General features: G+C 41.2%; 2 protein-coding genes across 11 annotated transcripts; both read right to left on the bottom strand.

Moving 5' to 3' along the window:
- Window positions 1–89,602: 89,602 nt before the first annotated feature.
- LOC134357937 (leucine-rich repeat-containing protein 14B-like) lies at window positions 89,603–96,581 on the bottom strand. The gene is made up of 2 exons (XM_063069728.1): window positions 95,636–96,581; window positions 89,603–91,699 (listed from the first exon to the last, which is right to left on the bottom strand). The coding sequence occupies exons 1-2, from the start codon at window positions 96,538–96,540 to the stop codon at window positions 91,054–91,056; spliced, it is 1,551 nt and encodes a 516-aa protein (XP_062925798.1). The 5' UTR covers window positions 96,541–96,581; the 3' UTR covers window positions 89,603–91,053.
- Window positions 96,582–100,612: 4,031 nt separating this feature from the next.
- Window positions 100,613–458,348, bottom strand: zgc:158766 (uncharacterized protein LOC100009641 homolog). Of its 10 annotated transcripts, none has more exons than XM_063069726.1 (26): window positions 458,272–458,348; window positions 302,662–302,722; window positions 179,328–179,525; window positions 167,445–167,531; window positions 154,733–156,059; window positions 151,445–151,663; window positions 149,645–149,768; window positions 142,892–142,985; window positions 138,865–138,951; window positions 133,200–133,316; window positions 131,891–131,989; window positions 129,063–129,205; window positions 127,320–127,458; window positions 125,147–125,269; window positions 124,013–124,204; window positions 121,633–122,579; window positions 119,007–119,256; window positions 117,073–117,162; window positions 115,123–115,347; window positions 111,991–112,161; window positions 111,239–111,416; window positions 108,411–108,527; window positions 106,915–107,184; window positions 105,950–106,158; window positions 104,503–104,559; window positions 100,613–101,724 (listed from the first exon to the last, which is right to left on the bottom strand). In XM_063069726.1, exons 5-26 carry the CDS (start codon window positions 155,820–155,822, stop codon window positions 101,719–101,721), a joined length of 4,947 nt encoding a protein of 1,648 aa, XP_062925796.1. In that variant the 5' UTR covers window positions 155,823–156,059; window positions 167,445–167,531; window positions 179,328–179,525; window positions 302,662–302,722; window positions 458,272–458,348; the 3' UTR covers window positions 100,613–101,718. The 10 variants fall into 10 exon arrangements, with proteins under 10 accessions (XP_062925796.1, XP_062925795.1, XP_062925789.1 ...); XM_063069725.1 differs by lacking the exon at window positions 458,272–458,348 and adding an exon at window positions 395,693–395,831; XM_063069719.1 differs by lacking the exons at window positions 167,445–167,531; window positions 302,662–302,722; window positions 458,272–458,348 and adding an exon at window positions 262,167–262,471 and having other exon boundaries at window positions 151,445–151,660.
- Window positions 458,349–476,229: the final 17,881 nt, after the last annotated feature.

Genomic DNA, 476,229 nt, shown 5'->3' on the forward strand with positions numbered 1-476,229 from the left:
TAAACATACCAATATCAGAAGACTTCGATGAACCAGGAGATCCATAGTCCTGTTGAGGGCCAGGTTGGTGGCATTCAAGACTGGCAATCCAGAATGCTATAAGAAGTCTAGGTACAACCTAAAGAAGGCCATGGTGATTGTGAAAAAGCATTTCAGATTGAAGCTGGTGTCAGCTATGGTAGGCCTTGCATGCCATTACTTCCTATAAGGCAAAACCTATAGTGATTCGTCACTCTCCGGTGATCTCAAAGCCTTTTATGCATGCTTTGAAAAGGAGAATAAACTACACCTCTGTGAATCCCCTCAGTGTCTGGCGAACCTGTAATCATTGTCTTAGAGGCCAATGAACAAACATCCTTCAAGAAGATGTACTTTCACAAGGCATTAGACACCAGTGTACCAGACTAGGTACGGAAAACCTGTGTTGACTAACTATATGGAGTTTTCAAGGACATCTTCAACCTCTTAATTTTGCAATATGAGGTTCCCACCTACTTCAAAAGGGCAGCTATCAGTCCAGTGCACAAGAGCAAGGAAAGCTGTCAGCCGCACTCAAATCTATCATAATGAAGCTCTTTGAGAGGTTGGATATAGTGGGAATTTACTACTGCCTGGACAAAGACCTGGACTTGCTATAATTTGTCTACTGCCACAATAAGTCTACAGTGGACATAATCTCACTCGCTCTAGACTTTGCTTTCAAGCAGTTAGACAACCTCAAGATGGGTCAGTCTACTTTTCATCAACTACAGCTGGTCATTCAACACAATAATTTTCTCTGTACTAATTACTAAGCTTCTAAACTGGGGCCTCTGTAATTCCCTCTGCAATTGGATTCTCAACTTCTTTATTGGGAGACCACAGTGCGATAGTTAATAACATCTCCTCCTTACTGACAATTAACTCAGGCGTCCCTCAAGGATGCGTGCTTAGCCCACCTTTTCCAGTTTCTTTCTACTCATGACTGTGTAGCTGAGTGTAGCTCAAAGGCTATCTATAAATTTGCTGATGATACCACTATTGTTGGTTGAAACACAGATGGCAATGAGGGGGCATACAGGAGACAACTAGATCAGCTCACTGAGTGGTGTCCCAAAAACCCCAGCACTCAATGTCAGCAAGACCAAGGAAGTGATTGTGGACTTCAGGAAGGAAAATTGGGAGAACACATCAGTCCTCATTGAAGCGTCAAGTGGTGAAAAGGGTGATCAGCATCAGCTTTCTGGGCAATGACATTAAAGATCTGTCTTTGGCCCAACACAACAATGGAATCTTGAAGAAGGCACACCAATGTTTTTATATCATTTGGAGTATGAGGAGATTTGGTATGTCAAAGATTTTTCCAAATTTCTTCATAGATGTATGGTGAAGAGCATTCTGGCTGGTAGCAATTGAACTTTTAAGGAACCTCCAATGCACAGGATCAAAAGTGGCTACAGAGCGTTATAGACTTGGACAGCACCATCGTAAACACGATCATCTCTATTATCAAGAACATCTTTCTGAGGCCATCCCTCAAGAAGACAGTATCTAACATTAAGAAACACAACGATCCGGAATATGCCTGCTTCTCATTATTACCCATCAGGAAAGAGTTACAGAAACCTGAAGACCCATACCCAGCAAATTAGAAACAGTTTCTTTCCTTTGACTGTCAAGTTTATGAATGGTCCATGAAGCCATGAGCAGTGCTTGTTATTTTTTTTGTAATTTATTGATTTTTATGTCTTTGCACTGTACTGCTGCCAGAAAACAACAAATTTTACATCGTGTCCAGTGACAATAAATCTGATTCTGATGGACGTTGCCCTCTTGAGGCAGAACTTCCTATAGGTCCTACCGATTGTGGGGAGGAATATACCCGAGATGTATTGCGCAGGGTCCACTACATTCTGCAGCTTCTGCATTTGATTTGCCATACCAGACCATAATGCAGCCAGTCAGAACATTTTCAACAGTACATCTGCAAAAGTTTGCTGGTGACAAGACAAACCTCCTTAATCTCCTAGGAATGAAAAAATACCGCTGCACTTTGTTATGATTGCTTCTATATGCTGGGCACAGGACACATCACCCGATATATTAACACCCAGGAATTTAATGCTGCTGACTGTTTCCACTGCTGATGCCCCAGTGTAGACTGGTGCATTTTCATCCTCCTTCCTCTTCCTGAAGTCAACAATCATCTCTTGTGTTTTGTTGATGATAGTTTTTGGTGCAGATCAAATAGAGGAGCTCAGACTATAGGGGAAGTAGATCACAAGGATGATATTCATTGGTTTGCCCCTGCACAATACACAATGTGTGGTAGAACTAATCAAAAGAGATAATGATGGCAACACTTCAAAAGTCAGCTAATTCATTAGTGGCAGCTACTGCACTGCTATAGGATCTAAAAATTGTTTTTAACCAACAACTAATAATGTCATTCTTGATTTACATTCTAATGTCAGCAGTAACGATTTTAAGATTAAGCATACCTTGTTTTATGATTAAAGCTATTAAATTATCAGCTGCAGAAATTTTTGTTTACTATGGTGTGGGGTGACATTTAAGTTTGCTTCAAACATTAAGAAAAACCTGTATGTTGGAAAAGGTTAATGTATTAAAGCAGCTTGTATAGACTTAAGCACATTTCAAGAAACAATAGTGAATCATCTTTAATGATGCATCTTCTCCTAGGGTTCTCTTTCTTTCATTCCTCGTGTTATAAAAAAATATACACGTGTAGAAGGAATTAGGATCCAAATCTTACCTTTGGCTTGGCATTCAAAAATTTATTTCAAACAGACAATGTTGAAATAAAGTGAAAGGAATATAAAGGCTGAGCTGAGGTAGATGTGTTGCCAGAAGGCTGAAATAAAGCTATGCCTTGCCAATGTTATCAGCCAAGCTCATTTAAAATCCATCTACCTTCAGAACACAAGTACTGAGACTATCTTGTAAGCCGCCTTTTAATTTCTACAGGATGTGGAAGCTATTTAAATTTACCCAAATTTGCCAAATGTCGTAGATTCTTGGAACCTGGACATCATTTTATTTCTGTGCAGAAGTTAATACTGATTTGCTTTGCTTACTGTAGTTTCTGCTTAATTGCCTTAATATGCATTTATTATTCCGTACATGCAAACATCTTGAGGAACCAGAAGGATGGAAACAGCAAGTACTCAGCAGGTCATGTTGGTTTTGTGTGCAGAGAAGACAAGTTTTATGTTTCAGGTCAATAAGCGCTCATTAGAACTGAAAGATTTTAAGGTTGATCCAATGACCCTTCCTCATACGGTAGGCAGGAAACCAGTTTCATATCAAAGGCTTGTGGAAGTCAGTGTGCTGCCCAAGCTGATGAGGAACTTCATACAAATTGAAACAACATGAGAGAGAACTGGCTGTAAGAATTTCTAATGCTGCACTGTAGATCTTGGTGAGGAAGTGGATAAATGTGCTCTATCTAAGGAAGGCCAGGATGCTCTCCAATAAACACACCCTAAGCAGAAGAAGTTCTATGCTATTCCAGCCATTGCTAGGACCCAAGCCCAGGGGACCTAACTGCATCACCACAAAAACTTCCAAAGATCGGACCAATATGATAAAGGTCAAGGGATGCATTTTCAAATACCATATATTATCAAAAACACCTCTAGCCTCAAGTACTCATTAATACATCACATCGCCACCAATGTTATCTATCAATCAGGCCTTGTCTACAACATGTGTACGTCACTTCATTAATGTTAAATCATATACTTGGATACTTAGAGCTGCTGCAATTCTCACACTTACTTCCTACAGAATGTAAACACAGCCAGCAACATGACAGGCCCATTACCCGGACACATTACTTAAGCCTCACTCACTCACTCTCCTGAATGACCAAGTAATGCCTGATCAGAAGTAACAACACATAGTCATATATGAAGGGGATGCTGGCTTGACAAACTTACTAAAGATATCTTTGAAGATATAATGAGTGTAGTGAAAAGAGGAGAACAGGTGGATGGTGTACACTTGGATTTTCAGAAGGCAGTCCATGAAGGGCTGCATAAAAGATTTTTCCATAAGGTAATGATGCATGTAGTTGGGAGTAATTGATTAGTACGGACAGAGAATTGGTTAGCCAGTAGAAGGTAAAGAGTTGGGATGAATGTGTGTTTCTCTGGTTGGTATTCAGATGTGAGTGTTTGGTGCTGGGCCTGCAACTAATGATTTGGAAGAGGAGACTGAAGTTAGCTGATAACACTCAATTTTTTTTTAGATTATGAGAACACTCAGCCCTCTTTTATTGTCATTTAGAAATGCATGCATGCATGCATTAAGAAATTATACAATGTTTCTCTGGAATGATATCACAGAAAACAGGACAAACCAAAAACGAACACTGACAGAACCACATAATTACAACAAATAGTTACAGCAGTGCAAAGCAATACCATAATTTGATGAAGAACAAACCATGGGCACGGTAAAAAAAAGTCTCAAAAGACCCCGAGTCGATCAACTCCCGAGTCCCCGATAGCAGGCGGCAAAAGGGAGAAACTCCCTGCCATAAACCTCCAGGCACCGACAACTTGCCAATGCATTGGAAGCAGCCAACCACAGCCAACACTGAGCATCCGTCCGAAAACTTCGAGCCTCCGACCAGCCCCTCCAATACAGCCTCCCGAGCGCCATCCTCGCCGAGTGCGTTCGACCTAGCCTCAGATGCTGAAACAAGCAAAGCCGAGGATTTTAGGGCCTTCTGCTCGGGAGATTCCAGTTACCACACAGTAGCAGCAGCAGCGATGCGGGCATTTCAGAAGTTTTCCAGATGTTCCTCCATGCTCTCACATCTGTCTCCATCAAATCAGAATTGTGCACGGTCAATTGAGTGGGAAAGCAAATTGTGCAGAGGATGCAGGTCTGCAGAGACGTATAGATAGGTTAAGCGAATTGGCAAGGGTCTGGCAGATGGAGTGAAATGTTTATAAACGTGAGGTGATTCACTTTGGAAGGTAAAATAAAAGATCAGATTATTATTTAAAAGGTGAAAGATTGCAGCATGCTGTTATGCAGAGGGATTTGGGAGTGTTTGTGTGTGGTGCAGAAGGTTATCAAGAAAGTAATTGGAATATTGACTTTCATTGCTAGAGGAATTGAATTTAAGGCAGGGAGGCTATGCTGCAACTGTACAAGATACTGATGAGGTTATACCATGCATGCAGTTCTGGTTTCCTTAGTTGAGGAAAGATATACTGGCTATGGAAGGCGTGCAGAAGAGATTCACCAGGTTGATTCATATGAGGGGAGATTGACTTGCCTGGGACTATATTCACTGGAATTCAGAAGAATGAGAGGGGATCTTATAGAAACAAATAAAATTATGCAAGGAAGTCAGAGGAAGGAAGGTTGTAACCACTGGTAATTGAGACTGGTACTGGGGTGTGTAATCTTAAGATCTGGGGGAATAGATTCAAGATAGAAGTAAGGAGAAACTGCTTTACCCAGAGAGTAGTGAATAGGTGGGTCTCTCTGCAGTTACAAGATGCATTAGGATGAAGATGACATTAAGACTGACCGTTAGGTGGAGAAGTAGCATCGCTCTCATTGAATCAGCATGGCTGGATGATAAACGTTATAATCTGCTTCTGCACATACATACAGTGGTGTTAGTTATGTACAGGTTAGCGCCATCATTACTAACGTAGCCACTATGGCTCATTCCACAATACAACAGGTGCCACTTTGGACTGGAAACACTCTACTGCCTCAGCACCCAAAAACCAAGCAGATGAACCAGATTGTATCCTTGAATTTCCTTGTTGTTGGAGAAAAGCACAGTAAGCTTAATGAGGCGTGTGTATGTCAGAACCAGTAGGAAATGAAATTCGAATACATGAATTAACGTAAAATATACCACAATGAGCAGTATTACTTAATAAACCTAAACTGAGGGTTAAATTAAAGGCAACGCATGCAAAATGCCAGAGGAGCTCAACAGGGCAGGCAACATCCATGGAAAAGAGTATGGTCAATGTTTCGGGCCGAGACCTTTCGGCAGGACTGGAGAAAAAAAGATGAGGAGTCAGCATTCGAAGGTGGGGGGGGGGAGGGGAGGAAGAAACACAAGGTAGTGGGTGAAACTGGGAAGTGGGGTGAAGTAAACAGCTGGCAAGTTGATTGGTGGAAGAGATACAGGGCTGGAGGAGGGGGAATCTAGTAGGAGAGGACAGAAGGCCATGGAGGAAAGAAAAATGGGAGGGAGCACCAGAGGGAAGAAATGGGCAGGCAAGGAGATAAGGTGAGAGAGGGAAAAGGGCATGGGGAATAGAGAAGGGGGTTGGGGTGGTGGGGGGAGATTACTGGAAGTTCAAGAAATCAATGTTCATATCATCAGATTAAGGCTAAACAGACGGAATATAAGGTGTTGCTCCTCCAGCCTGAGTGTGGCCTCATCACGACAGCAGAGGATTTCTCTTAAATGACTCCACATCAAATCTTGTACTGGCAGTTCATTCTGCAATCTTCTGATTGAAGAAGCGGTCCATCAAGTTCCCTTTAAACATGTCACCTCTCACACTCAACCAGAGACATCCAGTTGTAGTCTCACCCAACCTCAGCGGAAAAAAGCCTGCTTGTATTTACATTGTTACGTACCCCGTAACTGGGTTGCCAAACCAGCAGAAATGGATCACTCAGTTGGAGTCTGGAGTATTAGAACTAAGAAAGTTTTATTAAAGAAACAAGCAACACATTAATCGAAAGGATAATAAATGCAACAGTTCAGCGATGATAAACGCACATGTGCACAGAATTAAGATAACCGCATCAATCAAGCTCTATCGTTGTCTAGGGGTAAATGACCAATTTCAAAATGACTCAAAGTTCAGTCCAGTTTGTAGTTCAGTTCGCCGTAATCGTTGTCATGGCGATGGACAAGGTGGGGAAGAGAGACATAGAATAGGAACAACTCATCATTCAGCACAGCTTCACTCACAGACCAGCGAGATGGCTCACAAACAGCATTTGGGCGGGTCCTTGGTGATGTCACCTGAGGTCACCGACTGTGACCCCTCCTCCAGATGCGGTCGATCCTCTGCAGTGAACCCGGCACCCAGGCAAGGGCGGACACACACCGGGTTCCCGCTGATCGTACCTTTCCACCCTGGTCGTTGTCTGGTACTTCTCACCCACTCGTGAGAAGCGTACCGCTTCCAGGGTCTCGTTACCTCGGGTGGCGTGTGTGTCTGTCTTAGCGAACCTGTCCCTTTTTATCCCCCTGCTGGGGTATCGCCTGTCCACCACTTCAAACAGTTCAGGGTTCAAAGGGGGAGCCGCTCCAGACAGCTCCCTCTCCCACGTCCCTCCATTACACATCTCCAGATGCTGCTCCATTGTTCCTTATCTCTCCTTCCCCTGAGGGCAGGTGGCAGACCAACTGCTGATGCCACTGATGCTAGCCCAGGCCAGCAAACATCTTAATTTTATGTGTATTCTCGTAACAACATGAACTCATTAACTCTACCCCACATAACTTGGTGTAACTCGATAAAATTTCCTGTCAATTTTCTACGTTCTAGGAAATAAAGTCCTAACCTATTCACCGTTTCCCTATAACTCAGGTCCTCAATCCCCAGCAACATCCAGGTGGATTTTCCCTGCACTCTTTTAATTTTATTTATATTCTTCCTGTAGGTAAGGACCAAAACTGGATATAATACTCCAAATCAGGCCTCACTATTGTCTTATATAATTTCAACATAACATCCCAACTCCTGTACTCAATACATTAATTTATGAAAGACAATGTGCCAAAAGCTTTCTTTACAAGCCTATCTGTGATGCTACCTTCAAGGATCTATGGATCTGTATTCCCAAATCCCACTGCTCTACCGCACTCCTCAGTGCCCTCCGCTCTCTGTAAGACCTACCCTAGTTAGTCCTCCCAAAGTGCAACACCTTACACTTGTCTGCATTAAATTCTATCTGCATTTTTTCAGCCAGTCCATATCCCGCTGCAAGCTCAGGTAGTCTTCCTCACTGCCCACTACACCTCCAATCTTAGTGTCACCTGAAAATTTGCTGATCCGGTTTACCACATTATCATCCAGATCACTGATATAGATGACAAAAACAAAAGACCCAGCACAAATCCCTGTAGCACTCCACTAGCTACAGGCCTCTAGTCAGAGAGGCAACCCTCTACTACAACTTTCTATGGCTTCTGCTACAAAACTAACATCTAATCCAACTTACCACCTCATCTTCAATATGAAATTATTGAAACTTCTTGACCAACCTCCCATGTGGGGCCTTGCCGAAGGCCTTGCTAAAGTCCACGTAGCCCTCATTAACTTTCCTGGTAACTTCCTTGAAAAGCTCTATAAGGTTGGTAAGATGTGGCTTACTCCACACAAAGCCAGGTCGACGATCCCTAATTAGTCCATATCTATCCATATATTTATATATCCAGTCCCTTAGAATAACTTCCATTAAATTTCCAACTATTGATGTCAGGCTCACCAGCCTATAATTTCCTGGGTTACTCTTAGAACCTTTCTTAAACAGCAGAACAACATTAGCTAGCCTACAATCCTCCGGCACCTCAGCTGGGGCGAAAGATGTTTTAAATATCTCTGCTAGGTTTCCTGTGATTTCAGCACTAGCATTCCATAGGGTCGAAGGAAGCACACTACCAGGCTCTGGGGATTTATCCACCCTAATTTACCTCAAAATAGCAAACACCTCCTTCTCTGTAATCTGTATAGGATCCATGTCCTCGCTGCTGTATTGCCTCATATCTATAGACTCTGTGTTCATCTCTCAAATAAATATAGATGCAAATAATCTACTTAACTTCTCTTTCAGCTCTTTCAGTTCCACACATAGATTACCACTCTGATCTTCCAGAGGACCAACCTTGTCCCTTGCTATCCTTGTAGAAACCCTTAGGATTCTCCTTCACTTTATCTGCTAGAGCAACCTCATGTTTCCTTTACCTCCTGAATTCCTTCTTAAGTGTTCTTCATTTCTTATACTCCTCAAGCACTGAGCGTCATAGGAAGTCATTCCTGCCTGTGGCCATCAAACTTTACAACTTCTCCCTTGGAGGGTCAGACACCCTGAGCCAATAGGCTGGTCCTGGACTTATTTCATAATATACTGGCATAATTTACATATTACTATTTAACTATTTATGGTCCTATTACAATTTATTATTTATGGTGCAACTGTAACGAAAACCAATTTCCCCCGGGATTAATAAAGTATGACTATGACTATGACTACTATAAGTATCTCATGTGTGCCTACTTGCCTGTACCTGCTATGCACCTCCTTCCTTTTCTTAACCAGGGCTTCAGTATCTCTTGAAAACCAAGATTCCCTAGACCTATTATCCTTGCCTTGTATTCTGACAGGGACATACAAACTCTGTAATCTCAACATTTCACTTTTGAAGGCCTCCCTCTCACTGAATAAGTACATTTTGGCCGGAAAACAACCTGTTCCAATCCATACTTGCCAGAGCCTTTCTGCTACCATCAAAATTGTTTTTTTTTTCCAATATATTATCTTAACCCAACAACCAGACCTATCCTTTTCCAAAAAATACCTTAAAACAAATAGCATTATGATTACTACAAACGTTTGTAGATGCAAAGTGTCCCCAGATACAAACTTCTGTCACCTGCCCTGTCTCATTCCCTAAAAGGAGATCTAATATCACACTCTCCCTATTTGGGACTTCTATGTACTGATCAAAGAAATTTTCCTGAACACATTTGACAAAGTCTATCCCAACTAGACCTTTTACAGTATGAGACTCCCTGTCTATGGGTGGAAAGTTAAAATCACCTACTATCACAACATTACTTTTCTTGCAATAGCCTGTAACCTCTCTATAAATCGGCTCCTCTAAATCCCACAGACTGTTGAGTGGTCTATAATACAATCCCATGAACGTGGTCATAGATTTCTTATTCCCCAGTTCCACCCATAAAGCCTTCCTTGACGAGCACTTCAGTCTGTCCTGACTGAGCACTGCGTGACATTTTCCCTGACAAGTAATGCCAGCCCTCCCCCTATCATCCCTTCCATTCTAACACATCTAAAACAATGGAACCCCAGAATACTGAGCTGCAACCAAGTCTCACTAATGGTTACAATGTCAAAATTCCACGTTTTGAACCATGCCCTGAGCTCATCCACCTGTCCTTCAATAGTCAATGCGTTAAGGTATACACAGCTCAGAACTTTTAATACCAGACTTTGTATGGAGGCTTAACAATATTTTTCTCCACAACAACTTCACAATCTGTTCTGATGCTTTAGTTCTTACCCCCTGCAACCCTAACCCTGTGCAGCACTAGAAAATCTTCTTGCTAGGATATTACTCACACTTCAGTTCAAGTGCAAACCATTCCTTCTGTACAGGTCCCACCTTCCCTGGAAGCCCAATGATTGTAAAATTTTAAGCCCTCCCACTTGCACCATCTCAATAGCCATGCATTAAACTCTATGATCTTCCTATTTCTGGCCTCACTAGCATGTGGCACGGGTAGCAATCCTGAGATCACAAACCTAGATGTCCTGTCTTTTACTTAACACCTACCTCCCTGAACTCTCTTTGCAGGACCTCATCACCCATCCCAGCCGTAGCATTGGTACAAACGTGGACCATGACCTCTGACTGTTCACCCTCCCACTGAAGAATACTGTGGACTCGATAGCAGGATCTCCCTGTCTCTGTCACCCAGGAGGCAAGTGTGAGATACCACCTTGGAATCACGAACTCATCCACAGAACGACCTTTCTGTTCCCCTAATCAACAAATCCCCTATCTTGCCTCTTCTCCTCACTTCCCTTCTGAGCCACAGAGATCTGACTGCTGTAGCTTACTTTTGCTACGTCATTTCCTCCCCACTCCCACCCCCCAATAGTATCCAAAGCAATATACATGTTGCTGAGGAGGATGGCCACAGGAGTATTCTGCACAGGCTGCCTAACCCCTTTCCTCTCAAATTTCCTGTGTCCTGCATCTCTGGTGTAACTACTTCCTTGTATATCCTGTCTATCAACCACTTAGCCTTGCAAATGATCCGAAGTTCCACCAGATCTGGCTCCACCTCCTTAACTTGGTATGTTAGGAGCTGGACGCAGTTTTTGCAGGTATAGATGTCAGGGACATTGGAGGTCTTCCTGCCTTACCACATCCCACAAGAGGAGCATCCTACAATCCTACCTGACATCCCCACTGCTCTAAATGTTCAATAAGAAATAAAGAAAGAATAAATAATGGGAAAAATATCTGCCTATGGCCTATGCCTCCCCTCAACAAGCCAAAGCCTCAACTCCCCACTCACACAGTGGCCCCTCCGTTTAAACCTTTGTTTTATATATCGGCCCTTGCCAGGTGTTTAGTTATGTACAATCCAATGTCTTCTTGGGAACGGTGGAGCACAAATGTGACGACTGCTCGCTTCTTTTAAATTCTCTCTCCCTCTACTCAATCCGATGTCTCCTCAGGAAATGTGGCACATAAACTGTGCTGGAGTTTATTTTTTATCTCTACCACAAATATATAACCATCTCTACCAAAAATATAACTGGTGATCTGGATTCCACCATCTTTGGGAGCAGAGAATTTCAGAGATTCACGATCATCTGAGAGAAGAAATTATTCTGCACCTCGGTTTTAAACTTCTGGCCCCTTATTTTTTTGCCTTGTTCATAACTCTCCCATTTGTGAATGCATTTCAACGTCTACTCTGTCAGTTTCTGTTAGGGTCTTATATGCTTAAACAAGGTCACCTCCCATTCTTCTCAACTGCAAGGAATACAGACCTGAACTCTCCTGCCCTCTTAAAAGGGCAATCCTAGGAATTAGTCTGGTGCATTTCCTTTGGGTTGTCTCCAAGGTTACTCTATCCACCAAAGCACCTGGAGATTTAATAAACCACCCTTTCACTTACTCATCCAAGACTTTTATAAAAATCATGAAGAGCAGATCCCTGAAAAACACCACGAGTCACAGACATCCAGGCAAAATACGCTCCATCTTCTACCCTCTATGTGCGAGCTGATCTGAGTCCACGCAGCCAAATTTTCCTGCATCCAATGCCTCCTGACTTTCTGAATGAGACTACATTTGGGAACCTTGTTGAATGTCTTTCCAAAATCCATATATAGCACATCCACTGCTCTACATGCACCGATTTATTTTGTCATTTAGCTGTATTTCTGATATTCTTTCTGCAGTTCTACAGCTCTGTGAACACGTCCTGGTCCTTCCTTAGGATTTACCTGTGAGTCTTTCCAGTCTTAGCAAACAAAAAGACAGTTTGTGGAGGTGTGACAATGGTAAGCTCATCACTTAATTAATATTTCAGAATTTCATCTTGCAAGAAACCAAAAATACAATCCAATTTCTTCATTTTCATTTCAGGTTGAGGTAAAAAGAGATTTGATACAAGTAGAAAAAAAGTCTCATTTGTCTCACACTTCCAGCAATATATTCAGTGCCATCAAACTAAATACCAACATGGTTGCTAGGTAATCAAAGGTACAATAACATAGCTACTTAGCTTCATTTCCAATCACCCCTCCCCTGTGGGTTTGTCATCTTAATGGATACTCTGTGCTACAAATTTATGAAAGGAAATTGCTATCAAAAAGGTGATAATTTACACCAAACATATTTTTGCAAAAATATCAAATATTATAGAGACTGTAACATATATATAAGAAAGACAGTATTGTATAATAAATAAAACAGAATAGTATATTTAGTAATTACAGTCCAAAAGAGGCATTATTAACCATAGACCAAGAGTTTTCAAATTATTGGGTGTGCTTCGAATTACAATGGCTAATTCAAACATTATGTAGCTCAGTTATAAATAGTTATACTGTAGCATGTGCTGAATTCGCATCTAATACAGTAAAATTTGTAGCTGTAGTTCTAATAAATACTAACGCCAGTCACTAAGGTCTACGAATGCCATTGACCTTCAATAAAAAATATCATCACCATTCACTTGACACACTGATCTAATGTGACGAATTTCAGTAAGTGCCAGCTGCACTGTAGCAGAGTATAGGTGGTTAAAATAGATTTAGCTCTATAGTATGAACGGGGCCATGGTGAAAAATAGCTTCATTTTACTGTTAATTTGGATTTCACTACCTTCACTAAAGGATGACTTTTTGTTCACTCTGCCTCTTTCATAAAACAACAACAGCAGAGAAGCACTTCGCTATGATGTGAAACTGAAAGGGAACAGCATTCTGTGAGTAGAGCAGGAATGATGGCTGGTAGAAGAAGGGAAGGGTGTGTTGATAAATTTGAGATCTACAACAAGTCTCAACCATTTGCTGTTTATATGGAGAAAGAATGTTTCTTGTCTGTAGTTGATATTATCACTATTGCAGGGAAAATGCAGAACAGACAAAAGAAGATATATAGGAAAAGAAGAAGGCAATATTGTTGTTGGTAGTTAAGCTAAAGCTGTCTGAAAGTTGATGAGTTTACTTGTACCAATAGTCCACCTGAAGAGGAATGTGAATATTGGGCTAAAGGTCAAGCACCTTTCAAGAGGGTGAATCCACAGAATACCTCCGGCCAAGTACTGAAGACCTGTGCAAACCAAATGCCTGGAGTGTTTAGGGACAACATCAATCTGTCACTTTGGCAATCTGAGGCACCCACCTATGTCAAGCAGGCTTCAATCACATTGAAGAACGTGGTAACCTGCCTGAAAGACTATCATCCAGTAGCACTTACAACAACTGTGAAGAAGTGTTTTGAGAGGCTGATTATTAAGCATATGAACTCCTGCCTAATGAAAGACCTGGATCTGCTCCAGTTTTCCTACCATCAAAACAGGTCAACAGCAGATGCAATTATGGTGACTCTTCACTTGGCTCTGGAACACCTGAGCAATGAAGATGCTTGCATCAGAATGTTCTTCATTGACAACAGCTCAGCATTCAACACTATCAGCTCAAAGCAAATTAATAAGCACCAAGACGTAGGCCTTAGTACCACCCTGTGCAACCGGATCCTCAATTCCCTCACTGGGCAACACCAGTTGGTGCAAATTGGCAACAACATATCCTTCACACTCACCACAAGGCTGCGTACTTAGTCCCCTGCTCTACTTATGATTCTGTGGCTAAATACAACTCTAATTATGTATCTAAGTTTGCTGATGAAACCACTGTTATTAACCAAATCAAAGATAGTGACAAATCGGTATATAGGAGGGAGAATGAAAATTTGGTTGAGTGGTTGCACAGCAACAACCTCTCACTCAACATCAGTGAAACCAAGGAGCTGATAATCGACTTCAGTAGGAAGAAGTCAGTCCTCATTAGGAGGTCAGAGTTAGAAAGGATCAGTAGCTTTAAATTCTTTGGCGTCAACATCTCAGAGGATCTGTCCTGTGACCAGCTCATAACTGCAATCACAAGGAAGGCACGACACTGTCTTAGAATTTTGTGAAGATTTGGTATGTCACCGAAAGTTTTGAAAACACACCTATAGGTGCACAGTGGAGAGTAGCCTAACCGGTTGTACAACAGCCTGGTATGAAAACTCCAATGACCAGAACAGAAAAGGCTGCAGAAAATGGTGGACCCTCCCTTCCATTGAGTATAATTACATGGAGCACTGCTAAAAGAAAGCAGCATCCACCATTAAAACCACACCATCCAGGCCATGCCCTCTTCATGCCATTGGGTAGGAGGTACAGAAACCTTTGGTCCCATGCCACCAAGTTCAGGAACAGTTATTGCCCTACAGCCATCGCAGTCCCGAACCAGCATCAATAACATCATTCAAAACTACTCTGAACTGATTCTATGATCTACAGACTCACAAGGACTCTTTACAACTCATATTCTCAGTATTGTTTTTATTTGCACAGTTGTTCTTTTTGAATATTGCACATGTGTATTTGTAGTCTTTATCTGTTTCTCTATAGTTTTTCAGAAAATTCTGTTGTATTCCGTTTGTTTTCAAAATGCCTGCAAGAAAATGAATCTTAAGGTAGTGTAATTGATTCTTTGTAATGTTTCACTGCTAAGGCTAAGGTAATGGTTTCTCTGTAATGTTCACTGCTGAGGTAACGGTTTCTCTGTAGCAACAATGTTTGGGTTATGGCTGGAGATAACAGAACTCTGGTATGCATGTTAGCCTTGTGAATCTGGAAGGATGTTTTCTCGCAGTCTTTATCGAGGAGAGAGGAAGAGGGAAGACGCGTGTGGAGAGAGCTGGTAGACCACTGGACGGAGTGGACTGGGATCTGAGGGGCCGAAGGTCAGCGACACTCAGATGAGACCAATGGTGAAAGAATGACGACTGAGTGAGCTCCAACATGAACTTTCGACTTTTCCTTGAATTGGGCCCTTTTTTATTTTCATTACTAACCCTATATTCAGATTAAGATTCATAAAGTTGAATCATTTAATTGCATATGGTATACCGTCTGATTTTTTGCGTTGTGGGTTTGTAACTGGGTGATACATTACACGGCATCCACACAGACGTGATTTCCCAGTTTGGCAGGGCCAAAGGCTGTTTCCCCTAGATGAACACGAGCTGGGCGAGCCTGAGGGTTACAGTAGTATATAGTAAAATGCATGTACCGTAAAAATACATTTACAGGTGTCCCCCGCTTTTCGAACGTTCGCTTTACAAAACCTCACTGTTACGAAAGACCTACATTAGTACCCTGTTTTCGCTTTCAGAAGGTGTTTTCACTGTTACGAAAAAAAAATTCAGCGTGCGATAAAAAATCAGCGCACGAAAAAATCAGCGAGCGATAAAAGGCAGCGCACCCCGAGCAGCCGCTCTCCCCCGGATTCGGAACGGCATTGCTTTAACACATGTCTGTGAGCAGCCATTTGCAAGATGAGTTCTATGGTATCGGAAAAGCCTGAAAGAGCTCATAAGGGTGTTACACTTATGGTAAAACTAGACATAGTTTTGATCATGGTGAACGAAGTAAGGACAACGTGAGTTTGGCTTGTGGAAGCTGAAGAACATGATGTTGAAGAGGTTTTGGCATCCCATCACCAAGAACTGACAGATGAAGGGCTGATGCAATTGGAAGAAAAAAGGATAACCATCGAAACCGAATGAGTAATGATAAAGTACGACTTTAAGTTTGAAAGGGTACGTCGGTTTAGGGGGTATTTGCAGGATGGTTTGAGTCCTTATTAAAGAACTGTGTGATAGAAAAATGCGCGAGGCTCAGCAGTCAAGCAAGCCTTCCACCTCAGCCACGGCAGACGACGAACCTCAACCTTCGACATCGAGGCGGGCAGAGATAGAAGAAGATGAGCTGCCTGCTCTAATGGAAACAGGCGATGAGATGACAACCCAGTGTCCCACTACCCCAACCCCCAGGCCACGGACAGATACTGCACCGATTCGTGGAGAATGCAGCAGTAGCCGGGAGGCACACAGCACATCTTTAAGAGAAAAGCCGAAATAAACATGCTAATTAATTAGGTACCGCCGACACGTAATTGTCGGCCCAGATCAGAGACGACGCAATCGGAAATCGGCACTGATTTGGGCCGACAATTACGGGCGGCATCTAATTAATTAGCATGTTTGTTTCGGCTTTTTTCTTAAAGATGTGTTGTGTACCTCCCGGCTACCGCTGGACCCCTGCGTTCTTCGCGGCAATGTATCGCTCAGCGGCCTGGAGGGTAGGGGCCACTGCACCACCCAACCTGCAATGACTCAGTCTAATACACCATCATCAGTGGGCTCGCTGTCTTCCCGATTCCCGTAAATGATACTACACTGTACATACATTATTTCTACTTCACATAGGCTGTGTATTTTTACGTGTTATTTGGTATGATTTGGCAGCTTCATAGCTTAAAGGGGACTGGAGAGAGTGTTCTTGCCAACAGCGTTTGCGTGAGATTTTTTGCCGAAAGCGCTTGCGTGAGATTTTCGCTACGGAGGACAGTTCAGTAATGATTGTGGAAAAGTATTTCTACTTTATATAGGCTGTGTATTTATCATATCATTCCTGCTTTTACTATATGTTACTGTTATTTTAGGTTTTATGTGTTATTTGGCATGATTTGGTAGGTTATTTTTGGGTCTGCGAACGCACACAAAATTTTCCCATATAAATAAACGGTAATTGCTTCTTCACTTTACGACATTTCGGCTTACGAACTGTTTCGTAGGAGCGCTCTACCTTTGGATGGTGGGGGAAACCTGGGATTTTGAACTTTGAAGTGAAGCAGTTGAGTGTGATACTTTTCTGAGAGAGGATAATCATAAATTAGGTTGATGCATATTAATGTATCTGCCTATGAGAACAGAGTAAGATTAAGTGTAATAGGGTCAAGTCTATGGCAAAATATAACCATTCTGATGGAGAATAGTTACGTGATTATTTCAGATATGTAATGGTAATGCTTATTGGCAATCACAACAAAAAATGATCCTTTCATGACATAAGATGCATATTAAGAGCATTTATCAAATGCTTGGCATTGACCATTCAGTTGCCTGCTATTGAAAGCTGAGAATATTTCTATTTTGCTATCAGAAAACAAATGCAACAAGCTGTTATGATGGTGGCAGTGAGATCCTAGGACAGAAGGTGCACATTAGGGAAGTATCTGCAGAGGCCAGCATGAGGTTGTGACATAAAACAGCAGTAAAATGAGGCAAGCCAGAAATGAAGAGCAGAGTGGGATAGAATTATACAGGAGAGCTATGGAGTCCAGAACTATACAAGAAATCCAGGTATGACTTACAGAAGGCAAATTTAAATGTGAAAAACAATTCCAATTGAAGTTAGAGATGGAATTGTAGGCATATCAGCTCTAGCAGGGATTACAGTCTATTACATCCTAGAATCAAAACCTACCATCATGAACTTAATGCCTTTTATGCAAGCTTTCATGGGGAGAATAAACTACACCTTTGAGAATCCCTGTATCATCTGGCGACCCTGTAATCTCTGTCTTGGAGGCCGACATTAGAACATCTTTCAAGAGCCTGAATCCTTGCAAGGTGTCAGGCCCTGATGGTGTACCTAGATGGCCATTGTGAACCTGTGCCAACCAATTGGCAGGGGAGTTCAAAGACACCTTCAATCTCTCTCTGCTGCAGTTGGAGGTTCTCACCTGCTTCAAAAGGGCGACAATCAGTGCACAAGAAGAGCAGGGTGAACTGCCTCAATGATTATCACCCAGTTGCACTCAGATCTGCTGTGATAAAGTGCTTTGAAAGGATGGCCATGGCCAGAATCAACTCCAGCCTAAGCAAGGACATCAACCCACTGCAATTTACCTATCATTACAATAGGCCTACAGTGGATGCAACCTCACTGGCTCTCCACTCAGCTTTGGACTACCTGGACAATAGCAATACCAATGTCAGGCTGCTATTTATTGATTCCAGTTCATCACTCAACACAAGCATACCCTCAGTTCTAATCAGCAATCTCCAAAACCTGGGCCCCTGTACCTCCCTCTACATCTAGATCCTTGACTTCCTCACTAGGAGATCTCAGTCAGTGCAGATTGGAAATAACATCTCCTCCTCACTGACAATCAATACAGGTGCATCTCAAGAGTGTGTGCTTAGACCACTCTCTCTACATCACACTCTCTTTTTGCACAGCTCAAATGCCGCCTATAAATTTGCTAATGACACAGCTGGTGAAATTTTAGATGGTGACGAGAAAGCATACAGGAGCAAGATAAATCAGCTGGTTGAATGGTGTTGCAAGAATAATGTTGCACTCAACGTCAGTAAGACCAAGGAATTGATAGTGGATTTCAGGAAGGGGGCAGTTGAGGGAACACAGACCAGTCCTCATCAACGAATCAGCAATGAAAAGGATGAGCAGTTTCAAGTTCCTGGGGTGTCAACACCTCTGAAGGTCTACCCTGGGCCCAACCTATTGATGTAGTTACAAAGAAGGCATGACAAGCTATAATTCATTAGGAGATTGAAGAGACTTGGTACGTCACCAAAGACTCTCGTAAATTTCTACAGATGTACTATGAGGAGCATTCTAACTGGTTACATCATCATCTAGTATGGAGGGGCCACTGCAAAGGATTGGAAAAATTGTAAACTCAGCCACCTCCATCATGGGCACTAGCTTCCCCAACATCAAGGACACCTTCAAATGATGATGCCTCAAAAATGCGGCATCCATTATTAAGGACCCCCATCAGAGAGGACATGCCCAGTTCTCATTGCTATCATCAAGGAGGAGGTACACGAGCCTGAAGACACACACTCAACATTTCAGGAACAGCTCCTTAACCTGCACCATCAAATTTCTAAATGGACAATTAATCCATGAACACTACCTCACTTTTTTTGCTCTCTTTTTACACTGCTTGTTTAATATTTTTAATATATTCTTCATATTGTAATTCCTAGTTTTATATTATTATTATTATGTATTGCAATGTACTTCTGCTGCTAAACAACAGATTTCACAACATATGCCAGTAATATTAAACCTGATTCTGATTCCCATTTGATATCTCAGAGTGGAGAATGAGCCAGAGCATTGTTTGGTAATTACAATGAGTCAAAGTAGAAGTCAAGATGCAACACATAGAGGAAGAAGCGGCAAGATGGAGAGTCTTAATCAACTGAAGTAGAGGTCATTCTAATTGCATTCACTTTACCTAACTATGTATTTATATAAAATACATTGTTGTAGCTGTTCTGTTGATAAGTATCGGTAATCTATTAAATCTAAAGTGAAAAGTTAATAATTAAATATATTGTTAGGGATAATTATGTTAATGTAATAATTGGAGTATAGGATGTGAGATCAAACATATGTGAAACCAATCTGCAGGAGAGATCCACTGGAATTAACAATGCTGGAGTAGATACTTCAGAGATATTAAGCATCTTTCAAGTGAAAAAAAATGTGGTTGTCATGATTGGCAGAATGAGTTTGTTCGTTCGTTACGTGCCGTGTCAAATGATTTGTCCAATCATGGTCTTTCCATAACAATGATAGTTCTTGACAATTTTATTGTTTGCAGAAGTGGTTTGTCATAGCCTTCTTCTGGACAGTGTCTTTACAGGATGAGGGACCCCGGCCATTATCAATACTCTTCAGAGATTGTCTGCCTGGCGTCGGTACTTGCATAACCAGGACTTGCGATATGCACCGGCTGGTCATACCAACATCCACCACCTGCTCCGATAGCTTCATGTGACCCTGATCGGAGGGGAAAGTAGGTGCTACACCTTGCCCAAGAGTGAACTGCAGACTATTGAAGGGAAGTAGCGCCCTGCGCCTCCTTTGGTAGAGACATATCTCTACCCCGCCACCCAGACTGAGTAAAAGTACCAAGTGTTGGGATAGATTTATAGTTATTAATAAAGTGTATAAACAGCTAACTGTATAAATTTATACACGTAAATAATTAAATCATGTTAGAATTTTATACATTCCACTTTGCTTGGGTTTATTACATTTTATGGGAAAACAGAGTAGTATGTATGGTTAGTATACCTTTAGCAACTGAACGTACCAAACCATATTGATATATTGTTATTCTGCTACTACTGTTAGTTGGAAGTTGACTGCCATCAATAAAAGAAATTTTATGGTAGCTCTCCCTTTGTTATTTCCCTTAACTCCTTATTAAACAGTAAACAATCTGCAGACAACCTAGCTGGGATATATAAGCTTAGGTTCTCCTGCAGCAAAGGGGCATAATCATCTCTCTTGTGCTTAGCAGGCCCAAAATGTTGCTACAGAATGTTATGATGTACACTACTGGTGCCTGCAAACAACTGTCCTACTGTCTGGTCTACTCCAAGAGCCCTGCAATGGAGCTGTCAGGATTTATGATCGGGCACTGGTTAGAACACACTCTGGTCATAGCAGGGTGGTCTTGCAGAAGGTGAAGGCTAAAAGCAGAAGAAAGAGGGGAGGGAAAAAAAATCTAACAAGAAACAAAGAAACCAAAATGTAAATGAGGATATGGGTCAGGCAAACTGTACTGCTCAACATGGGAAAAGAAGTGATGAAATCAGAACCAGAATCAGATTTATTCTCACCGGCATCTGACGTGGAATTTGTTAATTTAGTAGCAACAGTTCAATGCAATACATAATATAGAAGAAAATAATAAATAAATCAATCAATCAATCAATCAATCAATCAAACAATCAACCAATCTTATTCAGTATACTTTATAAAGTACATATATATTGAATAGATTAAAAGTCATGCAAAGAACAGAAATACTATATACTAAAAAAAAGTGAGGTAGGGTCCAAGGGTTCAATATCCATTTAGGAATCGGATGACAGAGGGGAAGAAACTGTTCCTTGTTCGCTGAGTGTGAGCCTTCAGGCTTCTGTACCTCCTGCCTGATGGTAACAGTGAGAAAAGGGCATGCCCTGGGTGCTGGTGGTCCTTAATAATGGACGCTGCCTTTCTGAGACAGCGCTCCCTGAAGATGTCCTGGGTACTTTGTAGGCTAGTACCCAAGATGAAGCCGATAAAATTTACAACAGTCTGCAGCTTCTTTCGGTCCTGTGCAGTAGCACCCCCCCCCCCCCGCCACCCCATACCAGGTGGTGATGCAGCCTGTCAGAATGCTCTCCACGGTACAACAATGGAAGTTTTTGAGTGCATTTGTTGACATTCCAAATCTCTTCAAACTCCTAATAAAGTACAGCTGCTGTCTTGCCTTCTTTATAACTACATCGATATGTTGGAACCAGGTTAGAGCCTCAGAGATCTTGACACCCAGGAACGTGAAACTGCTCACTCTCGCCACTGTTGATTCCCCTATGAAATTTGGTATGTGTTCCTTCGTCTTACCCTTCCGGAAGTCCACAATCAGTCTTTCATCTTGAGTGCCAGATTGTTGCTGTGGCACCACTCCACTAGTTGGCATATCTCACTCCTGTACACCCTCTCATCTCTGCCTGAGATTCTACCAACAGTGGTGGGGTATCATCAGCAAATTTATAGATGGTATTTGAGCTATGCCTAGCCACACAGTCATGGGAATAGAGAGAATAGAGCAGTGGGCTAAGCACACACCCTTGAGCTGCACCAGTGCTGATCGTCAGCGAAGAGGAGATCTTATCACCAATCCGCACAGATTGTGGTCTTCCGATTAGGAAGTCAAGGATCCAATTGCAGAGGGAGGTACAGAGACCCAGGCTCTGCAACTTCTAAATCAGGATTGTGAGAATGATGGTATTAAATGCTGAGCTATAGTCAATGAACAGCATCCTGACATTGGTGCTTATGTTGTCCAGTTGGTCCAAAGCCGTGTGGAGAGCCATTGAGATTGTGTCTGTCGTTGACCTATTGTGGCGATAAGCAAATTGCAATGGGTCCAGAATCCTGCTGAGGCAGGAGTTCAATCTAGTCATGACCAACCTTTCAACACATTTCATCACTGTCGATGTGAGTGCTACCTGGCGATAAGTCATTAAAGCAGCTCACGTTATTCTTCTTAGGCACTGGTATAATTGTTGCCTTTTCACAATTCACAGTGCAACAGCACTCCCTCACTGGACACCTTTTCCTCTATTGCTGTCATATTAAACTTTCAGTGCAATGGTTCTAGGACATGTTTCCAGAAAAATGCATGTTATCGTTCAAATTTAAAATTAACTCATGAAATAATACATGAAAAAAGAACAAATGCGGTCATCTCACATCCATTTCATGATGCTGGGCCTAAGAAGAAAGCTGGTTATAACTGTATACAGAATTTTTACTGTCTTATTTCCTCCTTGCAGCTTGGCTCACCAGGTTCAGTATACTGGAGACAGACAGCTAAATTCCAGTTGTTACATGGCCTTTTGAACAACTTCAAGCAGCTTTATGTTGCACAATCAAAGTGTACACCATAGTCCATAGATTGTGGGAACAGTTCAGTGATGGGGAAAGTGAAGTTATCCCCTCTGGCTCAAGGACGTGATCGTTGAGGGATAATAACTGTTCCTGAACCTGGTGGTATGGATCCTGAGGCTCCTTTATCTTCTTTCTGTTGGCAGCAGCAAGAAGAGAACATGACCTGAATGATGGGGGTCCCTGATGATAGATGCTGCTTCCCTTCACAATGTTCCACGTAAGTGTGCTCAATGGTGGGGAGGGTTTTACCCACCATGGACTGCGCTGTATGCACTACTTTTTGTAGGATTTTCTGTTCAAGTGCTTTGGTGTTCCTATACCAGGCTGTGATGCAGCTGGTCAATACACTCTCCACCACACATCTATAAAAATACACACATTCTTTCTCTCATTCTCCTTTTTCTCCCTCTGTCCCTCTGAATATACCCCTTGCCCATCCTCTGGGTCCCCCCCCCTCCCCTTGTCTTTCTTCCCGGACCTCCTGTCCCATGATCCTCTCGTATCCCTTTTGCCTATCACCTGTCCAGCTCTTGGCTCCATCCCTCCCCCTCCTGTCTTCTCCTATCATTTTGGATCTCCCCCTCCCCCTCCAACTTTCAAATCCCTTACTCACTCTTCCTTCAGTTAGTCCTGACGAAGGGTCTCGGCCTGAAACGTCGACTGCACCTCTTCCTATAGATGCTGCCTGGCCTGCTGCGTTCACCAGCAACTTTTATGTGTGTTGCTTGAATTTCCAGCATCTGCAGAATTCCTGTTGTTTGCATAAAAATTTGTCAAAGTTTTAGGTATTAAGCCAAATCTTCACAAACTTCTAAGGAAGTAGAGGCACTGCCATACTTTCTTTGTAATTGCAGTTATGTGCTGGGTCCTGGACAAATCCTCTGAAATGATAACAGCAAGTACATTAAAATTGCTGACCCACTTCACCTCTGATCCCCTGATGAGACTGGCTCATAGACCTCTGGTTTCCTCCTCCTGAAGTCAAGAATTAGCTCCTTGGTCTTGCTGACATTGAGTGAGAGGTTGTTGCTGGAGCACCACTCAGTCAGATTTTCAATCTCCCCTCCTATATGCTGATTTGTCATCACTTTTGAGCTGGCCTTCGACATTGGTGTCATCAGCAAAGTTAAATATGTCATTGGAGCTATGCTTAGCCTCACAGTCATTAGTGTAAGGCGGATAGAGCAAGGGGCTAAGTTCACAGCCTTGAGGTGCACTAGTGCTGATGGAGATGATGGAGGAGTTGTTGTTGCCAACCTGAACTGACTGCGGTCTGCAAGTTGAGGAAATTGAGGGTCCATGTGCACCAGGAGGTATTGAGGCCAATTGATTAATGTTGAGGGGGTAATGGCATTGAATGCTGAGCTGAACTGGCTGAAGAGCATCTTGACGTATAAATTTTTGCTGTCCAGATCTTTCAGGGTTGGGTGACGAGCCAATGAAATCGCATCTGCTTTGGACCTGTTACGCCAGTAGGCAAATTGGAGTGGATCCAAGTCACTTCTCAGGCAGGAGTCGATATGTTTCTTCACTAACCTCTCAAAACACTTCATCACAGTGGATGAAAGTGCTACTGAATGATAGTCACTGAGGCAGTTTACAATGTTCTTCTTAGGCACTGGTGCTTGAGCAGGTGGGTATCTCACGCTGCTGAAGCAAGAAGTTGAACATCTCAGTGAACAATCTTGCCAGTTGATCAGTACAGGTCCTCAGTGCTCAACCAGATACTTCATCTGGGCCAGCTGCTTTGCATGGGTTTATCTTCCTGAAGGATACTCTCAAGTTGGCCTTAGAGACTGAAATCACAGGGTCATCGGGGCTGTGGGAGTTTGTAATATGCTTTGGTTGTCAAGGTAAGCATAGAAGGTATTGAGCTCATCTGAAAGCCTGTTGTCACCTATCTCACTTGATTAGTCATAGAAATAAAGGGTCTTGTACCGAATGGAACAAACTGGCAGCTTAATACCTCCAGCAATATATCAGAAAGAAACTCTGTCACTGAGTCACTGATACTCTTTCATACAAGCTGCTACCTCCAGTAATAAAATTGACAAAATGATAAAAGCTCAGGGTTATAAATATAAAATAATAACAAATAAATGCATAAAAGAAATCAGAAGAAACCTCTCCTGCCAGCTGAACCTGGTACCAGAAATCCTCTCGTATCCCCTTTTGCCTATCACCTGTCCAGCTCTTGGCTCTATCCCTCCCCCTCCTGTCTTCTCCTATCATTTTGCATCTCCCCCTCCCCCTCCAGCTTTCAAATCTCTTACTCACTCTTCCTTCAGTTAGTCCTGACGAAGGGTCTCGGCCTGAAACGTCGACTGTACCTCTTCCTACAGATGCTGCTTGGCCTGCTGCGTTCACCAGCAACTTTGATGTACGTTGCTTGAATTTCCAGCATCTGCAGAATTCCTGTTGTCTGGTACCAGAAATGTTTTCTTTGCTCATGGTATAGTTATGATGAACAACATTAAGGGAAAGATTAACACATTACAGGCAAAGGAATGAATGCTAATGTTGAGTATTAACATCAGCCCAGGATAGCCAGGCCCAGTATTGTCTAAATTCCATGAATAAAAGTATTCACTCACATAAGTTATAGGCATTATGTAATCTATAAAATGCATATGGATTAAGGCCAAAAGATGTAAGAAGTAATTAATACCAGGTCGCTGAATGGTGTAAAAGTAAATGAAAAATCAACCAGACCACACATAATTAACTAATTGCTGCATAATTTCTATGCAAAAAAATGCTACTTATTTCAAACAAATTAACTTCTTGAAATAGGTAACAGATGGTTCTTTAACATTCTTTCAGTAGTCCAAAATGTAATAGATTTCTGGGGGAGAATCCCAAATGTCATTTCTAGTGAGTTTATGGAATCAGAGAAGCCAGCTGGCCATTCTCTTCCCAGAGGGGAATGCAAGAACCCTGAGCAGCTGTCAGCAGACAGGAATAGCATTGCCACAGATCCATTGTGGGTTCTCAGCAAAAACTAAAGAGTAAGCGGGGACAACTCTGTTCCCACAAGAGTGCTATTCCTAAACATAACACATTTGTTACTATTCCTCTGACTTTTAGTAAAATTTATCAATCATAACAACAAATGCATGGTTAATTATTCTGCAACAATATTAACTGTAAAGGGACCATAATTTAAAAACCTAATTATTTCTATATTAACTAACTTTACAGATGTTTTACCTGCCCAAGGAGGTGAACTGTTACAAAAGTAACAGTTTCACTAAAGATTTAATGTTCACATTAAAGAACTTGCCAGTGGAAAATATTGTGTTAGGTAAGCTCATAGTTCAATTTCTGTTCTTTTTTCATTCAGCTGATATGGTTATTTTAACTTTTGTTCATGGTGACCAAATGATGATATTGGCTTTTCCATTAAATCTATGGCTGCATTAACACATCTGCCACACATCTCCGACTTCAGCTTTTTTTAACCCAACATATGCTACACTAATCCAACGCAGGCATCACAAACTCCACCCATTACATCATAACTTTCTCACCTTATGGTTAAGTTCACACTTCTTTTACACACATTTCCTTTTTGAATTTTTCTACCAAATCAACCGTTGGTTATGTTTAATAATTCAAAAATTGTTAAGATTATTGTCCTATGCAGCCAAATTTAATTAAATTTAAGCATATTGCACATTACTATTAGATTTTGGCGGCCGGCACACGTGGGACTAGAACTGTCATCGGGAGCCGCGGGCAGACACGCGGTAGCGCATTTGGAACTACCCACTTGGGGCGGACCTTCCGGGAACAGTCTGACATCACGTCCGCCCCGTGGGTCGCAGGGGCCCATGGGAGGGGAAATTTAAGCGTGCGATTTTGAATCAGTAAAGGCATTCTGAGTTCAGCTCTCTCTGCCTCCGTGTGTTTCTTTAGTAGCGCGTTTGTGCATGATTACATTGGTGACCTTGATGTTCCAGATGGCATCTGGAGCCGGCGAGTCAGCGACCAGCCATGAGTTCGAGCAACTCACACAGCGTGGTCCCTCCGAAGCTCCTGACTTTCTGGGCCACTCAGCCCCACGTTTGGCTCGAGCAGGCTGAGGCCCAGTTCAGTATCAGAGACATTACAGCCGACGCCACGCGGTACTACTACGTGGTCAGCATGCTCGACCAGGAGACAGCAGGCCGGATCATCGACTTCCTACGCCAGCCACCAACGGAGGATGGGTACACTAAGCTTAACGCGCTCGATCCGTACCTTCGGACTCTCCCGCCACGAACAGACCGCGCGGCTCCTACACATGGACGGCCTATGCGACCGCACGCCATCCGAGCTCATGAATGATATGCTGGCGCTCATGGACGGCCATAAGCTGGGTCTTTTATTTGAACAGTTGTTCCTCGAGCAAATGCCAGAGGACATTGGCCTCCTCCTCGCGAGTGAGGATTTCAGCGACCCACGTAGTGTCGCGGGTAAGGCAGACGTCCTTTGGCAGAGCAGCCTCCATTGGCCTAACCAGGATCCCGCGCCCCAAAGCCCAGGCCCTGCAGCCGAAGGAATCGAGACCCACGGGGGAAAAAGACGAAAGTTCGAAACAATGGTGCTTCTATCACCAAAGATGGGGCTCAGGTGCACGCCGCTGCCGTCCACCATGTGCTTTTCTGGGAAACACCTGGCCCAGCTGTTGCTAATGGCTACAACAGCTGGCCACCGAGACAGCCTCCTGTACCTCTGGGACCGACACTCCAGGCGGCGCTTCCTGGTAGACACCAGGGCTGAAATCAGCGTACTCCCCCCCTCGAACATGGACACTCGTAACGCGGTCCCAGGCCCCGAACTCACCGCTGCAAATGGCACCAGTATTCGGACGTACGGCCCGCGAACTATCTCACTGCATTTCAGGTCCAGCCGTTTCACTTGGACTTTCATGTTGGCAGCGGTGTCACAGCCACTACTAGGGGCAGATTTCCTATGAGCCAACTGCCTCCTGGGCGATCTAAAAGGTCAGCATTCGGTCCATGCTGAGACGTTCCAGACTTCCCAGCTGGGAGAAGGCAGGCTACCAGCCCTCCACCTGGATTCCATGACCCTCTCGGGTAACAAATATGCCAGGGTGTTGGCGGAATTCCTCTTCATAGTCACCCCGCAGTTCTCCATGGCGGACCCAAGCATGGTGCGCAGCATCACAATCCCACGCAAGGACCGCCGCTGCACGCCCGAGCTCGCAGGCTCCCACCCGACAAGCTCCAGCTCGCCAAGAAGGAGTTCCGTAAGATGGAAGAGATGGGAATCGTACGCCGCTCAGACAGCCCGTGGGCATCCCCGCTGCACGTGGTGCCCAAGTCCGCAGGAGGGTGGAGGCAGTGCGGAGACTACAGAAGGCTCAACGACGCCACAACTGCCGACAGGTACCCGGTACCCCACATCCAGGACTTCACGGCGAACCTGCACGGAGCGACCATCTTCTCGAAAATCGACCTGGTCAGGGGATACCATCAGATCCCAGTGCACCCCAACGACATGCCCAAGACAGCCCTCATCACTCCATTCGGCTTGTTCGAATTCCTGAGGATGCCTTTCGACCTCAAGAATGCAGCCCAAAGTTTCCAAAGGCTCATGGACTCGGTGGGACGCGGCCTGGATTTTGTTTTCATTTACTTGGACGATATCCTGGTGGCCAGCAGTTCACACCAAGAGCACGTGGCACGCTTACGCCAGCTCTGCCAATGCCTGAGCGACCACAGACTGGCAATCAATCCAGCGAAGTGCCAGTTCGGGCTGACGGAGATCGACTTCTTGGGCCACAGGGTCAACCGACATGTCGCAGTTCCCCTACCGGACAAGGTCCAGGCCATCCGCCAGTTCCCCAAGCCCAGCACAGTTAAGGGCCTGCAGGAGTTTGTAGGGATGGTCAACTTTTATCATCGGTTCGTACCAGTGGCGGCACGCATCATGAGACCCTTGTTCAGCCCGATGGCCGGCAAGGCCAAAGAAGTGGCACGGGACGCGGAGTCCACGGAGGCGTTCGAGCAGGCCAAGGAGGCGCTGGCAAAGGCGGCCCTCCTAGCGCACCCGAGAGTCGATGTACCCATGGCACTCACAGTCGATGCTTCCGACACGGCAGTCGGTGGAGTCCTGGAGCAGCTCATCGAGGACCAGTGGTGACCATTCGCTTTCTTCAGCCGGCACCTACGGCCACCAGAGGTGAAGCACAGCGCTTTCGACAGAGAGTTGCTAGCGCTCTACCTGGCTGTCCGGCATTTCCGGTACTTCCTCGAGGGAAGGGAGTTCACAGTGTATACGGACCACAAGCCCCTCACCTTCACACTGGCCAAGGTATCGGACCCATGGTCGGCTCGGCAGCAGAGGCACATGTCGTTTACTTCAGAATTCACTATGGACGTCCGCCACATCACAAGGAAGAACAAAGTCATCACCGACACATTGCCTCGCCCCTGCCTCCACTCAGTAGGCATATCCTCCTCAGGAATAGACTATGCAGCACTGGTGGAAGCACAACAGTCGGACACCGAGATCCCCGCTTACCGCACCGCTTACGGGGCTCCAGTTGGAGGACATCTCCATTGGCCTGGCAGCGGATCGACTCCTGTGCGACGTGTCTACCGGCAAACCCCGACCTGTGGTACCAACAGCATGGAGGTGCCGGGTGTTCGACACGCTGCACGACCTGGCCCACCCGTCCATCCGGGCATCAATCAAGCTGGTAGTGGACAGATTCGTCTAGCACGGTTTGCGCAAATGAGTCGGACACTGGGCCAGGATCTGCGTACACTGCCAGACCGCCAAAGCCCAGAGGCACGTGAGGGCTCCCCTCCAGCAGTTCCAGCCGACGCACAGGAGGTTCCAAAACATCCACGTGGACATCGTCGGCCCCCTGCCAGTCTCCCGGGGTGCAGGGTATATCTTTACCATGGTAGACAGGTTTACCAGATGGCCGGAAACCGTACTGCTCACAGACACGTCCACTGAATCCTGTGCCAGGACGCTCATTGCAAACTGGATCGCCAGGTTTGGCCTCCCAACAGACATCACCTCCGACAGAGGGGCGCAGTTCACGTCGGGTTTGTGGACAGCACTGGCACAGCTCCTGGGCACCCAGCTGCATCACACCACAGCGTACCATCCCCAGTCCAACGGTTTAGTAGAGCGATTCTACCGGCATCTCAAGTCGGCCCTGATGGCGCGCCTCAGGAGCCCCAACTGGACAGATGAGCTTCCCTGGGTCCTACTGGGCATCCGCACAGCCCCCAAGGAGGACTTGGACACCTCCTCGGCGAAATTGGTCTACAGCGCCCCCTGACGGTCCCAGGTGAGTTCGTACCAGAGGCCCGAGGTTTGGAAGAAACTCCAGCAGCAGTGCTAAGGAGACTGCGGGACAAGGTGGGGACCCTGGCACCGGTCCCGACTGCCATCCTTCACCCCTAAAGACCTCCGAGACTGTGAGTATGTTTTTATTCACAGGGGCATGCACAGGTCACCTCTACAGCAACTGTATGAGGGACCCTTCAAGATGATCCGGCACAACGGAACCACGTGTGTCGCGGAGGTGGGTGGCCGGGAAGAGACTCTTACAGTGGATGCTTCAAACCGGCGCACTTGGACATAGAGCAAGCAGTGAGGGTACCCGCACCACGCCGGCAAGGCCAGCCACCCAAGCAAGTCACACAGATTGGGGGCTCCACTCCCCCAAAGGACGTTTCTGGGGAGGGGGGAGTGGTATGGCAGCCCGCACAAGCGGAACTCGAATCGCCATCGGGAGCCGCGGGCAGACACATGGTAGTGCGTTTGGAACTACCTACTCGGGGGGGACCTTCTGGGGACAGTCTGACATCATGTCCGCCCTGCGGGTTGCAGGGGCCCATGGGAGGGGAGATTTAAGCACGCGATTTTGAATCAGTAAAGGCATTCTGAGTTCAGCTCTCTCTGCCTCCATGTGTTTCTTTAGTAGCGCGTTTGTGCGCGACTACAAGATGAAATTATCCCTTTAACCACTAGAAAATTATTTTTAATGGCAGAGAGAGGAAATCCTGTTTCCTTTATTGGAGAGTGTACACGGAAAAGTCATTGTCAAAGGGTGGTGGAAGATACCTTTGAAAAATGTTAGGGCTTACAAGAAATCATTCAAAAATGGCTCTTAAATGAAGAATAACTCACATTTAAAAAAGCAGTTGAAATCACTGTATCAATGGAAATTGCAGCCAGAGCCACGGATGAATTGCAGTCAGGAATGAAAGTGAGCATGAACAAATTTGCAATGTCTAAACAAAATAAATTGTGTTACTGATGTAGCAGGGGCTCACATACGCCAGACCAATACCGGTTTAAAAGTGAAAATGCAACATAGTAGGCTACATAGAAAGAGTACTTCAGGTAGACAAAAGTAAATGGACAGCACAAGGAAGAGAAAAAAATAAAAAGTAAAGTTGTAGTTTTAAAAAGAGCACTAATCAGCATGCTGTTGATGAAAAATCTAATTACAATGAGCGTGACATTGGACTAGGTAGAACTGATATTTAAATTGGAAAAACTAACAAGAGACAAGCAATATGGTTTACACCAGAAGTTAAAGCAAATTAATTAAATTGGAACTGGACACTGACTCGACTGTTTAAGTCATTCCACAAAGTGAGTTTGAATGGCATTTCAAAAATACTAAACTGAAGCCTGCTGCTATCCAACTAAGAACATGCTGAAGAAAAGATAATTCCTATGGGAATGATATTTTTAACAGTGAAATAACAACTAACAAGCCACATTGGGCCTGTAATGGTAAAAACAGGAGGGACAGCAATGGGGGGGGGGGGTGATTGTCTGAGACATACACTACTTGATTAGAGATCCATCCTCTGTTTGCATGCCTCATCCCCTTCAATAGTGTCAACTGAACACGCATTAAGAAAGACACTAGATGATGGTATTGGAAAACTCACGGGTAAAATAGTGTTAAATGAAAATACCACACCCAAGTATTACAAAGCCCTTCTGATTCCTTATACCACTGGTGATAGAGTAGCCAGTGAGCTTGATCTCATACAGGCAGAAAGGATTTTTGCCAAGTTTGTGTGAAGACCATGGGCAACGTCAGTGGTCCCAGTAGCCAAGAAAAATGAGTCTGTCTGGATCTGTGGAGTTTTGAAGGTCACTATCAACCTAGTACTGAGAGTAGATCAATATTCTCTGCCCAGGATAGAGGATATCTTTGCAAATATTTCTGGAGGGAAACACTTTAGCAAAGTGGACTTAGCGGAGGCCAATCTACAGATGGAAATAGAAGAAGAGTCTGAAGTTTTTCTCACCATAAACACTCACAAAGGGCTTTATCACTTTAATAGGATTATTTTTGGAGTAACAACTGTGCCTGCTTTGTGTCAGAAAGCTACACACCAGATGCTGGAAGGCTGCCAAGACACTCAGTGTTACCTGGACAAGATTATTTTACCAGTGAGGATGATAAGGAACATCTCTGAAATCTCAAGACAGTGTTAATAAGATTAGAAGATTATAGGCTCAGAGTATGACGTAACAAGTATGAATTCTTTAAACCAAGCATCACTTACTCTGGTCACACCATTGACACACAAGGTTTGTCCTGTGAAGTTTACCTGCGACACCTCGCCTTATGGTCTCAGTGCAGTCACGTCACGTTATGATTAATGGAAGTGACATATAGCTGAGACAAATTGTGGGCTCTTGAGACAAGGAAGTTTGACGTTTCGCTCCTGGACAACCAGTCCTGGCAAGAGACTACAGAGATGATCAAAAGCAGGTACTCGGAAAGATTAAGGACAGAGATGGACCACTGCCTTATACAGTGCAGATTGTGTCTGATGTCATCTGCAGATGACGCATTGATCAGTTAAGGAGAGCAGAGTCAATTGTTAGAGAAGAAAGTTGTCCAGAGCTGTCAGAACCACTTCCTGCAGTCCCAGAGTCAACCCCTACAACCACCATGGAGGACGCCCCAGAACATGAGGTTGCTTCACCACCACAAGTCTCATGTGCAAAGCAGAGTGACCCCTGGTCCTTTCCTTCACCTTGTAGCTATTCTGTAGGAACGTTGTGTTTAATCATCTAATTTCTACTGGGGGAGACTCTCCGGATCCGAAATAGTTTTTGCATGGTTAATCAAAATAGAAAGAACCACCCTACATTAGGAGGTATGAGGTGCCTGTTATTGATGAGGTATAAGCCCGTGTGATAGACGCCACGTCCGGAGATACCATCCTGTTCCAATCATATTGGAATGTCCAGGAATGAGAGGCAACCATTCTTCTCCATATCCATCATTAATTGATCGTTTGCATGTATATTCTTCAGATGGTTGTGGAACGGTTCGAGTGCCTGGAGTCCATGAAGCCACACTACAAAGGTGTCATCTAGGTATCTGAAGAAGCTTTTAGGGCATAAGAGCAATGAACTACAGAATGACTACAAGGTGAAGGAAATCAATCAGGCCCTTAAAAGGCCAACGGCAAAACCAGGAAGCCTAACAACAGGGAGGAACCCATCGCCACTGCCTGTCTTCCCTATATTCCTACAGTTTCTGGAAGGATCGCCAGGATCCTGAGGAGATACCAGATTAATACCATCCACAAGCCCATAAGGAAGCACAGATCACAGCTCATGTGAGTCAAAGATGACCTGGGACTCGGGTCGGTTGGCATTTACAGGATTGTCTGTGAATGCGGAGCAGCAGATATCGGTTAGATGAGATGGGTGGTGCAAAACCGCATCAAGGAGCACAGGAGGTGTAACCATTTGGGTTACCCGGAAAAATCAGTGGTAGCAAAACATTGCATTTGCAATGGCCATAGGATTTTCTTCAACAGCACAAAACTACTGTGCCATGCCAAAGTCTTGTGGGACTGCCTGGTAAAGGAAGCCATTGAAATAAAACTAGAGGAAAAGAATATTAACAAAGACAAAGGTCTCACTCTAAGTAAGAACCGGAATTTGATTGTGAACAAGGTGGTAGAGCAGAGACTTGATTGGATGAGGACTAACCAATCAGTAGGGACGGACTGCGGAGGTATAAATACCACCCGACTGGACATGCCCAGGCATCATCCCTGAAGAAGGTGGCAGAGTTTGTCACTGAAACGTCAGTTATATTCGATACCTGTACCCAGCTGGAAGCCTGAGAAGAGTTTATTCGTCATAGATGCCAAGAAAGCACTAGATCCTTGTTCCAGTAATATTTGACTAATGGTATAAATATACTGCTTGATGAAGCATTCTTTGTGTGGGCATGTGGCCAAGTGGTTAAGGCATTCGACTAGCGATCTGAAGGTCGTGAGTTCGAGCCCCAGCCGAGGCAACGTGTTGTGTCCTTGAGCAAGGCACTTAATCACACATTGCTCTGCGGCGACACTGGTGTCAAGCTGTATGGGTCCTAATGCCCTTCCCTTGGACAACATTGGTGTCGTGGAGAGGGGAGACTTGCAGCATGGACAACTGCCGGTCTTCCATACAACCTTGCCCAGGCCTGCGCCCTGGAGAGTGAAGACTTTCCAGGCGCAGATCCATGGTCTCGCAAGACTAACAGATGCCTTTTCTTAGCATTCTTTGTTTGTGTACATAATGCAATATTGATTACATCTAAGAAGTATATGAATGCCATAAGTTGTTATGCCACTGTATCATATGTGCGCGCCTCAGAAAGTAAAATGAAGTAGACACAATTTCCAAAGCTCACATGTTTTTTTTTAGTTTTTGGTGTTACAAAATGTAAGTCACATACAAGACACCAGTTTCAGATAGATGGATGACCACCAAGAAACACAAGGGGGAGTAGGCAGTCAGTGTAGTATTCCCCCTCTGGTTATTCCCGTCACTAACAGGTATACCTCTCTGCATACTGTTAAGAGAAATGTTGGTTCAGGAGCAAGCAGCAATACTCTGGACTCTGGCACTATGACCGGCTCTGGGGCTCAGAGGGAAGGAGTGCGGTCAGACATGGTGATAAGAGACTTGTCAGTCAGAGGTCAGAGAGGAGATTCTGAGGACACAGCAGGCACGCCAGGACAATGTGTTGCCTCCCAGCTGCCAGGGTCAAAGGTGACTCTGAGCAACTGCAGAAAACTCTTGAGGGGGAGGGTGATTAGCCGGAGCTTGTGGTACACGTTGGTATAAGCAAACAGTGGAACAAGTGATGAGGTCCTGCAGAATGGCTATAGTGAGTTAGGTAAAACAGTAAGAAAGCAGGACTTTATGTTTAGTGATCTCTGGATTACACCCAGTGCTGTGCATTGACAAGGTCAGAAATAAAAACAGGGTGAATTTCTGGCTCAGCAGGGATTCAGGTTCTTGGGCCATTGGGGTCCCACCTCAGGTAGTGACAACCTGTACGAAAGGGACGGGTTGCACTTGAACCAGAGAGGGTCCAATATCCTTGCAGGCAAATGTGCTAATGCTATATTTGGAGGATTTAAACTAGATTGGTAGGAGGTATAGGATTCTGAGCCTGAACAAGTTGTGAGATAAAACAGTAGACAGCAAGAGCGAGGCTTGTAACTAGGACAGCCGGAGACAAAGTAAAGACAGCGAAAGGAATACTCAGTTAAACTGCATTTATTTTAATGCTCAAGGTTTAACAGGTAAGGTGAACAAACTCAGATAATAGATTGGTTCTGAGGACTGGGATTTTGTAGCCATAACAGAAACATAGCTGAGAGAAGGCCGGGACTGATAGTTATATATTCCAGGATACAGATGAGATCCCAACAGCCCAAAAAGAAGCTGAATCCCTGCTCAACTAAAAATTTTTCTGGCTCATCTTTCCATTTCTGACCTTGTTAATGCATAGCACTGAGTATTTCATATGCAATAGATGCACTGGAAAATGAGCAATAGATATGATCTTTCTGATAAGGAAGGACATGACAGTACCTAGAGATTATATTCTTGGGGGCAAATGGCCAGTGAGGACATGGATAAAACATAGAAACAAGAAGGAGAGAGTCAATCTAGTGGGGCTATATTATAGGCCACTCCTACCACACCCAGAGTCAGCTGGTGGCATAGTGGCATCAGCACTGGACTTTGGGGCAAGAGGTCCCGAGTTTGAATTCGGCCGGTTCCCGGTAAGAGCCGGTGACCTCTTAAAAAAAACTCACCCAGCAGAAGGCAATGGCAAATCACTGTTGAAACTTGCCTCGTACGCGATTTCTCAGTACGTCAGAGCGGCGTGGAAGGAAATCGTCTGCTAACTGGAAATAGTTCCGGATGCGACATTCCTACTGCACCCACATAGTCAGTGGGAACTTGACAGGCAGTAGTGGAGAGAATCTGCTCACAGTTGTAAGAATAACGGAATTCATTAGAGGAGATTTTAATCACAGCTGATTTAATTTGGCTTTTTTTGATACTGATCAACAGAAAAAGAATCTTTCATGTCAAAGTGAAAACAGATCTCTACAAAGTGATCTAAATTAATTACAAATACAAAATGCAAAATAATTGATCGCATAAGTATTCACCCCCATTAATATGATACACCAAATCATTGCTGGTCCAGCCAATTGGTTTTCGAAGTCACATAATTAGCTAGAAGGAGATCATCGTATGCAGTCAAGGTGTTTCAATTGATCTTAGTAAAAATACACCTGTATTTGGAAGATCCAACTGCTGGTGAGTCAGTATCCTGGCAAAATCTACACCATGAAGATGAAAGAACACTCCAAGCAACTCTGCAAAAACTTTCTTGAGAAGCACAAGTCAGGAGATAGATACAAGAAAATTTTCAAGTCACAATATCCCTTGGAGTACAGTTAAAGTCAATCATCAAGAAATGGAAAGAATATGGCACGGATGTAAATCTGCCTTGAGCAGGCCATCCTTAAAAACTGAGTGACTGTGCAAAGAGACTATTGAGGGAGGCCACCAAGAGACCTATGACACCTCTGGAGGAGTTACAAGTTTCAGTGGCTGTGATGGGAGAGACTGTTCATACAACAACTGTTGGCTGGGTGCTTCACCAGTCACAGCTTTATGGCGAGTGGCAAAGAGAAAACCATTGTTGGAAAAAAACTCTCAAGGAATCTCGGCTAGACTTTGCCAGAAGTCACGTGGAGGACTCTGAATTCAGCTGGAATTCTATGGTCTGATGAAACCAAAATTGAGCTTCTTGGCCATCAAACTAAACACTATTTTTTCCACAAGCCTGACACTGCACACCATCAAAGACCCACCATCCCTACCATGAAGCATGGTGGTGGCTGCATCATGCTGCGAGAATGCTTCACTGCAGCAGACCCTGGAAGGCTTGTAGAGGATAAAATGAATGCAGCAAAATACAGGGAAATCCTGGAGGAAAATCTGATGCAGTCTGCAACTTGAGAGAAGATTTGTTTTCCAGCAAGACAATGACCCCAAGCATAAAGCCAAAGCTACACAGGAATAGCTTAAAAATGATAAAGTTAATGTCTTGGAGTGGCCAAGTTGGAGTCCAGACCTCAATCCAACTGAAAACTTGTGGCTGGACTTGAAAAGGGCTGTTTACTTAAGATCCCATACAATCTGACAGAGTTTGAGCAGTTTTGTAAAGAAGAATGGGGAAGAATTGCAGTGTCCAGATATGCAAAGCTGATTGAAACCTATCCACTCAAACTCAAGGCTGTAATTGCTGCCAAAAGTGCATCTACTAAATACTGACAACAGGGATGAATACTTATACAATCAATTATTTAGTGTTTTATATTTGTAATTAATTTAGCTCACTTTGTAGAGATTTGTTTTCACTTTGACATGTAAGAGTCTTTTTCTGTTGATCAGTGTCAAAAAAGCCAAAGTAAACCCATTGTGATTCACTGTTGTAAAACAATAAAACATGAAAACTTCCAAGGGGCGAAAACTTTTTATAGGCACCCTATAAGCGTACTTTGTTTAATGAACGTAATGCTATCAGTACTTTGTTAGCTAGGAGGGTTGAAAAGAATGACAGCATTTAGAAACAAATGTAGCACTGATTATAAATGCTGTTTTTTTTCCAATCATCTGTCTCTCTTCAATCAAAAGCAGCTGAAGCTACGGAAAGAGTACAACCAAAAAGAAAAGTAATATCTTTTGGCACAGGTGAGAAAAACAAGATGGAATTTTAACTGTAGAATGCGAAGAACACAGAACAGCATAAGACCACAAGACATAGGGACAGAATTAGGCCATTCAGCCCATCGAATCTGCACCACCATTTCGTCATGGCTGATTTAGACCATAAGACAAAGGAGCAGAATTAAGCCATTTGGCCCATCGTGTTTGCTCCATCATTCAATCATAGCTTATTCTTTGTTATCCTCCTGGCCCCACTCGTCAGCTTTACCCCCATAGCCTTTGATACCATGACCAATCAAGAATCTCTGCCTTAAATATCCTGAACACCCTGGCCTCCACAGTTGCCTGTGGTAATAAATTCCACAAATTCACCGTCGTCTGGCTAAAGAAATTTTTCTGCATCTCTGTTTTAAATGGATGCCTTTCTATCCTGAGTCTGTGCCCTTTTGTCCTAAGCTCCCCCACCACAGGAAACATCTTTTCCGCATCTACTCTGTCTAGGCCTTTCAACATTCGAAAGATTTCAATGAGATTCGCCCTCATCCTTCTGAATTCCAACCAATACAGACCCAGAGCGGTTAAATGTTCCTCATATGCTAACCCTTTCATTCTCAGAATCATCCTTGTGAACCTCTTCTGAAACTTCTCCAATGCCAGCACATCTTTTCTTAGAAGAGGAGCACAAAACTGTTCATAATATTGAAGGTAAGGCACTTACCAGTGCCTTATAAAGCCTCAAAATCACATCCCTGCTCTTATATTCTAGAGCTCTTGAAATGAATGCTAACATTGCATTTGCTTTCCTCACCACTGACTCTACCTGCAAATTAACCTTTAGGGTGTTCTGCACAAGGATTCCCAAGTTCCTTTGCATCTCAGATTTTTGGATTTTTTCCGGTTGGAAAATAATTTGCACATTTATTTCTACTACCAAAGTGCATGACCATGCATTTTCCAGCATTGTATTTCATTTCCACTCTTGCCCATTCTCCTAATCTGCCTAAGTCCTTCTGCAGCCTACCTGTTTCCTCAACACTACCTGCCCCTCCACCAATCTTCATATCATCTGTAAACTTGGCAACAAAGACACCTATACCATCATCTAAATCATTGAAATACAGCATAAAAAGAAGCAGTCCCAACACCAGATCCTGCAGAACTCCACTAGTCACTGGCTGCCAACCAGAAAAGGATCCTTTTATTCCCACTCACAGCTTCTTACCAATCAGCAATTGCCCTAACCAAGCCACTAACTTTCCTGTAATACGATTGGCGCTTAACTTGGTAAACAGAATCATTGGGACTTTCCAAGGCTTTCTGAAAGTCTAAATATACAACATCCACCACATCCCCTTTATCCATCCTTCATGTAATCTCCTCAAAGAATTCCAACAGGTTCATCAGGAAAGAGTTTTCCTTAAGGAAACCATGCTGACCTTGTCCTATCTTGTTCTGTGTCACCAAGTGCTCCATAACCTCATCCTTAAAAATTGACTCCAACATCATTCCAACTACTGAGGTCAGGTGAACTGGTCTATAATTTCTTTTCTGTTGCCTTCCTCCTTTCTTAAAGAGTGGAGTGATATTTGCAATTTTCCAGTTCTCTGGCATCATGCCAGATCTGATGATTTTTGAAAGATCATTACTAATGACTTCTAAATCTCTACTGCTACATCTTTCGGAACCCCTAGCGTGCAGTTCATCTGGTCTGGGTGACTTATGTACCCTTGGGTCTTTCAGCTTTTTGAGCACCTTCTCCCTTGTAATAGTAACTGCACTCACTTCTCTTCCTTCACCCACATTACAACATCTGGCACACTGCTAGTGTCTTCCACAGTGAAGACTGATGCAAAATACTCATTTAGTTCATCTGCCATCTGCTTGACCCCATTATAATTTCTCCAGTTTTATTTTCTAGTGGTCAAATATCCACTCTCACCTCTCTTTTACTCAGAATCAGAATTAGAATCAGGTTTATTTTCACCGGCATGTGACATGAAATTTGTTTTATTTTTTACATACTTGAAAAATCGTTTACTATCCATTTTTCTATTGTTTGTTAGCTTGCTTTCATATTTCATCTTTTCCCTCCTAATTATTATTTTAGTTGATCTCTCTGGGGTTTTAAATGCTTCCCTTTCCTCTCTTCCGATCAATTTTTGCTTTGCTGTACTGTATGCCTTTTCCTTTGCTTTTACAATAGCTTTGACATCCCTTGTCAGCCACTGTTCTACTATTCTGCCATGTGAGTATTTCTTTGTTTTTGGCATACATTTATCCTGTACCTACCTCATTTTTCCCAGAAACTCACACCATTGCTGCTCTGCTGTCATCCCTGCCAGCATCTCCTTCCAATTTACTTTAGCCACTCCTCTCTCATACCACTGTGATTTCCTTTACTCCACTGAAATACTGCTACATTGGACTTTACTTTCTCCCTATCAAATTTCAATTTGAAATTATTTATATTGTGATCACTGGTTTCTAAGGGTTCTTTTACCTTAAACTCCCTAATCGCCTCCCGTTCATTACATAACACTCAATCCAGTATAGCTGATCCCCTAGAAGGCTCAATGACAAATTGCTCTAAAAAGCTCTCTTATCAGCATTCAACAAACTCTCTCTTTTGGGATCCATTTCCAACCTGATTTTCCCAATCAACCTGCATGTTGAAATCTCCCATGACTATCATAACATCACCCTTTTGACACGTTCTTTTCTATTTCCTTTTGCTGTCTGTGGTCCGCATCCCAGTTACTGAGGGATTTATTATCTGTCTCAACCCACTCTCCTGCCATCTCCCTGTAACCTTTGATGCACCTACTAATCAAGAACCTAACAACAATTGCTTTAATGACTTGTCCTCCACAGCAATCTATGACAATGAATTCCATAGATTCACCACGTCTGGTTCAAGAAATTCCTCTCACCATTGCTCTAAAGTGATATCCTTCTCTTCTAGAACTATGCTCTCCGGTCCTAGACTCCTGCACTATAGGCAACATCTTCTCTACATTCACTCTATCTAGGCCTTTCAATATTCAATAGGATTCAATGAGATCCACCCTCATTCTTTTAAATTCCAGCAACTACAGGCCCACAGCCAACAAATGGGTTTCATACGTTAAACCATTCATTTCACTGATCATTCTTGTGATCTTCACTTCGACCCTCTCCAATGCCAGTACATCCTTTCTTAAAAAAAGGGCCCAAAACTGATCACAATACTCCAAGTGTGGTCTGAACAATGCCTTATAAGCCCTCAGCTTTTATATTGTACAAATGTACTCCTCTCAAAATGAACGCTAACAATTGCATTTGCCTTCCTTACTGCCAACTCAACCTGAAAGTTTATCTTAAGTGAATCCTACACAAGACTCCCAAGAAGCTTTTCTGAATTTAAAAAAATAGCCTAAGTCTTTATTCCTTCCATAAAGTGTACAACCATACATCTCCCTACACTATATTCCATCTGCCAATTCTTTGCCCATTTTTCCAATCTATCTAAGTCCTTCTGCATACTCTCTGCTTCCTGAATGCTATCTGTCCCTCCATCTATCTTTGTATCTGCAAATTTGGACACAAAATCATCAATTCTTTCATCCAAATCATTGACATACAACTTGAAAAGAAGCGGTCCCAACACCAAGCACTGCAGAACACCACTAATCACCAGTAGTCAACCAGAAAAGGCCTCCTTTATTCCCAATGTTTGCCTCCTGCCAGTTAGCCAATCTTCAGAGTTCTGACCTTAACATGATCAATTATCTCTGGCAAGACCTCAAGATTGCTGTCCATCACTGCTCCCGAATTAATCTGGCACAGGTTGAGCAATTTTGCAAGGAAGAATGGGCAAATCTTGCTCCACCACATTGAGCAAAGCTAATAGAGACATATCCAAAAGACTGCTCACTCTAATAGCTGTGAGAGGTGATTCAATGAAGTACTGAGCAAAGGGGAATGAATACTTTTCAACGGCTGAATAACTTTTTAATTGAATTTTTAGCTTTTCATGCTTTACAATTTTCCTTGTTTTTTGGGCTGTACTGTGAAAAAGAGCATATGACTCACAAAGAAGAACTCCCCCTCCTGGAATCCAACACCAACCTAATTTTCCTAATCTACCTGCATATTGAAGTCCCTCATGACTATTGTAACATTGCCCTTTTGGCATACATTTTTTATCTCCCACTGTAATTTGTAGGCCACATCCTTACTACTGTTTGGGGGTCTGTATACACTTCCCACTGGGGTCCTTTTACCTTTGCAGTTCCTTAGCTCTATCCATAATGATTCAACACCTTCCCAACTCATGTCATCTCTTTCTAATGATTTGATTTCATTTTTTACCAACAGAGCAACAGTGCCCCATCTGTCTTCCTGCTTATCAGTTTGATACAATGTTTATCCTTGGTCATTAAGCTCCCTGCTATAATCTTTCAGCCTTGATTCAGCAATGCTATATCATCATACCTGCCAATCTGCAACTGTGCTGTAAGTTCATCTACTTTATTTTGTACACTGTGTGCATTCAAATACCAGTCCTTCAGTCCTGTGTTCATCCTTCTCAATTTTGTCCATCTTTTACATTGCAACTCATCCTGTTGACAGCAATTTGGCCTTATCCCCAGCCTCTCCTCACTACACATTGCCTCTGTTTGTAACCTGACTACCTCATTTTCAGCATTATTATCTGCCTGTCCTATGATTCTACTTGCATTGAAATATATGCAGCTCAGGACTCTAGTCACACGATGCTCAATCTTTTGATTCCTAACTTGTCTGAGTTCTTACCACAATTTGCCTCCACAACCTCTCCACTAACTGTTCTGGCACTCTGGTTCCCATCCCCCTGCAACTCTAGTTTAAACCCCACCGTGCAGCATTAGCAAACTTTCCTGCCTGGATATTAGCCTCCTTCCAGTTCAGGAGAAAAACATCCCTTCTGAACAGGTTCCACTTTTCCTGGAAGAGAGCCCAATGTTCCAAAAATCTTATGCCCTCACTCTAACATCAATTCCTTAGCCACATATTAAACTTATAATCTTCCTAGATCTGCCCTCACTAGCATGTGGAATGGGTAACAATCCTAAGATCACAACCCTGGACGTCCTGCCCTTTAACTTAGCACCTAACTCCCTGAGCTCCCTATGCAGAATCTCATCACTCATCCTACCCACATCATTGGTACCTATATGGACCTCAAGTTCTGGCTTTTCACCCTCCACTTCAGAATGCTGAGGACTCGATCCAAGATATCCCAGACCCTGTCACCCAGAAGGTGACGTACCATCCAGGAATCTCGTTCTTGCCCACAGAACCTCCAGTCTGTTCCCTAACAAATGAATCCCCTATCACCACAGTGTGCCTCTTCTCCCCCCTTCCCTTCAGAGTTACAGAAACAGACTCAGTGAAAGACCCAACCACTGTGACTTTCCTCCCAACAGTATCCAAAATGTTGTTCAGGGGAATGGCTACACGGTTTACTTAAGCTCTTTCCCCTTCCTGACTGTCACCCAGTTTCCTGTGTCCTACACCTTGGGTGTAACTACCTCTCTATGTCCCATCTATCACCCCCTCAGCCTCCCAAGATGATCCGGAGATCATCCAGCTCCAGCTCCAACTCCTTATCGCAGATTGTTAGAAGTTGCAGCTGGGTGCACTTCTCGCAGCTGTAATCATCGGAGACACTGGAGGTCTCCCTGCCTGCCCACATCCCACAAGAACAGCATTGCACTGTCCTGCCTGGCATCCCTATTGTCCTAGCTGAGCAGATATAAAGAAGAGAAGGAAAAACATGAGCTTGCTTTTCTTTTGGTTTCTCGGACTGAACCTTCCCTTCGCGGAAGCCTGGAAGAGCTAAAACCTCAAGATCACCACTCTGTTTTATTGAAACCTAGTGAAGATTGAATGACCTGGATAGAGTGGATGAGTGGAGAACGTTTCCTATAGTGGGTGAGTCTAGGGCCAGAGGGCAGAACCTCAGAACAGAGGTGAGGAGGAATTTCTGCAGCTAGAGTAGTGAATCTGTAGAATTCATTGCCAAAATGGCTATAGAGGCCAAGTCACTGAGTGCATTTAAAGTGGAGGCTAATAGGTTCTTGATTAGTCAGGGTGTCAAAGGGTATGAGGAGAAGGCAGGAAAATGGGATTGAGAGTGATAATAACTCATCCATGATGGAATGGCACAGCAGACTCAATGAGCTGACTGGACTAATTCTGCTTCTATGTCATATGGTTTTATGGCTCCATTGACAGTGATTTTTCCCCAGCAGCCTGATATCATACACTATGCTGGAGAGGAGTGGTAACATTCCTATCGATTGCCTTCTAGAAGTGCTACCATCTGTGAGATAAACATGTTCTCACAATGCCATTCAGTAGAGGTTTCCAGGATTTAATCCCAGCAGTGCTGGTGGAGAGTTGACATATTTCTGTTTGGAATATGTCTGACTAAGATGATTACATTCTAAGTCTCTACTTATTAGAGACAGACTGCAGTGCATAAAATGAAAGTATCTAGATAAAGTTTTGAAAACTCTGTATGATGACTCAGAGCCTAGTGTTAATCATAGTCCACAGCTTTAGTGAGTTATTGCCACATACTAGTAGAACAAAGGAACATAATTTCACAATAAATCAGAGTACATGCAGAAGGAACGTTATCATGAAAGATGCATTTATATTGAATCTGGATGACTGGAGCATAAAATTGATTATGAAGTTAAAGAAAATAGTAAAGGAAGAAACCAATGTTTCATAAAGAATTCTGAAGGAAAATCAATTATGCTTATGATATTAATTTTCTGCATGCAACTGACATTGAGTCATATCAATACACATTGAGTCGCATTGGAGACTGTAGTGGTACCTGCAAAATAACCTAAAGCATACAGAAGAGTGCCTTCGTTATCAGGCTGTGGTCTATAAGAGGTGGTTATTTGGTTTAAATGCATTCATATTTAACTAACAAAGTGAGCAACAGTCATTCATACTCGGCAGAAGTAAATGAATTCAGAATAACGCACAAAACCGCTTCAGAAGGCAGTTAAGAGTTGCCACATTGAAATGCAGGTGAACCTAACAGATTTCCTTCCAACATTACATGTGTGAACCAACAACCCAGTAATTACAATCATCCTCCATGACTCTCACCAAAACCAGGTGCATTCAGTCAAATGACTGCACTTGGCATTAATGCAGTGTTTTTGGTGAATTTGCTGCATTAGAAGCTTCATTGAAATTGGAGTCAATTGGATTCTATTCCCCTGCCTTGAGCCATATAAAGGAAGATAGCTTTAATTTTTACCTGATTGCCTCAGCCCTAGAATACCACTATAGTAGTTCCAGAAAACTGTAATGTAGCCACACGTCTTCAGCTGTTTCAACAACCATTCTCAGTCCTATGAGAAAAATAGCCATTCCATTTACAATTCCATAGATATTGAGCAATCTACGCTACAAAGATCTGAACAGCATATGATTCTGTATCACTTATTGTTAAGTAACCTTTATTTACAAAAGCATCAGTAAATGAACTTCTCCAAGAGCGAACAGGTTAATTTGCAGGTTGAGTCGGTGGTGAGGAAGACAAAATCTCAGAATCTCGGATGGTGACGGGAGGGTGCACAGGAGTGAGATATAGCAGCTAGTTGAGTGGTGTTGTAGCAGCAACCTTTCACTCAACATCCCATGCTTAATGATTTAGTTTCTTCAACTCTGCCATCAGGTTTCTCAATTGTCCACAAATCCATGAACATTACTTCATTATTCATGTTATTTTACACTATTTATTTGTTTTATAATTTATAGTAATTTAAAGTCTTTGCCCAGTACTGCTGTTGCAAAACAACGAATTTCACATCATATAAATCACTGATAAAAATTCTGATTCTGATTCCGACCATCCAGGACAGAACAGCTCACTTGCTGAGCACATCATCCATCACATTACATTACTACATCAATGCTACATTACTGCTGAACCATGGTTGCAGCATAAAATGTACTACAGCAATTTAAAAGCTCATGCCACAATCTCAATTGTCTGAAAGGAGTGTTGCAGAGAATTTATTTCCAGGATAATTTACAGGCGATGCATAATCCTATTCCGGGACTGTATCATTCATCCTTTCATTGTTGCTGAGTCAAAACTCTCAAAATCCCCACCTAATTACAATGGATCAATGTTTTCACTCGCAGACACCAGCACTTGGGGACGTCAATTTGCCTCCTCTTTCTCATATTGTTAAGAATTAGCAATACAGATGGACTGTTCCAACATTACCACATATTGAAAGAGAAAACCAGGGAAAAAGGAAGCCAATGGTGTACATATATAACTTTTCCAAGTCTTATTAATTAAGTGTCATTATGTCCTATTAAAACAAAGTTGGGTTCCCCACACAAGTGACCAAATAATCTAATCTGAGATTTTAGTGCAGTCTTTGAGCCATACAACATCACAACTGCTCAGACAAATGTAAACAATCTTTATCAAACTGAATTTGAGCAGGCTGTTGTCCCTTGAGTTAATCCACCCCGAAACAATATCACAAACCATTAATACTTCTGCTGTCTGTGTAACTTAGCTATACAAAAACTGATCCGTAAACTTCCCTTTGACACAAGAGTAAATATACTTCAAAGGTAAATTATTTATCGCAACAACTTAGCCTAGGGATGTGAAGAACTACTGTAAAAATGCAAATTCCTTATAGCAATCTATGAAAAGAAGCTACATACTGACATCAGTAAATATAGTAACTTACCTGGTGGAGTAAAGTATGATTGGATTTTTTAAATAAATTTGCACACTTTTTAAATAATTTTAAACTATTCTGTTGGCAAAATGAGTTCACTCTCCCTTCGACTTTGTGAACTGTAGCCAAAAAATGGAAAATTGTCCCAACTATTGAACATAATGTACTTTGGCAGTTCTTTGGATCCAACACTAAAATCTAGCACTACAACATTTAAGGATAAATATTGCACAGAATGTGTTAATTTGGTTCATTCCTCATAGTCACCTCACATGATATTTCTGCAAGGTGCAGAACAAAGTCAGGGATGAACTGACCTGCATACTGTTACTGGCCAGCTGTTCACTATAGCAGTGTCAGTAACATGATCCAGCTCATCGTCTCCTGAGCCTACCCTTAGCCACAGTTTCTAACCATTAATGCTTTCATATTCTGAGTGACTTTAGTGTACAGAAACTGATTGGTAACTTAGGTTGGTCAAGGTTTTAAGGACTTTACCTCTTCAAGAGGAGGAAACATAAGAGAAGAATACTTTTTGTAATGGTGTGGAAATAGATGTTGACACATCCCAGTTCACACTCAACACCAAGTTGCTTAAATGAGCAGATACTTTAATAAGCAAGAGATCTATAAACTAGCCAATGAAATTACAAAAGATATTGGAGGATTTTTGGGATACCCGTTTTAGTGTAGGGGGAGATTCTTATCTCTGCAGATTGCATGGAGATTTAGTACAGTGACTAAAATGAAAGTGTAGTTTGACCAAGTGTGACTGCCTCCTGGTTAACAAAACAACCTTTCAATCATTCAAATAAATGGACAAACTGTTATATCAATCCTGCTCAGTGCCTAAGCTAATACAATATAAACCAGGCAGATATTATCACAGTGGAGAATATGTTATTGCTTTATTTCAGTGATACTGAAAGATTATGGAAAGTAAAATGTGAACCAGCCAAGATTACTTTGGAAATAATCACATCTAAAGAAAACAAAACCACAGACGTGGATGTCAGCATGTGTACAAAGGCAGCAATGGAAGAGGAAATAGACACTCTTAACAAAGATAACATTTCAAACTCTTCTTTTGTTCAAATGCAACCCTAAGGTTGTTAAAAGTCAGTTTCACCATTTGGACAAATGAAAGAGGAGGAAATGGAGTTGAAGTCAAAGAAAATTGTGACTTCGAACGTGATCTGATCCTGTCAGCCATTCAAGTGCCTCTGCACACAAAAAGATTATGAAAATATGGAACAAAGGCTGTGGATATCATAAACAAGAGTAAATCTGTGAATGCTGGAAATCCAAGCAACACACACAAAATGCTGGAGGCACTCAGCAGGCCAGGCAGCACACCTCGTGTTTATTCCGCCCCTCCCCCCACCTTCTAACTCTGACCCCTCATCTTTTTTTCTCCAGTCCTGATGAAGGGTCTCGGCCCGAAATGTTGACTGTACTCTTTTCCATAGATACCGCCTGGCCTGCTGTGTTCCGCCAGCATTTTGCGTGTGTTGCTGTGGACATCGTGTCAATTTTGGGTTTCAGGTGTGATATTGATAAATTATCTTCTTTTTGAACAGCAAGGAATATTGAGTAAAGGCAAGCAAATCTGTCGGGAGCGAAATGAATGTCAAGATGGTTTCAAAAGTCTGAAGGGCTACTTCTGTTCCTGAGATTCCTGTGATCCATGTATTTTCCAAGGAGGACATAGTTGTGGTTGAAGGTTGACGAGTAATCCCAATGCTTTTATATATTCATTTTTGAGATGCATTCTTCATTGAAGAGGTCAATGTTTCTTGTACATCTCTATGATTCAATTGAGGATCTTGTTAGAAAATAGCAAAAAGGTCAGGCATCAACCAGACTTGTTCAAGCAGTAGGATTCTCTCCCTTAAATAGCATTGGTCAAATAAATAACAATCTATACCAATCTTTCAACTTCACTGTTATTAGAAGCAACTAAAGCTAGAAAGAATTGGGCCTTAGTGCCCCATTCCCAAAGGCATTTTCTACTGATGCGCTCATACATCAGAAATATCTACCACATAGTGTGTCAGAATTAGCAGTCCTTACTCTCCTGAAAGTGCAACTTCACAAAATGTATTAGATGCTTATCCAGAGCTTCCATATATGTACATACTCCAGGTTCATTTGACTGAAAACTCAGCAACTGGGTACAAAATGCAATGATTCTCCTCAAAGCTTTCAGCTATCTGTAAATTTAAATAAATTTTTAATTATGTGAATTTAGTTAAGAAATCACTGTGCCTCTGAAATTTTAAATTTCAAAAAAAAACAAGTGGGAGTGCTGTTTTGGTTATTAAAAAATCAACCACAATTTTAGATGTCATAAATATCTGTTGGTTACATAACATAAGTTCTGGAGGATCTTTCCTGAATGATCAGAACATGAAGCATGTCACTTGAAGCAGTTGAGGTTAAAAAACTGCATTTATAAAGTAAGTTTAAAAAGTGTGAGTGAGAGAGAAAAGAATATAAAGATATTCAGAGGTTTTGAAGTCGCAGGATGGAAGGAGACACATTTGAAAAATAAACCCTATTTCTATACTGTAAGTTCTGTGCTATCCAGGAAATATTGGCTGATAAAGCATATACAAAATGCTGGAGGAACTCAGCAGGACATGCATTGTTTTTGATTTGGATTTCCAGCTTCTAAAGCTTTTGCTCCAATTATAGTTTTCAATGTTGCGCAATCACTTTTGATTAAGTGCTCCCAAAACACTCCCATTTTTTCTTGCACACCTGAAGTAAGGGAGAAAGCTGAACGTCATGTTTTCCAGCAGTTCAGCATTACATTTAATCAAACAAACGTCACCCTATCAGACCCTTTGTTGAATTTGTTAGAAGAATAATAATGCTTATTGTGACATAATGTGAATTTGTATGAATCCTTTAACATACTGAAGAATCTTAAGGCATTTCATGGGAGCCTACCAAACTAAAAGAAGAAACGTTAAGAAATAAAAACAGATAATGCCTGGAAACATTCAGTTGGCCCAACAGCAACTACAGGAAGAAAAAGAGAGTTAACAGTTTAATTTGAATTTCCAGCATCCATTGTAGTAGTAGAGCTACTAGGACTTGATGTTTCAATCCCTATGGTAAGTTGGCACTCTCGATGTTGGCAGTGGGTTTGGAGTGGTGACAAGGAGGGAGGGTAGGTACGTCATCAGGGTCATCAGGTGGGCACCCTCCTTCTTTGACGTTTCGTTGATAAGCCCACGACGTCTCCAGAGGGTTCAGCGGTGCTACCTGGTGTCCCAGATACACCCCCCTCAATGAAGCATTTACAGGGGGAATTCAACAGAGTTTGTTGTCTAGGTGGCTGAAGGGCACCCACTATGATGGGGAGGCACAGAAGATAAAATTGTTGGATGATAGTGGTGATGAAGGAGACGGCAAAAAAAAATCTGAAGGAAAGACTGTAAAATATGTTGTGAACACTCAACAAGTCAGACAGCAATTGTGGAAGGGGAGACAGAACGTACCTCTTCTGTTCAATGACTATACATCAGCTTTCTGACGAAGGTTCTGATGGAGTTCTACAGACCTAAGTATTAACTCTCCTTCTCTCTCCATGTGTATGGCAGGACCGGGGTGAGTATTTCCAGCATTTTCAATTTTTATTTCAGGCTACTTTGGAGTTCATTTCTGCTTGAAGTGCTAGCGAGGGGAAATTGGTGCAGGCATTTCTCAGCACTATTCATCCTAATTAGACTGATGTTTTCCAGTGGTGGTAATGCACAAAGTCACTATCTCAATATCTATTTCCACTATTGCTCACAAGAAGTGAAGTTTCTGGATGTCACCTTCAACGTTTTGCTGAATCGTCTCAGTATAACCAGAAGCACATTGCATTACTTTGCAGCTTTTTCAAGATTGTTTATTGTCATTCCTCAGTACAAAACTGTGAAGGAGAATGAAATAGTCTGGATCCAATGTAGCATGAAAAAATACAACGAGCGTAAAGGGCACAATAAATAATCACAAAAAACAGTCAATACAAATATTGAATTGAATTTATTACTTACAACCTTCATATGCATGAGGAGTAAAAATCTTTACATTACGTCTCCATCTAAATGTGCAATGTGCAATTTATAGTAATTTATAATAAGTAGTATGTACAACAGGACAGTCAATATAACATAGAAATACAACTGTATCAAATATAAAATAAATGCCATTAAACACAATGTACAAGTAACTGTTATATACATATACCGATTGTGTGTAGATAAAGTGACACTAGGTGATGTGTCCGTAATGGTGATGGTGTGGTTTAATGGGCAAAGATATTGATCAGCCTGACGGTTTACGGGAAGTGATTGTTTTAAAGTCTAGTGGTCCTGTATTTGCATTCTAGTTGGCCTGCAGTCAGCTCAAATGCCATCCAAAGTCTATAGACTGTTCTACAATGATCAACAACGGCTTTCTCATGCATTTCGCTGCTGAGAGACTTATTTAGTACTGCAGTCCCTAACTGGTCACGTTGCTGTGGAATAAGTCCCACAGCACAGAAGAAGACTATTCACCCCAACGCAAACACCCCAAGGCACAGAACAGTAAATTTTGGCGCAAAATGAAACAGAAATGAGTAATCCCACAGGATTTTAACTGAGTTTTTCCAAGGTGGCACCACCAACGTTTTGCAGCTAGCTCACAGAACTAAATATACAGCTTTTGAACTGTTATCACCACAACCTACATCCTTGTAATTCCTCTTTAAGAAACATAGTTTTGAACCACAAAAATGCGCTAGAGATTTTATGATCTCCTAAAGGACTCAGTGAATTTGACTCTCTAGAATACAGGTACAGCACCTTGAAGCATTCGGTCCACCATAGCCAACACAGGGACCGGGCCTCAAGAAGGTTGAAGCAACAGGGAAACCAGCCTACACTAATGTACAATCACTGGAAAGCAGCATAGAGGGCCGAAGGGTAAGATTGCTGTATCGGAGGGACTGAGTGAGACATGGCTCACACCCAACACTCCAGGTCCAGCACTGCAGCCCAAGAGTCTCTCAATCCACCAGACTGACCAAACAGCAGCATCAGGAAAGCTAGAGACAGGATCAGAATCAGAATCAGAATCGGGTTTATTATCACCAGCATGTAACGTGAAGTTTGTTAATTTAGCAGCAGCAGTTCAATGCAATAGATAATCTAGCAGAGAGAGAAAAAAAATAAATAAAATAAAACATAATAATAAATAAACAAGTAAATCAATTACATATATTGAATAGATTATTTAAAAATATGCAAAAACAGAAATACTGTATACAGTATTTTAAAAAGTGAGGTAGTGTCCAAAGCTTCAAAGTCCATTTAGGAATCAGATGGCAGAGGGGAAGAAGCTGTTCCTGAATCACTGTGTGTGAGCCTTCAGGCTTCTGTATCTCCTACCTGATGGTAACAATGAGAAAAGAGCATGCCCTGGGTGCTGGAGGTCTTTAATAATGGACACTGCCTTTCTGAGACACCGCTCCCTGCAAATGTCCTGGGTACTTTGTAGGCTAGTGCCCAAGATGGAGCTGACTAGATTTACAACCTTCGGCAGCTTCTTTTGGTCCTGTGCAGTAACCCCTCCGTACCAGAAAGTGATGCAGCCTGTCAGAATGCTCTCCATGGTACAACTATAGAAGTTTTTGAACGTATTTGATGATGTGCCAAATCACTTCAAACTCCTAATAAAGTATAGCAAGGTCCGCTTCATGATAAACTCATTGTGGTGCTTTGATGTAATGGTCTTGTCATACTCTTTTAATCCCAACCTGGAAATCTAATGATTAAGTGCCAAAGGACCAATTTTGTCCCTTGCAGTCCTTTTGCTCTTAACATATCTGTAGAATCCATTAGGATTCTCCTTCACTTTGTCTGCCTGGGCAATATCATGCCTTCTTTTAGCCCTCCTGATTTCTTTCTGAAGTGTTCGCTTGCATTTCTTGTACTCCGTATTTACCTCTTTTCCTCTTTCCTGCCTATACCTGCTATGCACCTCCTTCTTTTTCTTAATCCAGGCCTCAATACCTCTTGAAAGGTTGCCTAAACCTGTTAACCTTGCCTTTTGTTCTGTCAGGAGCATACAACTCTGTACACTCAAAATTTCACTTTTGCAGGCCTTCCACTTACCAAGTGCACCTTTGCCAGAAAACAACTTGTCCAAATCCACACTAGCTGGATACTTTCTGATACCATCAAAATTGGCCTTTCTCCAATTTCAAATCTCAAGTCAAGGACCAGACCCATCCTTCTCCATAACTATTTTGAAATTAATGGCATTATGATCACCAGGTGCAAAGTGTTCCCCTTCACAAACTTCTTTCACCTGCCCTGTCTCATTCCCTAATAGGAGATCCAGTATCACACTCCTTCTAATTGGGACCTCTATGTACTGATGAAGGAAGATTTCCTGAACACATTTGACAAACCTGATCGCACCTAGCCCTTTTACAGTATGGGAGCATCAGTCAATATGTGAAACTCAGCTCCTATCACAACATTATGTTTCTTGCAACAGTGTACAATCTCTACAAATTTGCTCCTCTAAATCCTACGGACTGTTGGGTGGTCTACAATATAATACGATTAACATGATCATACCTTCAGTATTGCTCAGTTCTACCCATAAAGCCTCACTAGATGAACTCTCCAATCTGTCTTTTCTGATAACTGCCATGACATTTTTCCCTGATTAGCAAAGCCACCCCTCCCCCTTTAATCCCTCCCACTCTATCACATCTAAAACAACAGAACCCTGGAACACTGAGTTGCCAATCCTGCCCCTCCTGCAACCAAGTCTCACTAATGGCTACAATTCTATGTGTTGATTCATGCCCTAAGCTCATCTGCCTTTCCTACAATACTCCTTACACTGAAATAAATGTGGCTCAGAGCATTAGCCCCACCAGGCTCAACATTTTGATTCTTGAATTTGTATGTAGACAACATCTTCCTCCACTACCTGCTCTGGCAATCTGGTTCACATTCACCTGAAGCACCTCTCCCCTCCTAACACTGTGCAGCACTAGTAAAGCTTCCTGCAAGGACATTGGTTCCCCTCCAGTTCAGGTGCAAACTGCCCCACCTGTACATGCCCCACCATCCCTGAAAGAGAACCCAATGATCCAGAAATCTAAAGATATCCCTCCTGGAGCCTGCTAGCATTGGTAGGTTTGTCCTAAGAGTTTGCATGGACTGGATGGGCCAAATCTTGGTGTGGTCTCCTGTATATTGGTGAGACCGACGAAGATTGGGAGACCACTTTGCCTAACCCCTATGCTCCATCCACCAGAAGAAACGGGGTCTCCCAGTGACCACACGTTTTGATTCCACTTCCCATTCCCATTCCAACTTGTCAATCTGTGGCCTCCTCTATTGTCGCAATGAGGCCACATTCAGGTTGGAGGAATAACACCTTATATTCCATTTGGGTCGCTTCCAACCTGATGGCATCAACATCGATTTCTTGAACTTCCACTAATGGCTCCCCCCTTCCTTCACCATTCCCCATTCCCCCTCTCAGCTTATTTCCTTGCCTGCCCATCGCCTCCCTCTGGTGCTCCTCCCCCTCACCCTTTTTTTCTTTCTTCCATGACCTTCTGTCCTCTCCCATTAGATTCTCCCTTCTCCAGCTCTGTATCTCTTTCACCAATCAACTTCCCAGCTCTCTACTTCAACCTTCACCCCTCCCGGTTTCACCTATCAACTTGTGTTTCTCCCTTCCCTTCCTCCCCCCCCGACTTTTAAAGCTACTCTTCATCTTCTTTTCTCCAGTCCTGCTGAAGGGTCTCAGCCTGAAACATTGACTGTATTCTTTCCATAGAATACCTGGCCTGCTGAGTTCCTTTAGCATCTTGTGTGTGTTGCTTGGATTTCCAGCATCTGCAGATTTTCTCGTGTTTGCCCTCTTTCTATGTTGTGCAGAAATATGAATAAACTGGAACCCACCATCATTGGAGGCCAGATACATTTCACATGAAGATTCACTTCATGCAAGAAAAATTTAACAGTTACTGTATGAGCTTTAATATTTCATTAATATGTAATCAGCAACAATGCTGCAATGTTTAAAGGCAACGTATCACTCTGGTGGACATAATGGAAGGGTGGCTTGAGCACATTTTCTTGTGAAGCATGGAGGTCAGACTGGTGATAGCATTCCTATCTGTGGGTAAAGGCCAGTTGCTCAAAAACCAGCCTACCCTCCAGTCACCCTCTCCTCACTTCCCACTGCTTGGGATCTCTCCCATCCTGGCCATTCTCTCTTCTCCCCTCTCCCACTGAGCAGAGAATGTAAAAGCCTGAGAGCACAAAACACCAGTCTCAAAATAACTTCTTCCGCACTGTTAGACGCCTGAATAGACCTCTCGTAGACTAAACTCTTGAACTCCCAGTCTACCTCAATGTGGCCCTTGCACTTTATTTGTCTACCTGCACTGCACTTCCCCTGTAATTAATACACTACATTCTGCATTCTGTTTCCTTCTCATTGCCTTGATGTAATTATGCATCAAATGATCTGACTTTATGGCATGCAAATGAAAGCTTTTCACTGCATCTTGATGGGTATGACAATAATAAGCCTATTCCTATTCCAATGCCACTTCCACATTCTGTTCACACAGAAGTTATGATGATCCATGAAAGCTTTTTGCTCTAGGTAGGCTGGCTTCAGATTACTATCCAGGGACAATTGAATGAGCTGACTGCAGGGCACCAGTGAGAATGGTGCTTGACAGGTTCTCATGGGGGCTGAATGCATGACAGCAGAAGGATGATGTCCATACACCAGGTGATCTCTCAGAGGACTGGCTAGCAAGGAAACAATAATCTCCTAGAACTCGGGCTGCTCCTCCATTGTTTCAATCTCCAGACCACAAACTACAAATCAGAGGTAACTTAGTCCCCGCTGTCTTCATTTCTTTCCCTGAAGTCAGCTCCCTGTTGCATCTTGCATCAGGGCCTCTGTAACAAATCGTCTAATTCTGCCATCTCTCTTCTTGCTGTGCTGCCTTCGTCTCCTCCAAGATAGCCATTGTGCACTGATGACTGCCATGAGTGATGTGTATTAAGGCCTGATGTCAGCAATACAGTGTATCTGCCGAAGTCCCCTAGGAAATCATCCAGACACTGTTTCAGCACTTTCTTTTATTGTAAGCCATCTTCTCACAATTTAAAAATTGGGGGTGGGGGCTCAATTTCACATCTTTTGTGGGAGAAGGAAGGATGGGAACAAAAAAGAAAATCGGCTGATTAAGCATGGCTGATTTAGTCTATCAAAACAGACAAAGTCCAATTTCTAAAAGAAATATGTGAACTTTAAATTTGAGTTATTGTTGGGTCTGGAGCCAAAAACAGTCAGCTATTAACCTAGGAATGTAAGAATATTCTTCAAAGCGTTATCATAAGCCCGTGAACACTAGCTTCTTATTTCTTCTGTATTTCCACTATTTATTTATCTTTGTAACTTATGGTAATTTTATGTCTTTGCACCGTACTGCTACTGCAAAAACAGCAAATTTCAGCTCATTAAAGTCAGTGATAATAATTTTGATTCCGTAAGCAGGTAAGATTATGCCTGATCATTATTCCGAGTGCTTCCAGTATTTTCTGTAGTTATTTCTTGATTTGCTTGTATGTGAACTGTAGCCATGTTTAATGTTAAGATTTATTAATAATATATTTCAAGTAAAATAGAACGTCATGTCATATCCATTCAAGTTCAAATTCCATGCGAGTTATCAATGTATCAGAATATTTAACTAAATATTATGCACAGGAAGAAATCAGTCCCTAGCAATGCATTGGGATGTCAGTCTTGATCTATTGAAGTTGAGAGAAAGTGCCCTTGGTAGAAACAGACACAAGGACAAGGATCTTCAGGAAGATCCCAGGAATTCCAATAACTGTTTGTTCTTCCATACAGGCGCTGGTGAATGTGGTTATTAAAAAGCTGGCCTTATGTAACTGTGACAGGTAGCAGAGATTTGTAAGATGTGACATCCATCATTAAGGACCCCCACTACCCAGGACATGCCCCCTCCTCATTGTTACCATCAGGAAGGAGGTACAGAAGCCTGAAGGCACACACTCAGAGATTAGGAACAGCTTCTTCCCCTCTGCCATCTGATCTCTAAATGGACATTGAACTTGTGAACACTACCTCACTACTTTTTATTTCTATATTATTTTCACTACGTACTTAATTTAACTATTTCATATGTACTATTTTATACATACTTATAAGTGTGTATATATATTTTACATACACACTCATAATTCATTTTTTCAGTTTTTCCCAATATTATCAGCTGTTACATTGTACTGCTGCCACAAATATAACACATTTCACAACATATGCCGGTGATATTAAAACTGATTCTGTTTCTGAAGAATCCATGATTGAGGTGATCTTGTGTAACTTGAATGGTGTCGGGATTTGCCAACATGACTGAAGTTATGACGGCAACATTTGAATATATCCAAATCAATCCACGAAAAACCATGTAAAAAGCAATAGTGTCTAAAGACACTATTCTTCATAGTGTATAATATTTTTTCTCTCTCAGTTTGAGGAATTAATATATTGAGGCCATGTGTTGTATTTTCTCCATTTATCTACAAAAGTGTGATTTCCAATGCAAAGAAACACTTCACATTTTAATTATTTTAAATTTTAATAAAATAAGTTTGTATGTTTGTAGAAGCATATTTGTGGTGGTTTTTAATTATTGGCAATTGTAATAGAAAGCAACACTTCACAACACAGGTTTTTCGGTAACCAGTCAGGTACATTGTCAGGACCTAATGCTTTGTGAGAGTTCACATTCTTGAAGGATATTCTAACATTGGCCCCTGAAACAGAGATCACCGGGTTACCTGATGATGAGGAGATTCACATAGCTGTGGTGTTGTAGCATGAACTACCTGTGCAAATTATGCATCCCATTTAAAGCATACATAAAAGGCATAGAGCACATCGGAGAGCGAAGCATCACTGCCATTTATGCACTGTAGGAAATAATGCTATGTAAATCCTGCCACAGCAGTCATGCATCCAAATGTGTCTCTAATTCCACACTGAATTGCCTTTTTGCTCTCACAATTTTATTGACCCTCAATGGGAAAATATACTGATTGCTATTCAGGTGTCAATAGCTATTCCCTGTTTGTAAAGCTTATCCTTTTCACGAGTGAGAATCTGGTCAGGGATGTAGTGTATTTAATATTTCAGTAACTTTTGAGTAATATTGTAAATATATTGTTTGATTTAAGCATTCTTTGTTGTTTACATTATGGATTATATGTAAAAAAAAATGTGAATGGCATGTCATTACGCCAACACGACGTATGTGCGCGCCTCACTAAAGGAAAGGAAATTAAAATGGAATTGGTCACTGGGTTGGCTGTTTCAGCCATCCAACTAAATGAGTCTGAATGGCATTTCAAAGATGCTGAATTGAAGCCTGCAGATATCCAACAAAAAACTTATTCAGGAGAAAACTTATTCAGTAATGTCACTCCTTTGGGAATGACATTCATAACAGTGAGATACAACCAACAAGCCAGATTGAGCTTGTATGCGGTAAAGGAAAGCAGAGGGCCAGTATTGTGGGGCATGACTGGCTGAGGCAACTACAAATTGATTGGTGATCCATCCACCATTTGCAACCCACATTCCCAGTAATAGAATCAACTGAAAGCAAATTAAGAAAGGTACTGGATGATACTACACAAGTGTTTAAGGATGGGATTAGAAAACTCAAACATATCAGGGGTAAAATTATGTTAAATGAATATGCCACACCCAAGTGTTACAAAGCCCATCAGGTTCCTTATATCATCTGTGATAAAGCAGTCAGTGACTTTGATCACTGGAGGCTGACAAAATTCTTTCCAAGTTTGAGTGGAGCACATGGACAACTACAGAGGTCCCAGTAACCAAGAAGAATGGGTATGTGAGGAACTATGATGCGTTTAAGGTCAGCATCAACCCAGTCCTGAAAGTAGATCAATGCCCTCTGCTCAGGATCGAGGATATATTTGCCAGCCTTTCTGATGGACTTAGCTGAGGCCTATTTACAGATGGAGATGGAGGAAGAGTCCAAAGTGTTTCTCCCCATCAACACTCACAAAGGGCTTTATCACTATAGTAGGTTTGTTTTTGGAGTAGCATCTGTACCTGCACTCGGGCAGAAAGCTATGGACCAGGTGCTGCAAGACTGCCCAGGTGCTCAGTGCTATCTGGATGACATCATTGTTACCAGTGAGGATGACAAAGAACATCTCCAAATCTCAAGACAGTATTAAAAGGATTAGAAGATCTGGGGCTCAGAGCACAATGTGACATATGTAAATTCTTTAAATCAAGCAACAATTACTGTGATTACACCATTGATGCACATGCACAAGACTTACACAAGCATAATGAGAAAATTCAAACAATGGTGGATGTTCCAAGGCCAAAGGGCATGTCACAGTTGTGGTCCTTTTTAGGATTATCAATTACTATAACAGGTTCCTGCCAAATCTGGCCACTGTGCTCTACCCCTTGAACTCAGTATTGTAGATGGGGAAGAAATGGCAACACACAAAGCATTGTGAGGAGGCTTTCCAAAAGGCAAAGGAAATAGTGACACCAGGCACTGTACTCACATGTTATGATCTGCATTGTCCAGTGAAGCTTGTGCATTATGGTATAGTGCAGTCATGTCACATGCTCTGTGTGTTGGAAATGAATGCCGCATAACCTTTGCTTCACATTCTCTTAGCACTGCAGAGAAAAATTATGCACAAGTTGACAGAAAGGCTTTAAATCTGGTTTAGTGTATAATATGTTTCAACTAGTACTTGTATGGGAGAGAGTTTACCCTCATTACTGATTATCAACTTCTAGTGTCCATTTTAAAGCACAGAATGGTGTTCTACTAACAGCAGCAGCAATAAATACCGTGATGGGCTCTGTGTCTTGGAGGACATAATTACAAGGTTGAATTCATGAGGATGAATAACCATGGAAATGCTAATGGATTGTCCCATTTATCCTTGGAAAAGAAAATACGTGTGTAACCCTTAAGTTTGGCCAGCATGTGTTTGTCTAGGGGAAGACAGCCTCTGGCCCAGCCAAACTGAGAAATCTCATTTGCGTGAATGCTGCATGATGTGTTGCCCGAATACAAATCCGAACCACAAAATATCAGATAGTACACCATGTGCAATTAAACAATTGATATTTATACACCTTAATCTGACTATAGGGTTAGTAAAGAAAATAAAAAGGGCCCATTTTAATGCAACAGTCTAATGTTCACGTTGGAGCTCACAATTTCATCCAGTCGTTTCCCATCGACCTCCTCCAAGCATCGCCAACCTTTGGACCCTCGGTCCTAGTCCACTCCGTCCACCGGTCTACCAAATCACTCCACTCGTGTCTTCTCTCTTCATCTGTCACCGACAAAAGACAATGAAACCCCTGCTCCCAGACCCACAAGAAAGAACATGCCTCTCATTGGCTATCATGCATTCCAAAACCCCCGTTATCTCTAGTCATAACCCAAACATTGCTGCTACAGAGAAACCATTACCTTAGCAGTGAAACCTTACTGCACGCTACACATGTAAAAAATTCTTAAAGTACACTCTTGACGCATTCGCCCTATTACAAATCAAAAGTTTCCCTATCGCAGTAGAGACGATCCAAACAGAAACCAGAAAAGACCCTGTAGTGTCTCAGGTCTATATGGCCACACAAAATGGCTAGAATGTGAAGCAGAAATCCCAGATTCCCCATTTTTACCAGCATGAGGATGAACTTGCCCTTGACGGGGGATGCCTTATCTAGGGATTGAGAGTTTTTGTACCATCTAAGCTGCGAGCTAAAGTCTGGAAGAAGCGTCAAGCCTGCCATCCAAGTGTGATCAAAATGAAAGTGTTGGCTCAAAGCTTTGTCTGTTGGCCTGGGAACGATCAGCAGATCGAGCAGCTTGTCATACACTGTTCAGGAAGACAACACGTCCAGAAGATGCCAACAGCAATACCTCTCCATCCCTGGGCAAGTCCTACATTACCCTGGCAGAGGATTCATGTGGATTTTCCAGGACTATTCCTGGGCACATATTTCTTGACAGCAATTACAAAATGGTCAGAAGTGTTCCCAATAGCCTCCACTACAGCCTGACACACTAGTGATGTGTAGAGAAGCTTCTTCTCGAGGACTGGTGTCCCTGAACACAGATTATCGTGGAACAGTTCAGTCATTTCTGGAAATGAATAGAATAAAACATATTACATCTACACTGTACCACCCAGCTACAAATGTCTTGGCGGAAAGGTTGGTCCAAGGTTTCAGGGGGACACTGCAAGTAATGTCAGCATAACACACGACACTGACTCTAAATCAAAAGCTCTCCAATTTCCTCCCTGCATATTGCAATGCAGCACACTCCACAACAAACAGCTCACTAGCCATGCTGTTCCTGGGTCGTTCATTGTACTCACGCTTGGATTTCATCAAACCCAATCTCAGAAGGAGTATGCAGGACAAACAACTGAGACAAACAGAAAGCTCCTCAACAAGGACATTCAAGTTTCACTCCTGGACAAGCAGTCCTGGCAAGGGGCTACAGAGGTGACAAAAGTGGGTACTTGGAAAGATTAACGTCAGAACTGGACCTCTCTCCTACACAGTGGAGATTGCGTCTGGTGTTGTCTGAGGACAACACATTGATAATTGAGGAGAGCAGAGTCAATTGTGAGAGGAGGAAAGTATCCAGATCTGTCGGAACCACCTCCTGCTGTCCCAGAGACCACTCCTACAACCAGCATGGAGGAAACTCCAGAACCTGAGATGGTTTCACAGCCAAGCAGAGTGGCTCGCTTTTCAGAAAAGACATTATCCCACATGAGTATCCCTGGGCTCCCTTTTTTTTCTCTCTTGACTGGTTTCTAGAGTTACAAAACATAGCAATGTCAATCAAAAGAGAATGCCAGAATTGCCCAGCTAATCAGATGGCATAGGCAGAAAGGGAAAGCTGAGTTAATGTTCTATGCCAACAATTCACATCAGACAGACAAGTTTTGATGCAAACAGAAAAGGCAGGTTATCTGAAATTGTTGAATTCAATATTGAGCCCTGAAGGCTGCATTTCTATACAGAGGGCAGAACGCTGCTTCTTGAACCTCCTTTGGGATTTGTTGGAACAGAGTAAGTGACCAAAGGCAGAGGCCAAACTGGAATTCAGATTAAACTGAATCCAGGATAGAACCTCAGGATCACCCATGCAGACTGACTTGGGTCCTAAAGGGGAAGATAGTGTATAACCAGCATCAGCAGCTACCGACCCTGAGGAAGGATTGCTGACCATTCAGAAATAGCACAGAGGATGAATGTGGGCCTGAAACTTGTCCTTTATCCCAATTGCACATTACCCATCTTTTCCCTTGTCTTTTCCCCCCACAATTACCTCAGATGTGAAAACTGTGGATATTGTAATTGTGAAGCTCTCATACCCACTCTGCTTCAAACTATATCCTAGCCTTATGGCGGTCTTCTTCCAGGCACTAGGGATCCCCCACCTTGCTAAGCAGCAGCAGCTCATCGAGAGCAGAGTGAGGAAGTTTCCAGCCCATCATTCACTCCGATACTGAGTCATTAGTTCAGCTTGCATACCATAGAAAGGCGACTATGGAATAAGTCTCTTACAGTGACTATAATCAGAGACTATGCCTCGTAGATGGTGGAAAGTCTTTGGGGCAGTCAAGAGTTGATTCCCTTAAACACAGAATACACAGAATCTGATTTCTTCCTAGAACCACAGTAATTAGGTGACTAGGGCCAGATTAATTACTGGCCAATGCTGATTGTCAGGATGCTGATAGCAGTGGATTTGGGAAATGAATGTCATACCAATGGTAAACATTGTCACTACCTCACCCTGTGTTATGTGCCGCCCATCAATCCAAGATTGAATATTGTTCAAATTTTACTGCACACAAGCATGGCTTCTTAATTCTTCAACCAGTGGAACCATATTGTGCCTATCCCTAACTTTGAAACTATACAGGGTATTTGCCTTCTCTTCTGCCTTGTCTGAATCCTTCCTTTTTCCTTCTGCTGGACTGGGTTGTAACTGTATGAAAGCTGTTGGTCCAGTACACAGCATGGTAAGATGAATAGAAGGAACCTCTCTGAATTTTATTGGAATGAGCATCCAGAGAGAACCAGGCAGCAGAGAAGTTGCTTCTGCTTTCTGATCATGTGCTCAATCAGGTTATAGGTGTTGTAAGAATCTCCTAGTAAGAGTGTCCTTTTCTCGTGCCTGAAGCCCACATTCGATTCAAGATCCAGAAGTGCTGAAAATTGCTCTTGTCACAGAATGCCATTCAATGGCCTGACATGGTCACTTGAAGAGACATCAAACTGGTATAAAATTAAAGCATCTTGCAAACTCCAAAGGAGACCGCAATTAGCCGGGAGTTTCTATGAGCAATGAGGATTCGATAGAGGGAATGAAACTTACAGTTCTGGTACAGTTTCACAAATGTGAGCTTTCATATTTCATTTTCTTTATAATTCACACAATGTAGAACGCTTACTGGCCCGTTGACTTCGGGCTACTTGACCGAGCAATTTAATTTCTTCAACCTATTCCTCTTCACATTCTCTTCAACCACACCCTGATTTTCATGTCATCCACTTACACCGGAAGTAAACTATCGTAAACAGCTCAGTAAACAGTCCTGAAGAAAGGTCACAGCTCAAAATGCTAACCATCTATTCATTAGTTGCAGCTACATAGGACCCTGGTCAGACTCCACTTGAAGTACTGTGCTTAGTTCTGGTCACCTCACTATAGGAAGGATGTGGAAACTATAGAAAGGGTGCAGAGGAGGTTTACAAGGATGTTGCCTGGGTTGGGGAGCATGCCTTATGAGATTAGGTTGAGTGAACTCGGTCTTTTCACGTTGGAGAGACGGAGGATGAGAGGTGACCTGATAGAGGTGTATAAGATGATGAGAGGCATTGATTGTGTGGATAGTCAGGGGCTTTTTCCCAGGGCTGAAATGGCTAGCACGAGAGGGCACAGTTTTAAGGTGCTTGGAAGTAGGCACAGAGGAGATGTCAGGGATAAGTTTTTTTACACAGAGAGTGGTGAGTGCGTGGAATGGGCTGCCGGTGATGGTGGTGGAGGCAGATACGATAGGGTCTTTTAAGAGACTCCTGGACAGGTACATGGAGCTCAGCAAAATAGAGGGCTATAGGTAACCCTAAGTAATTTCTAAGGTAAGGACATGTTTGGCACAGCTTTGTGGGCTGAAGGGCCTGTATTGTGCTGTAGGTTTTCTATGTTTCTATTTCTAAAGATGTTGCCTGACCTGCTGAGTTCCTCCATTATTTGGGTGTGTGGCTTTGGATTTCCAGCATCTACAGACTTACTCATGTTTACTCTAAACAGCTAACCTACCGGTCAGCACATCTTTGAGATGTGGGAGGAAACTGGAGCAATCAGATAAAATCCACATTGTCAGAGGGAGAACATGCACCTCCCCATTGGTCATAATTGAACCTGGGTTGCTGGAACTGAGTGGCACCTGACACTGTTGATATGCCTCAGTGCTATCTTTCATGTTCACGTGGTACAATTAGCTGTACGTCATCAGAAACCAACAACATTGACTCCAGGGAAAAGAGGTAAATCAACATGACCAGAACTGTAGATCTGGCAGCATTTAGAAAGGTGTTGCTCACATTGGCAAGAATGGATCAGAAGTGCTAGAATTGAGTTGGTCTGCCGATCTCCAGATCTCCAGCTGTGTTTGAGACACTGACACATGGCAGGAGTCATTCATTCCACTCTTTGAAGGAACGTAACTCCAAAGGCATTGTTTCTCAGTCAGGTATAAACACACGCACACGTACACACACCATACAACTAACCAAATCAATCTTTGAATATTCTTTGTTGTATTTGCTCTTCTGGCCAGAGCTCTACCTTGTTCAGCCAGCCCTCCCTTTCCTCTGTTTTCTAGGTTGCCTGAAGAAATAGGGAGCAGTCGACACACTTATGCCAAGAATCCAAGATAGCTTGTGGTATAAAAGGAAGTGATAGGTGTGAATAATACAGTACATGGTGTTAGCTGGAACTTACTGCCCAGTTTTGTTGGGTTGATGCCAAATGAGTGAAAGATGAAAACTGATGTCACCTTTTTTCTACTTTGCATACTTCTGCCAAACTACCCAACCTGGAGGGAAACTTCCATGATGCTAAAAAAGTGTATTCAGAATTTATAAATAAAATTTGAATCAAACTGGCACACAACTGACAAGAAATTACCATGACATGTTGCATCTTTAGAATCTTATAGCACAGGGGGCCATCTGATTAATTCTATCTACCATTTGAAAGAGTAATCCTGGTGTAATAGCTTTATAAGTGTTCCTTTTCAAAGTTATGTCCAATTAACTTTGAAAGTAACCAAGGAAACTGGTTAATTGGGGTCCAAGTTCATAGCTCCATGAAAGTGATTACACATATTGATAGGATGCTTAAGAAGGCTTATGGAAGCTTGCTTTTATTAATCAAGGCATTGAGTTCAAAAGTCAAGAGGTTATGTTGCATCTTTATAAAACTCTACTTATCCCAGATCTGGAGTTTTGCATTCAGTTCTGGTTGCCCCACTATAGGAAGGATGTTGAGGCTTTGGAGATTGTGTAGAGGAGGTTTACCAGGATGCTGCCTCGGTTAGAGGGGATGTGTTGTCATTGGAGGTTGGACAAATTTGGGTTGTTTCCTTTGGAGTGGCGGAGGTTGAGGGAAGAACTGATGGAAGTTTGTATGATTTTGAGAGGCATGGATAGAGTAGACAGGGAGTATCATTTTCCTAGGGTAAAAATGTCTAATACCAGAGAGCATGCATTGAAGGTGAGAAGGGGTAGGTTCTAAAGGGATGTGAGGGGTAAGATTTTTTATGCAGTGAGTTGTGGATGATTGGAATGCACTACCTGGTATAGTGGTAAAAGCAAGTACATTAGAGGCTTTTAAGAGACGTTTGGATAGACACATGAATGTGAGGAAGATGGAGGAATATAGACATTATGTAGGTAGGAGGGATGAGTTTTGGGGGGTTTTGGATTTACTTTTTATCTGGTTTGTCACAACATTATGGTCTGAAGGACCTGTTCCTGTGCTGTACTGTTCAATATTTATGTCAATGCTTCCACCGTGCTTTTGTTGCCAGCATTCCAGATTAGATCAATTTACTGTTTTTTAAATCTCCCAAATTTCACTCCATTTAATTTAGCTTAAATTAGTGTTCTCAGACCACTAACCCTTCTCATTCAATCAAACAGTCTTATTCAAAATTTTGATGATCTTAATTAAAATCTTCCCTTTCCAATCTCTCTTTTAATGGAAACAATATCCATCCTCTCCTAATTTGCCACTTAATTGAAGCTGGTATCTATCTAATATATCATCTCTGCAGGTCCTCAAGGTCTTGACATCTTGCTGCAAGTGTGCTACCAAGAATTAAACTTGGAGACACAGGAAGTAGATGCTAGAATCTGGAGCAACACACTAAATGCTGTAAGGTCTCGACAAGTCAGGTGACATCTACGGAGGGAAATGGACAATCGAAATTTCAGGTCAAGGCCCTGGGCACTTAACTGCTCCATAAGTTTATTATATTATTGTAAAAATGTTTAAAACATTGCACAGATGAGGTCTCAGATCTCTTGAGTCAAGAAAAATGAGGAGTGACATACCTGATGTGGATGAAGTGGTTCATGGATTTACCAAGGTAGATGACAAGAAACTGTTTCCTCTATTATGGGAGTCCAAACTAAGAGCACATGATATTGTAGCTAGATTTAAACTTACTGGGTATTTTCTAAAAATGTAGAATATTTCTCTCTCTCTCTTTGTATCTGGATACTGAATGGTTACATGTGGGTTTTATTTTATTCTATTCAGGTGGGGAACAGGTTTTTCTGGTCCAGTAAGTAGTCATTTCTCAATTACACCACAATGCAATGATGGGGTGAAGGGGTAGGTAGACAGGGGTACATACTAAGAACAATAGTCAATCACCTTGGGTGCACCTTAGCTTACTGTTTTGGACAGTCAGAAAGAAGCTTTATCCAGCAGCCAGTGACGTACTAGTCGTTGTTCTCTAAAGACAGGCAAAGGCTCAAATAAGGAACTACCTGATCTTGCAGAAGCAGCTCAAGGTATAGCTAAATATGGGAAGTATAGTGTAGGGGCTAGAATGTTCTGGAGAAAAGGGGAAGGGTCCAAATGAGGAATTGATGGGCTAGCTTTGGCTTAAAATAATTATAACTAACTGACCAATGATTATTTGACATCTAATTGTATCTTAGCATGTGATTGAAATGATTCTAATATTACCTAAACTTGTAATCGTAAGATTTCCTGCTACCTGATCAATGTTATAAATTGTGGAGAACTGTGTACTTCAGGGGCAGTGTCTGGACTGGCTCTTTTGGGAGATCAGTCTGTAACTTCCCCCATAGCATGCTCTGAGTAAAGAATAGAAAAAGAATTACGTGTGTTAGTGTTTTTGTGGTACTTTTGTCTTTGCATCGGTCGGTCCAGTACGACAGTAATACTTAATCTTCTGGCCCTTACATCTTTAGAATGTGGGACAACAGCGGAGCACATGGAGGATACAGAAGCAGTTACAGAGAGAACGTACAAACCCCTCACAGACAGCTGCAAAATTAAACCAGGGTCATTGGCACTGTTACAGCATTACACTACCCATTACGCTATTTGCTGACACAGTTTCAACATTTTCATAAACAAGTAACCTCAGACACTGGTTTATTCTCTCTCCTCCTGTGTAAGTTTCACTCATCCCACTACCCCTGGGTCTGATTTCACAGTGCCCGTGTGCCATCTAATTTCCACACACTGTTTGTAATTACCAGCTTGATAAAGCCTGTGGCTCTATTTGTCCGTCATTAAATAACTGACTAGATTCCCTTGTGAAACAAAAGATTAAAAAAATCAAAACTAGAAGCCTGCAGGATCACAGATCTGGCAAAAATCTACTAGTCAGTTGATTGAAAACCAGGATGACTGAAGCAGACATTTGTTCTATTAACAATATAAAGAGATCTTATCTTCCTGGTTATGATTTGTCATTTTATGACACAACCACCATTACTTTAATAGATTACCATTGTGGAGTAATTGTTGCTGCGGAACACTCTCCTGCTGCTTTTCTGTTGCAGGAACAGACGGGGCGTTTAATGATTAGGTGAATGTTATTTCTCTCCCTGCCCCCCCCCACCCTGCTGTTTTCTGTCAAGTTCATTCAAGTGAATAGTTCAGATGCCTTTCAGTGGCACCAGTTTGTTAAGATGTCAAAATTGAGGGCTGGAAATGCAGAACAACAGAGATACACTTCCCTAAACAAAGCTTACAAAAAGAATCTACTTGTTTCAATTGGATGCAGAACAAGTGCAGTCTATGCTTGGGTTCCAAGGATCTCAGGAAATGGGGTGAATTATGAAGAAGGCTTTAGATCCAGAAAGCTCACTTGAATCTATCTAATCCTTCATCTACTTTAGATTCAAATACTTTATCCTGATCACAATTATTATATTATTGTTAACATGTATAACATATTCCACAGAATAAGCTTCAATTCCCTTAAGCACAGGTGATGTCGAAGTTTGGAAGACGTAACTTACCAAGCATGAAATGGTTAATGGATCTGCCAAAGTTGATAACAGGAAACAATTTCTACCCACATTTTAATTCCACATCCCATTCCCATTCTGATATGTCTATCCACGGCCTCCTCTACTATAAAGATGAAGCCACACTCAAGTTGGAGGAACAACACCTTATATTCTGTCTGGGTAGCCTCCAACCTGATGGCATGAACATTGACTTCTCAAACTTCCGCTAATGCCCCACCTCCCCCTCGTACCCCATCCGTTATTTATTTATTTATATGCACACATTCTTTCTCTCTCTCTCCTTTTTCTCCCTCTGTCCCTCTGACTATACCCCTTGCCCATCCTCTGGGTTCCCCCCCCTTCCCCCTTTTCCTTCTCCCTGGGCCTCCTGTCCCATGATCCTCGCATATCCCTTTTGCCAATCACCTGTCCAGCTCTTGGCTCCATCCCTCCCGCTCTTGTCTTCGCCTATCATTTTGGATCTCCCCCTCCCCGTCCCACTTTCAAATCTCTTACAGCTCTTCCTTCAGTTAGTCCTGACGAAGGGTCTCGGCCCGAAACATCGACTGTACCTCTTCCTAGAGATGCTGCCTGGCCTGCTGCGTTCACCAGCAACTTTGATGTGTGTTGCAACAATTTCTTCTGGTGTGTGTATCACATGATATCATACATTGACCTTGATCATTTAGAATGATTATTGAGAAGCATTTTCCCATAAAAAGGTTAGTAGAAGTTTCTCAGGCAAAACATGTCTGGGTTGAAAATTTCAAACTAAATTTAATGGGAATTTTTGGTACCTGAATTGGATAGATGTATTTAAGCAGACACAAGCAACAGCAGATGCTGGAATCTGGAGCAACTTCTGCTGAATGATCTTAACAGGTTGAGCAATATTTGTGGGGAGACAATTCTGACTATGTAAGGTTCTGAATTAAGAATGGGAATACAGGCTCAAGAAGTTGAAAATGTAAATTCATTCTTGATGGTTTTGCTGCCGGCGATAATTGGCTTTCTTGTATTTGTCCACCTTGTTCCCAAAATGCTTAAGAATCATTCTTTATTATGAATATACTTTAGTTTAGTTCTGTAGGTTTGAATATCTTAGCCTTCAAAAGGTTTTTTTTCTTTGTCTGTTCCTTAGCCTAAATGACATGTGCAATTGCACATGCACTCAGCCAGGACATCCTGTTCTGTGACATGCCCATAGCCAGTTGAATATAGTTCATCCCATAATGCCATATGAGCTTGTTGGTTTGTAGGAATTTGCCTTCTTGAATCCATGGGTGAGCCCAGGTCTCATTCCAAACATCTAGACTGAGAGAGATTAGTCATTCTACCCGAGAAGGGTACATGGGCATCTCCAGAATGATAGAAAGGTATGTTAATCTACCAAAACAAAAAGGAATCAGGCAGAAAAATTGTTTTAAATATAAAATCATCCCAACTCAGTTATCAGGTTAAGATGACACATTACCCTTCTTCTCTCCTCCCTCCACACCAATGCCATCTCGCCATCCTCATCTAAACCTCACTTTCAATCCAGCTCATTGATTGAATTTGGGCAGTCTAATCAATTCATCTTAAAGCTCACAATTAATTGTGTGACAGAGTAATTGAGCAATATTTGTTTTTAACTTGAGGTCAATTCCCAGTCTCATCTTAGGTTCAGTTTTGCCAATGGAGGGCAAAATTCTTGAGAGGCAAGCAATCAGCCATTATTTTCTGATCTTCACTACCTTACTAGCTAAATGAAAAACTTCAGGGTGAAAAGGGCAACATTTTAAATGAGTAATTTATTTCCTGTGCTGCCAGAACCAGCATCCTTCACTTTTTTTTAACCTTTGACTAATATTATCAGCTATCCTCTGACCAAATCCATGATGGATATGGGTAATAAGATTAAAATCCCTGCGTTAGAAACAAAGACCAGCCATGAACTCTGTTCTAGAGTGTGAGCTTTAAAGATGAGTTAATTAATCTGCTCATCTCCCGTAAAATTATTTCCCACTCAGGATCAATAAGTTACTTAATATTATTATTATTAATGAGACCTTCCATTCTCTCTGCAAAAATATTGAAGAGTCAAAAGTATTGCCACAGATCCTGAAAACTGGAAGTGCTGGAACAGTGTATCACACCCTTAGATGTACTTGGGTTGAAATTTGTTTTCTGCTGTCTGTTCCAAGCACAAGATGCATCCAGCTGTTGAAATCTGCTTCTGAAACTCAGCCCTTCTAACACCAATGAGACAGCCATTGAAAGAGATGGGGAACCAAATAAGGAGATCCACTAATAGCTCCCAGTGCACTCACCTCATAGGATTCCTCCGCACATGAAAATGTTAATGGGTCAAATTCAGTTCTCATTCCACAATCCTAACAGCCCACTTCACCTAGTGGAGCAAAAATAATCAAAGTTCATTCTGGCATCCCCGGGCTACAGAAATTTGAGGCCTTAAACTCTTGAACTTGATTTTATTTTTAAGTAGTACCCTTTATAATTATTCAGTATAAAATATTAATTTCCCATGGGGTTTTTTTGTGCTGGGGATTTTGCGTTTTCAATCTGAATATAGCTTTGTGATCCATAAGGTGAGATAATAGCACTGAAGAATGCGCACAGCATTTCATGGGCCAATAAATAGGTTAAGGGGGCCCCCTAGAGGGAAGTCAATGTAAGACCCTTTTTGATCTCTGCTTTTCTTTCCTTAATTAAAGCAAATACTTATCCTCATTGTGTAAATCTTTACCACACCCCACCCCCAGTTTGCAACATGATTCACCAGTCAGTATAAGTCTGTATACCCTGAAAAATTACAAGCAGACTTGATGCTCTTCGGGTCTAATTCGGGGAAACAGGTTTGTAGCAGACATTAGTTGGAGAAGGTTCTTCACTTTAATATCAAAGATGGCTCTACTTCAGGTAGCAACATTCAATGATCCAGGAAGGAAATACAAAAGCCAGAATCACAGTTTTGTTCTGCACCAAACTGGACATCATGGGCTAGAGGGAAGCATTAGTTGAGCTGGATTCTTCAAGGCGTTTTGAACTTATTGTTTTTAAAATTGCCCCTGTGAAGGCAGGAGGAGCAAATCTAGCCCCACCCAACCCAGCATTCCTCCCCACTGACTTGGCAATACTAGTAAACAGCTTTGTCACTGAAGCAGACAGTCTTAAAATCAACAGTTTTATTGTCTTGGAGGTACCTCAGAGCAAGAAAGTCACCTGAAGAGTATATGGTCGAAATTCAAGTCAGCAATATTGGGGTGATGGGGGGAAAATGGCCAATGAAGTCTTATCTCAAGTCTGCTGATGGGTTTAAATGAACGTCATGTTCCGCTTTGATTGATCTTGATTATGAACATGTTCAAATTGAATTTTGCACCTATTCTTCACAGAGTAATTGTCCCTTACATGGGTTCTGTCTGTACAGTGATTCCAGCGTTACACACCTGTGAACTTCACCGCCTAGCTGACCCTAAGGCACTTGAGATTGCAGGTGCCATGCTCCAACTTGGTGGGCTGGCAGCCTCAAAATTCAGCTCTAGAAAAACAGCTCTTCATTTGGCATGGTCCTCAATCCCCATTCCATCCTCTTCTCTGGACACAGGACCCTTTAGTTGTTTCAACACTAGTCCCCAATTCCCCTTCCAGTTTGGAATTTACTGCCTAACTTATTCCACCTCTCCATCTCTCCTTCCTCCTTCAGGTCAACCTCTGCTGTGACATCTCCAACCCTGAGCTCTCATTTGGCTCAGCACCCGCTACTCCTTGCAAGCCGATAATCCGCTTCAGAACCGCTTCTTGGAAAAATGTCCTCTCTTATTTTGAGAGGTGGGCTGCCGCCATAACTGCAGTTGGAAAGTAGCTTTTATACTTCATTTAGCAGTGTCTTAAGTGCCCCAATATTGCACATCTTTTCTCTGGTGATCTGCAAATTTACCCTTAAACCTTGTTTACAGCAAAATGCGCCTTGAATGACAGCTTGCCTAAACACTCAGCATGCCTATGAATGTTGGTGCTGAGGTGTTAATTTGATTGACACTCCATTAAGCTGTCCCAAAATCCCAATAGCTGTGTTGTAACCATAGCAATACCTACCACGATGAAATGGTTACAGATATCCAGCAGAATCAAGTGTCACTGCATCAGGTAAACAACAGCACAGCACTTAAAGGGTGCAAATGACTGCAGATTCTAGATATGAGGAATAAAAATAGAAAATGCTGTAAATACCTGGGTAATATATGCAGATGGAAATGGAGTTAACATTTCAGACCAATAATATTTTACAAAATTAGAAAAGAAACTTGTTCAAGTTACAGAGAGGTGAAAGGAGTGAAGAAGACAAAGGGAGTATCCTTGATAGGCTGGAGACCAGGAGAAACTGAATGACACAATTGGTGTTGATGTCATTGAGAGAGGGTGGTTAATCACATTTGATCTACCTGGAGGAAAGGTAAGCAGAAGGAGATGAATAAGACACAGAATGAGAGGGGAAGATAACAGTACCAGAACAATAAGATGCAAAATACTGCAGCTGCCTAGTAGGTCCAACGGTATCTATGGAGACAGAAAAAAAGTTAACATTGCAGTTTCGATGGTCTTTTATCAGAACTGGCAAGGTATTGTACCAGAGTAGAATTGTTAAATTTAATGTTGAGTCATAAGTACTTTGCTGTGCTTGCTGGAAGATGAGCTACAGACGTGACTACAGAGGGAAATGAACAGCCAACATGTTGGGTCGACAATATCGCATGAAGTACAGTATGAGAGACTTTCTGTTTCACTTGGAAGGAATATTTGTGCCCACGGAAAGTGAAGTGTGAAGAAGGAAGTTGATGCATTTCCTGTAGAGGTATTGGCAGGTAAAACAGCAGTTTAAAGGATGAATTCGAGAATAAACCCACTTCAAAATGAAAGTTTAAACGCAAACAACAGGAATTCTGCAGATGCTGGAAATTCAAGCAACATACATCAAAGTTGCTGGTGAACGCAGCAGGCCAAGCAGCATCTGTAGGAAGAGGTGCAGTCGACGTTTCAGGCCGAGACCCTTCGTCAGGACTAACTGAAGGAAGAGTGAGTAAGGGATTTGAAAGTTGGAGGGGGAGGGTCCTTATGGGTCCTAGCTATGCCTGCCTTTTTGTTGGGTTTGTGGAACAATCTATGTTCCGTGCCTATTCTGGTATCTGTCCCCCACTTTTCCTTCGCTACATCGACGACTGCATTGGCGCTGCTTCCTGCACGCATGCAGAACTCGTTGACTTTATTAACTTTGCCTCCAACTTTCACCCTGCCCTCAAGTTTACCTGGTCCATTTCCGACACCTCCCTCCCCTTTCTAGATCTTTCTGTCTCTGTCTCTGGAGACAGCTTATCCACTGATGTCTACTATAAGCCTACTGACTCTCACAGCTATCTGGACTATTCCTCTTCTCACCCTGTCTCTTGCAAAAACGCCATCCCCTTCTCGCAATTCCTCCGTCTCCGCCGCATCTGCTCTCAGGATGAGGCTTTTCATTCTAGGACGAGGGAGATGTCTTCCTTTTTTAAAGAAAAGGGTTTTCCCTTCCTCCATTATCAACTCTGCTCTTAAACGCATCTCCCCCATTTCACGTACATCTGCTCTCACTCCATCCTCCCACCACCCCACTAGGAATAGGGTTCCCCTGGTCCTCACCTACCACCCCACCAGCCTCCGGGTCCAACATATTATTCTCCGTAACTTCCGCCACCTCCAACGAGATCCCACCACTAAGCACATCTTTCCCTCCCCCCCCCTCTGCATTCTGCAGGGATCGCTCCCTACACAACTCCCTTGTCCATTCGTCCCCCCCATCCCTCCCCACTGATCTCCCTCCTGGCACTTATCCGTGTAAGCGGAGCAAGTGCTACACATGCCCTTACACTTCCTCCCTTACCACCATTCAGGGCCCCAAACAGTCCTTCCAGGTGAGGCATCACTTCACCTGTGAGTCGACTGGGGTGATATACTGCATCCGGTGCTTCCGATGTGGCCTTTTATATATTGGCGAGACCCGACACAGACTGGGAGACCGCTTTGCTGAACATCTACGCTCTGTCCGCCAGAGAAAGCAGGATCTCCCAGTGGCCACACATTTTAATTCCACATCCCATTCCCATTCTGACATGTCTATCCACGGCCTCCTCTACTGTAAAGATGAAGCCACACTCAGGTTGGAGGAACAACACCTTATATTCCGTCTGGGTAGCCTCCAACCTGATGGCATGAACATTGACTTCTCTAACTTCTGCTAAGGCACCCCCTCCCCCTCGTACCCCATCTGTTACTCATTTTTATGCACACATTCTTTCTCTCACTCTCCTTTTTCTCCCTCTGTCCCTCTGAATATACCTCTTGCCCATCCTCTGGGTCACCCCCCCCCCGTCTTTCTTCCCGGACCTCCTGTCCCATGATCCTCTCGTATCCCCTTTTGCCAATCACCTGTCCAGCTCTCGGCTCTATCCCTCCCCCTCCTGTCTTCTCCTATCATTTTGGATCTCCCCCTCCCCCTCCAACTTTCAAATCCCTTACTCACTCTTCCTTCAGTTAGTCCTGACGAAGGGTCTCGGCCTGAAACGTCGACTGCACCTCTTCCTACAGATGCTGCTTGGCCTGCTGCATTCACCAGCAACTTTGATGTATGTTGCTCAAAATGAAAGTGCCCATCATGTCTATTACTCACTCAAAGCGCTCCAAGGTAGCCTTCAGCAAAATAATGTCCTTACTGAAGTGTAACTACAATTGTAAGAAATACAGTAAAAAGGCAATATTTTGAAAATGGTTTATTTAAATTATTGAAGTGGGGTGGTGATGGGGTGAGAGTGATTACACTAGTATCGGAGTTGTTTTTAGACAAGCATCTAGAGTTCTGGACTATTGATCCAAAACGACAAGATCATATCTCTGCAGAGTGACTAGGGAGTTTAATTTCAAGTGATCATATAAACCTGGAATTAAAATGGTGACCTGAAATGTTCTGATTTTGAGACACCCTTTCTGACCTACAAATGTGCTTTAAGAGAAGGGGATGTGGCAATCTTACCTGCTCCAGACCAAATCCAGTCGACCCTTACTGTCTCTCTATTCAGTGGCAATGACCAATGGATGATAAATGCAATGTTGTTGCTGATACCCCCAACAAGGGTAAAGTAAATATTTCTGAAAAGCCAACACTTCCCAGCAGTATAACATACCTTCAGCATTTCCCCAAATTGGGACGGGAACTCATGACCTTCTGATTCCAGAGTAGGAATATTCTTACACTATCCTTCAGAGTCACATCAACACCTAGTGTTCAAGTGAATGTAAGAGAGCCTTGGTCCCTTTGGATGAAGAGCAGGGATTCACCCCTCTCTTAAATAAATTACTTCATCGGCATCAGCAAATAGAATTCAATTCTTCATATGACAGTGTACCATTTCAGTTTATTGATCCTGAAATTGACCATACAGTCATGTATAAATTGCAACAAATAATATGACACTAAAACAAATTGGAAACAACTGCAAATACCTGGCAGACAATCCTATTCCTTCTTAGCACATGTACAGTAATCATGCCAGTTTTATTATTTATACCCATCTATTCATATCACAGTACAGAATTGATGCTGAGCAATCACTTTCAGTTTACACTGCTAAAATGACCACCTTCTCCTCTGGACTGTGTCATTTAGTGGATCGATGATTCTGCTGTGATAACTTTGCTGTTCAGTCACTGTGAATGCAAAAACCTGGCACACAGGTAACATTGCACTACATAAACTTAAATAAAGCATTTAAATGCCAGAGCACTGCATTTTACAAATGTGATCCTACTTCACCGAGTCAAAAATAAGAACCTTCTTTCCAGATGTTGAAATCGTGTATGGAACTAATACAGCAATGCTTGGTTTGTTGTATGCCATATCCATCTGAGCTGGTTACTGAACAATCACAGCTACCATTGAGTTACAGTGTTCTCAGTTTGGTTAATCTTAAAACTTGAAAAATAAAGCATCAAACGAAGAGAAAATAATATGAAGTATGCAATTTACTCCTTCAATGAAAGTAAGAGAATGGCGGACACAATGGGGCAGCATGGTAGCACAGTGCTTTACAGGACCAATCAGCCAGGTTCAATTCCCGCCACCGCCTGTAAGGAGTTTGATCGTTTTTCCCCGTGACTGTTTCCTCCAAATGCTCTGGTTTCCACCTACATCCCAAAGACATACCGTTTGGTAGGTTAATTGGTCATTGTAAATTGTCCCATGATTAGTCTAAGATCAAACTGGGGGATTGCTGGGCTGCATGCCTTGAATGCTGGAAGAACCTACTCCTTGCTGTATCTCAATAAATAAATATTTTGAATATACTCCTGAATTTTGACCATAAAAATGGGGACAAAAATACAATGATTGAGTACTGGTAATACATCTCAAAATCACCTTGAATATACTATATTTCATTCAAATGTTTGGGGATTTCATTTCTTTTTGTGACATGACATAACACAAATATCCCCTCAGATATAGCCGCTGAGTATGATCGGCGATGATAACTTCAGTTGAGCTTCCCTTCTCAAACGGCAAGAAATCTAAGACCAAATTATGACTCAGCCAGCTCAGAATGTGTCTTACTCAGTGGCTATAGCTGAAGGAATAATTATGTTTTGTCATATGCCAAAATGAAATGAGCTCCCCCAACAATTGGATGAAATATAATGAAATTCAATCCTAAAGCTACTTATCTGCTTGGCTCCAGATCTCAGTCGGGTTAGCTGGAGGGAGGGGGTTGCTTATCTGACCTTGTTAATGTGTATGATTTAGCTACTGGAGTAAGAAACTCAGTAGGCTTTGACCAAATCTAAAATCCAGATGTCCGTCCTGGCCGTCAGGGTCTGATATTTTTTCTATATTTCATCACAAATATCAGATTTGGCATCAAGGAAGAAGGCTAATAATGTAGCCCTGTGCTTACTGCTGGACTGAAGGTAGGTGCAGTAGGGTGGGGTGGGGTTATAGTGAGGTACATTTTCCCCAAATGAGTATTAAATGCACGTTTAGAATGAGTGTTTATTTCTATGCCAATATTTCATTAATCTTTCACACTTAACATCTGCAAGTGTTTCAGGAGAGAGCAAGCAAACACAAGATGCAGTCACATCTAAATTTAGTACCAGTTCATGTCAGAACTGTAAACACATAGACTAATTTCGATTTCATTTTGTATATGATCAGGAACAAGCTGGAGATTCTAGAGATGAAAGTCAACTCTTATGGTCCTTTATATCACACAATGTACTCTCTCTAAATCATTAGTCCCTTTCTGACAAATAGTGATTTTGAAATCTATATTTTTGTGACAAATTATTAAGACCTTACTGAGGACTCATGCACAGAAGAATGCTTAACCCTGAATGTCAGTATTTAAAAGAGGATCCAGAAATACAGGAGGAGTGAGAAAGGCTCTTGTCTGACCTGAGATGTGTTGTTTGCTAGGAAACAATAAAATTCAGGGCTCCTTGCTGATGGAGTCATAAAGTCAAACAGAATGAAAAGAGAACAGTCTCTCTACAGACACGGTCTAACCTGCTGAGTATTTGCAGTATTTTCCAATGTCTTATTAATTTCCGCATTCCCAGTATTTTTATGCAGAAATGTTTCTATTTGCAGAGAAGATCAAAAAAAAGAGGTTGTCAATACTAAAAGATTGTTAATAGATCCCATGGGAACTCAAGTACTCTAGACTATCTGGGCCGGTGTTTAAATTGTCTAAACACTGAGTAGAGCCTCGCTCTAGGACCGGGGTTCTGGCGCAGAGAAGCACTGGACCTCACAGCCTGAAACCTATCTCGATCTCACCAAATCAGCTTGGAGCGATCCCAGGTTAGGCAGATGGGCAATGAAACTCTTCTGCATTGACTCCTCTCTAAATTGTTCACTCCAACGGCCACCAAAACTTGAACACATTGAGCTCCAGCTTTGCGACCCTCCAGTATGGCTCTACCTTTGAATCAGCTCCGCCCGTGCTTGCTTCCTCATTTTGCGGTGATAGTCAATGCAATTTACTTCAGAAAGGCTGTTATTAGTAATGTTTTTAGTGGTATTTCTTGACTTCTGAACACCAGTAAGCTGCCGCACACGATCGGTAGTGCCCTCTTATACCAGAAGATAAGGTTTCCTGCATCATTTTAGTCGTAGGCCATTTTAACTGTTGGAACAACTTAGATACTGCAAATAAAGGAAATACTTCCACACAGCTCTCTGCTGACCCAGATGAGACAGCCGTTCCTTTGACAACAACCTGCACTGCCTCCACCAAATTGGCAGTGGGGAAGGAATCTGCCCTTGCAAATTTTTCTCCCAAAATAAATTCAACATTTATTATTAGTTAACTTAACCCTGATGGTAGATAGCTTGTAACTAATTTTCAAGATCATTAGCAGTTACATTCAGATTTTCCAATTGTAATCTCAAGGCTAGCCAAAAGCTGTGAAGGAAGTGAATGTTTATGCAATCATTGAGATTTCCTTGTGTAGTGTACTCACTGCCATCAGCTCAATCAGATTAAACTCATTATAAAAACACTAGATCTAAATGCGGTTCCTAAGGTTGTCATAGCTGGGGGTGGTAGTGGGGATAAGCTCCCACTACTTATAAAGTGCTCCGAATGGCGTGTGATTCTATCAGCCTCTGACAACCAAGTCCAACTCTTGACCTTCACGTGTGACTTAGTGACGAAGCCCAGCAGAACTGTTTCTACTGACAAGAGAAGGGGCAAAGGCGGACCACGGGGGCCTCAAAACCAGTTGCTTCGGGCAGGTGGGGCTCGCCAGCCTTGGACAGCAGCCCGCCTAGGAAAAGGAAAACTCTGATTTTAAACCACCGTCGCATTGAGGCCATACCCACCCATGGGAACGTCTTTGGGAGTAAACCCCAAGGAAGAAATCCAGAGCTGGGGTCCCCAAGGCAGTTTATATCCTGTATATATCCTGTGTCTTCCAAATTGCTTTTAGAAATTCCAGTGAATGCTGCTTTGCCATTATCTGTGTCGATGTCCTTTTCCAATCAATCCTGGCCAATTCACTTCTCATGCCTCAGTAATTCCCTTTACTCCACTATAAAGCTGATACATCTGACTTCAGCTTCTCCTTCTCAAATCTCGGGGTGAATTTGATCATATTATGATCACTTTTCCCCGAAGGTTTCTTCTCCCTTAAGCTCTCTAATCAATTCTGGTTCATTGCACAACACCCAATCTAGAATAGCTGATGCCTTGGTGGGCTCAAGCACAAGCAGCTCCAAAAAGACATTTCGTAGGCACTCTAGAAACTCCCCCTCCTAGAATCCAGCACTAACCTGAACTTCCCAATCTACCCGCATATTGAAATCCCCCATGAATATTGTACCATTGTACTTTTGGCATGAATTTTCAACCTCCTGTCCATTCCCCTAACTAACAAATCTCCTATCACCACAGTGTGCCTCTTCTCAACCCATCCCTTCTGAGTCAGAGAGGCAGACTTAATACCACTGTGACTTTCCTCTGTTAGGTCATTCCCCCCTGACAGTATCCAAAGTGATATACCTGTCTTTGAACGGGAAGGCCACAGGGCTACTCTGCACTGGCTCCTTCACCCCTTTCCCTTTCCTGCCTGTCACCCAGTTTTCTGTGTCCTGCACCTTGGGAGTAACTAGCTCTCTGTATGTCTTATCTATCACCCCCTCAGCTTCCCGATTGATCCAGAGTTCATCCAGTTCCAGCTCCAATTCCTTAACGTAGTTTGTTAGAAGCTGTAGCTGGATGCACTTCTCGCAGTAGTAGTGGTCAGGGATACCAGAGATCTCCGTGCCTTCCCACATCCCGCAAGAGGAGCATTGCGCAATCCTGCCTGACATCTCTACTGTCCGAGCTGAGCAGATATAAAGAAAAGAAGGAAAAAACTTCTTTCCTTTGCCTTCTCTGAGTGTGGCCTCTCTTCGCAGAAGCCTCAAAGAGCTAAAGCCTTAAGATCTCCACGCTGACTATATACACTCAGACGACGGCCACTGTGCTTGGCCCTGCCTTCCATTAATTTGCTCTTACGTTAGTAACAATCCCGAACACCGATCGGCTGCTGGTCAATGCTCTATGTTGCTGCTGTGACCCACTCCTGTCTTTCATCCTTGGGCAGTGAACCTGATTGAAGCCCCCTCCTCTCCAAACTTCCAAAGTCCAGATTGACAACATGGATGTGTTTACGTTGCAGAATCATTTCGGTGACTGATTGTCATGGAAGGTTATATTAGAGAAAATCAAGAGCAAACCATATTGATGTGAAGTGGAAGAGATAAGTGAACCTGTAGATTTTTTACAGCAAGCTTTGCAGCCACTTTCATTTTTAATAATGCCTATTACTCAACTTTTTTAAATTAAATAATCATGACAGCATATAAACCAAAAGTATTTGGCTTTCACCAAATGGTTTGAGTCTCAATACAATATGTGCTGAAGAACATAAGGTCTAGGTTTATGAGTTGGTCTTGCTCAGACCTGCTCTGCCATTTGGTAAAGCCATGACTGAATCTGTGCTTCATAGACTTTCCTGACTGGTTTCTATATCTTCCAATTGATAAATTGCTTTAAAAATAATATTTGATCTGATAGGTTTGAGGGCATCCCCAGCTTTCTAAAGTAAAAATTCACAACTGTTTGCAACCTGCTACATTGAGAATTGTTTCGTTATCACATCGCTGCCTCTCTCCCAGATGAGCTAAATCTTTTTAATGCTTGATTTGATGTTGCCAACACTGAGCCCCTGAGGTGACCTACTGCTGATGTGATCTGCACCTTGGTCATCTCCGAGGCTGAAGTACATAGATGTTTCCAATGAGTGGACAGTCACAAGGACGCGGGACCGAATGGCGTCCCAGGGTGGGTACTCAGGATGTGTGTGGCACAACAGGCAGGTGTGTTAACAGACATTTTTCATCTCTCCCTCTGCCAGTGTCAAGTGCCCTCCTGCTTCAAGACATCCACCATTGTCCCCTGCACCTAAAAAGACCAAGGTAACATGTCTGAACGACTGGCGTCCTGTCACACTCACATCAATAATAAGCAAATACTTTGAGAGGCTGGTCAAAGACATATCTGCAGCATGATGTCACCCACACTGGGTCCCCTACCATTTGCCTACTGACAGAACCGATTGACAGATGATGTAATAGCCACAGCTCTACGTGTCGTCCTTATACACCTGGAGAAGAAGGATGCTCATGTGAGAATGCTGTTCTTGGACTACAGTTCAGCATTCAACACCATAACTCTCTCCAGGCTTGACAAGAAACTCAGTGACCTCGGCCTTCACCCTGTTTGTGTAGCTGGATCCTGGACTTCCTGTCAGATCGCGGCAGGTGAAAAGAGTGGGCTCCCTCACCTCTACCCCTCTGACTCTCAACACAGATTCTCCTCAGGGCTGTATCCTAAGCCCCCTCCTTTATTCTCCGTATACCCATGTTTGTGTCGCCACCCACAGCTCCAATCCTCTAATTAAATTTGCTGATGATAGTATATTGATTGGGCCTAAATCAAATAATAATAAGGCGGTTTACAGAGAAAAAGTCATCACCCTGACACAGTGGTGTCCAGAAAACAACCTCTCCCGCAATGTGGCAATAACAAAGGAGCTGGCTGTGGACTACAGGAGGAATTGAGTTGGGCTAACCCCTATTGACATCAATGGATCTTGGGTTGAGAGGGTGAACAGTTTTAAGCTCCTTGGCATACACATCACCAAGGATCTCACATGGTCTATACATACCAGCTGTGTGGTGAAAAAGGCCCAACAGCACCTCTTTCATCTCAGACAGTTGAAGAGGTTTTGTATGGGCTCCCAAATCCTAAGAACTTTATACAGGGACAGAACTGAGAGCATCTTGACTGGCTGCATCGCTGCCTGGTACGAGAACTGTACTTCCCTCAATCACAGGACTCTGCAGAGAGTGGTGTGGACAGCCCAACGCATCTGTAGATGTGAACTTCCCAATATTCAGGACATTTACAAAGACAGGTGTGTAAAAAGGGCCCGAAAGATCATTGGGGACCCGTCACCCCAACCACAAACTGTTCCAGCTGCTACCATCCGGGAAACAGTATCGCAGCATAAAAGCCAGGACCAACAGGCTCTGGGACAGCTTCTTCCATCAGACCATCAGACTGATTAATTCATGCCGATACAATTCTGTTTCTATGTTATATTGACTGTCCTGTTGTACGTACTATTTATTATAAATTACTACGATTGCACATTCCACATTTAGACGGAGATGTAACGTAAAGATTTTTGCTCATGTATATGAAGGATGCAAGTAATAAAGTCAATTCAATTTTAAATAGTTGACATCTTAATACTAGCCTTCCTGCTCCAGTAAAAAGAAACAGCTTCATCCCCTCAATCCCGCCAAAGTCTCAAGATTTCACACTTCTTAATATGTGTATTATTTCTCTAAAGTCCAGAGGTTACAGGCCAGTTTTGCTCACAGGATGAACCACTCATTCATGGATTTGATCTAATTATAACAGGACATTGTCTCATTCTTTTATCATATCCTTAAAGTACCATTTGTTGATTTTAATTGCTCAGTGTAAAATTGCAAGGTTTCTACTTAAGATCTGGTTAAACAATGCAGATAAAGAAATAAACGTTTAGACAGTGCCATCCACAACTTCAGGAGGTTCCAAAGCTCTTTATTTCTAATCGTATTTCTCCACTTCTGAAGTAACCATTGCAAGCATGGTTATGCTCATTTTTGGATGTCAGAGGGAAAGAAGAATGGACCCATTCCCAAATCAACAAATAAGATAACTTACATTGAATTATCTACATGCAGTGCAGTGTAACAGACAACTCAGTCCAACAGCTTTGAGTTCCTCCATTTTTTTCCTCATTTATCACTGCTAGGTTCATCTAGCATTGCTTTCCCTTGCTGCTGTTCATTGACCACAACTCAACCATTGCTTAGCTGCCATTAGGTTGAAGGAGTTTATCCCGGGTTCCCTTCAGGCTTTATTGGTGCACTTTATATTTAGGGCCACAGTGTCATAGAAAAATACTACATAGAAACAGGCCCTGCAGCCCATCTAGTTAGTTACTCCCATCGCTTTGCACCCAGACCATCGCTCTCCATACCCGTATCATTCATGTACATATCCAAAGCTCTCTTAAACTTTGAAATCTAGCCCACACGCACCACTTGCATGGGCAGCTCATTACACAATCTCACAGCCCCCTAAGTGAAGAAGTTTCCCCTCATGTTCCCCTTAAACTTTTCGCCTTTCACCCTTAACCCATGACAACTAGTTGTAGTCCCACCAAACATGAGTGAAAAATTCTGCTTGCTTTTACCCTATCTATACCCTTTATAATTTTGTATACCTCTATCAAATCTCCCTTCAATCTTCCATGATCCAAGGAATAAAGTCCTAACCTATTCAATCTTTCCTTATAACTCAGATCTTCCAGTCCAGGCAACATCCTTATAATTTTTCTCTGTCCTCTTTCAAACTTGTATATATCTTTCCTGTAGGAAGGTGACCAAAACTGTACACAATACTCCAACATCTTATGCAACTTCAACATAGCAACCCATCTCCTGTACTCAGTACTTTGATTTATGAAGGCCAATATGCCAAAAGCTATCTTTACGAACCTCTCTACCTGTGGCATCACTATCAAAGAATTATGGACCTGTATTCACAGATCCCTTTATTCTACAGCACACCTCAGTGCCCTGCCATTCACTGTCTAAGACTGAAGTCCTACTGAAGTGCAACACCTTACACTCACCCACATTAAAATTCATCTGCCATTTTTCAACCCATTTTTCCAGCTTGTCCAGATCCCGCTGCAAGTTCTGATAGTCTTTCTCCTTGTCCACTATATGCCAGTCTTGGTGTCATCTACAAATCTGCTAATCCGGTTAGCCACATTATCATCCAGATCATTGATATTGATGCAAACAACAATGGGCCCAGCACCGATCCCTGCAGCACTCCAGACATTACTGCCACTCTCTGCCTTCTCCTACAATGTCAATGACTAACCCAATTTACCGCCTCACCTTGAATACCAAGCAACTGAACCTTCTGAACTAATCTCCCAAGCGGGACCTTGATAAATGCCTTGCTAAGGTCCATGTAGACAATATCCACTGCCTTGCCATCATCAACCTTCCCGGTAACTCCCTCGAAAAACTGTATAAGATTGGTTAGACGTGACTTACCGTTCACAGAGCCATGCTGACAATCCCTAACCAGTCCATGTCTATCCAAATACTTATATATCCAGTCCCTCAGAATGCCTCCCCACAACTTTCACACTACTGATGTCAGGCTCACCGGCCTATAATTTCCTGGTTTATTTTTAGAGCCTTTCTTAAACAGCAGAACATTAGCTATCCTCACCTGTTGCTAAGGGTGATTTAAGTATCTCTGCTAGGGTCCCTGCAATTTCTGCACTTGCCTTCCACAGAATCCAAGGGAACACCTTGTCAGGCCCTGGAGATTTATCCACCCTAATTTGCCTCAAGTTAGCAAACACCTCCTCTGTAATCTGTATGGGATCCATGAAATTGATGCTGCTTTGCCTCACTTCTATAGACTCTGCACCCATACCCTGACAAGTGCAATAAATTCACTTAAGGTCTCCCACATCTCTTTCAGCTCCAGGCATGCACTACCAATCTGATCTTCCAGAGACCAATTTTGTCCCTTGCAATCCTTTGCTCTTAACATATCTGTAGAACCCCTTAGGATTCTCCTTCAAGTGTCTGCTTGAGCAATGTCATGTCCTCTTTTAGCCCTCCTGACTTCTTTCTTTAGTGTTCTGTCACCTGTCCTATCTCATTCCTAGTAGGAGAGCAAGTATTGCACTCTCTCTTTTTAGTCATAGTCATCGTCATAGTCATACTTTATTGATCCCCGGGGGAAATTGGTTTTCGTTACAGTTGCATCATAAATAATTAAATAGCAATAAAACCAAAAATAATTAAACAGTAATATGTAAATTATGCCAGTAATTAAGTCCAGGACCAGCCTATTGGCTCAGGATGTCTGACCTTCCAAGGGAGGAGTTGTAAAGTTTGATGGCCACAGGCAGGAATGACTTCCTATGACGCTCTGTGCTGCATCTCGGTGGAATGAGTCTCTGGCTGAATGTACTCCTGTGCCCAACCAGTACATTATGTAGTGGATGGGAGACATTGTCCAAGATGGCATGCAACTTGGACAGCATCCTCTTTTCAGACACCGCCATCAGAGAGTCCAGTTCCATCCCCACAATATCATTGGCCTTATGAATGAGTTTGTTGATTCTGTTGGTGTCTGCTACCCTCAGCCTGCTGCCCCAGCACACAACAGCAAACATGATAGCACTGGCCACCACAGACTCATAGAACATCCTCAGCATCATCCGGCAGAATTTAAGGACCTCAATCTCATCAGGAAATAGAGTTGGCTCTGACCCTTCTTGTAGACAGCCTCAGTGTTCTTTGACCAGTCCAGTTTATTGTCAATTTGTATCCCCAGGTATTTGTAATCCTCCATCATGTCCACACTGACCCCCTGGATGGAAACAGGGGTCACCAGTGCCTTAGCTCTCCTCAGGTCTACCACCAGCTCCTTAGTCTTTTTCACATTAAGCTGCAGATAATTCTGCTGACACCATGTGACAAAGTTTCCTACCGTAGCCCTGTACTCAACCTCATCTCCCTTGCTGATGCATCCAACTATGGCAGAGTCATCCGAGAACTTCTGAAGATGACAAGGCTCTGTGCAGTAGTTGAAGTTTTTGGGACTTCTACCACAAGTGGAAATAGCTTGTCCATCAGCACTCTATTAACCTGCCATAATTTTACACTGCTTTCTCCTTTCCAATGACACAAGCTATTATTCAACGTGTTCTAGCTTTCCTTAAAGTCGCTGTTCCACTTCTTTCATCCAGATAAATCTTTTATGCACCTACTGCAATATGCATATATTCTTTCTGTTATGTAGAAACCAAAACTTTGCACAGTATTCAGTTCCTTTCTCCTTTTTGGAATATTGTTGTACCAAGGCAACTGCTATGTTTCCAATAAACACTCCACTCCACAAGTAATTTATTTTGGTTGCAACTATTTTAATGGAATATTATGAGATTTTCCATAATACAGTAGAACTTCTTCCTGATTTGGCACTGTGAAAGCAACAACATGCAGATCAATAGAATGCTCCTCTTACTTGCAAATTTTGGGCAATTGTACAGAATACAAACATGTTATCAACTTCGGGAGAAGAGAGGAAATGAGAAGAGTGAAAGAATAGGACAACTATCAGCTGCTAGACATATTAAAAGTACCAAGCAAAGTAAAAGTGAAGAGTGTCTTAATTAGTTCAAGAAATTCTGCTGAACAATGCACTTCCCACTCAGTGATTACCAAATGATTTGTCAGTGATTGCAATCCATTCTCAATCAGCAATGCCTTGAATCCCTTTAATAATGGACATAATTCAGTAATGAATGTTGCTATATTAAGGCAGAATTAGTTCGCAATCAGGGGTTATTGTCAAAATCATGTGAGGGAACTTGATGTCGAAAAGGAATATGTTAGCAGTTAATGAAAGGCAACATGAAATAAAATACCAGATCAGAGGCATTGAGAACCAGGGTACTGAAGGCCCAAACCTTTCAGCTGGGATTTGACATGCTTAATTATCTCTTTGCACAAGATGATAAAAACTTATTAATTTCAAGCTACACAAATATTGATTGGCATTTCATGTGTGAAAGAGATTCCGTCCAACAGTTAATTAAAGGAAAATTTGCTGTGAGAATTGTATCACACGTGCTTTCACTAGTTTGAAAATGGAAGTAAGAGGTTCTTACCAGCACTTCTGATGTGAATCTGTACAGTTAGATTTTTGTCCCTTCCACAACATTGAAAGAGCTCTGATGAAGATAACTAAAGACGTGCTTTACGATATTGGGATTGGTTGTCTGTCTCTACTTGTCTTTTCCATGTTTCAGCTTCTTTAGCAGGGTTGACCACACCATGTTGACTCAGATCCTTTTCACAGCCACCCAGCTGGATGGGATGAAGTGAGGGGACAGCTGGAGAATCATTGTTAATGATTTCTCTTCATACCCTTGGTTCCAAAGATTCTGGTCATGTTCCCACCAATTTTACCATCTCATTGACACCATCGACAAATGCAACATTATTTTCCACTAATTCACAGATGACATGCAGCACCCGAACTTTTCCAAAGCCTATAAACTGTCAGCCTGCTTGCCTGACATCCAGTACAGGATCAACAGGTGTTGGCTCTGTTACGTACCCCGTAACTGGGTTGCCAAACCAGCAGAAATGGATCACTCAGTTGGAGTCTGGATTACTAGAACTAAGAAATTTTTATTAAAGAAACAAGCAACACAGTACTCTAAGCAAAAGGATAATGAATGCAACAGTTCAGCAATGATAAACATACATGTACACAGAATTAAGATAACAGGATCAATCAAGCTCTACCGCTGTCTAGGGGTAAATGACCAGTTTCAAAGTGACGCAAAGTTCAGTTCAATTTAGTTCAGTTCAGTTCGCAGTAATCGCTGCCGTGGCGATGGACAGTGGGGGGAAGGAGAGAGAGACCAAAACGAATGAATATTCAAAACGACTTCCACACAGACCTTCGCAGTCAGCTATCGGGCGAGTCCTTTGTGATGTCATCTGAGGTCACCGACCGTGACCCCTCCGTTTCCAGATACGAATCGTTTCCCTGCGGTGAACCTGGCACCCAGGCAAGGGTGGACACACACCAGGTTCCCGCCGATCGTGCCTTTCCACCCTGTGCGTTTATGGCCCAGTACTTCCCACCGACTTGTGAGAGACGCACCGCTTCCAGGGTCTTGTTACCTCGGGTGTCGTGTGTGTGTCTGCCTTAGCGAACCTGTCCCTTTTTATCCCCCTGCTGGGGTATCGCCTGTCCATCACTTCAAACAGTTCAGGGTTCAAAGGGGGAGCCGATCTTGACAGCTCTCCTTCCTTCATTAACATCTCCAAATGCTGCTCCATTGTTTTCCTTATCTCTCTCTCTCCTGAAGACAGGTGGCAGACCAACTGCTGATTCCACTGGTGCCAGCCCAGGCCAGCTACATCTTAATCTATGTGTATTCTTGTCACAGCTCCAACTAAACTTTGAGAAGTTTGAAGCCATTAACTCCTTCCTCTTCACTAATCGCATTCAAACCCACTCTAAGATCATTAGTTATCTCGGTTTCATATTGGACGTTGGAGGCAGCCTTGAGTCTAAAGTCTATGCTCTTACTCCCACCACAAAAGCATCATAGGATTCATCACTAACTCTGTTCTTTGCTACTGAAAGACATGTCCTTGCAATTGATGTCTCTAGAACTGATCATTCAAACAGACTAATTTCTGGCCTCTTTTATTTCACTTTCTATAAGCTTCAGATCATTAACATCTGCTGCTCAAGACTCATTCACTGACAAACCCTGTTCCTGCTGATCTATTCTAGCCTTTGGCTAACCAATGTCTCAGCCTAATTCCTAAACTCATTATTCCCTTGGGTTCCTGTCCTTTAAATGCCCCTTCCTCTATCGGGTTCCTATCCAAATTGTTACCATCCCAATCCAGTCTTAAGCCCTCTATTTTTAATTAACTACCTCCTCTCTCTCCCCTCTGATTCCCTTTACAATTTTGTCCTCTTTCAACCAATCAATTCTCCATCAATTGTCTGCCTCCCCCTCAGCATTTTCTCCTCAATGCCCTCACAAATTCAGCTCCTCTATCCTTCTCATCTTCGTCCTCTAAATTACTGTAATTACCATGATAATTCACTGCATCATTCACAGATCCTGTATGATCCACTGAGTTCCTTCAGCAGTTAGGGGTTTTTTTTTGCTCTCAGAATTACCTGTAGCCCACTGTAGACATTTAGTTTCAATCAGTGTGTAATTTGCCTGGTTGTGCTAGAATTAATTCCAAATAGTATAGCTAAACTATCTGCAGAGTTCAGATAAAGAAAACTGGCAGCTGGATACTTAAAAAGCCGCTTTCCAGCTGTTAGGTTTTGAACCACATTGAAAACAAAGTTTCCATTACCAGTTCTAATCCATTCTTTGCTCCATATAGTCACTAATATAAGTTAACCACATCCTTACCGCTGATGTGAAACTGGGAATTTGGATTTGCATCTGGGTTAGCTCTGACTAGGGGAACAAATGGTGAATGTTAATACTGGGGGACTGACGTTCTACTTGTTGCTCCTGCCATCAGGTGGTTTATATATCAGTGACCCAATCATAAAATAAATAAAAATACTAGCTTTTAAAAGTAGTAGTAGTAGTTCCACCCTTGGACTCACTTTACACCGCACGCTGTCGGAGCAGTGCTGCCAGGATAATCAAGGACACGACCCACCCAGCCAACACACTTTCCGTCCCTCTTCCCTCCAGGAGAAGGCTCAGGAACTTGAAGACTCGTACGGCCAGATTTGGGAACAGCTTCTTTCCACTGCTGAATAAGACTGCTGAACGGATCCTGACCCGGATCTGGGCCGTACCCTCCAAATACCCGGACCTGCCTCTCGGTTTTTTTGCACTACCTTACTTTCCATTTTTCTATTTTCTATTTATGATTTATAATTTAAATTTTTAATATTTACTATTGATTTGTAATCCGGGAGCGGGAAGTGCAGAATCAAATATCGCTGCGATGATTGTACGTTCTAGTATCAATTGTTTGGCGACAATACAGTATAAAGTATAAAGTAAGAGCATGTGAAGACCGTATGAAGCAGCTGTATAAGGCTTTTAATATTTCATATATTTAGTACAAAGTCTAATGATTTACAGATGTTCCATTGTGCTTTGTTCACACAGTTTTTCAATTCCTTGCTATCTTTGACTTCATGTGATATTCAAATGGACGTGATTATCATAATCAATGCAGTATTAGGATTAGTATTAGAAAACTATAAGCAGTGCAGGATGACCAGAGAATAACATTTACTTTATAATTTCTTGTGTAGTCTTTCTACAGTGTAACATTTTACATTAGCAATGGCTGGTACAGTTTGGAAGACCTAATCCAAGTTGGTTGTCCTTATCTGAACCTTAATTTCCAGTCACTTCAGTTGTCTAATCAGCCTTTCTTCTGACTTTCGGTGTTTTGCCAGAAGAGATAGAAAGGGAACAAATGTAATTTAGTTACACATTGACAGATAGCATTGTCCCTTCAAACGACAATAAAAATAACAAGTAGGAATAATGTCTGGATGATTGTTGGTTACCTTCTGTCCTTGGTTCTATGGTTGGCTGGCTAATTTCAATTTTTCTGATTCTAGTGATGGACAAGGCTGGAGAGAAGATTATTAATCTTGTTAGCCTTTTGTTTCTGTATTCCAGTCATATTTTTCCTATTCAAATATGTCCATGTCCTTCTGGGAGAAATTATTGCAAGAAAGCCCAACAACTTTTCAGGTATTGCATTTCAGTTCTGATCTCATTATACTTATGAAAAATAAAACTCCTCTTCTCCCCTTGATTAAAATATAATCAAGCTTTACACTTTCACTTTTGTGCTAATCCTTTTCATTAAAAGATGTTAAGATGTTGGAGAGAGCATCTTTGAATGATTGAACCATTACAACAGCGATCTCATTGCTGGTTTCTCGAATGTTGGGATCAAAACTGCCAAAGGTTGGAGTTGACACAGCAATATCATTTCGATTGGCCTGCAGCAATATCATCATCAATTCGTGGTGTATCTCCTCAAACTTCTCCCTGTCGTATTTCACCAGGTTTTCATCCGAGAGTGGATAAGTATAGGATGCAGGATAGCAGTCCCTAGGGACAGGAACCTCAACTTTACAAAGCACAGGGAGCTCTGTAAGCACTTCAAAGATACGATAAAGGGATCTTGATGTGAGCGGGTTCCCCAGGAACCTAAACTCTGTTAACCTTTTGCAGGGGTCTAAGGCCAGCATCAATAGATGGATGTGTTCATCACCGATGTTGCACTCCTCCAGTGTTAGGCTCCTCAGAGTGCCAGATGCCCGGGTAAGCAGCTTGAAGAAGGTTGAAGGGAAGAAGTCAACAATACTGTGGCCACTCATGTCCAGCACCTCCAGATATTCAGCATGAAGACTGTTGGCCAGATATGCCATGTCTACATGATTCAGACAACAACTGGACACATCCAGAGACCGCAGAGGAGTTTTTAAAGGACTGTGGAGATACAAAGTTTAAAAAAATGCATCATGTTTCAAAATAATGAGGACTCTTGGTGTACATTCCATTATTGCAAGATGTTCCTCAATATCAATGAATTACTTTTGAAGTACAGTTACCATTTCAATAAGTTTGTGCTAGCAAGAGCTTACTCTATAATATGATAAATGGTCAAACAATCAATTTCTTTTAGTGAAGTTCTAACAAGACTAAAATTAATCAGAATGGGGAAAACTTCTCATTCTTCCTTGAAATAGCATTAACAGATTTTTACTATCTATTGAGAATCAGGTGGTGCTTCAATTTAACATACACTTCTTGACAATGATACCACAGGGATGAAATATTCAGGTTTTATTATGATCTCAAAATATGTGGCCTGTCTTAGTAGTTCCTTTTTTGGCTCCAAATCAGGCTTTGTCTGATTACTCCCTTATGAAGGATCTTCCATGTTTTCATTGTGTTAAAGCATTAAGGAAGAAATAGTGAAACATTTAGAAAGGAGTGGTTCCATTAGACAGACACAGCATAGATTCAGAAAGGGCGGGTCCTGTTTGACGAACTTAATGGAGTTCTTTGAGGACATGATGAGTGCAGTGGATAGAGGGGAACAGGTGGATGTCGTATACTTGGATTTCAAGAAAGCATTCGATAAGGTGCCGCACAAGAGATTTATAAATAAGATACGGATGTATGGAGTCGGAGGAAGTGTATTGGCATAGAGGGTGGATTGGTTAACCAATAAAAGGCAGAGAGTTGGTATAAATGGGTGTTTCTCCGGTTGGCAGTCGGTGGTGAGTGGGGTGTCGCAGGGGTCGGTGCTGGACCCACAACTGTTTACCATTTACATTGATGGTTTGGAAGAGGGGACTGAGTGTGGCATAGCAAAATTTGCTGATGACACTAAACTGAGTGGAAAAGCAAATTGTACAGAGGATGTGGAGAGTCTGCAGAGGGATATAGATATGTTAAGTGAGTGGGCCAAGGTCTGGCAGATGGAATACAATATTGGTAAATGCAAAATTATCCATTTTGGAAGGAATAGTAGAAGAGTAGACTATTATTTAAATGGTGAAAAATTGCAGCATGCTGTTGTGCAGAAGGTCTTGGGAGTGCTTGTTCATGAATCACAAAATGTTGGCTTGCAGGTACAACAGGTTATTAAGAAGGCAAACAGAATGTTGACCTTCATTGCTAGAGGGATTGAATTCAAGAGCAGGGAGGCCATGCTGCAACTATACAGGGTACTGGTGAGGCCGCACCTGGAGTACTGTGTGCAGTTCTGTTCTCCATACTTGAGGAAGGATATACTGGCTTTGGAGGCAGTGCAGAGCAGGTTTGCCAGGTTGATTCCAGGGATGAAGCGATTAACCTATGAGGAGAGATTGAGTCACCTGGGACTATACTCTCTGGAGTTCAAAAGAATGAGAGGGGATCTTATAGAAACATACAAAATTTTGAAAGGGATAGACAAGATAGAAGTAGGAAAGTTGTTTCTATTGGTAGTTGAGACTAGAACTAGGGGACATTGCCTCAAGATTCAGGGGAGAAGATCTAGGATGGAGATGAGGAGAAACTGTTTTTCCCAGAGAATGGTGAATCTGTGGAATTCTCTGCCCAGGGAAGCAGTTAAAGCTTCTTCACGAAATATATTTAAGGAACAGTTAGATAGGTTTTTACATAGTAGGTGAATTAAGGTTTATGGGGAAGAGGCAGGTAGATGGAGCTGAGTTTACGGACAGATCAGCCATGATATTATTCAATGGCGAGGCAGGCTCGATGGGCCGGATGGCCTACTCCTGCTCCTATTTCTGTTCTTATGTAAAGCTTTTGTGGCAGATCTTCCCCACAATGTTCTATCAATGCTGGATACTGGAGATACCATTCAGATACCATGTAGTGCAAGGCTGTTCAAAACAAGAAAGGGAGGATTCATGATCATGTGGTGCATACAGAAGCCCTATATATGTGGTGGAAAGAGCACACCACCTCACAAAATGCCGTCCACCTGCCCTGTTAGCCGCAAATGTAAAAGAATGTACAGTTCCCATTTTTTCCTCATTAGCAATCTCAGAACCCACGAAACATAGAAACATAGAAAACCTACAGCACAATACAGGCCCTTCGGCCCACAAAGCTGTGCCGAACATGTCCTTACCTTAGAAATTCCTAGGCTTACCCATAGCCCTCTATTTTTCTAAGCTCCATGTACCTATCCAGGAGTCTCTTAAAAGACCCTATCGTTTCCACCTCCACCACTGCCACCGGCAGCCCATTCCACGCACTCTCCACTCTCTGCGTAAAAAACTTACCCCTGACATCTCCTCTGTACCTGCTTCCAAGCACCTTAAAACTATGCCCTCTCGTGCTAGCCATGAAACCAGAATTGAAGCAAGTGAAGCCCAATCCCAAAGGGCTGTGTGATACCTCGGTGGCAGACAACTTAGATTCATCATCATAAAGCAATTAATAAAAAAATGATTGTGTCAATGTTTTACTGAAAATTATGAAATAACATTTGGACTATGATGCAAGGCATCAGAAGGAAGACAATGACCCGATTTATTAAGTGATAGTGAGGTTATGAGCAGAAGGAAAAGACTTTTAATTGAATATCAAATATACATAATTGTTTTTTGACCAAGGGAATCAAGGAACCCATGAGAGGCAGTAATTAATTGGCCAGGAGTTTGCTAAAGCTAGACGAATGAACGTGACAGTCAAAAGGACCTAACATAATCGGGGAGGGGGAATATTAACCTAAATCAGTAAATACAGATTTATTTTTGAAGTGGATTAATGGATTGGAATGAATGATTAAGTAATGCTTCAGTGAAAAACAACTGCAGACATTTTTTGTAATGTCTATAATTATTATCACTGATTAATGTCCCAGAGGACTAGAATCAAGATCAAATATAAAGAGAACTTACACTTATATGGTGAGATGTCTGTCTGTTCCAACCAATCATGTTAACATTTTTTTTTCAATTACTTTCAAAGCTGTAATATAGCCAACGATAATAATCAGATGAACATATCCGAGTTTAGTTGAGGGCTAAGTATTGGACAGGGTCCTGAAGAGAATATCCTTGCTTCATTACCTCCCAGCTCTTCTTGGCATTAGAACCGGGATGTTTTATATCTATCCATTTCATTCAAAAATGCTGCCTTTCATGGTGCAGTGCTCCCTCAACACATCACGGGAGCTTTCATGCTCAAGCCGCAGGACAGGTGCTGGAAAATCCAACCCTCAAAGCTGTCACCTATGACATCTACGACAATTCAACCACGTGATCCACTTCCTATTTTATAGTCAGAAATTATTTTTGTTCTTATATTTCCAAAATAACCTTTACTCTCCGTGGCGTTGTAGTTAACAAAGGGGTATAATTACGAAATAATATGAACAGATGGCTTTCTTGCTCCCATTGCGAATGTGTTTACACATGGAATAGGCGACAGGATTGTTGTAACTTTAGGACATTCTTGGGAAAAGGCATAAGCAATTCAAGGCCGAAAACAGTAAGGGAAATAATGGTTTAGGAAATTTCTCTTCAGAGCTCTCTAATGATCAAAGAAGTAATCACTGAAAAGACACAGGAACCCACTCAGCATGGAGCCTATGCTGCCTTCATGTTGAGCAATCAAATGTGTCGCATTCCCTAGTTCTTTATATTCCCCCTCCTCTATGTACCCAACTGTAATTAGAAGAATCTAATTGATTCTGTTTACACCAGTTTACAGGTAATGAGTACTAATCCATAAATAGACACCATGAAAAAAACATTTCCTTGTATTTGCATTTTCTTTTATTCAACACTTTAAATGCGAGTCCAATGGATCTTATATGGGAATTGCTTCCTCTTATATACCCCAACTAAACCTGTCATTAACTTGTGCACTTCAAATTTAATGGCCACCCAAACATACCTGAGTATCTTGCGTATTCGTCCAGTCAGAACTGAAAAGGCCAAGCTCAGCTCTGTAAGAAATTTCATTCCACTGAGCATCTCACCAATTCTCACCAACAGAGATTCATTCTCAGGAGTCATTCTACGTACATCAAAGGTTCTTGCTGGGAGTGTCAGTGATCGGAGCTGTGGGAATGGAACTTGGCTCAAGAGGAATTCAAAATGCTCCATTTCCATGTGAATATTGTGAACTAATTCCAACTTCTGCAGAGTCTCAGGCTTAACTAGTTTGATTATGTAGAAGAATTTCTTCAAAGTCAAACTGTCCACCCTGAGCTCAATGCATGAGATCTTCAGTGGACACTGCTTCCTCAATAAAAAGGCCTCCACCACTGTTTCATAGTTCCGCTCTGTCACAAACATGCTTATTAATACCTCAATTGAAATATCGGACACCAAAGGACCAAGACAAGCAGCCTCTATCTCCACTAGCAAGTCAAAACAGGTCCTTGCCATCAGCTCAGTTCTTCCCCATCTCCCCAAAGTTTTGCCACATCTGCAGGCCTGAAATTCCACATCAGCAAGGCCTGTTAGATCAAACTTCTTCAGCCGCTTTGAATATGTCACTGAACTATGTAAAACATAACTCTTCAGCCCTGTGAAACATGCTTGCAAGCAGAGTTGGCAGGTACTGTCGCAGAGATCTTCCTCACAGTCCGCTGTTCTTCCCAGGAGCTTCTTGATGCTGAATTCTGACAACGGCCACTTTTCTACTAAGCTATGAATCACTGTGTACTGCTCCAGCATGTAGCTTGCTTTGAAGAGCAAAGGGTACAGATTTTGTGCCACAAAACCAATACTTCTCCGGGCTACCTGGGCATTTGATACCAGTGCTTGGGCACAGATGAACCGCAAAGTCTTCATTATTCCTTGCTTCTGTTGGTCTTGCAGCTTCCTATGTAATGCGCGACTTTCTGGCTGACCTACTGACTCACTCAGATTCAGTGTCATATTTTTAGCAACAGCTCTATAGTTTCAACTGCGGTCTCCTGAATAGGAGGCATCCCAATCATGTGTTCAAGCTAATGGCTATTTTAATTTCAGGCAAGCTTCGACTGTGACTGCTTTCTTCTGGGAACTGCTTCTCTGAGATCTAAACGATTTTGTCAATACTACTGACGATGGAACATGGAGTTAAAAATTGGGCAAAAGAAGAAATGGGAATGCAAGGAAATACTTTCTTTCAAGCAGAGACCATTTATGATTTAAACAGAATCAATGAGTACACAGCAGATTTATTTTCATCAAATATCCCTTCTTGATCATCAATATGTTGTATTACAGCTGGAATGAAATATGCGAAACTATAACAAACTTCCATTTTTATAGCATTCTTAACATACATTTTTATGGTGTAATTAAAACTTTGACAGTGAGCCATGTGGGATGTGAGGACGATGAACCAATAGCCCGAACAAAAGAAAAATTTTAAGAATGATGTTACAATAGATGAGGCTTTATCTTATTATCATCTCTCTAAGCCCAATCATATTCACTCACTTGACACACTGCTACGTCCATTATTGGAAGAACTGAGATTTTTCACCAGCTGAGTGTTGGGAAGTTTAAAGCTAATTTTGCTTTCCAACACAAATTTTATTTCAAGGCCATTGTTTGCATTTCTGCCATCTGCCTAAAACTGAACCAAACAGATTGCAAACAAGCGACAATCTGCAGATGCTGGAAATCCAAGCACACACACACAAAATGCTGGAGGCACCCAGGAGGCAGGTAACATCTATGCAAAAGAGTGCAGTCAACATTTCAGGCTGAGACCCTTCAGCAGGACTGGAGGGAAAAAGCTGACGACCTTTTAAATCTGCTGCTCTGCTTTTTTTTTCTCCAGTCTCGCTGAAGGGTTTCGGCCTGAAACATCAACCGTATTCTTTTCCATAGATGCTGCCTGGCCTGCTGAGTTCCTCCAGCATTTTGTGTGTTTTGGTTGAACAGATTGCAAACTTAGTTCTGTGCTTGACACTGAGGTGAGCTTCAGAATACTAATTCTTCACACCACTAGTGCTGCCTGCATCATAATGTATCAATCCTGCCTCAGGTTGCTGGCTGCTGATACCTTCATCCATTTTACATTCTAGATTTAACTAGCTCAATGTTTGCCTGTATTTACTCCCCATCTTCCAACTCTCATAAACTCATGCTTTCCTTCATCCTTGCTCACGGATCTGGATTTGTTCTCAATACTAAGCATCTCAACCTTAAACTTTTCATCTTTGTTTTCAAATCCTTTCATGGTCTGTTATCACTGCCAGCCCCAGAAGTCTTCAACGTGCCTCTGAATCCACCCTTTCACTTATTCCTGACCAGCTACCTGGCTGGTAAGTGTAAAGTCTCCCCCCAAACTTTACCAAAACTTTTAAAGTCCTTCTTGGAAACTAACTCTTTGACCCCTTGTATGGCTTGATATAATTAAAACTGAAGTATAATTGGTGACAGGTATGAAGAGTTTTCGGGCAATCTCTTGAATATGAAGCTTAGATTGCCAAAGCTCTTGGAATATTTTTGGGCACAATCATGACAGCAGGTGCTAAATAAGTGTATTAATAATAAGATACTTCCCACCCATCCTCAACCCAACACCCAGTCCCTTTCTTCCTTGACACAAATAGCTTCTGCAGTTTCTTGTCAATGTTGAGAGCCTTTGACTCGATTTTCTCTCCAATGCTGAATCATCATTATCTGGACTGGTGACCTCCAGCTTCCTCTTAATTTCTTATTTAATGGTATGCTGTCTATAGAACGGCCTTCCCACATGCTCAATGCTTCAAATTTGCTGCAACATTTAATTGTCGGTAGTTTTTTTCATGGTGTGATGTGGAGGTTCATGTCTGTCAATTATATCAAAATGTTTTATTAAGTTCTTATTGGTGTTAGTTTTCTGGTTGATGCAAATTTACTTGCAGAAAATACGTGACCCCAAATTTACACCCAGTTGTGAAGTATCAGAACCATGCATAGTAAACACTGTTTTGTTAAGAGTACGTGGCTCATAAGCAGAAATAGGAACAGCCTGTTCTAAAGGATAACAAAGTGAGAAACAGTTCATGATTATAGAGTTTGGGAAAGAGATGGAAACCATTTGCAGAGATTGATATGAAGTAGTTTGGGAGAGTGATGAGAAATATTTTGAGAGTAATGTGATTGAGCCTTCGACATCTCTGGAGAAGGCATTAAGTCATTAGGAAACCAGCCATCCACTGAGGTAAAGTGAAAACTGAGTATTTATTCGTTCAAAACAGTTGCAAGAAAAAGATCTGCAAAGTATTTGTTCCTCTGAATCTAATTTATGGCTGATATTCCATCTAATGTGATACCAAAATCTTCTTTACAACAAAAATGGCTTGATTAGCAAATCTGGCACTGCAACTCTGGAATTCAGCAGATGCAGTTAAAATCAAAAATAATCGCAAGTGCTGGAAATACAAAACTAAAACCAAAATTGCTGGAAACACTCAGTTGTTCAGGCAGCATCTGTGAAAGAGAAATAAAGTAATGATTCAGATTAATGACTCTTCATGAGAACTGTCTTCGGGCCAGGTTCAGTGCCAGATCTCAATGGTAATTGATCTCAACTTGGGTGAAGATATCAGCTTCAATATGCTTCCACTGATTGAATTAGAACTTATTTAAATCTTACATCCATCTCACAACATGAGGGAGTAAATATCTTTGCATTATGACTCCTTCACAATGTATAGACATGTAGAAAGGCTTGTAGAAAGAAGCTGTCCCTTAGCCTGTTGGTCTTGGCTTTAATGCTGTGGTACCATCAGCCAGGCAAAAGCAGCTGAAGCAGTTTATGGTTGGGGTGACTGGAGTCGCTGATGATCTTCCAGGCCTTCGTTACACACCCGCTGCTGTAAATGTCCTCAACGGAGGGAAGTTCACATCTACAGATGCGCTGGGCTGTCCGCACCACTCTCTGCAGTGCTCAGCAATCAAGGTTGGTGTAGTTCCCGTACCAGGCGGTGATACAGCTAGTCAGGATGCTCTCAATGGTGCCCCTGTAAAAAGTCTTGAGGATTTTGGGGCTCATGCCGAACTTCTGCAGTCGCCCGAGGTGGAAGAGACACTGTTATGCTTCTTTTTGTCACACAGCCGGTGTGTACAGTGTGTTGGAAAAGGTAAATATAATGGACTACAAAACTGCTTCCTGACAGCACAAATTTTGAGTATGTTAAGATGGATTCCTGATCTCAGGATCTACCTTGTTAAGGTCCTGCACTTTATTGATTGCTCGCACTACCCTTTCCCTGTAAATGTAATTCTTTGTTCTGCATTGTGCTATCGCTTTCCCTTATACTACCTTAAGGCACTGATGTAATGAAATAATCTGAATGGATGGCATGCAAAACAAAGTTTTTCACTCTACCTCAGAACATGTGGCAATAGAAACAAATTTATCATGTAGTCTGCTCTCATTTGAACATAATACTCCCATGAATGGCCAATGGGAGGTCCTGGATTTTGCTGGATAATTACTGTTTTTCTTTTCATCAGACTCCCTTTTCACACCGCCAAGCACATTGACTCACTGAATGTATTTCCTTCACTCTTGTCCTCTGTAACATTCCAGTCTTACAATGCACCTGTATCTCTGTATTAGTCTTTCTGTCCATTATTGGAGCCCAAGTTTGGGGGCATTTAGATTCCAAGTTCTTGAATTCTCCCTTTTTCCCTTCCTGCCTCAACAACTCTCTTTTTCCATAAACGCACATCTGTCACCAAATGCCTAGTCATTCACTATATCTTCTTCTTTGGCCCAGTGTTTCTGCTCACATATGTGGAACACCTTTGGAATGTGAAAATAGGTTAAGAGGCCTATATAATTGTAAACCGCAATTGTTATTGTTCAGGGGAGACAAAATATCTTAGAAACCATACACAAAAATCACAACATGAAAAAGTTTAAAAGGTCATTTTATTTGCTACCAATTTTAGTTAATAAAATAAGATTGATATATTCAAGCAAGGAATCATAATCAGTAGATGAATCAATGGCCATATGTCTGAGTTTATGCACTTGTTTTAAACATATTGTACGTGATCAAATTTATAAGGGTAGGATTTTTGTTCAGAATATTAATGGAAAAAATGTAATGTTTTTTAAGACAATGGAAAACTTACACAAAAAGAATTTGTATTTTGTGCAATAAAACACTTACTGCAAGACATTAACAAGTGGGACAGAAGCAAACAGGACCAAGACATGTCTTAGTTTCTGATCTGCTGGCTTATTAAAAATATACTAAAAACGGATCTTTTGGTCAATCATATCACTTGTTTATAATTGTCTACCACTACATGGAAGCAACGGCTTTTCAAAGATTGTTCACTGCAACAGTGTCCAGTCAAAATGGTAGACACTATAAGCTGCTCAGCTCAAATGCCACCACACTGCCTACTTGCTGGAAAATGAAAGAAATAAAAGATAACCTGCAGCAAAGTTTCAAACCACGTATAAAGTCTGTATAGCTGAGAAGGATAGAGACATAGTGGTCATGAATTTTGGTGAAAAAGATAACGTCATCCATTAAAAATAAATATTTACACAAATATAACACTCCTAGACAATTTGATTTATACACTAGCTGTGGTAAAGAATTAATCTATATCTACAGTGTTGCAGTTCCAAAGTTACAGCCACTATAAATTGCACAAAATATAGGTCACACAGCAAAGACTCATTATTTACAGTATGAAATATAAAAATTTAAAAATATGCTATATAAAAAACTAACAATACTCTACGTATGTACAGTACATATACTCTAGTTACTTCCCATTTATCACTTGGGTATGTTTTAATGTCCTTTTTAATGCAAAAAGGCATATCCCACTGTCCTTTTCATTTATCCAAATGCTCATGAACGTTAGCTGATTTATTCATTCTATTTTGGATTTTGAGATTGATATATCTGGTGCTGTGTGAGTTGTTAGCAAATCGATTCCAGCAATAATATTGTAGCAGTCCAATACCTCAGAGGTGACAATGACTTTCTTCACTGACTATGTTGAATTTTCCATTCAGAGCTGTTAAAACAAAATGTTATAACAAGAATAAGCACATGTAAATTAAGTCACCCATGCAGCTATAGACCTCATAGAGTTAGAAGGCAACTGAAGAATAGAATCCAGCCAGCTCTTCCAAAAACTCAAGTGTATTCATGGAGTGCATTTGCAGTTTTATTGATCCTGTTTACAGTTACTATTCTATAGATTTGCTGACTATGCCCACAGGAAAAAGAATCTCAGGGTTGTATGAGGTGACATATATGTACTGTGATAATAATTTACTTTGGACTTTGAACTTTGGAGAGCAAATGTAATCTAAAGCAAAAATGTTTATTGAAATTAGGTAATTTCTGATGGACATCCAGGCTCCACTCTTGTCTCTATAATTTAATACCTGGATAAAATCCATCAATATAAATTTAAACATTTTCCTACTAATACCCAGAACCAACAGCTCTTCAATGGAGATAGTTTCAAACTTCCGTAATCTTTTGTGTAGAAAGTGCTGACTGGTATCAACCCAGAAGGCACAATCTGCAGTAAAGAGGAAAGTTTAAAATAAAACAAAGCAGAGCAATAAACCTTGGAACCCCAGAACAAAAGGCAGAAAAAATTGGCAATAGCTCAGTGCAGGTCCCAGAGTTTGGATGCAAAGGCTTCATTAGATCTTCTTGTAATAAAAACAAGTTCTCCATTGAGGGACTATAAAAATAGATGATTTCAAAAGTACTTGTTCACCTCAAGTTAAATCTTGATGCAGCAAAGGGAAGTCATAATGGCAAAACATCTCAAACATGGGATAGAGAACAATCAAGGGACAACTGACAACAAAGAAGAAAAGGGGGAGCAGCCAACAAAAAGGAAAGTCAGATGATTCTACTGGCGAAAATAGATTTAAATCCTGGTTTATGAAAGATCTCCAGAAAAGTTGTAGTATGCAGTAGCTAGGAAGAAAGTAAAATCATCAGATAAACAAACTTAAAATGTTGAACTTTTTTAATCCATCTCGGATATGACCATCACTGAATGTGGCATCAATGGCCCAACACTAGTTGCCCTGAGGTGGTGGTAGGTCTTGCTGGATATAATTGTGTATCTTACTACCACACATCAGAAGCCGTTGGAGTCACATGTACACTGGATTGTATAATGGAAATACATTTTCCCAATGCACATTTATGAAGTAAATGGTATTATATGACGTTGTGGCAAATTCATTTGTACCTCTTTACCACTGTTGATGGCCAAATCAAAGGTGGCGATGAATCAGCATATAGGAAAGAGACTGAAAATCTGGCAGAGTGGTTCCACAACAATACTCTTTCACTCAATGTCAGCAAAAACAAGAAGTTGATTATTGACTTCAGGAGAAGGAAACCGGAGGTCCATGTGCCAGTCCTCAACAGTGGAGATGGCATGCGACTTTAAATTCCTCAGTGTCACCATTTCAGGAGACCTGACCTAGGCCCAGCAGGAAAATGCAACTACAAAGAAAGCATGACAGTGCCTCTACTTCCTAAGTTGTTTGCAAAGATTTGGCATGACCTCGAATACTTTGACAAACTTCTACAGATCTGTGGTGAAGAAAATATTATCTGATTGCATCACAGCCTGGTATGGAAACACCAATGCCCTCAAAAGAAAAATCCTACAAAAAGTAGTGGATATGGCCCAGTCCATCACAAGTAAAGCCATTACTGTTAGATCTTTGAAGGAATCATACAATTGCTCCAAATCTTCTGGATTTTCAATATAATTTTGGAAATATATTCTTCTCAGGTACCGTATATCCACAATTTCTTTTTGGAAGTTATTATTTCCACCAACAGTCAAAGGGTACTTTTGACATTCTACAAATCTGATGACACAAAACATTTCATCATATGCAACACACACCAAAATGATGGATGAACTCAGCAGGCCAGGCAGCATTTGTGGAACAGTAAACAGCCAAAATTTTGGGCCGAGACTCTTCATCAGGACTGCTTGTTTACTCTTTGCCATAGATGCTGCCTGGCCTGCTGAGTTCCTCTGACATTTTGTACATGTTGCTTTGGATTTCCAGCACCTGCAGATTTTCTGGTGTTTGTGGTACATTTCTTCCAATCACCATTTGGATTCTTTAGTCAATTACTTTTAAGTGAGATCTGTCCAATTTGTTGAACTTCCTGGATACAGAAAGAGTTTCCTCCTAATAACTTCATCAAAGATCCTTGTAATGTCAAACTTTCTCTGTTCTTAAGGAGAACAGTCTCATCTTCTCTGCCCATCTAGTTAACTGAAACCCCTCTGCTCCGGCAAGTTGTGAAGAAGATTTCACCACATCTTCACTGAAGTCTATACATCTGTTCTAACGTGCACTGCCAGTTTTGTACACAGTGCCCTACTGATTTATAAAGACTTTGAATTGCTGTCCTCATTTTTTTATCTGGCTCAGGATCTTAAAAAAGTCAAATCTTATCTGCTCTTATTCTTAACTTTAGTGGTTTAAGTGCTTTGAAACCCATCCACAAAATTAAAATTATGTTCCTGCCAGATACTTATGATTGTTGTGAAAAGAAAGGTCATTTCAGGTTAAGACAGGGATCCCGCTCACTTCTACAAAGAGAACATAGTTAATAGCTAACAGCCCGAATAAAGCACCATGATTAATAGCACCATTTAAAACATGCTAATCACCTCTGTTATCTTCCCAGTTAGGGTTATTGTTTAGTAAATCACCACTTACACCTGCTTAAATTCATTAGTCTGATTAAATCTCAAAGATACTTTGACTTATAAAATCTAGTTACTTACTGAACTATCTTTGCAAACCAGTGTTGAGAAGCCTAATGTTACATGTGAGACTTTACACTGCCAAGAGAGTGAAGGAAAGGAACCAAATTAAAATTATTAGCTGGCCAATGCTCAGAACAATAACTTACTGCTTTGTTGGGTTAAAGATGAAAACTGTAGAGCAACATCCATTAATGTTTGAATACTATATTTTAAGCACATGTTATCTTCTTTATTGTGTCTTAGAAATCAAGTGAAAGTATAGGCTATGATCCAGGAAGAAAGGTTCCAATTGGGTAGAATTCCTTCTATTTCTTTTTTGACAAAGCTCTTCTTCTTCTGAAACAGGCAATGTGCCCAAAATCATTAAGAAAGGATTTAAAAGAATGAGGAAAATAAAGAAGATGTGAGAAAACAGTAGAGAGGTAAAAGAGACAAGGATAAAGAAAGAAAAAGAAGAAAGAATTGGAGGGCTATTAAGGATGAGAGAAAAAATGGAGAATGGCATAAGAGAAAGTAGATTTTAATGTTTTTAAAACTGGACAAGCATCAACAAAAATCATTTCACAAAATTGACATAACTTCTCATCCAAGTTTGCCACATCTTGACAAATCCAATAATTGCTTTAGAGTTGGAATCATTGATCACACTCAAAGATTTGCTTTGCTGATAACAATCAATTTAAAACATAATTATGCAATCCATAGAGAAAGATATGCAGAAAGAAAATATGTGTGTTTTGCTTATGTCTTAAAATCTTACAGAGCTAGAATATCATGTTCAGTACTGGGCACCACAATATAAGCAGGGTGTGAATTCATTAGAGAGGGTGCAGAGAGTGCCTGGGATAAAGTGTTTCACTTAAGAGAAGAGAATGGTAGGTTACTTTTGTTTTCCTTGAAGCTGAGAAAGCTAAATGCAGACTTCATTGAGCAATGTTAAAACTAAGAGGAGTATAGACAGGAAAGATAGGAGAGAACATTTTCCCAAGACAGAGGTGACAAAACCTCTTTAAGATATGAGGTAAAAGGTTTAGAGGAATTCCAGGAAGAATTTCTTCACCTGGAGGATGATTGGAATCTGGAACACTCTCCTTGAGTGGATGATGGAGGCAGATACTCTCACAACACGTTAAAACTACTTAGACAAACACAGAAGGTTATGAATCAAGTGCTGATGAAGAAGATTAATTTAGATGGGTAGTTGATGGTCATGATAGACCTGTTGAGGAAGAAGTCCTATCTTTGTGTGGCATGATTCACCCAAGAACTTTCCTTCTTGTGCAAGCATCCTCAAAATCTAGCAGATTCTTTTCTCAAAATTGAAGTATGTAAAAGCCTTTGCTTGAATGTTAAGAATAAATGTTAGCAAATCACAGGACTGGTAAGTAAGCTGTAATTATTAGAAACATTGATCTGTTGTCAATATTAGTCAATAATCAACACTACACAAACCTCAGATACTTACTGCAGTTATGTATTGGTTTCGTGCCTGCTTAGCTATCTGCATCTTTGGAGAAAGATTTGGGGATGAATAATTGCAAGGCTTATTAGAGTCAGGATTAGATGCTTCATCAGAAAACGTCTCTGTGGAAAACTGAGACACATAGTTGAGAGTTGAGCCACTGATGCTTTCTGCAGAAGTGCATTGTGAAGAGGTCTCCGAGCTTTCTGTGACTTAGACAAAAGAATGGAAATTCAGTATGGCTCAGTTTCCTTTAGGTGACAGTCATCACTTTTAGAAATGTATAAGCTTTGCTATTTACAAATCTGAACTGATCCAAAATGGCTGTGCTACAACATTAAGCAGGATTTGTCTTTGAAATTCATAGTTGATTGTCTAAGTACAATAGTAACTTCATTTCTAAAGTTTTTTTTGGGTAAAAGGTGCTTTAAGACACAAGTCACAATGATTATACATAAATGTAAATGCTGCTGAGTTTCTCAAGCAGATTGCTTTCTGCACATAAATGTGAACCTTGCTCTTCTTTTTTTAAAAATAACATCTGCTACATGTGGTATAGAAGCCATATTATTTCAAATTTCTAACCACATCGTAGGAGTCAGATGAAAGAGACTTTATTTTGAAAGTTTTAGTTTCTTTTTAGTTTTATAACAAAATTCTACCTAGTTTTACAACAGGGAGAATCAATATGATTTCAATCATTCTGATGAAAGGTTATCTAATATTAATGCATATACGATTCAATGTTTGCACTCAGGCTATTTTTTTTTGTACTAAGCTAAATGATTAAATGTTAAGCAAAATAATATACTCATTTGAAGAAACATCATTTGCATGGAACAATGGTAAATCTGGCAGAATAATTTACACCAATTTCTCCTAGCTTTACATTTCAGAATAAACAAAATAGGTTTGATGAGTTTGCAGAAGTTTAATTAAGAATAATGCCCACTCTGTTATAGACTCACCTATAGAGGGTTGGCTTCCAGTATCTTGTTCCAACTCATCTTCTTCGATACACGTACCAATGTCATAGGTCCACTGGTTGAAGGGTGTCAAATGCAGACCAGCATGTACTGGATTTGAATACACATGAAGATTGAGAGTCCCCAGAATGGATGAAGATGACTGACTGCTTGAAGAAGAGGTACTGCTGTTGGATATGGTGGAATGAGGCCTCTTGAAGGACATTGAGTGGTCAAATGAAGACACAGCAATAGATGCTCTTGTACGAGTTTCTAATGAGTCATAATCAAATTATTAAACGTTAGAAGGAAAATGTTTATGCCACATTAAGGAAGAGCAAGATCACCAAAGTGGACAACCATACTTGAAGGATTTTTTGTTTAGGTATCACAGAAACTTAGCAACAAATGTAAGCAATTTGCAACACAGATTCCATATGGTAGTAGGCACATTGATAAGCCTACTGAATGATCTCAGAGTGATCGTTCAAAATAACATCCAGAACATTTTCAATTTTACAGGGGACCTGTATCATTGAAAAAAAGTCACCAGCTAATTCTGAACTATTCAAAGGAGTCCAGCATGAGATTTAACACATGACAATTCAATCCTTGTTGTTAGCCCTAATGCAGTATACATATTATGTAGGGTTTGATGAAGAAAATAAGGAAAAACCGTGTTCTCTCATTTGGAAATCTGTGTATAATTCAGTTAATAACGAGACAAGGTGAGTGATATTTCATCAATCACAGGACTGGTTGAGTGTGAAAACTTACGTCAGTGAGAATCCTTGAAGCAGGAACTAGAAGTATCTTATAAGGGAAAAATATACGTAGATAGGGGCAAGAGTTTGCTGGCAAAGAGTCAGGCAATGAATGAAATGTATTTTTTCTCATTAATGGGGACCTTTTTTTGCTTTTGTACTTCAAATTCTTCATCATTTGAAGAATCTTTTATTCTGTGTCAGCCCTTGAAGAAAAGTGTCAGTGTACAGTACATGAAGTCACTTTCCACTCTTCTTGAGAAGCACTCAGCATTTCCTCATGAGAACACACAGATACAAATTTTATTTGTGTCAGAGTACAGTCACAATGCAACCCCATCTGCATTTGTGCAGAGTATACTGAGCACTGCTCTGCAGAAAGGAAATGGAAGTGAACAAATACTTATATCCTAAGTGACCTTCACCTGGTCCATATCAATACTCAGAACCCAAAGACCTATGAACTCTGAGCTCAGGGAAAAGGTCATAGGTCTTCTGGTAAAAACCACCATAACGAAGAGTATTGTATACAGTTACCATAGCACTTTAAAACATTCAGAAGATGATAAAGTTTGGAAATAAAAAGATCAAAAAGATGGCACTCATGAAATGCAAAATTGTTCTTAATCTGCAAACATCTCTTCCCTGGTTATTATGCATTTTAAAATAAGTAGTTTCAAACTTAGTTAGCATTTAAATGATTAAATGACATGCTGATTATTTTATTTGACCTACCTCCACCCTTCATGATATAATCAATTGCACGATCACTGATTGCAGCGTCACTGGGCTTGATGTCCATAAATGGTTTGTTGCCTATCCCCATGGATACCATCTCCTGCATCCTCATCTCTGTAACAAAGAGTGTGATGGTTAATCTCTAAAGGATTACTCAATCATTCATCACTCAGATGGCAAGTATGGAAGTATGTAATTTCATGTTATTTTTGTTAAGTTTCGCTTTGAAATCCTGGTTCCATTTATCTCTGATGCAATGCTTATCCTGCTATTTGAAGACCTGTACATGGAGAAAAAACTTTAGGGAGGAGGAAATTTAAGTGGCATTTTTTGTTTGACCCCATTTTTAATTCAGAATCAGAATCAGGTTAACATCACCGGCATATTTTGTGAAATTTGTTGCCTTTACAATGCAGTACATAATAATAGAGAGAAAAAAAAATGAATTCAGCTCTCTTAAGACCCCATAAATGTAATGCAAATGTCTGCCAACTCATCTGTATAGGAAATTAAGTTATGCATTACAGATATGAACAATGAGCAACTCCAAGATATTCAGATCTGATAACTTCACTGGAATGGAATCTATACCAGTAATACCACATGAAATCAATTGCAGAGTAACTCGACGGACATCTTTCGATGAATCCATACAGGTTTAAACTTGCATTTGTGCAAAATGTCTAAATACCAGATCTTGGGGCAAATTTGTTCATTTAGCAATCAACAAGAACCAGGAACTTCTTTTTTTCCAAATGGTATATCATCTCTGCTGGTAATAGAACAGTTCACTTGGCTTTGTTATCATTAATATGCAAATTGGGTGTGATGATGAAAGGCAGAGGGAAAGGCCAACAAAACATATGCAGCTGGTATCTTGGAAACTGAAGATGAAATAAAGTTCTTTGAAAAGTTTAGAACTGACTAAAGAGGTTGCATTTATATAGACTCGATTACATCATTCAGATAGGAAAGTTCCTAGATTTTTTTTGTGTGTGCCATACTCTGCCAGAGCCACAGCGACCACTTTTCAAGTGGTTGTCTTGGAGGAAAGATTCTGTGAGTGGTCCCCCACGTCCTTCTCACAGCGTGGTCTTTTTTTTTGCAAGGCCGAGTTGCGAGCTCGACGCTCAACCCGGCACAGATGGAAAGCGTGCCCAGGAGCGGCCCGACTGGGTTCGAACTCAGGAACCTACGCTGCAGGGTCCGGCGCTGATGTCACTGCGCCACCAGCCAGCCAGATTACCAAATTCCTAGATTACCAAGGGAATAAAGGAATGGTTCCTCAGGTGCTCATAACCATGGTGGTGGGGATGGGGGGGGGGGGGGCGGTGGTGGTATAAGCTCCCTCTACCTATAAAGTGCTCCAAATGGCGTACATCTCTCAACAGCCTCTGACAACCAAGTCCAAGTCCTTCCTGGGTGGCTTAGCTACTTACTAGGCCCAGTGGAACTGTTTTTACTGACAAGAGAAGGGGCAAAGGTGAGCCACTGGCACCTCAAAACCCGTTGTTTCGGGCAGGTGGGGCTCGTCAGCTTTGGACGGCAGCCCGGCTAGGAGCAAGATTCTGCTCTAACTCAATCTACAACTTTGCAGATGACATCTCTGTCGTGGGCTGCATCTAAAATAACGATGAGTTGGAGTACAAGAAGGCGAGAGAGCCTAGTGACATGATGTCACAACAACAACCCTTCAGTCAATATCAGCAAGACTATATACTTGGTCATTGACTTCAGGAAACAAGGCAGTACACATGCTCCTGTTTACATCAACTGTGCTGAGGTTGGGAGGTTTGACAGCTTCAGCTTCCTAGGAGTGAGCATCACCAGTCGTCCGTCCTGGTCCAACCACATTGACGCCACGGCCATGAAAGCTTACCAGCACCTCTCCTTCCTCAAAAAGCTAAAGAAGATTGGCATGATCTCTTTGAGCCTTTTTATTGATGCACCGTAGAAAGCATCATATCCAGATGCATCACAGCCTGGTTTGACAACTGTTCTGCCCGTGACTGCAGGAAGCTAAAGTGTTGTGAACACAACTCAAGAGATCACAGAAACCAGCTTTCCCTACATGGATCCTGTCTTTATTCTCACTCTCTTGGAAAAGTAGCCAGCATAATCAAAGAGCCCACACACCCCAAACATTCTTTCCTCACCCCTCTCCCACTGGGCAGAAGATACAAAAGCCCTGGAAGTTTGTTCCAGTAGACTCAAGTATAGTGTCATTCCCACTGTTAGCAGGTTCTTGAATGGGCCTCTTGTCTGATAAAATTGACTCTTGACTTCACAATCTACCTCATCATAATCTTGCACCTTTTTGTTTACCTGCATTGCACGTTATTTTGTTTATCCGCTGATTTTCCACTTTATTCTGCATTGTTATTGTCTTACCTTGTTCTACCTCAATGCGCTGCGTAATAATTTGAACTATATGAATAGTACACATTGTAAGCTTGGGACATGTGACAATGATAAAATAATTTACTAGATTATTTACAGACATCAATAAGTTTGTTTACAACAATTCTGTAGGAAAATTCCAGTGGTGGGGTGTTTTGGAGCTCGAAGGTTCTTCCTCCTTATTATGTCACATTCTTCATGTGCCACACCTTAAATTAGCAATTCTAAAATCTTCTATAAAAACGAAAATCAAATTTGCATTTGACTAAGTAATATGATGAACTCAAACCAGCTCCTTAAGGAGGAGAGTGCCTACTTGGAGACTGGGGCTGTAAATCATTGCTCTTTGAAGGAAATTAGCAAATAACATTGGTGCAAAGCACACGCCTCCTTCTCTGTTCACACAATAAAAAGGCCTGACCTACCTCGGTTTCTGAGGGCTTGCCGCCACAGGATTTTGCCTATAATATTTGTCCAAGTTAATTTGACTTCAGAAGAGCTGGCCTGAAAGATATAAGTGTCCTGAGATTTCCTTCTCCTGAACCAGATCTCGAAACGCAGCCCACTTTCTCCAACATTTTCAGTCATTCCAATCTCAGCAGTCTGAAATCAGCAAACAATTCTCAGCACCAAAAAAAAACTTACACCAAACTTTATCATGCATTTCTTAAAACATAGTTCTGAAAATCTTTTATTTTAAACCAAGGATTAAAAACTTGAGAGTACACTGAAGTAAAATCTTATTTACACATCCTCATGCTTGAGGTTCAGCAATGTTTCAGTATTTAATTTTCTTCAGCTATTTTTCAAATTCCTCTATAGTTTTGCTCTGTTATGCTATATCCCTATGATACCCTCCAGTTCAGTAATAATCCAACATTTCTAAAATTTGTCAATTTTAATCTATCTTGCATCACCAATATTCAAAACACCAGCACTAACAACCATGATTTTGTCCACCAATCTAAAGTTCTGTAAGTTATTCCAACATTTTTCTCTCCATCTACTTCTCACTACATTTCCAAAATGCTCATTTCTCCAGACATGTATTTTCTCATTACGTTGTGCTAAGATCCCCAACTTTGGCTCAAAAGAAAAAAAAGTGATTGAAAGTTGTCAATGCAGGACTATATTCTATAATTTCACAACTGTTTCAAATTAATCATTTATCCTTTACCTTAAATGACAGCTTGTAAACATAGATGTCATATCCTCCTTCAATTTTTTTTGTTTTGCTAAAGAGGATGAGGTCCTCAAAGAGGAAGATATGTCTCAGATATTTTTTGCGTCCACACCAAATGACAAATTCCTCCTGACACATAAGCTGTCCTTGTTCTTTGAGATTCACCTATAGGAAAAAAAAACAAACCAGAATTAAATAATAAAATCCATCTTTCAGATTAGACATTAGTCTGAAGTGACACCCACCCTCTTGACTGAAAATAATAATCTATGGCGTTCATCATCATCATAACTTATCACACCAGACAGCCAGCCACTCTAGTGTTATTTGGTTGATGTTGAGCAGGTCACTGTTAGCTAAATCAGGTGAGAGTGGGCACTTGCGCAGAACGTGTTCAATATAATACTAAGTAACGGCATTACTTAGTATTATAGAATGGTTGCAGTATGAAGGGAGGTATTCAGTTCAAGTTTGTATGTACTCTGCGTAGGATCAATCTAGTGACTATTTTAGCCATCATGTGTGTCTTTCTGTTCTGATGTGTAACAAGTCATTGCATTTAGACCATTAGATATAGGAGCAGAATTAGGCCATCTGGCCCATCGAGTCTGCTGCACCATTTCATCATGGCTGATCCAATTTTACTTTCAGCCCCAATCTCCTGTACCCCTTCATGCCCTGACCAGTTAAGAATCTATCAACCCCTGCTTTAAATATACATGTATTTTTAAAAAAAAAAAAAATATATATATATATATATTTAAATACACCTCCGCTTGGCCTCCACAGCTGCCTACGGCAATGAACTCTACAGATTCACCACTCTCTGGATAAAGAAATTCCTCTTCATCTCCATTCTAATAGGACAAGGTATTTCATGGGTTAGCACGCTTTGAAAAGTCTCAACCCTAAAGACCAAGTTCATGCAAATTACAGAGTAAATGTACAAGATTTGCATTAATTAAAATGGATGTGGTAGGTGGAGCATAGAAACAGGTCTATTTGTTTCTACTTATTCCTGATTACTTAAGTGGGCCACACAACCATTTTTCCAGTTCTCTTCTTTTAGCCACATCAGTACTAACCTTTTCCTTTTGCCTTTTACACTGCCCATATGAACAGGTGCCTCTGCTATTTCTTTCCTCTCCCCTAACCCACTAGATCATACAATCTGTCCTTGAATTGAAACTCTACAACTCATGTGCTCAGTATTATTTATTTATTTGTGTTCAATTTGCCTTCTTTTGCACATTGCTTGTTTGTCAATCATCACTTATATATAGTTTTCATAAATTTTATTGTATTTCTTTGTTTTCCTGTGATTGCCTGCAAGAAAATAAATTTCAAGGCAGTACATCTATGGTGATATGTACATACTTGAAAAATAACTTTACTTCAAAATTACACCTTTAGTTTTTCTCCTGCCTCATATCATCTCTTCTCTGGCTCACCTTGTCCATGAAGTTCACCTCTTCCAACTAAATCGTTGACAATCTTCTTGAATCCCATATTAGTTGACAATGTCAACAGTTCACTTACAGGAAATACTGACACCCTTTATCAAATCATTATCGTTTGCCTCAGAACTAAAACAATTGTGGACCTCTCCCAGGAGCACACTACAGTCCTACTGAACTGTCCCTCTCTTCCCCCAAATCTAGATTATGCTGACATACTGTGTGTTAATGGTCTTTCCTGAAGCTCTGTGCTTGAAACACTCAATTAAGTTTCCTTTCCAGCCACAATCCTACATGATTGTGGCAAAGGGAGTCCATTGCCCTCTCATCCATCTGGACTAACACAGAATTTTTCCATGGCTCACCACTCTTCCTCCACCAGCTCCCATGTCTACCTATATGACTCTGTTATTTTATCCAGCCATAGTCAAAGCATCTTCATTAGTAAGGCAGTCAAAGATTACGGGCAGAAGGCAGGAGAATAGGGTTGTGAGGAATAATAAATCAGCCATGATGGAATGGCAGAGCAGACTTGATGAACCATATGGCCTGATTCTACTCCTACATCTTGTGATCTAATCTGCTGCAATAGGTTCTCTTCCCATTCAAAAGCCTATGATGTTCCCAAAGATGTGCTTTTAGAACCCTTTAATATATCATGAGCAAAACAGCACAAACATTATCATCATTTTTCACATTAACACTGACGCAATCCAGCTCCACATCATCACCACCTCTCTGTCCCTCCATATCATTTATTGAGGATGAGCTGAAATCTTTCCCCAATTTAACACGGGGACGACCAAAGCCATCACAAAATTCATACTCCGACCGTTGGCTCCAGTCGGCTCTTCGCGGCTTAATGAAATCTTATATTAATGTATCAACAAAACCTTTGAGTGCATTGTGTGGATTGTAGAAACGGGGAGAATAATATTGTGCTACTTTCAGGCAGTTCAGTCCGCAAAAGCTTTGAAAGCTTTTCTTCCATCTGGAGAGCAAAATAATCAGGGTATTGAAATTGCCTTGATCTGCAATGTTTTGCTGACCTGGATAAGGCAACTAATCCAAATCCCTAGTCTTTATTTGTTGCAATATTCAGGCCATGTGCATCAGACTGGTAATTGGATTCTATCCAGTCGATGAATGGAGTTCAGTCCAGCAATCTGAGTAAATCAAAGGACTCTACCACTTAGTATCCTACTTGGATTTGAAAGCTGCATTCAGGTCACTTTGATCTTAGCAACACCATTAAAAGTAGAGAGGGCGAATCTGCAATTTTCAAACACCTTTCACAGCTTTGTGCTCCGTGGTGCTGTTTGAACTTCAGTCTCTGTGCACGAAAACACAGCAGTCAGTTTGTGCACAGGTGGATGATACACAGTGAGTTAGAGATGCGTCAGCTTATTAGCATTTCTGGTGAGATTGGCTTCAAACAGAAGAGAGAGAATAGCAGCATGAAAATATTTACAGGGGTAAATGACTATCCTCAATCACCTGTTAATGACTCCAGGAACAGCTACGGCAAAATTCTCATTAACAGCTACTCTAACCATCACAATAAAGCTAAGCAGAAGTACCACTCAGATCCTGAAAGTAGTTTTGAATTGCCAGAGGCATTATTTCCAAATACAGTATTTAGTTTATGACAGCAGTATATTTCCCTTACATCGCATCCACGAATGGCATCCATTGCCAGCAAGTCATTCCCATGTCGAAGCTGGAACTTAACCATTTCCTCAGCTGCTTGCAGATCATTGAGCTCCTGTTCCTGTGCTTTGCAGCACTCCTTGATCATATCTTTCAGCAGCAATGCATATTTGCTCATCCGCTGGATGGGTTTCAAAAGGTAGGAAGCCAAGTCCATCTTATCACCAAGTGCCAGCTGCTTATTCTGCAGAAATATTGTATAGGATGGGTCAGTACACATCAGAGGAAAGGCTGCAGGCTTTTCATTTCTATGATATCTTCCAGCATTCAATTAGATCATGTCTGATCACCTCAAACCATTTATCGACTTTTAAACCATATCAGAACAAACCAAGTAGGAGCAGGATGTGGCCATTCAGGCCTTCAAACCCATCCTTCATTATCAGGGCTGAGTTCTTTTCTCTATCAGACCATGTGATCACAATGTCCCTTGACTCCTCTCATTTCCAAAATCCCCTCAATCTATGATTGGACTATGATCAACAAATGAATTTCCACAGCCTTCTGAAATTGAAATCCAAGGGCACTCAGTCCTAGGGTCTAGAGCAGCCTTTGATTTTGCGAGAGCTGCCTGCCTTGACCCTTATCTTTGACTCAAACTCCTAGGCTGAGGGGACTGTTATACTAGGAGAGATTGACTGAACTCCAAGAAATACCAAACATGTATGCATAGTTAATCTCTCCTTATACAACAGTAGTCTCATCTGAGGCAATCATATCTTAAGTAACATGGCTAAAATGCACGCCCAGGAATACTCACAGAAAAATATTCTTTAAAAGTTAGACGAAAGAAAGTTCTAACTGCTTTCAGAGTTATTTGCTATAAGTTCAAGGCAGTTTAATGTTATTTGTGTACAAGATAAACAAGATTTCTTGGAATAACAAAATTGCTTTGCTGTAAGAAAGCTTCCCTGGGAAGGAACTAGACACATCGTCTCTAGAAGGATTTCCTCTTTCTTGGCCTCTGAAATGATCTCTTCAGAGGGTTAAGTATATTCAAGGCTGAGACTAATCTGTTTTTGACAGTTCAATCATTATGTTAGTGTTCAGTGGAATAGGCTAATGGATGATCTGTATGTGTTCTTATTTTATCTTCTTGCATCTTCACTTGCCACTTCAAAAATAATGTATTTTTTTCTGTTTGCAGTGATTGGGATCTTACTTTTTTCAACTGAGAGTAGACTAGTTACTAATTTGAAAAATTGTGTATTTTAAAATGCACAAGCAGATGTAAAAGGTCGGCAAATGGGATTAGGTCACAGAAATCCCATGATCCTATTGTTTAAGAGGTCCTAGGCAGGGGTTCCCAACCTTTTTTATGCCATGGCCCAATACTATTAAACAAGGGATACATAGACCCAGGTTTGGAACCCCTGCTAAAGGCTAAATAACCTACTCCAACCCTCTAGTCCAACTAACTTTTGCTAACTTCTTACTATTTTGCATATAAAGGTTTAGTTAACAAATTTTCCAAACCATCCCCAAAGAAACTTTGTACCATAATCGCTGCCTGAGGGAATGCAAAGTCAATTTGTCTAATATTACTCATGCCTCCTGCACATTTCCTCAAAATACTGCCAGGGTTCTTTACCAACCAGCCAAGATGGCAGTTGAGATTTACACTGAATCTAAAGTGCATCATCTCCAAAGTTTCAGCATTCATTCAGTTCTGCACTGGAGTGCCACTCTGGAATATGTACCCAAAACATTGGAGTATATTTTGAATCCACAGGCTTTAATCTCAGATCAAGAGTGTTACCAACACTTCATAAATCAGCAGTATTTTCTTGCTGACAACACCAATTCCACATTTTATTCCAAAACAATACTTCAGGACATGCAAAATCATTTTATTAATTTATTTCTACAAAGAATTTTTTAAATTTATCTTAAAATATGTGCTACGTACTTTAAAGAAAGTGTTTCCATGACTCGAGAGAAGATTGTCAGACCGTGGTTTGTTCATACTGTATAGTGCATACATCCCAAATTGCTCTTCCTGGATGAAAAAAGTAAACAAGTAAAACATTGTAAATGCTAACTAACATAAACAGTTATTGCAACATGGCTCCAAATAGATTAGACAAATCCACGTTTAAATCGCTGTCTCAGACTTGGAATCTACTCATCAAACTCTGCCATTGAATCTGCTCTTATTAATAAAGACCCCAAACCATTAAAGGCTGTTTTTAATTACTAATATTTTCTATAGCTATTGTGTTAAATAAGAAAGAGAGTACTTTGCTTTTTAACAGCTGCTCTCTAATGTTCACCATTTTATCTGGAGATAGTTAATGATCATGTAGTCATTTCTATTTTTATACCCACAAAATTACGGCTTTTGATTCTACTGAAGTCAGTGGGCTGAATTCAAATGCTCAAAGTCCATTACTGTGATTGTTAGCAATAAATAAAGCACCTTTTGTTCATAACCCCCAAAATAGTAGTGTAAGAGGAAACTAGAACCTTCCTAGAAGCTTAAGGATTGCAAAGGCAGAAATAAAATCTAAGCATAAAGTTTGCACCAGAATTGTCAATCAGAGCAAGATAAATACTTCAGCAAGAGAAGGCAGAGTAAAATTCATAAGATTCCCGTACTTTCTCCCTTATGGATGAGGGTGGAGGTGTGCAAGGATAAAAAGAAAGGCAGACAAGTTAGACTTGACCCACCTTGCTCCTGTCCCAGAGTACCTAAAATACTCCCTCCCTGGATGCAGAATTTGGACACATTCTTGGCCCACAGTGAGCTCAGAATGCTTGATCAAACCAAGCACAGAGTGTGACAGAACTATCGATTCACAAAGGACACAGCATCTCTGGCAAGAACTATGTTTCTATCTGCTGCCCTTCTGCAAGGGTTCTGTTGGATTATGGCTTATGTGATCTCTCAAAGGACATGCACACAGTCTGCTGCTGACTCTAAGGTTGGGAACGCAGGAAACAAAAATGTAAGCAAGTATCATGGTACAGTTTCCTGGTCAGTGGAACCATCTGCTTGTGCTCAAATAGTTTAAGCCAGATAAGTTGATAGATTTCCTAATTCCTGTTATCCAGGTGTAAAGCAGGGACTAAATGGGCCAATGGCACAGGATACAAAGGTACCTAATATTTCAACACAAGTTGCTTCGACAAGAATCAGTCATCCAGTGACTACCTTTAGATATGTAAACGTTATCTGGGTCCTGGCCTTACCCGTCAGTGCTGCCCTCTCAAGTTCAAGCAGTGGAATGACAGGTTGGATTGTGTGCACCTGTACACTGCCAGGAAACAATACCATGTTTGCTGGACATCGTCACTCAGGGTCTTGGATGATATATGATTTTTTTTTTGAGTGAATATGCTTCTTTGCTGGATATTTTGAATTATGTTGCTCACTATTTTTGAGTGTTTGATTGCTTTTTTGAACGTTTTTCACCTTGGCCCCAGAGCAATGCTGTCTCATTCATCTGTATCTATGTAAGGTTTGAATGATAATTAAACTTAATTGGATTTGATCTGACTGTGCAACATTTAAATTATTACTTTATATCTTTTACAAGTTGTAAGGAAATAGCAAGTATAATCAGAGATTATGGTGTAATAATCATTAATACAAATGAAAAGCAAACTTCAATTTATTTAAGTTGGCTTTGTGATGCCTGGAGTGATAAAACAGATTGAAGACTAAGGAATGTGTAACTCCCTGAATATTGTTGTCAGAAAGGTTAATATTCCTTTTTTGCAAAATACCTGACATTGTACTCAATAGCGCTTGCCACCTGGCTTTTTACGTGTGTTTTATTTCTTCAGTTAATCACAAATTAACGCGTTTAGGATAAGATGGAAATAAGAAATAAGACTTACATGTCTGAGGAAGCAATGGCTGACTTGAAGTGGACTGTTTGCACAGTGCTCAAGTTCCTTCAGAAAGTGCTGACTGTGAAAATCATACAGCTTTTCTAGATTCCCAAATATGATGTTACGCTTTCTACGCAGGTCTTGAGGCAGATCGATTCTTTCCATCTCTGGGAAGTAGTGCTCTACGATATATCCAAGGGACTTAACATACTCCCTCTCTGTGCTGATCATTTCTTCCATTATGTGCTGCAACTTGCTATAGGGAAGTAAAGGGCAGCCAGATGGAAATTTTCTTAGCTGCTTGCATTACATGAGCAAATGATCTCAGACATTTCTAGACATCTGTTCTGGTGAAATGTTAGATTTATGCTACTTGACCTCAAAATAGAATGAAGGTACAGATGGTATGAGTCTATTCTCTGGCAGATTGATCTGCCTTTACTGTGCAAAGTGCTATCAATTATCAATATACAATATACAATATATACAAACTACTATGACCTAACAAATTCATACCAAGGTACCTACCACATCCCTCAATATTCAACATAAGAGAACATAAGTTACCCCAACTAATTTAATCAGTAACAAATACGACATTCTAATCTTCCATTAGCTGAAAAAAATACATCTTAGAATCTGGTATTGTTAGGTGGAAACACATTCACTGTATTTACACTCTCTAACTTTAAAAAACACAACTTGCTTCTCATTGGCTATTCTTTTCTGGCAATAATGCATCCCAGTCAAATTTTTTTAGTCGGTTTAACTACTCTTTTCTAAACAACTTTCCAATAAATTTAACCCATTCAATGAAATATATCAAGGCAATAAACTATTTTCTAGCTAATAAAATGAATAATGCTTTAATTTACAATATAGTGAACAATTTGTTATTTTGATAAAATGTCAAGTTTGACTCCTTGTCCTTCTAACCGAATAATTAGTAGATATGATGATTCTTGGGTATGAATCCTGTTACTATTTAATCATGTATAATTTGTATCTCAATATTCATTTTTTCACTTTTAGGAAGAGCATTCTGCTGAAATTTGGGAACCTTGAGCACAAGGCTGGAACCTCAGATTTTGACTGAGTGAGAAATTATGTATTTCAACATAAAATCCCTCAATCCAAAAATTGTGAAGCGAAATATCCAACAAATTCCTGAGGTGATAAGTTTCACCAATCAAAAGCAATAATATTTAGGCATCCATCAATTCATGAAATCAATGCTTACAATCCACCATTCAATTTGTAACGTTTATTAAATAGTGTCAATGGGACGAGTGGTACTAACGTACAAGCTGTTTGTAGTAGCAGTAGTCAGGATACCGTTTCATTATGTTTTAGGCAGAGACATTTCAACATAGGTTTGATATTGAAGTACATCATTAATCACACGATCAAGGCCCAAACTCAAGTTGCTTTCAAAATTCAGTAACATTGGTGTCAATGGAACTGTCTTTCAGAAGCTCATTTTAATGCATCATGATGATGACAATGAATCTTAATACATATATACTGCTGTACCAGTCTTTCTAAAGGGGAGATCTTGTTCTCACTGCTCAAAAAGACCACAAATACTGAGGTGGTTTAACTGAAGCTTTTTGACAATGAAAGGTGAAATTTTATGGGTTAAGAACATAAGCATTAACAGCCAAAGGTTGAGACCTTTCATCAAGTTCTGATAAAGGGTTTCAGCCTGCAGCGTCAGCTATTTATTCCTCTCCATAGTTACTGTGTGGCCTGCTAAGTTCCTCCAGCATTCTGAGTGTGTAACTCTGGATTTCCAGCAGCTGCAGAATCTCTTGTGTTTAGTGCAAGGAGAGAGGCTTAGCCTGTTATACCTGTTCCACATTCATGAGATCATGTCTGGTCCTTTACCTCCGCTCTATTTTTCTGCATTAATCTTGTTTTCCTTGATTCCCCTAATATTCAAAAAAATCTGGCTGTGTATTTCTTTATATAAAGCAATTTTATTTTTATTTTTAATGCTTCTTGCTAGTTACTGCAGTTCTATTTTCCCATTTCCTTTCAATTACTTGGCTGCCTTTATCTGAACTGCAAGATTTTCCTGTTCCTTGGCTTTTTTTTGTGGCATCTGGAGCTTTTTCCTTTGATCTAAAATTATCTATTTCTCTTATCAGCTGTGGTTAGACCATTTTTACTGTTGTGTTTTTGTGCCTTACAATATATTTTTATAAACAAGCTATTAATTCTTTAAGTGTTTCCTTTGCTCAATTCCTCCCCATAACATTAAATGTAGTTTCCCTATGAACTATAGCCAATTCACAACACAACGTTAGGATTTGATTCATCTAGATTCATTTTGAATTAACTCACTGTGGATCTTTATATAAAGCTATAGTATATTCCTACCAAATTTCATTAAACACCTTAAAGCGACCAGGCTATTAATTAACCCATTCTCATTGCACATTGTCAAACAAAGATAATTCAACTGAACTGAGAGGTAGATCAGGAAAGGTCTAGTTACGTTGTAGAACATCATTCAGATGTCAATCAAACTGCTCCAGTATGACATACTCTTCCTGTATCAATGCTTCATTCACAGTTGGCTTCATTATAAGATAAATTTAAGGTAATTAGAGAGCACTGCAGTCATTACCTGCCTGTGTTCTTTGCCTCCTGTGCCTGTGGATGGTTTATCTTGGAAGATGCTGATAAGCTGTGCCTCCTAATCAACACAGGGCTTTTCAGCTCCGACCTGGGCCTTCGGTTTTTGTCAGCCACCACACTACTGACTACTTCCAGCCCTTTGATGTACACTCCAGTGTTACCATGCCTGCTGACCTCGGCTGAACCATTTTCCCTCTGCCGCAACTCAATGCCTTGAGTCTTCATGATTTTTTTCAAAGGGTGCTTCTTGTACCTGGATCCCGGTGAGTGGGGGGGCTCCGAGTGGCAGGATGTGACGGAAGAGCTGTCCATGCAGCTGTCAATGTCTTTGAAGAAGAACTCGCCCTCTTGGAGCCTGCTACAAGCAGGTGCCGAGAACGGAGGGGTCGTGCTGAACTTATGCAAGGGTTCAACATCTTGGCAGAGCTCTTTGTAACCTGATGCAATGGAGCCATCCGTTGCCATGAAACCCTGGCTGTCTTCTTGCTGGTGTACCGTGTCGACAGGCCAGTCACCGTTCTGCAAAGCCTCGGCGGCTTTTGGAGTTGGAGACTCGCCGAGCTCATCTGATCCTTCTGTGTCAAATTCACCACTTGTCCTTGGCCCTTCGTCCTCTGAGTGAATAGATGCAGTGGTCGCCAGGTTGTTGCTCTGCTTCTCCTGGATTCTGACTGCTGCGGACAACACCTCCTCCAAAAGTTGCTTGGTTTGTTGGCACTTCATCCACTGGATGTTCCACTGCTTCAGCTCCCGGGCACTGCCAAGCCTATGAACCATTTCATTCATTGCCTGAAAGTTTTCCGCATTGAACTTGGTGGCCTCCTGATGGTAGCTTTCTAAACTTTGGACTATGGCTGTGGTGTCCATCAAAGAGCTTTGCTCATTTAGTTTCACTTGTCTTAAATGATCATTGCAGTGCAAGACCCACTGATCCGCCTAAATAGAAAATTGAAAATGCCAGAGTTGGACTGATTTTAGTGACAGCAAACACTTATTTGTTTTGGATCATAAATCCATCAGAGCCAATTTATTTTTATAAGATAATCAGTTTCATTTACCTTTTATAAAAGCTTAAAAAGACATGTGTCAATAAAACAATAAATCAGATGTTCTAGAAGAGTACAAAACAATCTTCCAAAAACAACAACATCAGTGGTAGAGAAATCATTTGAAACATGTTCTGAGGGACAGGATTAATTTGCACATTTAACATGGCAGGGTTGATTGGGGATGGTCAATGTGACTTTCTGAAAGGAAGAACCTGTCTGACTAATTTGATTTTTTTTTCCAGGGAGGTCATTTGAGTCGATTAGTGTAGTGCGATTGATGCAGTTGACATGGACATGGCCATTAACACAGAAAGCAGCTCCAAAAGATGAATGCTTGAGATCCAGAGCATTTTTACAAATTGGATCAAAAGTTGGCTGGGCGAAGGGAGGCAGAATGTAATCATCATGTTCTGTTTTCATGACGACGAGCTCATGACCAGGGATTGGTGTGAGATTCTTGTTGCTATTTTTTTAAACTGCATTAACAATTTGGATTGGACTGTAGAAGTTATGATTAGTAAGTTTGCAAATGACATGAATATTGGTGCATTGTTGATCCAAGACAAGACAGGAAAGGAAATGGCACAAGTAAGTTAATCTGGGAAGATAAGAGTCAATGCATTTTGGAGGAACTAATAAAGCTAGGATATACACAAGGAATGGTAGGATCCAAGTAGTCCTGACAAAGTACTGATAAAGGGAGCACTGTTGATGTGCATATGCCAGCAACTTTGAAACCAGTAACACAGAAATATAACAATAATGAAGGTATGCAGGGTAACTTTTCTTCAATAGCAAGCACATAGAATAAAGTACAAAGGTGATTATGGCACAACTGTATGAATAATTGGTTAGGCCACAGATGGAGCTGTATGTGTGGTTCTGTTTACCACACTATAAGGACAGTTAGGATTTCAGGAGAGGGTACAAGAAAGATTCACCGAGATCTTGCCCTGGGTGGAGTGCTTCAGCTAAGAAGAGACTGGACAAGCTGGGTTGATGTTCTTTAGTGTGCAGAAGGCTGAAGGAGGATCTGACAGAGGTATGTAGAAGTACGGAAGGCGAAAGTTGGGTAGGTAATAATCTTTTCCCCTTTCCAAGGGGAATAAGGGGAGGAGATTTAAAGTGGATTTGGGGAGAAAAGTTATGAAACACATTTGATCAAAACAGCAATTTTAAAAATATATGGATTAAAGCAAATAGCCACAAGCAAATAGGGAAATCACCAAACTAGACCAAATTGCCAATAAAATAGAGTAAATCAATATTCAAAATGAAGGAAACCAACATCAAATATGAGGAATAATATGAACCACTTACTGTCTCATAAAATTCATATAAATTAACTATGTTTTCCAAATCTGTTCTCTGCTTTTCTAGTTTACTGATGAAGTTACTCAGAAATTGCTTGAATTCCTTGACTGTTTCTTCCAAATGCAGCAATTCATTGTGTGATTCATTGTTCAGATGGCCAGCATCTTTAATCAGTTGCACCCCTCTTCTGTAATGTTGCTACAAACGACAAAGTTAAATTCACCCTTTGGGAAACTCCACCACTGATTAGACCCAGATTCATTTTGTCTAACAAAACTACAAAGTCCACTAAGATCAAAATAACATCTGCTCATTATTTAAACCCCCAAAGGACATTCTTCATTCATGTAAATCTGAAAAGGTTAGCCACAAGCCTAAGGCCACAGGTTCCTCAACTTAGTTAAGGATCACAAATTGGACAGTTACAGTTCTGCACCTTACTAGCACAGAACATTAGCTTCACAGCTGTAATTCATTCAGGTCAACTCTAGGGGACACAGCACTAAATTACACATTTATGTGGAAAACACTGGTACAAATATCAAAAATCTTGATATTGAGCTATTGCATCAGCAAGTATTCTAGGTCATTCTAGAGATGTTAGACCCCTTGAACCATGCTGTGCAGCATAACACTGAGAAATGCAATAGTATCCCTGATTTTTACTATGAAACTCTGTTAAATTTACTCAACTATTTCAAAGTTAGAGTAAATAAAGTGCAAGAGGAAAATTGTTGAATAAGGAAACTTTTAATATTTCAATCTCATACACATATGTAAAGACTTCGTTGATAAAAGACAATGTGGCATCATTGTATCAATTTATTCCTAATACAAAGCTTTTTTTATTCTTTCAGTATTGGGAACATGTTTGCTTCCCTTTTGTTTTCTCATCTGAGATGAGATTCATCTACTATGTCTTGGAAGTCCCTCTACAAATGGTTTCCTGAAGTAAATCAAGTCACAAGTAAACTTTCCACCCAGAATCAGATAATCCGAAGACTGAATAATAAACATAAAGGCACAATTGTCTGCATGAGCTGTACTTTCAATCAGGGACGAGTGATCTGAATTTTAAACTAATGTACGCCGCCTGCTTGATGTAATGTCTATCACACAGTAAATAAGTACAATGCTTACCATAGCCAGACCATAGAAGGCATTATACTCTTCCTGCTTTTGTTTCAATGATTCCAGAGAATGTGGCAAATAGTCCATTTGTACAAAGTGCTTTTCCCCCTCACTATCAGCCCAATGTTTTATCTGCAGGTAATAAGAGTATAGCAATTTACATTAGGATACACATTAATTATCCTCTCTATGCAACTCAATGCAATGACCACCAAGCAATATAATTAACATAGTGGATGGTGAATAAAGTTATTTATGATATGGCATTCATTAAATTGAATTGGCCCTTTTAGGACACAGTCAGGTTAGATTGCAAGCTAAGATACTAAAAGATATTTCGCAATTCAAACCGTTTCCTCTCGTAATTCAGCATGAGATCCAGGCAAGTTCTATTGTAACACAGAACAATGGATCTATTGTCATACAGGCTACCACCAATCTAACAAAAGTAGAATAGCTGTGTTTAGCTAAATTATCAACTGGGAAAAATAAATCACAAAATCAATCAAGAATCAGCATTAGGGTGGTTTCCACAAGAAGCCAGAAGGAACTTTCAGTACACCAGACAGAGATTTGGGGAGGGAACGCAAGCAGAACAGATATCAAATTAATAAATGAACAAGGGATGGCAAATAACCTCAAGGGCTGAAAATCTACCCACAATGGAGTTAATCAGTAGCAAGTTCTATGCACCCACAAAGAATGGCTTGTTGAGCTATATGCCAATATACATTCTAATAGGAAAGGTATTTTAGGCCGCAGCCTGAATTCTTTAAGTACGGCCCCATTCATCAGAAAATGCAAGTCATTTATGTAATTGCGGTAGTGATGTATACTTTCTCATTTTATGATCAGTGGAGGTGGATCTGCACACCTCTGGGCTCCTCCATCTGAACAGTCATGTATTACAGTGTGTTAATGATTGTCTTTGGAGAGGATCACTTAGATGGCCCAGAGGACTGTGATTTTGCAGGTTCCTCAGAAATGTATCTCTCTGTCAGTAATTCCCTTAATGCCTGTGCTAGCTGGGATACTGTAAATTAAAACTCCTGGTAGCCTCATTTTTCCTTTTGCTTCTACTGCTCTTCAAGCTCTCTCTCAAGATCCTCAGGCTCTATGTCTTTTCGATGCTCTTCTGACGCCAGCTGTTGTGATCAGTATGTCAGGCTGTCCAGCACAAATAGACAATGAAGTCTCCACATTTAACTGGACGTTACTACAGGGTACACTGGACTGATGCAAACAACAAAATCTCATCCCAAAAAGCCACTTCAACTGCTTTCCTGTCACGAATGGCCCTTGTATTTACATTCAGCTGGAGTATACTGATGTAAATAGCCAGGAGAATAAAGCAAAGGCCTTGGCTTCCAAGGATCCATGCCTCTGGCAATGCTTTCATCTACAGAGGGTCAGCAAGATGTTATTGCTTAACCACAACAAGCTGCACACTGAGGAAGTGTGGGAATTTTCCTCCATTGAGTTCAGTCAGCTCTGTCGATGCCAGTGGATAGTCATTGTATATCGTCATAAAAAAGGGTGAGGGATTTGGGAAATATTGTAGTTAATGCTAGAAGATATATAAGGCTTTGATGAGATCTGGAATTCGATTTCAAGTTTTAGAATCAGTACCTTAGGCGGGTTAAGCTTGCTTTGGGTGTGCTATAGTGAAGATTCAATTACTGAAATTTGGAAGACTGAGAGGTAACCTCATTGAAAGATATTAGATTCTGAGTAGGATTAACAATATAGATGTCCAGATGATTTTTTTTTTAGACTGGAAAATCATATTCTGGGGACATCAAATCAACATAAATGATTGACTATTCCTCTGATCCACTTATCTTTAACTAGCTCTTGCTCTACCCCTTCGCACAACCTTTTTGTACTGACCTTGTCTATCCATTTCCCTCCACAGATGCCGCCTGATTCACCAAGTTCCTCCAGCTCCTTTGTGTGTTGCTTAATACACGGAGAATCATATTTATTCAAAGCATGAAAACCTCTTAGAAGCCTCCCCCCAAAGAGCTGTTGTTGAGGTTATTCAAGAGTGAGCGAGGTAAGGATTTTGATCACAAAGAAAATCGTGATATGGGGTTTGAATAAGAATTTCAATAGCCTCACACTTCTTACTGAATGGTGGCTTGGGTTCTTATATTCTTATGTTAAAGCCTCTCATTTTTACCTTGGTACTTTCTTCCTCAAATGTTCTCAATCCTAGAATGACTTGTAGATGTTGCAAGCACTCATTAGATAATTTGACCAACTTATGGACTTCTTCATCCACCTGATTGTAGAGCACTGTGACTGCATCCATTGCATTCCTGAAAACATTAGAAGAATGGACTTCAGTACTTATAAATGAGAAATACAAGCTCATTTGAAATCATTTTTAAATTCTGCAAACACTATGACTTCAAATATGATGATTGCAATGAGGTGAATCACTGAGATCCACAGAATTTAACAACTCTTTCGATAATGCAAAAATCAGATTAAGTAGGTTAAACTTCACTCAAAAAGATTTCAAAATACTCATTTACGTCACTGGTTTCCTGATCACAAGCCAAAGAGGTTGTGTAACTCTGTGAAAACAAAGAAGCCTTCAACTCAGTCGCTCATCTGCATTGGATTAATTAATGGCATATGGATTGATAATACTCCTGGGTCTGGGAACAAGAAAAGAGTTAGCTTGGGACATAAAAACATACCTGGGAACCTAATTATTAATCAGCACATGAACAATACAAAAGAAGTAAGAATCTATAAATCTGCTAATGTCCGAACATTGGAATCTTGTCCAAGAATACATTAAGGACAAAATTCAGATTTGTCAAAGTTATGAAAATATGACAGAAAATTGGCGGGAAGTAAGTTTAATGTAAAATTGGGCAGAATGCGTAACTCAGTCCATTGACTTCTGCTCTATATCTCTAATGGCAAATTGAACCCCAGTAAATCCCAAGCATTTCCTTTATTTGGAGATGCTGCATTGTCTCATTGTTGCACCAACCAATTCATTGATAATGTCAATAGCAAGATAAGGAATAAAACATTATCAGAGACAAATACCGTATAATAAAGGTTCTGATGAAGGATCAGTAACCTGAAATACTAACTCTGTTTCTTTCTTCACAGCTGCTGTCTGACCTGTTAGTAATTCCTTCATTTTCTGTTTTTCTTTCATATATGTAAATGTTTTAAGAGGTGATTAAAATGAAATGGAAAATAAAATGCATTTTCACAACTCAAAGCACTTCAGAATATTAAGGAATAGTAGATATTATCACCATACACATGCAAGGAACATAGCAGCACATTTTCAGAGAGCAAATGTTATAATAACCAAATAATTTTCTTGGTTAAGTGAATGGGGTTGCAGGTTAAATACTAGCCAAGACACAGGGAGCAATTTCCTTTCTTCTCTAAAATAGTGCCACCTGAGAAAACAGATGGTTTGATGTCTCATTCAAAAGGCTGCTCTTCTCCTGATATAGACTGCCTTTGCACTGCACTAATTGTCAGGCTCAATCTTCTGAACACAAGTAAGGCTGGAATCTACAAGCACCCAGCTCAGAAACAAGGGCACAACTTACTGAGCCACAATTGGCAACAACATCATAACATTTTCACAATACTGACTTTCAACAGCAGAATGCATTTGACAGAATTCATGACAGAAGAATGGCCTGAGTAGATCTGCATAACAAAAGTGTAATAAATATTACGAGCAACATACATCAAAGTTGCTGGTGAACGCAGCAGGCCAAGCAGCATCTATAGGAAAAGGTGCAGTCGACGTTTCAGGCCGAGACCCTTATATATTACGAATTCTTTTTTTTTACACAGCCAAAAAATATCCTTGTCCAAGACTTCACAATTTTTGGGAAGTTCCTTTGAAATGCATTGAAATTACTTATCATGGTACCTGTAATCGTCAGTGTCACAGAATTCATCTTTCCTAATCCTGGCAAGGACAGTCCCACCTTCCAGACGCAATCCTACCAGCCGGGTATCTTCCAGCACAGATTTCATTATCTTTGTGTGTTGGTTGAGGAGCTCAATGGCTTCCTGTTGAAGGAAGATGCCAGATTAAACTGGAGTTTTTCTTATAGAATTCCCACATTCTGCATAACCCTTCGCAGGTACGCACAATAAAATACCACTTTTCCAAAAGATTGTATGGTAAAAAATTTGGTACAAACCTTCATCAATAGCATATTTTGCAAGTGTGCTGAAAGAGTATTCAATTGCACACTTCGAGATATTACTTGAGATAAGCATGTAACAGAATGGTATTTTCAGATCTATTGAATAGTAGCTGCAGAATTGATTTCATTGTATAGCCCCCTGAGAGGTCCTGTACAGGCATGATGGACTAAATAATCTTTCTGGGTATGTGGTTGGGCAACAAATTTCCATTTGCACTTCTTTGCAAGAGACAAAGACTTTTTCAAGCAGAGTGATAGGCTTACCCAATGGTCGTGAAAGAACGTTATGAGATTGAGGAACTTATTGGCTGCTTGGATTGTGTTGGGCAGTCAATTATGCTACCATTAGAAGAATGAGCTATTACAGGAACACAAGTAAATAGGAGCAGGAGTAAGCCCCTCAAACATGTCCGGTCAATCAATTACATCATGACTGAAATGCCTCAAGCCTCATCTCATTTTCTGTTCCACACAGCCCTCAATTCTCTGATCTTTCAAAAATCGCTATGCTTTCTCTTTAAATACACTCAATGTTTTCACATCATATTTTCTCCGGCAGAGATTTCCAGAGATTTGCCAGCCTCTGTGAAGAGAAATTCCTACACACTCCAGTTTTAAATGACCACTCCCTTAAGTTGTAATGACATCCGCTCATTTGAGGCTCTCCCACTACTGGAAACATCACACTAACTTTCCAGTAATAGCTTCTTGGAAACAAATATGCATTGATGAGATCTGCTCTTATTCATTTAAACAACAAAAGAAAATCAGTCAAATTTTTTAACAGTTTGTGACAGGACACCTCTCTCATTCAAAAAACTAGCCAAGGAAATTTCTTCTGGGTGGCCTCCAATACTAATATGTTCTTTTGAATTAAACAGTACACATTACTGCAGGTTCAAACCCACCAACTCCCAATACACTTGTAACTTGTCTCTATTTTTAAGCTCTAATCCTCAGCAATAATAACTAATATTCTGTTTGCTGTCTTAATTGCTGGCTGCACTTGGTGCTTCATACAGAACACACCTAGATTCTTTGATGCTCTTCTGCAGTTTCTTTTTAATCGGCTTTTTGATTCATTTTACCGAAGTGCATGACCTCAAACTATCTTGCAATAAACTTCATTTGACAAGTTTTCATCCGGTCATTCAAACAGTGAATGTCCTGTTGCAGAGTCCTCATCACTGCGCACTGTCCCACCTACTTTCACATCATCAGTAAATATGGATATCTTACACTCTACCCCACTCCTGCAAGTTATTAATAAAGATTGAAGTAAATTAATGGACAAGGACGGATCCCTAATTGTAGGTTTCCAGACTACAAAAGACCCATTTCTTCAATATGATAAATGAATCCATTTAGTAACATATATTCCCCAATACTACTGAGCTCTTAACTTGTGCCTTTTATGTGGCACCTTATCAAATCACTTTTGGAAATCAAGATACACTAGATCTCCTAGCTTCCTCCTATTGGCTAGTTGGTATATCCTCAAAGAACTCTACCAAATCAGTTAAAAATATTTTTGTTGGCCAGAAAGAACAATAGTCCACAAATCAGAGAATTCGAATGTATCGAGGACAGTGAAAGTGGACAGACTAATTGTCTTTGTTCTTGCCACGTGCTTGGGGATGGAGGCTGCCATTTTGTGAAGAAACTCAGTTCTCCATTTTGTGTGCTTGAAGTGCTTGGCTTCATCAATGTTTTATAGAAGACACAATAATGCTCCAGGTAATCTGGACTGGAGATAATTTCCAAATAAGAAATAATCTGTGAGATGTTCTTTGGTTGGATATAACATGCAGGTTTGTGAATGTTGGGGTTGGTGCCTGCCTAGATTAATTTTAGCTGGTTGCTGATTAAGAACAAAGAGTTATAAATTATCACTGTCACTTGACCGGAAGAGGGCAATAAACGGATGCTGGCTTGGAGCAGAGCCAATAACAAGGCGTTAAAGGTCAGCTACGTGACCTGTGATCAATGGCACTGGAATGCAATATATTAATTGATAAGGAATGGATATAAAAGTGGATGCCTCATGTTTGCTGGCACTGAATAACCATCACAGACACAAGTGTGAGCAACACTAAGTGGAACACGTGTCGAATGAATCGGGAGTACGGGGAATACCTGCCTGCATAGACTCTTTTGCGCAGGTAATACCTTGGCTATTTTTTGATTATTCAGAAGAAGAGTCGGGGGTACTTAGCGAGTGTGCACACAAGTTATTCAGTGTATGAATTCATGTAACTGTTAGTTTAAACAATAAAGGTACTTGTCGGGAAATACAGATCCCTTTGTGCCTCAATGATCATTGTTACAAGGGGCGAGTCTTATAATAATTTCCTTTTAACTGATGATGAATAACGTGCCCATCAACACAATCACTTCCAGAGAGACCATTAACTCTGGATACTTGCCCATATCCATGATTCAGAAAATCCACTTTCCAAAGGATCGTTAGGAGCGAGAAAAATTGGTGAGGAGGGTAATGGCTAGGTTCGATCTGCTGTGAGGAAGACAGAGTTATTGAATGCACCTGTGTACTGGACGGCATTCTGCTAACGTTCAGAGAGTTGATTGAATTCTTCAAGTAGATCAATGCCCTGCAGCAGTTTTTCATGAAAGGCTCCAACTTCTGAAAAAACAAACCCACGGAGTTTCAACTCAGATTTATCTCTCCACTGATGTGTGTCCCTTCACAGTTATAAATGGAGAGGGAGCTTTTCTCAATGCCTTTCTGGCAGGCTTTTCAGCTTGCACTCTCCATTACCATGAACACACACAAACCTCTGCTGACAGCAGAACTAACAACATTTGTATATGTTGACTTTAATGGGGAAAAATGCCTCGGCATTTGACCGAGAGAATTTCAAACAAAATTTGACACTAACCTTAAGGAGATATCAAGGCCAATGACCAAAAGCTTGCTTAAGAAGGTTTTATAGAGAATCTTACACAAGGTACGTAATTGAGAGGCAGTAGGTTTAAGGGAGGGAATTCAAGCGTTTAGAGCTCTGATGGCCAATAGGGAACTGAATAAATGCAGTGATGATCAAGAAGCCAGAATTGGAGGGTGATGCATATTTTCGAGGCTCAAAGGGCAAGATAAGGTTAATTAAATCAACAAGGCAAAGGGAATGGTGCCATTTGTAAACAAAAAAAAACTTTTTAAAATGTTGTTGCTTTACCGGACAAAACCTAGAGATATTACTTAAATAGAATTTCGAATATGTTGGGAGATCCGTAGCACAGCTTTAGAGGGATGTACTGAAACAGTTTGAGCCGTAGGATGAGACACTGGAAAAGTCAAACTTTATTAAAAATGTGCAAATAGCCATTCTCAGTAATGAAAACGAGCTGTGAAAATGCATGCATTTATTTAACACAATAACAAGGACGTCAATAAATCAAATTTGTATTCTAATGTATGAAAAATTAAATGTTCTTATTTTTTTCTCTTTGAATGATATGATGGTTTATGAGACTGTTACTGGAACTAAATTGATGCACTTTGGGGCATTTCCGTCCAGAGAAGACAAGAGGGAAATCTCAACAAGGTCCTTGTGAAACTTCATAGCATTCATGTAAACAAAATGGATTATAATTGTTCTTTTTAGTTATAGCGACATAGAGCCATAGAAAGGTGCAGCACAAAAACAGGCCTTCAGCCCATCTAGTCCATGCAGAACCATTTAAACTGCCTACTCCCATCGACCTGCACTGTAGCCCTCCATACCCCTACCATCCATGTACCAATCCAATCCTTGTTTAAACATTGAAATCAAGCTTTGAAACATTGATATTTACATGAGACTATTTCTCTAATTCAGACAGAATATACAAACCATATGGAAACGGATCCAGTCATTATGATCATAAGGAAAGGTTCCCGAAAATTCCTGTGTCAGTTGACAGCCATCGATGTGCCTGTGCAAACCCTTCAGTGAAGTCACTATTTCATGCTGGGTTGAGGAATTAAACAAAAAAATAGTCAGTTCATGTGTGCTACTATCAAACCTGAATGCCTCCAATACATGGTTATACAGGATAATTGAGTTGAAGCAAGGTTTATTAATATTTCCTTGCCTAAATAACTCTGTCCATAAACATCTCAAATAAGAGAACCAAATGATTTAGACTCATGTGATTAAAACAAGTTTGAACTCAAACGCACACTGAACTTTACAGCATTTGTTTCAATATAAAACAATCGCCTTCACCATCATTTTGGGAGATTTTAACCAGGTCAGTCTGAAAAAATCACTGAGCGACTACCATCAGCAGATCACTTGCAATACCAGAGGAAACAACACACTGGACCATTGCTACACCACCATCAAGAATGCCTACTGTGCTATTCCACACCCTCACTTCAGGAAGTCTGATCACCTAGCTGTACTTCTACTCCCTGAGTATAGGCAGAGATTGAAGACTGCAGCACCAGCAGTGAGGACCAAGGAGGTATGGACAAGGGAAGCACAGGAGCACCTACAGGACTGCTTCGAATCGGTGGATTGGACTGTATTCAGCGATTCATCTTCGAACCTGGATGAGTATACTGCAGTTGTTACCGACTTCATTAAAACCTGTGTGGATGAGTGTGTGCCTACAAAGACTTACTGTACATTCCCAAATCAAGAGCCGTGGATGAACCAGGAGGTACGTCATCTGCTGAAGGCTACATCTGTAGCATTCAAGTCTGGCGACCCAGGCCTGTACCAGAAAACCAGGTATGATTTGTGGAGGGCTATTTCAAGGGCGAAGAGACAATTTCGAACAAGGTTGGAGGCAACATTGGATGCACGGCGACTTTGGCAGGGTCTGCAAGACATTACTTCCTACAAAGGGAAACCCAATAGCATGAATGGTAGTGATGCTTCACTACCAGATGAACTCAACACCTTCTATGCACGCTTTGAAAGGGAAACGACAACTACAGCTGGAAGATCCCTGCTGCACCTGATGACCCTGTGACCTCTGTCTCAGAGGCCGATGTTAGGCTGTCTTTAAAGAGCGTGAACCCTCGCAAGGCAGAAGGTCCCGATGGAGTACCTAGTAAAGCTCTGAAAACCTGTGCCAACCAACGAACGGGAGTATTCAAGGACATTTTCAACCTCTCACTGCTAAGGGCAGAAATTCCCACTTGCTCCAAAAAGGCAACAATTATACCAGTGCCTACGTAGAATAATGTGAGCTGCCTTAACAACTATTGCCCGGTACCACTCACATCGACAGTGATGAACTGCTTTGAGAGGTTGGTCATGACTAGACTGAATTCCTGCCTCAGCAAGGACCTGGACACTTTGCAATTTGCCTATCGTCACAACAGATCAATGACAGATGCAATTTCAATGGCTCTCCACACAGCTTTAGATCACCTGGACAACACAAACACCTATGTCAGGATGCTGTTCATCGACTGTAGCTCAGCATTTAATACCATCATTCCCACAATCCTGATTGAGAAGTTGCAGAACCTGGGCCTCTGTACCTCCCTCTGCAATTGGATCCTCAACTTCCTAACTGAAAGATCACAATCTGTGTGGATTGGTGATAACATATCCTCCTCGCTGACGATCAACACTGGTACACCTCAGGGGTGTGTGCTCAGCCCACTGCTCTACTGTCTATATACACATGACTGTGTGGCTAGGCATAGCTCAAATACCACCTATAAATTTGCTGCTGATACAGCCATTGTTGGTAGAATCTCAGGTGGTGACGAGAGGGTGTACAGGAGTGAGATATGCCAACTAGTGGAGTGGTGCTGCAGCAACAACCTGGCACTCAATGTCAGTAAGACGAAAGAGCTGATTGTGGACTTCAGGAAGGGTAAGATGAAGGAACACATACCAATCCTCATAGAGGGATCAGAAGTGAAGAGAGTGAGCAGTTTCAAGTTCCTGGGTGTCAAGATCTCTGAGGATCTAATCTGGTCCCAACATATCAATGTAGTTATAAAGAAGGCAAGACAGTGGCTATACTTTATAATGAGTCTGAAGAGATTTGGCATGTCAACAAATACACTCAAAAATTTCTATCGTTATACCGTGGAGAGCATTCTGACAGGCTGCATCACTGTCTGGTATGGAGGGGCTTCTGCACAGGACCGAAAAAGCTGCAGAAGGTTGTAAATCTAGTCAGCTCCATCTTGGGTACTAGCCTACAAAGTACCCAGGACATCTTCAGGGAGCAGCGTCTCAGAAAGGCAGTGTCCATTATTAAGGACCTCCAGCACCCAGGGCATGCCCTTTTCTCACTGTTACCATCAGGCAGGAGGTACAGAAGCCTGAAGGCACACACTCAGTGATTCAGGAACAGCTTCTTCCGCTCTGCTATCCGATCCCTAAATGGACATTGAATCTTTGAACGCTTCCTCACTTTTTTTTAATATGCAGTATTTCTGTTTATGCACATTTTTAATCTATTCAATATAGATTCAATTGGCTTACTTGTTTATTTTTTATTATTATTATTTTTATTTTATTTATCATTATTATTATTTTTCTCTGCTAGATTATGTATTGCATTGAACTGCTGCTGCAAATTAACAAATTTCACGTCACATGCCGGTGATAATAAAGCAGATTCTGATTCTGATAAACTGTACTTTTTAAACACAAGAGGTACTGCAGATTCTGGACGTCTAGAGCAATACACACAATGTGCTGGAGGAGCATAGAAAGTCAGGCAGCATCAATGGATGAACAGTGCTTTTATGTTACTTTAACATTTAAATCTCAATATATTTTTGGCGCATGGTTATATTTTCCGTAAAATGGACCTTCTTTTCTGACCATTATCGCTAGTGAATTTTATCAAATACACTGCATCTGCTCAAAATTGCTATGGTAAAGATTAACCAAAAATCCTACTTTCACTGAAAGAATGGGAGCAGGACAAGAAGGCATCATTCAAAAACTAGCCCAGAGGATAAAAAATTAGCCTCTCAGCAACATGTATATGCAGAATAGGAGTATCTTAATCTCGCAAAATTCCCAAGGCATCATTTAACAGCAAACATTCCAGCAAGGATGGATCAAAGTAAACTGGAGCCAGCTTGCACATGGAGTTCACAAACCTCTGTAAGTTATTTCACTTCTTTCATAGGACAGAGTCATAGAAAAATACAGCCCTTCAGCCCATCTAGCCTGTGCCAGACCACATGGGTGTTGCCTGCAAGATCAGCACCAACTCTCCATTGCTAATTGCCCTTAACCTAAGTGGCATTCTGGATCATTTCAGAAGTTGTGAAGACCCTGGATCAATGAATATTCTTTCCCTCAGACAGCAAGAAGTCTAAGGCTATGCTGGTAAACTGAAGGACGTGGTGAGTTTCATGGCCAATATTTGATTTAGTTGAGTGGAAGCTTTATACATATGAAAAATAGTCCATATTCCTCAGGGCATCTGCACAGAACTTTGTTGTTGGGGATAATGTTGGACAGAAAGGGTAGCAATTGTTAAATTTAAAGGTATAAGAATTAAAGCACACTGTCCTACAAACTAAGTAAATGAATTGACAATGGATTTTATCTCCCCCTCGAAACATGTGCATGAACAACCATCCTCTGTGCTGCAGGTTGGAGTTGCCTTAACTCACTACATTCAATATGCAGAAGGGTGAGGGGTACAGATGTTGGACAGATCATTATTCATCCTACAGGTTAACTCCACAAGTAGGAATCCTGTTGGAGGTGAGGTGCAGGATGTACCATAAAAGATAGAGGTGGGTATTGAAGTGCTGACAGTCTTGCTCAATTCCAGTACAGAGTGAGATCGGCTCTGTGGTGGACCTACTGGTCAGAATCGTTTGTCTGCCAGCAAGCAGAAGATGTCAAAGTCAAGGTTGAGTATATTGTCATATGCACAAGTACACGTATGCACAGATGCAATGAAAATCTTACTTCTAGCAGCATCGCAGATACACAGGCACATATAAGCAGCATTCACGAGAAAAAAAAACATAAATTTAAAACATATCATGCACAATTTTTACAATAAAGAACACCATTACATCAAAATTATCTATTTTCTGCAATATGGTCAAAGTGGTCAGAGTGTTAATAAACTGTAGTGATTAGAGTGTTTCTGGGTAGCTCCTGATTGGAATGGTTGAAGTGAAGTAGCTATAAAATGGAAATTATTTTCTGGGTACAGGAAAAAATAAGAAGGGTTCTCCAAAATTCATCTCAATTCAGACTGAAAGTTTTTTTGTAAAATCAGGAAAGGCCATGTATGATGATTGATAGTGCCCCTGCATTTTTCTTGGGAGTTGTAACACGTTGAAGCTCATACCATTTGTGCCTCTGTTTAGACAGTCACAGTGCCATTTAGAGAGCAGCTCTTCAGCAACAGGGAGCAGGGGTAGTAAAGCAGCCTGGTGATATATTTCCCTGCGCTAGACAGCAGTGAGATCACCCTCTACTTACTGCTCCTTTCTTCAAGATGGTGAAGATCTCAGTGTCCCTCAGGCCCCGTGGAACGTGGGAGAACTTCTTGTCAGAATTTCCTTTTGGCTATGTTTCACAACTTGCTTTCAAAGTAAGTTGCATTTCAGTTTATATACATCTTTAAAACCTCTTGTTGATCTGGGGTGCTGATAAAACTAAACACTGTGGGATATGTGTCAATGACTTTTGCATTAAGGACCGGGTCTCACTAGTTCTTCAAAGTGCTCTTCCCAGCAAGTGCCAAGCTTCATCTGTTCTTGATAATACTTTAGTTTTCTTGGCTCTCAGTAGCACATTCCCTTGGATAGGCTATTGACAGCTTCAACATTGCTGAAGAAACTACAACAGTCATGGCTCTCAGAAGATTGTGCTCTTTCCACCTGTGATCTGCTCTTTAGATCCTGACCTCAGTTTCTAGTATACACAGGGCTGTGGTTCCACAGAAATTTGATTAAAGAGAGTATCTTCACATACTGACTTCACATCGTGGACTTTATGGCTACTCAGATACTATGAATATTCTGTGGCTTCTGTTAATTGGGACTTGTCCAGCTGACTGAGGAGAAATTTCGTTGCTGGATCCAAGAGACCTATAATTCTGATCTTCATGCAACAACACTTTGGCTGCTAATTTGATTTGGGGCCAGGCTGATGGAGACAACAGTGTGGATTAACTAGTACTCATTTCAGCAGGTCACTGGTAACTATTACAATCTAAGTAATTTAGACACCCTTGTAGTTTTGTGCTCAGATAATATTATATAACATGAGTCAGTGCCTGAATGGGATATTTTCAAGTATCTCGGGTTCTGTAGAATCAATATTAGGTATGAAAATGTTGTGCTCCAAGTGTTTTGTTAGGAATACCCCACTGAAACTTTTTAGAAAGTAGATTCTGCTGCATAGAAGTTAACATATGAACTATTGGATCCATGCATTAATTGCTGTCAACACACAAACCCATGCACATAAACATGCTCCCCTCTGGCATTCGTTCCCTCAACCCATCCTCTGCATGATCCCAATTAGCCCACACTTTAGTGAAGTTCTGATTTACCTGAACAAGGGGATCTCTTTCAGGTCTGAATGTTGACTCTCTATCAACCAAAACCAAGACTGAATTTATGGCATTTGGAATAGCAACCTGTTAACAAAGATCGATATATTATTAAAAGTGAGAAACATCTACATTCAAAGGTGTATGTAATCAAACTTGATATCACATTGTGTCATTTGTTCAACTTAAACATTACGGTTAATTATTTTGCTGCTTTACATGCAGATTAAAATTAACAATCTAATGCAGAGTGCTTCAGTGCCAACTTTTGCTTAAACATAAAGTTGATGCACCAATCCCTCATCTCTAATTTATATGATGCCATAGTACCAGGCACATCCAAATCCTCCTTTTGGCTCCCTGGCTAATCAACTATAGCATTCGTCACATGAGAAGCGCCATTGGTTGTAAATCTTGAATGACTTTCAGTTGTGATAAGTTACATGCTTATTTTTATTAGAACATACAATAATTCCACCGTATTGGAAAAAGGAGACATGAAGGGAATATCTGCAATGCCCAGATAGTTGAAGGTTTTTGCAGGGGCAAAATAATTAGAGATGTGGAAGGACCTGAGAATCCAGAATTCCCAAAGAACGTGCTCCCTCACCCACTTTCACATACAGACTTAATGAAGCTTTCCTGGTGGTCAATGCAAAGTAAAGGGGTATTTGTGACATCAATGGGGAACCCAGAAGCTTCCCCTGAGACTGGACCCAGATGTTTACAAGGCAAGTGGGCAAGTGCTCTATTATTCCACCACCTTCAGCATGAAACATCCTGTCTGGTTTCTGACCCATTCCGGAGAAGGGAAAGCAGGAATCCCAGATAACCCAGGTAACAGTGCCGTGCAGAAACACTGCTCCCATTTGATAAACACCAGAGATTATGCAGATTCACAAAATCTTAAGCAAGAGACACAAATGGCTGGAGGATCTCTGCAAGTCAAGCGGAATCTATAGAGGGGAACAAACTGTCAATGTTTCAGATCGAGGCCCTTCATAAAGACTGGAAAGAAAGGGGGAAGGAGCCAGAATAATAGGGTGGGGAGGGTTGAAGCTGGCAAATGATAGACGAGACCAGTTCAGGGGTAGGTGTGTGGGTGATTAAGATTCTGTTTAAATAGTTGACGGCAGATGGAAGAGGTGAAGAAGAAAGAATTTTTTTAGCGGAGCAGTGGACCATGGAAGAAAGGGAAGGAGGATGGACAGGTGAGGAGAAGGGGTGTGAGGTAAACAAGAGTAGGAAATGGAAAAAGAGAGCGGGGTGAATCGCTGGAAGTACTGCTTCCATTTGAAGGACTGCGAGAGGGGAAATGAAGTGAAATCAGGATTTTTCTAAATTATTTTACCGCGATCCCTCTATCTTCATTCAATCTAGCATTATTGTGAACCTCCTGCAATTATTCAAAAATGGATTTAGGAAGTCAATAAGAGCCATAATCAGTACAATGCATTCCCTTTTGTACAGTGCAAATTGACATCTGAGTGCAATTCAAAATCTGAATAAATTGCTTCAATGTTTTAAAGAGAAAACCTTATCATAACCATCACAGCACAATGTAGAATAGCAAAATGTTCCAACAGTTGGTAGCTAAAAACAGAAAAGACTGCCAAAAATAATAACCTCTTGGTTTCCTATTATGGAAACAAAACATTTCAATGAACAATAAACATATGTTGGTGTAATGTTTACTGAAGTTGGAAACCCATCTCAACACAAATTTAATTAATGCACTCCTTTATAATTTTGTAGACTGTACATTTTATTACACAATTATTTATAAACTCAACAATATATCCGGATCAGTGTAGGCTTTTAAACAAACTGGGATGCTCTGCTGGAGAATGATTGCATTCATGTTGGTGAGGGATATCAGTTATTCTCCCTCCAATAACACAGACATGCATCATTCAGCTGTGACTGCAGAATCCAATCCAATCGTATTCACGGAGCAAGGGATGGCCTTTGAATGCAGAGATCAATAGAAGGAAAAACTGGCTTGATCCATAATCCCATCCCACAGTTTTCCCATACGTGCACAATGCGGACATTACTGCTTCACATTCCAGTGAGGTTGGGCATCTTGTAAAGATCAGCATCTCTATTGTTGATCCACAAACATCACCATCAGCTCTGCTCCTGCTGTTATCAGAGATCTCCCATACCGGCAGCACAGTCCAGGAGAGAAGCCTGGGCCTTCTAAGTACTACACAACTCCGCCACTAGAGGGGGCCCCAGTCCCCAAAGCACCAAAAATAGTAACAGAGAAATCAACTAGAGGAGCCAGAAATCTGGCATCAAAATAGAAAATTCTAGAAACGTTCAGCTTGTAAAACAGAATCCGTAATGTAAAACGCCAGTCACTGGATCAAACCAACTTGAAACAATTACCATGAAGGGGAAAAGGATAAACAAATGGAAAAGCTGGAGTAGAATGCATGAAATGTTAGACTTAAATGAAATTGGAAAAAATGAAAACAATAAATGCACAGAAGAAAACACAAAAAGGATAATAATATAATACAGAAATTGAAACAGTTAAGAACATGATATGAAGCATACATACAGTAAGCACTACTAATAGAGTTAGTTCCAGATATTAATTTTTGTAACAATCTTAGGCAATGTCATCCAAACCACAACTCTTTCCTACTCAACTTCGCATTGGTTATTGCATTCAAATAACAGGAACTAAAAGTAAGTGCGACTGGATTTAATCATTTTTCTTGGCATAGGAGAGTCAATGGAAAATCCTTCTTTGTAAAACAAAGCCCAATCAATGCTCTTAAATAATTTGCAGGAAGCCTATTTTCTTTCTCTGGATTATTACAGCAGGTAACTTAACCGTATTCTATTAACCTGCTTTGTCTCCGTGGACTAAGGATCTATGTACATAAGCTATGAAAACACATGTAAGCTTTAGTGAAGGATTGCAGAGGATATCATAACAACCTGCTTCATCTTGTCCCGGGCAAGACTCCAGATCACAACAGGAAGTTAAGGAGAGTTCAACTGGAAATAATGTATGGAAATTTATTTTGCAGAGCAAGAGTTTAATGTGCGGAGCAAAGTCGCTGGGAAGATAATAGTATAAGAAAGATGGCTTAAGTGATTCTGCCCTGCATTTCATCAGTTTGGAACTCACTGGCACTGGTGAAGGCTATAGCTCCTTCTCCACAGTATTTCCAGACATCATCAATTCCTCTTACCATTTATTCCTATTTTCCTGGCTACTAATAAGAGGTAAAATACCACATCAGTTGTGGGATATTAATCTCATCCACTCCTCTTTATCAAGGTATATTTCCATACAACTCTCTCCTTCCCTGATGCATCACATTGTCTGTATTCAAACTCCAGCACCAATGATTGAATTTCAAATCCCTTGAGTTACAGACACACACTGTGATCAACAAGCACCAGTTCATTAATTGTGTCCACAAGCTCTCACCCACATCATATCTCTGTCTAACAATGCTTTAGACATCGAATCAGAATTTTACATCATTAATTTTAAAATATTAATTGATCATCCATCACACTCTGCACTGACTTTTTTACTCTGACTGAACACTCAACTTCTCCAACAAAATCAATAATTGCTTTAAACACCCAGCAGGCCAAGTGGCATCTGAGAAGGAGAGACACACCGTTCAGGTCAATGATCCGTAATTACCCACATATTAAGATGTTAGGAAGGAGTACAGATAGATATAGATTGAAGACCAAGAGACAGCACATGATATCAGTGGTGGTGGTCCAGACTGAGAAAGGATGATGGTCGCTTGGTAATTACAGTTGATGTGTCTGGAGGAAGGGTAAGACCATAAGACATAGGAGCAGAATTAGGCCATTCAGCGCATTGAATCCACTGTATAAATAGAAAGTGCTGCATTAGATTACAGGAGGGAAGAAAAAATTACAGTATTATGTTTGTGAAACATTCTGCACTACAGTTACTGGATATCTAAATGAAAAGTGATATTCTTAACATTGTCCTGCCAATTGTTGACTAGCATCTCACCTGCAGAGCAGTTAAGGCTTTGAAGAGGGTGGGAGGGGGTGAACACCTGCGAGCGTCCACTAACACAGTCAGTCCAAGTTCTCGTACTTCCTTCCTGCAACAAGCAAACTACACAATTAAGTGGTTAGACTTTAATGTGTTTCAGAATTCCATCTGTACTTTAGTTTATTATCCCCCGCCCTTCCCCACCATCACCATCTACATACACGTTTTAGGATGATAACTTGATAGCCACAAAGTTGCACCGCTGTGTAACTAAATAAACTTTAGATCATTCCGACAGAAACTTCAGTGACTGTGCATTGCATGTATTCAGAACAGCAAACAAGATGCTGGAGGAATTCAGTGTGGAGGGTAAAAGACAGTTACTGTTTTGTTTGAGACCCTTTATCTGGACCAGATGATATTGACTGTCCCATTTCCCTCCACAGATGTTGCTTGTTTTGCGAGTACCTCCAACATCTTGTATGTTACTCCAGATCCAACATCTGTGGTCTCTTGTGTCTGCATGTATTCAGACAGTAATTATGTTTGAATTTCCAGGGAGAAAGTTATGGTCCAAGCTAAGACACCAATGTAGATTGCTTGATATTTGGATAATTTAACTACATTCACAGGCAATTCAGGAGACTGTTTTATATCAGCTTCACTTTTTGCTCATTGGCTTCCTCTAGGTGAGGTACAAAACTGATACTCAACTCACACTACCAATCCCACAACTGTTAGCTGCTGCATTTACAAACTAATTAGCTTTCACCCTGATGACCAAAACAGTTGAAGTTCCTGACAAAATTGCGTAGAAGTTGGAAGCTTCATAGGGACTAGGGTAAAAAGAAACCCAAGTTCATGCGAAGATTTTCCACAGAGCTGACCCTCTACAATACTGTAACACTAAATGAAAATCAAAATCTGCTGGAAATTTGAAACAAACACAAAAACACTGGAATTACTCAAGGAGTCAAACAACCTGTGTGGGAAAGAGAAACAGTTAATGTTTCAGGTCAAAGAACTGACAAGGGGGTCAACCCAAAATGTCATCTCTGTTCCTCATTCGAAGGAAATAGAAACATAGAAACATAGAAAACCTACAGCGCAATACAGGCCCTTCAGCCCACAAAGCTGTGCTGAACATGTCCTTACCTTAGAAATTACCTAGGGTTACCCATAACCCTCCATTTTTCTAAGCTCCTTGTACCTACCCATGAGTCTCTTAAAAGACCCGATCATATCTGCCTCCACCACTGTCGCCGGCAGCCCATTCCACGCACTCACCACTCTCTGCAATAAAAACTAACCCCTGACATCTCCTTTGTACCTGCTTCCAAGCACCTTAAAACTGTGCCCTCTCGTGATAGCCATTTCAGCCCTGGGAAAAAGCCTCTGACTATCCACACGATCAATGCCTCTCATCAAATAAAGTAGCATATACACTGGATTTAGAAAAATGTGAGTAATTTTAAAATTGTTTACAATAGTAAATTTCCAGCACAAGTACACATGGAATTTGAAAAAATAAAACATAGACATTTGACCCAACACGTATGTCAGTTCTTTGAAAGAACTGTGGAAGTAATGCCACTCTGTTGATCTTTCCCAATAGTTCCAATTTTAAAAGATTAGTTTTATTTGTCACCCATATATTGAAATATTGAAACATATAGGGAAACATCATGTGTGTCAATGAGCAACACAGCTTGAGGTAGTGCAGGGCGCAGGCCACAAGAGTCGCCATATTACTCGTGCCGACATAACATGCTCACAATCTACTAATCCTAACCTGTACACCTTTAGAATATGGAGGAAACCAGAGCACACAAAGGAAACCATGGACATAGGAGCAGAATTAAGCCATTTGGCCCATTGAGTCTGCTCTGTCATTCCATCATGGCTGATTCATTATACCTCTCAACTCCATTTTCCTACCTTTTCCTCGTAAACTTTGACCCCCTGATTAATCAAGAACCTATCAACCTCTGCTTTAAATATATCCAATGACTTGGCCTCCACAGCAGTCTGTGGCAAAGAATTCCACAGATTCACTACCCTCTTGCGAAAGAAATTCCTCCTCATCTCTGTTTTAAGTGGATATCCCTCTTTTCTGATGCTGTGCGATGAGTTCATTCTTCTAAACTCCACTGAGTACAGGCACAGAGCCATCAAACACTCCTCATATATCCATCCTCTTATTCCCAGAATCATTCTCATGAACCTCCTCCAGACCCTCTCCAATTCCAGCACATCCATTCTTCGGTAAGGGGTCAACAATACTCCAAGTACTGTCTGACCAATGTCTTATAAAGCCTCAGCATTACACCCTTGCTCTTATATTCTAGTCCTCTCGACTGAATGCAAACATCACATTTGCCTTCCTTACCACTGACTCAACCAGCAAACTAACCTTTAGGGAATCCGGAACAAGGACTCTCCAAGTCCCTTTGCACTTCTGATTTTTTAAGTTTCTCTCCATTTAGAAAATAGTCTACGCCTTTATTCCTTCTACCAAAGTGCATGACCATACATTTTCCTACTCTATATTCCCAAATGCTACCTCTTTGCCCAATCTATCCAAGTCCATCCCCTGTTCCCTCAGTACTACCTGCCCCTCCACCTATCTTCCTAATGACCACAAAGCCATTAATTCCATCATCCAAATCATTGACAAATAACGGGTAAAGAAGTGGTCCTAATATGAGATTGAGTTGTGGCATTCAATACACCGAGTGCTTTTTTAATACCTGCTTTTTGCGGTATGTAAACTGCAGTCAGGATCATTGAGGAGAATCCTCTTTCTAAGTAGAACAGCCGGCGCTATTTCATTGGCTGTTCACTCAATCATTGGAAACCATGCTGAATTTGGTTCATTTTTTAAACTACGTGCTTTCAAGTACCCCAAAACCTCATCCTTAATAATTGACTCCAAGATCTTCGCAACCACTGAATGCAGGCTAACTGGTCTATAATTTCCATTCTTCTTCCTCCCTTCTTAAAGAGTGGAGCGGCATTTGCAATTTCCAGTCCTCTGGAACCACACCAGAATCGAGTGATTCTTGAAAGAATATTACAAACTTAATGTTTTGTTTAATGTTTTGAAGTTACAAATTCAAAGGAAGACACAGGAGTCTGAAATTTGAGTCTAACTCCGTGCTTACTTTAAGCAAGGTGTACAGGTATCACGTATACTTGAAAACACATAGTTTAAAAAATAGACCGAAGTCAGCATGGTCTATGCACAAAACCTGCAGAGTGCATTGCAGGGATCAGATAAATTTCCACTACTTAAGCAGGAAAGGTTTTGCCCTCCAACATATTCTGCCATAATGGACTTCACGCCAGAGCAACTCTTGAGAGCTGAAGACACTGATGACAAAATGCAAAGTTCCCAACAAAATGCTGGCATTTCACAGATCTGCCACGTCACAGTTTAGGGAAAAATGACTCATAAAAATAGAGACAGATGTAAAATATTCATAAAGGAAAATATTTATTGTTTATTCCCTTGTTTGTGTAACGGCCAGAAACATGATGACATGATTGGAAACTAAACTAAAGTTATACCTGCACTTTCCATAGGTATTCAGTCAAGTTATACTACGTCTTGACGTGCCAGGTATCTTTTCTGTTCTCAGATTTAGGATCATAATTTACTGATGCTGCAAAGGCTGTTTGACTGATTGATATCACCATGTTACCATCTTATACTCAGTCCAGCAACCTTGCCATCAATCTATCAAAAGCCATATGATTAAATTCAGTTCTCATTACATTATAGAATCATATATTATGCATTTATTGGTTTCCAAAGAGGCTTCATTTTATGGAGCCTTAAGGCGCAAAACAAGGAAAAGAGGAATGATGCATAAGGGAGGAGACTTAATGACAATACTATTCATGTATCAAGTGAGCATCATGTAGTTGTTCAAGTGATGCTCAAGTAAGTGAGATTAGGAGAATCTCACAAAGAGAAGGAGCTGTAATTTTACAATAAAATATCTTGAACTGTTCAATGTGAATGCAGAGGAGATGTCCCTGTGCCTCTTGGCTCAATGAGCTACAGACAAAGGGCAGCAAGTTCAAAGAATGAACAAATCATTTCTTCAAATAGCATCAAAATGGAAGTTCTGGATTTCCTCAGCTTTGGACACTTCTTGGCCCCTTTATTGATTAACAGTGCTCCAGTCAGCTCCTATGTATATCATTGGACTCTGAATTGGTCATCTGAAGTTGTGTTCAGATAGCCATCCTTCTCTCTTGTCTCAAATAGCAGGTTGGAAGAGAAAGGAGAATAATACAACGTGCCATAGTCAAGTCACCTGGCCAGTTTTAGCTCTCACCCAGGCATGTTCTATTCCACTGGAATCAAACAAATAATGTGCATAATGATTTTTCGTAAGAATTATTCCTTTCGAAGGGTATTTGAAGCATCTGATGCTGTGCAGCATTCTGTTAGGATTCAAGAGTTGAGGAATAATTGAAAAGTAAATTATTAGATTAAGAGAATATAGTCAATAAAATGCTTCAAACAACTCCCTCATGAGTGTATTTTCTTTATCAAACTAACATTTCCATCCACTTCTCTCCCAAAGTCCAACTTGCAGAGAACCCATGTCAAAACTCTTCCCTAATCCTTTCTCACACAAAACCATGCAAGTCCCAAACCACAACACAAGCAATGAATCATTTTCTGAGCTTTATTTGCTTTTGTAATGTATAACCAATTAGAAAACAGCAAAGGTGCACAAACAGCAATAATTGGTCTGTTGCATTGGTCTGTTTTAAATAATGATGTTAGCTGAGCAATAAATCTTCAACAATATATCATGTGATCTTTTAGGCTTGTTTAGGAATGCATACAGAATTTCAATTTCATGGCTCAAGACAATGATGGTATCTTTGAAGATGTAGGTGTCCCTCATGCCTGTTGGGAGGTGTCTGCTACATTACACATACATGCTGGTGAGGAAGGAAAAAGGAATATGAAAGAAAACATATACCTTTTCCTCACAGTCTGTAATAAAGTATCTACACACATTCTGAGCTGAATGTGCCAAGTTTTATTGGAAAGTTTCAGTCCATGCCAGAAAACATTTGCAAGGGCTGTAGACAAACAGAAATACTTGTTTCGAGACTGTTGAGGGAACTGAATCAACACAATCTATTTTGATGTAGTTAATGGAAGTAATTTGTTTATTCTTTGAACTTGCTGTTCTCAGGCATACTTTGCTTTGTGTGTCTTCACTTCTTTTATCTCCAATTTGAAGAGATTAGTTCTCCAGCAAAGATATCTCAAAATTCGGAAATACATTCTTGTCAAAGTAAAGCTGAAATATATTCTTCTTTTCAGATTTACAAAGATCACGTCAACAAGGCACTCTTCATTATTTAATTCGTTTGAAAATGTTGTAGTGAGATGTTCTGATCCCGTGTAACTCAAGGTAATAATGAATTGCTGGTGCTATTGAGTTAAACTTTTTTTTTAAATTTTGACTTCATAACAACGAACTGTCACTGATCTATGCCCAAGTCCAAGTGACATGGAGGAAACTTCAAGGTAATTTTATTCCTCTCTCCATGTTATACTTCTTCTTCAAGTCGATGTTCAGAAACAGAGATGATAAGCTTTCAATTTGATGACTTTATTTAGTGAGAAAGCTAAAATTTGGCATGAAACAGGATTGGTATTCTTTGTTATCATACGAATTCCCAGGATTGCAATCAGGACAAAATTTTATTTAGACTTTCACAGGATTTACTTATATTTTAAATACTGTAAAATCATGTTAGTACTATCTATGAATGTCAGATATTTAAAGCCTATTGCGAAGCAATGGTGCGTTGACAGGAGATGAATTTCTACCCAGCTTGCCTCTTGTCAGAGCCCATTAGGGCTGTCCAGTGCTGATGCCTCAGCAGTGTATCACCTGAGTGTTAAAACCCGTGCATACAGTCAGTTCAATTGCCTCTCTGCCTCTGAACCAGGTAATTGCATGAGGGCAGAAGACGGGCTTGATTCAGCACGATTCAAATTCATTTACCTGGAGAGTTCCCACTTACCGAGGTTTGCCCAGCTACCTATTTGCTGTTCAATATGCCATTTCCAGTTTTCTCCCTCAATTTCAACATGAGTGGGTTTTTTTTCTTCTGTTTCATTTGCTACCTTTGTTTTCCAAGCAGCAAAATATATCAAAATAACAGATGTTCCCAATGTGGCCACTTTGGACAAGGCCAATTAACGTCATTGCTTGAGTAAGCCAAGACATCTGAACTTCTTATTATCTAAACAATACCATCATTGTTACTGTGCCTGGTTTTTAATGACACAGGAGATGTAAATCCCTATCACTTTTTATGTTTCTGCAAATATAACAATTTAATGCCGATGCATGGAAGTCCACCCCAGCTCCTGTTGGTCCAGGCAGCGTTAATTTTGATGCAAAGAAGAGAAGAAATCAAAGAATTTTCCTACATCCTCAGTACAGGAATAGACGCCAGTGGAAACAAAATCAAGGAAATATTGCATTGGCTCACTGTAATCTTTGCTTCAGGGAAGGAAGTCTGCTGACCCTTACTGATGTGAGCTGTATTTGACTCCATGTGGTTGTTTTCAGCTGCTCTCTGAAATGGCCCACGAGCAACTCAGTTCAATAAGAATTGAGGTAAGGCAATAAATAGAAGTCTCATCAGTGATACTCATAATAAAAGCATTCTCAGTAAAGATAAAATATGCACCCGCATGCACACACACGCTTTCCATACCTAGGAATGGTGTAGTAATACCCCAGTAAATTGGTCAGCTCTGTGCTGGGGTAACTTTGATTCAACCAGATCATGTTGTGTGTCCAAATCTGGATTACAGCTCGACCAGCTTTGTCTCTGTTCCCTACAGGATAAATCAGACAAAATGAGGTCATGAGTTCATGCTTCATTACCTTCTTATTCCCTGGCAAAAAAAAATGCATTTCATTTCTATTGAAGATGCCCTCCACATGGACAAGTGGAACGATAATATGAAAAAGTTTTCACTGTGCTCCATGGCTTTTTGGGAGATGGAATAAACGATAAGTCTTTTGGGGAAAAGAAGATCGCAAATGCTTGGTTAAATTACGGAACCTGAGAACAAGAAAGACAGAGGAAGTTGTGAGTAACTTCTGATGTGGCTACTATGGGCAGGAGGTAGTGGATGACATAGCTCCGGAGGAGGGCCACAAATAGGATTGAGAATTCAGAAATAACATCTCTGGGGACATGCAGCCAATGTTTGTCAGCAACTTCACACTGTGGATGACGGATTTGCTGAGGAAGTTAGTCTGCTATCTTTTGAACCAGTGGGAAAACGTTAATGCTAGTGATTTCCTATACATTGGCAACACTGGCCTGCTTGCTGCAGATATATTTAGGATTGAAAAAATATACCCTAAGGCCTGATTTTACTTAGTTCCTTAAATCTACAGATAGTGTAAAATCAGAAACCCATATATCCACATGTTTGTGTGGGCAAATGGCTTACTTCCTTTTGCTTATCTGTCAGGTGGCACTCTGTGGAAAAAAAATAATAATTCTTCACTAAGATTTGCAACTGCTATTCTTTTCCTTAAATCATTTCTGTGTTTGTCCATTGAAACACCCTTAAAAGAAGTTTCCAGTTTTTCCATAGGCCTCAAAAGGCTTCCTTCCTTTTGTCCCCCATTGGATTTGTAAGACCATTTTTTCTTTATTCTATTTCATTTGATTTGTTTATTGTTAAATCCACAAAGGTTACATTTATTTAGCTGGAGCTTGTTGGCTTTCAGAATATATTTATCCTGCTTGGATAGAATCACAATGCTGAAAAAACTCAATTTGTTTTTGATTACATTACTTAATGTCCACCATAGCAATTTATTTAAGATATTTGAACTGATACATCCTTCCATAGTTTTGTTTATTTCTGACTTCATGTTACATGTTACAACACAAAATATTGTAGATTTTGGAAATCTGAAACAAGCTGGGTAGCATCTATCATTCCAAATTGGTTAACATTTTTGTGATAACTACATTTCAACTGCCAAAAATTAGGGTGGATGCAACTCTTAAGATCAGAGATGAGATGCGGAAAAAGAGAAAGAAAAAGTCTGTAGTAAATTGGAATATTCTGCTTCCTCCTTTTACATTTTACATTTCAGTTGCTGTGTTGAGGTGGCTCAAGGTGTTGTTCTTTAATTTATTCGAAGGAAGAAAAGCAAATGGTAGAATCTGTAAATGAAATAGGTGGGAACGTTGGTTATTTAAAGTTGTTAAATTCAGTCTTGAATCTAAAAGGCAGTAATATGGAAGTAGGAAGATTAATTGCTATTTGTTCAGCTTCTAGGTGCCTAAGCAATCAGCTAGGATGGAAAAAAATGTGGTTATTTTCAAAACATTTCTGAGTAATGAGCCATCTTTATGTATTTATCCCATGCTTTGAATTTTATCAAGTTAAAAAATTCCTGCCGACACGTAAAAAAGTTAACAAGTAATTTGGTTGAAACTACTTTCTTCATTGCAACTCATTTTTTGGAGATTGACCATACCAACCTGGTAACTGAGCGATTCCTGACTGCAGCAGATCCAGGTTTACCTCGGCAGCTGTAGCAGGGAAGCTGTTGCAGGCTTGGCCACTGCGTTGAGCCTGCGCTGTGGCCTGAGGACAATCTGGTGAGGAAGGAGCCTCCGAAGGTTCCAGCATCTGGTTTAAAACGGCATGGCAGCTGCCCCTCCTTCCTGTCTCAGTCACACAGCTCGGCGAGAGACCTGCTAAAAGGAAATCAATCTCTTTAAGTGATCTTACCATGCTCTACAGCACTCCAACAATAAATGACTCAGGCCTGCACCAATTTACAAAATGATTATTCTCAACATTTTATGAAAAAAAAAACAAAATTATAAAATGGGCACACTGATAAGTCACTGGGCAAAGTGCCCAAAATGTGAAAGCTCTCATTTTTCTATGTGAGATCTCAAGCTTCCTCTACCCACGCACATGATCTTTAGCAACAAAATATATTTTAAAAGTATTTTTGAAGACATTGAGAGATTAAAAAATACTTGGCAAAATCTGTCAAATACAAATTTCTAGCCATAACACATAAAACAATTATTTGGCCTTTGATGGTAATCCCCATAATGGATGACTTTTGAAATTAAAAGCCAGTGTCACCGTGTCCACAAGATAATTCTGTTAATCATTTTAAATCAATCTATTCTGGGCTTCGCTCATTCTAATTGCTTCCTAACTCACATTAAGTCTGCGAAATATACAAACGTATCTCTCTCTCTCTTTCTCTCCCTCTCTCGCTCTCTAGTTGATTGTGTCCAAGACAGACAGATTATAGTCAATGGACTTAACTCTCAGTGATGATCATGTCACTGACAACAATGTGACATCAGAAACCAAGACTGAATCTTTTGAACAGTAAAGTTATTTATGGACTGTTACTGTGAAAGCATGTTTATATGGAATATGGGTTTATGAAAGGGAGGTTGACTGTTTTGTACGTATCCAGTTTTATGTTGCATTAATCTAAAGGGGGAGGAAGTGTAATATATGGATCTATTTGTTCTAGAGCAATGACGCCTTTAACACTAAAAGCTGTCATCTACGCATGCACTGTTGTTTATGTATGTACACTGTTATAGTTTGTGTTCTCTCTCTCTTTCTCTCTCCCTCCCTCCCTCCCTCTTATACATGCATGCTTAAATGCCAAACAGGCATGTAAGATTTTGTTCATATCATTGCAACAAATTGAGCATGGATCTAGAATTAGTGGAAATCTGACCTTTATTGGGCAGTTTCAGTCTCCTGGTAATGTGCCAAACTAGGGTGGTTTTAAAGTGGATATACAGTACATCTCAATTTGCTATCCTACCGGAAATAATTTTTATAATCACAAACATAGATATGAGTCAAATTCAATGTTCTCCACCACTCAAGCTGATTATGAAAATCTAACCTTTTAGGTTGTAAATATCTATTCAGTTTATAACCTCCTGGTCATGTCTTCACTGTTGATCCATTACTATTTTTATAAGATACAACTCAAAAATAAACATAACCGTCCATTACTGGTTATGTCAAAAATGTGATGATAAAAATCCTTCTTAACACTTAGCTACCAGTTAGGATTTGTGGTAACTGCTGACCACAAATATTGTTTGGAAATCACGTTAACGCATTATTTTAGGATATGAAGGTGACCTAGATATCATACCACCGCATCTGCCGGTAAGGCAACAATCTAGGCCGAAGGCAGGAAAAGCCTCAGGAAACTGAGGGAAGGCACTAGGTTAGTGCAGGACGTTGTGTGCCCTCAGGACACTCTAATGCACTTCATAGTCAAATAATTTCTTCTGAATTATGGTCACTAGCTCTATGGGAAAACATAGCTGACCTACAACAATGGAGAAAGAGGGCAATCCTACTTTTCAAGTGGTGCTATTTGGAGAATACATATTATCCTATAGTGCCAAGAGAGTTTGCGTTGACCAGACATAGGGGAGTCCTCATTTTGACATCTCATCAGAGATGCAGGACTTCTAACATGGCACACTTTCAACATTATACAATAAACTCTAATAACCTAACACACACGAGACTTTGGAGGTGCTTTATTAGTCATTTTCAAGAATATTTGATGATATTCCTAAAAATACCTTGACAAGCCAAGTGACTTTTTCTCTTAGGATGTTACGCAACATTAGAATAAGTTATTCAGTGAACTGTGTACGTTAAAGAGAGAACAGGGACCGTGATCCCCTAGGGGAATACAGAAAGCAGGGCTCAGTGAGTGGAAATACAAAGCAAACATTACCCGGCAAACCAAATGCTGAATTGTCACAGTTGCTGAATAGTCATTTAGGAGACTATTGGAATTTTACCATACCCATACACCACGCCAATACTTTCCACTGGAACAGTGACATTGCATTTAAGCAGGATCCCAGTCTGGCTTGACAGCTTGCCTTGCTTCTGGTCTATGTAATTCAGCAGTGCAGCTGGGGATACATTAGGAAAATAATACAATACCCACCCACCCCACACCCTTGCAACCCATTAATTTTCCCATAGTGTTTGCTCCAAGCTCCTTGAGAGTTTGGTGCCCACCAATATTTGTACCATTATGCACCTAAACCTAGCTAGTAAGGTACAGAAACATGAATTGCACTTTTCTTCCTAATTGTGACCAGCTGCCTTTGCCCTCCTCTGCTAGTGGTATAATTAAATGCAATGCAGGGTTCATAATCACTCACAGCAAGTTGGAATCCACTGACAAATCTTGGATTGTGCATTGATATATATAGGGGAAGATTTAGCATTTTGTCACTGAACTGCAAAGATTCATGAGCAAATTTTGAAGTGTTTTGTTTGTAAAAATATACCTTTTATTACAAAGGTTTTAAAAAAGAAAATATTCCCCCATGTTATTTGGGTGGAGTTGACTAGGCAATGGTAATTGCTCAATATGCATCAACATTTCTTCTTCGCATCAAGAGATTTCTTTTGGTTTTAACAGATGACGATGCTAGGACCTACTTTTGTACATCATATATTTAGCCATAAACCCTCAGACCTTTGAAGCCTTCAAACTTATCACGAATGGAAGATAATGTGTTCTGATTCAGATTGTCTTTGAGGCAGCAAAATTTCACTATGGACAAGTACAGTACTTCCTAAGTTTGTCAGCCCATAAAGAATTTCATATTGTAGCGCTGTATCAAACATTTTTTTTACATTACTGCTCCTCCCTTACTTTAAAGCTTTAAAACTTGTTGTTGACTGGCAAAAAACTACAAACTCACTCAGCTGACTTGAATTTCTGTATTTACCTGGGTTAGTGGAGCTGCTTCCTGTATTGGTGAAACACGTGTCAGAATTCAACTTATCCATTTCTACCATGTGACCATTTGATATTTTTTTTCTTGAGGAGTCACCGGAAGAGAATCTTGTCTTTAATGCTTTCTCCTGTAAGCTCTTGTAGGCCATATCCAAAGACTTGGATCTTCTACGACATATTTGACTGCTGGGAATGGAAGAACGTTCCTGCAGCATCACAGGCCCAGCTGGGTCTCGACAGTGCTGGGTGCTTTTAGCCTCTTCACTCCCTCCTTTATTTTCAGAACTACTAGCATGTAGACCATGCTTTTGGCTCAGTTTATCACCAGGTCTTTTTGTAAATATCCTTAAGTTTCCATTATTGATCACCTCAGTTTTATGCTCCATGATTTCCTCTGCTATGGATACCTCAGAATTGAAGCCCAGTTGCATAGGATTCTGCAAAGCTTCCATGTATGATTTTCTGAACAGACGTCTTGTTTCAAAGTACATTGAATCTCGGTGCTGCTTCCTGCGTTGACAGGGACTACTTAAGTCTGTGGCAAAGGTTAAAACCTTTGTAGTATTCCTGGTCTCAGGGCTAGGAACCACCAGAACTTCATTGTTAACTGTTGGGACCTCATCAGTAAGAGGACTGGGCCGAACTAGATTTGGTAAAGGAACTACATCAGTGCTATTTGAACTTGGGGGAAACAATGAACTGTCTCTTTCCCCAGAGCCTTTGGAAGTCTCCTGTTTGACATTAGTCTCAAAAGCCACATCTTCTGAGAGACAAATCCCACAGTTCACTCTACCTTCTAACATTGCTGTTTTTTCCACTGGAACTAGTGCCTCAGTAGAATTGCAGTGGTCTGGCAAGTTGCTGCTTTCTGTCATTTGTGGCATCTTTTCTGTGGTAGGTGCTAGCTGGTCATAGTGATCTGAACCGGAATGTACATAAGTCAGAGCGGTTTTTGGCCTATCGACAAACACGGGGTTAATGACGTTCTTCCAGTGCACTCGGAGAACAACAGTGCCACTCGTTAAGAGACAACTGTGCAGGGAACACTTGTGCTCACGGTTCACATTCTCCAGAAATTCCATAGTGAAGAGGTTTGCATAGACATCCTCAGGAACAAGAACTTCTTCCACTGACTGCCCATTTTTGGAAAGACACTTCAGCACCAATTTTGCAGATTGATTCCCTTGTGGTGCGACCTGAATATAAAAGTCTCCGGCCTTGAGAGGGACCTTATGGAGTGATGCTAACTGCACCACCACCTTCTCGTGGACACACAATGGCCAGCCTTCATGACGGAAGATGAGTCCTGCATACTTATCCTGCAAAGAAAAGTAAAGCAACATTAATGGATGCTAGGAGCCTTCTGGCTTTGTTTCACCTTTTTTATCCCAAAAATGTTGAACCCATATATATTCTTCACTCCACATTTGCCCATTTCAGATTACCATTTCTGATTACCATTTCTGCAAAAATGCAGGAAGTAGATGATGGTTCACCAATACAAAATAAGTGACAGGATGATTGATCATTTCCAATCATTTCCAGAAGTCCTGGAATGATCAATGAGTTAATTATCCAACCATCTCCATTCTGGTCTCAATGTTTCTGGGTACATGGAAGCACGTGATAAAATAGAGCAGTCAGCATGGTTTCCTAAAGGGGGAAGCTTGCCTGACAAATCTGTTGGAAATTTTTGAGGAAATAACATGCAGGATAGACAAAACATAGTCAGTAGGTGTTGTTTACTTGGATTTTCAGAAGGCCATTGACAAGGTGCTGCACATGAGGCTGCTAAACAAAAGTCTATGTATTTACAGGAAAAGCTCTAGCATGGATAGAAGATCAGGTGAGTGACAGAAGACAAAAAGTGGGAATAAAGAAGGCCTTTCCTGGTTGGCTGTGGGTGACTAGTGAAGTCCATAGCAGTCAGTGCTGGGGCTACAGATTTTCACTTCATGGACTAGTGATCTGTATGAGGTATAGTGGACAAGTTTGATGATAATACACAGAAGGATGGAGGGACCAGTAGTGTTGAGGAAGCAAGAGAACTTGGATAGGAAAATGGGCAAAGCAGTGGCAGATGGAATAGAGTGTAGGGAAGTGTTTGGTCATGTACTTTTGTAGAAGGAAAAAAGACATGGATTATTTTCCAAATGGGAAGAGAATTCACAGATCGGAGGTCTAAAGAGACTTGGCGGTCCGCGTATAGACATTCCTTAAAGGTTAACCTACAGGGTTAGGTCAGTAGTAAAGAAAATAACTCCAATGTTACCATTCACTTGGAGGAGACTAGATTATCAATCAGTGTGTAATGGCTAGACTTTAAAAGATACTGTCAGACATATTTAGAGTATTATAAGCAGCAATGGGCCCCATATACAAGGATGGATGTGTTGGAGTTGGAGAGGATCCAGAGCACATTTACAACAATAATGCTGGGAATGAAAGGATTAACTTATGAGGAGTGTTTGATGACTGTGGACTTGAACTCACCTGAATTTAGAAGGACAAGAGGAGATCTCATTGAAATCTATTGAGTATTGAAAGGCCTGCATGGAGTGGACATGGAAAGGATGTGTTCAGTAGTGAGACGGTCTAGGATTAGAGGGCACAGCCTCATCATCCCTGTTCTGAAGGACATCCCTTTAGAACAGAGATGAGGAGGATCTTCTTTAGCTAGAGAGTGGTGAATCTGCGCAATTCATTGCCACAGGGGGCCATGGAGTCCAACTCTCTGGGTGCATTTAAAGCAGAATGTAATAGGTTCTTGATTTGAAAAGGTGTCAAAGGTTATGGGGAGAAGGTAGGATAATGGAGTTGAAAAGGAATAATGAATCGTCCATGATCAACTGGCAGAGCAGACTTGATGGGCTAAATAACATAATTTTGCTCTTTTGCCTAATGATAAAGATTTGAGGTATTCAGCTCTGGTAGTAAATAGCTATGAAATGAATAATCTAAACGAGCATTGGGACCCTAAGGATAATTAGCACAGTAATTCATACAATTCTGACAACACAAGTAGTGAAGTGATTTGTGATGTCCTAATGTCATAGAAAAACATATTTCCTTAATTAATAATAGCAACTGAACATATTGAAATCATGATACATCTGAACTCCAGAATGTTAAACTACACTTTTGTTATATGAAAGGTATTTCAGTTGCACCTGGGATTGGTTTGTGATAAGAGCAATAAGTTGAATGCAGTTGAATACTTATAACTAATACTAACTGGGTTGGGCTCCAGAGATCAAGAAACATTAGAAGAGGGTTTTACCAAAGGCTGTTAAATCATTTAAATGAATAGAGATGAGTACAGTCTCAGATTATTCCCAAGCTGTCGGTATTAATTGTTGGAAACGTTTGTAAAAGTGTGGTAGAAACAGACCAAGGCTATTTCGGAAATTACAAGGAACATTACACTTCCGTACTGTCACTGGGAGGGTCAGCCTGAATTACGTCATCAAAGTGAGACCTGAGTGCGTAAATGACATAGAAACCAAAGGACAATCCACTGCCTATAATTTGTCTGCTCATCAGTCAAACTGACTGAATCATCAGGCAGATAAATTTGAAGTAATTTTCCACGATGACAATGCCTTTTTTTTTAAAGTGAAGCCGTGGTTATTCTCACAGAACCAATTATAATTTATATTCAGTCCTGACTTTCAGTGCTGTTTGTGTAAAGCTTCCCTGTTTGTCCTGTGACCATGTGAGTTTCCTAACATATCGCAAAGTCCCGCAGATCTATAGGTTAACTGGCCTATGGAAATTGTGCAGAGGACAATCAAGTGTGCATATATACTTTAGAATCTGAGGGAAAGGGAGAATTTTGGGAGAGTAAAATGGGATTGATGCTGAATTAGTATAATTGGGTATATGATAGTCAGTGTAGAAACAATGGTGTAAAGAGTCTACTTCCATTGTTTGCAACTCTCTGACCAGGTAGAACTACGATCTTATACATGTCCATCAAATAGCTTTGTTAACAAACCTCTGACAAATGTACTTAAGATCATATTTATTTCTGCCCTGTCTATATCTTAAAATATGTCTATCTTAATGCTTTTGTTGTAAAGCTGCTTACAGTTCTTGGAAAGTGCTATTTTTAATGTCTAAATAAAATGATAAATATAATAGGCTCTCCAATCCAAGCTGCAAACATTTATAGGGCAACAAAATCGAGTGCAGAAGGAAGAAAAGATTTATTTCTTGCATGACTTCAGGATTTTTCTAATATGTTGATAATCATGAAATTCTTTTTAAGGTGGTAGTTATGAATATGACATGGGAAAGAGAACAGCCAAATTGCCTGCAGCAAAATATGACAAAGAGAAATGTGTTCTTTTCTTTTTAATGATGTTGTTTAAAAATGAATTTTCCGGTTCTTAAGAACATTGTCAAGTAATCTTATATCTGGGTTTAGGGGGGTGGGAGGAGAAGGAAATTTGGTTTAACATGTCAATGGAAAGATGGAACACAATCATCATTGCGTGCAAACTCGCTGCACTCAAGCTACTTGTGATTTTTTTAGGCCAAAGCTAGATCACTGCACGAACAAAGTATGTCTCCTTTATCTCCACAGAGAAAGAGTAAAAAGCATTGGGTTCATTAAATCTGACACTGTGTTTTCTCGAGGACATCTCCAAGGTAGCAAAGGAAAATTCCACTTCGTGAAGTGACCAGAAAAGGGGAAGGGTACAAAGTAGCTTAAAACGTCACAGAGCCAAGCTTAGAAAGCGAAACAGTATTTTTAAGTGGCCTTTGTGCTTGTGAAAAGTACAAACAAATTAATAAAAGGGCACAATGTTCACCAGAAATGATACAATGTGTCAAACAGATCAATATTCAATCAATAAAAATAACACAATAATTTCCTCCTCAAGAAAAAGTGATTTCCAATGAAAATCATTTTTTTTTTCTTTTTACATGCTTATTGCAGTCACGTCCTTTCTAAATTGCATGATTGAGGACATTGCTGGTTTTACATGACCACAATGGGCTAGATTTTCTGACTAACTCTCACTTCCAGGTCTCCAGCCTCCACTTTGACCACACACAGGGTCGCTGACCACCCTCTCAGTCAGTCCCAGAGATAGCTGCCTGGCCACCTATTCCCATTCCCCGGACGTGTGTGTTTCTGCAGCGGATACTGTGAGCCAAATCAATCACACCTCCAGATGGGGCAATTTATTCATATGTACAAAGGGATATATATTGGAAAAGAAAGAATAGCGACTGAATTATAACAATTCATAGACATGATTCAATTACTTTATTTAAGGGTTTTAAAAAAAGTCTTTATGGAGTTTATGGAGCACTATCAACATCTAAAAAATTCCGGTCAATATTTTACAAATCACAGAAACTAATAAAAAAATGTATTCTCCTCTACAATTTTATCCATCTCATTTACATTGCATTTCATTGAAGTTCCTATTATAATTTAAGAGATCTACTTGCTCTTTCTTTTATCAATGAAATAATATCCATCCCCATCCCTCTTGACTCCATCATCCTGATGTCCTGGTCTACTTTCATCCACATTAGCTTTCTCTGAACCTGCATACTATCTTCTCCCATTTACACCTCATCCTGTTGCCCTCATCCATATGAGATCTCCAAAAGCATCACAGAAGTTAACCTGAAGAAATCAAAATTGAACCAAATCCCAGTTTATCTCCATCTGATTCAACACTGCAGGCAGTGGTTATTGGAGAGAGTTTAGGAGCAGGAAAATATGGATTACTAAAACACCTTTCATGACCTTAGGTTTTATTAGAAATGCAGAACATTGGGATAGCTCTAGGAATGTTTCAGAACTGACAATTAAATTTAGAGATGGAAAGGAGGGAAACATGTTAGATTGGGGTTGCTCTTTCAGCATTGGTCCATTGGAGACAAGACACCGCAGATGCTGGAATCTGGAGCAGAAATAAATTGTTGGAGGAACTCAATGAGTCAGGCAGCGCTTGTGCGGGGAAGGAGACAGTCAACATTTTAGATTGAGGCCCTTCGTCTGGACTGAAAGATGGAGATAGGCAATACAAAGAGGTGGAGCAAGAGCTGGCAAGCCATTAGTGAATCCAAGTGAGGAGCATTGAGGGTTTTTTTCTTCAAACTGAGAAGGTAGACAGTGTAACATCATCCTGAAATTGACCTCCTTAACAATGTAGTGCTTCATTGATGTCTGACCAGGCTTAATATCTTTTGAACAAGGATTTCACTCCTCTAATGTTCTGTTATTGAGGTGAGAACCAGACAATTAGTCAGGGCCAACAAGTTAGGAATTTACTTGACCTTCTTTCTCAAGGTGCTAAATTCCGAAACCTGCAAATAATCCTGTGGAATTTTGGCAATTTTTTTTTTTTGCATTCCCTCAAGCAACACAGGGGCTTGCCCCAATTGGAACCATCTGCTGTCACATTCAAGTTGGGAAATTGGAGAAGTTAGTGTGTTTACAAGTGACTACACTTCGCTCAACATATACAGGGTCATTAACAATCCACCCTTCTTTGATATACTTGTCCTGCCGAAGGGTTTTGGCCCAAAACATCGACTGTATTATTTTCCTAGATGCTGCCTGGCCTGCTGAGTTCCTCCAGCATTGTGTGTGTGTTGCTTTGATATACTTCTTATGTTTTCTGAAACAACAAACCTACAACGGAAAAAATCATGATCGTGATTGCTTTCACTCAAAAATCGTCATTCTGGGAACAAATGACCCAGCAGAGGTCTTTTGTCAGTTGTGCCCCCACCACTGGAAAATGTTTAGCAATTGGACAAACTCCAGTGGGAACACCTGAGATTATGAACAGTTCACATGAAACCAAATTAATCACAACTGGGTCGAAACAACCTGTCAGGCTCCAGCAGTTTCAAGCAATTTTCAAGCTTATCAGAGCCAAGTGTGAAACAATGAAGTGTTCCAGTCCAGTGACTCCTGCAAGTAGAGGGGAGGGAATGGAAAGGCAAGATTGCAATGCTGAATCACTCACTGACAGCTTTCACTGGGGGCTTGGCTGCAGAGAAGGTAGAGGCAGATCTGCTCAGCACTGACAGAACCTATGCTTCCACTCAGATGTTAAACGTTGTGAAGTTTACAATTTTCATCAAGGCAGATGCTCTACTCATGTGTTACTCTTTACCATTTATTTCCACCTCATTAACTTGGTATGTTCACTGCTTCCTGAGAAGAGACCATAATGTGAAAAGGTCATCATGTGGAATGTTATCAATGTTTAATCTTGTCTATTTTCACCAGTTAGTACCAACCCCTATTAGAATAGTGACTACCTCAGGTGGCCTGAAGTACTTATTGCAACTGAATTTGAAAGTTTGGGAATGTTGTTCAAACATATCGACAGATAAGATGGCAAGATACCACTTGCCGTGTGTCTAGCATCAGTTGATATGGACTTCCACTCATATACAGTAGTCATTTCAGAATGTACAGTCTGCCAATGTTCTTTAGTTTATAGGAATGTCATCAGACACAAACTGATTCTGAACTACACCGGGAGAAATTAGGACAGATGACTAAAACTTGTTAAAGTAGTAAGAACATAAGAAATAAAAGCAGAATTAGGCCATGATCCGACCCATGCTCCAACAGTCAACGTGATCAGGGCTGATCTTTTATCCGTGCCACCTCAGAATTTGAAGCAGATTTATTGTCACTGACATGTCATGAAATTTGTTGTTTTGTGACAGTAGCGCAATGCAATACATAAAGTACACTCTCAATTATAAGAAGAAATATGCATTAAAAATAAATTAAGCAGTGCAAGAAGAGAGCAAAAACAGTGAGGTAATGTTCATGGGTCCATTGTCAGTTCAGAAATCTGACGCCGGAGGGGAAGAAGCTGTTCCTAAAACTTTGAGCATGTGTTCAGGTCCCTGTACCTCCTTGTTGATGATAGAAATGAGAACAGGGCATGTCCTGGGCAGTGAGGGTCCTTAATGATAGATGCCACCTTTTTGAGGCATCGTCTTGAAAAGGTGAGGGTAGGCTAGTGCCTGTGATGGGCCATTTTTGTACACTAACTGAATATCCATTGATTCCTTCAATATTCACAATCAATCTTTTCCTCTGAGTATACTTAATGATCGAGTCTCCACAACCCTCCTGTGTAGAGAATTCAATTTTCTGTTCTCTTGGCTGAAGATTTTTTTCTCACAACTCTGCCTTGTCCAGGCAACCCCTTATTTAGAAACAGAAACCCCTGGTTCTACACACCCCTGCCAGGAAAAACATCAATTCCACATCTAGCTAGGAGAGGAAGGATGCTTTTGTTACAGTATTATTTCAATTCCTGTACCCCCAAGATCACAAGTAATTTAGTCTTAGCAAAACCTTAGTCTTGATAAGGCTGTAAGCACTTGCATATTCTTCCCTCTCTCTGATGATATTGTTGTTAAAAGGCAGTGGCTGTTTGGTTGCCTTCCTTTGGGTACTTGGAATGAACCTCACGTTCTGGCCTTTGTATCCCTTCTCAAGCACTGGAAAATATGCAGCACATTCATAGTTTCAAGATAACAGTGCATGTGAAAACCTGAGCACATAGTTACTATGGCTGACCCCCAGTTCATATGGAATTCATGAGGCAGTTTAGACAACATGCTTCCATAAATATGGCCATCACTGTTTATTAATAAAGCTGCGCCAATAATCCCATTTGCTAACCACCACTGAGGGGAGCTCTTCAGACTAAATGGTAATCTTCCAAAATTTCCTAGATTCCCAAATGAAACACTTATTCAAAACAAGGAAAGGAACAATAGGGAACTATGGATGATAGTTGCTTCAGTAGTGGGGCGAGTGGAAGAATTCATTACTAAAGTGATAGCAGAGTACTTAAATATTCATAATATGATTAGACAGTTCCAAAGTCATTTCACAAGAGGCCTTTAACTTGAAAGGCTAACCTGCTGTGTTCCTCCAGCATTTTGTGTGCATAACATAGGCTACACAGTTTTACAGTTGTTAAAACATTGACATATAGCTCCTTTATAAAGTTTTTAAAAAGCTTTTGAAGAATAACAAAATTAGTACAGATGATAATAATGCCAGACTGACGAGCTACACTAACAACTTACAACAACACTCTGTATTGGGACACACAGTAGTTAAATCTCAGCAGGTAGCTCTTAAAGAATCAAGAACACAACATGTCAGGCAAATTTGCAGCTACTGAAGACAGCTTCCATTTCACCATTGTTGCACTAGTTTAATCCCATAGGTAGTTACCTTGCTCCAAGGCTTATTGACATTGACCTTGAGAGGATGGTGGATCATACTGCATTTAGCACGGATATTCTCTGTTCAAGGAGACCAGAGAGATTAAGGTTCCGAACGTTCCATTTCAAATATAAGAATGTTATTTTAATTTTACCTTGAAGAATCAGATGGCCCTTCTAATATAGGGAAGATAATCTCAAGATCTGCCCATTATTCTATGCTAACTCATATCCCCAAAAAGCCTCAGTTCTTAATTTATGCATCAGCTGTAAATGTAGCACTACATTCAGTGGCCACTGAGTGTATGCTCAAGCTCTTCTGCTGTAGCCTGTCCACTTGAAGGTTCAACATGTTATGCACTAAGAGATGTTCTTCTGCACACAGCTGTTGTAACACAGTTATTTGAGTTACTGTCACCATCCTGTCAGCTTGAACTATTTAGCCATTCTCCTCTGACCTCTTTCATTAACAAAGTGTTTTCACCCACAGAACTGCCACTCACTGGATTCCATTTTTTTTTTGTTTTTCGCACCATTCTCTGTAAAAACTCCAGAGACGGTTGTACATGAAAGTACCAGAAGATCAGCAGTTTCTGGATACTCAAAACCACCCTGAATGGCACCAACAATCATTCCAAGGCCAAAGATTGTCAGTGAGCATACTTGCATTTACTTCAGGCCAGCTGGGAGGAGAGTGTGGCAGAATAGGCATTGAAAAGAAAGTAAGACCATGATTCACATGCAAGCTCCTCAGGAAGAGGCATAAAAATTCAGTCAGGGCAACACAAGAAAGTGAGAATTACAGCATCAATGTACAAATGAAAAACAACAACTTGAATCAGTAAAGTATCACACATCAAAGTTGCTGGTGAATGCAGCAGGCCAGGCAGCATCTCTAGGAAGAAGTACAGTCGACGTTTCAGGCCGAGACCCTTCGCCAGGACTAACGAAGGGTCCTGACGAAGAGTCTTGGCCCAAAACATCGACTGTACCTCTTCCTAGAGATGCTGCCTGTCTGCTGCGTTCACCAGCAACTTTGATGTGTGTTGCTTGAAATTCCAGCATCTGCAGAATTCCTCATGTTTACAGCAGTGAAGTATGTCTGGTTTGAATTATCCAAATGGACTAAATGATTGTAGTGAGGAGCACAGTGGCCAACGAGGAGAGATGCTGCTTCCCAATCCAGAGACCACGTTCAATCCTGACTTTCAATGCTGTCTGAGTCGAGTCAAGTTTACATGTTCTCCCTGAGGCTCTGTGTGGTTTTCCCAGGTGCTCCCATTTCCACCCACTTTCCAAAGGTGTGGGGGTTGGTAGATTCAATGGCTGTTGTAAATCGTCCCTGGTGTGTAGGCGGTGGGGGAACCTGGGGTGCAGTTCAGAGGAATGTGAAGCGATTGGTGTAGGATGAGTGTGAGTGGATATTGATGGTCAGTATAGACTCAGCAAGCCAAAGGTTCTTTTTCTGACCTACATTAAACTGTGGTTCTGTGACTTAAACAGAATTTAGAGCAGGAATGTGTGATGCCAAATATAGTCTTAAGGTGAACAAGGAATCATCGACTGAACAGGATTTCAAACATTCTTCAAATACACCAGACACTGAAACACAGTTAAGAATTTCTATATATTAAGAGAAAGACAAATTAGTAAGTGAACCTGTAGTAACAAGAGAATCAGAAGAGACAAAACAAGAGTATTAGAAGGAAGCTTGCTGCTATTTTGCTGGGCTCTGCTGCAATAAGATGTTGAAAATGCTGAAAATGCTCAGCAGTTGAAGCAGCAATATTAAAAAAAAGTAAGATATTGCAGAGTTTTGAGTTGTGGGGTGATCTGGGAGTCCAAGTGCATGATTCACAGGAAGAGCATGTGATTAGGAAAAAAATAACAGAATGTTGTGAAACACAAGAGACTCAGATGCTGGAATCTGGAAGAACAAAATGTTACAGTTTTGTGCAGAGGGAGTGGAGTAGGGAGGTTATATCTGGTGATATGGGGCTTTGGTGTGGAGTACTCAGTACAATATGGCTATACTTATTTAAAGAAGAATATTAATACATTCAGGTGGCAGGGTTGAGATACATCTCAACCAAAGGAGGTGTAAGGCACTTCTTCCCTTCACGAGGCTGCAGGTCAACTTTGGGCAAGGAGGAGCCCCCCGATCAGGGTCACGTGAAGCCATGGGAGCAGGTGGTGGATGGTGTATGAGCAGCTGAGGCATATCACACGACCTGGTTACGAGACTACTGACAACCTCTGAAGAGTATTGACAAAGGCCGGGGTCACTGCCCGGAAGAAGACAATGGCAAGCCACTTCTGCAGAAAAAATTGCCAAGAACAATCATGGTCATGGAAAGATCATGATCGCCCACTTCATACAACATGGCACATGAACAAATGAACTATTAATACATTAGAAACAATTCTTTTTTTTTAAATTTTATTTTTATTTGGATAAGGAGTTCACAATTATCATGTACTTTTTTCACACATATAACCTTTTCCATTTTTTTATATGTATAGAACTACAATTATTTATACATTCTTAAGTACACATTGAGATGATATAAAAGCAAAATAAACATTTAAATAGATAATTATGTACTGTGGTAAATCTACCCTATTAGGCTAAGTAATGAAATTAGTTGTTAAGAAAAATGGTAATAATAGTTTCCATACAACCCTTCTGGACCATTACATTAGAAACAATTCAAGGGAGTTTACTAAACTAGTACCTAGAATAAGGAGGTAGTCTTATGTGGAAAACTTGCGCTGTCTAGTCTTGCAGCTGCTAAAGTTGAGAAGAGTGAGAGAGAATGATGAACACATCTGAGATCCACAGGTGTCCTAACATTATATGGAAAAGAAGTTTCCTCCTGTAGGATAAACTAGGACTTAGAGGTCACCCATTTAAGACTGAGATATGGTAACATCTTTTCTCTCTCTGAATTGAGAGTCTGTGAAATTTTCTTTCTCAAAAGGGTGGTGCAATGAGATTTATTCGTTACTTTAAAGTTGAGATAGATACTTAGGAAGCAAGGAAGTTAAAAGTAGAGGAAAATGCATATCTGAGATAACAATCAGATATTCCACTATCTTATTAAAAGGTGGAGCAGCCTTAAGAGACCAAGAAGCTTACTCCTGCTCCTAATCGTTCAGTTTGTATGCATGTAAGCATGTTGGCAGAATAATAGTGGAACTTCACCAGGCAAACTATTTGCCTGAAATGCTGGAAGTACTCAGGAGAATAAGAGCAGGGGGATTTTCAGCAGTTTGTTTTTTTATTTTCAATTTCTATCACAGGCAGTTTTTCTTTTGCCTTTAGATTACTGCTCAGCAGTTTTATCTCCACAGCTATAAAGGGACGTACAGTACTGTACTTCCCCTGGGGGGATGTGCAGCAATTTTGCTTGTTTGAGTACAGGGCAAGGAGAAATTGTGCAGAATGGACCTATACTCACCAGAACTGAAAGTGAGAGGTGTTTTCATTGTAGTACATACAGAGATGAGTAGGTAGTTGCTGACAGATTCTCTTATGACTGGATATTCTAGAGATAGGGGACAAAACACAGAAGGAGACTTGTCACACTGCACGCAAAGTTCTATATTTCTGCTGTGTTATTTCACTATTCCAACAGCCACTTTACTTTACACTTCAAATTTTGGATAATTATTACGCCGTTACACCCCTTCCATTATACCTCCTGTTCCCTGATATCATGTTCAGCTTGTACTGTCACCCTCCTTTTGTCAGTGAATCAGCTGCCCTCCATTCCAGCACAGTCCTTTTTCTCCACCATAAGCTCTTTCGTAACCTCCCACCCCACTTCCAACCTATTACTACATCTTAAAATTGGCTTTGCATAGCTGTTCCCCATCCTGATAAGTCAATGAACCTAAAATATTCATTATGTGTCTCTATTCATAGATGCTGATTCATCCACAATTCTAGAATTAATAGTACAATCCATAACTCCCTTTCAAATGTAATTATTCAAATTCTACAATCTGTGTTACATTTTACTTGTTAACATTTCCTTCGGTTCTCAACAATTAAACATTCCACATGCGCTAACTTTTGCTAAAAATCCTGCCACCTTACTCAGTGTTTATCAATTCCAGATTAGTCAAACTATCCAATATCTATTCCCTGAATTTGGCAGTACTATTGTCCCAGGTTATAATCCAAAAGCAACTCTTTCATTAAAAGTTTACATTGAATAATACAAATATCAAATGGCGCACAGATTTGCAAAGGTGAAAACATTGACAATTGGGCCATCAATTCTCGAAGTAAACACTGCCACGGAATTTAGACTCCTTTTATAATATTTCAATATATAATCAAGAAATGACAGTCATTCAAAGTAACTGAAGCAAGATCAGCACTGGCCAGTGTAGTCTGAACTGACAACAAAGCATAATTGCACTATAGGCACCAACCTGCACTCCACATGCGCCCCCCCCACCCCCGCGAATTAGATCAATACTGAGAATATGGCCTTGATCCTTTTAAAGCACTTAGAATGACAATTCTGCAGCGTCTAAACACTTGAGGATCAAAGTGTTTTGAACCTATCTAACAGTGCTTTGAATCCCAAAGTAATATGGAAAAGCATGTACATGTTTATAGAGATTCATCTCATGTAAACAGTTGTTTGAAAACCAGCATTCTAGGTCATTTGCGTTTGGCTGAACCAGCCCTGAATCCCTGTTCTGCCGTTCATTTGGATCATTGTAAAATTGTTTTTAAACTCTATCTCCCTGCCTTACTTCCATAATTGTTAAAATATCCACCCCTAAAAGTCCATTTCCAAATCTCTTTGTTTTCCCAGTTCCTTGATTCCTGCTCGTTAGAAATAAATTCTGATCTACTTTCCTCGAGTCCAAAGTCAAAAGCTCGACACTTCCTTATTCTGATTTCCAGTTGCCACAGCTTTGGATACTCACAAGTATTTCTCTGCATTTATTTACATACATTTGCTTTCTATTCTTGTCTACACTAATCCATACAGGGATGTACAAATAATAGACATATCTTTAACTGAATCTTTACTTCACTCCTCAAACAATTCAATTTGCTGTTAGTTAGACATGACTTCACCTTTACAACTCTTTTATTAGTCATGCAAAGGAAACCATGGAAACATTTTGGCAGCTCTCAGTCTCCATGGGATAAAGTTTAGTTGGCAGCTGGGATGAATTGTCTTCTGCAAAATGCAGAATTCGGATTATTCCTGCTTTATGACAACAGTTTGTTCAGTTCATGTGCGTTTTCAAGACATTCATATACAAGTCTGTTTTTATATATTTATATTTACAGACTCATTAATATATACCTATGAGTCGGGGAGTCATAAGTTCATTATCTCACAGCATGCAACAGCACAGAAGCGGCAAGCAGCCTGCGCTTTCCAGCAGCAATCTTGTCAGTCCTACACTTTCACATATCACTGAACTGTATACTATTTCATGGCTCTCCCAATTTGAAGGTCACTACTGATTTGTTTCTCTCTCAAGACCAACAGCACTTGAGGCTGGTCTATGTCCAGACCAACAGTCGGGCAACACTATCGGGGTCCTCTTTTAGATGAAATGCTCCTGAACATGGGTACAGCGGTGTAGTGTTAAAGTTATCAGACTAGCTGTTAGAGTCTTGGCCCACTAACTTCAATCCCAAAATGGCAATTGGCATTTACATTAAGTAAAAATATGGGATTTAAAAGGCAGTTGTGAACACAATGAAACCATCTGTTTGGTTCAATAATGTCATTGGAAAAGGATATCTGCCTAATCGGACACCTGGTCTGGCCTGGGTGATACCATCACAGCTCCGGGAACCAGATTAGCTCCTGACCCTGGGTGGTGTCTGAGTGGAGCTGCACGTTCTCCCTGTGACCCTGTCCCTGCAGGAGCTCTGGTTTGTTCCACGTCCCAAAGCAGGCTAGCAGTTGAATTGACCAATGTAATTTCCCCATCATGTGTATGTGAGCGGTAGAGTCTAATTGGAGGGGGTGGGGCAAGTTGATGAGAATGTGGGGGGGGAATAATAAATGCAATTAACGTAGGAATTAGTGTGATTGGGTAGGAGAGGGTTGTCATAGACTTGATGGGCTGAAGGGCCTACAGTCATGTTATTTCTCCCTACCTCTCAGCTTCAGGTAAAGGAACTTCACCTCAGAAATCACGTCTTCTGTTATCATATAACCATATAACAATCACAGCATGGAAACAGGCCACCTCGGTCTTTCTAGTCCATGCCAAACTCTTACTCTCACCTAGTCCACCCAACCTGCACTCGGCCCATAACCCTCCATTCCTTTCCTGCCCATATATCTATCCAATTTAACTTTAAACGACAACATCAAACCTGCCTCAACCACTTCTGCTGGAAGTTCATTCCACACAGCTACCACTCTCTGAGTAAAGAAGTTCCCCCTCATGTTACCCCTAAACTTTTGCCCTTTAACTCTCAACTCATGTCCTCTTGTTTGAATCTCCCCCATTCTCAATGGAAAAAACCTATCTATGTCTACTCTATCAATCCCCCTCATAATTTTAAACACCTCTGTCAAGTCCCCCCTCAACCTTCTACACTCCAAAAAATAAAGACCTAACTTGTTCAACCTTTCTCTGTACCTTAGGAGATGAAACCCAGGCAACATTTTAGTAAATCTCCTCTGTACTCTCTCAATTTTATTGGCATCTTTCCTATAATTCTGTGACCAGAACTGTACACAATAACTGTATAATAATAATAATACAACAACTGTATCATTCATTAACATTTTCTGCACAGTGGTTATCACATTACTGGTCATAAACGGAGGTAAGACAGGGTAGACAGCTGTTTTACAAGATCTCAGACTGATGAGGCAACCAATCATACCTGAAAGGCATTGCCAAGCCCTCGGACATTGGGTGAAGCCACTTGCACCTTAACTCTGAATCAGAAATTCGGGATTCAAACACGCTCCCGAGACTGGAGTGCAAATGCCCGATTGGATAGCAAGAAATGCTACACCATGGGAGATACTTATGGTCACAGAGTCGTACAGCATGGAAACATGTCCTTCCTCCCAAATAGTCCATGCCAACAAGGTTCCCATCCAAGACAGTCCCAATTTTCAGCGTTTAGCCCACATCTCACCAAACCCTTCCTATTCATGTACTGTACCTGTTCAAGAACATTGTAAATGTTGTTAATAGATCTACCTCAACAACTTCCTCTGGCAGCTCATTCAACATACTGGGTAAAAAAGTTCTTCTTAAATTTCTCCCCCTCACCCCTCACCCCTTAAATCTATGCCTTCTTGTTCTTGATTCATCAGCCTTGAGGGAAATACTGTGTGAAATAACCCAGTCCATGCCGCTCATAATCTTATACACTCCTATGATATCACCTCTCATCCTCCTGTGCTCCAATGAATAAAAGCCCCAATCAGCTCAACCTCAACCTCACTCAGTCCTTTGAGTTCTAGAATCATCTTTATCAATCTCCTGTGTTTGGTTTTGAATGAGATATCAGACTGCTCTCTGTCGGGATGTAAAAGATTACAAGGCACAAACATGGAAAGGGTGCTATCCCTTTGCTGTTCTGGTAAAATAATTATGCTTAACCAACATTACTGGAAAGTCAATAAATTATTTGGTCTTTATTCCAAAGTTGTTTATGGAAAATAATGCTTACCTTGCAAAAGTAACAACAATTTAAAGCCATTTTTCTTGATCTGCTTCCACCATCACTCACCTGCCCCTGTCTCTCAACTCTACATCTCCCCCATTTGGTTCCATATGCCCATTATCCTTCACACCTCCTTGGTCCATCTATCACCTCCTGTCCTCTGCCTCACCACTCCCCCCCACTTCTACATATTGGCTATCTTCCCTCGGCACTCTCAGTACTGATGTCAGGTTTTGACGCAAATCATCAACAATTCCTTTCAACCCACTGATTTCCCCCAACTGTTAGTATTTGAAATGTTTTTGAAGTTTCTCACTGGCTGTTCCAGTGAAAAGCTTTAAAAAAATGCTGACTGGAATTTCTAGGGAAATGCCATAAAAGTTTGTACGCACTGAAGATCAAGTGGAAAACTTGCAGGAGATGGTGTGGTGTTGCACTGGCTGAGAAACTCGGTCAGGATGTCCTGGAATTTTAAGCATTGACTGGAAGTAAATCAAGTCAGACTGTGATGCCTTCAAAAATCAAAAATTAGCCTGTAAAACTAATTATATTTTGTAATTACAGAAACTAATTGAAAGAAAAACACAGTAGTCAGGATTCTTGTCTACTTACAAATACAAGAAAATCTACAGATGCTGGAAATCGAAAGACATGCACACACACACACACACACACACACACACACACAAACACACACGCACACACACACACACACACACACACACACACACACACACACACACACACACACACACAAACACACACGCACGCACACACACACGCACACGGAACTCAGCATGGCAGGCAGCATCTATGGGAAAGTATTCACAGTTGACGTTTCAAGCTGAGACCATTTATCAGGATCATCGGCCCAAATTGTCAACTGTTTAGTCTTTTCCATAGATGCTGCCTGGCTTGCTGATTTCCTCCAGTATTTTGTGTGTGTTACTTGTCAACTTTGTTTTTTTTCCTTTTTTTTAAGTGAGGCATTGTGGTATATGACATAATGGCATAATGCCGTGTATCATTCGCGTACTGCTTACATATAACCTGTAATGATTTATGTAAACAAAGAATGCTTAATCAAACTATATATTTACAATATCACTTGAATATTATTGAAATATTGAATACACCACACTAGTTCAATTTCAATAGTGATCCTTTTGTTTGAAGTTTTGGGATCGGATTGGTTTCTGTGGAGACTTTGACCATTGAGGAATTACTGCTGAAGTTGGTGGGGAGATAAGTGTCTGGCAAGGAGACAAGAGACAAGAGACTTTCTGATAAGTAATCCACCATTCAGTTACAAAGTTCTTTAGATAATGGTCTTCACCTAGTAACTCCTGAGAAGAAAGTCAATGCATTTCCAATGGTCACCCTCCTGGGTGTCAATCACAATTACTCAATCAACCCGTTCTACTTACTTACATTATTCGATCATGTTAAATCAATCCTAGGAGCTGGATTATTTGTTTAATCCCATGGAAAAGCAATCCTCCTCCAAAAAGTTAGTATTTTTTCCAGCCGAAAATCAGGTTTGGGATTGTACATGCTGTACTGAGTGAAAAGGACCAGTGAATCTCCTTTCGTTTACTCTTAAATATGTTTCTCAGCCACATCACCTTGAGTACTAAACAGTCTAAACATGATTTTAATGCAGACAAGCGCAAGGTCTTGCGCTTCTGTAGGACCACACTATAGGGGTGTTTGCACTCCCTAGATTTTATTCTTAAGCTTTGAGAGCTGGTTTTAATTATTGTTCCTTTACTTTAAGTATGTAATGGATTTTACTCAATTTTTTAAACAAATATACATCTATGATTTACACAGTGAACAGCAGGGCACTGAGGAGTGCGGTAGAACAAAGGGATCTGGGAATGCAGGTACATAATTCATTGAAAGTGGGTTGTAAAGAAAGCTTTTAGCACATTGGCCTTCATAAATCGGTGTATTGGGTACAGAAGCTGGGGTGTTATGTTGAAGGTGTGTAAGACATTAGTGAGATATAATTTGACGTATTGTGTGCTGTTTTGTTCATCTACCTACAGGAAAGATGTAATCAAGGTTGAAAGAATACAGAGAAAATTTACAAAGATGTTGCCAGTTCTGGAGGACCTGAGTTATAAGGAAAGATTGAATATATTAGGATTGTGTTCTTTAGAACATGGAAGATTGAGAGGAAATTTGATGGAGGTATACAATATTACGAGGGATAGAGGTGAGAAGTCCAAGGGGAACATGAGGGGAAACTTCTTCACACAGAGGGTTGTGAGAGTGTGGAATGAGCTAACAACACAAGGGGTACGTGCGAGCTCGATTTCAACGTTTAAGAGAAGTTTGGATAGGGACATGGATAATAGGGATATTGAGGGCTATGATCCCAGTGCAGGTCGATGGGAGTAGGCAGTTTACATGGCTTTGGCATGGTCAAGACCCTGTTACTGTGTTGTACTTCTACGTTAGTATGATTCGTATGTAATAACAGGCAGTAAGTGACACCAGTATGGGCAGTACACAAACTAATACTCATCTCAAACACACAAGCAGGAAACAAGTTCTAACGATCAGAAATCTCACAGAAATAAAGAGTAATTTTATATGCAGACATCCCACCCTGCAAAAACTCATTTCAGGGAGGTAGCATCATCAATTTGCGGGAGACTTCCAGGAGAGGTGGGATGTCTGCAATAGGGTAGCTCCTTAGCAGCCGGCCAGCTAGTTTAAATAACGTTAGCTATGCTAATGAACGAATGACACCTGTTAAACTCACCTCAACACGTCTTTTACAGTCTTAACCCACCATGGGCAATAGAAAAGTCACTGTTGCAAACAGTGCAGCGAGCAACACTGTCATTATTTTGACCCCTATTAGGCAGAGGTACACTTTAGTGTAGTCTGGGGTGACGTACGTTTTATATTTTTTTTTGGAACACTCTGCCATGGCGCGCTCTCGCTTGCTTTCTCTCTTGCTCTCTCGTGCTCCCTCTCGCTCACTTGCTTGCTCTCTCGTGCTCTCTCTCACTCTCTCGCTCGCTCACTCTCACTTGCTTGCTCTGTCGCGCTCTCTCTTGCTTTCTTTCGCTCGCTCTCAAAAAAATTGATTTCCGTGTTATTGTATATAATTTGCGGGCATCAGGGAGGCACTATTCATATGCAGGAGACTCCGGGAATTTCCGGGAGAGGTGGGATGTCTGTATATGCCACGTTCATCAAAACATTGAAGCATACATTAAAATGCGCCATTTGCTTCAATGACCAACACAGTCTGAGTATGTGCTGGGGGCAGCACACCAGTGTCGCCATGCTTCCAGTGCCAATACAGCATGCCCACAACTCACTAACCCTAACCTGTACTTCTTTAGAATGAGGGAGGAAACTGGAGCAGCCAGAGGAAACACATGTGGTCATGGGAATAGCATCCAAGCTCCTTACAAAGAGTAGCAGTAATTGAACCCTGAACCAATGAAGGATTGGATCACTGATCACCAGGTTTTGGCATGGGGCATGGATGTGGACACATTGCCCATTATTCCAGCACAGAGACAGAATGTAGGAACAGGCAAACATAAAGGCTCGCATTTGCCCAATACAAATCAACCTTGTATTCCTTGTGGACGCAGAGATCTTTCCTCCAGTGGCACCACAACCACTAGGCCCGGATTGTCAGCAGTGATGAGAGGGGCAGAGAAACGGTGAGTCAGCACCACAGGGGAGGAAGATTTAGACTTCAGTCAGGATCCCTATCGGCTGCAGTCACTATTGGCTGCAATGGAACAGAGAGGATAGGGAATTAACTGGCTGGGAGCATATCACAGGAGCCCAAAGGAGATGGTTAGAAAAGGGTGAACGAAACTCCCAGAGGCAAACTACCTACAAAAAAATTCAGCCATCTAGCTCCCTGACACAGACCAAATAAGGCAGTTTCTCTTTCCTCAGCACGCCTTGCTAGTCCTGCTTGGGATGACGGACTATGCACTTCAGGGCCACAGCCCTGAGCAAATAGTTTTCAAATGATTAATGATCATCCATACATTGAGTGGAACTTGATCGATGGCACAGTCCCAGATGCTCTTGTATGCAACTGCATCGTACACGCAAACCAGAATGATAAATACAATCATTTTTAAAATTTTAAATGTGTCCTTTATTTTTAGTCATCAAGTTACACAACCACAAAAACAGTCCGTTCGGTGCCAGCCTTGCCCTTGCCATTCCTGTACTAATCCCATTTACCCAGATTATTTCTGACTCACCTTCCATGTCTGTATCACATTTCACCACCTGCATCCAATCACCCTGTGACCGACCAATGTCGTGCATTCCTCGGTTAGAGCCCCCTTTGCTCTGTCCATCCCAGCCCCTGGTTCACCCTGCACAATCTGCTAGGCTTTCACCCTCTTTCTTTTTACAAAATACCCTTATTACAAATACAATACATCCTGTGTTCGTCCATCGTCGACTTCGATGAGGACCTCGACACCATTATGATGGTGTTGAGACTAGCGCGTGATTTGGATTTAAGTGAGGGAGAGTTGCGCAGTGCCAACCTCACTCTCTCTTCCCAATTCCCATCTGGATCCAGTGGCAAGACAGACTCGAGGCGGCTGGAGATGGGACTAGGCGCAGATGACCAGAACGTCTTCTGTGTCTTGTCCTGCTCTACACGTTCCACGACGCTTGCAGAGACCGCCTTCTTAACTGTTGACCTTCCATTGGTCTCGTCCGCTCAATCCGCCGGAGTCTGTCTTCACATGCTGGGATAGACAACTCCCTGTCTCACCAAGGGTTTGAGACCCGTCGGCTACCCTCACCTGGTTTAGCCGGCTTGTTGAAGCCGTCGCCCGGGGTGTGGCCGCTGTCGCATGCAAACAACTACGAGGAGCCACAGGTGAGAGCTGAGTACCAGGTGGGGACCAAAGGTGGACAAGCCGCCTTGAAAAGGACGCGACATGCTCCCCCACCAGAGGTGCTACCCCTCCCTGCATGACTACATTCTACATGACTACAAATAGACATATGCAAGTCAGTGACTAACAGATTTACTAGATGAACTAAATTAAACTAAAATGTTCCCATCTCTCTCAAGGATGGCGCTAATCCCCAGTGTCCGATGGTCCCAAAATGCCTCAATGGTACTCATGTTCACTCTCAACAGTTATCTGGGCACAGATATACCCCCTAAACATTGCCAGGTCATCCACCCAGCAGAACCCTCTGCCAGCCACTTCCAGGACCCACAGGTAGCTATTTCAGTCACCCCCAGGAGCCCCTTCACCCTCACGGATCCATTCTACCATATGTTTTCCAGGTCCATTTCATTTCCAGCCTGCCCTCTCGCTCTCAGATCTGCCTAAGCTCCACTCTGCTTCATAATGCCTAATCTATTTGTGGTCATACTGCTGTCTCTGCGATCCTCCCTGCTGCCCACTAACCCTGTGCCATACATGTGGTTCATTCTGTCTTTTCAACCCACTCAAGATTCACCTAACTTGGTGTGCCGGCTCATCGCCCTGCACTTCTTTACAGTTCGCGTCCATTTCCAGTCAACCTGTGGCTGATTAATGCTGTGTGTTCCTTGGTTAGTAGCCCCTTCTCTCTGTGCACCCTACATGGTCTGCCAGGTCATCACCCTTTCAGGTCTGCTGGACTCATATCCTGTCCTCTCCCATTCAGGTCTTTAATATCCCCTACAGCCCATTTGTCCTCTCCCTTTCATTTATGTTTCATCACCAAAATCCTGGGCCTTTGAAACATCTTTTTTCCTCTCTCCACAGGTGGTGACTGAAATCTGAGCTTACTTTTGTTTTACTTCAGACTCTCCACTCGGTATCTCGCTGTCATTCGCTGAGCAACATACAGGAGTGGTGAATCTATGACACATGTCCAAGATATCACACCAAGAAAAATCTTGCCAGCCCATGACATGTAATGCCACCCCTCAATACTTTAAACTGCACCCATAATAAAAAGATACAGGATAATTATCTTTACTGCTGAATGAAGCAGTAAATGAATTTAACAACCCAGGAGCAGTAAGATGTTTTCACAGGAAACGTCTCATCCTGGCTTAGTGCCAGCCAGACGGTTTCGAGAACACGTAATGTTGGATGAAACTTTTTGAAATCCTCACACACCTGGTGTACACATCAGTATTCGGCTATTAAATGGGTTTAATAACAATACTATTTAGAAATGTTACTTATCAATTCCCCTTTCAAAAGATTAATATTAATAACTTTTGAACAGATTTTCTAAAATGCTTCATATTTTTCAGACTGTCCCTGTTACACATTTATTAACAGTAATACAATGAATACACGTGAACAAACAGCAGGGCTCATCCTTTCTTCTTAAAAAAGTCCAAAACATCTTCACTGTCGAAGATGCATGCTAAGGTGTTTCATTATGACATTCTCACACTGATGTTCATTTCTTCATCACCTAGAAAACAACTTGTAAAGAAATTTTGTTGTTTCACAATTTTCAGTCCTCAGAAACAATCTCGCCTTTACTTATTGAGGCATCTTCGAAACCTTAGACAGCAGCAGAGTTCAGTCAGAAATCCACATTATGTCACCCATCCAAATTGTTTCTTTGTAGCTAGTAAGTGTAGCAAGCAGGCAATAAGGAAGAAAAGGAAGGTGCTGTGATACAATTACTGAACACTTGCTACAACCCTGGTCGTTCCAAAACACAAAGCAAATGAAAATGTTTTTTTGGGTACACATGTAGTAATATAGGAAATATATAGTTATTTTGAACATAGCAGGATTTCACTGACTAGTGCCATAAGAATGCCTAATGGAATTTAAGTGAGGGATGAGGAATTAGTACAGGTCAAAACACCCAGAGAACTCAAATGCTTTTTTTAGAATAAGAATCAGAATCAGAATCAGGTTTATTATCAGCAGCACGTGATGTGAAATTTGTTAACTTAGCAGCAGCAGTTCAATGCAATACATAATCTAGCAGAGAGAGAACAAAAAATAAATAAAATGATAATTAAAAAAAACAAGTAAATCAATATATTGAATAGAATACAAAAAAAATGTGCGAAAAAGTGAGGCAGTGTCCAAAGATTCAATGTCCATTTAGGAATTAAATGGCAGAGGGGAAGAACCTGAATTGCTGAGTGTGTTTCTGTGCAACTGAAAGGTCTGATGTTGCTTTAATATAAAGCCTCATTTGAAAGATTCTCTCTTTCTGGTTGAGTGCATGAAAGTATTAGTTGAGATATTCTGAACTCAAACCAGGATTCAAACCTATAATTTTCTGACTAGGAGGTGAGAAAGGTACTGACTGAATAAAACCTGAAATCATGCTAACTTCCATCTTTTTTTGTTGCATTCTTGTGAAAACTTCACAAGACATCATCTCTGTTCAACAAATCCCATCATCATATTCTTTCAGCATATATAATCCTCAGGATTTCTTCTTCGAGCAACATAACTATTTGCCTGTATTCTGAAGATTGTGCAAAATCAAAGACCTGTTTAAATATTATTTTTCACCATCACACATGGCTGGCTATATTTAACAAGCCTCAGCTTGCTAAATCCACTTTATTCTGGCCAGACCAAGACTTTTTGCTGTATAATCTCGGTTCCTTAAACCAGTGGCAATGAATGCTCATTTCCTATGGTGACTGTCTACTTACACACGTGTCCCGCTGAATGCACTGAAGGATTCGCTTTGCCGGCACCAGGAAATCAATCAGACAGCGGAGTCCGTCCCCTCGGTATGACTTCTCCACCACGTGGAACAGTTGCCACAGGACAGTGGCTGCAGTGACTTCAAATGGTGGGTAAAGAGCTGAAAGTGTGTTCTGTATGTAGGCGTCAAGGGATTCCGAGTCCTACAGAAGGTATAAACAGAAGCAAGTGTTCACTCCACCTGCATTTTCAAAAAGGCTTTGAAAGTAATAAAACCATTTACAAAATATTTTAATTTTTGGGAAGATATATAATGAAGGAGCTGCAAGCTGTAAACTAACCAAAGCAACTTGCAGTCAATAAGATATTTTGAAAGCCTTGTTACAGTTCTGATGTTTAAAAAAAACAGAGCAGTTAATTTGCATGGAGATAGCATCCAAAGACAATAAAATTCTCATAAGGTTGGTTAAAGGATAAATATTTAACTTACACAACAGGGAGAAATCCTAAACTGTTAAAAGAAGTCTAACAGAAGTGAGAATCAAATAAACTGCTTATGCTGGAAATCTAAAACAAAAACAGAAAAAGATGGAAATTCTCAACAGGACAGGCAGCATCTAATGGAAAGAGAAGCAGAGTCAATATTTCAGGTCAGACAGGCTTTGTCAGTACTTTGTTGGTTAGCTTTCTGATGAAGGGTTTCCAGCATGAAACTTTGATACCGTTTCTCTTCCCACCAGCGCAGCCTGACCGGAGGAGTATTTCCAACAGTTTCTGGTTTTGTTTTATGTCTCTTCTATTACAAGCTGTGAAGCAAAGTTGTACAGTAAAGGAAACTGAGCATTCAGCAGCCGTCATGTTTTCTTGCCTCTGGGAGCAACAGAGATCTTTAAAACTATGCAGACCTTTCAAAGGTAAAAAAAATAAAGCAATATCTACTAGTGGGGCCAGAACAAAACTGTGTTTAAAGGCATTAGCTAATAAAGTCTAACAGGAACTGGAGAATGGTGTCCAGAACAGGAATGGAGAATATTGTTTAACTCACTGGAAGTACAGATCCCAAAGATTTGTTGAAGTCAGTAGTATTGATGCATGCAAGAGGAAGGCAAATAAATCATTAAGGAAAAGAAGATGAGTTCTACTGATGGATTAGGTTGTGCTACATTAGGAAGTGAGATTTTTGAAATGCATAAACAAATTGGATCAAAAAGGCCTCTGTGCCATAATTCTATAACCTTTCATATAAGTCAATAAATGATGAGAATGTACAGCCCTAAGCATTGCTTTTAGTCGCAAATTTCATTCTATTGCAGCAATTAGAAATTTTCCCTACAATTCCTTATGGGCATGCATAATGAATGACTCTTAGACCCTTGGCAAGGCATGAGTGAGCCTGTGCCAAGACAATGCTATCCAGTGGCATGAAAAATATTCCTGAGGCCTGGCATTGTCCTTCCTGATAAAATCTGGTGGGAAAGGCATGGCACTTGTAGCAGGAAAGCAAGCAATTGAATTCATAATCACACAACAATGGAATTCATATTGTGAAGAAAAGAGGTGTTTTTATTTAATATATTTGTTCCATGAACTACTAAAGATTCCTTTCTCTATCAATAAATAATCAAGGGATCATTTGTCTGAGTGTACTTGCTGCAAGATTATTTCATATTTTTCCCATTTCTATATTGCACATCCCATAACACACAAATCCATTCATAAACTGGATGTTTATACTTCGCTACAGGAATGACTTAAGGTTGTCATAGCCAGGGTGGTAGTGGGGATAAGCTCCCACTACCTATAAAGTGCTCCAAATGGCATGCATCTCTAACAGCCTCTGACAACAAGTCCAACTCGTGGCCTTCATGCGTGGCTTAGCTATTAGGCCCAGTGGAACTGATGCTACTGAGAAGAGAAAGGTCAAAGGTGGACTAATGGCTCCTCAAAACCAGTTGCTTCGGGCAGGTGGGGCTCGTCAGCCTTGGACAGCAGCCCGCCTAGGAGAAGGAAAACTCTGATTTTAAGCCTCCGCTGCATGCAGCCATACCCAACCATGGGAAAGGCTTCAGGAGTAAACCCCGAGGAAGAGATCCGGAGCCGGGTTCACTAAGGCAGTTTGATGTTGTTTACAACTTCACTCTGGCAACCTCTGCAACGACACTGATGCCAAGCTGTATCGGTGCTTGCCCTTCTCCTGGACTAGATCAGTGACGTGGAGAATGGGAACCCGCTGCATGGGCAACAGCCGGTTCTTCAAATCTTCCCGCCTAGGCTTGTGCCCTGGAGAGGACACAGTCCACCAGAGGTGCAAACCCATGATTCCCTGGAATCAACAGCTGCCTACCATTGGGATGATTAAAATACTAATTTGTGCAGTGCCCTGTTCTGACATGGTGGCACTGTGATCTCAGATTTTAAGGCTCACTGCTTCTTTTCTGTTACACTTTACACCCAAACTAGAAAACAATAGATTCAAGTCCCATACGGGGAACATCAGCAGAAGATCAGAGACAGGTTTAATATCACCACTACTGCATGCGTCGTGAAATGTGTTAATTTTTCGGCAGCAGTACAATGAAATACATGATAAATAAACATAGAGGAAGAAAACTGAATTACAGTAAGTATATTTGTCTATCAAATAGTCAAGTTAAAAATTAGTGCAAAAAAACAGGAATAAGAAGATTGTGAGGTCGTGTTCGTGGATTCAAGGTCCATTTAGAAATCGGATGGCAGAGGAGAAGAAATTGTTTCTGAATCACTGAGCATGTGCCTTCAGGCTTCTGTACCTCCTTCCTGACAATAACGATGAGAACAAGGTATGTCCTGGGTGGTGGGCATCCTCAATGACAGACACCACCTTCCTAAGTCACCGCTCCTTGGAGATGTCTTGGATACTACAGAGGCTAGTGCCCATGATGGAGCTGACTGATCTTACGAGTTTCTGCAACTTAATTCGATCTTGTTCAGTAGACCCCGCCCCCCAAATCAAATGGAGATGCAGCCAGTCAGAATGCTCTCCATAGTATATTTGTAGAAGTTTTGAGTATTTTAGTTGACAAAGCAAATCTCTTCAAACTCAGAATAAACTATTGCTGCTGCCTTGCCTTTTTTATAGCTGCATTAATATTTTTTGCATCCAAGTTTGGTCCTCAGAGATACTGACACCTAGGAACTTGAAATTTCTCACACTCTGCAGTTCTGATCCCTCTATGAGGATTGGTTTGTGTCCCTCATCTTATACTTTCTGAAGTCCACAATCGCCTCTTTGGTCTTGCTGCCATTGAACACAGGGTTGTTGATGCACTAAGTGGTACATCTCATTCCTGTACACCCTTTCATCACCATCTGAAATTCTGTCAGCTATGGTTATATCATCTGAGCTATGCCTAGCCGCATAGTCATGGGTATAGAGAGAGTAGAGCAATGGGCTAAGGACATATCCCTGTGGTGAGCCATTGTTGATTGTCAGTGAAGTAGATAAGTTATTTCCAATCCACACAGATTATGGTCTGCTGTTTAGGATCCAGTTACTCAGGGATGTATAGAGACCTAGGTTCTGTAGCTTTTTGATCAGGACTGTGGGAATGACGGTCTTAAGTGCTAACCTACAGTCGATAAGCAGCATCCTGACATACATATTTGTATTGTCCAGGTGATCCAAGGACCATTGAGATCATATCTGCTGTAGATATGGTGATAGGCAAAATGCAGTGGATCCAGGTCCTTCCTGAGACAGGTGTTGACTCTAGCCATGACCCACCTCTCAAGCATTTCATCACCACAGAAATGAGTACTATTGGACAACAGACGTTAAGACAGCTCATGCTGCTCTTCTTGGGCACTTGTATAACTGCTGACCTTTTGAAGGAGGTGGGAACCTCCGACTGTAGCAGTGAGAGATTGAAGATATCTTTGAATACTCCCAGCAGTTGGCTGGCATGGGTTTTCAGAGCCTTACCAGGTACCCCATTGGGCCCTGCCACCTTTGCAAGGGTTCACCCTCTTGAAAGCAAGACACAGAACCGTGAGATAAAAACAACTGTATGTAGGCACTGACCTGCAACAAACTCTGGACACACTAGAAATCTGAAATAAAAGAGAATGCTGGAAATACTCAACATGTGGGATCCCATTGGAGAAATTACAGAGAAGTTACAGAGAAACTTGTTGTAATGCATGGTTATTTGAGTTACTGTCACCTCCCTGTCAGCTTGACCCAGTCTGGCCATCCTCCTCTGACCTCTCTCATTAACAAGGCATTTTTACCCACAGAACCGCCACTCACTGGATTTTTTTTTTTTGTTTTTCACACCATTCTCTGTAAAGACTTTAGATCATTGTGCATGAGAATCCCAGGAGATCAGCAGTGTCTGAGGTACTCAGATCACCCCTTCTAGCACTAATAATCATTCCACGATCAAAGTCACTTAGATCATATTACTTCTCCATTCTAGTGCTTGGTCTGAATAACAGCTGAACCTCTTGACCATGCCTTCATGCTTTTATGCACTGAGTTGCAGCCATATGATTGACTGATTAGAAATTTGCATTAGCAAGCAGATGTACAGATGTACCGAATATAGTGGCCACTGAATGTATGTTCGCTTCTAGTCTCATCTGTACTCCTCCTATACAAAGCAAAGGTCACTTTTATTTCCATTTTCCACCCCATGAGCTTCCACATACAGGATCATCCTTGGTATTTTCCTCAATGTGAATCCACCAGCAGACACATCTCGCTTCAAGCATTCACTCTCTAACTGACTGACACTGACACACACCCTCCTTACCCCTACAGCGTCCCAGTGGGAAAAACCACCTGTTTTTCCACCTCTTCCCTCCCCATCATCTGAAGGCTCACACATTTACACCAGGGAAACAGCCTTTTGGCTTCAGTGACCCAGGTTCAAACCCAACCCGTAGCGCTGGTTCTGCGGAGATAGCACATTCTCCACGTGATCACGTAGGCCACCCCGAGGTACTCTGGTTTCATCCTGCAAGCAAAAGATGCACACCCTGGCAGATTAGGAAGCCTCTATAAATTATCCTTGATGTGGAGGTTATTTGTAAAGTCTGGTGAGGGGAGGGAATAAATGAAATCAGTGCAGGACTACTGTAACTCGATAGTCAGTGTGGATTCAGTGGGCAAAGCCATATGACTATGGCTTTGTAGATCATGTCCGTTCAGTCCATATGGGTAACTCTTGAGCTTCCAGTGCATTTACTCCTATTCTCCATCCCACTCCCTCTCTAACCTCCTTGACCTCTGACACTGTTCCTAAGGTCAGAGTTCCCACCACTTTCTGCAAGGAGTTTATACATCCTCCTCCTGAAGGCGTAGATTTTCCCCGGGTGCTCCGGTTTCCTCCCAATGTCCAACGACCTGTCAGGTAGGTTAATTTGTCATTTTAAGTTGTCCCGTGATTAGGCTTAGGGTTAAATCGGGGATTGCTGGACTGCGCGGCTCAAAGGGCTGGAGGGCCCTGTTTAGAGCTGTATCTCAATAAATAAAAATAAAAAGATCAATGTAAGCTTAAGGAATAACATCTCAACTTTTGCAAAGGCACACTACAGGCCAGTTCTAATAAAATATCACCAACTTGTAATATTAACTCTGTATTCTCTCTGCAGACATGGGCTGACCTGTTGGGTATTTCCAGCATTCTCATTTATTTCAGATTACAGCAGCTGCATTCTTGTACCTTCCAATCCTGACTGACTTATTTTCTTCGTGATCTTCACTAAGTTTCAAGTATTGACCAGCAGGGAATTCAGGAATGAACTTGCAGGGAATGCCCATAACTTGAATTGCAGACACCTGACCTCTCAAGTCCATTTTGTTATATGTACTACATTGCTCTTCATGCTCTTCGTGGAATTGCAGATAAAGAAAACTTTCAACCTCCGACATGCAACATTGTGGGTTAATCTGAACTCAGATTACACTTCCACTGGTAATCGTGACCCCATACACAATGAAAACGAGGCCTACTGCTCTGCCCAGCAACCCACCTATTTAACATTAGCCTAATCACAGGACAATTTACAATGACCAGTGAAGCTACTAACTGGTGCGTCATTGGACTGTGAAAGGAAACCCACACGTTCACATGGAGGAGTGTACAAACTCCTTAGAGGCAGCATCGGAATTGAATTCCGAGCTCCAACGCGCCGAGCTGTAACAGTGCCATGCGAACCGCTATGCTACCTTTGCCCGCAACCATGAGCATTTGTTGTATAGATACAGCGCAAGACAGGATTTTCTGGTTCAACAAGCTGCACCAGCCACCAACCCATCTATTTAACACTTGCCTATAGCAGGACAATTTACAATGCACCGTTGTGTGGTACGGAATCTGCAAGGCATTGAACCACAAGACCTTACAAATGACAGCAAAACACAGTGGTTCTCCCTCTCCCTTATTTGTGACATTTACCAGGAGCATTGCAAACGAAGGGCCTGAGGCATTGCTCAGGATCTCTATCACCCAACCCACAATCTCCTTGACCTACTACCATCTGGAAGGAGGTACAGAAACATCAGGACGATGACTGCCACACTGGGTAACAGCTTTTTCCCTCAGGCTAAGAAATTAATGAATACCCTGTCACTAGTGCTGTGCACTACATGCATTTCAAATTACATTATGGCAATATTTTGTTTTATGTATTGTGTGTGGTATATGTTTTGTGGTTGCACTGTTGTCCAGAGGGATGTCTACACACACGCATACAGAGTCAGGTGACAATAAATTCAAACTTTCAAGATTCAAGATTCAAAAAACTTTATTGTCATTCTAACCGTACATCAGCTCTGCAGGGCAGAATGAGACAGCGTTTCTCAGGGGCAGTGCAATCATAACATAACAAACGCAAAACTAAATAATAAACATAACAATAAATAGTAAAACACAACAGCCACATGTCAGTTAAAATCAGTTATAAGCGTCCAGTGCAAGTTAAAAGTGTCCAAAGCAGAGTCAGGTGGAGCAGCTATTTAGCAGTCTGACTGCCTGTGGGAGCGAGATGTTTAGTAGCCTTGTGGTTTTAGTTTTGATGCTCCTGTAACGTTTGCCTGATGGCAGAAGAACAGTTCATGGAGAGTTCATGGAGAGGGGGTGAGGGTTCTTTGATGATGTACCATGTCTTCTGGAGGCATCGACTCTGACAGAGGTCTTGGACGGAAGGTAGGGAGACCCCAATAACCTTCTCTGCTCCCCTAACCACCCTCTGCAAGGCTTTTTTGTCGACAGCACTGCAGCTGGAGTACCAGTTTGTGATGCAAAAGGTCAGCACACTCTCAACCACGCCTCTGTAGAATGTAGTTAAGATGTTAGTGGGGAGTGATGCTTGTTTAAGCTTCCTCAGAAAGTGCAATCTCTGCTGGGCTTATGTACTAATACTCTGTAAGGTTTCACTGCTAATGTAATGGCCCTCTGTATTGTTTCACTGCCAAGGTAGTGGTTTCCCTGTAGCAGCAATGTTTGGGTTATGACGAGAGGTAATGGGGCCTTTGGAATGTATGTTAGCCAATGAGAGGCATGTTGTTCCTTCTTGTGGGTCTGGGAGCAGGGATTTCACAGTCTTTTGTCGGCGAGAGATGAAGAGAGAAAACATGAATGAAGAGAGTTGGTAGACCGTTTGAACGGATTGGACTAGGAGTGAGGGTCCGAAGGTCGGCAACGGTCAGAGGTCGATGGGAGACGACTGGACGAGATCGTGAACTCCAACGTGCGCATTAGACAGTTTCATTAAAATGGGCCCTTCTTTTCTTTTTGTTTTCTTTACTAACCCTATAGTCAGATTAAGATTTATAAAGTTCACTCGTTTAATTGTAAATGGTGTACTACCTGATATTTTGCAGTTTGGATTTGTAACCGGGCAACACACCACACAGCATCCACACGAACAAGATTTCCCAGTTTGGCTGGGCGAGAGGCTGTCTTCCCTGAGACAAGCATGTGCTAGCTGAACCTAAGGTTTACACTTGAATGACCAAATAACCTACAAACCGATATGTCTTTGGAATGTGGGAGGAAACTGGAGCACCCGGAGGAAACCCCCACACAATCATAGGGAGGATGTACAAACTCCTTACAGACAGCGGCAGGAATGAAACTCTGAACTCCAGAATGCCTCAGGCTGTAACAGTGACACTCTTAACTGCTACACCACCATTTCATGTACTCATTTGGCTCTTGGGCTATATAGAAAAGGAATAGACCAATCAGAGAGCTCTTTGCATCCGGTTCAATGTTCTAACTTTAAAAAAATTTAAACAATTATGACAACACATTGAAATATTTCCAAAGAAACTCATAGGCACCCAAACTCATTCCATCACTTTCCATTCCCATCTGATTACACCCATGTTTCCTTTCAAGGACTCAAATCTAAGGAACAGGGCACACAACATAGAAACTCATTGAGTGCACCTCAATAATACTGCAGTACAAAAGTCAGCTACTGCCACTACTTATCACTTCCTTTCATGCTAACCTTCTATTCCTTTCTCCCTCACGTATTTGTCAACCTCCCCTTCATCCAAGTGACCCAATCAACAATACCTCATTACATGTTCAATAAACCTCCCTAACTTGCAAATCTATCTCAATTTCAGGAAATATGTTTATGTAACACTGCAAAGGACGTTATTGAACCCTGACTAATTGCATACTGCAGAATTTCTATATTTCACCAGCACCTTATTTTTCTAATAAATTTTTATATATACAAATAACATCTACCTACTATGATGAATTATAGTGACATGTCAGTCCTGATATTACTACCACTAATGCTCTGAAGAGAAACACATTCTCTTGCCAACACCACTAACATTAAATACTTCTCTTCTTAACTTCTATTTGGTTAGACAGGAAAAGTATCAACGCCAGTCTGTGAGAAAGGAAAGGCTTGTTATGAGATGGTACTTCTGCTAACCTCAGAATATCAGATTCAAAAGAGTGTTCCACTTGCATCTTCCGATGAACCATGAAGGCACAAACAGCCTCATGGTGTTTCTCAAAGTAGGGGATTCATAGGGAGTCCTAAACAGCAGCTGCAAAAACTTGTATCCGATGACCATCTACCTCATCATCTAAAGGCATAGAGGCGATGGCCATCACCACCACTTTATGAAAGCGTTTGCTACATCTCTAGACAAGTGATAGGATGCAAGTTTTGTTAGTAATGAAAGCAACACAGGGATTGGAGGGGGCCATCCAGACACATCGACCTGCTCCACCCTGAATAAAATCATGGCTGATAATGCACCTCATGGAAATTCATACAGTTCTTCTCCACACATTTCAATAGCCCCATCTGAATACAATCTCGTTCTCGTGGTCTCAATGTCCAAATGAAACCTGCTGCCCTCGGTCTTCAGGTTAGGAATTTACAAATTTCCTTCTCCTTTTGTATTACACCCTTTTGCTTATTTTATTTATATGCCTTTCTTGATTTTCATAGTGTCTACCCTGATGTTTTAGATAACACACACTTTTTGGTACCCATTTTCAATTAGCCTCATTAACCTAATCGGCCGTTCCTTTCTACCTCGCGTGTCACCTAACTTCCTTTAAATCAGGGGCTCTCAACCTTTGTTCTGCCATGGACCACAACTATTAACTGAGGAGTCCTTAGACCCCTTATTCAGAACTCCTGCTTTATCCATACGCCCTCTTTAACCACTTTTTCTGGTAACAAGTTGAACATTCTTTTATTTTGCCAAAAATAAATCCCTTACACAATTCCACCCTTGACCTTTTGTACATCGAACATTAAAGCCTAGTATAGGCCCATGCCAATATTTTAACCTGGTCTAAGATGAATCCAACCCTTCCTTCCTACATAGCCCACCATTTTTCTAACATCCATGTGCCTACCATTGAGTTCCTTCAATGTCTCTAATGTATCTGCCTCTACTACCACCGCTTGCAGCAACTTCCAAGCACTCACCGCTGTCTACGTAAAAACTTGACCTCTGACATCACACCACCCACCCCCCGAAGTAATGCCTCATTGTATTAGCCATTTCTACCCTGGGGGAAGAAGTCTCTGGCTATCCACTCGATCCATGCCTCTTATCATCTTGTACACCTCTATCAAGTCACCTTTCATCCTCCTTTGCTCCAAAGAGAAAAGCCCATATTCACTGGAGTTATCCTCCTAAGTCATGGTTTCTAATTCAGGACACATCCTAGTATATCTCTTCCATCCAAGTTTACACAGCACATACTCAAATCTTTCAGGTCTTGCCTCATTGTAGTGAATCTTTCTTGTACCTCCCCCAAGCACAATATGGGTAGCAGTGTGCTGAAACATCAGTGCTGCTGCCTCATAGCCCCAAGGGCCCAGATTCAATCCTCACATCCATTGCAGACTGTAAGCAGTTTGCATATTCTCCCTGTGACCCCCTTAGTTTTCTTTGGCTCTTCTGCTTCTATCTCACATGAAAAGATATGCTGGAATATTAATAGGTTATTATAAATTACCCATTAATGCAGGTATATTACAAATAAAAATCAAAGCAGAATTGATCAGCACCTGAGAAAGTGCAATTTGCAGGACTACAGGTAAATCTGGCTCTAAATAGTAAGACACTATAACAGAGAGGCACTTTCTCTCTTTTGCAGTCTAACCCATCATGTTAAATGCAAACATTTTAATTAATCTTTTCTATTTGCCACCCATGTACATATGTTGCTGTTAACAGCACAATTAAAGTCTTGTGACTATAAAATATATTTTAAAACCAGTCTTTAAAACTTCCATTTAAAAGTTATTTTCCTGTACAGGGAATAAATATTGCCCAGATTTCAGGCTTTGCTCTGCATTAGTGACCAGATAGAGAAAACAACTGCTGTTTGATTTATTCAAAACCAAATGGGATGAATAGCTTTCATACAGAATATGTCGAAGTGCAGGTCCTGAAAGATCCATAGCATTGTAAATTGTAAACATGCTATGCAGGTATAGATAATTTTGGATCCATGAAGAAAAAAAATTCATCAGTTAGATGCTATATCATAAAGGTTATAGAACCAAGGGTAAAAAAATTGTCGGAATAAGTGAAAGGAATATTTGAAACACCTGTAGATTTTTAGGTTCAGTTTGTAAAAACAAAAGCTCTTTAGAACAGCTTCACCCACATGGTTCCAAGAATTCCTCACAATTAGTGGTGTTTTCTCTCATGTGCAAGTACTTTGAAGATTAATTGCCAATGACTGGTATGTAAGATTAATCATTAACTTTATTATCATGCAGCCACCAGGATAATAGAAGATAATCAAGATGGCCTTAATATTTCACCATCTGACAGAGTCTATGTTCCTCTTTAAATGGTTTTGTCAGATTAGTTAAGTTTCTTCGTGGTTTGTCAGTTCACATTTATCTGCTTTGTTCAATATGAAATATGGACAAGGATAAAATGGCCAACTTTTATTATGGTTCATAATAATCTCCACACTTAACGGATTATTTATGCTCCACCAAACAGTTAAACAAAGCAGTTGAGTTTAAATTAAAATACCTGTCTGTATTTAACAAGAGTCCACCTGGTGCGGTCAGAAACAGACACCTTCAGCCTTTGTAAAGGCACCAGGGGAAATAGATTTCCAACTGATCGCGGGCTTTTAACATCAGCTGTTACCTGAATCTGTCCAGACGTGACACTGACACACTCGGCTAAACCTTCCTTTGATCTGAATTCTGCAAGCTAGACGAATTGTTCAGCTTGAATGCTCCAGGCTAGTCAATGTGCCGAGGTGGAGGTGCTTTTATTCACTCCTCCTGTAGCTTGATACTCAATTTCCACCGACAGCAGAAACAAAATACATTTAAGCATACAAAAGGAAAGAACCAACCCATTACCAAATTTTAACAAAGATGTTTTAATCATGTACATTAGCAGGTATGAGTACTTTCTTTGCTACAGCAACCTGTATAATCTACAGCAGAAACCTTGAAGCAAAACAGAATTTACTCAATGGAAGATGAGTTGAAGGATTCTGCTTAGATACTTGTGTAATTTCAACCTCTTTTTAGTGCACCACAGAATAACAGCCATGTTAATACATCTTCCAGAGCATCAGTGAATAAAATAATGCAGGTGATTGTCTTGTTTGCTTTCCTTGGATCCCAGGACCCTGTTGGACATTGTTCATGTGGAATGCAGTGAGACCAATTCACTGATATGCAGGCGAACAATGGAAGAGCTTTGTGGCCTCAAGCTGCGGCGTCGCCTGCTGTGGCTGCTCGGAGGGAAGGAGTTGGAGTTGGTGCACTCCATTGGAGCGCCAGAGGCAGTGTGGGCACAGTGCAGATGTTGGAGTCGGTGCTGCCCAACACCTATCCACCCCCACCCCCGAGGCTGCACTGGAGAAAACATGATGTATTGTGCTCGATTGCAGACCGCTGCATCAACATGGACTCAGAGAACTCGACTATGTTTTTTTTTGTGTTACTGTATTTTACTTATGTGCCCTATGCCTGCCATGTGCTGTGTATGACTGTTGGTACTGTGCTTTGCACCTTGACCATGTTTCGTTTTGCTGTATTCATAGACAGTTGAATGACAATTAAACTTGAACTTGAATAACTAAAACACTGTCCCCCAGCTGGTTATTGTCATCAAGCCTCTAGTAAGATGATATCTGAATTAAAATTTTTCATATGTAAAGTTACTGTTGGTTATTTTATCTTTTCCTGAGAGTCAGGTCAGTAAGGACATACATTTTCAGCCTCCAGACAATCAGAAAAAAATCACTGCATCCGTATTGTTCTTTGATCAGTAATCCTTGCTGTACACTTATGTGGTGACTTAATAATTGTTTATCCTTTCTCACAGCTATCCCAAATGTCAATAAGGTCATAAGACATAGGAGCAGAATTAGGCTATTCAGCCCATTGAGTCTCCTCCACAATTCCATCATGGCTGATTTATTATCCTTCCCAACCCCATTCTCCTGCCTTTTCTCCATAACCTACAAGACGACATAACATGGGAAGTGTTGATTGATCCAGCTTTGTTGTTACCAATGCCATAAGAATCAAGAAAATCTTGTATTTAAGAACAATAATTCTCTCAGAATATACACTGTACAAAATTGCCAAGAGATTTGAGTCCAACTGTAAAAGTATGCCAGCAATTCAACCAATTGGCTGCTATACACTTTAGTGATCAAAAATAATTGCTCCACTTGATGCTCCATTCTGAGGGTAGTTTAGGATAGTTGGGAGCTGTGGGCTAACTTGTGCAAATGGTCTTGCCAGGATGTGTGATGAAACACTGGAGTTTACACCGATTAAAGACCAGAAGGAGGCAAGTACAGGCTACCAACACAACTATCCAAGTCTGTAGGTGGGGACAACATAACTGCCTTTAACAGCAACATAATTGTGACTGTACTACCCAGGCTTGGTACCTGCAGCTTGGGTCTATCACACACTACATTGTCACAGAGGAAATTTGAACAGCAGAAAACATGAAAAGCAAAGTTAAAATATGAACCCTCTCTAGTGGAGTAAATCCCAGTCTGCTGCAAGTCCAGTTTCTGGGTGGGCTGAACTCAACACAGATGCAGGTAGTGCTTTTGTGATCGTGTTTAATAAACTGATCAGCATATCTGTTACTTTGGGTAATCTGAGGGGTAACCAAAGCCAGCAGATCTAGGTTGTGGTAGAAGTTTTGCATTCTTCCTTCAAAGACAAGTCAAGAGGAACTACTGTTCACAGAAACTGTCTTTATCATTAAGAGATTAATATTCTTTTTAAAACACAGGTGTATTTTCAACAGTTTAGTGAAGTCAGGTGTTTGCTGACTGACTTTGTTTAAGCTATGCGTCAAACAAAAGATACATGACAGCATTCCAGTTGATAGGAGCAGTGTCTGACAACCTGCGTGTCCAATCAATCACGGCTGACAAAGTCATGATTCTGAATGCACCTTACATTGGTAAATATTAGAAAAATGTCCCAATTTTAAAATTTGAATTGATCTGTTTAAAGTCTCCATTCTTGTGTTTGCTGCAAATTAATTTAATTAAGATCACCAGGTTAACATTAACATTGATTTAATTTATTCAGGGACTCCAGGCTGGTGCTAACTTGATTTAAGCTAATTGTTTCAGGCTCACCAAATTTGTATAAGCCTTTGTTTCATTTATTCCAGGTTAATGCAAGCTGATTACATTGACTTAAATCAATATATTTAGAGATATCAGGTTGATATAAACCCTACGTTTAAACTATTAAGTCTCCTTGGACTTTTTTTTTGTCGAAGCAATGAGAAAACTATTAAGTGTCTCAATGTGGGAACCTCCAAGACTTCCTCCCTCTTAGCCTGGTCCATGGGATCTCCACTCAGTGAGTATGTGTTCCTGCGCTGAGATACTATCAAGCATGATCAGTTTTCTTCTCCTATTTAATAGTGCAGAGTTGTTATTCCACAACAATAAATATCTACAGAAACCAGGTCCTCATCCAAAGCACCATGAGAATACAGACACTGAATAGGTTTCAATGGATTACAAAATAATATCACCTCCATCTCAAGGTAAAGATTCTCAATCTCAATGGCCTGGTTGGAGATGTCCACATCTTGTAATTGAATAGATAAGACACAGCCTCCTCCACAATGCAAGACAATCAGAGATTTGCTCATGGTAAGGTGTTCTCATGAGATTCAGGGAGACTTAAACAAGCAAACCAGGAGGACAAGTGCCATTGTACTCACTCAGATGTAAAAAAATGAAGAATTAGTCCAGTTGCGGAGTTTGACACCACTAAATGAATTGGGTAGATAGCTTGTGAGAAACACTTTTTTATTAAATATCTGGACTGAACTTAAAACAACATAGCTACTAGAACAGATGATCAATACTTTGGTTTGATATGTAAGCTTTAAGAATTTTTTTAAATAAGAAGGATGAAACTTCATTAATTTAAGAACTAAATTTTAAAGAGCTGTAGTCACTGCTATCAATAGAGCAACAAATGAAACACCATAAGTGGCCAGATTTGGAGGAATGGAGAGAATTTTAGGGATCAAGAAAGTTATAGAATAATGAGAGGCAAGACATTGGAAGGATTTGAACAAGATATCATAATGGTTATATAGTGAGGGACCAGAGAACATGGCTGAACAAGGCTCAGTGCACGTAGCAGAAGGTAGTTTCGGAAAAATTACAAATTAAGAAATTGGAGCGAGAGGACATTTGGCCTATTGAACCTGCGTCTGCCTTTCAACCAGATCATGTCGATTTTTTAATTTCAATCCTGTTCCCTTCTATTCCTATTGTAACCCAGGTTAATTAAACCCAAAGTTGTAATGTTTGAAAGTTCTACCTGTGGAGGGATGAAAATGAGGATACTAATTTTTTAAAATTTGAAAAAAAAATGCTATAGAAAAGCAGAGAATTGAAGGAGAGAATCGCAGCAATGATTAGAATCTGAAGATGTAAGCCATTAAGAGTGGAATTAGTAGTAAGTATCTTTACCCTACTAACTTGAAAACCTCAGGGTGAAAACCCTGGAGGAGACACAATAGCAATAAAAGATTTAGTGAAGCTACAACTATAACATGCAACAGCTTTAACAAGACAATATTGGCAGAGATGAGTGTCCAAAATCCCTACCGAGTAGTTGGGAATTAGTTCTGTAAAATCATACCAAGGGATTTGGTCAAGTTTTTGTACAAGTTTGTGAATTGACTTTCTGTGGATGATCAACTATTTCATTCCAATGAACCAAGAAACAAGATGGCGAGCCACCCAACATGAAGAACCAGCGTGGGAACGGAATGTGTAATGACACAGAGGATTTAATATGGTTGGATGTATACGTTTATTTTCATTCGAAGAATCTGAATTTGATTCTCAGCAAGAACTGTAAAGACTTTGATAAGTTACTGAATGAGATTTACTTAGTTTAAGAGTTGTGATATTGGAGAATTGTCATAAAAAGAGTTAAACTGTATATATAATTTTGGAATTTAAACTTGTAGATGCACTGTCTGGAACTGAAACTGAAGTTAACTATAATACTTGAGAATGGGAATTATATTTGGTTTTCTAACTAACTAGGGATAAGTAAAAAGGAAAGTTTAGTCTGTAAACTGTTAAATACAGAATAACACTAGATCTAATTAGTTAGAGAAATTGGAGTAACAAAAGTTATTCTGATGAATATTACTAATTCCAACTAAACAGGAATTTGACTTTTGTTGATATCTACGATTTGGAACCTAAACAGAATGTTTGAATTTTGAATTATTCTTGCTCATGTAAATATTTTGTACATATTGTTCTTTTCTTATAAACAAAACCTTATTCCCAGAAGTGTGCGGTTTCTATTCACTGCCTCCTTCCACTACTAGAATCTTCTGATGGCCTACTAGTACCTAGCGTAACTTGATTTTCTCAATGAGTGAGCTGACTAGTCACACACAATAAGACCGATGCTACACAGGTGTTACACTATATTACTTGATCTCTTTGCTATCCAGAAGTCTATTTTTATTTGAAATGTTTTGAATCCAGGATATAGAATTCCTATGATTCACTAGCCACACGAGAGTGAAGAAATATTTCAGTCTTAAATGGACTACACGGTGAGACCGTGAGTCCTGATTTTAGATACAGTAGCTAAGAGAATTGTCTATCCTTTGGACAATTTTGTATATTTTAATGAGATTACCTCTCACTGTTCCATGGGAGTGTGGGCTCGGCCAAGTCAATTGCTCATTGTATGATAGAAACACCATCATAGGAGTTAATCTGGTAAGTCTTTGCTGCACTCCCTCTTTGACAGGTACATCTTTTTTATATAAGAAGATTCAAATTAAGCAGAATACTCCAGGCAGATGTTCCACAAAAGGCTCTAGCTTGATTTGGCCTTTCCAGTTTTAAGGCAGAAATTCCAGCTGCAGATAAAGTACTCAATAAATTCTTAGTTGTCAATACAGACATGAAAATATAAACTAAGGACACATTTTCTTAGAAGCTGTAGAAATACACAGCCCAGAAACAGTCCCATTAGCTCATCAAGTCCTCATTGACCACGAAACCTCAATTATACTAAATCCTCTTCTTCCAGTCACAAAGTGTTAGTGGGAACAAAAAGAAAACTGGTAGATCCTCCATGACTCCATTACTAAACTAAATCTAACACCAAATACTTTGCATCCCAGTAAAATTCCATGAGTTGTTCCTGTGTTTGATGAGAAATGTAGTTTCCTACTGCCTGCTTCTGTTAGACATGTTCCTGACAAGCAGCATTACCAAGTAAGCCTGCTGGGAAGAGAACACTCTTTTAATGCTTGCCAAACATTCTGACCTTTATTCTCCAAACAGCCCAAATTCTCTCCATGTGTTTTTCAAATGGCTAATCCTGCGATGAAAGCAGAAGGTGGGGGTAGCTGTTGGTGGCAAAGATTCAATCTCCTTTCTTTTAAATTCTTCATACCTTTCTCGATGATTTGTGTGAACCTTCTGTTCCATGCAGTTCTCCATATGCTGGGATGTGCATCTAGAATTCGCAATAAGTTACTCAAGGCTTGTTTTGGCTGATGATCACATTTATCAAAAACTCTCTTTGCTTCAACGATCATTGCAGAAATAAAATTAAACCTACATTAATGAGGTGATGTCTTCAGGGAAATGTGTTTAAAAACTAGGTTGAAGAATGTAAATGAGGCAGGCCAACCTACTCACTCTTTTCAGAGGATGCAACAAACTTGTGAATTTTGAACCTTAGAAACCTCCAACAGGGGTATGTTCCACATTATCATTATGGCATCTATAGTTCATCAAGATTATATTGTTCCACACTCCCACTTTACACAATCCTGTTACTTACAAGTTGGGTGAAATTTGGATTCCATGTGGTATCTGAGCAACATCTGGTCATAACTACAACCATTACTTCCAAGAGTGACCTGATTTACTACCTATTCTGGGGATAATCTGATCCATAATTTCACTTATATGGAGGAGTTAGAAATGTTTCCTTAAACCAGAGAAGTTTGGTCTGTGATATACTAGGGCTGTTCAAAATGATGGAAGTAATTAAGTAGAAACATATTCTTCTGCTGGGAGAAAGGGAGCAATCACAGTTAAAAGATTTGAAAGAATCAGATATTTCAAGAGTTTTTTTTTAAACACAGCAGGTCCTGGTGACTTGGAATGTGTTGTTTGAATGGATCCTAGCAGCAAATGAGAAGTAGTGTTTTAAAAAAGGGAGTGGAACTAACTGTATCGGGTTTTTTTTTCCACAGAGCTAACAAAGGTACAACAAGCTAAAGATCCTGCCCTCTGTGCCCATGATTCTATAACACATCCACAGCTCCTACAATATGGTCTCCACTTTGATTTGAAAGGATCAAAATCTGTGTGTTGTTTTCTTCAGATTGCAGATTGTTAGCTCACAGTGACGCTTAACCAACCTGCTTTCTGCACCGCCTCATTACACCATCTGCTACAAAGTGCCCCAGATTCCCTCAGCTGATTCATATGGGATTAATGTGAGAATTATACTCTTCCCTGTGGGCACGTGGCCAGGTGGTTAAGGCATTCGACTAGCGACCCGAAGGTCGTGAGTTCGAGCCCCAGCCGAGGCACTGTGTTGTGCCCTTGAGCAAGGCACTTAATCACACATTACTCTGCAACAACACCGGTGCCAAGTTGTGTCAGCCCTTGCCCTTCCCTTGGGCAACATCAGTGTCGTGGAGAGGGGAGACTTGCAGCATGGGCAACTGCCGGTCTTCCATACAACCTTGCCCAGGCCTGCACCCTGGAGAGTGAAGACTTTCCAGGTGCAAATCCATGGTCTCGCAAGACTAACGGATGCCTTTCTTTCAAACTCCTCCACTTTCCAATATTAGTTATGGTTTTACTTCCATCCCTGTTCCCTTATGGTAAACGTATCAGGCTATCAATATCTCTTCCAGTTTAAAGATCTATGTCATAACATCAAAATTGATAGAAGAAGAACAAAAAGGAGAATGCACTCATTATATTAAAACAAAATCAGCCAAGAATACGTGATAAAACAATACTCCATTTTAATTTGCAATACAAGGCCCAATTTGTTGTAACTTTCTGAACTGATTTGAAAATAGATAGCTCTAGCTCCCACTAACAAAAAAGAAACTTTGATTGCAAGACTACAAGTTGTAACTTTTAATTCTAAAGTTATCTTCTGAAGTCTCATAAATGTCATTGATTAAATCAGTAAGTTTTTCAATTCCATAATCTTCAAGGGCGATAATTTGTTCTATTGTTAATTCATCAGGACCTGCTGCCTTTCCTTTCTTCATCTTAATTATTGCATTACGAACTTCAGATTTTAAAATACTTGGACCTTCAATGTTCCTCTTCTTTAATGTTCCTCAGAGTACTGAAATGTTACATTTATGCAGTTATGTTATATGGCTCAGAATGCTGGACAATATCTAGTAACATGAGGAAATAAACTGAAGCAGCAGAGATGTGGTTTTTGAGGAGGATGCAAAGAACATCATGGACGAAACGAATATCAAACGAGGATGTCACGAACAGAGCAACCACAAAAGGAGAAATAATGTATGAGATCATGAAAAGGCAATGTAACTTCATTGGATATGTGATTAGGAAAGAGGAGTTAGAATGCATGGTAATTATGGGAAAGATTGAAGGGAAGAAAGCAAGAGGAAGGCAAAGACAAATGATGATGGAGACAACAACTGGAGAACTGGAAATGAATACCAATGAATTGATCCACTTGACGCAAAACAGGAGTGCATGGGCCATGGCAGTCAAAGCTCAAACTGGGCATGGCACCTGATGATGATGATGATCTTCTGAAGAGATATTTTCTCAGCGTGAACTATAAATATTTATTAAATTTAATAAAATAGGTGTGCCTTTCACATATGTTACATGCATTTTCTGTCCAATATGTTTAAAGTTTGTATACATTATACAATCTTGAGGTTCATCTCCTTACAGGCAGACACAAAACAAGAAACCCAAATGACCCATAAAGAAAGACTAAAGAACACCCAATGTGCAGAGGGGGAAAAATGAATCGTGCAAACAATACTGATTGCTAGTGTGGACTAAGTTACCAACTTTTTCACAAATTAAATATCACTTTCAAAGCTTGGCAAAGCATCACAAGAACATTAAATACAGTTTCATGTAGAGCCATACGTGAACAACATATCAATTTGCATGGGTAGGTTATTAAGCCCTTTGATCCTGCACTGGTCATGTCTGATCATCCAAGTCCACTATCTTGAGATTAAGGTAGACAACTTGGTTAAGGAGGCGGAATTTATGCTGCATCTAAAGTAATGAAGATAGAGTGAATTCCGTATCCTGGTTCATGGTAGTAAAATTGTGGCCACCAGTGGTGGAGTGATCAAATTCCAGGATGATCAAGAATCCAGAGCTATATAGACATAGCTAAAATGAGGTAAAGGGACAACCGAAGTTTATAATGAGGCTGAGCAGTCTTAGGATTGATGTAGCTGTGGAGTCCAAAGCTTACTTTGAGATTATTAAGACACAAATATTACAAACTTTCTGATAACTCCAGGTATCTTTTCTTCTGGTTGTCCAATACTCAGATTTCATCACTGATTGCCCAACATACCCAGATCCAAATGCATAATTTTCCCATGCCAAAAGGAGAGTAAATAGATTCTACATTACCCAACCAAATGATCCTTCACTAAAATAAAGATGTTGCTCCCCTCTCAACGTTCAGCCAACTATTTTTGTACAGGTAAACAGAATTACTTGTGTAATGTTCTTGAAACATTTTTGTTATTACCATTCTCCACACTATGATTTTTCTCTTGGTAGCTTGCTACAGAATCCTTCAGATTACTTTTTCTTTCCTGAAGCCTCCAGAGCAGCCTTAGAGGATTAATAACTATGGTGGGCTCTGGCCAGATAATTAATACATCAGCAGTGCTAACGAAGTGAAAATGTCAAATTCACTTTCTACTCAATCTCAGGGCAATGCACAGTGATAAATCTGCTACTTAAGAAAATATCTAAATCATGCCATGTTTCTCTAGTTCCCTCATAAAATCTGGATTTCTGAAGGTTTACTGAAGCCAGAGCTCCCTTTTATTAGCTCCCTGTAGTAATAATGGAAACAGCCATGCGTGGCGAATTACAGCATCTATCATTAAGGATTACCTGGATTGCAAAACCTAAATCAAGTTGGGGCCTGCTCATCTTGCAAATTCTTTGACTTCCCTCAACTTCCCTCTGTTGCCCTTGCAACCAACAACATTTTAAGCTAATCAAGCTTTTCCATTACATACAATATACTTTACTATAAACTCTACTCAACATGTTTGGGAGGGACGAAGATTTTACAAGGATTCCAAAACATAAAATAAATAAAATTCTAAAAAGGCACACTATTTTATTATCCCATTTTCTTCATTTGTAATTGTGTTGGCCTGAATCATGTGCTCAATACGATTCTCAATCTTCAGAAGAAAGATTCATTATTTTATAGTACTACCTCATTTCTGAATAAGGACAATGAAGAAAATAATGTTGTTGCCTACAGACCACAAAATAACATCTTCTAAAATAATATCTTCAACCTACCAAGGTTTTGATGTGACAATTCAATATTTAAAAATTACTGTGATGTTGTCAGTTTATTATAAAAGCACTGCTGAATCAATTGAGTTCATCAGGGAAGGTAAACCCTAAAGTAACCTGAATTAAACATAGAAACATAGAAAATAGGTGCAGGAGTAGGCCATTCGGCCCTTCGAGCCTGCACCGCCATTTATTATGATCATGGCTGATCATCCAACTCAGAACCCCGCCCCAGCCTTCCCTCCATACCCCCTGATCCCCGTAGCCACAAGGGCCATATCTAACTCCCTCTTAAATATAGCCAATGAACTGGCCTCAACTGTTTCCTGTGGCAGAAAATTCCACAGATTCACCACTCTCTGTGTGAAGAAGTTTTTCCTCATCTCATTCTAAAAGGCTTCCCCTTTATCCTCAAACTGTGACCCCTTGTTCTGGACTTCCCCAATATCGGGAACAATCTTCCTGCATCTAGCCTGTCCAATCCCTTTAGGATTTTATACGTTTCAATCAGATCCCCCCTCAATCTTCTAAATTCCAATGAGTACAAGCCCAGTTCATCCAGTCTTTCTTCATATGAAAGTCCTGCCATCCCAGGAATCAATCTGGTGAACCTTCTTTGTACTCCCTCTATGGCAAGGATGTCTTTCCTCAGATTAGGGGACCAAAACTGCACACAATACTCCAGGTGTGGTCTCACCAAGGCCTTGTACAACTGCAGTAGTACCTCCCTGCTCCTGTACTCGAATCCTCTCGCTATAAATGCCAGCATACCATTCGCCTTTTTCACCGCCTGCTGTACCTGCATGCCCACTTTCAATGACTGGTGTATAATGACACCCAGGTCTCGTTGCACCTCCCCTTTTCCTAATCGGCCACCATTCAGATAATAATCTGTTTTCCTATTTTTGCCACCAAAGTGGATAACTTCACATTTATCCACATTAAATTGCATCTGCCATGAATTTGCCCACTCACCCAACCTATCCAAGTCACTCTGCATCCTCTTAGCATCCTCCTCACAGCTAACACTGCCATCCAGCTTCGTGTCATCCGCAAACTTGGAGATGCTGCATTTAATTCCCTCATCCAAGTCATTAATATATTGTAAACAACTGGGGTCCCAGCACTGAGCCTTGCGGTACCCCACTAGTCACCGCCTGCCATTCTGAAAAGGTCCTGTTTATTCCCACTCTTTGCTTCCTGTCTGCTAACCAATTCTCCATCCACATCAATACCTTACCCCCAATACCGTGTGCTTTAAGTTTGCACACTAATCTCCTGTGTGGGACCTTGTCAAATGCCCTTTGAAAATCCAAATATACCACATCCACTGGTTCTCCCCTATCCACTCTACTAGTTACATCCTCAAAAAATTCTATGAGATTCGTCAGACATGATTTTCCTTTCACAAATCCATGCTGACTTTGTCCGATCATTTCACCGCTTTCCAAATGTGCTGTTATCACATCTTTGATAACTGACTCCAGCAGTTTCCCCACCACCAACGTTAGGCTAACCAGTCTATAATTCCCCGGTTTCTCTCTCCCTCCTTTTTTAAAAAGTGGGGTTACATTAGCCACCCTCCAATCCTCAGGAACTAGTTCAGAATCTAACGAGTTTTGAAAAATTATCACTAATGCATCCACTATTTCTTGGGCCACTTCCTTAAGCACTCTTGGATGCAGATCATCTGGCCCTGGGGATTTATCTGCCTTCAATCCCTTCAATTTACCTAACACCACTTCCCTACTAACATGTATTTCGCTCAGTTCCTCCATCTCACTGGACCCTCTGTCCCCTACTATTTCTGGAAGATTATCTATGTCATCCTTAGTAAACACAGAAACAAAGTAATTATTCAATTGGTCTGCCATGTCCTTGCTCCCCATAATCAATTCACCTGTTTCTGTCTGTAGGGGACCTACATTTGTCTTTACCAGTCTTTTCCTTTTTACATATCTATAAAAGCTTTTACAGTCAGAATTGGTTTATGCAGATGTGGACCCACAGCAAAATGGCTTAACAGGCTCCAAAGTGACCTTGCAAGTTCCCAGTTAGACCAAACCAATTCCGACAATTCAGAACACCATAATCATCTCAGGTGATCCTGTCACAGATATTAATATCATAACCGTGATTCCTTTTATTGTAATGTGTTGGCGCGTGGCCAAGTGGTTAAGGCGTCAGTCTAGTGATCTGAAGGTCGCTAGTTTGAGCCTCAGCTGATGCAGGGTGTTGTGTCCTTGAGCAAGGAACTTAACCACACATTGCTCTGTGACGACACTGGTGCCAAGCTGTATCAGCCCTAGTGCCCTTCCCTTGGACAACATCGGTGGCATGGAGAGGGGAGACTTGCAGCATGGGCAACTGCAGGTCTTCCATACAACCTTGCCCAAGGCGCAAATCCATGGTCTCACTAAACTAGCCGATGCCTATTTTTTTAATATAATGCTCAAGGTGAAGTGGAAATAATAGCCTAGATTCTGCTGGCATTGCTCAGAATGAGCACCAGAGATTTCAAAACTGTGATCTACACCTGGATATTGCACAAAGCCCAAAAGTGGAGCATGAACTTACTGAGCTTTCAGGAATTTTTACACTACAAAGCACATTTATGAGTCTGTTCGACCAACACACACAAAATGCTGGAGGAACTCAGCAGGCCAGGCAGCACCTATGGAAAATAGTACAGTCAGACTGTACTTTTTTCCATAGATGCTGCCTGGCCTGCTGAGTTCCTCCAGCATTTTGTGTGCTGTTGTTTGGATTTCCAGCATCTGCAGATTTTCTCTTGTTTATGATTCTGTTTGTGTTTAAGCTGATTTTATTTAACTTTGAATATGTTTGAATGCTTCTGAATATCAGCAACACTCAAAACCAACAGAAGTCTTAATATGTTTAATATGTTAAAGTTGAGAGTATCAGCAATTAATACATTGGGGCTCCCCATCTGATCTGATCAGGATCTCATTGCACAGAACTAGGACAGTATTGGTCCTGAAAGAGTAGATGGATACAGTACAACCTCCCTATAGTGAGGGTACCCACAGGCGGAGATACGTCTCTACCAAAGTAGGTGTAAGGCATTCCTTCCTTCTGCTAACCTGCAGGTCACCCTTGGGCAAGGTGTAGCACCTGCTTAGACCTCCACCCCCCACCCTGATCACGTGAAGCCATACGAGCAGCTGGTGCATATCACGTCTTGGGTGTGAGAGTGATTTTTGGGGTTGGGGCGCATACATTTAGCAACTCAGTTTGGCTACCAGTCTTCACACCTGAAAATGTATTGTGCATTGAACTTGGAGTGCTGCTTTGAACAATAGATTCCGAAAAGCTGTGAATCCCAGTCCAGACAATGCTGATTAAAATTCCATTTGGATGTATGTGTTGGGGAGGTGAATCAGGGGGTGTGAAGGCTGTATACAGTTTCAAAGAAAGCATTATCCATGCTTTGTAAATATGGAGCTGTCCTTTGATATTTGGCACATATAATATCAAGTCCCATGTTGGGCCAACGAAACCTTTTGACCGAAAGCATCTCCATACGATGCCTGCTGTACCTTGTTTTGTCAAATAAAGAAGTTTCACTGTAGCTACCAGTAATTTTCTCCAGTGTCCTCGTTCATGCAACAACACTGATTATGTGACCACAGACACCAGGTAGACAATGTCTGAAGAGTATTCATAATGGCTGGGGTCACCCATCTTGTCAAGACACTGCCGAGGAGAAAGGAAAGGCAAACTACTTCTGTAAAAAAATTTGCTAAGATCATCGCCCATGCCATATGACATCACGCATAATGAACCCATAGATATTTACATCAGGTAGGGCTTAAAATCCTCTGTTGAGCTTAAGGCCTCTCAGGACAGGGAACCCAATACAAAAGCAACCCCATATACTATTTATTATAAATTACTATAAATTGTACATTGCACATTTAGGTGGAGACGTAACATAAAGATTTCTACTCCTTATGTATACGAAAGATGTAAGTAATAAAGTCAACTCAATTCAATTCATCCGTCTCATCAACACTTACCATAGAGGGACAGCGTCACAAAGGAAGAACTATAGGTTTGACTTTTTTTTAGAGCAAAGGAAGCTGAGAGGTAACTAGTTAGGAGTTCATAAGACTCGAAGAGGAATAGATAGGGTAGGAATTCAAGATTTTTTCCCATGTTAGGGGTATCAGAAACCCATGGATTTTAAAGGGAGGTATAGGAGTGTTAAAGTGGAACTGGTTGATGCATGAAACTACTGACAGAATAGGTGGTGGAATGAGATACAATTATTACACTGGGGGGCATTTAGATATGGACTGAAATCAGCAAAGCATTTAAAGATATGGTCCTAATGAGGATAAATAGGATTAGTTCAGATGGGCAGAATGGTAGACATGGGTGTGTGGGCTGAAGGGCCTGTTTCTGTGTGCTATACTCTGAATCTACAAGCAGTTGCTTGCTGCTGTTAAGAAAGGAATTCCAAAGCTCAGGACCTGGACTATAGAAGGCTCTTCCAAAAGAGTGGAGAAAAAAAAAGATGATTCAAAGGTGAAAGTATGTTCCTCATGTTGAATAAAGAATCAGGATTCCAAGAATCCCAAAACTCGTCAGATGGTATAATTGAAAGCCAAAAAAGTGCAAACATTGCAATTTTAAAAATGGGGTGGAAATACTCTGCAGGCACGGCAGCGTTAGTGGGAAAGGAGGTAGAATTAAGAAACTGGAACTTCATCCTAGATTGACTTGCTTTACAAGGCGCAAAACGAAAGACTGTGTGGCGCGCCACTCCTCACACAGACAGTAGGTGGCTGTTGACTCACAAAGAGTTCATCTGCCCTTGGACAGGTTTTGTTTTTAGTCCTGCTGGGTGCCTACACACCCTCCTCCCTGGTTAACCGAAGAGCGCCAGGGAGTGTGCCGGTCGAGTCGCCGACAACCCGACCAGAGACAGGTAGTACTGGGCTACGTGCTACCAGTAGCAAGGCAAGGCCCTGACCCTAGGCCTGAGTCGACGCCGGATCCTAGATTGAGATAGAAGGTGGAGAAGGGCAAGAGCTCACTTCCCATTGGATTTTACATATCAACCAGATTACTTCAGGAGCAATAAATCTCTCAGTCATATACCACTCAGTGCTGTTGCTTTTACATTTCTGTGCATTAGGTTGGTGTTTTAAAGCTCTATATTGTAAATGCAGAGTCAGGACCTAAAGCTGAGAGCACTGACACATTCTGCTCCAGGGAATCTCACTCTGATTCATCTCTCTATCCATCTGGGCTCGACCGCTGCATTTAAATGTACTGAAGAAACCGTCACATTCACAGGTAACATCATACTCCAAACCAGCTGACTTCTTTGTGTATTTGCTCTGCTCAGCATGACTCAGAAGTAACACATGCACCGCTCTTCGGTATAAATTATGAGGATGGATGAATGACATTGCCCTGGCTACATGGAACCCAGTGGATTACCACAGGGCTTATTATCACTGATTTTGCAATTCTCAACATGCACTGCTGGAGCCTGGTGTGAAGCTGGATACGTGACTGCGTGCAAGCCTGCAGAGAGAGCAATGATATGGTGACAGAAACCAGGCATAAGACAACTGCAAGATGTTAATATTGGCTGATAACATGATTGTGACATGAAGAAAATGGAAGGAAGAGAAAGAAGATGCACATGCAGTATCCAGACAACCTGAGTGTGCTCAAGCATTTTACAGCCAAAGTAATGCAATATGACATATAATCACTGTTGTAAGGTAGGAGATACAGTATATCAGACAAATATGCACACAGCAGGTCCCACAACCACACTGTGAATATAAGTAGACAATCTCGTTTCAGTGCTTTTGGTTGAATATAAACCAGAATATTGAAGTGAATGGGTCAGTATTGTCGTGTAGCTATTTGTGAAATGCTATTACATTGCCAGCTGCAAGATCAGGGTTCAATTCCCACCCCTGTCCGTAGAAAAATATGTAAGTTCTCCCTGCAGCCACGTGTGTTTCCTCCAAGTGCTCCAGTTTCCTCCCACATTCCAAAAGGTCTATGGTTAGGGCTAGTGAGCTCTGGGCATGATATGTAAGTGCTGGAAATGTGGCAACGCTTGTGGACTGCCCCCAGCACAATCCTTGCTGATTAGATTTGATGCAAACAGCACCTTTCACTGCATGTTTTGACGTACATGTCTCTTTTGTGCATTGATCATTTGTGTGTAGTTTTTCACCGATTCTGTTATACTTCTTTGTATCTACTGTGAATGCCTGCAAGAAAATGAATCTCAGGGTAATATATGATGACATAAATGTACTTTCATAATAAATTTGAACTTTGAAATAAAGATAATATTTAAAATCTTTATTTAATCTTTAACTCCACTGCCTTTCTCTGAAGCACTACTTTGGGAGCTGTTGCTTTTAACTTACAAAGCAAATGGGGCCTTTGTTGAATGTCTAGTCTGGAGTATGTCACATTCAACAATGCAGCACATCCTCAATATAGAACTGAGTTGGGAATCTCAGATTTCTTGACTTAATTCTGCCAAAAAGTCAATTTACTGGCATAATTATGGTTCATTGAGAGTTGCTGATGTCCTGAATGGTTTAGGGAGCAGTGATAGAGAAAATTTGAGAAGGGTGTATGTGACAAAATCAGCAACTGAACAACTACAGTTCTGTTGTACGTGTTGGCATTTGCAATCATCATTTATCTCCGTTTCTCCTGAAAACCCTTGCCAGATACCATCATAAGGTATACTGCCCTGAGCCCTCACAACCTCCCATCCCTTCCCTTCCAGCGCCTCTCCCAAATCCGCAGCACTCACAAAGTAACGTTGACAATGGAAGTCACTTAGCTATTCATCTAGAGAGACCTCTAGGCGAGTCTGATGTCCAACGTGGGAGCAAGCTGTCGCCATGCAGCAGTCAGGAACTGGACCATATTGAGGGTTCCCACAATTTGATCTAAGAGGTGAAAAGCCAGTTGAATACTTCCTTGTCTCTGTACTCAGGTTAGATTTAGGGTTGTTGAAAATTCACCCGAATCTATCTGGCAGCATACTATGGTATGGGACTATTTTACACTCCACTCGTCTTTATGTTCTATTAAAGACAATGTGAACTTTACCTAGTAGTTAATTTCTGACAAAAGCAACCTAATACAGGAGCCTGGGTTTAAAATTAGCACAATTTTTATTCATCCTAATATGTTTTATTAAACACCTAGCCGTGGCTGTGTGTCTCTGTAGATAATCAGAAGCCTTAAAATTCTGCTGAACTGGTTATCAAGTTCACAATGATATCACCTGCATTCAACTCTCTTCTCTTTCCATATCTTACAGTTCAGGCTCATATTAGGATAAAGTTCCCACAGGGCTTTTCAGTTGCTCATCCCAATGTTGCTTCCCACTCGGAATAACACAGCTGGATAATGACCGTGACACAATCCCACACACCAGCTGTTGACAGCTTTTCACAAAGGCACAGGTTTCCTTCAATGATGTAAAAAGGCTGGAGGAACTTAGCGAAAACAACTGATTCAGCAAAGTGCTGGAGCAAAACACAATGGACGGGAAATTATTCCACCTAACGCAAAGCTTTTAGAACAAAGTAAAGATATTTCATCTGAAACCTGCTATCAGATCCATACAGTAGATGTCCCACTGTTGTTAAAATAGAGTCCCGGTCCTTTGCATAATGATGTGGAAGCTGTAGACCACACACAGGGAGATCAAAGGGCATGCAACACACTCTGATGTTAATTCTAAAAAAATGAACACCCAAGGCACAGAAGTGGCAAGAGAATTAACACTGAAGCACTGAAGCAAGTCCTATCTGAAAAGTTCATTCAGAAGACATTATCTGAAGGAGCTGAGTATCAGTTGGCTTGTTGACACCTTGGATCTATTTATTTATTGAGATACATCGCAGAGAAGGCCCTTCTGGCCCTTCAAGCCACGTCACAACAACCAAACATCTAACCCCAACCTAATTTTGGGACAACTTACAATGAGCAACCAATACACCTTTGGAATGTTGGAGAAAACCAGAGACCCTGAGGAAACCCATGTGGTCAATCTTCAAAGTTCAAAGTAACTTTATTATCAAATTACATTTATGACACCATATACTACCCTGAAATTCATTTCTTCCAGGCATTCACAGTTGAAGAAATACAACAGAATCAATAAAAAATTACACACGAAGATTGGCAATCAATAGGCAAAACTATGTGATTACTAAATAATTAATAAATAAATAAATAAATAGATAGATAGATATAAAAATAATACTCTTGGTACATGGGTTCTCTTTAAGTTTTAATCATTTCAAAGGTCTCCATCCTGGCACCAGTTTGTGTACCCATGATTCCCCACCACCCACCTTCCCCACAACACCCCCTGTCCCTTCTATAATTCCCCAATGGTTTCCCAGACCAGAGATCTCACAGGTGCCTTGCCTCTCATGACCGACAAGCAACCTGATTTCCTCCACTAACATTGCAGGAGCAGGCAGAGAAAAGGCCTTTGTGTCTGGTATCACTTGCAGGGTCTCGTCCATCACACACAACTCCTTGAGATTCTTGCCACCAAGAGGTCTTGGATAAAACTGGCAGGTGCCCAGCCCATTCCAGGTTTAAAGCAACTCTGGCTGCTGAACAATTCCTAAACCATTGAAATAAATTCAGACATAATATTTTGATATGGAGTGACTTCATGGTGATATATAAGAGGCAAACCATCTTATATTCTGCAACTCCTTTCATTATCCTCCGCTGTTGCAAAGTTCATGGTTAATTTTCATGGTCAACCGGAGAGCCAGACTGCAGAAATAAGAATCAAGCATCAAGTTAGTGTTAGGAAGAGTGAAAGGTCAGAGTTGCAATAGAATGACACTAATGAAGGATTTGACTATAGCAAAGGCAGAAGAGAAGAGCATGTGGTGCTTCACCATGAAGTGTTGGATTAACTGAACTTTTTTAGAAGTAACAATAAAAGGCACACGAGGATGTAGCTGAAGATCATCAGCTGGTCGGGCAGCATCTGTGGAGGGAAATGAAGAGTCAGCATTTCAGCTCAAGACCCTTCATTTGGACAGCAAGATAGAGGGGAGATAGTGAAGGGAATGGTGGAGCGAGAGCTGACAAGAAATAGGTAGATCCAGTGAGGGGGTTTACAGACAGTTGAAAAAGGAGGTAAAGGGGGCATGACATCAGAAGCTGTGAGGCCAGTGAAGATGTTGCTTATTGCTGTGGATGTTGTGTCTTTAGACGTTAGCAAGGCCCTCAACAAGGTCTTGCCTGGTAGGCTTGTTTGGAAGGATAAGTCCCATGGAATCCAAGGAGAGTTGGTTAGGTGGATTCATACTTTGCTCAGAGTTTGTATTACTTGGAATGGTGATTGCTAAGAAATTAATCCTGCAAATGTGGAAAATGGACTCTGTGCCTACGTACGATCTGTGGCTGAGAGAACTGGCAAATTCTTTACATTTGGAGAGACTGAGACTATGTAATGAGGACAGAGGGGACACCTTTGAAAGGATATGGGGCCCTGTATTGGACTTTCTTACGGGGTGAGGACTGAGGTTTCTTGGTGTGGTGCACCTCTGCTGTGTATGATTACTTTTGCCTTTATATTTTTCTCCCTTTTGCTGCTCAATATTTAATTAGATTTTGTTAAGGTCGTGGTTTTTGTAGATGTGCTTTTTTTTTGTAATAAAAAAAATAAAAAGAATATGAAAATAAGATTACAGGATACTTTGCTCAGAGGTAGGAAGCAGAGAGTGTCAGTTGAAATTTGTTCCTCAGAACGGAGATCAGTGACCGGAGGTGTGCCCCCGGGGTCAGAGTTGGGACCCTTGATATTCATTATTTATGTAACTGATTTGGATATGAAAGCACTGGGCTTGTTCAGTCAATCTGCAAATTACAAAAAATTAGGAGGTGTTATTTATAGTTTTTTAAGAAATTTTGTATATTACAAGGGGATCTTGATCAGTTAGGGAAGTGAGTTGAGAAGTGGCAAATAAATTTCAATACAGATAAGTGCGAAGTGATGCATTTTGGAAAGTCAAAACTGACATAACATTTACTGTACATTATGAATGGGAGTGTAATGAAAAAGAGGGACAATTGCAAAGTTCGCTGTAAGCAATGTCACAAGAAGACAGGGTGGTAAAACAGCATGCTGGCCTTCATCAGACAAGGCATTGAGAATCAGACTAAAGATATAATGTTGCCGTTGTACAAGTTATTAGTGAGGCCACACATGGAATAGCGTGTACATTTTTGGTCACCCTTTTAGAGGAAAGATGTAGTTAAACTGAAAGAGTACGGAAAAGATTTACAGGGAGGTTACCAGGAATAGAGAGCTGAGTTATTGGGAGAAGTTGGCTAGACTAGGTCTCTATTCCTTGCAATACTGGAGAATAAAGTACTCCAACAATGAAGGATGTTGGAGTACTCCAAGTCTGGCTTCTCAAGCAATTTGTACAACTATAATGTAGTGTTCAAACTCCGATAGTGAATGCCCTGACTGATGCAACTCAGTGTGCTAAATGTCCTATTCACCACCCTCTCTAGCCGTCATACCACTTTCAACAAACTATGATCCATTACACTTCCTAGTACCCTGCCATTCTTAGTACAAGTCCTACAGTGGTTTGATTTCCAAAATGCACCTCCTCACAATTACAAGGAAATCCGCAGATGCTGGAAATTCAAGCAACACACACAAAAAGAAATTGCTGCGTCTATAGGAAAAAGTACAGTCGACGTTTCAGGCTGAGACCCTTCGTCAGGACTAACTGAAAGAAGAGATAGTAAGAGATTTGAAAGTGGGAGGGGGAGGGGGAGATCTGAAATGAAAGGAGAAGACAGGAGGGGGAGGGATGGAGCTAAGAGCTGGAAAGTTGATTGGCAAAAGGGATACGAGGCTGGAGAAGGGAGAGTATCATGGGACGGGAGGCCTAGGGAGAAAGAAAGAGGGAGGGGGGGAAACAATTATCTGTATTTTTTACAGAAATATTTAAAATTATGAGAGGTGTAGATAACGTGGATGGTAACAGTCTTTTCTCCAAGTGCGGGGGACATCAAAACAAAGGGGTATCAATTTTGGATGTGGTGCAAGATTTAAAAATGGCATGAAGAGTAATTCTTCCATGTAGAGGATCATGATTATATAGAATGAGCTACAGATACAATATAATCATTTAAGAAGCACATGGCTAAATACACGGAGGGGTAGGTTTGGAGGGATATCTGTCGAGTGCAGAAAATTAGGACTAGCTGGTTGGGTACGATGGTAAGCATGGATTCATTGGGCCAAAGAGCCTGAATTCCTGCTGTATTGCCCTATGCTAACTGGCTTTATACTGCAATATTCGACTATCTAAAAATACAATTATAAGATTGGACTATGGGTCTTACTTTGAAAATAAGCATTCACACACTTAACGTAGAGAAAGAGAGGTTGATGTTCTTTTAGAAGATAGAAAACCTTTGAAATTTGGCTTCCCATAGAGCCATGGCAGCTGATTTCACTGCATACATTAAAGGTCAAGATTGACAGATTTTCATGAAACAGATGAGGCATGTTCAGCTGTGACCGTTCTGTCTGATAGAGAAGGCTCAAGAAACCACATGACCTACTCCTGTTTCTCTTTCCCATGTTACTCTGTGAAGCACCAACTCCATTAACCATCCTGTGTTAATGGAAATCATGATTTATCTTCAGTTGGGTAAGGCTCGTGTTAGCTGAGTGTCCATTGTCAAGTGTTAGGTTAGGCAGCAAGTGTTTGTGTGCTGACTCATCGCCACTTAACTGATCTTCATCAGCTGAACATGTATCACTGGATTGTGAACAAAAGCAGAATCTGGAGCTGATTTTCTTGTCCAGAATCACAAGAAGTGAAGCAGCAAAATAAACAAAGGAATTATTGATGCAATAGTGAAACCACTTCAAATAAACAAAAGCCTGGTGTGGGATGCTCGTTGTGTGCTTGGTCAAATTATCCGCTAATAAAAGCTATCTTGTTTTCTCTCTTTTCCACTATTAATGAAGGATTACAGACCCGAAACATTGACCATTCTCTTTACACAGTTACCGCCCAACCTGCACAGTGTTTCCAACAGTCTCTGTTTCTATTTTTAAGTGCAAGCTCTATTCTTCTTTATTAGTGACTTCAAAACATAAATGCAAGCAATCATCTTTCTACTGTGGGTGGAGATCAGAAACCTCACATTTCTTCTTCTTCTTCATGTGCCTTGCATGTTACACGCTTGGGCGATCATGGCACTCCACATCGAACGATCCCTCGCAGCATCAATGATACCTCGCACACTTAGATCTGTTAGTTCTTTCACAGTGTCCATATATTTTCTTCTTTGCCTTCCTCTTCCGCGTTTCCCAGGCATGCTACGGCCTTGTAATGTAAGGCATTCTATTTCTCCCTTTCTGATGACATAGCCCAGGAATTTAAGTTTCCTCTCATTTAACGTTCTCATTAAAGATCTTTTTGTTGGGCACGTTGGAGTATTGTCTTATTAGTTACCCTATCTCTATATGATATTTTCAGCATTCTTCTAAGAAACCACATTTCTGTTGCTTCTAAGTTTCTTTGGAGTTCTGGTGTTGTAGTCCATGTTTCAGAAGCATACAGCAAGATTGACCAGATGTAACATTTTAGTAGCCTGAGTCTTGTTGTCATAGAAATGTGTCTGCTGGTAAAAATGGGTTTCATTTTTTGGAAGTTGGTTCTGGCAATGGCAATTCTTCTTTTTATTTCTACTTTACTTCTAGCATCTTGTGATATAAAGCTACCAAAGGTAATTAAAGCTGGTCTGTTGTTCAATCTCTTGGTTACCAATGTACAATTGGCAGATGAGAGTATCCTGCTGTTTTGATATCACCATACATTTTGTTTATTTACAGTTGATGGTTAGACCAAAATCTGCACTTGTTTGTACTACTTTGTCTAGGAGGATTTGTAGGTCTTCTGCAGCACTTGCTATTAGGGTGGTATCGGCTGCATACCTTATATTGTTGATGTTAACACCTCCAAATTTTTATCCCATCTAGGTCTTCTATTTCTCTGAGAATCATTTCACTATAGGTATTAAATAATTATGGTGAGGCAACGCATCCCTGTCTAACCCCTCTCTGAATTTTAGTCCAACTGCTTATATTATCCTCAATTTTTACTGCCTTCATTTGGTTCCAATATAAATTTTGAAGCAGTTGTTGGTCCCTTCCATCCATATTTAGTTTAGCGAGAATTTGAAATAATTTTTCATTTTGCACTTTGTCAAATGCTTTAGTGAAATCAATAAAACATTAAAAGACATCATTATGATTTTCAATTGCCCTTTCTGAAAGCATTCGTAGCATGAAAATTGCGTTCCTAGTTTCTCTATCCTCAATAAACCCATATTTCAGTTTAGAAGTTTCTGGCCTCAACTTTTTTTTAATTTGATTCAGAACAATTCTCAACAACATCTTTATTATGTGACTCATAAGACTGATTGTTCGATAATTTTCACAATCAATAGTTCCAGGAATTTTTGGAAGAGTTATAAATACTGATTTCAAGAGATCGTCAGGCAATACACCAGACTCATATATGCCATTAAACAGTTCAAAAAGAATATCTATGTCCAGATCTTCTAGGGCTTGTATCATTTCCACTGAAATTTCATCAGGTCCAGTGGTTTTACCATGTTTCATGCTTTTCATTGCTTTAGTTATTTCTTCTTTGGTAATAGGTGGGCCAGAATTAGGGTGTTTAATATCTGGGGGTTCCCCTCTATAATCTTCAAAAAGCTGCTCTATATACTGAATCCACCTCTCACATACTTTATTTGGATCTGTTAGTATGGATCCGTCTGCTGATCTTATGCATCCTGTAGAGGTGGTTTTCTTAATTCCAGTAATTTCCTTAATTTTCTTGTGCATTTCTTTGCTGTTGTTAATATGATGTTCTACTTCATTGCATTTTTGATTCAGCCATTCTTCCAATATTGCACAATTGTCTGATCTGTCTGTCTCGCTCTCTGTATTGTACTTCATTATTCTTCACTAACCTTCTTTGTTCCATCAGATCCAGAATTTCTTGAGTTATCCGCCCTTTGTTGGTGTGTTAGATTTCTTGTACTGGGATTATCTCCTCTGCTGATTGCTGTATAGCATATTTAAATCTGTCCCAAATAGATGTTGTTTCGTTTTCATTGAGGTGTTCTTCTACAGCTGTTTTGAATTGTTGCTTAAGTATGCTATCATTTTTAAGTTCTCCCAACATATACTTCTTTCTCTATTAACATTTAGCACGGCAAAAAGACAGAAGCTGCGGTCAGTAGCCCTACCTCAATTCCACAATGTCAGTCTTTAAAACATTCTCAGAGAGTAGACAGGGCTCACAGTAAAGTGGTGGCGCTGTGCTGAATAGTTCTCGTACTGTTGCTGTTAGTATAGACATGAAGCTCCCACGGTGCAATCAGGTAAGGGCTACTTGGACAGTCATGAGGAATAAGGATGAAAATCACAAGTTAGATTTTGAAAACAAGAGAAAATCTGCAGATGCTGGAAATCCAAGCAACACACACACACACACACACACACACACACACACACCTGTGTGACACTGCACCTGCGAGTCTGTTGGGGTTATTTACGATGTCTGGTGCTCCTGGTGTGGCCTCCTGTTTATCAGTGAGACCTGACGTAGATCAGGGAGACCACTTCGCCGACCACCTACACTCCAGCTGCCAGAAAAAGCGGGATCTCCCATTTTAATTCCACTTCCCATCCCATTCCGATATGTCTATCCGTGGCCTCCTCCACTGTTGTGATGAGGCCACACTTAGGATGGAGGAATAACACCTTATATTCCATCTGGGTAGCCTCCTACCTGATGGCATGAGCATCCCTCCCCCTCCAGGTTTCACCTATCACCTTGTGTTTCTCTCTCCCCTCCCCCCAACTTTTAAATCTACTCCTCAGCCTTTTTACTCCAGTCCTGCCGAAGGGTCTCGGCCCAAAGCATCGACTGTATTTTTTTTTCCAGAGATGCTGCCTGGCCTGCTGAGTTCCACCAGCATTTTGTGATAGTTTAAAATTTGGCAACATGCAAGCATCAGGCATATTGCCCTGAAGAATAATTCATAAACCAACATTCTAACTTTGGGTTTTATTGAAATAAAATTCTATGGGATAAAACAGTCTCAGAAATGTGAAGTTTTGATTCAAAGAGAAACCAGTCAAAATGACCACCCATGGTTGCAGAAAACACTGAAGGAACTCACTGGGTCATGTAGCATCTGGGTGCAGACATACATCTTGTACATTTACAGAATACTTTTTAATCTGTCAATATCATTTTATGTGCTGTATGTGATATATGTACTGTGTTTTGCACCTTGGTCCCCAAGGAATATTATCTCCTTTAGCTGTATACACATGAACGGTTGAATGACAATAAACTTGAAATTCATTAGTCCAGTCGAAGATCATTAGTCCAGATGTAGAGTCTCAACTCGAAGCTTTGACTCAAACAACAGGAATTCTGCAGATGCTGGAAATTCAAGCAACACACATCAAAGTTGCTGGTGAACGCAGCAGGCCAGGCAGCATCTATAGGAAGAGGCGCAGTCGACGTTTCAGGCCGAGACCCTTCGTCAGGACTAACTGAAGGAAGAGTGAGTAAGGGATTTGAAAGCTGGAGGGGGAGGGGGAGATGCAAAATGATAGGAGAAGACAGGAGGGGGAGGGATAGAGCCGAGAGCTGGACAGGTGATAGGCAAAAGGGGATACGAGAGGATCATGGGACAGGAGGTCCGGGAAGAAAGACGGGGGGGGGGTGACCCAGAGGATGGGCAAGACGTATATTCAGAGGGACAGAGGGAGAAAAAGGAGAGTGAGAGAAAGAATGTGTGCATAAAAATGAGTAACACCTGGGGTACGAGGGGGAGGTGGGGCCTAGCGGAAGTTAGAGAAGTCAATGTTCATGCCATCAGGTTGGAGGCTACCCAGACGGAATATAAGGTGTTGTTCCTCCAACCTGAGTGTGGCTTCATCTTTACAGTAGAGGAGGCCGTGGATAGACATGTCAGAATGGGAATGGGATGTGGAATTAAATGTGTGGTCACTGGGAGATCCTGCCTTCTCTGGCGGACAGAGGTTGGAGGAACAACACCTTATATTCCATCTGGGTAACCTCCAACCTGATGGCATAAACGTTGACTTCTCTAACTTCCGCTAGGCCCCACCTCCCCCTCGTACCCCAGGTGTTACTCATTTTTATGCACACATTCTTTCTCTCACTCTCCTTTTTCTCCCTCTGTCCCTCTGAATATACGTCTTGCCCATCCTCTGGGTCACCCCCCCCCCCGTCTTTCTTCCCGGACCTCCTGTCCCATGATCCTCTCGTATCCCCTTTTGCCTATCACCTGTCCAGCTCTCGGCTCTATCCCTCCCCCTCCTGTCTTCTCCTATCATTTTGCATCTCCCCCTCCCCCTCCAGCTTTCAAATCCTTTACTCACTCTTCCTTCAGTTAGTCCTGACGAAGGGTCTCGGCCTGAAACGTCGACTGCGCCTCTTCCTATAGATGCTGCCTGGCCTGCTGCGTTCACCAGCAACTTTGATGTGTGTTGCTCGAAGCTTTGACTATCCATTTCCCTCCACAGATGCTGCCTAACTTGTTGAGTTCCTCCAGTTCTTGTGTGTTGGTCCAGATTCTAGCATCTGAAATTTCTCACATCTCCAAATGTCCACCCAAGTTTGATCCTGAAACAGCATCCCTTCTAACCACCTCTCTTGAAAGGATAAGTTTAAAGTACATGAAAAAACTTCAATGATTAATGATGGGCAGAAGATTCCAGAGCAGAAATGAAGTCGTTCAATCATGATCGCAACTACTAAAATATCAGGGTGCTAATCTGTAGGTAGTTCCACAACTGCAGCTCAGGCATTTCACTCCGGCAACAGACAAAAATGGAAAAATAACTGCAAGACAGATGTTAAAGCATTCGACAATGCTTTCATACACGCCCACTAATGGACCTTTCAATAAATCCTGTGAGGGAGAACTGAAAGGAAGCAGTCTGTATGTGAAAAATGGAAGACCCTAGGTGAAGAACACCATTTCAATATTGCACAAGATTTTCCTGACGATCTCGTCAAAAACAATTCCTCAGCTAACATCAAGAAAACTGATGATTGGCTCACTTACTGCATCGTTGTTCGTGACATCTTGCTGGGCCTAAATTGAATGCTACTACTTTTTTCCAACTTTACAATAGTGATTTCAAACAATGCTCAGGTGGATGTCCAGAAAATGTGAAATGAACTTCAGAGGTGCAAGTATTTTATTCCCTGACACCACCCCCACTAAAGTGTTGGTGCTCCTATTAAAATGATGATAGGAATGAATCGCAAACATGAGAAAATCTGCAGACGCTGGAGGTCCAAAGGAACACACACAAAATGCTGGGGGAACCCGGCAAGCCAGGCAGCATCTATGGAAAAGAGTAAACAGTCAATATTTTGGGCTGAGACCCTCCTCAGGACTGGATAGGAAGGGGAGAAGTCAGAGTGATAGGTGAAACCGGGAGAGTAGGAGGGTGTGAAGTAAAGAGCTGGGAAGACTGGAACTGAAATGGGTGGCTACAAGGGTGGCCACCTTCCATTCCCATGTGTCAGTCCATGGCCTCCTCTACTGCCACGATGAGGCCACACTCAAGCTGGAGGAGCAACACCTTATATTCTGTCTGGATAGCCTCCAATCTAATGGCCTGAACACCAATTTCTCCAATTTCCAGTAATTGTCACCTCTTTCCCCTCCTTCACCACTCCTCATTCTCGTTTTCCTCTCTTACTTTATCTCCTTACCTGTCCATCACCTCCCTCTGGTGCTCCTCCCCCTTCCCTTTCTTCCATGTTCTTCTGTCCTTTCTTATCAGAGTCCCCCTCCTCCAGCCTTTTCTCTCTTTTACCATTTAACTTCCCAGCACTTTACTTCACCCCCTTCCCCTCTCTCAATTTCACCTATCACCTGCCATGCTGCACTTCTTCCTCTGCCCAGCTTCTTAATCTGACTTCTCCCCTTCCTTTCCAATCCTGAGGAAGGATATGAGCCCAAAACATCAACTGATTATTCTTTTCCATAGATGCTACCCAGCCTCCTGAGTTCCTCCAGCATTTGAGTATGTTGTAAGAATGAATGATGGCTTGAGACAAGATCAGGACTGACTGATATGCCCTAGAGTCTAATCTCACACATTAGCTATGCTCTTGAGGTAGATACTGGGTCTATCAGTAAGGTCGGGGGAAATAGGTATAAAAGATGTCAAAAATTTCCTATCATCCACCTTTTAATGTAATGTCCTATTTGAGCGCATATTTAGAATCATATAGTTGGCAATAAATGTGAAACACATCCACTTTCAGCACATAATCCCAGCGTGGGGAAACATATTCTTTTTGATTTTATGTGTATTTAATGCTATAATTTAAATCAATCGGGGATGAAAGTAGAAACTGTAGGCCATGAGAAATGTCGGGGATTTGAGTAACTGATGATAGGATCCACTTGCAGTATTCTGATTAAAACTTGCTTCAAATCAATACCAATATCAGTTATGAAATGAGAGTGTTTGAAGTATAAAAGGCTAAAATGGATTCAACCAAATGAGCAAAGATAGTAAATTCTATTCTCCACACAATTAAGCTCCAAGATCTGCAGTCATGGAGGAAGTCCCAGCAAACGTCAGGAGAGCCTTGCACAAGGAGGTAGGGAAGGAAGGAATAACTTTGGCATTCTGGCACCTCATGGCTGAGGCATATTGTGGACAGCGATGAGGATATGAGCGAGGCATACTTACCTCAGAGTTCCAGGCCAGTACTGCATTTTAGAGGGATTAGAGGGATTAGAAGTGCCGGTTGGAGCCTGCACTCCATGGCTCAATGAAAGTCAGGTCCAGTGCACTGGAAAGGCCCCCAGATGCAAGGACTTACTGTTTGAAGCGCAAAACCCCATACTGAGGTGTCATAGAAATGAGCAGCAACTACAGAGGGTGATTAAAAATTATTTGTATTTGTGTGAGACTGAAACCACACATTGATCCAACCAAATAAAGACAGGAGGTGTCCTTCTCCAAAGAACACAAGAGAAGTAATTAGGTCCTGACGAAGGATCTCGGCCTGAAATGTCGACTGTACCTCTTCCTAGAGATGCTGCCTGGCCTGCTGCGTTCACCAGCAACTTTGATGTGTGTTGCTAGAAGTAACTAGATTTTTGTTACAATCTGACAGCTTCATTGACACCTCCACTGATGCCAGTTTATTTCCGAATTCCATTTTGCCTTTTTCCGAACTACCAATGCATACCATTGGATTAATGGAAGACTAAGCAGAGGAATCAGGGGCAGAGGAGAAAGCTGGGAGCTTGGAAGAACATGCAAGAAACGAGGACGCAGAAGTGATAAAAGTGGGATCTGGAAAGGGTTAAGAGAGGAGAGGAAGTTGGAAGTGAGCAGAGTAAGAGGGAGGCAAGGAAGTAAATAGGGACCATGGGAGGAAGCAGAAATGAGGGAAGGAAGTAGGGGGAATGGGAATAAAGCAGGGGCAGAGAAGTAATTAGTGGACCTGTAAGTGTGTGGGTATAAAACAAAGAAGAAATGGGGAATGAAGGATCATACAATACCATTCCAATTACCAAGACACACATCGAGACCTCACAAAGAACTAATAAATCAAGAGATTATCCATCATGCGTAACTCTACAAAAGTTCTCATCTTTTTAGTAACTTTATTAGCAGGCCTCATTAGCTCTAGGCACGGACTAGATGGGCCGAAGTGCCTGTTTCTTTGCTGAGTTGCTCCAAGTACAAAAGCATAATTACTACAAGTACAGTAGTACACACAACATCCCAGTGTCCTGAGATCCCTGCAGTAAGGCAGTAAGATTCAAGTTTATTTTTCATGTGCACATTGAAATATAGAGTGAAATGCGGTGTTCACATTAACAACCAAAACACCCGCGTGCTGGGGTGTTCTCACTCATTCTGGCACCAACATAGCATGCCCACAATGCTCAGAACAGCACAGAACACAACAAGGAGCATACAACAGCACAAAACAAGCCCCATACCTCCATCCCACCCACATATATTAGCAGGCCTTTAACCCCAGGGTGGCCTTCCAGCTCCTGCTTCAGCGGACACAGACTCGAGCTATCACCTCCCCAGTGGATTGCAAGGGAGGAGGAAGGAATCCTCTGAGCAGAGATGCTACCATCCAGCTGCTCCACGCCCAAGGGAATGCCACCTGCCTATGATATTTGCTATTCAAAAACCCAACCCCTCAGTCCCACATGGAGAGTCATGTAACGCTCTAACACAAAACTCCCAAGGGTGGTAGCAACAAGATCAAAGAGACAGGGATTCACTTAGAGGGAGGTGGCACACATCAATAGATCTTACTGATGCGCCATCTCAGCATGCACCTGAAACGTGCAGAACAGATGGGAAACTCTGACTGAGATCCAGACTATTGAAACTAAAGATAGCAAGGCTCATCAACTGTTTCCATCAGCTTCACTTTCAAACGCAGCCAAAATATTGCTGACGTTCTGCAGGGGTGGCTCACTCCCATTTCAAAGATAAATCAGATCGACCTAGCAGTTAACTATTCCCCTCACCGCCACTCCACCCGACCTGTTGCTGAGCGTCTGCACGGGTTCCTGTCTGTTAGCACACTTGTTCGGACAGGAGCTGGCAACTGCAGTTGCCACCTGGTTTCTATCTATGTAGATCCTCTAATTTGCCAGCCATAACAACTGTAGTTCCTAAATCCAGATGCAATTGCTGGAGTGGAGTTGGCTGCTTCGAGTGACTGGCCGCAAAAAATCAAAGAGTGGGAGCTTCAAAAGTAACAGCATTTCAAAGGGAACTAAACGATCCATCATACGTTTCCCATTTGTTCTCTGGTTCACAGAATGAACCTGAGTACACCTGCACCTCCATCCCCTCCCAATCAATTCCAAGTCATAATGATCCTAAGGATCTCACTCCTAAGGATCCCAATTTTGAAAAAGCAATTTTAAGTAAAAGTAAACTGCAAATTTTAAACATGAGAGATTCTGCAGATGCTGGAGATCCCAGGTTACACACACAAAATGCTGGAGGAACTCAGAGGGTCAGGCAGCATCTATGGATTGGAATAAAGGGTCCATTCATTTGCACTGAGACTCTGGATCAATCATATGATGAAGGGTCTCAGTCCAAAACTTTGACTCTTTATTTCTTTGCATTGACAGTGACTGACCTGCTGAGTTTCTCCAGCATTTTGTGTGCGTTACTGGAAACTTTAAATGCAGTTTGTAGCCCGGCAAACAAATGTTTTAGTAAAAGAAACAGTTTGATTTATACAGCACCTAACTTTGACACAAAGCCACATCAGGAAATATCAGCAGTGAAGACCAAAAATTGTTCAAATTGATTAATTTTAAGAAGGGAAAATGCAGAGAGACAGGAAAGTTTAGGCAGGGAGTTCCTGAACTAAAAACACAGGAGAAGAATCAAATTTGCAAATGACAGACAACACAGCAACATAAGGAGATAGGGTGGTAAAGAAGACATGAGGCATGCTTACCTTTATTGATCATTGAGTATGAGGTGAGATGGGGGGAAGTTTAAAGGAGATGTGTGGAGTGAGTCTTTTTTTAAAAGACACAGAGTGGCAATGCACAGACGTGCTGCCAGGGATGGTGGTGGAAACACAATCATGATATATTTAGACAGACACCTGAACATGTAGGGAATAGGGGGATATAGATCACAAACAGGCTAATATGTTTAGTTTAATTTGATTCCATGTTTGGCACAGCCATCCTGAGCTGATGGTCTTGTTCCCATGCTATCTTGTTCTGTGCTCTGTGATTAACATTAGGGACGTGCAAAGCGCCAGAAGCCAATATCTTAAAAAGACTGGAAGAAGTTTAAAAGGCAGAAAGTGGTGAGGTGAGTGAAGAGTACAAAACAATAAATAGACTTTTTTTAAACTCAATGACTTACTCAACCAAAATCTCATATAGGTCGCAAGCAACGAGGAAATGGACTACTGGATTCGGTGCCAGTTAGGATAAGGGTTAGAATTAGGTGGATTTTAAGATTATTAAGAACAGTAGAAAGGAAGAACAGTGGATTAGTCTAGCGATTATAAAGACATGGATGAGGGATGCAGCTGATCACATGAGACAGGGACAGTCAGTGCTTTGAAGGCTAAAATCAACTGTCTTGGTAATGGAAACTTCCTTGGAATTTATTCCAATTTACAAATAATTGATTTCTTAGGGCTCAGATCAGTTATACTATTGATGGTAGATCATGAGTCCTTGGTTTATTTTCATTTTGTGTCAGGATAGCAAGCTCACAGTGTCATTTTCTGGACAAGAGTGAGCTTGTTGGCTTACATTTGAGTTTGGCACTCTTAGGCCCACAGCTTGAGACAACTGAGAGCTACTGAGTCACAAAGCAAACATAAACAACACCATAATAGTCACCACCCTCATGAACTGGTTGAAAAAATCTTCCTCCAAAACAAAGGTCGTTCAGTATATCAAATGCAAACATTGATGATGGATACATTCAGAGAAAAAACACAAAACAAGTCATCGATGATAGGTTTAGAAATTAAACCTGTTTCAGGGTTGCTAAGAATTAGCTGACATCAACAAAATATTTTAGTTTCTAATGGATCAAGGTTACATCATTTCTACAAAACATGGTACATTTGTGTCTGATTACAAGCACTGTAACATTGTGTATTCTGGCTAAAGGCATAACTCTCCACAGTTTTGCAGAATTCCCAGCTATATTTGATACATTGAAATCACTCTTAGAGCATTAGTAAAATCATTGTGAGACAATAAACAAAGATGGTTCTGCTCCAATATTAAAAACTGTAAGCAAACAAAGCACTACTGTTTCTTTAACCACTTGATCTAAGTCAAGGCGGATGCACAAATGTCTTAAAGATTGTCTAACACAGGTTTATGATAAGGCTTAATGTTGTTGACCAAGCATTGGTTGAAACAAGAGTTTCATTCATGTAGGCAAGGCTCTGCTCAACCAACCGAAACTAGGACAGTTTTAATTTCAGACATATCAACCAGCTAATTACTGTGCAGTGGCCTTCTGTAATCTCTTCCCAACAATACCCAACTGTAAAGTAATCCTGTACCATTCAATACTATGAACGTGATGTTTGACGCAATTATTTAGGTGTCTCAAAACTATTTTAATAACGTGCTTCATCATAAAACTCCCTAAACAATATAGCAGAGATAAAATTCAGTTTCAGGGCTGCAATCACAACATGTATTTAGTCTTGCACTCTTTCAAACAGAACAAAAAATTAATCCACTTCAGAGGAAAGAAAACAGCCTATAGCAACTCACATCTACTTGCTTAAAGAACCCCTTAAGTCAAAGTCATGCAGAGAGACGTACCTGGACAAAACTCGATGTCTATACACGTCTTTTGTATAAAGAAGTATTAGAGACACCATGTAATTTTTCACAGACTGGCGAAATTAACCCCTGATTGATTATGGAATGCAATCACCAAGGTTAAACTTCTCCAACAATCCTGAAAAGAGCATTGAGGTCAGCATATTACATCCCACCTCTGGAGGCACGTAGCTCCCAGGTGTCCAGATTGTGGAAGAAGGGCTTCTGTAATTCCAGAGTTTCCTGCACAGTTCAAGGACTAAATCACAGATTACAGAATGAGAGACCAAAGCCAGTCAAGCACAACTTAATCACTGTGGGCCTGCAGGTAACATTTCTATTAAAGAGTTAACTGAGACAATGGTGTTTACAGCATATCTGTTAGAACTAATATTAGTATATCTTAACAAGTAAGACACCCTTCTTTACTTTGGGTCACCATAAAATGCTCTTTGGTACTATAGAATCACAGCTGCAAAGCAACTAATGCAGAAGTCTATTCTCATTTAACTATATACATGTATATAATGTATATAACCATATAATGTATATTGAAACAAGAGGATGTTTCTTTGAGCCAGGGTGTAAAGCGCAGTAGTGCCCATAACACACGATAACGTTTGAAGGTAAGGATAAAATCTATAGATGAATCACACAAAGATAACAAAGTGTGTTAATATTAAAAATTGTAAGATAAGGACTAGATTAACCAGTGACACTTCGAATACGATGCAGCAGTGAGTTCAGAAGCCTAATGGCCTGGGGGAAGAAACTATTTTTTTTAACAAAACTATAACTCTCACAGCTATCTGGACTATTCCCCTTCTCACCCTGTCTCTTGCAAAAATGCTATCCCCTTCTCACAATTCCTCCGTCTCTGCCACATCTGCTCTCAGGATGAGGCTTTTCATTCCAGGACGAAGGAGATGTCCTCCTTTTTTAAAGAAAGGGGCTTCCCTTCCTTCACCATCAACTCTGCTCTCAAACGCGTCTCTCCCATTTCACGCACATCTGCTCTCACCCCATCCTCCTGCCACCCCACTAGGAATAGGGTTCCCCTGGTCCTCACCTACCACCCCAGCAGCCTCCGGGTTCAACATATAATTCTCCGTAACTTCTGCCACCTACAAAGGTTTCCCACCACTAAACACGTCTTTCCCTACCCTCCACCGTCTGCTTTCCGCAGGGATCGCTCCCTAGGCGACTTCCTTGTCCATTCGTCCCCCCCATCCCTCCCCACCGATCTCCTTTCCGGCACTTATCCTTGTAAGCGGAACAAGTGCTACACATGCCCTTACACTTCCTCCCTTACCACCATTCAGGGCCCCAGACAGTCCTTCCAGGTGAGGCGACATTTCACCTGTGAGTCGGCTGGGGTGACATACTGCGTCCGGTGCTCCCAATGTGGCCTTCTATATATTGGCGAGACCCGACGCAGACTGGGAGATCATTTCGCTGAACACCTACGCTCTGTCCGCCAGAGAAAGCAGGATTTCCCAGTGGCCACATATTTTAATTCCATGTCCCATTCCCATTCTGATATGTCTATCCACAGCCTCCTCTACTATAAAGATGAAGCCACACTCAGGTTGGAGGAACAACACCTTATATTCTGTCTGGGTAGCCTCCAACCTGATGGCTAACTTCCGTTAATGCCCCACCTCCCCCTCGTACCCCATCCGTTATTTATTTTTATTCACACATTCTTTCTCTCACTCTCCTTTTTCTCCCTCTGTCCCTCTGACTATACCCCTTGCCCATCCTCTGGGCTTCCCCCTCCCCCTTTTCTTTCTCCCTAGGCCTCCTGTCCCATGATCCTCTCCCTTCTCCAGCCTCGTATCTCTTTTGCCAATCAACCTTCCTGCTCTTAGCTCCATTCCTCCCCCGCCTGTCTTCTCCCATCATTTTGGATCTCCCCCTCCCCCTCCCCCTTTCAAATCTCTTACTAGCTCTTCTTTCAGTTAGACCTGATGAAGGGTCTCGGCCCAAAACATCGACTGTACCTCTTCCTATAGATGCTGCCTGGCCTGCTGCGTTCACCAGCAACTTTTATGTGCGTTGTATAAAAATTTATATACAGCACAAATACACAAGGTACAAACACTCAGTATTTCCAAGACAGTGAGTACACTCAAATTAAAATATGGTTACCACCGTCTATTAGGCAACTGTTTCTCATTCTGACTGTTTTTTTATGCACTGTAGTCCCCTGCCTGATGGGAGAAAGTCAAAGAGGATGCTGGATGGATGGGTGGGATTGCTCTTTGCAGTTCTCACAGTCCTTTGGAGGGTCCTCCGGTCCAATGCGTGGCTGCTCCCACACCAGATGGAGATGCAACTAGTCAGAATGCTCTCAATGGTGCTTCTAACGCAGTTAAGATGAGGGGGGTGCGGTTTGTGGGAGTTTTGCTTGCCCCCAATCTTCTTAGGAAGTGGAGGTGCTGCTGTGCCTTCTTGTTCATGGACGTGATGTTAAGGGACCAGGTGAGGTAACCCATGATGTGAACTCCTAGGAACTTGGTGCACTTAACTCTCTCTACGACGGAACCATGGATTCATAGAATATACCAGAGGGTATGGTTTGTCTGTATCTTCCTGAAGTCCATGATAATTTCCTTTGTCTCCTCTACATTCAGGCCAAATTAAGCATGGCCATCTCCCATAAACAGCAATGTAAATATGGCCTGATAATTTGGTGATGTTAGTTAATGAATAAATATTGAAAATATATTTGAGATAACTTCCCTGCTCCTCTTCAAAAATTATCATTTGACATTTCAGTTTTCACTACCTTGGAAGAAAGCCAAGGTAGCCTCGATTCAAAACAACATCCAAAAAAGCAGCACCTCTGACAATGTGCCTTCGCACTACACTGGAGCGGGAGCATGGATTATAATATACAAATCTCTGAAGGCTACAAGTTGTAAGGTAATGAGTGTGCAATCATTCTGGTGAGCAATATGGTCCTAACATTTACTTGACTCCTAATGCTATGAATTATGGAGGATAAATACCATCTTGTCATCCGCCTCCCTGGGGAAAAAATAAAAGGCCTCAAATCAGCAAAATATAAACATTCCCAACTACTAGAATGACTTTTGCTGAAAACCCCTTGCATCAAAGATTTTTGCCAAAGTTCCTGTGACTTTACCTTTCAGGACAGAATGTGTACCACATTGTAACAAAACAGTCATATCCTCCTGGTGATACAAAGTGAGGTAAACAATCCTTGTTTAGCTCCTATCCTAAGAAATAAAGCAGCACACTTTGACTACAACCAATGGAAGACCAAATATTCAAAAAGATTTTATAATAGTCTTAAAACCTCCTAACATTTGAGAAAAGGGCAATGAAATTGAATTAAGTGTATAGTTCTTTAACAAAATTATTACAATGATTGCAATTTATCCTGTTACAGTGCACAATCCCTTTACAAGTGGAAAAAAATCAAATTCAATGTCAACCGAGACTGCTAGTAAATTACAGAGATCTGACCACATGATCATGGCAGAAAATGCACGGCAATATTTTCAGTGTGCCCCTGGATGTACTACTATCTTTCAGTCTGCTCTCCCAACTGTGATTAAAGATCCAGTAGCAGTCATCTGGCTGAGGCATGATCACTGGTTTCAGAGCTGACAATCACTGCCCTGGATAGTGGGGCTGCTCTCTGCAGGCACTTCATGGTAACAAGGGAGTGTAAGAAAGGTACAGTATCTGAAACATCAACAGTCTGAACTGCTGGAATTTCAGACTGACCTTTGATCCCAGCTGAGAAGGCAAACTGAGCCAGAGTTTAAGTTTGCAACTGAGAGAAGTCTGTTTTATTAAGAATGACAACCTGGTAACTAACACACACAAGATGCTGGAGGAAGTCTGCAGGTTAGGCAGCATCTATGGAAATCAATACACTCTTGACATTTCGGGCCGAGACCCTTCTTCAGGACTGAGAAGGAGAAGATGCCGGAATAAAAAAAGACGGGCGGAGCGGAAAGAGATAGGCAGGAAGGTGAAAGGTGAAGCCAGGTGGGTGGGAAAGGTCAAGGGCTAGAGAAGAAGGAATCTGATAAGAGAGGAGAGTGGACCATATGAGAAAAGGAAGGAGGAGGAGAACAGGGAGAAGATATAGGCAGGTGAGAAGAGGTTAAAAAGTCAGAGTGGGGAATAGAGGAAATGGGGGGGGGGGAGGGAGGAAATTTGTTTACCGGAGGAAATCAATATTCATATTTTCATGCCATCAGGTTGGAGACTACCCAGACAGAATATAAGGTGTTGCTCCTCCAACCTGAGGGTGGTGTCATCTTGGCACTAGAGGCAGACAGGGACCAACATGTCAGAATGGGAATGGGAATTAAAATATCTGGCCATTGGGAAGTCCGGCTTGTGGTGGATGGAGCGGAGGTGCTCGACGAAGTGGTTCCCCAATTTATGAAGGGCCTCATCAATGTAGAGGAGAGCGCATCAGGACCACGGACATAATAGACAACCCCACGAGATTTGCAGTTGAAGTGTCGCCTCCTCTGGAAAGAACGCCTGGGGCTCTGAATGGAGGTGAGGTAGAAGGTGTATGGGCAGGTGTAGCATTTAGCCCACGCAGGGATAAGTGTCGGGAAGGATGAATGGACAAGGGAATCGTAGCGGTGGAGCAATCACTGTGGAAAGCAGAGGGGGAGGGGAAGTAAAGATATATTTAGTGGGAAGACCCCTTTGGAGATGGCGGAAGTTACCAAGGATATTGCGTTGGATGTGGTAATTAAGCTGTACACAAACTGCCATCTGCTTCCTTTTAGAATTGTAGCTACACTAAAAATTACATCACTGACATTAGCCAGAGGAGAAGATGGCGGCGTGACGCAGCGCGCATAGCCTCTCCAGTGAAATGATATCGTATTTGTTAAATAGGGGCCATGCACAATTCTGATTTGATGGAGACAGCCGTGAGAAGCACGGAGGAACATCTGGAGAAACTTCTGAAATGCCAGGTTCACTGCTGCTGCTACTGTGCGATCGAGAATCTCCGGAGGGAAGGCCCCAAATCCTCGACTTTGCCTGCTGCTGGCGACCGGGGCTAGAGTCGAAGCGCTCGGCAGAGATGGTGCTCAGTGCTCGGTGTCGGAGGGCTGGTTGGAGGCTTGAAGTTTTCGGACGATTCAGAGTCGGACTGTGGTCGGGCATGGCAGGGAGAGTTTTCCTCCTTCTCCTGTCTGTGTGAGATGTGGGACTTTTGAGAGACTTTGAACTTTTTTTACCGTGCCCATGGCCTGTTCTTCATCAAGTTATGGTATTGCTTGCACTGTTGTAACTATATGTTAGAATTATGTGGTTTTTGTCAGTTTTTCTGTCTTGGTCTGTCTTGTGTTTCTGTGATATCACACCGGAGGAATATTGCATCATTTCTTCATGCATGCATTACTAAATGACAATAAAAGAGGACTGTGTGTCCTCATAATCTAATCTAATCTAATCTAATCTAAATCTAATCTAAAACTGATACCTCTCAAGGTTCTGCAAGGTGTTATGTAAAACCACAATTTTCACCCTTCGTCTATCACATACATTAAAGGTAGAAAATGTTGAAAATACTGAGCAGGTCCAGTAGCAGCTGTGGAGGAAGGCACAGACTTAACATTTCAGATCACTCACCCCACATCAGAATGAGGAAAGTGAAGAAGTAAGAAAGTAAATTAGTTTCAGGTTGCAGAGGAGATAGATAGAACAAAGGGAATACTCTGACCAGAGTGAAGCCAGATCTGGCATGTGTTCAAGTCCTACCGTATTGTCATCGGCATGATGAGAATCCAACAACCCATTTCCAGACTCTGCAGGTTTTCTGGTTTTCTTTAACTGTGGTGATTTGGACACAATGGGGCAAAGGCAGGCAGTAAAGTTTGCCAGGTCATGGAAGACTCACACACAATCTAATGCCATGGAGTACACATCTGCAAAGATCCATATATTCACTTTATATATTTTTTTATTGGATAATTATTTTGTGTGAGTGTTGGAGGTCTCTGCTCCCCTGCCTGCCCCTCCGTTCCTTGTGTGAAGGAAGCTATCGCTGGGTTGCTCAAGTGGCTTCCCATTTCAGGCCTTTGCTACTATTTGGAGTTCATGCTGGAAGTTGATGGATGATTGCAATTTTGTGAGACAAGTAGGTGGTAACATACGTCAGTAATTTAATTACTGTTATACATCAATTAGATATAAATCTATAGAAGATCAGAAGTATGCTTTTTGTGGGAATATTTCATTCTGCCTGTACTTGCATTGCCATTTTTATCTGAAAGTTCCTATCTCTTTTTTTCTACACCTACCCACTCCTGCTTGCATTTTTTTGCCATTTCCTGTGCTTAGCTGTCAACGCTGCTCTCCATCTGTCTGCTCCTCCATGACCCTGTAAAATAATCTCATCTGCCGCCTCCCCACAATCATTTTTCTCTCCTTGCCTCTTTGGTGCTCATCATGTTATCGCTGGGCACACGGACAATGCATCGGTTCAAAGCTAATACTGCATCATGACACGTTGGCAAACGAGGAACTCTGCTGATGCTGGAAATCCGAGCAACACACACAAAGTGCTGGAGTAACTCAGCAGGCCAGGCAGCATCTGGGAGGGAAAAAAAGAGAGTACAATCGATGTTTCGGGCTGAAACCCTTCAGCAGGACTGGAGAAAAAAGGCTGAGGAGTAGATTTAAAAAGTGGGGGGAGGGGAAAGAGAACCACCATGTAATAGGTGAAACTTGGAGGAGGAGGGATGAAGTAAAGAGCTGGGAAGTTGATTGATGAAAGAGACAGAAGGCCATGGAAGAAAGGAAAGGGGGAGGAGCACCAAAGGGAAGTGATGGGCAGGGAAGGAGATAAGGTGAGAGAGGGAAGAGGGGTTGGCAAATGGTGAAGGAGCGGGGTGGGGGGCATTACCGGTAGTTTGAGAAATTGATGTTCGTGCATCAGGTTGGAGACTACCCAAACGGAATATAAGGTGTTGTTCTTCCAACCTAAGTGTGGCCTTATCACGACAGTGGAGGAGGTCATAGATGGACATGTTGGGATAGGAATGGGAAGTGGAATTAAAATGGGTGGCCACTGGGAGATCCCGCTTGTTCTGGCAGACTGAGCATAGGTGCTCAGCGAAGCGGTCTTCCGATCTATGTCGGGTCTCATAACATACAGCAGGCCACAGAGGGAGCACCGAACACAATATGTGACCCCAACAGACGCACAAGAGAAGTGTCACCTCACCTAGGAGGACTGTTTAGGGCCTTGAATAGTGGTGATGAAAGAGGTGAAGGGGCAGGTGTGGCACTTGTTCCACGGACTCTCACAACTACCTGGACTATAACTCGTCCCACCCTATTGCATGTAAAAACGCCATTCCCTCTGTCTCCACCATATCTGCTCTCAGGATGAAGCTTTTCATTCCAGAATGAAGGAAACGTCCTCCTTTTTCAAAGAAAGAGGCTTCCCTTCCTCCACCATCAATGCTGCCTTCAACCGCATCTCTTCCAGTTAATGCACATTTGCTCTTACCTCATCCTCCCACCACCCTACCAGGGATAGGGTTCCCCTTGTCCTCATCTACTACCCCACTAGCCTCCGCGTCCAGCACATTATTCTCCAAAACTTCCACCACCTCCAACGGGATCCCACCACCAAGCACACCTTTCCTTTACCCTCACTTTCTGCTTTCCGCAGGGATCACTCCCTGCATAACTCCTTTGTCCATTCGTCCCTCCCCACTGATCTCCCTCCTGGCACTTATCCTTGCAAGCGGAGCAAGTGCTACACCTGCCTCTACACCTCCTCCCTCACTACCATTCAAGGCCCCAAACAGTCCTTCCAGGTGAGGTGACACTTCAGCTGTGAGTCTGTTGGGGTCATAACCTGTGTTCAGTGCTCCCGGTGTGGACTCCTGTATATTGTTGAGACCAGACATAGACTGGCAGACCACTTCACTAAGCACCAACGCTCCATCTGCCAGAGAAAGCAGTATTTCCCATTGGCCACCCATATTAATTCCACTTCCCATTACCATTCCGATATGTCCCCCCTGGCCTCCTCCACGAAAAGGCCACACTTAGGTTGGAGGAACAACTTATAATATTCCGTTTGGGTATCCTCCAACCTGATGGCATGAATGGCGATTTCTCAAACTTTCAGTATTGCCCCTCCCCTTCACCATTCTCCATCCCCTTTTCCCTCTCCCACCTTATCTCCTTGCCCACCCATCGCCTCCCTCTGTTGCTACTCTCCCCTTTCCTTCTTTCATGACCTTTTGTCTCTTTCAGCTATCACCTTTCCTGGTATTTACTTCATCCCTTCCCCCCGCAATTTCACCTATCACCTGGTGTTTCTCTCTCTCCCCGCCCCCACCTTTTAAATCTACTCCTCAGCTTTTTTTTCTCTTGTCCTGCTGAAGGGTTTTGGCCCGAAATATCAACTGTGCTCTTCCAACATGCTGCCTGGCCTGCTGAGTTCCTCCAGCATTTTGTGTGTGTTGCTCGTGACACATTGGGCTGTGTTTCTCTGGCTAATGCCACCTCTGCTGAATGAGAAGACCGCTGAATTACTAATAACCTTGGTACTTTTGTCCACACACTACCAAATTTAACGGTTCTGGATTGCTGACTGATCCATAAACCTACACCCATTAGTTCATACCAACATAGGATTCCACATAATCCAGCAGTGAAACCCAGTTCTGGTGAGGTTTGTACCACAGCAGATCCAGCATAGGATCCCATATAGATTTTATAGGAATGGCAGACCAGTGGTTTACGAGAAATATAGAAACAAAAAAAAAATCATCTCAGTTCAGTATAATGTTATAAAATAACTTACAAGCAATGTTTTATTTTGTGTTTTAATTATTTAAAGTTTTTTGTAAGTGTATCTGCATTCAGGTGACATTAAAATCTATTAGTCATCACTCACAGTGGATCGGGAGATGGAATTCTGCCTCATGGATCAAATCACAGCACCACTGGGAGGGCCTACTGCCAATACAGTCCATGATATCTTGGAATTTTAAGTTACACCCTTTGCATCCAGACTAGTAACTATAAACTTCAAGATATCTCTGGCATTGATTTTAGGGAGGAGTGTCCAGTGAGGGAGACTTGACCCAATGTTGGAGGCAATTTACTAATTCCACTTCAAACAAGATCCAGGGCTGAAACTGATTTTGACTTCTTAGCTTACACAAGATATTTAAAATGTGCGCCAGTAATATTAAAGACAACAGCTCCATCCTGTTGTTGTTGTTGTTATTAAATGACATCAAGTTGTCGTCGACTCATGGCAACCCTATGGACAACACCATCCTAAGAGCAGTTTGATACTTCCACAGAAAACTGGACCTAATTATGAATGTTTGCACTGGTGGATCACAGAATTGTAACTTCAAGAGGCCGTAGAGCATACTGGAAGCAGAAACATCATAATGCCATCAAGCGCCATCATTGCAATGTAATACTATTATAGAAAAAGTGTTTAAAATTACAAAGGAATTTGTTACAATAAACTCTGAAGGAGTTATTAGACCATAAACCCTAAGATATAAGAGCAGAATTAGGCCATTTGGCCCATCGAGTTTGCTCCGCCATTTCATCATGGCTGATCAATTTCCCTCTCAGCCCCAATCTCCTGTCTTCTGCTATTCATGCCCCGACTAATTGAGACTCTGTCAACCTCTGCTTTAAATATACCCCATAACTTGACCTCCACAGCCTCCTCTGGCAATAAATACCACAGGCTCACCACTCTCTGGCTAAAGAAGTTCCTCCTCTTCTCCATTCTAAATGGACATCACTCTATTCTGAGGCTGTATCATATAACCACATAACCATATAACAATTACAGCATGGAAACAGGCCATCTCGGCCCTTCTAGTCCGTGCCAAGCTCTTACTCTCACCTAGTCCTACCGTCCTGCACTTGGCCCATAACACTCTATTCCTTTCCTGTCCATATATCTATCCCATTTAACTTTAAATGACAACATCGAACCTGCCTCAACCACTTCTGCTGGAAGCTCGTTCCACACAGCTACCACTCTCTGAGTAAAGAAGTTCCCCCTCATGTTACCCCTAAACTTTTGCCCTTTAACTCTCAACTCATGTCCTCTTGTTTGAATCTCCCCCATTCTCAACGGAAAAAGCCTATCCATGTCAACTCTATCAATCCCCCTCATAATTTTATATCCTCTGGTCTTAGACTCTCCCACCATTGGAAACATCCTCTCCACATCCACTCTATCAAGGTCTTTCAATATTTGATAGGTTTCAATAAGATCACTCCCTCATTCTTCTGAATTCCAGTGAGTACAGGCCCAGAGTCAAATGCTCCTCATATGATAAGCCTTTCAATCCCGGAATCATGTTCAAGATCCTCATTTGAACCCTCTCCAGTGTCAGCACATCCTTTCTTAAACAATGGCTCCGAAACAGATCACCATACTCACCAGTGCCTTATGAAGCCTCAACATTACATCCTTGTTTTTATTTTCTAGTCTTGTTGAATGAAGGGAAGTGGTAAAACAATCAGTACCAAGATGAGTAAATTTTTAAGCAGAAGTCTGACATAATTTCGAAGGTATTGCCTTGAAGCTGAGCAGAAACAGATTCAGCAGCACTATGTAATGAAAATTAAAATGATCAATGGGCCAAGTGCCTTTCTTCAGCAGATTTGTTGACAAAATGCTTCCATTCCGTATGAATTAATGAGTGAATATTGTACTGATGGGACTAAGTAGTTTTTTAAAAGCTACTCAAGTTCTTCTTTTTGATCTTATGTTCAATATTTTAATCACCTTTGCAGTTATTGTAGCTAGACAGTTGTCAAATACATTCTCAAAATTTCTCATTTGAGTCCCCAAAATATCAAACCAGCAACTTTTCAGACAGCTCAAGGGGAGAATCTGGTGACAAACTACAACCTCAGAAGGAAGAATTTTATATCACAATCTTAACAAATTGTAAAGATTAAAACTGTAACCTTTACAGTTAAAGTACTCTTCGTGCTGTAGTCTTTGATATGAAATGGAAAGTGTAGCAGCTAATTCATCCAACATGTGTTCCCAACATGACAATAAACAAATAATCTGTTTATATGTTACTGAGTAGTAAATATTGTCCAGCACATCTAGGTTTCAAAGGTTTCAAAGGAACATATAATGTCAGAGAAATGTATCCAATATACATCCTGAAATGGTTTTTCTTTGCATCCATCCACAAAAACAGAGGAGTGCCCCAAACAACGAATGATAGTTAAATGTTAGAACCCCAAAGATCACCCCCCCCCCGGTCCCTTTCTTCCCACGCGTAGGCATCCCCCTTCCCCCACGGGAAAAAAAGCATCTGACGTCCTTCTACGAAACATTGTTGAACGAACACCACGCGTCAGTGAAGTCATCTCAACAGGAATTTATAAAAAGCCCCTTATAATGTGGTTAAATCTCCCAAGATACTTGAGACATCAAACAGAACCTGATATTGAGGCAGATTATGCAAATGAGCAAAGTTGGTCAAAAGTATTTTTTATGGAATGACTTAAAGGACAGAAACATAAGTGGTTGAGAAATTTAGGAGTGGAATTCAAGAGCTCAGTGTTTAACCAGTTCAAAAAATTGCTACAATGGGTAAAACAATAAAAATTAGGACTCTGCACTGGAGCACTGCAGATTGGAGGATTACAATCTTACAAAGTTGGAAGGCTGGAGAACTCAACCAAGATTTGGAAGGGAGAGAAGTGGATCCAGCTCATGGAGAATATGTAAAATGGAAGATGCAATTTTTGAAAACATCTTTGTTTGACCAGATCCCAAATGGGTCAGTAAGCAGAGTGATGCTCAGTACTTGGTTCAAGTTAGTACCCAAGCAGTGAAGTTCTGCTGAGCGCAAAGAAAATGGTTGGAGAACATTGAAGTAGTAAAATTAAGAATTAGGTGGTGGAGCTGAGAAGGATAGCACAGTGAGAAGGGCAGCAGAGTGATGCAGCTAGTACTGCCACTACCTCATATTGCCAGAGACCCCAGTACAATCACGACTCCAGCTGCTGTCTGTACCGAGTTCACATATTCATTCTGTGTCTGCACAGATATTCTGATTTCCTCCCATAACCTTCAGATTTGAGTAGAAACCAGTTAATTGGCACCATGCGTCGCCCTTAGTGTGGCTCTAAGTACTAGGATCAACTGGGAAGATGGTGGTGGGGGTGGAAAGGTGTTTAGTTGATGAAAACGTAGGAAGAATAAATAACAGGATCAGTGTAACTGGGTGAGTGACAGCACTGAAATGATGGACAGAAGGGCTGGTTTCTGTGTTGCATCTGTGTTAATGAAAGTAAACATCTCCCATGGTGCATAGTTAGGAAATATTAAGTTAATGGACAGAAGTGACAATGAAGTAAAATGCAGGCATGAGGGACTGAAATCTTTTCCTTCCTCAAAGTATTATTTTCTTCCAGTCTGGTTAAAGGGCCAGCAGGTCATTATAGCAACACATAGATTAAGCACTTACAATTAGGCTTGAGAATAGCTTCTATTCTGCTGTTATAAGACTATTGAACAGTTCCCGAGTGCATTCAGATGAACTCCTGGCCTCTACCTCTCTATGATCTTGCATGTTACTGTCTATCAGCACGGCACTTCCTCTGAAACACTTTATTCTGCACTGTCTCATTGTTTTACTAAGTACCACCTTCACGCGTTGCTGTACATAATTGTGTGAACTATATGCAAGACTCCCCAGCCAGTTGGTTGGCACAGGTTTTCAGTGCCCTACCGGGTACACCATCAGGGCTTGACACCTTATGCTGGTTCGCCATCTTGAAGGCAAAATCGTGTCTATAGACAAACATTTTGTTCTGAAATTGAAGAACAAAAAAAAAATACAGATCCTGTACATCTGAATAATTGTTGAAATCAGTTCCAGTGGAATTTGATACATTAATTTTGTTGTCATTCTGCAGATGCTGCCTAACCCACTGTGCATTTTACGATTTTATGTAGTGATTGCTGTCAGTCACACACAGGGCAACCTTGGCTACGTATCATCCTTTGCCAATTATATTTTACAGTATAGCAATCCTTGTTCATCTGTATGTACAATAATGATATTTCCTGTTTCATCTTTCTTCCAAGTTGTGGAATTTGTATTTTTTTTTAAATAGGCAGCAACTGTAGCCTAAAACAGGTGATCCATCTTTGATATTGACCTTTTGGGCAAATGTTTGCTACAATTCACTCAGAATAATGAGCAATAAGCTTTATGCAGTATGAATACATGAGACAATCTCAGCACTTGTTATTCTTCCAGCCTAGATTAGTATCAACTAATCTTTCAGTGAAGGTTATTAGTTTGTTGATTCTATTGCAATATTTCACAGTGTCATTCACAAAATCAATTGGATAGTTTCAAAACAAAAGGGAGTTTGTCATTCATCCTTAGTCACAACTTCAAAGACAATTCTCATACAAAAACAAAACTAATCGTAATTATCTATCTCTAACACTGAACATTGGGGAATGTCCCTTGTGTTTGAAGCCTCCATTTTAATTAATTCTAATTGCACCAATAATATGCCATCACACAAGACAGAAAATTATCTATTATGTAATGTATCAAGTTGTTTTAAGCACTAATATACAGTGTGAATTTTATCCCGACAGCATCTCTGTAAAAAGTGTAAACATTCAGCAGTGCACTAAGTAAATGAACTTCACAGTCAAGTCTCTCACGTCATCAACTTGTCTAATGTTGTTTCTTGAAATCCAAGCTTTTGGACCATGTCCTCTTTTACAAGAGAGGCTATGAATCAAAACACAGCTGGGGAGAGACTAAACCCCTTGGGCTGCTCCACAAACCCTGATTCAAGTGGTGCCAGCCACATCTTTGTTAATTCTGAATATCCTTAATTAAACTCATGATTGCATGTTTTACACTGAAACACTAGTCAGAATGACCCTGGTGGCGGGGAGCAGGGGTAAAGTTTTGTACGCATTACACAGTGGTAACACTAGGATATTAATCAGCAATAATTAACAGAAAAAAGCAATGGGAATTATCTGAGTATGAATACAGTTCCTTTGAATTGACATATATCATTAATAAAGTCAGACATTCAAAATCAGAATCAGGTTTAATCTTCCCACTTCCTCCAAACTAAAGGTGTAGCTATGGGCACTCGTATGGGTCCTAGCTGTGCCTACCTTTTTGTTGGCTTGTGGAAAAATCTATGTTCCAAACCTATTCTAGTATCTGTTCCCCACTTTTCATTTGCTACATCGACGACTGCATTGGCGCTGCTTCCTGCACGCATGCTGAGCTCGTTGACTTCATTAGCTTTGCCTCCAACTTTCACCCTACTCTCAAGTTTACCTGATCCATTTCCGACACCTCCCTCCCCTTTCTAGATCTTTCTGTCTCTATCTCTGGAGACAGCTGATGTCTTCTATAAGCCTACTGACTCTCACAGCAATCTGGACTATTCTTCTTCTCACCCTGTCTCTTGCAAAAATGCCATCCCCTTCTTGCAATTCCTCCGTCTCTGCCACATCTGCTCTCAGGATGAGGCTTTTCATTCCAGGATGAGGGAGATGTCCTCCTTTTTTAAAGAAAGGGGCTTCCCTTCCTCCACCATCAACTCTGCTCTCAAACGCATCTCCCCCATTTAACGCACATCTGCTCTCACTCCATCCTCCCGCCACCCCAGTAGGAAAGGGTTCCTCTGGTCCCCACCTATCACCCCACCAGCCTCCGGGTCCAACATATTATTCTCTGTAACTTCCACCACCTCCAATGGGATCCCACCACTAAGCACATCTTTCCCTCCCCCCCCCCACTCTCTGCTTTCTGCAGGGATCGCTCCCTACGCAACTCCTTTGTCCATCCTTCCCCACCTATCTCCCTCCTGGAACTTATCCTTGTAAACGGAACAAGTGCTACACATGCCCTTACACTTCCTCCCTCACCACCATTCAGGGCCCCAGACAGTCCTTCCAGGTGAGGCGACACTTCACCTGTGAGTCGGCTGGGGTGATATACTGCATCCGGTGCTCCCAGTGTGGCCTTCTATATATTGGCGAGACCCGACGCAGACTGGGAGATCGTTTTACTGAACACCTAAACTCTGTCCGCCAGAGAAAGCAGGATCTCTCAGTGGCCACACATTTTAATTCCACATCCCATTCCCATTCTGATATGTCTATCCACGGCCTCCTCTACTGTAAAGATGAAGCCACACTCAAGTTGGAGGAACAACACCTTATATTCCGTCTGGGTAGCCTCCAACCTGATGGCATGAACATTGACTTCTCTAACTTCCACTAATGCCCCACCTCCCCCTCATACCCCATCCGTTATTTATTTTTATAAACACATTCTTTCTCCCTCTCTCTCCTTTTTCTCCCTCTGTCCCTCTGACTATACCCCTTGCCCATCCTCTGGGTTTTTCCCCCCCTCCCCCTTTTCCTTCTCCCTGGGCCTCCTGTCCCATGATCCTCTCATATCCCTTTTGCCAATCACCTGTCCAGCTCTTGGCTCCATCCCTCGCCCTCCTGTCTTCTCCTATCATTTTGGATCTCCCCCTCCCCCTCCCACTTTAAAATCTCGTACTGGCTCTTCCTTCAGTTAGTCCTGACGAAGGGTCTCGGCCCAAAACGTCGACTGTACCTCTTCCTAGGGATGCTGCCTGGCCTGCTGCGTTCACCAGCAACTTTGATGTGTGTTGCTTGAATTTCCAGCATCTGCAGAATTCCTCGTGATCAGATTTAATATTATTGGCATATGCTGTGAAATTTATTAACTTTGTGGCAGCAGTACAATACAATACATGATAATATGGGGAAACTGAATTACAGTAAGTATATGTGTATTAAATAGTTCAATTAAATATGTAGTGCAAGAACAGAAATTAAAAGTAGTGAAATAGTGTTCATGGGTTCAATGTCCATTTAAAAATTGGATGGCAGAGGGGAAGAAGCTGTTCTTGAATCGTTGTGTGCCTTCAGGCTTCTGTACCTCCTTCCTGATGGTAACAGTGGGAAGAGGCCATGTCCTGGGTGGTGGGGGTCCTAAATGATGGATGTCACCTTCCTGAGGCTTGTACCCAGAAAGGAGCTGACTAATTTTACAACTTTCTGCAACTTACTTTGATCTTCTGCAGTTGTTACACCCACAACCCCCATCCCCACCCCCATACCAGTTGGTGGTGCAGCTACTATAGTCTAATGATTCAACTGAGTTTAAAGGGAATGCACATCCAGGATACCAGTGAGTTTAAAAGGAGCACAGATTATTCGAGGTTTTCTGTGTAATTATGGTGCTTAGTTACTGAATGAGTATCCAAAGTATATTGAAGAAAGTTCCTTCAAGAAAGGAAATTTGCTATCCCTATCTGGCATGGTCTGTAGTTGACTTCCAAAGCAATTAACTCATAAAAAGTATTGTAAAGTGATTGAGCAGACTATTCAATTCAAAGGCAGCCATGGAAGTGAGTTAACTGCCTCCTTTGGCAGCAATATGTGCATTTTTCCCAAAAATTGTAAAAATTTACGTTAAAATTGCTTTAGCTAAAAAAATCAGATACTTATTCCAAAAGTAATTTCAGTGTTTGAGCACATAATCTGATCTCATCTCTAAACTGAGTGATCAGTGCAGTACTGAGAAGGTTGTCTCCTTTGGAATAATATCTTAATCAAAGCTCCAAGTGAACATTCAAGTAAAACAAAAGAGTTCCATCCTTCCATCCACCTCTTCATCCTCGAATCCTAAACCTCATTTACGTATCTCTCAAGCATTTTTACTAAAATCAGATCATCTGCTGTGTGAAGTTGCTCCAGCAAAATAAGAAAATACAAGCTTCACCTGATTTTCTTGTTGAACAAAACTGGAGTATGATCCACTGTGGTCAAAATCTCTGGTCTTTTTCAGCTGACTGTCAGTGACCCAGTTAAGTTCTCAAGTTCCGTTCGGTTTTCAAATATGTAACGAGACATCTTTCTTGAGGTCATCTATTCCATGAAATCTTCTTAAATGATTATAACTGATCACAAATGCATAAGGAGCATTCATCATTAAAGACCCTCAGCATCCAGACCATGCTCTCTTCTTGCTGCTGCTATTAGGAAGGAGAGACAGAATCTTCAGAACCCACACCACTAGGTTCAAGAATAGTTATTGCCCCTCAACCATCAGGCTCTTAAACCAGAGGGAGTAACTTCACTTACCCCATCACTGAACTGTTCCCACAACCTATGGACTCACTTTCAAGGTCTCTTCATCTCATGTTCTCATTGGTTTCTTGTCCATCTTGTGTTTGTTTTTTCATTGATTCTATGGTGTTTCTTCGTACTTACTGTGAATGCCCACAAGAAAATGAATCTCATGGTAGTATACGGTGACATGTACGTACTTTGATAATAAATTTGCTTTGAAATTTGAAGAGCCTTGGAGGCTTCTAATGAACTCACAACACATTTGCCAGCATGAAAGAACAAATCTGAAAGGAAGGAGATCAAGTCATTGTGGTAAAGCTCACTACTTGAATAGCTATCCAATATCCAGTGGTGGGTGTGCTGCAATTTGTGCTCGATCTGGGGCTGGCCCCTGCAGGCCAGATGTAGAGCATATAGCACTGTAGAACACTGCTCTGTAGTATTCATCCTTGGAAGACCAGCTGGATTACTTTCAACTGTGGCTGAGCCAGCGGGCGATGAGGAATTGCTGTGTGCTTGCTCTTGCAGAAACATGGCTCCAAGACAACATACCATGCACCAATCTGCAGGCCATGCTACTCAGCAATTTGTGCTAATATTATCTTGTGTGTACATGTGCTATCATAAATATAGGTGCTGTGGGATGTGTGTGACTGTATGTCCTGTGTTTCATATCTTGGCCCTGGAGGAACCCTGTTCAATATGGTTAAATAACAATTAAACTTCAACTTGTCCCACTCCTCCTACCCTTTCACTTTGACCGTGAAAGTGTTTTCCTTTGCATGTACATACTCAATATCTACCTGAATGTTGCCATTGAATTTATTTCTATTGCCTTTCCAATGGTACATCACAAATTATCACAACTCACTGACAATATGGTGAGATTTTCCCATCCACTCCTCTCCAGCTTTAAATTATAGATTAGACGACACTCTTTATTGAATTAGATTGAGAAGTAGTATGCTGCAACCTTTTTCTTTCCAAACCACATTGCCAGCTAAAAATTTGGAAGAATCAGGATGTTTGCAGTCACGGAACATTCCCCGATGATGAAATTGAACAACCAGGTGTTAGGATCTACCTGATTTCATCTCCAAACTGTCTCAGTTCTTGAAGCAGGAATTCTGACCTGCAAAGCATAAATAATCAGGTGGCAGCACACCTGAGAGATCAAACGGTTTCAAAACAACATATACCAGTCTGTGCATGTTTACTGAGTGTGCATTAACGGTGCATGCCCACTGGCATTTTCACCTCTGACCAGTGGAGCGTGCACACTCCACAGTCCATTCCAAAATGATGGATCACTAACAAACATAAGCTTCCTTTGTGATTAAAGCTACTTAACCCCACTATTATTAACATTTTTGGAAAGCCAGCTTACACAAAAATGATGCTGTGCATAGTTCCTCTCTGTTGTCCATATCTGTTCCCGAGAGAATATTGGTCCACTTCTGACTTCTGATCTGTATAAACCATCTAGTACCTGGTCTCGGCCCGAAAAATCAACTGTGTACTCTTTTCCATAGTTGCTGCCTGACATGCTGAGTTCCTCCAGCATTTTATGTCTGCTGTTTTGGATTTCCAGCATCTGCTGATTTTCTTGTGTTTGTAACCTTAAAACAAGCGTCAGTCTGCCTCTAGTCTGAAGGATGAGATTTCAACTCCCTTTCAGGAGCCTTGATCATAACACTAGTTCTGAACTGAAGGAATCCTACACAATAATCCTTCCAGAGAAATGTTAATCTAAGGTTCATCTAACCTCTCAGAAACATTTATTAAATTTAAGCACAGGGCACAAGGCTCATCAGATCTGCAAGCAATTTTTGTCATGTAAACCTTGCATTTCCAATTGTATTGCAGTTTCACAGAGGACATATAACATAAATGCCACAGAATTTTGCACTGAGCCATAAAGAGATCTCAGGATATATAGTCAGACCGCTAAGGAATTATTTGTGCTTCTTTCATAATGTCCCAAAAATGTGGTCAGGGAACTACTATTATCCTTTTACTATAGGAAACACAGCAAATAATTTCCGTAAAGCAATTCACAAAAACTGCTGATAAATAAACTCAACTCTGCCTACTTCTACAAATGCTGCCAGACCCGTTGAGCATTTCCACTGTTTACATCATGCAAACGGCTACGGGATTATGGTCAGAGATAACTACCATATTCTTTAAATTAGGACTATAGAATCTACTGAAGAAATGGAGCACTAGTTTAATGTCTTAACTGAGAGACAACACCTCCAGCAGTATAGCAATCAGGTCAAGGAGTTTCCTTGTGCTGTTGCTTAAAGACGAGAGTAAACTCATGAGGCAGTGAGGCTGTGTGGGAATATAATATAATAGTCCATGGCAAAGTAAAAGTACCAGGAATGGGAAAGACTCCACACTTAAGGAAACATTGTGATCTTGAAAGTTTGTGAAAGGTTACAGTGATAGAAAGGGCAAGGACTTGGAAGGATATGATCACGAAAACTAATAATAATGTTAATGATTTGTTCAATAAATTACTTTTGATATGACAAGTCCAAAATATGACTCAAACTGTGGAGATGCATTATTAAAACATGCGGCCTGGTACAACTAAAGCTGCCACTATCTCATTACTGTGTGAGTGCGTTCAATCAGCAGCTGTCTAATTGAAGGTTCAGCTTCCATTACAACATAATTGCTGCTATAAAAGCAGTCGGTCCCAAAAATAGTTGTGGATAACTAGAAACAAGGAACTAAAAAAAAGAAGGCTTGGAGCAAGGTAGAAATGGAATGGGAAGGTGGTAATACTAGAAATTATTTTTTATGTTACCTTGTATTCCTCTTCTCTGAGAGAAATAGCTGAAGTAGAATATCACAGCTCTTACTGCTTTGGTTCATGCCGGAGAACACTCTAGGATTTGACCTGAAGCCTCCAACCATTTGTAAAAATTCTTCATACTGGAGGATGTCTAACCTCAGACACACGACAGCCAGGGAGAGCACGTTTACCTTCGGGTCTGAGAATGCACATGCCCATCTAATGTCAGGGGGCGGCTTTACATGTGCCAGTTGAATCCAGTAATGTTAACATCAGAAACAGCATCCAACTCGATGACATGCAGTTTTGCTGTCAGAAGCATTCCAAGTGAGCTGTTAAATCCTTCTATTTCATGAAATTTTAGCTCTTGTCATGGAATTACAGGAAGGAGACTATTCAGCCCATCACATCTATGTTGGCTTTGACAGAGCTCAGTCCTTCTCGTTCCCTTTCCCTATGGCCTTATGTGAAAATCAAGAAACTTATTTTTTTCACCCACACTTAGTAGCACAGTAGGCACATGTAAATTAAGATGTCAATGTCAATGTAAATCAAGTCTTAGGCACATATAAAAAAATTCTGTAAAGTGAAGATGCTTTCAAAATCATTGAAATAAAATGTTTCTAAATATCAGAAAATATAATATAAAGAGCGGTAAACAGTAAAAAACTAAATCATACCAATATTTGGTGTGACCACCCTTTCCATTTAAAACTGCATCAATTCTCTTAGGTACGTTGTTGTACAGTTTTATAAGAAAAATCAGCTGGTGGGTTGTTCCAAGCATCTTGGAGAACTTGCCTCAGTTCTTCTGCAGACTTTGGCTGTCTCACTTGTTTCTATCTCTCCAGGTAATCCGAGACACCCTTGATGATATTGAACCCATATGAATAAAATCTAGAGTACCTAAGATGTTTGTACAGCACTGCATATTGAGCCCAGTTACTTCTTGATGCTGACTCTATCTGTTGTACCCTGAAGAAAACGTCATTCAAAACTGAGGAACTAAACAATATACTCATCAAGTTCTGGAGTGGAAGTATTCAAAAACATAACAGTCCAACAAAATAACAGCAAATAAAGACCAGAAAGCATAAATGCATTAGCTTCAAAGAGTGATGTAATGAAAGCTACCTTTGTTATCATGCACAAATGTTTGTAAATATTTGATTAAAACATAATCTACTATATTGCTGGACAGAGGATAAGCTTTTGTATTTTTTGGCTAATTGTTGCCACATCAACTCATAAGCTTGATATCCATTTCACTCTATCGTGATGAGTGGACTCAGCATCTTGAACCTTCCTAGCCCTTTTGGGTAGAGAATTCCACAGAATCATTTCACTCCATAGGGAGAGTTTTTCATTTGCTCCCAGGTAAAGAACTTACTTCAAGTCTGCCCACTTTTAATGGGACTATAAATGCATGTCCTGAACATCCTAGCCAAAGAAAACCAACAGACATCTACAATGTCAAATCCTATAAGAATTTTAGATCTTCACCTCTCAAAAGAGTGCAAGTACATGCTGATTAATCTCTCCTGGAGACCATAAAGACCATAAGATATAGGAGCAGAAGTAAGCCATTTGGCCCATCGAGTCTGCTCCACCATTTAATAATGGGCTGATCCAATTCTTCCAGTTATCCCAGCACCCCTGCCTTCACCCCATACCTTTTGATGCCCTGGCTAATCAAGAACCTATTTATCTCTACCTTAAATGACTTGGCCTCCACAGCTGCTCGTGGCAACAAATTCCACATATTTACCACCCTCTGACTAAAGTAATTTCTCTGCATCTCTGTTCTAAATGGATGTCCTTCAATCCTGAAGTCGTGCCCTCTTGTCCTAGACTCCCCTATCATGGGAAATAACTTTGCCATATCTAATCTGTTCAGGTCTTTTCACATTCGGAATGTTTCTATGAGGGGTCACTCCCTCCAACAAACAATCAAGACAAAAAGATTCTCTTTACTTGTTACGTGTACATCAAAACATGGAGTAAAATGGGTTGCTTTCTTCAAATCAAACCAGTGAGGATTGTGCTGGAGGCAGCCGGGATGTGTTGCCACACTTCTAGAACCAATATAGCACGTCCACAATTTACTAACCTTTAACCTTGTGGCACAATTTACTAATCTTTGGAAGATGGAAGGATAGGAGGTCACGGGGCAGAAGTACGAGCTTCTTACAGACAGTTGTGGGAATTGAGCTCCAGTGTGGCTTGTTTGCTGGCATGGTAAAGTGACTGCGCAAACTGCTATGCTACTGTGCTGCTACATTCCAAGTCCCATTCTGGGAATCCAGCCAGTTAATCTCCACTGCATTCTCTCGATCACATGCATACTGTTTCTTAGGTATCAACACCAGATTTGTTAACAATATTCTGAGTGTAATTTCACCATAGCTCTTTGTAATTAAATCAGAACATTTCATATATGCATGGCACTAGGAAATACTGCCAGAGAATATAAATTGGAAGCACTTGCCCACTGCTTGACAGCGTACCTCTTCCAGGACTCTCATTTGTGTCAGTAGAATCATAACCATGTGTAACTTACAATCTTTAATAAAACTTACCCCAGAATGAAAACTGCTTGCCAAGCCAATCATTTGTTATCAATGTGATATTTTCACATGGTAAATTTATGAAACTGCCAGCAGTCAGAAGAGGCAATGCATTCGCAACATTACGCATATGTACATATAATAGTGGAAGGAGCAGAGCTCAGGTTTAAGCAATACACAGCATCACATTATAGCTACTGCTTCTCCAAACTACATCTAATTTAAGCTTAAGCACAAAGCAGGATAAATGAGAAGGAAATACTTACCTATACAAGGTTTCCCTAATGATCTTTGGGTATACTAAAGGAATTTGTAATTATTTAATTATTCTGCAAGGTGTGCACATCACTCTAAATAGAAAGAGGACCATGCATGTGCATATCGAACAACAAAGTACCGGATTTAGATGTTCCACTTGTGTCAACTTAGAAGCTTCACTTGATAATCCCATAATTGTGACATCTGATGATGTAGATGGTGCCATTTTGTTCTCTTGCTATTTTGGATAATGACTTCAGTCACTCCTTCTCAGAAAACTTTGAATTTGCTGTACAAGCTTAACATTATTAGCAGATCATCCTTCATTACAAGCTAGTTTCATGCTAGGTAAACCAAGTACAACATATTCCTACTTCTGTGCCTTGATTTATTTCTATTTTTCCCTCAAACTAGCCTGGTTAAAACCTTGCTTTGCAAAGTTCCGTGTGGATGTTTAATATAGTCCATGGACTAGATCAAATGCTTCTTCTGCCAGAGGTTTCTAAATCATTATTCTTCTGTTAATGAACTATGTACCTTAGCTAGCAGCCCATGTACAATTACAACCATCCCAGGTTACTGCCCCTGAAGGAATTTTCTGTAAAAGGAAGTGATTTCTGGTCTATAAACAAAATGCAGCAAATGTTCTCTAAGATTGCTAGGATACTATTTGCTGTGGGAATTAATTATCCCTTTACGACACATCTTATTTACTTGTACATTCTTTGGTATTTCAAGATAACAGATGCAGTTCAGGGACTGCAACATTTTTACGTTTGGGGTACCCAAACCCAATCTCAGTCTTCAAATACTCCCTAATCTCATTGGATCATCGATCATTATCTGACTGGAGCCAAAAACTTCCTCGGTAACCGATGGTATGTTTCAAACTCTAACCTCAGGGGATCAGCTTCTCAGTATCCTCTTCAGCTGATAATTGACAAGGCTCCTGCCAATGCCATTGATGAACGTGTCTCAGACTGTCCATTGTCTTGCTTTTTACTGAGTGGTTCTGCACCATGGCTGTGCTAAGACTTGGTGGTTATGGCTACCTCCCCTAATTTAAGGATCTCCACTTCCTCACTTCTATCACTTAGGGACACTTGGATCCTGTTCTTATTAGCATTTAGAGTTGGTCAGTCAAACTGTTTGCTTTCGTTATTGCAAGATATAACGCCAGGCCTACAGTTACCCAGTCAGCATGGCACTTCCTTTTCTTACACCAACCAAACTTGTAACCTGAAATCAATAAGAGTTGGAGTCAAATGCACCAAACCCCTTTTTGATTTTACACTGCAAATGTAGTGAGGCTTCCCTGCCTCATTTAAGGAACATACAGCTTGCTGAGAAAAGAGTATCTACCCTGGACTGATTTTGAATTGGAGCCCAACGATGAAAGAACAGTGAATTATTCACAATGCAACTAATGACTACAGTTAGTTTGTAACCTCTACAGGAGACTTTTGCAAGTTATAAAATGCTTAAAGATATTGTATTATTGCGAAAGCTTTTCAGGATTCTATGAGACAAAAGAACTGTTGACCAATACTTTCTTGATATCAAATACCTCACAATTCTAAAGTTCCTATTGATGTGATATAAAATACAATGCACGAGATATGCAACAGCTCACAATGTATCTGCAGATCATTGACCTGAGATGTTAACTTGATTCCTCCCTCCACAAATGCTTCATGAGTCCCATGGTAATTACAAGCAGTACAAAGTCCAAAGTTCAAAATCAAATTATTATCAAAGTACATATATGTTACTGTATACAACCTTGGGATTCATTTTCTTGCGGGCATGCTCAATTAATCCAATAACCACAATAGAATAAATGAAAGACAGTAGCAACAGGACAGACAGCCCTGATAACAAACTGCACAAACACAAAAAAAAGAAAAGAAAAATAAATAAACAATAAACGTTGAGAATATGAGATGAAGAGACCTCGAAAGTGAGTCCACAGATTGTAGGAATTGTGTTGCAGTGAGTGAAGTTATCAGCTCTAGTGCAAGAACCTGACAGTAATAATTGTCCCTGGACCTGATGGTATGAGTCCTGAGGCTCCTGTACCTCCTTCCTGATGGCAGCAGTGAAAAGAGAGCATGGCCTGGATGGTGGGGTTCCCTGATGATGGATGCTGCTTTCCTGTGACAACACTCCGTACAGATGTTCTCAATGGTGATGGACTGGCCATATCCACCACTTTTGTAGGATTTTCTTTCTTTTCTTTTTAAATCTTTTTATTAATTTTCATATTCATAAACATAGCAACAGTACTAATACAAAGAGATTGGGATTACATTATTGGTAATTGACATATGCAAGCAAAAACTACAGATAATACAAGTATATTAGACCTCCCAAACTCTTAATATAATTAAACATGATAAAAAGAAAAATGAAAAAATATCAAGAAAAAAAAATTCAAAATTAAAAAAACTAAACTAAACTGAACTAAACAAAGCTGGGCTATTATATTACATCAAATACAATCATTAATGTCGTTAACTCCGCTCCTCTGTCCATATATTTTAGGTTAATTAAAAGAATTCGGAGAAGGTCAAGCTACATCATATGAAAGTGTTGAATAAATGGCCTCCAAGTCTCTTCAAATATAACCGAAGGATCAGAAGTGACACTTCTGATTTTTTCTAAATTTAAACATGATATAGTTTGGGAAAACCATCGAAATGCAGTAGGGGGATTGATCTCTTTTCTGTTCAAGGGCATTGGAGTTTCCACACCAGGCTGTGATGCAGCCAGTCAATATACTCTTCACCACACATCTATAGAAGTTTGTCAAAGTTTTAGATCTCATGTTGAATCTTTGCAAACTTCTAAGGAAGTAGAGCCACTGCCATGCTTTCTTCATAATTGTACTCAAATGCTGGGCCCAGGATATATCCTCTGAAAAAATAACACCAAGGAAGTTAGAGTTACTGACCGGCTCCACCTCTGATTCCCCCTCCCCCAGTGAGGACTGTCTCATGGACCTCCAGTTTCCTCCTCCTGAAGTCAATAATCAGCACTTTGGTTTTGCTAACATTGTGTTAGAGGTTGTTGTTGTGGCACCACTCAGCCAGATTCTCAATCCCTCTCTCCTATATGCTGATTCGTCACCACCTTTGATTCGGACAACGATAGTGGTGTCATCAGTAATTTCATATATGGCACTGGAGCTGTGCTTAGCCACACAGTCATAAGCGGAAAGCGAGTAGAGCAGGGGGCTAAGCACACAGTCTTGTGGTGCATCTGTGCTGATGTAGGTCGTGGAAGAGATGTTGCTGCCAATCCGAACTGACAGGGGTCTACAAGTGAGGAAATTGAGGATCCAAATGCACAAGGATGCATTGAGGTCAAGATCTTGAAACTTATTGATCAGTTTTGAGGGGATGATAGTATTGAATGTTGAGCTGTAATCGATAAAGAGTATCCCGATATATGCATCTTGTTGTCCAGACGTTCAAGGGTTTAATGAAGAGCCAATGAAAAGGCATCTGCCATGGACCAGTGGTGCTGATAGGCAAATTGGAGCTGATCCAAGTCACTTCTCAGGCAGGCATTGATAGGTTTTATCACCAATCTCTCAAAACACTTCATCACTGTGGATGTAAGTGCAGATGGACGATCATCATTGAGGCAAGTTACCAGGTTCTTCTTTCGCACCGGTACAATTGAAGCTTACTTGATGCAGGTTGGTACCTCAGACTGCCGAAGCAAGAGGTTAAAGATCTCAGTGGAGACTCCAGCCAGCTGATCAGCACAGGTATTTAGCACTCGGCCAGGTAACCCATCTGGGCTGGATGCATTCTGAAGCATGCTCTCACGTTGGCCTTGGAGACTGAAATCACGGGATCATCATGGGCTGTAGGGTTTTGTGATAACTTCTGTTATTATTTCAAATTTCTATCAGCTATTCATGTGAAATTTGGTCTTTTGTGCAGAAGCAATAACAAATACAAGTCTTGATGCTTACGCGTTAACTTATAGAATGCATTTGCCAGGTAACAGACTGCATGACAACACAAACTAATTCATCTCAGATTGCTGTTCATTTAATTCAGCATTTGGAATCATTTTAAGTCTTTATTTCTGCAATGACGATAAAATTTAATAGATGTTCTCCTACCTGGTCAGTTAATTGACTTTGTAGTCTATTAATTCTACTTACAAAACACATGGTTTATTGTTCTTCTGTTTTGCCACAGATGGCTACAGGTATAGAAAGAGAATGTGAATAAAGGATTAGTCTGCAGTAATTATTTTGCAGGAACAGGTTTAAATAAGAACTTCGTGAGCTAATAGTAACCAGAAAAAAGGGAGAACAAAACAATTTCATTTCACAAGTAACGCACACAGAATGCTGAAGGAACTCAGCAGGCCAGGCAGCTTCTGTAGGGAAGAGTGAACAGTCAACGTTTCAGACCGAGATCCTTCGTCAGAATACATTTTGCAGGTCAGTTCATTTGAAGGGAGGAAGCCCGTATCAATGTCATTGGAAGCTCATTCCTGTGTGACATAGTGTATGCAAGTACACGTTTCATGCATTATGCACGTGTATACTCTACACTGAAAGATGAATAAACATTTTCCAATAGCTCTCCCATATTCTGCCCACAGTTAAAGTGTTGCACACACACACAAAAACATTACAAGTGAAGTCTCTATTGTTACCTGATCATGAAACCACATTTTACATGAGCAATTCCCAGTTCCCTGCTTCGCTGTCAAATGACATAACTCCAATATTCTCCAATACTATTCAAATTATAACATGTAAGTGCTTCAGAAATATTTATTCCTCTATCAACACCACCAGGACAGCTTATCTAGTTATTGCTATTTTAAAATTCTGGTGGCTTTGCTGTACATAATTTGGCTGACATATTCCCTGCATTACACCAATAACTATGTACTTGGCCGTAGAACATTGGGGCATTCTGTGGTCATAAGAGATTCGACGAAGTACGAGTTCTCATAGCACAGCTCAGGACAGATGAATGTTGAGTTTCTATTTATTTATTTATTATTAGTAGTAGTATTTTATTTTTGTTTTTTTCTTCTTCCATATTATGTATTGCATTGAACTGCTACTGCTAAGTTAACAAATCTCATGTCACATGTTGGTGATAATAAACCTGATTCTGATGTTGCTTTTATAACTACGTTGTAGAAGAACGTACCAGATCTGATATAATAGAAGGACCTTTGCCCTGTTGTTCTCTAACTTTATTTTTGCAGGAATAACGTGAAACTTACAGGAATTGATGGCTGTCAATTAAATTATAATTCGGTAAAGTTCCAACTATTTTGAAACGTTTCCAGAAACTTTTCCAAAAAAAAGAGGAAAAAACCCTGTGAAGTTGGAAAACTGAAACAGAACCATCTGCCGAAACTCAGCAGGACAGGCAGCATCTGTGGAGAGAAAAAAATGAGTTTGCATTTTAACATTTTAGATTGATAACCTTTGATCTGAAGAAAGGCTCATTGGTTTCAGACAATATGTTACTCTCTCCACAGATGTTGTCTCATCTTCTGAGTACTTCCAGCAATTTCTGCTTTTATCCCATCTTCCAGACCTTGGTAGCTCATATGATTTCCACCCTCTCCTGGGAAAATCTATGATTCAACCCCAGAGGTGACTTTGGAAGGCACCACAATTTGTCAGTCCTGTCAGTCTGCCTGTGCAGACCACTGTACCACAGCTGTTTCCAACAGCTGGCCTTCTCCAGTCACTGCAGAAAAGAACAACAGCTGAAAGAGGCTTGCTGAATAACAGGAGCACAAAGAGCTGTTTTTCAGGAATGCAGAGTGGGTTTCTCAAATGTGAGACAAAAGAGTCACTATCAAGAGGCTGTGTAAAAAGTAATAGCTACCTGATCATGGTATTGTGATTGAAAATTATAGTTTAAAATTGTTTGTGTTCTCTAATCCTGATCTTAGGTTCTTCCCACAGTTTTGTTTAAATTGTGCCACTCTCGTAGGGGCCCTCAATGCTTTGTAACAAGGATACTCCTGTATAAAGACAAGTTCCTGATGTGGTTATTAAGGTCAAGTAATCTGCTTCTCATTACACATGATTAGCCTTCACTGCAACCAGTTTTATGATCTTCTCATTCAGCAGAAAAGTCAATCTATTAACACCCTCAGGTAATGCAAAATCCACTACTAGGCATTTCTATTCCTTATTTTGGGCATGGCAACCCAAATATCCTAAAGGCAAGACTTGAATAATTTGTTGCTAGCTTGGTTTCTGACAGGTAATGATTAGTTGCTTTCAGAGCACTCACTCTAGAATTGAGCACTGAATTGTTAAGGCCCTCCTTAAATACAATGGCTTCTGACCAACAGGGTCATGTTCTATTGTTTATACTCATCTTAATACTTTGTAAGATTAAACTTGTCAGGATATAGTGACAGGCGATTTGCAGATATTTTTAACAACCCACGCTAATGGTCAGTGTAAACATGCACACCCTAAACATCTGACGCTCTCCAGACAGAAGAAGCTTCCACCCTTGACTGCAAATTGATAAGTAAATGACAAAAATATTATTTTCCTCCTTTCTTCAAAGACAGCATTCACAACCTCAGGGATAGAGCAATGATACAGCAGTTTTCAGAAATTCATTGCACTTTTTTCTGATTGCTGATAAATTGATATTTCATAGTTATTTTATAACTTCCACTTTCTTTTTCTATTGGTGCTGCCTAACCTGCCGAGTATTGCTAGATTTTTCTGTTTCTACTTCACATTTCCAGCATCTGCAGCATTTTTTATTTTTGATAGGATGTGACCATAGATATTTCCCTGTCAAATCACCCTGATTTGGAAATACAACTAGTTTATTTTGGTTGTACATCATTCCTATGCTGAAGGCATAGTTTCTACATTAGATGAGCACCTGATGAAGCTGTTTCACATAGAGTGCTCAGCATTGGGGAGAATTAAGTCACATCGTTCTGTGGTGTGTCTGGTGGTCCAAGTGTGCCTAACAATTTCATTTCTACAGTATCACTCTTTATACATCTGTGTGATTTAATGACAGCCTCCCTGAGCAAGTTGTGGTGAAACAATCCTCAACTCCCACCTCCTCACTGGACGCAGTTTTCCCCAAGCTCAAGATCCTTGGCCAAACCATCTCCCAGTCCTTGATTCCTCCCAACTCTCAGGCTCTGATTACAGGGTGTGACTCCACTCATTTCCAAGGACCCAATCTTCTGACCCCTATGGCATAAACTGGTGCAATGTGAAATTCTCAAAGGATCTAAGTTATTAGCCATCAAGACACTGGCTCATTTTGTCCTATCGCTGTATTTGAGGGATTTTGCTGCATACAAATTTGCTATTTGACAGCTACACCCCCAAGGTATCTATGAAGGATGATGTTCCCCTGTCAACCAGATACTATTTAAATACATATATTTTTCCTTATTTGTAGAAAACACCCCCGTTGCAGTGTATACATATAGAAATGGAGCAGTCCATGAAAGGTAACCAATACTTCCGAAAACAAATATTTTTGATTTAACCCTAGCCTAATCATGGGCAATTTATAATGACCAATTAATCTACGAACTGGAACATCTTTGGACTGTGGAAGGAAACCAGGAAACCAGGAGAAACCCCACACATTCCATGGGGAGAATGTATAGACTCATTACAGATGACGTCAAAATTGAACGCTGAACTCCAGTGCTCCAAGCTGTAAGAGTGTCACGATAACCATAATATCAATACAAGAATGGAAATTGCATGTCAACCATTGAGAATTGTAGCCAGTCTGCTTTTCAACTATTTCTATTCACTTTAGTTGCAATTACAAATAACCTTGGCCAACAAAAATCCATTTGTTTGGGATTTCAATTGATCCCCAACCTGAACAGCTGTTGGATACAATGGTTCCATATTTTTACTAGCTGTGCTTCTTCATCTTGTTCTGCATCCATTCAGATTTTAATCATAAACTTATTCCATTAGGTCTCAATGTGAACGATAATGAAATAAAGACCTTCTGCTCTGTGCAATCACAACTGTGATGGTGGAATTTCGTTCTCACTTTGAAGTAAGCCACAGCTCAGTCAAAACTTTCAGGGAAGGATTGACACTCTTCACCTTTCAGGGAAATTTAACTAGTTCACATTGTGCGCATTTCACACGCAGATTGAAGGGTACATTTATTACCCTCCAACCTTCAGTCTCCTAAACCAGTGTGATTAACTTCAGTCACCTCAACACTGCACTGATTCTACAGCCTATGGGCTCACTTTCAAGGACTCTACAACTTATGTTCTCAGCTTTATTTCTTTATTTTCCCCGTTTTTTATTTGCACAGTGGTTGCTCGTCACTATTTTGAGTGTGTTTTTTTTTATTAATTCCATTGTATTTCTTTGGTCTGCTGTGAATACCCACAAGAAAATGAATCTCAGAGTAATATATGGCAACATTGATAGTAAATTTATTTTGAACATGTTCTTCTTTAACTGCTGATATCAATTTCCTTCAACAGGTCCCCGGCCTTTACTGTCTTACTTAAATAGAATCCCATTGGTTAGAACCCTTCTAGTTAAGATGGCACTACCAAACATGTGCAATAGCTTTCTGGTAGTCAAAAAGCTAAGAAATACGACTACAACATCACAAAAAAATACCTTTTCTAAGGTCACTTGTGTTAAATTATTGCCACAAACAATGAAGGGGCGAGCGATGACAAGACGAGTTCAGGGGATGGGCAGAAATGGTGTGTTGCAGAATTGCCGCAGATGGCGTTCCAATGCCTGTACAACTGTCTCGTGAGCAAGGTTGGGTTGCTCTGGGCGCCAAGCTCATTTGAAGAGCTTGAGGGTGGCTTTGGGCTGGGCAACAAAAGCTGGACTCTGACCAAGTCGCTGGGTGGTGTGTTCCTGACCTGGACTTCCCTGCTGCAGCCGTGTCCTAGTGCGAGTTATGATTCGCTGTTTAGACAATTTAAAAACCAGCCCAGATCGGAGGAGAGAGCGGATTCCACTCACTCTCAACAGTCCTCACTCCTCTCTCCGATGCACTGGAGCCTTTTGCTATTCCATTAGTTGTTCATTTTAAACAACAGCACAGATAGACGGAAAAGACAGGGTATTGGGATCCAAGGTGAGGGACAATTTTGTTCATTCTCCATGATGATCACTCATCTCTCCATGGCATCGAGGCTATGAAGACTGCCCTAGCTGCTGTGTTCTGTGTCCATGAATATGATAAACTGATTTTGTTCATTCTCCATGATGATCACTCGTCTCTCCATGGCATCGAGGCTATGAAGACTGCCCTAGCTGCTGTGTTCTGTGTCCATGAATATGATAAACTGATAAGCTGGGCTTTGGGCCTAGTCCAGACTGCTCTGGGGCCCAGATCTGAGGACTCAGTTTTGGTTTGGAATACTGTTCTGCACTTCAATTATTTGCATCATTTGTATTTTTTTCTTCCTCTTGCGCATCAAGTGTTGATCTTCTATTTTCATTTTTATTCTTTTTTTAAAATTGGGTTCTTTTGGGTTTCTTACTTTGTGGCCACCTGCGTGCAAGCAAATCTCAAGGTTGTATAATTTATATATTCTTTGATAATAAATGTTCTAGAATCTTGAATCGATTTTGAGGTTGGACTTCCAGGTGGTCAAGGAGAAGCCATCTATTCAGCCATCAAGTATCAATAACAAGTACTTATCAAACGTGCCAGTATCACTGGAGTTGTTTATCAGGAAATAATGGGAAGATTTGCAGCCAAGTATCCCTCTCAGTGACTGAGGCACTATTTGTCACGCTGTACAGCTGCTTTAACATATTGAGAGAAGTAATTGCAGGAAAGATTATTCAAGCTTTCTAAATGTGAGACAGCAGACGGCATGAACAAATTCACCTCTATGGGGTGTCAAGCAATTACGCCACCCTGCCCTTCTGTGTGTGGCCCTTCACGCATCCTCTGAAAGTAATTATTTTTCTTTCTTTCTTTGCCTTAAGTAGAGGCAATTAGGCCACCCTCTCACGCTCACTAAGCTCTCCATTTTGCAGGAAGTGGACTGTCATTCTCCTGATTTACCGCCAATAAGAGACTTAAAAAAAAAATTTTAATTAAAAAATTCCTTTTGACCTCACACACCAATAAATTGACTCGATTACTTATTAGCCTTCTCCTTGCTGCTTGTGTAGCTTGCTGTCCTCCTACCTGCGTACAGGAAGTGAGGAGGTAGACAGGTGATGCATAGGAGTGGCTATGGGACTGCTTCGAATCAAGGGGCTGGGCCATGTTTAAGGACTCAAGAGGATCTGAAGAATACGCCACAGTTGCTATGGCTTTTGGAAAGCCATCTCACATGCGAAGTGGTGATTCTGGATCAAAGTTGGATGCTCGGCAGCTGTGGCAGGACTTGCATGCTATCACCCCCAACAGAGTGAAACCAAGCAACACAGGTGACAACAAGGCTTTGCTCCCAGATGAGTTCAATACCTTTTATGCTTGGTTCCACCTTCAAAACATGGAGACACCTTCACAAACCTCCACAGCCCCCAACAACCCTGTGATTTCAGTTTTTGAGGCTGATGTGAGAGCATCTTTCAGGAGGGTGAACCCACTGAAATCACCTGGCCTAGGCAGGGTATATGGCTGAGTACCAAAGATTTATTCTGATCAACGTTCTGAACTCCTGAATCTGGAGTGTTCACTGGTAACTTTAACCTCTCACTTTGGCAGACTGAGATGCACACCTTCTTCTAGGCAGACTTCAATCATACTGATTCCTAAGAAGATCATGGTAATCTGCCTCAATGACTATCATCCCATAGCACTTACATCCACTGTGAAGAAGTGCTTTGGGAGGTTGGTGAGGAAACATATCAACTCTTGCCTGAGGAGTGACTTGGCTCCACTCCAATTTGCCTACCATCATAACAGGTCAACAGCAGGTGCCATTTCATTGGCTCTTCACTCTACCCTGGAATATCTGGACAGTAAAGATGCATACATCTGGATGCTCTTCATTGACTACAGCTCAACATTCAATACTATCATCCCCTCAGAACTAACCAATAAGCTTTAAGAACTAGGCCTCAATACTTTCTTGTGCAACTGAATGTTCAATTTCCTCCCCTTAGTCCCCTTTTGAGTTGAAAGTCAAAGGACAAAAGTTTAGGGGTAACATGAGGGGGACCTTCTTTACTCAGAGAGTGGTAGCTGTGTGGAACGAGCTTCCAGCAGAAGTGGTTGAGGCAGGTTCTACGTTGTCATTTAAAGTTAAATTGGATAGATATAGGGACAGGAAAGGAATGGAGGGTTATGGGCTGAGTGCAGGTCAGTGGGACTAGGTGAGAGTAAGAGTTCGGCATGGACTAGAAGGGCTGAGATGGCCTGTTTCCGTGCTGTAATTATTATATGGTTATGTGGTATAGTCAGCTCATATTGACAACATCTCCTACATATTCTCCTTCAACCCAGGTGTACAACAAGACTATGTACTAGGTTTCTGCACTACACTTATGACTGTGAAGGTAAGCACAGCTCCAACGCCATATTTAACTTTGTTGACGATACCACTGTTGTGGCCAAATCAAAGATGGTGATGAATCAGCATGTACGAGGGAGATTGAAAATCTGTCTGAGTAGTGCCATGGCAACAACTTCTTTCATAATGTCATCAAGACCAAGAAGCTGATTACTGACTACAGGAGGAGGAAACCAGAGGTCCATGAGCTAATCCTCAATGGCAGATCAGGATGGAGAAGGTCAACAACTTTAAATTCCTTGGTGTTATCATTTCAGAGGGCCTCTCCTGGGTCTAGCACGCAAGTGCCATTACAAAGAGAAGCACCACAGTGACTTTACTTTCTTAGAAGTGTGCAAAGGTTCTGTATGTCATCTAAACTTTTGACAAACTTTTATAGACGTGCATTAGAGAGCATATTGACTGGTTGCATCACAGCCTGGTATAGAAACAATAATGCCCAACCTATCACAAATAAAACCCTCCGCACCATCGAGCACATCTACATTGTCACAGGAAAGCAACATCCATCATCAAGGACCCCCACCATCCACCCTATGCTCTCTTTTCACTGCTGTCATCAGGAAGGAGGCACAGGAGCCTTAGGATCCACCCCACCAGGTTCAGAAACAGTTATTACCCCTCAACCTTCAGGATCTTGAACAGAGGAGATAACGTCACTCAACTCAACTGTTCCCACAACCCATGGAACACACATCAAAGTTGCTGGTGAACGCAGCAGGCCAAGCAGCATCTATAGGAAGAGGCGCAGTCGACCTTTCAGGCCGAGACCCTTCGTCAGGACCACAACCCATGGACCCACTTTCAAGGACTCTTCATCTCATATTCTCGATATTTATTACTTACTTTTTTTTTTGTTTCTTTGTATTTACTATGCATGCCCACAAGAAAATGAACCTCAGGTGACATATGTACTTTGATAATTAATCTAGTATAAATTTACTTTGAACTTCGAAGCACAATACATGGAAGATAACCCCCTGGTTAAATTCCCTCTCATAATCTGGATGTTTAACCATTCCTAGATTACGATTAACACACACAAAAGGCTGGAGGAACTCAGCAGGCCAGGCAGCATCTATGGAAAAGAGTACAGACAACGTTTCGGGCTGAGACCCTTCAGCAGAACATGCTCTCCCAGATTACTTTTATTTTTTTTTGAGGTATTTTAAATTGCCTCAAGGGGCTGCTTCCCACATATCTGCTGTTGTTTTCAGCTCACAAATCCCATTGCTGGAATTGGAAGTAGAAAGTTTTTGAATAGAAGCTGTTGTTTCTATGTGTAGAGTACCTTTAAGAACTTAATCTGTATCTCATAGTATGACTAATGCAGTGTTGTGCTCAGACATTAGATTTTAAGATTTGCTTTTGTCTATTTGTTTATATGAGCAGCAAGATAAAGGAACCCACAAACACCACCGATTTTAATAGAAATTAAAACAAGTGTCAAATTTAAAACACCTTACTAAACAGCAGTTTTGAAAGAAAACCAATCTGTTGAGCCAAGGAATGTGGAACAATGCTGTAGCATTCCTGTGTTGAAAATCTGGTCAGGAGGGAAGATAGGCTTTAAAAAGATCATTTCCATCAAATCAAGTTTGCTACAGCTTGTGGCATCAATTGAACCTTATCCAAACATACTGGATTCTACACAGTAAACACTGTGTAAAATACATCTCAAGATCACTTTATTGCCAGTCTATGGAAAATACTAGAATTAATTGTGGTTCAGTGCCAAGCATAATACACAGGACAACACAACAGCAACCAACAATTTACAAGACAATAGTGTTAACGAACGTGAGCAATTAACAATTAACAGAATGGTTATGTGCGCAAATGTCAATAATCAAACTTAAGTAAATATATACATACAAACAGAGTAAATAATTAACAGAACAAAGGACTGAGAAAAAGGACATCAAAATCAGTTTGTAATCTACAGATATTCAACCTTGATTACAATCAACCAATAAAGGCCATCGTATCTGTGAAAAGAGATCATTCTTGCCAGAGAAAAGTTAGTATTTTGTCCTGTATTTATCATTCAGCCACACCTGGCAACAACCTGAACTAAGTGAGATAACACCCAAGTTTAGAGTAATACACAACATTTTACTCCCCCTGAACACATGGTAGTCTGATGCTGATTTCAGCCTCACAGTTTCTAATAGCCAGAAGCACACATTTAACAGCAACCAAAAATGAGTAAATTCGCACACGTCAGATTTCAGTTACCATTGACAAAAGGTGTGAAATGAATGGGCAGGCATTGGTAGCAGAATTAGTTGGGTTCAAAAATGAAACCCCTAAATAAAACTACAAAACAGTGCTCTGGATTAAGGACTGAATCATCTCTCCTTTATGTTGTACTAAACTTGACAAAGTAAACTGTCTCCTTTCCCTGGAGGACAAAATGACTCCTCTCATTCCTATATAATGCCAATGCAACACTATCTCTGTGCTGAAAGGGGTTAGTGGTCTTCTCTGGAGGATTGTGTACCTGCATTTAAATTATCAACAGTGCAGTTCATTTATTTTGTATCCACCATTTACTGTAAGAGCTTTAAAGGAGTCAATCAACATTTTTGTACCCCTATATAATGTATATATTTATCCTGTATGTATTTATCTTTGAATTAACTCCCACCTTATGGCCATTCCTGCCCAAATAGATTTTAATTGCTACCCTGGCTGACATGTGAACTTTAGTTTGTTTTACTTTAAGTTAATTCATATGTAGGAGTTAGCCCTGAGTGCTCTGGGAATTCTTTCAGTGCAATACTCCGATCACAGTTCACTCGGGAAACCATCTCACTGCCAAATACAAACACAGCCCTTTCTCGTTTAACACTGCCCAATTACTCAGAAATTCGCAACTGATCTTAACTCTTGGTGCACTTCATCTGATGTAAAGAAAGCATCAAAACAATATACTGCAAAGTCTTTAAAACATATTTTTAAAAAGTCTTCCCGACAATAAACATCATCATTCATTAAATCAACAAGTGATGCATTTTACTCACATGACTGTAATAGATGTGCAGTTTATATACAGTGAGATAATACAAGTGAGAACTAAACAATACTTAAAAAAGCATGACCTGCTGAGTTCCTCTTCCCATTTTGCACGTGTAATTTTTAATTTTGTCCCTTCCACTAAAGGCTAATATAACATTATAAATATCAATACTGTGCATTGTCAAAAAAACAACAAATACCCGGCAAAATGAACAACTTTTCTCACTGTATCTCTTTCATCTGAGATTGTTAATAATGGCAAACTCATTTAGTTTTAATTTCAAATTTACTTTCACTTGTCTTTATTATATTATTATTCCACATACCTTTATGCTCAAATGGTTATCAGTCCTAATCTTTGACGCTGATGATCTGTGAGTCATGTTAAACAGGTTCAGCACCTAAAGCCAAACAACATAAAATCCACAGCATGCTCGTTTGCAGTATCCTTCTCATTTCCATTTGTAAAAATCTCCTGTCATTTTCCAAGTTTCTCTTTTTTTAAAGCAGTGTTTTTCACCCATCAGAACATAAATAGCCTTTACTAAAGAAAACAACAACTGATCCTCAAGGACTGCTGTTGAACTGTGCTGAGACGAAACTTTTAAGACTGAGAGTTTGGTGAACCAACCCCAGCACTCCTGGGCTCTCTCATTATGCATACTGATGTAACTTCCTCCCCTTATTCTCAAAATTTTTGAACACTCAATGCAACCTTGCCCAGCAGGAAGCTGAATCCCATCCCTGACACACAAGAACTATAGCCTACTGCAGCCAGACAAGAGGAGATGTTTGCAGGAAAACCTGGCTGCATTCCATCTTAAACTTAAAACAAACATTCAATAACTGCAGTCACAACAGCCTTTAATATTGTAAAACCTCACAAGCCTCTTCAGAGGATTTTATTTGACAGAATTAGACATCAAATGGCATAAAAAGATAACAGGACAAATTATCAAAACTGATCACAGACAGAGGTTTCAAGAAGCTTTTCAAGAGCTGGAAAAGTTCAGAGGAAATTCCAAAACTTGGGGCCAAAAAGCTGAAAGTACAGCCATTAAAGTGGAGCAATGGAAGTGAAGGGTATGCCAGTGACCAGAAATGCAAGAGCAGACTGCAGATGACTGTAGGGAGAGAACTGCCATGTAGAGATCTGAACCCAGCAATGTTTTATCATCGAGATGATCTCTGGCTGGGAATCTACATAGGTCAGAAAGAACCCTGGCAAGGGGTAGACATGGCTTGGTGTGAATTTGGCTGCAGGCAGCAGAGTTCTGAATAAACTTAAATTCATGAATTTGTGAAAGAAACAGAAAACACCAGAATTATCAAGATGGTGAGTGCTGGTTTCAACAGCCATTTAAGCTGAGGATGATGTTCCATTGCCAAATATAGGCAGAGTTACTGACATAGCAGATGTCAGTAATCCATTTCAATTAGCATGCCAAGAATTAACTCCACTTCATACAGACACTAGGAAAAGAGGTGGAGTCACAGTCCAGAGAAACACTTGCGTGGTGACTGGATATTTAGTCATCTGGCCATGAATTGCCATGGTTTGGAAACTGTGGAGGTGTCAATCTACCCAATCTGTAGATCGGGTAAGAAAGCATAGAGTTTAACAGGCCAGCACTGAAGGCTGAAGAATGGAGACACAAGATTCGGCATGAGATAGAAGAGGTCCCTAAGCTACAATAGTTGAGCAGAAAATTGGGTTATGTCTATCAGTTTGCCATTGGTTGATGTCTTATTTGACACCTGTCATGGCAAACCACAGTTTACATCCAACAGATCTTTAAGGGCAGTTAGTTGCAAATGTTCTACTAACTGATGAGGAGAGGAAGTAAATTGAACAACAAACTGCAGTAGGAAGACACAGACGCAAAGAATGCAAAGATGATATTTGCTGCAGCTTCATACATCACCAAGGCATAAAATTTCAGTATAAGGACAGTAGTGCACAGGTTGATTCCACAGATGAAGTACATTTGCATGATGGACCAAAATTAACAATAACTATCTTTGTGCAATAATAGAGCCACATCCTCAGAGCATATCAGGGTATTCCACAAAAGTAAAAATAAATTAATTGTAGTTACACTTGTCTTTGGCAAGTACAACACACAACAAATTCCCAAAAACAAATGTTGTAAATGACAAGGTTCTAAGTTTTTCAAGTTATTGATTAACATATAAATATTGGCCAGTTCAATAAAACTATTGTATTCCACAACTTCTCCATTTTTACTGTTAAGCATCTGGACATCACTGGCAAGGACAGTATGAATTGTATATCTCTAATTGCCTTTGAGAAGGTGGTGGTGATCTTTCTTTCTGGACCACTGCAGACTTTCTAGTGAAGGTAGTCCATGAAGTTGTTGGACAGGGAGTTCCAGGATTTAGACCCAACAGCAAAGATATATTTTCAGCTCAGGATGGTACATGACCGGGAAGGGAATCTGCATTTGGTGATGTTGCCATGTGACAGTATGCTTGTTCTTCTCAGTGGAAGAAGTCACGGATTTGGGAGGTGCTGTTTGGAAGAGCCTTTGCAGGTGAATGCGGTGCATTTTGTGGGTGGTGGAGTCATAGAGTAAAACAGCATAAAAACAGGCCCTTTGGCCATTTGTTCAGTGCCAAACTGCTATTCGGCCTAGTCCCATCCACTCGCACCCATCCATGTACTTCTCAAACTTCTTTTCAATGTTGCAATTGGATCTGCATCCACCACTCCTGCAGGGAGCTTGTTCCACACCCACACCAACCTCTGAGTGAAGAGGTTCTCCTTCGGGATCCCCTTAAATATTTCACCTTTAACCTATGACCTTTAGTTCTAGCTTTACCCAACCTCACTTGAAAAAGCCTGCTCTCATTAACCTTATCTATACCTGACATAGTTTAGTTTACCTCTATCAAATCTCCAGTCATTTTCCTATGCTCCTGGGAATAAAGTCCTAACCTATTCAACATTTCCTAATAATTCAAGTCTTCAAATCCTAGAAGCCAACCTTGTAATTATTCTCTGTACTCTTTCAATCTTATTTATATCTTTCCTACAGGTAGGTGACCAGAACTGAACACAACACTCCAAATTTGACCCTACCAGCATCATATACAACTTTAGCGTAACATCCCAGATCCTGTACTTAGTACTCTGATTTATGAAGGCCTATGTGATAAAACTCTGTTCATGACCCTATCTATCCATGATGCCACTTACAAGGAATTATGGATCTGTATTCCCAGCACCCCTTTGTTGCTCCACACTCCTCAGTGCCCTACAGTTGACTGTTTATGTCCTACCCTGGTTTACCCTCTCACAGTGCAACACCTCATACTTGTCAGCATGAAATTTCGTCTGCCATTTTCCAGCCCATTTTTCCAGTTGGTCCAAATCACACTGCAAGCTTTGATAGCCTTCCTCACTGTCCACTACACCTCCAATCTTGGTGTCATCTGCAAATCTGCAGTTTATCATTATCATATATCATTCAGATCATTAATATAGATGACCAACGACACTGGACATAGCACTGATCCCTGCGGCATACCACTAATCACAGGCCTCTAGTCAGAGACACAAACATCTACTACTACTCTGTGGTTTCTCCTGCTAAGTCAATGTTGAAACTTATGTATGACTTCATCCTGAATGACAAGCTACTGAACCTCCTGGACCAACCTCTTCATGCTGGCCTTTGTCAAAGGCCTTGCTAAAGTCCACATAGACAATGTACACTTCATTTCCTTTATCAATTATCCTAGTAACCTGAACAAAAAGTTCTGGTAGCCTTCTCCTCCCAGTAGTTGTTCAATTCTCCACCACTATTCATAATAAGAAATAGTAGGACTTCAGTAAAGCACTTGAGAAGGTCCCTTATGATAAGCTGATCCAAAATGTTAATATGCATGAGATCCATGATGAGTTGGTAGCTTGAGTTCAGAACTGGCTTGCCCATAGAAGACAGTAGGAAATGGTAGGTGTTATTCTGTCTAGGAGTCTATGACCAGATGTGATCTACAGGAATCAGTCCGAGGACCTCTGTTGTTTGTGATAGATACAAATAACTTTGATGAAAACATAGATGGGTAAATTGGTAAGGGTGCCAATGTAACAAAGGTTGGTGGAGATGTAGACAGTATAGAGGGTTACCAATAATTGAGCAGATTTTTATCAGTTAAAGGTATGTTCAGAGAATGGGCAGTTAGAGCTTGACTCAAACAAGTGTGAGATGTTGAACTTTGGGAGGTCAAAAATAGAGAATTATGCTTCAGTTGGACCATTGCTGAGGCATAACTGGAACATGAATGTTTGTTCTCCTTATATAAAGGAGAATATTAAATCAGTTCAGAGGTATAATGGGCCTAACTGTACAAGACGTCCTATGAGGAAAGTTTTGATAGGCTGTGAATATATCCACTGGAGCTTTGAAGTAAGGCAGGTGACTTGATTGGCATATATAAGATCCTAAAGATCATGACAAACGTTTCCTCTTTTGAGAGAACATTAAACAAGGGGCTAATGTTTAATAGCAAGGGACCACTTGTTTAAGGCAGAGACAAGATGATTTTCCCCCCTGAAATTGTCATGACTCGTTGGGACTCTCTTCCTCAGAGGTTGGTGGAAGTAACATCTTTGAATACTTCAAGGCAGAGTTAGATAGATGCTTGATAAGGAAGCAGGTGAAAGCTTACCATGGAGAGACAGAAATATAAATCAGCTTTGATCTACGCCTGCTCCCAATTCATGTTTGTATGTATGACCTTTTGGCTCAAGAACAAATTAGTTTCACACTAATCCATTGCTGTACTCATCCTCATAATGAAATTGGCCAAACAGTGGCTATGTCTTTGAAATGACAGACCTGTTTCATTAGAAAGGTACCATTATGACATAGGGAGAATTTAGTTCTGTCCCGCATTTTTCTCATGCTTCCAATATTCATTGATAGATTTGTTTATCAATGAATACAAGCAGAGGAACATTGTCCTCAGAAACTAAAACAAAGTAGTTCGAAAACATGAACAGACAGTCTGACCTTTTAAAAACAACATTCATAAGAAACCTTGGATTAATGTGGATTCATGTAACACAAATAAATGTAGCCTTCAGGTTTAATTCGCACCAATTTATTTACACACTTTATCACAGTTTAGTCTTTAGTCACCTTTGTACAGACACTTCTGTACCTAGCGTCACGTTACATACATACAACCAATCTATGTATATAAGCTATCTTATGCATTTACATTTATTGTGTTTTTAATTATTGTGTTCTTTATCTTACTGTGATTGTTTTTGTGCTGCATCAGATTCAGAGTAACAATATTTCATTTTCCCTTGCACTGGTATACTGGAAATAACATTGAACAATTTTGAGGATGAAACGAGAAACAATTGAATCTGTACTGGTGGAGAGATTGAAGCAGGTGCACACAAAACACGCCAGTCAGACAAACACATCATTGCTCTAGTGAGCCAGTGACCTGACAGCAGAGGTAGTGAGAGGACTCCCACACCATACCAACCACTCCTCCCAGCTGCTACCACCATCTTAACCCTTGGCAACTTTCATTGGCTCCACATTCCACAAGCCCACCCCACCAGCATCTACCACAGCTCTCATCCCACAACATGCATAAACATTAAAGCTTCATCCCTGATTATTTTGCTTCCTTGCACCTCCCTATTGTCAAGAAGCCTCAGACTCCTTCTGACCACTGACTAGGTGCATTCTACCCATCAATGACAGAGCTACCATAGTGATTCCCTCAGTCTTGGCTCCTCTTTATCAAACACCTTGCGGAAGCAATCTCCAAAATGAATACTTTTAACCTGGCCCTGCAGAAGTCAGGAAATGTCCGCTCTGCTGACATTTGTATCTCTTTTCTCTCATGGTTCCTTTGTAAAGATCTGAAGAGACCTGGGCCCTTGTCAATGTTGACATTCAGCTACAGGGAATCAGTGCCTAAGAAAGAATTAGGGTGAAAGGGTAAAAACTAGTAATGGAATGAAGAAAGTTAAAACAAAAGGAACCTAAACAAAAAAAAATGAAGATTTAATGAAAAGTGAATAAATGTCTGGTTTTTCTTCTGCAATCTCATAGATTATTTGTGAGCCAAGGAACACCGAAGAGTGGGTGAAAAATATTTGTATAAAGGTAATGTTGCTTTAATGGAAAATACAAAGGTCCTGCTGTTTCTCTCTGTTCATCATAAACAGTTCCTGCAATTTATTCTAAATATTCAAGATTCTTTATAACCAAAACAAGACGGATCCCACCGTGCATGTCATGAAGTACAGTGAACTCCTCCACTCAAATCCTGCCATCGTACACATAAACTGAGTCTTTTATCAGGTTGTTTGTGAACACATTCTGCATTTCACAGATCTAGCTGCAGTGCTAATCTTTCTATTCTCACAAAGTGCATGAAAAAGCTCCACCCCTGCACAGAAAAACAACACCAAGGTTAAGTCTCATAGCTTCATGTCTCAAGTGTGGAATTAGTTTAGATTCTGCTACATTCAGTTGAAGTAAAGGGCACAGGACTGTTTTGTAGCTTCAAGTTCATCCTCAAACGAACTTGCCACCCAAGATACACCCAGCCTTGGTAAACAACTCATGACGTAACAACCTAATTGTTTACAACTGATCTCAGATTTGGGCTTCCAGGACACGAATGACAAAATACAATAAAGATAAGAATAATCAGATCTACCCCTAATTCAGTTCAACCAACCATCCCCTAAATATCAGGTACTATGGCTTTCTTAGGAGAGTTGTCTCACAAACTAGTCAGGGAACAGTTAGATGCAGATACACTTAATGAAGGGCACCTTCTCCATCTCCTCCTTTACTAACCCAGGTTCTGCCCTGTGCCAAGACACCAGAAAAGTAACTAGTCATCAGAGTGATCCTCGCCTATGACCAACCCTAAGCTGTTGCTGTTGCTTTTGGAGGCTAATCATCTTATAGACTATCACTGTACAAGTTCCTCAGGACAATGTTCTTGGTCCAACCATGTACAAACATTTTAATTATAAGTTTTCTCCCATTATAGTATCACAAGCAGGGATTATCAGGCACACAAATGTCCTATCAATCCTTCCACCTTCTCTAAAACTTAAAAATTACTTCTTAAATTTCTCTTTCCTGATTCTGACAAAGACTCCTCACTCTGAATCAGTGGCTCTGTTCTTCTTGCTGCAGATTCTGCCTAACCCGTTGACAGTGTCCAGCGTTTTCTGTTTCTGTTTCCTCAGACAGTGAACCAGTCAATGCCTGAATGCAAGGAGACCTGACCAACCTTTAGGTATTTGCTGATAATGCAAATAACATTCATACCACGCAAGTAACAAGTAATGACCAGCTTGTAGAATGAAAGAATCAAACTATTTCTCCATTCCATTCTACTCATTGTTGTCAAACTGCCCAGCATCCAAATCCTGGGGTTATCACAAATTAATGATAAATTTAGAGGGACCAGCATCTACTGATACAGCGATAAGACGATGTCAGAAGTTTTAGTATTCTACAGTGACCAACTCAGCTCCCGGCTCTCTGACTCTTTTCCCCAGCCACCAAAGCACAAGTCAGGATGCTGATTAAATAATCTCCACCTGTCTACATGAGCGCAACTTCAACAATATTCAAAATCCTTCACACCATCCAGGAAAAAAAACATATAACAGACTAACATCGCGTCCACAAAACTAAACATCCCCCACCATCATTTATAGACTTCCAAGGCTTATTTTACTGCTATCCTAAACCATCAGGCTCTCAAGTGTAAGGTGCAGGCATGATAAAATGCCTCATCTCCAAGTCTCAAAATCCTAACTTGGAAACAAAACGAAAGGTTAATTGATATCTCTCAAACTTGCATTAAACATTCCTTTCCAAAAAAGAATGTCAAAAGTTGCCCTAATTACCATATCTGTTCAAAATACTTTGCAACTAATGTGCCAGGAATCCCACTGCAATCTTCCCAGCCTTAGATGCAGCTCCGTAGTTTCTTTCAAATACAATGACCTGTGTTCACAGGTCACTTAACATGTCGGAATTCAGAATGCTCATTAGATAGAGACTAGCCTGCAAGAATGAAGAAATAACTTTGTGGGTGGTGAGGTAAAATAAAGAAAAGTAACATCCCTCAGACACAATGGATAAATCTGTACTATTGCTATGGACACAGTAATGTGTGTGCATGTAAAATTTCACAAACTTTGAAATTAATATGTTTACTCCTATTTATTCACTGCATTTGCATGCTTGTGGTCCTGAAGTCACATTTGAATCCAGATTGTACATTCCAGTGAGGGCTAACAACACAGAAACTTCCATTGCTACACATTATAGGGTACTGTAAATCATTCCTGCCTGTTATGGCTTTCTGCTCATGCAGCAATAGCCTCCACCAACAAATCTCTTCAAATGCTTCCTTTTAGGTAATGATGCTGATTGCTTCTGTCATAGTACTGCCCAAGTCTGGCTCACAACTGGAGAAGTTTACCACATTAAGTAGTAGTAGTAGTAGTCATACTTCATTGATCCCGGGGAAAATTGGTTTTCGTTACAGTTGCACCATAAATAATAAATAATAATAAAACCATAAATAGTTAAATAGTAATATGTAAATTATGCCAGGAAATAAGTCCAGGACCAGCCTATTGGCTCAGGATGTCTGACCCTCCAAGGGAGGAGTTGTAAAGTTTGATGGCCACAGGCAGGAATGACTTCCTATGACGCTCTGTGCTGCATCTCGGTGGAATGAGTCTCTGGCTGAATGTACTCCTGTGCCCACCCCAATACATTATGTAGTGGATGGGAGACACTGACCAAGATGGCATGCAACTTGGACAGCATCCTCCTTTCAGACACCACCATCAGAGAGTCCTGTTCCATCCCTACAACATCACTGGCCTTACGAATGAGTTTGATGATTCTGTTGGTGTCTGCTACCCTCAACTTGTAGTGATCTACAAGTGTCACAAAGTTGATGGAATAAAGTCATGATTTCTTTCACAAGTAGCATTCAGTTTCTCTAAGGTTTAGATGAACGAAAAGAAAATTTTACACTTCCATTCTGCCTTTTATAACTACAGGATATTGCAAAACAAGTTATTTACTGCAATAATGTGGGACAGACAGTAAACATCTTGATCACTTCAAGGCCCAGTCTAAAAATAGCACTTTCAACGATGTAGAACATAACAACAGAATACAGGCCCTTCAGTCTGCCGACCTTTTAATCCACTCTAAAATCAATCCTACAATCCTTCCTTCCTGCATAGCCCTCCATTTTTTTCGATCTGCCATGTACCTTTCTAAGAGTTTCTTAATTACCCCTAACGTATCTGACTCTATCACCACCAGCCCTGGCAGAAGGTGTTCCACAGACTCACTACACTGTAAAAAACTTATCTCTGACATCCCCCTCTATTTTCCTCCAATCACCTTAAAATTATGCCCACTCATAGTAGCTATTTCCATAGTGCACAAAAGTGTCTGGCTATCTACTTGATCTATGCCTCTTATCATCTTGCACACCTTTATCAAAACATCTCTCAACCTCCTTCACTCCAGAGAGAAAAGCCCTAGCTCGTTCAAACTGTCTTCACAAGACATGCTCTCAAAGCCAGGCAGCATCTTGGTAAATCACTTCTGCACCCTCTCTAAAGCTTCTACAGCCTTCCTATAATGAGCACTCCTTCAATATTACACCAAACCATCAAGCCCTGAATTATGTCCTCAATGCTCTCCTCCAATCTTACTTCCATCCCAATTGAGAAGAAGATCCTCAATATATTTGTATTTGGGTCAGAATGGAAATGGTAAAAAATATGTTGAGGATATTTATCTCAATCGACACATGCTGCTGGGGTGGGGGGAGCATTTAAAATAGAGTTACAGGGGGATGGGGACCATAGCAGTAGAGCAGAGAGTGGAATGGTTATGGAGAAAGATGTTGTTAAGCTTACGTACAAAGTCAGGAATTAAACAGCTGAAGATAACGGGATTAATGTTCCGAGCTGTATAAATTTCAATGCAAGGTCTATTGTATGGACAACAGATGAACTTAGAGCATGGATCAGCATGGGGAATTATAACATTGTAGCCATTATTGAGACTTGACTGCAGGTTTATGATCTCCCCCGCCGTCGCCTGTCAGTCCGCGGCCTCCCCCGCTGTCGCCTGTCAGTCCGCGGCCTCCCCCGCCGTCGCCTGACAGTCCGCGGCCTCCCCCCGCTGTTGCGTGACAGTCCCCGGCCTCCTCTACTGCTGCGATGAGGCCACACTCATGTTGGAGAAGCAACACCTTATTTCATCTGGGCAGCCTCCAACCTGATGGTATGAATATCGATTTCTTGAACTTCCAGTAAAGAAACCACCTCTCACCCCTTCACCATTCCCCACTCCCATTTCCATCTCTCACCTTATCTCCTTACCTGCCCATCACCTCCCTCTGGTGCTCCTCCCCTTTCCCTTTTTTCCATGGCCTTCTGTCCTCTCCTATCAGATTTCCGCTTCTCCAGCCGTTTATCTCTTTCCCCAATTGACGTCCCAGCTCTTCACTTCACCCTTTCTCCTCTCCCGGTTTCACCTATCACATCTTGTACTTCTTCCTCCCATCTCCCCACCTTCTTACTCTACTTTTTGTCTTTTTTCTCCAGTCCTGACGAAGGATTTTGCCCTGAAACATCAACTGTTTATTCTTTTCCATAGATGCTGGCTGGCCAGCTGAGATCCTCCATCATTTTTTGTGTGTTGTTTTGGATTTCCAGCATCTGCAGATTTTCTCTTGTTGGTAATTCTATTACACGGTATAAGAAAGGCTCTAGGAGTGAGCCAGGAAATTATAGACCAGTGATCCTGACATCAGTAGTGGGATCTTCATTGGAAGGTACAGTATTCTAAGGAACCATATATATAAGTATTTAGATACACAGGGACTGATTAGGGATAGTCAACTTGGCTTTGTCCATGATAGGTTGTGTCTAAGCAATCTTATAAAGTTTTTCAAGGAAGTTACCAAGTAAGTTGATGAAGGCAAGGCAGTGGATGTTGTTTACATGGATTTTAACAAGGCCTTCAACAAGGTCTTGCATGCTGCAGGGGAGGAGGAGATGGCAGCGTGATACAGTGCGCGCAGCTCTCTGGTGAAATGATATTGTATCCGTTAAATAGGGGCCGTGGACAACTCTGATTTGATGGAGACAGACGTGAAAGCACCGAGGAACATCTGGAGAAATTTCTGAAACGCCAGTTTGCTGCCGCTGTTACTGGGTGATCGAGAATCTTCTGGAGGGAAGGCCCCAAAATCCCCGGCTTTGCCTGCGTGACTCAGAGTGGGACTGTGGTCGGGCATGGCAGGGAGAGTTTTCTTCCTTCTCCCGTCTGCGTGAGATGTGGAACATTTGAGAGACTTTGAACTTTTTTACTGTGCCATGGCCTGTTCTTCATCAAGTTATGGTATTGTTGCACTGATTTAACTATATGTTATAATTATGTGGTTTTTGTCAGTTTTTCAGTCTTGGTCTGTCTTGTGTTTTTGTGATATCACACTGGAGGAATATTGTATCATTTCTTAATGCATACATTACTAAATGACAATAAAAGAGGACTGCGTGTCCTCATAATCTAAAAAAAAGTTTCAGTCACTTGGTGTTCAAGATGAAGTAGTAAATTGGATTAGACATTGGTTTCATGGGTGAAGCCAGAGAGTGGTAGTAGATTGCTGCCTCTTTGGCTAGAGGCCTGTGACTAGTGGTGTGCAACAGGGATCATGTACATCCGGGGTCCCCAACCTTTTTTGCACTGCGGACCAGTTTAATATTGACAATATTCTTGCGGACCGGCCGACGCGGGGGGGGGGTGTGGGTAGGGTTGCCAACGGACAAGAGTAACAGTCAAATACCTTGTGTTAACCCGAGAAAGAATACAATGGCCATGAAGCCTTGTGCGGGCACCAGTGCACATGTGTGTACGTGCCGATATTTCTTTCTACAAATCGTTTTTGGCGCTTTTGTTCCGGGGGGGGAGGGTTAATCACAACCAGAATATAGATGATAATTAGCTAATACACTCAATTTTGTTTCTAAAAGGTTTATCTAATGAATTTAATATTAAACACATAGCGTATATTTTCCTTGCATGAATATAGTGATAAGTCAATTATCAGGGGAGCTTGAAGTAAGTGTTGAACGAACTTCCAGTAGAAGTGGTATAGGTAGGTTCGATATTATCATTTAAAGAAAAATTGGATAGGTATATAGACAGGAAAGGAATGCAAGGTTATGGGCTGAGTGCAGGTCGGTAGGACTAGATGAGAGTAGCGTTCAGCACGGACTAGAAGGGCAGAGATGGCCTGTTTTCGTGCTGTAATTGTTATATGGTTATATAAGTAAGTCAATAGCATCATAACATTTTAAGTAACGTTTGGATATTAAACACACAGCGCATATTTTCCCCATATGAACATATAAAATCATTGCAACACACCAATATCGCTGAATCAGTGGGAGCCCTGGGCTTGTTTTCCTATCGAGGGGTGACAGTAGACAGCGATACTCGAAGGGGGTTCCTTATGTCCACTCTACTCCGCAGTTTAGTTTTCATTGCATTCATTGCAGAGATATATTGGAAATGGAAGCAACGTTTTCAGTGCTTTCGTGGCTATCTCAGGATATTTAGCCTTGACTTTGATCCAGAATGCCGGCAGAGATGTTATGTCAAACATACTTTTCAGCCCACCGTCATCTGCAAGCTCCAGGAGTTGATCTCCTTCCCGTGCTGACATGGATGACGCGTGGGTAATGACCTCGTGTGCATTCAAGCTCAACAGAGGGCGTGATAGGGAATGAGGAAAGGTGCAGCTGACTCTCATATTGTTTCCTCGTGGCCCGGTAGCACATGCTTTGTGGCCCAGTACCGGTCCGCGGCCTGGTGGTTGGGGACCGCTGATCTATATCAATGATTTGGATGATAATGTGGTAAACTGGATCAGCAAATCAGATGACACCAAGATTGGGGGTGTAGTGGACAGTGAGGAATACTAACAAAGCTTGCAGTGGGATCTGGACCAGTTGGAAAAATGGACTGAAACATTGCGGATGCACTTTGGTAGGACTAAACAAGGTAGATCTTACAAAAGGAACAGTAAGGCACCAAGGAGTGTGGTAGACAAAAAGATCTGGGAATATAGGTTGATAATTCCTTGAAAGTGGTGTCACAGGTAGATAGGATCATAAGGAAAGCTTTTGGCACATTGGCTTTCATAAATCAATGCATTGAGTACAGGAGTTGGGATGTTATGTTGAAATTGTATGTAACCAGGTGATTGTTGAATATGTTTTTTTATTGTTAAAATGCACTTATGTATTCACCTTGGTAATGCCAAAGTAGCTGCCTGTGCTTTTAAGAGAAAACGGTGATGTCGTTTTGCATGGGTGGAGTCGAACGAAGAGTTGTCATGTTCTAGAAAGGACGACATTTGAATGCTTTTCCCAGGTTTGGTGAGGAAAGATTTTCGCTAGTAAATTGATCAGCACTGGATTGCCAGATTGTGAAGATCCTTAATTGGCTTACTAGAGTGAGCGAGGAGAACACGTTTCAGGGTCTAGCCTATGTGTTTGGAAGTTAAGCACGTGCGTTCCAAATGTGAGTATTTCTCTTAGTTGAGGTAAGATGTATTTATTCATGTTTTCGATGTTGTGTATAAGGAACAGGGTTGGCGGGATTCTAATGTTGTTTGTATTTTTTTTAGATTTGCCACTACCATATTGGTTTTGTATATTTTGTTTTAGTCACTTTCATACTGCATACATAACAAGGGTGTGGTCTGAAGTTAAACTGAGATTGTAATAGCGGGAACTGTTCTTTTTTATTTACTTTGTCATTTTTATTTTGATACCTTCTTTCTGCAAGAAAACATCTAAAACAGATAAAGGAATTTAAGCCCCAAAAAAGTATTTGTTGTCCTGCGTGTGCATTTTTCCCCAGGCTACAAAGTGTATATGAGGCCTAATTTGGAGTTTTGTGCGCAGGTTTGGTCACCTAGCTACAGGGAAAGATGTAAATACGATTGAAAGAGTACAGATAAAATTTACAAGGATGTTGCTGGGACTTGAGGACCTAAGTTATGGGAAAGATTGAATAAGTTAGGACTTTTTTCCCCCTAGAACAGAAGATGGAGTGGAGATTCGATAGAGGTGTACAAATTTATGAGGGGTATATACAGGGTAAATGCAAGCAGGCTTTTTCCACAGTGGCCGGGCGAGAGTGCAACTAGAGATCATGAGTTAAGGGCCAAAGGTGGAATGTTTAAGGGGAACATCAAACTTCTTCACTCAGAAAGTGATGCCATCGCAAGTGGTGAATGCAGGTTCTACTTTAACATTTATATTGGCTCAGTTATATTGGCTTGTATATGTCCAGGGGAAATCCCACCCAGCACCTGCCTCAACGCTTCCCACGGAGTCGGGTGCCGCCTGAATCAATCCCAAACATCAATCATCAGCCAGCACACCCAGTACGTATTACCAAGTACACTTTATAGATATTACTAATTCTATGACATTAATATAAATTCGATACAGAAAAGGAAGTAATGAAAAAAAGGCGCCAAAACTTATCAAAGTCCAAGTTCTTCGCGTGCAACCGTTGGAGCTCAATCGATTCCTGATGACCACCCGAATCCTGTCGACTCACGGCTCGGGACCACCCGAAGTGTTTGACTGGAGCCTTTCCGCACATCCGCCATCCTCCTTGTCTCTCCTCCGACTCCCCACCAAAAACCCCATCCACAGTGATATGATACAGCATTATCATCCGAAAACAATACGATACATGACCACCCATTGGCTAATAGCACCCTGCTGTCTGTATTAACCCAAGAAAATGTCTAGCTAGAGACTTTCTCAGCATTTAACATAACATAGAAGCATTCCCAAGTCTAACATAACAAAGAAGCCATTTTAAATTTAACAAAAAGAAAGACCCCGTACACTCTCCCCCCACCAATAAAAGTCATGCCCTCATGACGTTAACAGGGTTCACCAGTGCTCCTTGTAAAACACAAAACCCAACCCAGGTGTACAAAGCAGTGACATAACTTCCCAGGGCAGTAGAGATCACACCCTGTTCTCCCGGCGCTGTATAAGTCAACCTCTCTGGGGGGTGCCTACTCCTCTGAGACCTCTGTACCTCCTCTGCTGACTCTTCCTGTTCAGACACCCCAGGTGACACCCCGGGCCTACCTGTCGGACCCTCACCCTCACGGGGATCCCTCTGCCCCTGTGAGCCCTCTGCCTCGGGTTCTGCCTCCACTCTCTCCTCCCCCAATCCCGGCTGTAATACAGGCGGCTCTGCAACACCCTCCCTCGTTTCCCCTAACTCAGTGAGGGAAGGGCAAGGAGCCTCTTCTCCCGGCACCGGGGAATCAGCGAACGGAAACAGGTACCACACGTCCGAATCATCGTCTTCCGATGACGTATCCCTTTTTGAGATGGGGACCGGCCCCGCCTCCTTCGCAGTGGGCTCTTCCCTTCCCCCATGCCCTCGCAGAGTCCTCGTACTAGCCGTAAACTCCCATTCGGGCTCTGGGTCTACCTTCACCTCTCGACCCAGAGGCAACAGGTGGTTCTGATGGAGGACCTTGACAGGCCCCTTCCCATCCTTGGGTCTCACCCGGTAAACCGGGAGATTCGGCATCTGACTCTCCACCACATAGGGGGTGGCTGCCCAACGATCCACCAACTTGTGCTTACCCTGTAGTCCTAAATTCCGGATAAGGACTCAGTCTCCCGGCAATAGCTGGACGAACTTTACTTTCTGATCATACCTCCTTTTATTCCGCTGGTTCTGCTTGGTGGCTGCCGCCTCAGCCAACTCGTACGCCCTTTTCAACTCTCTCCTCATATCGGACACGTACTTCAGACATGGCTTCGAAGGTATTTCATCCGCTTCAGTCCCAAAACACAGATCAATGGGCAACCTCGCTTCCCGTCTGAACATCAGATAATAGGGCGAGTACCCCGTAGCGTCATTGCGAGTATAATTGCAACAGTGAACCAAATGGGCGATGTGCTGACTCCACTTACTCTTCTGACCGATCTCCAGAGTGCCGAGCATGTCCAGCAGGGTCCAGTTAAACCTCTCGGGCTGAGGATCGCCCTGCGGGTGATAGGGTGTAGTCCTGGATTTCTCGACCCCAAGCATACCCAGCAATTCATGTATAAGCCTGCTCTCGAAGTCCCGTCCCTGATCACTATGGATCTGCCTGGGGAGGCCATAATGAACAAAGTACTTCTCCCATAACACCTTCGCCACTGTAGTCGCTTTCTGGTCCTTAGTAGGAAAAGCCTGCGCATATCTAGTGTAGTGATCCGTGATGACTAAGACATTCGTGGTGTTGCTGGTGTCTAGCTCAATAGACAGGAAATCCATACACACCAGGCCCATGGGTCCCGCACTCTGCAAGTGGGATAACGGGGCCGCCTGCGCAGGCCAGGTCTTCCTCCTGCCGCAACGGCTACAGGTCTTACAGTATTCTTCCACCTCCCCCCTCATCCGGGGCCAGTAAAACCGGTCCTTGACTAATCCATAGGTCTTCTCTACCCCTAAGTGCCCGGAATCATCATGTAGAGCCTGGAGCACAGCCTTTCGATAATTCTCAGGCATGACCAGCTGCCAGCGCCGGGGGTGGTCCGGAGGCGACGTGACCCGGTACAGGACGTGGTTCTTCAGCTTCAACCGGGACCACTCCTTCAGTAGTAGGGGAACGGAGGCTGCTTCGCCTTCTCCACCTGCCCCATATCACCCTGGCTAACCGCGTACCAGATAGTGCCAATGCTTGGGTCATCACGCTGAGCCGCCCCCACTCCCTGGGGGCTCAACTCCGGCAGCTGCCTGTTCCTCAGAGCAGTCACATTACAGTAAACAGTGGGCAGCGTGTCATCGTCAGCCCCCAGTTGATCTACTGCCCGAGCCGTTCCCATCTGTGCTCCTACTTCCCCGTCGCTCCCAACTTGACACATGGCCTTTACTCCCGGGGCAGGGACACTCTTCCTCTCCTCAGCCGTGCCCGACTCGTCGTGCGCCCGACGAGACAGGGCATCTGCATCGATGTTCCGACTCCCCGGGCGGTACTTCAGGCTGAACTCATAGGCAGACAAGGCTGCTAACCACCGGTGCCCAGTAGTGTCCAGCTTTGCTGAGGTCAGGATATAAGTGAGGGGGTTGTTGTCAGTTCTCACCTCAAACTGGGCCCTGTATAGGTAGTCACTCAACTTGTCCACCACCACCCATTTCAACGCCAAGAACTCCAGCTTGTGAGTGGGATAGTTTCTCTCAGAGGGCGACAAGCTCCGGCTGACAAATGCCACCGGCCTCAATCCGTTGCCCCGTTCCTGGTACAGGACAGCCCCCAGACCCTCATGACTGACATCAGAGTGTAGAACATACGGCTTCTGGGGATCAGCAAAAGCCAACACTGGGGCCTGTGTCAGCGCCCTTTTTAGAAATTGGAACGCCTCCTCACATTCAGCATCCCACCTCGATCCAAAAGGCTCCCCTGGGTTCAAGTATCTTTCTACCTTCGGCTCTCGGTCTCCCTTCCTTTTCTTCCCCACAGGTGGATAGCCACACAACAGCTGGTTCAATGGATGACTCATTTTCGCATATCCTTTCACGAATCGCCGGTAATACCCACAAAACCCCAAAAACGAGCATAAGGCGCTCACCTTCTGAGGTCTTGGCCAGGTGGTTACTGCGGCCATCTTAGCCGGATCAGTGGCCACTCCATTTCGCGAGATTATATGTGCCCGACATAGCTGACCAACTTCTTACAGAACTGACATTTATCCAGGGGAAGTTTTAACCCTTCCTCCTTCAGCCGACTCAGCACCTTCAGCAGCTGCTCCTCATGTTCCTCCAACGTAGATCCAAACACTATCAGGTCGTCCAGGTACACCAATACCTCCAGCAGGTTCATGTCCCCCACTGTCCGCTCCATGAGCCGCTGGAAGGTGGCTGGAGCCCCCGAGATGCCTTGGGGCATTCATTCAAACTGGAAAAATCCCAGGGAGCAGATAAAGGCCGTCTTCTCTCTATCAACCTCACTCATCGGAATCTGGTAATACCCACTCCGCAAATCCAATACACTAAACCACTGGGCACCACTCAGGCAGGCCAATGCGTCTTCCACCCTCGGGACCGTATATTGGTCGGGAACCGTGAGCCGGTTCAGGGTCCTATAGTCCATGCACATGCGTACCTTCCCATTTTTCTTCCTTGCCACCACTATGGGGGACGCATAGGGGCTTTGGGACTCCACAATAATCCCTGCATCTTTCAACTGCCGCAAGTGCTGCCGCACATCTTCCACATCTGCTGGGGCCAGCCGCCGCGACCTCTCCCGAAACGGGGTGTCATTTGTCACCCGAATGGTGTGTCGAGTGCTCTTGGAACATCCCACATCAAACTCGTCCTGAGAAAAGACATCCCCTAGCTTCAGCATCTTCTCCACCAGCCTGCTCTTATACGCCGGCGGTACAGGGGAATATTTAAAATTAAAGGCCTCCGCGGGCAGCCCCCGGATCTCCAATAGTTTTCCTCCAGTGGGCCTCAGGAGGGCGCTAGGCACCACCGTCACCGGGAACAAGTGCGCAAGGGCCATCCCGCGCTTAAAGGTGATCATTACCATCACCCCCATCCGCCATGCCTGTACAGCTGAGGGCCTCTGCAATTCAGGTCTCACCAGCGCCCCAGTCGGGAACCGGGACTCCACTTCCAGGTCGTCTGGGGCGTCTACTATTAGGCCCGAAGCACTCTCCTCCGGCCGCACCTCTCTAATCAGCTGCCCTAATGATGGAGGGGGGCTCCTCTTATATGACTGCTGGATACTCCTGGATACCCTGTCATCCTCCGGGGAACCTCTGCATATCTGGCTCATCCTCAGCTTCGCCGCTTCGTCCGCCTTCACTACCTCTCGGCGCCGCAGCCCCGTAAGCTTCCCTTCCAGCCAGAAAATGTATTCTGAGAGCTTTTCCCCTCTTCCCTGCCCCATTTGTTGAAACTCCGCTAAAAGTCACCGGGGATTTCCTGACGGTCCAAACACTTCCTCCAAAGCGTCCAAACGCTCCGGCAGGGAAGCCAAAGGGCGTTCCGCTCTCAACTCACGGACAACACTGGCCGCCCCGCCCCTTAAGCTCTCCACCAATTGCTGTCTCTTTTCCTCATCCGAAACTGACCACACCTCTAACAACTGGGACGTATTCTCAATCCATGCCTCATAATCATCCTCCCCTTCTGGGGTGGGCCTGGTTCCTGAGAAAATTCTCAGCTTCGGGCGGGGCCACTCAACCCTTCTCACCAGGGAGGTAATGGCAGCCACTAACTTGGAGGTCTCACCCCGAAATGGGGGACGGGGCCCGGCCAAGCCTTCCCATTCCACGCCTCTACCCCTGGCTACTGGCACCTCCCTTGGGGCCTCATCTAGCTCCTCCTCCGGCACCTCCTCACTTTCGTCCTCCGAGAGGGTGTGGAGGCCCCACAGCCCCGCCTCCCCCTGGACGTGGACTGTCGCTGGTAGTTCCAACGTCATGACATTGGCACTCGTCCGCACCAACATCCAGCTGGACTCCAGTTCTTTCCCACCCCTTCTAGCTATAAGTTCTACCTGCCTGATACCTTTAATCAAACTCAACCCTTGCACTAGTACATCTGCCGAAATGCGGAAATCGACCCCACTTAGCATGCATGCATGATTCACCAGTACATCCTCTAATTCACACCAATTTACAATCTTATCTCGATCCATCTTCGCACTACTTAACGTGACGACTATACAGCTTTACCGAAAATCCAAATCCGGGACGGTAGCCCCCACTGGTAACGCTCAGTTATATTGGCTCGTATATGTCTAGGGGAAATCCCACCCAGCACCTGCCTCAACGCTTCCCATGGAGTCAGTTGCCGCCTGAATCAATCCCAAACATCAATCATCAGCCAGCACACCCAGTACGTTTTACCAAGTACACTTTATAGATATTATTAATTCTATGACATTAATATAAATTCGATACAGAAAAGGAAGTAATGAAAAAAGGCGCCAAGACTTATCAAAGTCCAAGTTCTTCACACGCAACCGTTGGCGCTCAATCGATTCCTGATGACCACCCGAATCCTGTCGGGACCACCCGAAGTGATCGACCGGAGCCTCTCCGCACATGCACCGTCCTCCCCGTCTCTCCTCCGACTCCCCGTCTCCCCACCGTCCCCCTGTCTCTCCACCGTCCTCCCCGTCTCTCCTCCGACTCCTCGCCAAAACCCCGTCCACAGTCAAATGATACAGCATTATCATCCGAAAACAAAACGATACATGAACACCCATTGGCTAATAGCACCCTGCTCTCTATATTAATCCAAGCAACTGTCCAGCCGGAGACTTTCTCAGCATTAAACATAACAAAGAAGCATTCCCCAGCATAACATAACAAAGAAGCCATTTAAAATTTGACATGAAAAAAAGAAAGACCCCGTACACAGGGTAAATGCAAGCAGGCTTTTTCCACAGAGGCCGGGCAAGAGTGCAACTAGAGATCATGAGTTAAGGGCCAAAGGTGGAATGTTTAAGGGGAACATGAAACTTCTTCACTCAGAAGGTGATGCCATCGCAAGTGGTGAATGCAGGTTCTACTTTAACATTTAAGAGAAATTTGGATAGGTACATGAATGAGTGTGGTATGAGGGTCATGGTGTGGATTAATGAATTTGGCAGATTAATGGTTTGGCACGGAGTAGCTGGGCAGAATGGTCTGTTTCTATGCTGTAGTGTTCAATGCATCTATGACTAAGACATGCAGTTCAGTAAGTAAAGAATGTGCCTTAGGATTGTCATCTTCTCAAAAGCAACTAAGTAATGGCAATTAATTTTGCTAAATACTAAATACACTCACAACACCAGGAAGTAGCATTAAATCCACCTTTCTTTCTATTGCACCATGAAGGATTTTAAATCAATTGAAACTTGCAGCCTTTAATGAGCTCTGAACAAGCATATATACTTTAGTCCCCTTAAGATAGGATGTAACCCATGTAGAAACAAAACAGAAAAGAGAATTTTTTCTTTTGTGCTCCTATTACACCAAGAACAATAATTTGCTCCACCTAGTTGGGGACAATGCATCATTTACCATGTTTGTCATGGGCAGATTTGACCTGGTGTATTAATGAACACAGTTGTGTTTCAATTTTCCAAGTCATGGCACAGATGTTGCTAGAGTTATTGTTAAGTGCTTAAACTGAGACTTCACAATAAGTTGCACCTGTCTGCACAACCCACTGACCTTTCTTCCTCTTTATGGGCATTTAATGAGCTAATGGAATGTTAATATTATCCCCCTACATGTGCAAAATAGAAGATGTTAAAAACACAAGCAAGAGCAAAATTCCTTTGGGACCTTCAGGAATTTCTCAAGATGTTTTCACTTGGGATGAGGAAAGGAGAAGTAAAGCAAATTTAACCAGGCAGTTTGTAAATAATGTCCAGATCTATTAGATAAGTCAGTTGACTGCTTCTGTTCAAAACCTGAGAGCAGAGCCAAAACTGATAGACATAAAAGTCCATTTGGTTCAGAGATAAAAAAAAAATGAGATTGAACTCTTTGATCTGCCATACTATTAGCCTTGCCTTTTGGGAAATTTATTCAGGCAAGTTGCACAATTAGAGGAATTCCTCCCCTTAATTCAACATAGTTTATGGCTTCAGTTTTCTAATTAGCATTGTCATTCTGACCAGAATCTCAAAGCATCAAAGATCTGAAAAAAGTGTTTTGAAATTATGCTGAACAGCCACAATATTATTCTAATTAGTTTACAGACTAAATTGGAATCCAGGATTTTGTTTATTCGTCAGTTATTGGTTAATTGTCTTTTCAAAACAAAATATTTAAGAGAAGTTCCTTCATGCCACACAGATTTACTTAATAAACAGAATGGCACACTCATTAAAACGAATGTCCTGAAGAAGGGTCTTGGCCCAAGTCGTCAATTGTTCATTTCTCTCCAGAGATGCTGCCTGACCCATTGAGCTCCTCAAGCATCTTGTATGTGTTGCACTAGATTTCCAGCATCTGCAGAACCTCTTGCGTTACTGAATCTTACAATTTTGAAAGCCTATCAGTGCACTGTTCTGGTTCTGCCTCTTTAGCAAGACCCCTGGAAACTTTACTTTCATGCATTTACATAAGCTCATTTTGAAAATGTCTATTCAGCCAACTTTCAGTTAGCTTATTACAGATAATTAAGATGTTCTATGCATGCAAAAGCATTCTTAAATACGTATTAGTAAATATCCACAGTATTTTCATTACTTATTTCATTTAATGGTCTGTGATTTCACTAATTTAGCAGAGACAAATTAATGTTAACAACTTTCTGGCCAATATTTATCATTTTGATACAGAGAATAGAGTTACTTTGTATCAGAATTCCTTAATTCCTGAGAAATTATTAAATATGGTAATCTTAAAAACACTTTAAACTTTAGGTAAGTGCAGGCAAATTTAGTTCTAAGATAATACGGGTAAATCCAATGAACTGAGGTGCTTAAGGTACAATGGGAGCCGGCATAGACTTGGTGGCTTCCCTCTGTGCCAAAATTAGTGAATAATTAAATTGATTTTATAATCACCTACATGTAACGTTTTATTTAATTCATTGAAAAACTGCAGACATGGATGCTGAAATGTGGGAAAACACTTATGATTGCAAAGCTCCCCTTTATGACTTGAGCACATCCCGTAAAACTTTACAGTCAATGAAACACTTTTTTAAAAGGGTAAACATTATGTAAAGAAACAATTAGTGTAAAGCCTGTTCATAATGGCTTCAAGCTAATTTTTTAAGTTAGAATGTGATTCTTTTCCCATAACTTTGAAGAAATTCTGTTTTGTAAAATTCTCCCTTATTTAACCAAATAGAACATCAGCAAAACTAAAATGTGCAGCTTGCATACTGAGGCGGGGAGGGAAATCCATGGATATGCCTGTATCCTGTTTAATCCTAACTTTTTCCCTTTACAAACCAGCTCACCAAAGCGTCAAAGGTTCATTTATTATCAAAGTATGTATGCAGTACACAACTTTGAGATTCTTCTTCGCCAGATAGCCACGATACAAAGAACAGCTATGGAAGTCAGTTCAGAGAGAACCAGCAACCCCAACCCCCCCCCCCCCCCAAGGTGTCTCTGCCCATCTAACGTAACATAGGAAGAAATTTTCTTCTATTGGTTTCATGTTCACAGACATACTGGGTTCCTTCAATGCCTCCAGTTCTTGATTTCAAAGCACTTAATATACATCGACATCAGCTATTGACATTTTCAGAACTCCTCTGGTTCTAGCCTCTTGAACAACTGACATTCCCTTCACCAATGGTGGCTTTGATATCCCCTATCTTGTCCTCGTACTCAAGATTCCCTTCCCAAAACCTTTATAGGTTCCTCTTGCCTTCTTCAGTCATCTTTCGAGTTGACTTATTTAATATTTTCTCCCTTGTGCACTATACATTTTTATATTGTTACAATTCTGTACAGCACCTAGACACACATTGGCATATGCTTAACAGTGTTGATGAGCAGTGGGATCTTGGGGTCCAACTTCATAGCTCCCTGAAAGTGGCGACACACTTTGATAGGGTGGTTAAGAAGGTATGTGGCATGCTTGACTTTATTAGTCGAAGCATTGAGTTCAAAAGTCAGGCTGTTATGTTGTAGTTTCATAAAACTCTAGTTAGGCTGCATCTAAAGTATTGCGTACAGTTCTGGTCATCCTATTATAGGGAAGAGGTTAAAGCTTTGGAGAGGGTGCAGAAGAGGTTTTTAAACGCAAACAACAGGAATTCTGCAGATGCTGAAAATTCAAGCAACACACATCAAAGTTGCTGGTGAACGCAGCAGGCCAAGCAGCATCTGTAGGAAGAGGCGCAGTCGACGTTTCAGGCCGAGACCCTTCGTCAGGACTCTTCCTACAGATGCTGCTTGGCCTGCTGCGTTCACCAGCAACTTTGATGTGTGTTGCAGAAGAGGTTTACCAGGATGCTGCCTGGTTTAGAGATCATATGCTCTAATGCAATGTTGGACCAACTTGAGTGCTTTCTCTGCAGCACCGAGGCTGAGGGGAGGTCTGATAAAGGTTGTTAAGATTACGAGAGGTATAGATAGACAATAGTAAGACAATATCTTTTCCCCAGGGTTGAAATACAGGAGGGCATGCATTTAAGGTGAGAGGGGGGTAATTTTAAAGGAGACGTGAGGGGCAAGTTTTTTTTTACACAGGAAGTGTTCGGTGCCTGGAATGCGCTGCCTGCCGTGGTGGTAGAGGCAGGTACATTCGGGGTTTTAAAGAGACATTTAGATAGACACATGTATTTGAGGGAAATGGAAGGATATGGATTGCCTAGGCAGAAGGGATTAGTTTAGTTGGTCATCTGATTACTAACTTAATTGGTTCTCACAACATTGTAGACCGAAGGGTCCGTCCTGTGCTGTACGATGTCTACATGGGCACACACATACACACAGAGCACTTAATGTCAGGACTGAACCTGAGCTTCCGGTGCTGTGAGCCAGCTATACCATTACTCTTCCTAAATCATTTTTTAATTGTTCTTATTTTATCTGTATTGCATTGATTGCGTCTTTGATCAATCACTAAACACTCATCAGCTCTTCCACAGCAGTGCACAGGGATTATCTTCAGGACTTTCCACTAGGCCACCTGCTGCAGTAGGCCTGAGCACTGAGAGCTCCCATTTCTCAACAATGTCATCGACCAACAGGACCAGAGTTGCTATTTTCCCAGCAGCCTGGTACTCTGAGGCACATTCTGAGATGGATGGAGGCCTATAAAGGGTAGGGGGCACACAGTCTAGGTGGAACAGGGTCAAACACTTAGCCCCAGAGGATGGGTCAGGGGAGTTAATGGAGGTGTTCAAAGTCACGTGGAACTTAAGTGTGTCCATTGTTGGCAACTATATGGGATGGATTCAAATTCCCTAAACAGGAAGAAGGATAGAATTCCCTTAATTAACGTGCCTTGATCTTGACGCAGGCCAGCAGTGTTATTATATGTGCCATCCTGTATCAACGATTCTGATGAAATTCGGTGTTTAATTAGGGGCAGAGAAAGAGTTGGTACAGTTCGTCTGCAGATTAGGCGTCGGGGAGGTTAGTACTTACTGTCACTGGTGGAAAGTACATTTCAGGGCATGACCATAGCTGGGTAAGCTATAATGAAGAACGTGATTAAGACTGGAATTTTTGAAGGATAGGCCCTGACCTTAATGGAGTGTCAGTGATGAGCCATTAGCCATTGTCTCTGACCTGCCATTGGAGTTTTTTGTTTACTGCTGATTCCAGGATACTGATACTGTGAGAATCAGTAATGTTAAGGCCACTGGATTTGCCCACCTCACAGCCTTCCCACTTTCTATTATTATTGTCAGCAATTAATGAAACAGGATACCCAGTATTTTTTTAATCCTGCACTCTATAATATTTCAGTCGTCCCCCAGGCATCTACTGAAAATGGCCATTTCATTGACATGCAGGAGACGTCTCTGAACAAAAGCACCAACTCCCGGCACAGATTTTCCTGGGGGTTTACAACATTAGCTAATGAGGTCATGATCTAAAGGGCACACAGCTACCGCTACCTTCCTCACTTGCTATTATTAAACTATCAGACTGCCTACCTATGTTGTCTGCGTGCCTAAATTCAGTCTCACTGCCTCGCTGGTTCACATCAACTCTAAAGCACAGGAGTAATGGGAGCAGTGATCCAATCTACTGACATAAAATGGGCCTGCTGGGTAGGATCTCCTGAAAGAAAGCGAGTCAAATAACTATAGACAGATAGCTTTGCTGTGTAAAATCAAAATCAGTTTTAGTATCGCCGGCATATGTCGCAAAATTTGTTTTTCTCTTTGCAGCAGCAGTACAATGCAATACATAATAATAGAGAAAAAGTAAATTACTATATAATAGATTAAATAAGTAGTGCAAAAATAAAAATAAGGAGTTGTGAATATTGTGTTCATGGGCTCAATGTCCATTCAGAAATCGGATAGCAGAGGGGAAGAAGCTGTTCCTGAATTATTGACTGTGTGCCTTCAGGCTTCTGTACCTCCTTCCTGATGGTAGCAATGAGAAAAAGGTATGACCTGGATGATGGGGGTCCCTAATGATGGCTGTTGCCTTTTTGAGGATTTGCTCCTTGATGATGTCCTGGATACTGCAGAGGCTAGTGGCCATGATGGAGCTGATTGAGTTTACAACTCTCTGCAGCTTATTTTGATCCTTTGCAGTAGCCCACAGCACCCCCTCCCCATACCAGACAGTGATGCAGCCAGTTAAAATGATCTCCATGGTGTTGCATTAGAAAATAGATGAACAATTCCTGCCTTAGGAACAAGTTCCTACTAAACAATAGAAGTAAAGGAGATGAAAATTGCAACTGAAGGAACAAAATTAAATCATGCATTTAATTGTGAGATTGAGCACAAAGAATTTTTTCAGCATAATAGGTTGCACAAACGTAACTGAACATAAGACAAGTGGGATCGACACAGCAAACTTTCTATTGTTGTAATTTTCTATAATAATATATCATATCAAATAAAAATACATCATTTTGGTTTGCAAATAAATGCTGGATACCTCAGGGTACTCAGATAATTAAAGAGAATAGAGCCAAATCTAAAGGGAAATCCAAAGAAAATTTATGCTTTGAAACCCCACCCCCCAGAGTCTTTAAAGTGATCCAATGTTGTATATTCTGGAGCAGACTCTCAGTGTGCCACATACAAAAGCTTTTTTATTCATGTTAGGAAGTAATGTTTTACTCTTTTTGGGGACAGAGGAATCAAGAGAAGAACTGATGTGGCAAGGTGGAAATATCTTTTTGCTTGCTCTGCTGGGAATTAAGCAAGTGTGCTAAGGGTGAGAGGGTTATGAGAGAGAAAGAGACAGAAATAACGAGACAAAAACAGAGATAATGAGACAGACAGGGAGAATGGGATAGAGATTGAGAGTTAGAAAGACAGAGAGAACAGAAAGATGTGCTGCTTCTAGCTCTTGTCCGTTGCTACAAACCCATCTGATGGATTGTGCTGTCCTTTTGCTTGAAAATGTAATACATGGATCTGTCTGAACCTCTGTGCACGCAGGCTGCTATGTCAGGGAAACCAAATGTTGTCAATTGTGTCCTCAGTGGTGCCATTCTCAACATCGAGTCAGAAAGCGGTGACTTCAGGGCCCACTCCAGAAGTTCAACTTGGGCTTGACCATTGCCTATTTTAATGGTACAACCAATCTGTACATCAATAGAAAGATCATTAAAAAGAATGTTTCTAGATTGGAAAAAACACAGGCCTAAAACTTTTTCCAGGACATATTAAGCTGCCATTGAAAAAGAGGACTATCCTGTCTGGAGCTCCATTGTTTCAGCATACATACGCCCAGGGCACTTTGTGTCTGATAGAATATGTACTTTCTTCAAGGCACTTCTACCACAACCTTGCACTGCTGAGGGGAGTGGAACAGACTGTGGAGAAAACAAGACTGAGATGATTAACAGAAGAGGACAAAAGTGGAATAATAATCTTTGTATTGTGGGAAAGGGAGAGAATCCTATGCGGCCTAGAGGAAGGATTGACAATTAAGGAGACGACTAAAAAGTATACATTGGCTGTGACTGGAGTTATTAAGGTCCTGGGAACAATGGCATCAAGGGGGTAGGGACGCTTATTAATGACATAAGCTTAGAAATGTAACTTACCTGTAGGAAAATGGATGGCTTGAAATGTCCTGCTGTGGTCCAGGTAGAAATGTACACATTAAGTAGTGCCACTGCAGGCCTTTACACCTCTGCTTTGGTGTTTGAGAAACGTGCCCTCCACAGATCTCAGGTGCATGACAGAATTTTGTTAAAATTACATCAAAACAACCACTACGACTACGTGGCATCAGTGAGCAACATTGACAAGCTGGTGATACATATGTCTTAATGATGGGGACATGGTTCAAAGAAAGGCAACTCAACATTAAGTTACAAGGAGAGAACGGATAGGGATGGCTTATTTTCCTTGATGAGAAAAAGGCCAAGTAGTGACCTTATGAAGGGTATAAAACAGGTAGATAGTCACAACCATTTTTCCCCTGGGCAGGGTAGTCTTAAACTCAAGGGTATAGGCTTAAGGTTTAAATTGGATCTGAGAAACTAGTTGTTCACACAGGGGATGGTGGGTATATGGAACATTCTGCCAGAGGAGGTAGGAGAGGCAATACGACGTATATTTTTTAAATACTGTAATTGGAATGGTTTATAGGGATATAGATTGATAGGGATCTAGGTCAGTATGGACGTCCTAGGCCAAAGAGTCTGTTTCCATGCTATATAACCCAGTGACTCCATGACCATAAGTATTCACTCAGGGAGAAAAACTCAAACCTGATATTTACTGGCCTTCAGACACAGAAGTCCTTGATACCTTTTATTTTTGTTGCATGGTTGCAAGCAGCATTTGTACCAGTTCAGATTTCATTTTTTTTTAAATTACGAACTTGGTCAAAAACGGTCTATTAGCCAGCAAGGAAATCAGAACCTTGTTGCATCCAACGTTCAGAGAAAGTGCACCAGAATGTGTCAGTGACCATCCCTGATTTTCGCTGGAGTGGCAGAGCAGCTGGAGTCCACACAAGTGCTTAGCAGTACACCCCACACAGATCAAACAGCCCCTTGATCTTTGATCAGGTTTACTGCTCCATTCCCAATCATTCCAGCATTCCTTTGAAACTGATAGCATGCAACAGATGGCATTGTATTTGGAACTCTCAGTTACTAAACACTGACCCAGTTCCTTAACACTGACAACACTCTTGCTGTGCTCCAGCTCCGGGATCGGGTCGTTGATCAACTATGGAGAGAGATAAGTGATCCCAATGCCAATCTCAGGAACATGAACAGAAGGTGTTTGAATGTCAATGAGCCTGAGCATTGAAGAATCCTTCTGAAGGAATTAATGGACGAAGAAAAATGAAGATACTGCCACAAGCGCAGGGTGTTAATAGCTAGAACTATCAACGTACCTGTTATCCCCATGATCTTATGGCATTATTTGAATGAACTACATCATTCATGTAAAATAAGACCAAAAATTAGAAAATTGCAGGAACTTGTATGGAGATTGGCAGCTCTGCCCAATCCTCAAGGAATCCCTAATCCCAATAGTAGCCGTAGAATTCAAATTCAAGTGAGTAAAATAAATTTAAGATTTTTATTAAATAATAAGCCTCAGATTAGTGGCCAGATAGTCACAAAACCTAGCTGTGTCCATAACTTCCTTCAGAGAAGGAAACATCATCCTACTCTGGGCTATATGTGAATCTGTAGCCACTAATGTTGTTAACTCTTAAATGTCACTTAATTTCATGGGCAGACAATATATGGTGGAATTGCTGGTGATGTCAACATCCAATAAATGAGTAAATAAAAACACTCACTCACTTCTACAAGCTTGTGCTCCTGTTCTATAGGACCACATCTGATTTGTAATACAATTTCACTTTCCAGCCTTTGGTCTGTATCTTTTGTTCTCTTTATGTGACATTGATATCTACTGTATACATTGATTTCATTCTCAGGAGTTCCAGTTGTCCACCAGAACCCCTGCTCTACAGGGATTTTCCCCTTAGGTTGCGCAAAAAGATACTTCCCATGTCCCTTTCGAAATGAGCTGATGTTAAAAATATGATCCTAAGAGATTTTTGTATTTACTGAAAGAATGTGGCACCTAGTGGTAAGGACAATATTAATCATCCACCCCTAATTGCTCTAACGATGAACTATCACAAAATGCTGGAGGAACCCAGCAGGTTGTAGGGTCCTGATGAAGTGTCTCAGCCCGAAACGTGGACTGTTAATTCCTCTCCTGAGATGCTGCCTGACCTGCTGAGTTCCTCCAGCATTTTGTGTGTGTTGCTCTGGATTTCCAGCATCTGCAGAATCCCTTGTGTTAATGATAAACTTTTTTTTTTTAATTACTGAATTACATATACATGCACTCATAACTGATGTTGGATGGAGAGATCTAGTTTTTGAACCAAGTGATAACTAAGAAACAGGGATATATTTCCAAGACAGTATGGGCAGTGACCTGATTGGAAACCTGCAAGCGTTATGGCTCTCATACTCATGCTGATGTTCTGAGAGCCAAGTTCACAATTTGGAGTGGTGCTATTGAATCAGCCTTGGCATATTGGTGCACGGTATTTTATAGGTGGTCATATTGCAGCCGTGTCAACAATAACCAGTGTAGTTTCAATACAACCATAAAAATCAACTTATTTTAAACTTCTACGAACTTTAGTCAACACCACTCAACATTCTACACTGATGGGAATACAAGCCAACTTGCTATAGCTAAGTAATTTAGTGTTTGGACTCAATAATGTTCTGATGTACGTGTGTTGAGCACTTTCCATGGACAATACACCCCTCCCGCAGTATGATGTCCAAAGCTAAATTTATTACCATAGAACAAATCTGCCCTAAAAAACCTTCTTCCGTCTTGTATTTCATGTTATAGAACAGAGTTGGAATTCCTATTCTGTGAATATGTGCCATATTGAGTCATAATCCGAGGAGGTTGTGCTTTCTCTTTCAGCTTTCCAGGAGCAATAAAGAATCCCAGGACTCCATGACACTCATGCCTCTTTTTCAGCTGCTGGAGAAACAGCAATGGCTCTCGTGGAAAGTGGGTGAAGGAGGTAGTCAAGGATGGTCCAGCAGATAAGGAACCTTAGCTCTTTCATATATGGGCCAGCGTAAATGCATGTATAAGTGAACCAACAGAACTTCCTAACCTTCAACTTGATGCACACACTGGAGCATGACCACCCGCTGTATGTCATCTAGAGTTTTACAAAAACACCTCACCTTAAAATGACCACACAGCCATATACTACTCCTAATCCAGAATTTCAGGGTGTTCCTGGACAATACCTGAAGGGAGAGATCTGAATGTCGTTCAGTTACCAAGGTCATTGCTGCAAAGTCTTGCGCTCCTTGTTCTGAAAAATCAAGATGATAACACTGTGATCTAATTTCTTTTTTATCAGGAGGAAGATTTCACGGGATTTCCTCTTCCCAAATGCTTTCTTGACGTTCACAAAATTCCGGAAACTTGTGCCCTTTCCAGCCCTGTGGGAGGCTCCCAACAATACAGGTGCACACTGAAACTTACAAAATGTGAATCAGTATCAATATTTCAAGAGCCATTTCACAGCAATGTAGATATCAGCAGAATTCCAAGCACAGCCTTTGGTTGTTTGCAGAATATTCTGTTTGATGATTAAAACCTTAAACTAGAACTAATTTTGTGGTCTCTCTGACAGCAGAGATCTTTGTATACTTATGTCGTGGGTTACCTTTAACTGGCATTTCACGTTGGAGGAGTAATTCATGAACTGTCTCTGCAAACTGCTCTAAAACTATTCATAAAGTAATGCAAACCAACATCAGCATCCTCAGCAATAAGGCCTTAATTAAGCTCCATGGATGGACAACAGTATTTGCATGCCTGACATTGGACTCTCAAAACATGCAGTCCATTTCAAGCTATGTGGATAACAGAGGACATACATCAAGGATACCCTCAAAGCTTTAGTAAAAATAAAGCATCCTCACTGACTTGTGGGAGTTGCCTGCGCGACACTAAACGAAGTGCAAAAAGAGCGTTTGGTATGATTCTGAGAGCCTCCACTCTTTTTGTCACAACCACACAAAAACTCAGCAAAAACTTCAGAAGAAGTAAACTATCTCTCAGAAGAACACCTGCCATTCAAACATTTCCAAGACCACCTGAGGCAGGATTGATCATTCCCATATTGGCCTCATTAGTGCCATCAGAACTCATTGAACTGGAAGAAGATCAAGTCATCTTTGGTTCTAGGGGACCTCCTACAAAAAGGAGCACCACGTCTAACTTAATTTGCCTGCTCCTAAATCTGCACAAAAGATACAAAGATTCCAAAAATTATGCCTTTTCAATTATGAAAGGGTGTAGGAAGAAGGAACCAATAAAGACTTCCCAGTCATGAATGATTCAGGACAAAGAAGCACTCAGAAATGGTCCAAGTTTCTTAGCAAATTCCAGAGCTTTAACCTTGTGATCCAATTGATAGAGGAGTGCTGCCCTTGTCTGTTAAAGAACCCCTGAAATTGATGGGCCTTTACCGCTCCTCCTAATCTCACTTTGCTCCCCTCCCTTACTGGGGAAATATTTTCATTATCACCAGTCATTGTATGAACTGCCACGCCCTGCAGGTTTCCCTCAAAATCACACTTATGCAAGAGAAAGCATGGGGAAGATTAATTAAGGTGCAGGAATTAAAATTTCCCACTTCCTCTGTCTAAGTTTCAACACCTGAACCACAGTCCCACCAAGTTACAAACTGTTTAGACTCATCTACATGACTTTGCAAAAGTCCTAGCATGTGTACGTACATTTCTAGGGTGCCTAAGACTTTTGCACAGTACTGGAGTAATTTTATATATTGTACTGTAATGCTGCCTTAAAAAAAAATTTCATGATATATGTGACAGATGATAAACCTGATTCTGATATGGGTCTCCACTGTGGACTGAGTGGGAAGGGGGCAGCGAGAGGGGAATCATGATTGGGAAAAGGGGAAAGGAGCAGGAAACGCCAGAGAGCCATTCTGTAATGATCAATAAATGAATTGTTTGGAATCAAATTACCTTGCCTGTTGTCTCAGGGCTGGGTGTGTCTTCACCCACACCAACCCCCACCCCAGCACTCTTTTCTGCCACCTGTCCCACACCTCTCTCGCGGTTCTGTACCCTCCCCATTCCCAACATCCGTTGTTCCAGCCAGATTTACAAACTCGCTCTCCACTCCACGTTGACAAATACAGTACTGTACGAAAGTCTAAGGCACCCAAGCTCTATATATATATGTTTGTACTTTATTGATTCCAAGAGGGAGATTCTTTAATTCTTTCATTACTGCAGCAACATTTAAAAATACACTTAGCAATGTGCAGACTTAACTAATAATAATTTAACTTAATATATATATTTTTTTCCATGTTCTTCTGCCCTACCCAACACCAATTCCCTAATCCCAACCAAAGTTAAAACTGCAAATTAAGTATTTGTTGTCAGGGAATGGCAACTTTATATCCTTTTTTATAATGTATGGAAAATAATAACTCATCCCTGATAAATAATTATTGTATGAATGTATTCTCAAGATTTTCCTCTGATTGCAGCCATGTTTTTTTTCCCCATGTATATGGCTCTATTTCAGGTTGCTTTAAAAAATACACCTTTCTTATCTCTGCAGTTCAATTGCTGAGGTTGGATTGAGTTATTTTTGTTCTGGTTTCCCCTCAGTGCCTTTTATAATCATTTTCAGCTGATGTCTGTATTCTTCCAGGTGTTTCAGTTATGCGTATTGCACTTGAAATTAAGCTGGTTAATGCAAGGGTCAAACGTACAACACAATTTTAATATTGGATTCCCAATTGTGCAGTGTAATTCAGATTGGTACAGCAATTCTTTATAGTCTACAATAAAAGTTATTACCAGTACAAAGCTTCTGCAACTTGTATTGCTTAACATCAAGAAAAAGCAGACACCTTCTGCTTCCTATGGACATGACTGAGCTACACCAAAACCCGAGTGGGTCCACCCCTTCCTACCCTCAGTACTAACTGCAATATGATTGTACAACTGACACAGACTTAGAAAGCCACATCGTTCATGAAAGCAAACCTATCTGATTAGTAATTCTACAAGAGAAACACATTTCCATAAAATCTTTGCACCAATGATCACTTATAAACATAAATCTAAATGAGATCACGTTTGATAATCAGAAATTGTAAGCCTTGCACCTTATTAAGAACTATATATACTCAGTGACCATTTTATTAGGTAAACCTGTACACCAGCTTGCTAATGCAAATATCTACTCAGCCAGCCATGAGGCAGCAACTCAATGCATAAGAGCATGCAGACATGATCAAGAGGTTCATTTCTTCAGACCAAACATCAGAATGGGGAAGAAATGTGACCTAAGTGACTTTGACTGTGAAAATGATTGCTGGTGCCAGATGTGGTGCTTTGAGTACCTCAGAAAGTGCTGACCTCCTGGGATTTTCATGTGCAGCAGCCTTTAGAGTTTATAGAAAATGGTGCGTAAAATAAAAGTGTCCAGTGAGCGTTGGTGCTGTGAGGGAAAGTGCCTTGTTAACGAGAGAGATCAGAGGAGTTGGGCCAGACCAGTTCAAGCTGACAGGAAAGCAACAGGAGCACCTGTGAGTGTAAAATATGTTGTACCTCGGTGTGGATGGGCTACAACAGCAGAAGACCACAAACATACATTGAGTGGCCACTTCATGATGTGCAGCAGGTACTTAATAATGTGACCACTGAGTGTAGATGTGACCTTTGCATTGCATCTGATCCAGTAACAAAACAGGTCGTGCATTTTGATATATGTGGTACCACTAATGTACCAAAACATACTAACGCACTTCATAGGAACATTAATATTTGACAACATATCAAGCAAAGAATTAATATGACAGGTGAACAAATGCCTTAGTCAAAGAGAGTACATTAGTTGAGAAGGGAAGCTCCTTCCATCGTCGCAATGGCATTTAAGCTAAAGAAATGAATGCTGGACTTGCCAGCAATATCAAATCACCCTGAAAAAATAGTGAGACCCAGGAAGGTATAAAAACATGAAATATGATACTTAAAGCAATATCCAAGATATTGCTTGATAACCCAGGTTCATCTATTCATCTCGATACAATTACTCAGTCACAGAATCCATCAAAATCATATCCAGCTTCCTTCCATTAAAACCACTATCAGGAATCTGTGATGCAAATTAAATCTTGACTCAGGTCCAAAGATTCTGCTCCATTCGCATTCAGTTCAGATTTCTGTCACAATGGAGAGCATTCTGAAGGAAATCCAAGCGGAGAATGAAAACAAAGCATACTTTCAAGCTCGGTGAAAATGCCCACTGTTGGTTCAGCTTGTGCCACTGAACCCATTATGAACTTTTCCCTTTCTCTCTTTGTCATATTACTCTACTGTGCTTCCTACTCCCACTCGGCCTGAAACTAAGAAGGTACGCCAGCAGCTTCACTTCATAAAGAGTCTGAGGAGATTTGCAGACATCCACCGACGTACCGTGACAGGTTGCATCACCACCTGGTATGGAGGCTCCAATGCACAGGATCAAAAATGGCCACAGAGGGTTATAGGCTCAGCCAGGTCCTTCACAGGTGCAAGAATCCCCACCATTGAGAATCTCTTAAAAAGGCAATGCCTCAGGAAGGCAGCATCCATTGTTAGGAACCCTCACAATCTAGGACATGCCCTCTTCTCATTCAGGGAGGAGGTAAAGGAGACTGAAGATACACACTCAACGTTTTAGGAACAGCTACATCCCCTCCAACATCAGTTTTCTGAACAATCGGGAGACCCATGAACACTACCTCACTATTCCTGTTTGTACGATTAATTTAGTTCTTTTTGTAGCCGACAGCAATCTTTTTATCTCTTGCACTGTACTGGTTTAAGAAGGCACTGGGGAAGCACAGCGACAACTTGCTGGCAGCAAACAGAACTATTAACTACCTCATTTATCACACTTTGTCTCAAAAACAATCACTGCAATCGATAGCATGTTACGTCCCATTTGAAGTTGAGCTCCTGAAATGAAGTCTTGAGGTACAGGACCATCGTGGCGTGGCCCGGCCCAAGAGCATGGAATGAGCCATTGTTTGGCCATTGCTGATTCTGAATTGGAGGCCATTTGAAGGGACAGAACTGAGGTGAGGCAGTAGGGCCCAGGCCCGAGAGTGAGAAATAAGCCAACGTTTGACCAATTTAAGCGCCAGGCCACATTGGAAATGTCAGGTACAGGCTGAATCAAGGCGGCAGGGCCCAGGCCTGAGATAGAATCAAGGCGGCAGGGCCCAGGCCTGAGATAGCATCAAAGAAGCAGGGCCCAGGCCTGAGATAGAATCAAGGCGGCAGGGCCCAGGCCTGAGATAGCATCAAAGAAGCAGGGCCCAGGCCTGAGATAGCATCAAAGAAGCAGGGCCCAGGCCTGAGATAGCATCAAAGAAGCAGGACCCAGGCCTGAGATAGCATCAAAGAAGCAGGGCCCATATTGAAAAGGCCATGAGGCAAGGAACAGGCTGGTGTTCTGGTCGCTGCTCACAAGGTTTACCATGGACTCACTTTCGTGAACTTCAGTTCTGAAGGTTACTTGCTTAAGTTTTATTGTTTGCACAATTTGTTTTTTATTCCGCACATTGGGTGTTTGACAGTCTTTTTAAAAAAATGGGTTCTTTTGAGTTTCTTTGCTTTGTGGCTGCCTGTAAGGAGTCAAATCTCAAGGTTGTGTATAGAATACATACATAGGTAATAAATATACTTTGAACTTCGTACTGCTACCTCAAAACAACAAATTTCACAACATATGACAGTGATAATACACCTGATTCTGATTCTGAAAATATTCATCTTTAGACCTTCGTAGATTGTACATCCCAGGCCTATGCTGCCTTTACTGGCTTGGTATCCTGCTTATCATAATTCACAACAGTGATTTTGCATCAAAAAATGTATTTCAGAAACTCTGAGGAATTACGTAATTACAAGATCTTTAGTTTTCTTTCAAATGAATTTAATAATTAAAGGAGTAGGTCATTTAGCCTCTCAAACTTGATCCACCTTTCACTAAGATCACTTTTTATCTATGTTTAACAACCCATTCTTCACCTTTAGCCCTATATCGTTTGATTACCCTAACATCAGGAAAGTTATCAGTCTCCATTGTGAATACAATCATTGACTAAACCTGTACCTTAGAAGGGAACAATTCTTCATCTTTTACTTATACTTACACTTTATTATCACCAAACAATTGATACTAAAACCTACAATCATCATAGCAATATTTGATTCTGCACTTCCCACTCCCTGGATGATGAAATTTCTTCTCATCTCACTCTTACTTGAATCTTACAGTACAGTACAGTACAGAAGGAGTAGAAAATGCCAAGATGTAGGTACGTCCATCTAGAAACATGAATTTTATTTTAAATATGTACTTGATTTTTTCCTACACTTCACTATTGTCACAGTGTACTTTCAGCTGTCAGCTCAATCAGCTCAGAAATCTTCTCTTGAAATGACTCCATCTCTTGTCCCCTAAGACATCTAGAACAGCCAGCTTATTTGACTAAGCTTTTAAATCATCTATCCTAATATTTATTATGTTGGTTATGCTTCATTTGCCGAGCTTCAGGGTGTTTGGCATTATGAGTGCTATGCAAACCTAAGTCATTATTTCACAGAAAATCAGGAGAGCTGCTCTGTTTACTGGTCATTATTTACCATGCAATCGTCATAAGTAAAATTAGAGTATTTAATGTAGGATATTACAAATGGATATTTGACCTCTAAGTTTCCTGCAAACAACATTTTGGCCAACTAATCACAATATCTAATCAATATTCGTTTGAACCCCAGAGGAGTATATAAGCCGGCATTCTGAGGAGACAACACCCTCAACTGCGCATTGATGATGGCTTTTCGATTGGAGCCAAAATGTCTGCAAATGTTTTGCCAAGCTTGGCAATCAACCAAACTTCCAAATAACAAAATGGTTTAATGTAAGAAATCTGGAAGCCAAATTTCCATCAGCAAATTGGTTGGAAGCTATTTGGGGCAAAACTATCATCATAGAAATCTATTATTTGCACCCTTCTTCTCTTTTGAAGGTGTTTACTCATGCTACTAGAGTAAGCTCACTTCTCATGTTTCACACTGTTATTAGGGGGAAATGAGAGATATATTGACAAAGGAAGTGCTACATCATGAAAGTAGCTTATCACAAACTCTCAGAAAACATGGCTATGCACTTAATTCCTCCCACACTTTGTATCTAATAAAGTGACCACTGAATATACTTCCTCAGGAAGCTAAAGGCATTTGGCATGTTATCATCAACCCTTCGCAATTTTTATTGATGTTCCACAGAAAACATTCTATCTGGATGCATCACAGTTTGGTAAGCAACTGTCTGCATGTGACCGCAAGAGTTGTGGACACAAAATAATCTGCAGATGCTGTAAAAGATCAAAGCAACACTTTCAGTACGCTGGATGAACTCAGCAGGTCGGGCAGCATGTTAGAAATGATGAGTCGTCGTTTCGGGCCGGAACCCTTCGTTGTGGACGCAGCTCAGCACGTCATCGCAACCAGCCTCTCCTCCCTAGACTCTGTTTCTTTCTCACTGCCTCACTGAAGCAACCAAGGTAATCGAAGGCCCCACCAACTTCAGAAATTCTCTCTTCTCCCCTCTTCCACTGAGTAGAAGGTGCAAAAGCCTGAAAGCATATTTCACCAGGTTCAAGAATAGCTTCTGCCCCACTATTCTATTAAATATTTCCCTAATACAAGAAGATGGACTTTTGACATCACAATCTACCTCATTATGATGTTGCACTTTATTGCTTACCTGCAAACACTTTCTCTGTAACTGTTACACATTTCATTCCGCATTGATAATCTTCAATTTTGTTCTACCTCAGTGGAATGTGTAATGATTTGATCTGTATGAACAGTATGCAAAACAGGCTTTTCACCTTATCTTGATTTCTGACAACCGTAAACCAATTCCAATTATGCCACAATATAAGGGTGTCAAAGTTCAAAGTAAATCTATTATCAAAGTATATGTCAGCAAATACAACCCTGAGATTCACTTACTTACGGGCATACTCAGTAAATCCAAGAAACATAAAAGAATCAAAGAAAGATAGCACCTGGACAAACAACCAATGTGCAAATGACAACAAAATGTGCAAATACAAAGAAAGGAAAAAAATAACAATAATTAATAAATAAGCAATACAAATCAAGAACATGAGATGAAGAGTCCTTGAAACTGAGTCCATAGGTTGTGGGAACAGTTCAATGGGGCGAGTGAAGTTATCTCCTCTCATTCAAGAGTCTGATGGTTAAGAGGTAATAACCTGGTGGTGTGGGTCCTGAGGCTCCTGTACCTTCTTCCTGATGGTAGTAGTGAGAGGAGAGGAAGGTCTGAATGGTAGGAGTACTTGGCAATAGATGCTGCTTTCCTGGAACAGCACTCCGTGTGGATGTGCTCAGTGGTGGGGAGGACTTTACTCGTGATGGACTGGGCTGCATCCACTACTTTTTGTAGGCTTTTCTACTCAAGGGTGTTGGTGTTTAATGAGGGTCATGCACCTTACCCCACGTTTAACTCATTTTTTCATACAGTGTTGTCAATACATACGCCAATTCCAGAACCATCAAGGCAAGAGCAAAACCACAGGATAAGCAACCACAAACTACACACAAAATAACAGTTAGGCAAGAATATTATTCTTATTATCCTGGGCCCCTATATTGGCAATTATTCCATATGTACACAAGGGGTGATTGATAAGTTCATGGCCTAAGGTGGAAGGAGTCAATTTTAGAAAACCCAGCACATTTATTTTCCTACATTTACACACTTGGTCCAGCGGTCATGGAGCATACAGATCCCTTCTTTGTAGGAGTCGGCATCTTTGACCTCCAGAAAGTGGTCCACAGCAGGGGTGATTGATAAGTTTGTGGCCTAGAATAGAAGGAGATGAGGAGAAACTTCAAACTTTCTGCATTTTCACTCAAAGAGCTGAACTGCATGTGCATGTAACAAGAGCTGTATAACTCATCTCCTTCTACCTTAGGCCATGAACTAATCAATCACCCCTGCTGTGGACCACCTGCAGGTCCAAGACACTCTCATTACATACATGTGCAGTTCAACTCTGAGTGAAAGTGCAGTAAGTTTGAAGTTAATAACTTTACGATACGGATCCCACCTCTACAAAGGAGGGATCCGTATGCTCCACGACCACTGGACTAAGTGTGTACATGTAGGAGGGGACTATGTTGGAAAATAAATGTGCTAGGTTTTAAAAAATTGACTCCTTCTACCTTAGGCCACAAACTTATCAATCACCCCTTGTATGTCACAGTTTGCCAAAAGTAAATTGGGGGAGAAATGTGATGCACCCTTTCTGGCTGGATGAGTGTGTTGGGGGGAGGTGGATGCATAAGACACTTGAATGTTTCATTTTTATGTAAAGATGACTTTTTTTTGGTTTGTAAAATTGTAGCATTATAAAAAGTTTGCTTCTCTCATAATATAAAAACTGAAAATATCTAACATACTATGGTATTCATCATCTCTGCATCAGCTTGCAGTCCAATTCAATTTATAATTTAGTCCAACTTGACGTAGCCTTTGGCAAACTAGAATATTGAAGATTCGGTTCCCCTGGTGTTATTCCCTGGGGCTTATTTATCAATCATCCACTGAAGATCAGAATGCTTCCAGTGATAGGTGCAGCTATGAAGCGCCCACAAGGTAGAGCCATCCACATGAATACACACAGAAAAGACAGGGGAGAGAAGAATTACGCACAAGTTCTAGGTTCCTCAGAGCGCACAGGAATCACCAGTGTCACAAAAGAGAGAGAAGAAAAAATGAAAGCTGTATTCTATGTAGGCAGAATAAAATTCTATTCATACTGCTCTACTCTCCTATTTGGTGATAATCAAATCATCCTGAGGCTTATCATTTGCACATTTTAAGAATTGATCTAAAGGTTGGCTCCACTTACCCATCAGGATTTCTGCCGTCACTTCCGCAAACTAATTGTTCAGTTGTAATTAGCCAAATAGCTAAAAAAAAACACAAAATGTAACACAATGTAAATGTAAATAGATGCCATTATTCATTATTGGAAAGGCCAATTCACATACTGCAATATTTGCAGAAACATACAGCACAGTCACTTTGCACCATAACAGTTGATATTGACAACATTACAGTAACTAACAACAACAATTGGTAGAGGAAATCAAAGTTCAAAGTAAATTTATTATAAAAGTATGTATATGTCACTATATAAAACACCGCGGGCATACTCAGTAAATCCATAATAGAATAATAACAATAATAGAATCAATGAAAGACTACATCAATTTGGGTCTACCACAGTAACCAGAAATCTCTATAGGAATAAACAGAAGATGTAATAACAGAACAACTACAGCAACAAGCAAAGTAAGTACTGCTTTATTCTCAGTACATCTAATCCAATGATTCAATGTGATTTAGTACAATACCTCTATATCAATAAACAATAATCTAGAGCAATGATATTTTATTTGTGTTACATATATTACTGAAAGGTGACTACTTAGTTGCTAGACTGTTTTCAACCTTCCAATTTCCAAAAACTGAACTGGTTCTCTGCTAATACTTTGCTGAATTCACTTGGAAGCCCATTAGGGCTCCTGTGGAGTTATTTTTTGATGAGCACAATGATAGTGTACATTTCATTACTGTCTGCCAAATATGAAAGTCTAATTTCTACAACTTCAAGGGACTTGAAAAGTTGATCGCCAAAATAGATTAGATATTTCTTCCAGTAAGAAGGGTTGGAGTAAACAGTTGTATTCAAATTCGAGCATGGTTATAAAAATGTACAGATGCCCTTAGCAAATTTATTGGCATCCGTAAGGATAATAGACTGAGCATGGGTGCAACCAGGAAGACAACTTCGAGTAGGGGTTTATTGTCTTATGCACAAGTACATGTATGCACAGGTGCAGTGAAAAACTTGCAGCAGCATCATAGGCACATAGCAACAGAATAACATATACTGTAAGCAACAATCATAAGCACGAAGTAAATTAAACATAAATTATGCACAATCTTTATAAGAAAGAACACAATTAAAACAAAAATAAGTTCACTTCAGTGTAAAGTTTTCAAAGTGGTCATAGCGTCGCTAAACTGCAGTGATTAAGGTTTCGCCAGTTCATGAATCAAATGGCTGAGAGGAATTAGCTGTTCTTGAACCTGGTGCTGGTTATGTTTTGTAACTTAAAAACTCTAAACTAATTCAAAGGAAGACACATGAGTCCAAAATGCAAGTATAATCAGAATCAGGTTTAATATCACTGACATATGGCATCAAATTTATTGTCTCTGCATCAGCAGTACACTATAGACTGTAAATTCATTCTCAATAGAGGATACATCTCAATTATACACACAGTATACTATATAATACAACTACTAAATACAGACATCCAGAACATAGTAAATTTTAAATTCTCCCATTCAGGCCTAAAGATTTAATTGGTGTGGAAGATTTCTTACTCTTGTGGGATAATGCCTTTCCTGACAATGTGGAACACTCTGCTTGGCAGATGAGGACTTGTGGCTATGAAAACAATCTCAGGTTCTGTGGCCTCCTCTTTGGTGGTTGTAGGAGTTGATTCTAAGACTGCAGATAGTGGTTCTGACAGCTCTGGACACTTCTCCTCTGTTTTTTCCTCTTCTGGTTTGTGCATCTTGATCTTTGGAAGTTCCATTAAGTTCACTGGAGTATTCTCTTATTAATCCTTCTATTGATTCCTTTACGATCTGGTCTCTCCTCTTGGTTTCCTTATCCACAACTTCATCTGACAAATCCTCTGTTTTTGTTTCTCCATTGACTCCTATCTTTTTGGCCTTCCATTAATTCAGTTGGGTTTTAGTCTTTACATCTACTTTTACCAGCAGCTTTTTGTCCCCCACTTGAAGTTAATGCAATAACCTTATGCATGCAGAGCAAATTCTGGTTCTTTATACTCACAAAAGCTGAATGCTTGCAACTTTCCTGAAGCTCCTTGAACTCTCTTCCAGTTTAAAACCAAGACATATTTTGCAAGTAACTCCCTGGATAACATATCAGAAGCTTTCTCAGATATGTTGCCTACAAAAACTGTTGCAGCTGGACCACTGCTTTTGGCACTTCCGCAATTTCTCTGAGCAGTGTGGTCCAATATGCTTTCAAACCAGAGTCAAAGAGGTTGACACCAACACCTGCTTGTCCTCTGTTGGGCAACGGTTCATGGTGCTCAGCATGGAGACAATTGTGGCATCATCCAGTACCTTCCTTAATTCATTTTCAGTTGCTTTCATAGCAGGGAATGTAGCTTGCAAATAATGGATGGACCTCCAATGAGTTGTAGTAGTCTCTGCCAATCATGCCACCATAATGCTGGCCCTCCTGATTTTACGGCATACAAGCTGAATGTGGCTTGTTGCTTGTTGTATTTCACTGTCATGAACACCATTCCCACAGGAGTTGACTTCTCTTAATTATATTTTCTTAGCTGGATATCTGCAGACTTCAGTTTAGTATCTTTGAAATGCTGTTCAAACTCATTTGAGGAATGACTGAAGCAACCAAACCGGTGTCCAATTCCATTTTAATTAATTTGCCGTTCATTTCTGGTGCAAGCCATATTGCTTGCCTAATATTAGTTTTCATAGTATAAGTCCCAAGGCTAGCCAGTCCTGTGTCATTATCATCATTATCAGATTTCTCATCAACATGCAAGGAACTGTACAAGACCATCAAACACTGGAGACCGCACACCCAGAGGCTGCCTTCATTGTCGCTGGTGACTTTTAAGCGAGCTGATGAAAGTCTCACTGAAGTTTTGTCAGCACATCCAGGCGAGCACTCGTGGAGATAACACACTTGACCACTGCTGCACTCCCTTCCGCAACGCTTACAAAGCTCTCTTTCACCCAGCTTTTGGAAAATCAGATCACTCTTCGATCCTGCTTTTGCCAACGTACAGGCAAAAACAAGGGGCAGCCATAGTTGGTCCGACCAATCAGTCTCCATGCTGTAGGACTGCTTCGATGACATCAACTAGAATGTCTTCCATGATGAGGATGTCTCCGAGTTCACAGGTGGAATCAAGTGCTTCATCTGGAAGTACATCGACGATGTTGTCCCCCAGAAGTCTGTCACGCTCTTCCTGAACCAGAAACCCTGGATCAATAGTTCCATGCAAGCAGCACTTGTCACACTCACCTCAATAATAAGCAAATGCTTTGAGAGGCTGGTCAAGGTCTACATCTGCAGCATGTTACCACCCAAACTGGACACCCTACAATTCACCTACTGAGACAACCAATCGACAGATCGACAATAGCCACTGCTCTACATACCGTCCTTACACATCTGGAGAAGAAGGATGCTTATGCGAGAATGCTGTTCTTGGACTACAGTTCAGCATTCAACTCCATAATTCCATCCAGACTTGACAGGAGGCTCAGAGACTTCGGCCTTGACCCTGCCTTGTGCAGCTGAATCCTGGACTTCCTGTCGGATCGCTGGCAGGTGGTAAGAGTGGGCTCCTTCACGTCCACCCCTCTGACTCTCAACACAGGATACCTATGACTGTGTCATCACCCACAGCTCTAATCTGCTAATTAAATTTGTCGATGACACTACATTGATTGGCCTGATCTCAAACAATAATGAGGAGGCCTACAGGGAAGAAGTCATCTCTCTGATGCAGTGGTGTCAAGAAAACAACCTCTCCATCAGTGTCGCAAAAACAAGGGAGCTGGTTGTCGATTACAGGAAGAATAGAGATGGGCTAACCCCTATTGAAATCAATGGATCTGGGGTTGAGAATAAACAGCTTCAAGTTTCTCGGCATCCACATCACTGAGGACCTCACATGCACTGTACACACCAGCTGTGTGGTGAAAAGGGCACAACAGCACCTCTTTCACCTCAGACGGTTGAGAAAGTTTGGTATGGGCCCCCAAATTCTAAGAACTTTCTACAGGGGCACAATTGAGAGCATCTTGACTGGCTGCATCACATCACTGCCTGGTATGGGAAATATACCTCCCTTAGTCGCAAGATTCTGCAGAGAGCAGTACGGACAGCCCAGCACATCTATAGTTGTGAACTTTCCATGATTCAGAACATTTACAAAGACAGATGTGAGAAAAGGGCCCAAAGGATCATTGGAAACCTGAGTCACCTCAACCACAATCTATTCCAGCTGCTACCATCTGGGAAACGGTACCACAGCATAAACGCCAGGACCAACAGGCTCCGGGACAGCTTCTTCCACCAGACCACCAAACTGATTAACTCACGCTGATCTTAGTGTATTTCTATGTTACATTGACTGTTCTATTTATCATAAATGATTATAAATTGCTATGATTGCACACTGCACATTTAGACAGAGACGCGACGTAAAGATTTTTACTCCTCATGTATGTGAAGGATGTAAGAAATAAAGGCAATTCAATTCAATTCAACTGTCAGCATACAGATTAATGCTCTTTTTGAAACTACAACGTGACTTTTTATCTATTTCCCTTCCTTTTCAGACCACTTATTTTTGTCTTACAAAGACAAAGGATGAGGAAGCAAGAGGCTGAATAGGTCTGTAAATAGTCCAGCTAACTATCTCCACAGATCTTTATTACTCACTGTATTCATCAGCAGATGCTCCAATGTAAATTGGAAAGCTATTCCAATGGTTGGGAAATATAATCTAAATTTTACAGCAATAAATTCCAATTAAAGAAAATTAGTGTTTAGGACCGACCTTTATTCCTCAGCCACCAGTTCGACTGTTTGGCCATTTAACTCATTGTTGCTGTGGGATATTTCTCTGTGCACAAATTAGCTGGTACAACGTTCCAATATAAGTATAAATTAAAATTTTAGAGCATAATGATATGTCTTGAAAATATTTAAAATAACTAAAGGTAATCTCTCTATATCACTTCACTACTTTAGCACCTTCACTTCTTTAGGAACAACATGAGCTGTCCATTTATAGTCAGATTACACATGCACCAAGCTTTCAGAACCATTGAAAAGCACCGTGGTGTTACACCAGGGCCAAAGTTACTGATCTGTGGGATTTTTTATGAGAACCTGAAGAGAGATGGGGTTTAGGTTTAGCATTTCATCATAAAAGCAGTACTCCACAACAATGCAGCCAGCCCACCCTCAACGTGCACTCACACACCAGTCTTGACAACACAGTCAAATCTCCAGCAAATATCAGTCTATGTTATTCAGATGCAGGATGTGAGCTCTAAGCCAATAATTGACAAATTGAAGGCTCTGAATTTCAAATAACAATGTTCTAAATGATGAATTGAAGCCAAATGATTTAATGCTTTCCTTGGTATTTCAGGACTTCCTACAGCTTTTAAGAGACTCCCAGATTTTACCCAGATAATTTGTTAATTACTAGGTTGAATTAATTCATTGCACTTCTAGTTTGGGCTTGCCAGTTCAGGTCAGTAGAGTCAATTGAAGTATCTGCAATGTAGTGAAGGCCTGGAGCTGTTCCATAATGATTTTACTAAATCAATTCCATCTGTGTCTGCTAAAAAAAAATTCTCTTGCTCAATCCAAAAATGAAAATCAATCCATGTTGTTCAATATCAACTTCTCACTAAATGGACTCTACCGTCTGCCATATTCCTACACTCTAGTTTCATTGGAGTAACTATTGGACCTGAATATTCCACTATCTCTGATTTCTACCTGAGTCAAAATCAGGCTCTTCCAAAACTCCACCATACATGATTTGCTGCACTTAGCAACACTGCTTATCTTGTCTGTGATTACATGCCCCCTTGGTAGAGGACAATATTTTAGAATGGGAACACTTCTCGTCAAGAAAATTAAATGATAATCAAAAAAAATCTGTACCTGTTGGAAATCTGATATAAAAACAGATAATAAAGATTAGCTTTATGTACGTGAAACATCAAGGCATACAGTGAATGCATCATTTGCGTCAAATGATATCAATGAGGATTGGACTGAGTGCAACCCGCAAGTGTCGGCAGATTTCCAGCGCCAACATACCATGCTCACAACTTATTAACCCTAACCTTTGGAATGTGGGAGGAAACCAGAGCACCCAGAGGAAACCCACATGGTCACAGGGAGAATGCACAAACTCCTGAAGACAGCAGGAGGAATCGAACCCAAATCTTACAGCTAGCACAGTAAAGCCTTACGCTAACTGGTACACTGTGCTGCCCTTACCAGACAGGACTCAAGAAATTTTACAATTAACTTCAATAATCTGAATCAATTCAGAAAGAAATATTTGAGCTATAGTTCCTACTATTCCACCTCTGTGTGGGGGAAAAATAGGGATTAAACATGGTGTGTCACAAAAATTGAATATCCCATGGATATGCACTTGCACGTAGATTGGGGGATGCATCTCATCTTTAGAGAGTTGTGCTCCTGACAAGATCTTAAAAAATAAGGCTGAAGGGAAAGAAGAACTATTGGGGAGGAAATGGGAAAAAAAAATTAAAATTAAAAATCTTTTTAGGAACAGTGTAGGAGGCACAGAAATCGCTCTCTGGGAAAAACTATACCTGGACTGCTCTTCTGAAATAGGAAAAATCCCTCTCCTCCTGAAGGACTAATTATAACTATCTTCCTGATATTGCAAAAGCACAAAAATAATCAAATACAAGTTGTGGGTGTGGGACTTGTTGACATCAATTTTTCATATCAGAATGTCCAATATAAATTTTATATAATTCCTTTTAAGACGAAAACTCATTAGTTAAGTATGAATCAGTCAGTTTTTGTCGAGTTTCTTAGATTGGCAATAAACCCTCAAGCCATAACACAAATTGCTGACATATTACTTCAAGGTGCTATGTCTGAAGAGACAAATTAATGAGATGCATTCTTTCCTGCAGTTAAAATCATTTTTTAGTTGGGGAAGAAGAATTGAGTTGATCTATCATTAAGTTGTCTTGAAATGAATTTGTCATTTCAAATTACATAAATAAAGTATTAAGTGCTTGATTACAGAGTACAAATTTTGTTCGTGGGTTTTCACTAGAGTATTTTGAACTGCTGTCATTGAATGAAAAACAGATTTAGATTCATATTTGCATGTTCATTCCCCTAATTGGTCAATGCCTTGAGTGCTCTACACCACAATAACATTTTTCATTTCATACTGCACCCTCAGCATAATAAACCATCCCGAATACTTCAGAGGCACCAAAACATTAAATGAATTGCAAGTAAGAACACAGGGCCAGGAATAACATATCTTAGTTTTGTTTTTACTTTAAGCGATGCACATGCGTATCACATGGGGGTATGATGACATACACCATTCACATTTTACATATAACCTCTAACTAATTATTTAAATGATCAAGAATGCTTAATCAAACAATATATTTACAATAATACTGAAATATTAAATCCACTACACCCTTCCTGCTTAGCTATAAACTCCAACTCAATCAAGATTGTTTCTCAACTTGTGTGTATATTTTTTTTCTCACCCCTTATGGGTGGTGTGTATATGTATTTTCTTCCTCAAGCTTGGGTCCTCTACCAATCTCAGGCACTCTTCTGAACTGAGATCTCAGATGTTGTTCTCGGGATTTGTCGGATCCACTCTCTCTGTCCAGGTGTCACAGCTCCAAGTGCTCCTATCACCATTGGGATTACTATAACCTTCTTCATCCTTTCTATCTGCTCTTTCAAGCCCTGGTATTTCTCCAGCTTCTTATATTCTTTCTTCCTGATGTTACTATCATTTGGGATTGCCACATCTATGTCTATTGCTTCCTTCTGTTCCTTGTCCAATCTTACTATGTCTGGTTAGGAGGCCGGTACCTGCTTATCAGTCTGTATTTGAAAGGTGCACAGGATCTTAGCTCTGTCGTTCTCCTGACAGGAGGGACTTGTGGCTGTGAAACAATTTCAGTTTCTGGGGCCTTCTCCATGCTGGTCGCAGGAGTTAACTCTGGGACTGCAGGAAGTAGCTCTGTCAGCTCTAAACACCTTTCTTCTCCAAGATATTCTTTGCCTCTTTTGGAAGTGTTTGCATCCCGAACAGTGCATGCCAAACTGCTCGATCTGCTGATCCATCCCAGGTCACCAGACAAAGCTTTGAGCCAATGCTTTCAGTATGACCATGCCTAGATGCCTGGCATGTAGCTGCTCCAACACTTTAGCTCTCAGCTTGCACAGTACAACTACTCGTCTCGGGTGTTTTCTGCACTGCTTTTTTAAAAATTTATCCGTTTCGCTGTGCTTCAACAGGTAGGCAGCCACCGCTGGTTCATTTAAACTTCCTTGTCCCCTTTGTAACATTTTGTCACTCCAAAGTGTTAAACTAATTAAAAGGAAAAGAGGGAAGCCCAGGAGAACGGGTCTTAGTTTTGTCAAGCAGTGGTGGATGCCCCAAAGCTAACGGACGTGCCACAGCTGTGGTCACTTTTAGGATTTGTCAATTACTGTAACAGGCCCCTGCCAAACTGTGCTCAACCCCTGGAACTCATTAATAGAGATTGGGAAGAAACAGCAATGTTCAAACCAGTGTGAGGTGGCTTTCAAAAAGGTAGAGGAAATGCTGATGTCAGACACTGCACTCACACATTATGATCCACATCATCCAGTGAAACTTGCCCGTGATGTCTCCCCTGATGTTATAGGTACAGTTATATCATGTGTTTTTGAGTGATGAAAGTGAATGCCTGATGACCTTACATCACGTTCCCTTACCGCTGCAGAGAAAAGTTACATACAGATTGGCAGAGAGGCCTTGAGTCTGGCTTGGGGTGTAAAACATTTCAGCCAGTACTTGTATGGGAGAGAGTTTACCCTTGTTACTGATCATCAACCACTAGTGTCCATTTTCATTCCACAGAAGGGTGTTCCACTAACAGCAGAGCACAAATGCAGCAGAGACTCTGTTTTTTTTGGAGGACACAATTACAAGAGGATGACTGATGGTTTTTTCCATTTACCCTTGGAAAAAGAAATACCTAAAAAATTTACAAAAGAGGATAGTCCTCTTGACATATTCTCCCAATTGCAAAACAAAAGTCTCTTGATTACAACAGAGATGTTCCAAAGGGAAACCAGAAAATACCACACACTGTGTCAGTCCACACGGCAAACCAAAATGGCTGGAATTTGCAGCAGACACTCCAGCTCCCCCATTTTTACCAGAACCACACTGACCTTCCCATTGACGGCAGTTCCCTTATGAGGGGATTGAGAGTAGTTGTACTGTGCAAGCTGAGAGCTAAAGTGTTGGAGCAGCTACATGCCAGGCATCTAGGCATGATCATACTGAAAGCATTGGCTCAAAGCTTTGTCTGGTGACCTGGGATGGATCAGCAGATCGAGCAGTTTGGCATGCACTGTTCGGGATGCAAACACTTCCAAAAGAGGCAAAGAATATCTTGGAGAAGAAAGGTGTTTAGAGCTGACAGAGCTACTTCCTGCAGTCCCAGAGTTAACTCCTGCGACCAGCATGGAGAAGGCCCCAGAAACTGAAATTGTTTCACAGCCACAAGTCCCTCCTGTCAAGCAGAGTGACCTCCCTTGTTGGGAAAGATGTTATCCCACAAGAGTAAGAAGTCCTCCTCAATGATTAAATCTTTCAGCCTGACTCAATATAGAATGCATTTCAATATATATATACACATACATATACATACACACAGTATACATATTTGAGATGCATTTTATATTAAGTTAGGTTTTATAGCTAAGCAGAGCGGAGTGTTGTACATTTAAAATATCAGTAATATTTGAGTAATATTGTAAATATATTGTTTGATTAGTCATTCTTTGTTTGTTTACATAATTCATTATGGGTTATATGTAAAAGTATGTAAATGGCATAAGTCAACACACCGCCACGTCATACATGCGCATCTTGCTTTAAGTAAAAACGAATCTAAGATACACATTCCCAGCTCCATGTTTCCTTTTAAATAGTTGAATGTTTTGAAGTCACAAACATTTGATATTTGGGTTTTGTAAAGAACTATCAGAACAGATGGTCAAAAGTTTGATCAGATATGAAGTGGATTCAGAAAAATACGGAATGATTTTGCAAGAACCCAACAAGTTGACATGTCCTTTCGAGGAAAGATTGTTACAATCCAAGTTCAACAATTCTCCCATAATCTTTGGTCATCCTAAAGGAGATTCTGCCATCTTGCCCAATATCAGACAATTAAGGAAAATATTCAGTCATGTGTGGAAACCTAAAATTTGTTGTAAGGTATAGCACATTATCTTCATTTAAATACACACCATCCTGCTGTTTAACTTAACATGGAAAACATTGAACAGTATAAATCTGTTGGGCAAGTACAAACTGAAGTTGCCACACAAACTTAAATCTCTCAAACAAAATGATTATTATTCCAAACCTCAAAAATTTAACTAGTAAAGCCTCATTCATTTGGAACTTAATTATAGGTAGATATTTGAAAAGGAAATTACAGTCTAGAAACTTCTCTTGTTGGTAGCCTTGAGACATAATAACCACTATGCTTTGCACTCCAGTTCTGAAACTTAGTGGAACCACAGCATTTACCAAAAGCACAACTATTGAAACCAAACAGGTAACCGAAAGAAACAGCAAAGGGTCGTAAACTTAGTCAGCTTCATCTTGGGTACTAGCCTACAAAGTCCCCAGGATATCTTCAAGGAGCGGTGTTTCAGAAAAGCAGCGTCCATTATTAGAGACTCCCAGCACCCAGGGCATGCCCTTTTCTCACTGTTACTATCAGGCAGGAGGTACAGAAGCCTGAAGACACACACTCAGCGATTCAGGAACAGCTTCTTCCCCTCTGCCATCTGATTCCTAAATGGACATTGAACCCAGGAACACTACCTCATTTTTTAAATATATATTATTTCTTTTCTTGCACGATTTTTAATTTATTCAATATATGTATTCTGTAATTGATTTACTATTTATTTATTTCTTCTTCTTCATTATGTATTGCATTGAACTGCTGCTGCTAAGTTAACAAATTTCATGACACATGCCAGTGATAATAAACTTGATTCTGATTCTGATTAACAGCGCATTTCTTGGAAGTTTGAGGAGGTTCAGCATAAGACAAAAAGACCATAAAATAGGAAGCAGAATTTGGCCATTTAACCCATCAAGTCTGATCTGCTATTTCATCATGTCTGATTATTTTTCCTCTTAGCACCAGTTTCCTTCCTTCACCCCATATCCCTTTATACCTTGACCATTCAAGAAGTTATCAACCTCTGCCTTAAATATACGTAAGGACTTGGCCTGCAAAGCCAAATTCCACAGATTCAGCACTCCGTCTGAAGAAATTCCTCCTCATCTCCGATCTAAAAGGACACCCCTCTATTCTGAGGCTGTGCCCTCTGGCTTTAGACTCTCTCATCACAAGAAAAATCCTCTCCACATCCAGTCTATCAAGGCCTTTCAACATTCAATAGGTTTCAATCAGATCACCCCTCATTCTTCTGAATTCTAGTGAATACAGGCCCAGAGCCATCAAACACTCTTCATTTGACATCCATTCAATCCTGGAATCATTTTCGTGAGCCTCCTTTGAAACCTCTCCAGTTTCAACGTATCCGTTCTAAAACAAGGGGCCCAAAACCACTCACAATACTCTCAGTGAGGCCTCATCAGTGCTTTATAATGTCTCAACATTACATCCTTGCTATTATATTTTAGTCCTGTTGAAATGAACGCTAATGTCACATTTGACCTCCTCACCACAGACTCAACCTGCAAATTAACCTTTAGGGAATCCTGCACAAGGACTCCAAAATCCCTTTGCACCTCAGATTTTTGAAACTTAACTCCATTTAGAAAATAATCTACCCTTTTATTTCTTCTACCAAAGTGCATGACCATACACTTCCCGACACTATATTCCACCTGCCACATTTTTGCCCATTCTCCTCATCTATCTAAGTCCTTCTGCAGCCTCTCTACTTCCTCAGAACTACCAGCGCTCCACCTATCTTCATATTATCTACAAACTTTGCAACAAAGCCATCAATCCCGTCATCCAATAATTATTGACATATAACATAAAAAGAACAGGGCTCAACGCAGACCCTCGTAGAATACCACTAGTCACCAGCAGCCAAACAGTAAAGGCTTCCTTTATTCTCACTCTTTGCTTCCTGTCAATCAGCCACTGCTTTATCCATGCTAGTATCTTTCCTGTAATACCATGGACTCTTAATTTGTTAGGGAGCCTCATGTGTGGCATCTTGTCAAAGGCCTTCTGAAAATCCAAGTATTGAACATCCTCTGATTCTCCTTTGTCTATCCTGCTTGTTATTTCTTCAAAAAATTCCAAAAGATTTGTCAGGCAAGGTTTTCCCTTGAGGAAACCATGCTGACTATGGCCAATTTTATCATGTGCCTCCAAATACCCCAAAACCACATCCTTAACAATCGACTCCAACATCTTCCCAACCACTGAGGTCAGACTAACTGCCCTATAATTTCCTTTCTTCTGCCTCTCTCCTTTCTTGAAGAGTGGAGTGACATTTGCAATTTTCCAGAACTATTCCTGAATCTAATGGTTCTTGAAAGATCATTACTAATGCCTTCACAATCAATTTCGCCACCTCTTTCAGAACCCTGAGGTATACACCATCTGGTCCAGGTGACTTACCTACCTTTAGACCTTCAGTTTCCCAAGAACCTTCTCCTTTGTAATGGCAACTTCACATACTTCTGACCCCTGACACTCTGGAACATCCACCATACTGCTAGTATCTTCCACAATGAAGGATGATGTAAAATACTTAGTCAATGTGTCTGCCATCTGCTTATCTCCATTACTACCTCTCTAGCATTGTTTTCCAGCGTTCCCTTATCCACTCTCATCTCTCTTTTACACTTTATCTTTTGGTATCCTCTTTAATATTGTCATGTTATTTAAAACTTTGACAAGTTTCGATAGATGTGTGGTGGAGAGCATATTGACTGGTTGCATCATGGTTTGGTATGGAAACACCAATGGCCGTGTACAGAAAAGACTACAACATGTAGTGGCTACGGCTCAGTCCATTACAGGTTAAGCCTTCCACATCAATGATCACATCTACATGGAGCACTGTCACAGGAAAGCAGCATCCATCATCAAGGACCCCCACCAGCCAAGCCATGCTATTTTATGTACCTGGTTTGGCTGAGAATTCATGCAGCCAGGTAATGGTTTCATTCTGTGCTGTGACATGGTTGCTTGTGAGCAATTGATTTTAAAGCAGTAAACCTCTCTGATAATCAAGTACTATGAGGGATTTGTAATGCTGGAGTGACAGATTTTCCAAAGAATTGGATGCTATCCTTCCCCCATCATCACTGCTTCCATCCCCTATTATTTCCACAGCACACTTTTACTTCACTTGAGTTTAGATGTTACACAGTAAAATAAGAAATTTTCCAATGAAACAGGTGTTTAAAAGAAGAACAGAAAGCAATGTCCCACCATGCTTAATTTGGAGCACAGGAAAATCCTCCAGTGAACACAAAGCTCCAGAGAGTTTAAAGAGGGTGAGGAAAATTAAGCTCCAGTGTGTTTACATAGAACATGGGTTTTTTGTGAGCTTACAGGGAGTGATGGAAATATTACTGGTGAACCCTGAGGATTTTCAAATAATCGGATAATGGATAGATTTCCACTGTGTTTACAAAATGACAGAACTTCAAAGGCTGAGGAGATAACACTGTCAATCCCTGCACATGCCTTTAAATTCTGCATATTTAAAACTAAACCAGTCATTTCTGGGATTTCATGTTTTTTTTTTTGGAAATTTAAAAATAAACCAAAAAAAACACAGAATGTCCCGGGGCATTTCAGAGAAGCAGCAAAAAAAAACGGAATTTGACTCCAAGCAATGTAGCAAGATACTGGGACAGTTTGGTCAAAGAGGAGGGCATCTTGAAGGAAGAAAATGAGATAGAAAGGCAGAGGGATCTGGAGACAGGTATGTCAGTGCTCAGGGCCTCGGCAGCTGGATTACCTGGGCAACTGTGCTGCAGCAACTAAAACTGGGTCTGCTTGAGTAACTTGCTTTGAGGAACACCTATTTACAGAATCTAAAATTAATGTGCTAGACATAAGCTGCAAAATACATTCTTTAGGTGATTGTTATCTTCATAATGACATAACAGTTTGATTCCATTGAGATAGGAACGCTTCATATTTCCAAATACTTATTCCCTTGCTTAATGTTGATGGGAGAGTCTGGTGCTTCCAAGTGTGGTCTATAAAGGGATTCTGTAAAATAAGTACTGAAGAACTATTTCTGTTCATTCCGGAATTCAGAACACGGATATAATTCTAGCAATTAGAACCAAGGGTATGACTGACATCAGGAGTACTTCATCCACCTTCAGAGCAGTGGAAATCTGTTTCCCCTGCTATAAAAGATTGCAACCTATATTATCAGGCTAAAATAGTAAATTACAAGGCAGGCTTCGCAGGCCAAATGGCTTATCCAGTGCTGTTCTATTATGTGACGTTGGATAGAATAGAGAGGAGTCAGAGCAAAATGTGAAAGTTGCACAGATCAGCTGTTGAATAGTGGAATATAACTGATATAAGATTCACCGATCTATAAATCTCAAGTTTATCCCCATTACCTTTCTTGGACAAAGGAATAACATTTGCCATTCTCCAGTCTTCTGGTATTACTTCGTAGGCAGGACACTTAAGATCATCAACAACCATGCAGCAAGCTTTTCCCTTGCTTCCTGACTGAGGAATATTTGGGACAGCATGGTAGCGTAACAGTAATGAAGTGCCAGTGATATGGCTTCAATTCCACTGCTGTTTGTAAGGAATTTACCTTCTCCCCGCGACCGCATGGGTTTTCTCTAGGTGCTCCAATTTCCTCCCACATTTCAAAAGACAAACGTGTTAGTGGGTTAATTTGTCACGTGGGTGTAATTGGGTGGTGCGGACTTGTTGGCCCAGGAGGGCCTATTACCACACTGTATCTCTAAATATCCTGTCTGGCCCCAGGGGCTTAGCAATCCTAATGTTGTTCAAAATTTCCAAATCTGCCTCCTTCTTAACCTGAACATGCTCTAGCACATTAGCCTGGTCTATACTAACCTCACATTCATCAATTTCCTCTCACTGGTGAACACCAAAGCAAATATTCATCAGGGACCATCCCTTCCCTACTCTGGCTCCAGGAACCTGTTTTCCCTTTTCTTCCTAATTGGTCCTACCCTCACTCTAATTATCTTCCTGTTCTTCAATAACGTGAAGAACTGCTTGGGATTTTCACAAATCCTACTCTCCAATGTTCCCTTTTAAATTTCCTAAATCTCTACTTAAAGTTCCTTCATGGCTACCTTATAACTCTCAAGAGCCCAGTCTGATCCTTGCTTCTTTTACTTAAGCATGCTTCATTTCTCTTGACTAATTGTTCCACCTCTCCCATCAACAATCGTTCCTTCACCCTTTCATCCTTTACACTGCCTAAATGGAACAAACCTGTCCAAAGCCCTCTCTAAAGAATCTCCACATTTCCATTGTACATTTCTTTAAATACTTCGATTCCCAATTTATGTTCGCAAATTCCTGCCTACCAGCATCATAATTCACTTTCCCCCAATTAAATACTTTCTGATATCATCTGGTCCTATTCTTGACCAAGGCCATGGTAAAGGCCAGGGTGCTGTGTTACTGTATCTGAAATGCTCGCCCACCAAGAAATCTGTCACCTGAACTAGTTTTTCGCCTATTATAGGATCTAATACGGCTTCTTCTCTTGTTGGCCTGTCTACATATTGTGTCAGAAATCCTTCCTGGACACACCCAACAAGTTCTGCCCCATATAAATTGCTTGCGCTAAGGAGGTGCCAAATAATATTAGGGAACTTGATACACACAAAATGCTGGAGGATCTCAGCAGGTCAAACAGACTTCGTATCTCTTCTTTCCAGTCCCAATGAAGGGTCCCGGCCTGAAATGTTGACTGTTAACTCTTTTCCATAGATGCTGCCTGTCCTGCTGAGATCTTCCAGTATTTTATGTGTATTATTTTGATATGCAGCATCTGCAGATTTTCTCTTAGGGAAGTTGAAGTCAACCATAACAACTAACTGTTAATTTTGCACCTTTTCAAAATCTGCTTCTTGATCTACTCCTCATTGTCCTCATTGCTATTGGGAATTCTCTAGAATACTCCCAATAGTGTGATTCGTCCATTCCTGTCTCTGATTTCCACCCACACTGACTCTACAGACCAGGGATTCCCGACCTTTTTTATACCTTGGACCGCCACCATTAACCATGGGGTCCGTGAGCCCCAGGTTGGGAGTCCCTGCTATAGGTGATCCTTTCAAGACATCCTCCCTTTCTGCCACTGTGATACTACCCTGGATTAGCAATATCACTCTTCCACCTCTTTTACCTGTCTCCCTGTCCCTTTTGAATCATCTAAACCCCAGAACATCCAGAAGCCATTTCTGCCCTTGTGACAGCTCAGTCTCTGTAATGGCTACAACATCGTAGCTCCAAATACTCATCCATGCTCTTGTTAATCACTCTTGTTCTTGATACTTCTCACATTAAACTCTATTTATGCCCTGCTCACAGTCTCTCTGCACATTGCATCTACCTGTACACCAACTGCTTCATCATCAGCCCCATCACTCTGGTTCACGTTCACCTGCCAACCTAGTTTAAACTCTCCCCAGTAGTTCTACCAAACATGGCCATGAGGACTTTAGTCCCTCTCAAGTTCAGATGTAAACCTATCCCTTTTGTACAGGTGATACCTTCCACAGAAGAGGTTCCAGTAATTCACAAATCCGAAGCCCTGCCCCCTGCATCTGTTCCTCAGCCACATACTCATCTGCCATATCATCCTATTCTTACCCTTACCTGAGGTAATTTTTTAGTTTCCTTTCTAGCTCTCTATTTTCTCCCTGACATTCTACATCATGCAAAAAGAGTGCACCCACTGCCCATACTTGCTGCTCTACCTGTCAATAACAAAGGAAGAAAGAGACACTTACCAGAAACTCACTTTGACCTCCAAGTCTTCTCGCCGAAGCCTCAAGCTAAAGCCCCAGTTCCCTACCTTAACCCTGTCCACTCACAAAGTGGCCACTACACTTAAACGTAACTTCTTTTTATTGCCCCATTTGAAACCCACAGCTGAGAATTGCCCCTTTCAATGGTCCCCACTCTTGCATATATCTCGACCTCACTCTCACTCTCTAAATGTTTGACTTCTCAATCAGTTTCTGCTGCGCTGTAATTTTTTAATATTCGATTTGCCTTAGGTAGGTTAAATGTAGTAAAGTCATGGAGGAATAAAAGCTTGGATACAAACCCTATAGCCATGCTAACCAAGCTGCCCATTCAAGTGAGGCCCATTTGTCTACATTTATCCTTATCCCTCAGAACCTTTCCTACCATATACCTGTTCAACTGTCTTTAACATTATTGTACCTGCCTCAACCATTCCTCTGGCAGCTTGTTCCATATACACACCACTCCCTTTGTGAAGTAGATGCCACTCATGTCCCTTTTAAATTTTTCCTCTCTCACTTTAAACCTATGCCTTCTAATTTTTGCAACACACACAAAAATGCTGGTAGAACACAGCAGGCCAGACAGTATCTATAGGAAGAGGTACAGTCGACGTTTCGGGCCGAGACCCTTTGTCAGTCCTGACGAAGGGTCTCGGTCTAGAATGTCGACTGTACCTCTTCCTATAGATGTTGCCTGGCCTGCTGTGTTCTACCAGCATTTTGTGTGTATTGTTTGAATTTTCAGCATCTGCAGATTTTCTCGTATTTGCCCTTCGAATTTTTGATTTAGTTTCCCGTAGGAAAAGACTGTGTGAATTCACCTTGTATATGTCCCTCATGATTTCGTGCACCCCTATATGGTAACTACCCTCCAAAGAATAGGGCCTCAGCCTATCCAACTGCTCCCTATAACTCAGAACTTCAAGATTCTCGTAAATCTTCTTTGCACTCTTTCCTGCGGTAAGGCAGCCAAAACTGTACACAATACAAGAGATCTTGCGGATGTTGTAAATTCAGAGCAACACAAACAAATTACTGGAGGAACTCAGTAGGTCAGGAAGCATCTCTGGAAATGAATACACAGTCAATGCTTCGGGGTCTTGGCTGTACACAGTACTCCAAGTTTGACCTCACCAACCTCTTGTTCAAGTGCAACGTAACATCCCAGCTCCTATACTTAACGCCCTGACAACGAAGGCCAGCATGTCAAATACCTTCTTCATCGTCCTGTTCACCTGTGATGCTACTAGCTAAATGGAGGTTGTTTTGTGTACATTGAAAACTAGTAGAATTCCATTACTATCATTGGATCAGTCCAGTAGCTTAGAACTACAGGAACTGTTAAGGTCTTTAAAACTTCTTATTTCTGACAAGATGTGTGGGTGCAGCACCATAGAAAACATTATTGTCAGGGGCAAGCACTATTTTACCAGACTTTATTTCTGATTAACTTTTACCAAATGACCAGCAAAGTTAAACCCCTAGATAGAACATAACTTGGCCCATCTATAGGAGGAGGAAAATAATTCAGGCAAAACTCCTTTGTTTAGAAACTCTGCACTGTACCATAAACAAACATTCGAAGATCAGGCTCACTGTTCCATATCAAAATACCAATTTTAATGTTCTTGTTCTTACAATAACTGGTGATTATATATATTCTGGTCATAAGTTTTATCTTTCCAATTCCAGCTGTTTTGAACGCACATGGGAGAGGGTGCGGTATTGCGGGGGAGTAGATCTAGGATGTTTACTTGGCTGTAATACGCAATACTAAAATGATTGCATCTTTAATTAATCACTGAACTACTTATTCATAGAAACATAGAAACTGTCATAAGTGGGGGGTACTGCTGGCGGACCGGGCCTGGGCTAGGACTAAGACTAGGAAAGCAGGACCAGGACAAGGAACTTGGAACTAGGAGCCTGGGCTAGGACTCCGAGCCAGAGACTGGACAGGGACCCGGATCTAGACGAGGAGAAGACGTGGCTACAGGACTGGACGTGGCTAGGCTACAGGACTAGACGTGGCTACAGGTCTGGATGTGGAACTCCTGCACAGGACAGGACGAGAACACAAAGCCTTGACTTGAACAGGACGAGGTTCTTGGACGCAGGGCCGGGACCCTTTCTAGGATGCAGGGCCAGGATGTTTTCGCAGGGCCAAGACCCTTTCTAGAACACAGGGTCGTGATGGCTGCCGAGGATACCTGCCGAGGTTAACTGCGGAGGTAACTGTTGGGGATTCAGATGGGGAGGGGAAGGGAACAGTCCAGCAACAGAAGCTGAATCCCAAAGCTATTTATGTAGCCAGCCCAAAACTAGAATCGGTGCCCAGATTAAGGAGCCCAACGGAACTGGGGAAAACATGGTAAACCCAGAATACGGATCGATGGACCGGACCATGAAATGGAATGCAGACTTCACGGACCAGACCATGACAGAAACATAGAAAATCTACAGCACAATACAGGCCCTTCAGCCCACAGAGTTGTGCCGAACATGTCCTTACCTTAGAAATTACTAGGCTTACCTATAGCCCTCCATTTTACTCAGCTCCCTGTACCTATCTAAAAGTCTCTTAAAAGACCCTATCGTATCTGCCTCCACCACCATTGCCGGCAGTCCATTCCACGCACTCACCACTCTCTGAGTAAAAAACTTAGCCCTGGCATCTCCTCTGTATCTACTCCCCAGCACCTTAAACCTGTGTCCTCTTGTGGCAACCATTTCAGCCCTGGGAAAAAGCTTCTGACTATCCACACAATCAATGCCTCTCATCATCTTATACACATGCTGATCATTAATTTGCATAATATCTCAAGGGCAGCATTCTTCTTATGAAGACCATAAGATTTTGGAGCAGAAATAGGCCATTTGGCCCATCGAGTCTGCTCCACCATTTCATTGAGGTTGATCCATTTCCCTTGCAGCCCCAATCTCCTGCCTTCTCCCTGTAACCATTTATGCCCCTCTAAACTAGAACCTATCAATATCTGTCTTAAATATACCCTGACTTGACCTCCACAGCTGCCTGTGGCAACAATTCAGACAGATTCACCACGTTCTGGCTAAAGAAATTCCTCCTCATCTCCATTCTAAATGAATGTCTCTTTAAACTGAGGCTGTGCCCTCTAGTGCTTCACGATAAGAAACATCCTCTCCACATCCATTCTGCAGAAGCCTTCCAACATTCAACACACATCAAAGTTGCTGGTGAATGCAGCAGGCCAAGCAGCATCTATAGGAAGAGGCGCAGTCGACGTTTCAGGCCGAGACCCTTCGTCAGGACGAAGGGTCTCGGCCTGAAACGTCGACTGCGCCTCTTCCTATAGATGCTGCTTGGCCTGCTGCGTTCACCAGCAACTTTGATGTGTGTTGCTTGAATTTCCAGCATCTGCAGAATTCCTGTTGTTTGCCTTCCAACATTCAGTAGCTTTCAATGAGATTCCTCCCTCATTCTTCTGAATTCCAGTGAGGACAGGCTCAGAGCTATCATTCTGTCTTAATATGGTAACCCATTTTGATTTCTGAAATCATTTTTACAAACATCCTCTGAACCCTCTCCAATGTCAACACATCCTTTCTTAGAGACGGGGGCCAAAACTGTTCACAATGCTCCAAGTGAGGCCTTACCTGTGCCTTATAAAGCCTTACATTACATCTTTGCTTGTTTATTCTAGTTCGTATGCAAGGAGTGCTAGCATTTGCACATCGGATTTTTTAATTTTCTCTCCATTTAGAAAATAGACTATGCTTTTATTTCTTCTCCCAAAGTACATGACCATACACTTCCTGACACTCTTTTCCAACTACCACTTCTTTGCCCATTCTCCTAATCTGTCTAAGTCCTTCTGTAACCTCCCTGCTTCCTCAGTACTACTTGCTCCTCCATCTTATCTTCCTATTGTCCTCAAATTTGGATGATATCAATTCTGTCATCTGAATCATTAACTTATAATGTAAAAAAGAAGTGAACCACCACTGGTCACCGGCAGCCAACCAGAGAGCAGTTCCTTTTATTCCCACTCTTTGCCTTTTGACTATCACCCAGTGCTCTATCAATGCCAGTATCTTTCCTGGGCTCTTAGCTGTTAAGTGGCCTCATCAATGGCACCTCGTCAAAGGCCTTCTGAAAATCCAAATACACACCATACACCAATTCTCCTTTCTCTACCCTGCTTGTTATTTCTTCAAAGAATTCCATGATTTGTCAGGCAAGATTTTTCCTTAAGGAAATCATGCTGTCTTTGGACTATTTTATCACGTTCTTCCAAGTTCCCTGAAACCACATCCTTAACAATTGACTCCACCATCTTTCCAACCACTGAGGTTAGACTAACTGGCCTAAAATTTCCTTTCTTCTGCCTCTGTCACTTCTTCAAGAGTGGAGATACATTTGCAATTTTCCAATCCTCCAGAACCATCCTAAAATCTAGTGATTCTTGAAAGATCATTACTAATGTCCCCACAATCTCTTCAGCCACCTCTTTCAGAACTCTGGGATGTACACCATCTGGTCCAAGTGATTTATCTACCCTCAGACCTTCCAGTTTCTCAAGCACCTTCTCCCTAGGTGACTTTGGTGGCAACTTCAGTCACTTCTACCCCCGACACTCTTGAATTTCTGGTATACTGCCAGTGTCCTCCACAGTGAAGAGAGAAAGTGATTGAGAGTGAAAGTAAGAGTGAGATACAGTATATCGGGGTAGAGGGATGGAGGGAGAGACAAGACAGTGTGGCAGAGCTAGAGAGAGCAAGAGTGCTAAAGTAAGAGAGAATGAGCAAGTGCAAGAAATTCTGCCTTGTTGAGCATTGAGTTGAAGGTCATGGAATGATGCCAGCACAACCTATATTCCAAGATTCAAATAGGTTGGCACAAGCTCCGATTAAACCCTTACCTTTGATGCTCTCTGTACAGAGTTGCACATTTTCCTGTGACCATGTTGGGGTTTTCTGTGGGTACTTCAATTTCCTACTAAATTCTAAAGACATCAGACCATAAGCTGTAGGAGCAGAATTAAGCCATTTGGCCCATCGAGTCTGCTCTACTATTTCACCATGGCTGATCCATTTTTCCTCTCAGTCCTAATTTCCTGCTTTCCCTCCAGTACCCCTTCATGCCCTGGCCAACCAAGAATCTGTCAACCTCTGCCTTAAATATACATTAAGAAGACCTCCACAGCTGCCTGTGGCAAAGAAACCCACAGATTCACTACTCTAGCGAAAGAAATTCCTTCTCATTTCTGTTCTAAAAGGACACCCCTCTGATCTGAGACTGTCCCTTCTGGTCTTAGACACTCCCACCATAGGAAACATCCTCTACCAATCTGCGGGTTGGTAGATTAATTAACCACAGTAAATTGTCTCTTGTGAGTGGGTAAGTGGCTTAGTGGGAGAAGCTAAAGGGTGGTAGTAGATAATTGTCTCTCTGATCAGATGCTGTGAATAGTGGTGTGTTGCAGGGATCGGAGTTGGATCTATTGTTTTTTGTCATCTGTATTAATCATTTAAATGATAATGTGGTCAACTGGATCAACAAATTTGTGGATGATACCAAGATTGGGATGTTATGGACAGCATGAAAGGCTATCAAAGCTTGCAAAGTGATCTGGACCAAGCTGGGAAAATAGGATGAAAGGTGGGAAATGGAATTTGATGCAGACAAGTGTGAGGTGTTACACTTTGGGAGGACAAATCAAGATAAGACTTATACAGTGAACAGAAGGGCACTGAGGTGTGCCTGTGTCACAAAGGGATCTGAGAATACAAATGCATAATTCCTTGAAAGTGTAGATGCGGTTATAAAGAGAGCTTTTGTCATACTGGCCTTATGTTGAGGTTGTATGAGACATTGATCAGGACAAATTTACAGTATTGTTTGCTGTTCTGGTCAGCTACCTACAGCAAAAATATCAATAAGCTTGAAAGAGTGCAGAGAAAATTTACGTGGATGCTGCCAAGACTGGAGGACCAGAGTTACAGGGGTTGGACAACTAGGTTAGGACTTTATTCCTTGGTGCATAGAGGAACGAGGTGAGATTTGAGAGAAGTATACAAAAATTATGAGGAGTATAGATGGGTGAATGCATGCGGGCTTTTTTCCCCTCAGGTTGAGTGTGATTAGTACTAGAAGTCATGGGCTAAGGGTGAAAGGTGAAATATTTAAGAGGAAACTCTGAGGGAACTGTTTCACTCAGAGGATGGTGCGAGTGCGAACCAGGCTGCCAGTAGAAGTGGTAGGTGCTGTATCAATTGCAACATTTAAGAGATGTTTGAATAGGTGCATGGATTAGAGAGATATCGAAGCCTATGGCCTGGGTGCAGCTAGATGGGGCAAGGCAGAAAACCTGGTTGGCAGGGTCTAGATGGGCCAAAGTGCTCTATGCCCTTCAGCCCATGAAGTGCTCTATGATGAAGTGATGACACTAAGTGATTTAATCCGCGGATGAGTTAATGAAAATGTGGGAACATTAAAGTGGATTACAGTAGGATTAGTATATGAAGGTAGTTAATAGTCAGCATGGTTGGAAGGATTAGCTCCTGTTCTGTATCTCTCTATGAGTTTGAAACACATGCATCCTTATACCCAAAAAGTGTTCATTCAAACAGACCTCCTCGCCACTCTTTAAAGTGATGATGGCCACCAGGTTTGATTCGTTCTGATCTGGCAACTATCTGCTCCTACATTTGTATGTGACTTGGATAGTAATTTCATAAACAGCAAAATAAAATCGTAAACAGCAATATAAAATCAAAGGACCGGAATCTCATTGGTATCTATTTATGTTCAAAGCTAATAATACCATGCTTAAAGTAAAGCAAACACACAAACTACTGATTGCACCAGACAGATAGCAGTCTTTATTTAACACAAGGTATCCTGCCAGTACGAGATCATAGATTACTGTGATATTGTATATGAACACCTTCAAGAGAAAAGCAGACACAACTAGAGACACATGGAACTGATGCAAGGGATAATTACATGCTTGTCCCAAACTTGGTTATTGAACAGAGATCTGCGTTGGTTATGTCCAATTTTGGAGGTGATTAGAGCATTGAGCATTAATACACAGGATCTTTGTGTTGAGTGACCTTGCATTGTTCCAGGCAGTTCCTCTCCTCTTCTCCACTGGCTGGTTCAATAGGCAGACCACCAGCAGCATATCCAAGTGTACAGCCTTGATTAACTTCAGAAATCATTTTAAAATTTGATTGACTCTTCCTGCAGGAACCATGAGGAAAACAGATGTGCAATTGCCCAACCCATTTCCTAGCCTCAGCAGTTCCCAACGTTTGTTACAGCCAGCGAAATGTAGCCTCTGATGATTAGTAGTACATCCCAAACTAACACCTGCCTTACCTCACAAATCCTACTTGGCCTCTCTCTTGTAGAAACTGGATAAATTAGCAGTATAAGGAATCACTTTTCCTGGTCAGTGTGTCCAATTCCATTTTGCATATTGAACTTAATATCTCAGCAGTCAGTAGAATCATCAATAAAATGTATTAGATTTGAACAAAGTGCATTTGTCCCAACTAACCTTAAAGATGAAAGAAATAGCTTTATAAATGAGTGGTCCTAGGACAATTTCCCTTTCCACCAACTAAACCACAAATTTTGAGTGAGTGTTAGGAAAATAACTTCTTCTCAAACTTCCCATTCCCAGTTAAGTTTTGTTTCTGGAACATGTGGATGATAAATTCGATCTTACACAGGATCTGTATTTGCTGGGCCAAAGCAAAGAGATGAAGAGCAGCTTTCTTGTGAAGCTTAGCTGAAGCCATATGGTACTGCTTTCTTTTGGTGCCAATCTCACTGTCTCAGAAACAACCTGCTTTCATGGCATAAACATGAACAAACACAAGACCAACTGTGAAACAGCAAGCAGCCCTAGAGGAAGATCGATATAAAATTACTGTGTGAGTGTATTGAAGAATATGGAGCTAAGGCTTGAACCAAACACACAGATCACCTTAATAGCATTGGCTCCAGAGAATGCATGGTCAACTTGACTCATTTGTTCCATAATAAAAATATCTGTGTGTTATTAAAGGTAATTGCCATTGCAATTGGGTTTAAGTAGTCAGCTGCAATGTGTCATGTTGACAGTACTTACCTGCTCAGGTATTAGACACCATCATATTTCTATTATTGATTAACTCCCCCACAATGTCACAGTTGGTTCATATGGCATTGGCCGAGATGCATAAACCAGCTGCTTCTTCCGTGGTCAACAGCCAGTCAATAGGTCACAGTTGAACAGGACAGTCACCGTATTTGATTTCAGCAAAATTAGGTTCAAGGAGGGATGTTAGTAACAAGAGTCTGAGGTCTCAACAACTATTCAAGAACCTTGCAGTCCGTATGTGCCAGCCCTGTTAAGTCTTCTGAGGAAAATTATAAACAAGAGGTTCACACTCAAAATATTTCCAAGGATCACTAAAGAGATCTACCCCAACTTTTGGATCAAAATACCCAACTAGACAAGATGGTTCACTGGAGTCCTATATTTCTCTCCCCACATACTTTTTTATTACATGTTGAAATTAGCAATTAAAAAAAATTAAGTGACCTCTGATTAAAAAAAAATAGAATTTCATCTCGAGGCATTCAGAAAAGTAAATCAGATTCTAAAAGAAACAAATCCAATGCAAATTACTCTAAGCAGACTTGGCATTAAGAACACATATTTTTAAGCTTGTCTGCTTATGTGGTTGACCCTCTTATAACCAAACAAGGAGTCAGAGTCATGAACAGAGATGGCAAGGAGAAATGTTAACTAAGGAAATCGGTTAAACATAAATCAGATGGGCTCAATGTCATTAGCTTACAGTTGTCATAAGGGTCCAGAAATAGACTGTCAACAAAGCTCCCTTACTCTAGATGACACAATCTTTCTTTAGCAATATCTTGTCCACATCCATCAACTGCAAGGTAACTGTTGTATGGGTGCATTGCAACTGTGAAATGAATATTGCCTGATCAATTTCCTTAATATTAACTCAAGCAGGATCTCACTTACTCACTCCTCAGCTGAGAGAAGATACATTCCAGGGAACGCAGTGAACATGCCCGTTATAAGCTCCTATACACAGACATTCTTCTGTTAGATGGGAGTCTCATAATAACAAAGCAACCGATATATTCCTATTTCTACACAATGTTAGACATAATATATGGATGATCAAAAAGCAGTTTAACTCTATGGACTGACAATAAGGAATAGGCAAACAGCAAATAATACATTTCAGCTGCAAATACCGTCTCAGCAAAAGCTGCTGTGAAGAACTCCACACTTACCATCCCTCAAGAAAGGAAGCCCAAATATCAGTTGCTCTGCATGGCATGTTTCTGGGTCCTCTCAAATAACAGCAGCCACTTTTGAAAGAAATTATTGTTCAGCCTTCTCAACTGCATCTTTGCAAGTACAGTGACTGAACTATTGTCAACTCCGAACACATGTCCTAACTCAATGAAAGTAGACACCCTCGCCTCAGAGAAAAATTCTTAGCAGTTCCGTACATTCTCCTTCTGCACCTGTGTTGTATGAACCCTATAATTACCTTCTACTTTTGCAGTGAAACTCCTTTTACAGTTCATGCTGGGTGAAATATAAACTAAGGTCATACAGGTAAGAACAATATCATAGTAAGCTGTTGTCTTACTGCTGGACAAAATCCAAATTATTGTAATTCTATAAGATTCTACATGTCTCTGTAATTCTATATAAAATCAGAATAGTGTGGTGGTATTTTCATCAGTATTGTGAAAACCATACAGCGAAACAAAGGCAGGTGGCTCTTTCATGTTGTCAGTTTCTTTGGATAGTTTGGCACTAGCAACTGAATACAGTTGTTTGGATTTACTTTGGAAAATATTCTTTCATCCAACAATGGAAGTGCAGAAAAATTTCAAAGAGTAAAATCTGCCAAATCTGCACCCTTTAATTGAAGCAGATGGCAGAGTATGGTAATTACCTATTAAACAGGCATTATTCTCCTCGAAATTCATCCACAGTCTGCAACATTAAAAATGCATATTATAGCAGCAGCTGCACATTATATACTGAAATTTGGTTCTTGTGAAGCTTTTGCAACCTAATTCCCATCTACTACTTCATTGTGAGTTCAGGACAAATTCTGAATTGCAATCAGATTTAGAAAACAGCATTTTTTTAATCCCGGGGTAAAAGACATGGAAGCTAGATATTTCATAACGATGCTGCTCTGAAAGATGGAACTCTTATCAACCAGCCTTGTGCTTTCATAAATAAATTAACAATAAATTTCTGAGGATGCTGTAGTGAATGTCCCGTATAAGGAAGAAAATGCAGTATATCTATATTTTGCTCATGACATAGAATTAGGTTGAACATTAAGCTGCTAGAAGAGGGTGATTTTATAAGAAGAAAACAGATGCTGTATAAATGTGAAGCAGTGTGAATTTATCCGCTTCATTGGAAAAACTGCAAAAACAGATTTTCTATAATAATTAAAATTACCAAGTCAAAGAATCTCGGGGGATGTAGATATCATAGGAAGACTCACAGATGTTTAACATCACTGATACAATTGCAATGGCAAATAACTTGCTAACTATAATTGCAAGGGGAATTCCACATGAAAGTGCTGCTGTATTCATAAAGGAATGTCGTGAGACCGCACCTGGAGCTCATTGTTTTGGTTTCCTTGCTTCAGAAAGGGTACACATATTTTAGAAATGTATATTTAGTTTAGCAGCAGTGGCATAAAGTTTCAGTGGATTATCTCTCAAGTGAAAGTGAACCAACAAGGAGGGATTGTTAAAAATGGGTCCGTTCTTACTGGAGATTTAAAGAATAAAAGTGATCTTATTAAAACAGCCAAGAATGGAAGGGAAGGGTGTTGAGAGGTTGTTCCTTTGTCTATTGACCCAGATCTAGAGGTCACAATCACAGGACAAGTGGTCAGCCACTTAAAAATGAGATCAGTTAGGAAAGAGTGACTCTTTTACACCATTGACTTTGCCCTCAGCTGCATCTCTTCCATTTCCCAGACATCACTGCTCACCCCATCTTCCTGCTGCCTTAACAAGGAAAGAGTTCCTCTTGTCCACACCTACCACCTCATGAGCCTCTGCATCCAACACATCATTCTCTGCAAGTTCCGCCACCTTCAATAGGACCTACCACCAAACACATCTTTACCTCCTCCCCACTCTCAGCTTTCCACGGGGTTGCTCCCTTCTTGATTCCCTTCCCCATTCATCCAACCCCGCTGGCGGTTAACCCTGCAAGCAGCAGAAGCACTACACCTGCCCATTCACTTCCCTCCTCACCTCCATTCAGGGCCCCAAACAGTCTTTCCAGGTGAGGCAGCACTTCACCTGTGAGACTGCAGGGATCATCTATTGTATCCAGTGCTCCCAATGCAGCCTCCTCCACATTGGTGAGACCCAACGAAGATTTGAGGAGTGGCTTTGTTGAGTACCACAACGCCATCCACATAAAGGCAACTATTTCCCAGTAGCCAACCATTTCAGTCCCTATCCTCATTCCCGTTCTGACGTGTCAATGAGGCCACTCTCAGGCTGGAGGAGCAACACCTCATATTCTGTCTTGGTAGCCCCAGCCTGCTAGCATGAGCATTCATTTCTCCAACTTCTGGTATTTTTTATTCCCTCAAGTGGAGAATAAATAAATTATCATTTGCTTCTTTATCTCACTTATGACCTTTCTTTGAGCCCCTATGCCTCCTACATTGGAGAACTGATTTCACACTGAAAATATCATAGATTTCAAAACACTTTGAGATTGCCAAGATTATGAGATATGGTATATAAAATACAATTTGACTCAAGCTTTTGAATACTTCCCTCATTTAAGCTCCATTTTTGCTTTTAATTTATTTAAAAGAGCTCTGTCTGGATCTTCCCAAATGATTGGTGTCTTATTCTTCCTTATTCAAAGAGCATTTTAAATGAAAATGTATTGAAGGCACTGAACTGATATATCTCACTTTTATCCTTGTGGAGTAGAAATGCAGGGTTGGTGAGAGCAATGGGTCAGGTGGGGAAGTTTTCGAGTAATTTACCACGATAGTCAATCATGCCTTGCAATAAATGCACAAAGCAAGGCCAGCCACTTTATCACATACGTAGAATTTTCTTTCTTTATATATTATGCAGTGCTAATTATATTTCATAAATTTGAGTAGCCTTTCATAACAAAGAATGCAAGCTTTTCATGCTCCACTGAAATGTAACAGTCCAGCATCCTCAGGATGATGGTGGTGCTGGACTATCAGCTTTACTCCTCTTGTCTCAACACACTTTTACTATACTTTTTTAATATTGTATGCAGTAAGATAAACTTTCTATAGTGAACCCAGTGAGTTTAAAGGGAATACAGTAAACAGAACCCAATGAGATTCATCTTCTATGTTTTAGCTCGGTCCATGGCTGCATACCTACCCCTAGACACTTCCAGTAAGGACCTTGTACGTTCTCCCCGTGACAACCAGGTGCTCCAATTTCCTCCCACAGTACAAAGACTTACCAGTTGGTTGTTTAATTGGTCAATTGGTAAATTGTCCCGTGATTAGGCTAGGACTGCTGGGCGGCAGGGCTCAAGGTACCAGAAGGACCTACTCCACCCTATGTCTCAATAAATTAAATAACTAAATAAGTGGTATGCGATGACCTCAAGATCTGTAGATAGTACTTCAACCATGAAGAACTACAAGTTCTCCAAATAATCAGATATCAGATTACCATGCATTGTACTCTATAGTCCTACTGCATCTCATTTAAGACAATAAGTGTTACTTTAACAATGTAGGACTGCTATTAAAGCATGTGAAGCCTACTGAATTATAAAATCCTTTGCATACTTCATGATAGATTTCCCGTAGGTTTTGTACAAAGCACCACAACTCATCTCTTAATTCTTCTCTGTTTCTCCTTCTTAGACTTGACTGTCTTTTTGGGCTGAGTTTCATCAATATCTGTTAGTTTTCATTGAGGGCCACTCTGCAGGCATGTCCAGTGATGGGTCACTGACACAAAACACAACTCTCTGCATCTCTGCAACGATGCTGCCTGATTTTATGAATGCATCCAACAATTTCTGCTTATATTTCAGACTTTCAGCATCTGTATTTGTTTGATTTTAAAATCATAAGATTAATCCATTTGTTTACACTTTAAATAGTTTGGGCGTTGGGCTTTTCCTGCACATTAAACATCAACAGCTTAGTATCCTGAACTATGAATCATAACCAGGAGAACAAGTGGGCTCAGAAGGGAAATTCAAAACATTGCAAATCCTGGAAATCTGAAATAAAAGTGCAGATAATTCTGGAAACAGTCAGCAATTTGGGCAGCATCTGTAGACCAAAAAAAACTATTTAAAGTTTCGGGTTGAAGTACAAGAGCCAGGGTTCAAAAGAAGATTTGCTCTGAACTCCTATCATACAGGAGCACCATATGGGACATGACGTCATTATAGATGTTTTGGTACTCCATTCTCCAGTCATTAGGGATATCAGGAGTGGAGATAAAATAAACATACATTTTCAAGTCAAGAAATTGGAAAACTGTGAGTGAGCCAAGATGCCTCTCACCCCTGTTTCATGCAATCAGAAGTCTACTGTAGTTTACTCCATGAGAAAAAGTCATTAGTATCTTGGTGGGAAAGGAAAATGATAAAAACTGAGGAGGTGGCAGCAGAAAGGCAACAGCTGGTCTCCAAGAGAAACCCTTTAATTTGGAGGCTTATGAGCAAATTAAAGACTTGCACTAACACTCGAGGTGTCTCAAAACTTGCCAAAGGGAGCACAGCTGAGAAAGATTTACAGCATGCAGTCTACATTTATAAGGCACATTACGGAACTTGGCTGTGAAAATTGAAAACACAGCATTTAGGTGTCACCTGACTGTAATCTTAAAGTTCCAGCACTAACTATCAAATTATATAGATTTACATAACATGCAAATATTAACAACAAATAGATGATTTTAAAATTAGATCCTTTTATCCAAGTCACTCTAGCTGAAAATATCGATAAATAGAATACATTGTCTCTTCCCTGGAGACTATTTCAGCTGCTAAGTGAAATTGGCTTTTAATAGTTACACACTCTACTGATGTTAAAAACAGTATTTGCATTTATATAGAGCTTTTCATGAACTTAGTTTATCTCAAAGTGATAAGTCCTCTGAAATTCATTTACTATTCTAATGTAAGGAGAAAGATATTAAAATAGTAAAGAAAGGACTTTAAGGTATTCTAAGGTGGCAAGCTCTCCATAGCCCAACACCGGCAATGAGCTCTGTGACCAAAACATCTGTTTTAGGAGTTGATTGAAGGAAATAAAAATCCCTCTGCTGTTTGCACATTTATTGAGAATCATGATTGAGGGCTAAATGCCAGCTAAACACTATTGAGAATTTATTTGCAGTGAAGTACAAGTAGAATGTTGCAGATACTGGAAATATGAGACAAAAACAGAAAATATGATAAATTCTCCTCAGGTCTCTTTGCACCCATGGAGAGAGAAACAGACTTCATTGTTCTCCTTCATGCAGCGCCTGAAGATCTTTAAGTAAGCTGGTGACAGATGAAGGACCAAGTTCAATATCTCCTCCAAAAGACAGCATTCATTAAGTTCTGTATTAATGAATTAGGCTGAAGTTTGTGCTCACATTTCTTCGATAGCACCTAAACCATAATCCTGTGACTCAAAACAGAAAATGGTTATCCAGTTATCCATATCAGCCATTGTGGAAGTATAAAAAACGCCATAGTTTCTAGATTCTGTATTTATGTGCAGAGATATTCAAATTTTTGCATTTAATATGATCATTTTAAAGAAATGGATCAAATTGACGCCAAAACATAGCTATATTTTCAGGTCAATGATTGTTCATCAGAACTAGGCAAAACCAGAATATTCTTTAGTGGGGATTCAGATTTTCTTTATACATCCCTGATGATGCAGTAATAATAAACACTTACAGTTACAACATCTATTCCCCTCTTTGCTGAATGAATTCCACATTGTATTGCCAAAGGACATAGTTGACCAAAGATTGCATTATTATTTTAGTTTTCTCGTTAACAAGATCTTTGAGAATCATACTCTATAATTATCTCAGAGTCTGCTGCATATCATCAGTCAGCAGAGTTTTGATCTTTTAAGGGAGATGAAAAAGGATTTCTCAGGTTCTTTTTTCTTAAATAGATATTCACCTTTAATCTGCTTTCTGTATCACTCAAGAGATTGCATTGCGTTAGGTGGGTTGGAGAGTGTATACATTGAAGTATATGCTACTACTATTGTTACTAGAATTATTTAAAGTTTAATCAGATGAGGCAGTAAATCTATTCCTCAATGTGAAGCAATTTTCTTTATATATCTCGGCCAAAGTTGCATTGATTTGTAGGGGATGGCTTCAGAGAATGTATTCAAAGCATTTTCAGATATTTATATGTTACATTTTAAACGCATAATAGGACTAAAAAAAATTAATAACGTGCTATATAACCAGCTTCAAGTTTAGAAGATTGATAAATTGTCATAGTTATTCTCCTGGAAAGAGACTAACGATTCCGGTTAAATAGAAGCAGCGGGGCTGGTGGGGGTGGGGGTGGTGGGGGGGAATGGGTTGCAAGTTTTTGCCCTTACTATCTGCCAAGAGGAAAAACATTCAGAAAATTCTTCTCATCCACTTGGAACCAAAATCTCAAAGCAGATTCTATTCATAAAGAGGGCAAAATGGACATGATTTGCACCACACAATGAATCCAAGAAAAAAATAGTGTGATGACAAACCAAGTTGTCAGAAGATTGATGCTGATGAGAGAGATAAGTGAGACAATGGAGAAACATTCAAAATGCTATTAAGAGAGAAGAGAGAGATTAATGAAAAAGAAACACATTTCAGAACATTGACAGACCGGTTGCTTTGAACCTGAACTGTTTGAAGTTTGATGGACAGGTGATACCCCAGCAGGAGGATAAAAAGAACAAGTTCACTAAGGCACGACACACCACGAGATCACGAGATAAGAGACCCTGGAAGAGCAGTGTGCCCCCACAAGTTGGTGAGAGATCGAGGTCTGGTTCGAGGGAACCGACCATAGACTGACAGGGTGAAAAGGGACGCTCGGCGGGAACCTGGTGTGTGTGTCCGCCCTTGCCTGGGTGCCCGGTTCACCGCAGAAGAACGATCGTATCCGGAACGGAGGGGTCACAGTCGGTGACCACAAAAGACATAAAAGGGTTCACCCGAAAGCTAACTGCGAAGAACATCAATGGTCTGTTTGAAACAAAATTTGCATTCTCTCTCTCTCTCTCTCCAATGGCACAACAGCGATTACTGTGAACTGTACTCAGCTGAACTGAACTCTGCGTCACTTGAGACTGATCATTTTAGCCCAAGACTGCGATAGAGCTTGGTTGATTCCTATTATCCTAGTTCTGTGTACATGGGTGTTTTATCATTGCTAACCTGTTGCATTTATATCCTTACGATTAGAGTACAGTGTTACTTATTTCTTTAATAAAACTTTATTAGTTTCTGTTAAACCAGACTCCAACTAAGTGGTCCATTTCTGCTGGTTTGGCAACCCAGTTACGGGGTACGTAACAGTAAGGAGCAGCACAAACCATCGCATGCAATATTTTCCAACCTCATAAAAGTCTATGGCTCCTTCAATTAAGAGGGATTATGATACAATTTTGGCAGTCAATAAGTTGTCCCCATTCTCTGCCTGATTCAGCTGTGATGAACAGACTGCGTTTGTACATCAACTTCTTCCCAGTCTGTTTTGTTAGAATGCTTCACCTCACCTGAAGTAAGGTCCTTGCTGCAATGCAGATACTTTTAGAAAAATCAAGATCACAACATGCAGAAAATTCTTGCACTTGAAAGTTAAATTTCAATTATCATTGATTATTTCATTGAAGCATGTAAGAGAAGAGCCATGAACTAAACATCTGGAGTACCAATGTCCTTCAGCGTACTCGCCCCAGTACACAACACTGCTTCCTTCACAAGACAAATAAGGGCCCAGACTCCAGTCAACATAGAACCATCTGTCAACGAAGGTAGACATCAATGGCTAAATCCACACCTAGTTCCAGCAGCCAGAGAAAGAGAGTGTTCAAAGACTAATATCCCAATTCCATATCAAGCTGTTCATCTGTTGGACTCGAAGTGATACCTACCCCAATGCTTTGGAGATTTAGACAACCAACAATAAATGTAGTGGAGAATACCTGCTTCTGCAACTTCCATCAAATCCATTGGCAAGATAGGCAAACGAATATCGGTATCCTCTGTCAGCCCTACCACAGAATCAGGGCTCTCATCACACTCAACCGCTCTGGTGAACAAACCACAACATCTGCATGCCTGATGCCCAATGCAGGCACTCTACTCCAATTTCAATCACAAATTTCTAACAGGATAGAGAGGAGAAAAAAACAGTGGTAGGGGGATGGGGTCCAGAGAGATAGGGCTGCGGTTGGAGGTGTGTGGCGAGACTGCTAGGAAAGACAGGCAGATGATAAGGCAAAATTGTCATCAGTGGGATGAGTTGAAATGTCACATGGGGCAAAATCAAAACAGTTGATGAATACAGGACTGAAGGTATTATATTTAAGTGCATGTAGTATACAGAATAAGGTAGCTGAATTTGTAAGCAGAGCTAGAGATCAACAGGTATGACATTGTGGACTTTACTGTGTCATAGTTGAAAGAAGATCAGAGTTGGGAGCTTAAAATCCAAGGATACACATTGAATCAAAAGGGGGGGGGGCAGGTAAGCAGAGGAGATGAAGTGCCTCTGTTGGTAAAAAATGAAATCAAATCCTTAAAGAGAGGTGACATAGAATCAGAAGATGTAGATTCCTTGTGGGTAGAGTTGGAAGAAACTGTAAAGGTAAAAAGACCCTGGTGGGAGTCATGTACAGGCTTCCAACAGTAGCCAGGGTCCGGGAGATAGAAAATGAGATATAAATGGCAATGTTACAATTCTCATGGGGATTTCAATTTGGGAGCTGTTGGAATCTGTTTTTGAGGATGATGTTTTAGAGTACTTGGAGCAGATGATAAAATAGGCCAAAACTCAGCATGGTCCCCTGAAGGGGAAATCTTACTTGACAGATCGGTTGGAATTATTTGAGGAAATTAGAAACAGGATAGACAAAGAAGAGTCAGTGAATGGAAGGGTGAACATATGAGGAACATTTGATGGCTCAGAACCTGTAATCACTGGAGCTTAGGAGAATGAAGAAGGATCTCATTGAAACCTATTGAATATTGTAAAGCCCAGATTGAGTGGATGTTTCCTATATTGGGAGAGTCTAGTGCCTTAGGCCACAGCCTAGACTAGAGGGACATCATTTTGAACGGAGATGAGGAGGAATTTCTTTAGCCAGAGAGTAGTGAATCTGTGGAATTCATTCTCACAGACAGCTGTGGAGGCCAAGTCATTGGGAATATTTGAAGCAGAGGTTGATAGGTTCTTGATTAGTAAGGGCGTCAAAGGGTCCAGGAGAAGGCAGAAAAAAGGGTTTGAGAGGGATAATAAATCAACCATGATGGAATGGCAGAACAGACCCAATGGGCCAAATGGCCTAATTTTTCTCCAATGTCTTATGGCCCAATAACAATGCAGAATAAGTATAACAGCTACAGGAAAAAGTGCAACGCAGGTAAACAATAAAATGCAAGATCATAACAAGGTGAGGTGAAGAGTTGATTTTATTGTACTAGGGAATCAATTAATAGTCTTATCACAGCAGAGGAGAAGCTATCCTTGTGCCTGTTCATGTGCCATTTCCGGCTTTGTGTCCTCTGCCTGATGGGAGAGGGCAGAAGGGAGAATGTCTAGAGTGGTTGGGGTCTAATGCTGGCTGCTTTACCGAAGCAGTGAGAATTGTAGAGGGAAGCTGGTTTCCGTGTTATGCTGAGCTGCATTTACAGCTCTCTGCTGTTTCTTGGGGTCATGCGCACAGCAGTTGCCATACCAAGCCATAATGCATCCAGATAGGATAATTTCTAAGGAGCAAAGCTAAAAATTGGTAAGGACAACAGAGACGTACCAAATTTCTTCAGCCTCCTGAGGAAGTAGTGGTGCCAGTGTGCTTTTTAGGCTGTGACATCAACATGGTTGGTCCAGATCAGACAATTGGTGATGTTCACTCCAAGGAACTTGAATCTCTCAACTCTGTCAGAAGAATGTGAACCCTTGTACCTGAAGTCAATGACCAGTTCTTTTGTTTTGTTAACATTGAGGTAAAGGTTGTTATCTCAACCGATACAGCAAGACATAGATCAGTTGGAAATTTAGGCAGAGACATGTTAGGTGGAATTTAACCAGAATAGTTGATGTTGACATTTTAGGAGGTCAAATGCAAGAGGAAAATTTATGTTGCGGTGTTCACCGAGCTTGGCAGTTAGTTCGCAGACGTTTCATCACCAGTTCAGGTGACATCCTTAGTGCACAGTTATTGGTGTTCACCTCTGGGAGTTCTCGCATTTATATACGCCCCCATTCATTTGCCTCGGTCCTGATTGGCTACCCTTTCAGTTGACAATTGAAATCTATTGGCTCGCATTTCTTTGGCTCTTAAGGGTTCATGGATGGCATCTATTTTGGTATGTTTGTTTATGGAGTTATCAGGGAGTTATCGGAAGAGAACCATGCCGCAAAAATTCTCGTGCCTGCTTTGTGTTTGCCTGCACCAGAACCTCGACGGTGTCCCAGTTAAAGTAGTGTCCTTCTTGGTCTTCCAAGATCAGCAACAATGGATCACGCCTAGGTAGCACCAGTTTGTGTTTCCCTAAACAAATTGAGAGACTATGTCCTGTCTGGCCGACATAGTTCTTGTTGCAGTCTTCACAAGTGATCCTGTGCACCACATTGTTTTTGCCAGTTGCCTTTATGGTACCTTGATTCTTCAGACAAGCTTCCATAAAGTCTACATTGTTTTGTGAGTGGCATAAGTAGGGATAGGTAGTCCAGTCTTTTTCCCAGGTTGGAAACATCAAAAAATAGAGAACACTGGTTTAAGGTGAGAGTGGAAAGGTAAAAGGAGACTTGTGAGGCAAGATATTTTCTTAAACACTCAGAGTGGTAGGTGCCTGGAATGTGCTGGCAGGGGAGGTGGGAGAAGCAGATATGTGAGCAAGATTTAGAGGCATTTAGACAGAAATATATGAACAGGTAGATTATAATGGTATAACGATTGTGTACAGGCAGATGGGATTAGTTAGACTAGTATCATGTCAGACAGGACGTGATGGGCTGAAGGGCCAGTCCCTGTGCTGAACTGTCTCTGTTCATAAGACATTTTTGCATTAATGTGTGAAAAGGAATTTCCTTAATGGGCAAATTTTTCTTTTATACTTGATTATAATGGAAAAACTGCAGAATTAAGAGACAATCATTCATTCTTGACTTAATTAGACCTTTCATTTCATCAATGTCTTTCATCAGAAACAAAATAATTGGCAAGTTTCATAATCTAATGCTATTTCTAAAAGAAAAAAATCAGCCATAATTGAGTTGGAACACAAAAGAACCATGAGCCAAGTAATAAGATTTCATTTATTTCACGTTTTTAGTTATCTCGGAATAAAAGCAAAATAATTTAAAGGAACAGAGACATGCCTCACACAATTGGCTCCAATTACACAAAGCATGCTGAAACAAGGCTCGTGGAGCACCTCAAATTACCTGAACACATTGGCGCATTTTCCCACACAAGTAATGTGCACCAGATTTGGAAAATAAACGCTGATTCTTCTTCTCTCAGCCCTCACCCTGTCAAGCTAATTGCACTGAAAGGCAGCAAGTTTACAGTCTACTGCACATGAATCGACAAAGCACAAGACTTCTTGCACTGCAACCTCTAACCTAATCAATTCAATCAATAAATCAAGCCGTTACTAATTTCTAATGTATCTATAATTATAATATACAGTATAAAAGCTTACTTTTAATTTGAAATGAAACAGTACAAAGAGTGCCTCTTATACTCAGAGCTGAATTAGGAACTTGATGCCTTGCGCATTAAGTATATCTGGGAACGTACTGCCTCCCCAGCTTTGAGAATCCTGAGAACAACAATGGGTCTTTTATTTGTTTGTGCTGTATCTCACTGATTTTCTGTTTTGTCTGAGAGATGAAAGCAAGCTACTTTGGTGAAATAGTACTGTCAGGAAGTGGCCAGGGCAATCAATACAAAAGAGCTAAATTTGCAATGTTAACCAGTAAGATATTTCTTACTGGTCCTTCCCCTTCCCTTTCTTTCATGGTCTTCTACCCTCTTCTATCAGATTCCCCCTTCTCCAGCCTTTATCTCTTTCACCAATCAATTTCCCAGTTCTTTACTTCAGACCTCCCACTCTCCTGGTTTCCCCTATCATCTACCAGTATGTACTTCCTCCCCTCCCCCCTCCACCTTCTTGATTTTTTCCAGTCATGATGAAGGGTCTCAGCCCAACACATTGACTGTTTACTCTTTTCCATAGATCCTTCCTGGCCTGCTGAGTTCCTCCAACATTTTGTGTGTGTTGAACAGAATGAAAGGCTTAACATTTGAGGAATGTTTGATGACCCAGGGCCTGAACTCTCTGGAATTTAGAAGGTATTAATTGAAACCAATAGAATATCAAATGTTCTGGATAAAATGGACATGAAGAGGATATTTCCAATAGTGAGAAAGTCTGGGACCAGGGTACAGAGCCTCAGAATAGGACATCCCTTTTGTACAGAAATGAGGAGGAATTTCTTTACCCAGAGGGCGTTGAATCTATGGAATTCATTCCCACAGATAGTTGTGATGCCCAAATCATTGGCTATATATTTCTACCAAAGGTTGTTAAGTTCTTAGATTAGTGATATAAGATTATGGGTAGAAGGCAGGAGAGTGAGGTTGAGAGGATTAACAAATCAGCCAAGATTGAAAGGTGGAGCAGACTCACTGGGCTGAATGGCATAATTTTGCTCCTATATCTTTTGGTTTCTACAGCTGTATCTATGACATCCCTCAACCAGTGTACAGAGTGGACTAGAACATGTCCAAAAGGTTACATCCAGAATATACCTCAGTCATTTTGAAGCCTTTCATACTTTCTACACGTTTAACTACTATTTGGGTGCAAGTTTTGGATACTTGAGCCTTTGGTCCAATGAAGAAAGAGCAAAGCAGTGTGACTGAGATACTTTGAAGCCCTAGATATAAGAAGTCACCACCAATGTCAGGTGTAAGATTACAGGGATATGCAATAAGATGGAATTAGATGGGCAGGGAGAATTGAGATATCATTTGCCAGGCTGGAGTGAGAACTACTTCTGTAATAATTGCAACAGATGGAGGCTGGGGTTAGGGGAAGGCTGAGGTGTGGAGAGATCCCTTTCATTACACTGAAACTAAACAGTCTGGTAACTTTGGCAAGTAAGAGGAAGAGTTCAACTGCAAATAATAAAAGCAGATAGCAGCTGTCCTGTTTTTAGAAAAAGTGTGCCATACTTTTGACAGATACAAACCCTCTGGCACTTGCATCAGTCAAAAATTATTGTAGAAAATTTGAGGTTAGGCACACATATTGTTGAAACTTGTATTTGAATTTTTTTGTAGAAGTCCAGAATGAGAAGCACGAAAATGCAAGAGAATACTGTCAAACTACACTGGCACAGTAATTTTTGTGGAAATTTCGATGCAAATTTTTAAAAATTGTTTATTTGATTTGGGAAGGCCTCCCAAGTCGTCCCACATCCCACTTTGTCTTTGTGGTTTTTACAATTTTGGAAGATTTTCTCCTTTCAGGTAGTTATCCATTCATTCAGTGCCAAGATAACAGAAGATGTGGTCACCAATGTTAGGGTGAAGTAGGTAAGAGAAGGAGAGTAAAATTGAAGATGATACAGAGTTGAGAGTGGACGAAAGGCAAAGGTTAAAGGACCTCAAATTCTGGCTGGGCTGGAGGATAGAAACAAAGACAGGGGGAGATGCAGTGGAATTTAAATGCAAAATAAAATTTGTACAAGGTTAGCAAACACACCTATTTCTTGTCATGCTCAGAGGGTAAGGTAGGTTGATTATTTGCCCTACCATTGGTACATATACTTTGAAGTCCTTTTATTGTAATAGTGTAACACCCAGAATCTCATCAGGAACACGCTGAGCAAAACACAAAATGCTGGAGGAACTCAGCAGACCAGGCAGCATCTACGGAAAAAAGTATAGTCGATGTTTCGGACCGAGACCCTCCTGCAGGACTCACGGTTGATATTTCAGGCCGAGACCCTTCGGCAGTACTTTTTTTTTCCACAGATACTGCCTGGCCTGCTGAGTTCTTCCAGCATTTTGTGTGTGTTGCTTGGATTTCCAACATCTGCAGATATTCACTTATTTAGGAGCATGCTGAGAGCTATATGATCCAGGGAACACCTGGAGCAGAAGTGCTGATAGAAAACAGATGAGATGGTTTGTAAATTGGTTAAAGTTGTCCTCAGGTTGCCATGGTTAGGTCTTAAGCATGACTAAAAGGAAGAAGAGTTCAGATTGCATCTTTTGGCATTAAAGGTTTGCAAGTAAATTCAGAAAGGCAAGCACATTGGTGTCCTAGCTGGATTATAAAGTAAATTCAGAGAGGCAAGCACATTGATGTCCTAGCTGGATTATAAAGTAAATTCAGAGAGGCAAACACATTGATGTCCTAGCTGGATTATAAAGTACTGGATGTTTTTGTGAACTCCCCCCTTCTCTCTTCTTCCATTCCCAATTCCAGCTCCCCTCTTACCCCCTCTTCTCCACATCCGTGCATTATGTCCCTCTGATGCCCTTCCTCCTTCCCTTTCTCCCATGGTCAACTCGACTGTCCTAACAAATTCCTTCTTCTTTAGACCTTTACCTTTTCCATCTATTGTCTCCCAGTTTCTCACTTCATCACCTCTCCCTCACCCACCTACCTTTCTCCTCACCTGGCTTCATCTATTATCTTCTAGCTTGTATCCTTCCACTACCCCACCCCACATCCTTATTCTCAGTTCTTCCACCTTCCGTTACTGTCCTGATGAAGGGTCTCGGCCAGAATCGTCGATTCTTTATTCCTTTCCATAGGTGCTGCCTGACCTGCTTAGTTCCTCCAATACTTCTTGTGCATTATTTTTGTACCTCCAACATTTCATGTGTGTTATTGTACCTCCTTTTCTCTTCCCAACATCCAATGTCCCAAGTATCTATTTCAGAAGACTTGATCTTACATTTTACTATCCTGCATAGTATTTTCCCCTATAATGGATAAATCAAACATGAATGGCTTGTGGAACACTTTTAAATAGTCCTTAAGGAGAATACTGTGAATACAAGTCACCAGTCATTTTAATTCATCACCTTACTTCCACTTTGCCCTCTGCCCCAAACCCTGTTCCAATAATACTTAACACAAGATTAAGGAATACTACCTCATCTTTCCATCATGCCTTTTACAGTCTTTTGAATTCACAGTGTTTGACAATTTCAAATAATAAACAGTGCTTCCATTATTCTGGAACACTACTGTTAACGATAGATCAACTTTCCTCTTCACATCTCCCAAAACCTATCAAAATGGTGCCATGGTGGCATAGTGGTTAGCACATCGCTTTACACCACAGGCGACCCGAGTTCAGTTCCCATCACTGTCTGTAAAGGCTGATTTGTACTTGTGCGTACTAGCTTACGCTGCAGCGTACGCAAGTGGGCTACGCCGTTGTGAGCATTTATACTTGTGCGTTGGTGTGTCTGTGTCGCTCTGCAATTCACCGCCAAAACACTAGTTGGCAGTGGGGTTTCTATGCCACTGTGTTGAGTTTCTTCGTGTTGAAACTTAACACGAAGAAGCTCAAACTTCAAACAATGGTGACTGAAACTGAAGGAGGGTGAGTTTTCTGTGCTTGTCCAGCAACTGAGAGACACGGACAAGGAAATAGATTTCAAATATTTTCGGATGTCGGCAAGTAGATTTGATGATTAGTTCATCGTCTTCAACCATTTATTTCGCATCAGTGTACGCACAGTATACTCAGAGACTGGCAATCATCATTCGAGTTTTAGCTTCAGATGGAAGTCAACAGGCTCTAGCAGCTAGCTACAAACTGGCATCAAGCACAGGGTCCTCCATAATCTCAGAGGTCTGTAAAGCTTTATGGAAAGCATTGCAGCCAGAGTTCCTTCCCTGCCCTTCAGTCGCCCAATGGCAAGTTATTGCAGCGCAGGAGGAAATGCGATGCTACCAAGCGGACCAATGACAGTTGTTGCGGTCTGCGACACCGCGACATGTAGTTACATTTTGGGACAGGTGCGTAGGGTTCAGCGTGGGATTCACGGCTATGCTGTACCTATGGCGTACATTTGACACACAAGTATAAATCAGCCTTAAGAAGTTTTTACCTTCCCCCCGTCACCATGTGGGTTGCTTCCGGGTGTTCTGGTCTCCTCCCAAAATCCAAAGATGTACTGGTTGGTAGATTAATTGGTCATTGTAAATTGGCCCGTAGTTAGGCTAGAATTGAATCTAGGGATTGCTGGGTGGTATGGCTCAAAGGGCTGGAAGGACCTATTCCCACTGTAGCTCAATAAAATAAGATTTTAAAAACATTTTTGTTTATTTGAGTTCTTTTTTCTCTTTTTATCATCAATTTTAGTCATTAACCTTCCTTTCTTTCCACTGGATTACAGACTTTCCTTTATGTCCTCTTTTCTCCACCTTTGTTTTCACTTAAACTTCTTCTCGTGTTGGCGCATGGCCAAGTGGTTATGGCGTTGCGCTAGTGATCTGAAGGTCGCTCTTTCGAACCTCAGTTGAGGCAGCATGTTGTGTCCTTGAGCAAGGCACTTAACCACACATTGCTCTGCGATGACACTGGTGCCAAGCTGTATCAGCCCTAATGCCCTTCCCTTGGACAACATCCTTGGCGTGGAGAGGGGAGACTTGCATGGGTAACCGCCAGTCTTCCATACAACCTTGCCCAGGCCTGCGCACTGGAAACCTTCCAAGGCGCAAATCCACGGTCTCACAAGACTAACGGATGCCTATATATTAAAAAAATTCTTTACATATCTGATGTCTTATGACTCCAAAGAGCAATCACTAACCTGGCAGGTGGAAGAGTGGGTTATGTCCTCAACTCATAGTTCAAAGTAAACTTTATTATCGAAGTATAGATATGCCACCACTTACAACCCTGAGATTTCTTTTGCTGCAAATATACTCAGCGTATACTACAGAATTGTAACTATAACAGGGTCAATGAAAGATCAAGCAGAGCGTAGAAGACAACAAACTGTGCAATTACAAATATAAATAAATGGCAATAAGTAACAAGAATGTGAAACAACGAGATAAAGAGTGCTTAAGTGAGATTATTGGGTGTGGAAACATCTCAGTAGATGGGTGTTGCTTTCCTCTTTTGTTCAAGAGCCTGATGGTTGAGGGGTATAACTGTTCTTCAACCTGGTGGTGTGAGTTCTGAGGCTCTTGTACCTTCTACCTGATGGCAGCAGAGAGAAAAGAGCATGACCTGCGTGGTGAGAACTTTATTGATGGATGCTGCTTTTCTATGACAGTGTTTCATGTAGATGTGCTCAATGGTTGGGAGGACCTATGATGTACTGGGCCGAATCCACTACCTTTTGTAAGATTCTCCATTCAAAGGCATTGGCGTTCCCACACCAGGCAGCAACGCAGCTTCACGTACAGGGATATGGACCGCTGATCAATCCAATCCACCCATGCTTTTATATGTAGCTGAACTTACTATCTGTGGCTCAGCAGTTCCAATCAAGTTGAAAGACTGACCACCATAAGCATAGAGGAATGGCGACTAGACTGAAACCCCCATACTAGAATAACCCAATGGCCCTTTTATAAAGTATCTCTGATAAGCAGGCTTCCGTGACCTAACGTTAGGGGGTCAGGTGCAAAATGTATCCAGCAACCCAGCGCAGAAACTTTGTGTTCCAGCACTGGAGTCAGTACTACATCTGCTGGTGAGCAGGGGTTCAGATGCATCCACATCTGGCTCATCCACAACTTCCTCTTCTAAAAATGCAGAAACCTATGTCAGCAAGGATCTGACCCACCGTGAGGATTTTGCTAGTAGTTCTGGCCTCAGAACCTGAATCCCATTATAGAGAAGTGAATTTGAAACAATGAGTGATGTGAAAACCCATTTGATTCCCCAGAATGTCTTTCCCCTCACTGTTGTTTATCGAATTCCAGACACATGGCCAAGCAGCTGACTTTTAACTGCGCTCTGATTTGGCCCAGCGAGGAATACTTATGGATAGACAGTCACTGTGGCCTTGCCAGGAAACAGATAAAACACTTCTGATTGTTAATATTTTTCTGACATTTTCTGTTATTTTTTTGCAGATATATTGTCTTGTGAAATCTGGCAGGTGATCAAAGTGAACAAAGCAACATAGTCATGGAAAAATTCAATGGTTTCTATACCATCCAGAAAAAGGAGACTCAGGCAAGGTCAACATTAAAATTATAAATGCTGTCATTCAGGGTAGATTCACAATACGCACCACACATAAGGGGAACGGTGTCACAGATTACCCCGATGAACAATTATTTACAATAAATGATTGTTCAAACCTGACTCCTTATCTTACCAACTTTAATCACTATGGGTGAAAATGATAACTATCGATAGATTTTGGGCAGATGAATTTATAACACTAAGTAAAACCAGAATTTGCAGGGTGGTGGAGCGGGGGGGGGGGGGGAAGAATCTACTGCAAAGTGCACAGTCAGATAAATATTAAAGAAAATGTTGTTATGACACTTAGAGTGACACTTTTCAGCTTCTCGAGAAGAGGTGAAAGGTCTAGGACAGATTCAGGGAAAGGTGGATCACATGGTTTTCTGTGAAATTAACCTGTTTGGCAGCCAAAGGTCATGTGCTTGTTTATATTTTAGGATGGAGCTTAAAGCAATTTTAGCAAAATATATCAGCAAAAGATGTACAGTACAGATAAATAAAATTCCCTTCTTGTTACTGCCAATGTTAGAATGCATATCAAACAGCAATGAGTATTGTCCAACTTTCCTTCCAGTCTAATCAGGAAACGACAAAGACGTGACAAATAGTGGATAGAACAATATGCTCAAATGCACTAAAAATAACTAGAAGTAAAACAAAATCTTAACTAAACAACTGTGGATGCAGTTTCCTGTTTGAGTTTATGCTCCACAAGGAATTCTAAATCGGGGAAAAATCATTAGGGATAAACCTCAGGAAGTACAAATTGCGAAACCGTGCATCAATCCAACGTCAATGGAAAATCTTACAGCCATTTTCCCAATAGAAAAATTACAATTAATACACAGCACTGCAGAAATAGACACAAGGTTTACAAGCAATAACTACAGTAGTAATAAGGCATTTTTCTTCTAACAACTATTCCAAGGCATTTCACAGTAATGTTATCAAGCAGCATTTAGAATTAAATCACAGGAAGAGCCTGCTGATGGTTTAAATTTCTCACAATTAACTGTGGTTCTCTGCCTTTGGTCATCACTTAGTGAGCAGTCTTAACTTAGTCCAAGCCAGATGGTCAAACTTGCTTCTCCTGAAGTTAATCAATGAGTTCCTGAGTGGTAGTCAGATTATGACAGATGCAAAGCAATGACATGGACAAGCAAGTATAATCCCCATCCACAGATCCTCGCTCTCTACACCCACGACTGGCTGGGCACAAGCTATAAATTTGCCGATGACATGATTATTGTTGGCAGAATTCCAGATGGTGACAATGAGGCATAGAGGAATGAGGTAGATCAGCTGATTGAGTGGTGTCACAGCAACAACCGTGCACTTAACGTCAGTAAGACCAAGGAATTGATTGTAGACTTCAGGAAGGGGAAGTCAAGGGAACCCATGCCAATCCTCATCGAGGGATCAGAAGTGGAAAGGGTGAGCAGCTTTAAGTTCCCGGGTGTCAACATCTCTGAGGATCTATCCTGGGCCCAACATATTGATGCAATTACAAAGAAGGCATGACAACAGCTATTTTTTTTTTATTAGGAGTATGAGGAGAATTGTTACGCCATCAAAGACACTTGCAAGTTTCTACAGATGCAACATAGAGAGCACTTTAACTGGTTGCATCATTGTCTCGTATGGAGGGACAGGGCTCAGAATTAGAAACATCTGCAGAAATTTGTAAACTCAGCCAGCTCCATCATGGGCACTAGCCTCCCCTGCATCCAGGACACTTTCAAAAGGAGATGCCTCAAGAAGGAAGCAGCCATCACTAAGGACCCCCACCACCCAGGACATGCCCTCTTCTCATTGCTACCAAAAAAGAGGAGGTACAGGAGCCTGAGGACACACACTCCACGTTTCAAGTAGAGCTTCTTCCCGTCCACCATCTGATTTCTGAATGGACAACGAATCCATGAACACTAACTCAGTATTTTTCTCCCTCTTTTTGCACTGTTTGTTTAATTTAATGTTGTTATTGTAATTTATAGTTTTTATTACAATCGTCCTTCACTAATCCGACTACTGATAATCCAGTTCCTTCGATAATCTGGCACTGATTATGCTTCATGTGATCCTTCTGTAATTTGGCATTTTCACTAATCCGGCTCTCCTCAGGTCCCAACGGTGCCGGATTAGTGAAGGTCGGCCTGTTTTATGTATTGCAATGTACTACTGCTGTGAAACAATACATTTCACAACAAATGCCAGGGATATTAACCCTGATTCTATGCACATCTGGATGCTATTGCCAAACAGCAGTCACACTTGCTTAGCTAGCAGCTAAGTCTTTCAGGACTTTCAAATGTTCTGCAAGTCTCCAAACACTGCATACAAATAAAACAGAGCTGAAATTATTTGTTGAAAAAGTAAAAGCAACTTAAAAGATACTTAAAAACATTAAATAATTAAAATTAAGAAAATAACACATAAATTGAAAAGTATTTTAACTCATGGTACAACAAACCCCACTGAAATCAATGGACTTGAGAACCAGACATAGGATCTAAGTTGATGCAGATGTGAGCATACTTACCAGCGCAAATGCTTTGAAATTTCAGCCAGATACAGGATTACTGCTAGACCCCATGGAAAACCAGGTTGTTCAATATAGCCGTGAAATGGCATGTAGAGTTCAAACGTCAAACCTGGAACTTGCACTTTCAATATTGAGTCCCAAAACTTGTTCTGATTTAAATTAAGAAATGTCATCAGTTCCAGGGTGAACCTTTCCTGGCAAAATCTGGATCCTGAGGACAAAATATGGAAGTCAACAGGGATTTACATGGGACTGGTGACATCTTACAAGCTTGGGTGACTTTTTTTTGAGGGGCTGACCAAGGTTATGGCAGTGAATGTTGTGTGAATGTAATTTAATGAAGCATTTGACAAGATCTTTCATGCAGGCTGATCAAGAAAATTAAAATGCATTCAAAGTAGGCTTGGTGGTGGTGGAGGGGTGTTATTTTAACATGAAGTCCATAATCTCTGGTGTTCCACAGTGATCATAGACACCGATACCATGGTGTTTGTGATACATATGATTGAGTTGCATTGAAATGTAGATGGGCTGATAAATAACTGCATAGAAGACACAAAAACTGTTGAAATTGTGGATCTTGAAGGTGGTTGTCAAATGATACATTCAGGCGGATATAGATAAGTTGCAGATAGGGGTTGAGAAACGGCAGATACAGTTTAGTCTGAGCAATTGTGAAGTGGAAGGGGTGCAGTTTGAGAAGTCAAATACAAGGAGAAAATATACAGTAACTGGCAGGATTCTTAGAAATAATGATGCACAGAGAGATTAGGGCCTCAAGTTTGAGTCAGGAAGTCACACTGTAGCGGTATAAAACTTTAGCTAGACCACATTTGGCATGTTGCATATACTTCTGTGGTTTTCTGCAAAGAGTGATAGTTGCCTGGAATATATTTCCAAGTTTGGTGGTGGAAACAGGCACAATACAGTACTAGCATTTAAGAGTTATTTGCATAGGTACTTGAATGTGCAGGAGAAGGAGGCATGGATCACATGCAGGCACCCAAATTTACTTTAGTTTGGCACCATAATTGGCACAGACACCCTGGGACAAAGACTGGTTCCTGTCCTGTACCATGTCCTATGTTCTAAAACTGGTCATTGTGGTTGTTGTGTATTTAATATTTCAGTAATATTTGAATAATATTATAAATATATATCCGATTATATATTGTGTGTTGGCGCGTGGCCAAGTGGTTAAGGCGTTCGTCTAGTGATCTGAAAGTCGCTAGTTCGAGCCTTGGCTGAGGCAGCGTGTTGTGTCCTTGAGCAAGGCACTTAACCACACTTTGCTCTGTGACGACACCGGTGCCAAGCTGTATGGGTCCTAATGCCCTTCCCTTGGACAACGTCGGTGGCGTGGAGAGGGGAGACTCGCAGCATGGGCAACTGCCGGTCTTCCATACAACCTTGCCCAGGCCTGCATCCTGGAAACCTTCCAAGGCACAAATCCATAGTCTCACGAGACTAACAGATGCCTATATATATTTGATTAAGCATTCATTGCTTGTTTAAATAAATATGGTTCTAAGTAAAAGTACGTGAATGGCATACATCATTACGCCACCAGATCATAAGTGTGCACGTCACTAAATTAAAAATAAAGTTTACTTGCACCTCTTGGGCTCCCTTGTCTTTTTTTTGATTAGTTTTATGTGCTGGAGTTACAAAACATAACAGCGGTAATGAAAAAGTTTTGAACGAACCCGAGATGATCAATTTCCTGTTGAAGTGCAGTGAAATGTTCAAGTTTAAAAAAATGGAGCAAGATGTTCAAGTTTTAAAAAAGGCAGAAAATGAACAAAATCACAAAAACAGATTGTACCGGATGATAATAATTATAAATTTGAAAAAAGAGCAGAAATGGCTGGCTACATTGGAAAGATTGACATGATTCGATTACACAACAGATAATTGCTGATGTAAAGCAAATTAAATAGCTAATGAAATGTGAGTGCTAGTTTTGCTGAGTGTAATTGATACAAGTGCATACACTTTGCTTAGAAACTTGACCGTTCCAAACAAACTGGCAGAAACGAGTTTTGCTGATATCATGAAAGTAATGCAGGAACATTTATAAACAAAACTATTGTTGATGCAGAATTCATTAGGTTTCCTTAGTGGCACCAAAAGGAAGGGGAGTCCATTCAGCTTATGTGGCTGAATTGAATAGATTGTCCTGAGTATTGTCAGTTCAGTAATGGGCTTAATGATATGCTGAGAGATCACTGAGTTAATGGAATCTTACAAAAAAGCATTCAATAACAGCTTCTAACTGAAGCACAACTCACATTAAATACAACCGTTGAAATCACTATATCAATGGAAACAGCAGACAGAGATGCAATTGAGTTGCAGTCAGAAATGAAAGTGAGCGTGAATAAAATTGCAACATCTAAATGGAAGCATGCCTGGCTGAACAACTTATGTTACCATTGTGGCAGGGGCTCACATACTCCAGACCAATGCAGGTTTAAAGGTGGAAATTACACAGAATGCAACAAAGTAGGACACATACCAAAAGCATATCAGGCAGACAATAATAAATGGACTGCACAGGGAAGAGAAAAAGATAAAAAGTCAAACTGCAGTTTCAAAAAGAGCACTAATCTGCATGTTATTAATGAAAAATCTGATAATGATGAGAGTGACACAGGTTAGGGTGGCCTTGAAATTTACAAACTAAAAACTAACAAGAGATAAGCAATATAGCTTACCGTAGAAGTGAACAGCAAATTAATTAAAATGGAACTGGACGTTAGCTCAGCTGTTTTAATCATCTCACAAAATAAGTTTGAATGGCTTTTCAGAAATGCTATCCTGAAGCTTGCAGATATTCAACTAAGCACCTCTACAGGAGAAAGGATAACTGCTATGAGAATGACATTTGCAACAGTGAAATACAACAACCAACAAGCCACACTGGGCTTGCATGTGGGACAAACAGGAAGGCCTGAATAGCAGTGAGCCAACTACAAATTGATTGGAGATCTATCCACCATATGCATACCACATCTGCTGCAATACAGTCAACTGAAAGTAAATTAAGAAAGGTACTGGAAGGTGCCACAGAAGTGTTCAAGGATCACATTGGAAAGCTCAAACATATCAAGGGTAAAATAGTGTTAAACAAAAATGCCAATTCCAGATTTTGCAAAGCCCATCTGGTTCCTTAAGCCAGCCATGATAAAGTAGCCAGTGAGCTCGATCACATGGAGGCTGAAGGGTTTCTTTCCAAAGTTGAGTGGAGCCCATGGGCAATGCCAGTGGTCCCAATTGCCAAGAAGAATGAGTCCGTCAGGATCTGTGATGATTGTAAGGATGCCATGAACCCAGTACTGAAAATAGATCAATACCCACTGCCCAGGACAGAGGATAACCTTGAAAATCTTTCTGGAGGGAGATTCTTCAGCAAAGTGAATTTAGCTGAGGCCTACCTACAGATGAAGATGAATGAAGAGATCAAAGTGTTTCTCACCATAATCATCCTCAAAGGGCCTTATTGTTATGATTATTTTTGGAGAATCATCTGCACCTGCACTCTGGCAGAAAGCTATGGACCAGGTGCTGTAAAGCTGCGCGGGCACTAAGTGTTACCTGGATGACATCATTGTTACCAGTAACGATGACAAGCAACATCTCCAAAATCTCAACACTATTAAAAAGATTAGAAGATTATGGGTTCAGAGCATGACACAACAAGTATGAATTCTTTAACCCAATCATCACCTACTGTGGTCACACTATTGACTCAGAAGAATTACACAAGTGTGCTGAGGAAATTCAAGTCGTGGTGGATGCCCCAAGGCCAAAGGATATGTCACATTTGTGGTCCTTTTTAGGATTTGTCAATTACTATAATAGTTTCAGCATGGAAGAGTGTTGTGTATTTAACATTTCAGTAATAGTTGAGAAATATTGTAAATATATTGTTTGATTAAACATTGTTTATTTGTTTAAATCAGGGTTTCCCAAATTTTTACGCCATTTTCCCCTACCACCAGCTGAGGGGTCCATGAATCCCAGGTTGGGAACCCTGGTTTAAATAATTCATTACAGGTTATATGTAAAAGTACGTGAATGGCATATGTCATTATGCCATCACGTCATAAGTGCGCACCTTTCTAAATTAAAAATGAATTTACACGTGTCCCTCGGGCTCTCTTGCTTTTCTGTTGATTAGTTTTATGTTTTAGAGTTACAAAACATAGCAGTGACAGGTTTGAAGGAGAGAACCATGGTCCTGAAAAACGTAGTCTTGTTTTTACTACGTACTATACCAGCAGTTATGGTCGAAATGACAATAAAAAGTGACTTGACGACTTGACGACTTGAGAATTAAATGAGGAAAGCAAGGAAAAAAACAGATGGTAATAATGAGAAAACTTCGGAACTCAGAATCTTCCCACCTGAAGGCAGAGTCACCAGTGGTGAAGCAATTATATTCAGACTGATCAAGAAGTAGCTGTAGTATGCTTACTCAAGTCAAGTATGATGTTCTTCTAAGGGGCTGTCTATTGGTAGGTCCTCAGGTGGCTGTAGAAGCCGAGCTGGGGTCTACATATTCTGGTTCAGTGTGGGCGAGAGTAAGTGGTGGCAGTGGTAGAGTCTTCTGGTTGTTCAGTCACTGTCACTTGTTGTTCTCTGCAGTACAACAAAGATCAGATTTTCTCCAGATATACCTATTGAGTGCAATGTCTTCCCAGTTTTTAGAGGTAATGTTGAATTTCTTCAGGTTGATTTTGGTGTTATCTTTGAAGCTCTTCTTTTGCCCACCAGGGGTTTGCTGATCTTCTTTCAACTGGGAGTAAAGGATCTATTTTGGGGAGATGCGACTTAGGCATCCAAATTATATGATCTATCCATTGAAGTTTGTTTTGCTTTGTCATTGTGGAGAAGCTGTCATGATGTCCCCCTCCTTCAGTTGCTGGCGTTCATCTGTCCTTCAGGCTTTTCCCAAAATCCTTTGTAAGGCTCTTTGATGGTATTGTCCTAGGGCTTTCAAGAGCCTGTAGGTGGTCCATGATTCAGCTCCATACAGTAATATAGAAGACAGCTGCTTTGCTTACCAAAAGTTTTGCTTGGACCTGTAAGATTGTGCTCTTCAAAGACTCTTTTCCTTAACCTTGCATATGCCCCACTAGCACTATTCAGGTGGCTGATGGTCATGTATAACGTAACAAATCACAGGGAAAATGCAACGGTACAATGAAGCACTGAAATCAAAGTTAAAATGCAACAACTTTCTGCATTTCAATGGCCGTAGCCACACCACATCAACTCCTGTGCCTCCGCAACTGAAACTTCTCACGATTCTTTTCCGTTGTTGATCTATGTCAGTTTCAGCAAGAAGTGCAGCACTCTCCTGTTTCCATTTCAGTGTTTTATCAGCTCCATAATAATACATCCTTCGTGAGTTTTAACACCCGTACCCCAAATATGCTGCAGTAGTTCAAAGTAAGTTCAAGAAGTTCAAAGTAGATTTATTATCAAAGTACGTATAGTTCACGTCACCATATACTACTCTGAGGTTCATTTTCTTGCAGCCATTCACAGCAGAACAAAAATATTTCAACAGATTCCATGAAAATCTACACAATTTAAACATCGGTTCAGATAGACCAGAAGCCCGAATGTCAGGAATAAAGGTGAGGGATGGGCGGATTTTGCTCGCCCTCCTGCAAATGTTCATTCTTTCCCTGCAACACTGATGCTGTAAACTGATCCCGCTGCTGTGCCATTTTGCTCTGCTGGTGTGATGAACTGGAACCGATAGGCTTGTGCCTACTCCAGCTGTTCTGAGAGTGGGCTGGGGTACCCAGTTTTGTTCAGAGTGATGTTGGCTTGCTCCTATTGTTTGCATGATTTGTTTTTTTTCCCCTCTCATTCTCTGTGCAATGGTTTTTTGTCTTTATTTTTGTTTAAATTGGGTTATTCAGCTTTCTTGCTTTGTGGCTGCCTGTAAGCAGACGAATCTCAAGGTGTATAATTTAGACACTCTCTGATAATAAATGTGCTTTGAAATCTTGAAAAACCTGACAAACAACCAATGTGCAAACCATGCAAGCACAAAGAAATACAACTAATGATAATAAATAGATAGAAAGATAAATAAATAAATGAGAACCTAAGTTTGAGAGTCCTTGAAAATGAATCATAAGTTGTGAAATCAGTTCAGTGTTGAGGTGAGTGACATTAACCACAATGGCTCAGGAGCCTGCTGGTTGTCGGGTAATAACTGTTCCTGAACATGGTGGTGTTGGGCCTAAATCTCCTGTACGTCCTTCCCAATGGCAAGAAGAGAGTATAGCCTGAATGCTGGGGGATCCTTGATGATGGATGCTGCTCTCCTGTGGCAGCTGTCCTTGCAAATGTGTTCAATGGTGTAGAGAGATTTTACTGTGATGGACTGGTCCGTATTCACCACTTTTGGTCAGCTTCTTGGGCGTTGCTGTTTCCATACCAGGCCATGATGCAAGCAATCAGATACCCTCCACTGTACAGCTATAGAAATTTATCAAAGTTTTAGATGACAGACTGAATCTGCACAAACTTCCAAGAAAATAAAGGCACTCTTGTGCCTTCTTTGTAATGGCACTTGTGTGCTGGTCCTAGGTAGGGTTGCCAACTTCCTCACTCCCAAATAAGGAACAAAAGTAGCAGTCAAATACGGGACACTTGGGTTTACCCTGAGAAAGACTACCATGACCATGAAGCCTTGCGCAGGCACCTGTGTGCACATGCGTGACATGCGCATGCGCATACATGCCGATTTTTTTTTCCCCACAAATCGGTTTTGGCTTAATCTTCCCGACTACACTGTACATACATTATTTCTGCTTTATATAGGCTGTGTATTTATCATATCATTCCTGCTTTTACCACATGTTAGTGTTACTTTAGGTTTTATGTGTTATTTGGTATGATTTGGTAGGTTATTTTTTGGGTCTGGGAACGGTCAAAATTTTTCCCATATAAATTAATGGTAATTGCTTCTTTGCTTCACGCCATTTTGCACAAAAGGTTTCATAGGAACACTCTACCTTAGCGGGGGAAATACGGGACAAGGGCGGTCCCGTATGGGACAAACCAATTTAGCCCAATATGCAGGATGTCCCAGCAAATACGGAACAGTTGGCAACCCTAGTCCAAGGACATTTCCTCTGATAAGATAATGTCAAGGAATATAAAATTTATTGACCCTCTCCACCTCTGATCACCTAAAGAGGACCCTCAGTTTCTTCCGCCTTTAGTTAATAATCAGCTCTTTGGTGTTGCTGATGTTGAGTGAGAGGTTGTTGTGGCACTATTCAAGAAGATTTTCACTCTCCCTCATTTTTGCTGATTCATCACCACCTTTGATTCATCCAACAACAGTCGTGTCATCAGCAAACTTAATTAGGATACAGATGTTGTCTATGTGCTATGAATCACTAAAATATCGTCCATCCTCAGCAGATTTTTTTTTAGCTCAAAACAAATATATTACTAAAATATTGATGGTGGATAACTTTAAGGAATACAGTACATTAAAAGGAAAGGGAAATACAGAGACAGGAGTTTATGAAGAGGATTCCATCATGCTGGATCAAGAAGGCCAAAGATCAAAGTGGCATTTGTGAAGAAAAGTACAGGGAATAGCACAAAAAGCAAGTATAAACAGGTTATAATGTGGATATACTTACAGTGAAAGGAAGTGGTGTTACTAGAGAGAGACATAGACGCAAGGTAAAGACAATTAAATCTGAAATATTGGTGTACAATAAACACAAGCAATGTGACTGCCACAGCTTAAACTCTTGGCACTGAGTTCTGACTGAGTTCAGGTTTACAAGGTGGGATTGGCAGGGTTAACTATAGATGGAAAAGTGAATGGCCATCATCTCATTACTGGAACAAATAAGTTTGAGGGGAAGGGCACAGTTGTAGATTTCAGCAACAGGGCCAAGTACAAGAGGTATCTGCACAGCAAGTTGGTGTACCGGTTAATATTGCTACCTCAAGTCCTGAGAATTGTGTTCAATCCTGACCTGAAGTATTATCTCTCTGGGGTTTATATATTCTCTCTGTGACCAAAGGTGCTCTGGTCTCTTCCCACGATGATATTGGTAGGTTAATTGGCTACTGTAGTGTACTGAAGATAGATGCCACAAGTGTTAAAAAGAAGGTTGATTGGCATACAATGGAGAATCAGTTGCAGGGTAATAACGAGTGGGTCATAAGAACTTTTGTTGGATTGCTGTGTTGTAAACCAGCATGGATTAAATCAAAAAAAAACTCAAGAAGATGCTGGAAATTCAGAGCAACACACACAAAATACTGGAGAAACTCAGCAGGTCAGGCAGCATCTATGAAGAAGATGATGTGTTAAGCCGAGAGCTTTAATCAGGCCTGGAAGGGAAGGGGGAGAATCCAGGACAAGGAAGGGGAGGGGAAGGAGCTCGGCTGGCAGATGATAGATGAGACCAGGTGAGTGGGAAGGTTGGTGGGTGGTGAGAAGCTGGGAGGTGATAAGTGGAAGTGGGAATGGTCTGAAGAAGGAATCTGTTGGAAGAAGACAGTGGACCATGGGAGAAAGGGAAGGAGGAGAGGCACCAGAGGGAGGTGATGGGCAGGTGAGGAGAAGTGAAGGGGTAGGAGGGAAGCCAGACTGGGGAATGTAAAAGGAGAGTAAGGGGAGGGGGAGAAATTACCAGAGGTTAGAGAAATCTATGTTCATGCCAAGTTGGAGGCCACATCATGACGGTAGTGGAGGCCATGGACATGTCGGAATGGGAATGGGAATGGGAAATTTGAATTTAAATGGATGCCCACTGGGAAATACTGCCTTTTTTGGTAGTGAAGCAAAGGTGCTTGAGGAAGCAGTCTTCAATCTGTGTCAGGTCTCACCAGTGTAGAAGGAGCCACACTGGGAGCCTCAGATACAGTAGATGACCCCAACTGACTCGCAGGTGAAGTGTCGCCTCACCTGGAAGAACTGTTTAGGGCCCTGAATGATGGTGAGGGAGGAGGTGTAGGGGCAGGTGTAGCACTTGTCCTGCTGGTAGGGATAAATGCCAGGAGGGAAATGAGTGTGGAGGGACGTAGAGAGCAATCCCTGTGGAAAGTGGAGGGGGACATATTTCAAGATGGACAATCAATAGATACAGACAACTTCAGGAAGAATGACTGCTTTTATGAAAACTTGGTTCACCAAATTTGTTTTATCACATAAAAAGCACATACCACTTCTGCCTTCATGTGGTACAATAAGGAAACTACGCCTATGTTCTATGTTCAGTCTAACATGACAAAGTTAATATTGAGGAATTCCTGCTGAAGTAGGAATAACCTTATGTAAGACGCTGAGCATAAGATGTCAGAACATCACTGTTTGCCGTTTGATTGATTTCAAGTACTCTCATCACATCCTAGAAAGCTTTCTCTCATGGCTTAAAAGAACTTTTGAATTAAAAACCAGTAAGGAAATCATGTCCAGAAAGCAGTTGTCATGTGTGTGAAAGCTGGTTAGGCTGGGGGTAAGAGTCACATAATGACCAGTCACACAAGAGCTGTCCAACCCCAGGGAGAGTTTCACTTTAGCAGAAATAATGCCCCTTGAAAATAGGTTCAATAAAACAAAAGAGTGAATGGAGGAAGGAGAACACACATCAGGAAAACTGAATCATGATACCGCTAAGCAAGTGCATTAAAGAATAATTAAAATATTGCTACATCCTTAATTCATATCCCTTCCCTCTCCTTCATTTGATAAGTGTTATCTATATACATATATCATCTTATATAGTTAAATGAGTCTTCTCAGCAATTAAATTACCTCCACTATCAATTATTATGAACACCATGACATCCTTAATACTACATTGTATATCCCTTTATTTTAATTAACTGCAATTTAAATTCCCCAACTGTCTTGGATCAATCTTATCTTGGCTTTCTAGGTCATTATTCAATCCCTACAAATTCACCAAACGTCAGTGAAGTAACTGTTTTCGTATAATGTCATTTAAGGTAGAGTCAGATTAGAATGATGGAGCAGGCATACATGACAGAAATTAGTCAAATTAGGAATTAAGCGTGAATTTCTTTCTGCAGAGAGCAAAGTCAGTGGGACGCACAACACACTGGAGGAACTCAGCAGGTAGGGCAGCATCTGTGGAAACGAACAGTCAACGTTTTCACGGATGCTGCCCTACCTGCTGAGTTCCTCCAGCATGTTGTGTGTTGCTTTGACCCCAGCACCTGCAGAGTATTTTGTGTTTAAAAGTCAGTGGGAACTCCTAGCCACATAGAGAAGTCAAGTCAAACTCCATCGACCTTTTGAAGGAAATAAAGGGGTGAAGATAAAGGGCTGAGGGGGTGAAAGACAGGACGTATATAGAGGTAGTTACACCCAAGGTGCAGGACACAGGAAACTATGTGACAGTCAGAAAGGGGAAAGGGGTTAAGGAGCCAGTGCAGAGTAATCCTATGGCCATCCCACTGAACAATATTACTATGGATACTGTTGGGGGGTGATGGTATAACAGAGGAAAGTCACAGCGGTCGGGTCTCTGGCACTGAGTCTGCCTCTGTGACTCAGAAGAGAAGGGGGAAGAAGAGTCATGTTGTGGTCATAGGGGGTTTGTTAGTTAGGGGAACGGACAGGAGGTTCTGTGGGCAAGAATGAGATTCCTGGATTGTATGTTACCTCCCAGGTGTCAGGGTGTGGGATATCTCGGATCAAGTCTCTACATTCTTAAGTGGGAGGGTGAACAACCACAAGTCGTGGCCCTTTTAGGTACCAATGACATGGGTAGGACAAGTGACAAGGTTTTGCACAGGGAATTTGGGGAGTTAGGTGCAAAATTAAAGGGCAGGACCTCCAGGGTTGTTATCTCAGGATTGTTACTCATGCCATGTGCGTGTGAGACCAAAACTAAAAAGATTATACAGTTTAATACATGGCTAAGGAGTTGGTGTAAGAGGGCGGCGTAAGATTTTTGGATCATTGGGGTCTCTTTCAGGAAAGATAGGACCTATACAGAAGGGATGTTTTGCACCTGAACTGGAGGGGGACTAATATCCTAGCAGGAAGGTTTGCATGGTGGGTTTAAACTAGAGTTGCAGAATAATGGGAACCACAGTACCAGAACAGTTAGTGGAGAGGTTGTGAAGGCAGATGTTGGTAAGACATCAGACAAAGTTAGGATTCAAAAGGCTGGGTACGGTGTGACAAAATCGAAAAAGAGTGAATACAGGACTGAAGGTGTTGTATCTAAATGCGTGCAGAATGCGGAAGAAGGTAGATTAACATGCGCGCAGTTGCAGATTGGTAGGTATGATGTTGTAGGCATCACTGAATCATGGCTGGAAGGTTATATCCAAGGATACACATTGAATCAAAAAGATAGACAGGAAGGTGGAGGGGTGGCATTGATCTGTTGGTAAGAAAATGAAATCAAATCATTAGAAAGAGGTGACATCGGGTCGAAAGGTGTTGAATCATTATGGATAGAGCTCAGGAACTGCAAGGTTAAAAAGAACCTGATGGGAGTTGTATATAGACCCCCAAACAGTAGAAAGGAATTGGCCTACAAATTACAATGGGCGATGGAAAATGCATGCGCAAAGGGCAATGTTATAATAGTCTTGGGGGATTTCAATGTGCAGGTAAATTGGGAAAATTTGGTTGGTGCTTGATCCCAAAAGGGGGAATTTCTAGAACAGCTCATTTTGAGCCCATTAGGGGATCAGCAATTCTGGACTGGATGTTGAGCAATGAACCAAAATTGCTTAGAGAGCTTAAGGTGAAAGAACCCTTAGGGGAAAAATGATCCTAATATGACTGAATTCACCCTGAAATTTGAGAAGGAGATGCTAAAGTCAGGTGTATCAGCATTACAGTGGAGTAAAGGGAATTACTGAGGCTTGAGAGAAGAGCTGACCAGAATTGATTGGAAAGGAACACTGGTAGGGATGATGGCAGAGCAGCAATGGCTGGAATATCTGGAAGCAATTAGGAAGGCACAGGATATATACATCCAAAGAGGAAGAAGTATTTGAAAGGCAAGATGACACAACCATGGCTAACAAGAGAAGTCAATGGAGCAAAAATTGGTGGGAAGTTAGAGGATTGGGAATCTTTTAAAAACCAAAAGCAGGCAGCTAAAAAGTCACTTGAGCTCCATTGAAGGTAAAGGTGGAATAAGAAAATAAGCTAGCCAATAATATTAAAGAGGATACCAAAAGTTTCTGCAAATACATGAAGTGTAAAAGAGAGGCAAGAGTGGATATCAGACCACTGGAAAATAATGCTATAGAGGTAGTATTGGAGGATAACAAAATGGTGGATGAACTGAATAAGTATTTTGTAGCAGTCTTCAGTGTGGAAGGAACTAGCAGTACGGTGAAAGTTCCAGGTGTCATGGGGCATGAAGCGTGTGAAGTCACCGTAACTAGACGGAAGCTTTTTAGGAAACTGAAAGGTTTGAAGGTAGATAAGTCTCCTGGAGCAGATGGTGTACATCTCATGGTTCTGAAAGAAGCGGCTGAAGATCACTGGATTCTGGAATGGCTCCAGAAGACTGGAAAATTACAAATGTCACTCCACTCTTCAAGAAGGGAGAGAGGCAGACAGATGGAAGCTATATACCAGTTAGTCTGACCTCAGTAGTTGGGAAGATGTTGGATTCAATTATTAAGGATGTACAGTTGGCCCTCCTTATCCACGAGGGTTTGGTTCCAGGACCACTCACGAATACCAAAAATCGCGGATGCTCAATTCCCTTATTCAACCTGTCTAAATACGGTGGACCTTAGGACCCGGCGGTGGAGCTCTGAATGCACAGTGTTTCTGTTCACGAAAATAATCACTAACACAATTGAAAATAAAGTGGAAATAATAAAGCGATCGGAAAGAGGTGAAACGCCATCGGTCATTGAAAAAGCATTAGGTACAGTCGGTCAACAATCGGAACAGTTTTAAAGAATAAAGTGAGAAAGGCCCTTCCCCAATGAAAGCTACAATTATTATTAAGCAACGCAGTGGTTTAATTATTAGGTTTTGGGTTTTTGATCCTCCACATCAACCCAGCACGCTTGGGAGTGCTCTATCACTGGATCGAAGTTCTCGAGCCTGGTGCTGAAACATACGTTTCTTAATTGTTTTATATGCATAGAAAGGTCAAATATATACTATATACTAAGACAAACGTCTGACTAACTAACGCTAAATAATATTGGATGTACCTGTTCCGACTTACTTAGTAAGAGAACTTGCAGTTTTTTTCCGATCCCGATCCACTATAACTTACACACATCCTCCCGTATACTTTAAATCATCTCTAGATTACTTATAATACTTAATACAATGTAAATGCTAGGTAAGATAGTTGTTATACTGTATTGTTTAGGGAACAATGACAAGAAGAAAAGTCTGTACATGCTCAAACAACAAGTGCTGGAAGAGCACTTCCAGGTTTTCTCGCTTCACGGTTGGTTGAATTCGCGCATGCGGAACTCGCGGATAATGAGGGCTGACTGTAGTTTTGGGGTGTTTGGAGGCACATGATAAAATAGGCTGTAGTCAGCATGGTTTCCTCAAGGGAAAATCTCGCCTGACAAATCTGTTGGAATTCATTGAAGAAATATCAAGCAGGATAGACAAAGGAGAATCAGTTGATGTTGTGTACTTGGATTTCCAGAAGTCCTTTGACAAGGTGCCACACATGAGGCTGCTTAAAAGTTAAGAGCCCATGGTATTACAGGAAAGATACCGATGTTGGGAGAATCTAAGACCAGAGACCACAGCCTCAGAATAGAGAGGCATCCTTTTAGAATGGAGATGAGGAAGAATTTCTTTAGTCAGAGAGTGGTGAATCTGTGGATTTCTTTGCCACAGGCGGCTGTGGAGGCCAAATCTTTATGTATATTTAAGGCAGAGGTTGATAGATTTTTGATTGTTCTGGGCATGAAGGGATACGGGGAGAAGGCAGGAGATTGGGGCCGAGAGGAAAATTGGATCAGCCATGATGAAAAAGTGGAGCAGACTCGATGGGCCAAATGGCCTAATTCTGCTCCTATATCTTATGGTCTTATTATCTTATGGAATTAGAAGCAGTGACAAGCATGAATAGATATTTAAGAAAGGAGGTTTGCATAGAGTTGAAATATAACCTAGACCAGGTTTCACTTCTGTGCTATAATAAACATGAGAAGGTCCACAGATGTTGAAAAGCCAAAGCAATACACACAAATGCTGGAGGAACTCAGCAGATCAGGCAGTATGTATGGAAATGAATAGACTGTCTACTTTTTGGGCCAAGACCCTTCTTCAGGACTGAGAAGGGTCCGGACAAATGACGTGGCACAAAGCATCAACTGCCTATTCATGTCCATAGATGCTGCATTGACCTGCTGGGCTCCTCCAGTGTTTCGAGTGTGTTCTTTGTCATTTCTATGCTGTAGATTTACTTTTGAGCTCTTCCAAGACTAGAGCAGCAGATACACTGGAATATGAAAAACTACGATTTTCCCTCAAACTAGCACACCATTCTGATTTAGATATACTGTACAACACTAATTCTTCATTGTTGCCAAATCTAATCACTGAACTCCTTATTCAACAGCATTGTGGGAGTAGCATCACCGGAGGGACTGCATCTGCTCACCACCACCTTCGCAAAGGTAATGAGGGATGGGGATGACATGCTGCCCTTGCCAACAGTGCCTAGGTTGTGAAAAATGGATAAAAGAAAAACAGTCAGTAAATGACCAGCAGCACCAGTTGCCTTTGTTTGAGTGTAGTAGAATACAACTGAATTTACTGCAACACAGTGGTGCGTATTGCAGATTTTTTTGCTGTATCTGCTGGCTGCTGTGTGCCTCTACAGCTGTCAATAAATGTCATTAAACTATGGCTACTCTGCAGAAGGACACTTGAAAATCCTAAAGAGAGCTACATGATATGAATGCATATTCAGCATTCCTGCTATGATGTTCAAAAGATCAGCCTGAAAAGGCACATGGGTTTAACGCTTGTATTGACCTCCACCTACCTTTGTTTCTCAACTGAAAACCTTCCCTTATTATACCACAAACTGGGCCTTTGTCACCCAACCCAATCCGTGATGAAAGAAGCAATCACGTTGCTGATAAGATTTAACTGACAGCTTCTAAATCCTTTGACAGAGCTTCAAACAAGTTGCCTCTACCAGCAGTGACTGTCAAAAAGAACCAAACAATCTTCAGAAGGAAATGCATAATGTAACAGACAATTACTACTTCAATAGCTGCTTCATGATTGCTTTTAATTGTCTCCAAATGCCTCTCCAGGAAATCGAACTATAAGGGCCTTCTCAGTCAAAGGATTCTTCTTTTGAAGTTTTGTTAATGTTGTAACATAGTGAAAGTGAGGTAGCCTATTTGTCCAATATACAACAGGGTTCTAACAACCATCCAATCAGCTTTAAGATCAGTAGGGGAAGAAAAATTCAACAGAATGCCTGGGAGGATCACCCTAAAGATTTGCATTTTTAATGGTGAGAAATAAATTTCAACCAAGTCCCCCTAGGTCTTTGAATCTGTCTAAATCACTCATCCCAAACAAAATGAAGTACAAATTGGGTTTAAAAAAACAGGTGTTTGCTAACTACCAGGAAAGACAGGAATACAGAGTACTTCGTTTTTTTTCATTCAGGATGCATACGGCCTAGATGTGTAATATTCTTTCTGTTTTAGGTCTTTAAGTCTAAAGAATTTTGACTTTACCTACCAAGTGTCTGTCATTCATTCAGAAAAATAACATAGTTTCTGGATTAATTGGTAACACCCTCAGTAAGTGGGTTCAAAACCGTACTCCAGATACTGCAGTCACTATTATCCCAGGTTAGTCCTCCAAGATGGAAAGCCTTTCTCATGATAGGATGCTTAGAGATCTCCACTACCCTTCTCAAGGCAACACAGCACAATTCCAAGATGAATTGGGTCTCTTCCTCAATATCTCAGCCAAGCTTGTTCCTCAGTCAGAATTGTTTAATTAGAGTGATTTAAAATCTATGGTAAAGTGCAATATTTTGTGAGGTACAATGCCACATTTTATCCGATAAATTAAAATTAGCTGCAATCTGCCAACTCACAAATGCATTGTGCATTCCAGCAAAGTATTTTACCATCTTCTGCAAACATGACCTGCTTGTAGACTTGCAAAGGTCTTAGGACTGCTGCAATTACAATATTAGTCACGGTAGCACAGAAAATTCTCCACAAGTGACCTGGGCTTCATGCATAGAAATAGACCATACTACAGATTGAACACTGCTCATTGTTACTCACAGGAAATAACTCTACCCAGGACACATTTGAGTGGACTGTGTTTGAAGTATCGACTTGATTCATCCAAAGCAGGCTGAAGTTCACCTTTCTGTTACACAAGAGTTCAGTAAACACAAGACATTCTGCAGATGCTGCAAATCTTGAGCAACACAAACAGAACGCAAGAACTCAGCAAGTCAGACAGTATCTATGGAGGGAGATAAACAGCCGACATTTTGTGCTGAGATCCTTCATCAGAACTGGAAAGGGAGGGAGAAGAAGCCAGAATAAGGTGGGGGGGAGGGAAAAGAGTTCAAGCTGACAGGCGAGAGGTTAAACCAGGTGAGGGAGAAGTGGATGGGTGGGGGAGGGGAAGATGAAGATGAAGAAGCTGGGAGATGAGAGAAAGAAGAGCGGACCATGCCAGAAAGAGAAGGAGGAAGTGCACTAGAGGGAGGTGATGGGCAGGTGAGAAGAAAAGGGGTGAGAGGGAAACCAGAATGGGGAATGGAGAAAGAGGGAAGCACGTGAAGCAGAAGTTAGCGGAATCTGTGTTCATGCCATCAGATCGGAGGAAACCTAGAAGGAATATGAGGTGTTGCTCCTCCAATCTGAGTGTGGCCTCATTATGGCAGTAGAGGAGGCCATGTTGAGGCTAGAGCCTATGATGGAGCTGGATGAGTTTACAAATTTCTGCAGCTTTATCTGATCCTCTGCAGTGGCCCCTTTATACCAGTGTTGCCCTCCTCCTTCCTTTCCTTCCATGGTCCATCTCTTCTAAAAAAGTGCATGACTATGCACTGTATTCCATCTGCTACTTCTTTGTCAATAATCGTAATCTGTCTAAGTCCTTCTGTAGCCTCTCTATTTCCTCAAAACTACCTGCCCTTCCACCTAGCTTTCTATTATTCAAAAACTTTGCAACAAAGCCATCAATTCCACCGTCCAAATCATTGACAAATATTGTAAAAAGAAGTAGTCCCAACACAGACCCCTGTGGAATATCACTGGTCACTGGTAGCCAACCATAAAAAGCTCCCTTTATTCCTAGTCTTTGCCTCCTGCCAATTAACCACTGCTTTATCCATGCTAGAGTCTTTCCTGTAATACCATGGGCTCTTATCTTGTTAAGCAGCTTCATGTGTGGCGCCTTGTCCAAGGACTTTTGAAAATCCAAGTACACAACTTCATTTGATTCTCCTTTGTCTATCCTGCTTGTTATTTCTTCAAAGAATTCCAACAGATTTGTCAGGCAAGATTTTCCCTTGAGGAAACCATGCTGACTATGGTCTATTTTATCATGTGCCTCCAAACACCCTGAAACTACATCCTTAACAATCAACAACATCTTCCCAACCACTGAGGTCAGACTAATTGCCTTATAATTTCCTTTCTTCTGCCAACCTCCCTTCTTGAAGAGTGGAGTGCAATTTGCAACAAGTCCTCTAGAACCATTCCAGAATTTAGTGATGCTTGAAATAATACTACTAATGCCTCCACAATCTCTTCAGCCACCTCTTTCAGAACTCTGGAATGTAGACCACTTAGTCCACATGACTTATATACCTTCAGACCTTTCAGTGTCCCAAGAACCTTCTTCCTAGTAATGGCAAATTTCACACCCTTCTGCCCCCTGCAGTCTCAAACTTACGGCAGTCTGTTAGTTTCTTCCACAGTGAAGGCTGATACAAATACTTATTCAGTTTCCCTGCAATTTCCTTGCCCCCCATTACTACCTCTCCAGCATCGTTTTCCAACGGTCCGACTTTCACTCTCACCTCTCTTTTACACTTCATGTTTCTGCAGAAACTTTTGATATCCTCTTCAATATTATCAGATAGCTTATTTCCATATTCCATTTTTTCCTTCTCAATAACTTTTTAGTTGCCTTCTGTTGGTATTTAAAAGCTTTCCAATCCTCTAACTTCCCACTAATTTTTGATCTATTATATGCCCTCTCTTTAGCTTTTATGTTGGCTTTAATTTTTCTTGTTAGCCGCAGTTGTTTCATCTAGACTTTAGAATACTTCAACCTTTTTGGGATGTATATAACCGGTGTCTTCCAAATTGCTTCCAGAAATTCCAGCCATTGCTGCTCTGTTGTCATCCCTGCCAGTGTTCTTTTCCAATCAATTTTGACAAACTCCTCTCTCATGCCTCAGTAATTCCCTTTACTCCACTGTAATGCTGATACATCTAACTTTATCATCTCCTTCTCAAATTTCATGGCCTGTTCAATCATATTAGGATCATATTCCCCAAGGGTTCTTTCACCTTAAGCTCTCTAATCAATTTTGGTTCATTGCTCAACATCCAGTCCAGAAATGCTGATCCCCTAATGGGCTCAACACGAGCTGCTCTAGAAATTCCCCCTCTTGGGATCAAGCACCAACCTAATTTCCCCAAATTACCTGCACATTGAAATCCCCAAGACTATTGTAACATTGTCCTTTTGGCATGCATTTTTCATCTCCCATTATAACTTGTGGACCACATCCTTACTACTGTTTGAGGATCTGTATACAACTCCCATCAGGGTCTTTTTACCCTTGCATTTCTTAGCTCTACCCACAATGATTCAACACCTCTGACCCTATGTTTCCTCTTTATAATGATTTGATTTCATTTTTACCAACGGAGTCATGACACCTCCTCTGCCTACCTACCTGTCCTTTCGATACAATGTGTAACCTTGGACATTAAGCTCCCAGATACAGTCTTCTCCCAGCCACGATTTAGTGATGCCTACAACATCATATATGCCATTCTGTAATTGTATTACAAGTTCATCTAACTTATTCTGTATATTGCTCACATTCAAATATAACACCTTCAGTCCTGTATTCACCCTTTTTGATTTTGTCTGGCTTTTACATTGCAACTCATCGTATTGATTGTAATTTTGCTTTATCCTAACTTGCTAGGAGTCTCACTACACACTGCCTTCTGTTTGTAAACCAACTAGCTCATCTTCAGCACTATCACTCTGGTTCCCATCCCCCTGCAAAATTTGTTTAAATCCTCCCGAACAACTCTAGGAAACTGTCCTGCAAGGATATTGGACTGTCTCGGGTTCAGATGTAACCTATCCCTTTTGCACAGTTCGTACCATCCACAGAAGAGATCCAGAAATCTGAACCCCTGCCCCCTGCACCAGTTCCTCAGCCAGGCATTCATCTGCCAAATCATTGTAATCTTACCTTCACTGGTGCATGGCACAGGGAGCAATCCAGAGACTACTACCCTGGAGCTTCTGTTTTCCAGCTTTCTACCCAATTCCCTAAAATCTCTCTTCAAGAGCTCCTCACCTTGTCTACTTACTATGTCATTGGCACCAATATGCATCAAGACTTCTGGCTGCTCACCCTCTCCCTTGAAAATGCCATAGACCAGAACTGAGACATCCCTGATCCTGGCACCAGGGAGGCAACATACTATCTGCATATCTCTGTTGCTTCAAAGAATTCTGTCTCTGTTTCTCTGACTATGGAATCTCCTATCAACACTGCAGTCCTCCTCACCTCTCTTCTCTTCTGAACCACAGGACCAGACTCAGTGCCAGGGAGTTAGTCACTGTGGCTCCCTCCTGGTAGGTCATTCCCCTCAACAGTGTCTATATTTGTAAATTTATCATTGAGGGAAAAGGCCACTGCACTGGCTGTGCACTTCTCCTTCTCCTTATATTCACCGAGTTATCTGTCTCCTGCAACCTCAGGGTGACGACCTCCCCGTAGCTCCTGTCTATCACCTCCTCATTCTCCCATATGGGTCAAAGGTCAGCGAGCTGCAGCTCCTGTTCCTTAAGACATTCTCTTAGGAGCTGCAGCTCAGTGCACCTGGTGCAGATGTGTTTATCTGGGAGAACTCCAATATCCCAGACTTCCCACATCCCACACAGAGTACAAAACACTGCTCCTGAAGACATTCTCATGCACTAACAGATGAGGAATGAACAAATTAGAACAGAAAATGAGAAACTTACCATATACTTTACCTCATCCAAGCCTGATGAGCCAAAGCCACTCCAAAACTGACACACTCAAACGAATGGTCAGTCAAAGAAGGGTACAGGGCGAAGAGAGGAGAATGTGGTTGAGAGGGATAAATCAGCCATGATAAATTGGTGGAACAGACTCCATGGGCCAAATGGCTTAATTCTGCTCCTATGTCTTATGGTCTTAAGATTATGCTTTCCAAGTACAGATTTTTCTCCAAGCTGATGAAAATTTTGTCAATAACTATTCAATCTAATTTCCAATTCAAGCATTGAGGGACTACAAACCAAGTTAATGACATAGTCTTCAACTTAACCCACATAAACCTCTTACTGAATATATGCTGGACCTTTTCCATTATAGGCTTCCAAAGAGGCATCATCCAAAGTTGCCATGGATGGGTTCTGATCAAAGCTTGCTAATCAAATGAATTTCCCTTTAAAATAATGATCCTCTTTCTACTCCCCTACTTGATTAAATTCTGACCCCTGATAGTCGCTTTTACTGATGTGTAAACACCAGCACCTAATTCCTGGTCTCCTGTCATCAACAAAGCATTTCATTTTATTTTTCTTATAAGATTAATTGCATAAGAAAACTACTCAGCAACCATGGTAACAGAGAATACTGCTTGAAGTTAAATCCAACATGCACACAAATTCTCAATGAATAGGCTTCACTGAGGAAAGCACTTGTATTTATTTATTAAATGCCTTTTACTTTATTTTAAAAGAAGTCAAAATTCATTCCAAACCAAAGAATTAGCCTGAAGTGTAAGCATTACCGTGTTAGAAAATAGAGCAGTTCATTTGTATCGAGCAAGATTTCACAGAAAAGAGATGGGATGAACAGCTTACTTTACTTTTGTTAAAAGCAGAGTTGGTTAAGTGATAAATGCTGTCCAGGACAGAAATAAGAATTTACCCAGACTTTCTTTAAGCAAGGTCAATGAACATTCAACATCAAATTGTATCTGTCAATAACAGTTAAGCTTAACTTCTTTGATAGAAATGTAAGAAAATCTACAGAATTCCCCTCAGCCTTACTTGGCCAAAATAGGCATACTGGCAATAAATTCTATACCTTGGGAAGCTAGAAATGTTGTAACAGATACAGAGACAGAGGCAAAACAACAGCTAAAGCTTACTTCCTAACAATCTCCATGGAGATACAAACAAGCACTAATGGCTCAGAAAAGGCATATCCAAAGAGAATCATACAAAGCACAGAACACTTGAATTAAAACTAAAATTTCAATTTATTTTTAAAAGTTTGTTGTGTTAAAAAATCAAGCAGCAAAAATAAAACAATTCAAGCAACTAATTCTATTTCTGCTGAGGAAAATGAAGTAACTGCACAAGTAAAACAAAGGCACTTTCAAATTGAGAAGTGCACAATTCTAATTGCAGATTCTCTTCTTAAAATGTGTATACATTAGGTACTCTAGTTCTCTGCAAACCCTCAATTACAATATAAAGACTTCTTCTGCAACCTGACTGTGTGGAGGTCTGAATGACAGAATTTGCTCTCGAGTATCAATCTGTTCTGGATTGCCGGTAAAATGTCATACAAATTTAACTTGTTTTTCCACATCCCAGCCTACTTCATAACTTTCCTGTCCTGTTAACCTTGTCTACCCATTTCACTTCCTGTAAGTCAGTACCCTCAATTAACAGGCAAATAATAGAAGAGCATTAAAATGCAACTATAAATGCTATCCTTATTACTTACTTGTGTTTAATCTAGGAGAATCAGAGTCATAGAACACAGGAACTGGTCTACCATATCAATGTTCAAGCACCACTTTTGCTAAGGTACACAAGTTCAGTTTAATTGCATCCCCACATTCTCATCAACTCCACTAAAATGCCAGGAGTGACCTACTACAATCAATTAAGCTACCAATCCACACATCATTAGAATGTAGGAAGAAACTGAAGCACTAGGAGAAAACACAAATGTTCAAAAAATTTAATGTGCGAAACTTCTCCTAAACAACATATTTCTCAATGTGGATGCTAACAGCAAAGCATTACAAATTTTGATTTCCTTTACATAGCTACTTTAACTTAATGGAAGAAACCAATATTTTATATAAAGGTACTTAAAGAGATAACAGCAGATGAATAAAACCTTGGGCAAAGATACATTTTAACTGAAATCTTAAAAAGAGAAGTGCAAGAGAATGAGTTTCAAGGTGGCAATTCTAGAGCCCGTGAAAAACACGAAAAGGAAAATGCTAATAGAGATTTCAGGGGATTGATGAAATGAAAAAGTTCTTAGCAATCCTTTGGAGTTAAGGATGACCTGTTTCCACCCCAGTTGTGTGGGTTCCAACGAGGTGGCATGTCCTTATACAGTATTGTTTGAGAGGATGATGAGAGCAGCCATGATATGGTTGGACTATTGTGTACTCTCCCACTGTTTGTATTTCTCTTCCACTGTGAATGTTGAGGTTATTGAGACAGGCAACAGACAGTCCATGCAGGGATGTGAGATTTAAAAATAGAAATGATAGGAGGAAATGTGCAAACGTCTTCGGTGACCACGTAGATGAGTGATAAACAGAACGTGAGGTGAGTTAGGATCATGCTGGGCTTTGGGCAATCCCAAGTTTATGGAATGAGCATGATGAAAAAGATTCACTGGGAATGGTCACATCAGAAAGAATTTGCAGCATCAGATAGACGAGGGCAGCAGCTGAGGCAGTAGGTTAGTCATTCTGGTTAAGGAGGGGGCATGTGGTTGGATGGGATATTGCTTTATGAGTAGTATGATTTTGTCCTTAGTCAATGGAGATGGACTGAGTTTACAGCACAACGGATCAAACACTTCAGCATTCCCATTTTAATGATGATTCCATTCACAGTGATGTTGCAGATCTCCAAAAGCAACAAAAACATCCAAACCAATAGGTTTTGAAGAAGATTGGCTGATTTTGCTCAGTTGATAACTGGCAAATTAAAGCATAACACTGATGATTAAAGCAATACACACAAAAAAAAATGCTGGTGGAATGCAGCAGGCCAGGCAGCATCTACAGTCGACGTTTCGGGCCGAGAACCTTCGTCAAGACTAACTGAAAGAAGAGATGGTAAGAGATTTGAAAGTGGGAGGGGGAGGGGGAGATCCGAAATGATAGGAGAAGACAGGAGGGAGGGGTGGATCTAAGAGCTGGAGAAGGGAAAGGATCATGGGATGGGAAGCCTGGGGAGAAAGAGAAGGGGGGATGGGAGCCTGGAGGGTGGAGAGCAGGCAAGGAGTTATAGTGAGAGGGGCAGGGGGAGAAAAAAGACAGAGAGAAAAAAAGGGGAAAACAAAAAAATATATATAAAATAAATAAATAAATAAGGGATGGGGTATGAAGGGGAGGAGGGGCATTAACAGAAGTTAGAGAAGTCAATATTCATGCCATCAGGTTGGAGGCTACCCAGACGGAATATAAGGTGTTGTTCCTCCAACCTGAATGTGGCTTCATCTTTACAGTAGAGGAGGCTGTGGATAGACATGTCAGAATGGGAATGGGATGTGGAATTAAAATGTGTGGCCACTAGGAGATCCTGCTTTCTCTGGCAGACAGAGCGTAGGTGTTCAGTGAAACAGTCTCCCAGCCCTGCGTCAGGTCTCGCTAATATATAGAAGGCCGCCCCGGGAGCACTGGACGCAGTATATCACCCCAGCTGACTCACAGGTGAAGTGTCGCCTCACTTGGAAGGACTGTTTGGGGCCCTGAATGGTGGTAAGGGAAGAAGTGTAAGGGCATGTGTAGCACTTGTTCCGCTTACAAGGATAAGTGCCGGGAGGGAGATTGGTGGGAAGGGATGGGAGGGACGAATGGACAAGGGAGTCGGGTAGGGAGCGATCCCTGCAGAAAGCAGAGAGAGGGGGGAAGGGAAAGATGTGCTTAGTGGTGGGATCCCATTGGAGGTGGCGGAAGTTACAGAGAATTCTATGTTGGACCTGGAGGCTGGTGGGGGGATAGGTTAGGACAAGGGGAACCCTATTCCTAGTGGGGTGACGGGAGGATGGGGTGAGAGCAGATGTGCGTGAAATGGGAGAGATGCATTTGAGAGCAGAGTTGATGGTGGAGGAAGGGAAGCCTCTTTAAAAAAGGAAGACATCTCCTTCGTCCTGGAATGAAAAGCCTCATCCTGACAGCAGATGCGGCAGAGACGGAGGAATTGCGAGAAGGGGATGGCATTTTTGCAAGAGACAGGGTGGAAAGAGGAATAGTCCAGGTAGCTGTGAGAGTCCGTAGGCTTATAGTTGACATCAGTAGATAAGCTGTCTCCAGAGACAGAGACAGAAAGATCAAGAAAGGGGAGGGAGGTGTCGGAAATGGAGCAGGTAAACTTGAGGGCAGGGTGAAAGTTGGAGGCAAAGTAAATGAAGTCAACGAGCTCAGCATGCATGCAGGAAGCAGCGCCAATGCAGTCGTCAATGTAGCGAAGGAAAAGAGGGGGTTAGATACCAGTATAGGCTTGGAACATGGATTGTTCCACAAAGCCAACGAAAAGGCAGGCATAGATGGGACCCTTATGGGTGCCCATGGCTACACCTTTAGTTTGGAGGAAGTGGGAGGAGCCAAAGGAGAAATTGTTAAGAGAAAGGAGGAGAGTGGTGGTAGACGGGAACTGGTTATGTCTGGAGTCCAAAAGGAAACGGAGAGCTTTGAGACCTTCTGGGTGGGGGATGGAGGTATATAGGGACTGAACATCCATGGTGAAAATAAAGCGATGGGGGCCAGGGAACTTAAAATTATTGAAAAGATTCAGAGCGTGAGAAGTGTCACGAACATAAGTGGGAAGGGATTGAACGGGGGGCGGGGGATAAAACAGTGTCGAGGTATGCAGAAATAAGTTCGGTGGGGCAGGAGCAAGCTGAGACAATGGGTCTACCTGGACAGGCAGGTTTGTGGACCTTGGGTAGGAGGTAGAAACGGGAAGTGCGGGGTGTGGGAACTACAAGGTTGGTAGCAGTGGATGGGAGATCCCCTGAGCTGATAAGGTTGGTGATGATATGGGAGACAATGGCCTGGTTCTCCTTTGTGGGGTCATGATCGAGGATGATTAAAAATGATTTCTTATAGGCTTAAAAAAAAATAAATGGTGCCCAAATGTCCTGATGAAGGGTCTCGGCCCAAAACGTCAACTGATTAACTCGTTTCTGTAAAGGTTGCCTGGCCTGCTGAGTTCCTCCAGCAATTTGTGTGTGTTGTTTGGATTTCCACAACCTGCAGATTTTCTCTTGTTTGCAAATGTACAATGAATGGAATTCAATTAAAATGTATTATTTACATATAGCAGATCGGGTTCAGTAGTGATAGTAGCAGCATTCAAAATAGCTTTCCAAGACTCACTGCCAGGGTTCACTGTACAATAATGGAACACCTTGTTAAGAGTATACAGTATCTTTTAGCTGTGACTGCTCTTGCAGTGTTCTTTGTACAAACACTGCACAAATGTAAACTGTTATTGTCAGAAAAGATACACTCAAACAGGGACACAACCGTTTGTTTATAATGTTTTCAACTAAGCACAAAAAGAAGATATCATATTCTGGAACATTTGTCGACATGATATCCCAAGACACTTCACAGGCAGTGATTTAAAATACGATGAGCAAGAAACAGTTTGTCAGTTTTTATACTTTTCTTATCAATTTGTTCTTGCTCCCCTCCTCTCATATAGGAGCTGGGCTCTGTCAGTTATTGAAGTAACCATTATTCTAGTGCATATTCTGACCGGTAATAGTGGAAGGCTGGTCCCATCACATTTTTGGCTACATGAATGCTGACAGGCTCCACAACGACTCATGTGACACCTTTGTTCAAAACCGGAGTTAAACCAAATAAAATCCAAAGACCCAGCCTAACTCGGGAGTCAAAAATAAAACTGGGAAAAGGATTTGTTAAAAGAAGGAATTGTGTACATCTTCTTCATATGCTCTCCTGACTTAGGCGGTCTTTATTCAGCCCTGTCCTCCTGCTTCAGTTCCCTGTAATACAATCTCTTGCACGTGCCCATGGATTCCAACTACTCACTCACACTAGGGCAATTTCTCCTAGGAAAATAAGCCATGTATCTTTAGAATGTGATTCTTGTCACGTTAACCTAATTGATTTTTTTGAAGAAGCGAAAAGAACCTCTGAGAATAGCTTGCTTGATATCTGCATGGATTTCAACAAAGGCCCATATCAGTCAAGATAAACTTTATTTGTCATAGATATATCAAAACAGAGTGAAATGTATTGTTTACATCAAATCAGAATAGCGAAGATTGTCTGCAGGTGGGCAGCCTGCAAATGTCACCATGGTTCCGCACCATCAGAACATGCCTGCAACTTACTTACCTGCATGTCTTTGGGATGTGGGAGGGAACTGGAGCACCGAGAGGAAACCCACGCGGTCACGGGTAGAACGTACAACCTCCTCACAGACGGTCGCATAATCGACTCCGGGTCACTGGCGATGTAACAGCGTTACGCTACCGTGCCACAAAAGTTTGTCAATGATAGGGGGAAAAAGAAGATTGAGAGCAATTAACCGCAGGAAGCCATCAACAGAGTGGTCTGTCATTCTTACTTGACCAATATGTGACTCCACACTCTTAGGTGCCCTCTAACTGCCAAGAAGGCCGCTCAGTCCGTGGCACAATAATAGGGGACAAGCTCTCCTCCACAATCACTCTGAGCACCGGTGCCCCACAAGGCTGTGTACTCAGCCCCCTGCTGTACTCACTGTACACCCATGATTGTGTAGCCAAGTTTCCATCAAACTCAATATATGAGTTTGCTGATGACACAACAATTGTAGGCCGTATCTCGGGTAATAATGAGTTTGAGTACAGAGAGGAAATTAAGAACCTGGTGGCATGGTGCGAAGACAATAACCTATCCCTCAACGTCAGCAAGTCGAAGGAATTGGTTATTGACTTCAGAAGGAGTAGCAGACCGCATAACCCAATTTACATCGGTGGTGTGCAAGTGGAACAGGTCAAAAGCTTTAAGTTCCTTGGGGTCAATATCACAAATGACCTGACTTGGTCCAACCAAGCAGAGTTCACTGACAAGAAGGCCCACCAGCGCCTTTACTTCCTGAGAAAACGAAAGAAATTTGGCCTGTCCCCTAAAATTTTGGCCTGACCCTCACTAATTTTTATAGATGCACAGTAGAAAGCATTCTTCTAGGGTGCATCACAACCTGGTATGGAAGTTGTCCTGTCCAAGACCGGAAGAAGCTGCAGCAGATCGTGAACACAACCCAGCACATCACACAAACCAATCTTCCATTCTTGAACTCACTTTACACCGCACGCTGTCGGAGCAGTGCTGCCAGGATAATCAACGACACGACCCACCCAGCCAACACACTTTTCGTCCCTCTTCCCTCTGGGAGAAGGCTCAGGAGCTTGAAGACTCATACAGCCAGATTTGCGAACAGCTTCTTTCTAACTGTGATAAGACTGCTGAATGGATCCTGACCCGGATCTGGGCCATCACTTCCAAATATCCGGACCTGCCTCTCGGTTTTTTTGCACTACCTTACTTTCCATTTTTCTATTTTCTATTTATGATTTAGAATTTAAATTTTTAATATTTACTATGGATTTGTAATCCAGGGAGCGGGAAGCGCAGAATCAAATATCGTTGTGATGATTGTACGTTCTAGTATCAATTGTTTGGCAACAATAAAGTATAATGTATAAAGTACAATAAATGCTGGACTTGCAGCAACACCTGGTTCCTAAGAAAAGAATGGAGTAGAAACTGCACTGGGAAATAGATTGTGTTTGATGATGTTCTTGTGAAGTGCCTTGATCTTAAAGCTGTTTCATAAGTAGAAGTCTCTGCTACTCTTCTCACATTCCTTTCTTTCTTTTTAAATCTTTTTATTAATTTTCCAAAATTATAAACGGAATAACAATATTGATACAGAGAGATTGGAATAATCTTATTGTTGATAAACATGTACAAAAAAGATTTCAAATAATACAGGTATAATAGACTTCCAGACTCTTAATATAATTAATGATGGAGAAAAAAGAAATAAAAAGAAAAAATACAAAGACAAACCCAAAAAAAATGAAACTAAATACTAAACCCCAAAAAAGCAAACGGAACAAAACAAGGCTAGACCAATATTTTAAATCAAACACGTTTAATAACTCACATTCCACTTTCTCATCACACCTCACCTCTTATTGGCATGTCTTATTTTACCATCCACTTCCCTCAACATTTCTCCTTTCAGTTAGCCAAGAACTGCAGCCGTATCAGCCAACATGTAAAGGAACGTGCACTCATTCAATGGCACACCCATGGCTATTGGTTCAGGGGCTGACTTTGCAGAGTATCTGAGCCAAATACCCAGGGTTTCTGAAATTCAGCTCTGAGGTCCATGAGGTACCTTGGACATTACAGGTGCCAAATTAATTTTAAAGTAACATCCATGCGTAAACACTTGCAGCATCGGACATAACATAGCGTATGCTATTAGAACCTAAAAACAGTTCAATAGAGGAACGGGCTTTTCAACCCATCATCTCTGTGCTAAACACCATGTCAAATCAAACCAGATCTCTTCTGCCTGCACATGATGCATGTCACTCCATTCCTCACACATTTATTCATCATTCTAGAAGCTTCCTAAACACTACTGTTGTCTCTAATTTTACCACTATCCTGGCAGTCTATTCCTGTGTAAAATATATTTGTCCAGCATTGCTCCTCTAAACTTTCCCCCTCACTTTCAATACACGCTCTCCAATATCTAACATCTCTACCCTGAGAAAAGGGTTCTGATAATAGTCTATCCTATCTATGCATATCATAACTTTATACACTTCTATCAGGGCTTCTTTCAGTCTCCGGCACTCTCAAGAAAACTATTCAAGCTTATCCATTCTCTCCTAATAGCTCACACTGTCTGATCTAAGCAGCGTCCTGGTAATCCTTTCTTGTATCCTTTCCAATTTTTCCACATGCTTCCTGTAATGAGGCGACCAGATCTGCATACTATACTGCAAATGTGGCCCAACCGAAGTTCTATATTGTTGCAACGCGACTTGCTTTCTCGTATACTCAAAACGCCTACCAATGAAGGCAAGTATGCTATGCTCTTTCTTTGTCATCCTATCTACTCGCATGGCCACTTTCAGGTAGCAATGGACTTAGACCCCAGGATCTCTCTGTTAAGGGTCCTGCCATTAACTGGGCAGTTTACATCCTGTAGTATCCTTCAGCCTTTTCTATATTATGGGTTTAACCAAAAGCTCAAGAAACAAAAGTCATACAGGTGTTCCCGTTTTTCGAACATTCGCTTTATGACACCTCGCTGTTACGAAAGACCTACATTAGTTACCTGTTTTCGCTAACAGGTGTTTTCACTGTTATGAAAAAAGGCAGCACATGCCCCAAGCAGCCAAGCTCCTCCCCCAGAACTGCATTCTAGCCGGCATTGCTTAAACCCGTGCCAGTGAGCATCTGTGCTTTATGTCGATTTATTTTGAGCATCCATTAGCAAGATGAGTTCTGAGGTATCAGAAAAGCCTAGAAGAGCTCATAAGGGTGTTACACTTAGTGCAAAACTAGACATAATTAAGCATTTCGATCACAGTGAACAAAGTAAGGACAAAGTGAGTTTGGCTTATGGAAGTTGACGAAGATGATGTTGAAGAGGTTTTGGCATCCCATGACCAAGAACTGATATATGAAGAGCTGATGCAATTGGAAGAGGAAAGGATAACAATCGAAACCAAATGCAGTAGCGAATGGACCGAAAGTGAAGTCGTCCAGGAACTGAACATAAAGCAACTGCGTGAGATTTTCGCTGCAATTGACAACAATGATTTCAGAAAAGCACGACTTTAATTTTGAAAGTGTACGTAGGTTTAGGGCATGTTTGCAGGATGTTTTGAGTGCTTACAAAGAACGGTATGATAGAAAAATGCGCGAGGCTAAGCAGTCAAGCATACTGTCGTTTTTCAAGCCTTCCACATCAGCCACAGCAGACGACGAACCTCGACCTTCAACATCGAGGCAGGCAGACATAGAAGAAGATGACCTGCCTGCCCTGATGGAAACAGATGACGATGAGATGACACCCCAGTGTCCCACCACCCCAACCTCCGACGACTCAGCCTAACACACCATCATCAGTGTGCTCGCTGTCTTCCCGATTCCGGTAAGTGATACTACACTGTACATACATTATTTCTACTTTATATAGGCTGTGTACTTTTGTGTGTTATTTGGTATGATTTGGCAGCTTCATAGCTTAAAGGTTATTGGAGAGAGTGTTTCTGCCAAGAGCGCTTGCGCCGTATGTTTCTGCCGAGGCTGCTTGCATGAGATTTTCGCTACGGTGGACAGTGCTGCAATGATTGCAGAAAAGAATTTCTACTTTATATAGGCTGTTAATTATCATACCATTCCTGCTTTTACTGTATGTTACTTTTATTTTAGGTTTTATGTGTTATTTGGCATGATTTGGTATGTTATATGTTTGGCCTGCGAACACTCACAAATTTTTCCAATACAAATAAATGGTAATTGCTTCTTCACTTCACAACATTCCGGCTTACAAACCATTTCATAGGAATGCTGTACCTTCGGATGGCAGGGGAAACCTGTATATCCAATGAGCAATGTGGGATGAAATGTTGTTGTCCAGAAATTAAAAGAATTGCACTAACAACAGAGCAAGATAGCCGTACGAGATGGACATCAGGGACTGTTTTGTACTTCGCTTCACAAAGACATGGCTCACCCCCAGCACTCCAGACACAGCACTTTAGCCAAGGGCTTCTCATTTCACCACAAACACTGGACAGAGGTATCAACTAAAGGCAGAGGCAGTTGTGTTTGCTTCATCATTAATTGATCATAAGCAATTCTGCCTTAGTCCTGCTCCCGCAACCTGAAACATCTGGTGGCCAAATGTCAACCATTTTAACTGCCGAGGGAATTTTCCACCATCATCCTGGTTGCAGTGTTCGTTCAACCCCTAGCAAGCAAAGTGCAAAAAGTAAAACTCTACTGCTCCCTTCAGCTAAAATATATTTGTACATGGAACTTGTGCAAGGATTAAAATGAATGGAGTGATGAAGCCTTTCAAAATGAAACTTTCCATGAAGACTCGTGCACAACTAACACCCACTGGGTGGGAGTGAAGATAGAGCTACAGCCCTGGAGGTTGTGCAATTTATGTCAATTCATCATCAACTACCCACACTTATATATGTAGCATTCCTGTTACATAACAAAAATAGATGTCAGAGCAGAATTTGTTCATCGTGACTTCTGATTCACTGATCTGCACACATCCACAAAATGGGATAGATGCCTACACTCTGCACCCTGTTGTTCCTGTGTTTTTCACGTGTCTAATTAGTGTGATTTTCATATGCATATTTATCTCTGCACAGATATAAAATGCATCGTACATTATACATGGATTTAGATCTCACTGGCAAAGCTCAATTTGACTGACTGACCTGCGGAAACTTCTCCCCATGTCCCAGCGCTCAGGAGCTGATGAAACAATCATAGCGACCAGCAGTCATCACAGAAAACCACGGCTCTTCTGTTGAATGAAAGGAGCTTATTAAGCTGTGTGGAGAGTGGGTGTGCAAGCCTGTCGGTTTTTCTTCACTCTTCAGCTGCCGACACTGCTGTCCTTGTCAGACAGTGTCACTGCTTAAGTGAGCTGATAAATGGCAGCGCTATGCTGGGGTTAGGTCATGGGCCCATCTCAAAACAGAATGTGCAAAATGCACAGCAAACAAAATAATTGCTCAGATTGTGCTCTCCACACTACAAGGGTGTCTCCTCATAGAAATGACCTTCCTGTGACCTTTGGCAAGCAGTTGCTATCTGGCAAAAATATTTGCCATGCATTAGCTGTGACAGCAAAGTTTAGTGCAGACAATCAATGTCACAACTGTGTAAACTGCACTTTAAAATAATCTGACCCAGCCCGGATAATGAAAATCCCTTATCCATACAGAGTGGGTTCCGCCTGTACTAACACAGTTTACAATGTCAGTCATTGACAAACCTTAAAACTAAAATAAACCCATGTGATAAATGGCATCAGCTGAATAATCTTTGTTGTGAGATTCCTTTTGAGAACTCAGTGCTCACAGATTCAGCACCCTGCCAACAGTTAGAACCAAACTTTGATACGTTAATCCTCAAAGACTTGCAAATTAAACTACAAATAAATTACTTTAATTCTCACAAGACAACAGGTATATATAGAGTCATTAACTCTCAAGATGCATCACATGAACAAAATTGTGCCCCACCAAGCCACAAAAAGATGATATTAGGATAGGTGATGATAAATATGGTCAGGGATAAGGGCTGACTATAAGGAGATCAAGTCGGAGAGGTACAGAAAGGGTACATTCTGCACCTCTCATGCTTTGATAGGGATAGCATGTGCAAATCCCCACAGCGTGCAAAAATTCCATGGTCTCTGGCCCGGAGGCCAACATCAGACTTTTTTCAAAAGGGTGAAACCTGGCAAGGGCTTGATTCTGGACCTGGAAAAACCAATCCTGCACTGTCCAGCTGGCTGGAGTGTTCAAGGACATCTTCAAACTCTCACTGCTGCTCCTAAAGGACAATCATACTCGTGCCCAAGAAGAGCAAGGTGAGCTGCCTCAATGACTATTGTCAGCCAACACTCACATCTGCTGTGACGAAGTGCTTTGGGAGGTTGATCTGCCTGAGCAAGGAAATGGATCTACTGCAATGTGCTTACCATCACAAGAGGTCCGCAGTGAATGCAATCTCATTGGATCTACACTCAGTCTTGGACTACATCGACAACAGAAATGCATACACAAAGTTGCTGTTTATCAATTAAAACTCAGCATCCAACACCATCATCCTCTCTCTGCTAATCAACAAGCTTCAAAACCAAGACATCTGTAGCTCCCCCTGCAACTGGATCCTTGACTTCCTCATCAGGAGACCATAGTCTGTATGGAATGGAAATAACATCTCTTTTTCACTGATAATCAACTCAGGTACTCCTCAAATATCAAGGCTGAGCCCACTGCTCCACTTCCTCTATACTCATGACTGATGTGCTAAGCACAGCTCAAAGTCCATCTATAAGTTTGCCGATGACATCAGTATTATTGGCAGAATCTCAGCTGGTGACAAGGAAGTGTACAGAAGTGAGATAGATCAGCTGGTTCAGTCACGACACAACAACTCAGCACTAGAAAGGGTAAGCAGCTTCAAGTTCCTTGGAGTCAACACCTCAGAGGATCAATCTTGGACTCAACACATTGATGCAATCATGAAGAAGGCACATCAGCAGTTAAGCATCATTATGAGTTGGTAGACATTTGGTATGCAACCAAAGGCCAGTAAATTTTTAAAGATGTGTGATGGAGAGCATTTTGATTGAAAACATCACCGCCTGGTATGGAGGCTTAAATGCACAGGATCGAAAGAGGCTGCAGGTAGAATCCTCCAGTTCCATCATGGGCATCAAAAGGGACATCTCCAAAAGTCAGTGCCTCATGAAGGTGGTACCCTTCATTAAGGACACTCACCATCTGGGACATATCCTCTTTCACATTATTACCTTTGCAGAGGAGGTACAGGAGCCTGAAGACTCACATGCAGCGTTTTAGGAACAGCTTCTCCCTTTACCATCAGATCTCTGGACAGTCCATGAGCATTACTTTGCTATTCCTGAACATCCAGCTTCTCCTTAATAGCATCATTATTGGCCTCAATGAGGCAAACTGGTCGCTGTTACACAATGAGTCATCGAACATGACAGCACATTTTAACCTTTCTTCAGATGAAGGGCTTATTCCCCAATTCCCGAAGAGATCTATAACTCAGTCTTATTTTTATGAAGCCTCATTTATTTTTCTCCTGATACATAGGGACATCTGCCTGGAAGCTGAAAGGCAGCTGTTTGGACATGTTAAAAAGTTTATTAACCAATACTTTTTTCAATGGCTCCCAGTTGTGAGAATCTACAGTGCAAGACTACTGAATCAGTGCAATGCACTACCAAATTCACTTTAAACAATCAAAGACACTCCCTTCCTGTGTGTTAAGCCAGGACACAAGAAACTGCGGATGCGGCAATCCGGAGCAACACACCAAGTTCTGGGGAAACTCAATGGGTCAGGCAGCGTCTTTGGAGAGAAACGGACAATCGATGCTTCTGGTACGGACCCTTCAGCTGGTCTGAGAAGTCAGTGTAGAGAAACAAAGGATGAGAAAGGAAATCATGGTGTTGGGGGTAGGGGCAGAGGTGGCTGATGGTTGCCACATCATTGGGAGAGGAAAAATTGGTTTTAATTTTTTTTTAAAGTTAAGTTTGTGAGGAGGAACTAAAAGCATTACTGGACATGTGAAAAAAATGTGAAATCAATAGTCAGGAAAAATCAACTGTGGAGGAAGAAGTGAAATCAGTCAGGGACCGCAAATTATCTATACGCGATGACTGGAGCACATTGCAGAATTTGGAAAATGGGTGAGGGGTGGAGGTTGAGTTAAGTCAGCAAATCTTTCCTTTGTGGAGGGTGGTCACAAACTTGGTGTTATAAATTGGGGAGAAGGCTCCATTTGCATGATGTAACTCTTGACCAATGTACAGGCTTTGGAAAACTCCAAACACATCCCAATTGTTCATAATACTTAATTAAATCCTCATAGATATTATGTAGTGTAGTGCACGGCTGCATGGTGCCTCCCAAAGTCCCAGGCAAGATTCTCTTCATCAGCATATCAAACACGTTCTGAGCTCAGTTTGCTGAGTACTGAAGGGTACAGGTGAGGAGAAATACAAGTTTATATTGAGGACTGAATAAAGGATTTCTTAAAAAAAAGTACATTTTAGTATTCCACTGTCACAAGATTATACATCTGCATGAAAAGTATGTAGTACAGTGTCTATGTTACAGCACTTGTAATTCAGGTTGGGTGACTGAGAATTTCAACCCTGAACATATTTTTAATGTGGAGGGCCAGTAAAGGCAAACACTTAGATCTTTACTTTACTTTACTTTATACTTTATTGTCGCCAAACAATTGATACTAGAACGTACAATCATCACAGCAATATTTGATTCTGCGCTTCCCGCTCCCTGGATTACAAATCCATAGTAAATATTAAAAATTTAAATTATAAATCATAAATAGAAAATAGAAAAATGGAAAGTAAGGTAGTGTAAAAAAACCGAGAGGCAGGTCCGGATATTTGGAGGGTTCGGCCCAGATCCGGGTCAGGATCCGTTCAGCAGTCTTATCACAGTTGGAAAGAAGCTGTTCCCAAATCTGGCTGCACGAGTCTTCAAGCTCCTGAGCATTCTCCCGGAGGGAAGAGGGATAAAAAGTGTGTTGGCTGGGTGGGTCATGTCCTTGAATATCCTGGCAGCACTGCTCCGACAGCGTGCGGTGTAAAGTGAGTCCAAGGGTGGAAGATTGGTTTGTGTGATGTGCTGCGCCGTGTTCACGATCTTCTGCAGCTTCTTCCGGTCTTGGACAGGAGAACTTCCATACCAGGTTGTGATGCACCCTAGAAGAATGCTTTCTATGGTGCATCTATAAAAATTAGTGAGGGTTTTAGGGGACAGGCTTTAGTTTTCTTTAGTTTTCTCAGGAAGTAAAGGCACTGGTGGGCCTTCTTGGATAGCTGTAAATATCAAATGATTGTCTGAATGCCTTTTTGGAAGAGATAGTCCACAATGCCAACTCCTGTTCCATTCTTCTACAGTGGACAATTCACTGATTTGTGAGGTGATGCATCAAAGCACACGTTCTACCTGTATCCTTTCTTTCCATTCAGTGGACCCTCCCAGTGATGTGTGGATTGCTAAAAGGAGGAAAGAGGGTCATACATGGTTGCAATGCCACTTACTGCTCAAAGGACAAGCTGCAGTAAGGACAAAAGATGCAGGAATTTTAAAAAACAGGAAGCAGAAAGGAGTCTACATGTGAAGCAGCACCTGAGGAGATAAAAGGCATCTGTTGATGTTTTGGATTGAGATCATGCGGCAGGATTTAGTCACAGTGCAGGTTCAGTTACAAAGAACTGCCACATGGATTCCAATCACAATCAAGAGAAAATCTGCCGATGCTGGAAATCCAAGCAACAACAGCACACACAAAATGCTGGAGGAACTCAGCAGGCCAGGCTGCATCTACAAAAAAGAGTAAACAGTCAACGTTTCAGGCTGAGCCCCTTCATCAGGACTGGACAAAAGAGATGACCATTTTATTAGATACTGAGTGTAGTTTTCCCCATTATACGCAGGTTCTCTTTTTGATCTTTTTGACCTTTAAAAGCTCCAAATAAAAGTTCTGTAGATACATGAGTGACTCATTGGTTTTCCTGTTAAATTAATGCAAAGAAGTCATCATTCCCACGAAGTTTAAAATGAGAAGCAAAGAACAAAAGTCAGTGCATGGCAATAGCAATGGGGGTGGGATGGTCTATCATGAAAAGATGCAGTAACAAAGGAGTTTGACATCACAATAATATACCATTAACATGGCCTTTTGTTCTTCTAATGTGACAACTCTTCCTATTCATGAGAAGCAGTTTACGCATCCTACATTGCTTTTCAGTTGGAATAGAACTAAAATGCATTGGTCGTGTCAAGCATGCAGCTAAATTGCCAAATCAAACTATGTCTTGTTTATATTTATTCTCTTTAATAATAAATAGATCTGAGTGATGTATAGAAAGAGTAAGAGAGAATCCTAAGAATAGAAAGGACCATGAAAGAAATGGCTAAACCAGCTGTCCGTAACAGTAATCAAGGTTAGATTTAATTGGTGGTCGAAGGATTTAAGAGGAATCGGAACAAAACTATATTATGGGATTAGTTCTCCACAACAGCCTAACAATCCAGACATAATAGTGCAAATTTTACCATGGGAATGTAAATACAGTTAATTGAATGGAGTTAAGCATAACTAGTCACAGTAATCGTGTCATAAAAACAATCTACACCCATCAATAAATTATTTGGTGTATTTACCTTTTCAGGCACAGACCATGTGTGGCCTCTTTCCTGCCCCTGAAATGGTCTTGCAAGTCATTCAGTCATGTAAAACACAGTTAGAATGGAATTTGTCACACTGCTTTGAATCCACCAAGGCATGGAATACAGACATGGCAAGGTCACTTCCAGTTGACCTCACAAATGACTGCTGAAAAATATCTGGGCACTGATGTGCAAATGGGCATAAATTGTGCCAGAGTACCAGGTTCAGGAACAGTTATTACCCCTCAACCATCAGGCTCCTGAACTAGAGTTGATAACTTCACTCACCCCAACAATGAACTGATTCCACATCCGATGGAATCACTTTGAAGTTCTCCTGTTCTTAATATTTCTTACTTATTTGTTATTATTATTTTTGTTTTCTTTCTTTCATGAATTTGCACAACTTACTGTCTTTTTACGCTTGTCTTAGTTTGTGCACAGTTTTTCATTGATTCCATTGTGTTTCTTTGTATTTACTGTTAATGTCCTCACAAAAGTTAATCTCAGGGTGGTATATGGTGATGTATATGTACTTTGTGTGACAAGAATACACATAGATTAAGATGTTAGCTGTCCTGTGCTGGCACCAGTGGGATCAGCAGTTGGTCTGCCACCTGTCTTCAGGAGAGAGAGAGATAAGGAAAACAATGGAGCAGCATTGGAGATGTTAATGAAGGGACGGGAGAGAGTAACGGAAGGAGAGTTGTCAAGATCGGCTCACCCTTTGAACCCTGAACTGTTTGAAGTGATGGACAGGCGATACCCCAGCAGGGGGATAAAAAGGGACAGGTTCTCTAAGGCAAGACACACACGACACCACGAGGTAACGAGACCCCGGAAGCGGTGCGCCTCCCATAAGTTGGTGGGAAGTTTTGGGGGGCTGGTCGCGGGACCAAGCCATAGACGCACAGGGTGCCAGGTTCACCGCAGAGAAACGATCGTATCTGGAAACGGAGGGGTCACGGTCGGTGACCTCAGAAGACATCACAAAGGGCTCGCCCGAAAGCTGACTGCGAAGAATATCAAAGGTCTGTGTGGAAGCCGTTCGAATATTCATTTGTTTTGCTCTCTCTCTCCTTCCCCCCACTGTCCATCTCCCACGGCAGTGATTACTGTGAACTGAACTGAACTAAATTGAACTGAACTTTGTGTCACTTTGAAACTGGTCATTTACCCCTAAACGACGATAGAGCTTGATTGATCCTGTTATCCTAATTCTGTGTACATGTGTGTTTATCATTGCTGAACTGTTGCATTTATTATCCTTTTGATTAGAGTACTGTGTTGCTTGTTTCTTTAATAAAACTTTCTTAGTTCTAGTAATCCAGACTCCAACTGAGTGATCCATTTCTGCTGGTTTGGCAACCTAGTTACGGGGTACGTAACATAGGCTCCTGAACTAGAGTTGATTACTTCACTCACCCCAACAATGAACTGATTCCACATCCGATGGAATCACTTTGAAGTTCTCCTGTTCTTAATATTTCTTACTTATTTGTTAGTATTATTTTTGTTTTCTTTCTTTCATGAATTTGCACAACTTATTGTCTTTTTACACTTGTCTTAGTTTGTGCACAGTTTTTCATTGATTCCATTGTGTTTCTTTGTATTTACTGTTAATGTCCTCACAAAAATTAATCTCAGGGTGGTATATGGTGATGTATATGTACTTTGATATTAAATATACTTTGAACATTGAACTTAGTTGCATCACACCAGACAACTAACATGTCCCACCATCAGCACTGCTGCAGCAAAAGTGGCAGCAAGGTAATATACAGGTGTGAGGGAGAGACCATGAAAATCATTAATACTGACTCCAGGTCCCCAAAAATTCTCATGGATCAAGTCAAATAGAGTCTAGGGAACCACTTCCTGATTGCCACCTACCAACCTCCCTTGACTGATGAATCAGTTTTCCAACACATTGAACACTTGAAAACATGGAAAGGAAACACAGAGTATTCTGGACGGGATGCCTCAATGTCCACCACTAGCACTAGCTAGTGGAGCAGCCATTCCTGAGGCTAGCCAAATCCTGCAAGAAATACAGTACCTATCCTTCAGGACTTGCAGCAGGTGGTGAAAAAACCTACACTAGGCATAAACCTGGAGACACAAGAGATCACAAACGCTGGAAATCTGGAGAAATACCTCATCCACTGCTGAAATAACACTAGGAACAGCACCTCATATTCTGCATTGGCAGCCTCAGACCTGATGGCATGAACATCAATTTCTCTAACTTCAGATAACCACTCCCCACTGTGCCTTCCATCATTTTCATCTGATCCCACTGGTCCCCATCTGCCCCTCAATTCTCCCACTGGTTCCCTATCTCTTCTCCAATCCTTTATTTCATGGTTGATTGGCTTCTCCTATCAGGTTCCATCTTCTTCAGACCTTTGTTACTTCGATCTATCACTGCCTAGCTTCTTACGTCATTCCCACTCTCCCTCCTCTCTCACCTAGATCCTCCCTATTACCTGCCAGATTTTGTTCTACCTCCACCACCCCCCCAACATTTTTACACTTTATCATCTCCTCTTTCCTTCCTATCCCAATGAAGGGTCTTGACCCAAAACATCAACTGTTCATTTCCCTCCAAAAATGTTGCCACACCTGCTGAGTTCCGCCAGCTCATGTATCTTTACTGACCTATCACTGATACATTTGATAGAACTGACAACCATGCAATCATTCTTTATTGAGTGTATTCTGCTGTCTATACTGTAAGGAAAAACAGATAAATAGTATTCTGTTTAAATAGTGACAATTAATACATGTCAGTGTATGTAGGAATTTGCAAGTGCCGATACAAATCGATCTGTTGTGATTAATGGCTGTGCAGCAAGCTGTTGGGAAGTCATATATTAACCTTTATTATGAGGAGGGTAAAGAACAAGTGAAAGGATGTCTCACTCTAGTTGCTCAGACTTTTGCAAGACCACACATAGCGTACTGTAGGTAGGATACATGGCTTGGAGTCTGTGCAATGGGGATTCACAGCTTGATTCCAAAATCATGAGATTTCCTTCTAATCAGAGATTGACCAGCTCATAGCCATACTGCCTGGAGTTAAGAAAAATGAATGATAATCTCATCCAAACTAAGATTCTGAGAGAGCTGGTCATCGTTATCTGCAGCAGGACATATGTTAAGAATTTCAAGATGTTAAGAGATTCAAGATCATTTATTGTCAATCTTCAGTACGAGTGTAAAGGAGAATGAATGATTGTTACTCCGGATCCAATGCAACACAATAAATATGAAGAACGACATTTAAAAAAAATTAAAACCTCAATAAGTAACTGGATTGAAGTCCCCTGCAACTGTGAAGGTTGGTAAATTAGCACTGAGACCAGGAGAAATTTTTGCTCAGAGAATTGTGTTTTTTTGGAATTTTGGACACTGGAGCAAATACATGCTCAGCCATCAATTCTATTCAAGGTTAGACTGGATATTTTTGGGCAGTAAGGGAATTGAGTGATATCAGCTTCAGGTAAAGGATCCACCATCTGTTTGGGAACAAACTCTGATGCTCTGTTTTCTCTGTAAGGTCTTTTTATTTAGCTGGATCACTGCTTTTATTTGATTGTTGCTAGAAATACACATAATAAAGTAAATTGTATTCACCCAGCACACTCCAAGATCCCTGGAATTCCCAAAGCATATTATAGTTAATGAAGTTGTTTTGGAGGGTCGCAGTTTTGATTAAACAGAGCAGTTAATTTATGCATAACTGGACCCAATTAATAAATGGCAGTACAAAATAGGCAGATATCTGTGAATAGGCGCATCATCAAAATGTTAGACTTCAATTGCATGGCAGCCCCTCGATGTTGTACAAGAATCATCAGCTACTTATTCCTGGAACTGAGCCAGGAATACCATCAGAGCTATAAGTGACCCTGCTGATCAGATGACAGCAAAATACTGAGAGCCATATAGGAGAAAATCTCTCCTTTAATCTACTGAGAAACAGGATGGCATCATACTACTCAGCTCTTTGAGCCCACATCTGTACTCAAGCCAGGCCAAGCTACCATTCTGTTTTAACCCTATACTGCCCAAAACAAAAGGCAACGAGGCCTGCAATGCAGAATAAAGGAAATGGAAACCTTCCACCAGGTAGGTGAGTGTACATCCCAAAGCTTACAAATAAAGTGCCTCTTTTTAATTAAATTCACTAGCAAGTGTTACAATCACAAATCACAGGAGACAACCATTGAGTCTATCATGTCAGTACCAGCTCTTTGAAAAAGTTATCCAATTAATCCCCAAAGTTTCTATTTCGCCCAGAAAGCTCTGGAAGAAGTTTTCCTTGTTTTATTTTTGTGATTTACCTTTATTCCCGAGTTCGTAGAAGCTTGCTAACATAGAATGGTTAAATCCTCTTCATACAAATGAAAATGGAATAAGTACACTGAAGATGGTGAAACGTCAATCCCTTCCCCTTCTCTTCATATCTTCTTCATAGCTTGATTGGTGTCAGTATAACGACATAACTTTGTTATTAAATCAACAACAGACCAAACAATATGCAATAAAGTTACCCAGCTCTTGGCCTCAGGTTCTTGGTGCGGTGAAAATAGAGGCTGTAATTTTTTTGGCATTGCACTTGGAAACTACTCAGCCATTTCTCTCCCTCCACACTCCCACAAGAAAACTTTGGGTTTAATCAAGTGGAAAGTGTGCGATGAAAATGAAGTGATTGTTTGTCAAAGTCCTTTCTGCTCTCTGCTTCTTTGATGTAGCCATAAAGGAAAGCTTTCTTTCTGACCATCCCATAAAAAGTTACAGTGGTAATGCCATTCAAGGGGAAACACATTAAAACAACTGACCCACATTTCCCTTTATGTTAAAAAATTAAATAAGCTTGAAACCTGAAACCCAAAATTTCAAGGTTCAGAGACAGCTTATGTCTGAGCTTTAGAATCAGGAGGTTATGTATTCAAAGCCCAAACTAGAGGACAACGTCTAGCCATGTGTTCCCAGCAGATAAACACTGCATTCTTGGAGGTGCTTTCATTATCGAATTCTAGAATCATTACAGGACGGGAGGTGGCCAACTTGCTGACAACTTCCTTGCTTGCACGCCATCAGATATCTCTTTAAGAGGCCTGCAACATAGATGAGCCTAAAGTGGTAACGGCAAGCAGACTCCTAGAAACATTATGGCCTGCACTCTGCTGTTCAGTTGGGAGTTCCAGGACACAATTAAGTCCTTAGATTGGGATAGTACGTGTTGTGTATCTAATATTTCACTGATACTTGAGTAATATTGTAAATATTTTTGATGAAGCATTCTTTATTGTTTAAGTAATTCATTACAGGTTATATGTAAAAGTACATGAATGGCATACATCATCATGCCACCACGTCATATGTGCGTGCCTCGCTTAAAGTAAAATGAAACTAAGACACACGTTCCTGCCTCCATGTTTTTGCTTTAAATTAGTTTTATGTTTTGGAGTTACACAACATAACAATATGCAAGAAGGGAAGGGTGATTAGATGTGATAATGTTCTTGTCCACTTGCAGTTCTTGTCTTTCATGACAATGAGGGCTGCAAATTTGGGAGCTTGTGGAGTAAAGCCACAGTGAGTTGTTACAATGCACCCAGCAATCATGTTATGCTAATTACTTGCACTGAAATTCCAAATGCAAAAGAACAATATATACTGAATACAAATACCATCTCTACTAGACATCAACAAATAGAAACCATTTCTTATTAAACTTGCAAATGCTTTGATGCACATTGTTGTAACATACAAGGAGATAATAGGATGTTACTCCCCTCTATAGATGCTGCCTGACTGGCTGAGATTCTCCAGCATTTTGAGTATGTAACAAAATTGTTTATTTAAATGAAAAAGAACAATCTAAGTGTCTCAAGCACTATCACAGACAGGAACACCATTGCCGTGCAAGTGTTGAATTCCAGAGGTGAAATGCAAGCAACTGCTGGTGATAACATTTAGCCACGTGTGCATCCGAGGAAAATACTCCTGTGGATGGAAGCATACCATGCATAGAAGAAGATAATAATATTCATTGGAGACTAATAATTCCTGTAATTCCTCAGAGGACTATTCTGAGCCTAGAAAATTCAACTGTTTCATTGATGACCTTTCTTTTATCATAATGTCTGAAGCTGCAATATACATTGACAATGAAAATATCCAGCTCTAAAAAAGGCAGTCTAAATACTTAACAGATTCAATAGCAGTACCAGGGCTTAGCCCTAACCAACATCCTGGGAGTTATCATTGACCAGAAGCTCCGCTGGACCAGACACACCATTATTGTGGCTACACAAGTAGATCAAAGATTAAATATCCTGCATGGGGTGATTCTCCTCTTAATACCGGCCCCACATCCCCCAACATCATCTGCAAGTCAAAAGAATGAAGAAATACTTTTAGCCTGCTTGGATGCAGCCAGTTGCCACAAATCTCAAGTGACATAGCACTGCCCCATAGAAAACAGTCTATCTGATTGCCACTCTGTCCACCACACAGTGGCTACAATGTGCATTATCCATAAAATGTATCAGTGTTACTTGCATAATGTATACCAACAGCACCTCACAAACCCAAGACCTCCATCACTATGAGCAATCACAGCAGAACACCACTGCATAGGAGTTCTGCTCTAAGCAACACACCATCCAATTGGCAATATACAGCTTTTTCTCAAACTCTCCTTCCAACATTGTGCATGTACCTTCACCAGAAAGACTGGGCAATTTAACGATGACACCTTCTCAAGAGATTGGGAATAAACGATGGTCACCTAGCTACCAAAAAGTGAGTGAAAATAATGAAGGCAATTCATTCAAAATATTTATATGCACATAAAATCAATTGCTGCTTATGAATATTGAACCAAAACTGTAAACACAGCCATTGTTGGTTCCCGTCCCAGGTTTGTTTTTTTTTTGCCCTTCACACTCCCTCTGCCTTGCCACATTCCTATCTCTGTCCTGCTCATTCTTGTGTCTTGGTAACCATGCTTGTTGACATTCTGAGAGCAGAATCTCTTTAAGAATCTGTGCACATTTAACATTGAGAACTGTGTTTTTCTTTAATTCATTCTTGGGATTAAGCCGTTTATTTATTTCCCATGCATATTTTCCCTGGGGAATGTGAAAGGGTTCTTCCTGCTGTAATGTGCACCAGCTTGATATGATTGGGTGACCTACCTATGCCTTTTCTGTTAAGGGACAATCAGAGTGGTGTAGAATCAGAGTTCAGGTACGTGGAAATATTGATTGTATATATCACAGTTATTTACATATTTAACCATTAAAATTCTAACCCTCTTTGCATTACTCGTTTTCTTGGATTCATATTCCAGGCCTTCAACCATTATCTTAAATACAAAAATCCTATTTAAATTGTGCACAAATTGTCTATTCTTACACTTATTTTCTTCCAAGCCTTTTTCCATATCAATGCACTAACACAAAAGAGCTCTCAGCCAATCCTGTTATAAACCAATAGCTCTGAGCCACTGTGTTCAGAAACTTTGCCTAGCAATATCATTAACAATCAGCTCAAAGAAGAGATGTTGAGCAAGGAGAAGGAAATCCTATACCTTTCTGCTAAATTACAGAGATTGGCCCATTTTAAGCACTTAACACATTCAAAACTAGTAAACTCAGAATGTAAAATCCATTGACAACATTCATTCCATGGTTTAATATATTTTTTTCTTTTTACCTAGTAAATTATTAATCGGATTCTAAACATTAAATAGAAATTTACTGCTGTGGTTAAGTGAAATATTAATAGAAAAGCAGTTTAAACTATATACTCATTTTTTAAACAATTGCACACGATTATGTCAAGTCCAACTTTGATTTCATTGTTGTATTCTTTAAGTAACTTAATTTTCTGACACGCTAAATGATGGTCAATCAAGTTAACTGTTCCTTTGTAATACATTTCTTTAGTTGAATTTCCATTTGCAGGGAGTGCTTGAGAGAGAGATTTCTACATGATATATTTTGACTGCTCTGTAACATCTTTATTTCCTTTTAAGAAACTGTTTTCACACAACACTACATAAAACCTGATTAAAACCTTGTATGTTACAAAGAGAGCTGAAGAATGAGTTTACGAAGGGTCCATAGTCAAACAATAAGGAATCACCTCCTCCAAGTCTGCAAATCTGCACTGTTAGCTGCTAACAGGCTGCGGACACAAGTGGTGAACAGTGAGTGGATTATGACAAAAACAGGCAGAGAACAACAGAGTTATTCAACAGTTTCTAAAACTTACTTTGAATGTACTCCTCTTCAGCAAAAATGTGACATCATAAACATTGCCTTGGTTTAGAAAAGATGCCTCTGAAAACTTTGCCTTTGAACAGATCTATGCACATATTCTTTCCATTTTCATCATATTTTGAACTAAGCAGCGAAGTAAATCCAGCCACCCAAAACACTCACATTTTACTGGAAGAACATCATCAGGAATTTATTCTTCATAAGCATAAGTTTTTTTTTACTCTTACCTTGCATTCCATCTAACTCAGTTCAAAAGCAAAACAAGAAGGATGGAAGTTCGCTCTTCACTAACATGCATGCTCAACCGTGATTGCAGATTCTGCAGTGACTCTCTTCAGCGCCAGGTAACTCTCACTATTATTCAAACACAGTGACTTGATGAATACCAAGCAGGAAATAAGGCTTGTGTTTGCTGACTATTAGGGAGTGATGCAGATGACCTTCCTTCAGCTAGTCATTTGCATGAGCTTCCACCCTCCTCCATGTGCTTTGCCAGAAGCCCGTCTTGTAATTCCATCCGTATGCAAATCTTTTTCACTGAGTCAGATTCCTTTCAATAAGCACCAACTCTAACGAGGCAAGTATAAAGAATTGCATGGCTAAGGACATCTCACATTAGGAAGGTTGCACCTCTGCACGTATAATGTGGATACGGTTCAGATCTAGAGATGAATTGGCATGAAACTACAAGATTATTGGACTTTTGTTAGTTGCTTGCTGCCTGGGTGCTTTATGCTTTCAAGAGACTGCCCAGTAGCCCAGTTTTAAAATCTTTAAAAATGATAATAGGGCAGGTGCAGAAAAAAATGCTTTCATTTAGCAGATTTAAATTTACTTATATTGACATAGCAAAACGTTGTAATATAAATGCTAATTTTTGATAGTAAAAGCTAAAGATGCAATGAGATTTTTGGAATTTTGGAGAAAAAATTAAATTTACAGAGTAGGAGGTGACTGTTCGGCCCATTGTGTTTGTGCCAGCGAAAAAGAGAAATTTAGATTAATCCTACATCTCAGCCCAATCCCTGTAATGACCTTTTCCACTATTGAGGGTTGTTGGAGTTGTTAGGAAGGTGACTTCGTTCGCAGTTATGAGGGTAGCAACCAGTTAATACAATGGAGAAATAGACTTCAGACTGTGTTCGTCCATCGTTGACGTCGATGAGGACCTCGATGATGGTGATGGTGTCGAGACTAGTGCGTGGTTTGGATTTAAGTGAGGGAGAGTTGCGTAGCGTCAGCCTCACTCTCTCTTCCCAATTGCACAAAATACACAAAATGCTGGAAGAACGCAACAGGTCAGGCAGTAACAATGGAGAGCAATAAAGAGACAATGTTTCGGGCTGAGGCCCTTCATTACGAAGAGTGAGGAAGCTGGAATAAGAAGGTGGTGTGAGGGCAAGCTAGAAGCTAGGTGAATCCAGGAGGAAGGTAGGTGGATGGGCAAGGGGACATGAAGTGAGAAGCTAGGAGGTGATAGGTGGAAAGGGTGAAGGCTGAAGAAGAAGGAGTCTGATAGGAGAGGCGAGTAGACCATGAGAGGAAGGGAAGGAGGAGGGACACCAGTTGAATGGAGTAGGTAGTTGAGGAGAAGAAAAGAGGTAAGAGGGGAGGCAGAGTGGTGAATGAAGGAGAGGGAAGGGGAAGGGGGGAAAATTTCCAGAAGTTAGAGAAGTCAATCTTCTTGCTATTAGGTTGGAGGTGAAGGGGTACAAGCTAGTGATAAGTGAAGGCAGGTGAGGGAGAGGGTAGGTTGGTGAGAGAGGAGGGATGAAGTGTGAAGTTGGAAGGTAATAGCTGGAAGTAATAAAGGGTTGAAGAAAAAACTTTTTTCAGGACTGGTCTACTTTTCAAAAATCATCAGAGAGCCTTCAGCTCTTCAAAGAGAACGTGTCCAGAAATTGAGTCATCTTTTTCTTTGACAAGCTAAAATATCATTGCAAATAATCTAATTGCCAAATCAGGATCCCAAAGGACTGCAACATTAGTTAAGAAAAATCTTCCAACATCATTGGGGTCGTTTCCGTCTCAAAAGCCATTGAATTAAACACTGTAGGTCCCATTCTACTTCATATTTTAAGAAGCTTCCACCTCAAAGGAACAATCCGCAGGACAGTCAGACACTATTACACAGGTGGCCTTGGGTGAGAGGGAGACCACATAGGCAGTGGTCTTTGCAACTACGAGGAAATCTGCAGATGCCGGAATTTCAAGCAACTTTTATGGGTCTTTGCAACCGTCCATTTCAATGCTCCCTTCCCAGGATCAACAACTTGAATCCTAGGGGGACCAATATCCTGGCGGGGAGATTTGCAAGGGCTGCTGAGGTGACTTTAAACTAGAATGGTTGGGGGGTGGGAATCAAATTAAAGAGACTAAGAGAGAGGAGGTTAGTTCACAACAGGGGTATGGGAACCAGTGCAGAGAGACAGAGGGGTGTAAAATGAGGGTAGAAGCAAAAAGTAGCAAGGTGAAAAGTAAAAGTGGCAGGCCACCAAATCCAGGGCAAAAATCAATAAAGGGCCACGTTTCAACATAATTGTATAAGGGCTAAGAGAGTTGTAAAAGCGAGTCTGAAGGCTTTGTGTGTCAATGCAAGGAGCATTCGTAACAAGGTGGATGAATTAAAAGTGCAGATTGTTATTAATGAATATGATATAGTTGGGATCACAGAGACATGGCTCCAGGGTGACCAAGGATGGGAGCTCAACATTCAGGGATATTCAATATTCAGGAGGGATAGACATGAAAGAAAAGGAGGTGGGGTAGCATTGCTGGTTAGAGAGGAGATTAACGCAATAGAAAGGAAGGACGTTAGCCGAGAGGATTTGGAATCGATATGGGTAGAGCTGCATAACACTAAGGGGCAGAAAACGCTGGTGGGAGTTGTGTACAGGCCACCTAACAGTAGTAGTGAGGTTGGGGATGGTATTAAACAGGAAATTAGAAATGTGTGCAATAAAGGAACAGCAATTATAATGGGTGACTTCAATCTATATATAGATTAGGTGAACCAATTTGATAAGGGTGCTGAGGAAGGGAATTTCTTGGAATGTATGCGGGATGGTTTTTTGAACCAACATGTCGAGGACCCAACTAGAGAGCAGGCTATTCTAGACTGGGTATTGAGCAATGAGGAAGGGTTAATTAGCAATCTTGTCATGAGAGGCCCCTTGGGTAAGAGTGACCATAATATGGTAGAATTCTTTATTAAGATGGAGAGTGACAGTTAATTCAGAAACAAAGGTTCTGAACTTAAAGAAGGGTAACTTTTAAGGTATGAGACGTGAATTAGCTAAGATAGACCGGCAAATGACACTTAAAGGGTTGACGGTGGATATGCAATGGCAAGCATTTAAAGATCGTATGGATGAACTACAACAATTGTTCATCCCAGTTTGGCAAAAAAATAAATCAAGGAAGGTAGTGCACCCGTGGCTGACAAGGAAAATTAGGGATAGTATCAATTCCAAAGAAGAAGCATACAAATTAGCCAGAAAAGGTGGCTCACCTGAGGACTGGGAGAAATTCAGAGTTCAGCAGAGGAGGACAAAGAGCTTAATTAGGAAGGGGAAAAAAGATTATGAGAGAAAACTGGCAGGGAACATAAAAACTGACTGTAAAAGCTTTTATAGATATGTGAAAAGAAAAAGATTGGTTAAGAAAAATGTAGGTCCCCTACAGACAGAAACAGGTGAATAGATTATGGGGATCAAGGACATGGCAGACCAATTGAATAATTACTTTGGTTCTGTCTTCACTAAGGAGGACATAAATAATCTTCTGGAAATAGTAGGGGACGGAGGGTCCAGTGAGATGGAGGAACTGAGGGAAATACATGTTAGTAGGGAAGTGGTGTTAGGTAAATTGAAGGGATTAAAGGCAGATAAATCCCCAGGGCCAGATGGTCTGCATCCTGGAGTGCTTAAGGAAGTAGCCCAAGAAATAGTGGATGCATTGGTGATAATTTTTCAAAACTCTTTAGATTCTGGACTAGTTCCTGAGGATTGGAGGGTCGCTAATGTAACCCCACTTTTTAAAAAAGGCGGGAGAGAGAAACCGGGAATTATAGACCGGTTAGCCTAACATCAGTGGTGGGGAAACTGCTAGAGTCAGTTATCAAAGATGTGATAACAGCACATTTGGAAAGCGGTGAAATCATCGGACAAAGTCAGCATGGATTTGTGAAAGGAAAATCATGTCTAATGAATCTCATAGAATTTTTTGAGCATGTAACTAGTAGAGTGGATGGGGAGAACCAGTGGATGTGGTATATTTGGATTTTCAAAAGGCTTTTGAAAAGGTCCCACACAGGAGATTAGTGTGCAAACTTAAAGCACACGGTATTGGTGGTAAGGTATTGATGTGGATAGAGAATTGGTTGGCAGACAGGAAGCAAAGAGTGGGAATAAACGAGATCTTTTCAGAATGGCAGGCAGTGACTAGTGGGGTACCGCAAGGCTCAGTGTTGGGACCCCAGTTGTTTACAATATATATTAATGACTTGGATGAGGGAATTAAATGCAGCATCTCCAAGTCTGCGGATGACACGAAGCTGGGTAGCAGTGTTAGCTGTGAGGAGGATGCTAAGAGGATGCAGGGTGACTTGGATAGGTTAGGTGAGTGGGCAAATTCATGGCAGATGCAATTTAATGTGGATAAATGTGAGGTTATCCACTTTGGTGGCAAAAACAGGAGAACAGATTATTATCTGAATGGTGGCTGATTAGGAAAAGGGGAGGTGCAACGAGACCTGGGTGTCATTATACACCAGTCATTGAAAGTGGGCATGCAGGTACAGCAGGCGGTGAAAAAGGCAAATGGTATGCTGGCATTCATAGCAAGAGGATTCGAGTACAGGAGCAGGGAGGTACTACTGCAGTTGTACAAGGTCTGGTGAGACCACACCTGGAGTATTGTGTGCAGTTTTGGTCCCCTAATCTGAGGAAAGACATCCTTGCCATAGAGGGAGTACAAGGAAGGTTCACCAGATTGATTCCTGGGATGGCAGGACTTTAATATGATGAAAGACTGGATGAATTAGGCTTATACTTGTTGGAATTTAGAAGATTGAAGGGGGATCTTATTGAAACGTATAAAATCCTAAAGAGATTGGACAGGCTAGATGCAGGAAGATTGTTCCCAATGTTGGGGAAGTCCAGAACGAGGGGTCACAGTTTGAGGATAAAGGGGAAGCCTTTTAGGACCAAGATGAGGAAAAACTTCTTCACACAGAGAGTGGTGTGGAATTCTCTGCCATAGGAAACAGTTGAGGCCAGTTCATTGGTTATATTTAAGAGGGAGTTAGATATGGCCCTTGTGGCTAAAGGGATCAAGGAGTATGGAGGGAAGGCTGGTACAGGGTTCTGAGTTGGATGATCAGCCATGATCATACTGAATGGCGGTGTAGGTTGGAAGGGCCGAATGGCCTACTCCTGCCCCTATTTTCTACGTTTCTATTCTAATAACCACTTGCCTGTTATAACATCCTGTCATTTGTTGGGTTGTCCAATAAAATAGTTAACGTGAGTACAGACTGAACATCTTGCATGTTTGACTCTGAAGTCTCAGCCTCAGCAGAGTAATGTTACAAAAGGTGCCTCAGTTAAGGGAATGACATTGCACTTCTCTTTTCTTTGCAATTTTTCAGAATCAGGTTTACTATTATTGACATATGCCGTGAAATTTATTGTTTTGCAGCAGCAGTATGGTGCAATACATAAAAACAAACTAGAAATTACAATAAGTAGTATTTAATATAGTAGTGCAAATAGAGAGTAAAAATAATGAGGTAGTGTTCATGGGTTCGTTCATTGTCCATTCAGACATCTGATGGTGGCAGGAAGAAGTTGTTCCTAAAACACTGAGTGTGTGTCTTCAGGCTCCTGTACCTCCATCCTGATGGTAGCAATGAGAAGAGGGCACGTCCTCAGTGGTGGAGATCCTTAATGATGGATGCAGTCTTTTTGAGGCATTGCCTTTTGAAATTCTTCAGTGCTGGGGAAGCTAGTGCCCTGGGTGGAGCTGGCCAAGTTTGCAACCCTCTGCAGCTTTTTCTAATCCAAGCTCTCCACCGTATGAATGTACATGAATGTAGTCATTGCATGGATGCTTGAGATACAAGTTGTGTGGAAACAGACTGATTGCCAAGGAAGCATCAGGCATATCAGTGTAGATTGTGGCAAAAATGCCTGGTTCAATAAATGAAGTGATATTTTTACTGAGCTTAAAATAAAGATGTCCAAATGCCATAAAAACAGATATGAAATAGAGTTAACAGACTTCCAACTTGAAATGTCAATTTGGTTTCTCTCTCCACAGACGCCGTCCAGCTTGCTGAATTTTCCATTTTTATTTTAGATTTTAAGCATCTGCAGTTTTTGCTTATTACTATATTTATTCTGGTTAGCAGGGGCAGCTAATTTTTAGATTATTTTTAATTACAAACATATCTCAAATGAGAAGGAAAGCCTTGCTCCTAGAAGTCTCTCACCTCAGAATCAGATTTACCTGATCTGATCAGACCTTCAAAGTGAATAGTTTAGCATGTTGTCTCACTATCACATTAAGATACTGACAAAAAGTGATTCCAGAGTATCTTATCAAAGAAAGTTTAGGTTTAAAGCCAACATACCAGTAAACCATGTGGTTTACTTCCAAGAAAGCAGATTGTTTCGCCCCAGTCCAGCTCAAACATTTGTATCGTCAACGATGAATATCTGATTACATGTTGCAATTCTTAAAGGGCACATACCCATTATAATTGTTTTTATTTGGTGCTTTTTGCAAGGATGTTTCTGTCCTTTTTGTAGGAGAGTTTTTTGAAAATGTTAGAAGTGCTGCAGATTTGATGATCACTATTTATTGCTGGCAAACACATGAGCAATTAGCCTCACCATAAAATCAAAATAGGGATAATTCACTAGTTTTTTTCATGGTAATGGCTGTGGCATAGGGAAGAGGGGCAAATGGAAATCCCAAAAGTATCCAAGCACCTGAACCATTCCTAGTGGAACAGTCATCACATTTGAGGAAGAAGGCATTAAAATGGTTGAGTGGTGTATTTATATTCAACAAAGGTCACGACAGTCTCAGAAAAATTTCACCCAACCACAGCAATTACAAATTGCTTTCTACCTCATGGGCAATGGACAAGTTGCAAAGGCACCAAAAACATGTTTGTACCGTTCAACAGAATACTCACTGAATCAAAAATATTTACGTTGATAAGCAAATTCATAAAAGGGGTCTTTTAAGAATCCACTTTAGTTAAAGAAAGGCACATTCCCTTTTGTCTTGTTGTTCGTCCATCGTCATCGTGGGTGAAGACATTGACACCATTATGATGATGATGATGGTGTCGAGACTAGCACATGATTTGGATTTAAGTGAGGAGAGTTGCGCAGCATCAGCCTCACTCTCTCTTCCCAATTCCCATCTGGATTCAGTGGCAAGACAAGAGTCGAGACGACTGGAGATGGGACTAGGCGCAGTGGACGACCAGGACGTCTTCTGTGTCTTGTCCTACTCTACACATTCCACAATGCTTGCAGAGACCGCCTTCTTGACCGTTGGACCTTCCATTGATCTCGTCTGCCCAATCCGCCGGAGTCTGTCTTCACATGCTGGGATAGACAACTCCCTATCTCACCGAGTGTTTGAGACCCGTCGGCTACCCTCACCTAATTTAGCCGGCTTGTCAAAGCAGTTGCCCGGGATGTGGCCGCTGTTGCATGCAAACAGCTACGGGGAGCCACAGGTGAGAGCTGAGTGCCAGGTGGGGACCAAAGGTGGACTAACCGCCTTGAAAAGGACGCGACATGTTCCCCCATCAGAGGGGCTACCCGTCCCTGGCACCCCATACACCCCCCCTTGTCTTAAATTGGCAGTGACAGGGATTCTAAAATTGGTCTCAAGGTCCTACAGCCATGGAAAACATTCTGACAGGTTGCATCACCGCCTGATATAGAGGCTCCAAAGCACGGGATGGAAAGAACATGCAGGGTGTTGTAGATACAGCCAGCTCCATCATTGGCCATAAGTCTCCCCACCATCGAGGACACCTTCAAAACGCAATGCCTCAGAGAGGCAGCATCTATCCTTAAGGACCCTCTCCATCTGGGACAGACCCCCTTCTCATTTTTTACCGAAATACAGGAGCTTGAAAACCCAAACTCAACATTTTATGAATAGCTTTTTCCCTTCTGCTAGCAGATTGCTGAATGGTTCATGAACCCATGAACAATTCCTCAAAATTCCTCTTTTGCATGTTTTACTTAATTATACTGTATTTTATTGTAACTTAATAGTAATTTTTTGTCTCGCACTGTACTGGAAGACAATACATTTCGGTACTTATGTCAGTGATAATAAACCTGATTCTGGAAAGCCAGTGAAGGAAATTAATAACTTCATAGCCTCTAATTTCCGGAGATATATTATGACATCTGTTGGAGATCAGGTGGAAAGGATCTGGCAGTGATGCCTTTATTGTGTAATAACTTGCTCTAATCCATGTAAAAAATAGCATCTTTGCAAGTCAGATATTAAGAGGCAGACACCAGTAGAGCCTTCCCTCAGTACTAACTTATAAGAAATTTGTGCATATGTTTGCACGTGTGTGTTAAAGAACATAGATGCACCACATAGCAAGATGGAATGCAAGCTTAATAAATATTGCTGAAGGTCAAGAAACAATGCCAACATGAATCAGACCATTGGACGAGTCAGTAATATCTGACCTATATCCCAAAACTATGGCTACAGCAGACACAACTTTGGGCAGACCTGTATATGTCTGATAAGCCAGTCTAAAGAACTTCTGAAGCGTTAAGAACTTAAGGATACAATGTCCTGTGATGGCAGGTGCCCAGAAAAGATTTAAGGATGAAAAGTTCAAAGTAAATTTATTTTCAAAGTAAATTTATTATCAAAGTACATATATGTCACCATATACAACCCCGAGATTCATTTTCTTGCAGCCACTCACAGTAAATACAAGAAACACAATAGAATCAATGAAAGACTGCACCCAACAGGACGGACAAACAGCCAATGTGCAAAAGACAACAAACTGTGCAAATACAAATATAAAGAAAAAAAAGACATAATAATAATAAGCTAATAAACAAGCAATAAATGTTGAGAGCATGTGATGAAGAGTCCTTGAAAATACTGGGGCACCATGGTAGCATCGCAGTTTATACGTGTGTTCGAGTTCAGTGTTCTATCCCAGCATCCTCTTTAAAGAGTCTCCGTATATCCTCCAGTGGAACGCGCAAGTTTTCCCTGGATGCCCCGGTTTCTTCCCACAGTCCATAGACATGTCAGGTAGGTTAATTGGTCATTGTAAATTGTCCTGTACCTGTAATCAGGTTAGGGTGAAATCAGGGTTGCCAATAGCACAGCTGGAAGGGTCTATTCCATGCTGTATTTCTAAGTAAAATAAAATAAGTGAGTCCATAGGTTGTGGCAACAGGGGGCGTGTGAAGTTGAGTGAAGTTATCCCCTCTGGTAATAACCTGGTGATGTGGGTCCTGAGGCTTCTGTACCTCTGAAGACAGCAGCAAAAAGAGACTATAGTCTAGGTGGTGGGGGTCCTTGATGATTGATGCTGCTTTCCTGCAACAATGCTCTGTGTACATGTGCTCAACGGTGGGGAGGGCTTTACCTACCGTAGTCTGGGCCATATTCACTACTTTTTGTAGGTTTTTCTGTACAAGGGCATTGGTGTTTCCATACCAGATCATGATGTGGCCAGTCAATATACTTTCTACCACACATCTATAGAAGTTTGTCAAAGTTTTGGGTGGCATGCCAAATCTTTGCAAACTTCGAAGAAAGTACAGGTGATGCCATGTTTTCTTCATAATGGCACTTATGTGTGGAACATAGGACATATCCTCTGAAATTATAACACCCTGAAATTCTCCACCTCTGATTCCCCCAGTGAAGACTGGCTTATGAACTCCTGGTTTCCTCCTCCTGCAGTCAATAATCAGCTCCTTAGTCTTGATTATATTGAGTGAAAAGTTCTTGTTGTGGAACCATTCAGACAGATTTTCAATCTCACTCCTATGTGCTGATTTGTCACCACCATTCAGCCAATGACAGTGGTGTCATCAGCAAATTTAAATATGACATTGGAGCTGTGCTTAGCCTCACAGGCTTAAGTATAAAGTGAGCAGAGGGGAAGGGGAACGTCGACTCAGACCATGAGAGCCCTGCGTCGGGCATTTTCATGCCTTACAAGGCGCAGATTGGAAGTCTGTGTGGGGCGCCACTCCTCGCACAGACTAGAGCAATGTGTGATTAAGTGCCTTGCTCAAGGGCACAAACATGCTGCCACAGCTGAGGCTCGAACTAATGACCTTGAGATAACTAGACGAACGCCTTAACCACATGGCCACGTGTCCAACACAGAACAGGGGGCTAAGCACACAGCCTTGTGGTGCACCTGTTCTGATGGAGCTTAAGGAGATGTTGCCAATCTGAACTGATTGTAGTTCTGGAAGTAAGGAAATTGATGATCTAATTGCACAAGGAGATACTGAAGCCAAAGCCGTAGAGCTGATTGATTAGTTTTGAGGGGAAGATAGTATTGAATGCAGTGCTGTAGTCAATGAAGAGCATCCTGATGTATGCTTCTTCACTATCCAGATGTTCTAGGGCTGAGTGAAGAGCTAATGAAATGGCATCTGCTATTGTCCAGTTGTGATTGTAGGCAAATCGGAGGGGATCCAAGTTGGTTCTCAGGCAGCTGTTGATACGTTTCATCTCCAACCTCTCAAAGCACTTCATGATAGTGGATGTAAGTGCTAGTGGATGATAGTCATTGAGACAGGTAACCAAGTTCTTATAAGGCACCCGTGTAATTGAAGCCTGCTTGAAGCAGGTGGGTACCTCAGACTGCCAAAGTGAGAGATTAAAGATACCGATGAACATGCCAATCAGCTGATCGGCACAGGTCTTTAATACTTGGCCAGATTCCCTGTCGGGATGCATGCATGGATTCACCCTCCAGAAGGATGCTCTCATATGAGGACTTTCCTGATCCCACCAAAACACCATTTTGGATTGGTTTCAGTTCTAAAGCTGGATGAGCCTTTTATTAACAATATTTCCTGTTATGTCAATGGCTAATGGTCCTTCAACCATTTATGTAGTACCTAGACAAAAATTTAAATCTCTTTTGCATGATAGGTCTTGGGCCTTGTGCAAAATGGGATTAATATGGATCAGTTAACTGGTCAGCATGGATATCATGGGCAGAATCGCCTGTTTCCATGTCACATGACTCCTTAAGGTGTTTTTAAAAAAGTCCAGCTGTTCTTCATTGTGAGTTCCAGTCTGATACTGGCAAATCTGAACACAGAAGGACAGCAAACAAGTTCTTGGTCCAGAAGTGGAAGGAGGCCTCTGTTTTAACACCCTGAGTTAAAACCCTATTCACTCAAACACAGAACACATTATCACCAACGGCAACATTTCTTTTCCTCTTTTGACGGATTAATTTACAGATTGACCTTGAAGAATGCTCAAGCACAAGGGGAGGAGATACTGCCTTCATTTGTTGGTGGTAATGGTGGCATCCGTTAGTCTTGTGAGACCATGGATCTGCCCCTTGAAAGTCTTCACTCTCCAGGGCGCAGGCCTGGGCAAGGTTGTATGGAAGACCGGCAGTTGCCCATGCAGCAAGTCTCCCCTCTCCATGATACCAACGTTGTCCAAGGGAAGGGCAAGAGCCGATGCAGCTTGGCACCAGTGTCGTCGCAGGAGTTGCCAGAACGAGGTTGAAAGCAACGTTGGACTGCCTTAGGGACTCCAGCTCCGGATTTGTCCTCAGGGTTTACTCCCGAAGCTTTTCCCATGAGTGGGTACGACCGCAAGGCAGCAAAGGTTTGAAATCAGTATGTTCCCTCTCTTAGATGGACTGCCTTCCCAGGCTGACAAGCTCCATCTACTGAAGCATTGGTTTTAAGGCGCCAGGACCCGCCTTCGCCCCTTCTGTCAGTAGAAGCAGTTCCACTGGGCTTAGAGGCTAAGCCACACGGGAAGACCAGGAGTTGGACTCGGTTGTCAGAGGCTATTTGAGGCGCATGCCGTGAGGAGCAGTTTTAGGTAGTGGGAGTTCGTCCCCACTACCAATCCTTGGCTTGACAACCTTGGAACCATTTGTTACAGGACTAATAAAAGGATGACGTGTCAGTCCCCTTTGTACTTAAGAAAACAAAACTCTTGCTCATGTCTTTCAAGATTGTTTTCTATCTTACAAGCAAAAGACATTTTAGAAGCATTTAACTCAGCAGGAAGGACTCTTCTTAGGTATTGAAGATAACCAAGGGTCAAAAGTAATATAACCTTCCTAGTAAGCCATTTCTTGAAATGATAGTTGCATTTTTTGGAATCTTCGGGTAATACATGCTCTTTAAATTCCATATCCTATTAATTTGTTTTAATTGTTTTTTTCAATTTATTATAAGATTTCATATTCTCTTCTGCAGAAATGATTGGCTCTTTCATACCAAAGAAAGGACAAGTCATACACTAAATAAACTTCTGCAAATTAATGGGAGTTCACTGATTTTAAAATAGTTAACCTCTCAAAAATAGCAAATGGTATTGATAAGAAACAAATGTATGAAGTTTTAAAACTGGTAGCAGCAGTCAAACAGTCCAGTGAACACAGACACCACCCCTAATAACCATTAAATAATCATACTTCTAATTTAAAGTGTGGTGGGAAAATTTAACAATGTGCTAAGTAAGGTGTTATACCCATCTGAATGATTGAAAGTTTCAACATAGATCGACAGTTTCAGGGAAGGAAATCCAAGTATCTATGCAGCTGAAAAGAGAGTGCTGGAAAGCATGAGTTTGTGAGCTCAGAATTGGAGGAATGCAGGAATATCAGAAAGTTGTAAGCCCACAGAGGCTTATAAAGACAGGGAGTGGAAAGACCGAGAAGAGGTTTGAAAACCTGATGAGAATTAAAATCTTTTTAAAAACCCCAGTCAGAATCATTTATTCTCTACATCTTACAATTTAAACAATTGCAGCATATTTCAGGAAATAATGAAAATATACAGCAGATACAAGAATTTCAATTCTTTTAACTTTCATTCTTTCCCACTAAGGAGCATCATTCATCACTTTGAAATGTGTTCTATTCCTTACAACATCATGTGCATGTAATTCTGGGCTCTATTACAATGGGAGTCGACTAACTTATGTTTGGGTGCAGGTGAATAAATTCACTTTAACAGGACGAGCACAGCAACTTGCAAGGAGTAGAACTGTATGCAGGTTGAGGGTAGTAGAGGGGGATTTGAGTAGGGGGCTTGAAGTAAAGGAAAGGGAGGTGAGAAATAAAAAGCAGAGGGGGAAGGGAAGGGGGGATAAGGACTGATTGGCAGTGAGATGAAAAAACAATCCATCTTTTGCAGACAATGAAATGCCTTTAACTGAAATGCAAAGCTTTGTGCAGGTCAGCGTTCAACCACCCTTGTTTAAATCACTTGATGTGTTCACTAATCAGAATTAGAATCTAGTTTATTATCTCTGTCTTAAATTTGTTGTTTTGTGGCAGCAGTGCAGTCCAAAATGACTATAAATTACAAGATAAATAAATGGTGCAAACATAAATGAATAATGAGCTTTGACCTTTCAGAAATCTGATGGTGGGTGGGAAGAAGCTCTTTCTGAATCATTGCGTATGGATCTTCAGGCTCCTGTACATTCTCCTGATGATAGAAATGAGAAGAGGGCAACTACTGAAAAATGAGGGTCCAGGATCAGAATCAAAATCAGATGTCATGAAATTTGTTATTTTGTGGCAACAGTACATTGCAACACACAATAACAAAACAACTATAAATTACAATAAAATATAAAAATATTATATTAAGTAAGTACAACAAAAATGAAAAAAAAGTGAAGTAGTGTACATGAGTATATTGTCCATTCAGAAATCTGATGGTGGATGGGAAGATGATGTTCCTAAACCATTGAGTTTGTATCTTCAGGCTCCTCTATGTCCTCCCTGATGGTAGCAACGAGAAGAGGGAATATCCATGGTAATGGGGGTACTTAAAGATGGATGCCGCCTTTTTGAGCCATCTCCTTTTGAAAGTGCTGAAGAAGCCACTGCTCATCATGGGGCTGGCAACTTCCTGCAACCTTTTCCCAATCTTGTTCAGTGGCCCCTCCGTACCAGATGGTGATGCAACCAGTTAGAATGCTCTCCACAGTACATCTGTAGAAACTTGCCGCAGTTTTTGGTTACAAACCAAGTCTCCTCTGTGTACATACATCTACTGATGCCTCTGGACACATCTTCAGTGATGTTCCTGGAATCATTGGGTGTTTCGGGTCTTTCAACATCATACACCCTCCTCCAGGTGACCCAGCCGGGGCTGATCAGACCCCAGCTTGTGTCCAGATGGCTAGCTACTTATGACTCCATGGCTCCCCTCTTTTGAGCCACAGCCATCTTGAGGCCCTCTCTGCCGCATCGGTGGTACTGCGGATGGCTCTCCTCTTCCTCTCTCCCTCGATGCCCAAATTGCTGAAGGCTCTAGCTAAGGAACGGGCTGCGAATCCCCTACAACCAACCTCCACTGGGAGACACCTCGCTCTCCATCCAGCCTGCTGACAGTTGCTGACCAGTCCTGCATACTTGGAGAGCCTCCTTTCAAAGGCCTCCTCCAAGCTATCTTCCCATGGGACTGTCAGCTCCAGCAGCACCACTTGCTTAGTAGACTTAGACACATGGACAATGTCTGGTCGCAGGGTGGCGGCTGCAATATGGTTGGGGAAATTCAGCTACCGTTCAAGGTCCATCAACAGCTGCCAACTCACTGAAAAATAGCCGTTGTTATGCCTTCTCTTCAATTGCCTTAATATGTTAGGCCCAGGATAGATCTTCAGAGATGTTGATACCCAGGAACATGATACTTTCCAGTGCTGATCCCTTAATGAGCTCTGGTGTGTGTTCCCTCAACTTCTGCTGCCTGAAGTCCACAATCAATTCCTGATGTTGAGTGTAAGGTTGTTGCAACACCACTCAACCAGCTCACTCCCATATGCCTCCTCATCACAATCTGAAATCCCATCAGAACCAGGCATGTGTCATGAAATTTGCTAACTTAGCAGCAGCAGTTCAATGCAATACATAATATAGAAAAAGAGGAAAAAATAATGATAAATAAATAAGTAAATCAATTACAGTATACGTATATTGAACAGATTAAAAATTGTGCAAAAACAGAAATAGTATATTAAAGAAAGTGAGGTAGTGTTCATGGATTCAACGTCCATTTAAGAATCGAATGGCAGAGGGGAAGAAGCTGTTCCTGAATCATTGAGGCTTCTGTTTCTCTTACCTGATGGTAACAGTGAGAAAGGGGCATGCCCTGGGTGCTGGAGGTCCTTAATAATGGACGCTGCCTTTCTGAGACACCGCTCCTTGAAGATGTCCTGGGTACTTTTTGGGCTAGTGCCCAAGATGGGGCCAACTAAATTTACAACCCTCTGCAGCTTCTTTCGGTCCTGTGCTGTAGCCGCCTCCTCCCCATACCAGACAGTGATGCAGCCTGTCAGAAAGCTCTCCACGGTACATTTATAGAAGTTTTTGAGTGTATTTGTTGACATGCCAAATCTCTTCAAACTCCTAATGAAGTATAGTCGCTGTCTTGCTTTCCTTATAACTGCATCAATATGTTGGGACCAGGTTAGGTCCTCAGAGATCTTGACACCCAGGATCTTGAAACTGCTCACTTTCTCCACTGCTGATCCCTCGCCTTACCCTTCCTGAAGTTCACAATCAGCTCTTTCGTCTTTCGTTGAGTATCAGGTTGTTGCTGCGACACCACTCAACCAGTTGGCATATCTCACTCCTGTACGCCTTCTCTTCACCGTCTGAGATTTTACCAACACTGGTTGTATCATCGGAAAATTTATAGATATTATTTGAGCTATGCCTAGCCACACAGTCCTGCATATAGAGAGAGTAGAGCAGTGGGCTAAGCACAAACCACTGAGGTGCACCAGTGTTGATCGTCAGTGAGAAGGGAATATTATCACCAATCTGAACAGATTGTGGTCTTCTGGTTAGGAAGTCAGGGATCTAATTGCAGAGGAAGATACAGAGGCCCAGGTTCTGTAACTTCTCAATCAAGATTCTGGAAATGATGGTGTCGAATTCTGAGCTATATTCGATGAACAGCATCCTGATGTAGGTTTTTATGTTGTCCAAGTGGTCTAAGGTCATGCAAAGAGCCATTGAGATTGCAAACAGTTGCCCTATTGTGGTGATAGACAAATTGCAATGGGTGCAGGTCCTTGCTGAAGCAGGAGTTCAGTCTAGTCATGACCAACCTATCAAAGCATTTCATCACTGTAGATGTGAGTGCTATAGTTGTTTCATCGGCAACACACATCGCATTTGAGGCGTGCCTAGGCACTCAGTCATGGGTGTAGAAAGAGAAGAGAAATGAGATAAGCATGCGTCCTTGAGGTACACCAGTGTGAATTGTCAGCAAGCAGATGTTATTTTTGATCTGGACTGACTGTGGTCTCCAGGTGAGGAAGTCAAGGATTCAGTTGCAAAGGGAGGTACAGATGCCCAGGTTCTGGATCTTGTTGATTAGTACCGGGTGTAAGATGTTGTTGAACGCTGAGCTGTAATCAATAAACATCAGCCTGACATAGGCATTGCTATTGTCCAGGTGATCCAAGTCTGAGTGAAAAGCCTGTGAGATTGCATCCGCTGCAGATAAATGTGACCTTCCTGAGGCTGCACCTCTTGAAGATGCAGAGGCTTGTATCCATGCTGGAACTGGCTGAGTACACAGCCATTTGCAGCTGTTTGCAATCCTATACATTGGAGCCTCCATACCAGGCAGTCATGCAGCCAGTCAGAATGCTCTCCAAGGTACATCTGTAGAAATTTGCAGATTTGTCTTTGGTAATGCACCAGATCTCCTCAAATTCCTGACAAAGTAGAGCCAATGTTGTGCCTTGTTCATTTTTGCATCAATGTGTTGGGACCAGGACAGATCCTCCGAGATGTTCACTCCTAGGAACTTAAAGCTGCTCACCCTCTCCATCATTAACCTCTCAATGGGAACTAACATGTGTATTTCCAACTTACCCTTCCTAAAGTCCGCAGTCATTTCCTCGATCTTGCTGATGTTGAGTGCAAGAACATTGTTATGACACAACTCTACCAGCTGATCACTCCTGTACGTCTCCTTGTCACCGAGAGAGAGAGAGAGAAAAAGCATGGATTAACCACACCACACATCCTTGAAGTGTATGTGTTTGTCAACACATCCAAAATGCTGGTGAACGCAGCAGGCCAGGCAGCATCTATTGGAAGAGGTACAGTTGACGTTTCAGGCTGAGACCCTTCGTCAGGACTACATGTATCTGTATTTGTATTTATGTATCTGTGTTGACTGTCAGTGAGGAGATATTATCACTGATCTGTACTGACCGTGGTGTCCTGATGAAGATGTTGAGGATCCATTTGAAGATAGTGAAACTGAGGTCCAGATTTTGAAGCTTGGTGATTAATAGTGATGGGATGATGGAGTTGAACAGAGAGCTGTAATTGATGAATAGCAGCTTGACGTTTGTCTTGCTGTTGTCCAGGTGCTCCAAAGCAGAGTGGGAAGCCAGTCTGAATGTGCCCACTGTATACCTGCTGTGGCAGTAGGCAGGTTGCAGTGACTTAATTGGGATGGCGCGGCAGCATAGTGCTTAGTGTAACACTATTACAGTGCTAGTGGCCTAGGTTCAGTTCCCACTGTTGTCTGTAAGGAATCTGTATGTTCTTCCCGTGACACGTGGGCTTCCTCTGGGTACTCCAATTTCCTCCCATGTTCCAAAGATGTACGGGTTAGTAGGTTAATTGATCACGTGAGTCTAATTGGGCAACACGGGTCTGTTGGACCGGAAGGGTCTCTTACTGTGTTGCAAGGCTCTGAAGAAAATCTCTAATTCCAGCCACAACCAACCTCTCAAAGTACTTCATTATGGTAGATGTGAGTAATGCAGGCCAACAGCTGTTGAGGCAGTCCACTGTGCTCTTCTTGGGCACCAGTATGATAGCCGTCCTTTTGATGTAGATGCGAACCTCAGACCATAGCAGTGAGAGGTTGAAGAAGTCCTTAAGTTACTGTGTACTTGAATGGATGACCACGAGTATTGCACCTCAGTAATCCATGGAAGGTATGAACTACACACATCAATACTCATGAGCTTCTACAGATGTGCAATAGAGAGCATCCCAACATGCTGCGTCACTGCGTGGTACAGAAACTGCACTGTGGCAGATAGTAGGGCTCTACAATGGGTAGTTAACTCTGCCCAACACGTCACTGGCACCAGCCTACTTACCATAAAGGTGCCAGGAAAAGTCCAGCAATATCATGAAGGATCCTACCCACCGTGCTTATGGACTGTTGGTCCCACCTCCATAATGGAAGAGGCTACACAGCATCCAGGCCAGGACTACTAGTCTCAAAAGCAGTTACTTCCCTCAGGCCAGCAGGCTGATCAACATCTCCACCCATTAATCCTCCACTACATCCACATCAGCACCATATCTCTCTCCACAAGCCCTCAGCACCCTTCATTCCCCGCCCCCCCCCAAACACTGCCAAATTACACTTACATTGTGTTCAATATTGAGGATAGTGCAGAGAGGGACACCCAGAAGCCAGCTTTGCAGGATATTCAACAGAACTTTATTGATAACCCAGCTGGTAGAGTATGTGAACTCCTCCCTTGTGAAACCGGCTAACCGAATGGCTTAGGAATGATACAATTAACTACGACAATGTCTTCCCTTTCTGAAAAAAAAAGGAAAACTAGTTAGGTACTTCTTGTCTATAGAACTGCATTGAAATGATAGTGTCACTGAAATTCAGTTCACTTTACCCATAGCACACAACTTATCAATAAAGTATGACTATGACGATGCTCCTTACATAAACCTGAAAAAGAATTGTCAACATTATAACTGTCTTTCTCTTTGTTTTTCCACCAATCCTTTTTTTTACAGAACAGTCTCCTTTTGTGAAATGTTTCCAACATTAGAACACTAAATCTAATGGAGGTCAGGGTAGACTACCTGAACACTCCGGCAAAGCGTAAGGATTACTTTGTCTCTTCAGTCACTTGTCCTAAGCTATGAGGCTAAGGAATATATCTCCATGGTGGGACAAATAAATGACCAATCTGGTATAGGTTCCTGGAAGTGTTGGAGCAGGTGGAGATTCTTGAATAGGCGCATCCACCACAGGTAAGTGGTTCTTGTCATAAGGATCAGGCCACTCTACTTCCTTGTCTACCTTTCTTGGACTTTGAAGACACACGAGTGCATGCCAGTTCAGCCTGATTTCACTTTGTGATGTTCTGATTGTGGTCCATGCTGCCTCACAATTTTTCCTTCGGAGAATTGGCCTGAAACCCAAAAGCTTCATCACTCCCGAGCGGCGAGAAAGATTTTGCTCTGAGCCTGAGATCACGCATGTTCTTCATCCTCTCACACTATGTTGTCTCGAAATTTCTCACTTGTCCAAGTCCGGTAAGCGAGGTTGAAGAAGGGAAGGAGAAACGGGCAGGCTTGTTCTCAGTCTCCGGCCCATCGACAGCTCAGATGTACTGTAACCATTCGCAAGATGTGTGGAGCGCTAAGCTAGCAACCAGTGCTTTGTAGGGGTCTTTTACCTTCAGTAGGAGACTCTTTAACAGTTTGTACTGCTCTTTCCATTTCCGCAGTTGCCTGTGGGTGTCGTGGACTGCCTACCTGATGTTTGAACTCCATGATGAGCGAATACAGCTTTCAGGTGCTGTGTATCTGCTGCTGAGGGTGTAGCAGACAGCTTGGACACATCAACATTCCATGAGTAGTAATCCACAATGAGAAGATATCCACATCCCATTCCCATTCTGACATGTCTATCCACGGCCTCCTCTACTGTAAAGGTGAAGCCACATTCAGGTTGGAGGAACAACACCTTATATTCTGTCTGGGTAGCCTCCAACCTGATGGCATGAACATTGACCTCTCTAACTTCCGCTAATGCCCCACCTCCCCCTCATACCCCATCCGTTATTTATTTTTATATACACATTCTTTCTCTCACTCTCCTTTTTCTCCCTCTGTCTATACCCCTTGCCCATCCTCTGGGTTCCCCCCTCCCCGTCTTCTCCCTGGGCCTCCTGTCCCATGATCCTCTCATATCCCTTTTGCCAATCACCTGTCCAGCTCTTGGCTCCATCCCTCCCCCTCCTGTCTTCTCCTATCATTTCAGATCTCCCCCTCCCCCTCCCACTTTCAAATCTCTTACTAACTCTTCCTTCAGTTAGTCCTGACGAAGGATCTCGGCCTGAAACGTCGACTGTACCTCTTCCTAGAGATGCTGCCTGGCCTGCTGCGTTCACCAGCAACTTTGATGTGTGTTGCTTGAATTTCCAGCATCTGCAGAATTCCTGTTGCATGAGAAGATATTTGTTTCTTTTCAGCTCAGAAATGTCTGTCCCTGCAATTTGGCATGGAAAGTCTGGGAATTCTGTGGGACAGAGAGGTTCAGCATGATTTTTGTAGTTTTCTGCATGCTTCACATTACTTTACATAATCTCCTAGCTGTGTGCTCAGACCAGGCCACCACATGGATTGCCTTGCTCTTAAGTGGAATTTTTTGATGCCTTGGTGTCCTTGGTGGATTTGACTGATGATTTTGGCAAGCCCAGAAGCAGGAATGATGAGTCTGGAGCCCTTTAGCAGCAAACCTTCAAGAATAGTGAGTGTGTCTCTTCAAGCCAGTAAGGTCTGAGTTCATTGGCCCCTTTTGAGACAGCTGGCAATCCATGCTCACAATTGCATGACCTTGCTGCAGATTAGCTTTTCCCAGTGTGAGATTTGCCTGCAATTGAAGTCTCTCTGACAACTTGGTGTCCAGTAGCCTGACGACAATCCTGTCTCTAATGAGCCCATCTCTCAGATTTCCATATGCACAGTTGTCTGACAGGGCATACAATGCTGCGATGAAGACATCAACTGGCTCCTGTTTTCTGAAGTTGAACTTTCCCCTCTCATATATCACATTTCACTTTCCTGTGAAATATTCTTTGAATTTGTCCTGCACTGTTTTGTACTCCTTTTTCTGAGCATCTGTCAATCTGAATCCATCCATAATGTCATCTGTTTTGTCAGCCATGCAGTTTTTCAGTGTGTTTGCATGATGCTCTTTTGAAGCCTGAGTGAGATTGCTTGCAACCCTAAATCTCTCAAAACATCTGGGCCATCTCTCAAAGACCTCTGGTTTAGAGAAATCCTGGGGGGGGGGGGGGAGATCTTTATTAGGTAAGTAGATGTAGGTACTGCATGTAGTTGCTCCATTTTCCTGTTTGCTTGTTTATTTGTTATTCTATTTATTTGGACTACAAAAGTCTTCTTTTCTCATCCTGAGAGTTTGAGTGACTTATCTGCTATGTCTGTGTCTCTGTGCACTTCCCAAGGCTAGAGACCTATAGATTATTACAATATATCCACTCTTGAGTGCAACTTGAAGGGGTTGCCCCACAATCCTGGCCAGAGCTCAGCTCAAGCCTCATAGTGAATACAATTAGCAAACTAGCATAGGCAGTTGAGGTCGACAAGTCTCTGGATATTTTCCATAGATATATGCGAACAAGAACGGTCTTACTGTAAATTGTTTCTTGCTGGGGATCTCACCTGGTGTGTGGCACCAATTCATTGACAGTCAACCACTTCTGACACCATGTTGAATTTGATATTGACGGAAAGTGCAGAGCGCACCCAGACGCCAGCCTTGCAGGATATTCAAATGAACTTTATTGATAACCCAACTCGTACAGTATGTGAACACCTCCCACATGGGAGTGACTAACCAAGTGGCCATAAATAACTCTATTAACTACCATAACAGCTTATACTCCACACCTCATACCTACACCGACACAGTCACTGTCCTACAGTGTTTTCATCTGCCCTAGTGCTACCTAAAAGAGTTCCTCTTGCCAAGAGTTACTTCATGATTTTATCATTTCCAGTCAGCCACCATATGTTCAGATACTACTATACCTACATCATTTTATGTACAGTACATATAGTCAGTCTCTAAATATAAAATAATCTCATGTATATACAGCCATACCCAACAGTTACTTGTACATTGTGTTTTATAGGATTTCTTTTATACCAATATATTTATTGTTTTTTCTATGCTGCATCAGATCCAGAGTAACAATCTTTTAATTCTCCTTTACTGAAGAATGACAATAAATCATCTTGAAACTTGACGCTAGAGCCAGTAAGTCTCAAATGCTTTATTGAAAAAACCATAAAAAATACCACATTTGTGCATTTTCATTCAACTATTTTCCCTCAGTGTGTGGATTCTTAATCTCAAGTTGCCTTAATGTAATGAAGCGTCCATGATAGTTTTAACCACCTATCTTACCAAAGAGAGATTATTGAACTAAGTTCATGAACCAGTCCTCATTAGAGGATCAGAGGTGCAGAGAGTTAGTTACTTTAAATTGCTTGGTGTTATCATATCAGACAATTTGTCCTGGGACCAGCACATGAGTGTAATCACGATAAAGGCATGACAGCGCCTCTACTGTTGTGTATTTAATATTTCAGTAATATGTGAGTAATGCTGTAAATATATTGTTTGGTTAAGCATTCTTGTTCATTTAAATAATTAATTACTGTTAATTATAATTAATTAATATATGTAAAAGTATGTGAATGGCTTACGTCATCACACCACCACATCATATGTGTGTGTCTCGCTTAAAGTAGAAACAAAACCACACATGTTATTGCTGGACTCCCTTGTTATTATTTTGATTATTTTTATGCTTTGGAGTTACAAAACATAACAGTAAGTTTTAAATGAACATGAGATGATCACCTAAGAGTTTTAAAAAAAAAGCCCAGCGAGATGTTCAAGTAAAAAGAAAATCACAGCTCATGCTTCCTCAGAAGGGAAGAAATGTTCAAGTTTTTTAAAAAAAAAGGCAGAAACTGACAAATTCAGGGGCTCATAAACAGAAAACACTGGGTGATAATAATCATAAATTTATGAAAAAACTGAAAAGGCTGTCTACGTTGGAAAGAAAGTGGTGTTCAATTGCACAAGGGATAACTGAATATTGTATACTGAGTGAATTGAGCTATTTCAAAGGCTCAAAGGTACAACTTAATGTCAGAGAAATGTATACAATATACATCCTGAAATGCTTTTTCTTTGCAACCATTCACAAAAACAGAAGAGTGCCCCAAAGAATGAAGGACAGTCAAATGTTAGAACCCCAAAGTCCCACCTCCATCCAGCTTTCCCCTCCCGCGTGTAAGTGGCAGCAAGCAACAATCCCCCTCCCCCCCACTGGCAAAAAAAAGTGCATCAGCACCCAGCACCGAAGACTCAAGCAAGAACAAAGCAACAGTAAAGACACAGACTTGCCGTTACCCCAAAGACTACATTGTTCACCTGGCATTCGACATACCACTGCTTCTCTATCTCCCTAACAGGGGAGAAAGAGATGTCTCTGTTTTTGCAGCGAGCAGGGAGACATAGCAAACAACTCATTGGTTTATGATGTTAAAAGTCCGCCACGTCGCTTTTCTTGAGCTCTGTGCCCAAAGGTCATGAGTCTCTGGTCACACAGCCGCTGATATTCCAACTCCCCCGATGACTTGCGGGTCTCCTGTCATGACACTGACCCTCAATCCGCCAGTCTCTGGAGGCCCGAGATCTTAGACTTCCAAAGCTGAGCTGAATACCTAGGCCAAGCCCTTGGCGTGCCGAACAACAGCCAGTCCTGAAACCCCAAGAGCGTGTCCCTCCGCCTTCTTCTATTTGAAGCAAATGAAATAGCCAATGAGAAACACATGCCAGTTTTGCTGAGTGCATTGGGATTAAAGGCATACAATTTGCTTAGAAGTTCACTGCTCCAACCAAACCAGCGAAATGAGCTTTGCTGATATTGTGAAAATAACGCAGGAGCACTTGGAACCAAAACCACTGTTGATTACAGAATGCTGTAGGTTTCATAAGTGGAATCAAAAGGAAAGGCAGTCCACTTCTGCATACATGGCCGAATAAAGAAAGTTGTCTAAGCATTGTCAGTTCAGTAATGGGCTTAATAACACAGCGAGAGATTGTTTAGTTTGTGGAATTTTACAGGAAAGCATTCAACATGGCTCCTAACTGAAGCACAACTCACATTTACAAGAGCTGTTGAAATCACTCTATCAATGGAAACACAATTGAGTGGCAGTCAGGAATGAAAGGGAGTATGAACAAAATTGCAACACCTAAACAGAAAGCTGCCTGGCTGGACAAATTGTGATAGCGCTGTGATTTGCAACGTGAAAGCTAACAAGAGACAAGCAAGGAGAAGTGGATGGCAAATTAATAGAAAATGAAATTGGACACTGGCTTGGCTGAAACCACAAAGTGAGTTTGAATGGCATTTCAAAGATGCTGAACTGAAGCCTGCAGATATCCAGCTAAGAACTTATACTGGAGAAAAGATAACTCCTGTGTGAATGACATTTGTTACAGTGAAATACAACCACCATCAAGGCACATTGGGCTTGTTTGTGATAAAAACAGGAGGGCCAGTATTGTGAGGTCATGAGTAGGGGAGAGATCTACAACTTGTTTGGAGATCCATCCACCATTTGCTTGCCACACCCCATGCAATACAGCCATATGAAAGTGAATTAAGGAAGATACTGAATGATGCCACAGCAGTGTTCAAGAATGGCATTGGAAAACTCAAACATATCAAGGGTAAAATAGTGTTAAATGAAAATGCCGCACATGAGTTTTACAAAGCCTGGCTTGTTCCTTATACCATCCATGACAAAATAGCCAGTGAGTAGGTCACATGGAGGTTGAAGGAATTCTTTCCAAAGTTGAGTGGAGCCCATGGACGATGCCAGCGGTCCCGGTAGCCAAAAAGAATCGGTCTGTCAGGATCTGTGGTGATTTTAAGGTCATCATCTGCCCAGAATAGAGGCTACATTTGCAAATCTTTCTGGAGGAAAACTCTTTAGCAAAGTGGACTTAGCTGAGGCCGATCTACAGATGGAGATGGAAGAGAAGTCCAAAGTGTTTCTCACCATAAACATTCATAAAGGGCTTTATTGCTATAATAGGCTCTGGAGTAGCTCAGCATGCAACACCATCATACTCTCAGTACTAATCAACAGGCTCCAAAACCTGGGCAACTGTACTTCGCTCTGCAACTGGATCCTTGACATCTTAATTGCAAGACCACAATCTGTGTGGATCAGAAATAACATCTCCTCCTCATTGACAATCAACACTGGTTATCCTCAGGAATGTGTGCTTAGCCCACTGCTCTACTCTCTCTACACCCATTGACTATGTGGCAAAGCACAGCTCAAATGCCATCTGCAAATTTGTTGATGATACAATATTTGTTGGCAGAATTTCAAATGGTAACAACCAGGCATAGAGGAGCGAGATACATCAGCTAGTTGATTGTCGTCACAGCAACAATCTTGCAGACAGTAAGACCAAATAACTGACTGTGGACCTCAGAAAGGGTAAGATGAGGGAGCACACACCAGTCCTCATAGGGGGATAGGGTGGATAGGGTGGTGAAGAAAGCTTTTGGTATGCTGGCCTTTATTAATCAGAGCATTGAGTATAGGAGTTGGGATGTAATGTTGAATTTGTATAAGGCATTGGTAAGGCCAAATGTGGAGTATTGTGTACAGTTCTGGTCACCGAATTATAGGAAAGATGTCAATAAAATTGAGAAAGTACAGAGGAGGTTTACTAAAATGTTGCCTGGGTTTCATCTCCTAAGTTACAGAAAAATGTTGAACAAGTTAGGTCTTTATTCTTTGGAGCGTAGAAAGTTGAGGGGGGACTTGATAGAGGTGTTTAAAATTATGAGGGGGATTGATAGAGTTGACGTGGTTAGACTTTTTCCATTGAGAGTGGGGAAGATTCAAACAAGAGGACATGGGTTGAGAATTAGAGGACAAAAGTTTAGGGGTAACATGAGGGGGAACTTCTTTACTCAGAGAGTGGTAGTTATGTGGAGTGAGCTTCCAGCAGAAGTGGTTGAGGCAGGTTCGATGTTGTCATTTAAAGTTAAATTGGATAAATATATGGACAGGAAAGGAATGGAGGGTTATGGGCTGAGTGCAGGTTGGTGGGACTAGGATAGGGTAAGAGTTCAGCACGGACTAGAAGGGCCGAGATGGCCTGTTTCCATGCTGTAATTGTTATATGGTTATATGGGGATCAGAAGTGAAGAGAGTGAGCAATTTCGAGTTTCTGGGTGTGACTATTTCTGACGATCTAACCTGGACCCAACATAGCTTAGGAGGATGATGGCGCCTAGTGGCAACTCTTTTGCTTGCATTTTCGGAAACAGCTCTATTTCCGTATTTAGTATCTCTATTTTTTTCTCTTTCAGGGTCCTTTTGAAGACCGTGACCTGGAGTTACACGCTGACTACGATTCTTTGCAGGAATGAGACCCATTCTCGGGGTTTCACGAATGGCAGTTGTTCAACACACCAAGGGCTTGGCCGAAGAGCTTCGCTTGCCTTCGGAGGACAGAGATTTTGTGGCTGTGGAGGCAGGGAGGCTTGGAGGTCGGTGCCTCTGCAGGAGGTCGGTGTGTCATGGGAGATGGAAGATCTAAGGCTTTGTGCCCAGAGACCCGAGATCTTTGGGCACAGAGCTCAGAAAAAGCAATGCAATGAACTTTTAACATCGTAAACTAGCGAGTTGTTTGTTACAGCTGAAGTCAGAAGTTTACATCCACTTAGGTTGAAGTCATTAAAACTCATTGTTTAATCACTCTACAGATTTCATATTAGCAAACTATAGTTTTAGCAAGACGTTGAGGGCATCTACTTTGTGCATGACATGAGTAATTTTTCCAACAATTGTTTACAGACAGATTATTTCACTTTTAATTGACTATACCACAATTCCAGTGGGTCAGAAGTTTACAAACAAAATCAAAAGAAATCAACCAAGACCTCAGAAAAATAATTGTGGACCTCCACAAGTCTGGTTCATCCTTGGGAGCAATTTCCAAACGCCTGAAGGTACCACGTTCATCTGTACGAACAACAGTACACGAGTATAAACACCATGGGACCACGCAGCCGTCATACCGCTCAGGAAGGAGACGCATTCTGTCTCCTAGAGTTGAATGTACTTTGGTGCGAAAAGTACAAATCAATGCCAGAACAACAGCAAAGGAGCTTGTGAAGATGCTGGAGGAAACAGATAGACAAGTATCTATATCCACAGTAAAACAAGTCCTATATCGACATAACCTGAAAGGCTGCTCAGCAAGGAAGAAGCTACTGCTCCAGAACTGCCATAAAAAAGCCAGACTACAGTTTGCAAGTGCACATGGGGACAAAGATCTTACTTTTTGGAGAAATGTCCTCTGGTCTGATGAAACAAAAATTGAACTGTTTGGCCATAATGACCATCATTATGTTTGGAGGAAAAAGGGTGAGGCTTGCAAGCAGAAGAACACCATCCCAACCGTGAAGCATGGGGGTGGCAGCATCATGTTGTGGGGGTGTTTTGCTGCATAAGGGACTGGTGAACTTCACAAAATAGATGGCATCATGAGGAAGGAAAATTATGTGGATATATTGAAGCAACATCTCAAGACATTAGCCAGGAAGTTAAGTTCGGTCACAAATGGGTCTTCCAAATGGACAATGACCTCAAGCATACCTCCAAAGTTGTGGCAAAATTGCCTAAGGACAACAAAGTCAAGGTATTGGAATGGCCATCACAAAGCCTTGACCTCAATCTGATAGAAAATTTGTGGGCAGAACCGAAAAAGCTTGTTCGAGCAAGGAGGCCTACAAACCTGACTCAGTTACATCAGTTCTGTCTGGAGGAATGGAACAAAATTCCAGCAACTTATTGTGAGAAGCTTGTGGAAGGCTACCCAAAATGTTTGACCCAAGTTAATTTAAAGGCAATGCTACCAAATACTAACAAGGTGTATGTAAACTTCTGACCCACTGGGAATGTGATGAAAGAAATAAAAGCTGAAATAACTCATTCTCTCTACTGTTGTTCTGACATTTCGCATCCTTAGAATAAAGTTGTGATCCTAACTGACCTAAGACAGGGAATATTTTCTCGGATTAAATGTCAGGATTTGTGAAAAACTGAGTTTAAATGTATTTGGCTAAGGGGTACGTAAACTTCTGACTTCATCTGTATGTCTCCCCTCTCACTGTGAAACGGAGGCACCTCTTTCTCCCTTATTGGGGAGAGAGACAGCCTGTGGTATGTTGAATACCGGGTGAACAAGTAGTGTTTGGGGTGACTGTCTTTGCTGCTGCTTTGCTCATGCCTGTGTACTTGGTGGCGGGTGCCGATGCTTTTTTTTGCTTGTGGGGGGAGGTGGGATTGTTGCTTGCTGCCGCTTACACACGGGAGGGAGGGGAGCTGAGGAGGACTTTGGAGTTCTAACATTTAACTGTCATTCATTCTTTGGGGGCACTCCTCCATTTTCGTGGATGGTTGTGAAGAAAAAGTATTTCAGGATGTATACTGTATACATTTCTCTGACATTAAGTGTACCTTTGAATCCTTTGAAACAGAATAATACAGCTACAAAGAAGGCATGACAGCTGCAATATTTCATGAGGAGTTTGAGGAGATTTCGTATGCCACTAAAACAAACTTCTACAGGCGCACCGTGGACACCATTCTAACTGGTTACATCACCGTCAGGTATTGGTGGGGGCAGGCTGCTGTATAGGATCGAAATAAGCTGCAGAGAGTTGTAAACTTAATCAGCTCCATCATGGGCACTAGCCTCAGTATCTTCAATGAGCAACATTTCAAAAAGGCGGATTCTATCATTACGGAATCTTATCACCCAGGTTATACCTTGTTCTCATTGCTACCATGAATTTAACTATTTTATGTATATATACTTACTGTGACCTGGCTGGTGGCGTGGTGGCATCAGCGTCAGACTTCAGGACGAAAGGTCCCGAGTTCGAATATAGCTGGCTCCCCTGCATGCTTTCCATCCGTGCTCGGTTACGAGCTGGTGATCTCTTTGGAAACTCACCCAGCAGAAGGCAATGGCAAACCACTGCTGTAACTTGCCTTGTACACGGTTCCCCACTACGTCAGAGAGGCATGGAGGGTAATCGTCTGCTAACCAGAGAAACTCCGGATGCGACGCACCTTTATACTTACTGTAATACATGTTTTTTTCTATTATTATGTACTGCATTGAATTTCTGCTGCAAAGACAACAAATTTCATGACATATGCTGGTGATATTAAACCTGCTTCTGATTCAGAAAAGCTGGTAGATACAGCCCAGTGCCTCACAGGCAAAGCCCTCTCTCTCCATTATCTGCATTTGCATGGAGCACTGCCACAGGAAGGCAGCATCTATCACCAAGGGCCCCCACCACCCAGACCGTGTCGCTACACCCATAAGACAGGACGTACAGAAGCCTTCAGTCCCACACCACCTCGTTCAGGAAAATTTATTACCCAACAACTATCAGGCTCCAGAATCTGTGCAGATAACCTCATTCACCACTACTCTGAACTAAATATGTGATCCACAGACTCACTTTAAAGGACTCTTTACAACTATGTTCTCAGTATTACTTTTATTTGTAGTTTGTCTCCCCTTGCTCATTGGTGTTTGTCAGTGTTCATCTGTCTATGTATAGATTTTTTAAAATAAAATTCTTTTCTATTTTTCCTGTAAATGCCTCCAGGAAAATGAATCTGAAAGCAGTATATGGTAACACATACATTCTTCGATAATAAATTTACTTTGAACTTGCAAGGCAACTTTTTATGAGAGAATTAAAATTTAATTAGTACGAGATTTCATTAGAGTTTTGTGTAGTTTCCTTTTACAATAAGACTGATTTATTTTCCGTTACTGAGCCAAGGCACACTGATGGTCACTTGCTAGCACTGCAGGGAAAAAGATTTGATGCCTTTTCATTGAAGTGCATTTGAGAAAAATGAAAGTTAGAGAATAGCATAGTGTATTATTTAATATAGAAGAATAAATTGTTCATTCTTGAAAGCTGCATAATCAAGTCACCCAGCTTGCCTAATTGAGCTTCTAAAAGAGTTGCATTGTTGAACATTCTTCTCCCTATCATGTAAAGGTATGTGCAAGGGAAGCCTCAATTTTTATTCTATTTCTGCTGAGAAAATTTTACTTTACAATCTCAATTCTATTTACCAGCTGTGAAATTTTCATTTGCACCAATAACCAGTTAGACTGAGATTATCAACTTCAAATGTATTAGTGCTGAATTAAAAGTTCTACATTTGGTTCCAGTCACCAGGTACTAGAATGAGGCCAACTAAACTGATTTTACATAGAATTTTGCAACATTCCAAAGCAACCCAAATGCACCAACTCCCCAAAACCACCTTTATCACTGTGCAGAAACATTTGCCACTTCTGTGGTATAAACCGTGAAATTAATACACGTGATATTTAAAATGTAACGCCTATCTTTGAGCAACAAAGTGGCGTAGCAGTCAGTGCTGTTGCCCTACAGCTTCAGGGACCCGAGTTTATTCTTGATCTTCAGTGTTGTCTGAGTGGAGGGTGCACCTTCTCCCTGCGAACATTTGTGATTTTCCTCCAGGTGCACCAGTGTCCTCCTATAACCCAAGTCAAGTAATTGCAAATTATTCCTCAATGCAGCTTAATGGCAAAAAGCAGAACAAGGAAATGACAACAAAACGAACCGAGTTTAAGTTGGAGGATCCCTGAGAGAGAGCCCAATTGCTTTCAGTGGCCAAAATGTCTGCATTCTGCGTCATTACTGGATAAACTGAGTTACTAATGACTGCAGCTTCTGGAGACTGAAGAGCACATCTTCCGTGTTGCTCTTTGCTCTTCAAGGTAATTAGTTTCCATGTACAATTATGCCAAATCGAGGATTTGACCGGCTTTGCCAAGAAGCAGAAGATATTCTTAAAAGAATGATTCCACGTATTACAAAATGAGAGAGGTTGCAGAGGAGATATATCGGGATGGTGCCTGGATTAGAGAAAATGTCTTATGAAGAAAGAATGTTTGGGCTTTTTTCCTTGAAGAAAAGGTGAATGGGGGATGATTAGATAGAGGGCTATAGGATGATAAAAGGCATAGACAGAGTTGACAGCCAGAATCTTTTTCTCAGGAAAACAATAACTAATATGACAGGGCATAATTGTAAGGTGAATGAAGGGAACACAACCACCCCCCCCCCATAATCTAAACTATGAACTCCTCTCACTGCTGCCATGGGGAAGAAGGTGCAGGAACCATTGGTCCCAAGCCACTAGGTTCAGGAAGTTATTACGCTTCAACTATCAGGCTCCCGATGTGGATAACTTTGCTTGCCTCAACGCTAACCTGATTCCACAACCAATGGTCGTGCCGGTGGCCCAATCAGCAGCAGGAGCAGTGCACAGCGAGGGGGTTACTCGCAGGTCAGTGGAGCTTGTTTAAAAGCAGAGCTTTGCAGGCATTCAGTGTCATTCTGGCAGCCCAACAAGCAGTGGGAGCAGTGCAGGGGGGAGTAAACAGAAGTACAGGAGGGGCAACTAGAGCGGCCATTGTTTGGAGTGGGCCCTTGCTGGGAGTGGGGGTGTCAGGCTTTGGCTCAGAAGAGGCATTGCCTTTGGCTAAGTTGGCTGGGTAATTTTCTGTTAAGTTTCCCTTGTTTCTGGCTGTGTCAGACATACTTAATGGCCATTGTGTGTTCTTCATGCCATATGTTGGAGTCCTGGGAGACCCAGAGTCTCCCAGGGAATTACAACTGCATGAGGTACATCCAGCTACAGCTCATTGAAGACTGTGTTGGGGATCTGGAGCAGCAGCTGGATGACCTTCGGCTTGTCCGGGAGAGTGAGGAGATGATTGATCAAAGTTACAGGGAAGTAGTCACCCCTAAGTTGCAGGAGGCGAGTAGCTGTGTGATCGTCAGGTGGAGGAATGGGAAGGTGAACAGGCAGTTAGCGCAAAGCACCGCTGTAACCATTCCCCTCAATAATAAGTATACCATTTTAGATACTGCTATGTGGGATAATATCCTAGGGGAATGCCACATATACCAGGTTACTGGCACTGAGTGTGTGTCGGTGGTGCAAAAGTGAAAGGAGGAGAAAAGAGGAGTGGTAGTGATAGGGGACTTAGTAGTCAGAGGAACAGACAGGAGGTTCTGTGGACGTGAATGGGACACCTGGATGGCATGTTACTTCCCAGGTTCCAGGGTCAGGGACGTCTTGGATTGAGCCCACAGCATTTTGGAGGGGGATGGAGAGCAGCCAGATGTCTTGGTACATATTGGTACCAATGGCATAAGAAGGAAAAGCAAAGAGGTCCTGAAGAGAGAATTTAGAGAGCAAGGCAGACAGCTGAGAAGGAGGACCTCCAGGCTTGTAATTTCTGGATTGGTGCCTGTGCCACGCGCCAGTGAGGGTAAAAGAAGGATGATTTGGCAGATTAATGTGCGGCTGTGAAGCTGACACAGGGGGCAGGCTTCATGTTCTTGGATCATTGGGATCTCTTCTGCAGGAGGTATGACCTGTACTAAAGGGATGGGTTGCACCTGAACCCGAGGGGGACCAATATTCTCACGGGCAGGTTTGTTAGAGCTCATGGAGAGGGTTTAAACTAATTTGGCAGGAGAGTGGGAACCAGAGTGAAGGGACCCAGGATAGGACAGATGGTAAAAAAAAGCAAAGATAGCGTGCAGTCAGACTGTCACGAAGGGCAGGCAGATGTTAGGACAAAATTGCAGCCAGCAGGATGAGTATCAGTACATTAGGGATGCAGTATCAAAAAGGGTAGCAAATACAGTATTCAAAATGTTTTATCTCCATGTAGAGAGTGTAAGAAATAAGGTGGATGCTCTTGTTGCACTACTACAGATTGTCAATTGTGATGTTATGGCCATCACTGGATCATGGCTGAAGGGTGCGTGTAGTTGGGAGCTGGATGTCCAAGGTTACACGTTGAATTGGAGGGATAGCAAGGTAAGCAGACGGGGCGGCACGGCTCTGCTGGTAAAGAATGGCATCAAATCATTAGAAAGATATATCACAGGATCAGAAGACGTTGAATCCTTGGGGGTTGAGTTAAGAAACTACAAGGGTAAAAGGACCCTGATGGCAGTTATATACAGACCTCCCAACAGTAGCTGGGATGTGGACCACAGATTACAATGAGAAATAGAAAAGACATGTCAAAAGGGCAATGTTACGATAGTCATGGGAGACATTAACATGCAAGTCGATTGGAAAAATCAGGTCGGTGATGAATCTCAAGAGGTTGTATTTGTTGAATGCCTACAAGAAGGCTTCTTAGAGCAGTTTGTTGTTGAGCTACTAGAAGATCAGCTATACTGGAATGGATGCTTATGTAATGAACCGGAGGTAATTAGGGAACTTAAGGTAAAGGAACCTCGAGGAGGCAGTGATCACAATATGATTGAGCTCAACTTAAAATTTGACAGGGACAAAGTAATGTCTGACTTAGAAGTATTTCAGTGGAGTAAATGAAATTACAGTGATATGAAAGAAGAGTTGGCCAAAGCAAATTGAAAGGAGATGCTGGTAGGGATGACAGCAGTGCAGCAATGGCGTGAGTTTCTGGGAAAGATGAGGAAGGTGCGGGATAATCAAAAACAAGAAAACATCTGCACATGTTGGAAATCCAAGTGCAACACATAAAATGCTGGAGGAACTCAGCAGGTTAGGCAACATCTATAGAAAAGTGTACAGTTGACTTTTCAGGCTGAGACCATTCACCAAGACTGGAAAAAAATGAGGAGTCAGAGTAAGAAAGTGGGGGGGGGGGGAGAGAATAGATTTATTCCAAAAACAAAGAAATACTCAAATAGCAAAATAGTATAACCATGGCTGACAAAGGAAGTCAAAGCTAATGTAAAAGCAAAAGAGAGGGCATACAACAAGCAAAAAATTAGCGGGAAGATAGATTGGAAAGCCTTTAAAAACCAACAGAAAGCAACTAAAAGAATCATTGGGAGAGAAAGATGAAATCCGAAAGAGGTAGCGGTAGAGATTGTGGAGACATTAGTAATGATCTTTCATGAATCATTGGACTCTGGCATGGTTCCGGAAAATGTTGGAAAATGCATGGTCACGCCCTTTGGTGGAAGAAATAAATGTGCAGACTATTTTCTAAATAGGGAGAAAATCCAAAAATCTGAGATGCAAAGGTGCTTGGGAGTTCTTGTGCAGAACATCCTGAAGATTAACTTCAGGTTGAGTCGAAGGTGAGGAAGGCAAATGTAATGCTACCATTCATTTTAAAAGATCTAAAGTATAAGAGCAGGGATGTGATGCTGAGGCTTTATAAAGCACGGGTGAGGCTTCACATTGAGTTTTGTGAATAGTTTTGGGCTCCTTGTTTAAGAAAAAATGTGCTGGCATTGGAGAAGGTTCAGAGGAGGTTCACAAGGATGATTCCAGAAATGAAAGGGTTATCATATAGGAACACTTGATGGCTCTTAGGCTGTACTTGCTGGAATTTAGAAGGATGAGGGGAGTTCTAATTGAAACCTGTCGAATGTTGAAAGGCCTATAGAGTAGATGTGGAAAGCATATTTCCCATGGTCGGGGAGTCTAGGACAAGAGGGCAGAGCCTCAGGATAGGGGGCATCCATCTAAAACAGATGTGGAGAACTTTCTTTAGCCAGAGGCTGGTGAATTTGTGGAATTTGTTACCACAGGCAGCTGTGAAGGCCAGGTTGTTGGGTGTACTTAAGGTGGAGATTGATAGGTTCTTGATTGGCCACGCGTCAGAGGTTACAGGGTGTAAGCCGGGGAGTGGGGCTGAAGAGGGGAAAAAAGGATGAGCCATGATTAAATGGCGGAATAGACTCAATGGGCTAAATGGCCTAATTCTGCTCCCATGTCTTCTGGATTCACTTTCAACGACTCCACAACTCATGTTCTGAGTGTTATTTATTTATTTGTCCATTTGTTTACGAAACACCCTGGTTTCCTGGGCTGTGTAAGTCTAGGGAATACACTCTCCAGCCCCACCAAACTCGTGAGAGAGAGGCGTGCTCAATCTCACCCCAAACCCTGTTACAAATTAGTGCCACAAAATAACGGACAGTACACTGCATACAATTAAAGGAATTATATTTATGAATCTTAACTGAACAGCTAGTAAAGAATAACAAAATGAAAAGGGCCCATTCTAATTAAACAGTCAAATGTGCACAAGTTGGAGCTCATCTTGAACTTCTGTCACTCACGAGCTGGGTCTTCGGTCAACGTGAAAGCACACACCCCCTTCCGAACATCGCTCGCAATCCATCTCGAACAGATTGGTCTCCCACCGGATCGTATTGTATGACCGGTTCTCCCCAGTGTCTTCTCTCTTCATCTCCACTCGAACAAAAGCCCCAAGCCCAACCTTAGTGCCCCTCACCAGAGAAACCTCCCCTTAATCCAACCATCCTAATTGGTGGCACACATTTCTCCTCTCTCTTTAACTTCAACAATAACCCAAACATAAACAGAACAGCACAAAATGAAATACATAAAAGTAAAAAATATGTAGCAGGGCATTACATTTATGTATTTATTTATTTTGCGTTTGTGCAGATGGCCTTGGTTTGCATGTTAGTCGTTTTGTCAGTCTTTGTAAATAGTTTATTTTTCATTGATTCTTTTGTACTTCTTTGCTCTATTGTGAATACCTGCAAGTAACTGAATCTCAGGGTGAATATGGTGACATATGTATACATACTGTGATAATAAATTTACTTTGCAAGATCAAAGGAAATTTACCGAGATCTTTGAAAATATCAGTGGTGGGGGGCGGGGGGATGCCAGAGGTAGTGCTTTTTTTTTAAAATGCAGAGCGTACAAGTGCATGGAACGCACTGCCAAAGGTGGTGATAGAGACAGATATATTAGGTATATTTAAGAGACTCTTTTTAATAGCCATATAGATGAAAGAAAAATGGAGGGTTAAGTAGGAGGGAAGATTGATCTTGGAATAGGTTAAAAGGTTGGCACAACATCGTGGGCCATAGAACCTGTACTGTGTTATAATGTTCTATTATTCTAAGACACGAGATAACTGCTAGTTATCTCGTGTCTTGGAACTTTTAAAGCTATTCTGAAGAAATTAATGCAGCTAATAGCAGAAAATGCTCTGAGCATCAGGGAGAGGATCCCATATTATTAGAAGAGGCAGATGCACAGAATGTGAAGGCATAGGTTTAGGCCACAAAGCAACAAATTTCACATCACATAAGTCCGTGACAATAAACCTGATTGCAGTCTTTGCAAAACTCACAAACTGGAACCAGTGGATATGACCCATAAAAAAGGTCAGGAAGAAGAGAAAAGTAAAATAAACAGGATGACAAACCAGTTCACCAGACATCACTAGTAAGGCAAATGCTCAAATCTGGTAAATGGTCACAGCACACTTAATAGTCAACAAAGATTTCAAAGAGAGAAGTATAACAAATCTATTTAATTTTTGACATAAACAGCAGGGCAGTAAAGGAACATTGGGGATGGTAGATATTAGTAAATGGATTTTAGAAGCATCTGACAACATGCTGGAAGACATTTTGAAATTCAGAGTAATATTTCAAGGTAGAATTTTTTCTTAAATGGCAAGTGATGAAGAAGTGCTGTTATTTAGTGGGACTGAGGTGTCTTTGCTCACAATTCAGCACCTAGTACCAGTACAAACTTTTAGGAAACCAAATAATCCATCCTCTTTTATTGCAAAAAGATGAAGTCTTAATCCAATTATATTCGATCTTAATATAAGCACAGACAGTATGGAATGCTGTACATTGTTTGATTTCCTTAGCTAGAAGACACACACTCACCAAAGAGGGAATGCAGCTAACATTTTCCAAATTGAGTCACATAACAGATCCTGCAGATGGGTGGAATGCTTGTCCTTTAAGGAGACCCCAGATATCACTGGAGTTGTATGTAGTCTCCAGACTATTAACCATAATGGATTAGATTTAAATGAGACTGCTTGCCAGGAACTGGAGTTTAGTGAAATTTATTTAAACTTATGAAACAATCATTTTGATTAATAATGGCTATTCTGGGTCATTTGTATCACATACCTTATATCAGTCACATCATGCTTTCCAAGGAAATGAAATGTAGGCTACCTCACAGCTGTATTGTTTACCCAGCTAATTCAAATCTCAGCAATGCTGGAGACCCAAGAGACTGCATATGCTCGAAAATGGAGCAACAATTGTTTCTTGCCACGTCCCTTCCTTCTAAAGATTCAAACATTCCATGGATGAAAAGTACATTTATTATCAAAGTATGGATGCACTATACTACCAGGATTTGTCTTCCTCACAGACAGCCACAACACTAAGAAAAACCATGGAATCTATTCAAAGAAAACATCAAAACCACCCCCACCCCATCATGCACCAAAAAATAACCTGCACAGCAAGCAGCACCAAAAAATGAGTGAAAAACACAGAATATAAAACACAAAATCGAAAAGTGTCCAGAGTCCAGATACATTCACTTCAGCTCAGAGTTTGTTATCTGCAGGCCACCCTGATTCAAAATCTCCTAAAACAGCAACAACAACAAAAAAAGGAGTGACCAGGAACTAGAAACACATCATAACGTGAACTACAAACTCCAATCCACAAACTGCGCTAATTCTCCTCCTGTGCTGGCCATCCTTCCTCTCCACTCCACTCTCAGTGCTTATGCAGGGTTTCAAACTGAAACAGCAACAATTTCTCTGCTCCTTCCCACAGATGCTCTGTTCCTCCAGCAGCCATTTTGTGGTACGTTCTGTATCTGGAACTTGCTCCAATCCACAGCATGCACTATTTTCAATCTTCAAACACCCGATGGCTGGAGCCACTTTACCTGATCCCAGAAGATACTTTATATTTAAGAGAGTAACACAAGAAATAGGAACTTGCTTTATGCACCCTCTCACACCACTTTTAGGTCTGTTTTACCTTTCGACATACTCATAGCTGATCCAATGCCTCAAATCCACTTAGCTCTTTGATTTACCGTAAGATCAAACATTTTCTAGTGTTAGATCTAACCAACGTTAACAACACAGCAGTCTAAGAGAACTCCTAATGATTTATAACCCTCGAGAGAAGAATTCCTCCTCAACTCAGTTCAGCTGAACTACTCTCCATCACCACTTTTTATTAAATGAAGGCTCCGTACACTCAGCAAGCATTGCTGTCTGCATTAAATACGATCTCATTAAGTAGCCCTTCTGGACCAGATGTAACATTTCATGATTTAGTGAGTCTATTAATATTAGCATTAGTAGACATTTACTAGGTTTTGGGCACTTGCAGGTTCATTCAATTTACTTTTTGTTGTACTATCTATAATTCCCATAATATGGTCCCAAATACATTGTTTCATGTGTGAAATATCTTGCTCTCGAAAGCTAATGACGACAAGACCAATTGTAAAACAATCAAACTGAGGCTCGTTAAAATTGTAAGGAATACCACTCAAGCCTGTTAGGAGTTTGGCATATTGTCATTTAATTTAATTTATGCAACATAGCATTGACTAATCTGGGCTATATTGAAAAAAATATTGAAATTTATTGAAATTAAAATATATCAGCATCTTGCACATCAATTATGCATTCTAAGATGGACATATACGAGAGTAATTAGAATGCATTTGCATGCCCAGGATTCCTTAAGGACATGGGATATTTTATGAGAGAAAACAAACGAACTCCTCCAAAGCCACAAGTTATTCCTATAAGGCATGAGATGAGTCTATTACTTTGGGTCATTAAGGTGAAGTCTCAGAAGGAGGTTATTTCTAACCTATTTACACAAGAAATGAAAGTAAATCTAAATTTAAAAAAATAATAAAGGCTAGTCTTCAAATGTCACTGAACTCAAAAGCTAAATTGAGCCCTGCACAAAGTGAATTTAGAGGAAGTGCAGGATATTTATGGACTGGCAGCAGGAGTTATACAACAGTTATTTTATCAGCATTAGTTTGTTTTTTTTAATCTCTGCTCTCTTCAGTGGCCAGCATTGAACAAATCAACAGTCTGATCATGGTAGCCTCCAACTTAATTGCATGAACATTGATTTCTCTACCTTCCAGTAAGCATTCCCTTCTCTTTTTATCCCCTCATCCTCTCCTTTGTTTCCACATATTCTGGTGGCCTTCTCACCCTTTCTCTTTCCCTAACCTATCTTCGTGATCTGCCCTCTGAATCCCCATCTCCTTCCCCACATTCCATGTCCTCTCCTATCAGGTGCCTCCTTCATCAGTCCATTACCTCTTTCACCCATCATCTTCCAGCTTCTCACATCAACCCCCACCCCTCACCCACTGACCTTCCCCTTCACCAGTCTCACCTATCAGCTTATGCTTCCCCTTCTGCCACCTTCTTATTTTGGCTTCTGCTGCCTTCCTTTTCAGTCCTGATGAAGAGTCTGTTGGATCTGACTGCTTAATTCTTAGCTTTAACTATTTAATTGTTATTTTGTTTGCAGTTTAACAATGAATTATCTATTTGTATTTTATATAATTACTTATACTCAAGTAACTCCTTATTATGATTCCTAGTAGCTATATTCCTCTAGTGGTTATACATAGTATAATTCTGGAAATCTCTAGAAGCTTTGTTGTTCTGCATTAAGTGAATAAGTATTTCCTAGTCCTGACGAAGGGTCTTGGCCCGAAATGTTGACTGTACCTCTTCCAATAGATGCTGCCTGGCCTGCTGCATTCCACGAGCATTTTGGGTGTGTTGCTTGAATTTCCAGCATCTGCAAATTTCCTCATGTAAGTGTTTTCCCATTGGTTAATTTGGCACTGCATTATTGAGTAAGCACTTTCTAATTGGTTAACTCTTATCTATAGATTTGAATGGAAATTTTCTTATCTCAGTACAATAAAAATAGCTGTTTTATGCTAGGTGCCACCTTTAGTTTCTCTGCTCTTCAACAAGTAGACCCCCTTTCACTGTTTCACTTTCTCTTTGTTCTAAAAAGTTAAAATGATCAAGAAGCAACAAGTTTTGCACCTCATTTCAGACTTCTAAAAGAACCTTGGATTAAAACCCCAGAATCCAACAAGTCTCAGACCAAAACACTGACTGTTTGTTTCCCTCCATGACTGCAGCCTGACCTGGTGAGCTCTTCCAGCATTTTGTGTGTGCGTTGTTCAAAATTTCCAGCATAGCAGAATCTCTTGTGTTTTTGATTCGTGGTCTGAGAAAATGGTACAGTCATTGTTTTCATATCTTCATAGTCTTCCATTAGAGAATTGTTGAAGTGAAAAAAAGCGTGGATTGGGACAGGTTGTTCTCTGGCAAAGATGTGATTGGTAGGTGGGAAGCCTTCAAAGGGGCAATTTTGAGAGTGCAGAGTTTGTATGTTCCTGTCAGGATTAAAGGCAAATTGAATAGGAATAAAGAACCTTGGTTCTCAAGGGATATTGCAACTCTGATAAAGAAGAAGAGGGAGTTGTATGAAATGTATAGGAACAGGGGGTAAATCAGGTGCTTGAGAAGTATAAGAAGTGCAAGAAAATACTTAAGAAAGAAATCAGGAGGGCAAAAAGAAGACATGAGGTTGCCTTGGCAGTCAAAGTGAAGGATAATCCAAAGAGCTTTTACAAGTATATTAAGAGCAAAAGGATTGTAAGGGATAAAATTGGTCCTCTTGAAGATCAGAGTGCTCGGCTTTGTGCGGAACCAAAGGAAATGGGGGAGATCTTAAATAGGTTTTTTGCGTCTGTATTTACTAAGGAAGCTGGCATGAAGTCTATGGAATTGAGGGAATCAAGTAGTGAGACCATGGCAACTGTACAGATTGAAAAGGAAGAGGTGCTTGCTATCTTGAGGAAAATTAAAGTGGATAAATCCCAGGGACCTGACAGGGTGTCCCCTCGGACCTTGAAGGAGACTAGTGTTGAAATTGCGGGGGCCCTGGCAGAAATATTTAAAATGTCGCTGTCTACGGGTGAAGTGCCAGAGGATTGGAGAGTGGCTCATGTTGTTCCGTTGTTTAAAAAAGGATCGAAAAGTAATCCGGGAAATTATAGGCCGGTGAGTTTAACGTCAGTAGTAGGTAAGTTATTGAAGGGAGTACTAAGAGACAGAATCTACAAGCATTTGGATAGACAGGGGCTTATTAGGGAGAGTCAACATGGCTTTGTGCGTGGTAGGTCATGTTTGACCAATCTGTTGGAGTTTTTCGAGGAGGTTACCAGGAAAGTGGATGAAGGGAAGGCAGTGGATATTGTCTACATGGACTTCAGTAAGGCCTTTGACAAGGTCCCGCATGGGAGGTTAGTTAGGAAAATTCAGTCGCTAGGTATACATGGAGAGGTGGTAAATTGGATTGGACATTGGCTCGATGGAAGAAGCCAGAGAGTGGTGGTAGAAAATTGCTTCTCTGAGTGGAGGCCTGTGACTAGTGGTGTGCCACAGGGATCAGTGCTGGGTCCATTGTTATTTGTCATCTATATCAATGATCTGGATGATAATGTGGTAAATTGGATCAGCAAGTTTGCTGATGATACAAAGATTGGAGGTGTAGTAGACAGTGAGGAAGGTTTTCAGAGCCTGCAGAGGGACTTGGACCAGCTGGAAAAATGGGCTGAAAAATGGCAGATGGAGTTTAATACTGACAAGTGTGAGGTATTGCACATTGGAAGGACAAACCAAGGTAGAACATACAGGGTTAATGGTAAGGCACTGAGGAGTGCAGTGGAACAGAGGGATCTGGGAATACAGATACAAAATTCCCTAAAAGTGCCGTCACAGGTAGATAGGGTCGTAAAGAGAGCTTTTGGTATATTGGCCTTTATTAATCGTAATATTGAGTATAAGAGCTGGAATGTTATGATGAGGTTGTATAAGGCATTGGTGAGGGCGAATCTCGAGTATTGTGTTCAGTTTTGGTCACCAAATTACAGGAAGGATATAAATAAGGTTGAAAGAGTGCAGAGAAGGTTTACAAGGATGTTGCCGGGACTTGAGAAACTCAGTTACAGAGAAAGGTTGAATAGGTTGGGACTTTATTCCCTGGAGCGTAGAAGAATGAGGGGAGATTTGATAGAGGTATATAAAATTATGATGGGTATAGACAGAGTGAATGCAAGCAGGCTTTTTCCACTGAGGCAAGGGGAGAAAAAAAACCAGAGGACATGGGTTAAGGGTGAAGGGGGAAAAGTTTAAAGGGAACATTGGGGGGGGCTTCTTCACACAGAGAGTGGTGGGAGTATGGAATGAGCTGCCAGACGAGGTGGTAAATGCGGGTTCTTTTTTAACATTTAAGAATAAATTGGACAGATACATGGATGGGAGGTGTATGGAGGGATATGGTCCGTGTGCAGGTCAGTGGGACTAGGCAGAAAATGGTTCGGCACAGCGAAGAAGGGCCAAAGGGCCTGTTTCTGTGCTGTAGTTTCTATGGTTCTATGGTTCTAATGGCAGGATGCACAGGTTGCGTAACAGACTGACAAATTACAGCAAAAGGCACCTTCCATGGCTACCTTCATACTGGCACAGGGTCATCAAGCTCAAGGTTAATGAAGGTACCTCTTAGATCTCTTTTAAATCTCTCCCATCTCGCATCTGTGCCATCTAGTTTTGAACTCTGTAACCCTGTGAAAAAGACTGACTGTCTACCTTATCCATAGCCCCAATGATTTTATAAAGTTCTGTACGGGTCACCTCTCATTCTCCTATGCTCCAAGGAGTGAAAAATCTGCATACCCAACCTCTCCCAGTCACTCAGGGCTTCCAGTTCAGATAGCATCCTCATAAATCTCTTCTGCACCCCCCGCCCACAGCTTAACAACGTCATTCCTATAATAGGGTGACCAAAACTGTTCACACACTCTAATTATATATAGAACTAGTTCTACAGAGCAGGAGGATTTTAGTGAATATCCACAACTTTTACCATACAGGAAACCAATCCAGGCCGAGAATGCTCCACCAGCCAAGTACAAACAATGCCATTACTTAGACCATAGAATCTGGCTGTGTCCAGACCAATACTTCTCCTGCCATGGCCATCAACAGAACAAGCTAATGCATCATTTTTCTTTGCTTGTGGGAATTTTGCGTGCATAAATTGCTGATTACTTTTACTAGTGTAAAATGATGACCATACAGCAAAAACAAAATTGGATCTGCCAAAATTCTTTGAATCCAAAGGTCTTAAGGATGTTTGGTTTTGATCGAAGAATTCTTCCAGCATTCCCGTTTAAGTTAGTTTTTTTTTCATAACCTCGACATCCAGATATTAAGGTATATAACACACACCTAGGACTTAAAGAAAATGTTTGGAAAATTGCCATCATTCCTCAAACTTCAGAGGGAAGTCCAGGATACTGTAGGCCACACAGCTAAAGCTGCAGAGCTGTGTGAGCACCACCCAGAGGGGAATTATTTCAGCTGGAGCAGGGCATCCAAGATTCATATGATGATGCACTGTTGGCAGGCGAGAGGTTAACACCATCCACCTAAGTGTGCTTGAGCACCTTATAAAACATAAAAGATACAAATTCAAACTCACAAGGTTAAGCATTATCATTATAATTCCATTTGATTCCATGCTTTCAGCAAGGTGATATGAGGTAAATTTATGTGGTATGCGTTTAATATGTATCTGACTACCAGGTATCTGATTACCTTTCCCTTCAATGGCCAATCGAGTTAAAATTAAAGAAAAGGGATAAAGATGACATTTATTTGTCACGTGTACCTGAAAACAATGAAACATACAGTGAAGAGCATTGTTTGTGTCATCAGAATCAGGGTCTAGTTTATTTTCACTGGCATATGTCATAAAATTTATTGTTTTGCAGCAGCAGTAGAGTACAATACATTCTAAAAAAAACTATAAATTCCTATAAGAAACATACATATTTAAAAGAAAAATATTAAATGGGGGCAGCATACAAGAGCATGTTTGCAATTCACTAGTTCAAACCCTAACCTTACGACTTTAAAATGAGGGAGGACATAAGAGCACCCAAAGGAGACCAATGCAGTTACAGGGAGAACGTACAAACTCCTTCCTGACAGTGGTGGGAATCAAATCCCAATCAACGATTACTGGCACTGTAAAGCATTTGCACTAACCACTGCACCCACCATTTAAAAAAAAATTAAGTTGATGTCCAATCCTTCTTTGCCCAAGGCTGTCCATCTCTCCCTCATTCTTCACTCTCTTCTGTGAGGAGGAGAAATGGCTTCAATGAATCAGGAGAGAGCTACAGGATGATGGGTGGAATGTATTTGGTGAGGATAACAATGAGAGAGACAAGGATAAAATTACTTATCAGTGTTCGACAAAGGAGAGGGGGAGAGGGGGAGAGGGGGAGAGGGGAGAGGGGAGAGGGGGAGAGGGGGAGAGGGGGAGAGGGGAGAGAGGGGAGAGAAGAGGACTGAGTATGTGTCAGATGGCTGATGCAAATTTTACTGAAGCAGGCTTAAGAAGGGAGAATGAGGGTGTTACACATACTCACTTCACCACTCCTAAATCCCAGGTTCTTATGGTCTTTAGAATGCTTTTGTAATGTAGCAAAGACTGTACCAATACAATCCTGAGGCTAACCTCACTGGTAACCATCAGCCTGTTTTACTAGCAAGCCTCGTCTTCTATCTGGCTTTGAAAAGGTTTTTGTCCTTTTCCCTTACTACCATCAAAACTTCCTTAAGGCTGCTGATATTTGCACAGCCATGCCTTACACCCCAGTTTGATGGATCTAGTCACTGAAGACAAACCTTAACCCAAAGTCATAGATCTGAATTCCAAAATACCAGAGACTGTTTACCTTGGATATTTACTGTTAATAAGGAAGGGTCAGCACAAGACTTCTACCACTGCAGCTGAAAGTTCACTGAAACAGGTCAACAATGAAGGATTGACAGTATTTGCTTCTGTAACTGCAGAAAAAAAATTCAGGACTCACACACTTTCAGAAATTCCTCACGACTGAACAGTCCTGTCATTTGAATGCAGAACAATTGCAACCTCTTTTGCAACCCTTTTCTGTTTTCACTATTAGAATCTGTTAGCTGGAAATTGAGATTGTTGAAATATTAACTCCTCACTCCACCTTCAAGGAGCTCTCCCCTGTTACTCCAAGGCAACCTTTGCACAGAAACAGCAGTGGGGAAACACGCAATTGTCCCTTCTGGTCTACACCCTCCCCAGTAGTTCATGCTTGGCTACATTCAGTCTGATCAACACACTTGTGTTCTTTTCTCTCAATAAGCTGATCCATCATTTGTTTTACGGGTCAACGCTTTTCCATCAACCTGACAGAATAGCAAGTTCCCTACTCAAACATTTCTCTGAACGCTAGTTTTTACTGCATTGCTTAACAGATTTAGCATCACACAGCAAAGAAACATTAAACAGTGCTCTGTGCAGAGGTGGTGATCCCTGACCCATCCTCCTTCATAATGTTCAATCACCATAATAGGAATATGGAAGGGGAATAACATTTTCACATTTAGCAATATCATGTTGCAGAAATCTTAGCAATGAGGAAAGGCATCTGAGAGAATCTCAGTAAAGACAAAGATACGCATTTATTTGTCACATGTACATTGAAACATATTGTACAGAGAAGTGAATCGTTTTGCATCACCACCACAGTTTGAGGACTGTGCTGGACTGGCAGCAGTATATTATTGCTTTTTAGTTTAGTAGAATATCCTAGACATAATTTCCAATATCACAATAAACCAAAGTTTTTCTCTGCATCTGGAGAGTGGAGTAAGAACAGTGTGCTTCAGCACACTAACCCAGTCTAGATTCTTGTAGTTAACATTGCCAACCAGGGAGTTAATCTTATGTGGAGCACATTTATTGCTTATAGACAGGGCAAGATGCTACATGAATACTAATGATAACCAAGAGGGAAACAGACTGGAGCTCTCCTGAGGTCAATGAATTAGTTATTGTGGATGTGTCGTCATGCATAGTGTGCTGAAATTATGGCGGGCACTAGTGAGGGAGAATGAGATCTTAATTCAGCTCTAAGAACTTACTGAATTCCTTTGACTACACTGCTGATGATGATTGTGACTGAAGTGAAACTTCTGAATAATTATGACCCAAGTGATAAGAACACAGAAAGTAAAGAACAAGAGCATAACTATATTTAACTATATTTGCCTAAGGCTGTTGCTGTTACACACTTTAGCTGGAGCCACAAGAAATTGAGGATAAATTGATAAATAGAAATTAGAATCCTGATTGATATCCACATTTTGGGAAACCAGGGAACCTAAGAACAAAGGAAATAGGAATAGGAATAAGCCACCAGGCCCATTTGACCTACTCTGTCATTCAATAAGATCATGGAATCATCCAAAGTTCAAGGTAAAATTATTATCAAAGCACATATATGTCACTATATTCAACCCTGAAATCCATTTTCTTCTGGGCATACTCAATAAATCAATAACAGAATAATAACCATAATAGAATCAATTAAAGACCACACAAACTTCAGCTTTAAACCAGTGTGCAAAAGACAACAGATTGTAAAAGTACATGTAATACCCTTGTTTAAGACCATGCTTTATTGTATTAATACAGTTATGCTGTTGGGTATTTTATTTTCTGAAGGTTATCTCAAAATGCAAAGCTATATAAAAAGTGTTCCTTTAATTACGTTATACAATCGGGTATTTCGTTGTTTCATATTGGTGGTTAAAATAAAAGTCCAGTTGATCAAGTTAGGCTTTTCCAATGTGCCAGTAGGATTTTCTGGGGAGAGTGCTGGAAAAGAACGGGATAGCTATTTTTTGAGAATGTATAGGATCGAAGAAGGAGAAAGAAGGAAAATGGGAATGAACAAGGAACATAGCAGAAGAACATGGTGAAATGTTCATAGAACCCATTTGGAAGGACAGATACTGATGTCAGAAAGTCTTCAGGCACACAGTGGTCTCACGGAGGAATGTACAGATAACTTTTAGTTAGTTAGTTAGCGCACAATCTTGGAGAAAGTTTAAAACCTTGTCCTTGGACATTGTGTGGATATTTATGTTTCACCTGGACTGTGTAGACAGACAGAACTGTTCGGTACTGTGAGTAAGCTAAGTGAAGCAAACTGAATCGGTTACACAACAAACAAGAGAAAATCTGCAGATGCTGGAAATCCAAGCAGCACACACAAAATGCTGGAGCAACTCAGCAGGCCAGGCAGCATCTATGGAAAAAAGGACAGTCGTCAGTACTTTTTTTCCATAGATGCTGCCTGGTCTAAGTTCCTCCAGCATTTTGTGTGTGCTGCTTTGATTACGCAACAATGAGCTCCAACAATTACGAGCACATTTATTTATTGGAAATGACCTTTTCATTGTTATTCCCATGCTCTGTCGAGTTATGTAGTTGTTAGCTTGTATTCACAGTAAAAGCTAACTTATTACGAGCCTACGGTGAGAGGGTTATATACAAAAGAAATGATAACAGTAAGTAAATCAGCAATAAATATTGAGAACATGAAATGAAGAGTCCTTGAAAGTCTGTTCATAGATTGTGGGAACATTTCAATGCTGGAGTTAGTGAAGTTGAATGAAGATATCCCTTTGGTTCAAGGGCCCGATGGTTGAGAGTTAATAACTGTTCCTGAAATTAGTGGTGTGAGTCCTGAGGCTCCTGTGTTTTCTTTCTGATGGCAGCAGTGAAAAGAGGGCATGTCCTGGGTGTGGGTGCTGCTTCCCTGTGACAATGCTTCATGTGGATATGCTTCACGGTAGGAAGGGCCTTACCCGCGATGGACTGGGGTGTAGTCATTACTTTTTGATCGGGGCATTGGTTGTCAACACTTTAGATGTCATGCCAAACGTTCAGAAACTCCTAAGGAAATAGAGCTACTACTGTGCTTTCTTCATAATTGCACTTACGTGGTGGGCCCTGACCAGTCCTCCAAAGTAATAACACCGAGGAATTTAATGTTGCTGACCCTCTCCAGCTCTGATCCTCCGATGAGCACTGCTCATGGACCTCCGGTTTCCTCCTCTGGAAGTCAATCATCAGCTCCTTGGTCTCGCTGACCTTGAGTGAGAGGTTGTGTTGTGGAGCCACCCTGGAAGATTTGCAATCTCCCTCCAATATGTTAATTTATCAGTATTCAGCCAACGACAGTTGTGCTGTCAGCAAACTTGAATATGGCATTGGAGTTGTACTTAACCACACAGTCATAAGTGTAAACAGAGTACAGCAGTGGGCAAAGCACACAGCCTTGTGGTGCACCTGTACTGATGGAGATTGTGGAGAAGACGTTGCTGCCAACCCAAACTGACTGGGGTCTGCAAGTGACAAAATCAAGGATCCAGTTGCACAAGGAGGTATTGAGGCCAAACACTAGAAGCTTATTGATTAGTTTTGAGGGGATGATTAATCATTCACTTTTTTGTCAAGTGTTTATCCATTACCAAAATAGTGATACTGGACTGAGTTAGTGATATCTGATGATCACTAGATCTAAGAACGCTGTGATTCAGAGCCAGGAAGCCATGTCGTAGGATAAATAGTAGATACTTTACTCATTTTGCATATAATTATCTGTGAAAGAATGATTCAAGTGGTCCCAAAACCCTTCACTACCCCCTTTAACTTCTAGATTTTCCTCAACTATATATCCACTTTACTGTGAAAGTTACTATTGAATCTGCTAGCACCACAGTAGATACATCACCAAAGTGATGCATTCTCCTTTGGAGGAATTGAGAGACTGGATTTGACAGCCAGGATGCCACAGGGATCAGTGCTTGGGTCCAGATATCCACAATATACATCAATGAGGGAATTATAGACAACACAGATCTGGAGGTAGGTGGAGAATTGAAAGTGTGAGTTGTGAGGAAGATGTAAAAACATTCTTCTCTGTTTTAGGCACATTGAGCAAGTAAGCAAATAGATGGCAGGTGCAGTTTAATGTGCATAACTGAAAGATTATCCATTTTCGTTATAAAAAAAGATTGAAGAAGAGAAATACCATCTGAATAGTAAGAGACTGGAAGAAGGAAAATAGGAGCAAATGTAGGCCACTCAATCCCTCAAGTCGGTCTCATCTTCCAAGTGAACATGGCTGATTTATACCAGGCCTCAACTCTCCATGCGCCAGATCTCCATAGCCCTCAATTCCCCACTCTGCTCCAGGATCTTGGCCTGAAAAGTTGATAAATTCTTCCCCCCAACCCCCCCCCCACATACTGTTCAATGCTTTAGTTTCTCCAGCAGATTGTACGATGCTCCAGATTCCAGCATCTGCAGTCCCTTGTGTTTTCAAATATTTATCCACAGGCTGTTCCCAGGTAACAGCAGAGTTCTGCTCCTGTGAGAAGTTCATTACGCAGATGACTCACAATCAGTGAAGAACTAACTTCCCCAGGGACAGAATATGCCTGTGGCCCTACAGCCTCTGGGAAATACATCCTGCTGGTCTCCCAGATGGTGGTTCAAACGTAAATTAGGCATTGGTAAGCTCTATATCCATTTTACATATTTCAAATAACCTAGCCTCTGCAACTCCCCCAAATCAGAACCAGAATCAGATTTACATTGTGAAATTTGTAGCTTTGTGGCAGACGACACTTTTCAAAGGGGATGCCCCAAAAAGGTGTCATCCATCATTAAGGAACCCCATCACCCAGGTCATACCCTCTTCTTATCGCTACCATCAAGGTGCTGGTACAGGAGCCTGAAGACACACACTCAGTGTGTCAGGAACAGCCTTCTGCCATCCGACTTGTGAATGGACAATGGACCCATATACACTCACCACTTTTTTGGTCTCCTTTGCTGCTGCTTATTTAATTCAATTTTTATATATATTTCTGATTGTAATTTGCAGTTTTTTATTAATATGTATTGTCATCTACTGCTGCCATAAAACAACAAATTTTACAACATACAGTAGGCCAGCGATACAAAATCTGATTCTAGTATCAGTTTAGATAGTCAAAAATATAGGTACTTCTATTCCGTACAACTCTGTGACTTTCTTGATAAGACAATCCTTTCACATTGATTTTAGCCTGATGAACCTCTTTTGGGAGGCTACCAATACTACTATATTGTTACTTAAGCATGGGGACCAAAACTGTGTACAGTCCTGTTGGTGTGCCCCACCAATACTCCATCCAACTAAAACTTCCATTTTTCTAAACACCAACCCCTTTACAATACAGAAAAAGAAACTGTTACTGCTTCTGAGCAGAATTTTGGTGAGATGCTGTCTGGAGTTGTAAGTGTAGTTCTGGCCTCGTTTAAAAACCGTGGTGGGAGAACAATTGTCAACAAGGTCTACCAGACTGATTGCTGGGATGATGATTCTAGGGTGCGACGAGAAATTAGGTAAAGCTGGTCTAAATTTGTCAAAATATGGAAGGATAATAGGGAATCTGAGAAACTTCTAGAACCAAAATATACCATGCTGTGATGCAATCAGTCAGAATGCTCTCCATTACACGTCTTTGGGAATCTGCAGAGGCCTTTGGTGACACTACAAATCTCCTCAAACCTCTTATGAAGTAGAGCTGCTAGTGTGCCTTCTTTGTGATTGCATTAATGTTTTGAGCCCAGGACAAAACCTCTGAGATGTAAATGTTCCCAACTGGCTAGAGAGCTAGAGGTCACAGCATTAAGATATGGGGTGTGCCATTTAGAACTGATAACAGAAAAAAATTCATTTATTCAGAGAGTGAGGGTCTATGGAATACTCTGCCACAGCAAGCTGTCGAGGTCAAGTCATTAAATATCTTCAAAAAAGAGGTAGTTATATTTCTTAATACTAATGGAACTCCATGATCATATTGAATGATAGAACAAGCCCAAAGGGGCTGAATTGCCTACCCTAAACAGGAGAAAATCTGCACATTTTAATTCCACGTCCCAGTCCCATTCCGATATGTCAATCCATGGCCTCCTCTACTGTCGAGATGAAGCCACACTCAGGTTGGAGGAACAACACCTTATATTCCGTCTCGGTAGCCTCCAACCTGATGGCATGAACACTGATTTCTCTAACTTCCATTATTAGCCTTCCTCCCCCCCTTACCCCATCCCTCCTATTTATTTATTTATCTCTCTTTCCCCCTCATAATAACTCCTTGCCTATTCCCCATCGTCCTCTGGTGCTCCCCTCCCCACTTCTTTCTTCCAAGGCCTTCCGTCCTATGATACTCCCCATTCCCCAGTCTTGTATCCCTTTTGCCAATCAACTTTCCAGTTCTTAGTTTCACCCCTCCCCCTCCTGTCTTCTCCTATCATTTCGTATCTCCCCCTCCCCCTCTCAGATCTCTTACTATCTCTTTTTTTTTCCATTAGTCCTGACGAAAGGTCTCGACCTAAAATGTCGACTGTACTTCTTCTTATTGATGCTGCCTGGCCTGCTGTGTTCCACCAGCATCCTGTGTGTGTTACTCGAAAATCTGCAGATGTTGGAAATCCAAGCAAAACTCACAAAATGCTAGAGGAACTCAGCAGGCCAGGCTTTTCATGGAAAAGAGTACAGACGACATTTCGAGCCAAGACCCTTCGGCAGGACTGGAGAAAAAAAAGCTGAGGAGTAGATTTAAAAGGTGTGGGGAGAGGAGGGAGAGACACAAGGTGATAGGTGAGACCAGGAGGGGGAGGGATGAAGTAAAGAGCTGGGAAGTTGATTGGTGAAAGAGATACAGGGCTGGAGAAGGTGAAGTCTGGTAGAAGAGGACAGAAGGCCATGGAAGAAAGAAAAGAGGAGAGGAGCACCAAAGGCAGGCGAATGAGGTGAGAGAGGGAAAAGGGGATGGTGAATAGTGAAGGAGCGTGGGGACATTACCAGAATTTTGAGAAATCAATGTTCATGCCATCAGGTTGGAGGCTACCCAGACGGAATATGAGGTGTTGTTCCTCCAACTTAAGCATAACAGTGGAGGAGGACATGGATAGACATATCGGAATGGGAATGGGAAGTGGAATTAAAATGGGTGGTCACTGGGAGATCCTGCGGACGGAGAGTAGGTGCTCGACGAAGCGGTCTCCCAATCTACGTCGGGTCTCGCCGATATACAGGAGGCCACACCGGGAGCACTGGACACAGAATATGACCCCAGCAGATTCAGAGTTGAAGTGTCGCTCACCTGGAAGGACTGTTTGGAGCCCTAGACAGTAGTGAGGGAGGAGGTGGAGGGGCAGGTGTAGCACTTGTTCCACTTGCAAGGATGAGTGTCAGGAGGGAGATCAGTGGATAAGGGAGTCGTAGAAGGTTGGTGGGGGGGGGGGTGGGGAAGGGAAAGACATGCTTGGTCTTCGCCCGAAGCATTGACTGTACTCTTTTCCATAGACGCCGCTGGCTTGCTGAGTTCCTCCAGCATTTTGTGGGTGTTGCTTGAATTGCCTACCCTTATTCTTATTCTTTTTGTTTTGATATAACTCACTGCATTACTAAAAACCCCTCTCTTGTGCAGTACAGCTTTTGTAGACATTTATCTTAAATCTGCATCATTATATTACTTGAAAATTATTAAAATATTAATATTTACTGCAGCAATTTGCTACACATCTTAAGTTTGCTTATTTACTGGATGGTTTGTTTTACCGCAACTGTATCTTTATCAGATATGGATACACAAGATTTAACTTTTTCTTTGCTTCAGATTTTACTTTTCCAGTCACTGCTCAGCACATCTCATTAACAAGTTTTAAAACTGGATATTTTTTTTCCTAACGTTCTTCCACAGAGGCAGAGGGGATTAAGTAGTCACTGAGCTTCTGCGAAGTGATTTCTGATAGTGTCTCTTCAGCATAGAGATGCTGTTGAACTTTTTGGAAGTGCTCACCTTCCTTTTGAGCACAGACCTAATGTGAATGAAGAACTCCAAAATGGCTGCAGAGTTATTGTTCAGAACCAAAGTGGCAGTGCCGCCAAATTACACCAGCCTTGTGTTTCTCTTGAGCGAGTGCAATGACATTAACTTGGTCATTTAGAAAATCATTTTACCCTTCATGCTGTGTTATTACTGCCCATGTTTTGCACGTACAGAACATCAGCTTTAGTTCATTTCGTAAATTAAGAACCTTTTTAAAATGCATAGAATACCTTAGTAATAGCTTATAGTTTTCCAACCAAGAGATGCCAACCATATTAAGGCCAATACATATCAGTATTAAGGAAGGAGAGAAGAAATAAACCAAAAGCATAATATTCTTGATGGAGCTAAAAGGCCCAGGGCTTGTTGCATGATATCGTCACAGAAATCTGATTAAGATGACACTTCCAAATGTCGCGACAAATAGCTAAGAAATCTGACTAAAAACATCACCAAAAATACCTTTTCCAAGGTAAGTTGTGTTAAATTATCGCCGCAAACAGTGAAGGGGTGAGCGATGGCGAGACGAGTTCGGGGCATGAATCGTTGCAGATGGAATTCCCCTGCCCATACAGCTGGCCCAGAAGCAAAGTTGGATCACTCTAGGTGCTGGAAGGAGATTCTGGGCAGTGGAGATTCGATTTCAATGCTTGTACAGCTGGCCCAGGTGTGAGGTTGGATCAAAGAGCTTGGGAGCAGTTTCAGGCTAGCTGACAAAATCTGGGCCTGGAGCGAGTCACTGGGCAGCGTGGTCTAGGCGTGGGTACTTCTGCAGCATCGGTGCCTGGGTCCAAGTGGAGATACCTTAAGCCATTTAGGCAATTTATACACCTGCCCAGATTGGAGCGAGAAATGATTTCGCTCGCTCTCTGCGATCTTCAGCCCACTCTCCAGGGCACCAGAGCCTCTTGCTGTTCCATCGTTTGGTCAATTTAAATGCCGGCCCAGAAAGACTGAAAAGACAGGGTGTTGGTCAGGATGAGAGCTGATTACACTCAATCTCCGCAATGATAATCTCCATGGTGTTAAGGCTATGAAGATTGCCCCTGCTGTTGTACTCCGTGCCCGCTAATATGATGAACTGATAAGCAAGTTCAGTTTGGGCCTACTCCAGGCTGCTCCAGGATTCGGATCTAAGGACTCAGTTGGGTTCAGAATGCTATTGTTCACTTCAATTATTTGCATGATTTGCATTTTTTCCCCTTTCTCTTGCACATCAGGTGTTCGTCTTATAGTTTTATTCTTTTTTTCTTTAATTGAGTTCTTTCTGGTTTCTTGCTTTGTGTCTATCTGTGAGCAAACAAATCTCAAGGTTGTATAATTTATACATTATTTGATAGTAAATGAATTTGTATCTTGAATCTTGAAAATCATAACACCAAATCACCGAGACATCAAAACATATTACCAAAAGCTGGGCCACATGTATTGAAGAGGTTGGGCTGATTGAAAACCTGTTTGAACTGTGGTCCTGTGCAACTGAAAACACAGCTGCCAGTGATGAACTCCCCAGCAACACACATCTGGCAGCAATTCATGCCAGCGTCTCTCCCCTTCAGCAACATGAGAATGCCAGGTTATCTCAGTGATGCTGTAACACTGCACATCAGGAAAAGAGATTACTACGTTTACTACATTTACAGAGGAATCGGCCTGCTGCCAGCCATTCTGAAAATCAGAAGGATCTTACGTAGTCCCTTCTTTCTGAGGGAGAGGAACTCCTCCAAATCACAATGCTGATCCCATTCATCATGGGGCAAAATGGACTTCATCCTTAGGACAAAGTGGGGAGCCACTTTTGCCTTCAAATGAGGCTATTTGTTTAACTTCATAAGTCCATCAACCTCAAGAAAATATGGAGTGTTGTTCTTAAATTTGGCTGGCCTCAAAAATTTATCACTATCCTCCACCTGCTCTATGATTTTATGTAATCTAATGCACACACCAAATAATCCACCACACAGCCATTCAGTAAACACTGGGGTCAGGCAAGGCTACACCATTTCACGGACTCTCTTCCCAATTCTTCCATGTTAGTGTTTCACCTCACCTCCAACAAATTCCCTACAGACACGAAGACAATCTACAGGACAGGTGAGAAACAATTTAACACTTGGAGTGTCTAGCCCACAAACAAGGCTACTCCAAATTCTGTCATTGACTTGCAGTACACAGATGACGACTGGATTTATCTGGTCACTCAAACGCAGAGCTCCGAACCACAGTTGATTCACCTGAAAGGCTGGACCTTCAGGTAAACAAAGATCCTATTCCACAAAACCATCTCTCAACCGTAAAAATTCATGACAAGCCTCTGGTCATGGTCGATCACTTCCCATGCGTTGGGAACCACTTCGCAAGAGGGGCGGACATCATCTCCAATACCTCAGCATAGCCTTTGGCCATCTATGGGAAAGAGTCCAAAGATCAAGATCTCAAACCTGTTATCGAGCCTGGTCAGTTGCAATACCTGTCTGCTGAATGCATCAGGGACGCGGACAATTTAGAGTAAGCAATTCAAATCACTGCACTGCCAAAGTTGGCTTTGTAAACTCCAAAAGATCTGTCAGCAGAATAAGTGAAGCTGACCAGCATCTTCTCCCAGGCCAACATCGTCCACATCAATATCCTGATCTCAACTAACCAACTCCAGGAAAAAGCCACAGTAACTGCTTGCCAGACACCAGGCTTCCAAAAGAGGCATTCCACTCTGAAAGTGACACAGAAAGTGGGTTCTAGAAGAGCATAACATTGTCTTAAGGATATTCACTTATAAAATTAAAATCCTCATTCCAGCCATGGCCACTCAACATGGAGAAGAAGCACCTGGCATTGCACTGGATATCCTGGCATAGCAGGAGGTGCGTGTAACAGCCTAAACAACCCACTCACTCACCCTCATCAAATTGCACCAGCCCCACATGGGTCTGCTGGTCACTTTAGCACTCATTGTGAAATAAAGGAAAATCAGGCAGCTTGTAAGTGCAGGAAATCTAAAACACTCAGTGGATCTGTAGGAAAAGGAACAGGAGTTAAGGTTCCAGGTTGAAGATCCTTTGGCAGAACCAGGAAGAAAAGAATCTCAATAAGCAGCAACACACACAAAATGCTAGAGAGACTCAGCAGGCCAGGCAGCATCTGCGGAGAGGAACTAACAATCAAGATCCTTCATCCGGACCCTTCTTCTGAAGAACCTTCTCTCCACGATGAAGGGTTTCGGCCTCAAACATCAGCCGTTTGTTCTCTTCCATAAGTGCTGCCTGAATCAACAAGTCCTTCCAGCATTTTGTGTGTGTAGCCCACGATTTCCAGCACCTGTAGAATCTCTTGCGTTTATCAATAAGCAGCCGGGAGGACGGGGGGCAGGGAGAATGTTCTTAGGTGTCTCTTAGTGACACCGAGACAAATCAGAACCTGGATAAACTACCAAAAACTAGACAAAATAATGATGGGGCAGTGAAAACCAGGAATGTAGGTGATGTGAAAGCTGCAAGGCGGTAGATGGTTATTTATAAAACAGGACAAAGCTACCGGGAAACTTCAGCGTAAAACCATGTCATCTTTCATTCTAGTGTTCAAGATATATCATTACCAGTTAAGATCAAAGATTACGGAGGCTCTGTTGCACACTGAGAATCATAGATCGGTGAAGAAAATATCAACATAGTATGATGATACCCTTTTCTCTGGAATAAAGAAGATCAATAATTTTTATGAAGATTGAGTGTGACAAAATATACACTTATATGAGTGTGGCTCATAGCTACGTGGAACCGTTGAAGCAGACAATACTGATGCACTCCTAAAGCTGAAGGGAATAAATGGACATTGGTGCAAGATGACAAGGAGGAATTGGCATGTTAGGAGGCTCTCATAATCAAGACTAATCAACCATTTCTATGTTGTAGATTCTATATAATTCAGCGAAGAGTAAAGCCAGTACATTACCCTTCAGTACTAGAGAGAAGGGTCACTCCGGATGGACAGATTTAGCTGGGCCAAATGGACTCTCATGTGTTGCTATGTTGTCATCACTTAGAGAAATTCACGAGACAATCAGTTGCCACTCGAGACAAGGAAGGACATTGGGATAAGTAGAGCTGAGGTCAGTCTTAAAGGGAGTTTTGCAATCTATTTATCTGTAAAACCTGAACTCACCATTGTCCGCTGGCTCCTATCTTCCTTCTTTTCAAATTCCTCCTTGGACACCTCCTTTGGCATCCCTGTTACCTTTGTCAGCTCCTACAGATCGTGCACATCCAGTCACTGTTTCCTAACTAGCCCTGGTTTTCACCATTCCTCCTGACTTTCAATTAATTAGGCCTTAATCAATTCCTTTTCCTTCTTTAAGATGCTCTTTAAAGCCTCCTCTTTTGACACCATTAATAATAGGACCTGTGTCTCATGTTGCCCCACTGAAACTGTGTCACTGCATTAAGATTCCATACAAATACAACTTGTTCTTCATATACTCAGTGAGTTTCCAGATGTACATTTAGTAAACCTGGAATGTAGAGTAAAGTATTGCTCAAAGGCACCCTCCTAGATTTATAAGTACTTAAATTGTTTAATTGTTAGTGACATTTGGCTGGAGAACAAAGAATAATCTATCTCCCTTTTAATAAGGAAATCTGTGAATTTACGGGAATGACTAAATGCATGTCTGGCAGCACTGGAATGGTTTTAAAAGTCTAGAAAATGTCCATTTGATCAAGCAGTGGTATTATCATTTGCTTTTACACTTGGCAAAAACTCTAATGCATTCATTGTGCGTTACCTAGGTCTTTAACCATTCACTTACATCATAAAGTTCCAACAGACCATAATTCATCAACATTAACATGCTAATTTTAATGAGGAGTTTAGTTTAATATTTATTAGGATAGTAGCAAAGAATGTTTAGAACCCTATGTCATTTGATCCTCAAGATGGAAATGACAACGTTTATGTTTTTCTTTTTAAAAACTAGCTCTATTAATCAATTTGATTACAAATTATATGTTTGGAATCTTTAATTTGACATATTTAAGTAGAATATAAACCTATTTTAGCCATTGTGTACAATCCAGTTTTTAGGATCTGAGATGGTCTGCATCTCAGACACATTAACCTGGGTCAGTGCTGCTGAAATATCATTCTCACACTGTTCGGAAGGAATGCAATGGGTTTGCAAAGAGCGCAGTACCAATAAACCAGATTGGACCAAGTTCTTTACTCCTATTTGGAATCACATGCATCTGCGGGGATGAGTCAAAATTTAGAGATATCAGTCAGAAGGGAGGGAGGGACAAGCGAAATGGTGTCAGCACCAGCTTAATACAGCTCGAGAAAGGTGGTGAACTGTCATAGTTAAAATATTTTGGTGTATTCCTTTTTGAAAGTACTAAATAACTGTCCAGTTATAGATAAATATGTTAAACATTCCAAGCTGTAAAATGTTTGCAGGATATCTGAACTAATAAATTATTGCCAAATTCAAAAGTTATTATTTCATGCAAGTCTGAAAAGTGAAGTTTCCTTGTTACTTTTCCATTTTCAATTATCTATTTATTGCTTCCCTTGTTAATGCCTCTCACGGAGGCAGAAAATACTAAAAATCAAGTCTTTTATTGTCATTTAACGATATACGAGGAGTGATTGATAAGCTCGTGGCCTAAGGTAGAAGGAGTCAATTTTAGAAAACCTAGCACATTTATTTTTCCTACATTTACACCTAAGTCCAGCGGTCGTGAGCATACGGATCCCTTCTTTGTAGAAGTCGGTGTCTTGGACCTCCAGAAAGTGGTCCACAGCAGGGGTGATTGATAAGTTCATGGCTAAGGTAGAAGGAGATGAGTTATTAACTTCAAACTTTCTGCATAATCACTCAAAGAGTTGAACTGCATGTACATGTAACGAGAGCTGTATAACTTATCTCCTTCTACCTTAGGCCACGAACTTATCAATCACCCCTGCTGTGGGTTACTTCTACAAAGAAGGGATCCGTATGCTCCATAACTGCTGGACTAAGTGTGTACATGTGGGAGGGGACTATGTTCAAAAATAAATGTGCCAGGTTTTCTAAAATTGAGTCCTTCTACCTTAGGCCATGAACTTATCAATCACCCCTCGTACTGGTATATATATAGAAGTGAGATGTTTCTTCAAACCAAGGCATAAAGCACAGTAGTACACATAACACACGAAAACTTATGAAGGTAAGAATAAAGCCTACAGATGAATCACACATAAATAACAAACTAAAGGTCGTTAATATTAAATAACGTAAGGTGCAGAACAGATTAACCAGTGACATTTCGAACACAATGCAGCAGGGAGTTCAGAAGCCGTGTGGCCTGAGGGAAGAAATGGTTTCTCATTTTCTTTTGTGTATCGTAGTCTCGTACCCGATGGTAGAAAGTCAAAGACGATGCTGGATGGATGGGTGGGATCCTTAATAAATCTAAGGGCCCTGCATACACAGCATTCCTGATAAATGTCTCCAATGGATGGTAAGGAGCCACCTATGATCCTCTCAGCTGTTCTCACTGTCCTTTGGAGGGATTTCTGGTCCGATGCTCAACTGCTCTCATACCAGATGGAGATGCAACTTGTCAGGATGCTCTCAATGATGCTCCTGTAAAACGTAGTTAAGATGGAGGTAGAGAGCCTTGCTTGCCTCAATCTTCTTAGGAAGTGGAGGTGTGTGAAAGGACCAGGTGAGGTCATCCATGATGTGAACTCCCAGGAACCTGGTGCACTTAACTCTCTCTGTGGAGGAGCCATGTATACACAGAGGTGGGGATGGTTTGTCTGCACTTCCATGAAGTCCACAAAGATTCTCTTGATCTTCTCCACGTTCAGGCTTAGGTTGTTCTTCTCACACCTATCCACCAGTCACTGCACTTCTTCAACACACTCCGTCTCATCATCATTCTTGATGAGGTCAACCACTGATGTGTCAAAATGTATTCAGAGAAAGTCAAGTGTATTCAAAAGTTAGATGGCACAATACTCTCCCTTCACAGTCTGGTGACTCTGTGGGCATCTTCCCATTTAATAGGTTTTCAAGTAGGTTGGCAGAGACACATGGGTCACCCTATAAGTTTTGTAGCCTGTAATCCAGGTGTCATATTCCGGAATCTCGCTTGGTATTCAGGGTGGATGCCAAGAGGACCATCAATGGAATCAGCGTGAAGACAGTTGATATAATTACACACCAAAAGGAGCACTGCTGTGCCAGGAACCTGACAGAAACATTTGCCTTCCATTGGTGGTCACCAAGGAATGAACTGCCCATAGATCAGTGTGGAGTGGCTGGCATTGGACAGAACAGGTGGATGATTCATCACTGAGAACATTGGGCTCAGGGCTGCATCCAGCTGGCACTGTGAGTATGGGTCACTGCCAGGGAATGATAGTACCTGCTCCAAGCAGTGACAGACTGCCTGGATCCAGAGGTCTTTTTCATCAGCTCCTGTCTCCCTTGCTGTTCCTCCCCTCTGTTTGGCCTCACAGTAATTCCCTGCCAAACCAAAAGAGAGACAGCAGCTTTCATTAATTTGGACAGGATTTGGGCAGTGCATCAACAAGCGGAGCAGTGACTGGCAGTCACCAGCAGGGACCTGCACTCACCGTGCCAGCCAGAGCGCAGATCTGAGCTCCACACCGTTTCTCCAACACCAACACTCACTGGCAGCCTCCCTCTGTGCCTCAGTGGAATTCAAGTGTGTAAGAATTGCCTGTAGATGGCAGGCTCCCAGCTCAGCTCAAGCTAATGTACCTCAGAGTCTTGTCCTTCAACAGGCCTTCTGGCCCATCACACCCTTACTGACTACTTAGTCAAACTGAGACCACGGGCTTCTGTGTCTTAGCAATTTGACTGCTCGTCTCAATGTTTCCTCGAGAATGGGAATCACTGTCTCCACCATCTCTTCAGGCAGCCACATTCTGCACTCCAGCTAAATAGTGCAAAAAAAAAACACCCCTTCAGGGCCTTCCATCCAGTGTAGACCTACATTTCAACCGCCTGCCTCCTCATTGGGAGTTTGAGAAGATCTGGTATGTCACCAGTGATTCCAGCAAATTTCTACAGGTGTATGGTGGAGAGCATTCCGACTGGTTGCAGAGGCTCCAATGCACTGCATTGCCTGAAGCTTCAGAGGGTTGCTCGACGCATCGTGGCACAACTCTCCCCACCACTGATGGCTACTTCAAAAAGTGGATATCTCAAGAAGGTGGCATCTTCATTAAAGGATCTCACGACCTAGGACTATCACCAGGGAGGAGATGCAGGAGCCTGAAAACCTACACTCAATATATTAGGAACAGCTACTTGCCCACCACCATAGGATTTCTGAATGGTCCATGAGCACTACCTTGCCATTCCTCATTTACACTATTTTTAGTGTAACGTCATAATTTTTCAATGTCACGCACTGTACTGCTGCCACAAAACAATTTCACTACATACATCGTTGATAATAAACTGAAACTAAAACCCTCTTGACTTATACACACCCACCACAGGAAAGCAGATCTTACTGTCTACCCTATCTATCCTCCTCAAAACTACCTGTAAAAGATCAGATTCTTCATTACACCAAGAGTGCTGTAACAAATCAGCATTCTGCTTTGTAGTGCAGAATGAGTTTTTGCAGAATTTCTTGGCTGTCCCACCCTCCTGGTCTTTGCTGTCCTCATGCAGGCGACGGGGGAGGATTAGTTTAGATTAACTGTTTTTATCTCACGTATGTTGAAACATACAGTGAAATGGGTCATTTGCGCCAACATCAAACACTCCAAGGATGTGCCCACAAGTGTTACTGTGTTTCTGATGCCAGGAAAGCCTGGCTATAATTTACTAACCCTAACCCATATGCCTTTGGAACGCGGGAAGAAACTGGAGCACCAGAGAAAAGCTGATGCGGTCATGGGAAGAATGTCCAAACTCCTTATAGACAGAGACAAGAATTAAACCCCAATGTCTAGCGCTGTATGATGTTATACCAACTGTTACACCGCAGTGCCACCTCGGAGGAGGATTTCAAATAAAGCTCATTCTAAATAATTTTATTACCTACGTACTAAGGGTCGAGTCAGGAACGTTCCTGTCATGACCCGATTAATCCGAAAGGAGACCAATCCTGACATCACGCGCCAGACAAGAATGGCTGACTGTCTGGTGTGACACGCTAAAAAAAACCCCATGTACTTAAATGTCACAACATACAGTACAGCTCTGAGATTCACTTTCTTGCTGGTATTCACACTAAATATAAAAATAAAATCAATGAAAAACCATATACAAGTCAGACAACCAACCAATGTGCAAAAGACAACAACTGTGCAAATCGAAATTAATGATAATACTAATAAATAAGGAATACATATTGATTACATGAGCTGAAGAGTCCTTGAAAGTGAATCCATGGGTTGCGGGAACAGTTCAGTGTTGGGGGGAGTGGTTATCCCCTCCAGTTCAACAACAACTTCTTCAGCTGTCCATCGATTTCGATGTTGACTGTCACGCCTTGCACAGTAATAAGACAGACGGTGCCGTGCTCCCACCGCACAGTCTCTCTGGGCTTCCAGATCTGATGCTAAGTGGTAGAGAGGAGTGTAACAGACTGAGTGAATAAGGAAGCTGCCCGCAGTGACAACTAACTAGTCTAGTGCTGCCGTCCGTTGACCAGCACTCTGGTTCCTCCGCATGCCACCAGGGTGGCTGTACCATTGACCCTTTTGGATTCATCTACCACAGACACCATCAGACGCCCTGCTGCTGGCACCCTCGTTGGGTGCAGCCTTTGCCTGAAGAGGCATACCCTACAAAGTAGCAAAGGCAAGCTTACCTCCTTAACTTAGCCAGCCACGATCCTACTACTAGATCTAGTCTGGTAGTACAGCGATGGAACATCACCTTCACGGCTTGGTCAGACCTGCCAGAGAACGAACCTCCGCTGTCCTTCGCTGATGTTCGGCCAGTATCACTCCTTGGTGAGGCGCCAAGGTAGGATTTTGTCTAGTTCAACAGCCTAATTGTTGAGGGGTAATAACTGTTCTTGTGGGGCTTCCACCCCAACTACCCCAGCACATATCCAGGCAGAAAAAGTTTCGTCTGTCTGCCTGCACATCTTCCATTCTCTAATAGACAAAGAGCATGACATTTGATGTTATGCTGAACGGGCTGTATTTGGAGGGCAAAGCACTTGATGGAATCCTTGAAACCTGCACCTTATCAAAAGACCAACACACAAAAAGTGCTGGAAGGAAATAAGCAGTTGACATTTCAGACCAAGACTCTTCATCTGGTTCTGATGGAAGGTCCCATCCTGAAGCATCGACTGTTTATTTCCCTCCATAGGTGCATGCTTGACCTCCAGCATTTTGTGTGTGTTGCTCAAGATTTCCAGTATCTGTAGAATCTCTTGTGTCTTTCTCTGAGTTCAGATCTTTGGGAATTTCCTTTGTGCTTTGAAACAAAGATGGTTTTAAAATTGAATAGTTGTGATCTGCTGCCCTCCCGTGGTAATCTTGCACAATAGCATGATGTTGAAACAAGCAGGATTGAACGAACTGGAGAAATACAGTATAATTGATACAATGGAAGGATGACGAATGTGGCTATTGATCATATCTTCCCCCATGACAATGATTCAGGTAAGTACAAAGCTTCCTCTCTTCCAAAACACTCATTTAAGACCATACGAAATGTATCAGGCAGTACAGAGCCACAGCCAGCAAATTCTCACAGCTCCTGAAAGCCAAGGTCAAACATGACCACGGGTGTTATCTGTATAGAGTTTACATGCTCTTCCTGTAACCTTGTGGGTTTACTATCACATCCCAAAGACGCACAAGCTGTTAATGAATTTGCCATTGTAAGTTGCCCAAGTGTGCAGGTGAGTGGCAGAATCAGAGGAGGAAACATCAGCAGAATAAAACGGGATTGATACAAATGGGAGTTTAACTGGTTGGCTAGACTCAGTGGGTGAAATAACCTCTATCTGTGCTGTATGACTATGGTCTCTCATTTCTAGCACCAATGAGTTTTGCAGTGTGTTACAATCTGGCATATCCTGAAGACTTGTTCAAACAAAAAGAAAATCCAAAATCTGTAGTGTTGCCATGAATAATTTTGTGTGGAGTTGTGGTGAGATAGCTGAAACATAAATGGATTAACTAGGTAACTATTCATTAACTGGTTATTGGAACCATTGCAACAGGGTTAAAACATTGTACTGCATCATGCTGTCTTTGTTCCACCTTGAGCAACAGAAGTTTAATTAGTAATATGGTGATGATATCTACGTGAACTTACTATTTGGATAGCGGCTGCCCCCTTTCCACAGTGTTCACATTACAGCAAGGACTTCATCAGCATGTAATGAGCCAACTCTGAAAGCCACTCTGGGGGAATCTTTCCTTCACACGTTGGATTATAGACATGCATTATTTTCTGATTAAATAAAGTCAGCTCCTTTTAATTAGCATTGTATTTCATAGTACTTACAGCTGTTGTCCATTCAGCTCAACACATGTAGGTCAGGCTTCATATGGCACCCAAAGTTCCTTCCAACTAATCCCGGCATCCCTTTTCCATTCAAGTTTTCTAACATTTTCTGCAGTACGTCTATAGTGTCCAACTGTCTACTTCACGTGATCTGGTATTCCATCTTCTCACCACATAGCTCCCTGGAAGTGCCAACACAGATCTACAGAGTGGTTGGTGGTGGAGGAGGTTAGCATGCTTGCTTCAGTCAGAACATTAACTACAGGAGTTGTGATGTCATGACACAACTACACAAGTTGTTGGTTGACCGCACTGGGAGTATTGTGCCCAATTCTGGTCATCCAGCTGTAGGAAGAATGTCATTAAGCTAGAATGAGTGCAGATAGGGTTCACAAGGATGTCACCAGGACTGGAGGGTGTTTTTTTAAAATGAGAGGCCTTTTCTTTGGACTGAAGGCTGCTGAGGACTGATCTTACAGAGAGAGATGCTTAAAATCATGAGAGTAATTGTTAAAATGGATGATCACAATCTTTCCCCTGGGGAAAAGGAGTCTAAAATTAGGGGACATAGATTTTAGGTGAGGGGAAAATTTTAAAAAGACAACCAAGAGGCAACAATTTCCTCACAGAGCATGGTGAGTCAGACTCAAGCTTCCAGAGGGAATTGTAGAGGTAGGTAAAATTCAATGTTTACAAGGCATTTGGACAGGTGGCTGGCTAGAAAATGTTTAGAGGAAGACAAGTACCAGCAAATGGGACTATCTCAGATTGACTTCGTTCTTGTCATGGATAAATTGGATCATTTTCTATGCTGTAAAACCTATGATACCCAATGAAATTTGACTTCAATGGATGTTTAAACAGAATTTCATCCAGCTGCTAGTAACGCAGAAAACGTAAACAGCAAAGCTGCAATATCAACAAGCTTTTCATCTATCAAATTACTCAGAAAATCTCTCAGATTAATGGAAATGTAGTGGAATGGTTAATTACGACACATTGGGACCAGTACATATTGGCCAAATAAAGCAGCTGCCCTAATTAGCTGAAGTTTTATGGAAATAATTAAAGAGATTAAAAAAGACTAGCTCCTATTTAACTGAGATACAAATTATGTATTTACAGTAAATGAAATAACAAATTAGAACACTACCAATGCTACTAGAGTACTATAAAACTGTGTATCAGTTCCTAATACGTATCGATGGAGCAATTCATGCAGTGTACACTGCTGTGTTCTTTTGATTGACCTTAAATGAATAAAATCAGTGCAGTATCTAGAACAGATAATAGATTAACTTCATTGCCTCAACAATGAATTTCCTGACGTCCTCTGTAGTCACTCATTCATCTTCAGATATGTCATCTTCATCTTCATATTTCCCACTTTGGGTTTTGAATACGCTTTCGATGATTGCATCCTCCAAATCTTCATTTTTATTGTAACATTCAAAATGATTGTTGATACCGACAAGTTTTTCATCCCTTGCGTAATACCCATTCTTCTCACAGTTTATCTTGCTGATGTATCAAGCGTGCATTTGCAGATTTTGACACTCCGGTTATCTCTGCCAGCTGAAATGAGCAGATGACTTTTAGTTTGTTCCAGAGGGTAATATTTTTGGCTTGTGTCAAATCTTTGCATGGTATCTTACAAGGTTCAGAAAATATTTTAAGTCAAAATAAAGAATAAAAATATCAAAAATCACTGTTTTTTGAATCAGCTTGCATCAGCCCAAATGGATAACATGATAAAAGCGCATGGAACTGATGCTTTTTAAAAACTGTTCACTCCAATCACAGAGTAGCGTCTAACGGCCACACAAGTTCATGTGACCTACACTGATGAGAAACCGTTCGACAACATTCTCCTGTCACAATTAAGCAGCAATTTGTTCCAATGAATGAAGGGAGTCCCGGCTATTTTTTCGATCAGTTTTTGTACTTTAAGCGTAGTCTTAAGTAAGTGGCTGCGCCGATTAACCAATGAGCCAGCTAGCCAGAAGCCATTGTAATAGGCTTCAGCCAGTCTCTCTCACTGACCACAAAAAAGAATGGAGTGGATTCATCATCAAAGAAAATGGTATAGACATCATCATAGCTCACTTTTCCCCTACCATCTTCTTTTCCAAACACAATCAATATGAAACACCCAGTGAATATTACAACTAAACTTCACCACAGAGACTGGATTAAAAAAAAGTAAGCTAATCATTAAAGAGCAGGTGGATACAGTATAAACTCTCTATAGTGAGGGTACCCATAAATACCCATATCAGGTAGGGCTTAAAATCCTCTTTTAAATTTAGAGCTTTGCCCTTCTAAACGAGATGAAATTGGAGAGATTAATTTTCTAGAGCTTTTCTGAGGAAGTTACAAGGAAATTTGATGGAGGAAAGGCATGTTTGATGTTGTCTACATGGACTTTAACAAGGCCTTTGACAGAGTCCCACATGGATGTTTGTCAAGTCGGATCAGTTCCTTGGCATTTAGGATGAGCTAATAAATTGGACTCAACATTGACTTCACAGGAGAAACCAAAGAGTGATAGTATATGGTCGCCTCTCTGACTGGAGGCTTGTAAATAATGGGGATCAGTGCTGGGTCCATTGACATTTGTCATTTACATCAACAATATGGGTGATAATGCGGCAAATTTGTGGATGACACAAAGATTGGTTGTGTAATAGACAGCAAGGAAGGCTAATAAAGCTTGCAGAAGGATCTAGACGAACTGAAAAAATAGGCTGAAAAATGCAGAGGGAACAGTGCAGATACAGTAAGTGTGAGGTGTTGTGCTTTTGGAGGACAAACCAGGGTAGGTCTTACACAATGAACAGCAGGGCACGTAGGAGTGTGATAGAACAGAGGCATCCGAGAAATCAGATCCATCATTCCTTGTACGTGACAACACAACTAGATAGGGGCATGAAGAAAGCTTTTGGCACATTGGCCTTCATAAATCAAAGTACTGAATACAGGGGTTGAGACGCAATGTTGAAGTTGTAAAAGTCATTGGTGAGGCCTAATTTGGTATCCTACCTAAAGGTAAGATTGAAAGATCGCAGATAACATTTATAAGGGTGTTGCCAGGACTTGAGAACCCGAGTGATAGGGAAAGGTTGAATAATTTAGGGACTTTATTCACTGGGATGTAGGAGAATAAGTGGAGATTGGAGTGGGGTATATAAAATTGAGGGGTAAAGATAAAGTAAATGCAAGCAGGCTTTTTCTACTGAAGTTGGGTGAGACTACGACTAGAGGTCATGGGTTAAGGGTGAAAGGTGAAATGTTCTAGGGGAACATGAGGATGGTGAGAATGTGGAATGAGCTGCCAGCAGAAGTGGTAGATGAGGGTTTAATTTCAACATTTAAGAGAAATTTGGATAAGTACATGGATGGGAGAGTAAGGAGGGCTATGGTCTGAGTACACATTGATGGGACAAGGCCAAATAATAGTTTAGCACAGAGCAGATGGGCCTAAGGGTCAGTTTCTCTGCTGTAGTGTTCCAGGAGCTCATGGTATTACAGGAAAGAAAATAACATTAGAGAGCGTATTGGACGGCTGGCAAGAGGCAAAGTGTAGGAATAATGGGGCACGATCTGGGCGGCTGCCGGTAACGTGGTGTTTCACAGGGGTCAGTGTTGGGACCGCTTCTTTTCATGTTATGTATCAATGATTGGGATGACAGCATTGATGGTATGAAGATAGGTGAAGGGGCAGGTAGTGTTGAGGAAGCAGAGAGCCCGCAGAAGGATGTAGATTGGGAGAACGGGCAAAGAAGTGACAGATGGAATGTAGTGTAGGGAAGTGTGTGATCATGCACTTTAATAGAAGGAATAAAGGCACAGACTATTTTCTTAACAGAGAGAAAATTTAAAAATCAGAGGTGCAAAGTGACTTGGGAGTCTTCATGCAGGATGCCCCTAAGATTAGCTTTTATTTTGATTTGGTGGTAAGGAAGGCAAATGCAATTTTTGCATTAATTTTGAGAGAAGTAGAACTTAAAAGCAAGGATATGATGCTGAGGCTTTATAAAGCACTGGTCAGACCGCACTTGGAGTATCGAGAGCAGCTTTATCTAAGAAAGGATGCACCAGCAATGGAGAGAGTTCCAGAGGAGGTTCACGAGAATTATCCCAGGAATGAAAGGGTTAACGTATGAGGAGCTTTTAATGGCTCTGGGCCTATTCTCACTGGAGTTTATAGGAATGAGGGGGATCTCATTGTAACCTAACAAATATTGAAAGGCCAAGTCAAAGTGGATATGGAGAGGATGTTCTCTATAGTAGGGGAGTCTAGGACCAGAGGGCACAGCCTCAGAATAGAGAGACATCTATTTAAAACAGAGACGACGCAGAATTTCTTTAGCCAGAGGGTAGTGAATCTGTAGAATTCATTGCCACAGACATCTGCAGGAGTTGACATTGGGTATATTTAAAGCAAAGGTTGGCAAGTTCTTGATTAGTCAAAGTGTCACAGGTTATGGGGAGAAGGCAGGAAATTTGAGTTGAAAGGGGTAATAAAATCAGCCATGATGGAATGGCGGAGCAGACTCGATAGGCCGAATGGCTGGCTCAGCTCCTGTGCCTGATGACTCTAAGGGAGACTACAACAGAATGTGGAAGGAACAGGCTAGCATGTGGGCAAAAGGCAGGTAACTATAGACCAGCTAGCTTAACCTCTGTAATCAGAAAAATGCTTGAAACTATCATAAAGGAAGAAATATTGAGACATCTGTATAGAAGTGATTCCAAAAGGCAGATAGAGCATGGATTCAGGAAGGGCAGGCTCTTTTTGACGAACTTACCAGAGATTATTTGAGGATACAATGAGCACAGTGGATAGAAGAGAACAGGTGGATTTTTTGCATACTTGGATTTCCAGAAAGCATTTGATAAGGTGCCACATAAAATACTTATGATTAAGGTTGCTTAAAGCTAAGGGTAACGTTTTAGCATGGAGAGAGGATTGGCTAACCAGTGGAAAGCGGAGAGTTGGGATAAATTGGTGTTTCCCTGGTTGACAATCAGTGGTGAGTGAAGTACCACAGTGGTCAGTGCTGGGCCAACAACTGTTCACGATATAAAGTACATTAATGATCTGGAAGAGGGGACCAAGTGTGGTATATCTGAGTTTGCTGATGACACGAAATTGAGTGAAAAAGCAAATTGTGCAGAGGTTGCAGAGAAATATAGATAAGTTAAATGGGCTCACTTGAGTGGGCAAGAGTCTGGCAGATTGAGTACAATGTCAGTAAATGTGACGTTATCCACTTTGGAAGAAAAATTGGTCAATTATTACTTATATGGAGTAAGATTACAGCATGCAGTTGTCCATGGAGATATGCAAGCATTATTAAAGACTGGCTTGCAAGTGTAATAGGTTATCAAGGAATGCTGGTCTTTATTGCTAGAGCAACTGAATTTAAAGCAGGGAGGTTATGCTGCAACAGTACAGGGTACTGCTGAGACTGCACATGGAGTATTGCATGCACTTCTAGTCTCCCTACTTGAGGAAAGATATAGTGCCTTTGGAGGCATGTACAGGAGGTTCACCAGGTTGATTCCAGAGATAGGGGGGTTAGCCTATGAGGAGAGATTGAGTTGTCTGGGACTAGTTGGATTTCAGAGGACTGAGGGGGGAATCTGATTGGAACATATAAAATAATGAAAGTGATAGATAAGATAGAGGCAGGAAAGCTGTATCTACTGGTAGGTGAGACTAGATCTAGGAGACTTGACCTCAAGCTGCAGGAGAGTAGATTTAGGATAGCGATGAGGAGAAATTGCTTTTCTTAGAGAGTAATAAATGCGGAGAATTCTCTGACAAGGAGAAGCAGTAGAGGCTACTTCATGAAATCTAATTAAGACACAGGTACATTTTGGCACACTAGAAGAATTAAGGGTTATAGGGAAAAGGCAGACAGATGGTGCTGACTCCATGACCAGATCAGTCATGCTCTTATTGAATAGTGGAGCAGGCACAATAGGCCAGATGGCCAACTCCTTCCCCTATTTCATATGCTTGTACATGCATTTCCATGGAACTTATTTTGTTTTGCACCTTTTAAGGATGCGAGTTGATAATTAAATAATGGTGTCAAGATTCAATTTGGCTCCAAACTGGTCAGTGAATACAGCATGTGCAATTCATCACAGCAGACTGTCCATCTACAGCAAACACTTAGGCAGACTTATGGCAGAAGCCAGTATTAATTTAGAAGGTGGAGTCAGGTTAAAAAGATTACCGTTCAATAAAATTAATCACAAGTGATTTTACAGCCAATGGGTGCAATGAAAATAACAATGATACAAATACAGAAGAACAGATAAATCAGTACCCTCAGGACAATAGTGGTTGTAAGATTTGTGACAATTGGATGTCACTTTTATTAATATTCCAAGACAACTTTATTTCGCCAGTAAATTCTTCTCGGGCTTCCAGCTGGGCACAGTCATCAATTTTAGAAGACATTTTAATGATGAACTCTACTATCTTCATCAGGGATGATGCCTGGACATGTCTAGTCTAGTGGTATTTACATCCCCGTCATCTGTCCATCCTGATTGGTTAGTCCTCATCCAATCAGGTTTCCGTCATCCCACCTTGTTTACAATTAAATTCTAGTTCTTAGAGCGAGACCTTTGACTTTGTTAAAATTCTTTTCCTCTAAGCTTATTTCAATGACTTCCTTCACCAATGTTCTGCTACTCGAGAAATCGGTGATAGCAGAACATTGCATTCACAATGACCATAGGATTGACTTTGATGCACCAGTGGCTTTTGGGACCGCCTGGTGAAGAAAGCATCTAAACAGAAACCAGCCTAGCCAAACAAATTGTGTTACCATTGTGGCATGGGCTCACATGCACCAGTTCAATGCAGATTTAAAGATGAAACTTGCAGAAAATGCAACAAAATACTTGGGAAACATACAAAAAGAATGATAGGCAGACAAAACTAAATGGATTGCACAAGGAAGAGAAAATGATAAAAAGCAAATCTGCAGTTTCAAAAACACCGCAGACTGTTTATGAAAAATCTGATGAGAGTGACACAAGACTGTGTAGCCTTAAGATTTACATGTGAAAACTAACAAGAGACAAGCAACACGGTTTATACTAGAAGTGAACAGCATATTAAATAATACGGAATTGGGCACTGGCTTGGCTGTTTCAGTCATTCTACAATATGAGTTTGAATGACATTTCAAAGGTACCAAACTGAAGCCAGCAGATATTCATCTAAGAACTAATACTGGAGAAGAGATAACTCCTGCAGGAATCACATTCATAACAGTGAAATACAGCAACCAACAAGCCATATTGGGTTTGTATGTGGTAAAAACAGGACGGCCAGCATTCTGCGGTCGTGATTGGCTGAGACGACTATTTCTTGGAGGACAGAATTTAAAAATTGAATTCTTTTTTGTAATATAATTTTTATTGAGTTTTCAAAAATACATGAAAAGATAAAATCTACCCTCCCCCCTCCCCTTAACCCTCTCCCCCCCCCCCATATATATAGTCCTACCTAAAAAGAAAGAAAGAGAGAAAAAAGAAAAGAACCGCCTGGGTATTGGAAGGTTTCCACATGCTCCATGGGATTCAAAATAAATTTGGTATAATTATTCGTTACTTTCCCCAAGGGACCAAGGTCTTTATCGAAGCACTTAAATATGCCATCCTATCTTTTGTAAATAAGGGCACCAAATATTCAAAAATGTTACATATTTATCTCTTAAATTATAAGTAATTTTTTCGAGTGGAATAGAACTAGCCACTTCATTATTCCAACGATCCATACTTAAATACGAATCAGATTTCCAAGTAACTGCTATAGTCTTCTTAGCTACTGCCAATGCAATTTTTATAAATTATTTCTGATATTTATTCAATTTAAGTTTCGGTTTTATCCCTTCAATATCACCTAATAGAAATAATACAGGGTTATGTGGAAGTTGAGTTCCAGTAATTTGTTCCAATAAGACTCTTAAATTTATACAAAAGGGTTGAATTTTAAAACAAGACCAAGTAGAATGTAAAAAAGTACCAGTTTCTTGATTACACCGAAAGCATTTATCAGATAGATTTGAATTTAATCTATTTATTTTTTGTGGTGTAATATATAATTGGTGTAAAAAATTATATTGTACTAATCTAAGTCGAACATTTATTGTATTTGTCATACTGTCAAGACAGAGTCTTGACTAATTTGTTTCATCAATATTAATATTCAAATCTGTTTCCCATTTTTGCTTTGACTTATGGGTTCCTTGTTTAATTGTCTGTTCTTGAATCAAATTATATATACAAGAAATAATTTTTTTAATTTTCCCTTTTTGAATTAAAATTTCAATTTCATTAGGTTTTGGCAAAAACATTGTTTGACCCAGCTTACCTTTTAAGTAAGCCCTTAATTGAAAGTAACAAAAGAAAGTATTATTAGATATTTTATATTTATCCTTTAATTGTTCAAATGACATCAATATACCTCGTTCAAAACAATCTCCTATAAATTTAATCCCTTTTTGGTACCAATTATATAAAAGTTGATTGTCCATTGTAAAAGGAATAAGTCTGTTTTGAAACAAAGGTCTCCTTGCTAATAGAGATTTCTGTGTTTCATTATCAACATTTATCTTATTCCATAAATCAATCAAATGTGTTAATATAGGAGATTCTTTCTTTTCCCATATCCATTTAGATTCCCATTTATATATAAAATCTTCAGGTTTATTTTCTCCTATCTTATCTAGTTCTATTTTAATCCATGCTGGTTTTTGATCATCGAAGAAAGATGCAATAAATCTAAGTTGATTTGCTTTATAATAGTTTTTAAAGTTTGGAAGTTGTAACCCTCCTAACCCAAATTTACATCCCAATTTTTCCAATGATATTCTTGACATTTTACCTTTCCAAAGAAATTTTCTCACACATTTATTTAACTCTTGAAAAAATTTCTGTGGCAATTGTATTGGTAATGTTTGAAACAAATACTGTAATCTAGGAAATATATTCATTTTTACAACATCGACTCTACCTACTAATGTTATTGGTAGTATCATCCATTTGTCAAAATCTTCTTGAATTTTTTTCAACAGTGGTAAATAATTAAATTTATATAAATTCTTTACATCATTATCAAGTCTTATACCTAAATACTTTATACCATTTACCGGCCATCTAAATTGGGTTACTAATCGACATTGACCATAGTCTCCTTTAGTAAGAGGTAAAATTTCACTTTTATCCCAATTTATTTTGTAACCTGATACCTTCCCATATTCATCCAATCTAGAAGATAATTTATGTAACAAATGTTGTGGGTTTGTTAAATAGATCAAAACATCAACGGCAAAAAGATTAATTTTATATTCCTCCTGATTAACTCTAAAACCCATAATATCTGGATCAATTCTGATTAGGTCTGCTAATGGCTCTATCGCCAGTACAAATAAAGCAGGTGATAATGGACAACCTTGTCTAGTTGACCTTTTTAACTGGAATGGTGTTGAAGTTTGAGAATTTGTCACTACTTTAGCTTTAGGGTTAGAATTTAAAGTTTTAATTCAATTTATAAAAGATGTTCCTAACCCATATTTTTCTAATACTTTAAATAAAAAATCCCATTCTAATCTATCAAATGCTTTTTCTGCATCCAAAGCTACTACTATACTCTTCTCATCCCTTTTTTGTGCCAAATGAATTATACTGAGTAGCCGGGTTACATTATCTGCCAATTGTCTACTTTTAATAAATCCTGTTTAATCCATATGTATTAATTTTGGTAAATATTTAAGTAATCTATTCGATAAACTTTTTGCTATTATTTTATAATCCGTATTCAATAAAGAAATAGCCCTGTATGATGTTGGTTTCATAGGGTCTCTGTCTTTTTTTAGCAATACTATTACAATCGCTGTTGAAAAAGATTCTGGAAGTTTATGTATTTTTTCTGCTTGACGTATTAGTTCCATAAAAAGAGGAAATAATAAATCTTTAAATTTTTTTTATAAAATTCAGGTGGAAAACCATCTTCTCCTGGAGATTTATTACTTTGGAGTGATCCTAAAGCTTCTTCAACTTCTTTTAATGTAAAAGGCATATCTAATCCCTTCTGTTCTTCCAAATTCAATTTTGGAAGAGAAATTTGTGATAAAAACCTTTCTATCTCATTAACATCATTTTGGGATTCTGATTGATATAATTCAGAGTAGAAATTTTTAAAAGTTTCATTTATTTCAAGAGGTTTATAAGATATTTTATTTGCCCTTGTTCTAATTGCATTTATTGTTTTGGAAGCTTGTTCTGTTTTCAACTGCCAGGCAAGAATTTTATGTGCTCTCTCACCTAACTCATAATGCCTTTGTTTAGTTCTTATAATTGCTTTTTCCGTTCTATATGTCTGAAGCGTATTATATTGTAACTTCTTATTGACAAGTTGTGTTCGTTTTTCTTCTGACATATATCTTTGAGATTCTTTTTCTATTTTTGTATTCTCTTTTTCCAATTGATCTAGTTCTGCCATATATTCTTTCTTAATTTTAGACGTATAACTTATTATCTGGCCCCTAAGATATGCTTTCGTCGCATCCCATAATATAAACATCATCCACTGAATGAAAATTTGTATCCAAAATAAATTGAGTCTGCTTTTTCATAAAATCACAGAAATCTTGACGTTTTAATAATGTTGAATTAAATCTCCATCTATAAGCCACTTCTTCCTTATCAGCCATTATTATTGTCATTAATAAAGGGGAATGATCTGATAATATTCTTGCTTTATATTCCATATTTTTCACTCTGTGTTGAATATGCATTGATAATAGAAACAAATCTATCCTTGAGTAAGTTTTATGTCTATGGGAATAGAACGAATAGTCTCTTTCTTTAGGATTGATTCTTCTCCATATATCAATCAAATTTAAATCCTTCATCAATGATAAAGTTAAATTTACTACCTTCGATTTTATAACAGCCTTGGTTGATCTATCTAAGACTGGGTCTAAGCAAAAATTAAAGTCTCCTCCAATTAATATTTTTTCATGTGCATCCGTCAAATTCAGAAAAGCTTCTTGTATGAATTTTGCATCATTTTCGTTTGGTGCATAAATATTCATAAAAGTCCATAATTCAGAAAAAAGTTGACAATGTATAATCACATATCTCCCCGCAGAATCAGTTATTACATTTTGTATTCTAATTGGTAACGTTTCATTGATCAAAATTGCTACTCCCCTCGCTTTTGAATTAAATGAAGCCGCAACAACACTACCCACCCAAACTCTCTTTAGTTTCTGATGTTCTGTTTCTGTTAGGTGCGTTTCCTGTAAAAAAGCTAAATCTATCTTCATTTTTTTAATATGTGTTAAGATTCTTTTTCTTTTCACTTGTCCATTAAGCCCATTAACATTAAAACTCAAAAAATTCAATAAATTAGTCATTATTCTTAACAAAGTTACTCCAATCTAAAACATTACTTATCTTCTCAACTCTCATAGTTCCTTGGGGAATCTCTTTAAACTTCACCATGTTGCTATGTGTTTCCCTCCCAACCTTCCAGGCAAAAAGAAAAGATAGAAAGAATACAAAAAAAGAAAAAACAGAATACCTCCCCCCCAATAATGTTGTGAATGAAAAGATACACAACACTACCCCCCTCCATTTTACGGGTCGTGGCAAAAGCCACGCTTGCACACGATTAGCGTAGCAATCGATCAGTGCTTCTTCCAGCTCCCCCGCAACAAAAAAAAATTATATATATATAGGCAAAATTAATGTTACTATTCCCAACTAATATTCCTCCAGTTTTAACCTTTCTTACCCCCCTCGTATAATTAATGATATATTTATACATTCATCCAGCTTCAAAAATCCAAGAAGTCCATTCTTTAACCCAATCTTCATCTTCAATCTATCTCGCTCCCCTGGATTTGTTCTTGTATCTGGTGAATATTCAGAGAATCTCGCACAAACTGCTCTGCTTTCTGGTAGTCATCAAAAAATCTTTTTTCTCCACCAGGCAAAAAAATCTTCAAGGTTGCAGGATAACACAGTATAAATTGATAACCATGATCCCATAGGGTTTTTTTCACTGGATTAAATTTCTTCCTTCTCTTCAAAAATTCATAACTTATATCAGGGTAGAAAAAAACTTTGTTCCCTTTAATTATCAATGGCCCTTTTCTATCCTTGGCAGCTTGAGCAGCTGCCTGTAGAATCCTTTTCTTGTCTTAAAATCTTAAGAATTTTATTAAAATCGATCGTGGATATTGGTCATCTTTTGGTTTTGGTCTTAGAGCTCTATGTGCCCGCTCAATTTCAATTGGTCAAACCTCCTCTTCCATTTGCAAAACATCCGGAATCCATTTTTGAAAAAATTCTATTGGTTTTTCTCCCTCCGTACCTTAAGACCAACAATTTTAATATTATTACGTCTACTGAAATTTTCCAACATGTCCACTTTATCCAAGAGTCGATTTCTTTCCAAGTTCCAGACAAGCAGATCATTTTCTGTTTTTTCCACTCTATCATTCATAAGCCCCATTGCTCTTTCCATCTTTTGAAGCTTCTTATCCATTTTGTCCTGTCTTTCCATAACTTTACTATAGCACATCTTCGTATCTCTAAGCTCTTCTCTTACTTTTCTTAGTTCAGCCGTTAATTGCAATATAGCCTCTCTTATGTCTCTATCATCTCCTTTGCTTCCAGTCGCTTCCAATTCTTCCTCCTCTTCTTCATCTGTGTTCTCTGCAGAATCCAATTCTGACTCTGAGTCATTTTCAATTGCAGTGGCTGTCGGTTCTTGTAGTTTGCGTTGTGTCAATTTGCGCATGCGCATTTCCGGTGTCTTCTTCGAAGAACCCGTTACCACCGCCATTGCTCCCTGTTCTACCGAAGGAGATCCAACCTGAGTCCGAGGCTCCATCGTTGCAGTAGGCCCTTTTTTCTTCCCCGTCTCGCGGCTGCTTCGCAACAGCAGACTTCTTTTGTTGCGGTTTAGGAGGCATATCGTAAAGTAGTCTTACAAAGTTTATAAATAGTTTTCAGAAAATATTCATTAACTTTGTTTTGTTTAAACGGTACTTTACTGATTTGTTGCGGGAGAGCTGGATTTACACGTCTCAATCTCACGTCATCACGCGACGCCCCCCAAAAATTGAATTCAAGAGGACAACTAAACAGGGAATTTGGCCTTGACAGATGTTGCCTTATGTGGGGATAGAGTGTTGCTGTACCACCCATGCAGAGGGCTGAAGTATTGGAGGAGCCACACGCCGGTCATCTAGGCATGGTCAAAATGAAATCGTTAGCTCACAGCTTTGCCTGGTGGCCTGGGATCGATCAGCAGACGGCCATGCACTGTTCAGGATGCCAACACATCCAGAAGAAAGGTGCCCAGAGGTGTCAGAACCTCTTCCTGCAGTCCCATAGTCAATTCCCACAACCATCATGGAGGAAGCCCCAGAACTTGACAATGTTTCACAGCCTCAAGTCTCACCTGCCAAGCAGAGTGCCCCTCTTTTGTCAGGAAAGACATTATCCCACAACAGTAAGAAATACTTCCCAGGGATTAAATGTTTCAAATGGGACAACTTAAAATTGACTACGTTGTGGATGCCTTTCCTACCAAATGCAATAAACATATACAAGATTATCTCTGTGTGACAGGAGAACACACATCATTGTACAATTGTCTCTGTTTTATTATTTCATATATCATTTTTGCACATTGAAAATTACTGCACATTGGTACATTATTGTGTATATTATTCTGTACTTTATTAGTTAAGTCTGCACACTAAGTGTGTTTTTAAATGCTGTAGTGAAAGAATTTCCCACTCGGGATCAAAGTATTATTATTGTAGTTGTATTATATAGTATACTGTATATCAAGTTGAGATGTATTCTATATTGAGATGGAGTTTACAACTAAGGAGGAGGATTGTTGTGTACCTAATATTTCAGTAACATTGTAAATATATTGTTTGTTAATTCTTCATTGTTTAAATGATTCATTGTGGGTTATGTGTAAAAGTATGTAAATACATACGTTATTAAGCCATCACGTCATATTGCTCACCTCACTAAAATAAAAACAAAACTGAACACAATTTCCTGGCTCCATGGTTTCCTTTCAATGTGTTTTGTTTTGGTGCTACAAAGCATAACACTCAACACTGACATGACTTTCCTCAGAAAAACTAGCTTGAATTCCAGATTTTCAACCGTTCACTTTCAGATTTTGGAAGGAAAAGCATTCGCTTTGTAAGGAAATTCTCACCATCCCTCATACCATTCAGTTTCAATGCAGTCTGCATCATATGGTGCAATAGCACTTTAGTTGAAATGAGAATGCAAATTGTTACAGTGCAAACCATTTTACAGCTGCCACAATGCCATTAGCAGTAAAAGAAATATAGTTTTCCTGTAAGAACAACTCAATTTAAGGGCTTTTCAAAGACTGCAACAAAATAGGCAAACTCGAAACTGATTAGATGTTCAAACTTCAAATTGATCTCACCTGCACCCTCTTAGTATTAATCCATTGTAAACAAGATATGTGCCAGGAGTTTTATCTGTTTTAAAAGTGATGAAAAGGGAATGTGTGAATTCAGCCAGCAACACGATCCAGTCTGAGATTTGCAGCAATGGTGCATTTAAAAATGTATGTTTAATCAAGCTGGTTGAATGATGGCTGAAACAGGACTAATTCCAGAGAATAATTAACTCAGTCCTCCATTAAACAAATCATTCAGAACTCAATTCATTGATACAGATCTGAATGACATGGTCAGGGAATTCATTACCCATGCAAACAGGTAAAAATGTTTTAAATGCAAGGGAAAGTCTACTTAGTTAATGTTAAAACATTAACTTCAAAACAAAGCCCTAACTGGAAATGGAATTCCTTTCTCATCATTCAAGTTCTACTGACCTGGGTAAAGGTTTTAATTGGTGTCATAAGACAAGGTTAAACCAGCTGAAACAGCTTGGGCTAAATCAACTGGAAATAGACAATTGGGATTTTACAATGGTTGCATTTAAGTGGGAAGGTGTATTCTGGAAGAGGGAATTCTAGGGTTGGGGACCAAGAGACAGGGGCCAAGGTAATAGTTGATGAAAATTGGAGAAGGTAAAGAGGCCATAATTAGAGGAAGGCAGGGATTTCAAAGGTTTGAGAGCTGGAGAAGATGCCAAATAAATATAAAGGGAAGATTAGAGAGATTTTAAAATAAGGAGGGTGAATTTAACACAATATTGGTAAATAGGCTTCAGTCTCTGATGTGAAAACAGAAGCAAACAGCAGTAAGATGGAGCTGAGGATGAGATACAAAATTACTGTCCAGTCAGAAGCAAAATCAACCCGGCCACTAAAGAAAGGCAATTCCTTCATCATGACCACTGAAAATATGTTATGAATTATATATTTACTTGAAAATGTTAAGAAATGGTGACTGAATGACATTTGCCATAGGGTATATAAAAGTGTTAAAGAATAAAATTAGTGCTTTCTCAAAAAAGAACCAATAAAAGAGATATAAACATGGAAATGAGTTGTATGGACCAACTTGTCCATTACAACCAGCTGCCTTCCTGAGTTTTCCCATTTGTCTGCATTTGACCCATACCCTTCTAAACCTTTCCTATTCATAAACCTCTCTAAATGTACTCTCGTTAACCCCAGCCTCAGGTCACACCCTCTTCTCATTGCTACCATCAGAAAGGAGGTACAGAAGCCTGAAGGCACACACTCAGTGAGTCAGGAACAGTTTCTTCCCCTCCTCCATCAGATTTCTGAATGGACATTGAACCCATGAACACTATATACTTACTATAATTCAGATTTAATATGTATTACAATGTACTGCTGTCACAAAAACAACAAATGTCATGCCAGTGATATTAAACCTGTTTCTAAAATGTCTTTAATGTTGTAATTGTAATCACACTGACTATTTACCCACCACCCTCTATGCAACAACTTGCCTTTCAGAACCCCTTTAAGCCTTTCCTCTCTCACTTTAAACATGCCCTCTAGTTTTATACACTCTACCCTACTGTCCTATGCTACTCATGATTTTATGAACCACATAAGGTCTCTCACAATCCACCATATTTCCTTGAAAAGGAATATTGAGGATTAATATTGAGTTCATTTGCTCTTTCCAGGTTTGCACAATCTGGAAAATAAAGTCTACCATCTTGCTATCAACAACTGCCAAAGAACAGTGTTTGGCTAGTTTAGCATTATCATAATGTTTTTTTTAAAATCAGGAATAACTTT

The sequence above is a fragment of the Mobula hypostoma genome, chromosome 17, assembly GCF_963921235.1.
Source record: "Mobula hypostoma chromosome 17, sMobHyp1.1, whole genome shotgun sequence".
Lineage (NCBI taxonomy): Eukaryota > Metazoa > Chordata > Chondrichthyes > Myliobatiformes > Myliobatidae > Mobula > Mobula hypostoma.

Coding starts and splice junctions, on each gene's coding strand:
- LOC134357937 (XM_063069728.1), bottom strand. CDS start 96,540: ATGAAGACTTTGCGGTTCATCTGTGCCCAAGCACTGGTATCAAATGCC. Junction 91,700..95,635: donor CGAATACGCAAGATACTCAG/GTATGTTTGGGT, acceptor GTATCTCCACAG/TCCTTTAAAAACTCCTCTGC.
- zgc:158766 (XM_063069718.1), bottom strand. CDS start 262,223: ATGACTCACAGATCATCAGCGTCAAAGATTAGGACTGATAACCATTTG. Junction 149,769..151,444: donor AGGAATCGCTCAGTTACCAG/GTTGGTATGGTC, acceptor TTTATCCTGTAG/GGAACAGAGACAAAGCTGGT. Junction 142,986..149,644: donor TATTACTACACCATTCCTAG/GTATGGAAAGCG, acceptor TGCTTGTTGCAG/GAAGGAAGTACGAGAACTTG.